The 576,716-nt window shown below is 41.6% G+C and overlaps 2 protein-coding genes, 2 long non-coding RNA genes and 1 other non-coding gene across 11 annotated transcripts in view; 4 read left to right on the top strand and 1 right to left on the bottom strand.

Moving 5' to 3' along the window:
* FOCAD (focadhesin) overlaps nt 1-46,091 on the bottom strand; it is a 324,630-nt gene extending 278,539 nt beyond the window's left edge. Inside the window, exons 1-4 of one of the 6 annotated variants that reach the window (XM_023242353.2) lie at nt 45,980-46,090; nt 13,991-14,089; nt 10,679-10,753; nt 8,214-8,368 (exon numbers count right to left, since the gene is read on the bottom strand). In XM_023242353.2, coding sequence (XP_023098121.2) covers nt 8,214-8,368; nt 10,679-10,753; nt 13,991-14,047 — 287 coding nt within the window. In that variant the 5' untranslated portion in view covers nt 14,048-14,089; nt 45,980-46,090. Of the gene's footprint in view, nt 1-8,138; nt 8,369-10,678; nt 10,754-13,990; nt 14,090-15,061; nt 15,448-33,291; nt 34,168-45,979 lie in introns of those variants that run through there. The other 5 variants (XM_045043365.1, XM_045043366.1, XM_023242354.2 and 2 more) reach the window with 5 other exon arrangements.
* Nucleotides 46,092-109,051: 62,960 nt separating this feature from the next.
* On the top strand, nt 109,052-398,484 carry MLLT3 (MLLT3 super elongation complex subunit). Of its 2 annotated transcripts, none has more exons than XM_045043401.1 (11): nt 109,052-109,324; nt 110,716-110,896; nt 266,589-266,671; nt 277,123-277,266; nt 320,868-321,572; nt 376,787-376,862; nt 378,729-378,858; nt 381,484-381,583; nt 387,718-387,789; nt 388,957-389,028; nt 395,787-398,484. In XM_045043401.1, exons 1-11 carry the CDS (start codon nt 109,313-109,315, stop codon nt 395,916-395,918), a joined length of 1,707 nt encoding a protein of 568 aa, XP_044899336.1. In that variant the 5' UTR covers nt 109,052-109,312; the 3' UTR covers nt 395,919-398,484. The 2 variants fall into 2 exon arrangements, with proteins under 2 accessions (XP_044899336.1, XP_023098120.2); XM_023242352.2 differs by lacking the exon at nt 109,052-109,324 and adding an exon at nt 109,650-109,802.
* Nucleotides 220,956-221,063, top strand: LOC111557642. The gene has a single exon (XR_002737880.1). It is a non-coding gene; the product is annotated as a U6 spliceosomal RNA (small nuclear RNA).
* Nucleotides 398,485-508,851: 110,367 nt separating the features above from the next.
* LOC123381688 lies at nt 508,852-513,731 on the top strand. Its single transcript, XR_006588996.1, has 2 exons — nt 508,852-509,498; nt 512,860-513,731. It is a non-coding gene; the product is annotated as an uncharacterized LOC123381688 (long non-coding RNA).
* Nucleotides 513,732-546,552: 32,821 nt separating this feature from the next.
* Nucleotides 546,553-556,597, top strand: LOC123381732. Its single transcript, XR_006589085.1, has 3 exons — nt 546,553-547,234; nt 547,861-547,945; nt 556,126-556,597. It is a non-coding gene; the product is annotated as an uncharacterized LOC123381732 (long non-coding RNA).
* The last annotated feature ends 20,119 nt before the right edge of the window (nt 556,598-576,716 follow it).

The raw sequence follows: 576,716 nt of genomic DNA, 5'->3' as shown, positions 1-576,716 counted from the left end.
TCAAATTAGTTCAAGTGGTTTTCTGTAACTTGTAGCCCAAAGAGTCCTAACATACTCAGTAACCTGCTTCTAAAAGTCCTTCAGTAAAGGCCAGCTGGATCAAGCTCTTCCTTGGGAAGGTGCCAGAAAAAGCTAAATCGACTCAAGAACCCTCTAAGCAAGAGCAACAGAAACTTCTGGCCTGAGCTACAAGCACAGTGGTAAGAGGCAATGCACAAGAGGAACCTCAATTTTCAATGGCATGAGAGCCAAGACCCAGATCCTATAATGAGAGGGGTGTGTGGGTCAGCAATGATGTTGAGTATTACAAAGAAATAAATAAGACAGAAAGGAAAACATTTTTGGTCAAGCTGTACAAACTATAGTAATTAAAACCACCCGCGAAAATTGCTTCTCTCTAGGTAAATATCTCTCTAGGTAAATACAGCACAATTACTAGTGTGCATATGAATAGCATACATCAGGTTTCCTCTGTTTGGGGTTGATTTGATTACAACATTAAACACTGCTCATGTGTGCTCAGTCGCCTTTGGGAAATACCTCAAGTACACTTGGTTCTTTGCTTTTGAAATACTCCAAATACGAGGTACAAGGAAGTAGCCATACTAATTTTTTGACCAGGGATGAGAATAACAAGGGTCTGGGTCGAAACGAATGGCCCAAATTATCTCTGAAGGGGGCATCCGTGGGCACATCGGGAACAAATGGTACACATGTGGCCAAGTCCCTTTTTTTAACCAGAAAGGAAAATTGGTCAGCCTTAAGCTCAGTAAGTCACCAGCAAATAAGAGAACGCTAAACATTAGATTAATGATCAAATCATTTTCTAAATTCGTGACAAAATTATATGAGAAAAGAGAGACAGAGAGAGAGAGAGAGACAAAGAAGACCAGGAAGAAAGGAAGGAAATCAAAAACAGTTCTGGGGAACCCATGCTTGAATAAATAACAAAAAAAACAAACAAAAAAAAAATGTAAGAATATAATGCTATTGACTTTTTGCTCGGGGAACTCATTTGTCTTCTCAGTACCAGAAAACAGCCTGATTCCTTATGAAGCCTTTTCCCACTATAAAAGTGACATGTGTTACAGTAGTCGCTTTTCTTAAATCACCTAGAAACATCTTAGCACAAACATATGACTCTTACAATGGAAGATTTGTGACAAAGCCTTCAACCAGATCAAGGAACTTGAAAAGAAATAGGGCAGAATGTCCTACATGAGAAAGGTAACTGGAATCACTTTTCTGGTTACGAGCTGCAAGCTGAGAGAGGTTTGGGGATTTTAGGGAAAGAAAAAGGATTGGAAAGAAGAAAAGGAAAACATCTGGAAACAAGCTGAGCTGCTCACAGGAATATTTAAGGGACAAGATGGGGAAACAGACATGGTCTAGGGATTCTGTCACTCTCAGATAAGAGCTAAATGAGCAATGATATCCAGGGAGATATAAACCTGAAACCATCTCAAATTCAAGAGAAATACTCTGATGCCCCGACTACAGATGAAAGCACAGATGACTGTACCCCTTAAACCCTGGGGAACCTCATAAAGTCCTCCTTCCTTGATTCTTCTTCTCCTGCCAAATAAAATAAAAACAAAGACGCTAAATAGTACGGAAACGCTTCAAGAACACAAGAGATGAATACCGTGTGTCCTCAGTTGCTAGCTCTTTCCTACAAAAGCACAAGACAATGAAGTTTCCCAAGGAACAGAGTCATCAATAAAAGAGAAGACCCTGAGAGACAAGAATTTCTCTCATTAAATTACCCTCAATACTCCCAAGAGTTCTCGGAATCATTTCTAACCAATTTGGACCTTCATCAATCCATGATCAAAGACTCAGTGAATCCATCACCTTTACTCAGGACCACCGTGGGCATTTTTAATACTCTATGCAAGATTTCACTGAAAAAGTAGACTTTGCTTTCGGGAGCTCAGAAAACAGACTTTCATCTCTCATACCTTAGCACACTTTATTTTCCCGAAATGCATAAACTGCAGGTGTCTGCCCATTTAAAAGCACAAAAGGCACATAAATCAAAGGCTAGCCTAGTTTATCTAGAGCATAACCATCCTACCAAACACGTTTTTAAAAGAAGGAAGGGGTTGGGGGAAGCAGTTGAACTGAAATTACGGGCTGTCGTGACATCTCAATATCAAAAACTGAATACCTGGTTCCACAGGAGAATACAGTTTTTATGCACAGTCCCGTTACTAGGCAACTATGACAATGGCTGCATGAGCTTTCTAGAAGCGAGTGCAGTTAAGGGAGGAAGGGAGGGACCTAAGAACAGAAAAATGGAAAAACTCCTTGCTTTGAGAATCTTTATCTCAGGACAAATTCAATGTAAAAACAAAAACAAACAAACCCTAAAACAATCGAAACTGAAAACAAGCAGTGCCTCAAGAGACAAGAAAAGCACACGCTACCATGTATCATTCACTTTAATTTCAGTTTTGTTTAATTTCAAAATTCACATCTAACTGGTGATAATGATTTCCTTACTGCGCTTCCTTTGTGGTCCCCCTTCTTTCCTTCACCCTCACTAGGGAATAATTTTTTTTTCCAAATTTCCTTACTGATTAAAAGAACATTTTAGACCTCTTAAATCCATTTCTTTGTTTACAGAAGCTATAAAAACTAGTTTAGTTTACAAGTGTTTCATGTTGCCTCAGCTTTGAACCGAGAACACTCTTAGACATCAAACTATTCCTTTGAAGGAAACAAGTCTCTCAAATAGAGCCAGACGCTTTCCCAGCCACTCCCTAAAATTTAGACAACCAGAGTTTGACAAACGTCAAGTCTTTTTCAAAGTTAGACTATACAATGGAGCAGGCTCTAGACCAATGTTTCTCAAATTGCAGGTTGAATTGGTGGAGGGAGCAGGGAGGGTTTCCATACATGTTCCAAGAGAATTTTACAGACTAGTCTCGCAAAGGACCCAGGAGCAGGTTAGAAGGCGGGGAGCGATGACCTCACTGACTTTTCCTTCCATCTTTCCTTGCACATTTCAACATTCACTGCAATGCTGAGAAAGCTCCAGAAGCTACATTCTCTAAAATATCTATTCGATAGAAGGCTGCTTCTTACTCTGCCTCACTTACTCCCTCTCTCAATCTCTCTCTCAGTTCCTAAAGGCTGCCAGCCAGCCTTTGCTAGTAGGCAAAAAGAAAAGATAACATTGTAGAATTATTGTTCTACATCAAAGCTGAGTAATTACTGAGGGGCACTGTTCCCAGGGTACCTCTAGATTCTGATAAACCTCTATTTAAGAAGAGAAATCCAGAAACAAGTAGACATTTAAATACCGGAAACTGAAGATCCAAAATGTCTCAGCCAAGAAGCACAGGGAAATGACAAAGTCATTCCTGCTTTTAGATCCCAAAGATAAAGATAGTGGCGTTTTTTAGGTTTGGGTGTGTTTGTTTGTTTGTTATTTCCAGTTTTGTACTGTTGTGGTCAGTAAAGATGCAGGACAGGATTTTAATCTTTCATTCACTGCGATTTGTTTTGTGGCCCAACATGGCATCTACTCAGGAAAATGTTCCACGTGCACTTGAAAAGAATGTGTATTCCACGGTTTTTGGATGGAATGTTCTAGATACATCCGTTAAGTCCGTCTGGTCCAATGTGTCATTTAAAACCACTGATGGGGCACCTGGGTGGCTCAGTCGGTTAAGCGTCCGACTTAAGCTCAGGTCACGATCTCGCGGTCTGTGAGTTCGAGCCCCACATCGGGCTCTGGGCTGATGGCTCAGAGCCTGGAGCCTGCTTCCGATTCTGTGTCTCCCTCTCTCTCTGCCCCTCCTCCATTCATACTCTGTCTCTCTCTGTCTCAAAAATAAATAAAACGTTAAAAAAAAATTTTTTTTTTAAATAAAACCACTGTTTCCCTTGTTGATTTTCTGTCTGGACGACCTGTCCAATGTTATAAGTGGGGTGTTACAGTCCTTTATGTCTATTAATACTTGCTTTATATATTTAGGTGCTGCCGTGTTGGATGCATAAATATTTATAATTGTTACATCCTCCTGCTGGATTGTCTCCTTTATCATTATATAGTGTTCGTCTCTGTTTCTTGTTATAGTCTTTATTTTAAAGTCTATTTTGTGCCATATAAGTACCAGTGCCCCAGTTTTCTTTTGCTTCCATTTGCACAGCAAAAAGATGGTTTTCTGTGTCAGAAAATTCCTGGAACAGCATTTGAAGGCAGAGGCTGTTTCGGTCTCCTGTTTTTAATTAAATTAAATTTAATTTCTTAAATTTGCTTCCCATTTTGTTGTTTTTTTTTTTCTTAAGACATAAACAATGCAAAGTATAGTCTTTGTAATCACTACAAACCACAAAGCTCTGCTACTTGAAAGAAATGAAAAAATTCTTGAAAAACAATTATTATCTCTACTGGCAACAATGAAAAAAAATAGCACTTATATAACACATTTCATCACCAAATTGATTCCAAAATTAAATCGGTTAGCTTCAGGGTCTACCCTGTTCACTTCTCTTTGTGGCTGATAAGTTAGACAGGAACATTCTCAGATAAGAAACTTTGAAGAAACTTTGAAGAAAAAAAAATGTTTCCCCAGGATCTTTCAATTGTTAAGATTCCTAAATTTGCTTACTGTAAAATGCAAGGCTTTCTTCTATATCTTGACCATATTTCCCAAGACCCTTGAAAACTAATGGACACCTTTATGTATAAGATTACTCACTGAAGCATTGCCTGTAATTGCAAAAATAATAATAATAATAATAATTGACAACAATGGGGAATTGGTAAATTATGGCACATGCGTACAATGGAATACTATGCAGCTGGAAAAATTAGAAAGCACTTTATTTTTGTTAAAGAATCATCTCCAGGGGCACCTGGGTGGCTCAGTCGGTTAAGCGGCCAACTTTGGCGCAGGTCATGATCTTGCAGTTCGTGAGTTCAAGCCCTGCACTGGGCTCTGTGCTGACAGCTCAGAGCCTGGAGCCTGCTTCGGATACTGTGTCTCCCTCTCCCTCTGCCCCTCTCCCACTCTCACTCTGTCTCTCTTAAAAATGAATAAACATTAAAAAAAAAAAAAATGATCTCCAGGGGCACCTGGCTGGCTCAGTCAGTAAAGCATGCAACTCTTGATCTCAGGGTTGTAAGTTCAAGCCCCATGCTGGGTGAAGAGATCACTTATAAACATAATCTTAATAGAAAAAAAAAAAAAAAAGGTATAATCTAACCTGCTCTAATTCTCCCTTATGTAAACAGAGACATCACTCTGGCCCCTTAGCTGCTAGTAACTTACTTTTGAATATAAACAGTACAACTACACAGTGCAAGCAGATTTTATGTTTATGAATTTTAAGGCTCGTGAAAACTACTTAGGGGGAAACAAATACCATTACCTGCATCTGAAAAAAAGCATAAGGCAAAATCTAGGTGGCTTGCTTAAGATCAACCAGTAAGTTAAAAGAGAGACACATTAAAACTTAAAATTCCTGATGTTTTATTTATTTTTGAGAGAGTGCAAGCGAGGGAGGAGCAGAGAGAGAGGGAGACAGAGGATCCGAAGCGGGCTCTGTGCTGAGAGCAGAGAGCCCAACGTGGGGCTTGAACTCACAAACCGGGAGAACATGACCTGAGCCCAAGTCGAACGCTCAACCAACTGAGCCCCCCAGGTGCCCCAAAACTTGACGTTTTAAAAGTCTCCTCAAAACTCCTTTTTTAGAGGCACCTGGGGGGCTCAGTCGGTTGAGCGTCTCATTTCAGCTCAGGTCATGATCTCACGCTCCGTGAGTTCAAGCCCCGCATCGGGCTCTGTGCTGACAGCTCGGAGCCTGGAGCCTGCTTCCGATTCTGTGTCTCCTTGTCTCTCTGCCCCTCCCGTGCTCATGCTCTGTCTCTCTCTGTCTCAAAAATAAATAAAAACATTTAAAAAAAATTGTTTAACTCCTTTTTGAAGGGTATGTGTAGGTGTGCGCACGTGTGAGCATTCACACGAGGAAAAAGACAGAAAATCATTACATTTTTAGCCACGATCAAATTCTTACTTATTCAGAAATATATGATCATCCAATAACTGTCAAAAAATGTGCTAAGCATAAAAATACAGGTTTAAAAATATATATACTACGAAAGAACAAGTAGCCCAGCTGGGAAGAGAGAAGGTATCTAGGCAGGAGAAGGGATGACTGGACTGAACCTTGAGGCATGAAGGGCATGATATCAGAAGGAAAACGGGAAGAAACCTTCCCATTCATGCAGAAGCTCAAGAACAGGGAATAGGGAAGGCCTGTGTGTGGCCGGAGAGGAGTGCTCGTGGCAGGACACGCAGGCTGAACAGAAGGCTGGCCCTAGTTTGGGCAAGGGCATGTAGAGCACTCGGAAGAGTCTGGACTTCTAACTACAGGCGGCACGCTATAAAGAAAAAGAAAGAAGGAAAGATAAAGAAGGAAAACTCAAGGTTCCAAAAAGATACCAAGAGAGGATCTAAGGGAACAAAATAAGATTTGTGAAGCAAAGTGAAAGGGCCAGAGGTTACTCAGCCTTCACATCGGAGGACAACAAGGGAGAACAAGCAGCCCCACAGAGAGGGAGGGGAGAGGCTGGGTAAGAACTAAGAGAAGGGAGCAGACGCCCCAGTGATTTAAAGTAGGCAGAACTGCAGACATCCAGATGAAGATCATTTCTTGAAGCAAAGAGGGGCACCTCATTTTCAGGGAATGTGCCACGAGAGACGCTCACTTCCATGATGTGGTTCCAACGCGGTCCTGTTTGACCACCTCAGAACGCCGTACGCCCCTTTCAATACTTTCGACTCCATTATTGTCAGCCTATAAATAGATAGTCACACTAGGGGCACCTGGGTGGCTCAGTCAGCTAAGCATCTGACTCTTGACTTCGGCTCTGGTCATGATCTCGCGGTTCATGCGTTCAAGTCCCGGGCCAGGCTCTGCGGCTAACGGCGTGGAGCCTGGTTGGGATTCTCTCTCCCCCTCTCTCCGCTCCTCCCCTGCTTGCACCTGTGCGTGTGCTGGTGCACACGTTGGGGCTCTCTCGCGCTCTCTCTCTCTCTCTCTCCCAAAATAAATAAGTAAACTTAAAAAAATAAATAAATAAGTACAGTCAGAGCAAAAATTCAAAACACCAAACATGCTTTACTTGAGATAATCAGAGGAAACATGTCTAAATCACAAAATACTTTTTTTAAAAATTCGTGCTATTATTTCTTTTTCAGGTTTTATTTATATTTTTAGTAATCTCTACCCCTGATGTGGGGCTTGAACTCATGACCCCAAGATCAAGAGTTGCATGCTCTTACAACTGAGCCGGGCAGGTGCCCCAGTGCTATTATTTTCTAATTCACGTACTAAAGCCAAAGTCTGACCAAATATTGCCAGTAATATATAAACTTTACCACCGTGGGAGTAGTATTGCTTACGGGCAACCTACTTGCTTAATGTAAGTCAAGAATTTGCACTGCACTCGGGAATTATAAACTACTTAGCTATTTTCTTCATTTAAGAAAAAAAAAAAAAAAGAGCAGTGACAGGGCACCTGGGTGGCTCAGTCAGTTAAGCGTCCAACTTCGGCTTGGGTCATGATCTCACAATCCATGATTTCTTTTTTTTTTTTAATGTTTTTTTTTTTTTAACGTTTATTTATTTTTGAGACAGAGAGAGAGACAGAGCATGAACGGGGGAGGAGCAGACAGAGAGGGAGACACAGAATCGGAAGCAGGCTCCAGGCTCTGAGCCATCAGCCCAGAGCCCAACGCGGGGCTCGAACTCACAGACCGCGAGATCATGACCTGAGCTGAAGTCGGACGCTCAACCGACTGAGCCACCCAGGCGTCCCTCACAATCCATGGGTTCAAGCCTCATGCCAGGCTCTCTGCTGTCAGCACAGAGCCCACTTCAGATCCTCTGCCCCCCTCTCTTTATGCCCCTCCCCTGCTCACGCTCTCTCTCTCTCAAAAAATAACATTAAAAAAAATTTTTTTAAAGCAATGACACATTTAAGCAGAGCCCTGAAACTTACAGACAGCAACTGACCACAAATTCCACAACTATAGAGTTTAAATCAGCGCCTACGAAATATCAACAGCATGACATTTGAAGGGAAAGAAAATCAACTGGCAAGTAGGGTGAATGTGGACCTTTAATGGCAAATTCGTGGATCTGTTTTCTAAAAATGTAAGTGTTTCGCTGATCAAACGGGAAGGAAAGACGACCTGGTCGACGGAATCAGGTTGAGTATCCCATTGAGCACATAGCTGAACTCTGCGTGATCCTGGGCGACGAGTGCCACCAGAGCCTCGCAGCAGGCCGTTCGAACCACCGCATTATCACCGCAACACTTCTCCCACAGCAAGTTCAAAGCCGGAGTCTGAAATCAAACCAGTGATTAGAAGACACTTGGAAGGAGCGCCAAAAGCATACAGAATCCCCCCCGCCGTTCGTCGAATTTGTTCCCAGCAGGCTACCTTCCCTCGACAAAGACGGTGCTCTTGTCCCACCATTTGTAGAATAAACTCAAGTCAGCTCCCCAGGAGAGATAATGGATGCGTTCGGAGAGAGCAGCTCGCTCTCATCTGGTGCAAACTAAGGCGGCTGCACTCAGCCGTATGACTTGGGGCTGAGCAACACGACGAACCCAACAGGAGATCAAAACTAAGACTGGACTCTGGCGCCGGGCTCTAACCAATCCCTCTGACCAGCCACCATCCATGTCAGTCCAGCAGTTAGTCTGCGCTGCGCTCCAGATCATACCTATGCTTCAAGCCCTACGTGCGGTAACATTTTCAGAACGTGTTTCCGCTCTCCTACCACCAGACTCTACCACCTCCATGCACCCCACCCCGCCCCAACGATGTCCCTGCCCCAACTTACTCGAGTCTAACGTGGGCCCAGAGGGAAGGCAGGGAGGTAAAACAGGATACCCCCAAGTTGCCCCGCCCACAGCGACCAACAGAAGCCGAGAAGACCGTTTTGGTCAGGAAAGAAATGGGCTTTTTGCCCCCGCACGCTATGAACCTGTCATCTTTGACAGAAAAGCACCAGAAGGGCACAGGAGTCAATGTAAGTGCTTTATTTTGAAAAATCCTATAAAAGCAGAGACTCTAGCTTTCACAACTTTCTCAGGAACCCACGACCCAACAACCCCCAGGGGGTTCACTACTCGTGATGAATCCACGTTTGAATGTATGATGGGTTAAGCCCATTTAGAGTTACACGCGGTTTGAGGTGGTGTTTTTGTTTTTTTAATGTATTTAAAGAACACATAACAAAGTTATTTTTCCCGCCTTCGGACAGAACTTATTAGAAAAGTGTATAATCTGAGAAAAAAAAAAATTCAGATCCTCAGCTCCCACAGAATAACTCAAAGAATGAAAATCAACATCATATTGTGCCCACTTTCCCACTGTGGCTGGCTTTGGGAGCCTTTTCAGTCTTAGGATCCCACTCTAACAGCAGGAAAGAAATATTTATATTTCTTTAATAGTCACAGCAGGAAAGAAATATTTATATTCCATTTCTTTTATTCAGAAGGAAATTTTATTCGCCTGTACAGCCAGTACCAAAGGGTTCTAAATGTCATTACTCCATTAGAAGCCAGGAAAAACGAAATCAGTGAATAAAAAACCATCGCCTCAGGTAATACTATGCCCTCGTGGAAGTAAGCATTCATTTATTAACAGAAGAGAAAACAGTTAGTTACAGGCATCTGACATTCAATAAATCCTGGCCGTTTAAGTAAAACCACTAGATCATCTCAGAGTACATAATGCGATTATCGGCAGGATTAAGATCAGGGTTCTCAGGAAACCTAATTTGTAGGACTACACACAAATGCCAGACAAATGCCAATTAGAGAAGTTTGCCTCTATGCTTATTTCGACATGGCAGCGGAAGCTATGGAGAGGGGTAACCTGGAATAGCTGATCAAACGCAAGGTGGCGGGGGGGGGGGGGGGGGGGGTGGGGAGAAAGCCACGTGCGAGAAAGTAAATCAACGGATTTCAGTTGTGAGAAACATTGTCCTATTTCCATCACCGGTATTTTCCACGGAGTTTACCTTAGAGCACCTACTTAAGTGGAGTTTCCAACCGGCAGGTCGAAATGCACAACACCAGGTGACCAAACCCAAGTGCTATATAGCTCGGTATAAGCTCAGCATGGCTTCCTCTCTCAGCATTCCCCTGTCCTATGCATGCTACGGACATGCATCCTCCAGCTCCAAGTACCGATGTCCGACCTTTCCCACGCACAACTCCTTCTTGGGCCACCATAAAGTACAAGAAATCGCCCACATCCAAATTGATCCCCTCTATATTCACTTGCTCTGGTAAACAAAAATATGCCCTCAGAGGTAATCCTACCAGCATTCTCCAAGGCCATGTCTACCCTCATTTCACCCTGGGTTATTTTTCCCTAACAGTCGCAAGACTACCCCCCTTCACCCCCCCGCTCCACATCTCATTCCCGGAGTCTGTCGTAACAATTTTTTTAATTGTCAAGCATTTGGAAGAAGAACATGGCAAACCAAAAAAAAAAAAAAAAAAAAAAAAAAAAAACCACCAAGGCGACGAACGTCTCATTTCTACAGTGACCTGAACTCCGGGAGAAACGAAAGAAGTGCGTATGTGCGGCTGGCAGCAGTATCCACATAGAACTCAAGCACGAGGTTGAATACAGACCTGGTCTGTGGATTGGTGGATCTTTTCTGAAAAACCACTTTCCTTTAGGACGGCAGCAATGAGATGACCCACAGCCTTAAAAATAAATAAATAAATAAATAAATAAATAAATAAATAATCAGTAAATACATTGTGTGAGAGGTTCTCTCCAATTAGTGCCTTTGAAGGTAACTCATATCGATACTAGCTGATAGGAACACGCGTGCGCCAGGCAGGCAAGTCCCATTCGTTTGAGCGCGTGATCTGGGCAAGGCACTGAATTAGGCAATTCTATGGGCATGATTTCTCATCTTCATAACAACTCTCAAGGGAAGCCTTTTGATCCCAATAAGCAGACTACAGTTCACAGATGTTAAGAAAATTGCCAGGTTCTCAGTTCATATTGCTGTCACTTAGTATTGAAAGGTCATGCGAGATCGCTTCATCCCCTTAAACCAGGAGACAAATGAGAAACTCCACAGCTTTTGAAATCATTTTTGCATCTACATGAAATCCACTGTGCTTCATCATGCCCTTAACGAAGATGGAGAAAACTGCTCCCCCTCTTGATGACCGTGGCCCACGCCGCTGATCGGAGCCAACAGGTCTCCCCCCTCCCCCGCCCCCCCCCCCCCCCCCCCCCCCCCCCCCCCCCCCCCCCCCACCGCAGCCGCCGTTCTCTCCCGCTTAGGCTCTGTGATTTAATTTCTTTCTTATTTTTCTCAGAGGTTTCAGCCCTTTAATAAGCTTTTGGCCTCATGAATCTCTGAAACTTTCCCATATCCTGCTTTGGTCAAAAAGCCCGAAATTAAATCTAAGACTTTTATAGGAGGGATGATGACTTAAGTACATAAATATCATTCTTTCCTACCACCGCAACTCCATTCTAGTTCTTTGGCCCCACCCAGCACCGCCGTCTTAGAGCTGGGGGCTGGCAGCAAGGACAGCCACCCTGTGCACAGGCTGGGAAATACCTTTCCAACTGCAGCCAAGTGTTGACCCTGCACTTGGACCAACATATGATACACCTGTGAATCCCTGTCAGCCTTGCACTCACTTAAGTCTCTGGAAAAGTGCGCAGAAAAACACAGCACCCACTCCTTTGTTCTTTTCTGTATTTCACACATGGGAAATCCTTTAAGACCTCAGCGCATGATGGTCTCAGTTTTGCAATATAAATCACTCATTTACATGAATATTAAGTTTAAGATCAATTAACTGTCTCTTACCTCCCAGTGAAAGGAATAGTAACAAGAACTGAAGACCAGTGAACAGTTTTGGTGCCCATTTACAAAATATACCATATTTCATTGACTGTAACTGGCCATCAACTGCAAGATGCACCATTATTTTATGAACCACTAAGGAAAAGAGGCTGCTAATTAAACCTATGTTATATAATGCTCCTCATAATGTATAATTGTGATTTTCTATTAACGGAAGAGCCCTTTCAGACTCATTTAGAAAATCGTGGCCAAGTTCACAATTGTGCAAGCCACACCAACTGTGTAACAACTGCTGCCACGAATTACTAGATGCAACCCATTTTCAAAGACATTAAAATGTGAAAAGATGTGTGTGAATCAATGAAATATGGTGCTAACACTGAGCAGTGGTTACAAAAGAACAATAAGAAGTATTCACAGAGAACAGGGCACAATTGCAAGAACCAAATAAAATGAATGTGAAACACAAGAGACCAAAAAAAAAAAAAAATTAAATTAAATTAAAAAAAAAAAAGCCACCGTTCACATTTAGAAAAGACTAGAAGAATATCAGCTTCCTGACAAACATTCCCCCACTGCCCACCAGGTTCAGCTTCTTCCTCTTGCCTGTCTGTGTATCTTTCCAACAAATCAGAGAACAGAGGCTAAATTGATTTTGAAGTAACAAAATTTTAAAGTACAAAATAGGGATAAATGACCCTATACTGCTACGTAAATTTTCCATAATAGAATAAAGAGACATCCTCGGTGAAACAATACATGTGCACTTTGCAGTTAATGTAACGGTAACACACACAGGCGGTTCTCGGTTATCTATGCTAATGAAGGGGCTGCAGGCACAGAGAAACAAAAAACTGTGGACGGGATCCTCCACGCCTTCCTCTTCCTCTTCATGGTAAGGACCTGTGCTGCACAGGATAGGATTCCAACCCAGTCAGGTAGAAGGGAATCTTGCATAAGGAGTGTTCTACTCCTCATGGAAGGGTTCCCCACTACCCAGCTAAGTCAATTCCCACAGCAGGCATCTCCGGAGTTAAGTGTCGAAAGCAGCCCAGACGCTGGGTGTCTTCCAGTCTTCGGGCAGGCTTCTGCTGGCCCCTTGGCTTCGCTCTCACAAGAAAAAACAGTAAGCTATTATGGTATCTTGACTAACCAGAATGCTTCTGGTTAGGGGAAGGCTGACCAGAACACCACTTTTGTTTTAGCCCTAATAACTGAAAAGCTCTCTAAAATACATTGTCACCATCCCCTGCCTATGTTAGTACATACATCAAGTTTGTTCCTCCAAGTGACTTACTTACTGAACGTCACTACCTATCAAAATCTCTTATTCTTAATTGCCGTCCAGGGGTAAAATACACCATTTCAAATCTTAATCTCTCATACTCTGTAGATGCATAGCCATTTGCTTCTATTCCCAAAAATTAATTATAGACTAAAATAAATAAATAGATAGATAGATAGATAGATAATACAGATTCAGGGGCCTCCTAGTTAATCCAAGTTTTATTAGGTCTAATAAGAAAAGTATGAAATAAATAGAAGCTGAGATTGGTCAGTTTCAAATATTTACCCTCCTACATCACACGCAAATTTTTATTTTATCCCATTATTTTATTTTTTTAATGTTTATTTTTGAGAGAGAGAGAGAGAGAGAGAGAGACGGAGTGTGAGTGGAGGAAGGGCAGAAAGAGAGAGACACAGAATCCAAAGCAAACTCCAGGCTCCAAGCTGTCAGCACAGAGCCCAAAGCGGGGCTTGAACCCACAAACTGCAAGATCATGACCTGAACCGAAGTCGGACACTCAACCGACTGAACCACCCAGGTGCCCCCTCATTTTCCTTTTTTAACGTAATCTCTACATCCAACGTGGGGTCTGAACTCATGACCCCGAGATCAAGAGTCACGTACTCCACCAACAGAGTCAGCCAGGCGCCCCTCAATATAAATTTTCAAATTAACTTACATAAAAGTTAATAAAATAATAATTATCCCTACATATGGAGTAAAATATTTAATGTTAAAAAGATAAAGTTTTATCAACAATCCACCAGCAAGGTTCAGTTGTTACCATGAAGCAAAAATAATTAAATAAATAAAAATTACCTGTGATTGGATAAGAGAATTTGGAAATTCAAACCTTTTCCTGATATCATCTGACATTTTTTATTCTCTCAGATTCTCTTACAGGTATACATGCAGACTCTGTAATCAAAACAAAAGAATACTTGTTAGTCCAGAAAAGGAGTTCAAAGCAATTACTCCTCACATAACATGAAAGCAATTCGTTTCAAAGACAACAATGGAAATAAAGCATAGGGCTCTGCAGAGTAATTGTTGCCATAAAATCATACCAACGACTTCAGTCCACAAATGCCACGATTATAAGTAAACAATAATGCTCAACCGCTCTTGGTTTTTCCCATTAAAGCTAATCCTGAAACAGATTAATTCGCGCTATGAAAACAAACACACAAACAAACAAAAACTCCAAAAGCTCGAGCCCAAATAACGTGGCTTTATAAGTTCAACCACATGTTTAAAATAGAAACTCTTTCATGGATCAAAACTTCCAAGGGAGAAAGACTCGAACTTCCCCAAAACTGTTTAAACTGCACCACAAGCTTTCATTTAAGCGCTAATCCAACCGCTAGTGACAAGTGTAATGCCTAAGTGAGCTTTTCGCAGGAAGTATAGAAATGACCCAGAAACTCACACAATGAAACAGATTGCTCGTCTGCTAAAAGAGCAAGCAATTAGCACCAACTTTTAATATTTACATCACACCTCTCATTCCTACTGGGCTGTCAAAAAAAAAAAAAAGAAAGAAAAAAGGAAAAAAGGAAAGAAGGGAGAGGAGAGGAGAGGAGAGGAGAGGAGAGGAGAGGAGAGGAGAGGAGAGGAGAGGAGAGGAGAGGAGAGGAGAGGAGAGGAGAGGAGAGAAAAAGACAAAATAGTTTTCAGGCATACAAAAAAAGATGCAGGAGGGCAAGGTGGTGAAACTACTGACAGGATTTCCTAAGGATCTCAATTTATCCAGTCCATGCAGCACTAAACCCACCAAATTACACTACTTTGAAAAATAAATTGCTTTAGCTCACCTATTTATTACAATATAACTAAAAATAATAATTAAAAATTTAAAAAAAAATGTTTAATGCAGGTACTCCAGATTACCTTATAAAAATAACAGGCCATCAAACCAAGCTCTGCTGGTCTCACAAACGTCGGCGCCTTGTGTTGAACCCGTGGCTGTTAACTACTTTCGTCCCCTTTTTCCAAGGCTAAATTCTCTGAAGCGATCGTTTATCCTAGCCTTCTTCTTCAACATCTAGGTCCAACTTAACTCCCTTGAATTAGGCATTTCACAGCACTGAAACAGCTTATTATTCTCAGACTGCAAATTACGCTCCCTATCAAAATCTATCCATTAGTTTCAGGTCAAAATTTCTTCAACTTCCAGATGTGTCTGTCTCCTCTTTCTTGGAATTTTCTGCTCGTTTGAATTCTGTAAGATATCAGAACAGAATTCCCCAAAGTGTGTCCCTGAGAAATACAGGGTATGCCAAGAGGGTTAAAAAAAAAAAAAAAAAAAAAAAAAAAAGGATTTTGTAGGGGTGCCTGGCTCGGGCGTTTAAGTGAGGGGTTAAGCATCCGACTCGGTTTCAGCTCAGGTTGTGATCTCACAGGTTCATGAGATCGAGCCCCATGTTGGGCTCTGAGCTGACGGTGTGGAGCACGCCTGGGATTCTCTCTCCCTCTCCCTGCCTCTCCCCGACCTGTACGAACTCTCCCTCTCTCTCAAAATAAATAAACTTTGAAAAGATTTTGTAAGGAACATATATTCCCACCTTGGATTTTCATTCACTCATGTAACAAGTACTTATTAGGTGACTGTCTACTTGGTGTCAGGCACTGTTCTGGGTGCTTTGGTGACCACGGGAAACAAAACAGACAAAAATCCCTATACTCATGGAGCTTAGAATATTACAGAAATACTTTCTATTTTAAATATGGCAGTCAGAGGAGCACCTGGGTGGTTCAGTGGGTTAAGCCTCTGACTTCAGCTCAGGTCATGATCTCAGGGTTAAGGAGCCCGAGCCCCACGTCCGGCTCTGTGCTGACAGCTCGGAGCCTGGAGCCTGCTTCGGATTCTGTGTGTGTGTCTCTCTCTGCCCCTCCCCTGCTCATGCTCTGTCTTTCTCTCCTTCAAAAATAAATAACATTAAAAACAATTTTTTTAATTAAAAAAATAAAAAATAAATATGGTAGTCAGGGCCAGTCTCATCTAGAGAGTCTGACATTCGGTGAGTAACCCATACAGATGTCTAGGGGAAGAGTGTCACAGGCACAGTAAACAGTGAGTGCAAAAGCCCAAAGCCCATAAAGTGCTTAAGGTTCGGTCTAGAAAGAGTAAAGAAAGGAGTCAGGAGTGGATGACGGCAGAAGAGAACGGGAAATCAGAAAGCCAATGAGAAGACAGATCATAAGAGGTCTGGTAGATCACCAGTAGGACAGATGTATCTATCCTGAGTGAAACAGGAAGCTACTACAGGGAAAAGGTGGTTAGATTTTAACAGAATCACTTAAAATAAGAAATGCTCAGATTCGAGATATAATTGAAGGGAGGGCAATGTGGTTGCGGCTAATGATTGCATGAGAGTATAGAGGAAAGGTTCAGAGATGACTCCAAAGTTTTTGATCTGAGCACCTTTAATTTTAATCTCCATTTCTTTGGGCATTTTATACATTAAACCAAACAATTTAGGGCGCCTGGGTGGCTCAATCATTAAGCATCGGACTTCAGCTCATGTCATGATCTCATGGTTGGTGAGTTCGAGCCCCGCATCGGGTGAGCACGAGCCCTGCTTTGGGTGAGCCCCATTCTCTCTCTTTCTTTGACCCTCGCTCATTTGCATGCTCTCTCTCTCTCTCTCTCCCCCTCTCTTTACCCTTCATGGGATTCTCTCTCTCCTCTCGCTCTCTCTCTCTCTCTCTCTGCTCCTCACTCACTTGCACCCTCTCCCTCTCTCAAAAGAAAAAAAAAAAGCAAAATTTAGGGCAAAAAATGGATACATCACTTACCATGACATTTTTTTTTTACTAAAGGAAAAGATGGAGTCCCCATCAACTGACATAGGGAAACAAGTTTTGTGGGCAAAGACTGGGAGTTTCATTCTGAACAGGTAAGTTTCAGGTGTCTAACAGATACACAAATGGAGATGGTGGGTGGAAAGTTGGATACATGAATCTATAACTGGAGAGACAGATCTTAGTTGAAGATATAAATGATGATACACATTAATTATAGAATCTCGGAATTTCTAAAGCAAGAAGGCTGATACACTTTCCTTCACCCAGAGCTTACCAAACTTATCTGATCATGGCACCCTTTTTTCTAGAAATATCCATTAACAATCTATACAGCCAGCCTTTCTTTCCTGGGATAAACACTGGGAAACTCTGCTCCACGGACTCCTGCTCCTCTGTCCAGTGCACTTCCTGCGTCCCATCTTCCTGCTCCCAAGCTCCTTGTGCTCTCTTCCTTCCTGGAAACTCCCAGAGCCCAGTCATGTAGCTAAATACTTCCCTGCCTTCTCTTACAAAGATAGCAACTGGAAAAAAATAACATAAAATAAAATAAAATAATAAAAATAATAATAATAATAATAATAATAATAATAATAATAATAAAGCCAGAGATGGGCACCTGGGTGGCTCAGTCGGTTGAGTGTCCAACTTTGGCTCAGGTCACGAGCTCACGGATCGTGAGTTCGAGCCCTGCGTCGAGCTCTGTGCTGACAGCTCAGAGCCTGGAGCCTGCTTTGGATCCTGTGTCTCCTTCTCTCTCTGTTGCTCCCCCACTTTCTCTCTCTCTCTCTCTCAAAAATAAAGCTCAAAAAAAAAAATTAAAATAAATAAATAAATAAATAAAGCAAGCAAGCAAGCTAGAGACTAGAGAGCTCAAAAAGAAAGTACATGTTTTACTCACAAAAACATTTATCATGAGGTGTCTTCGTGGCTTAGATGGTTGAGCATCTGATTGTGGCTCAGGTCATGATCTCATGGTTTGTGAGTTCAAGCCCCGCATCAGGCTCTCTGCTGTCAGCACGGAGCCTGCCTCGGATCCTCTGTTTCCTTCTCTCTCTGCCCCTCCCTGCTCTCTCTCTCTCTCTCTCTCTCTCAAAAATAAATAAACATTGAAAAAAAAAAAGTTTACCATTTCGGTCCCACGTTTCTCAGTTTCCCTCTCTCGAGTTTCTTTGCTACCATCCTCTACATCCACTCAATCAGAGTCGGTTTCCTCCCTCCCAGCACCTCACAGCCTGCCTCTCCTCCCTGTTTCTACCCTCCTCGCCTCAGTTCCTCACGCTAGGCTTCCTTCACTAACTGCGTGGTCTCGGGATCTCCACGCACGATCGCATCCCTTACGCTGCTGTCAGATTCACTGTCCTACGACGTGATTTCCATCACATCATTTCCCTGCGAAGAATTCAGAGCGGGGGTCTCACTAGCCTGTCAGACTCAATGCAGATTCGGATTCTGGGCTTTGAACGTTTTATTTTATTTTTTTTCTTCAATGTTTTTATTTATTTTTGGGACAGAGAGAGACAGAGCATGAACGGGGGAGGGGCAGAGAGAGAAGGAGACACAGAATCGGAAACAGGCTCCAGGCTCTGAGCCATCAGCCCAGAGCCTGACGCGGGGCTTGAACTCACGGACCGCGAGATCGTGACCTGGCTGAAGTCGGACGCTTCACCGACTGCGCCACCCAGGCGCCCCGGATTCTGAGCTTTGAAGACCTCCATCAACCATTTCTCCTGGTCACCTTCATCCTCCCTGCTGTCTGATTCCGATCTGGCCACAACACTTCTCAAATTAGTCCCACGTGCTCATTCCTGAGGAATTTTCGTTACGCTGTTCTTGCCTGCATAAAATACCCTTCTCTATATGTTCCCTCTATTGAAAGATGAAATTTCTTTCATAGCACATCTTTTTCTGTCAAGCCTCTCCCCAGTAGCCACATCTTGTAATAGTCACCTTGTTTTATATTCTTGCAGCATTTGGGCGGACCAACACCATCATGTGACTAATTGCATTAGGATTGGAAACATTCTTTTCTAAAGGGTCAGGTAGTGGGGCGCCGGCGTGGCCGAGTTGGTTGAGCGTCCAGCATCAGCTCAGCTCACGATCTCACGGTTTGCGAGTTCAAACCCCGCATCTGTCGCTGTCAGCGCAGAGCCCAGTTCAGACCTTCTGTCTCCCTCTCTCTCCCTGTCCCTCCTCCACTCACACTCTCACTCTCAAAAATAAAGAAAACATTATAAAGATACATAAATATAAGGGTCAGGTAGCAACTACTCACATCTGCCACTGTGGCCCGAAGGCAGCCATATCGACCAGAGCTGTGCTATGATAAAATTTTATTTACAAAAACAGGAGGACAGTGGGCCACAGTTTGCTGACTCCTGGCTTAAAGAATGACAATTTTTTGGGGGGCGCCTGGGTGGCGCAGTCGGTTAAGCGTCCGACTTCAACCAGGTCACGATTTCGCGGTCCGTGAGTTCGAGCCCCACATCAGGCTCTGGGCTGATGGCTCGGAGCCTGGAGCCTGTTTCCGATTCTGTGTCTCCCTCTCTCTCTGCCCCTCCCCTGTTCATGCTCTGTCTCTCTCTGTCCCAAAAATAAATAAACGTTGAAAAAAAAAATTAAAAAAAAAAAAAAAAGAATGACAATTTTTTTTAATTAATTTATAAAATTTGCTGACACAATTGCTAAAGTTGACATTCAGATTTGGCCCTGTGCTCCCAGGCACAAGTAAATATACAAATAAGGTAACTTACATACCTTTTATTGTGTAAAAGATGGGCAGGAAAGTACCTTTTATCAAAGAAAACAATCTTTTTCATACTTCTAACCTCAAGGAAATTTGTCAGATGAGGCTTTATCTGGGGAGGACAGAGTGATATAATAAGCAACACTGCCAATAACGTAAGCTAAAGGGAATTTTATATTACTTCTTTCTTAAAGAAAACCCTGAATAAAACCATCGGGATAACACACCATGTGATTCAGCAAAACAGCCCCAGCTAATGGAATCCAAGTGCAGTTTTCTGACGCTCCAACTCGGTAGAAAGTACACCTTAGACTCTCCAGAGCAGCAGACGCTTAGAAACGTATCACAGACTAGACTTACCCACGTGTCAACAGCCATAGAGCTAACTAGAAGAAAATGTGTGGTTACCCTCTCTGATCCAGGCCCCGAATGGCGAAATTCCAAAATGCTTTGGGGACCGATGAGCGGCTGGTAAGGCTAATAGCTTCTTAGGCAGTGAAAAAGCCAACCCTTACAGAAAGAATGACTCTGTGTGCAGGAGGCAGGCCGACAGAGTAGAAGAGGGCCGTTTCATCAAGATTACCTAAGTACAGATGACGAAGAGCTAAAGTTTACAAAAGAAGCCCTAACACTCGTGTGACACGCCAGAGAATGAACATATTTTTAAAATCTATGCCAACGGGATCCTTCCTAATAAACAGCTGCCAGCCATTCTAAAAACCACTACCCAAGCTGCATTATGATTTGATATCATCCTTGATTTGCTATCCTTGGGCTGCAAGCTCCAAGTGTCTTTCATCTGACAGAGACTTGGATTTCAAGGTTAATCACAACCATGTGGCCTTTCCGGGTATCAGAACATCATATCCTCTTAGGGAATTTCAAAAAACAAGAGTATATAATGCTTGCTTTAACACTGGTAGTCTAGCTTGGGTCCTACTTTTAATCTCAACTTCCCTTGGGCATTTCATACGTTAAGGAGAACAATTTATATATTACGTCTTACCGGGACACTCTTTACTAAAAGGAAACCACTCCACTCACGATATGCTCCATAAACCACATGTGACAAAAAAAAGTGTTTGCTTTTAAAAGATTTATCTCCAACCTGTCATTGTGCCTTTTGGCCCTAAATCTAAATCAGAAAGTGAATTTTTAATAAGGCCTTCAAGTTCCAAGTGAATCAAAGCATTTGCTTAACTTAAGCAATTATCACCTGATCTGCCACGGTGTTCCAGCAGCATCAGAAGACTTCCAAGAAAATATATCTATAGGGGCACCTGGGTCGGTTGAACATCCAACTGTGGCTCGGGCCATGATCTCACGGTTCGTGAGTTTACGTGTGAGCCCTACATCGGGCTCTGCGCTGACAGCTCGGCACCTGGAGCCTGTGTCTCCCTCTCTCTCTGCCCGTCCCTAGCTCACACTCTGGCTCCCTCTCTCTCTCTCTCTCAAATAAATTTTTTTTTTTAAAGTATAAAAAATTAGAAAAGAAATCTATCAACTGCATTCTAGAGGTAATAAAGGAGCAGCAGGTAGACAAAGCGCTTTAGGTTTTCAAATTTCTCCATAGTTTCTCTAGGATACGAACATATACAACCATCTATCATGCAAAGGTGTTGAGCGTCCAACTTCAAATGGCATGCACAATCTGGAAAATGAAAGATCTAATTATACTCACACTTGCTACGGGAATCCGGCAGAGGGATTACGTAGGGTGGTTGGGAACGGGATGCGGGGGCTGGAGGGATCTGATGATCACAGAGAAAGACAACTTTGAGCACTCTTCACCACCAAATTCCTTTATGGGAAGGACTCACGGCGGCAATGTAGGTCAAATCAGGGCTACTGAAAGTACACTCCTGAAGCCAGTTTACGTTAGCCGACTGATAAAAATATATACTTCGATCACGTTAAAGGGACCCTGTGCTTCAGAGACGCAAAATCTAGGAGGACTTTCCAAGTCTTTAGCAACTATTCCAATTCTCTGTTATGTATGTATTGTTTCTTTCTCCCTCAAATGAAGCTACAGAACCGTCACCCCGGGGATTTAAACCATATATGTGACGATTTTTTGTTACTCTTAACAGCATAGACAAAAGCTGATGGCACCATCAATATATTTGAGCCGCTCTCACAAGTTTGTCAAGACTGTGGCTCAGGGGTATACTCCAATCTCTCCTAATTGCTTCGCCCTGCTTTTTAAAGAAGGAAAAAAAAAAAACTGTCTGTACTTTTCACCCACGCACCTTGCTTTGCAATCCGCTATTGAGGTCTATTGCCTTCATAGCTTCTCATCTACCACTTGTTCGTCCCTAACTGCTTTTACACATGCTGTCTAGAATCTGGCCTTGGGATTGTATTTTGTCACCCAGTATTAAACCCTGATACTCCCTAGAGAGTCAATCCTAGCTTCAGCTCTTGCTTCAAAAGCTTTGAAATCCAACTGCCACCTGCCGCCTCAAATCAACGGGACAGAGCACCTGCGTGGCTCAGTCACTTAAGCATCCAACTCTTGATTTCAGCTCAGGTCACGATCTCATGGTTCGTGAGTCCAAGCCCCACATCGGGCTCTGGGCTGACAGTGAGGCGCCTGCTTGGGATTCTCTCCCTCACCATCTCTCATTGCCTCTCTCTCTCTCTCTCTCTGTCTCAAAATAAATAAACTTAAAAAAAAAAAAATAGAAACAAACAGGATGGAAAGAACCCAGATCCCTAAATGACAGCACAGAGCAGAACTATATACCTGAAACTCCAACTATTACATGAGAAAGAAAGAATCTTCTACTTTGTTTGAACCATCGCATTTGGGGATCTCTTTGTTACAGTAGGTCGTACTTCCTTAATAACACGGTAGACCTGAGACCAGCTCCCTTCCTTACTTCTTTTTCCCCAGAGAAATGAAGAAACTGAACGTCAAAGAGGTTAAGCAACTTGCCAAAAAGGCTGATCAGGCTGGCGATTCAGGTGAGAAGGGAGGGCGGGTGCTCCCTTTGTGGCTCAGTGCATCCCTGGACCGTCAGTACCACGAGGCATGACCGGCACGTTCCGGTCATGGCTGCACGAGGCCCCAGGAATTTCAGGGTCTGTAATTCAAGTGCCGAGCAAATGTAGGTGGCTACGGTTTCTGATGATCTCACCGGTTACAATTTACGAAAATACATCAAACAGCAATCAAATCCCTGCCTTTACAATTTAGTTCTTTCTCCGTTTATATCACATGCTACTTACTCACAGATTTTGAAGTGAGAGTCTAAAATAAGACCAAAGGCAGGAAATTCCAAGTTAGAACTGATTGCTGTCCAGGAGAACCAGGCATTAAAGCAAAACACAAAACCACTTCCTTGAAGAATGCCTGATTTTGTTACATTTTCCCTAATTATTCCTGAGTAATCTTTTTTTTTAAGTGTCATATCTGTGTAGGCATTTATGTGCCAAATATATAAGAGAATAAAGATTAAAAAGTTATTTTTAAAAAACCTAAAGATTTTTTTTTTTTAAATCTGAAGGCTTGGGGCGCCTGGGTGGCTCAGTCAGTTAAGCATCGACTTCGGCTCAGGTCATCTCACAGTCTGCAAGTTCGAGCCCCACGTCGGGTTCTGTGCTGACAGCTCAGAGCCTCGAGCCTGCTTCCAACTCTGTGTCTCCCTCTCTCTCTCTGCCCCTCCCCCACTCACACTCTTCTCTCTCTCTCTCTCAAAAATAATAAATAAACATTAAAAAAATTTAATCTAAAGGCTTCTCGGCCTTTTGGCTAAGATCAAATGTAAAAAATCTAAAGATATACTTACCTAGAATTTTTACAGTATCCAATCTAAGCCTTCAAAGTCTTCAAATTAGCTCTTTTATGAGATGATTTTTTCTATTACAATTTTGAAATTTTTTGCTCCACCAAAAGAATACTGAAATTGCTCAGTGCGTTTTTGAGATAAATATTTCATGTTGATACAAAATCATCTTTACAGTATATTTATAATAAAAACTGATACCCAATCGTTTTAAAGATCTTCCAAATAAAGGTCTAATCTGAACAGCTAAAATCTCCACTCTTATAATTTTACTTCAAATACTATTCAGTTAACTAGAATTTGGTAAAGCACCACAGAATATATTTTATAAGTATTTTACTTGTATTTCCTCCCCTCAAAAATGACTCTGTGGGGTGCCTGGCCGGCTCAGTCAGAAAAGCAGGAGACTCTTGATTTCAGGATCCTGAGTTTGAGCCCATGTTGGGTGTCGAGATCACTTAAATAAATAAAACTTAAAATAAATGACCCTAATTCTGTGCACTGGTTCTCTAAAATAATTTACTTCTCAGCAAATATTAATATAGTATAAGCTGAAGTATTTAGGGGGTAATGATAGGACATTAAGGATTTTCTATAAAATATTCCACTTACCCTGGGGGAAGGGGGGGAGGGAGAGATTAAAACAAGAATGTCTATCTAAATGCTCATAATAGAGGAGTACATTTGAGTTCATAATACTATTCTATTTTTGCGTATGTTTGAAAACTTCCATAATAACAAGTTTTTTAGGTCTTCCACCATATAAGGACACAGAGAGAAGTTGCTGCCTATGACCCAAGAAGAAGGTCCCACCATGCCGGCATCCTAATCTCAGACGGTCAGCCTCCGGAACTGTGAGAATTAAATTTCTGTGGTTTCTTTAAAAAAAAAAAAAAAAAAAAAATTTTAAAACCTCACATAGGGGGTTCTTACTAAGGGCCAAGCAATATTCTATGCACTTCACCTATATTAACTCATTTAGCCCTCCAATAACCCTATGAGATAAGTACTCATTTTGCAGATGAAGAAACCGAGGCACAGAAAAGTTAGATCGGTTTTTTTCAAGGTCGTAAAGTAAGCTGAAATTCAAATCCAGATTGTCTGAGCACAGGTGGATGTGGAAAAGCCTGGAAAATATACCTTATGGGTGATTTTTGGTTTTGCCTGTTCCTATTTTCTAATTTTTTTCACAAGACCATGTGTTTTTGCAATTTTGAATAGCCACCAAAATATTTATTCAGATACTAACACATACTTTAGAAACAAAGAACTTTCTGAAACCAAATTACTGCAAGCATAGAAATCCATCATTAACAGGTGTGATGCAGTGAGCAACAAACTAGGAAAATTTGAGAAATGATAAAAGATTCCTTTGTTAGCCGGGGCACCTGGATGGCTCAGTCGGTTAAGCGTCCGACTTCGTTTCAGATCATGATCTCGCAGTTTGTGGGTTCGAGCCCCGCATCGGGCTCTGTGCTGACAGCTCAGGAGCTGCTTAAGATTCTGTCTCCCTCTCTCTCTCTGCCCCTCCTCTACTCATGCTCTGTCTCTCTCTCTCTCCCCAAAATAAATAAAACTGTTTTAAAAAATGTTTTTGAAAAGATTCCTTTGTTAGCCATTTTACCAACACTTTATGGAAATAGTAATATTGAAACAGGTCGATGTAATTTAACTAGATAGATGCAATTACCTTTAAACCATGCAAAAACTTCTTCCATTTTTAAGGAGAAACATAACCATTAAAATTTTCCCATTTAGACTCCCGGGTAAAGTTTACACCAAAATAAAAGCTCTTACTCTTGAAAAGAATTGTGTAGACTGATTACAAGTTAAAAAGCAACATTTTTCTTGATTGCTGCAAAGTGACCATTCAACCTCAGTTCTTATTTTCCATGAAAGCCAAATTACTAAATTCATGTAGAATGCAATAGTTACAGTTTAGTTATTTTAACCTGCATTCTTAGTGCTGGTGAAGGCTGAAGATCGAATAAGCACAAGAATTTTAGAGGAAGATAGAAAATTTCCCCACTGTTAACGAGTCAATGTAGCCCTGAAATAAAGTAAATATGGCACTGGGGGCACCTGGCTGGCTCAGTCAGTAGAGCATACAACTTTTGAGTTGAGGTCATGAGTTCGAGCCCCACACTGGGTGTAGAGATTACTTAAAAATTTTTTTGGAAGTATTATTTATTTATTTTGAGAGAGACACGGCGCGAGCGGGGAAGGAGCCGAGAGAGAGGGCAAGAGAATCCCAAGCAGGCTCCGCACTACCCGCACAGAGCCCAACGCGGGGCACAAACCCACGAAACCACAAGATCAGGACCTGAACTGAAACCAAGAGTTGGACACCCAACCAACTGAGCCACCCAGGTGCCCCAGAGAGTAAATAAAACTTTAAAAAGATAATAGTGCACTGGGAAGCAACATCCTCCACAGCTTTATCACAATCTCAAATGGTCATCATTCACTTATTTCCGCTGCCTCTTTCTACCCCCGCAATGGATGGCAAACTCTTGCAGGAAGGGACCTGGTCTCTCTTTTTGACCACTGTGACCCCAGCATATAACAAGTACCTGTTTAATACAGATTCACTCAGGGGCGCCTGGGTGGCTCAGCTGGTTGAGCAGCTGACTTCAGCTCAGGTCATAATCTCGTGGTTCATGGGTTCGAGGCCCGCATCGGGATCTGTGCTGACAGCTCAGAGCCTGGAGCCTGCTGCGGATTCTGTGTCTCCCTCTCTCTCTCTCTCTCTCTGCCCCTCCCCTACTCATGCTCCATCTCTCTCTGTCTCAAAATAAATAAAAACATTCAAAAAAAAATTTTTTTTAAACTGATCCTATTGGGTCTGCACAGTAACCCTGAGGTAGATATTATTAACTCCCACTTCCCAAATGAGAAAACGACATCTCAGAGAGGAAGTAACTTGCCTGAGGTTATACAGTGGTATTAATAGCCAGGATGTTGAGTTTTACCATGTGCCAGGCAGGCACTGTCGAAGCCCTTTATGTGTCTGCTCTCATCCGATATTCAAAATAACCACATGACAGGACTACTATTAATATCCACATTTTCATATGAAAAACCAAGTGAGGCAAAGAGAGGTCAAAATTAATTGCCTAATTATGTAAGAAGCTGAGCACAGATATGAACCGTGCAATCTGTCTCCGAAGTCCACGTTCTTAACCGCTACCCTATAAAGGACAATTGATGCAGAGTTTTTTTTTCAAATTAAGATAATGCATTAAAGCACTTTACTCACAACCAGGCACATAACGAACACTTTCAAAATGTTGGCTATTATTATTCTTAGTCTGAATCCAACGCCTTGTTTTTTCTACTACATCTTGCTGCATCCCAGAGAATCCAGCATCTCTTTAAAACAAAACAAAACAAAACAAAAAACCTGTTCCCAAAGTAGTTCATCAGCACATGCAAACAGCTATGTATCTTTGTATATATTGCAATCCACCCTGGGTGTGGCAATTGCTTTAAAATAAAATCATTTTTTTTAATGTTTATTTATTATTTTGAGAGAGAGACAGACACAGTGTGAGCATGGGAGAAGCAGAGAGAGAGGGAGACACAGAATCCAAAGCAGGCTCCAGGCCCTGAAGACAGTGCCTGACGCGGGGCTTGAACTCACGAACCATGAGATCATGACCTGAGCTGAAGTCGGACGCTCAACCGACTGAGTCACCCAGGCACCCAAAAATAAAATCTTTTATTCATTTTTTTTTAGAGAGAGAGAGAGAGCACACGCAAACAGGGGTGGGGGCAGAGGGAGAGAGAGAGAATCTGAAGCAGGCTCCACACTGTGTGTGAAGCCTGACATAGGGGTCAATCCCACGATCCTGGGATGGTCACCTGAGCCAAAATCAGGAGTCGGGATGCCCAACCAACTGAGCCACCCAGGAGCCCTCAAAAAAAATCTTTAAAAAAACCGGAGGCATCCCACGCAGAGCACAAAACACAAAAACGATCAATATAAACCGACCCTCATCCTGTATATTTCTTGATTTTACATTTTCATTTCATCACTGACCATTCAGTTCAAGTCCAGTGAGCATCTAACAAAAACAAAGATTGGCTACTCTTGTCATGGCAATGAGTGTGTGGATCTTTCATTAGGTCCATGCAAATTCTTTTTTTTTTTTAACGTTTATTTATTTTTGAGAGACAGAGCATGAGCAGGGGAGGGGCAGAGAGAGAGAGAGAGGGAGACACAGAATCCAGAGCAGGCTCCGGGCTCCAAGCTCCGAGCTGTCAGCACAGAGCCCGATGTAGGGCTCAAACCCACGAACTGTGAGATCATGACCTGCACCGAAGTCGGACGCTTAACCAACTAAGCCGCCCAGGCGCCCTGGTCCACGCAGATTCTTACCAGTGATATCAAAACTTCCATATTTACACTTCCCTTTTTTTTTTTTTTTTTTAGCAAGCACAAGACAGTTTATTAAAAAACCATTTTCCATTTTTAAATAAATAGGTAAATATTCGTTGAAACAGATGAAAGCAATCCTTTGCCCAAATGATTGCTCAAACACTACCCCACAGGCACAGACGGCCACACTTCCGCAAAGGAATGCCTGGCTGGCAGGTGGCCCCATCATGTGACAGTTCAAAACACAGCTCCGTGAGACAGAGAGAAATTTCCGTATGGATGAGGTCATTTGTAAGAACACAGAGTTTGCAACCATGGTGGAATGTTCGGGAAGAAATGTCCAGAAGAAAAAGACCACACGGAAGCCACGCCACGTCCCTTCTCACTTCCCGCGGCCGTCTCAGAAAACAGGGTGAGGACTACATCACCTTCCAGGCAAGGACAAGAAGAGGCTGAGATGCAGAGCTGGGCTCAGGCAATTTCTAACGTCCCTTCCAGCCCCGGGAGGACTGTAATCCGTCCTCAAGATGGAGAAGACCTTCTCGTCGTGAAGGGGCTAGCTGCCATGGGATGGCAGCTGTCCCTGCTCAGACACTGGCGAAGAAGGCTGTCGAACAGGAAGGGCTCCTCTCTGACCAAGCCTGCCGCATTATTCCCCTGGACTTTTCGAGTTTTCTTGAGAGAAACAGCTGTGTCTGGCTCACCACTGCTGGGCCTGGGGTGCAACGGGCAGTTAGTAAAAGGGGTTTTCGACTTGCTGTGTTTAGCACAGTAGCTAATACACAATACGCTCCAAAAAAAAAAAAAAAAGAAAAAACGTTAGAATCAGAATTCTGTTGTTTATTTTGCTTTCAGATCAACTTTCCAAAACAGAAAGTGAGAAATACAGAAGGATCTGTATCTTTCTCACGAATTAGACTCACGAAACGAAGACCAAAATAAATTAATCAGAGCCAGAAGTAGAAAAACATATTTGTGAACAGTTTTCTTCTTCTTCTTTTTTTTAAGTTTGTTTATTTTGAGAGAGAGTGTGTGGGTGGGTGGGGCAGGGGCAGAGACAGAGGGGGAGGGAGAGAGAGAGAGAGACAGAGAGAGAGAGAGAGAGAGAGAGAGAGAGAGAGAGAGAGAGAGAGAATCCCAAGCACGCTCTGAGCGCTCAGCTCAGAGCCCGACGCAGGCCTCGATCACGAATCCTGAGATCATGACCTGAACCGAAATCAAGAGTTGGACAGACGCTCAACCGTCTCAGCCACCCAGGCGCCCCTAAACGACTTTACCTCCGAATTAACACGGCAACCGGAAGTCACTTACCAACACATTTAGGGTTTGAAAATAATTCACTCTCCTTAGCCACATCCCTTCCCTGGCTTTTTTTTTTTTTCCACTGAGCAAATAACTTTTGTAGAGATAGTATCACGATGAACCAAGTCCAAATCCTAAATCAGCAGAACCCAGATTAGTGATATTTTATTACACTGTTATTCATTTTGATACATTTTCTTAAATTAAAAAAAAAAAGGTCAAAGAACACATGCAAAAGCTCACAAGACTGGTTCTTCACTGTCTCCAGCTGAATCTAACAGAGCTGGAAAATGGGTCTTTGTTACTTGAATACATCATAAGTTTTACTTGAATGCTTCAGTCAACAGCTATTGCCTGTTATAGCCACGTCCTTAGTCTGCTATGTATTACAACCCTTTAGAAACCCGCAGTATCACCTCTGCGTATTTCCCACTGCGGGTAAAAGGCGCTTTAAGCACGTAACTACCCAAAGAAGTAACATTTACTAATTTTCTATTCCACAGCTGGCATTATTCATGGCTGTTTTTATTTGTAGGGTGCTTAATAAGCAGATACCAGTTAACCTTCACAACCATCCCGAGCAGAAGACCTTTAGTAAATCATTTCACATTGGCCTGGAGACACGAAGCACCATATGCAAGAATTAGAAGAGGCTCCTGGAAAAAAAAAACACGCCGATGTCCAGTTGGCAGAATACGGTATGTAGAATGTCCCTGATAGTTCATTTCAAGATCATATTTAGGGGCTCCTGGCTGACTAGTCGGTAGCACATACGACTCTGGCTCTCTGGGTTGTAAGTTCGAGCCCCACGTTGACGTAGACATTACTTAAAAATAAAACCTTTACCAAACAAGTTATACTTAAAGAAGAGGAGGAAGAGCAGTTGGAGGAGCAGGAAGAGGAACATGTAGCTCCTCATGGGAATTTTTAGGGGGTGGGGGGGAGAAAGGGGCAAGAGGGAAAGAGAGAATCTCAAGCCGGCTCCACCCTCAGCGCCCAGCCGGACGCAGAGCCTGATCCCACGACCCTGGGACCATGACCTGAGCTGAAATCAAGAGCCAGACGCTCGACCCACGGAGCCACCCGGCATCCCCAGCATTTCTTTTTTTTCAAGTTTACAAATTTTTAAACCGATACATGCAATTTTTATAGGTATAGTTTCTAGGAAACTCTTCAACACCGTGGGGGAAATAGATGACCGACTAGATGAACAGCAGCAGCAGCTCTACAGACCGGCAAACTCACAATAAAGCCACTGTTCAAAGAGCGTCATTTCAACCTCAAAGACCATTTCTGCCTCTCGGCCCAAATGCAGACACTAGGAGATCGCTCCCAACCTGGCTTCCCTCCGAACCGACGCACAGGTCTTCAAAGCCGCAGAAATAAGGCAGAACCAGCCTGGTGCCCAGGACCGCAAGAGACTCCCCAAGGCCCACCCACCCAACTGAATCCCACAGGGAACTTGGCACAATAAAGCTGAAAGTCTAAGGTAGGTCAAAACGAGCCCACTTTGTTATGGGAGTGGGCAGTCAAGGTGCTACTGACTGAGCATTTGATCTGATGTTTGGCACTTCTTGGCTACCTCCCCCAGGGTGGCATGTAGGTCTTCAAGTCCCATTCACTCCCCATTTCAAAAGTATAAGAACACAAAGAATACAAAAGGGGGAGGCGCCTGGGCGGCTCAGCGTCAGACTCTGGATGTCCGCTCAGGTCTCATCTTACAGTTTGTGAGATCAGGCTCAGCATTTGGCTCCGTACTAACAGTGCAGAGCCTACTTGGGATTCTCTCTCCTTCTCTCACTGCCTCTCCCCCATGTGCACCCGCTTTCCCTCTCTCTCAAAATAAGTAAGTATTAAAATGCCAGAAAAGGATACAATAGGGTTAAAGGCGACCATCTCCGGCATAAAGTTATTCACTGATCTAAAAGATAAGCTATGGAATATGCAGATAAAATACTGATTAGGTATGAAAAATACATTTACAAAATTTTAATCGTATAAGGAAATGCTTATGGTAGAGAGAGAGAAAGAAAGAAAGAAAGAAAGAAAGAAAGAAAGAAAGAAAGAAAGAAAGAAAGAAAGAAAGAAAGAAAGAAAGAAAGAAAGAAAAAGGGGCGCCTGGATGGCTCAGTCAGTTAAGTGGCCGACTTCAGCTCAGGTCATGATCTCACGGTTCATGAGTTCGAGCCCAGTGCCAGGCTCTCTGTGCTGACAGCTCAGAGCCTGGAGCCTGCTTTGGATTCTGTGTCTCCCTCACTCTCTGCCTCGCTCTCTGCCTCTCTCTCTCTCTCAAGAAGTGAGCAAACATTTAAAAAATTTTTTTAAAAAAGAAAGAAATTTTTGCAAACAATCATGAACATAACCAAGTTTAAAGTATATATATAAAGTATATATATGAAGGATTAAGGAAAAAAGTGAATATGCAAAAATGTTAACAAGTACCCTTCTGGATAATAAGATGACAGGTGATTACCACCTATCATATTCCTCCTTGTATTTGCTACATTTAATTCCCCACCTCCCCTGTAATTGGCATACATTGCTTTTTTTACACTAAATAAAAATCACTAATTCTCTTCAAATAAAACCATAAGGTCAGTTTTGGGGTCTCGATAAAAAAAAAATAGTGATCTCGGGGTTCATGACTGGCTCAGTCGGTGGAGTGTGCGACTCTTGATCTCAGGGCTGTGGGTTTGAGCCCCACACTGGGTGTAGAGATAACTTTACAAAAATAAAATAAAATCTTTAAAAAAAAGTGGTAATGTTATCGATTCACTTGAAACCACAGTCCTTTATCACTGTCTGCAAGAGGCAGTTTCACCACAGCACACAAGATAAAAAAGTCTCACTTGATCCAATTACACTGCTTATTAAGAGCTATTTAATGAGAAAGTCACACCTTTGAGTTATTAGAAGCTCTAATGGTCCTGCAGAGTTCCAAACAAGTAAGCTAACAGAATTACCTTGGATTCTAAGTTGTTTGCCAGCAAATGAATCCATCTGTCCCTGAAAGAAATTAAGCGTTCCTCCAGTGTGTTCAACTTTCTCCAATCTCATGTTAATCAAGTAAGTTAGCCTCAGGTGAGAGAGTAGGTATTTTTTCACCATGCTACTGTATAATAATGGACATGATATCCAAGAAAATGCACATAACTTCTCATGTACCATGTGAGGAGTCCGGACACGTGCAAACGCCCAGGATTCCATCAGCACAATCAACGTGATAGACATGCAACAATGCAACACCTTCCGTGTCTTGTATCCTTTTGGTTGGGTATGGTTGTTAAAGACAACCTAACATGAGATCTACTCTATCGGATTTGGGGGGGGGGGGGCGCCCGGGGGGGCTCAGTCGGTTGAGCGTACGACTCTTGGTTTTGGCCCAGGTCACGATCCCGGGGCGGCGGGAGCATGGAGATTGCTGGGGATTCTCACTCTCTCCCTCTGCCCCTCTCCCCTCTCCTGCTCTCTAAAAAAAAAAATAAATAAGTCAAAAGTCAAAATAAAATAATCTGTAAAAAAAAAATTTTCTTTTGAAGTTCACAATACCATATTGTTAACTACTGGCACTGTGTTTCAACAGTAGCTCTCTAGCACTTATTCGTCTAGCCTATAACTGAAACTTTATAAAAGCTAGGTTCTTTCAATTGCTAAAATTACAGTACAAAGAGTTTATTTCCTTTTAATTTTCCAAATGCATATACAACATAACACCTCAAAACCACTACGTCATCAATAGATAAATTTTAGGACAGTCCATTCATTCATTCATCCATTTACTGGCAGAGAGAGGGAGACGGAGAGAGGAAGAGAGAGGGCGAGCCAAGGAAGGTCAGAGAGAAAGAATCCCAAGCAGGCCCCACACTGTCAGTGCAGAGTCCGTCACGGGGCTCTAACTCACAAACGGGGAGATCATGACCTGAGCCGAAAGCAAGAGCCACTTAGCCCACCGAGCCACCCAGGCGCCCCTTTAGGGCAGTCTTATATGTTTGGGCATCTGTCAAAGGATAAAGAAAGGCCTTTCTGGGAGAGTGACATTTGGACAGAGACCAGAAGGAAGTAATGAACATTCCAGACAGAAGGAACACGAAGCACAAACCTTGAGGTGGAGACATGCTTAGCAGGTTTAGGGAACACCGAAGACACCAACGTGGTTGGTCCACACGAACAAACCGGGCAGTGGGAGAGCAAAGAGTGACCAGGGGCCCAGATCTTGTAAGTCCCTGCAGGCCGCCGTGAGCTTTGGGGTTCCTCAGTGAGACAGAAGAGTCCTACAGGGTTTGGGACAGGAGGATGTCAGACTCGACTGTCATTTCTAAAAGATCATTCTGGCTTCTCTGAAGAAGTAAACCATAAACAGGCAAGGATGGAAAAAAGAAGAGACCATGAGGAGGTTCCAGCAATAATCCGGGGAGAGAAACCACATTGCCTCGGAGAACAGCAGTAGCAACGGGGAGAAGAGGTCAGACTTTCCATATATTTTGACGAAATGTGCAAACGGATTGGATGTGGAAGGTAAGAAGAGGAAAGGAGGACACCAAAGGTTTCAGGTCAGACAACCGAAAGAGGCAGTCGTCTGCTGCAATGCAGAAGACTAAAGGTAGGCTTTTGGTACCAAACTATTTTCGGGCCTGGGTATCTCTTTGGTGTTTTATGGAAAAGCCCTTGGAACAGATTCTGGCTCTTACCCAAGGAAACCCGTGGCTTCCTCTTGCAAGTACTTTTGTGATCTGTTTTTTTCCAGAGGTCTGCTTAGCCAGAGTGTTCTTCCACATCCAGGCTCTTTGTTCTTTGGAAGAGGGTCATATTCTCAAATCAATGGCACGGAATACCTGAACTTTAGTCACCGAATAGCAACCTCTTCACTTTGAGATATAAATCTTAGCATTTTTGCCAAATGATTACCACCCTCGTATTACTGCCACCTCCAGCCTGTCCCATAGTTACCATTTCCCATCAGCATTTTTAAAATTTTTCTTAAATGTCTATTTATTCTTCACAGAAAGACAGCGAGCAGGGGAGGGTCAGAGAGAGGGAGGCAAAGAATCCGAAGCAGGCTTCAGGCTCTGAGCTGTCAGCACAGAGCCCGATGCGGGGCTCGAACTCACGAACTGTGAGATCATGACCTGAGCCAAAGTCGGACGCTTAACCGACTGAGCCACCCAGGCGCCCCCCTCCCCCCCCCCCCCGCCAGCATTTTTTAAAACAGTTGATCACTTTCTGCTTCTTGAAACACCTTCTTCCCTTAATGATCAAAGATGCACAATTCCTGGTTTTTCTTTCACCTGATGCCCCTTTTCTTTTCCCTTCCTGGTTCTTTCTTATCTCTCTGACCTCTTAACATTGGAGTGATCCTGGGCTCAGTGTTAGACCTCACGGTCCCTCAATCATATCATTCAGTCTTTAATACTGGTAATAGTCAGCTGCAAAATTTATATTTTTAGCCTGAACCTCGTTCCTTGAAATCCAGACTCTGTGTATCCAGATACGTACCCAGTGTTTCTATTTGAATGACTAATAGAAAGCTCAAACTCAAGTCCTGATTTCTTCCCTATACTTGCTTCATCTGTGGTCTTCCCCATCTCTGTTAATGGAAACTCCTTCTTTTCCATGACTCAGGGAAAAAACCTGGATGTCATCCTTGACTCTTCACTTTCTCTTACAATCCACACATGTCTAGAATCTTCTCACTACTTCTCATTACCTACCATTCTCACTCTAGTGTAAGCCCCCCATTGTCCGTCCTTGATGTTCTAAGAGCCTCTATATTGGTTAGCGATTACAACCCACTTCTGAAATTTAGTGAGGCAAAGCAACCATCACTTATTGGTTTATGATTCTGGGGTTGGCAATTTGGGTTGGGTTTGAAGAAGAGAGGGGGTACTTCTTTTGCGAGTCTTGTCTAGGCTCACTCACGTGGCAAACGGGGACCGGTAGGTTTGGAGGCTTCCGCTGGGATGGCTTGTCTCTCCTACACGTGTTACAGCAAGCTATTCCATGCTTCTTAACGTGGTGGTCTAATGGAAGCAAGGCAAGAGGAAGCTACGTGGCCTTGAGACTAAGAAATCCCACTTCCCCTGCTGCTGATTAAAGCAGTCACAAGGAAGTCCAGATTCAAGGGGATGGAGAAATGGATTACCTCTTCCTGAGGGAAGCAACAAAGTCACTTTGTAAAGAAATGTGCAGATAGGAAATGGGTAGAACGTGGGGCATTTTTCACAACCTACTGTGGTCTTCTAATTGCTCTATTCTGTCTTTGCCCACTGAAATACTGTCAGCAGAGCAGCCAGAGTGATTATTATTTTATATATTTTTATTATATATTTAATTACATATATTACTATGTATTTATTATTATATATAATTATATATTTAACTACATATATTATATATATTTAAACATATATATATATATAAACTTTACTCATTTATTTTGAGAGAGGGGGGCAGAGAGAGGGAGACAGAGAATCTCAAGCAGGCTCCACACTCTCAGAGTAGAGCCTGATGTGGGGCTCAAACTCATAAACTGTGATATCATGACCTGCGCAGAGATCAAGAATTGGATGTTCAACCGACTGAGCCACCTAGGCACTCCCAGAATGATTATTTTTCCAAAAAAAGTTTTTTTACTGTTTATTGATTTTCGGGGGCGGGAAGGGGGGGGGTGGTGGGAGACACAGAATCTGAAGTGGGATCCAGGCTCCAAACTGTCAGCACAGAGCCCGACACAGGGCTCGAACCCACAAACCATGAGATCATGACCTGAGCCGAAGTCAGACACTTAACCACCTGAGCCACCCAGGCGCCCCATAGAGTGATTATTTTTAAAATACTTACTAGATTTCTCTTCTGTTAATATGTGTCACTTTCGCAATATGTGTCACTGATAACTCAGTAAAGTTGGGGCAGAAATGCTGATAGGTCAGGTAAGAGATGAGGATTGAAAGACAGACCTTTGGATTTAGCAAAATGAAAATGAGAGTCACTCTGAGGAGAGCAAATTGTTTCAGAGTGTGAGGGAAGCCAGATTACAGTGGGTTTGAGGAAGAAAGAGAAGAAAGTAAATGGACACATAAGTTTCACCATAAAGGGGGAAAAAGAAATTATGCGGCGGCATAAGGGGGAAATGGGATGAAGACAGGTATTTTTTTTAAGGATTTAAAAAAAAATTTTTTTTTAAGATTTTGTTTTTCGGAGGGGTGCCCGGGTGGCTCAGTTGGTTGGACATGGCAACAGCACTCTTGATTTCGGCTCAGATCATGATCCCAGGGTCATGGGATCGAGCCCCACATCCAGCCCTGCACTAAGGGCGGAGCCTGCGCAGGATTCTCTCTCTCTCTCCTTCTGCACCTCCTCCCCCACCTCTCTAAAATAAAATAAAAATTTTAGTTTAAATGTTTATTTGTTTATTTAAGTAATCTCTATACCCCACGCGGGCCTCAAACTCACAACCCCCGCATCAAAAGTTGCATGCTCCTGACTCAGCCAGCCAGCCACCCCTTTAAAGACTTTGTTTTAGGATTTTGTTTTTAAGTAATCTCTACACCCAATGTGGGGGCTCGAACTTACAACCCCGAGATCAAGAGCCACGTGCTCCACCGACTGAGCCAGCCAGGCACCCTGAAAAGGTAATTGTTTTAAGATAAGAGAAATAGGATGTTAACATACTGAAGGGAATAATCCAGCAATGAGGGAAAAAAGCAATTTTGCAGGAGAGAAATTGGAGCCAAACCTCTGAAGAGGTAAAACGAACAGGATCTTATGCATGAGTGAGGAACTGTCCTGCGAAACACAGACTGCTCCATGGGCCTCGAGGCCCTAAGCTAACAGGAGGGAAATCAGAGGTAGATGCATGTATGCCCGCCTCCCAAATCCATGGCAGTCGTCATTAGTATCGAGGCGTTTTTTACACCAGAACGAACCTAAGATGGTCAACATAACCTTCCAGGCATCCTAACAATACCGGAGAACTGGCACGTGCGATGAAAAGCGTGTTGGAAGTCAAGAGAAATGCTTCAAAGCCAGACAAACGCTTCAGAAAAACAGGGTCAGCCTCCCTCACACCCAACGCTTCCTAACCTGCCTTCCTCTCCAGTAAACAGTCCTCGCTTTTTGGACTCTGATTCCATGGTTAACAAGTTCTGTTATTAGATGCTCAACATCTTCATTAGATGCTCCCCTTACTTCTTTTTAAAGTTTATTTTGAGGGGCGCCTGGGTGGTTCAGTCGGTTGGGCGGCCGACTTCGGCTCAGGTCATGATCTTGCGGTCCGTGAGTTCAAGCCCCGCGTCGGGCTCTGTGCCGACAGCTCGGAGCCTGGAGCCTGTTTCAGATTCTGTGTCTCCCTCTCTCTGACCCTCCCCCGTTCATGCTCTGTCTCTCTGTCTCAAAAATAAATAAACGTTAAAAAAATTTTTAAAAAATTTTTTTAAGTTTATTTTGAGGGGCGCCTGGGTGGCTCAGCCGGTTGGGCGACCGACTTCGGCTCAGGTCATGATCTCACAGTCCGTGAGTTTGAGCCCCGCGTCGGGCTCTGTGCTGACAGCTCGGAGCCTGGAGCCTGCTTCGGATTCTGTGTCTCCCTTTCTCCCTGCCCCTTCTCCACTCATGCTCTCTCTCTCAAAAATAAAACAAGAACATTAAAAAAATTAAATTTACAGTTTATTTTAAGAGAGGGTTGGGAGAGAGAGCGCACTCTCGCGCTCGCTCTCCCTCTCTCTCTCTTCCTCTCAAGACGAAGCACGAGCAGGGGAGGAGCAGAGAGAGAGAGTGAGAATCCCAAGCAGACTCCACAGGCAACACGGAGATGTTCCCCCTACTTCTTAGGCCGGATGGAAACTACACTTTCCTTCTTCGGTGGCCATTTCGGTGAAAGTGAATCATTCTGCCAAGCTCCAAGGCCCAGAAGAAGCCTGACCTTTTAGTCTCGTACCTGTGAGGTCATGCCATCCAAGTATCTTCATGTCCCATATATACTAATCACTACTATAGGCGATCTTAAAACTCAGAAACCATAGTCCGGCTCTCCACCCTGGGCACCATGGTCTTCTGGGGCCCATTTCTAAGTCAGTGATTCATCCAATACACCAGTCTCATTATTCTTGAATATCTCCGTATCACCTCCATTTCAGCCATCTACACCCCTGGCCAATTCCTACATTCTATCAGCACCCTAAAATCTTAAACTCCAATATTCTTCTCTGATTCCAGAGTACTTCTCTATCAGCTATCTTCCTTATACCCTATATACCTTATACATGCACACCTCACCCAGACTTCTAATCCCTTGAACCAATATTTTCTATCAATCTCTCAGCCTCCTCTTGGCTTGGTCACGACCTCGACGCAGTCTAAACCTCACGTTTCAACATTTCTACCATTGTCTTACTAATACTTTGAGCTCCCTTGCATTCCTGCCATAGGTAGATAACAAAATCCAAACACTGGTTCATTCCAACTATACGTAACGTCTGGTTCTACTGAATTTTGCTACAGAAAGTTATACAATTATATGAACTAGGAACGTTGCAAACTAATCATTCTTGCCTATCTGGTAGACCTTCCTAAAACCTCTAGGCAGCGCTCTTCCATCCTCCGTGGTATTTCACAGTTGTCCATTCTCTCCTTCTGCAATCCTCGATGCCCTTGCCTTCTAGAGCTCCACTGTTCCTTCTCATTCTTTTTCACTGGATCATCTTCCTTATACGGTGGTACTTCCCAGAGTTTCTTTTTTTGCTTGCTTCTTTCTTATCCTACAAACTCTCTTAGGTATCTACATCTATCCGCACACTGTTTTAACTATCACCTATATATTGATAACATCTTAATCGCTATGTTGCCTAAAACCACCTCCTCCTTCCCAGACCAGTACTGCCAACTGCCCACAGAACAGCATCAAATGTGTGACCTAAAGGCATATCCAAGACTGATCTTAGTTTCTTGATAATCCTCATGTGATTCCTACCTTGGGAAGCCATAAACCTGGGAGGCATCCTTGACTCCATCCACCTTTTCCTCATCCCACACATCGAACTAGACACCGCTTTCATCATCTTAATAGATCTTGGGTCCATCCTAGTCTCTCAAGCCCCCTGCATCATTTGGAGCTCTATCACACTGCGCTTTCACCAACGGGCCTTGCTCCACTACCATTCATTCCTCGCCTTGCCACATGAAACTGATCTTAACTTTCTTCAACTTAAAATCTCTTACCCATTCAGGACACACGCACCCCCATGTTTATAGCAGCACAATCAACAATAGCCAAAGTATGGAAAGAGCCCAAATGTCCATCGATGGATGAATGGATAAAGAAGATGTGGTATAGATATACAATGGAGTATTACTCGGCAGTCAAAAAGCATGAAATCTTGCCATTTGCAACTATGTGGATGGAACTGGAGGGTATTATGCTAGGTGAGATTAGTCAGTCAGAGAAAGACACAAATCATATGACTTCACTCATATGAGGACTTTAAGAGACAAAACAGATGAACACAAGGGGAGGGAAACAAAAATAATATAAAAACAGGGAGGGGGACAAAACAGAAGGGACTCATAATTATGGAGAACAAACTGAGGGTTGCTGGAGGGGTTGTGGGAGGGCGGGTGGGCTACATGGCGAGGGGCACTAAGGAATCTACTCCTGAAATCATTGATGCACTAGATGCTAACTAATTTGGATGTCAATTTAAAAAATTTAAAATGGGGCGCCTGGGTGGCGCAGTCGGTTAAGCATCCGACTTCAGCCAGGTCACGATCTTGCGGTCCGTGAGTTCGAGCCCCGCGTCAGGCTCTGGGCTGATGGCTCAGAGCCTGGAGCCTGTTTCCGATTCTGTGTCTCCCTCTCTCTCTGCCCCTCCCCCGTTCATGCTCTGTCTCTCTCTGTCCCAAAATAAATAAACGTTAAAAAATTTAAAATAAATTTTAAAAAATCTCTTACCCATTGGATCACCACAGCCTCAAGGATAAAGGTCAAAATGTTTAAAACGGTAGGGAAGAGGGCTTTTCATTATATGCTCTTTGTTTATATATTAAACCTCATTTCTCTATCCACCCCTTAATACATGAAGAGTCTATGTTTTGTCTCTCATCTGTCAGTCTGTTCTCACTTCCCCCTTGGGCCCAGAATGTTTATCCTCCGTCCTCACCAACTAATTTCTACTTGCTTTCAAAATTCAGTTCAAGCAAACAAGCCTCCAGAAAGCCTTCTCTGAAGCTCCTGAAATCTCATATTCAGTTTCCCCCCTCTGCCCTCCAGTATGCTATACATGTATCTAATTGTAATATTCTTCTCTGTAGTTTGGCCCTCTCTGTGGCTTCCACACAATACTTTTCAAGTTCTTTGAAGGAAAGTTAGGGACCCGGGACCAGAGCAGACACTCTTTGTTGAACTAAAAAACAAAAAAACAAAAAACGACCCAAGAGTCACATGCTCTACCAACTGAGCCAGCCAGGCACCCCAAATAAATACACTATCTTTAATATCAATGACTCTAAAAATTCCATTTACTTAAATGTTTCAACAATACCAAACTTTTTTTAATTTTTTTTAAGTTCTTTTATTTATTTTGAGAGAGAACACCAAGCACATGAGAGGGGGAGGGGCAGAGAGAGAGGGAGAGAATCCTCAACAGGTTCTGCGCGGTCAGTGCAGAGCCCAATGTGGGGCTCAAACCCACGAACCGCGGATCACGACCTGAGCTGAAGTCAAGACGGACTGAGCCACCCAGGCACCCCAACAATGCAAAACTTTAATAAAAAGTTTCTGCCACTCCCTCCATGTGTCCTAATATCATAAACTAACACCTCAAGTTTTGATTATATAAACCAACCTGTTCAATGATCATTAAATAAAGTAAAAGATACAGTAAATTCTGAAAGCAGCTAAGCCAAAGAAAAAGGTTTTAAAGAGAGGAAAGAAAAGTACACTGTGGCCGTGAGAAAACCTGGTAACAGGGGCGCCTGGGTGGCTCAGTCAGTTAAGGGTCAGGCTTAGGCTCAAGTCATGACCTCACGGTTCATGAGTTCGAGCCCCCCATTGGGCTCTGTGCTGACAGCTCAGAGGCTGGAACCTGCTTTGGATTCTGTGTCTCCCTCTCTCTCTGCCCCTCCCCCACTCACACTCTGTCTCTTTCAAAAATAAACATCTTTTAATGTTTTTAAAAAATTTAATAAAAAAAAAAAAACCTGGTAACAAAACTATAGTTACAACATCCACAATTATGACGTTTGTTCAACATGTTTATCAGCCAAATTAGCCAGCCTTCATTTATTTAACCAAAAACAGATTAAAGGATAGAATCTAATGCACTGAAAAGGACTGAAATCTTCAGTTCAGAACCTTGGATGGAATGCTTCATTGGTCTCCAGGCAAAGGAAAAGACAAATCTCTAAATAAATAATAACAGCTGACTATCTATGCAGTTCGGATTCTCAAATTCCTTGGGCCTAAAGAAGTATTTTCCCTATCACGAACAACAGAAAATTGCACAATGTTTAATATCAAATTTTTTGAACATCTTCAAAATATATAAAACTAAAGTAACTCAGTCTAATTGAATAAAAGCCAATATAAATTTAGCAAAATTTAAAAATCATAACTGCAATGTTATTACTTCCAATAGGACTTGAAATAGGATAAAAATTATGAGACCAGGAGTGCTTAGGGGGCCCAATTTATAAAAACAACAACGTTCAATCTATTGTTTGAAACTAGATGGGATCTTCCATATTGCTTGAAAGTTTGTTTTAAATAACTTAATTTTTTTTAACATTTTTATTTATTTTTGAGAGACAGAAAGAGACAGAGCATGAGTGGGGGAGGGGCAGAGAGAGAGGGAGACACAGAATCGGAAACAGGTTCCAGGCTCTGAGCTGTCAGACAGAGTCTGACGCTGGGCTCAAACTCACAAACCATGAGATCGTGACTTGTGCCAAAGTTGGATGCTCAACTCACTGAGCCACCCAAGCGCCCCTTGTTTCAAATAATGTAAATGGGAGGGGTGCCTGGCTCAGTTGGTTGATTTCAGCTCAGGTCATGCTCCCAGGGTTGTGGGATCGAGCCCCACATGGTGAAGCCCACTTAAGATTCTCTCTCTCCCCCTTCTGCCCCTCTCCCTTGCTCCCTTTCTCCCCTGCCCCTCTCTCTCTCTGTATATATATATATATAAAATAAAAATGTTTTAAAATAATCTTTCAAATGTTTTAAAAATGTTTTAAAATAATAAATGGGAGAAAAACTGATGAACATCCCTTGTCCTATCAGCTGAGCAAATCTCACTTCCTATCATGTAGAGATAGTATATACTACCTTCATCCAACTTATCATGAATTGCAAATCACAAACTTACACTTACATAACTATACTATATTTTATTATACTACTCATCTTTAGACCTGTAGTACTTTTTTTTTTTTAATGTTTGTTTATTTTTGAAAGAAGAGAGAGCACGAGCAGGGAAAGGGCAGAGAGAGATGGGGGGGACAGAGGATCCAAAGCAGGCTCTAGGCTGCCAGCAGAGAACCCAATGTGGGGCTTGAACTCACGAACCATGAGATCATGACCTGAGCTGAAGTCAGACACTAAACCAACTGAGCCACACAGGCGCCCCTAGATCTGTAGTACTTCTTCAAAAATATATAATATAGGGGCAATTGGGGAGCTCAGTCAGTTCAGCATCCGACTCTTGGTTTCGGCTCAGGTCACCATCTCATGCTTTGTGGGTTCGAGCCCCATGTGGGGCTCTGTGCTGATGGTGTAGAGCATGCTTGGGATTCCATCTCCCTCTCTCTCTCTGTCCCTCCCCCACTCACGTGCACACGTACTCTCTGTCTCTCAAAAGTAAATAAACATTAAAAAAGTAAAAATAAAACAATTAAAATAAATTTAAAATGCACAATATAGATTTCACATCTCCTAAAGAAGCATGTATTGCCCAGATGTACTGTGATCAAAGTTGAAATTACCACTCTAGGTTTCTTTTTTAGGAACCATAAATAGATGTCCATTGATAGATGAATGGATAAAGAGGATATGGTACATTTTATTTACACACACCAGAATATTACTCAGCCATAAAAAAGAATGAAATCCTGTCATGTGCAAAAAAATATGGATGGACCTAAAGTGTTTTATGCCAAGTGAAATAAGTCAGAAAAAAGCCATCGTCTGATTTCACTTATATGTGCAACCTGAAAAACAAAATAAATGAACAAAACAGAAACAGAGTCATAGATACAGTAAACAAACTGTTACCAAGGAGGAGAATGGGGGGGGGGGGAGGGGTAGTGCACAAAATAGCTGAAGGGGGTTAAGAAGTACAAACTTCCAGTTATAAAATCAGTAAGTCATGGGGATGTAATGTACATCATAGGGAATATAGTCAATAATATTGTAAGACCTTTGCATGGTGACAGATAATAACCAGACTCACGGGAATTTCATAATGTATAAAAATATCAAATCACTATGATATACACCTGACACTAATAGGATAGCATATGCCAATTATACTTCAATTTTTAAAAAATCAAGTTTTGATATAGACTCACCAGTAATCCTGACACTAGTATTTCCTTACACTTCTTCCAAATATAGTTATATTTGTATTTTTCATTGTGTTTTTTTCTGCTCAAATTTTAAACTAGAAAAGTCTCCACTTGGATTTTTTTTCCCTCAGTTCTTGCATTTCTCCTCAATCTTCCCATCTTGATCTGGTCCATTTCTAGAACTAGAAAGTTCTAGAAATTTTGCAAAAGCAAAACTCTGAAAAGTTGTAGTTCCTTAAACTTTCCAAATCCCTAATAGTGACATAAACAATTTAATTCACATAATGGCTTGTGAATAACATCCAAAAAATATCACAAGGCTATGAATATCATGTCTCAGAACTATTTGAGAAATCATTTTTTCACCTGCAAGAAGGCCAAACGATTTACCTGTAAGTCCCATTAACCAATCAGCAAATAAAAAACTATTGTTCTATCTCTATGGGCATTTTTATTCTCAAACTAATGATTTATTTACCTTTGGGTTGTCAATTCTCAAGTGGAAGCAGCAATCAATTGAATTCCAATAAATTTCAGCTTGATAAAATACATGTTAACACAGAGATGACATTGATAGATATTAACCAGGTGATGGTAACTACCTAACATTTAACCAAGTAAGCAAATAACCAAGGCAGACCTTGGTTTTAGCTACCGCTAATCTACCGCTGCAACTCAAAGTACTTTGAAAATTGCATACTTATCCAGTTGTCTTTATATCATACCTTTAAGCATAACATTAAGAAGCTCCTGATTATTACATTTCAAAATTTAGATGAGTCATAGTGCTTTGTATGCAGGAATCGAATGTGAACCAAAATTGTAAATATGCACCTGCTTGCTAGTCAAAAAGTAAATGTGGGCAGATTCAGAAAGATTAAAGCATATAATCATAAAATACATTCTGTGTTTTAAAAATGGTCACTTCCCAACCATTAACACGGTTCAGTAAACACGCCGATGTCCCTCCTCTCCTTGAACATTTCAAAATTACAGAATACTACTAATTCCATCCCCTCACTTTACACACAGGCACCTAAAACCTAGGGTCTTTCATAGTACAGTAAGCAATATTACAGCACCTCTAGCCATCATGGCCTGAGGCTTCCTAGAGGTAAAAGTAAGAAAAACTGAATGAGGTCTCAGAAGAGCTCTATCTTACGATATAGAATCAAGAGCTTCTGTACCTAAATCTGGAACCTGAAACTGAACCATCAACATCAACAAAAAAAAAACCCTACATCTCAAATCTAGACAATAAAACTGGCAGATACAATGGGGGAAAGGCAGGGAATGCCATGTTAGTTTCTGACATAAGACCCTAACCATTAAGGAATTCATCCAAAAAAAAAAAAAAAAAATTGTCAAATGGATGAATGAACCGATTGCATGATACTGGATAGGATGACTTCATTGATTGCAGAAGCACCAATTTCAGGAACTAAACTGAAGGATCATGATGATGCCATAGCTGAAATTAAAACTCATGGTGCAACACACAACTCGTACATGCAACACAACGACAAGTCTCTGCAAACCTCCGCATAGGTGTTGTAGGGATTTCAAAACATATATATGTATATATATGTTATTATTATATTTTTTTTTTTTAGGTAATTCCAGCAAGGGAGGACAGAGCCTGAGAATCAGGAGGTCTGAAAACAGGCCCTGCTCACCCATAAGCCTTTGCATTGAAGTGGACAGGATCTGAATGAGTCACTGGTAATGAGGAGACCGTCCCCGTCCCCTCCAGGCCCCCCACCTCCCGGCCAGAAAGGAAACGACCCAGAATCCCCTGCACTGCCTTCAACTGGGGAACCGGTCAGGGAAGAGTGGAAGAACTGCAACCTGCTGCAGGTTAAGTATGCAAGGATCGCGCTGATCGGTTTCCGAGTCAAGATCCTGCTGAGCCCCCAGCCAAAGCACCAGAGCCGGCCCCACCCAGGCATCGCGGAGCTCTCTAACGCAGAAGGCCTAGTCGTCCAGGAGTTCAGAGCCCAGACAGGAAAGGACGAGGACAAACGGCAGAACCTGTCCCATTCCTGGCCACCCACGCCCTGGTGCGGCCCTGCCGCCACATGCTCCACTGCCCCATCTCCCAGCACAGCCCCAGGCCTGCAGGGCCTAAGCCGCCCTCCACGCCAAGCTGAGACAGGCCACAGGCGAGTGCGATCCTGCGGCCTCTGAGCAGAGGGCAGCGGCCCGCAGCCGGCCGCCTGCCACCCCGCATCGCTTACCTCCCTTCTGCCACAAGCTCAGCCCCGCGCCGGCTGCCTGACGTGGCCCGCCCCGCCGCCTCGAACGTCTGGGGGCGGGGGCTACGGGGAGAGGACCAATGGACTGCAGACTGCGAGCGCCTGCCGCGCCTCCTCCGGCTCCGGCCCGCCCCTCCCCGCTACGTCGCACGCACGCCCAAGGCCAAGGCCGCGCACTGCGGCTGGCGGGCGGCGTGGGCGGCTGGGTACTTCTCTGCGGGAGCCCGCGGGCCGGAAGAGCCTGCCGGCAGGTTGGGGGCGTGGGGTGGCACCGTAGCGGGGATTAGCCTACGAGACAGCAGATGAAAGGAACTCGCCTGGAGATGCCACTGCAGCGTGCCGGGGTAGTCCTGTTGGCAGCCTGCCCCTATGCAGCTTTTGACGATGCAAAGCAGCTTTGGAGATTGTGTTTCTCAGGAACAAAAAATAGTCCCGAGAGCATGAAGGATTCAGAAAATTTATGCAAGCAGCCGACTTGTCACGTCGTTCTTCCCCCTGTAGCTGCTGCCTAGTATTTTTACTTCCTTGGCCGACACAGAGCACTGCCGCTCTCAGTGCTACACTGGTACATCCACCTGTTGGACAGTCCCATAGGACGTTATAGCCTGGGTATTTCTGCTCGGTTACTCGGGGGAGAGCAGGCACGCCTAATTGTTACTATTTTTGTCTAATAATTACTGAATGTCCACCTGTGCGTGAACACTCATTTTCATAGAAGACTAAATGCCGCACACAGTAGAACAGAAGCTGAAGGAGGCAGCAGAAAGAGAAAAAAAAAAAAAGGTTATGAAGGAAGAATTCTAGTTGTGGAAAAATTATACACAAGAGTTAAGACAAGTTGCTCTAGAGAACCTGACTTACCCAGCAGTTTCCAAACTACCTTCAGAAGTAGGTATGTATATAGGGGCACCTGGGTGGTGGCTCAGTGGGTTCAGCGACTGACTTAGGTCATGATCTCGCAGTTGGTGAGATTGAGCCCTGCCTCCAGCTCCTCCTTGGCAGCACTGAGCCTGTTCACTCGAGTTCTCTCTCTCTCTCTCTCTCTCTCTCTCTCTCTCTCTCTCTCTCTCTCTCGTTTAGAACATTTTTTTAAGAAGGTATATATAGAAGTGGGGAGCTTTTTAAAAAATACCAGTACCGGGGTCCCATCACTAGAAATTGTCTATTTAATAGCTCTGCTCTGAGTCCTTGGCATTGGTACTCTTAAGCTTCCAAAGTCATTTTGTGCTGGCAAGCACCAGATCATTCGTAGGAAGGATTTGGTTCCCTGTACCCCACTTTAGAAAAGTAATTCTATACCACAGGCCATTTCAGTTCTCTCGTGCATTCTGGAAAAATTTATCTGAATTAATTTTGAAACTACTAATATATTCAATCTCTGTTATCCACTGAGAGAAGTAGTTGTATGAGGTTTATCATTGCCTTCTTGGTTTTACGGAATTTGATATGGTAACCTTGAAAATAAACTGGCAGTTATTTTACCAGCCGAAGATGGGTTTATTCAGGAATAGCAGAGAATTGCAATCCAGGACATGCAAGCTACAGCAAAACCATAGGCAAGTCCAACAAACAAAGGAGAGGAATATTATTTTATGGAGAAGAAGAATGAAATCCATGAAATCCAATGAAAATCCATTGGAGAAAAGCAAGCGTTCAGGGTGATGCTGGTTTCTCATTGGCTGAGTTGCAGGGGTAGTTCATTTCTTACAGGAAGTGCAAGGTGCATCCTTTCCTGGTTGGACCATTCTTTCCTGTCTAGGATTCTTCTGTTGGGTCTATAATTGACATTGAGTGGTATGGCTTTTGCTACCAGTCTCCTCTTCAAGTATCCCAAGTCCACTCTACTGAGGTTTTCCTTAATTAATTTTCACAGTTGTTATTTTCCTTCAGTCTTAATAATTCCAAATGCATCAGCATTTCTTTAAGACCATTTTAATTTTAATTACCCCTCCCCCGTTTAAGCCATTTTAACTCTTTTCATTTTTTTTTAATGTTTATTTATTCTTGAAAGAGAAAGAGAGACTGAGTGTGAGCAGGGGAGGGGCAGAGAGAGACAGAGGCACAGAATCCAAAGCAGGCTCCAGGCTCCGAGCTCTGAGCACATAGCCCAACGTAGGGCTCAAACTCACGAACTGTGACATCATGACCTGAGCCAAAGTAGGACACTTAACCGACTGAGCCACCCAGGCGCCCCTAAGCCATTTTAATTGTTTTTTTTTAATTCTTCTATTCCCTTGGGTTGCCTGGGTGGCACATTCAGAAGAGCACGTGACTCTTAATCTCAGGGTCATGAGTTCGAGCCCCACATTAGGTGAAGAGATTATTTAAATAAAACTTAAAAAAAAAAATTCTATTCCCATGTTTCTTGAGACGCATTAGTCAAAGTTATAAGTGAACATTAACTATGTGAACAGCACTGTTCTAAGTAAATCAACTCATTTAATCTGCAAAACAACTTATGAAACCAATAGAGTTATTACCTACATTTTATAAATAAGGAATGGTAGGCACAGAATGGGGAGCATCTTGACCAAGAACATGCACCTACTTAGTGGCAAAACCAAAGTTGGAATCCAGGCACTCTGACTCTCAAACAGATGTACTGTCTCTGCTGTAGAAAGGCTGGCCTTTAGGAGTACATGAGGAAATGCCCTTCAAAAAAAATTTTTTTTAATGTTTGTTTATTTTTGAGAGACAGACTCTGAAGCAAGCTCCAGGCTTTGAGCTATCAGCACACAGCCCCATGCAGGGCTCAAACTCCTGAACTGTGAGATCATGACCGTTGCCAAAGTCGGACGCCCAACTGACTGAGCCATCCAGGTGCCCCAGCAAATGCCCTTTTAAAGAGTGATGTAAGGGGCGCCTGGGTGGCTCAGTCGGTTGGGCGTCCGACTTCAGCTCAGGTCACGATCTCGCGGTCCGTGAGTTCGAGCCCCGCGTCGGGCTCTGGGCTGATGGCTCGGAGCCTGGAGCCTGTTTCCGATTCTGTGTCTCCCTCTCTCTCTGCCCCTCCCCCGTTCGTGCTCTGTCTCTCTCTGTCCCCAAAATAAATAAACGTTAAAAAAAAATTTTTAAAAATAAAAAATAAAGAGTGATGTAAGTCAGGGCACCTGGGGGGCTCAGTCAGTTGAGTGACTTCAGCTCCGGTCACGATCTCACGGTTCGTGGGTTCGAGCCCCACATCAGGCTTGCTGCTGTCAGCCTGTCAGCTCAGAGCCCACTTGGGATCCTCTGTCCCCATCTCTGCCCCTCCCCTGCATGTGCTCTCCCAAACAACAAATAAGTAAATACTAAAATAAAAAAAATAAAGAGTGATATAAGTTAGTATGTGATTTTTCCCTTTTTCTTTAAATGTTTTTAATGTTTTATTATTTATTATTGAGAGAGAGAGAGTACAAGCAGGGGAGAGACAGAGAGAGAGGGAGACACAGAATTCGAAACAGGCTCCAGGTTCCAAGCTGTCAGCACAGAGACCAGCTCGGGGCTTGAATTCACAAACCTCGAGATCATGACCTGAGCCGAAGTCAGACGCTTAACTGACTGAGCCACCCAGGCACCCCCACTTTTATTTATTTATTTATTTTAAGTAAGCTCTATGCCCAATATGGGGCTTAAACTCACGACCCTAAGATGAAGAGACGCAGGCTCTACCGACTGAGCCAGCCGGGGGCCCCTATGATTTTTCACTTTTGAAAATTGAGATTCAGGGGCACCTGGGGGTCTCCGTCCATTAAGAGTCTGACTTTTGATTTTGGCTCAGGTCACGATCTCATATGCATGGGGCTCTGCACTGAAAGTGCAGAGCCTGCTTGGGATTCTCTCTCTCTCTCTCTCTCTCTCTCTCTCTCTCTCTCTCTCTTCCTCTTCCTGTCTCTGCCCCTACCCCGCTTGTGTGCACACATGTGTTTTCTCTCTCTCTCTCTCTCTCTCTCTCTCTCTCTCAGAAGCTGCTAGTCCATGACAAAGTTTTCGCTGACAAGTGCTGAAATGAAAACTAAATAAGGGCAATGTATTGAGTTTTCCTAAAAATGAATGTATTCAATTTATTTTTTTTATTTTTTTATGTTTTTATTTATTTTTGAAGGAGAGAGAGAGACAGAGCATGAACGGGGAGGAACAGAGAGAGAGGGAGACACAGAATTCGAGGCAGGCTCCAGGCTCTAAGCTGTCAGCACAGAGCCCAATGCGGGGCTCAAACTCACGAACTGTGAGATCGTGACCTGAGCTGAAGTCGGACGCGTAACCAACTGAGCCACCCCGGCGCCCCTAAGTGTATTCAATTTAAAGAACAGTACTTTTTCTGAAATTATGTTTCGGTGGTGGTGGTGGTCGTGTTAAAAATGTTCTCTCTTGTATGGAATGATAATAGTCATTGATAATAGTCATGATAATAGTAGGTTATAGTTTGGAGTTTGGGGGTTTTTGTGTTTTTTTTAAGTTTATTTATTTTGAGAGAAAGAGTTAGCGAGCAGGGAGGGCCGGGCTGAGAGAGAGAAAGAGAGAGAGAGAATATCCCAAGCAGGGTCCGCATTGTCAGTGCGGAGCCTGATGCAGGGCTCGACCTCACAAATCGTGAGATGATGGCCTGAGCCGAAACCGTGAATCGGACGCTTAATCTACTGAGCCACCCTGGCACCCCGAGTTTGGGGTTTTTTTAAATGATCTTAATGTCGGGTCTCAAAAGTTTTTGATGTTTTACTGATTTAGCTTAACCCAGTTAATTCACCGAGAGGGAAACTAAGATTCCAGAGGAGCAAAGTCCCGTTCTCTTTGTACTGCATACCCACAGGAAAGGCCCATTTTCAGCGCGGGGCTAGAAATGTTTTTAAGTGATAATAACAAACTTCAAAAGAAATCAGGGTCAAGGTTAGACAACAAAGATTAGAACTGGTTCTGATAGGCCAGCTGTGTCGTTAGCCGGGAGGAAAAGGCTCCTGCCTGCTTAATTAATCAGATTAGCTAAGTAGATTGGTTTCCTTCTGCGCTGAAAGCAAAGAATGCGGCCTGAGGGAATACAGCTACTATATGCAGTTACATTTTGATTGAGGTAAGACCTAGGAAGGTCAGCTTGATGGAGTAGGGCGCACCCACGTCTGATACGGATATTTGGAGCCCTCCGCAAGTGTTTCCTTGACAGTCAGCCTGGGGAGATTTTTCGAGAAAGGGCCGGAAGAGGGAGGCCTCTCTGGGGAGCGATGAGAGGCGAAGCCACTTCATTCGTATAACCTGCAGAGGTTGAGCTAGATTTAATACTAAAAGAGCCAGGACCAGATGGAATTGTCAACTGAAGGATGAAAACACGCTTCAAATCTGTATATTATTTTCTGGATAGGCTGAGATGGCAAATGCAAATGAACTCTTTGCCTTTTAAGTATTCGCGACAAACCACTGTCTTTAAGAGGTAAGCAGGCAGACAGCATTTCTGTTAACCTTCGTGTATTATTTCCCCTGAAGTAGTGAGGCAGTTAGTTCTCTATTATACCAGACCCTTTAGATAAGTACACTTTTTGAAGTCAGTATAGAAGGGCCTATTGACTTTAACAACAACAAAAGAAAGAGAGTAAGAAAAATGTGTCCACTCCCAAATCATTAACTGAACTGAAAAGAATATGCTAACAAAGAAAGACACTGTAGTCTGAATCCTGTACTGTAAGGGAAGGTCACGTCACCCACAGCATCAGGAGAGGCACAAAGCCTTGAACTCAGGCCCAAGCATGCTGGGCTAGCTTAACACACCCACACATTCACCAGCGGGCACGAGACTGGGAGGAGAAATTCAGAACTGAGTCACACAGCTCCATTGTGGACACATTAACAGAAAGCAATCTTATTAGCTTTAATTGGATGTGAGTGAATGGCTCCCGATAGTTTCCCATTTCTTTCAGAGTAAGAGCCAAAGTCCTTACAAAGGCCAACGAGTCTATACACGATTTGCCTCTCCTGCACTATTTCCATACACATACACACACACACACACACACACACACGCACGCACGCACAACCAGTCCTGCCTTTGACCTTGCCTTCCACACTCCTCACCAGCTCACTTGACTCCAATCTCCCTCCCCCCCCCCCCCCCCCCCCCCCGCAGGACCTTCTGGACTCATTCCCTTGGATCACAAAAGTCAGCCAAGATGTTACCTTCTGGGTAAGGCCCCCTCTATCAGTCTGGGTCCCAGCAGGAAACAGCACAATCAAATTAGGAAAACTGGAGGAGACTTCAGTAAGAGCCTAGAAACAAAGGTATCGTCAGGGAATAAAGAGATTACAAGAGAGACTTCGTAATAGGGGGGCCCCCCAAATCACCCCTGAGCCTAAAAGGGCAAGGGGAGGAGGAGTTGCCAAACAGTGAGGAGGCTGTCTACAAAGACTACCTGACTACTACCTGGGATCATAGATCAAGGAACACAGCCAATCCACAGTGACCCAACAGGAACCGAGCCCAGGAATTAATACCTTAACCTCCCTTGTTCGAATTTCTCCTTCTGGATCTTCTGAAGCAAAGGAAGTTCATGGAGCTCATACAGGTCAGCCTTCCGGGGGACGGCGAAGGGGCACAAAGAAGCTGTCTGGCACGTTCGCCTTGATCACCCGTAACAGCTTCTGCTGTGTAACAAACCACCCCAGAATCTAGTGACTTAAAATCACAAACGTTTATTTCTTCTCAGAGTCTTGTAGGTCGCCCAGGCAGTTCTTGTGATAGAGGCTGGCTTTGCCGGTCCCTCCTGAAACTACTTCTATGTCTACAGTCAACTGGCAGCTTGGCTGGTCTAGGATGGCCTCATTCACGTGCCTGGTGGTTTGTTCAATGTCACCGGGGGCAGTAGGGATGATGTGGCCAGGTATTTCTACTGACTGTCACCAATCACTTTTCTTACTCATCAGACATTATTGTTAGATTAGGCAGTTAGGTTCTCATAGGATACCTGGAGGCCCACAGAGAGGAAGTCCTGGCCAGCTATTGAAAAAAGTCAGAGACCTGTTCTGGGAGCCCTCCACAAGAAGCCAGATCAAACTAGACAGGCCCAAGATGACTGACAAAGTAGGCCAGAAACCTGACCAAACGAGGAAGAAAAGGCACACAACGCTTCCAAGAAATACCCACCCCAAGTAATTAATATCCCACCCCCTTGTTAACAACTGTCAATAAAAGATAGAAACCCAAACTCCAGGGCACAGCACAAACTCACCCACAGTCAGGCTGCACACGCTCCACGGCTCCTTCTCTCTCCTTTCTCATATTCTCTTTCTCCCTCACCCCTTCCCCCCTCCTTCTCTGCCTCCCTTTCTCTCACCCACCCACTTTCACGTATCCAGAGAATACTGTCACTTAAATTTTCCCACTTGTGTCGCTTGTCCGCTATGTTGTGTGTCTGCCCTTGAATTCCTTCTTGGGACGAGATCAAGAACCTTTGGCGACACCTTTGGGATGGGCTGGGTTGAGGCCTCAGGACCCAGGCTCTCCCCGATTCACCTGGCAAAACTATCAAATCCTTGCTAATATCAAGACACATTATTTCAATGGAATTCCCATGTGAAAACAATCCCAATTTTTATTTGATTCAGTAATGTTCCCAGCCCCAGGGGATAGAACATGATTGATCAAAACCAGAGGTCAACAAATTTTTTTTTTCTATAATGAGCCAGAAAGTAAATATCTTAGATTCGTGAGGCAAGAGGCAAAATTAAAGACATTGCATAGAAACTTGAGTAACAAGAAAGAAAACCAATTTCAACAAAATTCTTATTGATGAAATCTAAAATATAATAATTGAGCGCAATAATTCCTCTTTAAGTTTATTTATTCTGAGAGAGAAAGAGATCAGGGGGAGGGGCAGAGAGAGAGGAGAGAGAGAATCCCAAGCAGACTCTACGCTCAACACAGAGACCTGGGCTCGATCCCGTGAAGGTGAGATCACAACCTGACCTGATATCAAGAGTCTGACACTCAACTAACTGAGCCACCCAGGCGTCCCTGAGTACAATCATTTCTCATACAGGTCTACTAACGAGAAGAACAGAATTCTTTTGCTAGGGGATAATAGTTCATTTAACTGGAGTTCAAAGTTAATACTCTATCTTCAAAATCAATTGCACACATTCATCCATTAAGGCTCATCTATGAGATTCTATGCATTTCATCTTTGAGAATGTCATTTCACACAGATGCGTATGGCCAAATACTTACATCAACCTATGAGAGTATGATTTTACTTGAGCATATTTATCACTTGGAAGTAATTTACAAAATCCTATTAGACCCTTCTCTTGATATTTGCCGATTACCATGTCATTGTAGTGCAGATTAATCACCTCCAACTGAAGACCCTCAACTGCAAAGGTAAATGGATTTTGAAATATGGAAAATTCCCCTTTCCATTGAGATCCAAAAATGCTTTTGGAACCACAGTTGGAGCTTACAGAATACATCCTCTGCAAATTTTTGTGGAAATGGAGATCCTGTTTAAAAAAAAAAAACACAACTTTGGGGCGTCTGGGTGGCTCAGTCGGTTGAGCGTCCGATTCGGCTCAGGTCATGATCTCACGGTTCCTGAGTTCGAGCCCCACATCGGGCTCTGTGCTGCTAGCTCAGAGCCTGGAGCCTGCTTTGGATTCTGTGTCTCCCTCCCTCTGCCCCTCCCCTGCTCATAATCTGTCTCTCTCTCTCTCTCAAAAATAAATAAATGTTAAAAAAAAATTTAAAAAAACTTTGACAGCACAGGAAGTATATTAAACAGCTTGACATTACTTGTGTTTCAAACAACATTAATTGTTGTTAAAATGACTTAGCACAGTATAACTTTTACATAAAAGTACTGTTTGCCTTGTCATTTTATATATATTTTCAATTTTTTTAATGTTTATTTTTGAAGGAGAGAGAGACAGAACACGAGTCGGGGAGGGGAAGAGAGAGAGAGGAAGACACAGAATCCTAAGCAGGCTCCAGGCCCTGAGCTGTCAGCACAGAGCCCGACGCAGGGCTTGAACTCACAAGTCTTGAGATCATGACCTGAGCCCAAGTCGGACGCTTAACTGACTGAGCCACCCAGGCTCCCTGCCTTGTAATTTCATGTTGAGAAACATGATCAAGTCCACAGCTAAAGCTAAATTTTCAAAGCCATTCAGTGTTCAATAAAAGTGATTGAAGGAAGTTCTCATTCCAAAAAATTTCGGGCTCCAGACTGAGTTCAAAAACCACAATAAAACTTTACCCCTGCTAAGCCATCAAACTGCTTGTGGGTTCAGGTAAGTCAAGATATTCAGCTTCTATTTTTGACAACAGTTCACGGGACTGATGATCGTTAATTCCATCAGAGTACATGAAGTTCACCTGGGAGACCACTGGTTCAAAAGCAGAAAAATTCAAACGCTTTCTGCCAATTACCCACTGAGGAACAGCACAATGATAAACTATAGGCTTTAAATACCTACATTTTCACAAGCATTATAAATTTGTGCAAATAAGCCTTTTTTGCTCTCTCTCTATATATATTCTTTTTAAGTTTATTTATTTATTTTGAGAGAGAGAGACTGCAGAGGGGCAGAGAGAGAGGGAGAGACAGAAAATCCCAAGCAGGCTTCGCACCGGCAGCATGGAGCCTGACTCAGGTTTTGAACACACAGACCTTCAGATCATGACCCAAGCCAAAACCAGGAATCAAATGCTTAACCTACTGAGCCGCCCAGGCGCCCCCACATGTATTTTTATCACCATCTATTGTAAATCATCTTAACAGATTCCACTTCGGCTTGTACCGAATTAAAGTTTTCTCAATTTCTTTGAAAACATGCTCACCTAGAGTTGTTGCATGCAGAAAATTCATACAGGTCGCTTCTTCTGTCGCTTGAAACTCGGTATTGACTCCTTGAATAAATAACAACTGATCAGTGCTAGGAACATCTGTCGGTTCATCAAAAGCTAAGGAAAACCACTCAAAACCATTTACTTTGTTTTTTAATTAACGATTGATGGTGCCCCCAGTGTCCTCGACTGTTTAAGCAACTGTGTTCACTGAAAGGCTAATGGTCTTAAACAAGAATATTTTCCGCAGAAACATGTCTTTAGCTGCGGCAATCAAACATGATTTAATTAACTCGCCATCAGTACCCAGCTTTCCTGGCTCAATTAACAGATGAATTACTAGAAACGTACTTTGGTTGCAGTTTTTCCATTGTGGTATATATTTTAAGTTTATTTATTTATTTGGAGAGAGAGAGATACAGAGGAGAGCACAAGCAGGGGAGGGGCAGAGAGAGAGAGAGAGAGAGAGAGAGAGAGAGAGAGAAGGTAAGAGATAATTCCAAGCAGGCTCTGCGCTCGAACCCACGAACCATAAGATCATGACCTGAGCTGAAACCAGGAGTACGACACTTAACCGGCGGAGCCACCCAGGTGCCCCTCATTTTTATCTTTGTAAAGAAATTCTGCTGATGAACTACTGCATCTTAAAATACACTTTTCTTACCCTTGCTTTCCTAGGAGTTTGGAATATTGTGAGAATCCTGGGAATGTTAATGTATATTATAACCACAGGTACAGTGTCACCGCACAATAAACGCACACTTTGCCATCTAGTTTGGTAACAGAGCGACCCACACTCCATTGTGCCTTCAAAGCATGAGGTGAAAGGGGAGTGGTGTCACCAAAATGTCAACGCAGGCGACCCCAGCTTCTGTTCCCCCACAAAAATCAACAATTAGCTATCCATTAACAAAAACAGTTCCAGGAGAGCTCTGACATCCACTTAAGAAACGTCAGCCCCGCAGCAGAGCAAAACACCCAAGAATAACTGCGCAGGAGGGAAGACAGCTCGGCTGCGCCTGCCTGGTCCCGTCCCCCAAGCTGCCACTGCTCCCGGCCGCGAGGGAATTTCCCAATTAGGAAGCGCTCCCCTCACCAGATAAAGGAAGAGCAGAGTGAGCCAGCAGCTTTCTCAGCCTTTTGGGACAGGGCACAAATGTCCTACTTCGGTTTCACTCAACCCAGCCCACAAAGCTGAGACACGCAGAGATGGCTGAGGACAAAGAAGAAAAGCAGGGGCCAGCCGCAGCAGCCGCTCAGCTGAAGCAACTGCAGTTCAAAGTGACCTGCTTTGCAGACAAACTCAGCAGATTCCAATACTGAACAATCCAGCAGCCACCGCAGCGTCATCGGAGCCCTGCAGATTTCACCTTGATTTCGCCCCAGAGGTATTCATGTTCACTGACGCCAGTCGCCTGAGTCTCTCCCTGCTGCTCCCTTCCCTACCCCCCATGCCCTCCAGAGCCAGGGAACTGCGCTGATGCCTGTCACCAGACTCCAGACACCCCCCCCCCCACCAGGGGAAGACTGTGCAGCCACAGAAGAGCATACCGATGGCCAGGGCCCCCCCAGCTGCCAGTGATTCCACGCTTGGCCCCGGACCCTTGCTGCCTCCCTGGCCCCGCACCTGCACCTGCATTTGTAACTCGCCTTTGCCACTGCATGGGCACCTACAGCTGACCCTGGCAGTCAAGTGGGTGCACACCCTAGGCTCCAGCCACCACCGCTGCCTGTCCTGGTCACTAGAGACACAATATACCAAAACATATGGGATATAACAAAAGCATGTCCAAGAGGGAAGTTGATAGTAAATGTCTACATCAAGAAAAAAAGGAAGGGTGTGCCTGGCTGGCCTCAGTCAGTAGGGCGGGGGGGGGGGGGGGGGGGGGGGGGGGGGGGGCTCTTGATCTCGGGGTTGTGGGTTCAAGCCCCACCTTGGGTGCAGAGATTAGTTAAAAATAAAATCTTCAAAAAAAAGAAAGATGCCAAATAAACAACTTTATACCTCAAGGAACAAGAATAAACTCAGCCCAAAATTAGCAGAAGGAAGGAAATAGCAAAGATCAGAGCAGAAATTAAGGAAAACAACAACAACAAAAACAAGAAGAAAAGTAATTTAAAAGATTAATGAAATTAAGAATTGATTTTAAGGAGCACCTGGCTGGCTCAGTCAGTGGAGCATGGGACTCTTTTTTTTTTTTTTTTTTTTTAATGTCTTGTAGTCTTTTATTTTGAAAATGTACATACACTTATAAATATATGCACATCTATTTTTAAAGTCAAATAGAATTGGGGCGTCTGGGTGGCCCAGTTGGTTGAGCATCTGACTTCGGCCCAGGTCATGATCTCACGGTCTGTGAGTTCAAGCCCCACGTAGGGCTCTGTGCTGACAGCTCAGAGCCTGGAGCCTGCTTCGGATTCTGTGTCTACCTCTCTCTCTGCCTCTCCCCACTCATGCTCTGTCTCTCTCCCTCTCTCTCTCTCTCTCTCTCTCTCTCTCTCTCTCTCTCTTTCAAATATAAATAAACATTAAAAAAATTTTAAAGTCAAATAGAATAACATTAAATGTAGTTTTTTCAGTTTTATATTTTTTGTTTTTTTAATGTTTATTTTGAGGAGATAGAGAGAGAGAGAGAGAGCATAGGCAAGGGAAGGGGCAGAGAGAGAGAGGGAGAGAGAGAGAATCCCAAGCAGGCCCTGCACTGTCAGCTCAGAACCCAATGCAGGGCTCGAACTCACAAAAGTGAGATCATGACCTGAGCCGAAGTCGAGTTGGATGCTTAACTGACTGAGCCGTCCAGGTGTCTCCAGTTTTATATTTTAAAGTAATTTCAGACTAACAAAAAGTTTTGGAGCGTGGGACTCTTAATCTCAGGGTTATGAGTTCAAGCCCCACACTGGGTGTGAAGTCTACTTAAAGGGAAAAAATTTAAGAATTGATTTTTTTAAAATGATTTAAAAATTTGACAAATATTTAGCTAGACTAGGACAAAAAGAAGATCAAAGAAACAAGATCAGAAATAAAAGAGAAGACATTACAATCTATACCACAGAGTTACAAGAGACTGTAAGAGACTACTATGGCAATTATGTACCAACAAATCGGATCACCTAAATGAACGGAAAAATTCCCAAAATTCCTAAAATTCCTAAAATGATTCAAGAATGAATCATTAAGAAATACAAAACCTGAACAAGCCAATAATAATGAGTAAGGAGGCTGAATCAATGATCAAAAACCTTCTGGAGCCAACCTCCTGGGTGGCTCAGTTGGTTAAGTGTCCAACTCTTGATTTCAGCTCAGGTCATGATTTCACCATTCATGGGATTGAGCCCCACATCAGGCTCTGCACTGACAGCCTGGAGCCTGCTTGGCATTTTCTCTCTCCCTCTCTGTCCCTACCCCACTTGCACACAAACACCGTTTCACTCTCTCTAAATATAAAGTAAGTAAATGGTTTTTTTTTTTAATTTTTTTAATGTTTATTACTGAGAGACAGAGAGAGAGAGAGACAGAGCTTGAGCATGGGAGGGGCAGAGACAGGAGGAGACACAGAATCTGAAGCAGGCTCCAGGTGCTGAGCTGTCAGCACAGAGCCCGACGCGGGGCTCGAACTCACAGACTGCGAGATCATGACCTGAGCCGAAGTCGGACGCTCAACCGACTGAGCCACCCAGGTGCCCCAATAAGTAAATATTTTTTAAAACAAAATTATAGTAATGGTAAAAAACCTCTCAAAAAAGAAAAGCCCACGACCACTGGTTTCACTGATGAATTCTACCAAATATTTAAACTAAAATTAACGACATTTTTTTTCTCAAACTCTTTCCAAAATTTAAAAAAGGAGGAACACTAACAAACTAATTTTATGAGGCCAGCATTACCATGAAAACAAAACCAAATAAAGACGCTACAAGAAAACTATAGACTAATATCCCCGATAAATATAAATGCAAAACTTCTCAACAAAATATTACGAAACTGAATTCAACTGCACATTGAAAGAATTTTACACCATGATCAAGCTGGATTTATCCTTGAGACGCAAGGATGGCTCAATGTATGCAAATCAATGAATGTAATATGGCACAGTAATAGAATGAATGATAAAAGTCGTTTAATCAGCTCAACAAATGCAGAAAAAACATTCGACAAAATACAACAACCTTTTCATTTGACAAAAAACAACAATCTTTCATGATAAAAATGCTCAACAATTTGAATATAGAAGGAACATACCTCAATATAATAAAAGCCATATGTGACAAGCTCAGAGAAATGTTGGAAGCTTTGCCTACAAGATCAGAAGTAAGACAGAGGTGCCCACTCTCACTCTATTCAACACAATACCAGGAATCATACTCAGAGCAATGAGGCAAGAAAAAGAAAGGCATCCAAATCATAAAGAAAGAAGAAAAACTGTCTCTGCAGATGATGTGATCTTATATACAAAAAATTCCAATGTTTCTACCAATAAACCATTAAAACTAATCAATGAATTCAGTGAATTTGTAGGATATAAAGTCAACATATGAACATAGGAGTCTGTGGTATTTCCTCGTAGCGGACTGAAACAGACAAAGACACAGGGGCAGGGGCACCTGGGTGGTGCAGTCTGTTGAGCGTCCAACTCTTGATTTTGGCTCAGGTCATGATCTTGGGGTTGTGAGATTGAGCCCTATGTCTGGCTCTGCCCTGGCCTGCTTGAGATGCTTTCTCTCCCTGTCCTTCCGCCTCTCCCCTGCAAACAAACAACCAAATACATAAATAAATAAAATTCTAAAAAATGAGGACATTTTTAGGCAGAGTCAGGGATAGTGGTGCTTGTGATTTATGTAGCATAATACTCCCATCATGGTCCACATCACACTTTGCGCATGATGTCACCACACGTGAGTTCGAAAGACACGTGTGCAGTCAGCTCTCTGGAGCCCATGCGAGGCAGGTGCCGCACCCTATAGCGCTAACTATGGTTTAGGGGTCTGTGTACGTTGTTATTTTTGAGGGGGGGGGGAGGACAGGCACATCGCATCTTCAAGGGTTGGCTGTACTGGGGAGCAATGCAGGAAATTCTTTGCTCCCTTCCTTCCCTGTGGGGAACCCATCTATTCACTCCGGCATCTAACTTGTCTTTCTTCTCTCTGCTTTTTTTCTTTTCTTTCTTTTCTCCCCCTCCACCTCTTCTATATCTCATTACATGTTGCCGCACTGAACTACTTCTGTAAGAGAACGGTGCTTCTCTTCCAAAGAGGGCTGATAGGTGGTCAGTTGAACAGTCACCCTACCCATGAATTCAGAGATTTGCTCTCCTGCTGTGCACGCGGAGGTGCTCAGAGACTGTTGTGTCTACCTAAGGGGAGGCTCATCCGGCTGCTTCCAGACCTGGAGCACATTTAAAAAAAAAATTTTTTTTTAATGTTTATTTATTTATTTTTGAAAGAGAGAAAGCATAAGCAGGGGAGGGGCAGAGAGAGAGAGGGAGAGAGAATCGGAAGCAGGCTCCAGGCTCTGAGCTGTCAGCACAGAGCCCGACACGAGGCTCAAACCCACGAATCGTGAGATCATGACCTGAGCCAAAGTCAGATGCTTAACCGACTGAGCCACCCAGGCGCCCCTGGAGCCATCCTTATAGCCTGGAGATTTTATAAGACTGGTACAGATCTTCCATATAATGATGGGACAAGTGAGGATTTGCTTTCACCAATATTAAAGTGTATTTCATTCTTTATAATTTAAAAAAAAATTTCTTAATGTTTATTTATTTTTGAGAGAGAGAGAGAGAGAGAGAGAGAGAGAGAGAGAGAGAGAGAGAGAAACAGAGTATGAGCTGGAGAGGGGCAGAGAGAAGAGGGAGACACAGAATCAGAAACAGGCTCCAGGCTCTGAGCTGTTAGCTAAGAGCCCGACGCAGGGCTCGAACTCATAGACTGCAAGATCATGACCTGAGCTGAAGTCAGACACTTAACCAACTGAGCCACCCAGGTACCCCTAGTATATTTCATTCTTAACGGCTCTTTCCTCTTTAAGACTTATCTTCCTTGAAATTTGTCACCAAGAATTCAGATGTGTGGCTTTTTGTATCTATCTAATTTGTCCTCATGTGTATTTTAAAATAAGACTAGGGTTCTAATTGGCCTGACACCTTTGTAAGGTTGTTTAGTGTCCGTGATACAATGTATCATATATATTATACCCATGATATAATAATTTCATTGCCCTCTAGCAGAAGCTCAGAAAAGTACTGAAAAATAAGTTTGACAATATATCTGCCTAAAAAAAAAAAAAAGAAAAGAAAAAAAGAAAGAAAATATATTTACCTAAGGAGGGAATGCCCTTTATATAATCAGAATCCCTTGTTAGTTAGTATTTACTAGTTGGGATTTCTAAGGTTTTGAATAATAATTATTTTCTGTTATCAAGTTACTAAAGTTGCTAGAGTTATGATTTTATTAATACCAGAAGACAATCCCAAAACCAATCAATCATTCCAGAGTGCCTACTATGGGCACAGGGGTTAAAAGCTCAGACTTTGGGATCAGAGAAATATTGGTACCAATCTCAGATGCTAACCAACTATGAGACCTTGGGCAAATTGCTCTAACTCTCTAAGTGTTATTGTCTTTATCTGTAAAATGGGAATTATAATATTATCTCATGAGGTTGCTTAAGGATTAAATGAGATCATTCATATAAAACCTTTAGCCAGGGGCACCTGGGTGGCTCAGTCAGTTGAGCAGTTGAGCAATTGAGTGTCCGACTCTTGATTTCAGCTCAGGTCATGATCCCAGGGTCATGGAATCAAGTCCCAAGTTGGGCTCCATGCTGAGTGTGGAGCCTGCTTGGAATTTCTCTCTCTCTCTCTCTCTCTCTCTCTCTCTCTCTCTCTCTCTCTCTCCCTCTCTCTCTTTCTGTCTCCCTCTTCCCCCCCCCCCCACCACTCAGTCTCTAAAATAAATAAAATGGAAAAAAAAAACAACCTTAGCCAGCTTCCAAATTTTATATGTCCGTCCATTTCACCACCAAATGTAAACACTTACTATGTACCCGGCCTTGGGTCCATCATAAGAGTTAACTAAACACTGGTTATTATTGTTGCTGTTAAGCTCTCCCTATGTGTTTAAAATTATTTTTTTTTACTTTTTTTAATGTTTACTTATTTTAAAGAGAGAGAGAGACACACAGTACGAGTGGAGGAGGGACAGAGAGAGGGAGACACAGAATCTGAAGCAGGCTCCAGGCTCCGAGCCATCAGCACAGAGCCTGATGCAGGGCTTGAACCCATGAACTGTGAGATCATGACCTGAGCCGAAGTCGGACACTTAACCAACTGAGCCACCCAGGCACCCCTCTGCCTATGTGTTTAATACACACCATAAGTTGATAAGGTACATAAGAAACCCATGATGCCAATCATAGGGTTTGCAAGATTTTAAAATGACTTTCAACTTTATTTTCTAACACTTTTCCAGCTCTCCACAATTCCTTAAAGATCAACTATTTCATTTGAAAATATCCCAGAACCAGAGCATATGACCTGTGTAGTCACAGAGAACCTCACTCTCAGGAAGTCCTTGTGTTTAGTTTAATGCTCTGCTCTTGCCTTCTTGAAATTCTCAAGAATTTGTCAAGGGGGCTCTTCCTTTGATTTTGTTTTTGTTTTTTTTCACCGGGCCTTAAAAATTATGCAGCCAGTGCTGCCCAGGATATAATGATTCTGGGCCCTAGAATCCAGAATTCATTTAGAACAACTAAGTATTCTCCAGCTACTTCTCAGGCTTGGTTCCCTTTGCTATTTTGGTCTTTGTTGCTTTGATCATAAGGAACAGAATCTGCTAAAACCAGCTCAGTTAAAGGAAGGGTTAATGTAAGGAATTAGTTATCAAAATTTAAGGAGGCTCTTGCACTCAGATGCTCATTCTGCCCTTGTATGAACCTGAGAGCGAATGCCTCCCTAAATATTGGACCCTAAATGCCCCACCTGCCTTACCCTAGTTTGGCCCTGCTGTGGTCCTTGATGGAGCACAAGACCCAAGAAAGAAGATACCAGGGAATTAATAAATATCCAAGAGCAAGGAATTAAAAATTCTCTCTTTTGGGGCGCCTGGGTGGCTCAGTTGGTTAAGCGTCCGACTTTGGCTCAAGTCATGATCTCGTGGTTGGTTCATGAGTTCGAGCCCCGCATCTGGCTCTCTGCTGTCAGCTCAGGACCTGGAGCCTGTTTTGGATTCTGTGTCTCCCTCTCTCTCTACCCCTCCCCTGCTCTGTCTCTGTCTCTGTCTCTGTCCCTCTCTCTCGAAAATAAATAAAAACATTAAAACACATTCTTTTTAAATCTCTCTTTCATCCTCCGATCTCCAACAGGACTTCTCATTGGCCGAGTCCAAATGGAAATTAAAAAGTAAGGAATCCTTTTTGACGCACCCCAAAGAGGTCAACCCAGCCCAACTGGGAGACCAAGAGAGGCAAACAGAGACAACCCAGCACAGGCTGGGAACAGAACAGACAGATGGTAAAATTTATCTAGTGTCATTACCACTATTTATGCTATGTATTTTAGTGCAGTCCAGAAACACGAAATTACCTTTGAGCCTTGTTACTTCATTCCTATTCACAAAAACAAAACAGAACAGAACAAAACTTTTTTATTTATTTATTTATTTATTTTAAAGGTTTGTCCAGATGAGTCAGGATTCAACCTCCTGACAAGGCTAATACTCAGCGTAGGCCAGCTTGTATGTGGAAGGTGACCTCCTCAGAGACAGCCATTTAACTGGCTTCTGACAGCTTCAATTATGACTAATGGATCTATTCACTGGCCATCATGCCCTGTAATCACACCAGTTAGGATTTTTACAACCTTTATAGCCTACCCTAATATCTCTCCTTTTCCTCCCTCCGTATTTTTTAAATATAGATGTTGCTTTATGTCAGAACATAAAAAATAGAAATATGAAAGCAATAGTTAGCTGTTAGTAATTACGTGTCACCAGGAGTATTTTCTTGCACAGCATAATAATGCTAGCAGATAATGCAATTTTGTTTGTATCCATGCACATTTATAAAATGTTTCCTTTTGGTTCACATTTCCATCTGAATGGGTTGAGCGGATGCCCTGCGTCTGGCTTCTCTTTTTTTGTATCTAGTTGTTAAAATGAAGTCATCAAAGTAAATTAAAAAAAATAAAAGTAACAAATATGAGGGGAAAAAATAAATAAAATAAAATGAAGTCGTCAAAGATCAGACAATTCTGGGATTATTTTTTTCTTCTCATGATTAAATGCTTTAATATTCAGTAATGAAGTCTGAAATAGAAGAAAACAAAGGGAATTTTGTCATTACAATTAACATTTAATTCTAAAAAAATTCTAAAGATAGGCACAAATAAAATGGATTTCTTCTCTACTACGCTAAATAAGGAAATGGATTTATTTACAGAAAATACACAATTAAGTTCCATTTCACTCAGAAATTGGAGAGACTTGTCTCTCCCAGGAAGAGTTACAGAAGGAAAGGTACACTCCCTCTTTCCTGTCTAAATAGGCTTAAACCTTTTTAGTGGCGTCTATAAGCAACTGAAAAATAGTTACAATGTAGCCCCACTACTGTTGTCTATATCAGAACGATGTTTTTGATAAATAAAAAACGATGTTTTTTATTAGGAAGATGGGTAGTCTGGTTTTTATTCTGGTGTGATTGCTATTGTTGTTTTGGGGGCGGGGGTGTTGATTTATTTATTCTTTGGAAGTCCAAGGTTTTCCTTACGTAGGTTTTCCACCGCCGGACTCTGAAGAAGTACTTTCTATCACAAAAGTGACCATGTGCAAAAGGTCTTCGGTTGTCAGTTGTAAAGCACCTAAAACATACTCAGAATTTCTGTAGTGGTTTCCTAGGTGATTCCTTTTTGTCCTCACGGGGATGTTCCTGGATCTCAGGCTAACATCGTGGAATTAGAATGAAAGATTCCATTGTCAGGGAAGTGGCCAAAGGGTGAGATTAATTTTGATGGGGCTAAGACACAGAAGATGAGCCATTTATTGGGTGCTTTTTCTTTTACCAATTTAAATTCTCAATTATAAAATTATATAGCACACATTTAGTTTCTCCCTTCTGGGTTAATAAATATGGAGACCATTCTTTAACCGTAAGCGCCGATCCATGAGAATTACGTAAGACAATTGTAATCTCAAATGAACAAGTGAATCACTTTTAGATATAGCACGTGTCCATTTCACATAAACATGTTTTGGGGGACTATACAGGGTGGACAAAGAAAGAGAAACTGATCAGTTGTAGATTAAGTGGACTTAAATGTAATTATTAGTGGCTGCAGAGAACCGTGCTGGAAACATCTACCACATTTGCCTAAATATAAAGCGACCTCACATTTAAATCAACGCCCTATTTTCGTAATGAGAAGATGCAAAAGTAGTGGTGGGGCTGGGGGCACAGGGGTGCGGCAGCACCTGGCTTCAGGGGTCCCAAACAGACTGGATTAGGCCACTTGCCACCGACAAAATCCAAAGAGCGGTGGGGACACAAGAAAGGAATTTATATCAGCGAGGCAACACCTGGAAGACAGCCTCTCAAAGGCTGTCTCCAAAGTACTGAAAATACTTCCAAGTTCACGTAAAAAAAATGTGGGACAAAGGTCTGCGGGAACAGGCAGGTTGGTGGGTACCTGCGTGTGAGCAGGAAACATCTTTAAGTTGATGTCTCCGTCTTGTCTTGGAGTACTTGGCGGGCAGGGGCTTGATGACCCAGGGAAGTCCTTATTGCTTGAGGGGGTAATTTCGGTTCCCATCGGGGATGCTTTGCCCCCAGGGTCTTTTGCCTGAGTTTAGAGATAAACTGGAAAGATAATAAAAATTAGAAAGTTTGAGGTCAAAATGGAGGTAAGTCCTTTTTCAGGGGAATATTTTTTTTGTTTTTTGTTTTGCCAACTAGAATACGTACTATTTTAGAAACATTGAAGAAATAGTCAAAAAATTTAAATTTTTACACACACGTATTTACAATATGATATCTGATGTTATTTTATTTATATATATTCATATATAAGTTCATTACAATTGTATTCAAATTCTTCACGGGTATCTCCCACATTGGTGTTTTATCTCTTTTTAAAGATTTTATTTATGTTTTATTTATTTCACCTCTTATTAATATTTTTTTATTTGAGAGAGAAAGAGAACACAAGCAGGGGAGAAGCAGAAGGGGCGGGGGTAGGGAGAGAGAATCTCAAGTAGGCTCCATACTGAGTGTGGAGCCCAACACAGGGCTAGATCCCATGACCCTGGGATCATGACCTGAGCTGAAATCAAGAATCTGATGCTCAACCAACTGAGTCACCCAGGCAATCCTAGATTTTATTTACTTTTTAAAAGTAGTCTTTACACCTAATGTGAAGCTTGAACTCACAACCCTGAGACCAAGAGTTGCACATGCTACCAACTGAACCAGCCAGGTACCCCTCCAACGTCCATATTTTTGTCATCCTAGAACAACATTTTAAATCATAATAATTTTCTAGCACAGTATCTTTACTTTCATCTAAGTTGCTTAAGACTAAGAATTTACTCAATCTGTATATAAGCTCCAACTGGAAATTTTATTCTAACCCATCAGTACTTAAGTAAGATTAAGTCAGTTATTTGTATTCAAACCATATGTAATATTCATGATCTTCACCAGATAACCACTTAATAGCTTAATAACACTGGTAAATAATTTAAACAATCACATAGTAAGTAGTACAGGATTTTAAACAACAACAAAAATAGTAGTCTTATGATCTAACTTTCCTTACCTCTGATTCCAGATCTCTAGTGGCCACCATGTTCAAGTCTGTTAGGTTTTTTTCTCCTAGTATTTATCTTCCAAGTCCTAAATAGGTTATACTAGTATTTCCCGATTTTCCAAAAAAACATTTTAGATAATATCTGTGGACTTCTTACTTTGAAAGATGAGGATTAATCTCATATATTAATCTCCTCCTGCAAACTCTCTCCCTCTCTCTCTCTGTCTCTGTGTCTCTATCTTTTCAATGTCATTATATTCCAATTTGGAGTTAAATCAATATTCAGTATTTATATTATTCCATTTTTATTACATTATTCACAACTGAATCTATATATAATATACCTTGTGTACTATAACAACATTTTCATTATTATGCAATTTCTAAATTTTTCCTGGCACTAATGATTGCTCATTTATTTTCATTTGCTCACCTTTCTATGTATCTATTATGAATTCATCCTCAAGCTGTCAAAGAAAATTGTAAATCTTTGTTTAGTATCTCCAAACACATCAGGTAATCTATGTTTCATTTTTATAGGGACGAATCCCTCCTGAATCTCTTTGTCTTCCTGATTGGTCTCTACCTGTGCTGTACAGTGTCCTCCTAGGACCTACTGCCATTACCTATCATTATCATCACCACCACCACCACTGTCATCATCAAAATTCCCTTTACTTGTTTCTTCTGGTGGATCATCTTTTTTCTTGTTCCCACAACTTTCTCAGCTTACATTCTCACTAGCTTCCTAAGAATGAAAGGTGGGGAGGTAAATTTTTTGAGATCTTGCATTCTGAACATATTACATATTCTTTTCTTATATTGACTGATAGTTTAGCTAGGTATAGAAAGTTTGGGGTCTACATATAGGCTGATCAATTTCTGCTTCTGTATTTTCATTAAAAAAAATTTTTTTAAATGTTTATTTGAGAGACTGAGTGTGAGTGGGGGAGGGGCAGAGGAAGATGGAGACACAGAATTCAAAGCAGGCTCTAGGCTCTGAGCTGTCAGCACAGAGCCTGACGAGGGGCTGGAACCCGTAAACTGCAAGATCATGACCTGAGCCAAAGTTGGCCACTTAACCAACTGAGCCACCCAGGCGCCCCCTCCCTGTATTTTCATTTTTAGAAAGGAGAGTCTTCTTTAAAAAGAAGAGTCTTTTTTATTCTTTCAATATTTTTATAATATCCTATTAATATTTTATGAATACAGTACTTTATCTCTCTGAAATGTTTCTTTTTTTTTTTTTTTTTTTTTTAAATTTTTTTTTTTCAACATTTATTTATTTTTGGGACAGAGAGAGACAGAGCATGAACGGGGGAGGGGCAGAGAGAGAGGGAGACACAGAATCGGAAACAGGCTCCAGGCTCTGAGCCATCAGCCCAGAGCCTGACGCGGGGCTCGAACTCACGGACCGCGAGATCGTGACCTGGCTGAAGTCGGACGCTTAACCGACTGCGCCACCCAGGCGCCCCTCTGAAATGTTTCTTTTTTGCATAATTGCTTTTGTTTTATCATTCTCCCTGTCTCTGTTTTCTCAGTTATTTCTTTTCTTCTGTTTTTGTTTGTTTCAATGTAGAACTGCCTCTAACTTCTGAATAATTCTGGAGTTTTCTGTCTTTGGGGAGGTTTCCTTCTTTTTTGTCTTATCCACTTAAGTATCCGCTTTCTCAGTTTCATTCTGTTATGTCAAATACTATTCACCCATTTTTAAGCTCTCAAAATGTTAGTGATATCTCTGATCTGTTGTCTGCACCTCTTTCGTTCCTCTTCCTTATGGTTTTATACCATTTTATTCCTTTACTACCATTTTCCATTGGTGTTTTCTGGAAGTGGCAGAGAGAAATTCATGTCTTTGCTCCATCAACTTTAGTTGCAAACCTGTATTTCTTTTTAAGGGGATCTTAAAATAAAGCCTGCTTCAGGGGTACCTGGGTGGCTCAGTCAGTTGAACGTTGGACTTCAGCTCAGGTCATGATCTCACAGTTTGTGAGTTCAAGCCCCATGTCAGGTTTGCTGCTATCAGCACAGAGCCCACTTCATATCCTCTGTCTCCTCTCTTTGTCCCTCCCCAACTTGCACTCTCTCAAAAATTAATAAAACTTTTTTTTTTCAGTCTGTTTTAATGATAAACAGTGCTTTCAGTTTGAGGTCATACCCTCCCTTACCAGGAATAATGACTATAGTTAACCTAGTTAAGTTTCTTGGTCTTCTTGTTTCCCCCTCTTTTTTAAGTTTATTCTATTACTGACTTCTTTAAGCATCACAAACTAGCATTTACTGAAGTCACATCAAACCAATGGCTCTTCACAAAATGTGCTTTGTAACTCAAGTAACATGATTGAGGAATTAATTGCATAATACAAGAAACTTTATAAAAACTTAAATATAGAACAATTCCTTTTAATCCAAAAGAGAATTTGGGGGACAAAATTTCATTTTATTGGTGGCATCTATTTAATTTTAAAATAATATATTTCAATTGTATTCTAGATAATGACAGATTAAGACCTGGGAAAAGCAAATGTAAAAGAGATTTGTTTCCTTCCAGAACCACTATTTCTTTCTCCTGCTTCAGCTTGTATTTTCACACTTTTTACCAGCATATTAACTCATTTCCTTTCTTTTACTCTCATATTTATGGAACCAATCAATTGTATACACATAACATAAACATATACACACTTATTTGATCTTCTCCTGACACAACATAGACCACAATTCTGAGGAAGTACCTTGACTATACCACTCCCCTTACATTCTCCAATTAGATAAAGAGACAACTTAGTTGATTCTACATTACCAAAAGATACAGGAACACCTGGGGGGCTCAGTTGGTTAAGCATCCGACTTCAGCTCAGGTCATGATCCTGTGGTTCGTGAGTTTGAGCCCCCCATTGGGCTCTGTGCTGACTGCTCAGATGCTGGAACCTGCTTCAGATTGTGTCTCCCTTTCTCCTTGCCCTTCCTCTGCTCATGCTCTGTTTCTGTCTGTCTGTCTCTCTCTCTCTCTCTCTCTCTCTCAAAACTAGACATTAAAAAAAAAAATTTAAAAAGATACAGAATTGGGCTCTGTTGATTTGAACCAATGTGAGTCAGTGCAATATTAAAAAAAAAATTTTTTTTTACATTTATTTATTTTTGAGAGACAGAGAGAGACAGAGCACAAGTGGGGGAGGGGCAGAGAGAGAAGGAGACACAGAATCCGAAGCAGGCTCCAGGCTCCGAGCTGTCAGCGCAGAGCCCGACGCGGGGCTTGAACTCACAAACCGTGAGATCATGACCTGAGCTGAAGTCGGATGCGTAATGGACTAAGCCACCCAGGCACCCCTGAGTCGGTACAATATTAATCATAACTTCCCAGAAACAAAAACATAGGTGTGCCTGGGTGGCTCAATCGGTTAACCATCTGATTGTTTATCTTGGCTCAGGTTTATCTCATGGTTTGTGAGATCGAGCCCCAAACTTGAGCTCTGTTCTGACAGCATGGAGCCTGTTTAGGATTCTCTCCTCTCCCTCTCCTTCTGCCCCTCCCCTGCTTGTGCACACGTGCCTGTGCACGCTCAATCTTAAAATAAACTTTAAAAAAATGTAAAAGTTCGGTGTTTATATTTTTTGCTACCATACTCTCTCATCACTATCATAGTCTTCTATAAGACTGAGAGGAAAACTGTGCAATCATCCTAGGCTCTTAGATCTCTTGGGAATTAATCATACTTAGTCTTCACAAAACTATAAGCACAGGTTTTCTTTCTTCTTTAACAGTCTCTAAGCCAGTAATTCAAGGGATACTATCAGGGTGCCTGGGTGGCTCAGTTGTTAGGGATTGAAACTGTTGATTTCAGCCCTGGTCATGATCTCATGGTTTGTGAGATCGAGCCCCGTGTTGGGCTCTGCACTGACAGCCTAGAGCCCGCTTGGGGTTCTCTCTCTTCTCTCTCTACGCCTCTCCTGCTTGTGCTCTCTCCCTCTCTCAAGATAAATAAACTTTGAAGTAAATAAAGACGTTAAAAAAAAAACATTTAATAATCACTATGCCTACCTAATCTAGTAGAATACTTCACACTGAGTTAGTCTTCTGGGCTTTGTCACTTTCCTTTTGTAATTCACTCAACTAACATTGTCACCAGTTCATACTTCATAAAGCAGAACATGAGTTTTATCATTTCTCTGCTTTAAAAAAACTGCAGTATTCTCTATTGTGTATTGTATCATGTAAAATCTTCTCACCTTGTTATTTTGAAAAATTGCTTTTGGGATGCCTGGCTGTCTCAGTTGGTAGAGCATGAAACTCTTGATCTTGGGGCGGGCGTTTGAGCCCCATGTTGAGGGCAGACTTTACTTAAACAATAAATAAATAAATAAATAATAAATAAATAAATTACTCCCCCCCCCCCCAAATAGCTTTAGGGGTATCTGGGTGGCTCAGTCAGTTAAGCGTCTGACTTCAGTTCATGATCTCTCAGTTTGTGAGTTCGAGCCCTGCATCGGACTCTGTGCTGACAGCTCAGAGCCTGGAGCCTGCTTCAGACTCTGTGTCTCCCTCTCTCTCTGCCCCTCCCCGGCTCGTGCTCTGTCTCTCTCTCAAAAATGAATAAAAATATTTTTAGAAATTAAAAAGAATAGCTTTAGTAAAGTAGATTTGACATACAATAAACAGTGTATACCTAAAGTGTGCACAACTTAAATAAGCTTCAACATACGAACCCATCATCGTGACAAAGATATTATCTTGGTATTTAAAGCTCTATAGTAGGGGCATCTGACTGCCTCACTTGGTAGAGCTTGTGACTCTTGAGGTGTGAGTTCAAGCCCCACATTGGGTGTAGAGATAACTTAAAAATCTTAAATGAAAGAGAAATGAAGCTTCATACTACATAATCTCTTCTTTACGGAATTTGTCTCTCAGTGCCTGTTTATTTGCCTTATTCTTCTTGAATATATTATAAACTCTTTAGAAAGAGGGAGTATTGCCTGTCTATAGAATGCTCTAAGTGCTTGATAAATGATACCCACTCAAAAAGAGGAACTGTTAGGGTGCCTGGGTGGCTTAGTCGGTTAAGCGTTCGACTATGATCTCATAGTTTGTGAGTTCGAGCCTCGCATCGGGCTCTGTGGTGGCAGCTCGGAGCCTGGAGCTGCTTTGCATTCTGTGTCTCCTTCTCTCTCTGCCCCTCCCCAGTTTGCACTCTGTCTCTGTCTCTGTCTCTCTCTCTCAAAAATAAGTAAACATTAAAAAAAATTTTTTTTAAAGAGTAACTGTTTTTCTCCTGAGACCAATATTGCACTGTATGTTGGCTAACTAAAATGGAAAAAAATAAAAAGAATAACTGTTTTTATAGAGGCCTGATCTTCTGAATCTTTAAATCGAGTCAGCACTAGTTGAACTATTATAACTTTTAACTTCCTTTAGTAAAATAGATATTTCTATGGCCATGGTAGATGTCAGATCACTTGGTAAATATCATATCACAAATCGATATGAATTTAATACTATAAATTCTTTTTTATTTATCTATAGGACCAGAAGTACCAAAGGAACTTTTACTTATTTATTTATTTTAGTTATCTCTATACCCAAATGGGTCTTGAACTCATGAACCCAAGATTGCGTGGTCTTCCGAATGAGCCAGCCAGGCGCCCCTAAAAGAACTGTTAGAAAGGAAAACATACTTATGAAGAATTTAAATTACATTTTCTGCAGAATCTTGAGGAGAAAAACAAGGTTTAATATCTTATTTCATTAATAATAATAAAAACAATGATACTATTTTCACTGTTTCAGAAACACTTTGAAATTTATTGTGTCATCTGACCTCAGTAAGATAAAGGACAACACAAAGTAGGTAACCATGAAATTTTTTTAAGAACATCATCCACAACGGATTTGCTTTGTGACATTAATGAAAATTAGAGAAATTTTTTAAAGAACATCATCCACAACGGATTTTCTTTATGACATTAATGAAAATTAGAAAGATATGTAATTCCTATATGTTTATTTTCTAGTATGAAGCTTGGGGGGAAATACTATGCAAAGTACATTTTGTAAGGATACTTGAGATGATTTTTCACAGAAAATGTATTTTAGGAAAATAGAAGACACAGAAGGCTGAATGGAAAATTTTTCAGAAAATGCTGATAACTAAAGCAGCCTCAGATTTGAGGTTACACATTGCTCTCCTCAAACCACAAGTTTAGAGGCATTCTGGTGATATTATTCAAACACTGACTGGCCTGTGAGTTCTTTGAACACAGGGACTGAATCTTAGAATAGTTCCTGACACATAGCGTTTAATAATTTTTTTTTTATTAAATGATTAGGGACATGATGGATGAGAGATTTCAAACTGAGGGGTCAATTTAGTGTGTATGTCTGTGTGATAAGTAAGGTATACTGTTGGTATATTTCATTAAGTAAAAGAGTTCCTTTTCATTTACTTTCATTTGTAAAGCAGCCATTGTTCTAACAACAACAACAACAACAAAACCCTTTTGTTACATGGTCATTTATTTATTTATTTTTTGCTGAGAACAAGATAGATTCTACGTGCTATTAGTATCGCTACTATAAAAGGTTACGTTGAGGATGTTGGGGATGTAACGTACAAGATGGTGACCACAGTTAACAATACTGCACTGCATATTTGAAAGGTGCTAAGAGAGTAGATCCTAAGAGGCCTTATCACAAAAAAACAACTTCCGTAACTATGTATGGGGTCAGATGTTAACTAGACTTCTTGCGGTAATCATTTTGTAATATATACAAATATTGATCATGTTGTACACCTGAAACTAATATTAAGTAACATCGGGGGCAGGGAGGTTATGTTGAAATACATTAGACTCAACACAACTGGTTACAAAGAATTTTCTCTGATGTTAATTATTCCTTTATGGGGAAACTTCTTGGCTTTGCTGTTAAGTGTGATTCCTGTTGGAAATAAAATCGTTAGAGTGTTACAAACACGTGTGATTCACAGATAATTATCTCCAAGAGCTGACTGTGAGGTGCTCAGGGTGCAAGAGGTTTATGAGGGAGAAACGCCCGTCAAAGGTGGGGGAGGAAGCGGAAATGACCCCAAAGCTAGCCTGACAAAACCTCTGTCCACTCAACCTGTCTGGGAACCCAGGAGCTAGAACTGCCCTTCAGAGTTGTTCCTTGTAGGGCTTTGGTTGCCTCTGATTTCATTCTCCTCCGCATCATATTTGTTGGATGACTTAGCCTCCCTACCTCTCGGAGAAGACGAAGAACTTCTGGCTCTGCTCTGACCTCTTCCACTGCCATTGTCAGGCTCCCCAGCTGTGCTCTTACTGGCACTCCTCTAGTCCCTTCAAACACATCCCTGCTGTGGAATTTTCTGTCTTCCCCCTTCTGCTGATTCGCCTCCCAAGGTCTACGAACGTGTTCAACCACTTTATTTTATATACAACCTTTCTTGTCATGTGTCCCTCTAGTTTCTGCCGAACTCTCTCTTTCCTAGTCTTTTCAGCCATGATTCTTCACTTTTAGTTCAACCCGCTCTTTTTCTGGCTTACTTCTCAAATCACTATACTCAAATCACTGACTCTCTCTCTCAAAACATTAAAAAAAAATTAAAAAAAAAAAGGGGGGACACCTGGGTGGCTCAGTTGGTTGAGTGTCCAACTTTGGCTCAGGTCATGATCTCATGGTTCGTGAGTTCGAGCCCCGCGTCGGGCTCTGTGCTGACAGCTCGGAGCCTGGAGCCTGTTTCGGATTCTGTGTCTCCCTCTCTCTCTGCCCCTCCCCTGCTCATGCTCTGTCTCTCTGTCTCTCTCTCAAAAATAAACATTAAAAAAAAAATTTTTTTTTTAAATCACTGACTTCTAACCCTTCTCCCCCAAAACTCCACTGAAATGATCTTTGCTGGGGCTGTCAATTACCTCCTGCTTTTCACATCCCACGAACACTTTTCTGCCTCTGTTACTTGACATCTCTGTGACATTGACCAGTATTGACCACATTGTCTTCCCCTGGTCATCCTTCTATCTTTCTGAACAAACTGCTGCTTTAGATTTTTTCTTCTAACCCCCTACATATTAATATTTTATCAGATTTTATCCTTACCTCTTTATTTCTAATTCTATACGGACCTTCTCCACAAGGGATCTCAATATCCTTCCCTGATTTTAACTACCCACTGTACGAAAAGGCAAATAATCCACTTGTCAAGATACACACTCTAAAACCAGACTGCCAGCGTTCATAGCTGGGCTATACTGCTTCCTGGCAGAGAATAACCTTGGGCAATCGCCCTCTGCCTTCATCTTTAAAATGAGCATAATAATAGTATCTACAGCATGGGGTCATTGTAAGGATATGTGGGTTAATATATCTAAAGTGTTTGGAACATCGCCTGGCCCAGGCATGAGAAACCCATTCCGTGCTTTCAAAATGTATGGCTTATAGCCTATCACACCTGCGTCGTTGGAGCATGGACTTTTGCAGATGAATTCAGACCACTCACTGCATTGCAACCAAGTTGTCTCATTCAGCTTTAAATTCAAGACCAATTGTTTCAACTAATTCAGGGAACATTCTGACGCCTAAAGAAAGAAAGCCTTACTGGAAAAAGCTTCATGTGGCTCTGGACCCACAAAGGGATTAATTTGGGGACCTCCACAACCCTGAGAAATCTACTCCTCGCTTACCGGTATCCTTAGTAACCAGAAACCCACAGGTCAGACACAATTTTACCCCAGTCCGAGCAAGTGCCCAATTTGATTCAGACACAGTAATCTTTGAGGTCTTTATTTCTTGTAAAAGTAGCTATGTTTCACTGCCTTGTGATCACTCGGAGATTTAGCCAGGGTGAACTTTCACAGCATTTATTTTGTTATCAGTACGAGTTGTTCTCGTACTGCTCCGTTGTTCTCAGGTACAGGACATGTCACTTTTCTTTATTTTTCTTTTTTGTTTATTTAAAACAAATTTTTTAGTGTTTATTTATTTATTTTTGAGAGAAAGAGAGAGCACAATCGGGAGAGGGGCAGAGAGAGAGAGGAAGGTCAGGGAATCCCAAGCAGGCAACATGCTGTCAGCGTAGAGCCCGACGCGGGGCTCAAACCCACAAACTGTGAGATCATGACCTGAGCTAAAATCAAGAGTCCGACCCTCAACCAACTGAGCCACCCAGGCGCCTGTAAGAAGACCGGTTCTGGGGCGCCTGGGTAGCTCAGTCGGTTAAGCGTCCGACTTCGACTCGGGTCATGATCTCGCGCTCCGTGAGTTCGAGCCCCACGTGGGGCTCTGGGCTGATGGCTCGGAGCCTGGAGCCTGCTTCTGATTCTGTGTCTCCCTCTCTCTGCCCCTCCCCCGTTCATGCTCTGTCTGTCTCTGTCTCAAAAATAAATACACGTTAAAAAAAGTTAAAAAAAAAAAAAAAAAAAAGAAGACCAGTTCTGAGGGCCAATCCCAGTCTTTTCCTAGAAGGGCAAAATCCACAGGTCAAAAGGAGTGGAGACAATTACCTTTCCTTTTTTTTGCTGATGTGACTGGATCCAGAAAAAGGGAAGAGACAAGACTTAAAGCAAACCTCTGTTGCACTTTCTGAAGTTGAGTTCACAGTTGGTTTACTATCAGAAGGTATAATTTTTTAAGAAAGCAAACTTTTTCTTTAAGGAAATATCTCCCTGTGGCACCTGGGTGGCTCATTTGGTTAAGCATCTGACTCTTGATCTAGGCTCAGGTCATGATCTCACAGTTTGTGAGTTTGAGCCCCACATCAGGCTCTGTGCTGACAGTGCAGAACCTGCTTGGGATTCTCTCTTCCCTCTCTCCGCCCCTATCCCTCTCTCTCTCTCTCACTCTCTTGCTTTCTCTCTCTCTCTCTCTCTCAAAATAAATAAATAAACTTAAAAAAATAATAAAGAGGGGCAGCTGGGTGGCTCAGTCGGTTGAGTGTCTGGTCTGACTTTGGCTCAGGTCATGATCTCACGGTTCGTGGGTTTGAGCCCCTTGTTGAGCTCTGTGCTGACAGCTTGGAGCCTGGAGCCTGCTTCAGATTCTGTATCTCCCTCTCTCTCTGCCCCTCTCCCACTCATGCTCTGTCTCTCAAAAATGAATAAACATTAAAAAAAAATTTTTTAATAATGAAGATATCCCATTCTGACTGTATCTTTTTTTTTTCCAACGTTTATTTGTTTTTGGGACAGAGAGAGACAGAGCATGAACAGGGGAGGGGCAGAGAGAGAGGGAGACCCAGAATCGGAAACAGGCTCCAGGCTCTGAGCCATCAGCCCAGAGCCCGACGCGGGGCTCGAACTCACGGACCGCGAGATCATGACCTGGCCGAAGTCGGACGCTTAACTGACTGCGCCACCCAGGCGCCCCGTCTGTATCTTAACATAACCTTTTTTCGTAAACCTTCTGACCATCGCCATGCCTCTTATACTTAAAGAGATTACTTGCTCATTCCTTATTATTTGTGTGCTTTTCATAGAGTCCTTTTCCAGACAGCGAGCTCCCTAATAACTGAAAGCTAGTTTGCTTCCTGCCCTATCATAGCCCCAGTGCTAGCACGGTATTTAGTGATAGCCCATACTCTTTAATATATTTTGACTAAAATGCATTAAGTATTGGGGCACCCGGGTGGCTCGGTTGGTGGAGCTTCCGACTTCGGTTCTGGTCATGAGCTCATGGTTCAGAGCTCGAGCCCGCATTGGGCTTGCTGCTGTCAGTGTGGAGCCTGCTTCGGATCCTCTGTCCCCTTCTCTCTCTGCCCCTCCCCTGCTCACATTCTCTCTCTTAAAAATACATAAAACATTTAAAAAATGCATTAAGTATTGAAGTCGAGCTCAAATATTCTGGTCAAATGATGAAGGAAGGAGGAAAGCAAGCAATCAGCCCAACAGAGAAACCATCAGAATAAAAATAAACTTTCCAAAGTTTCCTAAAATTCATGTATTGAAAGTAATAGTGAATGTAAAATAATACTGTGCCTCTATAAGCTTAATTCTCTTCCCTGTAGATGATTGTTTCTCAGCTACAGGTTCAAATAACCAGAGCACTGCAAATTTAAATAAAAGATTTTCTTCGAAAGCAACGTTTTACTGCTAATAGAGCCACATCTAGAGCCTGGCCTCGTCGTCTGTATTTTAGCCCTTTGGTGCACACATCATTGCTGTAATAATTTATTAAATGCTATCACTAATAAATAGATTAATGAATGTCCTTGATAGAACATAAGAAATATATAGTGCCTATTTCATTTCGCCAATAATAACAGTAATACCCTGGATATGAAATGGTGCAGATGTATGTCAAATGGATGATAACTCAGGCACCTGGGTGGCTCAGTCGGTTGAGCGTCCGACTTCGGCCCAGGTCATGATCTCACAGTTTGTGGGTTCGAGCCCCGCGTCGGGCTCTGGGCTGATGGCTCGGAGCCTGGAGCCTGCTTTGGATTCTGGGTCTCCCTCTCTCTCTGCCCCTCCCCCGCTCACGCTTTGTCTCCGTTTCTCAAAAGTAAATAAATGTAAAAAAAAAATGTTTTTTTAAATGGATGATATATATGTAAAATGGTGGTGGGGAGTAGTGCCTGGATGGGCTTTTCACGTATTCTCAGAGCTCAGAGCTGAAAACAAAGGACATATTAAGTCAAAGAAGGGCCAACGAGAGGACCAGCTCTGTCCACACAAGATTTGCCGAGGGCCAGGCATGTTTTGGGAGAGAGACGGAACTGTGGAGCCGTGGCCGTGCCTTTCCCCCTTCCATGTCCTCACCTTGGTGGACCTGGGATGGATGTTCCAGGCCAGATATTGCTAGAACAAGAAGAAAACAACCAGAGGGAGAGAGACGTAGAGCTGAGAGCAGGAGGATCAGAAGGACAGCCTGCTTTCGCGCCATTTGAAAACCTATTACTTAAATAATAGTTCCAGCTGTGCAGTGTAATACTATTGTGTCGTTAAGAAGACAAGGCAGTTTTATGTGGCCCAAGGTAGGCTAGGCTCATTAAGTGTGTGTGTGTGTGTGTGTGTGTGTGTGTGTAGAACAGCACGTGGAACAATGTAGGTAACATGCTATCATTCCCATAAAAAATGAAACGTGTTTATATACCTATATGCTTGCATACACATAGAATGTATCTGGAAGAGTATTTAAAACTTGGGAACCTTGGGGGCAGTGGACAACGCGGGGCTTCTGGGCGATGCCACACAGGCGATCCACCCGAGGCATCGATTACGTAGGACCTTGCTATTCAAAGTGTGGTCCACAGAACAGCCACACCAGCATCACCTGGGAGCCTGCTAGAAATGCAGAGCTCAGCTCCCACCCCAGGTAGAGGGAATCACAATCTCCATTGAACGACGACCTCCAGCTGTTTCTTACTGCATGAAACTCTGAGAACTACTGATCTAGATGACAAAGACTGGAGACCCCTAGAATTGTGCAGTGTATCATCGGCACAAGCCAGAGCGAAGGAAGGCCCCAGGTGCAAGGGGTGGAAAGAAGTCTCTTTACCGCAGAGCCCTTACGGGACCCTGGACATTTTGAGTCACGGGGTAGAAAAGATTTCTAGATATTGAAAAATAAAGTGAGCAGGACTTTACATCCCAAAGGGGATGGTTTTAATAATTGAGGGGCGCCTGGGTGACTCAGTCGGTGAAGCGTCCGACTTCAGCTCAGGTCACGATCTCAAAGTTCGTGAGTTCAAGCCCCACGTCGGGCTCTGTGCTGACAGCGTGGAGCCTGGAGACTGCTTTAGATTCTCTCTCTCTCTCTCTCTCTCTCTCTCTCTCTCTCTCTCTCTGCCCTTCCTCTCCTCATGCTCTTTCTCTCTCTCTCTCTCTCTCTCAAAAATAAATAAACTTAAAAAAACTTTTTTTAAATAAAAAAATAGGGGCGCTGGGTGACTCAGTCGGGTAAGCGTCCGACTTCGGCTCAGGTCATGATGTCACGGTTTGTGGGTTCAAGCCCTGCATCCGGCTCTGTGCTGACAGCTCAGAGCCTGGAGCCTGCTTCGGATTCTGTGTCTTCCTCTCTCTCTCTGCTCCTCCCCTGCTCACGCTATGTCTCTGTTTCCCTCTCAAAAATAAATTAATGTTAACAAAAATTAAAAACAACGGGGCACCTGTGTGGCTCAGTCAGTTAGGTCTCTGACTTTGGCTCAGGTCATGACCTCATGGTCGTGAGTTCGAGCCCCATGTTGGGCTCCCTGCTGACAAAGTGGACCTTGCTTGGGATTCTCTCTCTCTCTCTCCCTCTCTCTCTGCCCGTCCCCCCCTCTGGCTTACTCTCTCCCCCACCCCAAAAAAACTATAAAAAAATTAAAAATCATACTAAATAAAACCATTGAAAGTGACCGAAAGTGATGGGCATGAAATCATATTTCATTGCGGAAATTCGCTGTCCGTGACAAAGAGCAGTTCAACTTAGCACAGGGAAGGCAGATGTTGGAAAACAGAACTGTATCGGGCTGTTTATATTTCGGAGGCATGACTTAGCAGTCACGCCGGGACATTAGTTTAGTTTAACAGCTTTTGAAGATAAACGAATTCGGTATTTGGAGCAGCCGGGAAAGAGTTACCGCCCCCCCCCCCCGCCCCCATGAGAGACTAATGCTTAACGTGTGCTTTGTGTTCTACCTTTCTGTTGTGTCTCCCCTCCTGCTCCCTGGGACTCTTTCCCTGCACCGTCACCTCTGAGTTAGCACTGAGTCGACATTTTGCTCCAGGGGAGCCTCAGAATTATTTTGTCACTTCCACAGTCAGCAAGTACTACCGTGTAAATGACAAATGGGGAGGCACGTTTCACAATTTTGCTCACGCTTTAGAATTGGTCGTATATTCGCAGGCCACGCAGAGGCCGAAGGGGTGCACAGCAGGAAAAGTTCATCTCTACCTCTGTTTCCCAGCCATGCCCCTTCCTTTTCTGGAGGCAGGCGGTACAAAGAGCTTCTGGCTATCTTTCTGGAGACAACCCGTACACATAAAGACAATTCACATTTATTTTTTCCCTCCTGTTTTGGCGCAAAGGACAGCGACCTCTGCCCACCGGAGCTTGAGTTTTCTGAGCGACAGGGGGATCAGAGAGCTCATTCCCTATCACTTGAAGAACATCTTCGCACCTGCTGTATCCCCTACAGGGATGTGTCATTGTGCACACCCTCTGCCGAATAATCTTTTGGTTTGACAAACAATGCTACGATGAGCCATCCATTTCATACATCGTTTCATACCTTAGATCTTTGCTGATAGGATGATTGAGAAACGATCTTCCCGTGATGTTTTCACGTGCGTTTCTGTTTTTGGGAATAAGATTGAGCAGGCATCATTTCTTATGTTTGTGGGTCATTTGCCCAGGATCTTACTATCTGGAACCCGTGGGCAAAACACCCTCTTTTCTTGGGGATAATGGAAATATGAGAGCGAGGGCAAAGGACAGAGGAATGTACAGCTGAGGGACAAGCAACAGAGAGAGTCTCTGAAAGACGCAATGGTGTTTCAGCCCATGGATCCTGTCATCCCTGATCACAGCCCTGTCTCCTCTTCCTGAAACTTAATGCTCATCTCTTAATTCTGTGAGTTTCTTCAATGTCCTTCCAATGATTTCTACTGCTTCCCTTTTTTTTTTTTGTAGTAACAAAAGAATTAAGATGAATAGGTAGAAGTCAGATTGTAATTGGTTTAAAAATGAATGATATAAAACACCTCAGGATAACCATAATAAGAAATGGACAGGAACGATATAAATAAAACTACAAAATTTTACTGAAGAACATAAAAGAAGACTTGAATAAATGGGAAGTCCTACCATGTTCCTAGGGAACAATGACTAGTATAAAGATGTCAGTTTTTTTCAAATTAATTTATAGGTTTAATGCAACTCCAATCAAAATCCAAATAGGAATATCTTTTGGAGCTTGAAACGGTAATTCTAAAGTTGATTAGCTAGAAAAAATAGAGAAGAGCCAAGACATTTTTTTTTTGGTAATTTTTTTTAATGTTTATTTCTTTTTGAGAGAGAAAGAGATACAGAGGGTGAGCAGGGGAGGGGCAGAGAGAGAGGGAGACACAAAATCTGAAGCAGACTCCAGGCTCTGGGCTGTCAGCACAGAGCCCAACGGAGGGCTTGAACTGAGAGATCATGACCTGAGCCGAACTCGGACGCTTAACAGACTGAGCCACCCAGGCGCCCCAAGAAATTTTTTTAAAAAAAGAAAATTGATGAGGGCAACAAGAAGTTCCTACTCAGTGCCCTCCCCACCTCAAAGTATTTTATAAAGGTGCCTCTGTAACTGTCTCTGCTGCTCAAAGTAACCCTGACCTCGGAGCACAGTTGATTGGTCCATGAATATTCTCCCTCTTGCTTAAAGTAACTTTAATAAATTTGTTAGTTGTAACTAGAAGGCTCTATACAAGGATATGCACCATAACGTGTCAAAAGATAATAAAGCAACTCATGAAACAGAGGGCTACTCGTATAAACTTTTATAAGCATGTCTTTGGAACAGAATAAATAGCCATAAATAGATACTATAACTTACAAAAATGATGTAAATGATAAAGTTGGGGGTCTCCTGGGTGGCTCAGTCGGTTAAGCGTCTGACTTCGGCTCAGGTCATGATCTCGCAATTTATGAGTTCGAGCCCCGCATCGGGCTCTGTGCTGACAGCTTGGAGCCTGGAGCCTGCTTCAGATTCTGTGTCTCTCCATCTCTCGGCCCCTCCCCTGCTCATGCTCTGTGTCTCTCTGTCTCTCAATAATAAATAAATGTTAAAAAAAATTTTAAATAATAAAGTTGGCATCACAATGTAATACGTAAAAGAAAAGTTATTCAATATATTGGGTGGCTGTGATGAGCTAAATTATCACCTTACCACAGATGTTTAAAAAAATTCCAGATGTTGCATGTGAAGAGTGTTCAAAGTAAGAGAAACAAACAAATATTAAAACATGTGCCTGAAATATAATCAATGTTTGCCAAAGTGCTGGTTAAAAAGTTAAAAGAATATTTAGCAGACTATTTACTCGTTCTCAAGCTAAGGGGAAAATGGTCTACGCATGAATCAATTGGTAAACAAAAGAATCAAAAATCAAAGATTTGACTACATGAGCAATTTAAAAGAAACTGTCAAAAATTGAAAAGTAAATCACAAAGGGAAAGTATCTGACAAAAAGTAAGTAGTAGTTAAAATCAATAATGAAAACACTGAAATTTCAATGGGAAAAGGTACAATGACAATGTATAGACAAATCTCAGAAGTGAAAATATAAAGTGAAAATTCGCCATTGGTAGTTACAAAATAAGACATCAATGACATATCATCGTATTCTATAAAAAAAATGAAGACTCTAAAATTTATAAAGTTTGAGACCGATGAAGTTGTTTCGAAAATAAGCCCAATCACGGGTGCCTGGCTGGCTCAGTCAGTAGAGTGTGAAACTCTTGATCTTGGGGTTGTGAGTTCGAGCTCCATGTTGGGTTAAGTAAAAGATTACTTAAAAACTTAAAACAAATCTTGGGGGGCGCCTGGGTGGCTCAGTCGGTTGAGCGTCCAACTTCGGCTCAGGTCATGATCTCATGGTCGGTGGGTTCAAGCCCCGCGTCGGGCTCTGGGCTGATGGCTCAGAGCCTGGAGCCTGCTTCCGATTCTGTGTCTCCCTCTCTCTCTGCCCCCCCCCCCCCGTTCATGCTTTGTCTCTCTCTGTCTCAAAAATAAATAAATGTTAAAAAAAAATTAAAACAAAACAAAAAAAACAAATCTTGGGGCACCTGGGTGGCTCAGTCGGTTGAGTGTCCGACTTCAGCTCAGGTCATGATCTTGCATTCTGTGAGTTCCAGCCCCATGTCGGGCTCTGTGCTGACAGCTCGGAGCCTGGAGCCTGTTTCAGATTCTGTGTCTCCCTCTCTCTCTGCCCCTCCCGCACTCATGCCCTGTCTCTCTCTCTGTCAAAAATAAATAAACATTAAAAAAAATTTTTTTTAATAAAAAAAATAAATATTAAAAAAAAAAATCTTAAAAAAAAGAAAAAAAGCCCAGGGGCACCTGGGTGGCTTAGTCAGTTAAGCATCCAACTCTTGATTTCGGTTCAGGTCACGATCTCGCGGCTCATGAGATGGAGCCCCGTGTTGAGCTCTGGACTGACAGCATGGAGCCCACTTGGGAGTCTCTCTCTCCTCTCTCTCTGCCCCTCCTCTGCTCATACAGTCTGTCTCAAAATAAATAAATAAACTGAAAAAAAAAAAAGCCCAATTACGTGCTCCTGTTGAGGGTCCAAACGGGCACAGTAAAACCCTAGATTGCAAGTAACTTGTTCTGTGAGTGTTCCATGAGATTAGCAAACATTTCTAATTAATTTTAAGTTGATAAACGAGTGATGTCTTGCAATACGAGTTGTGCCTGACGCAGAACCTCACATGATCACAACTGAGCCAACGGTTTCTCTCTCTCTCTCTCTCTCTCTCTCTCTCTCTCTGTGGGGTTATGGGTAATCATCTCCCATGCTTGGATACTTGGTCTCAGGCCGCAGTATTTGGCAGAAATCAGTGATTTTTCAGAAGGTTGGAAGGTGCCCACAACTGACACTGGTGTATTTTTTGTCACTTCAAAGCACCTGTGGACAGTCCTTTGCATTTCCATAAAAGAGTAAGCTTGGGAATGCCTCGCTTCATTCTAGGTCAGGCTGCCTGCAGACATAGACCCTTTCCTCTGCTGCCTTATTGTCAGTTACATTCAATACAGTCTATGACAAGAGTTTATTAATACCGTGCTGTAGTCAACATCCGTGCGAGTGTATACAATGGCCCCCATGCAGAAAGATTCCTTTGAGCCAATAGAGAGCAGAGATTCCGTGATAGTGAAAGTCGTCCTGCACAATAACCCTCCTCTCTCTTGCCTCCGTCACACCCGCCATGAAGGTCAGTGCAGGTCAATTTGTTTATTTCTCCTTATATTTTGTATTTTCTTTTTTCTTTTTGTATTATAGTACAGTATCGTGACCATTTTTCTATGACTATTTTGGGGTTGTGGAATGAATCATCCGAGTTTTCATTAGGTCTTACGGGGAAATTCGCTTTGATATACAAGTGCTTTGGATTACGAGCACATTTCTGGAACGAATTATGCTCTCAAACCAAGGTTTTACTGTATATATATTTTTGAAAGTAATTGGCAAGATATACCAAGAAGTTTATAAAAAGTCCATATTCTTTATCCCAAATCCCCTTTCTAGTAACCCAGCCTACTATGATTATCAAAAGCACAAAATGTAGCTCTTGCCTTCAAAAATGTAAATATGTATGAAAGCATAAAGCTGACAGCCAGGGGGGAAGGGGAAGGAGGAAAAGAGAGGAGTGGCTTTGAGCCCTTGGTTCTAGTTCCTGAAGGAACAGCCCTGTTTCCTTCAGAATCTGTGAACTAACTCAGGACCCTTCCATTGAATTCTTCTCTTACCCCCTCGCCTCCCCTGGCTACTGTTCCCTGCATAAGAAGACTATTGACTAACTTCACTACTTTGGCAGAAATGGATATCGCTTCTTCCTGCTAGATTAATACACCATATAATTTTTGGTAAGAGTACTGATTGCTTTGAGTCATGATCATTGATTTTAGTCCACATTTAAATAGTTTGAAATTAAAATGGATCCAATATTGGCACCTCCCATAGTGTCTACCTAAACCCGATGTTAGATTAACAAAACCCCTCATGGATGAGAATCCTGGGTGAGATTTTTAACAAAGACAAAGCAATGTTTACTAAACTGAGTAGAATAGAAGCAAAAATTGGGGGAAAAAAATGGGCCCCCTGGGAGGCTCAGTCGGTTAAGCATCTGACTTCGGCTCAGGTCATGATCTCCTGGTTCTTGAGTTCAAGCCCCGTGTAAGTCACTGTGCTGACAGTTCAGAGCCTGGAGCCTCCTTCAGATTCTGTGTCTCCCTCTCTCTCTCTCTCTCTCTGCCCCTCCCCCCTCACGCTCTATCTCTCTCTGTCTCTCAAAAATGAATAAACATTAAAACAATTTTTTAGGGGCACCTGGGTGGCTCAGTCAGTGGAACGTCCAACTTCAGCTTGGGTCATGGTCTCGCAGTTTGTGAGTTCGAGCCCCGCGTTGGGCTCTGTGCTGACAGCTTAGGCTCTGTGCTGACAGCTTGGAGCCTGGAGCCTGCTTCAGATTCTGTGTCTCCCCCACTCTTCCTCTCCCCCACTTTCTCTCTCTTTCTCTCTCAAAAATAAACATTAAAAAATTTTTTTTAATTGGAAGAAAATTACTGGATTTAGTTCTAATTAGAGAGATAAGATTGATTCATGGGGACGCTGTCAGTAAGTGATTAAGTAACACTTAACAAAAAAAAAAATGAGGGGGCGCCTGGGTGGCTCCGTCCGTTCAGCATTGGACTCTTGATTTCAGCTCAGGTCATGATTTTATGGTTTGTGAGTTCAAGCCCCACATTGGGCTCTGTACCAGCAGTGCAGAACCTATTTGGAATTCTTTCTCTTTCTCTCTCTCTCTCTCTCTCTCTCTCTGCCCCTCCCCCGCTCTATCTCTCAAAATAAATAAACTTAAAACAAACAAACAAACAATGAAATTGAGTATCCCAAAGGGATGCTCTTGAATCCATTCCTTGCTTGATGGACCAAAACCTTTGGCGCAGTTGACTGGTTGACCACTCCTTTCTTGTCTTTTTCCTCAGCCTTCACAATTCCACATTCTCCTGGGACTTCTCATTTTTGCCCTTCTCCCTTGGGTTAAGAAATAGTTGGGTGAGTTCAAGTAAAGGCTAGAGTCCTGTAACAAGAGATGGAAATTACTTAAACAAGGTAATTATTTCTCATGTAATAATTTTGCATATGTGCTCCAGGAATAATATGGAGGGCCAGGGATTTTGAGAACCCATTATCCTTTTAACTTATGACATCTATTTGGATATGGCCCTCGTCCATGTGGTCTAAGTTACTTTACTACCATATCTGCCTTCAAGTTCATGGAAATGGGGGACATGCTTCTTTCCTATGGCTAGAAGTTGCAAACATCATATCTGCAAAATGTCAGAGAGCAAAACCCAGTCATGTGACCACAATTAACTCCAAAGGAGGCTGGGACATAGTCTCTATTTGGAGAACCATGTACCCAGCTAAACCTGTGTTAAATAGGAAGATGGCACTCTCTAACACACCTTCTAAATTTTTTTTTAGCCCAGTTTTCTCTTCTGAAGCTCAAAACTGACGAGTAAACAGTTGAATATGAGTTGTATATATGGTACATGTATCTTTTAGATTGAGATATAACGTACATGCAGTAAAGTACGTGAAGTACAGAAATATACGTGGTAAACCTTAATGAATCTTACATATGTACATACCTATTTAACCTCCATCTAGATTAAGACACCCTTCAAAGTTCTCTGTGTCTTCTTCCCGTCAAGCCTTATTTCTCTCGCTTAGATAATTATATCAGCTTTCTTAAGGGTTGCATCTATTGCAGTAAATTCACCGGTGATCTTTCAATTTCTGTGTGTGTGTGTGTGTGTGTGTGTGTATACATCCCCCCCCCCCCCCCGCCAACCTCTGGAACTTTATTTCACCCATCCCTATCCTCCCTTTCCTCTTTTTCCTCTGTTAATCCTGCTATAATTCAGATCTCAGGGTTTTTTTTTTTCCTTTTAAGATTTTATTTTTAAGTAATCTCTACACCCAACATGGGGTTTGAATTCACAACCCTGAGATCAAGAGTTGATTGCTCTACTGACTGAGCCACCAGGTGCCACTCAGATCTCAGTTTAGACATCATTCTTTATCAAGAGGCCCTATTAGTTGCTGCTATGGATTTGCCTAAATAATTTTGTTATGGTTATCTAAGCTCGGGAAAAGGAGAAAGAAAATTCCTGGTGAATATGCTTTTCTTTGGAATACACAGTTTTGGGGCAATGAATTAGAGATCACATTTTACTGGTCAATGAGAGCTGGGCACGAAAATATTTTCATTTCTTATATTAAACATTGCTCCTGTAAATTAGCTATAGCAGCAAATCAGAAATATTGAAGCCTTACCTCCTCTGAGTGGTTCTTAGGAGTGAATAAACTATTGTGAGGTAAGCTCGTAATTCTTTTTAACCAATTTCAAATAAATGACACACAGTAAAGTAGACACATCCTAGTAAAGTGTATAGTTTGATGAGTTTTGACAACTGTATACATCTGGGCAACTAATACCCCAGTTGAAATGTCGAATTTTTCCATTACCCCAGAGACTTCCTTTATGCCTCTTTAGTCAGTCTTTCCACGAAGCAGCCACTGTTGTGATTTCTATCACAATCCATTCGTCTTACATGTTCTTGAAGGGCATATAAGTAGAATCATGTACTTTTACATATTTGGCTTCTTCTGCCCAATCTATGTTTTTTTTAATATATTAAAAAATTTGTTTAATGTTTATTTTATTTTTGAGAGAGAGAGAGAGACAGACAGACAGAGTGCAAGTAAGGGAGGGGCAGAGAGAGAGGGAGACACAGAATCTGAAGCAAGCTCCAGGCTCTGAGCTGTCAGCACGGAGCCGGAGGTGGGGCTTGAACTCATGAACTGCAAGATCATGAACTGAGCCCAAGTCAGATGCTGAACCCACTGAGCCACCCAAGTGCCCCTTAATATATATATTTTGTAAGTTTATTTATTTTTGACAGAGAGAAGGAGAAACACAAGCAGGGGAGGGGCAGAGAGAGAGGGAGGCACAGAATCCAAAGCAGACTCCAGGCTCTGGGCTGTCAGCACAGAGCCTGATGGGGGGGGGCTCAAACTCACAAACCGTGAGAACATGACCTGAGCCGAAGTCAGACGTTTAACAGACTGAGCCACCCAGGGACCCGCTAATTTATGTTTTGGAGCTTCATCCATATTGTTGCATACATGAGTAATTCATTCATTTTTTTTTTTTTAACCAAACAGTATTCCAATGTAGTGTATATATTTCAACTGGTTTATCCATTTTATCAGTTCTCATGTTGATGGACTTAGGGATTGTTTGCTGTTTATGGCTATTTTGAATATTCTTACAGAAGTCTTTCTATAAATGTGTATTTTCATAACTCAACTTTAATAAAAATCCAGTAGTTGAAGAGCGGGATCATAGAATAGATGTATTTTTATCTTTGTTGTAAACTGCTAACCCGTTTTTGAAAGTGTTGGTAGTACTTTGCACACCAACTAGAAATGATCGCAAGTTCTAGTTCCTCCACATCCACAGTCAAATCTGATGTTGTCGGTCTTTCTTTTTTTTTTTTTAAAGTTTATTTATTTTGAGAGAGACGGCACAAGCGGGGGAAGGGCAGAAAGAGAGAGACAAAGTATCCAAGCGGGTTCCGCACTGCAGAGCCCAATGCGGGGCTGGAACTCAGGCACCATGAGATCACAACCTGAGCCAAAACTGAGAGTTGGACCCTTAACCCTCTGAGCCACCCAGGCGCCCCAGTGTTGTCAGTCTTTTTGATGTTTGCCATTTTAGAAGTGTGAAATGATGTTCTCGCTGTAGTGTTAATTTGCGTGGCCCGGAAATGTTGAACACCTTTTCTCGTTTTCTCTTCCGGAATCCTTAGGCTGTGGCATTCATTCGCCTCCTTACAAAATGGCTGCTGGGGCTCTAGCTGTCACTGAATTGTAGGCAGAAGGAAGAACAGAAGATCCAGGTCCTGAAGTCATGCCTCTTTTGTGACTTTCTCAGATACCTCATCCAGTGGTTTACATCTTAATGGAAAGAGTTATGTCACATGGTCACTTTGATCTGCATGGAATGCTGGGAAATGTACTTTTTTTTTTTTAAAGTTTATTTATTTGCTTTGAGAGAGAGAGAGAGAGAGAGAGCAAGCTGGGGAGGGGCAGAGAGAGGGGGAGAGAGGGAATCCTAGGCTCTTCACTGCCAGCACGGAGCCGACTCGGGGCTCAAAATCCTGAACCATGAGATCATGACCTGAGCTGAAATCCAGAGTCGGATACTTAAGCGACTGAGCCACCCAGGCGCCTGTGGCAAATGTACTTTTTAAAGTTGGTGTTTTGGGTATCTATTGCTGTGTAACAAACCAACGCAAAACTCAGTGGCTTAAAATAAAAACATGGTTTTTTTGGTTTTGTTTTGTTTTGTTTTGTTTTCCACAAATATGCCATTTGGGCAAAGCTTAACAGAAACAGCCTATTGCTCTGCATTTGACATCAATGTAGCAGCAGGTGATCCTGGCTGTGAGCCAAGAAGACTCACACGGTTGAACCTGTGGTTAGAACACCTACGCATGACCTTTTCATGTGGCTGCTTGGCGTCCCACACCATGGTAGCTGAGTCCCAAGGGTGAGGGTCCCAAGAGAGACCCAGTGGAAACCATATTGCCTTTTATGACCTAGGCCTAGAAGTCATACATCCCTTGTGCTGTGGTACTCTTCACTGGGACAAACACAAAGACTGGGCCACGTTAAAGGGGAGAGGAATAGATTTCACTTCTTGGTGTAGGGGGAGCACGTGGGATCAAAATATGAGTGTGGCCATTTGAGGAAAATATAATGTCCTGCAATTGGGCATGCTGCCTGCCCCCAACTAAAGCGGGGTCCTCCTAGCAGGAAAGACATTGGCAAAGCGAGTTTCTGTCACGTGCCTTATACATATCACATTATAATTTTTTGCTTTGCCACTAGACAGCAATAATCTCCATGAGGGCAGTAGCCAGATTTGTCTGTCTTGCCAATTATTAACTCTTCGTGGTCTAAGAGGGAAAAAAGCCATTTAAGAAATATTTGTCAATGAGTGATTATTAAACCAAATAAAACTACATAGAAAATATCAGTTTTATTTTTAAATGTTTATTTATTTGAATGAGAGAGGGTGAGAGTGTGCTTGGGTGGGGGAGGGGCAGAGAGCGAGGGAGAGAGAGAATTCCAAGCAGTCTCCATCGTGGAGCTCAATCCCACAATCCCATGAGATCATGAGCCGTGAGATCATGAATTGAGCCAAAAGAAAAAATCAAGATGCTTAACTCACTGAGTCACCCTGGTTCCCCAACCATTGGACTCTTGATCAGCTCAGGTCTTGTCTCAGGGTTGTGAGTTCAACCCCCATGTTGGGCTCTGCAACGGGCATGAAGCTTACTTACAAAAACAAAACAAAACAAAATACTACCTCCCCCATTAGAGGTAGAAATATAATTAGAAATCTGTGCATATGGGGCGCCTGGGTGGCTCAGTCAGTTTAGCGTCCGACTTTGGCTCAGGTCATGATCTCACAGTTTGTGGGTTCAAGCCCCGTGTCGGGCTCTCTGCTGACAGCTCGGAGCCTGGAGCCTGCTTCAGATTCTGTGTCTTCCTCTCTCTCAAAAAGGCCCTATTCGCACTCTGTCTCTCTCTCTCAAAAATAAATAAACATTAAAAAATAAAAATAAGATAAAGCATGGGATGCCTGGGTGGCTCATTTGGTTGGGCATCTGACTTTAGCTCAGGTCATGATCTCATTCAAAAGTGAATAAACATTAAAAAGAAAGAGAGAGAGAGAGAGAGAGAGAGAGAGAGAGAGAGAGAGAGATAAAGCGTGCTCAGGGAGGAGATCAGGGATTATTAGCCAACCTCCATGATTTTTGTATATATTTTAAAAAATTGGTTTAGAACACCCAACCATTGACCATTATTTGCTATTTGGAGGGACATCTTGGAAACTGCCACTTCCCCAATCCTTCCTGGATCACTACTGAGGTCAAGAACTTCTTCATTAGGTAAGCTTTCTCTTCTCCATCCTTAAATACCTTGTTGGGTCAAGTGGCTTAAAATTTTTCTGACTTATTTCCTTTGATAAGCTTTAATCTTTTCCATTGTTTTTATTAGTTTTGTAATCCTTTCCAGGAGATCTTCAGCTTTTTTTCTTCTTGTGGTCCATTTAATAAGTAGTTTACTATTAACAAAATAACAAGTAGTTTCCCATTAATCTTGTCTTCTCATGACACATTCCTTAAGACCATGTGACAAACATTCTCCTCCCGCAATCCTTTTAATATGCAAATCTGATCCTGGGACTCCACAGCTCACACTGTGTCAGTGGCTCTCTGTCAGCACAGAAGAAGGTAAACTTCTTTTGGGGGGGGGGAGGGAGGGGGGGCAGCAGGGGGAGGTGCAGAGAGAAAAAAGAGAGAGTCTCAAGCAGGCTCCATGCTCAGCCCGGAGCCTGACGGGGGCTCGACATGGGGCTTATCTCATGACCACAAGATCATGACTGGAGCCCAAATCAAGAGTCAGGTGCTTAACATACTGACCCATAGCAGGCGCCCCAGATAGTAAACTTTTTGACATACAAGGCCCATTCCTAGACTTGGCTCCTCATCTGTTTTCACTCTTCTTCCCTCAGGCTATTGAGCTCTCTCAGGTCCCAGTGCCTCCCGCCCCTCCCTGCCTCATGTCTTTCCAGACTGAGGAAAGCCTTATCTGTTAAGTGTTTCCTCCCAAGGTCCCTCCCCCTTCCCCATGTGATAAGCTCTTACTCATACTTCAGTCTCATCTCAAGCATTAACTCCTTGTTCACCCTTTTCTGAACTCCTTTTACAGATTGGGTATGTTTCCTTTGTCTTGGGTTTGAATGTCTAATTTTGGCTTAAGGCTATTTTTTTTTAATTGTCTTCATAGCTCTCAGTTTTGTACACAATCTAGTTAGAAGAAGCCAAACACAATAGTTTTTAAATTGGCATTCATTATTCTTTCCTCTCCCCATATCTTTTTGTAGGAGTACAGAGGTACCAGGAGGGAGTAAGGCATCCTACTCCTTTTTTGGCTCTTTCTGTAGATGGTTTTGGCCGAAGAAGGAAAGACAAGTGGAGAGTGGGGATGTTCCTCTTCTTGGAATGTCTTCTGAAAGGGTTCATCCACTCAGCGGAGTGCAGGATTGACTTAGAAGGTGATAGCTGAAGTTTGGACTCATGCTCTGTAGATACACTTCCTATTTTCACTTGCATCCTTCACCAGGTGAAAGAGATTTTAGGGTATCTTGCTCCATCTGCCCAAGGGACAACCCATTCGCCTTGTCTGTCCTCTGGTCCCCCTGAGGACAGCAGTTCTTTTTTTTAGGTGGTGTGGTCACCGTAAGGCTGGATGATGATTGAAAGGAAAAGGCCAACAGACACAGAGACAAAAGGAAGTTTCCTTAATAGCTATGGATAGAGACAATTACAGAAACAGTCAGACAAAGCAGGAAACAACACAGGGTGCTCCCAGTTAGATTTACAAATTCTCCATAGTGCCCACTTGTGAAGCATGAGACATCTCCTTTGCCATTCTGAGAGGGAATTTCCCAATCTTCCCTCTAGAGACTCTGTACTTGCCATATCTGTTCTGCAAACCGGGACAGTGAGTCACCCTAGACCTTGACTACATACTGGGTGTGTGACCTTCCCTGATTTAACCATTCAGGGCTTCAGATTGCTCAAGCCTAGAATGGAGATAATACTACTGGCTTTAGTTAGGATCTGTAAAGTGCTTATAAGGGTGGCTGGCATATATGAGTGTTTGTTGAATTAAAATATTAGGGAAGACAGGGGGACCTGGGTGGCTCGGTTGGTTAAGCGTCTGACTTCAGCTCAGGACATGATCTCATGGTTCGTGGTTTCTAGCCCCCATGTAGGGCTCTGTGCGGGCAGCTCAGAGCCTGGAGCCTGCTTCAGATTCTGTGTCTCCCTCTCTTTGCCCTTCCCTTCTTGTACTCTGTCTCTCTCTCTCTCTCTCTCTCTCTCTCAAAAGTAAATAAACATTAAAAAAAATTTTTTTTAATTAAGGAATAAATTTTCCCCTGGCATAATCTCAGCGTCCAAGCAATATTTGTATTTTCTGCCATTATCTCAGGGATTTACAAAAGTAATTTTCTCATTCATGCACACATAGAAAAATTGGGTTTTTACCATCTAATTTTCACATTTGGCCGTACGTACTAAAAACAACACCACTGTAGTAATGCTGAATGGCAAAATGGTATGAAGTGACGTGAGTAGTAAAGGAGGTCCTTCTATTGTGAGGAATGTCCTCCAAACCTCTGACCCTCTTTTCCTGCTCTTCTGCTACTTTTTAAAAACTTTTTTCTTTCTTTTTAATGTTTATTTATTTTCGAGAGAGAGAGAGGGAGTGTATGAGCAGGGGAGGGGCAGAGAGAGAAGGAGACAGAGGATCCAAAGAGGGTTCTGCGCTGACAGCAGTGGTCCTGATGTGGGGCTCAAACTCACCGACCGTGAGATCATGACCTGAGCCAAAGTCAGAGGCTTAACCGACTGAGCCACCCAGGTGTCCCTTAAATGTCAACTTTTTAAAAAAGCTCCCCCCCACCGAACGCCATTATAATAATTACTGCATTGTACTAGAATTGTATGCCTATTATCACACGAGAGAGGATGAGCAAGGGGTGGGGTGGGCAGAGCCTATGCTGTAACTGACAGCCTGGAGGGAGAAGGGGACTTGGGCATATGGCTTTTGACATCTGCACCCTTCCACCACAAATGATGGGCCAGTGAGTGAGTGTCAGATCCCTGCCCGTGAGATCTGCCCCTCTTCCTCCACTAGAGGCGATGTAGTTCAAGTCCTACATTGGGTGTAGAGATTACTTTAAAATCTAAAACCAAAAATTGCCAAGTATGAATTTTTTTGTCTCAGTTCTTAAACAATTCTCCTGGTTTTTTTGCGATCTCATTCTTTGTGGAAACATATTCTTTTCTGAAAGTGGCTTTTAAGCAATTTGTAGATGAGAACTGTCACTATTCAACAAAGCCAGACTTTTAGTCTTGGCTTTTACCAATTTTAGTTTCACTGTGATTGTTTCAGGGAGAATGAGTATTTAGTTTATTTATTTATTTATTTATTTTTTTAAATTTTTTTTTTCAACGTTTATTTATTTTTCGGACAGAGAGAGACAGAGCATGAACGGGGGAGGGGCAGAGAGAGAGGGAGACACAGAATCGGAAACAGACTCCAGGCTCCGAGCCATCAGCCCAGAGCCCGACGCAGGGCTCGAACTCACGGACCGCGAGATCATGACCTGGGTGAAGTCGGACGCTTAACCGACTGCGCCACCCAGGCGCCCCGAGAATGAGTATTTAGAAAACTACGTGGGGGGACTGTGTAGCTCAGCTGATTGAGATTTGGACTCTTGATTTCAGCTCAGGTCATGATCCCAGGGTTGTGGGATTGAGCCCTGCATCCGGAGCATGGAGCCTGCTTGAGATTCTCTCTCTCTCTCTCTCTCTCTCTCTCTCTCTCCTTCTTCCCCCTCCCCTGCTTCTGCGTGTACACACACACTCTCTCTCTCTCTCTCTCTCTCTCTCTCTTCAAAAAAAAAAAAAAAGAAAGAAAGAAAAAAAAGAAAACTACATATATTCACTGAAAGAAAAAACGCCAATGTGAACTGATGTGGGGGTTTTAAAAATACTACCCTTGTGGCACCTGGGGGGCTCAGCTGGTTGATCATGTGACTTAGGCCAAGGTCATGATCTCACAGCTCATGAGTTTGAGCTCTGCATCGGGCTCTGTGCTGACAGCTCAGAGCCTGAGCCTGCTTCAGATTCTTTGTCTCCCTCTCTCTCTCTCTCCTGCTCATGCTCTGTCACTCTCTCAAAAATAAACATTAAAAAAAACTACTACTTTTATCTTTAACATTTACTTTAGGACCTTACATGTATATATATTTATTTATAGATTAGGTAAGCTTCATGCCCAGCACGGGGCTTGAACTCATGACCCTGAGATCAAGATCTGAGCTGAGATCAAGAGTTGGACACTTAATTTAAATATACTTTATACTATTAGGTTAATGAAAGATTTTTTTTTCTATTGCTACAATAGAATAAAATGTCTCAAATTTGTTATTTTAGGAAAGTCTGCTGTTCCTGAGCTCTGCCAGTTGGAGACAACTTCTTGATGTCAAAGAACTTCCTTTTTGAACAAATGTGCTTGGCTCAGTATTTCTTATGCTCCCCAGTTTTGCCAAGCGGGCTTGCTTTTATACCCAAAAGTTAAATCATTTTATCTTTGACATTAAGGAGTACTTTAGCCAATTTACATTTAGGTCAACACTTTTAAAAGGAAAAAAGTCTGTGAAGATTGATTCAATAGTGTTTTATAACATTTTATATGTATATTCCTATGAGTTCCACGAACTCTTGACTCCACAACATGTGAAAGTAAATAATGAAGCCTCGGCAATTACCTTCAGACTTAATTTTTCTAAGTTTTTACCCATGGAGCACAAAGCAGCTTTTCAAAATGACCGATATGATCAAATACTAAGGAGGAAGAGACGAAGTAAAAGACAGCTGTGATGAAACAAGGACCAGGAATGTTCTTATCTATTCCAACTGGAAGAATGAAGTTGGTGCATCTTAACCCTGATGGTATTTGTTCCTCAGCGCAGAATTCGGTGCAAGGATAAATGCCTTTGTTTCTTGGGGCGCCTGGGCGGCTCAGTCGGTGAAGTGTCCAACTTCAGCTCAGGTCATGATCTCACAGTTTGTGAGTTCAAGCCCCAAACTGGGCTCTGTGTTGACAGCAGCACCTGCCTGGGATTCTCTCTCTCTCTCTCTCCCTCTCTCTGCTCCTCCCCTACTCTCTCCCTCTTTCTCAGAATAAATAAATAAACTTAAAAAAAAATAAAAAAATTGGGGCGCCTGGGTGGCTCAATTGGTTAAGCGTCTGGCTCTTGATCTCAGCTCAGGTCATGATCTCATGGTTCGTGAGTTCCAGCCCCGCCTCGGGCTTTGTGCTGACAGCTCAGAACCTGGAGCCTGTTTTAGATTCTGTGTCTCCCTTTCTCTCTACCTCTCCCCTGCTCCCGCTCTCTTTCTCTCTTAAAAATAAAAAAAAAATAAAAAAACCTTTTTAAAAACGTCTGTTTCCCCATTTTCACGTTGTCATGAAATTCTAACCATGCCCATGTTATTCATATTGTTTCTTGTTATTTAACAAGAAGACTTATTCCAGGAAATATATCATCTCAAAGACCTTAAAAACTTAAGTTTTTCAACATTATCTTTTAGCACATTTTCTTATTTCTCCACATAATTCTCAGCATTTCTTTCTGTGCCTTCTCTTTTTCTTATATTTATTTCTCTCCCCTTTAACCAATATCTCTCCAGCCGAATTGTCTTTCTGTTGAATTCTATCTCAAGTTGTAAAATGTAATTCTGTGCTTTAACATATAATAGGTGTACAATAAATATTTGCTAAATAAACCTATAATGTTAGGGAAACTGGTTATTTTCTGTTTCATGTTCTTTAAATGTATTTCCGTTAATAGTTGTACAGATGACTGAAAGTAGGAACAGAAGCAGTTTCCTACACTACTATGGTAATTGGCAGTTTTAATTAGGATTAGAGGAATCATGACTTCTTCCTATTCTTCTCAAAAATAAAACAACAAAAATCAAAGCCTTGAGTGTCTGGCTAAAAAATCTGTACCACCTTGGTGAATCAAGGAAGACAAAATGGTTTGGGTTATTTTATGTCGTGACCTGGAAACTCACTTTACAGCTTTTTCCTGCCATTTGCAAATGATCACTATCTTAAGGCTCGACTTAGGTTTTGGCTTACGGTCAGACCATTGCCATTAGCCCTCTGATCAAAATGTTGAACATATAGCGGGACCAGGGCACAGTTTTTATTTTGTTTTTTAACATTTATTTATTTTTGAAAGAAAGAGCACAAGTGGGGGAGGGGCAGAGAGAGAGAGGGAGACACAGCATCTGAAGCAGGTTCCAGGCTCTGAGCTGTCAGCAGAGAGCCCATCCCGGGGCTCAAACACGAACTGTGAGATCATGACCTGAGCTGAAGTCAGAAGCTCAACTGACTGAGCCATCCAGGTGTCCCACAGGTACACAATTTTAAATATAGGTTTGCATAAGAGAATTCAAGGTTTTGACTGAAGGAAAGGTTAAGAGGTCTGACATCTCCAAAAGACACTTTGGGGGCCTTTTGTTTATAGGGTAACCACGGTTTGGGTAACAACTACAGTGTAACAACTCCTTAATTAAGAAAGTACATGGACAGGGGCACCTGGGTGGCTCAGTTGGTTAAGCGTCTGGCTCTTGATCTCAGCTCAGGTCATGATCTCATGGTTTGTGGGTTCCAGCCCCCAGACAGACGCTGTACCAACAGCGAGGATCCTGCTTGGGATTCTCTCTCTCCCTCCCTCTCTCTCTGCCCCTCCCCAGCTCATTCTCGAGTACATGCACGCACTCTCGCTCTCTCCTCAGAATAAATAAATAAACTTAAAAAAAAAAAAGATTTAAGAAACTACGTGGACTGTGTTATATACAATTATAGCTGGAGTTAGTGAATAAATATCAAAACCTGCCTCTAAAAGCTTAGCCTTTTAAAAAAATGTTTATCTTATTTTAACGTTGTTGTTGTTGTTTTAACATTTATTTATTTTTGAGAGACAGGGGAGACAGAGCACGAGCAGAGGAGGGACAGAGAGAGGGAGACACAGAATCCAAAGCAGGCTCCAGGCTCTGAGCTGTCTGCACAGAGCTGGACACGGGGCTCAAACTCACAAACTGAGAGATCATGACCTGAGCCGAAGTTGGACGCTGAACTGACTGAGCCACCCAGACACCCCTAAATGTTATTTATTTATTATTTTGAAAGAGAAAGAGAGCGAGAAGAAGTGATTGCAAGTGGGGGGAGGGGTAGAGGGAGAGGGAGAGAGAGACCGAGAGAGAGAGAGAGAGTCCCAAATAGGCTCCATGCTTTCAGATCAGAGCCGGAGGAAGGGCTCAATCCCACGAACCGTGGGATCATGACCCGAGTGGAATCAAGAGTTGGACTCATAGCTGACTGAGCCACCGAGGCACCCCAAGCTTTGCCTTTTCAGCAAAAGAATTTTTCCACAGTATAAATGTGACATTTGTAATTTCCATACATTTTATTTTGTGCTCTAGTTTGGGTATTTTTGTCTTTACAGTGGTTTGAATTTATTTTATTTGTTCTTTATTCAGGTCTGATTTTTTTCCCCCACTTATTTTACTCGTTGACCTTCTCTATCCCTGACCACTGTTTTAAGGAATGAGCGGTGCCTTTGTGCTATTCTCTTTCAAGTTTGGAAAGGAAACACAGAGCCCTCTCCCTCGTTCCTATTTTGTCTGCTCTTACACATTCCTCTCTCTGGTACACGTAGGCAAAAAGAAAAAAAAAAAATCCCCATAAAGATTCTGGCCCTAAAACGAGAACCTGAAGAACAATCTGTTAATCCATTATTCAAAACCGCTGGCCAGCCTTTAGGTTTTGCATTGGCTGTACTGGATCAGGAAAAGGTCCTATTCCTGATTCTGAGAAGTGCTAACCTGACAGGTGTCAGAGGTAGGTGACCTTTTAAAAAAATATTAACGGAGAACAAAAGCATTAGAGGGTTCCTAAATGAGCCAGGGCTACTCAACCAGCTGCCCTTGAGCAATAAAAAAGGAAAGTCAGTGCATTATACACAGGGTCAGTGATAAAAGCCATGAAAAAAAATCTTTCTAAGTTAGACAATGCTGATATTGGCGGTCCGTGAATGCTAGTAAAACACACACACACACACACACACACACACACACACACACGTGCGCGCGCGCGCGCACACACACACACACACACACACACTTCTTTTTGAGAAATGCTTAATGGGGCACAATTAAGCGGTCTGTAGAATTGAATGACCTTTAAATTGCTGTAATCTCATGAGGGAAACCTTTCACACACAGCATCTACTCTTGAAAGAACATTCACATGAAAATATTGTCACTAATTCAGCAGAGCATGCCAAACCCATGTCCTGTGTCTTGCTCCCTTTTGGAGTCCTTCATTGCCTGTGGAAAGCTGAGGTCACCAAAGATGCTGACCTCAAACATGTCAGTCAACCAAAAGCCATCAAGCTATTATAATTCAGAAGCAAATATAGTGGTGAGTAGAAAGGAGAAAGCATAAAGTGTCAAGTGGCCAAACAAAGAATCTAATCTTCTATCTTTCCTTTCAAATAAAATCCTTTAGATTATAACATCTCTTCCCCTTTTCCTTACTTTTATCCTTGGTAAGCGTTTTTTTCTTTTTTGGAGACAAAAAAAAATACTTTTGAAGAAACGTATGAACTATGACTTCAGAAATTAGTTCTGAATCTTGAAGATCATTTGTCCCCTAAAATTCATATTAAAAAAAAAATCTACAGAAAAGGCAGTACAATGATCTCCTCAATTCATTAGCATATCCACTGAATTTAACTTTGATCCTATGGTACCAGCATTATACAGTACATATTCAGATTTCCCTGGTTGTTCCAGAAATTTCCTTAGCCTGTTTTTTATTTATATTTGTTTTTGGATCTAGAATTCAGGGGCGCCTGGCTGGCTCAGTCGGTAGAACACACAACTCTTGATCTCACGGTTGTAAGTATGGGTCCCATGTTGAGTGCAGAGATTATTTAAAAATAGAATCCAGTTAACTATTAAGCATTGTATTTAGTTGGCATATTCTCTAGTTGTCTTTATGTATTTTTTAAAATATTTATTTATTTTTGAGGGAGAGAGAGAGAGAAGGAGGGCGGGAGGGGCAGAGAGAGAGAGGGAGAGAAAGAATTCGCCAACAGGGAGGGGCCCGATGGGGGACTCTTCTCAGGAACCATGAGATCTTGACCTGAGCCAAAACAAAGAGTCCCACACTTAACTGACTGAGGCACCCAGGCGCCTCTTTTTAGTTGTCTTTATGTTTTCTTACATTTAGTGGTGGTGAGGGATCTCTTAGGATATTGACTTTTTCAAGAATCCAGGCTAATGGGGTGGAGTACAGCATGTGACTCTTGATCCGAGGGTCAAGAGTTCAAGCCCCACGTTGGGGCTAAAGCTTACTTAAAAAAAAAAAAATCTGTAAGCTCATGTAAATTAATGCATGAATTATTTGGGGCACCTGGTTGGCTCAGCCCGTAGAATACAAAACTCTTGATCTTGGGATCCTGAGTTCAAGCCCCACATTGGGTGTGGAGATCACTTAAAAACAAACAAATGTTAGATGTTAGATGCATTTTATCATATCACATCAACAGGCACATGATGTCAGCTCTTCCTATTATTGGTGATGTTACGTTTGGCCACTTGGTTAAAAGGTGTCTACCAGATTTCTTCATTGTGAAGATCCTTGTCTCCCTTTGTAATTAATATGTAATCTGTGGAATAATACAATGAGGCATTGTATCATTGCAAATAATGTATTTTCCAAAAATTTTCACTTCAAACTTTCAGCATATGTTGATAAGCCTTGACTAAATCTATTCCAGCCTTGGTGTCTACAAAAGGATACTTTTTTTTCTAATTCTAACATTCCCTTTATATATATTAACTAGCTAGTATTTTTCTGTACACAGAACCTTTTGTTTTTACCATCTCCTTGTTTTTTAAGTATCTTTGTGAACTCACAGATTCTTTTTGAGACCATTCGGAGCCCTTGAAAATGAAATTTTGATTTGGAAGTACTTTTAGTACTTGTTTGTGACCTTAGTAAATAATTTCAGTCATGTTTTTAAAGTAAGAATTACTGCCAATGTTAGGATTAAATCTTTTTCCTTTTAAATCTTTCTTTTTTCGGGGCGCCTGGGTGGCGCAGTCGGTTAAGTGTCCGACTTCAGCCAGGTCACGATCTCGCGGTCCGGGAGTTCGAGCCCCGCGTTGGGCTCTGGGCTGATGGCTCGGAGCCTGGAGCCTGTTTCCGATTCTGTGTCTCCCTCTCTCTCTGCCCCTCCCCCGTTCATGCTCTGTCTCTCTCTGTCCCAAAAATAAATAAACGTTGAAAAAAAAAAATTAAAAAAAAAATCTTTCTTTTTTCTTAAACAGAGATACAAATAAATAACAAGAGTTAATTGTTGTATGTTTAATAACATCTTTATTTGTTGTAACAACTTATTAACTCTAAGGCAATAATGAAGTGCCTTGACATAAATGACAGTGTTAGAGTCATCCCTATCTGTATCCTGATTTCAAAGGACCAAGCACAGTGGCTGACCTTCAGTGGACAGCCAAAAGAAGTTAAGAGAATGCGTTGAATCAATGATAAAGTCAAAATGTCAAGGTCATGAAACATAAGGCAAAAGACCAAAATAATATATATTGAAGTTCTAATTGTATAGAAATAGGTAAATTTCATTTGCTACTCTTAAGTGATTTTAAAAATTTATTTGTATGTATTATGTGTTGTTATTTTTTAAATGTTTATGTATTTTGAGAGAGAGCTAGCACGAGTGGGGGTGGGGCAGAGGGAAAGGGAGAGAGAGAGTCCCAAGCAGGCTCTACGCTATCAGCACAGAGCCCAGTGTGGAGCTTGATCCCACAAACTGCAAGATCATAACCTGAGCCGAAATCAGACACTTAACAGACTGAGCTACCCAGGGGCCCCTTTTATTTTTTAAAAAATCTTTATTTATTTATTTATTTAGAGCTGGGGAGAGGGACTGAGGGAGAGAGAGAATCTTAAGCAGGCTTCATGCTCAGCACAGAGCCTAACGCGGGGCTGGCTCCCACTACCCTGGGATCATGACTTGAACCAAAATCAAGAGTTGGATGCTCAACCTACTGAGCCACCTAGGTGCCCCCATAAGTGATTTTTAATTCCCTACTACAACTTGAAGTTTTCCCTACATTGCTACCACTACATTTGAGAAGACAATATTTTACTAACTTTTCCTTATCTGATTTCATAGAGAATACATAATAGAACTATAATTAACAATAGCCTCTAGGAGTTCTTTTGATTCAGCACACGGGTAAATGAATATTCTTTTTTTAAAAAATGAATATTCCTTCTTCCCTATCAATTTGTATTCCTTCCTAGATCAATAGTTCGTTGTTGTTGTTGTTGTTGTTGTTTTTTTGTAAAGCATTCTACCCCTGGGATGACAAATTGTTTAATAACAGTGAGAAAGTGGGTCTAAAAGAGTTTGGATGGACTAGTATATCTGCTTTCCTGCAAGAAAAAGCTATGAATGGAAACTGGCAATTAGATACAGTTACGTGCATTTTGTACAGTTAAAAAAAACCTGACTCTAACATAAATTAACATAAAAAAACCCCTACATATAAATTGTGTCATTATAGATTAGCTACAAAGTGGATAATATAATCATGGATTATTCAGAGCTGACTGTAAATAGTTTAACCCAACTGGGATACTTGATCCTACCAGAAGGTGGTAAATCACTCACTTCTTAGAGGCTTAGTACTATTTTGAAACCACTGTCAGACCATTTAATACACGGAAGGGAATAATTTCTTCTTCCTAAGTTTCTTTTGCAGTTTTAATTGAAGTTTGGCCTGTCAGTTCATAAACCTCATATGTTATTTTTCCTTTTCATTGACTAAGACAAAGTATAGTTTATGGTTTTAGGACAAAGTGATTATTTTAACTCTCCATTCATAATACGTGAATGGGAGAAGTGAAATCATATATGAAAACAGACTTTCCACTGAAAATCAAGAAGGTCAAATCATTATGTAAAAAGAGTTAGGGAGTTAAGCAGTAGCCTTTGAGAGATGCCAGGGATACATAAAGATATACCAAAATAATCGACTTTTTAGATTGTTTTACAGAAAGCACTTTCAATTTAACATGTATTTTACCTATAAATATTCCACTGGGGTTCTTGTATATATTAGGAAGACGTTTTCAATCACACTATATCAACTGACCTTCAATATTTATCTTGTTTCATATTGTTGGTCTTACATAACATCCTTGATTAATTTTCAGGCCTTGAGGTGCTATTTTTTGAATTACGAATACAGCCTACTAAATTAATAAATTATTACTGTGGAGGCACTCTTGTCTTCTGAATGTATAAGTGCATTGCTTAAATTACTCTCAGGGAATAATTTACACATGAAGAGGCTCTGGGTGTTAAAAAAGCTTTGTGTATTTCTTATCACTAGAAATAGTCCTAGACTAGGTGCTTAAACGGATATCAAAGCAATTGTTTTTTCAAAGCAGTAATGATTCGTACTATTCTGGGGTTCCCAATACACTGTCCTAGAATCATGAATTAAATATAATGTTAAAAATGTAACATTTTGAACCAAAAATTTCCATAAGATACAGGGATACTGTCTCAGCTGAGAAAATATGCTCATGATCTTGAAAAGGCTTAGTAAGCTTTCTTTCATTGTGGATCTTGTCTTAAAAGAGCCGCAATAAGGTGCACATAGAAAACACTTCAGATCAAGGAAAAGGAAATTAGGACTTGGCTGCTGTTGCAAAAAGATATCACCGCCTCTCCCGCCTTACTTAAGTATTAACCGGTGGAATTGAGGGCAATGACTCCTGGCTTCTAATCTTGTGCTACTATTTTTCTTGCCCTTCGGATGTTCGTGTCAAAGTTGTATGTGGCTTGCTTATGTGTGACACATAGCTCTATCCCAGATTTAGGTACTAAGAAATTAAAAAAAAAAAAAAAAAAGGTTTTGGTGACACTTCTCCCCTGGGTTATAAACTCAGTTACAACAGGAAGCCTGTCTTTCTTACATTTTTACAGCCTAACTCTGGGCCTGGCACATGAAATGAGCAAAATATGGTTTTGGCGAGCGAACACACAGATAGAATACACAGAAAAAAGTGCACGATTACAAAAAAAAAAATCCTTCATTATTCTGAGTCTAATATTTATCAGATATCTGATTAGTGTGTGTCCCATTTATCTATTTTCCCGCCGATGCGTCTTCTTCCCTTTGCCCCCAGATCTGTACAGCAAAGGATGAGCAATGGTTACTTTTTATTGATTTGATTATTTGAGCTTAGAGTAAATAATTATCACAACAAATAAACAGATAAAATCCTATTAAGAAGCAACAACTGCTCCTTAACACTCTAATTACTCTAAAGGACCTCTTGGGGGTGCCTGGGTGGCTGTCGGTTAAGCGTCTGACTTCGGCTCAGGTCATGATCCGGTGGTTCATGCGTGAGTTCGAGCCCCCCTGTCGGGCTCTGTGCTGACAGCTCAAAGTCTGGAGCCTGCTTCAGATTCTGTGTCTCCCTCTCTCTCTGCCCCTCACCCTCTCAACTCTCTCTCTCTCTCTCTCTCTCTCTCTCTCTCTCTCTCTCTCTCGGTCTCTCAAAAATAAATAAACATTAACAAAAAACATTTTTAAAGGACCTCTTTATATTGTGTCAGAAACATGCAAACTGGCCTCAACCTCCACTCTAAACAAAGCTATTGTAAATAAAGTGCTGGAGCCCAAATGATGGTCCAAGAGTTACGGTGAGGGTGGTGGTTGTGACCAGGAATTAAAATCTATCCCAGACACTGTCCTTTTTTATTCTTCATCAAGCATTTTCTTGGAACGTTTATTTATTTTGAGAGAAAGAGGGAGAGCGCTCAGAGTCTGAGCAGGGGAGGGGCAGAGAGAAAGAGGGGAAAGAGAGAATCCCAAGCAGGCTCCATGCTGTCAACACAGAGCCCCACTGGGGGCTGGATCCCACCCCTGGTAAGATCATGACCTGAGCTGAAATCAAGAGTCTGAAACTCACGTGACTGAGCTACCCAGGTGCCCCTCAAGCATATTTGAAATGACGGTGTCAATTGCTTTTCTTTTCTGCTCCTCAAAACTAACCCCACAGAGTTTTGTGTTGTGCTATATATTACAGTATGAATTTTGGTAAGATAGTTGCTTTTTGGATAAATAGGTGGCTTTATCCCTAAGCGTTTCCATGAAAACAAATTTGGGGGGGAGGGGAGGAATATTTAGTACTAAAGATTTCTGTCTTAAAACTTACTTGCAAAATATTTTCTATAATCGCATTGTCAAGTATTCAAAAGACTTCTCACATTTGTACCTCATGTGAAGTGCAAAGATCTCCAGATATGCTAGACAAAAATTAATCTGATGTTATTCCTGTTTTGATTGATTTTAATTGATAGCCGGCTTGTTAGAACAGGTTATACACAATACATTGAAAGACTGGCATAAATTCCTTTGCCCAAAAGTTGAATCTAGAGTATTCAGGATTGTGTTTTCTTTCTTTTTCTCCTCCTCCTGGTCTTTTTGTTGTAAAGAGGTCACGTAAGGACGTTGGTGGAAGGGCTCCATGCGCCATCTACTGACCAAATCTATATTTTCAGTGTCTAGAGAATGAAATTTATCCCTACATTCGGTGTTTAAAGCAGTCTTTGGGATAGGAGGGGTAATGGGAAAAGACCCTCTTTGACTATGGCTTATTGGTGACTCCTGGAATAATATTAATTCAATGAACACATAGTTCAAGAAAGAGATATCAGCCCCTCAGCGCAAAGACAAGTTACAGAGAGAATCACAAGAAAGTCTGCTGCCACTGGAAGAAATTAGCCAAGCTCTAAGGCCAACTCCAACTTACAACTAGATTGTTGTTTTTCACCTGTGTGTTGAGCTACACTCACTGCCCAATGGTTGCTGCCTTACAGGAAATGGCTTTTGACTAATGGCACATCCAGATAAACATCAGTTCCCAACCTGATAATTCTGAAGAACTTCTCTGTAATTTAATTATTTCATCAAAAATTTAATAATGCATAGCAAGTAGGTCCTCCCTTCACCTAGATCCTAACACACAGCTTGTCCCTGTCTATGTAAACTTAGTCCTGATACACACACACCTACACATACACACATACAAGATGATAGGCATCTATGTACCTGTGGGTCAGTTGAGAAATCTAAACCCTTGGATTTGGATCAAAATGTTTCTCCCCTCGGTCAATCGTTCTCTCCACTCTATCCTAAATCCAAAAGAAGGGTGGTAGGAATTGGGGCCCTCAAACCAAAGTTTCCTGGGTTGTAACTGGGGAGAGGTCAGAGCATCAGTTTTAGTAGTTCAACCCACTGGAGTTGGAAGGTTGGATTGAAAATTAAAGTTGGCCTGAAGTGCTCCGATCTGATTCGGGTTCTCTTCCTGTCAGAAGGTGGGAGAACTGAAAGCTACCCACCACGGCTCCAGATGCCCCAGGTAACCTCCTTCCCTATTCCGCTCCCGCTCTCTTTATTCCAAGAGCTGAGACAACTTGCTTTCGTGGTTTAAAGAAAGAAAAGAAGAAAAAAGCAGAAAGTTGAGGGAGAAAGACGAAAAAGAGGCACATAAAGAGGGAAGGCAGGGCGAAGAGAAAAGAAAGAATCAGAAAGAAGTCGGGAGACCAGGGAACTTGGGGAAAGAAAGAAGACAAAGACGGCAAGAAAGGAATGAGGGCTAGGAAGATGCAAGGATCTTTTTTCAACGAACCGGAGTTACACCCATCTTTCACTTTCAAGTCGATCGTCTAGATCTTATCCGTTTCCTTAGTGAAGGTCGTCCGCATTGCTAAAGGAAGCTAGTCAGTCCTCCTCCCCCCGCCCCACGCGTGGCTGCGCTGCTGTATCCCCAGCCACTGAGACCCAATCCATCCCGAGTGGGAACGTTTGCAGGAGGGCGACTCTGGGAACACTCTTGCGACTGGTTGTCACCCGGGAGCCTAACCGGCTTAATACCCAGAGTTGGATTACGCTGGCTGTCACCAATACGCCTAAAGATTATAATCCAATTTATGCACATTACAGCCAGTATTAACTTTATCTGCTATTTTAAGACTCCCAGTTGCCCCGCGTGTCCTCAGAGGACAATCCTCCGCGTTCTGATGCCACCCACCAGGCTGTCCGGAGGGGAAACCTCCCGAAGAAAACAACTCCAAGCCTGGTTCCTGAGGGTCTGCAGCCGGTACTCCCAGGTGTTTTACCTTCACCTGGGCACCGCTGCGCGATGCCTCCCAGCCGGGGATTACCAAAGCGGGAGGAGTTCCCTTGGAAGGAAATAGCATTTTTGTTCATTTCATTTTTGAATTTTCGGTGGCGGTGGCAGAAGGGCGGGGAGTGGGAGTGGTGGACGGGTGCCTGTGAGTGTGGATGGGGAAGGGGGCCAGGGGATTGTTGCCGGTTTTAACAGTCTCAGCGACTGCTTTTTGATGTTTGTTTGCAGAGTGGCACTTCTCTCGCTCTTTCCTTAAATAAATTTGTTTGGGCGTGAGTTCTTGACTTCCCAGCACAAAACCACAAAAAGACGGGGTGGAAAGTAAAAGAAAGCCCCCTCCCTCCCCCGAGCATGCTAACGCCGAAGACTTGATTTAACACCCCTTCTCCGGCTGCTGGGGGCTCTAGGCAGTGGCTACATTCCAGCAGTTTTAATCCGTTTTTTATTGTAGGGCGGGAGGAGTTTACACAGGGCTGGGATGGCTCCCCAGCTGGCCGCTCTCCCCACTCTAGCGCCCCCTCCCCGTCCTTTGCTCCACCCCCCCCCCCCCCACTCCGGTAGGAACCTGTTACTTTAAGCCGGGCGTTCCAGTGTGGCGGTGCGGGCCGCCGGGTTTCGGGAGGTGGCCGGTGATTGGCTCTTTCGAGCTCCCCCTGGTTTGCTCGCTCGGCCTCCCCGCGCGCTCCGCCCCGCCCTCGCGCCCTCCCTCCGCCCCGTAAGGCTCGGAGCCCCGGTGTAAGGCGCCACGGCGCATGCTCCGGAATCTCATCCTCTGGCCCTGGAGCTGCTGCTGCTGCTGCTGCTGCTGCTTTTGCTTTTGGGGCTGAGTTTAATAAGCGAGCGAGCGAGCAAGCGAACGCGGGGGGAAAAAGGCAGAGAATGTCCGCCATCTACCCTCCGCTCCTGGGCGCGCTCTCATTCATAGCAGCCTCTTCATGAATTACAGCTGAGGGGGGCGGGGGAGGGGGGTACCACACAACACCCCAGCAAACCTCCGGGCCCCCAGGCATGGCTAGCTCGGTAAGTACATGCAAAAAAAAATAATAAAAGACCCCCCCCTTCCCCGCCTTTCCTCCCTCGCCCTGCGCCGCCGCCGCCGCCGCAGCCCAGACAGCGCCAGCGCTCCGCGGTTCCAATTAGAGAAAGGTTGGTACGGCTTGCAGGGAGCTGCCGCCTCTCCCTCAGCCTCCGCTCCCCTCCCTCCCTCCACCCCCCCCCCCCCCCGGCGCGCGCGCGCACACACACACACACACACACACACACACTCACACACTAACACACTCGCCCCTCCACCCCCCCCCCCCGCGCCTCCCTCTCTCCTCGCCTCTCTTTGCAATCGCAAGAAGCGCACTCTCGCTCACACGCGCGCACTCACACACACACTCACACGGTGGAAGGAGGCGAATAATAACTCAGCCATATTTCAGCCGCCGCCGCCGCCGGGAGCCGCGGGCACAGTCCGGGGACGCGGCGAGCAGCCTCGGCGGCCGCTACGATGGTGCGTTCTCCGCGGCGCGCGTGTGTGAGCCGGAGTGTGCGGGCTGACAGCGGCGGGGCCGCACGCAACTTTGCCCCCGCGCCGGGCTGTGCGCAGTCGAGCCTCGGCGGCTGTCCGCCCGCCTCCCTGCCTTTCCGAATTTTATTTTTTGGGGGAGGTGGGAGCTACTTTGGGGCCACTTTGGCTCTTGGAAGTGTGTTGCGGGGGCTCTGTTAGGCTGGCCTCGCCGATCGCGTGGGGCTTTTCGCTGGGGGGTGCGGGGTGCCTTAAGTTATGGATGCCTCGGCGTGTTTTCCTGCGGGCGTGTGTGTGTGACGACGTCTCATTTTTGTTGTGCACGAACCCAGTGCTAAGAGCACGGGAGTTTGTGCCCATCAGCAGAGGCTGCCTGTAGTTTCCATTCCGCCTGGCACAGCGCTCCACACGCACGCACACACACGTACACAAAGACTTCCTCGGCGTGTGCCTGTCGCCGCGGCACTTTCAGGGAGGGGGCTCGCCAGAACCCCCCCTCGGGGTCCCGGCTACCTCCCTTCCCACGCCGGGAAACCGCCCCGGCATCGCCTCCTAATTGTCTTCTAATTTGTTTCCGATGCATTTGTTGTCGTGCTCGTAGTGGCTTGAGTGAGCTCTCCCTCTTCCCCCCGACCCCCGGACCCCCTTCCCGATTGGGGGTAACATTCCGTTACAATCCCTGTCGGCGTGGATGCTGGGCGCCGGGCGGGCCGGGTGGGGTGTATCTGGGGGTGTGGAGTGTGCGCGCCCACGCGCGTGAAACGTGGATGCAGAGGGCACCGCCGTTTCCTTTTATGTGCGTTTCAAGAAGGAGGAAAAAAAATGTCAGGCGCAATGTTCAGTGTCGAACGGTCGCCTTCCTGTTGTTCACGGCTGTCTCTCCTCCCCCTGCCCGCAGTGTGCCGTGCAGGTGAAGCTGGAGCTGGGGCACCGCGCCCAGGTGAGGAAAAAACCCACCGTGGAGGGCTTCACCCACGACTGGATGGTGTTCGTGCGCGGCCCGGAGCACAGTAACATACAGCACTTTGTGGAGAAAGTCGTCTTCCACTTGCACGAAAGCTTTCCTAGGCCAAAAAGAGGTAGGGCTCGAATACAAAAGGAGCTTGATCAAAAAATGTCTTTGCTCGCGGAGGAAACAATCGCTTGGCCCGGGCGGTCCCCCCTGCCCCTCTCCCCGCCCCCCGTCCCCCCCCCCCCCCCCAGCGTCGCGCTCGCCGGCGTCGCCTCGGGACCTGGGTGCGCGGCGCCGCGCTGGCCAGGTCCGGGCTCTCGCCCGCGCGCGCGCCACTTCGGCTTCGGGAAAGTCACCGCAGAGAAAGGACCGTCAGGTGTCGAGTGTTTATTCATCCCAAGCCAGCCCTCACCGGTCCTCTGGGGTTAGCCGCGGGTTCTGTGGGAAGGTGCAATTAGTTGTTGGGTTTGGAGGCGTCGGGGGGTGGGGCTGGAGGGAACAGACAGCTTGCGCCTTTTTTTTTTTTCCTAGAGAAATTGAAATTTACCTGTGTTATTAGCAGGGAATGCGTGGGATGTAGTTATTGTTCCGTTTTGGGAAGTCGCCTCTCCTCAGGGTCTCCTCTGCCTTCCTCTCTGTGAATTAGGCGGGAGGTGCCCGTTGTCGCTGATTTTTCCTTTCGTGGGTTAATCACCCCCCCGCCTCGCACCGTCAGCATTTTAATGTTTAGTCGGCGGAGGGGCGGGGGGCTTACTCGTCCCTAGCCCCCAGTGGCACTTGACTGCTCATTGGATTTTTGAGCAGCGTGCCGAAGTCTCTGCCCGATGTGATCTGCGGGGAGGAGGGTCCCTGCAAAGGTCGAAGCTAAGTTTCAGAGGAACGATGTTTGTCCTGCCTTCTTCCTCACTTCTTCCCCACCTTGGTTTTTAGCCTTGGTCTCTAGTTTGCATATCCTGCCCAGCCTCTCGGGTCCCAAACACTTTCCATACAGGGCAGGACAGTTTTGAAAAAAGAAAAAAGAAAAAAACAAAACAAAACACTGGAGTGTTATTTTGAAAGAAAATTTAAAGAGGGTTTGAGAAATCCTGATGTCTATTCCCTTCAGCCTCCGGAAAGCTACTGTCTGGTTGTTTTAGTTGGATTAGTGGAGGTAACAGTACAAATACAATAAGGTGCTTTGTTTGTGAGCAGGTTTATTTATCTAACTCGACACAATGGTTAGTAGTTATCTTCCATTTGATCCGTAATCTTTATTGGCATCTAGAACTCCTGCAGTTTCTTAGAGTAACATCATAATAAATCCATTCTGCTTAGAGCTCCTGGAAATTATTGAACATTGAGGAGCAGAATAAAGAAAGGAGCAATGCTGTGTGCTGTGTGCTGTGTGTTGATGCTTATTTTTTGTTTCCAGAGCTCATGCAATGGGTTGTAGGACTGTACGTTTTGCCTTTAGTGGTTTGTTTTATAGCTCCTCCTGAAAACTTGAGCAGTCGAATTTGTTGGGCTTTGCTGATGGTTAACAAATGAATCCAGCTTCTAATAGAAGGGTAAGACTATGCATGGCCTAGAGGAAACAACATTTAGATTTTGTTAGCATGTTAGATCAAAATACAGCCAGAGATAATTTTCCTTCATATTTCCTCAACACTGTAATTAGGATGAGCGTCGTCAAGTTTCTGTCACTGTTTGAGGTTGGGTGTGATGCTTCTTGGAATCTCGCTCTCCCTTTTCCATGTATGTATAGAGCCACTGCAGAGGAGTTGAAACAAAAGAAACCACCTTCTAAGATCCCTGGTAGCCACCATTAGGACTGCTTGGCTGCCACACACTTCGAGAGGGAATACATTTAACCAAAAAAGCAGTGTTTAGTATATTAGGGAAACTACGTCAGTTGGCAGAAGATGTAGCTCTTAAGATAACTTTGTTTAGGCTCCTTGGCAATCAACAAATTGGCATTATGAAATTAAAGATGACCAACCTCCCCGTATTTCACCACTGTTTCCCTGCTTCAGTGTGTGAGTGGGGATGCTCCCCTTTATTTACCATCCTGAATGATTTTCGGTCCAGCCTGAGGGAGCATGAGGGTGCTGGCCCTGCACAGCCCACACCTGGGAGTTGTTGCTAGGCGTGGTAAGCCGCTTGCTAACACTGATGTCTCAGACGTCTCTAGCGAGAGATGCCTGCTTGCCGGTTGGGCTCTTCGGTTTTTATTTTCAACTGCGGAGTTTCTTTATGTGGTCTATAAGCCATTGTTTTAAAATGTTTATTTTTGGATTTTTATTTGTATGTGTGCTTCCCATGATGTGACAAGTCCTGGGAAAAATGCCAGCTTACATAGCCCAGGAGAGACCTTGTCATACTGTAATTACACATGATTCAGATTGCAAGAGAAGGTTTCTCTGTTCATTGGGAATACTTAGTTGTAAATTCAAGTAACACCAAACATACCACTTGATCCTGGGACTTATTTTTTGGCTTATAACGCCTTTCAAAATGATAAGAATAAATAAATACAGAACAAGAATGCCAGACGTGGCTAAGTCTACTCCTGTACCTTTTAAGGTGCTGTATTTGCTGTCTTATAGATCTGTAAGTGAGAAATTGGAAATGGAAGACCCTGCAAAAATGGCTTTGTGAAAAATCTGAGTTGCAAGGTATTCAAAAGAAACGCACATACTCCAAACTGTAAATGGCTATTAATAATGGCAAGGTAAATCACTTTCAGTATATACATTAGTTGATAAACGGAAGTGGACCTTAGCACTGAGGATGAACTGCTCAGCCACGAAGATGGATGAGTCCTTAGTTTGGTAAATCTTTGGTTTGGAAAAGCAAATTGATTTTCAGGTTGATTTCCTTTGTTCCACAGTAATAGTATGAGAACTTGTAGAGGAAGAAATTAGAGTATTTCAACTTGTTGCCTGATGAGAATTACATGTACCGTTTCAGAATTGAGCTAATTGGACTTGAATTCATGTGGGTTTACTCTGTCCCAAAGATGGGTTGGAGACCTGCAATTTAAAATTACTAGCACTGAGTCCTAGAAGAGAGATTTTGATGAAATGGTGAAGCCTGGAATATCCATTCGCTGTTACAGAATAGGCAGGTCAGAGTCTAATGCATTTTAAAACTATCCACTTGTAAAAAAAAAAAAAAAAAAGACTATATCTTATTTATTAGTACCAAAGATTTGTAATAGTCTGATATGACTGAAATGAATAGTCACATTCAAAACATTTCATTTAAAATATTAATGTTTTCATTTTCAATATGATGGGAATTTGAGTGAACTTTCTTTCCAATTACAGCCATCCTTACTATTGCAGTCTGTTCCATTGACATTTATGATATGAAATCTGTTGCTTATTATTTTATGTAAGCTAATTTGGCCACTGGTATGGTTTGATGGCTTTTTATTTGTAGCCCTAGTCCTTTGAGTGGGCAGATAAAGCATAATAAATCCCCACTTACAACTTTGATTTAAATGTTTGAGCCCAGCATTACTGTGTAGTTCTGATTTGTGTTAAACAGTCTTCTGAAATAATTTGGATAACTTTTTATCAGGGTACCTAAAATTTGAGGCCGAACTAGCTGAAGATATTGCGTACACCTGGTGTGTTTCCTCTTCTTAGGTATTTCAAAGGTTTCAGAAAAAAAAAAAAAAAAAAACCCAGATGGATGACTATACTGATATATTCAGTGAGTGTTAGAAGATTTGGGTAGAGTTCTGTATGGAATTAAGATGACTGGTGAGAGCAGTTCTACTACTTGGCATTTTGAAGCAACATACAGCATAATTTTCCAAGGCATTTAAAAGCTGAATTATTGGAGGCAATCTCCTATGCTGTTAGTGGGAATATAAATTGGGCACGGACATTTTGGAGGGCATTTGGCAACATCTTTTAAGGTTTTAGATGTTTATACCCTTTGACCCAGCAATTTTACTTCCAGGGATTTTCCAACAAATACAGCTTTGCAACTGCACAAAGATACAGTGTATTTCTTGTGACTTTTTAAACAGCAGAAATTGGGAAGCAAGCCAATTAGGGGACCCCAGCTGAGTTCACTTAAATGATGGGGATTATAAAAAGGGGTAAATATGTTTGTAGATGCAGGAAGATCTTCAAGAGATATTAAGTGAAATAAGTCAAGTTGCTAGATCAGTGTGATCCCATTTAAAAAATATGCTTATAGAACTAAAAAGGGTATGTGTGTATGTGCATAAATAAATTTTGGATGAGTGGGAACCCAGCTCTTACGGTGTTGGCAGGGATGGGAGGTTGTTTTTGTAGCATTTGATTTTTTTTTTTAAAGTTAATTCCATATATTTAAAACATTCCAGTGAGCACTCATTACTTTTTAAGACTAAAAGACAAAGAGTAAAGACCCAGTGTAGAACTATCTTGGGTAGATATTGCTGCTCCGTGGTGAGGAGTTTGGGTTAGGAATTACAGCCTTGTATTCGAATGCTAGCTTTAGAGACCTCTTGTGTGCTCTTGAGCAAGTCATTTCTGTGTTTTCTCACTTGTGTTCTCATTTGTGTTCCTGGAACGATGGAAGAAGAGGACCATTACCTCCTAAATTGAGGAGTAAATATGAATCAACTGTTTTCCAGTTTATTGGTCTTCGGACCTCTTCAGACTCTTCAAAATTGATTCCAGAGAGCTTTTTCCATGGACTTGTATCCATTAATATTTACTCCATTAGAAATCAAACCTGAGACATTTAAAAAGTTATTTATTAATTTGTTGAAAGATAACAGTAATCAACCCATTATATGTCAGCATATAAATAGCATTTTAATGAAAAATGAGTATTTTCCAAAAACGGGAGTGAGAAGTGTGGCATTCTTCTACTTTCTGTGTGTACAAATCTTTTCACTGTTATGAAATAACTGGCTCAGCTTGTGTGTCTCTGCATTCAGTCTGTTGTGTTCTCACACTTCATGGAGCCCCTGGAAGACTGAAGCACACTCATGAGAGCGTGGGGGAAAGAGGCAAAAATGTCTTAGAGTTGTGGTGAGAATAGCCAATCCCTGGAAGAGGTTTTGGGGATCCTGGGGTCTCCAGAATACACTCAGACAACCGCTGGTACCAGATATTCAACGTAGAACCTGGCACAGATGAGCTGCCCCGTTAATATGTGGAAGCTGATGTTTTAAAGCCACAGTTGATGTTGCTAATAAAAACATTTAATGGAAGGAGGAAAGATCAGTCTTCCAAAGTACGGGCATGGTTAAAGTTCCATTGTAGCAATTATCCAGCGATTTTTTCAGAAAAGGAGAATCCAGACTTGGCTTTCAGGGAATGCATTTTATAGTTAATATCACTGTCCAGTTTATGGCATATTATTTGTATAACGCAGAAGCTTTTGTATCTCTTATTTTAGGTGACCTCCTGTAGGACTGTCTCTGTGAGGTAGGACAGGGCAGGGGTAACAGTCAGTCTCATAATTTTACTTTAAAGATTCCTTGTTCTTTGCTCTTGGTTCTTTGAAGTTTCCTTCCAGTGGTCTTCCCTGGGCCAACCTTAGCCCTTTCGTTCTTTTTCTGGTCATCTATTACAGATGATTCCGACTACTTAACACAGCTTTTACAGTTCTAAGATGTGGAACTTCTTTTTTTTTTTCTTTTCTTTTTTTTTTTTTAAATCTCTCGGTGACTTAAGTCCTCAAAAGAGAACTTGGAAAGCTTAGATACTTGGGAGGGGAGGAGCTATACACAGTTGCACCAATGACTTAGTTAAGGATTCTGTGTATTACTGAACTTCAGACTTTAATCTTTATTAAATTTTGATCTCTGAAACATAATGTTTCACACTGTCCTGATGGAGATAATAGAAAATTCTATAATTGTTTTCCCTTGGCTTTTATACTTTCCTTGATTTTAGGTTTTACTCCTCAAACAAGAAGCTACCACGTAGAAAGAGAAATTCTTTTGTCTCAGTAATACAAGTTAATATTCTTTCAAAACATTTTGTTTTGTGTGTGTGGCCAGAGTGTTTTTAGTTCATCCTCTTCCTCATAACATAGATTTTAACGCTTTAATCTTTGATTCTCTTATATTTTGTGGTTCTCTTTATTCTTGTTTATAGGGCTGTATTCATATTTGAGAATATAATTTGTCTGAAAAGAGTCCATTGATACTACAGATAATTCATACTTTTTTTAAAACTTACAGATAATGTAGAAGATGAGAAATTACATTGCACCATCGTACTGTACAGCTTTTATGAAGAACCCATGTATTTTTTTACATGCAGTTGAAAATGCTGTTATTTTTAAAATTTATAGATATGTGTTCATTATGGAAAAATCAAACCATAGATACATTAAAAAGTCACGGAGAATTCTTTACAGACAGCCATAATTAATATTTTAGTAAATATCTTCATATATATACATACACACATATAAATATTAACCGTAAATTAACATTAATTCACTCAACAGGTGTTTTTTTGGAGCTCCTATATGGCTAGATCACTTCGAGGAGCTGGGGATACAGCACAAATGAACATTCCTACCCTCATGGTATATGGTGAAATACCATCTTTTTAAAGCTGAATTTTATGGTATTACATTGAATACACATTTGTCATAACTTTATGTGGACATTGTTCTTAGTGTTAATTTGTTATGAATAATGCTATGCTGAACACCTTTGACATATCATTTTTATAGTTTCGCCTATAATTTCTTGGTGTTAGATTTCCAGAAGGGAGGTAGTTGAGACAAGGTACACAGGATTGATTGATTGATTGATTGATTGATTTAAAGGTACATAGATTTTAAATTTTGTTGTGCATTACCAAACTTCCTTCCAAAATGATTGTACCAATTTATCCTTCCCCAGGGGTTGGGAGACTTCTCCTTTCCCCACATGGTTACCAGTACTGGGAATTAAGTTTTGTTTTTTAATCTTTGCCAGTTTGTGGATGAAGCAATACTTTACTTTTATTTGCATTTATTTGGTTAGCAATGCTGCATAGCTCTCTGTGTGTATATATTTACTATTTGTCACTTATGGTATGCCTCTTTTGTGCCCTTTTTGTATTTCTCAAAAAAAAAAAAAGAAAAAGTACAAGAAAATACAAAGGAAAGAATGATATAACAAACATTCAAATCCCCACTACCAAGAATAAATAAATGTTTACATTTTATCCTATTTGATTCTTTGTTTTGATTTTAGAGAATTAGGTATTATAGATGCAGCAAAAGTTTTTAAGTGCTTCTGAATCCTTTTTTTCCTAACTTTTTAGCCTTTCTTCCATTCTTCTGATGCACATTTGCACATTTATATTGGTGCAGGTAATAGTACATTGTGTTTTAAAAATCTCCACCAAAATTATCATAGTGGGTGAATCATTTTTTTTAATTGACATATAATTTGTATACCAAAAAATTTACCCTTTGAAAGTATAAAGTCCAGTGGCTTTTAGTATATTCACAAGGTTGTGCAACAGTGGCCACTCTTAAATTCCAGAACATTTTCATGAGTGAATAATTTTGTGTCTTGCCATTTTCCCCCTCGACATTTTTTAACCTTACTACATTTCATGTGTAGAGAGCAAATTCATTACCTTTAGGTCCTTCTGTTTAGTATTTTATGGCAGGAATAGGTTGTATGCTTACTTTTCTGGTCCCCTGTTAAGGAATATATAGGTCACTTTCTGTTCTGTGCAGTGAACATCTTTGAATGTGTTACCTCTCACAAATGAACAAGGTTTTGAATATAGGCCTAGAATTTGAGGTGTGCGTGTGTTTTCATTTGTATTAGATGTCAGATTGCTCTACAAAGTAGTTGTGACAGTTTATACTCTGTCAGGGGTGGAGTACTGTTTTCTCTACAGCTTTGCCAACATTGAGTATTTTCAGATCTCTTATTTTTATATTTAGTTGAAATATGGTATCTTTTGTTTTCATTTGCATCTCTCTGATTTCTAATGGAGTTGAACATTTTCTATATGTTTATTGACCATTTGGATTTCCTCTTTATTGACTTTTAAAAACATCCTTTGTCTTTTTAAAAAAAGAAACTATTGGGATCTTTTGTCTTTTTCTTATCTGTAGGATGTTAGTCCTTTGTTGTTTGCGTTGAAAATATCTTGTCCCATTTTCGTTTCTTTTTCTTGTAGTCTGATGTGTGGTATCTCTTTGTCATACACAAGTTTTTAATTTTGTCAAATTGATCTATTTTGTTTTGTTTTCCTGTGTGGTTTTGAGGTTTTGTTTAAGAATATAATTTGTGGGCATGGTAATGTGCTTAACCGGCAGACTTCATACGTGCAGGACACAGGGAAAGGATTGGGGGAGACATAAGAGAAAAAGGGGGTCCCTGCCTTCGATGTGCTTTTGTCTTCTGGAGCTGGAAAGGACCCTTGAGATTCTTCATCTTTGTTTATCTTCTTGTTTTACTTTTAACCAGAAGCCTAGAAACGTGAAGTGATCTTGCATGTAGATACAATGAGTCACAAATGTGCTGGTGTAAAGATAGCTAGTAATAAATGTGGTAAACGTTTACTTTTAAAATGGTGAATACTTATTCACTTATATTCGCAGACAAATGTTCAGCAATAATTACTTTTGTAGACATGACCTAGGATTTAATTAAGTGGTGGTAACCTTGGTAGATGCTGTTTGAAAGGGAAAAGTTCTATAGCTTCTTTAAGGTAAAATCACATTTATTTTGTGGATTAATTTAAGATTTCCCTTTGAGATTAAATCATTAGGAAAAATTGTTACTGAATGGTAGGTATCTCCTGATAATCTGTCGCCTCCCCAGCCCCCCACCTCCCTGCCATGGTAGGATTGCAATGCCATGAAGGATCCAGAACATTGTTTTAAGAAATACTGTTGTATGATGTAATCCTTTTAACTTAAGTGTGATAAGTTTGCAGTGATTAAGGCTTGAAGAAGGCTATTATCATTGAATTTCTAAAAAGATAAGGCTAGTATTTGGGTGTGATTTAGTTGGTATGTAGTAGTTAACAGTTAATTTTTTGGATAAAATCAGTGCATCATCATTTTTTTTAAAGAAAATGATGGCTTATCTTGAACTCATTCTGAGGCCTGTTTATTTAAAATCATGTTCCTAAGTGATTATAAAGATGATCAGTTGAATTTAATTAGAGTTATTACCCATGTTAGAAGATTGATATTTTCTGAGCCAAATAAATTTTAAAATATTTAATTTTGCCAAAAGCAGATTTTTTTTCTTTGTTTCTTTCCAGCAGAAATCATTAGTTACTTATTTTCCCATCAATACCAGGCCAAATGCTGTGTGTATGTATTGATTTTAAAAAGCAAAATACACATTAACAATTTCCTAAAATATTAGTAAGAGCAGTAACCTACAGAGTAGGGAGAGTTACTTGCCTCTTAATGTATCTAGATATAAATTCAGTCTGCATAATGCCTGTGATCTTTGCAGATAGGTTTTATGCCCTACTTCTTCCCTCTCCCTCCGAGGGTAGTATTGGGGGAGATTAGTATCAGATTATTCTAGGTACCTATTTATTTTGATAAGCACTTAGAATATTTTGGAAGTTTAAAAACAAGGTTCATTTGGACTCCTATTATCCATACCTTTTACCCCAAATACTTCATTATTATGAGTTGCTGAGAACTGAAAGGTTTCTTTGCATTGAAGAAATACTCTTCTATTTGACAAAAATTTTTCCTTTGTTTGATTTCTTTCCCTGTTCCTGTATTATAAGCAACTGTTGTGTGGTGACTCAGTGACAAATAGTTTAGACTGTTGGGATTTGGTTGCTCTTGGTGGGATGGATTATTCAAAATGTTGACATAGCTCCAGAGTTTCTTATCAGAGATGCTTGTTGTATGACTTTGTACCTATGCCCAGAAATAGTAACGAGCAGTAGGAAGTTACTTTCTCATCATATGAACACTGAGCAGAAGCATGTGTTATGTCCTCAGTCAGTCCCCACTGGCCTCTCCTTGGATATGTATCTATTGTTCCTCCTATGTTGCATTAGTTACACATCAGATGAGATGAGACCTATATTCTCTCTGTGGGTAGTACTCATAGCTTTGATCAATGCAGTCTAGACATTGGAAGTTTTTGACAACAATGTAGATTTGCAAGTCGGAGTTTTAGAATCCTGACTTTAACTTCCACTCCCCTAAGTGGTAAATTATTACTCAGTGTTCTGAAACTCGTTTCTTCTGTACCTCTAATAATTGACTTTGTGTAAACAGAGCCACCACTTGAATTTAGCAGGAAACATTGTGCTAGCTTTGAATCCCATTTTCTAGAATGAGCTTTAGCCTATGTTCTAGGCAAAAATGAATTTTTCTCCTTTCCTGTCTTTTCTCCCTTATTCTTTTTTTTTTTTTTTTTTTTTCCACTGCTTTTTAAAAAGCTAGACACAAATTTGAGAGACTTGGCCAGGTCTATCACTGTTTTTACTACTTAATCCATGAAATACAACTAGCCTTTTAGCTTTAAAAATAGGAGTCAAATGTATTCCAGTAACTTGTAGAGCGGTATTTAGCAATGCAGCAGGAAAGGCTCTGGCCTGGACCCTAGAAGGGATGTGTTTGGATTGAATAAGCTCTGTGGGCTCTTCTAGCTCTGAAATATTATTTTTCCTTAGTTTTTTGTCTTGTTTTGTTTTGTTTTAAAGGATAAGCTAGGAGCATATCATGGATCTAGTGTTTTCTTAACAAAATAAGTGCCATTTATGAGATATCACCAATGTATTGGCTATCATGCTAGACAATAGGTATGTTCTGATGTATTAAATTTCTTTTCATAAATGTGGTAGTTTGGAGAATGATTTTTTTTTTTGAAAAAAAGAAAATGTTGACATGAACTTGACTGTATTGGAATTTTACCTTTTTTAATGGTGAGTAAGCAGTGCAGTGGGTATAAGACTTGCCTGCAATAACAGGGAAGTAGGGTAATTGGATAATTCGCCAAATAGGTGATTACGTTTTCATTATGAAAAGTTACGTTCTGGTAATATTGGTGCCATTTATACCAGCCGTCGACACTGCCTGTAGGTTGGAACATTCAAGAACTCAAGACACCCTATGTTTATTGGAAACTTCTTCCGCAAATAATGGCTCTTGATCAGGTAGGAGGGCCATTGGGTTTTCCATGAAAGTTGGCCGATTATTTTTTTTCTTCCCTATAATGTAGGCCAGAGCTTGAAATTTTGTCAATTTGTTTTTCTGAAGCATTATGTTTCAGATAAGTACCTGTGTTTCTGTTGTCAACAGAATAATTGGGGACTTGGACTTATGTTATCATGTAAACAGGTTAAAAGAGAAAGTACGGTATATCAAATATTTGATCACTCACCATACCTTCAGGGTTTTGTGTTTAATAATTCAGATGCTTAATTGAAGTTGTCTTGAAAAGCAATTACCCTCCCACTCTTTCCTTGTGACTTGCTGCTTAACTTTTAAGGAAAAAAAAAAAAAAAGGAAAGAAATTTCTATTTATTCCAGCTTGTTAAAAGGAATTGTTGAATGATGCTAGAGCCAAGGATTTAATTATATGAATATAAAAAAATGCACAAATGCAGACGGTTTAAAGAGAGCAGCAAATAAATGAGAATTATGTTGTAAAGTCTATTCAGCTGGGAGTTAGTGCTACTTGACATAGTGTCTTTCTGTAGAGACTCTTTTTTGGGGGTGGGGTGGGGTATTTTCATCATTGATTTTAGTATTTGATTCAGTCCATTTTCTTTATATCAGAATGGCCATAATTATTCATTACTCACATTTTGAGAATTGTGTGAGAGATAAAAGTACGTGAATGAAATGAAGGGGAGAAAATGCTATAGCAAAATGTTCATAGAAGTTCTCTCTGGGAGATGGGGTATCGGGAAATTAAAAAAAAATGTCAAATTGGCTTTATTCAAAGATTCAGCACCCCATCTAGCAAATAGAAAGGAGCTCTCAGGAAATTCTTGTGAAATTTGTTGGATTTTTCAAGCTTTCTTGAATGATACATATGATGTGAATATAAAACTAGATATTTAAGTGTACATATGGACATGTTTACAATAAGCTTTTGTTTTTTTTTTTTAAAGTAATCTCATTGAGAACATAAAAATGTCTTTCCCAAGGGACATTTTCATGTTTTGTTACTTGAAATTTTAGTCACCTTGTCATTTTGAGTGTTTTCCTTTAATAGCTCTATAATATATGCACAAATGTTTCATAAGTTGATTGTAAGCTTTAAAGAGAAACTTGTAAATAATACTCGTACCTTTCTCAACAGTGTTGCTCTGTTGAAGTTTGTAAAATTAATCAGATTAACCTCGTTTATAAGTACATGATTCGTGTAAGATACTCTTTGTAACAGAAAGGCAACCATGCTTAATATTTCAGTAGAGTATACATTTTTGGAGTACTAAGGAATGTTTTGAAAAGTTTTGATTTTTTTTTTCCCCTGTGGAGTTTTGATAAGTATAACTTTGTTAACTAATACATTTATCTTGATGTGTAGTATTAGGACATTTTCCAGGGCCTCAATCTAACTTTAATAATGGACAGCAAACAAAAGGACTCTCATCATGTTTAGATGTATGGTAATAGTGTTAGAGATAAATAGGACCTATAATTGGAAATACAGACCCATTTCCAGTTTGTGTCTTTGTAGATAGTGTGGAAGTTAAACTTATGTCGAATTGGGAGAAATAAAAAGTACCCAACCGACTACCAAAACAAAGGCAAAACAAATGTTTGGGGCAGGGAAATTGATGCATTTTTGAATTGATGCATAAGTGCATAAACACAGACAATATTTTAGTATGAAGACCGTTTTAATTGTGTTTCATGCATAAACTACAAAAATAACCAGAAGTTTTACAAAATGAAAATTAAAATGTAATTTCCTGTTTTGAATACATGACAGATAAATTAATATGAACATTCCTTAAACACAACTAAAAGAAATGATTTCTGCCAAATGACAAGAGTTAATTCTAGTAGTCTTAAAGGTCTCTCTACAATCCCAAATTTTATCTGATTCAGTCCATGATATTATGGTCTGTGGGAAACATGTTTACATTTTTAACATTAAAAACAATAGCGACTGAAAGTGCTATCCTCAAATGCATAGCAAGACTACATGTCAAATAAAAATAAGTCTGTTTTCCCTTTGGTATTAGATGCTTTTATAAAATTCATAAATGACAGATTAACTCCACCTTCGATGTAAAACACAAGACTTGACATTTGTGATCAGAGCATTTCTTTACTAGCTGCTGGAATAAAATTGCCACGTTAAGTTCCATTTGCTAACATTTGGAGTAACATTTTTCATGGGCTTAATTCAGTTCTGCTGATAAATTTTTATTTAACTATTTCTGTTCCTTTGGAGAGAGCTCTAAATGGGATTCCTAATAGTCTGGATTCTTTTCTTTAGGATTAAGAAATGTATGAATATGAGGAAAATCTCTTTGGCACCATGATTACAACTCACAGTATTTGTTTCTATTTTTATTATTAAGTTAATTTGCAAGTATAGAAAATCACGTATTTGTTTTAAAATCTAGTCTCGCTAAATACTCAAGGGACCATGCTAAAGACTGGCGTGTTTGAGCAGTATGAAGCCTTGGTTTTGAATATTGCAACTTGTTAGAAATTCCAAATTTGGTACCAAATTAAATATACTCCTAGAATTTTATTATAGTACAGACAAAGCTATGGTAGACCAAGATAATGTATAAATGGCCCTTATTTGGAGCATATTTTGCAGTGAAAGGGGAACTGAAGGACAAGGTGTTCTCTACTTGTAGACTTGTAAAGGCCTCAGAGTTTTCTTTATGTTATTGTAGAAAGACATTATTTTTGCTTTGGCGTGCTTAAAACTAAAGGGCAAATGATCCAAAAGAATAATCTTGAAATTCAATAGCAAGAAAACTACTTGACATTGTGGGCTAGAGGCCAGCAAACGTGTTGCTTTCATTGAATGCGTGGGAAATGGGGCAGGCCTGGAATTTAAAGAGACAGGGTGCAGTACGCTAGAAAAGAAAAGCCCTCCTGTATGATTTGCTTAGTGGGAGAAAAAAAAATAGACTTACAGTTTTCTCTAAAGGATCTTTATTGGATCAACTATTTAAGACACTGAGTGAATTTTTTCCTAACTCTGCCTCCCATCTCCCTCAGCCCTCTTCTCTTGTCTGAAATTGGTGCCGGGTAAATTTGTTTATAACAGAGGAGAAGCAGCTTTTCAAATAAAAGTACTTTGTAGCCTGTTCAAATGGAGTATAATGTAATTCTCCCTGAAATTGAGCACTTATTACTTTGTTTATGTAGCTGTTTAAAAAGGGAGGGAGGGTATGATGGTGTGTGTGTGTGGGGGGGGGGGCACCTACAGGAACCTCTGCTTTAGAAAAAATTTTTTTTTCTGAGTTTTACTCCCCCATCCACTCATGAATCCCCCTTAACCCCTCCCCCACCTCCCACAATCCCTCAATAAAATAGTATTTAAAAGACTTGAATAACCAGTCCTATGTACCAGCTTCTTGCTTGAGGCAATAATGTTGTACTATTTTCAATGGGTGGTCCTGAATCTCCATGGGAGATTTTACAGGCACTGGGCTCCAAGACCCACTAAGTGTATTATTTTGAACATAACCAGTTACATTCCCGAGCCATAGAGAATATACAGAGATAATTTTACATTATTGAAGTCCCATAGTTAATTACTTACAACTCAATTTGTTTCATTTTATTTGAGGAATTTATGGTTTAAATCTCTAGAAGTGACACATAATATTAACCCAGGATTTGAGGTTTCCTTTTTAAAACAAGTAAGCCATTCATACATCTGTCAATTCAGGAATACCCATTGGCGTGTATATTTTAATTCATAGGTGCTTTTTGTTGCTTTTAATTTTTCTCCTTTAGGAAACAAACACCTAGCAGTCACTTCCAAATGTTACAGTGTCGAAGTCCTATTTCTCTTACCTGAGATACTATACAATGATGGGATCTGTTGTAATAAAAAAATATATCGGTAAATTTATGGTTAGTATCTTTTGCTTGTGGCATGTAGCCTAAATATATACCACCCTGAAATTTAACTAAAACTGCGTTGGGCCAAACCTTTGTGGAAACAGGACTGGAATTACAAATTAAATACTGGATTGAGATTGCCTTTTAGGGGAAAAAAATTGTTCTTTAGGAAAACTTACTTAAATAAAATTTAAGTAAATAAATATTTACTTATACATTGTAAATATTGAAATGGGGAATGTTGCAGTCATGTGCATTCCTACATAACTTTAGTTTAAAGTGATTTTGGAGTTTCTTCCCAGTGTGAACCTATAGTTATTCACCAGAGTGATAACATAACTTTGTTGGGTCATTGATTTGATTTACTTTCTTGCCCTTATTTATGTTCTTGAGAAAATTAATTTCTGAAGAATGTTGGCTTTCTATTTAGAATACGTATATATAACTCCTGTGGTAGCTCTTTTCCATAGGCTAAGTAGAGAAGAGTTTAAGAGCAGGTACCTCAGATGTATTGGTAAAAGCCAGATGATGATATTTATGACGGGCCACTGGTTTTGTTTGTTTTAAATAACGTTAAGTAGTTTTAGGTGGAAGATTCTCATCTTTGAAGAACTGCATTTGTTCCTTGAACAAAAATTACTATATGCTTGTTTGAGTTCATGTGTAAAATGGTGTGAATTCCGTAGTTTTCTTCACTGATAGAATCAAAGATCTGGCTCACCAGTTTATGGCAGTGACGAAAATGTTTACCTTTTCTTTTTTTGTCTTTCTTTTTCTTTCTTTCTTTCTTTCTTTCTTTCTTTCTTTCTTTCTTTCTTTCTTTCTGTCTGTCTGTCTGTCTGTCTGTCTGTCTGTCTTTCTGTCTTTCTGTCTTTCTGTCTTTCTGTCTTTCTGTCTTTCTTTCTTTCTGTCTTTCTTTCACCTTGGGACTAGTCCTTGAATTGCTAAAAAGTTTTCCAGTAGTTTTTATAAGTGAGTTTAAAGAAGTGATAGCCATCTGAAGTTTGTCTTGTGTAGCCAGTATTTAAGAGTTATTAAGATTGTCTCCACATGAAAAAGAAACCGCTCTCACGGTTATACATGTGAATAAAAGTTAAAGGTTGGTAAAGATTAGCTTGTCAAGTAAACTTTTTGACTGAGGAATAATTTTGTTTTCATTATCCGTTCCCTTGGCTGAAAATGAAATAGAAACGATCTGGTTACTAAAGACCAGGGCTGTATTGGATCACTTCCTTGAGCTTTTGCTATGATCGTTCAAGGCAAAGTTAGACAGCTGCTGTAGATTTGGCCAGTGGCCTCACAAAAGACGTTGTTTAACCCTGTTAGTTTCAGACACTATCATTGCTACTTTGCAGATGTACTTGCTGTGTTAGATGGGAGCCTCTGTGATTGTGGTTTGAACTGCCGATTTAGAAGAAGGTGGTATGGCAGAAAATGAGTGATTTTAGCACTCCATTAACGGTACAGTTTCATGTCTTGGGATATGACCCATCTCAGCGGTTTTGCTTCTGTTGAGACAGATTTAAAAACTTCAGCTTAGACTTCCCAGTTAGACTTTGGATCTTTGTACCCCCAGATGGTTAGGGAGTTATGAAGCTTGTGAAAAGTTGTGAAAACTGAGTTTGAATTAGAATCTATGACAATTGGATCTTTAAATGTCCTTTTGGGGACTTGAGGTCCAGAGGAGAGACCCAGTCATTGACTTTAAACTCTCATTTTGGGTGTCAAAGTACCACAGTGCCACCCACTCCTGAAATTGATGTCGTAATGTTAAAAATCGTAACGATATTGGGTTCTTTTTGTATAACGTGTTTGCATTGTTGCCATAGGTTTAAAGGGCAGGGAGATCCTTTATTGTTAAGGCTGAAGAAGGCAAGATTTTGAAACCTACTGCTACGTGATTAAACCAGTGTGTTTGCCCCGAGGCTGCAGTCATTCACTCTGAATTCATAGTCTCAAATTTGGGATTCTTCCTCTGTTTGAAAATAATACTTCTTAAAATTTTTAAGACTCCCTTTGCCGCCTCACGTGAAAGCTACTGAGGCAAATTATCAGGGTTAAGATTGTCGTGCAATCAAGACTGAAGATACATTTCAGTATTTTAAAGAGAAAGTTCACAGCCATTTGACATAAAATTTTACTGGGCTTTTCGTTAATCTGAAATAACTGGTCTATAAGTACTTTATCAGTGAAAACTGCTCAGCATGTAAAATGAGGAGAAGAGCACAAAGGCTTCCTGCAAATTAAGGGCACAATGAACACTAACGGACTTTCCAGCCATCTCCAGCTGTGAGATTATTATAGTTTTTGCAAACCCTTTTCTCTCAAAACTAAATCAAGAATGGTAGAGTCCTGATAAAAAGAAGTGTAGAAAAGCCTAACTAATCCTTAGATGAGTTACTTCAAACGTGCCAAAATAGAATAAAATCAGTTAATGGCGTAGATTAAAGGTTACTTTTAACGCATTTTTATCACTCATGTCGAGAATTTTGTTGTATGTTGATGCATTTGTCCTTGGTTTAAAAAAAAAAAAAAAACCCAGAGGAAAAAATCTAGTTAAATTGGAGAGATTACAGAATCACGTTGTTATGAGGAAATTTAGTACTAATGTTAGGTGCCAGATTTGACCCAAGAGATAAAAAGCTGTGCACTTGAGGTCGGAGCTGCAAACAGGTGGCTCCAATTTTGAGTGGTAAGTTTTCGGGTTACAATGGGAGGGCTCATGGGTGTACTTCTGAGAGTTGATTTGTTGTGTAGATTAAAAACAAACAAACAAACACCCAATATGACTCTTGTGTCTTTGGATACATATGTGCAAGTTGTTCCTCGGATAAGATCACGGAAGAGTGCTAAAATCAGATCTGGATCGATGATTTACATGTGCTTGATTCTTACAGGTGGTAAAGAGAAGAGTCTGGCTTCTGGGTGCAAGGGTAGTCTTCCCCTTTTATGCACGTATCTGGGATCTTTCATGTACCGAGGAGACCACATCATCTATACTTTTAATTCAGAATCACGCTTGCCAATTTCTTAATTTGCAGTATATCTTTTTGGCCTACCTGGCATATTATGATAGAGCTGTCAAGAGTATTGGGTTGAGGAAAAACTGGTTTGGCATGCTGCCACTGGTAAGAAGTTTTAAAAGGAATGCGTCTTTCTCTTTTTAGGTGCAGGCATATGGATATTGGGGTGGGTGTGTGTCAACCTTAGTGAAGCTTTGTCATAAGAACCTGGGCAGTGGGAGATTTTACAATCCTGTCACATTTGCCACTCTTCTAAGATACCAAACTGTAAGTTTCCCTAGTGGGAATTAGCAGTTATCTCCTTGTGATAGATGTATTGCTTTTACTGTGGCTTCACTGGAAATAGCCTGACTGGTGTACCTCAAGCGCATGTGTGTGCTATACGTAGGTCAGGTGCTTTCGTGGGTGTGCATACACTGATTTTTCCTAAGCCGTGTGAGAATTAAGCCCTATTAGTTTATAGTCAAAACCTACAGTTGCCCATATATAAATTTCCTGTTTGATATTCTGACCCAAGTTAACCCTATACAAAGCTTCTAGCTTGAATGAGTCTTGCGACGTTGAATAACTGCTATACCGTACGGTTATTTATGTGCTCAAGAAGCTGAACTTTTGTTCCATCCCAGTAAGTTCCCAAGGGATACGTTATTCTAGTAAATCAGAAAATTTCTCTGAAAGCCAAGTACTTCTTAATTTTTGGAGGCTTGAAAATGGGGAACATAGCCATATGCACGAGGGGGAAGAAATTCTAGTTGACCCACATCTAAAGTGCAGTTCAAAGTACTTGGACGTCTTAAATTCTCTTGGGGGGAAGAAACCCCACCACAATGCTGCCAAATTGTTTTACTTCTGTAGTTATGTCTTTGTGTGTTTATAGGAGTGGGAACATTTTATCTTCTGTGTTTCTGTTGAGGTTGTTTTTCAGCAGTGTCCCAAGAAAAGTCCTGGAGGCTGGCTTTGAAGCCCTGTGGACAAGCTGGATTTCAAAGAGCCAGAGGAATTCGGCAGTAATTGTTTTATGGCTGGCCAGAAATCAGACCTATTTGTATAGGTAGCACACAAAATAGCTGTGATTTGACAATTTGGTGCTATTTATACCTACCATAAAAAGAGAAAAGAAAAAGTTAAAGGGGTATTTTGGAAACAGGAACTAAGCTGTAAATGCAAATTGCCTCGCCATTTTCTCAAAAGAACAAAAAAAGGAAAGGGTTAGGAAGTTTTTATTGAAGGTACGTAATTGAGGATCTGTCTGCTTTCAAGACATTTAATATTGTACTCACACTGAAACTACACTTCTTTCTGTTTGTAGTTTTTTTGTTTTGTTTTGTTTTTGTTTGTTTTTGTTTCCTATTCCCATCTGAATAAAGTTATTTTTGTGGAGCAAAAGGAATTCTCTGGAGAGGGGGGACAGTGAAAATCACAAAGTTTCCAACTCTATCTTAATAGACCTTTCAAATTTCATCTTACTGTTTTTATTTAGCTTTGGATAAGAACCATCTGCTGTTGCCAGAGCGAATTTTTTCTTTCCAAATAAGTTATATTTCAACAAGTAGTCATAGGTTGTTTACTGAGGTGGTGGGTGAGGATTCCTGGCATTTAGGAAATATACAGAAGGAAATTTTCACAGCTCTTCTTAATGTGTCTGCTAGAGAGGTCTTTTTGAATGCAAAGTGTCTAAACTGTTACTCTCACCTAGAGTGTATTCCGGGCTCAAGGTGGGCGGTGTATTTCGGTTTGTCTGTACTTCAGGGAGCAACCCAAAGTGAAGTTTGACTGTTTCCAGAATGTCATTCAGACCTTTTGAGATTGTCAAATGGTTCATTGTTTTGCCTTGAAACCCCCAGCCCCAGCGCAGGCAGAGTCTGGGGCAGCGGGCAGAGAAAAAGCAAACACTTCTATGATTGACTACGGTTTTTTTTTTTCTTTTTTTTTTTTAAAGAAACCCTAGAAATGCCTTAGGGACCCCTGGGGCTTTGTCACAATTTAAAACTATTTTACCATTGAAGGCATTTTGGTGCTGTGGATCGGGACTGTATTAATTTGCTTTGGTTTTCATTTTTCTTTCATTGGATTGTGATCCTCCAGTAGTAAGTAGAGTGTTCTTTGTCACGTGTGCCTTAATTTCCGGTGGGGGTGGGGGAGAGGTGCTAAAGTTTTGATTGGATGAAGAGAATTTACTGAGAGTAGGAGAAAAGAAGGGGAAAACTGGTTTGGGGGCAGTTTTGTCTTTCTTCAAATGAAGATTTAAATAAAGTATGTGAAGAGAAGGAAGTGTCTGGGTAAAGATTTAAAATACACCTGAAACGAATAAGATAGTGTACGCCAATTAATTATGTTTCCATAAAAAAGTTAAAGAAAGAAAGCGTGTTCTCAAAAAATGAAGGAAAAAAAAAAAGGCGGGGGGAGGGGGAATCTCCTAAAAGCTGGAAACGTATTTGGATTTCAAGATGGATTCCCTCAGGGAAATAGGCTAAAGGACTCTGTAGAGAAGAAACATTCTGGATTGCTGTTAGTCATCGTTGGTATGAAAACTTAGGTGGGGGGAAGGTAAGGATATAGGTAGTTACAGACCATCTTTGTTGGTTGAGAATATATAGCAGGGTTAGGGCTGGATAATGAAGGGTTCTTCTAAGGTAGTAATCTTTTATTCAGCCAACACTCAGCACTGCTATGTGCCAAGAATTGCTCTAAACATTGAGGATAACAGCAGGAATAGAAGTAATTTTTGTCTTAGAGAAGTGCATCAGGCTTGTGAAAAAACCCCTCAAAAACAAACAAACAACCCCCCCCCCCAAGATAAGTTCCTTTATGAAGGTATGAAAAAACAAATCTATGGAAACAAAGTTCTGAGTGATTAGTTCTGCCTGTATCAAAATTTGAACTAATGTTTTTTTTTGTTTTTGTTTTTGTTTTTTTTAATAATTGCAAGTGAAAAGTCTAATAAAAATGAGAATGTGTGGGTTAAAAAAATTATCCTCTTTCAAGGATGGATTTTCATTTCTCTGATTTTCCTTCCATAAGACTACGTATGATATTTTTAGAGTTTCTGAACTCTCTAGATGAGCATCATAGAATATAGGGTTATATAGCTGAAAAGGTGTAGGAAAGCAATTTGTAGTTACTGACCATTTAATTCCGTACTCTGTTATTCACATTTTACAGATGTGGATCCAAGACTCAAGATTTAGTAACTTGCCCAAGGTCCATATGGCTTGAGGGCAGTGACCATATGTCCTGTTTCCTGGGGATTGTCCCAGTGTATGCCTGTTTTTGAGTGACACGCCTAAGATTGAATCTCAGGCCTTTTTGACTCCAGCTCATAAGCTCTTCACTGTTTCCCTGTTTATACTATACTCATGTCTCTATTTCCCGATTGGTCTAAGTGAGAAGGATTCTGAGGCATACGCCTGGCAAAGTACAGTACTCAGTACTTATTTGGTGTTGTTTATCACGAGTGATGGAGAGAAATGGGGTGGCTTTCATGTGTGTGTTTCTTGTTTCTTTCTTTCTTTTTTTTTTTTTTTTTACATCTTGTTACTTAAATGTTTTAGAATGTAATTTCATTTTCCTTCAGAAATTATAAAGGCATTTGAGAACTCTGTCTTAGGATCATAGTAGTAAATATATATCACTCATCATTGCATGGTGCTAATCAAGGAAATTCTGGTGATTTGAGTTTTCTGGATAAACGGAAATTTGGTACATTTCTTGATCACTGAACATGTTGCTTTTCCCTGTAATTTTTGTTTTTCTTTCCCCACCTAATCAGAAGCCTAGGGCAGCAGAATAGGGTTTGAGGAAAGTAACTCTAATTTGGAAAAGAAAATTGGAAACTTATGTTCTGATTTGCCCAGTTTGGTTAGCTTTTCCACAACGTTTGCTGGACAAATACTAGATACATCACTTTTATTTGGTTCCATTTAAATGGCTCAGCATTTCAGAAAAGACACAGTTTTAGAGGTGTGCTGACTATCAGGTAGTTCAGCTAAAACGGATTTAACTTACTAATTTAACATAAAATAAATTTAGTTTACTAATTGGTTCTGGTGAAGAACTTTGTTCTGTGTCATTTCTCATATATGCTGTGTCAGTTTCCATCAGGAGAGGTTATGATCTGTGCACGCTTCACTGTGGCCGCAGTCTTCTTCACTTGAAGAAGGACTGATGTCAGCTGTCTGTTAGTCTTTGGATCAAATACAGGAGTAGAAGCAAAACTAAAGCCATTTTTAAGAACTTTTAGATTAGGTGATGTTAGGTTGGGCTGGAAATGCTTCACATTTCTCGTCCTAGCCCTCTCCCGGATTTCCACATCTGTTCAGCAATATGACTGCTCTGCCCTTGAAAAGCTTCAAGACTTACTTGTATGTGGGGTTGGTAAGGCGAGATGGGCTTAGAAGCAGATAAATCTCAGTACAACTTAATTAAGAATTACAGTTGATGGGGGTGCCTGGGTGGTTTAGTCGGTTGAGCGTCTGGCTCAGGTCATGATCTCACAGTTTGTGGGTTTGAGCCCCGCATCGGGCTCTGTGCTGACAGCTTAGAGCCTGGAGCCTGCTTCCGTTTCTGTGTCTCCCTCTTTCTGCGCTCCTCCCCCGCTCATGCTCTGTCTCTCTCTCTCCCTCAAAAACAAATAAAAACATTAAAAAAAAATTAAAAGAATTATAGTTGATGTAAGAATGGAGTTTTATGGAAGCATAACAGGGCAAGTTAAGATTGAAGACGAGCACAGTTAGATGTATGCTGATGTAGCAAATGTTTGAAACTGCATCTCTCTTCATATTTTGTATCTTTTTTGTTTCATACAGCATTTTATGTTGTTTAGGGTCGTCCCCCCCCCCCCCCCCCCCAGACTACTTATGACCATACTTGAACAATGCAGTGAAATTCTTCTTTAGCTCAAGCTGTTGTTGTGAAGCCAAAAATAGATCTGGGCTGAGATTGGACTTTGTGGTACAAATTGTGGTTTGTAGGTTGTGGTTGTTATTGTTCCAACAGATAACTGTAATTTAAAAATTATTTAGGAGTCAGGCAAATGTTGCTGAGACAAAAGAGGACCTGGATGATTTTTAAATGGTGCAATAAGCCGATGTCTAAGTTCAAAGGACTGTTGGGAATGAAATTGTTTTCGTTGAAAAATAATAATAGTAAACCTATGGAATAGTAGGATTGGGGACTGCAGTCACGCAGGAACCTTACTTGTGCCCCTGCCCCCGTACCCCTGGCTCCCCATTTGTTTCGCTGTCCTTTCTCTGGAAATTTAAAAGCATCAATTAGGTTTCAGATGAAGAAAAACCAAAGATAGTAATAACAAGACTCAAGCTCTGCAGTCACTTTGGTCAGGGGCAGTTCAGGAGTACTGTGTTCAAAGAGCCTTACCTGTGTTCAAAGAAGTGTGGAAGAGTCTAGTAATAAACATGGAAAGAGTAAGTAACCTCATTTGCATGGCTCAGAAGTTGATGGCTTTCTGAGACCCTCCCCTTTTTTTTAAGTTCATTGTTTTATTTTCAGAGACGGTGCAAGCTGGGGAGGGGCAGAGAGAGAGAGTCCCAAGGAGGTTCCACACTGTCAGTGCAGAGCCTGATGTAGGGCTCGAACTCAGAAACCGAGAGATCATGACCCCAGCTGAAATCAAGAGTCAGATGCTTCACTGATTGAGCCCCCGGGTGCCCCTGAGACTTTTAGTTAAGAAATGTAGGAAGGCACATCTGTTGCAGAAGAAAGCTTATTAAATGTTTTTTTTTTTTTTGTTTTTTTTTTTTAATCTGATATCTATACAAATCACTAGAGGGACAAGTAGGATCTATTTCTGCTCTAAGACTGCTTGTTCCTTATGGACAGGATTTTTTTTTTTTTTTTTAATCACTGTATCACACATTTGCACATAAGAAGTGTTCAATAAACATTTAATAGTAAGATACCTTTGTAAAGCTCTTGATATATAAAAATACTTAAGGTATATAAAAATACTTAATAGCTGGTATGTGAGATCTATCTATGTGTCAGAGTAATGAGGACTCTATGAGAATTACCAAATCACAGGTCACCCTGTGAGTTGGAGTACTACCCATACTACCCTTGTAATAAACAGGTTCATCAGGGTTGTAGGATGCAAGGTCAATATACAAAAATCACTAGTATTCTGTGTACTTGTAATGAACAATCTGAGAATGAAATTAAGAAAACAACTCCACTTATAGCACCAAAAGAGTAAAATACTTAGAAATTCATTTAACAAAAGAAGTGTAAAACTTATGCTCTGAAATTAGAAAACATTGTTGAAAGAAATTAAAGAATATTCGGGGCGCCTGGGTGGCTCAGTCGGTTAAGTGTCCGACTTCGGCTCAGGTCATGATCTTGTGGTATGTGAGTTCGAGTCCCGCGTCGGGCTCTGTGCTGACTGCTCGGAGCCTGGAGCCTGTTTCAGATTCTGTGTCTCCCTCTCTCTCTGCCCCTCCCCCGTTCATGCTCTGTCTCTCTCTGTCTCAAAAAAAAAAATAAATAAACGTTAAAAAAAAAATTAAAAAAAAAAAGAATATTTAAATGAATGGAAAAAATATCCCATGTTTATCAATTAGAAGGCTTAACATGGTTAAGATGGTGATAAGCCCCAAATTGAAGCTAAGGTTCAGGGCAGTCCCCGTCAGTATCCTACCTGGTGTCCTTGTAGAAAGTGAAAGCTGGTTTAAAATTCATGTGGAATTGCAGTGGATCCAGGATAGCCAAAACTGTTGAAAAAAGAGCAGAAAAGTTGGACTCATGCTTCCCAGTTTCAAAACTTACTACAAATCAATATTCATCGAGACAGTGTGGTGCTGACATAAGGATAGATGTATATTATCAGTGGTATAAAATTGAGAGTTCAGAAATAAACCCATGTGTCTTTGGTCAGCAAGACTGCCAAGACCATTTAATAATGAAAGAAAAGTCTTTTCAATAAATGGTCCTCGGAGAACTGGATATCCACATGCAAAAGAACAAAATTGGACCCTTACCTCGTACCATTTATGAAATTTAACTCAAAATTGGTCAAAGACCTAAGTATAAGAGCTGTAACCATAAAACCCTTAGGAGAAAGCATAGGGGTTAATCTTCATGACCTTAGATTTGGCAGACAATGGATTCTTAGACAAAACACGAATAACATGAGCAACAAAAGAAAAAATAGGTAATTTGGATTTTATAAAAATTAAGAACTTGTGCTTCAAATGACATGAAAGCAAAGACACAACTTGCAGGCTGGGAGAACATACACTACTTTCAAGTCATAGATCTGATAATGGCTTGTATCTAGAAATACATACACAGATAAGAATATGAAAAACAACCCAGTTAAGAGCGGGCAAAAGATGTGAATAGACATTCCTTCAAAAAAAAAAAAAAAAAAAAAGAAAAAAAAAAGAGAGAAGCAAATGTCCAATAAATATGTGAAAAAATGCCCAACATGGTTAGTTATCAGGGAAATGGAAATCAAAATTGCAGGGAGATATCCTATTATATCCAGTAGGATGACTATAATAAAAAATACTGGTGAGGATGGCGAGCAGTCAGAACCCGCACACACGGCTGGAAGGAAGGTAAAATGGTGCATCCATTTAGAAAAAGTTTCGCAGTTCCTCAGTTAAACATGGAGTTACCATACAACCCAGCAGCTCTACTCCTTGGTATCTACTTAAGAGAAATGAAAACATGTCCACACAAAAACTTGCACATGAGTGTTTATAGCAGCATTATTCATGCAGCCAAAAGGTGGAGACAACCCATATATCTATCAAATACTGAATGGATAAGCAAAATGTAGGGTATTCATAAAATGGAATATTATTTGGCTATGAAAAGGAATGAAATATTGATATGTGCTCCAACATGGATGGACCTTGAAAACACCGTGCTAAGTGAAAAAAGCTAGTCACAGACCTCATATGATTCTCTTTACATTAAGTGTCCAGAATAGGGACATCTATAGAAAAGAGAAATTAGGTTAGTGGTTGCTTAGGGCTGGGGAGTTTTGGGGGAAAGAGAAGGTGATAACTAAAGGTTAGGGGTCTTTCTTTCTTTCTTTCTTTCTTTCTTTCTTTCTTTCTTTCTTTCTTTCTCTCTCTCTCTCTCTCTCTCTCTCTCTCTCTCTCTCTCTCTCTCTCTCTCTTTCTTTCTTTCTTTCTTTCTTTCTTTCTTTCTTTCTTTCAAGATGCTGACAGTGTTCTCAAGTTGAGTATGGTGATGGTTGCACATATCTGAATATACTGAAAATCATTAAATGGCACATTGTAAATAGATGAAAAAATATATGGTATATGAATTACCTCAGCAAAGCTGTTACTTTTTTTTTTTTTTAAAGCTTGCCTAACTTTCATTAACAAAAATGTTGACACAAAACATTATCTTCATGTTTATTATACAGTTGGGAACTAAATTAAACTTTGATGGCATGCCTTCTCTCTGAAAGGAGGCACATGTCAACATGCTAGGGTTTTTCATTGCCCCAGTACGATTTACTAAAGGAGCATTGTTTCCTAGGTTGAACAAAACCTAATTAAAAAAATATATATACCTAGTTGCTTTTGTTATTTTGTTCCGGTTTTGTGTATGTATTCGTTTTTTGTTTTTGTTTTTTTTTCCTTGCATCAAAAATACAGCTCTTGGGGTGCCTGGGTGGCTGAGTCGGTTAAGCTTTCAACTTCAGCTCAGGTCACAATCTTGTGGTTTGTGAGTTCGAGCCCTACGTTGGGTTCCGTGCTGACAGCTCAGAGCCTGGAGCCTGCTTCGGATTTTCTACCTCCCTCTCTCTCTGACTCTCTCTGCTCATGCTCTGTCTCTCTGTCTCTCAAAAATAAATGTTAAAAAGTTAAAAACAAAAAAAAGCTCTTAGTTGATGGGAAGTACTACCAATGCACGGAAAGCTTACCCGTGTGTATGTCCCATTCTAACTGATTTTAATGTGTAATTTAGTAAATTTCACAATAATTCCAGAAAGTAATTATAGTAACCCCAAGTTTAAAGATGGGGAAATTTAGGCACAATTAAGTAACATAGTCAAAGTGAAGTAGTAGGTAAGTGACAGAATATGATAGCAGGTAGCAGCAATGCTTTGTAGGGTTCTGGGCCAGGCATATCTTGCCTTTTACAAGAAGTTTCTGGCAGTATGTGTTTAAAATAACTTTTTGTAAGTGAAACCATAGTTTTAGTGTTCTAAAGGAGCCTGTTATTTTGAATGAAAACTGCAAATGAATCCATTCCTTTTTATCATCTTGACAATTGTGGCATCTTAAATCAGGACACTCCTGTGCATATGATTGAATGTAGTAATTTTCCTGGTAATTCTGTTGATTTGGGGTAGGTTTAAAGCTGTACAGGCTTCATTTGGCAAACTTTTATTGAGGACTTATTTTTTTGGAGTAAAGAGGAAGTGCTGTAAGAAAGTCCATAGGAGGTGATCCTTGATGTAGAATTAGCTGGTGATAAAAGCTTATAAAATAGTTTTCCCTGAAGCCTGTCCTTAATTTAAGCTTGTAAATTATGTTGCCTTTCATGTGTAGGTTTTGTATATACCCTGTAGCTGCCCTGCCCCAAACAATAGCCACTGGACACATGGGGCTATTGACATTTAAATATAAATTAATCACAATAAAATAAAATAAAATTCCGTAGTCATTAGCCATATTTCAAGTGCTAATAGTTGTGTGCTAACCATGTTGGACAGGGCTGGGCTAGAGAAATGGCAATGTATCCCCAGGATTTCTTTTTATGGTGGAATTTAGATGGTGTATGTGCTTTTGTGGGGAATGGGAAGAACAGGAAAAGGATCTAATGGGGCTTTTAATATACAATTACATGTTACTTTTTTTTTTTTTTTTAATAGGATGAAAAACACAAATAAGTTTTATCTGACATGGAAGCTTTCGTAAGGAAATGACCCAAAGAAACAGACTTGTATATTTTTATGCTAGGTTTGGTGAAGAGTGGCTGGTTGTGGAGGAATGGGACAGGGTAAGGAGTGTGAGGTAATTTTAGTAAACTGGAAGAATTTTAACAAGTCCTGTTCGTTAGGATTCTTCTTGGTGTCCCTTTGTCTTCAGAGATAAGGATGCTCCTTTACTCCGGGTTTGGGGAGGGCACCTCTCACATAAGGATTTATGACTTTTCACATTTTCATTAGGTACTTTGTTGCCTGTTCCATTTTTTTTTTAAGTTTATTTATTTTGAGGGAGAGAGACAGTGCAAGCAGGGAAGAGGGGCAGCGAGAGGGAGAGAGAATCCCAAGCAGTTTTCATGCTCAGCACGGAGCCACATGTAGGGCTCGATCCCATGACTCCGGGATCATGAGCTGAGCTGACATCAAGAGTCGGATGCCCAGCCAACTGAGCCTCCCAGGCACCCCTGTTCCATTTTTAAATAACACTTCTTCTCCTTTTTTTTTTTTTAACTGCCTCCCCCCCCCCCCCCCCCGCAGTGTTGTTAATCAAGCGCATCTAGGCTGCTGTGTAGATTATCAGTTTTTTATAAAAGGATGTAACTCAGGAGCAGCTGGATGAAAGAAATGCATGGGGCAAGGTATGGGGGAAGGAATGTGGGGCTTCTATACCCTTTCTGAATTCACCATTCTCTGGAATCTTCACATTTTCATCAGTGTGGAGAACTCTGTGTGTTATATATTTCAAAACCTTGGAGGATCTTCACAATTTCCTTCCCAAACTAAAAAATATGGGAAACTGTAATGTTGATAAAGAGTACTTTATTAATTATACTGCATGTTAAATGAAATTGTGTGCTGTAAAATAATGTCTTACCTCTGCTTCCCCCCCCCCCATATGCTCATAAGAACGTAGTGATAATAAATTCATTAAATGCAAAAGGAAATATGAAGGTTTTGGGAGTATACTCTTAACTAACATTTAATTTTGACGATATAAAGAAATACATGTTGAGAGAATAATGTGGCACATGTTCATATGCCACCATTCATTAACATATAGCTGTATTTGGTTGTGTGTGGATCATTTATTTTATTAAAAATTTTATTTTAATGTTTATTCATTTTTGAGAGACACAGAGAGACAGCATGATTGGTGGAGGGGCAGAGACAGAGAGAGACACAGAATCCGAAGCAGGCTCCAAGCTCTGAGCTGTCAGCACAGAGCCTGATGCAGGGCTTGAACTCACTGAGAGATCATGACCTGAGCTGAGGTTGGCCGCTTAACCTACTGAGCCACCCAGGCGTCTGTCGTGTGTAGATCATTTAAAAATGACTTGCAGTCACCACACCTGACCTTTAATACTTACAGCACACATCTTCTAAGAATCAGGATGTTTTCTACCTAGTAATGTTATCATTATTGCACGAGAAAGGAGTGACCCATTTGTCTCCAATATCATATCATGTCAGGCCTATATAAAAATCCAGCTGTCTTCCAAATCTCTTTCCCCCCCTCAAACCAAGATCCCTCAAGTTTTATGCAAGTCTTTAGCCTTAAGCAGTCTCCACAACTTGTATTTTTGACTTTCATGAAATAACCCCTTCAACTTTGCTTTGAAGAATTTCAAACCTACAATAAAGTTGAAAAAATGGTACAAGGAATGCTTAGATTCATCAATTGTGAATGCTTTGCTTCAAGTGCTTTATCTCTTTATTTTTATATCTTCCAATTACTTGAAAGTAGGTTGCAGATAGCATGGCCTCTTATCCCTAAAAACTTAGCAATGTATTTCCTAAGGACAGTCATATTCTCCTACAAACCACAAAACTATTGATCACATCTAAGATTTAAAACTAGCCTTAAGGTGTTGTCTTTTCAGTATCTTGGAATCAAGGACATTTACCCTATTTCCACCCGTCCTTCCCCCCCCCCCCCCCCCCATCCACACTGACAGTTTTAAAGAAACTAGGCCAGTTGTGTTATAGAACTTACAACAATCTGGACTTGTCTGATTTCCTCATGGAGTCTTTATATTCATTCATTCATTTTGAAAGAGAGCAGCAGCAGGGGAGAAGCAGAGAGGGAGGGAGAGAGACAGAGTCCCAAGCAGACTCCGTGCTGTCAACGCAGTGCCCTATGTGGGGCTCCATCTCACAGACTGTGACATCATGACCTGAGCCGAAATCAAGAGTCCAGTGCTCAACCGACTAAGCCACCTAGGCACGCCCCCGTCATGGTGTCATTTTACCTGAATTCTCCATCCTCCTTATTTCTTGTGAGTTGGAGTTAGATCTATAAGCTTTGTTTAATTTAGGTTAAGGATTTTTAGCGAAAAACTTGCAAGGTACTTGTATTTCTCATCAGGAGGTACCTAGTGGCTGATTTTCCCTCTACTAGTGATTCTGAGTTTTATCACTTGGTGGAAGTGGCAAGTCTGTTGTAAAGGTAACACTTTCCCCTTTGTAATTACAGAGTGGCCATTGTGATGATACTTTGTATCTTTGACATGCTCTGTTCTGTAATGGTCTTCCATGTAATGGTTTTAGTGTCTATTGACCATCCTTTGCAGATGAACCTGAATTAGATATTTAACTGGGATTGCATACTGGTGATTTCCTTATGAGTTCAGGAGCACTTGTGCTTTAAAGGATAGATATAGGATCTATTCCATTCCTCCCTCCCTCCATTTTTATCCATTAATATATGGTTTTTTGAAACAGTTTGTATCATGGCAAATACTTTCTGGTTTTATGGTTAATTTAGTGAAAATGTGTTATATAAATATAAATTTTTGCGTGTAACCTAATATCTCCAATAATTTTTAAATCTTGAGATCTGATGGGGGAGGGGAGTTCTAGGTGGCGAGGAAACTGATTTTGGTCAAATGTTTATGTCTCTTTTAATTTACAGTGCCTGTATTTCTTGATTTTAAATACGCCTGTGGCTTCTGAACAGTCTTGTTGTTTCAGAAGAAATTCCTGCTTCTGTAGATTTAGCTACAGTTCAGGAAAATTTTGAGTTTTTATTAAGTTCTGGGCATGGACATCAAGAATGCCATCATGCACTTAACAGCTTTGGAAGCAAGTGTTGGAATGTAACTGTATAAACTTTTTTTTTTTTCCTTTGCCTTCTCTTTCATTGCTTCTTTGGTTTTATCATTGGGGATGGGTGTGAAAGCAGCTTGTCTGAAATTTTGTTGCCATTAGGGAGTGAGTGAAAATTCCCAGGATAGTTTTAGAGCTGATTCTTGATCTTGGAATTATGGAACAGACCTCCTAGTAATCCTCTGGCCAGAGTGAACATGGATTCGAGGAGGGGTGTAGCTAGTCCTGTGTGTAGTGGGTATTTCTCTTTCTCCCTTTTCTCTTGCTTATGAGTTTTAAAGAGTTTTTCAAACTTTTCTAAGTAATAGTACTTTAAATAAAAAAAAAAAATAGTCCATTGGGCTGAATTACATCCTCCCCCCATTCTCTGTTGCAGTACTAATCCTCAGTACCTCAGATTTGACTGTATTTGTAGCAGTTTTTAGAGAGGTAACTAAAGGGGTGACTGGGTGGCTCAGTCGGTTTTAAGCGTCTGCCTTTGGCTCAGGTCGTGAACTCGTAGTTTGTGGGTTCGAGCCCCACATCGGGCTCTGGGCTGACAGCTCAGAGCCTGGAGCCTGTTTTGGATTCTGTGTCTCCCTCTCTCTCTGCCCCTCCCAGCTCACACTCTGTGTCTCTCTTTCTCTCTCTCTCTCTCTCTCTCTCTCACACACACACACACACACACACACAAATTAAAAAATTTAAAGAGGTTATTAAAATTAAATGTGGTGATTGGGCTAGGCCCTAATCCAGTGTGATGGTTCTCCTAAGAAGAAATTAGGAGACAGGCATTGGGAGAAAAGACCATGTGAAGGCACAAGAAGATGACCATCTGGGAGCCAAGGAGAGAGAGGCCTCAGAAGAGGTGAGCCCTGCTGACACCTTGATCTTTGACTTCTGGTCTCCAGAACTGTGAGAAGAGAAGTCTCCTGTTTGAGCCACCCTGTCTGTGGTATTTTGCTATAGCAGCCTGAGCAGACCAATATACCATATGATCTAGCAATCATGCTAAGTATTTATCCACGCAGTTAAGTAAATGAGTCCGGGTTGTATCTAAAGCCCATATAAGACAGGGAAAGGGCAATGCGGATCAGGAATAACCACGTGCTAGGGGTGAACAAAGATGGATGGTGAACTTAGAAGTCTAATTTCCCACCTTTCATTTTATGTTGTTGAGATATGTGATTGGAATAGGTAAAATGCCCACCTCTGAGTTTGCTCGGTTTTCTCTCGAGCATAGGTTTTTATCGGTTTCACTTGGGAATGAAAGTATGTTAAATAAGATCAATGGCTCGTCGATTCCTCTTCATTCGGTTTCTTTAGCATCTCTTAAAAAATGCTCTCCCTTGCTTTTCCATTTGGGAACTCATTTTCTTTCAGTTTAATCCTCCTTTGAAACCAACCTTCGTATTTAATACATAGCCAGTCACAGATTCCTGTGAATATTCCTTGCTTAGACATCTGTGTCTTAAAATCCCCTTTCTGTGAAGAATTTCATATACAAGATACTCACCAAAGTGTGATTCCACAGTTTGGCCATATATTAATTTTCAGATGTTTCCCAAACATTTCATGATTCCATGCCATTGAAGAAGCCGTCCTGCTCAGTCAGGAATGCCCTTGGTGCCTTACCCATAGCCAGTTCCCTTTTTATGGTTGTTAGCACTCACAGGCTGTTTTTAAATGTTTATAAATTTGTCCTCTGGCCAGCATGAGTCCTCCCATAGCAGCATTTGCTGGATACACCTGTCGGATCACCACCTGCAATGCAGTCATGTTCAAAATGCTGCTTCCTAGACACTATCCCAGGCCTCTTGGCTGAGAACCTTTTGAGAGTGAAATCGGGGAACCTGCATTTTCTTTATTGTTATTAGTTTTTAAAATATTTATTTAAGTAAGCTCTATACCCACTGTGGGGCTCAGACTCAATGACCCTGAGATCAGAGGTCACGGGCTTTTCCCACTGAGCCAGCCAGGAACCCCAGGCACCTGCATTTTAAACAAGTTCCCTGGTGATTCTAAGTTGAGCCTCTACTGTAGAGTAGAGACTTAACTCCTCTTCCCTGGTGTACCGGCCCCTAGTTCTTTAGGGAGAACAGTAAACTAGATTAAAAAAAAATAGAATCCGTATGTTCAGAATGCTGCTGAATTTACTAAAATGCCATCATTATTTGAAAGTAACACGGATGTGAAAACCAAAGTTTTACAAACTTCCTAAAACTTGAGCCTTTAAAACATTGATACTGTTATTTATTACTCTGGAACAGATAGACTTTTGGGAGGTTAGGATGGCAGAAAGTGAAGGGACTCTTTCTACTCAGTGCTAACAGAAAAGGAATTCTTCCTATTTCCTAGGAAGGCATGCTTGCCATTTTCATCCGTCCTGGCTTCCAGGATGTCTAGAAGCTTGGAGGGAGTAGTTGCCCATTAAAAGGACGTAACTGCAGCTCTGGAGACTTACTAAGTTAGATTGGTTGGGGGAGCTCCTCCCTACTTGCTGGATGGGATGTTGCCTGATTCATGAATCCATGAATCACTTAATAAAACCAATTAGACATTAAAAAAAAAAAAAAAAAAGAAGAAGAATGCATGGTGAAGGGAAAGGTAGAAGACAGTACCCCAACTTCTGATAACTGGCTTAGATGACTTAAGGATTTTTTCTTCCTTTTATTGCTTAAACTGGGGATTTTTCTTTATGTCTAATAATTGAAGCATTATTGTTTTCTTGCAAAGTGGAAAGCACATAGGCTCCTTTTTCCTGGAGAATAGAGTTCTGGATTTGAATGTGGCTCTGCTGTGTGTTAAAGGCCATGTAGTGGAGAAGTTTCCCTAATCTCCAAGAACTTGCCTTCTTATCTGTAAAATGAGGATAGACAGATTAGCTTTCCCCAACTTCACTCAGAATAACGATAATAGGATTGAGTGAAAAAGAGATTATGTATGAGAGTGTGTTGTAAATGATAAAAAGCTAGTAAATCAGTGGCTTAAAAAGTTATTACTATCTGCCATTACCAAAAGAATTAAGTTTTGAGTAAACAGTCTGATTTACGGTGATTATAGCTTAACAATTTACCCATGAAAGAAAATCGTTTTTATCTGTTTTGTGTCTTGCTGCTTTTTAAAAAAAAGTTCCCCTTGCAGATATGAACCTATTGGAAAATCATTTTCTCCACTTATTTGTTGGAAATATTCAATAATTAAAATATGAACTTTTGTTTACAAAAATCTAAGAGAAAACTAGCCATATCATCATTTTAAACTGCAGAATCCTGCCTTTTATTTTGTTCTTGATGTTTTAGCAAAGAATTTGCTGGCTACTACCTAGTAAGTTTGAAGAAAATTATTCATCAGATTTACTGCTCAGGAAAGAATCATGCTTTTGGTTTAAAGATAGATTGTAGGTTTCATTTCAAACTTAAAAAAAAAAATCAAAATAAAGGATGTAGAAGGTAGGTAAGGACAAAGTATTATACCACAAATAGTTCTTTCTGATTCTCTTTTATTTTTGCTTTTTTCTTCTCCCCAGCCCCAACCCCTTTGAGGGATGGGTAACTATCCCTGACCCCCAGTCCTAACCAGTAAGTCCTATTGCTTCTTTACCTTCTGTCCCTTCCTTCCTCTCCTTTCTTGGAAAGCAAGAAGTGAAAAAAAAAAAAATCTCTTTGAGGCTTATTAGGGGCTTTAAATTTGAATTTGATTTGTGACCTGTCATAGTTTGAATAATTTGCTTCCATGGTGTTTTGCTTATCTCAGCTTCCCAGCTGCATGCACAACTTCTGTCTCCTCTCTTTCGTGGCAGGTTGGGTTATTTTTGAGGAGTAGAACCAGTTGTCTCCTCACCCTTCACCCCCAGTGATTTCCAGGGAGATTGGGGTCAAACATCTCCATTCCCAATCTCTTTTTCCCTTCACTGACTAGCCATGACTTCCTGAACAGGGCAGTACCTGTTCGTACTGTATTCATTCTTTTTAAAAAGACTTTGTGATTTCCAAGTCAGCAGCCAGTGAGGAAACAGTAATGGATGCAGGTCTCTAACCAGTCAATCCAGGAAAAGCGAGGCTGACCATTGGTGATTTCCTTCCCTTCTCCAATTGTGCATCTGTCCATTTAATGTTTCTGTCTTGAGTGTACTGGAGAAGTCTGATACGTTAGTACTGGAGGGGGTCCAATCTTCTGCATTTCTAACAGGCAGTCAGGTGCTCCCATTCATGGGTGCCCATTGGACTACACTTGGGTAAACATACTTTTAGTACAGTGAAGAGTGTTTTGTAGATACCTCACCACAGAAAACATGCAGATGGCAGATAAGCACATGAAAAGATGTTCAATATCACATCATCAGGCAATTACAAATTAAAATAATATGAGCTCCCACTACATACCTATTAGAGTGGTTAAGATCTAAAACGCTGACGACACCAAATGCTGGCAAGGTTGTGGAGCCACAGGAACTCTCATTCACTGCTGGTACAGAATGATACAGTCACTTTGAAAGACAGTTTGGCAATTTCTTGCAAAGTTAAGTATGCTCTTTCTATGGACCGCTCTTTCGGTTTCGATGCTCTTTCGGTTATGGACCGAATGTGTACTCCTCAAATTCATATGTTGGGCCCCCACCCCCCAATGTGACTGTATTTGGAGATAGAGCCTTTATGGAGGTAAGTAAAGTTAAACGAGGTCTTAAGGATGGGGCCCCGATTAGTAATAGTGTCTTTATAAGAAAAGATTGGAGCAGGAGAGAGATCAGTTTCCTCTCCCTCAGTCCCGTGAGGACTTACTGAGAAGGTTATCATCTATAAACCAGGAAGAGAAACCCAAATTAGCAGGCATGTTGATCTTGGACTTTTCAGCCTCCACAACTGTGAGAAATACATTTCTGTTGTTTTAGCCACCCAGTCTATAGTATTTTGTTATAGCAGATTAATACACCATCTGATCCAGCATTTGTGTGCCTAAGTATTTACTCAAATCAGTTGCAAACTTATCCACACAAATATCTACACACGAATGTTTATAATAGCCTTATTTGTACTTGCCAAAAATTGGAAGCAGCCAAGGTGTCCTTCACTAAGTGAACGGATAAAATAAACTGGTCCATCCATACAGTGGAATTTTTTTCAGCAATAAAGAGAAATGAGCTATCAAACCACAAAAAAAATATGGAAGAGCCTTAAATGCATATTGCTAAGTGAAAGAAGCCAGTCTGAAAAGACCATATTGTATAATTCCAACTATATGACATTCTGGAAAAGGCTAAACTATAGAGACAGTAAAAAAGATCAGTGGTTGCCAGGGGTTTTGTGGAGAAGGACAGAAGGAAGGATGAATAGGTAGAACATGGGATTTTTAGGGCAGTGGAACCATCCTGTATGATACTGTGATGGTGGATACAAGACCCGATGCGTTGTCCAAACCCACAGAATTATACAACACAAAGAGTGGACCCTAGTGTAACTATGGACGCTAGTTAGTAACCATGTATCGGTTTTGGTGCATCAAATGTAACCAATGTGCCACCCCAATTCAAGATGTTAATAATCGGGAAACAGAGCAGGGGTGGGGGGAAGTGAGGCAGAGTGAGGGGAATATATGGGAACTCTGCACTTCCTGCTTATTTTTTCTGTAAACCTAAAACTGCTCTAAAAACGCGGCTTATTCATTTTGACAAAGGGTATTTTGCATTCACCCTCGTTTTATAGAGAAAGAACATGAAATTAAGATAATAAAAACATTCAAAAAAGTTTTTTCATGGCACTTGAATTGAGCATCGGATGCAGGCTTTGTTCCATTTTAAAAATAGAAAAAGGAAGAGATAAAGAAAAAAAAATAGAAGAGAAGAGAAAAACAGATACCTTCAAACTAGAGGGAGTGGTGCTCTTCTTAAGTAATGATAGAGACCCTCAGATGCCTTTTTGTTGTCTATTATTTAGAGAAAGAGCCAGAAGTGATAGTATTTCTCTTACCAAACTGAAGGCTTAGACCTGTGAAGAAAGGTTGGATGTGAAATATTTTCCTGGTAGAATTGCAATAGCGTTTCCCGGTCATTGAGTATATGGGAAATCAGTTTAAGGTGCTTCATTGATTGAGGATGGAGTCATCCTCAGTATCTTTCATTGGCTGCCAGGGGCCTTAACAGCCTGAATTTTAATCAGCTTTTCTTCTTTTCCTGATCCCTGGTTTGACCCACGTGTTGGGGGTGGGTGGCACATTGTGTTCACATCGGGAGTCAGCCACCCCAAGAGTTAAAGGAGAGTTGCATAGTCTCTTTTGTTCCCTCCCCCCCACCCCAGATTCTAAATGTGAATTTCTAGTATGAGTTAGAGAAGTCTTATTTAGGTTGCCCTTTTAATCATTAAAGTGGTCCCTCAGAACTCCTAATTTAATGAAAAGATAGAAATGTTTTGTAATTAGTAGATCAAAGCACTACTGTGGCCCCTGTTTACATTGTCAGTATGTAAATGATACTTCTGAAGGGAGAGAAATGAATTTGTTTAACACCTCTTTAATTTTGTTTATGTAATTCCTTTGCTTAAAAATCCCCCCCCCCCCCAGTCCCTCCAGCTTCAAGTGGATAATGCTAAGGTAAACATGAACTTACCCCTCTCACTTTAGTATCGAAGAACCCCAGGAACAACCGTGTTCCTGTCCTAATTGTTGAGGTTTATTATATTTAAGTCACAGATGGAGTTCATCCCTGCATTATGACAAAGTATGATCTTGAAAGGATCATTCATCAACCCTAAGTCATAGAAGAATCCATTGATAATCTGAATTTAAAGAAGCACCAAAAAGCAACGGATATATCCATGGTAATCTTGAATTAGAATTTGGCATTATTGGGGCGCCTGGCGGGCTCAGTCAGTAGAGCATTCAACTCTCGATCTTGGGGGTTATAGGCTCAAGTGCCAAGTTGGGTGTAGAGATTACTTAAAAGCAAAATCTTGAAGAATTTGGCATTCATTATCTTTCTGTATGAATTAACACAGCGTAGCTTAGTTTGCACTGCTTGTTGGGAATATATTGTATATTTAAAAACAAAACCTGTTGACAGAAGCTGTTCTCTTTGGGTGGTTAGACAGGTTAGCCTTGTGTGAATTGTTGCAGGTTCAGTCCAGTCCCTCACCCTGGAGGGTGGGGTACTCTTTCTCTCTAAGGCAATGTGCTCTGATGTGATTAGAATGCTGGGTCTAATACAGTAACTGTATTTTATTTATTTATTTTTTTATGGTAACCTTTAAATACAAAAGGAACCTTGACTGCATGATTTCAAAACTCGACCTAGGCATGTTTGGGAAGAGGGTGCAGAATGGAAACATTGGTGAGCCTGCCCATCTGAAAGGAAAACGACTTTATGTTACAAATCATTCCATCCCTGATTGCTTTTTGGTTTGCAGCTTTGATCTTCTCTAGGACTAGCCATTATATACAGAGTGTGGGTTCTGGATAAAATTGCTCAAAGCAAATGGATTAAAAAGCTGTCCCAGAGAGCCTAAGAGCGTATTTTACGAAAGCTCTCAGCTTTGCAGTGGTGGGTCGCAATTTGGATTTATTCAGGATGAACAAGGGTAGGAGCGTGTCTAGGGAAGGGTATTTATCAAGAAATTTGTTCTAAGTCACAAGCTGAGCTTAAAGAAAACTTACGCTATTATTCTTCTCTACTGTCTAGTTACAGCAGTGGATTTGGCTTTAGTGAATTTCCATAAATGGAGAGAAGGGATTTGCCCTTTTTGTTTGTTTGGTTTAAGGAATTATTACATTCTCACAGAGAAGAAGGGGAGCCAAGAGGTGGGTAGCATTTGTCTTTGTGACCATTAGCAAGGCGGTAATTGTGTGCGCATCAGTGACTAAGATGGGTAGACTTTTTCTACTGTGAGACAGTGGTAACTAAGCCAGAGCTCCTGGGTCTTGCTAAGGTGGCAACAAGTTCAGGGCTTTATTTGGGCCTCATTAGTAGGACTGGAATATTGCTCCCTATTTACCCCACACAAGTCTGATGAGATTTAATTAGTTGTACTTACAAAAAGCTACCTGGGGCCTTCATGTAAGGTCTGAATTCACCTAGTACCTGCCCCTCCGCTAAGGAAAACAAAACAAAACAAAACAACCAGCTTTTCTTCTTCCCTCCCGAGGCATCCCACACTGACCTCTCTGGGTCACCAGGCTAGAGACGTGACTCACATTTATGCTGGTGCCGCGTCCTGTCTAGTCTTTCCTACGTGTCCCTAAGCTGGTTTTGGACTTAGCAGTGAATAAAAAGGGTAGGGTTAGAAGAAAGAGCTCCTTCCCTCTAACCACAAGACTACGTTTCCTCATACCTTTCATACTTTGCTTGTTTCATAGAAAATTAACTTTGTGTATGCTTGTGGTGGCTCTTGTCAGCTTGCTGCTAAGCTTCTTTAAAAAAAGATTTATTTATATTTGCTCATTCATAGGCCAGGGTTATTGTGAGCAAGTTATTTGGGTACTTAGCAGTCTCATTTGGAGAGATGCTTTTTAGGTTTCCTTATGGTTCTTTATGGAAGCGTATTTCCTCTTGTTTCTCTACGATGCTAATTTGACTCACCTCTTTTCTTAACCCCGCTTTCAAAAACTGTTAAACGCTTTACATCCCTTAAGGTAGCACTGCCCAATAGAAATCTAAAGCAAACCATAGTTGTACTTTTAAGTTTTCTGGTAGCTGTCTTTGAAAAAATATAAAGGAACAGCTAAAGTTGACTTTAACAATATAATTTGTTTAGCCTCAACTATTATCTTGCATAGTATCTCACACTGATTGCAGTTTGTAATGAATATAATCAGTATAAACAATCACTAAACGATTCTTTTTTCTTTGTGTTTCTTTGTGTGTATAAAATCTATGTGTTTAGATTTTATAGAACACACAGTTAAAAAAGTGGATTCATACACTTGAATTTGGCCAAATGTATTTCAGGTTTCTGGTAATGGATTAGTTGTATTCAAGAAATTTAAGTTAGGTAAAATGAAATAAAACCTGCAGTCCCTTGGTTGCACTAGCCCCCCCTTGAGATGTGCAGTAGTCAACATGTGATGGTGACAGCTGTATTCGTGTTGTTTACGTGTCATTTTTTCTTTGACAGGTTTCCTATTTTCAGATAAAGAATCTAAGGCCCAGATTACTCATCAGTCACCTTTTTTCATCCTGCTTCCGTCATATTTAGAACAAACCTTAATTCAGAGTGATTCAAAAATTTTGAAACCCTCCTTTGTGCCAGATAGGACCAGGGAAGGGATGATTTATCTAGATTTCTTTTTAACTCATTCAGGATTCTTAAATTCCTATCTAGTGAAGGTCAGTGGGAGAGTCTAGAGCAGACTCCGTATCTTCCAAATTGTCGCCTGTCTCTTCTGTTAGGCTAGATTCTATTACTTCCCTTTGCTATGGATTATCTCCTGTTACTGGTAATTAAAAGGAATCCTTTTCTTTGTAGCGGTACGTAGGTGTGGATTCACCTGTTGAAAACAGACCACTCTAGCCAGTTTTAGGAGGAAGGGATTTAATGAGGAAATTAAGTCCTTAATATATCTTGGAGGCGTGGGAAGAGCAGGCTCTGGGTTGAATTTCTAGGAATGATTCCCAGAATAACATTACAGAACTGGCTAGCCAAGGAAACTGCTACCTATGCTGTAATCAGGGTGCTGAACAGTCAGGCAGCCTCCCATTATTACAGCAGCCAGGTCAGGACCCCATAGCCTGGCTGGCAGCAAAGTGTGGGTGTTGGGTGTTGACTCTTCCTTCACCTTTCAAGCTGGGGACTGAATGCCAGGACTTTAGCTTTAGAAGCACAGCCTCGCCTAACAGTGTTACTGCTGCCTTGTAGATCTGTTGTGGCTGTTTGCGTAGAAGCTCAGGCAGTGTAGCCTTCTCTTGATGTCCCCTGTTGTGTGATAAGGGGGCTGGAAAACACATGAATGAACAAGTCTGCAGTCGCTGTCTGAGTGGTTCACCAGCCTACTGATGTGGAAGTCAGAGATGGGCCAAGGTGAATCTCAGTTGAACCTGGGGCTCTTTATCTAGCTGAGATAATGAATACCACAGAGATGTTGAGAAAGGTACATGCGCTGAGGGAACAGGTGCTATGAAAGTTGGTCTTCTCTCCCTCTCTCTCTCTCTCTCTCTCTCTCTCTCTCTCTCTCTCTCTCTCTCTCTCTCATGTGTGTATGTTCTTCTCTTGAGGGCATTTCTCCAGTTTAGTAACTTCTGGAAAGATAACAAATGGTGATGTTCCTGGATCAAACTTGATGATTTTGTATTTTGAAAAATCTGAGAGTTCAACTCTCCATGAATATATCAGTATTGCTTAAATATTTAGGTTAGTCTTCTAGCTTACTTTATGATTTTTGTTTTCTTTTTAATTTAATTTAATTTAATTAAAAAAAAATTTTTTTTTCAACGTTTTTATTTATTTTTGGGACAGAGAGAGAGACAGAACATGAACGGGGTAGGGGCAGAGAGAGAGGGAGACACAGAATCGGAAACAGGCTCCAGGCTCCGAGCCATCAGCCCAGAGCCTGACGCGGGGCTCGAACTCACGGACCGCGAGATCGTGACCTGGCTGAAGTCGGACGCTTAACCGACTGTGCCACCCAGGCGCCCCTCTTTTTAATTTTAATTTAACATTTATTTATTTTTGAGACAGAGAGAGAGCATGGACAGGGGAGGGTCAGAGAAAGGGGGAGACACAGAATCTAAAACAGGCTCCAGGCTCTGAGCTGTCAGCACAGAGCCCGACGCGGGGCTCGAACCCACGGACCGACCGCAAGATCATGACCTGAGCCGAAGTCGGACGCTTAACCGACTGAGCCACCCAGGCACCCCTATTTTATGAAGTTTTTTAAGTGTCTGAACATGTAGGGCCTTGAAAATATGGGGGAGAGGAGATTACATGGAAAATTTGGCCCCACTGTTGTTCTCAGTGGGATTATTAAATGTATCAAATATGGGAATAAAGTACTGCAAAGAGCAGTATGTAATTTTGGAAGAGGGGTAGGAAGTTAACGTTTCTCGGGACTGTTGTGGGTCAAGATAGTAGACGTTGGGCAATGTGGCAGAATGAATCCTGGCTGAAAATATACTACTTTATACCACAGTGACTTTTCACAGAACTGTTGTTCTTCAAAAGGTTTTTAAGTCAAATGACTTGAAAATTCCGACACTGGAATTAGGTTCAGTGGAACCCAACTCATCATGTTTTCGTTGTATCTCTACATGTTGAGTGTGTTTCCTCATAATGAGTGTAAAGCAGTGACTCTCTAGAAGTGGTCCCCAGAGCAGTATTATCACCAGGGAGCATGTTAGAAATGCAGGTTCTTGGACCCAATGGGAGACCTGTTGAATCAGAGAGCCTGGGGGCGGTGTTCAGCACCCCCACAATCTGCATTTTAACAAATCCTCTAGAAGATTTTGATTTCCTTTTCTTCCTTTTTTTTTTTGAGTTTATTTATTTTTATAGAGAGAGAGAGAGAGAGCGCGAGCACGCGGAAGCACGAGCAAGGGAGGGGCAGGGAAAGAGAAAAAGACAGAGTCCCAAGCAGGCTCTGCTCTGTCAGTGTGGAGCCCGATAAGGGGCTTGAATCCATGAACCAAACCTTGAGATCATGACCTGAACCAAAATCAAGAGTTGATGCTTAACCGACTGAGCCACTCAGGTACCTCTTGATTTTCAAGCGTGAGAACACAGACATGAAATGATTCGATGTTCTTTTTTTTTCTTTAATTTAAAATAAATTTATCTTAATGTTTGTTTATTATTTTTGAGAGAGAGAGAGAAGAGAGAGAGACAGACTGTGAGTGGGGGAGGGGCAGAGAGAGAGGGAGACTCAGAACCTGAAGCAGGCTCCAGGCTCTAGGCTTCAAGCTGTCAGCACAGAGCCCAAAAAGGGGCTTGAACTCACCAACTCTGAGATCACAACCTGAGCCAAAGAAGGACGATTAACGGCTGAGCACCCAGGCGCCCCAATTCAATATTCTTTAAAGGGGTTACCCATCCACCAAGTCTTCCTATCCCAGAAAAGGCAACAAAAATTTGTCCTTTCGCAAGTAACAATCTCTGAATTTCAGTTTCTCATCTGTAAAATGGGAAAATTTGTAGTTTTGGGTTTTGATAAGGGTTTCAGTGAGGTAGATGATTAGCGTTGTATGCATGGAAGAGTTCGATAATTAACTACTCTTAGTATTATTGTTATTATGTCCCAGTTTTTCAGAAACATTTTTGGAGGGAGCAACTTGATTCCATTCTACCAAGGGGAGACTTAAGGTGGACACACACTCAATCTGCTTGGTTTTGTTCTCTTAAATTGTGTTGGATTCTGTAACTCGTATTTCAGATAACATTTAGCTTATTGTAGCTTTATTCTGTCCGCTTACAAATTAACCTAGGAGCGCCTGGGTGGCTCAGTCGGTTGAGTGTCTGCCGCTTGGTTTTGGCTCCTGTTGTGATCTCACGGTTTGTGAGATCGAGCCCCACGTTGGGCTCCACGCTGTTATCATGGAGCCTGCTTGGGATTCTCTCTCTCCTTCCCCCTCTGCATCCCCTCCTTGTCTCAAAAATAATAAACAAACTTAAAAAAATTAACCTCATTTGAATTCCTTTTAATTTGTTTTCCGTTTATTTTCATTTTAGTGGTGCTACTTGTATGGTATCTTAGTGGGTTTTAAAAGACCTTCTTGTGATAGTTGTATTCTGACCTAGTTTTCAAACAGGGCGTGCGATGTGAAAAGGTCAAGTGAACAAACCAAACTGTTTCTTTAGGTTGCTTTAGGCAGTAGCCTCCTAGGCACAACTCTATGTATGCAAATGTATATAACTTTTTAAAGGAGAGACCGTGTCCGAAGGATAGAGAAAACACTCTGAGCAAGGAGAGGCTTTCTTCTTTATTTCACATAATAAAAAGTTAGGGCGGAATTTTTTATTGTTCCTGCAACAAGTGGAATGAGAAGTCTGGAAGTTACAAGCTCACCTGCGTTCATAAGACTTAAGTAAAATATTGATTTCTTTGTAGAGTCAAATAGCACTCTATGAAAATAGGTCTTTGCTAGAGGGTAATGTGCATGTGTGCAGGAGTGGTGGTCCTTGCTTTTGTTCGTGTGACTGAGCCACTGTGTTTCTATGCTACACAGACATGCCTTCTATTTTCAGTGAGTAGTTTTACTCCTAGTTTCTTTGTATGAAATACAGTCTAGCAATTGTGTAGTTAGTTTACAAAGTCTGTGTATGACTCATCTTGAGGCTATGGCTTTTTCAAGTTACACTTAAAGGTCAGAGTCTATTTAGTCCTTAAGCCTGCCTTTTCTAAGTGGGAAGTGAGAGTCAAAAGGAGTAAAAGATATGGAATTTGTTGGGCCTGGATTCAGACCAGTAGTTTTTTTTCCCCCCTCTTATTTTGAGGGATGCTTTTTAAAGGAGAACAATCAGTATTGCTAAGAATTCCCAGATTTGCCAACTAATTTGATACGTAATCTTTTTTTTTTTTTTTTAAACCAGTATTGTTTGTTACAGTGGGCCTTTGGAGTTTAATTTTTGTTTAAATGTTTGTTAGCTGTGTCACACTGACAAAAACAACAAACTAAAAAATTCTTAAGGGTTCAGAATCCCTTTCCTCCCACATGTCATAAATATACATACATCTAAATGTGTTTTGTTTTCATAGACATTCCAAAGATCTTATTTAAATAAAAATAGTTTGAAGTAATAAGCTTGAAAAATTGATAAAGCTGTGATGGATGTGGAAGAAATAATTTTCATGTTTGTTCGAAAACGTAGTGTTTGGGCATTGTTAGTTTTGGTTTTTATTTGTATTGAGCATTAGTGAATAATGCGATACAAAAATTGAAAAAAACAAACAAACCAAAATACTCTGAGTCCTAGATTGCTTTTTATTACCACCAAGCTGGTAGGGCTGATGGGAGAAAATTAAGATTCTATGACTTGATTCTTTGGAATTCTTCCTGTTGTCACTGTATAAACAAATAAAACAATCTCTGACGGCTCACAGAGTTTTTGTCCCTTGGACAGATACAGTGTCCTGGCGTTTTTCATATTCTATTATCAAAGCCAAGGTCTAGAATTTTAAGTGGGAAGTTGGCTCTGAGATAATCAAATGCCAAACAAAGCCCATCTGAAAGTGCAATAAAGTAAAATTATAGTATTGCAAAATAAGAGAGTTACTGAACTAAATCCCCACAATTTGCGGATCTTTTCTATAAAGATGTTATTGTGTGAGGAGAGGAGAGGGGAGATAGTTTGCCCCCCGCTCCCCCCAGGGGGCATGACTTTGATCCACAAATGGGGAGCTGAGGGCTCATTTTCCCTCTGGGGCTCCTCAAAGGGGGAGAATGCCTGCTGGTACCGACCACAGTACCTTATCTGGGGATGAAGCCTTTCCTGAGTTTCTGTGCTGTGTCTGATAGCCCAACACTGGGTTAGGCGCTTTGCATATAAACAGGTATCCTGAGCTCCACAAGCGGGGACCAAAAGTGAAATTGGAAGTGGCTAAGTGATGACACGCCTAAGGTCATGGAACTTGCTAAGTAGTGTCTTCACATTTCTTTAGGAAACTGGACATTCTGAATACTGAGGACGCCACTGAATTTTCCATAGTGCCTGTCTGAAGTTTTTTTGTTTGTTTTAATTTTTAAAATGTTTTATTTATATTTATTTTTGGGAGAGAGAGAGAGAGAGAGAGAGAGAGAGAGAGAGAGAGCGAGCGAGCAAGGGAGGAAGGAGCAGAGAGAGAAGGAGACACAGAATCCAAAGCAGGCTCCAGGCTCTGAGCTGTCAGTACAGAGTCAGATGTGGGGCTCAAACTCAAGAACCATGAGATCATGACCTGAGCCAAAGTCGGACGCTTAACTGACTGAGCCACCCAGGCGCCCCTGCTGAAGTTTTATTGTAGGGTAATAATCATCGGCTTGTGTATTTTTCATAGTATCTAAGCACAGTTTCAAATACGTTGTAGCGACTCCTTTGTGTCGTCTTTCTAATACCTCTTGGACTCCGAATATCTTGGTGACTGTTTTGCTGATAATAATTTGGGAGTGGAGATGCTTAGGGTTGGAGTGAGCCTGTTTTTCAAGGAATGATAATTGTGTTATGGTGTGTGCAGTAGCCTATGGAGGCTTTTTGAGTCTAAAAACGGGTCTTTATTAGTAGGTATCATGAGCAAGTTACCTGACTTCTCCAAGGTTCACATTTTGTAGGGTGGGAATGATCATAGTTCGTTTAGAGCGTTTGCGGATAGCACAGCGTGAGGCACGTAAACACTCTCCTGTGGTTGACCTCATGGTAGTTTATGGGACTTTCGTTCTTCTGGATGTATTCCTTTTACAATCATTTCTTCCACCTTGGTCTTGAGGATGGACAGGAGGAGTGTACATGTTACCCTTCCATATGGTTAGGTTGGAATTCCAGGCTCTGGACTGTTTTGCTTCTGGGATTTTTTTTCAAGTTTATTTACTTATTTTAGGGGGGAAAGAGAGAGAGAGAGAAAGAGAGGGAATGAATAGGGGAGTGGTAGAGAGAGAGGGAGAGAGAGTCCCAGTCAGGCTCCAAGCTCTTCACTGAGCCTGACGTGGGGCTCAATCCCATGACTGTGAGTGAGATCATCATCTGAGCTGAACTTGAGTCGGACGCTAAACCGACTGAGCCACCCAGGTGCCCCACTTCTGGGATTTTTTAAACTAGATTAATTTTTCTCTTTCTTCTTGGGAGTTTCCTATTTTGCCCTCAGACATCCTGAAGACAAAGATGTGATTCTTACATTCTTGGTTGGAATATCCACTCCAACCCCACTCTATTTAAACTCTGAATCTCAATATCTTCATTTCTGAAACGTGGATAATACTTGTACTTCCTCTCGGGGTTATTACAAGGATTAGAGGAGAGTACAGTCAAGTTATTTGTACATAGCAAGGGCTCAATCAACGTTAGCTAAAAGGGAAGATAAACCTTTTTAAACAGATGATATTGCCCTTCAGGAAAAGGAATTAACTTGTTTAACTTTCTGTTGGGATATTTTGTCAGATTCTTTTCTTTCTATACTTGTTACATCCTCACATGAAACTTTGTTTATGTGGATTTGGGTGTGTGTGTGTGTGTGTGTGTGTGTGTGTGCGCGCGCGCGCGCGCGTGTGTGTGTGTGTGTGTGTGTGTGGGTGCGCCTCAGGGCACAGTAGTTTTCTCTCAAATTTGGATCTTGCTTGGTGTGCTGGGACAGAAATGGCTCCTAAAGGCATCCAGGTAATAGCGTCCTTTTGCTCCAGAAATGTTCTAGCCGTCATCATCATGCTAATAGTAAATATTTACTTTCTGAGCACAGAAGAGATACTGTTTTTGTTGAAAAGATCACAGAAGAAAATAAAATTATCCAGAATCCCTTCACCGAGGGATCGTTCGCATTCGCATTTTATTGTGTATACTCTTACACCTCCCTTTTGATTTTTCTTATGGAAATATAAAGATACTCAGAAAAATAGAGATAATAGTATAATAAACGCTTATGTGTTCACTACTCAGCCTTAATTACTAATTCACTGTGTCATCAGTACCATCACCCTGGCCTCCTTTCTCCACGTCTCTGCAACTGATTTTTTCTTGAAGTCAGTCCCAGATGGCTTATCATTTAACCCATAAATATCCCTGTGGCATATGCTTTTAAAAATTATCTATCACACTTTCTAATGCGCTCCCCACCCCCCACCCCAACACACTCACCTGTTTTACTTTCGAGTATATTCTTTATTTTTGGTCACTGTGTTTTAATTCTTCTTAGTTTAGGGATGCCACCAGTTGATTTTTTGTTAATTTGGGATTGTTGAGTCGTTACAGAACTGGGCCTCCAGTCAACACCTTATTTGTCTCTGAAGGCAGCTCCGGGTGGGGATGGAGGTAGGAACTTTTGGTGGGTGGGATGTGAGCATGGGAAGAGTTCTTGAAACGTTGGTCTTTTTCTTTTCTTTATAGAGAGTGAAGGGCTGTTTGCGTTCAGAGCTAGAAGCCCGGTGTTAGTCTATGTAGCCATTCTTGGCTAAAGGGAAGACTTGCTTGGTTCGTGTACAAGCCAATTTGTTAATTTCAAAATATATGTTACTGTTGGACATTTACCCAATGTCTTGGTCACTGTGCCCATTCTATAAATCTGGATAACGATGATATTGTGGTCAGGGCTATTTTATTGACCAAGTTGTGGAATGTTTCTTGTGCCAAATGAATTTTTGAAGTTCTGCCTTTTGGAACCCTGGCAAGGAAAAGGTGAACTGGTAAAGATGAACTGAGCTAATTCTCATTTCAAAGCCCAAATCTGAAGATTTGCTAAAATGGACTTTGATACAGAATATTTTCCTATGCCATTTTATGTTTAAGCTCATTCTGGTTTGGGGTGGCTATCGGTTGGTGACTTTGATAATTTGAGATTACAACTGGCAAGGCTAATAACTTTCTAAAAAGTTAAGGAAGGTTAAAGGGTTTGTTTGTACTGTTAAATTGGGTCATATCTTAATCGGCTAAATCATTTATGTTAAAGATTTTTACTGAGGATAGTCCTACTTCCAGCTCTTCTTTTGGTTATGGAAACCCATAAGTTTAGATGCTTGGAGAAAAGAGACCCACCCTAATTTTAAGGCTTTCGAGATTATGTTTTGACATCAAAATAGCTTTTTCTTGGCCTTTGAGTCATAACATTTTCTCTTGGTCTTTTGGGTATATCTGAAATTCCTGCCCCCCCACCCCCCCAAGAGTTCACACGTTTTCAAACACAGTTCAGAAGCAGTTTGTAACCCATGGGTGTCCTGTTCCTAAGAGAGGCTGATGCCTTGAGAGCACTATAGGCCGAACTAGGTGGTGCCTCTAAGACAAGAGGACCACCCTTAAGATTAGGGACAAAACAGCCTTCCAGAATCCTGAATTGAGCTCCTTCGGTCAGTTGACTTGGGTGTTTTCCACCAAAGACAGATGTGTTTGCTGTGCCCTGGTATCCCTGTGTTGGCCAACTGTTGCTCATTTGATGTGCCCGCTGGAACTGTAGGTTCCGATGCTGTGTGTTCCTTTCCCCCTTCCAAATCTCCCATGTGTGTGGACACAGGCACGGGTAAGGATGCCTGGATCTGTTTCCTCTTGCCTCTGGAGCCCCGTGAAGAAGGCACCCGCTCTTCTGTTGCTTTTCACTCTTTGATCATTGATTGATTAAGTATTTAATTGAGCACCTTTATGGACCAGCAGTGTACCAGGTGCTGGATACAGAGGTGAGTAAGTTCTTGCTTCCATGGAGTCCATAGTCTGTTAGATATGGCAGATCTGTGAACCGATAAGCATCTACATGTTTAAATATAGAAACTGGACTGGCAGGAGATGTAGCAAATGGCTAGCAGGGGTGGGAGGGAGGAGAGGTCCCTGTTTTTATCGTATGCCCCTAGGTGAGTTTGCACTTGTTATAGGCATGTCTTGTTCATGCAATTACAGTACAGAGAAGACTCATTATGATAGGTATAAGAAGCATACGGAAATATGGTGGGGAACTGCTAAGTTCCATGGAGAGGGAGGAGGGACCAAGGAATATTTTTTAAAAGGTTTTTTTCTCCCCTCAGTGGGAAGAGGGAAAGTGGGAGGGAGGAGGCTTTTCGTGCAGAGGGAATAGAATGTGCCCAAGGTTGACAAAGCAGCTCATTTTGTCTGGAGTTTGAGTAGTGGTGAGCTTATAACCAGGTCTCTGGACGCCACGGCTTTTCTTTCCTGGGGAGTAGAGAGGTAACGTGCGATTGTATTTTCTTTGGGGATTTGGAATATATTTGCTTCCATACATTGTAAACACATTTAATGTTTTTGAAAAGATGCCATTTTTGGTGATTAGGCTTCCAGTGAACCTGCGTAAGACTTTTGAACCCCTGATTGTAGGTGAACTGCAGAACTAAACGACAGCTAACTTAGTTTCAGTGAGAATGTGCCATTAAGTTGAAGGATGGCTAGCAGTGTATATCACATTGTGAGGGGTGCGGGTGGTCTTTATGGCAGTCATCCTATGAAGAAAGTGAACGAACAGTTAGGTTCTTGGGTTGACTGGGGCACCCTGGAAACTTTCCCTTTTGGGCACTGAATTGGTAAGTTAATTCTTTTTTTTTTTTTTTAATTTTTTTTTTTTTTTTACATTTATTTATTTCTGAGAGACAGAGAAAGATAGAGCGTAAGTGGGTGAGGGGCAGAGAGGGAGGGAGACTCAGAATCCCGAAGCAGGCTCCAGGCTCCGAGCTGTCGGCACGGAGCACGACACGGGGCTCGAAGTCACAAACTGCGATATCATGACCTGAGCTGAAGTCGGACGCTTAACTGACGGAGCCACCCCAGTGCCCCTGGTAAGTTAATTCTTAATACTTGTGCCCCGCCAAGGGCACAGTTGCATTACTGCTAACTGGGTTTTGTTGTTGTTTTGTTTTGTTTCGTTTTGCTTTCCTTTCCTTCATCCCTCCTCAGCTCATGAGCCCAAAATTTTCTAAGTGTAGCTGATAACCCAGTGGAACCTAAGCTTGATCACTCTACAGTTTGACCAGCAGCACACTTACAGAAGATAATCTTGTCAATTGGAAACACATGCTTAGGGAGACATCCGTTTATTTCTCCAATTGATGGGAGAAGACTAAATACCAAGAAGAACACATGATCAGGCAATAACCAGAGGTCTGACCTAATTTATGTAGAGTAAAACACTTCATTGAGTCTGTACGTATCAATACTGTAGCTGTATCATTTCTGCAATTTTCAGAGTGTTTTCATTCTTTAACTTTTCATAGACAAATAAATGGTAGGCACGTAAGCTGAGTTTTTATGTAGAAAGCAGTCACAGTAAGTGCTACACGTACTGTGTGGTATTTTTCCCCCTTCCTACAAAACATTTGCCTTTTGGAAGAATGGATGGCTCAAGGGATTAGTGATGGGGAAGTGGAGGCTTTCACATTGGTTCAGATTTGACCTTGGTCAGTGATGCTTGAAAATCAGCACTATTTAATAGGCATTAAGAGAGCCCACTTTTTGATCCACTTCCAGTGGATAAATATCCATAGTTCTTTAATGCCATAGTTGCGGAACTAATTGGCAGAATTAAATGATTTAAGAACTTTCCTCCCCTTTTGCCCTCAGAAAATAGTTGGTTGTTGTTTAAATCAGAATCTTGGAGGCGGCATGAGTCATTTCTGAGGACCGGAGACTAGCTAGTTTTGCAGCTCTTACTGTATTGGGAAACTTATGTGCTGTGCAGCGCTCTCAGTGGGGGGAATGGGGGAGTAAAGCTGTTTTTCCCTTCAATTTGCAATTTTCCCAAACTTGGGACTGCTCGTCTGACCTTAGACACTTAAAAAAATACACTGGGGTCATTCATTGCTCAGGGTACATTCTGCTTTCTCCATGATCAAATAAAGAGCGTGGATGCGCGATCTCTTTTCTTTCTGCTTGTTCTTCCTCCTTTGAAAGAATTTTAGGGCATAATGCTTTTTCTGACACCCTCCTTCTGATTGATGCTGAGGATGTTTGAGGGTGGTTCCAGTGAAGTTAGTAGTGTTTTATGTGTGGAGCCCAGTAATTGCCAGTCATGATTGCTCAGTATTTATAGAGCTTCGAGGGAAGGGTGAGCGTTCGGTGGTGACAATTACCTGCTAATTTGTTTGCTGAAAGATGGGCCCGTATATTTAGAATGATGACAGATCAGAATATTTGGCTCAGTGTCTCAGTCAGTGCTGTGTTTTTCAAAACAGGAGAACTCCAACATGCCACTGCAAAAGTGTTGTGCTGCCCATGGATTTTCTTTTTTAGTTTTTAATTTTTTGCTGAATGAATTTTCGTCCTGGCTAGGTTCTTGTATTAATTAATTTATTTCAAAGAGTCATCTTTTGTTGTCTCCTAACTTGGATGATGAGAACTTCTGGCTGATTCCTTTTCTTCTTTTGTAGGTTCGGTTTGTCATGCATGCAACGTGCATTCCTTTTTCTTACTGCAGTGTTGACCATCAACATCTTTACCACATAAAGGAGGTCAAGTACAGAAACCTATAGGTCCGGCTACCCTTTGTTCTCTCTGTCTGTAGCCAAGAGGTGTGGACAAGGCCTTCACTAAAGGGGAAAGGGAGAAAAACAATGGGCTGTCTAAATCCAGCTGACAAGCTTTAGGTTGTGGGAGGAATTAAAAGTGCCATCAGGAAGGCAGAAACGCAGTGGTTACTCTTGACTAGGTAGAGATGTTGCGTATTCTGGACGTCCCTATGGACTTTTATTGGGCTATTTTGCCCCAGCCCATAGAAAGAATCCGCAAACGTGTGCAGAGTGGCTTATTTGAATAAACTGTCAACCAGGAGAAAAGAAAAGGAAAAGGCTGTCTTCAACTATTAGCTGCCAAATAATATGTGATGCCACCCCCCACCTCAGGAGGGACTTGGCTCAGGGACAGCAAGATTAGATAGTGAATGGATAAAAGGTGTTCCTCACTGCAGTCCACTTCTAGATAGAAAGTGATCTCAAAGACAAAAAAAAGTGTAAGGATGTTTGGAAAGAAACAGATCGGATTCCAGCTAAACCCATTAATGCTCTTCCTCGGTGACATGTTACTGGTTTTCCCAGAACTGTACTTGTAAGCCGTGTGTTTTGAAGGTATTTACATTTGGAGGTGATCATAGCTGAAGAGATAAAGTTTCCCTCTTGAATCCTGCTTAGTTTGTTTCTTGGAAATGTTCCCCAGCCTGCTAGGCACCTCCAACAGGCTGCTGTCCTCTTCAGCCCGTCCTTGGGGTCTGGGCTATTGTGGCAGCGTGGTTCTGAGCTGCGTTCGGTGGCAGTGGGATGGAGTGTCCCTGGAAGGTGTTTCGTTGGGTACAGTGTAAGTAAAATAAAGACAAAATGGCAGGAATGCTGCTGTGACCCAGTGATTTGGAGATCCCACGACTCTCACTAGCCAGAACTCAAAGCCCAGCCCTTCAGAGGAGACCGTGCTGGTGCTCCGTCACCTGTTTTATCACATCAAGTGTGAGGGAAATGCTTTCCTAATTCCAGTCCCACCAAGTGGAAAGATGGGCCCGCTGAAGCTGTTGTTTTTCAGAACAATGCCTTCTCTTAGGAAACCAAAATTAGTAATTCTTTCTCTGCAATTATCCTCTAAATTACCCTTTCTATGTAAAATTACGTATGTATCTAGGAAGTGATCCTTTCCCCCTTAAAAATATTTACGCTTTTTTTTTCTTGTCACTCTTCGTTGGCGTTTTCTTTTGTTACGTTTCTGGATCTTGCTGGTGCTACGAGCCGTTGGTTGGCTGTCCTCATTAAATCCTGTTACAGTGTCATACATCAGATTTTAAATTCTCTTACTACTTCAGAGATAGAAAGGACTACCTTTTTTGTGGGGGAGGTCTCAATTATTTTTAAGCTTTACTTTTCTGATGGGGGCCAGTGGCAGTAATAAATCTAAGGGGGGCGGCAATGTTCAACCAGATTTCACATCACTTAGTTTGATTTGCCTTGTTATATTTTTGCAGTTAGTTCAGTGTAGCCTCCGAGGAAGAGATACACAGGTGATGAAACTGGTTTTATTCTGGAAACGATGGTCACTTAGTCTAAGGACATAGGCCTCTTTACCAACACTACTTTCTGTACTGTGTTGCACATGTGACATGGCTTTGAATATCTGCTCAGCAATAAATGATTAGATAAAGCACAAAAAACATTACACGTACAATACTTACGGAAGATACTGAAACCGTTGTGTCTGAGGTTACGCTTAGTATTCTCCCCATCTTTCAGCAGCGATCTTCCATACTTCTTGTCTCTAGTCCCCACCCCGTCAACAAACAAACAAACAAATACACAAACATAAAACAGAACTCTCAATTCTTCAGAAAGATCAGAGAGAGTTAATTATAGTGATACGCAACAACTAGGACAGTCGTAGCTGTTGGTCTGGCCCAAAGCCTACAGAAGGTTCTTATTTCATAAGCAGAGATAATTTGTTTTTCTCTGTGTGCCATATGGTTTTGCAACTGCAGAGATCAAACAGATTTGTGGATGTAAACTTCAGTTCTGTACTTAAAAAATTTTTGAGTCGTGTGGAGATTTTCATAATGCGCTTGAATCATTGATGCCAACCAGGTCTGTTGGAGTCAAGGATCCCTCGTCAGTTCTCTAAGCAACTATGCCTGGTGGCTTTTATTTGCCTTGGACTTTAGAGACGATTTTGGAAAGGAAACTTGGAACACAAATTGTCAACTGGAATGCAGTGATTATTTGTTTTTTTGTTTTTTGTTTTTTTAATAAAGACGATGATTAAAACCAGGAATCATTAACATAGAAGAATAATAGTTCTGAGGCTGCCCAGGTGGTCTCTGGAAAGGGCTGGAGTTTTCTCTTAATCAGCAAACTTTAATTACACTATTTTTTTTTTTTTTGAGATTGTTTTGGGGATAGTCTTCAGAAATAAGAATTTGAATTTCTTGATTCCTGTGTGTGTGTGTGTGTGTGTGTGTGTGTGTATATTTTTTTTTTTAAGGGAGAATGGTATAGGTGTGCCAGTGGTTTCCCTTTTGTTTTAAATTTTTTTTTTTAAATTTATTTTGAGAGAGAGGGAAGGGGAGAGAGAATCCCAAGCAGGCTCTGAAATGTCAGTGCAGAGCCTGATGCAGGGCTCAGTCTCACGAACCATGAGATCATGACCTGAGCCGAAACCAAGAGTTGGATGCCCGACCGACTGAGTCACCCAGGCACCCCAATTCCCTCTGGTCTTTGATGACTCCATATATGTGCTCTGTCCTGTTGGTCACAAGGAGTTAAATTTTTTGTCTAGTGTTCGGTTTATCTAAAGTAGATGCATATTCCCTGGTCCCTTTGTTTTCCAGTTATTAAATTTGACAGTTCACCAAATTATCTAAACTGTCTCCCATTTACAGACTTTTTTTTTTTTTTTTAAATAAAGCAGTTTTCATAAGTGGAGTTAAAATCTGGAGGGCAGAGCAGGGACTGGAACTCAGCTCTGTAGATGTAAAATTTGATAGATTGTAAGATTATCCTTTCTGTTTGAAATGTTCTCTCCTGTTACACTCCTCCTCCCCCAACTCTGCAAATCTTAAGTAAACTGTTATTCCCCAAGGAAAGCCTTTACCACTCTCAGATCTGTGTTCTTACTTTATTAGGTTTTCTGGGCACACCCTTTCTTTGGTGCGGCAGCCACCACATCTGTAATAATTCTTTAATTTTGGTTAACCTGGCTCTCCTGCTATGTATCTGACGGCAGAAAACAGGAACTGTTTCTGTCCTGTTTTCTGCTCTGTTCCCAGCTCTTGGCTCATAATGTATGCTCAGTAAATATTTGTTGAATAAGTGACAGTATAGTTGGTATAAATCATGTTTACTTAGGATGTACATAAATATAACTTTTTCCCCTTTGCTAATTTTCATATAGAGCATCTTCCAAAATAGCAGTTGTGGCTTTTTTTTTTTTTTAATGACTCCATACCTTCTGCTTGCACGTATTCAGACAGATCTGGTGCCTGGGTATCCAGATGTTATTTTTTTTAATTTATTTTTTTACTTTGCCTTGTGCATGGCAGCTATTACTTTGCCATTTCCCAGGCTTATAATTCCAGAACCCACAGCAGGAATAAGCAGACAGCAATGAATTTTGTATAAATCTTACAATATGTTTCATCTTTGTTGGCGCAGAGAACAAGACCTGCGATTTCTTGGAAAGTACAGGACCATAGAGAGAGAGCTCGGAGAAATCCTGTCACCTAACCCTCCCTCATTTCATGTCTGACGTAACCAAGGGCGCGGGGAGTTTACCTGGCCTTGCCCAAAGTAAAATGACTAGTTAGGTTGGCTGCTATGTGAGTAGTGTTACAGACCTGGTCCCTCTGCTCCAGGTTGGTATTCTTTCTGCTACAGAACTTTTGTGTTTAGCGGGAAGTCAGTTTTTCTGTTTACAACTTCTTCAGTAGGTTAGTGCATATCAAACATTCATCAGTGACTGCTCCATAAATATGTATTTTATACTCCCTCAGGCAGTGGTAATAACGGGTCTCCGACGTTTGATAGCGCGGAGTACTTTATCCCTCATAAATCAGGTGGAGGAGACACTCAGATCGAAGTACGCACCGTGGTGCATTTCACAGGTACAAAGTGATTTGGCAAAAGGCCGTGCAGTAGGCCGTGTCACCATGCCTCTGTGCCACCCCTGTAGTAGGAGGCCTTGAAATAGATTTCTCCCGTCAAACCAACCCAGCAATTTACCTGGAGGGGCAAGTCAGATAAATGAGGGTGGAATGCCAAAACAAAGGGAACTCTGCTTTTGCCCTATCAGAGCGCTTCTTCCTGTACCCTCTCGGATGCAGAAACCCCCTCGTAGCCATCCTTCCATAAAAACAGCTTGGAGACTGGAATGTCAACTTGAACATCACATACTCGGACCCGCTGGTCAGAGCTTGGTTTATTTTATGTTGCTTTTCAATAACACAAGTTGGAAGGCTTCTTCTGTCTTTTAAAAGTATCCAAAGGAATAGGATCGGATGTCTTTATTTGCCTGCTTTCAGGAACACATATATTCCCAAATACTTGCATTTATGTCAGTATTTTAAAATGGAATCATATTGTAAATAAAGTATATTAACTGTATTTTCATAGAAAATGATTTAGCAGAGATACCAATTAGGGAGACTGCCCAGACATCCCAGATGCCACATCTGTGTGAAGCCCCCTTTTTCTGCTTGGGGGACCCTGGCCTGAAAGGGGGGGGCTCAGGACAGGATAAGCCCCACCCCCTCCACCCCCGTGCATCCGTTCCCCCCTCACTCTTGAACCTTGTAGAGGGAAGACAAGCAGTGGTCATATTACCTGAGCCAGGCCAGCTGAGACCCTTCACCAGGACTGAGCATCTGAGCTATGAGAAAGATGCTCTTCCTTTCTCTGCAAGGTGTAAAGTTTCTGACCCAGAGCACTTTGCAGTCAGAGTTTTAGCCTTGCAGACACAGAGTTCACCAATGTAAATGACGCCAACATGTCTAAGTTTCTCAGAATGGGCAAAGTGTGTGTGAATTGCATTCACTAAGTGATATCCCAGGGATGTGTTTCAGGCAATGGTTGTAAAACTAGAGTGTACTCAAGGCTTCCCTGGGCGCTTGTGTAAAAATGCAGATTCTTTGAGTCCTACGCCAGACGGAGCCAGACCCGCTAGGGATTCCGGAATCTGTATTTCATACAAACATCTCATTTAATTCTAATATTCCTGGGTGCTGTTGAATTGATGAGGTGGCTGAGGATGTTGGTTAGCATTAGGTGCAAGTTAAGTTTAGATCTATTGCAATTACAAAGTTAGGTTCGTTGCAGTTAGGTTTATAGAGGTGCTTCCTCAAAGCCAAACGCAGGGCCACATTGATTGTGGCAAATTCTTTGTTAAAGAGAAAGTGATTTTTGGAGGATGGGTAAGGATGTTGTTGTGGTCAGTAAAATCGGCTGTTGTGTAGCCACACAACCTGCCAGCCCATGTTGTCCAGGGCCTCTCCTGTAGTCCTTTCTTTGGCTTCCTTCCCACAGACTTCTTTTCTTTTTATATCCAGTCATTGGCCAAAGTGATCCGAGAGGGGCAGGCAGTGGGATCGCCGTCGATTTCCTTACTTATAGTGTCCATCCACGCTCTCTTTTGGTTCTGTTTGGTCACAAATACAGATTATCCCTCTCCCCCAATTATTTCCCATGTATTGTCCCTTGATGCAAGATAATGGAAAAAAACCCCGAGGGTAGAAAATATGACTTCTAAGAGTTTTTCCTCAGGGATTTCTCTGTGTCTTGCTGTAGGATTTTTCTGTCTTTGAAACATAAAGGCTAAGGCCATGAGGAAGGGCCAAGGTGGGATTATTTGTTATTTATGATACCCTTGCGAGTGTCTCTTTTTCTTAACATGAGTTGATTTACGTAGAGTTTTTATGGACCCTGTTGTGTTTGCGTAGCCATTTTTCTCTGAGTGGGAACAAATGTGGTGGGTAGGTGTTCTTGCCCATTCTTTCCAACTAAATAGACCTGGCCTGGGTAATGGGACACCGTTATGGATAAAGATGGATGCTTGAGCCTCTGTAATAAAAATCCGTACCAGGGTGTGATTAAGGGAGTTGTAGGAATAATTGTGGTGCTAATACTGATAATGTAGCAAAAACTGTGTGTCGAGCAGTGTTTTAAGGCTTTTAAAAGCGCTTTAACTCGTTCAATTTTTATGAAACCCCAAACAGGTAAGGGTGACGATAATCCCCATTTTATAGATAAGAAAACTGGGCAACAGAGAGATTAAATAACTGGCTTAAGTTTGCAAATGGCAGAGCCAGAATTTGAAGCCAGGTTACCTGTCGTCAGATTCCATGCTGTCAACCCCACTATGCCATTCTGCCCTCTTACCAAATTAGCAGTTCACAGCACCTGACCAAAAGCCGGTCTTTTTTTTTTTTTTTTCTCCCCCTTAAATCAATCATTCAATTAATTAAAATTATTTATTTACTTATTTAAACTGGAAGTTAGTTAACATACAGTGTAGTATTGGTTTCAGGACTGTAACTTAGTGGTTCATCACTTACATATAACACCCGGTGCTCATCCCAACGTGTACCCTCCTTAACGCCCATCACGTATTTAACGCCCCCCCACCCCCAAGCAACCCTCTGTTTGTTCTCTGCACTTAAGAGTTTCTTCTGGTTTGCCTCCCTCTCTGTTTTTATTTCATTTTTTCTTCTCTCCCCCTATAGTCATCTGTAGTGTTTCTTACATTTCATGTACGAGTGAAATCATATATTTGTCTTTCTCTGACTGATTTCACTTAGCATAATATACTGTAGTTCTACCCACGTTGTTGCAAATGGCAAGATTTCATTCTTTTTGATCGCCAAGTAGTATTCCACGAGTATATTCCGTGTATATACACACACACACCACATTGTCTTCACGCATTCATCAGTTGGTGGACATTTGGGTTCTTTTAAATTGTTTATTTATTTATTTTTAGGGAGTACGCAAGTGGGGAGAGGGACAGAGAGAGAGAGAGACGGGGAGAGGGAGGGAGGGAGCGAGGGAGGGGATCTCAAGCAGGCTCCACGCTCAGCACAGAGCCTGACAGAGGGCTCTATCCCATGACCCTGGGATCATGAGCTGAGCTGAAATCAAGAGTCAGACTTTCAACCAACTGAGCCACTCAGGTGCCCTCAAAAGCTGGTCTTCAACAGAAGAATGGTGGAGTTTGGAGGAGGGCTGTATCTGTCTTCCTGGCCCTATGAACAGGGTCTGGGAGGTGGAAAGGAAAGTGCAAAGTCTGGGGAGGAAGTGATGGCCCTGAGACTCCACCTGCAAACAAACCGAGGGGCTGTTGTTAGTTAAAGGCTGGAAAAGGAGCTGGAGCATTGCTCTGATCGAGAGCCATTGGGTGGAGGCTGACTGCTACCAGAGTAGCTCTGTGGCCTTCACATCTTATGTCTGAACTTTCATAAGTCTAGCTTTTTTCAAAAGACATGATTTCAGGCATATTGTGGAAGTTCCCTTTTAAAAATAAAACTTTTGGGAATGCAAGCTGGTGCAGCCACTCTGGAAAACAGTATGGAGGTTCCTCAAAAAACTAAAAATAGAACTACCCTATGACCCAGCAGTTGCACTACTAGGGGTTTATCCACGGGATACAGGTGTGCTGTTTCTAAGGGACACATGCACCCCCATGTTTATAACAGCACGATCAACAACAGCCAAAGTATGGAAAGAGCCCAAATGTCCATCGATGGATGAATGGATAAAGAAAATGTGGTATAGATATACAATGGAGTATTTATTACTTGGCAGTGAAAAAGAATGAAATCTTGCCATTTGCAACTACGTGGATGGAACTGGAGGGTATTACGCTAACTGAAATTAGTCAGAGAAAGACACAAATCATATGACTTCACTCATATGAGGACTTTAAGAGACAAAACATATGAACATAAGGGAAGGGAAACAAAAATAATACAAAAACAGGGAGGGGGACAAAACAGAAGAGACTCATAGATATGGAGAACAAACTGAGGGTTGCTGGAGGGGTTGTGGGAGGGGGGATGGGCTACATGGGTAAGGGGCACTAAGGAATCTACTCCTGAAATCATTGTTGCACTATATGCTAACTAATTTGGATGTAAATTAAAAAAAATAAAAAAATTAAATAAAAAAAAATTAAAAATAAAAGTTTAACGTGGTACTCCTTAATATAGTCGATGAAAATCTAACCTTTATACCAGCCACCATTCATTAAATAAAGCCAAGAAGCTCTTTAACTGGAAACCCATCTTTCTCTGTTAACCTTGAACTTTTTAAAAATCCTGTTTCTCCCCTAGGTATTATTCTGATATAATGCATGTTCATTGTTCAGAGGTTTTCATTGATTATCACATCGTACCTTTATAATTAAAATGTATAAAAAGTTAAAAATGTCTTGTGCCTGCAAGGATTACTCAATCCACAAGTAATTGCTTAAACACTTCAATTAGTAGAACAGAATTGATCAAAATAAAATAACATGGTTATAGTGCTGATTCTGATAAGTGATTAATAAAAATAAAAAGTAAAAATGTATCTCTTTAAAAATTTCTCTCTTACATGTATACGGGTCCTTTTTTCTTCCCTTATGCATTTTTTCGTAGGTAGTAAACGATTAGGCATCACTTCTATTTTCCATTTTTCTCTTTTATAGATAGCAGGCACTGAAAAAGCTTGTTCCCAAAAACAAAACAGAAAGGAGTATTGTAGCAAGGACAGCCAATTCCTTGGACACTTACTGAAGTTACATGGTAAAACTCACACCATGAGCTGTCATCAAAAATTATTTTTAATGATTGGCTGACGGCTCAAAGATTGTATGTTCTCTGTTTGCAGAGATCTGACTTGCAAAAGCGTTTGCTTCCTTGCTTTTAGATGTTTTTATTTCTTAACACTTTTTTTTTTTTTTTTTGCACCCAAACCAGTTTGTTTCTAGTGGTTCTCTTGTTTGGTGCCCTCGAGGTATAATGCCTAGTGAGATGTGGGTGTGGCTGACAAGTTGTTCTCTAGAGAAAGTAAGAAAAGGGCACTTGGGAAAGAGAAGGCGATATTCTCAGACATACCATTTTTAGGAAAAGGGGACATGAGGAAGTTGAACATGGAGAAATTGATCTCTTCCCTTTAGAGCAGTTTTCGCATACCCTAAAGGGTATATATACATCGCCCAGTTTGAAGACCATTGCTGTAGGATGTAGTGTGCTAGTGAGATTTTAAGTTTTATATTTCTCCAGTTCTGTGTGTTCAGGAATTCAATGCTTCTTAAAGCGTAGATTGAGGGATTATATACATCCAAACTTGCACTGAAAATGGATTTTTAAAGCCAAGATACTGTTTGCAGCATGAAAATCAACAGGAGAATCCAGTTTAAGGTTAGGTTAAGAAGATGATTTGTGGGGTCAGTTAGATGACCTTCAGGAGGAGGCTAGTGCTGGAGGCTGGTCTGGCGGGGCATGGGGGAGGGGAGGTGGTGGCTGTGGCCTCCACCTCAAGCTTTGTTCTTCAGTTCCACAAAACACTTCTAGGTTAACACGAGCTGACTACTTGGTCTGACTCTAGTTAGTTTGGTGGTTAAGGAAGGAGTAACTAAAATATATGCTTTTATCTTAGACATTTTAACCGACTATGTACATGTTCTCCATTATCCCGAGAAAGGCAATTTTTTCATTAAATGTTGGTCCACTGGTTGCAGTGCTGAGTGGTTTGTCTTGTATTAATCACACCTGACCCACCATCCAGTCTAAAAGTAGAGCAAGAAGCTCTATGATCTGAAGCTCTGTAATCTGAGGTTAGAATCTTTTCAGATTAAAATTATTTTTTCCTTCCAGTCTTAAATTCTCTTTCCACAGTTGATTGAGCAGATACTGATTTCGATGCTTCCCTTCATTGAATATTTACAAAGTGTTTGCTTCAGTTTTTTTTTTTTTAAAGATTTTATTTTTGAGTAATCTCTACACCTGATGGGGGCTCGAACTCACCCTGAGTTCAGGAGTCACGTGCTCTCTCAACTGAGCCAGCCAGTCAGCCCTGCTTCAGGTTTTTAAAAGTAGTATTTTTCACTCTCTTTTCATTGGTTTGCAGGACAAAAAATTAAATAATTACAATTAAAAGTGCACATGGCCCAAACTGTCTCTTCCCTAAAAAACAAAACAGAACAAATCAAACCAGATTTGGAACAAAACAAAATGCCTTTTGGTAAATCTGTTATTATGGGAGAGGTACTTAGTAGCTGTCAGCATCTACTATTTGGAGGGCATCACCCAGGTATTCTAGTGGGAAACTAGGTATCCTTATCCGAGTGAGAGAAGTGAAGTCAGTTAAGAACTTAAAATGTGTATAATTAGCTTTGTTTTGCTGAAGTCTGTTTCATTGAGCATTTTGTCCAATAAATAAGAATCTTTTTCTCGGGGCACCTGGGTGGCTCAGTTGGTTAAGTATCCAACTTTGGCTCAGGTCATGATCTCACGGTTCGTGAGTTCGTGTCGGGCTCTGTGCTGACAGCTCAGAGCCTGCAGCCTGCTTCGGATTTTGTGTCCCCCTCTCTCTCTGCCCCTCCCCGACTCGCCCTCTGTGTCTCTCTCAAAAATAAATAAACATTAAAAAGAAAAGCATCTTTTTCTCATTGGATTTCTTTCTTGTTGCATGTAATAATGTCTCTTGTGATGTTCCATGACATATTTTATTCATATCACCTGTTTTTGGTGTACAGTAATTTTTAAAAGTTTTTAATTCATTTTTGAGAGAGCGCCAACGTGTGCAGGTTGGGGAGGGGCAGAGAGGGAGACAGGGGATCTGGAGCCAGCTCTGAGCAGACGGCAGAGAGCCCGATGCGGGCCTCAAACCCACGAACCGAATCGTGTGATCATGACCTGAGCCAAAGGCAGATGCTTAACCGACTGAGCCACCCAGATGCCCTGAGGTACAGTAATTTTTAAAATGAGTTTTTTTTATTTTTTTTAAATTTAAAAAAATTTTTTTTTTTTTTTAATGAGTTTTAAGGAGTGACAGGAGCTTGAAAGTGGGACTCGGTTGTTATGATTGTACTCGAAGCTTTCTTTCCTCTTCCAGAAATGAGTAACAGAACTTGTAACAACTTGTGTTGGTTTATATTCTGCTGGGCTCTGAGTTTCCTTAAATAATAGGGAACAGAGGTCTTTAAAAATTGTGAACTGAGTTTTTTTTTTTTTTTTTTAAAGGTAAAATGAGAGCAGTACTGTACAGGAAATTAAATTTTGGGGTAAGGAAGTAAAATTGGTCTGATTGAAATCATTAATGTCTCTTTAATGAGGGATCATATGAAAAATGTTAGGCAGAAAGTGTGATGCCAGTTAAAAATCACAAATAAGAAATTTATTTAGTTTGAACAAACAATACTTGGCACTGAACAGAGAGGAAAAGGAAAATTTATGTGGAAGGAATTAGTTGTCATTCTCCAGGGTAGGGTACGCCGCTGGACCATTGCATTGATTTGCTTTTCTCTGAAGAGAAATACTTGATTTAGAGATTTGTGGTATCAGTTTCTAGAAATTTCCACCAGTTAGTATTTAGTATTCTCAGGACATTTTCTTTTACCAGCAGTGTTGTGACTGTATTTGCGTATTGTAAATTTAAAAGATACTGTTTGCTTCCTGTCTTCTAGATCTGTAAGATGAGAGTGTTTAAAAGGTCCAATAACTTGACCAGGTTCATTGAGAACGTCCCAGTGAATGCTAGCATTAATATTTGGAGCCGCGTTTTCCATCCCAGGTGAGGGATAAACCTCACTTTAGTGGGGAAGGAAGAAAATGAACAGGATCGATACAGGGGAAAATGTTGATGCTAAGCGCTAGCGGCTGGCCCTGGTCGATGCTCTGTACGTGTTGCCCGAGTGAGCGTTATGGATGAATTGAGATCACCTGGCATTGGTGAGCTCCGTGAGTAGAGGAATTCTGTTGGACTCCTTATGTTCAGAGCGCCCAACATCATGCCTGGCCTATGGCGCTGGGTCATCCTTTGTTATGAATGAAGTTATGTTCAGTCATGAGAACTGCCGCCTCCTTGTAGACATGAACATACGCTCCTCTGAGGCCTTTAGAAGAAGAAATAGTCAAAATGGCAGCCTTCTTCTTCTTTTTTTTTTTTTTTCTTTCCCCTTTTAGGAATCCTTTTTTTCTGGAGTTATTCTTAGTGTTGAGAATCGAGGGCTTTTTTGTTTCAAGTGGCATTTAAAATTACTCTGAGATGCATGAGGTGAAAGTATAAAGTGTGACCATAAAACAAGGACTTACTTCTGGATTCTGACCTCTGGTGGTGAAGAAAAACACCCATTACTCATAATAAAAGGTCAGATGTTCAGATTTTCTTTGGTACTTTCTGGATGTCCAATAAAAGGGAATCTTCACAGAAGAATATTTCTGTGTGTGTTCTTCTGTTTTTGTTTGATTAAAAAAAATCCTCTATTTTTCACCTTGCAGCTTTTTAATAAACTTACAATAATAACATTTAGAACGTATGTTTATAAGGCTCATGACTGAAACTGGTTTTGTCTTGGGGACCTTGCCAGGTGAGAAAAGGTAGATTAGATTCTCTGTGAGGTTTTTGTATCTAATGCAGTCTTGCATTTGACTTCTTAAAAAAAATTTTTTTTTTTAACATTTATTTGTTTTTGAGAGACAGAGAGCATGAGCAGGGGAGGGACAGAGAGAGAGGGAGACACAGAATCTGAAGCAGGCTCCAGGCTCTGAGCTGTCAGCACAGAGCCCAACACAGGGTTCGAACCCAGGAACTGTGATGTGAGATCATGACCTGAGCTGAAGGTGGATGATCAGCCAACTGAGCCACCCAGGCGCCTGCATTTGACTTCTTAAACTTTGTTGAAACTCCTCAAATAAGTGTAAGGTTTATATGGATAACAGTTGCATTGTCACCGAATATACATTGGAATGTGTTACCTGTAAACAGTGCCAACAAGGTGGGCGATTTGGGGTCCTTAAAAACAGCACCTTATCAGAAACTCAACGCTTATCCTTACTGTTGCACCAGTCAGTGGGCTTGAAGGTTCTGTTCTCATCCCTTTTTACTCTCAACATCTCTATTTTCCCTCTTTTTTTTTTTTTAACCTCCCCCAAAACTGGAGCCAGAGATGTTCTAGCAGCTAGAGCCTAGCTGCTGGTGATTCTGGCTATAATGAGGTGGTTGCAATGTAAAGATTACCCTGCTTCACTTGAGTGATGTCGGCCTCAATTATAAAGAAGAAAAAAAAATTTTTGGAGGTTGGTAGCTTAGGAAATTAGGAGGATAATTTTTATTTTGAAAAGGCAGCACTTGTTGCCTGGCATCTGAACTCTATGCTGGATCTCCTGGGTGGTCTTCTGCAACTTGCTTAACCTTATTTTTCCTGTGTTAAATAGGATTAAGAATGTTTCCTTTTCTAGAGTGTTGTAAGAAGGCTCTGGTATGACTGTAAAGTTCTTTGCAAACAAGGCTGCAACTAAGAAAGAAAAATCTTAAGACATCTTTGCTTCTGTTGCTTACTGTCCTCCTCCGACAATGCTTCTAAGATTTGATCAGAGTTCTATAAAAGGAACGTAGTTACAGTGTGTCAGGAAAAAAAGCATGAGAAATAAGTAATCCATAAACTTTACAGTCATAACGGGATCCGGGTGGGTGGATCTGATGACTTGGCAACCGGGAGGGAAGCAAGTATAATTGTTGATTTTATCAGAGCAGGTTTGTGTGTTTGTACATGCACACAGGGGGATGGGGATTGAATGTATACTTAACAATCGATGTTAATTTAAGGAGGTTACAAAAGTGCTTCATAAATCCTAGGCGGTATTACTGTGTCCACAGGGTATGATAGTAATGCTCAGTAAAAATAATAGCAGATTCTGGCAAAATAGATGTTGTCATAAGTATGTGGTTTGCCTCCTTTCATAGAATTCGTGTTTTGGGTCCTTCAGGTAGTTGGTATTGTCACCGGGAGTGTATGAAACTTGATTTTGGCATAATTAACCCTGCGTTGAATACTGAAGTCAGAAACTGTGTCATCTTGGTCACTAAGCAAGTTTTTTTCCTCTGTGTTTCTGGAATTTGAGCACTTGGAGCTTTGAAGGTTGTTTTGGGTTTGTTTTTGAACTGAAATGTCATGGCGAAGTCTGGTTGTTAAATTCATAACCAACCTGGAGAATTTACAGGATGCAAAGTATTTGGTAGATTCATTTAATTAGAAGATATATCTTCTGGACTTTTCCCAGGGAATGCAGCTCCATGTAATAATTTACCAAAAGGGAATTGAAAAAAGGAAATACGCCCTTTGGGAATAGGAGGTTGAGGGGGGTAGGTGAGCAGCATGCTTTAAAAGCAGTCTTTGCTCTGTAGAATACATGATTTAAAGAGTCACATGGGCCACGGAAAGCAGCTCAGGCAGTTATCCAGTATGGGAATACATTAGAAATTAGACACCAGGTACGTTAATCTTCTTGGGGAGCCTGAAAATAAATTCAAGGGTTGGGGATGTCCCTTCTATTTTATCCTGTCTGCTGGCTGCTGAGGCCGTTTGAAAATGTTAGCTAAGATGTTGGTTTATGTTTCTTTACCTGTTACATTTTCATGATGAGTATTTTTTTTCCTCAACAGAATTAGTCATTTAGAGAAGACTTTTAAACAGATTAATCAAGCTTTAACATATTAAACAAATGGTACATGAAAGAGTATATGTGGTTAAACAAATGGCACCAAGGAAGAAATCTAAGTGGAGGAAAAGAGTTATGTAACAAGAGAAGCAGGATGGAAAGCCATGGCTAAATATGCATCTCTGATTTAAGAAAACCTGCACGCCTATGGCCTTTTTTCTCTTTCTTCCATGTGGGTGCCTCGTCATTATGTATAAGCCACCTCCCTCATAAGGTACTTTGAACTTTAGGGGCAAGTAAGAGTAGTGAAACTTGAAAGAGTCAGTTGGCAGTTTATTTTCAGTCCCGATACACAGGATTGGAACTGTTGTCTAAAGTGGAATTGAGATTTTGAATTGGAGGTAAGATTTCAATGCATGATGCTCTATGTCTCCATTATTGAAAGTGGTTTGTAGTTAAGTGATGTTGGGAGCAAGTCCCTGGTTCGCAGGTCCTATAGATCACCGGTAAGCCACAGGATTTCTGTTGGCATCAGCATTCAGGTGTATGACATCTCTGGAGTGTGTGTGTGGGGGGGTGGAGTTTAGAGTAATGAGGGCAGTGGAGTAGGAATTCCCTCATTTGGTTGTACTGACAGCATTCTGGAACCAGATCTCCCATCTGTGTGTGCTAGGAAGAGAGACAGCGGTCTCAGGGGAAGGATCGTTGGGCATCTTTGGTGGGCAAGGGTGGGAAGTTGTTTCACCTACGTCTGTTTCTGTCAGGGTGGAATTCAAAGTTCTGAGGAGTTAGTGGTCTTAAAATGTTTCTCACACCAGCCAAGGTGAATTCAATAGCTCTGGCTGTACATCGCATGGTTAAAGCATGTATGGAGCCAGGCTGTTTGGGTTCACATCTCAAGTGTTCTGCCCGTCACCTGTGTGACCCGTGTTCATTAACTGCTCTTTCCTTATCTTCAAAATGGGGATCGTAAAGTATTTATAGAGTTATTGTGCAGATTAAACAATATATGTAAAATATATGAAATATACACTTAGAACAATCACTGGCACAGGGTAAGAGACACATGTGGTAGCTATTATTATTATTAGTGCTGTTATTACTGGGGACTATTTAAGAGTTAGTCATTGTTGCTGTTATAAATCACATTGGGTTGGTAACAGCGATGATTTTCTTTGTAGACAAAGCAAAGCCCGTTGTCACTTTTGAGTCCAGTGTTTTGGTCCGCACGCTTTATAGCTACTTGCCGTTTTTCTTTCTGAAGTTTCCATGGAACCTCCCATAATTTCTTGGTGATTTGAGTAGTTAATGCCCTGTCAAATGAAGGCAGTATTCATAACACCTTGTTTAATTTTAATATTCTTTTGTTCATGTCGTTGAGTAAAATGAGTGTGTTGGTCAATTTGAGCAGCATGAAGTTACCAAAAATGATGATGTTGTCCACGAGCACCTTCCAAAGGCATGTCGGCGGATGGCTTTCTCCCTTTGCCGCTGTTTGCTGCCCTGGGATCAGCCTGTTGCCCAGAGCCGTCAGGAAAGATTCCACCCGAGACAGGGGATGGCTTTTTTTTTTGTTTTGTTTTTAATGAGTTTTTTTGAGAGGACCATCCAAATAGACGTTAGGGCAATTTCACATAATTAGGGCAAGCATATTTTACCGCTGGTGTTTCCAACAACTAGTTATTACAATTAAAATCCATTTACTGTAAGTATACCAATGGGATGTCACATCTAATCTGCATTTAGCATCTCCCTGGATAACTCACAGATTTTTCATGTACTGTTTTTCAAAGTTCAAATGCTGACTTCTTTCCAGGAAGCAAAAACACCTTTCTTGGGGAGGAGGGGCTGCTTGGTTAGTCTCCGTTTATACCAACCAGATGCCATCGGAGCAATCATAAGTGCATGCTGCAGAACCAGAGGAGAGTGGAGACCAGTAGGAGAGATGTCTTTTCACATCCTTGTTGGATGTGCCGTCTGGTGTGGTGGCCATCAGCCCCGTGTGACGTTTGAGCGCTTGAAATGTGGCTAGACTGAAGAGCTGAATTTGAAACCCTATTTAATTTTAATTAAATTGAGATTTAAGTCAGAGACTAGATTTTACTATTGGAAAGTTAAAAGTGTGTTTGGAACAACTTGGGTATGTGAATCTACTTTTGTAACTGTAAACTTTTGAACTCTAGATACTTGTCAAGTAGTTGCAATGAAAATTCAGCATCTGAATTGAAATGTGTTATAAGTATAAAATATACACTAGATTCCAAAGACTTAGCATGGATAAAAGAATATAAAGTATCTCAATAATTTTTTTATACTAGTTACACTGGAAACATTTTAGATGTTGGGTTAAATGAAATATAATGAATATTAATTTCACCAGTATCTTTACTAAAATATGGCTACTAGAAAACTTTAAGTTACATGTGAGGCCTGTGTTCTGTTTCTCTTGAGTGGCACTGTGTTAGGCGGTCTTCCCCTAATCTGTGTCTTTGGAAGCTTTTTGATATACTTGTATGTTCCTGTGTGTTGGGAGATCATGTTCTGGAAGAGTTCACAAGAAATAAAAATCATCTGGATATAAAAGGACCAGTTAAATATTTATCGAATATGAAAAACCATCTCAAACATCTCTCTTTTATAATTTCAGATGAGTGTTTTATAAGTAGATTTGCTGTTGAGTCTGATTTAAATCTAGTGGGGTTAAAGAGGCATGACTCAAATATGAGGTCGTTAAACGAGACTTTATGTCTCGGTTCTATATTCCTTTGTATAGTCCTGTTTTTTTGGCCACAAAATTCACCCTCCCAACAGCACAGTACAATATTGTCAACCACATGTACATTGTTGTGCAACAGATCCTCAGAATCCACTTATCTTGCTTGACTGAAACTCTACACCCACCTAACAACACTCTCCATTCTCCTACCCCCAGACCCTGCCAACTACCCATTCTACTTTCTGTTTCCATGAGTTGGGCTATTTTTGATACCTCATGTAAGTGGAATCATACAGTATTTGTCTTCCTGTGAGTGGCTTATTCCACTTAGAATAATGTCTTCAAGGTTCATCCCTGTTGTAGCATGACAGGATTTCTTTCTTTTTAAAGGATGGATGACCACGTTTTCTTTACCCATTTATCCATCCTTGGACATTCAGTTTGGTCCACCTCTTGGCTATTGTGAATAATGCTGCAATGAATATGGGTATGTAGATATGTCTTCAAGATCCTGTTTTAGGGGCGCCTGGTTGGCTCAGTTTATTAAGTGTTAGACTCTTGATTTCGGCTCAGGTCATGATCTCACAGTTTGTGGGTTCAAGCCCTGTGTTGGGCTCATGCTGACAGTGCAGAAGCTGCTTGAGTTTCTCTCTCCCTTTCTTTCTTCCCCCCCTCTGCTCATGCATGCATGCACCCCCCCCCCCCAAAATAAATAAACTTAAATCCTATTTTTAATAATTTTAGATATATACCCAATGTGGGATCACTACCACGTGGTAGTTATAGTTTTAATTTTTTGAGAAACCTTCATACTGTTTTCCAGAGTGGTCAAATATTTACATTCCCACCAATAGTATCTAAGGGTTCCACTTTCTCCACATCCGTGTTAACGTTTATTATTTTGCTTTTTCTGATAGTGGCTATTGTAACAGGTGTAAGATCATGTCTCACTGTGGTTTTGACTTGTATTTCTTTATGATTAGCGATGTTGAACATCTTTTCATATGCTCTTTGGCCATTTGTATATCTTCTTTGAAGAAATGTCTATTCAAATCCGTTGCTTATTTAAACAAGCGGATTATTGAATTGTTGGGGAATTTTTGTATACTCTGTTTAAACTCCTTATCAGATTCATGGTTTGCAGATGTTTTTCTCATTTCATAGGTTGCTTTTTTCACTTTACTGGTTAACCCCCTTTGCTGTGCAGAAGTAAAATTTGGTGTAGTCCCGTTTATTTTTTCTTTTGTTGCCAGTGCTTTTGGTATCATATCTGAGAAATCCTTGCCAAAGTCAATGTCATGTAGCCTCCCCTCTATGTTTTCTTCTGGGAGTTTTATAGTTTCAGGTCCTACATGTAGGTCTTTAACCCATTTTGAGTTAATTAATTTTTGTATAGGATGTAACATAAGAATCCAACTTTGTTTTGTTTTTTGTTTTGCATGTGGCTGACTAGTTTTCCCAATGTCATTTGTTGAAGAGACAATTCTTTCTCCATTCTCTGGTTTTGGTATCCTTGTCAAAGAACATTTGACTGTATACCTGAGCTTTATTTCTGGGCTCTTTATTAAAAACAGTTTTTTTTTAAAACATTTATTCATTTTTGAGAGTGAGAGAGACAGAGCCTGAGTGAGGGAGGGGCATAGACAGAAGGAGACCAAGAATTTGAAGTGGGCTTCAGGCTCTGAGCTGTCAGGACAGAGCCTGATGTAGGGCTCAAACTCATGGACCAGGAGATCATGACCTGAGCTGAAGTCAAACTCTTAACCTACTGAGCCACCCAGGCACCCCTGGGCTCTTTATTTTGTCCCGTTGGTCTATATGTCTGTCTTTATGCCAGTATCATACTGTTTTGACTACTCCATTGTACTAACTTTTAAAAAGCATTGGCTTTTTTCGTGTTTTTTTTAAGGGTCTGATTAGGATGGCTTAGAAAACTCTATTGACAATGTCTTCTCCAGTTCTTCATAATTTATGACTTTTTTCATTTTTGTATCCAGTGTCTCTTTCCTGGAAATGTAAGGGAATTTCTTTCTTCTCTTTTCCCCCTTTTTATCTCAAGCATGTTTGGAACAACTTGGGTATGTAAATCTACTTATTCAAAAGGGATGACAGATGGTGTGAATTTAGTTAGGAATGTTTGCCTCCTCAGGTATTCCTGATCTTTTGATGGAGGTGGGAAGGCAGAGGTTAGGATTGTTTAACATAGCGTATTCTAGAAACGTGGTAAAGAAGTTATGACTCTGGAGCCAGATTGCCTGGGTTTGAATCTCAGCTATGCCACTTACTTAGTGTAAATTTTGGGCAAGACATTTGGCTTCCCTGTTGTAGTTTCTTCGTCTGTAAAATGAAGTTAACATTAGTAGCTACCTCACAAGAATGTTCTGAGGGCTGAGTGAATTAAATACAGTGCCTGGCACATATTAAGTGCTCTGTAAGTGTGTGTGTTGTATTACTTTGAATATTAAAAATAAAAATTGGGACACTGGCTAAACTCTTGGGTTCTGAGATGGCCAGCCTTTCTAGTTCCATCAGAAAGAATGAACAAATGGGACACACATTACTGCTGTCCTTGAGAACTCTTAAACTTAGATGGTGTAATAGATTATACATTCCTAAGTCAGTGGAGGCTTCCAAATCTTTTAATAATTATATGAACATTGGATTTATATTAAGGGATATTATAAATGCTGCCATATAGTTTATCATTTGTCTTCTGGTTTGTAATTAGTTTTATTTTAACGTCTGTATAAAACATAGTGTAAGATGAAGATTAACGTATTTGAAAAGCATAAACCATGAGGACGCTTTGATATTGGAGTGCTTATAATATGCCCTGTCTGTCAAATAAATTTTGCAACTCAGACTTTATTTTCACGTTGCAATAAATCATCTGAAGGGTTGGAAGTTTATAAATTTAATGGTAGTGCTTTCAAATTCCATTTCTTGGTGTTTTAATTGCATTTAACTTTTACAGCTTGCGTTGCTTTATATGTGAATCATTTCAGTATTTGAAAAATAAACACATGGAAGTTCACACCAGAACTGAGGATTCGTTGAGATGTGTGTGTGTGTGTGTGTGTGTGTGTGTGTGTGTGTGTGTATGTACGTACATCAGGACTCCCTCACTCCTCCCATCTCTTAAAATCTCAAGCCGCCTTCTTCTTCTTCTTCTTCTTCTTCTTCTCCTTCTTCTTCTTCTTCTTCTTCTTCTTCTTCTTCTTCTTCTTCTTCTTCTTCTTCTTCTTCTTCTTTTTTAAATTTAAATTCCAGTATAGTTAACATACAGTGTTATATCTCAAGTGTTCTTTTATTAGGAAAATCCTGCATTAGAACTTAGGACTCAAGACGTTTGTGAATGGTGAGCTGATCATCTCTAGGGAGGGGAAAAGCATTCTTCAGATAAAGTGTGTCTAAAACATCTTTTCTCATACGAAGAGTGTATGTAACACACATTTTTCTCTCTGTTTTACCCTTCTCTGACATATTAAAAATCGCCCCACCCCCTACTCCAGACAAATGGAATATTTCTACTTTTGCAGCATACCTCTCTGGCATCAGGGGCAGACACACCTGTGGTAGTATGCATTGATGCAGTCTCAGCAGCTTCTTGCCCAGCTGTAATAACATGGCGTGCTTGTCTGTTTTTTCCAAGCCGTTTTGGAATGTGTAGTATTTTTAATATCTGCGATTAAGTGAAAAGTAAGAGTATGTGAAGGCATAGGTTGAGCACCTCATATGCCTGGCCTTAAATAATTGGCTACTTAGTGGCTTCCCATCCATAGCGTTACCACTGGCAGTGCTGGGCACCTAGGTTTCATGCTCCTGGATGTTTGTGCGGCTGAAACCCTAGTTATAAGTGAAGAACCAGATGGTTGTTCTTCACTGGGGCTGCCAGTCTTAGCTGTTCTATAAAGCTGCTCCTGTCTATAAATGTAGCACTTATATTTTCTGCACAGTATGTGCCTGTTGGCAATGTTTTTGTTTTTCTAGTTAAACAGCCACTACCTGCAGGAGGAGTCACATACCGGAGCTGAGAAGAAAGAGCCTTGGCTGGATCGTTTGCAATAATTTTGTAATTAAAAATAAATGCGCACAGTAGAGTCTATTAAAACACAACAAAACAAAACAGGTCTGTCTTCCAGGAAGACGCATCGGCATTCATTCAAGGACAATATTAAATCGGAGGGGCTTTGATTAAAGTGCTGTACAAGCCGGAAGTGGGATCTCTTTGTCTTGACTGTGGAATTACCCGCTGCTTCACTCAACTTTTTCTTCTAAGCTACCATTGCTTCCAGTTGGTTCATTAGACTGATTCCAGAAGAATCATAGGGATAGAGCATTTTCAGTGTATCACCCAGCACAGTGGTTTTTCTGAAAGTCTCGCAGTAAGGTGGTTGGGGGAAAGGGCTGGATAAACCGAGTGTATTCTTTCTAACTCATAGCCATTCCGATCTAGAGTCAGAAATGTCTGTTTCATGATGAAGTGCTTTCCTCTCTTATCATTGCACACGCTGTCAAAACTTGGGGCACTTGCTCATTTCCAAGGACATTTCTGGCATGAGCCAGAAGTGTGAGCTCCGCTCTAGTTGTGGGATGGGTGCTGCAAAGGCGTTGTCCACTTTCTGTTTTGTTACCCATGTATCCCCTGCTGTCCAGTTTTCTTTTCTTTTCAAAGATGCTGGTAGTATTGCTTTGCTCTTCGCATGGCTGAATTAATGACGAAGCATAGATTTCTGTCTCTTTGAGTTTTCTAATGGATTGATTGGCTCTCTGCCTGCTTGACTACATTAAGAAGAAAAAAACAACACCCTTTAAAAATTGCAGTCAGAAATATACCTGTGATGGGCTTTTAAAAGCTGTTTTATATTTAATAAGTGCAGGAGGTCCTTCTAAGTTTGAGGCGTTCTCTCCTTACTGCCACAACCCCCTAGTTAGTCACAGAATCACATCATCCCTTCTGCCTCTTGATGGATGAAGAGGCAACCTCATTGAGCCTAATTTATGCCTTGCTTGGATATTTCTAGCTGAGATATGGACGGGCATCCTCCCACTTCTGTCTGTTTTTAACATTTGCCAGTATCCAACAGTTTTGGAGCACATGGTGGTGTGTTAGAGGATGGGGAGCACGTGGGAGTTGAGCTGCAGCCACCGGGTCCTCCGGACTGTCCTTAATTGTGGTGAGCACCCCTGCTCCTTCAAGACCCCGCTGCATCAGTACCCGTCAGTACCTATTGTCATCCCCAAGGTGCTCCCTGCAGCAGAGCCTGTTCCTGCCGAGTGAACGCGGTTTTCTTTCAGTAACTGTTTTGTGTCTCACTACTCAAATATTTTATGATTGATTTTTCGGGATGTGCATTTCCTTCCTTCCTCTTGGTTTCTATTAAAAGTACGTTGTGTCTAAAAAAGCATCGCAGGCTCTGGCCTCCTGGGCTCCAGCATTTTCTGGGGTAGACCTGGTTAACTGTGCCGTTGCCAAGTGTCTCGTGTCTACGTTGGCTGTGAGAGACTTGGTATTTGTAGCTCCAAATGCTCATTCTTGTTTGTGTAGACCACGACTAATGTCTGCTTTTAACTCTTTGTGTTGTATTTTTTGTCTTTGCTTGCAGCCTTAGTGTGCCTGTTGAGAATACGCTTTAGAAAACGGTGTATTTTTAATTTAAACTCTCATTGTCTATTCATCCAGGTAGGGCAAAGCAGGGTGAAAACGAAGGACAGTTCTACCAAAGCTCAGAATTTTTCATAGAATTCTGTCAAGCTATAACTAATTAAAAGACCCCCTTTAAAAATTTGACTGTGGTCGACATACAATGTTGCATGAGCTTCAGGTGTACGAGGCAGTGATTCGACTTCTCTATATGTTAATTCATAACTAATTTAAATAATGTAAACTTCATTTGAAATGGTCTGTTTTAGAGCTTACGCATTGGACTGAAGTAGAAACACAGGATCACTATTTCAGTTGGACCTTTCTCCAGCTTTTTCAGAGGTGGAAAACTCCAAAGATGAATCCATAATGAAGATATTTTTCCATCATTGCCGTTGCTGTTTGCCTCACTTTTGAAAGCTGGAGCATTTTCTCCCCAGTAGCAACTTCCAAAGACCTGTCTCACCAAATTTTCACAGATATACTCGCTAAATATTTCTCCTTTGGAAATGTACAATTTGTGCAGTAGCTGTCGAATCTTCTGTTCGTATATATATTTTTTTCCCAGCCAGTAAGATGACATTTTCTTAGATACTCTGATGGCCTAGGAAAAAGTTCATGCTATAAACTGAACAAGTAGGCCCGAATTATGTACCGTATGACTGCAACTATGTTAATTTTTCACATATATGAATATATAACATTTTGATGTCCTTTCCTATTCTGTGTATGTTAACGGTGGTTACTTCTGGTTGGTGGGATGATGAGTGTATTTAAATTTTATATTCGTGGGGCGCCTGGGTGGCTCAGTCGGTTAGGCGGCCGACTTCGGCTCAGGTCATGATCTCGCGGTTCGTGAGTTCAAGCCCTGCGTCAGGCTCTGTGCTGACAGCTCAGAGCCTGGAGCCTGTTTCAGATTCTGTGTCTTCCTCTCTCTCTGACCCTCCCCCGTTCATGCTCTGTCTCTCTCTGTCTCAAAAATAAATAAACGTTAAAACAAAAATTAAAAAAAAAATTTATATTCTGCATTTTCTAGGTTTTCCGTATTTGTATTTCTAACCTCAAAACCCTCTTTAAAGTGTTGAATGTTTTTACGGGTCACTTCAGTCGAGCAGTATTTTCTAGATTATTGCAAAGACTTTATCATATACTTGAATGTCTTAATTTCACAGATTAAATGATCGCCAGTAAGGTTTAATCTTTTGCTCAAAGTCATGACACTTAGGGGCCAATACTAAATCTGTAATTGAACACAGCTGTGAAAACGACTTTTGCGAATAATTTAATTGGGTCATTTTTGTGGGATTTTTGAACAGCGTTGCCTACCCCTCTGTTAATGAAGAGTAGATGTTTTTTAAGTATTTTAGTCATTTAGTATAAACTAAAATTAAGTTTCTTAGCTTTCCTGTGAATCAGTAGTTTACATAGATTGTTACACAGATAAGATCGAGAGACCTTTAGGGAATATGGAAGGAGACTTCAAGCCATCTTCCTTCTCCCCAGAGATTTTTAAAATTTGTTTTTAATTACCATTTTGTTTATTTTATACTTTGGGAATGATGGAGAATCAACAGTTTCTTATCTTAGTCTGCTGTAAAATGCAATTATACATTTAGTGGCAGACTTCCTGTCTTAGAAACTGGTTGAAATTAATATTGCCAATGAAAGTGAGCGAAAAGGAAAATGTTTAGGAGAAGATAAATGAGAAGTGAAACTTGCTTTTCAATGGGGAGGCAATAGAATTAGAGTGGCTGCCAGCAGGATGAAATCCTAATTAAGTAGTTGACAAAGAATTAAAATAAAGACAAAGCAGCGCTTTAGAAAAGATAAAAAGAAAACAGATGACTACAAAGTTGAAAGGAAAATGTATTTGAAAAGCAACTGTGTAATGGAGAGAGGGGAAGAAACACGAGGTAGTATGCCATGAATAAAACTTTCTTGGATTTGTCTTTCTGGGGCAAAAAACCAAGAGGTATCTATGAATAGAAGTCGATGTATTAAAATAAGTTTGTGTTAAAAAGAAGTATGACATAAATATATAATGTGTACTTCATTAAAAGCGTGTAAGCACTTTACCACAGACTTTGGGATCGGGGCAAACTGAATGCTGGTTTATATTCAGTGATTGTTTTTGGGAAGATATTTACCCGAGAACAGGACACACAGCATAGATAGAAATTTCTGAAGAACATTTTTCAGATTCCGAAAGAAAGTTGTTGTATACGTTGCCCGTTATGTCATCTAGGAACTGACACCTTCACCTCTGTATCTTGGCAGATTTAAGCTCTGAAAAATCTGGAAGGTGAGTGGGGTGGCGTATTCCCTAAGGGACTTTGAAGTTCTTTTTCCACTGGGCGTACATTTTGCCTTTCACTGTATGATAACCAACATGACTATCTCAAATCAAAAGTTTAGTCCCTCTTCCTTATAGTTTTCATATGGAAAAATGTGTGTGTTGTAGTCTTGGTAATTTTTTATCTATGTAGTAAGAAGTAAGGTTAATAAGGGTAAATAGGAGAAGTAAGAGGGAATGTATTATTTCCTGACTTGGTCCTTTATTTATGAAATCAGTATATTGAGGGACTGTAGTTACCAATTTTGCAGCTGTTTATCACATTGACGAACAAAATAAAACAGGATGGGGCACCTGGGTGGCTCAGTCGGTTGGGCGTCCGACTTGGGCTCTGGTCATGATCTCACACTCCATGAGTTCGAGCCCTGTGTCAGGCTCTGTGCTGACAGCTCGGAGCCTGGAGCCTGCTTCGGATTCTGTGTCTCCTCTCTCTGCTCCTCCCCTGCTTCTGCTCTGTTTCTCTCTCTCTGTCTGTCAGTAATAAACAGACATTAAAAAAAAAAAAATAAAACAGGATATACCTGAGCAAACTTAACAAACACTAATATTCTATGCCCAACTTTTCACATGTATAGGCTTACCTTTGTTTAATATGAAGCATTTCTAAAAATAGATGCGTAGTAACAGAATCAACTGACGTTTGAGTTTCCTTTTTTTTCCTTAGTGGAGGTGGTAAAAACAACAACAACAACAACAACAACAACAACAACAACAACACTAGATAGATGGATAAAAGAGCAGACACCAAAAGAAGGAAGAGGAAACCAGAGACATGAAAAGAAAATCCTGTTTGAATAAATAGCCTGGGTGACAGAAAATGAGATTTATCATCTTTGAATCTTGACTGTCACTTTCCACACTTTAGTAGTGGTCCTTCACATAAAAATAAAATCGTGAAACAGTAAGCATAGTTCTAAAATCTCAATATAATATGAGTATTTTCCCGAGTTGCTTGTTCTAAGCAAGCGTTGCTTGATACTGTTAGAGCAATGTCCATTAAGGGGACTCAAGATTTCTTGTAATGAAACTGGGTATTTATTTTGTACTGTTTCTTGGTTAGCCACCCTGCTGACATATTCTGATTTGGCTGCAAGAGTTATGGAGGTAAGTTTTTAGAACTTCTGATCTCAACCTATTTCCTTTTTCTTTTTTAATGTTTATTTATTTGTTTTGAGAGAGGGAGAGCATGTACGCGCATGCGTGAGTTGGGGAGGGGCAGAGAGAGAGAGAGAGAGAGAGGGACCCGAGCAGGCTCCATACTGTCAGTGTAGAGCTGGATGCGGGTCTCGATCTCACGCACTGTGACATCGTGACCTGAGCTGAAATCAAGAGTTGGACACTTAACCGCCTGAGCCACCTAGGTGCTCCCTCAACCTTTTTTCAAATTAAATGAGCAACATGATTTTTAAAGGGATCCTTTTTCCCTAAGGAGAAAAAATGGTTCCATTAATAAAACAAAAAACCTTTCCCTATATATTAAAGGTATCCATCCCATTTTGACTTTTCTGCTACAGATGCTGGTTTTCCAACCCTGGTTGCACATTTGAATCACCTGAATTTAAAAAACAAACAATACCCAAACCTGGACTGCACACCCAGATTCTAATTTTAGTGGTCTTGGGTAGGGCCCTAGTATCAGAAGCTGTAAAATGTTCCCAGGTGATTTAATGTTTAGCCAGAGTTGATAATTGCTAGATGCTTATTACTAATGGACGTCTGTAGTAGGACCCTGGCGGTCTTTGATTCTTCTGGACATTGGACTTCAGTGCACCTTGAACTTTTCATACAGTACAGATTGAAATCCTCCTGCACTACTGTTCCTACACTTGGGGCTCTGATATAGTAACTGATGAGTAATTTGAGCAGTCCTGCAGGAAGCTGCTCTGCTGGGCTGAGTGGTGGCCCAAAAGATGTGTCCGTGTCCTGATTCCTAGAATCGGTAACTTTTCCCTCCCTGAAAAGTGAGAAGTATTTTGCAGGTATGGTTAAATTACGAGTCTTAGAGGAGGAGATTATCCTAGATTATCCCTATCCTGGGTTTTCCCTACATGCCATCCTAAGCATCGTCATGAGAGAAGGGAGAGGGAGATTTTATAGACACACAGAGAAGACAATGGAATGGAAGACGGAGGCCTGGTTTCGGCTGATGTGGCCACAAGTCAGGGAACATTTATAGTCACCAGAAGCTGGAAGAGGCAGGGAGCAGAGTGTCCTGCAGAGCCTCTGGAGCGTGCTCAGCCCTGCGGACACCTTAATTCCCACCTAGTGAAGCTGATCTTGGATTCCTGATCTCCAAAACTGTGAGGGAATAAATTCCTGTGATTGAGATAAAGATGGAAGTCATTAGGATGGAACTTTAACCTCAATTAGATGCTCATTAGATTTAAGCTGCGTTTAATGATGAAGCAAAAAAAAAAAAAAAAAAAAAAAGAAAGAAAGAAAGAAAGAAAGAAAGAAAGAAAGAAAGAAAGAAAGAAAGAAAGAAAGAAAGAAAAGGCACAACCACAATTAATGACCATGTACGAAATGAATGCTGGAACTATTTTGTTGAAGATTGTTTCTAAAAACGTGAGAGATAATTAGGGATTTTAATAAACTTCTGTTGCACTGGGAATCGATGATGTCTTATAACATTTTCTGTGCTTATTTGATCCTAAGGAGTACCACTTTTCTCATTTCTGAAATCAGGATAGCTTACAATAAATGTGTTCATTTAATATATTTTCCCCTCACCCAAAGATCCTACAGCATTGATGTTCTGAAGTGAAGGTGTTTTCGAGGTGTGGCGCTTGAGCAGCTCTGTTGTTTGACTCTTCAGACTGGACCCTTAGATGTTTGTTTCGAGCACATTTTCTGAAATGCCTTATGTCAGAAGGCAAGTAGTACCTATATGAAGTTCTGAAGCTTCTAATGCTTTAATTTAATGACTGTTTTTGGCTTCAGTTTCTGGGAGCTACCGTAGTAGAAACTAAATTTTAAAATTTTGCTTGTTGATATAGAGAATCTTAAGTGGAAAAATCATAGGCTTTAGGTATAGGCAGACCTCGATTCTTAGTCTGGTTCAGTTGCTGATTAGCTATGATATTAGGCAAGCTATTTGATTAGTTTCTTCATTGTGCCCATATTGCAGACTTGGGGTGATTAAGGTAATGTATTTAAGGTAGTAAATAAGGCCTTTTGAAAACTCCACAGTCCACTTTTGTTTGTCTTTAGTTTTATCCAGCCTATTTGGTGCCCAATAAAGACTTGAACCTTAGGAAAAACAGTTAACATTCACCCATGAACAAGGCTCAGTCTGACTTGAATTTTACTGCTCATCGTTCTTTGTTTTCCTCCTGTGATTCCTCCATCTTGTTCTCCTGAGGCAAATTGATTAATCTCTTGATGGTCCACCTCAGATTTTCCCTTTTCTGTGTGTCCTCCTCTGTCCACAACAGCTTCAGATTGATCCTTCCTTGAACGCTTGTAGGCTGATGACATAATCTTAACCTTGGACCTTATACTGTTCTCTGTCTTTCTTATGTGTATATATCATGTTTGTTCTAAAGCTTTTTCCCAAGCCCTTGGATCCACAATATATAAAGGACTTGGCCAAGTCGATACGGAACAGTCAACCAGTAGAAAAAGTGGATCAAAGACTTTAACAGACACTTCACTACATGAAAGTGTCCACTGCGTACAGTACACACATGAAAGCTGCCTGACCTCATTCATTCCTAGAGAAATGCAAATTAAACCACAGTGTGATTCCTCCGCACACCCACCACAACGGCTAAAATTAAGACAGACAATAAAATGTGGATGGGAATGTAGAACAGTTGAAACTCTCATACTCTGCTAGTAGGAATGTCAACTGGCACAACCATTTGGGAAAATTGCCAGTGAGGTTAAACTTAGACATACCTAATGATCCAGCTATTCTACTCCTAGGAATGTATGTATGTGTGAGCACATGTACAAGACATGTTCAAGAATACTCATAGCAGAACTATTTGTGAGACCTTAAAATATCCATCAGCAGTAGAATGGGTAAATACATTGTAGAATGTTCCTACCATGGAGTAATATATTTCTTCTACACCTTAGTGAGAATGAACTAATGACCACTGTGTCAGTAACATGAAAACAATCTCACAAACATAACATTAGCTTAAGAAGCCACTCACAGGGGCGCCTGGGTGGCTCAGTCGTTAAGCGTCCGACTTCAGCTCAGGTCACGATCTCGCGGTCCGTGGGTTCGAGCCCCGCGTCGGGCTCTGGGCTGATGGCTCAGAGCCTGGAGCCTGCTTCCGATTCTGTGTCTCCCTTCCTCTCTGCCCCTCCCCCGTTCATCCTCTGTCTCTCTCTGTCTCAAAAATAAATAAATGTTAAAAAAAAATTTTAAAAAAGAAGCCACTCACAAAAGAATATGTATTCTGTGGTTCTGTTAATATAAAGTTCAAAAGAAGGATCGTGCTACCTTTGGGCAGGTTGAGTTTGAAGAAGCGTAGAACTGGTAGGGGACGCTGGGGCGGGCTCTTGAGAAGCTCAGAGTGTTCGATTTCTTGAATTGGTTGGCAGTTAGTCTGGTTTGTTGATTTAATGGAAGTTCATTAAGCTGTATACTTAGGATTTGTTGTGCTTTTCTGTATGCATGTACACTAAACTTCAATAAGTTTACTTTACAAAAAGTTCATCATTGATGGCAGAGTGCTTAGACAGCTCATGGGTGCTTAATAGCCTAATAAACATTTGTTGGTTTTACTTGATTTTTACATTCCTAGGACTTTATGAAATTTTTTATGTGAAATATTATGGTGCTTTCTGATCTTAAACACACATAATCTTCCGCACAGCAACCTTCCCGCCCGACTTGTCAACCTCCAAGCCTTTCTTTGCTGTGGCCAAAATTACAGAAGATATTGCTTATTTGGTCTTAGTACAAATATCCTTGCCATGATTTTTAATAAATGCCTTCAAAGAATGTCACAACATGTAAATTTAGAGGGTCAGACTTCAAGCTAAACTACTATGGGTCTTGTGAGACCAGTTATGAGTAATAGTTTGATGAAAGGTATTAAAAGCCTGGACTGACACATTAAAAGAGCTAAAAAAAAAATCTTACAGCAAGGAGGTTGTATCCCAAACCTATTAAATGGAGAAGCATGTGTGCCCAGTGACCTTGGGATTGACTAGACCAGCATTTGAGAATTGACGGGAATGGTTTACAGATGAATGAAATAAGAAGCATGTGTAGTGGGGATACTGTTACATTTGATAGGAGGAATGAAAACAAGGGCTTTAAATTTCATTTAAAACCTCGGTACTTAAAAAAAAAAAAAACAGCAAACCTTAAGAATTGATTTTTGTCTTTCTGTTAGTAGAACTCATAAATGTTAAGGAGCTAGGTACTTTTTTACTGCTCTTTTTGGTCTCATCTTTCTTCTTTAGTTCCTTCCTTTCTTGTTCAGGTCCTCTCCCCTTTCTTCCCTCTGCCCTCCCTCCTCTTCTCTCCCGCCACGCCCCCTGCCTAGCTGGTAGGTGGCCTTCCAGAACGTAGGGGATGCCTTGGCTCTTGCTGCAGCCTGAGGGGGCCCTTTCACAGGGTCAGTCATTTGTTTTCTTCGTTTTGGAAGGAAAAAAGTTTTACCTTCTTGTCCCCCTTTGGGAGTGCTTTTAAGAAAATAAGCAGGGGCGGAGAGGCTTTGGAGCTGGGAAACCTGCAGTCAAACGGAGTGGCCCACAGGAGCTCGTTCAGAGGTTTGGTTGGACACGTGTGAATGGGAAGGGACGCCTGTATGAGTATGAGCTAGGTAATCACGCCCGAGACCACTGGTAAACCGTGGTGGGTCATTCGTGGCAGCTACTCTGTGCCACAGTCATTTCCTTTAATATTTTTATTTAAGAGTGTTATTTCTGGTTAGTCACAGCAATTCTGTTCCGCTGCCTTCAAAAAGTATGAAAGATAGTTTTTATTTTGCATGGTACCTTCCATCTGACAGAAATAATTCATCATGCATCGCATACGGAGCAACTTTCGGACGTTTTCATAGAGATTGTCACATAAGAACCAGGATAAGGATCATTGAATTCTGTGTCAGTAGGAATAGAGACAAAACATTTACTTATTTTTGTTTTCTTCCTCATTTTTATGCTACACTACAGAATTATATTTCCCTCCAGAAGCACATGAGCTGGGCATGAACTTCCCTGAATATTTGAAATAAGAGGGAATAAATGTCACGTGTGACCTCAGAATTTAATATCAGAAAAACAGTTGCCTTAGAGTGTTAAAATAAAGCAAGCATTAGTAGGCAATAAGTGTATCTTCTAAGGAGTAATTACGTTAGTATTGTGGTCCAGAATGGTTATATCAATATTTTGGAGAGGAAAAGCTCGTTTTAAAATGTGCTCATGCTTTCTTCCACACAATGGTTAAGCTTTAATATTCAATTTATCTATGCCTAAGTATAATACAGAGTTATGTTAGTTTTTCAATTGCTGCTTCCTTTGGCTTTTAAAGCTGAAAGAGATGACTTAGCAGGTCTTATTTGAGGTGTGAATCAACAAAGGGGTTTCTACATGGAACGTAATCCTCTCCTTCATTGATGACTTTTAAAAACATCGACAGTTTAGCAATGATGGTAAGAGGGTCTTTTTTTTTTAATTTTTTTTTAACATTTATTTATTTTTGAGACAGAGAGAGACAGAGCATGAACGGGGGAGGGACAGAGAGAGAGGGAGACACAGAATCGGAAGCAGGCTCCAGGCTCTGAGCCATTAGCCCAGAGCCCGACACGGGGCTCGAACTCACGGACCGCGAGATTGTGACCTGAGCCGAAGTTGGACTCTCAACCGACTGAGCCACCCAGGCGCCCCAAGAGGGTCTTTCTAAACATTGTTTGTATCAAAATTTGATTCTGCTTTCTAAAAATAAGTGTATTTTATATTTTTATGTTTAGTTTAATGAGGAAACCTCCCACAGCATGATTTTAGAGTATTAAAAAACTGTGACAGTCAGAATTAAATGATAATTTTCCCTTTTAATACCAAATGGTATCTTTCTTCCTTTAGTTCCTATGCATTTTTTTCTACTTCATTGTTTTTTCTTTCTTACAACTCTTCTTTTAGGTTGTGTTTACCTGGAACAAACTGCATTGGATAAATAGAATGAGACTATTCTGGCTAATTTTTTTCATCAATGAACAAATCCTAGCTGGTCTTCATCACTAATGGCATCATGAACAATAAGGGATTTCTCTTCATTAGATCAGGATTCAATATCGATTTAAAGAACAGAAAGCTTGGAGCCGTCTTTTTCATACAGTACTTGAAAACACATTTTCCTACTTTTTCTTCTTGCCCTGAGCATCCACGTTTAAAATTCTCTGCTAGTTTAAGCCTTTCTTTTATGGTAGAGTTACTATAATGGGGTATTGAACCAAAAGTCTTAGTAGAGATTTGTTTTTGAGTCACAATTAAATTATTACTTCTTCTCTCATCTTGGAAGTTTTGAACTCAGTTCACGTGTATTTTCTCCCCTTTACATGCGCGCGCGCGCACACACACACACACACACACACACACACACACACACACACACTCCTAACACACCTACCGTGCTGCATCTCTGGCTTTTTGCGAAGCTTTTATGCTGTGGCCATGGGCCAGCATTCTCTCTTAACGTTGTCATTTCCTTTTTTTTTTTTTTTTTTAAGTGTATTTATTTCTTTAGAGAGAAAGAGCACAGGTAGAGAAGGGGCAGAGAGAGAATCCCAAGAAGGCTCTGTGCTACCAGCGAGGAGCCAGACATAGGGCTTGATCCCACGAACCACGAGATCACACCCTGAGCCCAAATCAAGAGTTGGACAAGCCACCAGGTGCCCCCACATTGCCACTTGCAAATGTGCCTTGGATTCTCCTGCCCTGTGGCTTTGGGACGTTATCCCCTTTCTCAGAATATTTTCTTCATTATGGTTGCTCAACTTCTGCTCTTCGTTGCGTACTCAGTTCAACTATCAGCTTCTCTAGGAAACTGTTCTGCCTACCAGGTGGTCAGCCCTCCCTGCTTTCTTTGTGCCCAACCCTTGTGTGTTTTTATTGTGTGCTTTACATTGATTGCTAATCATTTTCTTGTTAGTCTTTGCGATGTTCTCTAATTATCTGCATGCTTTTCTATTTTATTAGATTTTTGTTGCGTGAAAGAAATTGGAATTTACAGTACTTACGATGGGACTTGCTGGCACAAAGTATGCTCAAAATAAGTACTTTTTTAATTGATTGATTGATAGGATTTGTGAGCCAACTATGTGACTGTGGCCCAGCTTAATTCCATTTGAGGTGTAACGATATTGTGTGAGTTTAACCACGTGTATCGTGAGATATATGTATGTCAGATAGTCAAATAAGCCAATATGGCTTGATATGTGCTCCCACTGAGATGTCACTTATGTAACTGAAAGTGATAATTAATAAGCTTTTCATCTGGAATAAATATAGATGTACAGAAAAGTTGCAAAGATAGTACAGAGCACTCCTGTGTGCCTTTCACCATATCCCCTGTTGTTAAAGCCTTATATTACTCATAAAAATTAGGAAACTAACACTGACCCATCACTGTGAACAAAACTCCAGACTTTATTCAGATTTCTGTGTTTCAGATCATGTCTACATACCGTGTTGCATTTAGAAAACATTAATTTTAAAAGTTTATCATTTAAATACTGATGTAAATTTCTTATGATTCATAAGTATTTCTAACATTTCCCCCTCTTTAATTAAAAAAAACAAACAAACCACTTTTTTCTTTTCTCTTTTTCATGAAGGAAGATTGAATTTACTGTTAACTAACTGGACCATTAACTAATTTAAAAAGTATTATAGGTTCAGCAAAATCAAAATAGTCCCTTCCCCTTTTAAATTCAAAATAGTAACCCATCTTAACCTTTCCTGAGAATTGTTAAGCTTCTTTTATTCTGTGAATTTAGTGTATTTTTTTTCTTAAATCCCGTCCTATTTAAAAATTTTTTTTTAAACATTTATTCATTTTTTTGAGAGAGAGAGAGACAGAGAGAGCGAGCGAGCATGAGTGCTGGGAGGGGCAGAAACAGAGGGAGGCACAGAATCCAAAGCAGGCTCCAGGCTCTGAGCTGTCAGCACACAGCCTGACCCAGGGCTCGAACTCACAAACTGCGAGATCGTGACCCGAGCTGAAGTTGGACGCTTAACCGACTGAGCCACCCAGGCGCCCCATTAAATCCTGTCCTATTTTTATTCCTCTAAAATTTCATAATGTTCTCCATAATTATATTGCCATTTTCATCAGGTTTACATCTGGTAATTTTTTGTTGCTGGCATGATTGAGATTTTTTTTTTCTATTGTATTTTTAAAACTTTTGAGATAATTTTATGAAGATTTGCAGAAATAAGAAAAGGAGTTCCTGTATGTGCTTCACTCAGCTTCTCCTTATGTTAACATTTTAAATAAACATAGAACAATTATGGTGCAATACAGAATGTATGTGATTTTCACCAGTCTGTTACTAGTGGCCTTTTTCTCTTCCAGGATCTGATCTCGCGTTGCCACACTGCACTTACTTGTCCTGTTTCTTTAATCTCCCATCTGTGACAGTTCCTCAGGCTTTCCTTGTCTTTCACAATCTTGATATTTTGAAGAGCACTGGCCAGGTATTCTATAGAATGCCAATTTGAGGTTTGTCTCACGGTTAGGTTGTGGTTATGTGACATTGGGAAGGAGACCATGAATTTGCTGAGCCCTTCTTAATGCAGCATACCAGGGAGTGGATGTCAACATGTATTATTGGGTGTTAATCTTGTTCACTTGGTTATGGTGGTCTCTGTTAGGATTCTCTCCTATAAAGTTACTTTTTTCTCTTTATGATTACTAGATATTGTGGAAGAGGTACTTTGAGATGCCATGATATTTTGTTTCTGCTGAAACTTTCCCTACTTTGCCTGTAGCAATTACCACTATGATGTTCTTTTTTTTTTTTTAAGCTTATTTATTTATTGAGAGAGGGAGAAAATAAAACGTGAGTGGGGGAGGGGCAGAGAGAGAGAGGGAGAATCCCAAGCAGGCTCCACACTGTCAGTGCAGGGGCTTGAACTCACGAACCTTGAGTTCATGACCTGAGCTGAAATCAAGAGTTGGATGCTTAACTGACTGAGCCACCCAGGTGCCCCACCATTATGGTGTTCCAGTGGTTATTTTCTGTTTCCCTTATTCTCGTTTTTTAATTGGAATTCTTCTATAAAGAAGAGTTGTTCACTGTCCCTGTTTGTTTATTCATTTAGTTATTTATATCCATATGCTATATGGATAGTTATTCTTTGGGTTATACTGTGGCATATTTTGTTCAAATTGTTCCAACTTTGTTCGGTGGGAATTCTGCATGCTGTCCTCTGTGCCTTTTGACATGTTTCCATCTTTTCTCTCTCTTCTTTATATTGTGACCCCATGAGATTGTCTAAGTGCATTGCATATATTCACAGCCACAGCCCTGTATTCTACCAATTTTCCAAAGAATCTTGGTTTTCCTAGAAACCAAGCTCTGGGTCTTCCTGCGATCATTACTCCTGGGCATCGCTGCTTCTCATCCCTCTTGGTGGATTGAGCTATGATGGAAGTGTGTGAGATTCTTTTTGGATGCTGTTTTTATAGCCCTCTACAGTAGGCAGTAACTATTGGCCTATTTATTTTTAATCCCAGTAGAGAATTTTTCTCCTATTCTGTATCACTAAGGAAATTTGTCCAAAATTCTAGTGGCATCATAATACTGAATAAGCATCATATATGCCCACTAGACGATGGGCTCTCTAAGGTCTAAAACAATGTCTGTACTAGCACATGGACAGTAAATAAATGTTTATTAACAAGTTGAATTAGACTAGTTTTAAAAATACAAATACTATGTAAGTATAGTTATTTCTCATGGCTAATGGGTAAAGTGGAGCATATGTCCTTATAATGGATAGTAATTTCCAGCACATTACTGGAAATTTAGTAGGTACTTAAAATACGTGGGTTGAATTTATTAGAACACATTTTCAATTATCTCATGGTATTGTAAAAATAATACACTTTCCTTGGGAAAGATTTTACCTTTTAGCCTGCTGCCTGTTGAACCTGCTACAAAGATTTTTGGAAACAGAGTTCAGGTGAAATCTGTTACCAATTCAAGATTCCCACATAATCTTTCTACATTATTGCAACTACTTGGTGCCCTGTTAGGAGAAACACATTGTTTTTTGGTTCAAGTGTATCTGGAAATGATTCTACACACTCTGTAGGCAGTAGAGCATTATAATAGATTTTGACAAAAAAGAAATAGATGTTTCTGCTCAGCCTAGCAAATAAACTTTTATAGTAGTATGTGCCTTTTGGCATGACAATTATTTAATAAAATAACATTCCAGAGACACAGAAAGTGAGGAATAACAGAGGGGACCTGACAGGTAATGAAAGTTTTGGAGGTAAGCCAAGGAATGAGAACAGTAAGGCTGTTGAAGCTCTCTGATTAACTGTAATTTAAAGTATTTGGGTGTGTATATATGTATAGATGTTTAAGCCTTTCTAAATATTTTTTTGTGAGGCGACCTATTAGATTGGACTACATGTGATTAAAAAATTTTTTTTTGCATTTATTTACTTTTGAGAGACAGACAGAGCACTAGTGGGGGAGGGGCAGAGAAAGAAGGAGACACAGAATCCGAAGCAGGCTCCAGGCTCCGAGCTGTCAGCACAGACCCCGATGCGGGGCTCGAACTCACGGACCACGAGATCATGACCTGAGCCGAAGTTGGATGCTTAACCAACTGAGCCACCCAGGCGCCCCCTAAATATGATTTAAAAAAAAAAAAAGTTGCTATGTCTTTTGTGCTGGTTGTGATTAGAAGAGCTATTTATGTAAACATTGGTTCTAAGCTTTTGTGATGAAACTACTTTCTCTTTCGTGTGGATCACACAGGTGGAATTTGTGAAGCCTTGAAGGAATCAGGAGATGATAGTTGAGGCAGGTCTAGTGTTTACAGCTGTGAAGACCTGAGGCTTTTGGATCTTATTGACTTTGCCTCCATGTTGTATTTTTTTTTTTGCTCATTATTATCATCTTCCTTTGGTACATACATCTAGTGACATTTGCACGCGCACCCTTTTGTGTGTGTGTGAAAGCCTTCCTAAAATACGTGTTGCTAATCAGCTCATTTTTCTTTAGACATGCCCCCGGCCACAAAACCTTCCTACCAGGGGTTCTGTGCATGAACTTAGGGGGTGGGCACGGGCCTCTTGAGATAGTGTGGAACTTTTTATGTGTGAGAACATTTTTTGCACATGCGTGGTAGTTTTTTGAGTGTAAGTCTGAGGTTTCTTCAAGGTTTCTGAACCACAGAAGTCTCAGTGCTCACTGAGACACAACTAAGTAGGGCCATCAAACTGAAATCTCTGTGGATGGCGTTATGACTCATAGCCCCAGACGCAGAAACTAGTTCCCTAGAAAAGTAATGCCACAGTCTCTAGAGTCTTCCCTCTTCTTGGGTTGGGAAGGGGGCAAACACAGGACAATCTAGTCCGCTACTGTGCTCCAGCCATTTTTGTTCTCCCTCCCGTACCCCCTGTATGGGGGGAGCACGTGTCTTAGCCCCTATGTACAGCGTACTCCTCAGTCTATAAGGATTTGTATAGTTCATGAGTCACATTATGCTAGGCTGCTACAATAAAGAGACTTAAGAATATAGTGACATGCATAACAAAGATGTTTTTCTTATTTATGCAAGTCCTGGTAAATATCCAGGCTGGGGGAATCTATGTTTATTCAGACATCCCAGTTCCTTCCGAGGCTTTTGGCCCCCATGCCTGACACCTTGTTGTCATTGTCGTGTTGGCACATTGTCATTGTTGACTGAAGCTCTGTGGCCACCAGGTCTCGGTTTCAGGGGGGCAGGACAGGTGAAGCGTATCAGATGTTTAAAGTCTAAGATGCCCAAAGTCGCGTATCACTTCTCACATTCTGTTGCCAAGAGCCATTCATGCAACCACTCTATTGCACAGGACGCTGGGTAGTTGGTGCAGCAGGGAAGCAGGAACAGATTTTGGTGGAGAGCTGTGAGTCTCTGTCACATTCTGCGTGGTATTCTCCAACCAGTTTGTACATTTGTTGAAGTCAGGGCCTTCCTTGCTGTCTTACGTATAGTATTTTAATGTGGTGTTTTATGTATCGTAGATGTTGTATCATCTGTGTTTATTGAACTGTCTTATACAGTATTGTATGTAAGTGTGTATTTATTTAAGTAAAGTCATTTTACAGCAGCTGATGCAAAAAGGCAAGCGCCATAAAAAACAGGCATTCCAGCCAAAAGGCAAGTTCTGCATGCTACATACTTAAGTCCCAGAGGGGAATTGGTCATGTATTGTGCTCTGTGGCAGTGAAGTTAGAAGCAGTTTTGGTGATGGTTATAGCTGTCCTAGTAACCTCAGTTACCAACTTCTAGGAACAGAAGTTTCTTGCAAACGGAATCGGTTGCGTTAAAAAATCAAAAATAACAAATGAACTTTACTCAGAGACGATGTTACCTGCGAGGCTGTTCAAACCGCAGCGTTACTGTAAACTTTGCAGGTGTGCGGGATGGAAACACTTGTACGTATGGGTGTTGTTTTTACATGTCTGGTTTGAGGCAGTGGTTCTGAAACTTCAGTGGGTATCAGAATCAGAACAAGCTGGAAAGCTTGTTAAAACATGGTCTGGACTCCTCCCCCAACGTTTCTGATTCATTCATTTTTAGTTGAGGCCTGAGAATTTGCATTTCCAAGTTCCCAGGTGGTGTTGGTGCTGCTGGTTTTGAGGTCACAATTTGAGAACCGTTGGTTTAAGGTAAGGAGACCGTACCAACCTATCGAATGGGCAGGTGTCTGATGTCACCAATTCACGCTGGTATGCTGCTGCCAGATAAAACTTCTAACAAAAATCTATTATGGAATGAAAGCATGTATTTAATGGAAGTTCAGATCGGCCACCAGAGAGGGAGACATCTCTTATTCCCGATCCCTATAACTAGACTGTTGCTGTCTTTCTTGGAGGCGGATCAAGAATGAGTATCTTAGGCAAGGAGGCAAACCCTAAGAGACTCTTAAATACTGAGAACAAACTGAGGGTCGATGGGGGGTGGGGGAGAGGGGCAAGTGGGAGATGGGCCTTGAGGAAGGCACCTGTTGGGATGAGCACTGGGTGTTGTTTGGAAACCAATTTGACAATAAATTATATATATATATATATATATATATATATATATATATATATATATATGTATGTATGTATATATACACATACACATGCATACACACACACACGCATATACATATAAACATTACCAAAAAAAGTGAGTATTTTAGTAGTATTTATTGAAGGAATACTTGTGAAAGCTTGCTCTTGAAGGAGTGGGGTAAGAAAGGATATATAGAGGTGTGTGTCTCATCATTGGTTCAGACTTGGAAGCTCTTTTCCTCCAAGTTCAGCCATTTGCATTTCCAGGCCAGGGTAAGAAGATAGGTTTCTTCTGCTTTACAACTCTGGGGTGGTAGCAGGATTCTGAGGCTGCCCTCAGTAACACAGAGAAGGGGGAGGCGATTGATTTATTAATGTCTCTTGTGCCTCTTGTTGCCATCCTGTGCCCTCAACCTGCCTCTCTCTCTCTCTCTCTCTTTTTTTTTTTTTTACATTTTTTTTTAGTGCTAATTTTTGAGAGACAGTAAGAGCACAAGCGAGAGAGGGGCCGAGAGGGAGACACATAATCCAAAGCAGGCTCCAGGCTCCAAGCTGTCTGCCCAGAGCCCTAAGTGGGGCTTGAACTCATGGAGTCCTAGATCATGACCTGAGCCAAGGTTGGATGCTTAACCAACTGAGCCACCAGGCACCCCAACCTCTCTTTTAACCTTTGCCTCTCCTTAGAGGGTATGTGGGTGTACATAAGTATCTTTGGTATGAATGCATCTATAAGTGATGCATTTATAGCTTACACCCCCCCCCCCCACCCTTTTTGTTTCACATTTCTGGTGATAGCTTGTGATAGGGGAATAGTGTATTGCAAGGTATCCAGCATAGAACTTATTTTATTATAAGTCGGACGCTTAACTGACAGAGCCACCCAGGCGCCCCTATTTATTTTTTATTACATTATATGTATGTATTCTTTCCAGTATGGGATATGATCAGTTTCATTTGTTCTTAATAAGTTATTTTTTCTTGAAGTTTTTTTTAAATTATAAAAGTAACACATTTAATTTTTATAAATTATTCACCTCAAAAATCAAAACGTCCCTCTTTACATTTGTGTGTACATAAATACACATAGCCCCTCTATGATCAGCTCTTTGTAGTGATCAATATTAACATTACGGTGTGTTTCCTCCATCCTTATACGGTCAATAAAATAGACACATTTTAAAAACTTAAAAAATGAACATTTTTCATGATTCTCCATGTTTAGTTAAACATATTTTGGACATATTTATAGGTCAGTAGATGCAGAGATACAGAATTCCTAAAAAATTTTGTTTATGAGTATAGTTGCCACACAATGTTCTGTTAGTTTCAGGAGTACAGCATAGTGACTCAGCTTCTCAGTACCTTCTACTGGGCTCACCCCAAGTGAAGCTATCATCTGTCACCATGCGGCACTACTAAAGCATCCTTGACTAGCATTCTCTATGCTCTGCCTTTTCTCCCCATGACTTACTCATTTCATAAGTGGAAGCATGTATCTCCCACTCCCCTTCTCCCATTTTATCCAACCCCCACTCCCCTCCCCTCTGGCAACCATCAGTTTTTCTCTGTATTTATAGGTCTGCTTCTGCTTTTTGTTAGTTTATTCCTTTTTTTTTTTTGTTTTGAGATAACCACATACGAGCGAAATCATTCGATATTTGTCTTTCTCGGTCTGACTTATTTCACTTAGCACAATACCCTTTAGGTCCATCCATGTTGCCACAAATAGCAAGAATTCATCCTTTTTTAAGGCTGCACGATATTCCATTGTGTGTATGTATGTGTGTAGACACCTCCCTCCCTGCCCCCCACCCCATCTTCCTTATCCATTCCTCTCTTGATGGACACTTAGGTTGTTTCCATATCTTGGCTGTTATAAATAACGCTCCCATAAACAAAAGGGTGCATATATATCTTTTTGAATCAGTGCTTTCATTTTCTTTGGGTAAATCCCCAGTAGTGGAGTTATTGGCTCATATGGCAGTTCTATTTTTAATTTTTTGAGGACCCTCCATACTGTTTTCCAGAGTGGCTGTGCCAACTTACATTGCCACCAATAAGGTACGAAGGGTCCCTTTTCTCCACATCCTCTACGGTGCTTGTTTATATCTTGCCTTCCTGATTGCAGCCATGCTGACAGGTGTAAGGTTCTATCTCATTGTGGTTTTGATTTGCATTTCCCTGATGGTTAATGATGTTGAGCATCTTTTCATGTGTCTGTGGCCATCTGTATATCTTCTTTGGAGAAATGTCTATTCAGGTTCTCTGCCCATTTTAAAACCAGATTGTTGGTGGTGGTTGTTGTTGTTTTTTTTTTTTTTTTTTTTCTCCTCCTCCTTTTTCTTCTTTTTGGTATTGAATTTTATGTATTTTGGATATTAACCCCTTATTGGATATATCATTTGCAAATATCTTTTCCTGTTCAGTAGGTTGCCTTTTTGTTTTGTTGATGGTTTCCTTCGCTGTACAAAAACTTTTTATTTTGATGTAGTCTCAGTAGTTTATTTTTGTTTTGTTTCCCTTGCATGAAGATACATATCTAGAAGAATGTTATTGTAGCTGATGTCAGAGAAATTACTGCCTGTGCTCTCTTCTAAAATTTTTGTGGTTTCAAGTCTCACAGTTAGGTCTTTAATCCATTTTGAGTTTATTTTGTGTTGTGTTAGAAAGCAGTCCAGTTTCATTCTTATACACGTGGCTATCCAGTTTTCCCAACATCATTTATTGAAGACACTGTCTTTTCCCTGTTGTATAGTCTTGCCTTCTTTATTTATTGACCATATGGGTGTGGATTTATTTCTGGCTATTTTGTTCCGTTGATCTATGTATCTGTTTTTATGCCAGGGCCATACTGTTTTAATTATTACATCTTTGTAGTATATCTTGAAATCTGGGATTGTGATACCTCCTGTTTTGTTCTTTTTTGCTTTTTTTTTTTTTTTTAAGGTTGCTTTGGCTATTTGGCTGTTTGTACTTCCCTAGAAATTTTAGTATTATTTGTTCTAGTTCTGTGAAAACTGCTGTTGGTATTTTGATAGTGATTGCATTGATTCTGTAGATTGCTTTGGGTGGCATGGACATTTTAACAATATTCTTTCAATCCACAAACATGGAATATCTTGCCATTTGTTTGTGTCATCTTCAGTTTCTTTCATCAGTGTTTTATCGTAATCAAAGTCCAGGACTTTCACTGTGATTTTGGTTAAATTTATTCTTAGGTATTTTATGCTTTTTGGTATTTTTGTTTTTTGTTTTTTTCAGAGAGAGTGTGAGTGGGGAGGGGGGCAGAGGGAGAGAGAATCTCAAGTGGGTTCCATGCTCAGCACAGAGTCCAATGTGAGGTTCAATCCCACAACCCTAGGATCATGACCTGAGCTGAAATCAAGAGTCAGACACTCAACCGACTGAACCACCCAAGTGCCCCTTTTTTGGTGCAGTTGTAAATAGATTGTTTTTGGAGGGGTGCTTGGGTGGCTCAGTTGGTTGAGTATCCGACTCTTGATTTGGTCTCAGGTCATGATCTTACTTCCTGTGAATTTGAGCCCCTGTATTGGGCTGTATTGGGCTCTGTATTGGGCTGTATTGGGCTCTACACTGATAGCGCAGAGTCGGCTTGGGATTCTCTCTCCCTCTCTCTCTCTGCCCCTTCTCCACTCACTTGCACATGCTCTCTCTCTCCCTCAAAATAAATAAATAAACTTATTTAAAAAAAAAGTAAATGGAATTGCTTTTTAAATTTCTCCTTCTGCTACTTTGTTATTAGTATATATAAATGGTACTGATTTCTGGGTATTAATTTTGTATCCTGCAGTATTTTATTTTTTTATTTTTTTTATTTTTTAAATTTTTAAATTTTTTATTAATTTTTTATTTTTTTAAATTCACGTTTATTTATTTTTGAGACAGAGAGAGAGCATGAACGGGGGAGGGGCAGAGAGAAAGGGAGACACAGAATCAGAAGCAGGCTCCAGGCTATGTATGAGCCATCAGCCCAGAGCCCGAACTCACGGACCATGAGATGGTGACCTGAGTCGAAGTCGGACGCTTAGCCGACTGAGCCACCCAGGCGCCCCTATCCTGCAGTATTTTAAATTCTTGTATTACCTCTTGTAGTTTCTTCATGGGGTCTTTAGGATTTTCTGTGTATAGTGTTATTGTCATCTGCAAATAGTGACAATTTAACTTTTCCTTTACTAATATGCCTCTTCTTTCTTCTTGTTTGATCATTGTGGCTAGGATTTTCAGTACTCCGTTGAATAAAAGTGTTATGAGTGGACATCCTTATCTTGTTTCTAATTTTAGAGGTAAAGCTGTCAAATTTTTACCATTAAGTATGAAGTTAGCTGTGGATTTTTCATATATGGCCTTTATTATGTTGTGGAATGTTGCCTCCAAACCTACTTTGTCATGAGTTTTTATCATGTGCAGATGTTCAAATTTGTCAAATGCTTTTTTCTGCATCTATTGAGATTATCACAAGATTTTTATCCTTTGTTTTGTTGACGTAGTCTTATCACATTGAGTGATTTGGAAATCAGTCTTTGCATCCCCAGAATAAATCTCACTTGACCCATAAATGATCTTTTAAATGTACTGTTGAGTGTAGTTTGCTTGTATTTTGTGGAGGATTTTTGTGTCAGGGATATTGGCCTATAGTTTTTTTTTTGGGTGTCTTTCTCTGGTTCTGGTATTAGGATAATTCTGGCCTTTGTAGAATGTATATGGAAGCTTTCCTTCCTCTTCTGTTTTTTGGAGTAGGTTGAGGAGAATAAGTGTTAACTTTTTTTTTTTTTTTAATGTTTGGTATAATTGACTTGTGAATCTATCCAGTTCTGGACTTTTATTTGTTTATTTTTTGGTAGCTTTTTGATGACTATTTCAATTTTGTTACTAGTAATTGGTCTCTTCAGATTTTGAATTTCTTCCAGATTCGGTTTTGGAAGATTATGTGTTTCTAGGAATTTACCCATTTCTCACAATTCATATTTAAAAAAAATTTTTTTAGCTTGAGAAAGAGAGAGAGAGAGAGAGAGAGAATGAGAATCCCAAGTAGGCTTCGTGCTCAGCGCAGAGCCCAACACAAGGCTTGATTCCACGATCCTGGGATCATGACCTGAGCCAAAGTCAAGGGTTGGAGGTTCAGCCAACTGAGCCACCCAGGCATCCCCAGAATTCATTATTTAAAAAATTTTTTTAATTAATTAAATAAATAAATAAAATTTTTAAATAATTAAAAAGCATTTTGAATGTTTATTCATTTTGAGAGAGAGGGAGAGAGAGAGAGAGAACGAGGCGGGGGAGAGGCAGAGAGAGAGGGAGACACAAAATCTGAAGAAGGCTCCAGGCTCTGAGCTATTAGCACAGAGCCTGACGTGGAGCTCAAACCCACGGACCCTGAGATCATGACTTGAGCCAAAGTTGGATGACCAACCGACTGAGCCACCCAGGTGCCCTGAGAATTCATTATTTTTAATGGCTAAATAATATTCTAAGAGAGACTCAACTGATTTATTCAGACTTTATGCTATTGATGGTAATCACATTTCCAGTTTTTGTTCTTCTAAAACAGTGATGGAAAAGTATCCTGAGTATATTATCTTTGAATACTGGTGTTTATAGTTCAGTTGAATAAATGTTAAAAGTGGGATTCCTTGATGGAAGGATGATGGCTTTTAATATTTAAATAATCACATTTCACCATACATCTTTCTAGAAGATGATGTAGACTTACATATGCCACTCTCCACCCCCCCCCCCCCCCCAAGAAAGGGCAGTGTATGAAAATGCCCATTTCCTTACAGTGCTTCCAGCTTTGAGTATTAACAATCCCCAATTTGGGGCAAAATTCATCTTTTATTTTCATTTCTCTGCTTACCAGAGTGGTTGATTACCATTTCATTTGTTTTTCATTTATTTGTATTTCTTCTATTCCTTGTTCATTTTTTTTTTTCCTCTTGGGTTCTTTTGCACATCCAATTGTTGGGGGTCTTAAAGGTATTAATCCTTTGTCAGATCTGTTTTGCAATTACTTTCTTCTAGATACTCATTTCATGGTGGTACCTTTGTCTTTTACCATACAGAAATCCTAAATGTTTATATAATACAATCTGTCAGACCTTTTCTTTGTGGTTTTGTATAGGAATTTAGGGTATATAACACATTTTGCATTTGATCCTTACAATTTACCTGAGATAAATAAGGAGTAATGTTGGTAACCCCAGTCTTTGAAGAAGCCACCTGGCCTCCCCAGGTCTGTGAGTAATTCATATCAGGTTCAAATTCAGTTCTTTTTAAAATTCTGTACCCTCGCCATTGTATCTGGTGGATAGTTCTTTTTACAGTAAAAGTTAACATAGGTCACATAGCAGAATGTAAAACAATATGTGGCATTGATGAAACATAATTGTAATCTGTTTTCAAAGATGCACGTGGATATAAGATACAAATTATTCTGCTAGTGAAAGATGCTTTGATGTGTACATAACAAGTTATATTTGGGTTATGGTATAATCACAGTTTTGCCATGGTGAACTGTTTTTGACAGGCCATCACACACAGTATTTCAATTATTTATGCTTACAACAACCAAAAATCTCAAGTGTAGATACCAACGAATACTTGTCTCGGGAGAAAAGCAAGGTAGAAAAGAAACAACCCTCCAACAAGGGTGTTAAAATGACTCAGACTAGGTACTGGTAGAGAGTGATACCTACTTTTATCCAGAGATAAAGGAGAATTACAAAGAATGCAGTGGACACTTCTTCTTACTATATTCATCTGAAATTTAAGCAGAGTAAATACACCTTTCAGTACAAATTTTAATGGATATACTGCCCGTAATGAACACGCTAAAAAATAGATCACCAGCTTAGGTAGGCTTCAGTGATTGTGCCACTAGATGTTAAGGGCGCCCAATCTAGACTCTGAATGGAGAGAGTTTGATGGACCTAAGGAGACGTGGTGTTCATTTAGATCTTCACAAAATGTGAACTGTCATGGGCACTGTGTATATAAGGGAAAATAGGAAGCTTAATACAACAGTTACCTCTCCAGCAGGGAAAGAGCAGAGCCCTAGCTCTTATAATTCCCAACATTGTTTTATATTGGCTGGTAATTCATTGTCATGTTTTCACCAACCCTCTAAACAAAAAAAAAAATCACCCGAGTTTTAAAATAAAACTATTTGAAATGAAATGATGTAGCATTCTTTTGGTTGCTTATTCCCTTGAGGCTACAGAGATGACAGGTGTATGAATTAGTGATGCCATAAATTCGAAAGGATTTGAGTACAGTAAATTGGGATCCTTGGCCATCTTTTTAAATACAATTTATTATCAAATTGGCTTACATACAGCACCCAGTGCTCATTCCAACAAGTGCCCTCCTCAGTGCCCATCACCCATTTTCCCCTCTTTCCCACCTCCCATCAACCCTCAGTTTGTTCTCCATATTTGAGTCCCTTAAGGTTTGCCTTGGCCATTTTTTTAAAAGTTGAGCCTCTAGGGTCTATATATTTATTTTATACTTATTTCAGTGACCGTGCCAGATACATAGTTTGCCACCTAGGTTAAAAAAAGACTTTGTTTTTTTTTTTTTTTTAGAACATATAATGCTTTTTTGTTTTATTTAGTTCTTTCTAATTCAAGAGGCTAGTCTCTATGAACTTGAATTGCACGTAGTCTGACTTTGTAAAGCAGTACGTGGTGCTTATCTGTCCAATCCTTTCTTATAGCCTGAATCTTTAACCATCTTTTGTCTTCTTCATTCTTTACCTCCAAGATTTACTTTCAGTTCCTCACTAAAGCCATGACTGGGGTTTTGTTGACTAGAATTTCGTCTCTTTAGTTCTCTAGATCCTTGGATGATAGTGCTGGCTCTGGGGTAGTGTCCTCCTCTATCTCTCTTTACCATCTGTAAACACTTTCATTCTGCCTTTAGTGGATGGGCCTCCTGAGGATACACGAAGCAGAGTGTTTGTGGAAGGAAACTGATAAGACTGAAGACATTTTCCTTTATAAAGGAGGAAGGGTGGAATGTGGGGAAAGGTAAGGGAATAGATCTGTTGTCATTATTACTTGTGCATTTCAAGCATTCTGTAGGTTTTGCCTTTACCTGGGGTTTCGTGAGACCAGTACTAATGCACTTTATGACAGGGAAGTTGCAAATATTTTAAATTTAAAGAAATCTCAAAAGCGTGGTACTGTGATTCTGGTCAGTAGGAGAGCCTAAAATAATTTACTGTGATACATTGCAGAGAACCTCCCTTTTGTGTTTAAGCAGCAGCCAATGTAAATTTGAATATCTTAACGTTCCTCATTAATTGCCAGCTTTAGTATGCCTACTTCTCTCCCCATATAAGCTGCTTTCTTTTATTCTTTTTTTTTATGTGTTATATTTTAACGCTTGGCCTAGATATTAGGCATACTTCATTTGGATTGATGATGTGTTGTTATTGTAAAATGTACGTTTCCTTTTAATTTTATTTTATTATGATTATGATTTCAACATTTAAAATGTTGAGCCTATTGACTTATCTATTGTTTTGCCTGAGGGTTTTTTTTTTTTTCTTTTTCATTTTAGGAATAGACTGCATAGTATTATGTGATTGGTTAATTTTCTTCTAATACTGCCGCTCTGCCTTTGAAGAAGACAATGAACTTGCTATAGTTAGTAAGCAAAATCTTGCATGCGTGGGCAGAAGGAAATTGGGTAATCCTAGGAAATCATCCGCTAGCTTTGAACATGAGATTAATTTTGGTTTTGATTACTGTGTTACACCAGAGATTTGAGAGGGAAGGAGGAAACACATAAGGATCTGGGTTTTAAGGCAAATTTTAAAGGTTATGTAAGATTTGATATTTCTATAAATATCTTGTTATAGTGATACCATTGCCCATTCTTAAAAAAATCATAGAAGTTTTGACCATAGGCCCTGGTCACTTGGAGCAGGCAATTTTAGGCTTAGGATATATTCCCTCAGATCATTAGTTTTCATCAGATGCTGATATTCTTTGGATACCTTGTAAAGTAAGAGATAGGTTGCTGAACTAACACATTATATAAATTTGTAGATTGTATGTAGGCACTCAAATTTAGAGCTAAGCATGGGTGGAAAACTTGGCCTGAACTCCACTTGTCCCTTCCCCCCACCCTTTAAAGATCACTTAGCTGCTCGAGTGATGTTTTAAGAAACAGGACTCTTGGCCAAAAGTAGATACTGTCCTTAAAATTTACTATTCACTTTAGCGTTAAGCCTCACGGGCCTACACTGTTGAATGAAGGTTTCAAGGTGCCTTGTACTCTTGCTACCACCAGTTGATTAGTAAGTACTGATTTGCAACAAAGAGAATTAGTTTTATGTGTTTGTGAAGGATTCATTTTTAAGTGATATTCCCCCTCGCTCTTAAATAGCAAGTGATTAACTGCTACTTTAATTTTCAATTAATCAAATTAGGTTTCTACTGGTAAATTTTGATTACATGCAGTTCTAACAGCTTCCAGATACACTTCTTTTTCCCATATGCTTACCATATGCTGAGTAAAACCAATGTAGAATAAATTAGTGTAAAAGTAAGAACACTTAGTTCTTTTGTAGAGTTCATCTTGAATGATGGAAGACAGCTCAGAATCATTTTAGCTACGAGGCACCTTTTGAAAAGTGATATGGCAAAATAGCCCATTTATGTGTGCCAAGGTCTGTTTTCATAAATGTAAATTTGAAAGTTCATTAAAATTTTGGCATGTGATTTGGAATGCATAATAACTGGAAGGGATTCAAAGCCAGAAATCTGTATCCTTATACCAACAACATGTTTCACTGAAGACTGGCTTTGTATGGTTGTTTAATATTTAAAAGTTAAAAAAAATAGTATTTACTCGATGGTTATGGCTCTGGAAAGTATGTTCAGGATGGGGAGGCTGCAGGGGCAAGGGAGAGCCAGTGGTCTAACCAGTGGCCCCAGAATGCGCACCAGTCTCCTTGTCTAAACAGGCCAGGTGACTTTGGAAGAGTGAACGCTGTCCCTCAGTTTTCAGAGATGGCAACATAGAAATGCGTGTTTTCCTTGTTTTCTTGGGGAACGTGAAGATGGACCACGCAGGACATTTCCGCTCACGTTAGAAGAGCTGAGAAGTGGCCGAGCTGGGGTCAGGCATAGGTGGCATCTCCTGCTTGTAGCTAAACGTGAACCCTTAATGCGTGGAGGCAGTCTAATGTTACACGGCAGGCCTCGTGCTAACCTGTAATACAAGCCTCCCGTGGTGAGGATGCAGAAGCGAAAGAGATGAGACAAAATCAACCTTACTGTTGGTGCAAATAAGCCCATTTCTTGCCTGAAGTAAGAGGAGTGCATTTTACCGTGGACCTTTCTGGTATCTTCAAGCGAGGCCTAGGAAACAGTGCTACAGCCAAGGTAAGAGCACACGAGGAATTGCTGTAACAGGAAAGGTGTTCCTTTAGAGCACACGGGCTAACCTTTTCAGAACCTTATCCTCGGCCCATTGTTAGGTTTCGCTGTTATATATGTGCACTTTGTACAGATTCCATTTTTATTCTGTTATTTCTCTCTTCAACTTTGTTTCTAAAGTTTCTTGTTCCGTGACGTCTCAGGCGCCCTGGTTTCTACCTTCCCGTTTTGTCATAGAGAAAAATGGTTTCTGAGGGGACTAAGATGATCACCAGGATGAAAAGCCACACCTTGGGTTTGTGATTATGTACTCAGCTCATATGCTGTCACTTCGTATGCCATTTATGGATATTGTTTTGTAATTAGCCAAGTTTCCTGCAGAAAGTAAGTTTAAAATCACTGTCGTCTTGGTTTATTTCCTCTCTTAGCCTTTGATCTGTTTGACTTTGACACATGCTTCTCACCAGCTTCTGTGGATTCTCATTCTGACAGGATGCTTTGATTCCTTGCCCCTCCCCGCCAGCCCTGGTTCAATGTATCAGCCACCAGATTGGAGGTTCTTGCGTCTGTTTTGTTTACTCTGTTCTTGGTCCCTCCTTTTGTTTCGCCTAAACTTAGTGGTTTTTCCTGCTTCCAGACTTCCTTCCCTCAAACCACTTTTTACATTGTGCCCCGTTCCCATTCTGAAGACATGGGTGTCCTCAAGTTTTGTGCCTCTTAAGAAAGTTTTTTGGGGGGCGCCTGGGTGGCTCAGTCAGTTAAGCGTCCGACTTCGGCTCAGATCATGATCTCGCCGTCTGTGAGTTCAAGCCCCGCGTCGGGCTCTGTGCTGACAGCTCGGAGCCTGGAGCCTGCTTCAGATTCTATGTCTCCCTCTTCCTCTGACCCTCCCCTGTTCATGCTCTCTCTCGCGCTGTCTCAAAAATAAATAAATGTTAAAAAAAAAAAAAAAAAAAAAAGAAAGTTTTTGGTGGCTGTCTATTGCCTATAGAATTCAACTCCTAACAGTGCTCTGTAAGGAACATCACAGGCTGGCACTTGCCTACTTTTCCCGCCTTAAGGTTGGTCACAAACAGCCAGATGACTAGAACCAGACGTCAAGTTCACTTGTAGTTCCTTATCAAGCTATACATTTGCTATACCCTGGGTTATTTGCTTCTGTGTTTCCCTTTGCCTACAACGAGCACCTTTCATTTTCTTCTTGGCAGGTACTTACCTACTTTTTCTTAAAGGTAGTCTCTTTTGTGTGTGAATGTAGCCGAGTCTCCTAAGCCCTTGATGAAGGCTTGCCCGTGATGCGGTTATTTAATGGTTGTGGGTAAATTTGCCTTCATGGTCAGATGCTTAGCTATGTAAGAAGCAGGAGACTGTGCCTTACTCATCTTTGTCATCTAGCACATAGCAGAAGGCCTGGCATGCAGTTGGTGTTCCATAAATATTTATTGTATGGAATTTAGTTTATTTTCCATTACATTTTATAGAGAATGAGTGAATCTTAAAGTCAATGAAGTACCTAAAAATGGCGTATTTAAATGAGGATTTGTGGCTTACCATGATTTATGGAAGTAGAAAGGGAAATATCATAATTCCTTGGCCCTCAAACTAGTGAATAGACACCATGGACCATAATTGGTGAGTTATCCAAAACACATTCACCTTTGGCTAAGGAAAGCACGCGCGTGTGTGTGTTTCCATGAGAAATTAACTTCGAACCAGTGAAAGAATTATTTGAAACCTTGGCTTATAAATAGTTATTAATAATTATTTCTATTAAAAATGTTTTTAAATGTTTATTCTTTATTTTTGAGAGGGAGGGAGCTGGGCAGGGCAGAGAGGGAGACACAGAATCCAAAGCAGGCTCTAGATTCCAAGCTGTCAGCACAGAGCCTGATGCAGGACTTGAACTCACCCAACCCTGAGATCATGATCTGAGCTGAAGTTGGATGCTTAGCCAATGGAGCCACCCAGGTGCCCCGTTCTTAATAATTATTGATAGGGCTAAGAGTAGAGCCTAGGTTTCTGGGCCCTGATTGTAAGGAAGAATGTTGGAATGGAATGGGTTGTACATGACACAGCTGAGAGAGAAGTGATTGCTCTCAGTTTCTCTGTGTGAGCTGGGGTAATTTTTCTGATGCTACATTGTATAACACGGGGCACCTGAGTATCTAAGTCAGTAGTGTATACTAGGCTGTAACTAGTGAAGAAAGAAAGCAAAGAGCACTGGCAGAAACAAGAATGGGGAAAACATTGAGCCCTAGGGGTTTTAGTATATACCTCATTCTTGACCTTTCATTTGTATGGGGCATTTCACTGTTCTCACAGCCCCAGGAAGGTATGTTCTGGGGTACATGGCATTTTACAAACATCTCCACAGCATTATCTCCCATTACACATGTTCTTATTTCAATTTGATTTTTACATTCCTATCAAGAAGCGGGGGTGACATTTCTTCCCTTTGAGGCTGAGTCGACTTGCGTAACTGTTTCCACCTACAAAGAACTGCAGAAATGATTCTAGGTGATTTCTGAAGCCGGATCACAAAAGGCTATGTGGCTTCCTCCTTGTTTGTTGGAATGTGATGCTTTGTTGCGAAACCCGCAGCCACCGTGTGAGCAGTCCGTCTATCCCGAGGCCATCAGGTTGTGAGTGCAGAGCACATGGAAAGGCCCTGAGAACATGAACTCCCTTCAGAGAGATGTCCAGCTGCCCTGGACCCCAGCTGTTCCAGCCCTAGCCACCATCTGACTGCAACCACATAAGACATTTTGAGCGAGAATTGCTCAGCCAAGCCTTCCCGAATTCCTGACTCAGAAACCACGAGAGATAGCAAAATGGCTGTTGTTTCAAACTAAATTTGGGGTGATTTACTCAGCAGTTGATCATTACAACATATTTCTTTGGGGAAGCATTTTCTTCTAGGTGGTATTGATGAAGACAGGGCTAGTATTAGAAGCATCTCTTAGCGCAGATTTAGAGTTGTCACTGCCCTAAGCCTGTTCCCCAAAACTTTCATACCCTAGTTGGGGATTGGTTGAGGAGGGGAGATTGTAAAAGAGAAAATCCCGTAAGCAGAATTTTTTTCCTTTTCCCATATCTTTACCTAATAGTTGAGAAAGAGGGGGCTAGACCCCTTTAGATGCTTACACTAAACTGACTACATTACAGAGAATCTGTTTTGGGGAAGTAAGGCCATGGGCAAGAAATTCTGCAAATGAGCTTGGGGATATCTCTCTGGGAACTGTGAATAAGGCAAAAACAGGCAATGCCAAGGAGGCCAGAATTTATGTTGAATAATTTATTGTTCAGTGTGCTTTTTTAAATATTAAAATCCGAGTGCCTTTTACGGGTTGAATCTGACCCCTGCCAAAAGATAGGATGCCATTCTTTTTTTATTTAAAAAAAAATTTTTTTTTAACATTTATTCGTTTTTTGATAGAGACAGAGCGTGCGTGGGGGAGGGGCAATTTTTTTTTTTTAACATTTATTCGTTTTTTGATAGAGACAGCGTGCGTGGGGGAGGGGCAATTTTTTTTTTTAACATTTATTCGTTTTTTGATAGAGACAGAGCGTGCATGGGGGAGGGGCAGAGAGAGAGGGAGGCACAAGAATCCGATGCAGGCTCCAGGCTCTGAACTGACAGCACAGAGCCCGACGCGGGGCTCGAACCCACGGACTGTGAGATCATGACCTGAGCCGAAGTCGGACACCCAACCGACTGAGCCACCCAGGCGCCCCAAGATAGGCTGACATTCTAATGCTCACATACCAGCGCACGTGACCTTATTTGGAAATAGGGTCTTTGGCAGAGATCCTGGTGGATTCGTGTGGGCCCTGTCCAATGACTTGTGTCTTTACAAGGAGGCAATGTGAAGATTCAGAAAGACATAGAGAAGAAAGCTATGAGAAGACAAGGCAGAGATTGGAGTCATGTCACCACAGCTAAGGAATGCAAGATTGCCAGCAGCTACTAGAAGCTAGACGAGTCAAGGAAGGATTCTTCTGTAGAGCTTTCAGATGGAGGTTGGCCCTGCCAACACCTCGATGCCTTGATTTCTGTCTTGTAGCACGAAACATTAAATTTTTGTTGTCTCAAGCCAACCAGTTTCTGGTACTTTGTTATGGCTGCCCTCGGAAACAAATACAGTGCCTAAAGTTGGATTGAGACAGTGAAAAAATGTCACTCTTCAGAAGTTAGGAACATGAAAACATAAACCACAGGCTGGGAGAGAATATGTGCTAACCATATATCTGACAGGGGACTTGACTCTAAACTGTGTAAAGAATATACAACTCAATAACAAGACATCCATTTAAAATGGGCAAAAGATTTGCAGACGCTTCAACAGAGGAGATATACACATGTCAACTAAGCACATGAAATGATGCTCAGTATCACTGGTTATTAGGAAAATTCACATTAAAACTGCCATGAGATATTATTGCACTATTGCTACAGTGGCTACAATGGAAAAAGAATGACCATGCCAAATGCTGATGAGGAAATGGAGCAACTGGAACTCTTAAAAGGTTTTTTCTTTTTTTAAGTTTATTTTTGAGAGAGAGAGCGAGCGAGGAGGGGAGGCACAGAGAACGGGAGACAGAGGATCCCAAGCAGGCTCTGCACAGTCAGTGCAGAGCCTGATGCGGGGCTTCAACCCATGAACTGTGGGATCATGACCTGAGCTGAAACCAAGAGTCAGACACTGAACTGACTGAGCCCCCCCAAGTGCCCTGCAGCTGGAACTCTTCTACATTGCTGGTCAATACTTAAAATGGTATCATCACTTTGAAAGACGGTTTTTCATTTTCTTAAAACATGAAGCATATAACTTACTGGTTGTTCTACTCATAGGTATTTACCCAAGAGATTTGAAAGCATATCTTATACAAAGACTTTGGCACAGATGTTCATAAGAGCATTATTTGTAATAGCCCTAAACTGGAAGTAACTCTAATGTCCACCAGCAGGGAGGTGGATAAACAAATTGTGGTATAATTAAATACTATTCAGCAATAAAAAGGAATCGGCTATTGATATGTACAACAATATGGGTGAAGCTTAATAATTAAATAATTATATTGAGTAAAAGAAGCCAGCTTCCTCCCCAACAGAGTACGTATTGTATGACTCCATATGTAGATACACCCAATTTTAGAAAGTGCAAAGTAGTGGTAATGACAGTGAAAATCAGTGGTTATGGGAGGTAGGGCAGGGTACGGAGGGGTAAGATTTTAAGGAGACATGAGGAGATTCATGGGTTTGTTCATATAATCTTGATTGTGGTGATGGTTTCCTTGGTGTATATTTATATCAAAACATCAAATTATGTACATCATATATATATGATTTTTTAATCTGTCGATTATGTCTCAATAAAGCCAGAACAAAAAGAAAAGTTTTATGGAAAAAATTAGGGTTAAGAAGGGGGTTTAAACTCCGGGCCCTATTCTACTAATAGGTATCAGCTGAGCGTGAGCAGGTGCAGTTTGCTTTGCTGTTTATTGTTGAATATACCATCTTTAATGACAAGAGAACATTTAAATCTAGAGCCAACAAGTAAACCAAACCTTTAGAATCAGTTGAGGTTTAATCACAGAAGACTATGATAGGTTATGGGGTTAAGGGATTTATTATAGAAATTAAACCTTAAACATTTATGGTAGGAGCTTCGGAAATGAAGGTCCAGGAAGCACACTGGAGGATCCCTGGAGTCCCCTACTAGTCAGTCTGAAAAGCCAGGCATGAGACAGGAAGCCTGTGCCTCTGTGTGCTTCTGTGTAACTACCCCCTCTTTGTGTCTGTTGGGTTGGCCTGGAGTTGTTGTTGACCTACAGGGCCAGTTTGGAAAGATGGATAGGGATCTGAGAAGAGCAAAGATAAGCTTGAACCCACCTACATAGCCATGTCTGGTCACTATACTAACCATGACCACCTTGAGAGTAATGACTTCCAAATCCAAACAGATCCTTCCAAATCTGTGCAAATTCTGCTTTTGGTTAACTTTAAGCTGGGACTATACAGGGAAGAGAATCCCGGAAATGTAGTTTTTCCTTAAGAAACCTGACACAGTACAAACCGCCACAACCTGCCAATTAGTGGCCTTTGTGAGTGTAGTACTTATTAGGAATTTAGGCTCCCCTGTTCTCATGTGATGGGTCAGTTATGCTAGACAAATACAGAATATCTTTGAGAGTGATCTAATTGGGACAGAATGTAGTGAGTTAGTCCAGGCATGAGGAATAAGGGTAGATCTTTTCAGAGTCAGGCCTGATTACAATGTAAACAATAGGCAGACTCTCCATCCCCTCTTACAAGGAAGGTGTTTATAGCAACATAAACACCTTTTCAGCACAGTAACATAAACAGTTTCTCAAGGAAACATTCTCTGGCATTCAGGAAATGTTTCTTTCTTTACAAACAAAAAAGTGTGTTTTTCTAAAGATTTAATTTACTTAAGGGCTCTGTTTAGAACAAGGCTATGATTGTAGAGGGATAAAGTTATTCCCAGAGCACTTTTGTGGTAGGCTGTAGTTGAAGTCCTTATAGAAGCATCTTGTTTAAAAATCTGTAGATTAACAGAGCACAGGCCAGTGCAGGTGTCCCATGTTACATTTTCGATACACCTCTGGAAAGTTGTATAAATTATCCATTGGTGAGTCAAATTGTATGATAAATTTCCAGTAGTTTTCTGAATTGATATTTTCTGATGAAAATCCTTCTTGAAAATGTGAAGACCCTTTGTTACAGGTATAACATACTACCTACAGTGAGGCCAGGGACTATGATAGAGGCTATGTATTTGTCTCAAATCTACATATTTAACTCATTTGTGCAGTGCATAAATGCTTCCTAATATTGGTCAGTTATGATTCTTATTTTAAAATTCTTTAACTCCTATAACATTTGAAACTTGGAACCATTGGAAATAGATTTCATTCACGAGACCCATTTTAGGTTTGAAAAGGAGAGGAAAATTCTTAAAAAAATTTTTTTTTTTTTAATATTTATTTTTGAGAGAGAGAGAGATAGAAGACAAGCAGAGGAGGTGCGGAGAAAGGGAGACACAAAATCTGAAGCAGGCTCCAGGCTCTGAGCTGTCAGCACAGAGCCTGAAACAGGGGCTCGAACTCACGAACCGTGAGATCATGACCTGAGCCAAAGTCAGACGTTTAACCTACTGAGCCACCCAGGCGCCCCAAGGAGAGGAAGATTCTTTAGCAAGAATGCTTTCTTAATAGACAAGGAGAACAGATGTACCTATTTTCAGCATGTTATTAAAAAATACATAGTTCTGGTAGTGCAGTGAAGGTGCTGTTAATAGCCACACGCGTTTTTGTTTTTTGTTTTTAACCTTTGTGGAAAGGCTTGATTCACTTAAAAGATTTACCCACAAGGTCTGGGAATGATGTATTCATTGCTGACTAGATTTTGTGTAGCTTCCCACAACTTAGAATGTGGATGATGGTTTCTCTTGCTGCCTTCTAGTGCTTCTCAAACTTTAATGTGCAGTTCAGTGACCCAGGCATCTTGGTCAAGGTAGGTCGTGATGCAGTAGATTCGGGTGGGGTCTCAGTTTTTTATTTCTGACAAGTTCCCAGGTTTGGACAACACACTCTGAGAAGCAAGGGAGTAGGCTTTTCTGAATATAATTTTTGGTGTGGTTGCCCATAGTATTCAACATTGGACAGTAAGTGTGGCGTATATAGAGAAAAATGATTGTTTTCACGTATGCCCAGTTTTTGTCTGGAGGACAAAAGGTTAGTGGTAGACTCCCATTAATTAAGTAGCTTGCTAATAATTTGGCAGGAATTGAGTATAGGCATTTCCCACTCAACTGGCTCTATGTTTATTGTGTTTTTAAATTTATGAATGTGGTGTGGCTTAAAAGCCAACCCCTCGTTGAGATGCCAATTACACCAGGAAGGGGGGGAAAAAACCATTTTGCATTTATGTGGAGTACAACCATGGGCTTATTTCTTTCTCCTGCAAAGATCTCCTTGGTATCGATAAAACTAATATAATAATTACATCCTTGAATGTTAATATATATGAAATTAAATGATTCCTTGCGGGCATTAAAATAAATTCAGGTCCAACTTGGCTGTTCTTGGAGAAGAGTTTGTGCTCGCTTTGGCAGCGCATAGACTAAAATTGGAACGATCCATAGCAGATGAAGCACGGCCCCTGCACAAGGATGGCACGCAGATTCGTGAAGAGAAGAGTTTAATACTGAGGAATCGTTCATGGGGGAAAACTTGCCTGTTTGAGGGATGGAAATGGAGAACTAATTCGAAAATAACTTTTAACTGTCATTTTTTTAAATGGTTTTTTTTTTATTAAAAATTTTTTTAATGTTTATTTTTAAGAGAGAGGGAGAGACAGAGTGTGAACAGGGGAGGGGCAGAGACAGAGGGAGACACAGAATCTGAAGCAGGCTCCAGGCTCTAAGCTGGCAGCACAGAGCCGGAAGCAGGGGCTCGAACCTATGAACCGCAAGATCATGACCTGAGCGTAAATCGGATGCTTAAGCAACTGAGCCACCCAGGCTCAGTCCCATAACTGTCACCGTTTGTTAAAACTGTTAAGATGGCCAGCCTGAAAATGTTGGTAGAGTTGCATCAAGTGATATTGAAATATATTGGTCTTGAATATTTTCAAAGAAAATTTCGGGCAGTTGTGTTTATCTGGGAAATACCATTAAAATATGAATTTGAGGTTAGGAAAAAAAATGTTTGGAAAGATAAAATCAAATACTTCAAAGGAATTATTTGCTTAGTTTTTTTTTTTTTTCTTTTCAACGTTTATTTATTTTTAGGACAGAGACAGAGCATGAACGGGGGAGGGGCAGAGAGAGAGGGAGACACAGAATCGGAAGCAGGCTCCAGGCTCTGAGCCATCAGCCCAGTGCCCGACGCGGGGCTCGAACTCCCGGACCGCGAGATCGTGACCTGGCTGAAGTCGGACGCTCAACCGACTGCGCCACCCAGGCGCCCCATTTGCTTAGTTCTTAAAATGACTCAGTTTTTCTTAATTTTAAGTTGAGCCTTTGTGTAATTGAGGACTAAAAACAGAAGAGAAAAAAATGAACATCTTTAAAGCTTTCTGGATTAGTGCATAAATCTGATCTTCCCAGGGGAGTGGGAAAAGATGTGACCAAATGACTATTACCTCTCTAGACGATGTGACCATAGAACTCATTCTGCAACAGTGAAGATCCTCTAGGATCCTGACACAGGCAGGAAAAAGAATTCTTGACGTCAAATTGTGTGTATCTACTATAAAGATAACTGCTGGCTAAATTATTTTTAACTTTGATATCTAATAGTCTTGATTATCAATAAACACTTTCCTAAGTGCATCTTCCAAAAGATTGAGGCTGTAGTTAATATCTGAAAATTTTTCATCTGTTTCAGATGGCGGAGTGTGTTGGAAGTTATGTGTTCTGGAAAAGTGAGGAAGGTGGGATGTGCTCCATGGGGGCTAAGTGTTAAAATGCTAAAAAGTGTTACTGTTTAAAGTATGAATAATAGGAGAATAACTGTGGCATTAAGGATTCAAAAAATTATACATGTACAGTGTAGGCCATTGGGGAAAAGACAAATTAAAAAAAATTGTTTATTTTGAGAAAGAGAGAGAGAGGCAGAGAGAGACAGGGAGAGAGAGAATCCCAAGCAGGTTCCACACTGTCAGCACAGAGCCTGAGGTGGGGCTTGAACTCACAAACTGTGAAATCATGACCTGAGCTGAAATCAAGAGTTGGATGCTTAACCAATTGAGCCACCCAGGCACCGCAACACAATGAAAATTTGAAAACCTAATGTACTTTCTTTTTTTTCTTTCTAGTTTGAAAAAATATATAATTGCCTTTTTCTTCACTGTAATGTTTCCCATGTGACTGCATATTTTTTGTGTGCAATTATTTTCTATGGCTGTGTAATATTTCACTTAACAAAAGACATCATTTGGGTAACTATTCCTTCCTATGTTTCTTCTTAGGTATTTAAGTAGATTTGTATGTTTTTGCCAATAATACTATAATGGACATCTGTGTATAATGTTTTTCTTTGATCAGACTTTACTTGTTAGGCAAGATGGCCAGAACTGAAACTCATGTTCTTACAGGGAACCTTTCCTTAAAAGCTGGTCTGTGAAGTTGAGGGACTGTTTACAAAGAAGTACTAACCCTTCCTGAGTGTTAAAAGATAAGGATGTTATGACAAGGTGTTAAAAGCTAAGCTGGAGTTGGGCAGGTCAGATTAACTTGGTTCTATCTTTGACACCTGTTTTTAACACTTGTTGAAAAGGGGAAAAAATTAAGGCTAGAGTTTCATAGCACAATCCTTTCTAAAGAAATGAGTTGTTTATGTGGCAAATCCCTTTAAAAATATTTTGTTAGTAAACAAGAATAGGAGGACACTTGGAGATACAGTTTCTAATAATAAGTTTACTCCTAGCCCTCTTAACTTTAATTTAGGGCAAATGTATTGAGGTACTTGTGATTCACTAAGCAAATAGAAAAAAAAAAAAAAAAAAAGAGGAAACAAGAATAGTACCTGCAGTAGACAGCTCACAATTGGGATTATAGACTGGTTTGTAATATTAGCCAAGTTAAAAAAAAATTTAAATGTTTATTATTTTTGAGAGAGAGAGAGAGAGAGAGAGAGAGAGAGAGAGAGAGAGCAAGCAGGAAAGGGGCAGAGAGAGGGAGACACAGAATCAGGCTCCAGGCTCCGAGCTGTCAGCACAGAGCCCGATGCAGGGCTCGAACTCACAGACCATGAGATCATGACCTGAGCTGTAGTCGGCCGTCCAACCAACTGAGCCACCCAGGCGCCCCTATTAGCCAAATTCTAGAGATAAGACAGTTAGTTGGATAGATGAACCACAAATCCTTCTTAGTTGCTCCATGAACTTACAAATAATCCCCAACTTCTAATTAGCCCACAGCATTTTAGCTGCCCCAGTATATTCTGGTAATAGATGTATAGCCACTACAGAAGGTTTGCAAGACCAGATGTATAAGCTATATTTTCTATGTATATTTTAGCAAAGTTCTTAATTGAGTTTAGAAATTCTAGTCTTTAAGTGGATTTTAATTTTTCTGGATTGTAATTATTTGTGTTCCGTATAGTGAAATGTCTCTAACATTTTTTTTTTCAATTCCAAGGCATTAATGTATATACAAGTATAGGGATTAATGAAGTTCTGTTTTCATCATTTTATGTTTATGACTATATTTTGAAGAACTCATATCACCTATAAGTTACTTTTTAACAACATAATATTTGGTAGATAGAAGAGAGTGCAGGCAACGTGTAAGCTGAAAAGCAAAGTAATAAGTTGAACGTCCATGAAGCTACCATTCACCTTAAGAACTAGAACACTACCAGATTATCTTTGAGTTGAACCTTTCCTAAGCCTTTCAGTTTTGCAGAGCTTACAGGTTAAAAAAGATTTTGGTGCCTACTTTTCTAATTAGAATTAGTATGCTGCTAGCCTCTGGAAAAAAATCTAAAGAGGTATATGCAATTTACATTAGGAACACCTGCAGATTAATGATTGATGTCAATGCATATACATAATTCATAATGACAAAGATGTTTAAATATAGGACATTAGATTTGAAATTGTTAAGTATGCTAGGTTTAAACTTTAAAAAAATTTTTTAGACTAGAAGTTGTTCTCTTTTTTATTTTAAATGGGCTATTTTAAAATTTGCCACTGAATGTAAAAACAACATGACTACATTATTTGTATATAAAACACCAAATAGGTTTTTATTTTAACAACATAAATTCAGATTACATGTTGGAAACCCAGGTTTTTTTTTTTTTTTTTTTTTTTTTTTTTTGGAGAGGAAATTACGTATCCTATCCGCCAACGACCTTCTGTGTTTCCAGACTTTGCCTCCTTTTCTGGGAATCAAGACTTCAGCTACACAAAATTATCACTAGGGGAAAATGCTATTACTTAATAAAGTTCCAGGTATTATGTAAAGGTTTTCTCCACTTTCCCCCCAAAATGTTATTCTTCTCCTTTGTACTTTTGTTCATTACTGTTTCGGAATGTGGTAGTTTTTGACTTCCAGACTGATTTTCGACTGAATCTCAAAGAACAGAAACCCACATTCTTTTTAAATTTTTTGTTGCCTTTAGTAGGACCAATTTGAAGATCAGGAAACCAGTTTTATTCATCTCCTAAAGCCATCGCAGGTGATTGTCTCTCAGAGTCCGTCTTCCTCATTAAATAAATGTTAGATTTCAGTTTTGCCTTGTATTTCCCCCCTGATTTCTTTCTGTATTATCACTGCCTTTGATTTGGAATTTTCTGCCCCCTTGAACGGGAGCATAAGCGTCTGGAGGGTATGCTGCAGGCGATGCTGTTTCTCATTTTCCTCTTTCTTTAAAAAATCTCTCACGTGGCATTCACTTTTTTCTTATAATGCCAAATTTAACCTGTTATCTGTGGATTAAGACTAACAAGAAAACCAAATTGACACCACAACTTAACCTTTTATTGACTAAATATCTAACTCGATTTTTGAACATGTGGGAAGAAATATGTAGTTGGGTTTGCATTTATTTTTAGCAACGTAGTTATTTCTGACAGGTTGATCTGCTATGAGGACGTTATAAAATTGCCCTTTTGATTTAGAGAACTTTTTCATTTGAAACTATTTAAAGTTTCCTTTTACTTTTTCAACTTTAAAAATAAGTTACTTTGTTGTTGCGGAAAATTGAGTCACTTCCTAGCTGAAATTTTAAACTCCTAAATGTTACGGGCCAGTTAGTTTTCTTGAACCAGTCTGGTTGTCAGCCGGTTACTTAACGCCTTTAATCCTCAGTTTTCTCATCTGTGCAATGGAAGGTGGTAACTCTTCAGGGTGGTCGTGAGAATGAGATGAGTTGTTATGCTGGAATCCCTGCGTGGGACGCTTGGTTACTTTTTCTCTCACTGCCACAACCGATTGGCACAAACATAGCTGCTGAAAACACCACAAATTAATTTTTTCCTGGTTCTATATAGGTCAGCAGCTGGGATTAGCTCCACTAGTTTGTCTTCTGTAGTTTCATGAGCCATTGGTGTTGGTCAGGGGGGCTGTCTGTTGGGGGGCTCAGGGAACAGCCTGCTCCCAGGCCCGTTCAGGTTGTCCCCAGGCCTGTGGTTGTAGGCCCCATGTCTGTTTCCTTGTGAGCTGTCAGCTGGGCCAAATTCTCACGCTGGGGAATTTCTCTGACTTCCGCTGCTGCCATAGCTCTCCTCTTCCTCTTGTACCACATGTCTCTGACGATAGCAGGAGAAAGTTCTCTGCCTCGTAGTGTCTAACCTACATGTGATTAGCTCAGGACCGTCTTGCCTAACACGTGATAATCCTTAGAGCCTGTGGCCGGTTGATTAGTAGCCTTAATTACATCTGCAAAATCGTTCACAGTAGTACCTAGATTAGTGTTTGACCGAATAAGGAGAAGACAGGAAACTTGGGAGACAGCTTCAGAATTCTGCCTATGGTCGTGCTCGAAAATGGTAGTCTGGTAGTGAAGAAAGCAGTCACATGTTTTTTGTTTTTTTTGTTTTTTTTAGAAATTATGTTTAATGTTTATTTGTTTTGAGAGAGTGACAGACAGACAGCATGAGCAGGGGAGGGGCAGAGAGCGAGGGAGACACAGAATCCGAAGCAGGCTCCAGGCTCTGAGCCGTCAGCACAGAGCCACACATGGGCCTTGAACTCACGAAGTGCGAGATCATGACCTGAGCCGAAGTCGGACGCTTAACCGACTGAGCTGCCCAGGCGCCCCCAAAGCAGTCACATGTTTACCTGAGTACAGACTAAATTGTAAATCTCTTGTAGGTGGGCACTGTTCGTTACCTTTTTTTGTATCTTTAGGGCCTCATGGTTTGCTGTATGTTTATTTAAATACCTGCCATCGGTTGATAGCTTCAGTGCAATTTCTCTTTTGGTTTTATTCATTTTATTTCTCAGAATCAGTAGAAGTTCTGTACGAGTTTTGTTGAAGATTTCTGGTACCTCTCTGGAATGATTAATTACATTTAGTTTCTCCTTACCTTTTTTCCTACTTTTCATTTTCATTAAATCACAAAGATAAAATGGCCTGTTGTTATGTTAGAAACTGCCAACAGCCTTTTGCTACTGGAGCACAAATTTTGAGTTATTTTGTCTTAGACTCTTTAAGTCCTTACGAACTCTTAGCCATGTCTTCCGTAAATTGTATTTGAAATAGGTTGTAAGTACAGCATACTGTTGATAGCTGAGTGTAAAGTTGGCCAACTGCCCCGGCAGAAGGGGGGTGACCTTATTGCCCTCTCCAGGGTGGCCACCTTAACTAGTGAACCTACAACCACAATGATTGGCAAGGTGATAATCACCCTCTGTTCCTCTTACCATTTTGGGACGTTTTCCTGATCAACAAATCTCGGTCTTCCTTTAATGATTTTAATCAGACATATTGGAGACCTGCCAAGAAAGAAGAGTATAAATCATCACCTTTAAGAAGCCAAGATTTTTGAAAAGGGGTTAAGCCATTTAATGGCAGTGTTTGTAGGATATTTACATAGGCCAATCACTGTAGATAGGAAAACCTATTTGTCTCAGGGACCCTCCTCATTAAAATTTTCTTAAAAAACATCTCTTAAACCCTTTCTACCAAATTGGCTTGCTCAGCCCTTCACCCATTCCCCCCACCCCCAACCTCGACCGCCTTAATCCTGTGTTAGGCAAAGAGAAATGAGTTTGTTTAATATACGTTTGTGGAATGGTGTTCACTTTGTTATTTCCTTTCATTCATAAATGAGGTCTTGGCATCTTTCTTGCTTTTTTTTCTGACACTTAGATGTTGTCCAAAAATACCTATCTATCCTCCCCCTCCTAAAAAGATGCATAACATGAAATAGCTTCTTTGTGCTGAAAAGTCTAAACACTTTTTGCCAAAGTACCTTGCTTACCTTGCTGCTTTTGAATTTGATAATGAGGGCTGGCTGGGCATTCATATGGTTAATTCTTTCAAGAATGCCTTTCTGTCTAAATCTAGGATCAACAATGTCCATTCACTGTTCCTTTGATCTTTCTGTATGTTTTGCAGACTCATCTGGCAATCCAGTTTCTCTCGTGGAAAACTGGGCATTTGCTCTTTTCTACTCTTATCCTTTACTACTTTTAAACTGAATTTAAGCCTTCTTTTACCAAATTCCATGTCAGGAGAACAAATCTTTTAGAAGCTCTTTGAAAGAGTCGGAATTTATGTGTTACTTTAAAACACTTTTTATTTAAAATAATTTTTCTTAAATGTTTGTTTATTTACTTTTTGACCTTTTTAAAAAAATTTTATTTTATTTTTTTTTTAATTTACGTCCAAATTAGCAGCTAGTGCAACAATGATTTCAGGAGTAGATTCCTTAGTGCCCCTTACCCATGTAGCCCATCCCCCCCTCCCACAACCCCTCCCGTAACCCTCAGTTTGTTCTCCATATTTATGAGTCTCTTCTGTTTCATCCCCCTCCCTGTTTTTATATTATTTTTGTTTCCCTTCCCTTATGTTCATCTGTTTTGTCTCTTAAAGTCCTCATATGAGTGAAGTCATATGATATTTGTCTTTCTGTGACTAATTTTGCTTAGCATAATACCCCCCAGTTCCATCCACATAGTTGCAAATGGCAAGATTTCATTCTTTTTGATTGCCGAGTACTACTTCATTGTATGTATATACCACATCTTCTTTATCCATTCTTCCATTGATGGACATCTGGGCTCTTTCTGTACTTTGGCTATTGTTGATCGTGCTGCTATAAACATGGAGGTGCATGTGTCCCTTTGAAACAGCACACCTGTATCCCTTGGATAAATGCCTAGTAATGCAGTTGCTGGGTCATAGGGTAGTTCTGGTTTTAGTTTTTTGAGGAACCTCCATACTGTTTTCCAGAGTGGCTGCACCAGCTTTCATTCCCAATTGTTTATTTATTTTTGAAGAGAGACAGAGTGTGAGTGGGGAGCGGCAGAGAGAGAAAGAGAGGGAGACACAGAATCTGAAGCAGGCTCCCAGCGCTGAGCTATCAGCACAGAGCCGATGCTGGGCTTGAACCCATGAACCGTGAGATCATGACCAGAGCCGAAGGTGAACGTGCAACTGACTGAGCCACCCAGGCGCCCCTAAAATTTCTATTTTTAAGTAAACTCTACACCCACCATGGGGCTCAAAATCACGACCCTGATACCAAGAGGGGACATGCTCTACCAACTGAGCTAGCTAGGTGCCCCTATGCACTGCTTTTTAAAAACTATTTTTTTGGGGCGCCTGGGTGGCGCAGTCGGTTAAGCGTCCGACTTCAGCCAGGTCACGATCTCGCGGTCCGGGAGTTCGAGCCCCGCGTCGGGCTCTGGGCTGATGGCTCAGAGCCTGGAGCCTGTTTCCGATTCTGTGTCTCCCTCTCTCTCTGCCCCTTCCCCGTTCATGCTCTGTCTCTCTCTGTCCCAAAAATAAATAAATGTTGAAAAAAAAAATAAAAAAAAATAAAAACTATTTTTTTTTAAAGTTACCCATGTTTTCTAAATAACTTAGAAGTTTCATATTTGTTTAATTTGTTGAGGAAGTTATCGTCCTTTCTGAAATCATTAGTCTATAATCAGGAGAGTGATTGGCACTCTTTATTTAGAGTCTTCTAAATTCTTGACAGTTTTTTAGTTTTCTTTCAATTGATATACATTGTTCAACTTGTCTTATAGCTCTCCAGTCTGATTAATTTTTTTAATTGTGAAATATACATAGCATAAAATTTACAGTTTCCACCATTTTGAGATTTTTAAATTTTTTATGATTTTTTTTTTAATTTGAGAGAGAGAGAAAGAGAGAGAGAGAGCAAGGGAGTGAGCGACCTGGGGAGAGGGGCAGAGGACGAGAAAGAGAGAGAATCTTAAGCATGTTCCATGCCCGACATGAGGCTCAATCCCCTGATCCTTGGGATCATGACCTGAGCCGAAATCTGGAGTCGGAGCTCAACCGACTGAACCACCCAAGCACCTCTCCATCGTTTTGAAGTGTACAGGTTAGTGGCATTAGGCCCGTTCATATTGTTGCGTAACCGTCCCCACCATCCATCTCCAGAACTTTTTCATTGTCCCAAACAGAAAGTCTGTGTGCATGGAAACCATAACTCCTCATTCCCTTCTCCCTGCTTCTCCTGGCAATCAGTTTTCTCCTTTCTGTCTTTATGAGTTTGACTTAATTGATTTTGTTTTATAATGTTTACCTTCAAAAGCATTTATCCTTCAAGGCATGAGTGGGAGTATGGTCTGGGGGCAGGGAGGAAGAGTTGATTTTTATAGGTATCAGATTACATTTACTGCCTAAAGAATGAATAAGCAACCTTTACGTGCCTTGTGTATTTGATTACTTTTTATCTGTAGGATTTGAACACCAGAAATATATGACTATAACTTGTCTTGAAAATGCTGTGTCTTTGAAGAAAAAAAAGAAAGCTTTGAACTTTGAGTTATGGGCTTTACTGATACTCATCTCTCTGAAATACATCATTTTTTCAATTTGGCTTTTCTTCAGATCATTTTCCTTCCCATCTTGAATGTTTAGTCTGTGGCCACAAGGGTTCAATAGGAATAATTCCTTGTTTTCTTAGACAGCTAATGTCTTGATTTTTGACATACATAGGTCTCACATGCCACCAGGTTGTTTTGAAATTAGTTTGATAAGAGTGAGATGTTCATAAATTATACCATTTGGGTTGTGGATACTTTGCCTGATAACTACATTATTGGTACAGACTGTTCTAGAATGGGGGCAAATTACCCTTTTTCTCATTGTAGGGAAGTGGGAGTTTTCTTGAATAATACTGATTAGGGAACATAAAACAGTTTTCTGGGTTTGGGCCTGGTAAAGCATGGCTTGAGTTCAAAACCGGTTAGGTTGTTTTCTCAGGGTGGCTGGAAGCTTCTCCAAGGGCAGGATTAGAGCTGCGTGTGTTCATTCATTTTGTAAACAATTGAGTGATATGTTGGGTATAAATAGAATTTTATTCCAGTAGTTAAAGTCCTATGATTTTCCTAAAGAGCAGCAAGTTTTTAGCCTTGGATAGACAGAATTAAAGGTGCATGGAGACCAGTTTCACAAGAAGCACTTCTCCCCTTTTCTTCTTGTTTCATTCCGTAGACCAGGAGAGCAGATGAAAGGTGAGGCGTGGAACCTTAGAGCATTAACTAGTCCTGCCTTGGAGATTTTCAGCGCACACAATATTTTGGCAAACCGAAAAGCAGAGCTCAGCATCTTTTTAGCTGATGCCCTTTCTGCCCTAATAAACATAGACGAATATGTGTATTCATACTTTGTCTGTATTAAGTAATTCTGTTTTAGAATCTCGACACAAAACAGTCAATAGTCATGAATGTATTTTTCTAACATTTCTCAAGTAGAGGTGGTTCTTACAGAATGTCAGGAGTACTCCCGTGGGTTTTTATTTCCTCCCAGATTCCTCTCAATTACAATTTTCTATTAACTAACTAACAAGTGTTGATACAAACACAGGAAAACTGCCATCCCTGGCCTTTGGGGAATAAAACAGCTGATGGAGACCCTCAGGCATCCACTGGGAGAGTGAACATGCGGGGCTGTACCACAGCAACCACAGGGCTGTGGGAGCAGCTCTTCCCGACTGTTGAAAGTTTCATAAAGGCGAACCATGAACTTGGCCTTTGAAGAATAAGTTGAAAGATTTATTGCCATGCGCCTGATACCAATTTGCGTTGTATGAGTGTGACCTTATCTTATTTTTAAATTCTTTGCCAATCTTTTCGAAATATTGTCTTTTGCATTTTCTTTTAAACCAGCGAGTTGGAATAGCCTTTCATATATTTATTTACTAAGCTGCTCTTTTCTTTGGAGGGTTGCCAGCTAGTGTGCCTTCCCCCATTTCTCTCAGTAATTGTCAAGACTGCTTTATGTTAGTGTTGGCCTATCGAGGACAGGATGTTTGTTGGAATTGTGATAAAGGTATGCATTGATTTATGGGAAATTAACCTTTTTGTGATATTCCGTCTTCCCTATCTAGGAGCATGCTGTATCTTTTCCTTTATTCGGGTCTTATTTTATATCTCTCTCAGTAAAGTTATATAGTTTTATTTATGGATAATCTGTGCTTTGAGTTCATGAGATTTTTGTTGCTCTCATAAACGGAACCCTTTTTCTCTGTTACATTTTGGAAGTAGTTATTCCAGAATGCATTGAGTGCTGCTATGGAGGAAACCTGTGTATTTTTTGTATATTACCTTATTTCTGGAGATTCTTTTGGTTCCAGTACTTTTTCAGTGGACTTTCTGTGTTTCCCTAGATAGATAGTAATGTTCTACAAGGAATCATGTATCGATCTTTTTTGTTTGTTTGTTGTATTTTTACGTGCTAGGGTTTTCAAAACAATTTTGAATTATACTGGTGTTAGTGGTCATTCTTGTTGAAGGCATACAGGAGTTCAATGATAATATTTTGGCAAACAAAAAAGCAGAGCTCAGTGCTTGAATATAACTGATGACAGACAAGAATGCATTTCAGGAAATGTATGAATGACTATGACTTGCATGTGAGAGAAGTGTGACTTTATGGCTGAGAATAATATGTATATCTGTGCAGACATCTAATATTATTTTATCATTATCTGGGTAATTATATGTTTATATGCTGTACATATATAGTGCAGATTTTAGACCAAATGAAGTCCATGTTTGCTCAGTGCAATTACAATTAATGGCACTGATTTGTTTATCATTTAAAAAAATATAAAAAGCTGTCTTTGTTTTCTAATCCCACTTGTAGGGGGAAATCACTGTTTGTTTCATAGTCTTCCAGTTTTTTTTTTAATTTTTTAGTGTTTATTCATTTTTGAGAGAGAGAGAGAGAGAGAGAGAGAGAGAATAAACAAGCAGGGGAGGGGCAGAGAGAAAGGGAGACACAGAATCTGAAGCAAGCTCCAGGCTGTGAGCTGTCAGCATGGTGCCCAACATGATGCTTGAACTTATGAACCACTAGATCATGACCTGAGCTGAAGTTGGACCTTAACTGACTGAGCCACCCAGGTGCCCCTTTCCAGTCTTTCTTTTCTGTAGGTATTTAATCTCTTTGCATGTGTGCGTACGTACACACACACACACACACACACACACACACACACACCCCTTTGCATGTGTTTCTATATTCTTTTACAAAAATGGGATAATTGAAAGCAGAAAGTATAGTAACTTTTAAAAAACTTAGTAATAAAATATATTATTCATTTCTTCTTCTTTTTTTAATCTTTATTTGTTTTTGAGAGAGAGAGAGAGAGAGAGAGAGAGAGAGAGAGAGAGAGAAAGAGAAAGACAGAGTGTGAGCAGGGGAGGAACAGAGAGAGAAGGAGACACAGAATCCGAAGCAGGCTCCAGGCTCTGAGCTGTCAGCACAGAGCCTGACGGGGGGCTTGAACCCACGAACTGTGAGATCATGACCTGAGCTGAAGTCGGACGCTTAACCAACTGAGCCACCCAGGCGCCCCAATTATTCATTTCTTTTTATGTGATTGATGATTTTAAATGTCTTGGCTTAGTGTTCTGCACTATATTATTATAGTGCTGACATTTCGTAGCTTTTTGTTTGGGAAGCATATGAGAAATAATTAGGTAAAGTCATATCACAGCAAATACATTATTTAAGAATAAGATGTATTGCTTAGGCTTCCTTATTTATATAAATCATATATATGATACATATATATCAATTGATATATATAAATATATAATATATATAAATATAATTATAAAAATATAAATATATAAATCATATATAAAAATTGATTTAAATAAATCAGTTATTCTAGGGGCAGTTAGCTAAAAAGTATCTTAAAATCGTGTGTGGGATTTATATTTCCCTAAGAGAATTTTAACATTTAAAAGATGTGTAAGATAAAATCATTAACCAAATCATGAGTATGCTTTTGCTTTAAAAATTCGATTAAGAAAAATAGTACATTTTGAACCAGGGGACTTAATATAAGTTTGAGTCATGTTTTCAAAGACCTTTGCCATACTCCTTATCTTTTGAAAATATTTAACTGAGTTCAGGATGTGAGTGTGATTATATAATTATTGTTTTCTGGGTCATAGTGTTCTTAAATTCACCATTTGTTTTCAGTATTTCGTCAAATGTTTTGAATACTTGGGTTAAGTACTATACTAGGTCCTGGCAATACCAAGCAAAATAAAAAAAAAAAGTGCTCATTTTTACAGATTTTACAGGTTACAGACTAGTAGGGAATGAGAGAAGCAAATTTCAAGTGCAATAAAATGTTGCTCATGTACAGGATAAGCATCCTTATTGAAGATTCCAGAGGGGAAATTTATAATTTAGGGGAGGCTTATGAGGAAGATGCCAGGAAAGTCTTAATAGGGAAGATAAGGAAGAGGAGTAATTGTGGGGTTGAGTTTTGAAAGATGAATCAGTTTCTCCCAGGCAGGTAGATAACAAGGAGAGAGCATAAAAGCCAAAAGAATAGAAACCTTTTTTGGTTCTATGAGCTGCAGGTAGTTGAGCATGTTGATGGAGGGAGTATTAAGCATTGGAGAAATTTTTCCAGCACAGCTATGTAGAGTCACAATGGCAGAATGACTTTCTTTGTTAGAAAACAAGAGCAAGGGGTTAAAGGAATAACTTGGAGAGCACGGTGGAGTATATGTTAGAATTCTCCCATGGTACCTTTTTCATCGAAAATTTGATTAGGCCTTGGGCGCCTGGGTGGCTCAGTCGGTTAAGTGGCCGACTTCGGCCCAGGTCATGATCTCGTGGTCCGTGAGTTGGAGCCCCGCGTCGGGCTCTGTGCTGACAGCTCAGAGCCTGGAGCCTGTTTCAGATTCTGTGTCTCCCTCTCTCTGACCCTCCCCTGTTCATGCTTTGTCTCTCTCTGTCCCAAAAATAAATAAACGTTAAAAAAAAAAGTTAAAAAAAATTTGATTAGGCCTGAATGCAAAATACAGTGATACCAGAAGGAAAATAAAACTCACTTGATAAGATTTCTCTCCATGATCAGTTTGCCAGGTTGTCCCGTTGTACATACCACCTTTAGCCAAATCTTTTATGATATGTTCAGATGCCAACAAATAATTAATCCATTATAATGCTATTGCTGCTGTATTTCATAGATGGTAAGATCTACATTTTAACATCTTTGAAAGTGGGATATGTCTACTAATCAGTACTAGAAGGTTTCCTAGCTCTGTTTTCTTCTTAGTATGGCATGCAGTCATGTTGAATCTGTTTACGATCAGCGGCTTCTTACACTTGAAATATGATGTTAATATTTTGCTTGTTCTGTCATTTAAAAAATCATATGCATATGTATTTCTTTTTTTTATTAAGTTTTTAAATTTTAATTCCAGTATAGTTAACATACATTGTTATATTAGTTTCAGGTGTACAATATTGTGATTCAACAATTCTATAATATTACTCTGTGCTCATCATGATAAGTGTCCTCTTAATCTCCATCACCTATTTCATTCTTCACCATACCCACCCCCCCACCCCCCCGTAACTATCAGTTTGTTCTCTGTGGTTAAGAGTCTGTTTCTTGGTTTGTCTTTTTTCCCCCTTTGTTTGTTTATTTATTAAATTCCACATATGAGTGAAATCATATGGTATTTATCTTTCTCTGACTTATTTTTTTTTAGCATTATACTCTGTAGCTCTATTCATGTTGTTGCAAATGGCAAGATCTCATTCTTTTTTATGATTAATACTCCATTGTGTGAATGTGTGTATATGTTATATGTGTGTATGTGTATATATATATATATCACCTCTTCTTTATCCATTCATCTGTCGATGGACACTTGGGCCACTTCCATATATTGTAAATAATGCTGCAATAAACATAAAGGTGCATGTATCTCTTTAAATTACTGTTTTTGTGTTTTTGGGGGGTAAATACCCGGTAGTGTGATTACTGGATCATAGGATTGTTCTATCTTCAAATTTTTGAGGAAGCTCTATGCTGTTTTCCACAGTGACTACACCAGTTTACATTCCCACCAACAGTGCGTGAGGGTTCCTTTTTCTCCACATCCTCACCAACACTTATTTCTTGTGTTTTTGATTTTAGCCTTTCTGACAGGTGTGAGGTGATATTTCATTGTAGTTTTGATTTACATTTCCCTTATGATGAGTGAAGTTGAGCATCCTTTTTTTTTTTTTTTTTTTTTTTTTTTTTTTTTTTTTTAGAGAGAGGGAGAGAGAAAATCCCAGGAGGGGCAGAGAAAGAGAGAGGGAAGCAGGGCTCACCCCAAGCAGGGCTTGTGTTCACCTGATATGGGACTTGAACTCAAGAACTGTGAGATAATGACCTGAGCTGAAGTAAGATGCTTAATGCCTGAGGCACCAGGCGCCCTGAGCATCTTTTCATGTGTCTGTTGGCCATCTGGATGTCTTCTTTGGAGAAGTGTCTGTTCATGTTCATATGTTCTGCCCATTTTTAATTGGATTATTTGTGGGTTTGTTTTTTGTTTTTTGATTTTTTGTTTTTTTTTGGCGTTGAATCAGTTCTTTATATATTTTGGATACTAACCCTTTATTGGAGATATTTGCAAAGATCTTCTCCCGTTCAGTAGGCTGTCTTTTAGTTTTGTTGATTGTTTCCTTTGCTGTGAAGAAGCTTTTTATTTTGTTTAGTCCCAATAGTTTGTTTTTGGTTTTTTTTTTGTTTTTTTTAATTTTTTTTTCAACGTTTATTTGTTTTTGGGACAGAGAGAGAGCATGAACGGGGGAGGGGCAGAGAGAGAGGGAGACACAGAATCCGAAACAGGCTCCAGGCTCTGAGCCATCAGCCCAGAGCCTGACGGGGGGCTCGAACTCCCGGACCGCGAGATTGTGACCTGGCTGAAGTCGGACGCTTCACCGACTGCGCCACCCAGGCGCCCCCCAATAGTTTGTTTTTGCTTTTGTTTCCCTCGCTTCAGGAGACATGTCTAGAAAGATGTTGCTATGGCCGATATCAGAGAAATTACTGCTTGTGCTCTTTTCTAGGATTTTTGTGGTTTCATGTCTCACATTTAGGTTGTTAATCCATTTTGAATTTATTTTCATGTGTGGTGTATGAAAGGGGTCCAGTTTCATTCTTCTGCATTTAGTTCAGTTTTCCCAGTACCATTTGTTGACGAGACTGTCTTTTTATCCCATTGCATGTTCTTAATCCTTCATTGAGGATTAATTGACCATATAATTGTGGTTTTATTTTGGGGTGTTCTCTTCTGTTCCATTGATCTATGTGTCTTTTTTTGTGCCAGTCCCATACTGTTTTGATTACTATGGCTTTGTAATACACCCCGAAGTGTGGAATTGTGATACCTCCAGTTTTGTTTTTCTTTTTGAAGATTGCTTTGGCTACTGAGTGTCTTTTGTGTATGCATATGTATTTTCTACTTTATTTTTTTTTTTAATTTTTTTTTCAACGTTTATTTATTTTTGGGACAGAGAGAGACAGAGCATGAACGGGGGAGGGGTAGAGAGAGAGAGGGAGACACAGAATCGGAAACAAGCTCCAGGCTCTGAGCCGTCAGCCCAGAGCCTGACGCGGGGCTCGAACTCCCGGACCGCGAGATCGTGACCTGGCTGAAGTCGGATGCTTAACCGACTGCGCCACCCAGGCGCCCCTGTATTTTCTACTTTAAAAAAAAATTTTTTTTTTTAACATTTCTTTATTTTTGAGACAGAGAGAGAGCATGAACAGGGGAGGGTCAGAGAAAGAGGGAGACACAGAATCTGAAACAGGCTCCAGGCTCTGAGCTGTCAGCACAGAGCCCGATGTGGGGCTCGAACCCACGGACCGCGAGATCATGACCTGAGCCGAAGTCGGCCGCTTAACCGACTGAGCCACCCAGGTGCCCCTGTATTTTATACTTTTAAAAATTGTAGTTATCTTCAGTGATATGTGAGTATCCAAGATGGTGTATCACTGAGCATTTCCAATCATTGCCTTAATATGAATTACTAGGTATGGAATGGCCATTTCGTCTTTAGTGTCTGAAATGATTTACAGTTGTTGCCCTCTAATTGTCTTTTTTTGTACGACTTTCTTTTTGTACCACCAAGAAGCCTTGGTGACTTGTCATTTGTCAATTCCAATTCTGAGCAGTGAATAGCCAGGTATAATTCTAAGATCAGCAAAGGCAACTGGAGATAAGGTGAGGCAAGAGGGTGGACGGTGTGTTTTTTTAGGTTATGAACAGTCCCTTAATAGGTATAGGATAATGTTTAAACTCACAATTAGAATAAGAAACAGCAAGGGTAAGTAAATGGCAAGGACAGATGCTTGGTGTCCCCCATTATGAGAGGGGTGCATTACCTGAGAAATGTACTCCTCTTCGGCTAAAAACATAATAACAAAATGAAACCAGTCTTAGTCAATATTCATTCTCCTCTTTAGGAGCTTAACAGGGCTCTGTATTTTTATGGTAATCTATTGTTAAACCTCCTGACTGGTAATAGGTAGGAATCCCTAATGACGTATTTTCTATAGATATATGTGGGCTATCACCTCTTAAATTCAGGAGTGACTAAGACAGGGAAATAGAGGATGTGACGATAAAGAGTCGAGCTTGCTTGCTTGCTTTTTCTTTTTAAAAATTTTTTTTAGGGGCGCCTGGGTGTCTCAGTTGGTTGAGCGGCCGACTTCGGCTCAGGTCACGATCTCGCAGTCCGTGAGTTTGAGCCCCGCATTGGGCTCTGTGCTGACAGCTCGGAGCCTGGAGCCTGTTTCGGATTCTGTGTCTCCCTCTCTCTGACCCCCCCCCCCCCACCGCCCCGTTCATGCTCTGTCTCTCTCTGTCTCAAAAATAAATAAACGTTAAAAAAAATTTTTTTTAATTTTTTTTTAAAGTTTATTTATTTTGAGAGAGAGAGAGAGCGCACAAGCAGAGGAGGGGCAGAGAGAAGGAGAGCCAGAATCCCAAGCAGGCTCCACACCATCAGTGCAGATCCTGATGCGGGGCTCGAACCCTCAAACTGTGACATCATGACCTGAGCCGAGATCAAGAGTCAGATGCTTAACGGACGGCGCCACCCAGGCGCCACGAGAGCCTAGCTTTCTTAGATCAGGAGATCAATGTCTAAATCGGCACGCAGAGGAATCTGTAGAAATGGTTAAACTAGGCAAGATAAGAAAAGACTCTGAATTTGGAGTACATTTCTTCAGTATGTATTCTTCAACATGGAAATTTCAGATGTCATATGGAGTGTGTACTGAGACTGTGTAGATTTTTTGAGCTAGAAGGTAGACATAAAACCCCCTAGTGTCAGAAGCTATAGCTTGAGGAAAATGGGGTATCACCAACTCTAGATGGTGAAGGGTGGGGAGAGGCCAATGGCTGTGGCGTGGTAATAGGGTAAAATTAGGAGCTGAAATTGCCAATGGCATTGTTTACTAAAGTCTTTCTCATTCATGTGTCCTCTCTTACATATTAAAGTAGTTGTTTTCTCTTTTGCACCATAAAGTAGAGATCCACTAGTTGGAACTTGTCTAATTCAAAGTTAGTACTTTAAGTTCCAAGAAAAAAATATCTAAAATAGTACGAAGCTGTATATTGCCAAAACCTATAGGAAAAATGGAAATATAATTCCTTGATTTGGAGGTGAAAAGATCTTGAAATATATGAGGTACTTAAAAATTGCATATTATATGATTGACTGTAGCATAAAATGACAATATTAGAGTAAGCTACAGCAGGAGGGACGTAGGTGAGAAGTACATAAGTATTTCCTGAAATCTGGAACTCTAGAAATGATGCCAGTTGAGCTAGGCATTTAAAAATGCCTTCTCTACATAATTTTAAGAAGCCATTAAGTTCTTATTTATTTGAATTGGCTTTAAGGTGTGGTCATCTTGAATTAGAGAGGCGTGTTGAATGACTTCCTTGTTCCTTCTGGCCCTAGAACTTAATACTTTTTTGAATGACAATTTGCCAATTTGATTCTAGCGGTGCTGTCCTAGGAAAGTTAACCAACCAGGTGAGGCTGTGGTTGAAATAACATGTAGTGAGGATTTGGCTCGCCACAGTTATTTTAATGGACAGCCAACTCTTTCCCCATTCCACTGGCTCTGTAAGTGTCCATAATCTCTATTTTGAATCATGTCCTCATGTGAGTAATAGACCCTTTAAATCATTTCCTTTTGTATTTATGTCCTCTGACTGAAAAGAACACCTTCCACTGCCCTTGTAAGTGACCGGAAGAAGTTAAGATCTGGTTCTCTGAAGTTTGACTACTTGGGTGACAATAGTGTGATCTTGGCCAAAATCAGTGGCAATGCTTATTTTTTAGTGCTAAGGAAGGAACTTTTCTTTTGTTCGGCTTAAAAAACAGTGCTGCTTTAGTTTTTCAGACACAATCTTGACTTTGTGTCTGTGTTCCTTAGGTGTCTCAAGTTAAACTGTTCTGGGTCCGAAGTCCTTCAGATTCCTGAGGAAAACAGGAAGATGGCTCTTATGATACCAGTTGGGGAATTAAATCAAGAATTGGCCAGGAGTCTTAATGGGAGATTTAGCTGCCTGAAATATGTAGGCTCATCATTAGGAAAAATATATTAATATTTCACTTCCCCAAAAGTACTCGTAGAGAATTCATTGAGGAAAGCTTGGTGTTGGTAGCAGATGACTGGAGATAGTTTGCCCATTTTGATTCCCTTTCTCCTTACTTCAGGTTCTTGAATCATAGGTAAGTTATTATCGATAATACTTATTTTTCAAGGCTTACCTTTAGGAATATCTATTAAATAACTCCTCTGAAACCTGCTGTGATCCGTTCAGGGTTTGTTTTTGTTTTTGTTTTGCGTGTGTTCTTTTGTGCTACCTCTGCACCTTGGCGTTATTGCTAACACTGCAATGCTGACCTTATAATCATTTATTTACAGGCTTGTCCTTTGGACACAGTCCTTCTGTTCTTTGAACCGTCCTTTGAACAAATCTGTGTATTTGTAGCACCTAGCACGTAATAAATAGGTGGTCAGTAGAGAACGAATGGATTATGTACTGTGTACCCATCACTACATGAGGCACTCTGAGATCCTAAATGGGTTCTCACTGGATAGCCTTTTTTTGTTTCCAGTAGGATATGAAGGCTTGGTCCTGTGAGTTACTGCATGAGTCCTTTGTGAGTTAAGAGGTTATCTTCCTGATTCTGTTGGGCTGTACAGAAATGTACTTGGGTCTTAAAAAGCAAAATTGCTCTGAAGTGCCCAGCCCAGAGGGTGAGGCTGTCTCTCCAACATGGAGGAAAAGGAACCCTGAACGGCTTTGCAGAGGCAGCTTTGAAATAGGCCGGCAGCAGCCTGGGTCTATCTGAAACTGTCAATCCGCCATTGTTGAGTTTCCATATGGAAATTGGTCTTTGCTCAACTCAGCCTAGGGATTACTCAGGTGGATCTGTTTGCATGAAGGGAAACTTGCAGAACTAGAAGCCTTCAGATGAAAAGCAGGGAGCCAGAAGTGAAAGCAGTGGAGGCCTTTGTACCAGGGGCCTGTGGAGGAACTGTTTCGCATGTTTGTTTATCTCTAGGCCCCCTTTCTTTGAAGAAGTAGGAAGGATCGAAATGGAAAGGCCCCAGTAGCCCCAACAGGTTTGTGCCTACAGTTTGGCTGTCAAGGAGGCAACCACAGTCGTTTCCGCTAACTTTTGATTTTATTTTAGCTCTCGTATTTTTCCTCTACATTCTGTTTACTTTGTGTCCTTAAACCTGCTTTCCAAAAACCAAGGCAGTGGGAGACAAGATCCGGAGTTTGGCAAAGGAAGGGAACAGATAGAATGCCTTTTGTACTTGTAGAAAGGACTGCACCTTGTTATAGGCGGTGATATTTTCACATTTTTTGTCTTAAGGGCACCAGATGCCGAATTCTGCACTGCGGAAGACTGAGTTGCAGGGATTCGGAGCATAGGCTTTAGATAATTTCTACTCACACTTGCACGTAATTCACCCTATTGCATTATATGCACTACAGCATTGATATAAGTTATGGGCATTGAACCGTCGGGTACATTATTTCCCTAAAAAACATACTTCACGGTCTTTATCCAGATTTGGTTATACCCACAAATGCATATTGTTATCTGTGTGGTATTTCTTTCTTTTTTTTTTTTTTTTTTTAAATTTTTTTTAACGTTTATTTATTTATTTTTAATTTTTTTTTTTTAACGTTTTTATTTATTTTTGGGACAGAGAGAGACAGAGCATGAACGGGGTAGGGGCAGAGAGAGAGGGAGACACAGAATCGGAAACAGGCTCCAGGCTCCGAGCCATCAGCCCAGAGCCTGACGCGGGGCTCGAACTCACAGACCGCGAGATCGTGACCTGGCTGAAGTTGGACGCTTAACCGACTGCGCCACCCACGCGCCCCTAACGTTTATTTTTGAGACAGAGAGAGACAGAGCATGAACGGGGGAGTGTCAGAGAGAGAGGGAGACACAGAATCCGAAACAGGCTCCAGGCTCTGAGCGGTCAGCACAGAGCCTGACGCGGGGCTCGAACTCACGGACCGCAAGATCGTGACCTGAGCCGAAGTCGGCCGCTTAACCGACTGAGCCATCCAGGCGCCCCATCTGTGTGGTATTTCAAATGTTGACATTGATAGCTTTTATTTCTAGTATTCTTTTATTTTTTAAAGTTTGTTTATTTTATCTTGCGGGAGATTGACAGCGTGAGTGGGGGAGGGTGAGAGAGAGAGAATCCCACACAGGCTCCATACCCTCCATACCATCAGTGCAGAGCCCAATGTGGTGCTCGAATTCATGAACTGCGAGATCATGACCTGAGCCCAAATCAGGAGTCAGATGCTTAACTGACTGAGCCACTCAGGTACCCCCTACTTTTACTTTTTAAAAGAATGTTATACACATCATCCCAAGATAGGAAGCTAGGACATATTCCCACTGCCCATGTCAAATTAAGGAAACTGAGTCACAGGAAAATTGTGATTTACCTGAAATGTCATACTTACCCCGTTAGGGGTGACCCAGAACTTTAAACCGTAGTTCCTCACTTCTCTAAGCTTTATTCTTTTCTCCTTTCTCTGAACTGCTTGCTTTGAGTCAAATAGGTTAGCTCTTCCCAGGGGAAGGTCTCAGCTTAGAACAGGGTGCTAATTTGAAAACCTTCTGGTTTCTTTTTCAGGATTTGTTTGAGGCAGGGACAGGGGATCACCTGTTTTCCCGCTTGAAAAAAAAAAAAAGAAGCTATAGGAAAAAAGGCAAATCATTTGCTTTAGATGTAAAGAGAGGCCAACAGCAGTAACAACATAAGAAGCAAATTAATTAAGGAAATAGTTGTAGTGCTTAAAAGGCACCCTTCATAGTAATTGCCTTGAGGCTCAAGTACAAAGTTAAAAACTTTCATAAGAAACCTATAAAGAGCCAGCAACAGCCCCCCCCCCAAAACCCCAAACAGCCCACAGCATTATGTCATATTAGAACATTAAGCTTACAAAGGAAACCATTTTAAGCAGTTCCTTCCAAATTATCCACCCCCCTGCTCAGTAATTAAAGAGATGTTCTGGGATCTCATGTTAGGAAGAACACGGGAAAACAAATTCAGACCCTGCCAGATGAGGGCAGACCAGGATCTCTTTAATCGAGAGCCTTCAAATCCAAACTGTCATTAGGTGCTGTCAGTCTCTTCCTTCATAGTCTCTCAAGGACATGGGCACAGCTGCTGTTCCACTCCCAGCCTTCTCTGGAAACTGGGTTCTGAGTTGCTAGAGGTGGGGCTGTACCTCTGCAGAAGCTAGCCCTCCTCCCCCTCCCCTCCTCCCCCTCCCCTCCTCCCCCTCCCCTCCTCCCCCTCCCCCCCCCCCCCCTTCTCCAGGTGCTTTCACACACCCGGCCTCATTTCTGAAGGCAACTAGACTGTGAAGTAAGTAGTATTCCCTTGTTACACATGAGGCAGGCCGAGAGGTTAAAATGACTTGCCCCAGGTCATAGCCATTAAGTGGTGGATTTAGAATTTGAAACCAGGTCATCTTATTCCCAGTCCTGTGCTCTTTTCACCTTGCCTGAGCTGTATCTCTCATCTAAACTGCAGTGATAGTTTGCAGAGGAAGGGAGGATGTTTGAGGTAACCTTCGGGCCTAGCCTTCCTGGGCTTCCGAAGACCATGGTGGGTGGTTGGAGTTGTCCCTTGACGGGGTACGGTGTCACACCCTGCCGTTCACCAGCCATAATTCTGGGTTACATTTCTGGCTTGCCTTCAAGAGGTGCGTGCCTATCGATTGGCGTATGGTTATCGAGCACCTGTTCCGTGCTGGGCCCGGAGTCCAGTGCTGAACGAGACACAACAGCTCTGTTTTCACAGAACTCACGTCCCGTCTCTGTGCACCTCTTGAGCGCAAGCCAGCAATGTTTATAGAGCCCTATAAACATGGCCAAGTACACCATGTTAACCTCGGTTCACACATCAGAGGGAAGACTGTAGTGCTAGAAAGCTAGATGCTGTTCCCTAGGACAGCTGCTTCCAGCGCAGGAGGACTCCCAGCGCACCGATGGGCCGCCAGGCTCCTTTTCATCCCTTGTCGTGCTGGAACCACAGCCACGCTCGCTCAGCTCTAGGGCAGGGCTGAGGGTATCTTGTATTTGAATCCAGCCCACAGGATGATTGTACTTCCTACTTGTGAAGTTGTAAACAGGGGATGAAGTTGGCAAAGGCTGAAACAGCACTTCCTCTGTGACCCAGTTAAAAAAAAAAACAAACCCTCAATCGGCGTGCCTGGCTGGCTCATTCCATAGAGCATGTGACTCTTGATCTTGGGGTTGTGAGTTCGAGCCCCATGTTGGATGTAGAGATTACTTTAAATTAATAAAAATCTTATGGGGCGCCGGGGTGGCTCAGTTGGTTAAACGTCTGGCTTTGGCTCAGGGCATGATCTCATGGTTCGTGAGTTCGAGCCCCATGTCAGGCTCTGTGCTGACAGCTCAGAGCCTGGAGCCTGCTTCAGATTCTGTGTCCCTCTTTCTCTGCCCCTCCCCTGCTCACACTGTCTCTCTCTGTCTCTCAAAAATAAATAAACGTTAAAAAAAATTTTTTTTAATTAATAAAAATCTTAAAAAAAAAAGAACCCTAAATGCTTTAAAATGTTTTACTGGTTAGCAATCTATGAGACATACAGTCATAGAACATATTCCTTTCTCTTTGGGATTTTCTTTGTAGCTTTTGTATCCCTGTGATTGCTCATCTCATTTTAGGCTAAAAGTGAGCTTGCAAATACAACTCACACCATTAGGATTAGTTCCTCTGAGGGAGTCATTAGAAGAGGACTGTGGAGGTGGAAAGATACCAGCTCCACCCCTCATATTATAGAAGGAACTGAGTCCTGGGGAGAAATTATGTGCCTCTGCATGGGCCTGGGCCCCCAGAGCAGGTAGGAGAGGAGTTTTTTGAGTTTCTGAGTTTTTTCCTGTCCTATGTTAGCACCCTTCCAGTCAGCAGAACATTATGCTCAGATAGGTTGGTAGTCGGCCTCAGTTTGGGGTAGTAGAGTTTGTCTCAGTTTTGGGGATCTACTTTCAAAGATTTTTAACTGGGGATGTGAGACTATATCAGGGTTTATAGCCCACTGTCACTGTAAACTAGAAACTCTGTTTCACATTCTCACCAAAGTACTACTTAAAAACATCAACAACAAAGTGTAAGCACATTGTCGAGTTCATTGCCTTAAAAAGGAAAAAAAAAAAGCCTTGAAATTTCCTATCTGACTGATGGAAGAGACCTTGAAGTCAGCGCATTAGACTTTTTCATTTTTGTTCCAGTTTTCTCCTGGCAGATAGAAGAATTTAATAAGAAGGGAACCCATGGTTCCAAAACAAATAGGGTCTAAGTCCAAGACATCTAAAGCTTGCGTGGAATCCCTCCGGCATTTATCCCACTGGGCCCCAGGGAAGGGAGGAGACAAAAGTCCACATCCCTGTCGTAGTCAGAGTTGGTTCAATTAAAGGTGAAACTGTCTGTCACACTATTTATAGCAAGTTTGTAGATTGATGGAAAAAACAAAAGACCATAGGTTGTGAAGCCTGGCCTTTATTCACAGATAGTAAGGACTATTTTGTTTTAAAGGATAGATTCCTCAACATACCCCACAGTAATTGATAGAGTTTAAACCGTGGTATTTTAGGTAATAATTTTTACCCTATGCATAATGAACAATTTGTGTTCAATGCTGAGAAGTTAATGAAATGTCAGTCTTTAGGATGAAGACGGCACTTATTTTTGAAAAACATTAATTTATGTATTTTGAGAGACAGAGTGAGCAGGGGAAGGGGCAGAGAGAGAGGGAGACACAGAATCCCAAGTAGGCTCTGCAGGTGACAGGGCAGAGCCCGACGTAGGGCTCAAACTCACTAATCATGAGATCGTGACCTGAGCTGAAGCCAAGAGTTGGATGCTCAACTGACTGAGCCACGCAGGTGCCCCAAGAAAGCACTTAATTTTAGGCAGATACAGAAGGGCTTCATGATAAAATACTGTCGTAGAATGTAAAATGTTTTTCATTTTAAATACTTCCAAGTTGGAGTTTCATTGGTATTTCTAAGGAATTCCAATCAGGTATGATATTAATAGAGCTTCCCATATAATCTTGTTAACTTTTGTTGAATTTTTGGTTTATAGTTATATATTATCATTTATTCTAACATCCATTCCTCCATGACTTTTGAATTAAGGGGATATTATTTTTTTGTTTTAAAGATGTAAATTCTTTGTTTTTTTTTTTTTGTTTCTCTTTTACAAGTGACTGCTGCTATAACTTGTATTTGCATAATATAATAAAGAAGGAACGTGTGAGTCAGGTGTGCTAAGGTGTGTGAAGAACCATTGCTACATGACATGTTTGACTGTGAGATACATTCATCAAAGTCAAGTTGCCGTCTTGGGGACTCCACTTAAAAATTTGTCTCTAATTTGGGTCTCCCTAGCTTGTGTAGAAAACAAACCCACCGACTTGCCTTTTTAGTACTTGTAGAGAAGATGGCACAAAACCAAATGAGCGTAACTAGTTTTCCCTTCTGTTTTGTTAGCCTTATTTACCGTAAGGCATTTTATCCAGAAATGTCTCCCCCAAATAGAAGCATTAACGTTGGGATAGTGATTTCCTAACAGTTTTTGGAATACAGAGAAAATTTTTAGGTAGCATTCTTTTACTTGATATTTAGGAAAATGTGCATTAGTGAAATGTGTGGTTTGCTCCAATAGGATAGTTTTGCTGCTAACTGAAATAACACCCTGACTTTAGAGGTATGTTACCTTCAACCCATTAAATAAACCCATCAAAATAAAATATCTGCATTTTTGGAGGGGGACTTAACTTTGGTGGATCGATAGCCCTCATATTTAGGGCATGCCCAATTCCTGGAAAAGGTAGGTAATGTAAATCAAAGTAATGCAAGTCAAGTGTGATTTTTTTTCCCATAAAACCAATGTAAAAATGAGGGCTTCCATTCCTGACCCAACGACCTTGGACCAGTGTGTGTGTGTGTGTGTGTGTGTGTGTGTGTGTGTGTGTGTGTGTGTGTGTGTGTGTGTTTAAAACAAATGAGCCAAGCAGCATGTTTAATCAGCTGTAAATGATATATTTCTGATCCTGTTGGATTGTCTTTAATATGCATGACTCATTTTAATACAGCAGCCTAATAGTAGCAAGTTGCATGAAACTGTTTAATGTACATTAACACATTCTTGCATGTTTCTTAACCAAAGGTGATTTGTGCATTAATTTTAATGCAGCAGTTCAGAATTTGCAATTATACCATCAAGCTAATAAAATGCAGGATGGCTTCTAGGAAGGGAGATTTGATGTGAATCTTTGTAAAAATTTGTAAAGACATAGTTCTATGTGATGTGCCTCTTTTTAAAGGTAGATTATTGAGAGATATCTGTTTGGCTGCCCTCTTTCACATTATAAAAACTTACTGTAGAAAGCATAGCCGTTACCAATCAAGTGGTTGGCATTTCTGCTGTGTTTGAATTTCTGCTTTCTAGACTGCTTTCCCATCAGCACAAATAACTTCACCTTGAGCCTTTAAGTTGTATAAATCATACCGACCTTTAAAATGCGTGAATCAACTCTTAAGGCAATGGGTTTTTCATTCTTTTTGTTCCTTTTCTCTTGCCATTGCTTCATAATGTCAAGTAGCCTCAAAGCTTTTGGCTTGATGAGTGGCCATTATAATAGGCTTATAGTCCTTTGGTGAATTCATAGAATCAAGTTATTCTAGGTCAGCCACAAGATTAGATATTGACTTATGACAATAAAGTCCTCCATTGACTGCAACACTATTCTTTGCACCTATCAGCCATTTAAAAATATTCAACAACTCTGGATGGATTTAGAGTAGAAATGTTTAGAACGTTTTCTTGTAAATGAGTATGTTTAGTTTCATAGTTGTTGCCTTTCAAAATCAATTTACAAGCTGTGGGGAGAAAAATGGCTGTCAATATATTAAAGTTCTAGGACACTTATTTGGTCTGCTTTTTTCTCTTTTTTGGTCAAAGTGCTTGTAGGGCGCTATCTTCTTTAGCAAACAACTAGATCAGAGAGGAGACTGTACGTAGAATGATTTCAAATCAGGATAGCACGGAAGCTAAGACGTGCTGCTCAAGTTCTTTGCTGAATGAAGGCAAAAGCTGTGAGGGTGGACTTACAGCATATGGGTGAGGAGATTCATGTATACGAGCAGACTGACAAGATCGGCGAGGTCCATTTATAAGCAATGACTTGAAAAATAATTGGCTTAGTGTGATAAATATTACTCGTGGGTCAGCTAGTCATTGAAAATGAAAGTACTCACAGCTGTGTTCCGACATTAATATCTACCCGAACCTAATTGTTGAGGTGTTCTAGTCTTCTAAATTTAGCTACCCATTTACATTATAACAGATGCAAGCTCCTTACCACTCCTCCAAACCCCCTCCCCCAGTTTACTCAACGCATTTATTTAGGCAGGTTATTATAAAAGTTTCTGTGTGGTCTTGAGTTGAAGTTACCAAAGAATCTTTTGTTTCAAATCAGTCCAATAATTAAAGAGTTATAGAAATAATGTCAAGGTCCTCAGAAATGATATATTGCAAGTTTAGGAGCCAAGAGACAGAAAAAGATACTCCCAGCCAACACTTGCAAATCAGAAGCAGCTGCAGAAAGGTCAGAGTCCCTGTGTGTCAAGGGGCTGGTTATTTTATCATCAGTTAAAGGAATCGACTTTATTCCATGTCTCTAGGCATTTGACACTTCTATTGGGCATCATCTCTAGCCTTCTAGGAACAGACATCAAGAGGGTGGTACAATAAATTCTACTTATGCAACGACTAGAAAGTACGGTAGTAATTGCAGGTTGCACAATAATTATTTATGGATTATGCTTCATTGTTGTACATGGCCAGGCTTTGAGTCCATTACTGTTAAGCAGCCCGCAGCTACTTTGCTCTTTGAGTTTATTAGCACAGTTGGGTTTTTTTGTTGTTGTCTTTTTCTTTTTTCTTTTTTTAGGATTATGGTTTTCATCGCAGTGATATTACGGGGTTATCCTGTTCTTGAATTTTCTTATGGGAAAAGTTTCGTATTATCTGGTGGATTAGGCTTGAATTTTAGACCCAGTCCTACTTCTTGCCAGCCAATGAAAAGCAACTGTTGGTCAGCCTCTGATGTTTAGAAAGTTCCTTCGATGACCACGTCCATGTTATCCTGGCAGGGACTGCTTGAGCAGTAAACAGACATACCTTTTGTGTTATTATCACATTAAGACTCATAAGCTTACTCACGGGGCATCTGGGTGGTTTGTCATTTGAGCATCCAACTTCAGCTCAGGTCATGACCTTGTGATTCATGCAACCCCACATCGGGCTTGCTGCTGTCAGGCGGAGCCCGCTTCGGATCCTCTGTCCCCCACTCTCTCTGCTCCTCTCCTGCTGACACTCTCTTTCAAAGATAAACATTAAAAAAAAAAAAAGAATCATAAGCTTATTCTTGAGCATTTTGTTTTGTTGCTCTGTGTTTTTATTTTTCTTTCAAATACAGTTGGTGAAACTGAATGGTATACCAATCCTTGTATTATTAAAATAGTGTTAGAAAATTTGGGGGGTTCATTGTACACAACCCTTCAGTCCTTTCAAAAATAATGCTGTTTTATAAAATGGTGTAGTTTATGGGATGAAGGAAGTAACTTACCCGGTTGGCGGAGGGAATAATAGCCATGTAACTGAAGCAATGAAAAATTATTCACACACAGCAAGCCATTCTGCTTGGACTCGGGTGAGTGTGTGAGTTAATCTCTGGGGCAGTAGTTCTCACAGCTGGGCAGGCATCAGAATTGCCTGAAAGGTTTGGGGTATCAGATCACTGCGGCCTACCTACCTACCCCAGAGGTTCTGATTCAAGAGGTCTGGGGTAGAGACTGAGAACTGGCACTTCTAAGTTTCCCAGCTGATGCTCATTGACGATCCAGAGACTACTGCTCTAGTGTAATTAAACTAATGGAGTCTTAGCTAAGAATTTGTGTGTGTGTGTGTGTGTGTGTGTGTGTGTGTGTGTGTGTGTGTGTGTAACACCACAGAAAATGGAAAGAATTGCAGATGAAGCTTGTTAGTGAGGGGGACTGACTTTTAATGGACTAGGAGAAGATCGAATTGTAATTAAATGGCTGAACTAATATTTAAGGAAATGGTACGGTTTAGAACCCAATATATTTCTAAATTGGTTTACTTAGTATTTTTTTTATAGCTTCTGAAAACTTTTTTTCTTTTAACAGAAAACATACATGTGCTTTCTATATGGTTAGTGAAAAACCATAGATGTTTGTTCTGTCCAGAATATTCAACCACTGCTGCTAGATGGGGCACTTGTATTCATTTAATGTTACTACCTGGGGATAGGTGGGGAAGGGGGCTTAAGTTGAAAGTTTTTAATTGGGCCCTAGAATACTTTACAGTTTTTTTTTTTTTGAGGATGAGTCCTTATTTTAGTCATGGTTGCATTTTTAGTCCTGGTGTGCAATGAGTGCAATGCTCATGGAAGGAGTAAATGAATGGCTGGCAGCACACTTATTGGAAGTAATTAGGTAGTGATGCTGGGAATCACAGATTAACCTTCCCCAGAAAAAGCCCTTAGTGACTTGAAAAATTTGCTTACTAGTTTATTAATATAGTTTCTGTTACCTGGATAAATTTAAGGCAAATGAAAATTCTAATAGAGTTAAATAATATTGGGGTTTTTAATATCAAAACAAATCTCTAGAAGCATACGTTTTGGTAGCCATAACACATTATCTAAATTAAGCTGGGATTAAAGGCATAGAGTGAGGACAGAAATGTTAAATTAAAATGGGAAGTCTGAGTAAACCATATTTGTCAAAGAATTCAGAAACTTCCCAAATTTTAGGTCATTAATTTTATCTTAATAGTTTAGCAGAATCGTGTCATGGATCTTTTTTTCGAGGTCTGTGTGTGTGTTATTGATGATCGTGCATAATATCCATATCCCGCAAGATTCCTATACCCATAAAATGGTGGGAGGTGTTCTTGAGGGCAGGGACTATGTTTTTAATATGTCTAACACCTACCTCTTGGTTAGTCAGAAATCTTGGCTAAATGGCATTTTTCTTTGACTCCTTTTAGTGGAAGTGTGCGTAACTGTTGGCAAAATAGTCATGAGTTAAGACTAATGTTTGGTAGGAATTTAGCTTTTACAAAATGATTTTCTCATCACATACCTAAAATACTACACTGGATATGCACAGTGATGCTTTTTGTTATTTTAGGGATAGAAGAATCTAGGGTAGAAAGAAGTTGTTGTATAACATGCCTAAAGTTAGTTACTCTAGCTAGGAAATGTCAGAGCCAGGCAGAGAACACAGATCTGCTAGCTCTAAATCTGGGCTTTCTACAAAATTCAACTATTAATGTATTGTGGGTTTTTTTTTCCCCCCAGAGGAAAAGGTGTATGGTATACACAAGGGAAACCTTGATCTCAGTTCTCCTTGACTTAAATATTTCAAATTCTAGGAAGCTTGCTCTTCTCTGAATTTCTCTTAACTTCATTCAGCATCATTTTTTTTATTATAGTAAGAGTTTTTCTTTTTTGTGGAAAAACGGGAAGACACAAATCAACACAAAGAAGAAAACAGCTTTTCATCCAAGCATCCAGCAGAGAGTGCTGGGCATAGAAGCCATTAATAAATATCTATTGATTGAATGCCAGGAATTAGCTCCCTGACCTCTGGGTAAATTGCTTAAGTTGTCATATTCCATCTGTAAAAAAGGGGTGGCTGGCAGGGTTCTTAGGCTACTTATTTCCTTATGTTATGGATTTATGTGACATCAGTGATCTTTCAGGGACTTGGTGAAAGGTGTTAAATAAATCATACCTTTATTATTATCTCTGAGGAAGAAATTATTTGAAATTTGCTGTCTTTAAGTATCTTACTGCTCTTTGTCATCAGAAGGAAAGAAAGGGATTTATTTGCAGTGTATGACACGTGTTTATTTGGAGGGGTGGGAGTATGCATGAGGGCAATTGCATTTATTTATAAATAAATCATTGTTATAAAATATTAAAAACGCCTTCCTGTGATATCTCAAGTTCTGTTGTTTAGTGTCTACCCTTCCTGACCCCAAATTATGGTCAGACGGACTTAGAGTTTATCTCTCAGCCTTTCTTCATGAAAATAGAACAACACGGAAAAGGAATTAATAGAGTAGAAAAAGCTCGATTTCTTGGTAGTCTTTCTGGTTGACTGTGTTTATTGTATGGGCATGATATGGGCATATGTGTATTAATTCACATGATTTACTTAGTTCTTAGTTTAGGTGCTATCCGAATTAGGCATTATTGTTCAAAAAATTTGACCATTTGGAAGAGAAACCAAATTAGATAGTGGGGTTTCAACATCTGATATGACAGCACATGAGGAGAACGACTTTTATGAAACACAGATGTACCTGTTGTCCCATGATAAATTTAAATAAACCAGGCTTTTCTCCAGATGGGATTACAGTGCTTCCAAAATATTTACAAGCATGATAAGCAACTTTTCTTTTTCCTATTGTTTTAGCACTATTTTACATTTCCCAAATCTTATTATAGCTGAGTTAGTATTTCCGTTCTGTAGGTGGTACATTTACATGGAGAAAAATACATTCATCCATTTAATTAAATCCCTGGTTGGAATGGGTTAGGCCTGGTGGCTGGACATTCAAGCCAGTAAACAAAAAAGTACTCTGGAAAAATAAATTGCTGGTTTACTCTTTGTAAACTTCGTCTTCTTTTTATATGAACGAATTAAGCTATAATAGAAGTCCACCAAAAAATTAATGGAAAATATCTTAGCACAATTCACATTTCTCTTAATATTTAATATTTAAGAAATCTAGGATTAATTTTAAAGGTGTGATATTAATGATTTTAATGTGTAATTTTCCATGCGAGCTTCATTGGTTTCATAATCGGAGTGGTTCCCCATGAAGGTTGTCTTGGGACTTAACTCACTTTCATTCAATTTTATAATTGATCTTTTGGAACTGACTTAGTGAAAGTTACTATGATCACACTATCAGAGGAGGGATTTTTCTTCTGATTTACACTGAACGAGTGAACATTAGCCAGCTCTTCAAGTTAGGGTCTTAATTATTCTCTTGTTTGACCTTTGCCTGTAACATTTGGTTTGAGTTGTGTTTTTCCCTTTGACTTTAAGATTCAACCACTGGCAGGAGCCTTATTTAATCTTTCTATTGAGCTGTTTCATCTCCTTGAACAGGGCATAAACCTATTCATCCATCTATCTTTCATATGGGCATGCTGTTCTGGAATACTATTAAGATTGAGTGCATTGTCGGGGCGCCTGGGTGGCTCAGTCGGTTGAGCGTCCGACTTCGGCTCAGGTCATGATCTCACGGTTTGTGAGTTTGAGCCCCACGTCGGGCTCTGTGCTGACAGCTCAGAGCCTGGAGCCTGCTTCGGATTCTGTGTCTTGCTCTCTCTCTGCCCCTCCCCTGCTCACGCTCTATCTCTCTCTGTCTGAAAAAAAAAAAAAAAAGATTGAGTGCATTGTGGCAGGGTGCATTCCATTTAAAAAGCAATGTAATAGGTTTTGCTGTGATTAAGAACAAGAGTGTTACAAGTGCAATATATGGCAAAATCATAACAAGGGCTTTTTACATAATGTGCTATTCCTAATGTGCAAACAGTTGATTTAATTTTTTACTGTAGCTTTTTAAGAGCATGGTGTTTCTCATCGATGCTGCCAGTATGTCCTGATGTTTCATTCCTTAATACCTGAGTTGATATGCTATCGTAACTACATTATACCAAGTTCTTGAGGAATCACATTTCTGGTTTGATTTATACATGTAAAACAGGGTCTTACTCAGTGGGTTTAATCTAACTTCAAAATTGGAGTGGAAGCAAGAAGATGAAAATCTAATCTATGGAATTATTATTATTCTTTGGTATGAGGCAGCCTCTGTGAAAGAAATTAAATATTCACTTATTTATTGGTCTAATAAAAATAAAATTCTCCTTTAATTAAGAAAAAGTTTTTACCAAGAAACAATTTTTAAAAGTCTATGTGATTCCAGATTTTTTTTTATTGTTCTTTTGTCTTTTTTTTATTAAAAAAAAAAACTTTTTCTTAACATTTATTTATTTTTGAGAGACAGAGAGAGGCAGAGTATGAGCAGGGGAGGGGCAGAGAGAGAGAGGGAGACACAGAATTCGAAGCAGGCTGCAGATTCCGAGCCCGACGCGGGGCCCGAACTCACAAACCGTGAGATCATGACCTGAGCCGAAGTCGGACGCTCAACCGACTGGGCCACCCAGGCGCCCTGTTTGTTTGGTCTTAATTTCCCCGTTGTGTTATAGCAGATGAGGTGTTTAACCCATAGATGTTTTATGTTTAAACAATGATACTTAAAAGGAAAATGGATTTGCTTTCAGGTTCAGATAGAAGTAGTACATATGATTTGTCATTGGAATAATAGAATATTAGATATAGAGGCCACCTCTGAAGTGTGATAGTTACTTACATGACCGAGGAGGTCTGGAGTGAGTGGTTAAAGGGATTCTCCAAAGGTCCTATGGTGAGTTTGTGGTAGAAATGGAGCCAGAATCATGTCTCCCGATTCCTTGCTGATTTTTCGTTTACTACAACCACAGGACTCAAATTCAGATTACATTTGTATTTTCTCCTTGTTTGTTTTATTGCAGTATTTCTGTGTTGCTGTTCTGTAATATGTAACCTTGGAAGCTGTACTTACTGCCTTTTCACAATCTGTGCTTAACTAGAGCTTTATGAGTTTGAAAGTGGGCGGACAGTGTGGACCGACTGCTAGTAGTTTTAGCGGTGGATTGAGTTGAAAGAATTCCAAAAGAATATTTTTTCATTTATCCCTGTCAGGAATCTGTAAGGCCCAAAATAAAACCAGATCTAAGAATGTTTAATTAAACTGATTGTAAATATGTATATTTAAATTATTTTGTGAGTGTGTGTGTGTGGGGGGGTGGATTTTTGTGAAAGTCCAAAATAAGTTCTGTAATTGCTTATAGTTTATATTTGATTGCTGCTAGATAACTGGATGATTTCTAGTTTCCAGAAAGCGTCTAAAGCTTTATAGGGATTATCTCATTTTTGCCTTTAGCATGGATGATCTCTTAAAGCTTAAGGGGCTGTATGATGTAGGTAATAGCATTAGCTCCATTTTTATAACTGAGAGAACAGAATGTATTGTGTGACTGTCCAAGGTGCAGTCCGAACCAAAGGGTTCTTAAAAGCTCTGCTCTTGACCACTAAGCTCTGCCTCCACATTACACGTAATTTCCTTTGCCACAAAATGCTGCCTCTTGGTAAAGTTTCCAAGAGGTCCTAGATTTAAATTAGTAAACACTTTTATGACTCATACAATAAGCTTCAGCCATATACTTGAGAAGTTTCATGCTTAACGTTTGGAGTCCGGTGGCAATTTTAACCTTGCGCCTTCTTTTCCCTCCTCTTTCTTCGTACTTCGTCTCATTTTTCTGCGCTTCCCATTCTCCTTGGTTTACTTGGAACAAGGGTCAGTGTGCCTTGTGCATTATTGGGATACCTTCATTTCTCTTCTCAAATGTAAGTGACTCTCTGTTATTCCCAAACGAGATTAAAGCTGCTAGTCATTGACTCCCATGTTCTTTGCCAATATCCAATGTTTTTACTTTCCTCTTAGGAAATGTGTTTATTTGGTATCTCAAGATGGAAAGGAACTGGGAAGAAATACCTAATTCAGTTACCCATCTAGTGGAGTGTTTCTCATGCACTCCAGCTTAAACTGATGAAAATCTTCTCCCATAAGCTTTTTCTAGAGTCATTCCTACTCATTACAATTTTCTTTTCTTCCTCTTATGGGGCACTATCATACCTTCTTTCTTAAAACAGACCAAGATTGGGGCACCTGGGTAGCTCAGTCGGTTAAGTGTCTGACTCTTGATTTTAGCTCAGGTCATGGTCTCATAGTTCGTGGCTTTGAGCCCCATGTCAAGGGATTCTCTCTCCCCCTCTCTCTGCCCCACCCCGGCTTGTGGGTGCTCTCTCTCTCTCTTTCTCTCTGTTTCAAAACAAATAAAATAAATAAACTTTAAAAATTTAAAAAACATATTAAAAAAATAAGCCAAGATTAAACCAATGACTGGCTGTCTCTGCTTCTCCCTGGTTTGTCTCCTAAGCTTTTCAGTTTGTGAGTCCTTATCTGTAATACTGGCCATGAACCGCTTTTGTGTTAGTTGTGATTTCTCTTTCATTTATGTTTGTACTGTTTCCTCCTACTAAGTAATTCCTGGATTTCAGAGACCATGAGAGGTACCATGCAATTAGCATTGCATTTGTTAATCAGAAGGTATTTTGTAAAACTTGACCTATAAGGACGAGTAGAAACCATTTTTCTCCTGTTACTGTTTCTTTCTATTTAGCCCAGAGACATGTTAGAGCTACAAATCAAGCTGAGAAATCAATGTAGCTCACTTGTATAATCAGGGTGGACAGAAAATAGTAGGTCACTACTATGTTTAATAGGAGCAAGCAGAAAAAATCATACTCTGTAAAAGTAGATTTTTTTTAATCCCTGTAATTTCCTGAATGATAAGGCTGCTGGCAGCATCTTTTATTATAGTGTTGTTTTTTTTAATGTTTATTTATTTTGGGGAGAGAGAGAGAGAGAGAGAGAGTGTGTGTGTGTGTGTGTGTGTGTACGTACAAGCAGGGAGGAGCAGAGAGAGGGAGACAGACAATACCAAGCAGGCTCTGTGCTGTCAGCACAGAGCCCAATGCGAGGCTTGAAGTCACAAACTATGAGATCATGACCTGAGCCGAAATCAAGAGTCGGACGTTCAGCCGACTAAGCCACCCAGGCACCCCTCTGTAAATGCAGATCTACTTTAATGATACAGGTTAATTTTTATAATGTACTTTTGAATGGTAGTATCAGATTTTATTTTAGTGAGTTACTTTTTTTTTTTTTTTTTCTCATAGAATCTAAAGGGACCCTACTACTGTACCTAAAACTCAGTATCGATCCTTAGGCTACTTAAATTTTCATTGTTGGGGCAAACACCTCATTGCTTTGTAAAAGCAATATATACTACAGGGCTGTAGGGTTCCTGGAACCTACATTCGAAAACTCTTGCTTTAGAAGGGTAGCAATGCAAGATTTTCCCTGGTTTTTTTGAAAAGATTGGAAGATTGTCAGGCTAAACAGGAACCGCATTCCTGGATGCACAGTGTGCAAACAGTTGCCATCATATGAGCTTCACCCATGTTCTGTCTTCATTTGTAATATCTAATGGAGCTTAAATCAATCAAGATACTTAGGATAGGCTAGCTCTGTGCTGAATGCTTCACAGGAAAACAAAGTAGAATCCACAAGATGCTGAACAGAAATCTTGCCCTTAAGTCTTCCTCTGAAGTTACGACAGTTTTGATTCCTTCCCTGGAAGCATTTGTTTTTACTACTGAAGGGGGGAAAAGCAAAAATTAACTAGCCAAGTATTGATTTAGCAAGTATTGAAGATGGAGTTGTATGCTGTACAGGAAAAGATGGGGGCAACACATTTAAAAGAGGCCCTTGTACACTGTGTACTTATTAAAAGAAAATTATGGGGGCGCCTGGGTGGCGCAGTCGGTTAAGCGTCCAACTTCAGCCAGGTCACGATCTCGCGGTCCGTGAGTTCGAGCCCCGCGTCGGGCTCTGGGCTGATGGCTCAGAGCCTGGAGCCTGTTTCTGATTCTGTGTCTCCCTCTCTCTCTGCCCCTCCCCCGTTCATGCTCTGTCTCTCTCTGTCCCAAAAATAAATAAATGTTGAAAAAAAAATTTAAAAAAAAGAAAAAAAAAAGAAAATTATGATTTCTGTTGAAAAATATGCCTTCAAAATGAGTATATATGTGTCTGAGAAACTTGTCACTGATGCGTTACAATATTTTGAATCGTGTCACCCTTCTTTCTTCCCTTCTTTCCTGACTCATGTAATTTTTTCCCTTGTAGTGCTGTTTTCCTCTCCTTGAGTAGACAGCTTTTCATTTATGATCTTTTTTATCCCCCCCTCAAACTGCATTTACAGTCCACTACTTTTTATGGTTGGTGTTCCTTAGTCCAGACAGTTCCTTCTGTACTGTGTTTAAGAACTCTGAGGTTTCAAGGAACAGACTTAAGAAAATACGTAGATCATTTAAGATTAGGTTATACAAATCCCAAGAATGGGGAACCTTTGAAATGGGGAACCTATGAAACCTTCATAATGAAGAATCACACTGGAGATTTTACAAGCAGATGTGTTGTTTTCTTGGGAGTTGGCAGCATTGGGAGAATTTTAAGATTTGAGAAATGAGGTTGTGAAATCGTAATAGCCAAACCTATGAGGGTGTTAAATGGTGAATTCAGGATAGAAGAGAAGTCCAAGTAGGCCTTCAGGAGTTCAGGAAGGAGGAAGTGTCTTCCCCTCAGAGAGAAAATCCAGGGAAGGGGCTGAGGAACCGTAGGGACTAATGTAAGGACAGGCTTTCCTTAAGCTGTGTTCACATCTTCCTCGGTAAGCAACATAAATAGCGGGTTTTTCCTGCCTATCCAACACATGCTCCTTTTCTTCTTTCAGGTCGCAACCTAAAGGTCACCTCGTCAGAGAGGGGATACTAATCTGAAATAAAGAGGAGCTTTTCTTCTCCCTCACATCAGCCTGCTTTGATTTCCACCACAGTGCTTGTTACTCAACACTTTCTCAGTATTTTCTTGCATGCGTGTTCTCTTTCCTCCTTGCCCAACAACCTGCCTCCTGTCAGTGGATATAAGTTTAATACGTGCAGAGGTCATGTCCATTGTGGTCATTACTCTGTCTTGTCTCCAGCACGGCATCTGTACTCCGAGGACGGTGTCTCTGGCTAGAGTGCCACTTGCCTGAGAGCAAGAATTCTACCATATCTGTGTAGCCCTATGATTGTATAGTGCCTGTTAGGTGGAATTACTTAGGCTAATATTACTGAGAAAAAATGAACTGTGAATGAGAAAATCAGATACTTTTACAAACACAGACGTTGAGTTTCTTTTTTTCCCTTTGAATAAAAAGCAGCACCAGGCTTAGTGAGAGCTGGGCCAAGTGTAAAACGTGGGGTAAAACTCGGTAAGACTTTGATGCCAGAGGCTGTCCCAGGGTTGTTTACTTCTGTTACATGCAGAAGTCACGAGGTGATTATTTTAGGAAATGGATTCTTGAATAGCTCTTTATATATTTGGTTAAATAATAAAAAGCCGTAAAGGGGAAACTGTGTCTCTGATGGCCAGCTTTTTGATGCAGTAATACATACTGAAATGAAGCTCTTTGCTGCCAAATATTGAGAGGTTTCTTCGTTGCTTTTCTAGAGGATCCTTTTCCGTGTAGCTCACGTCGCTTTTCTGGATGCCATCTTCTGAAGTATGGTATTCCGAAAGATAGTGTGCCCAAGGTTTAAACTTTAATATTTTGCCCAAGGTTTAACTTTCTCATCCTTGAGAAAGAAATCTGAAGCTCTTGCCATTTGAATAATTCTCAGTGAAGGAATTAAGTTTGTCCTCGGTTGAACTTTCTCTGAAGATCTACTTTTGCTATTTGCTATCACATTCGCCTGGAAATACATTTCCCCTCGGCCAGTTTTTGAAGCACTGTTGTATACTGAGTCATCGTGAGGCAACTTGGGGCAAGTTAGCAGAAGTGCCGTCGATTTTAGTGAAAGGTGAAGCTTGAATATTTGTATTTAGTATTTCCTAACAATTCATAATGTTGTCTAGTTTGGGGCCACGTTTGTATTTTGTTGGCTCATTTGTTATGACCTGCCTTGAAGAAATGATTATGAAGGCGGTCTTGTTTTAGCATCATGGTTTTGTTCTCCCAAGGTGAAATGGATTGCCCTCACCTCCGCTAGATGGGATTCGCTAACAACTGTAATCTGTAACTGCTCTGAAAGCTAAAAATGTGCATATGTTAAAAAAAAAATCCTCCCCCTTTTTACCCTCTGGAGAGAGAGGCTAGGAATATTCTCAGTCTGTAAGTAAAGATTCCAAGTTACTCACAAAGGAAGTCATGTTTATGTTTATCATTAAGGGTTTTTCAACATGGCCAATTTGGAATCTCGAACTCTGTTTCAAAATCTAGGACTTTCCTCTAACATGTCAAAATTAATGATCCCTCTTTTATATATGTAATCCATTTTTTTTTTTTGTCCCACTGGGCTTTCTGAGTGTGTACAGTATGAGGTTCTCTATACAAGTATAAACTTTATCCATATTATCTGTTTTTTCTTCCTCATTTTCTGTGTTTCTCCTTATAGTGACTGCTCCATTTTGCTGTTTCACTTTCCTAATGCCCTCGCTCATACTTGGCTTGCCGTCCAGCCTTTCTTCTCAACTGCCAAGCTTGCTCCATCTATTCCTTTGAAGTTCATGCTAAAGTTCATGTCCATTGACTCAACTCCATTTCAGAAATGATGAGCTGGGTTCAGAGAGGAGAGGTGTCCGGAGACACAGCTGTAGCTTTGGGGAAGGCATAGAATGAAATAGGGGTGAGAATGGAGCTCGATAGGAGTATATGTAAGTAGGATTTGCTAGTAGGATCAGCGAGAAGAGAGTTTGCAGCCAGAAGAGGGAAATGACCATTTGTGTTTTGGAGTATTGGCAGAAGGTTCTTCAGAGGAGATGGTGTCTGAGTTGGTCCTTGAGAGGTGAACCCTGAGGAAGTGGACAAGCGTTCCACGTCTGTCCGGCTAGCTAACGGTATCTAGCTTGTTTCATAAAACTTAGTGGAAGTTCATTGGACAGTTGTTCTCTTGCGTGGCCACGGTTCTTTATTGCATATAAAGCAATTAGGTTTTTAGAGTTGAATTTTTGAATTATAAACAACCACCACCACCACAAGGTAAAAACCTTAACAAGGGAACTCAAAAGTTGCCTGATGTTACCTTTACTCCCTTTTCAGGGAAATGAGGAAATGACCCAAAAGGGGGCAATATTTTTTGTTGTTTAGAAATACCTGTTTTGAAATGGGCTGAATAGAAACAATGGCGGGATCTTTTTGTGTGTGTTCCCGTGTGTGTGTGTGTGTGTGTGTGTGTGTGTGTGTGTGTATGCTTATAGAAACAAAAACAAGACTCAACACTTGATTTCAAAATGTCCTTTTCAAAATGTCACAAGTGTAAAGTGTCAAGGCTTGGCCATGTTCAGTGGCGGTGAGGTGCTCAGACTGCTAGATGCTAGCCATGGACTTCTAAATTCTCGCACAGGACAGTTCAGGGCAGAGACACCTGCCAGGCAGCACCCTGGTTCACTGTTCTTGGAGGCTCTGAAATGGCAGAACTAGAGCAGGGAGGGAAGGAATCCAAAATGCTCAAACCAGAAGGGACATTTGGCACAAAGCATTGGTAATGACCAGTCTATTTATAGAGTTTGGTGTGTTTCCTTCCTGAAGGGCTCAGCACAGTAAATAAAGTAAAACCAATAATTATCAATGGCCAACTGAGCCATGTCCTTAACGAAAGTACTCACATGGGCATAAATCATAGGGTCTAAGCCAACAGACTGGAGAGGAATCTATCAGCTGTTTTCCTAAGGATTAGGGGAAAAAAAACTGTTGCCTAGTGATAGTTTTTAAAGCTTTAATTGAGGATCTGATGCATTTGTAAGAGCATCTTCTTTCTTTTTCTTTTTCAGTGCCAAAAACATGGGATCTTTTAAATAATTAATTAAACATATTTATTGAGTATGTATATGTATATGAACTTTATAATATAAGCACAAATCTATTCATGTAAGAAACATTTATTTCCCTGTACCAAGCACAGGTCTTTTGAAGCCCTTTTCCCCTAAATGAAGCATATTAAAAATCTTAGGTAGTGAGTAAGATTTTGACTTAATTCTAGGTTAACCAAAACCTTTTTTTCCCCTTCATGTGTTTTTCTTCCTTGTGTAGATTTTTTGCTCAACTTAGGTGATGGTCATTGTATAGAGTCAGTTGTACTACATGTGTATATGGGTAGTGTGCCTATTTTTGAGGAGCTGTTTTAGGAAAAAAAACCCAATTGCTCATTATTTACATGCATTTTAGGCTGTTTCTCTTCTGCATGAGTGTTGTATGTTGGTAGATGATGGTACATGTGATTACTTGGACAGAGAACATTTCCTTTGGTTCTTTTGTTTTTTAAATATTTTAAAATGTTTATTTAATTTTGAGAGAGAGCATGAGCAGGGGAGGGGGAGAGAGAGAGGGGGGGAGAGAGAGAGAGAGAGAGAGAGAGAGAGAGAGAGAGAGAGAGAGAGACAGACGGAGGGAGACAGAGAATCCCAAGCAGGCTCTGCTGTCACTGCAGAGCTTGACATGGGGCTTGAGCTCACGAACCATGAGATCATGACTGAGCCAAAAGCAAGAGTCGGCCACTTAACCAACTGAGCCACCCAGGCACCCCTGGACAGAGAACAGTTTGAAAATGTCTCCTAATTAGAGCCTTGGACTACATGAGCAGGGAAGTGTGGAAGGAGATCAGAGACATGCTATTTATGGCGATACAACGTTAGTTTCAAAATGACGCTGAATATCTTCTGGCTCAATTTGTTAACTTAGTCTCTTGAAATTTGGTACTGTCAGAATTAGAACCACTTCCATGTTGAGGCCTCAGCTTTCAAGAGAAGACTCTTCTGTGGCAACACAGAACATTCAACAAACATTCGTTGAACACCCTTTACTTGGCTCACTGTTAGTGCCCAGAGTTACAGATACGAGTAATAGTGAGGTTGTTGACCTCAAGGGGCTCAGTCCAGTGGAGGAGTCTGAGAGGTGAGTGAATGTTATCTGCCAGTCTGATAAGTGCACCCACCTGATATGTGCAACAAGAGAGGCTTGGAAGCGGAACAAGGGAGGCATTCTGAAAGAGCTAACATCTGGGCTGGATTTTGACAGGAATAAGAGCTTCCAGTGATTTCTGCTGAGTTAATTTGCATGGTCTAAAGAATGGATGTTAATCCTCCCATTTTACCGTCACCTAAAAAAAATTGATGGCTTTCTGAAGCTGAATATCCCCTTTAATAACTTCTGAAACTTGATCTTTTATTACCTAGTTCTTAAAATTATCTGATTCTCAAACAATGGAGATGAAGAATGAGTTTCAGGGTTTAGGACACTTAGATCTTATGAAGGTGACATCGTGGCCAGTGATTATGGGACAGAGATTCTTTTTTTTCCCCCCCCAATGTTTGTTTTTGAGAGAGGGAGAGAGGGAGGGAGGGGGAGAGAGAGAGAGAGAGAGAGAGAGAGAGAGAGAGAGAGAGAGAGAGAGAGAGAGACACGGTGCAAGTGGGGGAGGGGCAGACACACACACATACACACACACACACAAAATCCAAAGCAGGCTCCAGGCTCCAGGCTCCGAGCTGTCAGCACAGAGCCCAACGCGGGGCTGGAACTCATGCTGAAGTTGGACGCTCAACCACTGAGCTACCTCGGCTCCCCAGAACAAGGATTCTTAATGAAGAAGTGTTGCTGAGTGAAACAAGGTCTCAAAGGTGGTCCTATTAATTTAACAATAATTGCTTTATGTCTAATGTACTACTATCCCTACTGGCTAAAAAGTTTCTTAGTTTTGCCTCCTGTTTCTTGTTAAGAAGTGGGTTAGAAACTGATGTTAATGCTTTAGGTTATAAGAGACTTGAATAAATAAATTAACGAACTACTTCCCCTAGTTTGACTTTCTTCTGATTAGAACACTAAGTGTGTATTTGTATTGCTGCTGGTTTTCTCGCATGTTTAGCGTGTATAAAAAGTTTCTATTGTTTGCTTCTAATTAAGAACTCAGGGTGCTCTACACACGTTGTCCATTGTTCTTTATGAAAATATTGCATTTAAAAATAATTGAGGTATGCGTTGGTAAATAGTTTCTTATAAACCAGACTTCTACAGAATATTAATATATAACAGATCATTTCCTTTAGAGGGTGGGAAAAAAATCTAAAACTTTCAACTGGAAGATGGGCTCACTAACAGCTGTTTCCTATAATAGAAGCAATTTGCATGCAGAATAGAGAAAATGAATTATACAAAAGGGTGTATAGAGGAGCAGCTATAACTTCTCTGACATGTGCGGCAGCCCACAGAATAAACTTCCTTCAAATGACATTGGCATGATTAATCCCAAGCAACCTGGACACTGAAAGTGCTGTTCTGAAAAGACTGCTTTGCCGTCTGGAAATGTCATGGGTGTAATACGAGTCTTCTCCTTGGCGTCGGGGGTGTGCTCAGTGCTTTTGGTGGCATACCCTCTCCCGAGGGTTCAGGATATTTGAATATTCATGACAGGTTGGCAGGTGGTTAGTAGATGCAGGACTGAAGCCACTCTGCGTTGTTTTGCATTTGCATTTCTTTTTTTTTTTTTTTAAATCAGAGACACTTGTAAGGTCAGGTGAGAGTCCTCACTCCTGATTTACTTCTGATGTCAGTTTGGGGAAATGTTCCTGAGGTGGGCTAAAGGAGACTTCCAAGTGTTCCAGTCCTATCTTCAGTGTACGTCTTCATAACCATATTTGTACTTGGGGGAGGGTCTAACCAACTTTTATGTACATTATCATCATCGTCTAGAAGAAAAATGCCTTATATGTATGTTCCTACCCATGCTTATGGATAGGTAGATGGTCTTCTCTCTTTTAAAGGGAAAGGAAATGGAAACTGTCTAGAGAATTCTTAGTCCGGGTGCCATGGAGTTGCGCCTTCTAATCTAAATCTAGGGGTCTCTCCTTGCTGCTTTCTTTCTGTTTTCATCTGAAAAGTTTCCGTGCCAGTTGGCTATCTCATGGAGTAGATCACCTGCCTCACTTGAGTAACTTTTTGAGAACTTACACGTGCCAGGATCTATGCCGTGTCTTTTATGTACATCATCCTGTTTAATCCTCCCAGTGTTTGGAAGAAAACCCAAGGTTCAGAGAAGTGGAGTAACTTTCTAGAGGCAGCCTGGTCAGTCTGAGTTGGATCCCAGATTGGCACCCAGGTGTGCCCATGCCCTTGACACTTGGCACTCTATGTTCCTGGGGTAAATGTTTCCGTCTTTGAGGACTGGGAGGAAATTACACACGATGTTCCAGAATACACTGTAGTACAACTCTGTGGGGTGTCCAACCTGTGATTCCAGCAATTAATGCTTTGGGAGGGGTAAAAGGAGAAGAGAGGATAATACTTTGTGGTCTGGAAAGGTCACAGAATTTGTGATGACGTTTGGATTTGAACTAAGAGAGGATCCTAATAGTGGTATCAAGGTGTGAGGGAAGGGATGAAAGGAGGACAGGGCACACTTGGGAAATGCTGGGCATGTTTGCGGGGAATTGAAGGAAGCACAGGAGGACGGATGAGTGACAAAAGAGGAAGGCTGGAAAGGTAGGCTGGGGCCCTGCTGCGGGGGACTTGAGTTACCACACAGAGGACTGCGTCGCCTTGATATTCAGCATGTCTGTGATTACTTCTTTGTGACACTATCAAATACAGCCTCAACTAGAATACTTTCAGATGGCTTGTGACTGATTTTGATTTACTTAATTGATACTCTAGTGGTATGAATCCTACTTACCTTCTTTAGGGTGTCTCTCATTTCCCAAGAGCTTGCCTAAAATAGTCTTGCCTAATTCATTTTTGGGGGAAATCGAAGAGGGTGACATGATGGACACGAATAACATTGGGAGATTCTGGACTTGGGATTTTCTGAGGAGGGAGGGTATCCTGCCACTTGTTGGCATAGAAATCGGGATGTCTCCAAGAAGTGAAGGGTTTGAGGGTGGAGTGATTTACAGGAGAGATCTGACACAGATAGTACATTTGTCAGGGGACTTTCAAGCTTTAGATCGTAGGAGCTCTCCCCTATCTCCCTAAAGCTTCAGGGCAGGGTGAGAACACCTGAACTCAAGTCATTAATGATCACGGTTGACTGTGGTCAAATGCCCCCCATCAAGATTTGAACAAATAGCTTACCATATTTGCTTTACCTAGGAAAATTCTTATAGATTCAGAGATCAGAAAGGGAGATGGGTACTTGGGGAAGGGCTGTGAAAATTGGGCATGATCTAGACAGGAGAATGGGGTTTTCTTTCTTTCTTTTTCTTTCTTTTATTTATTTATTTTTTCAGAAGAAAGAAGAATGTCTTTTTGTCTTTTATTCTCCTCTCACCTATTTTTTCTTTTTAATGTTGCAGTGTGCAAAGATCCACCTTACAAAGTAGAAGAATCTGGGTATGCTGGTTTCATTTTGCCAATTGAGGTTTATTTTAAAAACAAGGTATGTAATCTTTACCCATTAATCTTTCAGTAGAAGATCCGCCATTAGCCAAACAATGTTTAAAATAATTTTGATTCATAAATACGCCTATCACTAGGTGATTTTAAAATAAAAGTTAAATTTGTCTTCTAGGAATTTTGGCTATTGTTACCCTTAATTATAGAGGAAGTGGCTAAAAAAGAGAATTTCAGTTCTCTGAAGCCAGATTATATGAAATTCATTAAACTTTCTTTTTAAGAGAAGAATGATTACCATTTGAAAAAAGATTCATGTATGTTTGTAAAGCAGAAAAGACATTATGTTTTTTCAGTGAAATGCTCTTTTTCTCATTTGCGTATTTCTAGAATTTTAGACACTTGCAAACAAAAATCTCTCATGTATCCTTAGCTGCCACGCACACATGACATATGTATACAACTATGTCAACTTGATGTGTTATGGATTCTACTGGATTTAAAAGTATATATGTAGCACAATACAGACTATATAAAATTGGATAAGTTGCTCAACCTCTGTAGGCTTCACTTTCCTTAATTATAAAATGGGGATAGGATAAGAGTATCTATCTCATAAGGATTAGATATAATATGTCTGCACAGAACATTTAGAATAATGCTTCAGTATATACGTAAGCACCTAGTAAATGCTAATGAGTACCTTTCTCAGTAACCCCACTGAAATATTCACGTTTTTTTTTTTTTTATCAAAATCAGAATTTGTTGAGATGCATTTATGTCCACTTATGTGATATGGCTTTACATTGATGTATTGATTGTTTTTTCCCCTCATTTCTAGTTGGATTTCCTTTAAAAAGCTTTTAGCTTTCTTTTGTTTTATTTAAAAAATTGAGATATAATTTATATACCATAAAATTAGTTTTTAAAAAGTATACACTCATTGGTTTTAGTGGATTGTGCAGTCATCACCACTGTCAAATTCTATGACTTTCTTAGTATTTTCATCACCCCATAAAGAAATTCTGTACTCACTGGCACTCACTCCTCATCCCCCTCACCCCCGTCCCCTGGCCATGATTAATCGACTTCCTTTTTCTATACAATTTCCTATTCTGGCAGCTTATATAAATGGAATAGTACAATATATGACCTTTTGTGCCTGGCTTCTTTCACTTAGTGTATCTTCAGGGTTTATCCAAGCTATAGGATGTATCAATAATTATTATTTTTTTAATAACTGAATAATATCCCATTGTATAAATATACCACATTTTGTTTATTAATTTGTAATTTGATGGACGTTTGACTTCCACCTTCGGCTACTGTGAATAATGCTGCTGTGAATATTCATATACAGATTTTTGTGTGGACATATGTTTTCAAATCTCCTGGTATATATCTAGATGGAGTGGGTGGGTCATATGGTAACTCTTGGTTTAACTTTTTGAAGAACTTCCAACTGTTTTCCAAAATGACCATACTATTCTACATTCCCACCAGCAACGGTGGGAAGGTTCGTTTCTCCGCATCCTGGAAAACACTTGTCATTTTCCATTTTAATTTTTTTAAATGTTTATTTATTATCGAGAGACAGAGAGACACAGAGAGTGATCAGGGGAGAGCCAGAGAGAGGGGGAGACACAGAATCCGAAGCAGGCTCCAGGCTCTGAGCTGTCAGCACAGAGCGCGACACAAGGCTTGAACCCACAAACCACAAGATCATGACCTGAGCCGAAGTCGGAGGCTTAACTGAGCCACCCAGGTGCCCCTATCATTTTCCATTTTAAAAATTATAGTTATTATGGTGCATGTGAAGCAGTTTTGATGTGCACTTGCCTGATGAGTTACAATTTTTGAGCATCTTTTCATATGCTTATTGTCCATTTGTTTATTTTCTTTGGAGAAATGACCATTTAATGTTTTGCTCATTTTAAATTTTTAAATTTTAAAAATGTATTAATTTTTTAGAGAGAGAAAGTATGACTGAGTGTTGAGGAGGGGCAGGGGGACAGAGGGAGAGGGATAGAGATGGGGGGGGAGAGAGAGAGAGAGAGAGAGAGAGAGAGAGAGAGAGAGAGAGAGAGAGAGAATATGAAAATCTTAAACAGGCTCCATGCCCAGCGTGGAGATCAATGCGGGGCTTGATCTCACGACTGTGAGATCATGTCCTGAGCCAAAATCAAGAGTCTGATGCTTAACCTACTGAGATACCCAGGTGTCCCCCATTTTTAAATGTATTCATTTTCCATTTAAGTGGTTGTGGGTTTTTTTTCCTTTTCTTTTTTTGAGTTTATTTATTTTGAGGGACAGCACGTGTGGCACAGGGGGAGAGAGAGAGGGAGAGGGAGAGGGAGAGAGGGAGAGGGAGAGAGGGAGAGGGAGAGGGAGAGGGAGAGAGGGAGAGGGAGAGGGAGAGAGGGAGAGGGAGAATCCCAATCAGGCTCCACACTGTCAGTGTAGAGCCCAATGCGGGGCTTGAACTCACAAACCATGAGATCACCACCTGAGCTGAAATTAAAAGTTGGCTGCTAACTAACTGAGCCACCCAGGTGCCCCTAAGGTGGTTGTGTTTATGGGAAGGAATCCAGAGGCTGTCTCTTCACCCATCCCCATTTTTAATACTCTAGAAATTTAATGAATAAAGATCATGCACTGCTTTTCTTCCCTCTTGTCACACTGTTCACATCCAGTGTTTTATTTCATCTAGGCATTGGGCTGTCCACAGGAAGAGTCTAGGCTTTTAAGCCAGAAAAGACATTGTTCCAAAGAAGCTAGGGGATAGGCTCTTATCGTCTCTTGGGAGGATCATACTGGGTATAGCATTCTATTCTCATCACTTTAAGTCAATTTAACATTAAACTGACTTCAATTTGGAAACAGTGCTGCAGTGAAGTATCTTCATCTTCTCTTTTTTTTTTTTTTTTTTTACCTTTTCTGGTCATTTTTACAGGCTGTCAGTTCAACAAAAAATATATTTTCTGAATTGTCCAATTTCTTTATTTGCAGAAATAACTGGAATCTCCCTACACACCAGATTTTAAGAGGGCAAAAGAAAGATGAAGAGGCAGCATGTATTGTATGTGTGTGAGCACACATCACATATATGTGTGTACACACACACACACACACACACACACACACACACACAAGTTCAGTCTTCTCGGCACTTTGGGTAGTCGTTCTTATTATGGCGGAAAGACCTCTTGTTTACTTGTTTTGTGAAGAATTTTAGTTGATTAAAAAGTGACGGAAGAAAGAGGCACATGGAGATGGAAAGCAGTAATTCCTATGGAGCCATTAAGAAATAGACACTTGGGCTGAACACTACTGAAGTAGATTTTTTGTTTAGCATCCACGTTAGCTGATTTCTATTTTCTAGTTTGAGATTTTCGTTAAGATTTTGTATTTAATGATTGCTATTTTCATAGGTGCACAATGAGACATGTAGATTTCAGTGTTTGTAATTTGAAAAAGTGGGATATACCTAATTGGTCCTATGTAGAGATGTAGATCAATAAATGGTGGGTTAATAATACATGAACTCCTAGGGGCACCTGAGTGGCTCAGGCGGTTTAAGCATCTGACTTCGGCTCAGGTCATGATCTTGCAGTTCGTGAGTTTGAGCCCCGCACTGGGCTCTATGCTGACAGCTCAGAGACCGTTTCAGATCCTCTGTCTCCCTCTCTCTCTCTGCCCCTCCCCAACTCGTTCTCTCTCTGTCTCTCAAAAATAAATAAACATTAAAAAAAATACATGGAATGCTATATAGCAGTTGATTTGGCAACATGGATAAGCAAAAACAAAAATGATGACAACTTAAAAGTCACAGAATTCTATGTATGTGGTTATGATATCATTCATGTATATTTTTATAAGCCACTGAAGCTGAGAATAAATGATGTTCTAGAAATAAACATACATAGTATAAGAGTGTGAATTGAAATGATACCACAGGAACTAAATAGCATTGGTTATTGGGGAAGAGGGATAGAGCAGCTTATATTTATAAAATTTTATTTCTTTGAAGAAAAAGGTAGACACAGTAAAAGTGTTAACATCTGTTTAATCTCAGCAGAAGGTTCCTGGGTGTAGTATTTAATGTTCTTTTCTGTATGCTATTAAGTTTTTAATTAAAAAAAGAAATTATTGCTTTGTCCTCTCTTTTCATTGATCTTGCAGTTTTTTACAAACCAAAGGTTTGCTGTATTCTCCGAGCTGGATATATTTCTCGTTCCTCTTCCCTCTGAAATGATCTGTGGGTAAAAATGTAGTAAGTCCAGGCTCTTGCCCCAGAATAGACATTCTATGTCTTCTGAGTTTTTATCATTTTATTCAGCCCTGGAGTTTATTCGACTTTGTCTTAAGAATGAACACTCATTACGATAATGGTTTATGAAAAGTATTGTTCAGCTTTCAGAGGAGGTGAGAGCAAGCTCCAAGTGATCTTGGGAGAGTCCTACTGCTGCAGATTGAGGATGAGATCGTCCTGTCCTCCATTCTGTCTTCATCGTTTGCTTTCCCTGCTTCCAATAAGCCTCTTTTCATTTCTGCTCTACATTTAGTTGCGAAGTCAGAGTCATTACCCCAAAAGGGGGTGGGGGTGAAGTGTCTGTCACTACTTCTTTTGGGTCCATGTATGTGTATTCTGTCTTAGTTTGTGTTCAACAAAATAAGCTTATCTGTGAGAATTACGAGTGTTGCAGAAACTTGAAACCAATAGGCACACTGATAAAACATAATTGACTCTAGCATTTTAGGATGAAAGGACTCCCTGCTTCTCTCTCTCATTCCGTCCTCAGAGAAGGTACCTGAGGAAATGTCAAGGACCGAGGCAGAACAAGAGGGACAGTCTGATCTTGACAGAACCAGATTTCCACCTCTTAGAGGAAGTGTAGTAGCTTTCTGTGTAGAATAAATGCATGCTTTCTTGTTTGAAATGTGAGAAGACTCTTTCCTGAGGAGCATAGATGGACATAATAATGAAGTCTGCCCTCTAAGAAAGAGATCCGTTGGCTAGAGCACAAGTTTGTGAGTACTTTCTCCTTCCTCAAGAGAAAAAAGAAAAATCTTTAAAAGAAAATTGCACTCAGGATTCATAGAGAGGTAGTCACTTTCTGTGGTCATGACCCTTAGTTTTATTGAAAAGTGATTTTTCTTTCTTTCTTTCTTTCTTTCTTTCTTTCTTTCTTTCTTTCTTTCTTTCTTTCTTTCTTTCTTTCTTTCTTTTTGGTATAAAAGTGTTGTGGACTATGAAGTGATACTGAAAAGTATGTAGAAGCATACTCTTTGAGTCCTTTTAATCATTGTTAACTATTTGGTGTTGTCTTTCCTGATTCCCCCCCCTCCCCCCGCCCCCATAAAGATGCACAGATAAAATCTATGTCAAGTAGAGATAGGCAGGGGCATAATATATCATACTTTAATATTTTCTGTGACTTACCTTTAATCTACTTGGCACTATGCCTTTCTTAATCTGTATTTTAAAATGTTTTTTAAATATTCACTTATTTTTGAAGAAGAGAGACAGAGCATGAGTGGGGAAGGGGCAGAGAGACAGAGGGAGACACAGAATCTGAAGCAGGCTCCAGGCTCCAAGCTGTCAGCACAGAGTCCCACACGGGGCTTGAACCTACGAGCCGTTGAGACCATGATTTGAGCCGAAGTCGGACGCTTAACCCACTGAGCCACCCAGGTGCCCCTAAATCTGTATTTTTAAACATCTGAATGGTATTCAATGATATGATATACTCACTCAAAGATTATTTCAATTTTTTTTCCATTACAAACAGTGCTACTATGAACATTTTATAATATATGTATCTTTGTGCACATATTTGGATATTTCTGTGGGAAGAGATTCTTAGAAGTAGAATTACTGGGTTAGCATGTTGATAGCTGTTGCCAAATTGTCTTCCCAGAAGGCTTTACAAATTTACAGTCCCAATTATAAGGCAGAAAACAGCCCTTCTTATGTTTTTAATTAAATTCTAAGGTTGTGTTGACTGTTTTACAATGGAGAGGAAAGGCAGGTACATAGAAAAATGACCATAATTCAATGTGATAATTACATTAATAAAGGAATGCTATAAGAGGGATATCTAATACAGATTGGATTGGAAGTTTTAGGAAGGCTTTCCAGTGGATTCCATGCTTTATCTGGGTTTTGAATAATGAGCGCATTAATAAGCAAGCAAGGGAAGGGAGAGGTGCTGGGAGAGAAAACTGTATAAGCGTGGGGAGCACTAGATGTGAAAGGCAAAACGAATGAGGTAACGTAGAGTACTGGGAACCGCAAGTGCTCCGAAATTATGGAAACACAGGGTGTCATAAGAGAACAAAGGAAATGCAGGAAAGGTATTAGAGGACTGAGATGGTTATTCCAAGGAAGAGGGATTTTATCCTGTGGGAGATGATGAGTCATTAAAGGCATTTATACCAATGAAAAGATGTAATCTAATTTTTGTATTGGCAAGATCACTGTCTTGCCACTGTAGGAGGTAAAATGGGGTGAGTTGAAAAACAAGGAGGTGACCCGGTGAGGAATGATGAAGGTCTAACTAAGGCGAGGGCATGGGAACTGGACAAAAGGGTTGGATTTGAGAGTTCCTAAGGGAGAATATGGAGTAGAACTTGGGGACTATTTGAGTGTGCTGAGCAAGGGAGAAGGAAGAGCTGGGGACGGTTTTTCTGTATTTTAACTTTGGCAAGAGATGAGGATTTCTGCTTGCCAAAATATAGAGTATGGGAGAGAGGACAGATGAATAGAACTCCAGTTTAAGACCAACCGTGACTTTGAAGTTGCTGTGGGTCAACTTGGTGGAGATGTGGGCAGATGTGGTGTGGAGCCCCCGTAAATGGCAGTCAAGTGGGAACTGGGCTGGAGGTACAGATAGGGGAGTCATTGTCATAGAGGTAGAAGTGACACCCTGTGAATGGGCTTTGGCTCCTTGGGGACTTTGCCCAAAGTTAAAGGATGTTTAAGGGTCAGTGAAGAAAGCAGGGAGGCCGGTGAAGAAGACTGAGAAGGAATGCCAGTAAGCGTGAAGAAAACCAGGAGGGAGGGGTATTCTGATGAAAGAGGAAAGGAGCAGGTTTCATGCCGCTTGGAGGTAGAAGGGAAGAGGCAGAGGCGCCTGGGCGGCTCAGTCAGTTAAGCATCTGACTCTTGATTTCAGCTCAGGTCATGCTCTCACAGTTGGGAGATCGAGCCCCGCGTCAGGCTTCATGCTGAGTGTGGATCCTATTTGGGATTCTCTCTCCCTCTCTCTGCCCTTCCTCTATCTCTCTGTCTGTCTCAACTAAATCAATAAACATTAAAACAAAAGAAGTGTAGAGATAGTGAGTGAATGAGTGGAGACTGATTTGGAGAAGTTTGGATGAGGAGGTAGAAACCATAAATTTGTAGCAGGTAATGCCTACATTTTGACAGTTTCAGGAACTAAGACTTTCGAGTTAAAAGAACCAGTTTCACATCACTTTGTTTCATCACCTTACATATATAAAAAGTTCTTTCTTTTTAAATTTTTTAACGCTTGCTTATTTTTGAGAGAGAGACCGAGGATAAGTGGGGGAAGGGCAGAGAGTGAGGGAGACACAGGATCCAAAGCAGGCTCCAGACTGAGCTGTCAGCACAGAGTCCAACATGGGGCTTGAACTCACAAACTGCGAGATCATGATCTGAGCTGATTTAGAGGCTTAACCCACTGAGCCACGCAGATGTTCCAGAAGTTTTTTTTTTTATTTTTTTTTTAACGCTTATTTATTTTTGAGACAGAGAGAGACAGAGCATGAATGGGGGAGGGTCAGAGAGAGAGGGAGACACAGAATCTGAAACAGGCTCCAGGCTCTGAGCCATCAGCACAGAGCCTGACGCGGGGCTTGAACTCACGAACCGCAAGATCACGACCTGAGCCAAAAACCGACTGAGCCACCCAGGCGCCCCAGAAGTTTTTTTTTTTTTTTAAAGAAAAACATTGCATTATTTGACTATGTAAAATTTTAATATGTCACATACTAAAAAATATATATATAAAGCAAGGCAGTTTGTAAAAGTGTTAAAATGGAGGTACCATATGACCCAGAAATTCTCCCCATAGGTGTATATTCAAGAGAAATGAAAACACACGTCTAGATAAAAACTTGTACACAAATGTTAATACCAGCATTGTTTATGGTAGCTAAAAAATATAAAAAATACACTATCAATCCACCAATGAGTGGATGAAAGAAACTGGTATACCCATTCATTGGAATATTATTCAGCCATAAAGAGGAACTAAATAACTGACTCATTACATCATGTATGAACCCTAAAAACATGTCACATTAAAGAAGACTGTCATAAAAGATGACATGCTGTGTGTGTATTTTTTGTGCCTGTATGAAATGCCAGCTCCACAGAATAGGCAATTCTAGAGAAACAGAAATAGATTATTAGTGGTATAAGGGAATGCAGGATCGGGGGGAATTGGAAATGACTACTAATGTGTTTGAGTTTTCTTTCTGGAATGATGAAAATGTTCTGAAATTAGACGATGGTGATGGTTTCATAATTCTGTGAATACACTAAACACCACTAAGTTGTATACTTTCAAAAAGGGTGGGTTTAATGGTTTGCGAATTACTTCTCACAGCCATTAAAAATAAAATGGCAAGGCTAATGACTAATGAAAACAATTACAACATGTCACAAAGATGGTTAGTATTTGTGACACAAAAGGAGTTTTTATGTAAAGTAATACAACAAATTCTAAGTGCCTTAATTTCCTCATTTGCAAAGCCAGGACTCAGAACTGACCTTGAGGAGAGCTATAAGAATTGAATGAGTTAACTGTTAATGTTGATGTTAGTTATTGTTACTATCCTCAGTCTTCATTTCACCTGGGATGTTTGAGAATCAGTGTGGAGAGAGGTTTAAATGTTTAGCTAACTAAAGTAATGCCTTGAGAGCAGAACTCGGGTATCGTGAAATTCTAATGATTCTGTTCTCTTGGAGATGATGCCTATTTTGTGTTCCTCGTTCATTTCAGGGCTGTTTATGTCATTTCTGCTATGCACAGGTGCTAAATGAGTTGTCGGGGGATGTGCAGTGATGATTCAACTATTGTTCCCCCTTTCAAGAATCTTATGATTTCACAGGAAAAAGGGAGATAATAGGATGATCAACCTAAGATGTGCAAGGGTGAGAGAGAGATACAGAACAGAGGAGAGGCAGTGGGAAGTTGGGAGTGGAGTTTCTAGGAACGTTTCCCCAAAGTGATACCTGAAAGGAGAAGGACGAGAAGTAGTTACTTAGGTGACACGAGGGTGCAGGGATGGAGGAGGGCAATGAAGGTAGTCATATAAAGCAAGGGTGAAACCCAGGATTAGCCTAGAGCGTAGTAAATACTGGAACAACCAATAGCCGTGTGTTCCTTGACAGTGGTGGGATAAGGAGCCAAGAATCGGGTTCTGAAAGCCCCTATGAGGCCTTCAAGTGAGCTTTTGATTTTTATCCTAATGGCGACTGAAAGGAAGCTTTTGAAATTTTCATCAAGCTGTAAAAATCGCTAGGTTTTTGGCTCCTAAGGGTAATTTTGAGGCCTCAATGAAGGAGGAACTGAAGAGGAATCCATCCGGAAGGAGGAAGACCTACAAGAGAAAGGAGCGTATTGTAGTTTGGGCAATGAGTAAGAGTATGGGTTAGAGGGCTTGTTCAAGAAATATTTAGGAGAGAAAATGGCAGTTCAGTTGTTGGTGATGGTGGAGGTGGGTAGAGTGGGAAGGGGAAGAAGTGGCTTCAGGGTTATCTTAGGTTTCTAGGTGGGTGGCTGTGTTGGTGGTGTTATACCACTTGAGATATTGCAAGAAAAGTGGTGAGTTTATTCTCTTAGAAAGCAAGAAAGTGATTCATCAGGTATTTCCATTTTGCTCTGTAGATAATTCCTTGATAATTTTCTTTCGCCAGCACTTTGACACTATAGCTGTTGGGTATCTGTGAAGAATAAAACTTTACTTTCAAAATCTGTAGATATGGGACGCCTGAGTGGCTCAGTCGGTTAAGCATCAGACTCTTGATTTCTGCTCAGGTCATGATCTCATGGGTCATGAGTTCAGGCCCTGCGATGGGCTCTGCTCTGATAACACGGAACCTGCTTAAGATTCTCTGTCTCTCTCTGTCTCTCCCTGTCTCTCCCTGTCTCTCCCTGTCTCTCCCTCTCCCTCCCTCCCCCTCCCCCTCTCCCTCTCCCTCTCCCTCTCCCTCCCCCTCGCTCTCCCCCTCCCTCCCCTCTTCCTCTCTCTCTCTCTCCCTCTCCCTCCCTCCCTCCCCCTCTTCCTCTCTCTCCTTCTCCCTCCCTCCCTCCCTCCCCCTCTTCCTCTCTTTTTCTCCCTCTCCCTCCCTCCCTCCCTCCCTCCTTTTGTCTCTTGCTGTCTCCGTCTTTGTCTTTCAGAAATAAATAAACTTAAAAAAATTTGTATATGAATAACTCTTAATTTTTTTTTTTAAATCTCTAGGAAGAACCTAAGAAAGTCCGCTTTGATTATGACTTATTCCTGCATCTTGAAGGCCATCCACCAGTGAATCACCTCCGCTGTGAAAAGCTAACTTTCAACAACCCCACAGAGGAGTTTAGAAGAAAGTTGCTGAAGGCAGGCGGGGTAAGTGGCACTGTCTTGTGAAAAACCTTTGCATCAAAAAATAGATGCTAGTGTGTTAAGTGTAATAATGTGAGAGTGGTAAAAGAGAGGAAGTACCTTAATGACCTAGCTATGGACTCGTGGTTTGGGATAAAGAGGTACGCAAACAATAATCTTTTAACTAGGTATGAATCTGAAATTGCACTCTTGGTTAGAAGAGCTTTATAGTCCACACAGTTGAAATCTATTTTAACAAAAAGCCAAAAACAATAAACCCTGCTCAATTAAAAGCACAATGTGTGAACTTTGTTATATCAGTTTATAGAAGCTTTTAGGTAAAGTTGGAAGTCATGTTTAAAATTAAATAGGTTATTATCCAGATTTTCTTGATAAAAATTAATAGAAAAGGTATACTCATTCACATTACATGTTTACGTCGTTTAAATACACCTTTTACTTTGTTTGCATTATATGGAGGTAAAAGGTGGATTTCTTTCTTTCTTTTTTTTTTTTTTAAAGATAATGATAGCTAAGGTGTGATAAATATTTTGTCAGTGTGATTTGGTTAGGATGGGGAAAGATTTTTTTTTTAATTAAAAAAAAATTTTTTTTAATGTTTTTATTTTTGAGAGAGAGACAGACAGCCAGCAGGGGAAGGGCAGAGAGAGAGGGAGACACAGAATCCGAAGCAGGCTCCAGGCTCTGAGCTGTTGATACAGAGCCCGAGGCGGGGCTCGAGCTCACGAGCTGTGAGATCATGACCTGAGCCGAAGTTGGATGCTTAACTGACTGAGCCACCCAGACGCCCCTTTAATTTTTTTTTTTTAATTTTTTTTTTTCAATGTTTATTTATTTTTGGGACAGAGAGAGACAGAGCATGAACGGGGGAGGGGCAGAGAGAGAGGGAGACACAGAATCGGAAACAGGCTCCAGGCTCTGAGCCATCAGCCCAGAGCCTGACGCGGGGCTCGAACTCACGGACCGCGAGATCGTGACCTGGCTGAAGTTGGACGCTTAACCGACTGCGCCACCCAGGCGCCCCTAATTTTTTTTAATGTTTGTTTATTTTTGAGAGAGAGACAGAGAGAGAGAGAGACAGAGACAGAGACAGAGACAGTGTGAGCAGGGGAAGGGCAGAGAAAGAGGGAGACACAGAATCTGAAGCAGCCTCCAGGCTCCTAGCTGTCAGCACAGAACCCGACACAGGCTTGAACTCACGAACCATGAGATCATGACCTGAGCCAAAGTCAGACACGTAACCAACTGAGCCACTCAGGCACCCCAGGATGGGGAAAGATTTTTTTTTTTATTTAAAAAAAAAATTTTTTTTTTCAATGTTTATTTATTTTTTGGGGGGGGGACAGAGAGAGACAGAGCATGAACAGGGGAGGGGCAGAGAGAGAGGGAGACACAGAATCGGAAACAGGCTCCAGGCTCTGAGCCATCAGCCCAGAGCCCGACGCGGGGCTCGAACTCACGGACCACGAGATCGTGACCTGGCTGAAGTCGGACGCTTAACCGACTGCGCCACCCAGGCGCCCCAGGGGAAAGATTTTTAAGTGGAGTTTCTTGTAGCACAAACATGGAATATTTGCAGCTGTCAGCTCTACAGACAAGCTCTGTTTACCAGTGGAAATCTACTCTACTGTGGGCGCCATTGGAATCACCGTCCTCATTTTCCTTCAGATGAACTTCCTGTGTCCTCTTATGTGGGCAGTTCAGACCCCATGAAGTGCTGAAACATGTTCCTTTTTTAGAATTTTCTTCACTTCACTTTAGTTTTTCTGGAAGGCGTTTGATAGTTCTGCATCCATGAACTTATCATTATGTGCAAATGCGTGGACCGTCACTGCACAAAATGCCTCCTTTCTACCATAAAAGCTACCCGAGGGCTATGCAGGGAAGAACACAGTTTTTTCCCTTTATTGCAACCCCTTTTTGTGGGCTTATCAACAACCACTTTGAGAAGTTATGGACCCTCTCAGAAGAGAATCACCCGTGTATGCGCTTGTGTGAACATTTGGGGTTACATGGAACTCCCGAGGTCCATGTTTTGGGAGTCCAATTTTGCCAAGCTCCTGTCCCTTCAGCTGAAATACTAATGTGCATTTGAAGCATTGTAAGTACCTTTACACACTTCATTCAGCATTGTACTATGTCAGTAGATTATGGGTTGGATAGGTATTGGGCCAGCTTTAGAAAATGAACCACCACATACAGTATTTTATGGGGAAATATATCTGCATGAAGAAATAGCCTTTGGTAATACAACTCATTTTAAAGTTAGATATTTGTTATACATTTATTAAGGAAGTGGTGTTTTTTTTAAAAACCTGGTTTAGGGGCGCCTGGGTTGAGCGTCCGACTTCAGCCAGGTCACGATCTCGCGGTCCGGGAGTTCGAGCCCCGCGTCGGGCTCTGGGCTGATGGCTCAGAGCCTGGAGCCTGTTTCCGATTCTGTGTCTCCCTCTCTCTCTGCCCCTCCCCCGTTCATGCTCTGTCTCTCTCTGTCCCAAAAATAAATAAACGTTGAAAAAAAAATTAAAAAAAAAAAACCTGTTTTATTCTTTTTGTAGTTACCAAGAACACAGTGTTGATGCTATTTACCTGTGGCTATGCCCTTAAAAATGGAACTGGTCCATTCTTGGGTATTTACCCAAAGGCAATGAAAACACTAGTTGGAAAAGATGTATGCACCTTTATGTTTATTGCAGCATTATTTACAATAGCTAAGGTATAGAAGCAATCTATGTGTCCTTTGATAGATTAATGGATAAAGAAGATGTGGAATATATGTATAATGGGATATTGCTCAGAAATAAAAAATGAATGAAATCTTGCCATTCATGACAGTGTGGATGGACCTAGAGGGTGGATATTCTTTCAATTTTTTTATTATTATTTGAGAGAGAGAGACAGAGAGAGAGTGTGTGTGTGTGTGTGTGTGTGTGTGTATGTGTGTGTGTGTAAGCAGGGGAGAGAGAGAGAGAGAGAGAGAGAAAATCTTAAGCAGGCTCACACTGAGCCTGATGCAGGGCTTGGTCCAATGACTCTGCGATCGAACCTGAGCCGAAACCAAGAGTCAGATGCTCAGCTGAGCCACCCAGGTGCCCCTAGAGGGTGGATATTCTGTTAAGTAAAATAAGTTAGAGAAAGACAAATACCATGATTTTACTGCTATGTGGAATCTAAAAACAAGCCAAACAAACAAAACCAAATAAAACAAACAAAAAACCCAGAAAACAGACTTGTAAATACAGAGAACAAACTGGTGGTTGCCAGAGGGGTGGAGAGGAGAGGGTTGGTGAACAATGTGAAGGGGATTAAGAGGTACAAACTTCTAGTTATAAAACAAATAAGTCACGAGTATTGAAAGTATAGCATAGGGAATATAGTCAGTAAGATTGTAATAAGTTTGTATGGTGACAGATGGTGGCTACATTTATGGTGAGCATTTCGTAATGTGTATAGTTGTCGAATCACTCTGTTGCACACTTGAAACTAATACAATATTGTATGCCAATGGTACTTCAATCAAAAGAATGAACTGGTTTATTTTAAATCCTGATTCTCATTTTCTTTCTATGATGGTGGCATTTTATGCTTCTGATTATTCCTCTCGGCTCTGTAGTTAGGTGGGTAATTGGAGCCTGTAGATTCTGGAACTCGAATATAGCAGGCTTCTGATAAGAGTTGTAGGGAAAAGTAAATATGACACAAGAACTTTTAAAAACCCCACTTAGTCCCAGAGTACTTAAGGGTTGCTTGCGAGCTGGGGAAGAGGTTACAGGTCAGTGATAATGCAGCAGGGTGCAGGCCTGCGTCCGGAGAGGGTCTCCAGTAGATTTCTGTCTCACTCTTGTCAGCCTTTATCGCAGAATTATCCTCCTTGACTTCTAACTTTCCTTCTTTGTGTTTCTTTTTAAGTGCTGTTTGAAGCCTGCAGATTTTTTCCTATTAAACTTAGAGGGTGTCTTGACACCTCTAAAATAAGTTGAAATGTGAAATATTCAGGCACACCAGTTACTTCACATACATTCTTTAAGGGACTGATGCCAGTAAATTTTGTGGTAAAATTAAAATTAAAAAAATTGTTGAAGTAATGGTAATCTCATAGATTTGATTTTAAAAAATCCATTGAATAGGGGAATATTAGTCTTCTATAGAAATGTGAGAATCTATAGACTAATAAACATTTTTTGGCTTACCTAGATTTTTGGCTACCTTGTATTGTTTTTACCTGATGTGTAAACATTTATCATTGTGTTAGTTTATTAATACAGCCGATAATGGCGTTACTAACTTATGAGCCATTTTGATTTTATTAGAAGTATATTTTTTAAGGGGCATCTGGGTGCTCACTCGGTTAAGCCTCTGACTTCAGCTCAGGTCATGATCTCAAGGTTCGTGGGTTCGAGCCCCACGTCGGGCTCTGTGCTAACAGTTCAGAGCCTGGAGCTGCTTCGGATTCTGTGTCTCCTTCTCTCTGCTCCTACCTTGCTCGCGCTCTCTGTCTCTCAAAAATGAATAAATGTGAAAAAAAAAGTTTTTAAATAATAATTAAGAAACTTTTTTTGAGCTTTACTGGAACAATTGACATACATATAACATTGTATAAGTTTAAGGTATACATTGTATTGATTTGATACACTTGTATATTGCAGAATGACTCCCACCATACATCTCCATCACATCACATAATTACCATTTCTTTTTTTGGTGAGAACATTTAAGATCTGCTTTCTTAGCAACTTTGAAATAGTAATTCAGTAGCATTACTTATAATTGCCCTGCTTTCTGCTAGATCCCCAGAACTTACTCATCTTATAACTGGACATTTGTACTGTTTGACCAACATCCCCACTCTTTCGCCCACCCTGCAGCCCCTGGTAGCTACCAATCTAGTCTCTGTTTTTAGGAGCTCAGCTTTTTTAGATTCCACGTATAAGTGATATCGTGTAGTATTTGTCTTTCTCTGACTTTCACTTAGCTTAATGCTTTCGTTTCCACCACGTTGTCACAAAGGGCAAGATGTCCTTCTTTCTCGCGGCTGAGTAATATTCTGTTATTTTATCCATTCACTTATTTCCAGATCTTGGCTGTTGTAAATAATGCTGCAATGGACACAGAAGTACAGATGTCTTTTCAGTATCCTGTTTCCATTTCCTTTGTACACACACACACACACACACACACACACTTGGGATTGCCGGATCCCGTGGTAGTTCTAGTTTTAAGTTTTTGAGGAACCTCTGTATTGTTTTTCTATAGCGGCTGCATCAGTGTCCAGTCCCACCAACAGTGCATTCGGGATTCCATGTTCTCCCTATCCTTGCCAATACTTGCCATCTCCTTTCTCTTGGATGATAGCCATCCTGCCAGGTGTGAGGTGATGTCTCGCTGTGATTTTGATTTGCATTTCCCTGAAGATGAGTGATGTGGAGCACCTTCTTATGTACCTACTGGCCACTGTGTGTCTTCTCAGGCAGCACTTTAAATCGGATTGTTTGTAGTTGCTGCTAGATTAAGGTGTATGAATTCTTTATACATTTTGGGTATTAAGCCCTTATATGATTTGCAGACATTTTCCTCATAGGTTACCTTTTCATTTTGTTGCTCATTTCCTTTGCTGTGCAGAAGCTTGTCAACTTGATATGGTGCCACTTGTTTATTTTTGCTTTTGTTGCCTTTGTTTTGATGTCTGTTAGAAATCTTGGTCATGACTGTGTCTCTTTAGATAAACTTTTTTTTTGTTTTGCCTGGGTTTTAAGGTCAGGAGGGGGTGCTGTGTTTCCTTTTTTTTTTTTTTTAATTTTTTTTTTCAACGTTTATTTATTTTTGGGACAGAGAGAGACAGAGCATGAACAGGGGAGGGGCAGAGAGAGAGGGAGACACAGAATCGGAAACAGGCTCCAGGCTCTGAGCCATCAGCCCAGAGCCTGACGCAGGGCTCGAACTCACGGACCGCGAGATCGTGACCTGGCTGAAGTCGGACGCTTAACCGACTGCGCCACCCAGGCACCCTGGGGGTGCTGTGTTTCTTAAACATTACCTGGGGTCGTCTGGATGGCTCAGTCGGTTGAGTGTCTGACTCTTGATTTCTGCTCAGGTCATTATCCCAGGGTCATGGGATTGAGCCCCACGCTGGGCTCTGTGTGTTGAGTATGGAGCCCACTTGGGATTCTCTCTCTCTCTTTCTCTCTCTCTCTCTCTCTCTCTCTCTCTTTCTCTGTATCTCTCCCTCCCTCCCCCTTTGCCCCTGCCCTGCTCATGTGCTCTCTCTCTCTTAAATTAAAAAAAAGAAGGGGCGCCTGGGTGGCTCAGTCGGTTGAGCGTCTGACTTCGGCTCAGGTCATGATCTCGCAGTTTGTAAGTTCGAGCCCTGCGTCAGGCTCTGTGCTGACAGCTTGGAGCCTGGAGCCTGCTTCAGACTCTGTCTCTCTCTCTGTCTCTCTCTCTCTCTGCCCCTCCCCCACTCATGCTCTGTCTCCCTCTCTCTCTCTCTCTCTGTCAAAAATAAATAAACATTAAAAAAATTAAAAAAAAAATTTACTTGTATACATAGATGTATATGTTCTATCTTTAAAGGAAAAACTTAATCCTGTATTCCTATGTACTGTGTGAAATCATTACAGCTTGAGGCATGAGTGGAGTAAGCTTACTGTTTTGGCTATGGTTCTTTCTCCTTTTTCTTTTAAACCAAAGGTACACAGCACCATTAAAAGTTGAACTTGGCTTTTCAAGAGATCAGAAAGGTTATTTTTAGAGGCGGTAGCATCTTGGAAAAATGCTTCTTTTAGAAGAAAACGATTCCAAAAATTTGGCTTTTTCTAGAAGAATCTTAAAAAATTGCAGATTTTTTTCTACTTCAAAAAGTATAAATCAATAACTACAGGACAACCTTTTTTTTTTTTTTTTTTGTACTGTTACAACTTGTTTCTAACTAGTTTGCAAAAAAAAAAGTACCCTGTGTTCTTCTGTTGAGTAAGTCCCTAATATTAAGGATATTCTTACTTAAAAAAAAAAGAAAAGGAAAAAACTTCTGTGGGAAGGACATATTTGTAATTAAGCATTATGTTGTGAAAATACAGGAATACAGAGCTATTTCAGCTACAAGACGCTAAAGGTAGTTTCCTCTAAATAAGAAGAGCTTGCTAGGGAAATTGTAGATTTTGTTTAGGGCCTAGCCCCTATCAGGCTTTAAGTAAGAAGAAGAAGGTAGGGGCCAGGAGAGCTTCTGAGAGGAGATTGCCTTTATTTTGAGATCTTATTTTATATTTTGGTTGGTGGGAGAGGTAGAGGACAGTGAGCAATACACTTTGGAGGGTAAGACTTGATGTAATAATCTATTTGTCCTTGAATTTTGAAGCAAGAAGACCAAATGTGCCCTGTAGAGAAGCATCTCTGAATTCCAGTGAGATGTTTCTGCTTGTTTTTTTTTTTTTTTTATAAACAGATGAATCCTTCTTTTTTTTTTTTTTTTTAAATTTTTTTTTTTCAATGTTTATTTATTTTTGGGACAGAGAGAGACAGAGCATGAACGGGGGAGGGGCAGAGAGAGAGGGAGACACAGAATCGGAAACAGGCTCCAGGCTCCGAGCCATCAGCCCAGAGCCTGACGCGGGGCTCGAACTCACGGACCGCGAGATCGTGACCTGGCTGAAGTCGGACGCTTAACCGACTGCGCCACCCAGGCGCCCCTGGATGAATCCTTCTTTAGTGATTTTCAAAATGCTCATTAGGATGTCAGGATTTTTTTTTTTTATTTATGATCATAATAGATTATTTGTTTCTTTATTGATCTCTTTCTTAGTAGCTAGAGTTCAGTCCTACCGTGCTGAAGGGTTTAATATCCATTACTTTTGACTGAAAGTGGATGAGGTTTTCTTCTGGGTGTGGGCTAAGTAATGATAGTGTATCGTCATATAAGCTGAAAGTCTTTGTTCCACTAACTCACTTCCGAGGCTTTCATGTTGGGAGGGAGTGTGATACAGTTGGAAAAGCTTTGAAATGAGGCAGATTTAAGTAGAGACCTCATTTTTGTCGTCTTCTAGCTGAAGAAAGTTATTACATCTCTCAGAATCTCAGTTTATCCACAAGAGACTCTTACATATGGAGAACAAACAGAGGGTTGCTGGAGGGGTTGTGGGAGGGGGAATGGGCTAAACGGGTAAGGGGCATTAAGGAATCTACTCCTGAAATCACTGTTGCACTATATGCTAACTAACGTGGATGTAAATTGAAAAAATAAAATCCACAGAAAATCATGGTAAACTCGAATGATATGTTGTGTTGTACTGACAGATATCTATGATTCCTTTAATCTAGATCTTAAAGGTATGTCCTAAACCTCACAATGTGTAATTATTTTTCTGTGGTAAAAAAAATTTTTTTTCAGTTTATCATCTGTGAAATGGGTGAGACTGTATTTTCCTTACTGGGAATGTCCAACCATGGTGTGTGGCACATAGTAGATATTCAGCCCCTTGTTTTTTTTGTTTGTTTCTTGTTTTTTTTTGTTTTTTTCCTTTGTTGGTTTAGAAAACCAACAGATCTTGGGGCGCCTGGGTGGCTCAGTTGGTTAAGTGTCCAACTCTTGGTTTTGGCTCAGGTCATGATCTTGTAGCTCACGAGTTTGAGCCCCACATAGGGCTCTGAGCTGAAGTGTGGAGCCTGCTTAGGATTCTCTCTCTCTCTCTCTCTCTCTCTCTCTCCCTCTCCCTCTCCCTCTCCCTCTCCCTCTCCTCTCTCTCTCTCTCTCTCTCTCTCTCTCTCTCTCAAATTAGTCTCCCTCTCTCTCTTTCCCTCTCTTCCCTCCTCCCCCTCTCCCAAAATAAATTAACTTAAAAAAAAGAAAGTCGACAGATCTTTAACCATGTGTATTTCAAGCACTTAAGGGTGCAGTGGAAAAGGTTTGTTATAAAGTGTAAGCTGCTCTTATAGGCATCTTGACCACCGGTTAGTGTGTCTGGCACATTGATGGGCCGGTGTTGGATTTAAAGAATTTTAGCCCACGGGATCTTTCTTCAAGGAGTTGAATTCTGGCAGTTTGTATTTTGCTTGTATCAAATGAGACAAAGATCTGTTGAGAATATCATTTTTTAACATTTTTTAATTTTTTAGAGACAGAGAGAGACAGAGCATGAGCAGGGGAGGGGCAGAGAGGGAGGGAGACACAGAATCCAAAGCAGGCTCCAGGCTCCAAGGCATCAGCACAGAACCCGACGCGGGGCTCGAACTCATGAACCGCGAGATCATGACCTGAGCCAAAGTCAAGGACGCTTAACCGACTGAGCCACCCAGGTGCCCCTAGAATATCATTTTTTAAGATGGAAGTTTTCATTAGAAAAATGATCAGCTCTTATCATTGTTCTGAATTCTGTATTTCCAGCAGATTAAATAAAGGTTTCTCAAGCCCTCACAAGGGCTCCTATGTAGTATGTTCAGCAAGGTAGTTGCATCCCTATGCCGCTGTAAAGAAAGCACAAAAGGCACAGGCATCTTTGGAGAATTGAGTTTTTGTTACAGCTGCTCCCCCCGCCCCCACCTCTTTTTTTTTTTTGGCCTGGAAAGCAAATGGTCTGCTTTGATTCTGTTGTTCTTCATGGAATGGTGGTAGGATATTGGTAGGCTTTTTTGCTTGCTTGCTTTCCTCAATTAAACAGGCCAAAGTCTAAACATGTTGTTCAGTCTATTTCTGAATCACTGGCAAGCAGTTAATTTTGAGGACTGAAAATTAAAACTAACCACAGCAGTTGTTAGAACTCGGGTTTCTATAGGCAGAAATCCAATTCTGTTCAGACACCACCTGTTTCAATAGGACATTTCAGACGCCCAGTTGGCAGGGTTTGCTGGAGAAGACATGGGGAACATGCTTGCAGTCTGTGTTAAGTCTGCAGCATAACGCAGTCCCGCTTCCCCGAGTGACAGTTACATTTATACATGGTATGTTTTTGCAAGGAATAAATTGGAATCTTTTTGAAATACTGCTTATTGTGAAGTGGAATTCAAGTCCACAGTAGACCCCCACCAAGGGATTTTGGTTATTAAAGGACCAAAGGGCGCTCATGGTAAGAAGCTCTCTCCTGATGCAGCTGCGGAAGCCATCTGAACATAGCATTTTATCGCAGGGTTCTGGAATGAATCTTGTCTAGGGCCGTTTAGTATTTGCTTTTGTAGGGGAATCGAGAACACTTCTAATTTCTAAACTGTACAAATCACATCCAACCCCCCCCATTTTACTTTTTTTTTTTTTTTGAATAGGTAAATGTGCACATGATACAAAATGACATTACAGTGAGCCTTCCTTCAGGCCACCAACGAAGCTGTAATGAATAACCTTTTACATAGTTCTTTGTGCACATGGATGAGTTTATCCGTAGGATAAATTCCTCGGAGTAAAATCACGGCTCCAAGGCAAAGTGGAATTTAAATTTTGATGGACACTTACAAATTGCCTGTCAAAGAGGTTATATCACTCTGTGCTTGCATCAACAATGTGTGAGAGTACCTGTTTCTCCACACCGTTCGTTTATTAACCCCCCCATATGTTGAGTGAAAAGTGATACCTAATTTTTAATTCAGGTTTCTCTTACGAGTGATGATGAGCATCTTTTCATATGTTTTAAAGCTATTTTCATTTCCTTTCAAAGACCACATTTTAATGTATTTTAAATTGGAAATTTTCCGTTTCAGTTTCAAGTTAAATTTATGGGTATTCTTCCCACATACTTACATTTGGAAAGGTTACAACAAGATATGGAAGCCTCTTTAACCGAGGTCTGTGTTTTCAGGCTTTCTTCAACGTGTAACAAATTATGTTCTTAGGAACTGATTTGTCAAGACTTGGGCTTCTAAAAATGTAAGTGGCTTTTGTGGCAAACTCATCCCAGTGCCCAGAGGATGGATAGCTGGCTGCTTATTTTTAAAATGACTCAAAGAAAATAATACATGGAAGATTATTTTAGTGGCTGTTACCAGACGGCTTCATTGGATTTTTGGGTATTTGTTTTGGGACAAGTGTGGCTTTTTGTTATTTTCTGGTATATATCACCCTGTAATTACCTGCCTCAAAAGATAAAAGGTTGCTGCTGTTTTTCACCGGCCCTGATCAAAGGTGATTTATTTAAATAAATGTAGGATCAAGCAGGCTGACTCATTTATTTGGCTGTTTGTCAGAGCTGAGGTTAATTTTCTGTCATATTTGCCATTTTTTCTTTTTTGTGTCCCCCCTCTCCCAGAGTCCGGAAGATTAAATCCTGAAAGTAGAGCATACATATAAATGATAAATAGAGAGGGGCCTGGGTGACTCAGTTGGTTAAGTGTCCAACTTCAGCTCAAGTCATGATCTTGGGGTTTGTGAGTTCGAGTCCTGTGTCAGGCTCTGTGCTGACAGCTCAGAGCCTGGAGCCTGCTTCGGATTCTGTGTCTCCCTCTCTCCCTGCCCCTCCCCACCTCGTGCTCGCTCTCTCTCTCTCTCTTAAAAATAAACATTAATTTAAAAATCATAAATAGAATGTCAAATTTGTGAGGCTTAGTTCCAAATGTAACATTCATCTCATAAATTTTTAGGGAAAGTGTGGTCATAGTAGAAAGTTACGTCACTCAGCATATTAGTGGGCTTATGTTTTAATTTCACCCAAAGTTACATAAGTTGATTGCAGGACAGTTAGGAACTTGTGAAAATGTGCACTGGAAGTAGTCGTGGTCTAGAACAATCCCCTTGCCTTCATTTGTTGCTTCTTTCCTAATTACCTATTTTACCTTCTCAGTAAGGAAAGAAAAAATAGGGGCACACTTTTCACAACGTCCACAGCTCACATGTGCTTACTGCGTAAGTTGAGAAAAGGCTAAATGAGAGAGAAATGAAACAGGTAGATACTCCTGAGTTTGCACTAGGAAAAAATTCTGTTGTGTTTCAATTCTCGGTGTTGGAAGGTTGTGCGACGTTTCTTTCGGCAAACCTCCCAGGAGCGGCAGTTTCGCTGACTATATATATGTGGCAGCCTTCATTTAGTCCTGAAAGGAAATACTGTGATACTTGACAGGAAAACAACACGTAAGCCTGCCCCTGGTTCCCACCCCCAGTGCACAAAAAGCCAAGAAAATAAGAAATGAATAGAAAAGGGGAAAAAATGGAAGCATGTGAATCTTGGAGATTTTCAAATTAAACAATGAACAATTCTCTCTCTTTTTAAATACATACATATTACAATTGAAAGCCATTGGTTCGGGTTTTCCCTCTCTTCTTGGCTCAGGTTGCTCATTCCGTACTTGTTTTAAAGCCGCGTACGAGGTTTATCTAGTATATCTGAGTGTGTTCCCTTACTTCCAGCATCCTACTAAAGGAATTGCTTACGAGAGCAGGTGTCTGCCTTAATTGTCCCCGCTGGATATTGTTTTTGCCTCATACTGTATAACATTAAGTAAAAATAATTTTTGCAGTGGGGGGTAGAGAAGAGAAGCTGTAATTAACATTTTATTTTCTGAATTTATGTTGTCCCCAAAGTTATACAAAAAACCTGACAGGGATGGGATCTGACCATAGCAGTTTAAAAAAGAAATGTATGAGACTCTTGAAATAGATATTCGGCTTTCATTTTTGAGGAATAAGGATAAATGGTAGGTGGTTTGATATAATAACCTTTATTCCCACAAGGGACACAGGCACCGTGTGATAGAAAGAATGTTCGATTTGAAATCTGAAGGCACAAATTCAGTTCTCAGATCTGCTGCTAATTTACCTTGGGCTTTACTAAAATAAGCATGATACCCCCCTTCCTCCCACTTGAGATGATTAAGTAAAATGTGGAGCATACTTAACCAGTCAGCAAATAATTATTTATAGAACGACCTCTTTTTTTACTATAGGTTTTTATGATGCTTTGGTTTAAATCACAGTTTTTGTTACCTCGAAAGGTGAAAATAAAAGATTTTTATTCCAAGACGTTGACATAATAATGGTGTTCTACTAGAAAGAACATGTTTTAGCCCCAAGAAGGAATCTGGCTTTTTACCTATTTTTAACATAAGTGGATGCTAACTTTAGAAAATGTAGACTTTCTAGAAAAGCAAAAGGAAAAAACGAAATCATTATAATCCCTCCAGCAACTGGAACCATTGTCGGTATTTTACTTTGTAGTTCTCATGTAGATGAGCTATCTCACAGGATGTTTATATTTGCATTTAATGTATTACATGTGAATTTCATGTGTTAAACTAGGTGACTTTATTTTTGTTCAAAAACATCTCCTCACACCTGAGACAATTGATGGAAAGATTTTGGTTGTTTGTTAAGACGTTACGAGTAATGTGTTCTATGTTTGTTGGCCTGTGGTAATGTGAAATGGTTAAATATAAAAAAGGCTTCAGGGGCACCTGAGTGGCTCAGTGGGTTAATCATCCGCCTTTGGCTCAGGTCATGATCTCGCAGTTCGTGAGTTCAAGCTCCATGTTGTGCTCTGTGCTGATGGCTCAGAGCCTGGAGCCTGCTTCAGAGTCTGTGTCTCCCTTCTCTCTGCCCCTCCCCTGCTCATGTGCATGCTCGCGCTCTCTCTCTCTCTCTCTCTCTCTCTCTCTCAAAAATAAATAAACATTAAAAAAAATTTTTTTAAAGCCTTCATTAATGGAAAGATTGAGTAATACATAGATGCCCTAGCCACAAAACAAACTCGTTCTTTCAACTATTGTCAGAGTAAAACTGGAATATAGTAAAAATCTAGTTAGCGTCACAAATTTCAGTCTTAAACTCCTGGTGGTTCAAGAGATGGATTTGAGTGGTTTACCTAGACAAGTGTACCCATATAGCATCACTATCATAGTGTCTTTGGGCACGTTAGAAATAAATGCCCCCACTTCTCCCCGCCACAGGAAGCCTTCGCACAAGGGACGCGGCATAGCTAGGGTAGCATAGTGGGATTTCAGCGTGTCCTCACTCCATTGGCCAAGCATCTTTGTGCAGGCGGTGATCTGGACCACTACTTACGGTAATGGCACTCACTATTTATAGGTCCGGAGAGAGAGGTGATTTTTATGTTAAAACAAAACTATCTTGTCTGAGATAGTCTGGGCAGGGATGCCTGGGGAAATAATAAAGAAAACTTTCTTGAAATTTTATTATCAGAATATTCCGATTTTGAATAGCCGTGTCCTTTCTGGTGTTTAGCCTGGACTCTTGTCCTGCCGCTCTGCTTTGTGTTTTTAGCTTATGACACTGTTATGCAATGTCCATAGATCTCTATAAAGGTCTGGTTTAAGCACAGGAAGCAAGAGGACTTTTGATAAGACCATTGTGCTAAACCGGGGGTTTCAAATGTCAGGGACTATGAGACCAGGACAACCCTTTGAAAGAACATACCTACAAAAACTGGAAGACTAAGCTGAATAATTTAATGCAGGCCTTGCTATTTCACACAATGGGTAGTGATAAATTATCTTTCTTTAAGTTAACAATTAAATAAAGGGAGATGTTCCTTTCAGGTAATTTTGACCTTTGAATGCTTTTGGTAAAGAGCATCAGTGAACTCCAGGTCAGGGATCATCTGGATCTTAATAACAGTCACCTTTCATAAGCATGCCTTCCACTATATTCCAGTTTTAACATGTACTTTATCGGCTTTCACTCTTTACGTGGGCCCCGGGGCTAAGGACGGAACTTATTCTTGTGGAATCTTCCCCCTCTATCCCCTCTGTATTTTTTCTTTTTGGACTTCTGTTCCTACTCTTGATAAAGACGGGATTTGTTTCTTTTGTCCATCATGCCCCTCTCCCAGGGTCAGGTTTCTTGAGCTTCTCTCCCTTTCTATCCACACTGTATCCCCTGGGATCATCTTATCTGAATCCTGCTCTTTTTTATTCTTCTCCGGAAGGGATTTTTGTGGTTTATATACATACTCCCAATTTTGGCTTCGGTTCTCTTTTTCTTTTTAATTAAAAAAGCATGTTATAGTTAAATCTTTTCTGATTTACTCTTCTTACGTGGAAATGCATTGAGGGAAATGATGTATGTGCCTCCACACTGCAGAGCAACCCAGGGTGTGAATGTCTCTCGGGCACAAAGAGAAAGGTTGTACTTGGTTAATCAGCCTTGAAGGTAATAATAAAAGCTCGATGAATTATTGAGGTGTGTAGTCGCTTTCTGGAAAATCACTGCTTGATTTTTTTTTGTACACCGATTCTGATCTCTTTTGGCAGAGAGAACATAGCCCAACAGTTAAAAGGGCAGGCTTGGTTATGAAACGGACCTTTTTTCAGAGACGGGCATTGGCACTTAGTAGCTATGTAACTTTGGACAAATTAGTAATCTCCATTGGCTTCTCGCCTCATTGGCCAAATGAGGAAAACATATATGCGTGGTTTGTAGCAGAAGGTATTCTTTGATGTAATAGGTCAAGCTTCCCATTTTGCAGATGGGTAAACTAAGGCATCAAAAACTGAAATGATGGATCAAGCAAGGGATAGTGGAGTCGGGGGTTTGTTCACTGTTCTTTCATATTCTTTCTATAACCATACAGAGTAATGTCACTTTTCTTTTGGAAATGCAATGAAAAGAGATAAGGAGTTAGAATAAAGCAGATCCCCAGGGCCACTTCTAGTTGCCGTAGGGCCACTGCAGCAGTCCTGTGACAGTCTTCTTCCTGAAGACAGGCTGGATAAATTGCCAGAGCGAAGCAGCTCGCACGCGGCTCACGCCAACTTTATTCTTTTGTGTCTTGCTTCATAGACTAAAGTTCTCTGTATTTCCCTTACTTCTAAAAATCCAATTTGCATGGAGAACATGATAATTAGGAATCTGCACCCCACCACCCAAACTTTCTTAAGCCAGTATTAACCGATCTGTGGGGGGGACTAGTTATGTTTTCATTTTCCATAAATTAGAGGCAAGCATAACTTTTTGGAATCAGTTTTTTCTTTTTTTTTTTTTTTTTTTTTTTTAGCTGAAGAGCTGAATAATATGCATGACTTTAGAAGTGGTTTTCCTTGGCATTAACCAGCATATGAAAGGCTGTAATAAAGTCAACAAATAACTTTGTAATCTACCAGGTTTTTGAAAGTGGAGATGCAAATAAGTTATGGGGTAGTGGTGATTCTTTTTTTTTTTTTTTAATTTTTTTTAATGTTTATTTTTGAGAGGGAGAGAGAGAGACAGAGCAGGGGAGGGGCAGAGAGAGAGAGAGAGAGAGAGAGAGAGACAGAATCCGAAGCAGGCTTCAGGTTCTGAGCTGTCAGCACAGAGCCTAAAATGGGGCTCGAACCCATGAGCAGCAGGATCATGACCTGAGCCTAAGTCGGACGCTTGACTGACTGAGCCACCCAGGCATCCTGGGGTAGTGGTGATTCTTGGAGTATTTAGGGACTCAAAGGTTTCCTCTTCAAGACTGGAAAGTTGGAGGGTAACATACTTGAATAGAATTAGCTTATTATGGCTGGCTTGCTGCCTCTTCTTTGGGAAAGCTGTTTTGACTTTTTAAGATTCTCTCTCTCTCTCTCTCTCTCTCTCACACACACACATACATACTCCAGAATCAGGACACGTGACCTAAAAATTGTTCTGAGTATGTGAATCGAGGACAGGTAAGACAAGTGTAGGAATCGAAGATGGTTTCCAAATCCTGGAAGACTTTTGGCTGCAGGTTTTTATCCTTTTGCTTCTTGCTTTATAGATTGAAATTCTGGGAACAAAATTGATTTTTCTTGGTTCTGAAAATCAAATTTGGGAGGACTTTCCCAAGTCTTGCCGATTCTCTTTTGCCTTTACCCGGTGTCCCTCTTGCTTCCTGCTTAGGTAGTTCTAAGTGTTTGATAAAGCAAAAGTAAAAATTCCCTTCCAGGAAGCTAGTTTAAATTTTTTTCCTTGTTTAGCTTAGTGCTTGCCTTATCCAGAGAGGAAGTATAAGTAATTTTCAAATATTTGAGTACCTACCATGGGCCAATTTTAAGGCTAATGCTGGGTATGCAATGAATGAACACTGGATTTTTTTTCCCCCTTACTACCAAACTCTAACCCTTGTCTAACGGGATAAGACATTCTCGTTATCTTAGAGGGATAGCCCAGCTCAGTTTCTGAAGAAAAGGAAGGGAGAGGAGGAAAGAAGGAAAGGATGTGAGGGAGGGAGAAAGGAAAAGAGAAGAGAAGGAAGAAGAATTTCTAGCCACCAATCTACACTGCGTTGTGTGCTTTTAGGAGAAAAAGATGTAGTACTTTAAGGCATCCGCTTCTTTTAGTGGGGTGCCAGAGACTTTATTGTTGGACCCTGTCCCAAAAGGGCTTCTGAAGACCAGGGACGGCAAAAACTAAATGTTTCCTCCTTTGGAAAGCTGGTCTCTTGTGTAGATCTTTAGATGGTCCAGTGTGAATGTGTATAAAATTGTCTTGTTTCTACAACAAATCCTACCAAGCGGAGCAGATTTTCCCAGATAAGCCATAGATAGGTTGTTGCCAAATACATCTTTGAATATTTATTACACGGTTATAGTCTTTTTCTTCAACAGAAGCGAGTGGTTTTAGTTGAGAGGATACGTGAGGACTTCAGACCATACGTGTTTTTCGTTTTCTTTGCTTTTGTGTGTGGTATTAAAAGGCAACCTCATTTGGAATTTTTGAAAGCAAACCATGTCTTTCCTTAGGAAAGCCTTGATTTAGCTGACACATCTAATATGTGTAAGAAAGCCTTGATTCCTTTTGGGATGGTATCTAGATTCTTCTTAAAAGAATATGGTGCATTTTAGGCCTTTTTGGAGAGAAAGCCAAGTGTAGTGAAATGAACAACTGAGGATGCTTCTTGGGCACCCTCTGATTTTGATGCCCTTCCCAGGGTCTGTTCGTCCCCTGTGCATAGATTGAGGCATAGACCGTTCCAAATACTATTATTTATTTAGTTTGTAATTTTTTGTTTTAAAACTACATCAAACTTCTAGAAAAGTTGCAAATATAGTACAAAGAGCTTTTCTTTCCTGAGCCAGCTTAGAGTAAGTTGCCAACATGATGCCCCAAATATCCTTAAATACTTTAGTGTTTATTTCCTGCAAATAAGGACATTCTCTTATATAACTGTCACAACTGTTAAAATCAGGAATTGGCATCGATACGGTACCAGCCTCTACTCCTTAGATCCCATTCAGGTTTTGCAGATTGTCTCGCTAATGTCCTTTATTTTTACAGCAGAAAGATCCAGTCTAGAATCAACGTATCGTTTGGTTGTTATGTCTCTTTCGTCTCCTTCAACTGAGAATAGTTCCTTGACTTTCATGAACTTGAAATTTTTGAAGATTGAAGGCCAATTATTTACTAGATAGCCCTTGATTTAGGTTTGTATGCTGTTTCCTCATGACCAGATTCAGGTTATATACTTCTGGCAGGAATATTACATAAGTGTTGCCAGACTCTCCTCACTGCCCCTGACCCCGTGATCATGATTTTCATCGTACCGTACCATTACTACTGTGATGTGTCTCCAATCACACGATTTAATGGTGTCTGCCACTGTAAATTTCTTGTTTCCTCTTTGTAATTAATGAGTATTTATTGGCAAGTATTTTGAGAAAATGTAAATATCTCCTTCCTCCTCAAGCTTAAGTTTATTTTTGTATTTATTATGTCATCATGGACTCATGGATATGTATTTTTTCATTACAATCCATTACTATCATTATTTATTTTCATGCTTAAATTATCTTGATTTGGCCAATGGGAGCCCCTTCAATCTAGTCTCTGTGTCTTTTTGACATGCCTTGATTAGAATTTGTACACTTCCTGACTTTTTGCTACAAGAAGATGTTCCAGGCTCATTTTGTATTTTCCTTGTCTCAGTGGTAGATTCGGCCAGTTTTTCAAGGAGCATCTCCTTTTTAGTGGCTCTGGCCCCTGCATGGTTGCTTTTCATGTCATTACTGCCCTCTACTCCCCTACTGTTGCCTACCTAGCTTGGCCCCACCTAATAGCTTTTGGATTAAATTGTTCAGGAAGAACAAGGGCACATCTTGTTTTGATTTAATCATTTATGTTAGCTCTGTGTGGATTGGTGGGGGTGAAAGGGAATCTATAACATATTTGATCTGTCATCCCTGAGGCCTTAGCGTATAATATAGTAAATGCTCAGGATATAAATTCATTCAAAGACAAATGCCTTATTATATATTTATAGGAATCAGTCATTGCAGGCACTGGGTGGATACAACAGTGAACCAAGTTTAAAAAACAAGAGAGGTGCCTGAGTAGGTCAGTTGGTTGAGCGTCTGACTTAGGCTCAGGTCATGATCTGGCAGGTTCTTGAGTTTGAGCCCCACGTTGGGCTCTGTGCAGACAGCTCGGAGCCTGGAGCCTGCTTCAGATTCTGTGTGTCTCTCTCTGCCCCACCCCACTTCCACTCTGTCTCTGTCTCTCTCAAAGAAAAAAAAAAAGAGAGAGAGAAAAAACATTTGTGGAAGCCCTCTGAACAGAAATAGTTCTTTGTGAAGGATGAGAATAATTTTCTAAGGCAACCATTTCCCCAAGTGTTTTTGTTTACATTAATATGTATTCAATAAAAAAAAAGGTTTTGACTTTGCACTTTTAAACCGTAGTTCTTATTAAAGTGCATAGACTAAATGTGTCACAGATTTTTTTTTTTTTTTTTAAGCCTTGGTAATTTCTTTTCTTATATTACCATAGTTCCTCTTTTCCCCATGAAGAATGCTACTGCCTTGCATATGGATAACTGCTTTTAAGGGCAAAATGGAAATTCTAGTAATACACAAATGTTAATTCATTAACTCCATGCTATAGTTTGTTACTTTCTATACCTTTGACCAGAGATACTTTCAGAGAAAAAAGTGTTTTTTCTCATTATACTTTTGGTCATAAGTAATAGAATGTAGAAATAATAAGAATAGATCATAAGCCCCTTTCCGTTAACAGAGCTAATCATCTATGTTATTTCATTGAACTCCTGAGGGTAGAACTGTAATACAGAGCATATAATCAGACTCTCTCTTTTTGTATTGTAAAATTACTCAAGCATTTATTCACTCACCATGTATCCGACTACCTATTCTTTGCCAAGAATCTACCTACCTACCTTTGCCAAGTACCTACCTCACAGGACTCTTAAAGGATTAAATGAGACAACTTGTATGGTTTGTTCATAACACCTAATAAATATCTGTTGGTTTGGAATGTGAAATTCCCTTCCTAGACCGTAAGATTGTGGCATCAGGAATTTAAGTTTTTCTTAACATAAAAATGTAATCAGGTTGTAATTGATACATATGAGGATTGAATGTATTTTATATGTAAATTCTAAAACAAACACCATCGACTTACTATTCAGTTTAAGAATGAGGATTAGAACATACTAGTGCCATTCAGACTACCTGTATATACCTTCCCAGATGCAACTACTCTTCTGAATTTCCCTGAACTTTTAAATGCGGTTTTACCAAATGTGGCCGCTCTTCTCTTTGTTCAGCTTTGCTTCTTTTTGGTCTTTATGAAAATGGTGTAATACTGTATGTAATTTTCTGCGACTTGCTTTGTTTACTCCGTACTGTATAAGATTTGCTGTTGCAGGTTATTGATTTCACTGCTGTATAATTGTCCACAGAGCATGATTTGTGTATCCATCCTCTTGTTATCTAGATATCTAGACTCACCACCCCTTTTTATTTTGTTTTATTTTGTTTTTTTGTGTGTGTGGTTTTGTGTGTGTTTGTGTGTGTGTGTGTGTGTGTGTGTGTGTGTGTGTGTGTGTGTGTGTATTTTTTGTTTTGTCTTCTGTGAAAATACAGTTAGGAACCTTCCGGGGCGTATCTCCAGTACACAAGTGCGAGAGTTTCAGGACAGTGGATTTCAAACTTTTATGGCTGCGATGCACAGTAAGAAATCTGTTCTCAAAAAAAAAAAAAAGTTCTCCATAATGAAAGGACCCACATATGTAAATATACATAGACAAGTGAGACAAAGCTTCATACATTAATGCCTCCCTTTACTACACAGGACGCAGTCTATTTTATTTTATACTGGTTTACTTATAGACAGTGATAGAAACCATCACAGTGTTTACCAGTCTCACTAATAGGTTGTGTTTGAGTAACAGTGCTCTGAACCAGAGGTTCTCAAACTGGGGCACATGACACACACCTGGAGAATTAGTACACATGAGGACTTCTGTGCCCAACGCACAGATACTTAATCGCGGGGTCTGAGATGGGACTTAATCTGAATTTCCAAAAAGCGTCCAGGTGGGGCGCCTGGGTGGCTCCGTCGGTTAAGCAGCAGACTTCGGCTCAGATCATGATCTCTCCGTCCATGAGTTTGAGCCCCGCGTCAGGCTCGGTGCTGACAGCTCGGAGCCTGGAGCCTGCTTCGGATTCTGTGTCTCCCTCTCTCTCTGTCCCTCCCCCGTTCATGCTGTGTCTCTCTCTGTCTCAAAAATAAATAAACGTTAAAAAAATTTTTTTAAAAATAATAAAAAGCATCCAGGTAATACTGATGTTGCTGGTCTTCTGGCCCATTTGGAGAAATACTGCTTTAGGGTACAATACGTACACGTGGAATTGCTGAGTCCAAGGCCATTCACACATTTAGCTTTTTATTTTATACAGTAGTGTAACAGTTTTGAGTCCTGTGTCAGCAATGTGTAAAGAGATCCTATTGCTCTTCTGTAGTCAGCCTTGTTCATCTCTTCCTGTTTTGGAGGCATAAAATTGTACCTTAACATGACCTTATTTTGTATTCCAGTAATTAGTAAAGTAGCTGAGCACACATTTCAGTGTCCATTCGTGTTTCTTTCTCGGTGAAATGCGTTCATGTCTTCTGCTTATTTTTCTACTTATTTGTTGGGGGTCTTTTATATTCTGGAGGTATGATCCATTGTTGGTTCTATTTATCATAGATCTCTTTTTCTAGTTTGCCCATGTAGTGACTTATTTTTTTTTTTTTTACCGTGTTTATGGTATCTTTTGATCAACAGAAATTCTTAATTTTTATGTGGTCCTCTTTTTTATGGCTAGTTCTTTTTGTGTCCCGCTGAATATGTTCTTCTCTACCCCAAGGTTAACTAAATAATCTCCTGTAGTTTTTTCTAACACGTTTGAGAAGTTTTGTCTAATATTTAAATATTTTCAAACATCTGGAATTGATTTTATGTATGGTATGAGGTAAGAGTCTAATTTAAATTTTTTCCTATGTAGAAAATCAGCCCCAGCATATTTCACTGAGTGGTCTCTTACTTTACCCAGTAATCTACAGTGCCTGTCAACAGATATTTTCATATCTGTTGGGGGGATGTGGTTAATTTCTGTTCCATTGGTCAGTTTGTTGATCTCTGCGATAATACAACAATGTTGTAATTGCTATAGTTTTATAATGAGGTTTGCTATATAATGTGACAAGTTCTATTACATCATTTCTTTTTTCTTCATATAAATTTTAGAATCAGTTTAAACTCTTTGGAAAACTTTGGTAGGATTTGGATTGAAATTGCATTGCATCTGTGGATAGTGAGTGTTCTTATCCATGAACCTAGTCTATCAGTTTATTTAGGCTTTCTTTAAAGTTGTTAAAATGTTAAGATATTTTTGATAAAGGTCTAGCTAGTTGTTGTTTATTCCTAGGTACTTTATATTTTTTAGTTCCTGCTCTAAACAGACCATTAAATGTTTCCTATGTGTTGCTGATGTGTAAATATGCATATAGGAATTAAAAATTAATTAATTAAAAATAAGCAGTTTACATTTGCAGATTGATAATTGTAACCATCTTACTAAACTTATTAATTCTAGTAATTTTTATGGATAGTGCTTTTGTTTTTTCTGTCTGTACAGTCATAATACATAAATAATGACATATGTCTTTCTTATTTTGTATTTTTCTATCCTTTTATCCCTTGTCTTTTGTGGTCTTGTGTCACTAGGACCACTAGTAAACTACTGAGTATAAATGTTTTTGATTTTAAGGGGAATAATTTTTTTTTTTTTTTAAAGTAGGTTTCATGCCCAGGGCAGAGCTCAGTGCAGGTTTTGAACTCACGGCCGTGAGATCCAAGACCTGAGCTGAGATCAAGAGTTGGATGCTTAACTGACTGAGCCACCCAGGTGCCCCAGTTTTTAAGGGGAATAATTTTAATAATTCACCATTTAGCATGTTGTTTGCATGGGATTTTAGTAGCTACGTATTGTTATGAAATTTATCTTGTAGTCCTGTTTTATTAAGAGTTTTGTGGGGCTCCTGGGTGGCTCAGTCGGTTAAGCGTCCGACTTCAGCTCAGGTCGCGATCTCGCGGTCCGTGAGTTCGAGCCCCGCGTCAGGCTCTGGGCTGATGGCTCAGAGCCTGGAGCCTGCTTCCAATTCTGTGTCTCCCTCTCTCTCTGCCCCTCCCCCGTTCATGCACTGTCTCAAAAATAAATAAAACGTTAAAAAAAATTAAAAAAAAAAAGAGTTTTGTGTTTTTCTGAGGCTCAGTCAATTAAGTATCTGACTCCAGCTCACATCATCATCTCGTGGTTCATGAGTTCAAGCCTCACATCGGGCTCTCTACTATCAGTGTGGAGCCCACTTCAGATCCTCTGTCTCCCTCTCTCTGCCCCTCCCACCCGTCAAAAATAAATAAACATTAAAAAAATAATAATAAAAAGTGTTTTTTTGTTTTTTAAAAAAAAATCCATGGATTTTGTTTCTATCACACAAGTTTTTATAATCTCTTGAGATGAACAGGTGGGTTTTGTTTTTTAATCTGTTAAAATGGTGCTTGATAAGCCTTTTTTTTTTTTTAAGTTTATTTATTTTGAGAGAGAGCACACATGAGCAGGGGAGGGACAGAGAGAGAGAATCCCAAGCAGGCTCCACTCAGTCATCACAGAGCCCAACCTGGGGCTCTATTAATCAACTGTGAGATCATGACCCAAGGTGTAGTCAAGAGTTGGATGCTGAACCGTAACCCGCTGAGCCACCCAGGCCACTGGACAAGCATTTTTATCATGCTAATCTACTCTTGGGATACCTTCTTGGAACGTTCTTGGAATTGTTAGGATAAAACCAATTTGGTTTTGCTTTCTTAAGGTCCACTCCCAATTGAGTTAATTGTACTAATAGTTTCTTCAAAAATTTTGCGTCCATATTCTTGATGTAAATTGGTCTGTGTGTTTCTTTCTCTTACTCTTCTTGGCAAGTTTTGTGCCTCTGATAATATTTGCTGCATAAAGTGAGAAACATTTTCTGTTTTCCATCTTTTTAGAAGAGTTTTTGTAAGATAGAAATGATCTTTTTTCTAGAACTTGCTTGTAAAACCTTATGGGCCTGATATTTTCTTTGTGGGAAGATTTTTAAACTACTTGACTTTAATAAAGGATTATGCTTGAGTTGTTTTTTTTTTTTTGTGGATCAGTTTTAGTAAGTCATATTTGCCTACAAATTTACTTTCAAATTTGTTGGCAAAAAGTTATTTATGGCTTTCTCATCTGTTTAACCTGGGTTGTACTTGCAAGTGTATTCCTCTTATTCCTCTCTATTGTTTATTTGTGCCTTGTCTACTTTGTATTTTTTTAAAATGTTTATTGTTGAGACAGAGGGAGAGCACAAGTGGGGGAAGGGCAGATAGGGGAGTGGGGAAACACAGAATCAAAAGTGGGCTCCAGGCTCCAGCTGTCAGCCCAGAGCACAACGTGTGGCTCGAACCCGCGACTGTGAGATCATGACCTGAGCCAAAGTCAGAGGCTGAATGGACTGAGTTGCCCAGGTGCCCGTCTCCTTTGTTTTAATCAGTCTTTCGCAAAGAGCTGTGAATTTCATTCGTTCTTTTCAAAATTCTCATTGAATTATGTTGAATTTTTTATTAGTTTTTTTTTTAATCTTTATACTCTTCCTTTTGCTTGAGTTTGTTATGCCATTGTTTCCCCAGATTCTCTAATTGTGAGTCATTTTTTTCTTTTTTTTTTTTTATATATGAAATTTATTGACAAATTGGTTTCCATACAACACCCAGTGCTCATCCCAAAAGGTGCCCTCCTCAATACCCATCACCCACCCTCTCCCCCCTCCCACCCCCCATCAACCCTCAGTTTGTTCTCAGTTTTTAAGAGTCTCTTATGCTTTGGCTCTCTCCCACTCTAACCTGTTTTTTTTTTTTTTTCCTTCCCCTCCCCCATGGGTTCCTGTTAAGTTTCTCAGGATCCACATAAGAGTGAAACCATATGGTATCTGTCTTTCTCTGTATGGCTTATTTCACTTAGCATCACACTCTCCAGTTCCATCCACGTGGCTACAAAAGGCCATATTTCATTTTTTCTCATTGCCAAGCAGTATTCCATTGTATATATAAATCACAATTTCTTTATCCATTCATCAGTTGATGGACATTTAGGCTCTTTCCATAATTTGGCTATTGTTGAGAGTGCTGCTATGAACATTGGGGTACAAGTGGCCCTATGCATCAGTGTGAGTCATTTTTTTCAACTATAAGCTTTAAAGGTAAGATTTTTCCTCCAAGTACTGTTTTAACTATATTCCACAAATATTAATGTGTGGCGTTTTCTTTATTCAGTATGATCTGTCTGACATGTTCTACTTTAGTTTCTTCTTTAACCTGTGAATTGTTTAGAAGTGTGTCTGTCTTTGCAATTTCAAATGTGAGGAGGTTTTTGTTGTTGTTGTTTTGTTTTGTTACTTTTAACTTAATTGCATTACCATAATTTCTTCTTGAATTCATTTGTCTTCTTCCTGAGGTAAATCCTGTGGAAATTCTGTTACTGATAGTCTCCGGATAGTAAACTCAATTTTTGTTATACTCTAAAAGCTTTTCTGTTGCTCCTGTTAGGAAAAGTGGTTTTGCTGGTTGTACAATTCTAGGTTGACATTGACTTGCAGTACTTTGAAAATATTTTCTTTTGTTTTTGTGAAGTCTGATGTCAGTCCAGTTCAGGGTTATGATAGTAGATGTTCAGCCATTACTTCTCTGGGGGAAAAAATTCCTGATTTTTAGGTTTGCTTATTTCCATGGTGTAATGCTATTGCCATGTTAGATCAGTTTTGTGGAGTTGGGAACAGATGTGCCATAGCACCGAGTTATGAACTGTTTCCACTCTTCTGATTGATAGATAATAAGTAATTGCCTTAAGAGCAGAGATAATAATAATAATAATAATATGTAAAGTGATTAGGAAGTGATGAGTTTTTTGTTTTTTGTTTTTTTTTTTTACATTTATTTATTTTTGAGAGACTGAGAAAGAGCGTGAGTGGGGAGGGGCAGAGACAGAAGGAGACACAGAATCCGAAGCAGGCTCCAGGCTCTGAGCTGTCAGCACAGAGCCCGATGCGGGGCTCGAACTCACAAACCGCGAGATCGTGACCTGAGCCGAAGTCGGACACTTAGCCGACTGAGCCACCCAGGCACCCCAGGAAGTGATGAGTTTTATCTGTTACCACTGCTTTTAATATTTATGTAATTTAACTTTTACTAATGGCCTTTAAAAAATACTCACTTAGAAAATTCCCCAAAATTTAACAGTTGGCTCTTGTAAGCCTGTATTAGCCAACTGTAGCATACCGCTCGTGTATTTGTTTAGTTTTCAATAGGTAATCTCCTGTTTTTTACTGTTTTTATAATCTTTTTTGTCTTTAGTGTTCTTCATTTTTAGTAGAATGTGTCTAGGAGTAAATTACCTTTCATTTATATGTATATCTTTTTTATGTTATACTTTTTTGATAGATTCATTTATGATTTTGTAAAATTCTCAGCCATTATGTCACCTATATTCTATATTTTTTCTGTGTCTCTGATTAGATACTATTTTTCTTCTGTTTTCCATGCCTCTTAATAGCTTTTATAGTTTGCATTTTCGTGTATTTTTGTGTGCTTTCTGGCAGATTGTTTATATCTGTCTTCCAGTTTAATAATAATAATTCTTTTCTTTTTTTTTCTTTTTTTTTATTAAATTTTTTTTTTAACGTTTATTTATTTTTGAGACAGGGAGAGACAGCATGAACGGGGGAGGGTCAGAGAGAGGGAGACACAGAATCCGAAACAGGCTCCAGGCTCTGAGCTGTCAGCACAGAGCCCGACGCGGGGCTTGAACTCATGGACCATGAGATCATGACCTGAGCCGAAGTCGGCTGCTTAACTGACTGAGCCACCCAGGCGCCCCTTAATAATTCTTTTCAACTGTGTTTGATTTGCTGTTTAATCCATTGAGATAATTCCAACAGTGATTTCCCCCACCCCCTCCATTTCTGAAAGTCTTATTTGTTTCTTTTCAATGTGCTGGTCATTCTTACTCATCTCTTATCGCTTGGTCACTTTTGGGATTCCAACTTTTTTCTTTTTCACACTTTATGTGTAATTATTTTATATTCTGCTTTTGATGATTCCAGTATGTGAGATCTTTGCACAGACTCTCAGATCATGGTGCTCTGTTTCTTTGTGTTCAGGGATATTTTTAAATTGTGAGTTCCTGTTTGACTTCACTGAACTTTGGGAATCCTAAAGTCCAAATTCAGAGTACTTTTCTCTAACAGCAGGTTTTTGAAGGTTTTTCCTTGATTTCTAAGAGACACGGAGGTTCAGGTTTCCAAATCTGCAGTAGACTCCAAGTTTGGTCTTTGGAGACCTCTAAGAACATAGGCCTGTGTGTCCTTTGGGAAGCCTCATCTCACGTTTAGCTGTAGCTCACAGTTCACATTTTAACCCCTTCCTTCTCTGCTTTTTCTTTCTTTCCTTCATATACTCTTGATTCTGAAGAGTTTTCCCTTTTTAAAAATAAGCCAAGCAATGAAGAATTTTCTAATTATCCAATATCTAGTCGTCTTGTAGTCAGAGTTCCCGAAGAGTCCACCATATTTGCCCAAATTTGGTTTTTCCCCAGAAACCATTGTATATTCGGCAGTTTTAACATAGTTCTTCCTGTATGCTGGAGACTCAGTAAATGTGTAATGAATAACTATTGAGAGAAGGTGACAAGAGAGCATAACTGTGATTATATCTCACCATTATTTGTCTGTTGAATTTTTATGTCAGGTGCTGTTTTTCATCTTACACTTTCAGCTACTCCATTCCACTCTGCATTGAAGATGGACTGTTCTTTATGAGTAACAATTACTTATTCAGCCTCATTGTCAGAAATTTATCTAGTACTAAAAGGGAAGACTGGAAGAATCTGACCAGTACGTTTTAAAGCTTGTTGAAAAAAATAGAAACAGTACAAAGCTAAATATATATAAACCTAGAAAGAGAAGTGATATAATTAATACTTCAAGTTTCTAGTTTCAAACCACAAAAGTAAACAGAAGTTTACTTGAAACTGTGAAGTCTTCTAAATAGAACTGTTAACAGTATTTAGTTATAATTTACAATTGAAGCTATAGCAAGTCAGGGAATAGTATATAAATAGAAGTTTTTACTTTACTTTAATTTTTTCAATTTGAGAGAGAGAGAGAGCTAGCGAGTACGCACAAGTGGAGGAAAGGGGCAGAAGGGGAGAGAGAGAATCTTAAGTAGGCTCCATGCTGAGCACAGAGCCTGATGCAGGACTTGATCCCCTGACCCTGGGATCATGGCCCAAGCCAAAATCAAGAATCAGACGCTTAGCTGACGGAGCCACCCAGGCATCCCTAAATAGAAGCATTTTTAAATGAGATTGGATTCTGAAACAAAAGTATTTTTTAGCATATGCAACATCGCTGAAAGTAGTCATTTGAGAAAGCAAGGCATTTAAAAATTTTGTCTCCTTGGAATATTATTCTGTAGAATATTTGAGCATTCTTGCTATAAATATTTTAACAGTTAAATTTCATATTTACATGCAAGGACAGTACTTCAGTGTATTTTTAATGTTGAAGACAATATTGGGTTTGCTTTCAATGCTTCTGAACAGAGAGCTAGGGAGATGAAAATTTAGCCACTACTTACTCTGTTCACTTCACAACTGAAAGAATGTTCAGTTGTTTCCTTCCTGAATTGTAAATATGATTTATAGATTTATTCTCTTCATCTTTAAAATGGTATATAGTATAGTGAGTAAAGCTCAAAATGTCATCTAAGTATCCTAAGCTAAATCTGTAGATTAGAGCTTGATGGCCATTTGCTCAAAAACAAAAACAAAAAGACTTTCAGACCACGTCAGAAGGAAAATCATAAACTTTTTTAAAACACAGGAAGATATCAGTTACTCAGTTCAATGGTTTCTCTTTTTTCTAACGCAAAATTTATTTCACAAAGTCTCTGAAGTCTCACCAATGGGTACGTGAAAGAAGAGGGAACGTAAAAGTATCTTTGGGAGGTTGAAGAAATTTGTATCAAAATAATTCGTGTATATGGTTTAAAAGAATTAAGTAGCAAAGGATGGTATTTAGCAAAACCCGAAGTCCTATATTGTTTAAAAGATTTTTTTTAATGTTTATTCTTATTTTGGGGGAGAGAGAGAAAGAGCGCGCACGTGTGCGTGTGAGTCCGGGAGGGGCAGAGAGCGAGGGAGACCCAGAATCTGAAGAAGGCTCCCTGCTCTGAGGTGTGAGCACAGAGCCTGACACGGGGCTCGAACCCACAAACCACAGGATCATGACCCGAACTGAAGTCAGATGCTTAATCGACTGAGCCACCCAGGTGCCCCCAAAATTTTTTAAATAAAATTTTTTTTTTTTTTTTTAGAGAGACTATGAGGGCTTTTTTTTTTTTATTTTAAAGCTGTGCAGTTACTGCCGGAAGCTTCCAAACTATATGCTTGTGCTGCTTTTTCTTCAAGAGAATCTAACCCATTTGCTCCATCTCCTTTTCCTCCCAATATGACACCTTTTAAAGTCTTGTCTTGGATAGAAGTTTCTAGATCTTGAACATAGAACCTACTTTTTGTTCCACCAACTATGAACCGTGTCTCTTGATTCTCAACTTTGGGAGCTCAGAGTATCCTAGAGTTTCTTTTCTATCTTCGTTCCTGTTTCTACCTTCTGTGTTTGTCATCCGAACGTGTTCTTATCTCTAGTAGTGGTAAGAGTAATTGAAAGGTAGTAATTGAATAGGTAAGGATTGAAAGCACTAACAAAGTTTCGGTTACGTGCCAAGTACATTAATTATATAAATTGTATACAAATATGTACGCATAGGACTTTACATTAAACTTATTTAATCATCAAGTTGATCTTGATGGTTTAGGTAAAGTGGTCTCTGTTTTCCTGACAAGGAAATTTAAGTCACTTCGCTAGTGGCAGGGCTGATTAGATTAATTTCTGTGAGTTGAAAATTGCAAACACTGTGCACAGTTATGACTAGTTAAAATGTTTCTTCACCGTTAAGATACGTACTGTTACTCTGTTTCCTTGTACACACATTTGTTTCGGGGATGTAAAATTTACTGTTTTCCTTCGTGACTGTGTTTTTGTGCTAAATTTCTCAAATTCCCTCTCTTTCTAAATGCCTTCTGTGGAGGCCCTTGTAGGATCCTCTAGGTTTTGTGTTCATTGACTTCCCCACTCTGCCTCCTGTGGCGTTGAGCCTTTATTTTATTTGAGACTATATATTTTTGCCATTTCAAATTATGTAGTGTGGCAGATTTTTACATTGCTTTTTAAAACATTGAATTGTGAGAGACGTACCTTACACTTCTGTGATACTTTTTAGGATAATTGGACATAATATGTGTTCTGCAGGTATATTAGAGGAAAAGTTGATTTTTCAGAATCTTATAACCTTTTAAATGTCTGTTAAGTTGGAAATCGTTATTTGGTAACAAAAGATTCAGAGTTTCAGACCCTCGAAACCGATACCGGAAGAGCCTCTGATTTCCAAATAAGTTATTTGCCACCTACCCAACAGTAATGTGTTGTAACCCCTCGAATGGAACTGAGTAGAACTTCCTTTATACGGTTGTCCCCCGATGGCAGACACGTTCATTGTTGTTCTTTTAAAGTTATTGAGCGCCTCGTCCCCACTACCCATCCTTTTTTCATTTCCAGCTCAGGTTAAGTTGGCGAGTTGGTTTGAAAACCAGCTGACCTTCTGAAAGGTCGGTGGAGGTATGGGCATTGGAGCCCGACTACTTGAGCTCACCTCTCAGTTCTGCCACTAATTATGCCTGTGCCCTTGGGCACGCTGGTTTCTGTGCCTCAGGCTCTTCCCTTGTCAAATGGAGTTAATAATAGCCACCAAACAAGATCATTGAGTTAATAATTGTAAAGCTGCTACATCAGAGTCTGGACAATAGTAAGCATTTAGTGAGCCATTTCCACGGCTACCGTGACCACCATCCCCCAGTGCGGGAGCCCTCAAAGTGGCCTTTCTTTCTTCATTCCTTACCCACTGCAGTCTCTCCACCACATTGCCACCAGAAGAACTTTCTTTTTTTTTTTTAATTTTTTTTTTTTCAACGTTTATTTATTTTTCGGACAGAGAGAGACAGAGCATGAACGGGGGAGGGGCAGAGAGAGAGGGAGACACAGAATCGGAAACAGGCTCCAGGCTCTGAGCCATCAGCCCAGAGCCCGACGCGGGGCTCGAACTCACGGACCGCGAGATCGTGACCTGGCTGAAGTCGGACGCTCAACCGACTGCGCCACCCAGGCGCCCCACCAGAAGAACTTTCTAAAATGAATAGTTGGTTCACATTGAATTCCTCCCTCAAGTCCTCAGGTGCATCTCCTTTGCTTCCCAGATACCACTGCTCTTTGTACCTGTTCTTGAGGCCAATGTGTCTTGATAAAGAATTGGCAGAACTCCTAGCCACATATGACTGAGGGGAATCTGTTACCCTTCCAGAGTCTCTCCTTGCCCGATCAATAACCTCTTTTGATTCTCTTTCATGTTACTTGTTGGTTTATGCTTAACTAATGGGATGATTGCTGCGTCTTTTGTCATTTGTGCAAAATCCAACCGTAACTGTATTTCTGTAGGTGTAGTTATACCTCTATTACTTGACCAGGATACAGATCCAGGCAAATGGAGGAATTTGAGGATGTGCTTCTTCATTTTCCTAAGTCTGTCTGCTGCTCCTTCCTGGTCAGGTCTCCAAGAGGCTTTATTTGCTCCTTCCCTGAGCTGTGGAGATAGACTGTAGAGCTCCTTCTAGCTTCCTGGTTGAGTATCACCTCCAAAAACGATACAACATTATACAAAAATGAAAACAAGTAAAACCTTCCAAAGCATTGTGCTCTATACAAGCAGACTTTTCTTTTTCTTTCTCATATTTAGATAAATATTTGATGTGCTTTTTATGTATAGGCCTTTTAGATTGTTATCGATTGAAAGACCCCATTGCTTTCTCAAGTGCCATTTCCTTACCATTCGTGTGATGTTCTTTTAGCCCCCTACCCATGACTGATAAATGTTAAATTTCGGGCCTTGTTACTTCCAGTTTTAGCCTAGGTGTTCAAATCCATTTTTGTTCATTTTTAAAAATTAATTCCACCAACTTTTGTTGAAATGTCTTCTGCACAGTCTTGTCTTAATATTTTTTCATAAAACATTTCTAAAGTCAAACGGTGCTAAAAAGCCCATAAAAGTCATCATCAGTCCACTTTGCTCCTCTGGAACCTACCCACCCTCCCTACCTCTCCCTCCCTTCCCCCTACCAAACTGTGTGGCTGTTTCTTTTGGTATTTACCTACCTGTTTTGAAATATTTGTAAATTACTATCCTCCCAATTATATTTCTTTTATAGTAGGTTATGATTTTAAAATCAAGAAACTTCACCTTTTTTATTGATTTCAAACATTTTTTTTAAATGTTTATTTATTTTTGAGGGGAGGGGAGGGTCAGAGAAGGAGAGAGACACAGAATCTGAAGCAGGCTCCAAGCTCTGAGCTGTCAGCCCCGAGCCCGACGCGGGGCTCAAACTCACAGACCCCAAGATCATGACCTGAGCCAAAGTCAGACCCATAACCAACTGAGCCACCCAGGCACCCCTTTTTACTTGATTTTAAAAAGGTAAGTTATTGATCTCCTTTAAGTCAGAATTAATTTGATAAATCTCTCCTTAGAATTTGAACCTTAAATTTACATTTAAGGCCATTATTTTATTTTATTTTATTTTATTTTATTTTATTTTATTTTATTTTATTTTATTTTATTTTATTTTACTTTATTTTACTTTATTTTATTTTATTTTATTTTATTTTATTTTTTATTAACAATTTTTTAATGTTTATTTTTGGCAGAGAGAGAGCACGCGCAAGTAGGGGAGGGGCAGAGAGAGCGGGAGACACAGAATCCAAAGCAGGCTCTGAGCTGTCAGCACAGAGCCAGATGTAGGGCTCAAACTCATGGATGGTGAGATCATGACCGGAGCTAAAGTTGGAGGCTTAACTGACTGAGCCACCCAGGCGCCCAAGGCCATTATTTTGAAAGCATAAATGTTGGTGAAATTTGTTTCTTTTACTTTCTTAATTATATTTCATATTATAATGTTTGGGTATTTGTGAATCTTTTCATAGTTTTCTCAGAGTGAGTACTAACTGTATTTTTATGCTTGGTTCCCCCACCCCTTCTTTTCCTTTTTTTTTTTTTTTAAATCTTTTTTCTTTTAACATTTATTCATTTTTGAGAGGCAGAGAGAGACAGAGCACTAGTGGGGGAGGGGCAGAGAGAGGGAGACACAGAATATGAAGCAGGTTCCAGGCTCTGGACTGTCAGCACAGAGCCCAATGTGGGGCTTGAACTCGTGAACTTTGAAATCATGACCTGACCTGAAGTCAGATGCTTAACCCACTGAGCCACCCAGGGACCCCTTTCTTTTCTTTTTTAAAATAGTAAATACAACAAAGGCTCTATACATTTCCTTTGTGTGTCTTTCTCTCTTTCTTCCTTCCTCCCTCCCTCCCTCCCTCCCTCCCTTTCTCTCTCTCTCTCTCTCTCTCTCTCTCTCTCTCTCTCTTCAAGTTTGTTTAAGAGACAGAGAATCCCAATGCAGGGCTCCATCTCACAAACCACGACATCATGGCCTGAGCGAGGATCAAGAAGCAGTCACTTAACTGAGTGAGCCACCCAGGTGCCCCAAGGCTATACATTTTCCTTTTAGCATATGTTTTGTGATGCCTCTAGCTGTTTTTTAACTGTTTATTTATTTTTGACAGAGAGAAAAAGAGAGAGAGAAAACTAGTGGAAGAGAGAGGGGGAGTCCGAGAATCCCAAGCAGGCTCCGTGCTGTCAGCACAGAACCTGATGTGGGGCTTGAACTCACAAACTGTGAGATCGTGACCTGAACCAAAATCAAGAGGCAGTCACTTAACTGACTGAGCCACCCAGGCTTCCCACCCCTAGATTTTTTTAATATGAAATGGCCTTTTCATTATTTTCTCCTGACTGATTTCTTTTAACCTTTATTTTCTAATTTTATTAGAACTTTATTCAGTATAATCTATTCAGGCATTTTATTTTTTAATTTTTTTTAAAGTTTATTTATTCTGAAAGAGGGGGAGAGAGAGGGGAGGGACTTGTACTCCTGAACTGTGAGATCATGACCTGAGTCACAACCAAGAGTCAGAAGCTTAACTGACTGAGCCACCCAGGTGCCCTTATTTAAGCATTAAGAAAAAAAAATTTTTTTTAATGTTTTTATTTATTTTTGAGACAGAGACAGAGCATGAGCAGAGGAGGGGCAGAGAGAGGGGGAGACACAGAATCAGAAGCAGGCTCCAGGCTCTGAGCTGTCAGCACAGAGCCCGACGCGGGGCTCGAACTCACAGACCGTGAGATCATGACCTGAGCTGAAGTCGGACGCTTAACCGACTGAGCCACCCGGGCACCCAAGCATTTTAAAAAGATTATTTTAAAGTTCATTTTATGATACCTTTATGATTGATTTTTTCATTGTTTCATGGGCTCATTTAAAACTGTAGGGGGCGTCTGGGTGGCTCAGTCGGTCCAGCGTCCAACTTTGGCTCAAGCCATGATCTCATGGTTCGTGGTTTTGAGCCCCATGTCAGGCTCGGTGCTGACAGCTCAGAGCCTGGAGCCTGCTTCAGACTCTGTGTCTCCCTCTCTCCCTCTTCCACTCTCCCCACTCTGCTCTGTCTCTCTCTGCCTCTCAAAAATAAACAAACATTAAAAAATTTAAAAAAAAAACTATAAACTTTATGCATGAGATAAAAAGTTTTATATGTAATTATTAAATTTATGGGTTGTTTTAGCCAACTTCGCTGTTTATTCTCATTTCATTAAATCTGCCCGTTTCTGACAAAGATGTATGGATTTCTCATTTCAATGAAATGTTGTTCAAGTTTCTCTTTTTTTTAATATGTATTTTTTAATGTTAAAATTTTTTTTTTTTTCTGAGAGAGAGTGCAAACAGGGGAGGGACAGGTGGGGGGGGGGCACAGAATCTGAAGCAGTCTTCTGGCCCTGAGCTGTCAGCACAGAGCCCTATGCGGGGCCTGAACCCATGAGCTGTGAGATCATGACCTGAGCTGAAGTTGAACTCTCGACTGACTTAGCCACCCAGGCACCCCTTCAAGTTTCTCTTAGATATTCAATACTTTTTGCTATATATCACCTCGCTTTCATTTTTTATTTTATTTATTTATTTTTTTAAGTAGGCTCCACACCCAGTGTGGAGCCCAACGTGAGACTTTAACTCATGAGCCTGAGATCAAGACCTGAACTGAGATCAAGAGTTGGAAGCTTAACCAACTGATCCATCCAGGCGCCCCTAACAAAACTTAGCTTTTAAATTGTTTATGCTGTCTCGTCTTCTTGACCTTGAGGTCTGCACTGTGTAATATGAATGTGGCGCTCATGCTTTCTTTTCGGGTCAGTTAGCGGATAGTTCTTGGCCCGTTCCTTTTCATCTTAAACTTTTCTCCGTTGTTAGATGTTGTGTTTCTTGTGACCAGTCTGTGTATGCCCACTTTTTGCCCAGTCTGTCTTTTAGTGAGAGAATTCAGCTTCCTTTTTTTATTCTGTAATAGTGGATTTTATTACTTTTCGCCTTGCTCATTATTTATATTTGTGACTTTTTTCCATTTTTCTGAATTTTGCTTTCATTTTCAAGTTGATACTCATTTCCCAGTTTCCCCCTGTTTGTGTGGCAGTGCTGTACTTTTCCATTTCATTATTGGCCACCTTCCCTTTCAATGGTTTGTAATCCAATGTTTTTCCTGCTTTCCCATGTAAAAATGATACCAACACTTTCCCTCACCTCGACACTCCATCCTTCTCTAACTTTCCCAAGTTTCTACAGAGAGAATTTGATTTTTCAGATCCAGAGTTTTGTTAGCCTTTTTTGGTGTGTGTTTCAGGAATTCACACGGAGCACTTCACTTCTATTACATATTCCAGATAGTTGATTATCCATTTAGATTTAATTCTGTGTAGAAGGCAAAGTACATTACACTTCTGTCTCCTCTCCACCTTCCCACACATAACAGGTCTCGTTTCTAATTTAGTTACTGTTTGGTTAAAGTCCCTTCTCAAGTCCTTTCCTTAGATGGGGCAGTGGGTGATGTGCTCTTTGAATCCTTAAATTTCGGCAAACACTTCTTTCACACCGACCGTGTGTGTAGGATGTTTGGGTTGTGCTGCTTTTTCCCTCAGCAGTCTTAATTTTACTGTTTGTTCTTCCCAGTTCTACTGTCAGAAATGAAAAGTGCCATGTAATTTCATCCCTTTTTAGTTTTAAGTAATTATTCTTTCTGGCAACTTGTAAAGTTTTCTTTCTATTCTTAAAGTTGAGGAATTTTAGTGTGATATTCTTGAGTGTGTCTTTTTTCTCTTACTAGTCCTGCCGGGATCTTGAAGAGCACTTTGAGGTCACAATTCAGCCTTTCCTTTTCTTCCATATTCCTTCAACTATTGCCTCTCTCCCATCTCTTCCTTTTCCTCCTTCCAGAGACTCTTCCGGAACGTTGGTACGTCACTTAGGGCTCCTCAATCTGTTCTTCAGGCTTCTTCTCTTTTCCATTAATGACTTACATCTCTTTGTATCCTTATGCTTTGAGATTTCTTCCAGTTGATCGTTCACGCCACCACTGAAGAGTCTGTCTTCTCCTTTATCTACTGAATTATTCAACTTGGAGGGTTTTGTTTTTAAAGTTTAGTTTAGATAATATTTTAAACCCATAGAAATTATTGTCCGTTCTCGGTATGCCTCTTCTGAAGTAATCGTACCATTTTTGACCTCAGTGTTTCATCTTTGTCCTTCAGAAGATCTGCTAGGTCTGTTCTCTAGGTCTGTTCTCTAGATCTGCTAGGTCCTATTCTCGCCTACTGTAGATATGTTATTTATGTGTGCGTTGGGGTTCAGGTTGTTATTAAGAGACCTTATGTTTTTATAATCCTATAACTGATGAGAGGTAGGCATGTTGTGCATTTCATGTGTATGCACCTGGACGACCCTGTGCCTGCCTCCTGGCCTCTTTGCATCTCCAGCCTCAGGAGTAGAGGGGACTCTCCCTCCTGTTGAGTGTCTCCTGAACACCTTTGGGGCGGAGCGGGGGGCTGGCAGTCCTTGTGCAGTTTTGTGTGGGAACTCTTCTGTGTCTTGCTTAGAGCCCAGAGCAGAGCAAGCCCCATATCAGTCCTCTTTCGAGATGCCCATAATCCCATGGCCACATTCTTCAGGCCCCATTCACTGCCAGCTGGTTCCCAGAGCTGACTGGTTCAAGAAGGCAAATGGGTTGCATTTGAGATGAAAGTTGGGGGAGGTGAGTCAAATTTAAGGTCCCCTCTTTCCCCACAATCCTGGATTTTTATACTTGATTCATAGTTTCAGATGGTATTTCACTCCTGTGCCATTTGTCGTGGGTTTTTAAAAAATTTTTTTCTTAAGTTATTTATTTTGAGAGAGAGATAGCACGAGTGGGGGGAGGGGCAGAGAGAGAGAGAGAGGGAGAGAGGGAGGGAGGGAGAGAGAGAGAATCCCAAGCAGGTTCTGTACTGTCAGGTTTGACGTGAGGCTTGACCTCAGGAAACCACGAGATCGTGACCTGAGCCGAAACTGAGAGTCAGATGCTGAACTGACTGAGCCACCCAGGTGCCCCCCATTTGTCATGCTTTAGTGGCATTACAGAGAGATTTTTAGTTTGAAACCTACCTTTGAGTGTTTTACCTAGCTTTTCATATGCATAAACTCTTGGACTCTATTATAATTTCCAGGGAGTATCCTTTTCAGATGCACTGTGGACAAATCAACTTTTAAAGGAGAAATTTTTGCGTTGGGATAAATAAAACTCTTCTGAGGGAGTTTATTTGTCTGTATGCAAATTTCACCGAACAAAGATACGAATCTAAACATCTTGTGCAATGCGGAAGCCAGTCGAATTGGGACAGAGACGGAAAATAGGAGCATAGGTAAAAAGGAGAGACAGGAGCTGGAGAAAGAATCAGCTTTGCATTATCAGTGGTACTAGGAAGAAGACGTGGTGAGGATAACACAGCAATTGAAAGCCACATATAATCAGAAAACCTTATTTTTGTCCAGTAGCTAATACCTTTTCTTAAGCTATCTACTAGAGTTGCTGACAAGTGTATTAGAAGAGATTATGTATTAAAAGGACCGATCCTGTTCCAGAAAATTAAAACAAGGAAGCATTCAGTAGAATCTGAGAGGCTGAAAAACAATATTGTACCCTATATTCATAGGTAGTAAAGTTAGTGCAAATATGCACATGTTTGTTTAGATAGTCGTTTGCCTTAAATATTTGATATCTGAATTATGCACACTTATTCTCCCTAATATTGATATTCATTTTGTCCTAATGAGCTTTAGGCAAAGAAAATTTGAATTATACGACATGTGTAAACCTCCCATTGAATGGTAATTAGTCTGTTCTGCTTAGCGGCACTTAAGGTTAATAGTTGAGTAAAAATTTTTAAAAAACAGTGACTTGATCTCCGATATGTGTGGGGTAGATAGGCTGAGAATCAGTTCAAGCTTTTATTCTGTGTCAGTAACAATTCCTCACTTTGTATCTAAGCCTCGGTTTTACATTTATTGCATGTGTGACTAGAGAGGTGGCAATACATCTGAACTTTGCCATTTATCACAGACCCAGGACAGAGAAAATGTAGTCTATATAATAGGAACCATTCTTTCACCTTTTTTTTTTATTTTCTAAATTTTTTTTTTCAACGTTTTTACTTATTTTTGGGACAGAGAGAGACAGAGCATGAACAGGGGAGGGGCAGAGAGAGAGGGAGACACAGAATCGGAAACAGGCTCCAGGCTCTGAGCCATCAGCCCAGAGCCCGACGCGGGGCTCGAACTCACGGACCGTGAGATCGTGACCTGGCTGAAGTCGGACACTTAACCGACTGCGCCACCCAGGCGCCCCTATTTTCTAAATTTTTATTTATCTGGGGTGTTGTTATGGACTGTGTTTCTTTTTACCTTGCAGTTGTCATAATTTATTTTTTTTTTAATTTTTTTTCTTTTTTCAACGTTTTTTATTTATTTTTGGGACAGAGAGAGACAGAGCATGAACGGGGGAGGGGCAGAGAGAGAGGGAGACACAGAATCGGAAACAGGCTCCAGGCTCTGAGCCATCAGCCCAGAGCCCGATGCGGGGCTCGAACTCACGGACTGCGAGATGGTGACCTGGCTGAAGTCGGACGCTTAACCGACTGCGCCACCCAGGCGCCCCACAGTCGTCATAATTTAAAGGAAGCTTTTTGTAAAGGGGCAGGAGCGAGAGTAGCTTGCTTCTATGAAGATTTGTTGGGTTGGTGAAAAGCTGGGCATTAAATACCTAGGCCAGTGTGGGAGCAAAAAGTTATAACATTTCTGGAGTTTTATACTTAAAATCATATGTTTGTGATTAAGAAAGGAGTCTAAACTTTCTGTGACACAAGAGTCTGTGTTCTATACCACTGTGTACTTTGCATTAAGAATTCTAGTTTGTCCCTCAAAAGGGTTTTAGAAATAAATCATGGAAGGAGCCCCGTAGAAGTTTTTTGTTTTTTTTTAATACTGAAATTTACTATTTTTTAATGCTTAATATTAGAAAGTATGTTGGTAGGTAGGGGCACCTGGGTGGCTCAGTCTGTTAAGTGTCTGGCTTTGGCTTAAGTCATAATCTCATGGTTCATGAGTTCGAGCCCTGCATCGGGCCTTTGTGCTGACAGCTTAGAGCCTGGAGCCTGCTTTGGATTCTGTGTCTCCCTCTCTCTCTGCCCCTCTCCTGCTTCTGCTCTCTCTCTCTCTCTTTCAGAAATAAACAAACATTAAAAAAAAAAAAGTATGTTGGTAGGTAAAAATCTGTGTGTTTTAAAAAGTCACATTTATAAACCTATGTATAATACTCCATGAAGGTTAAATATTGAGCAACAATGCTTGGGTGTTCTAGAGCCATAATTAGAATACTGGTTGCAAATTGCCAAAATTCAGTGAGTCAACAAACCAATTAAAAAAAAAACTGAAGGATATTAGATTTCAAATGTTCTTCCTTAATTTAGTTTTCCCATTATACTTTATTTTAATTATTCATAGTATTGCTTAACATGCCAGGAAATGTCTTGTAATAGAATTTATAAAATAATGTAGTTTCAGTAATATGAATACTATCTTTAGCATTCTGCTTGTAAATCTCAGATAGAGATGTTTTGTAAGGAATCATCTAATTTGATGCATAAAACACGTCTTTGCATAGTAACTTTATCCATTTTAGAACTTTGAGACCAAATGCTCACTTGAGAAAAATAAATGGAAATGATTGGTATATGTCATTTTGGTGTTGTTATTGTCGACAAATAAGGAAAAAATTGTAAGAAAAAAATGTATAGTCCACTAACATAGAACAGTAATTTTTCATTTTAAGTATTTTTCCTCAAGTTTTTATTTAAATTACAGTTCGTTAACATGCAGTGTAATATTAGTTTCAGGTGTAGAATTTAGTGATTCATCGCTTCCATACAACACCTGGTGCTCCTCACAACAGGTGCCCTCCTTTTTAAAAAAAAATTTTTTTTTTATCTTTTATTTATTTTTGAGAGACAGAGACAGAGCATGAGTGGGGGAGGGGCAGAGAGAGGGGGAGACACAGAATCCAAAGCAGGCTCCAGGCTGTGAGCTGTCAGCACAGAGCCCGATGTGGGGCTCAAACTCCCGAAACATGAGATTATGACCTAAGCCAAAGTCGAACGTTTAACCGACTGAGCCACCCAGACTCCCCCGGGTGCCCTCCTTAATACCCCCCATCTACCTCCCTTCTGGTAACCATCAGTTTGTTCTTTATAGTTAAGAGTTTGTTTCTTGGTTTGTCTCTCTTCCCCCCCCCACCCTTATGTTCATTTGTTTTGTTTCTTAAATTCCACGTATGAGTGAAATCATACGATATTTGTCTTTCTCTGACTGACTTATTTTGTTTAGCGCTATCCTCTCTAGCTCCGTCCTCATTGTCGCAAATGACAAGATTTCATTCTTTTTTATGGCTGAGTAATATTCAATTGTGTGTGTATATATACACAGCACATCTTCTTTATCCATTCGTCAGCTGGTGAACATTGGGGCTTTTTCCATCATTTGGCTGTTGTTGATAATGCTGCTGTAAACATCGGAGTGCATGAGTCCCTTCGAATCTGTATTTTTATATCCTCGGGCAAATACCTAGTAGTGCAATTGCTGGGTCATAGGGTAGTTCTATTTTTACTTTTTTGAGGAACCTCCATACTGTTTTCCACTGTGGCTGCACCAGTTTGCATTCCCACCAACAGTGCAAGAGGGTTCTCCTTTCTCGACATCCTTGCCAACTTGTTGTTTCCTGTGCTATTAATTTTAGCCATTCTGACAGGTGTGAGGTGATACCTCGTTGTAGTTTTGATTTGCATTTCCCTGAAGATGAGTGGTGTTGACCATCTTTTCATGTGTCTACTGGCCATTTGTATGTCTATTCATGTCTTCTACATATTTTTTAACTGAATTATTATTTTGGGGGGGGGTGTTGGGTTTTATAAGTTCTTCATAGATTTTGGATACTAACCCTTAATCACATATGTCATTTGCAAATATCTTCTCCCATTTCACAGGTTACCTTTTAGTTTTGTTGATCATTTCCTTTATAGTGACTATTACTTTCTTTTTTTTTCCTATTTTTATTAATGTTTATTTATTTATTTTTGAGAGACAGAGAGAGAGACAGTGAACAGGGGAGGGGGAGAGAGGGGGGTCAGGGAGAGAGAATCCCCAGCAGGCTCTATGCTGTCAGCACAGAGCCTGATGTGAGGCTCAAACCCCTAAACCAGGAGATTGTGACCTGAGCCGAAATCAAGAGTCAGAGGCTTAACCAACTCAGCCACCCAAGCGCCCCGAGTATTACTCTATGATAGTTATTCATATACATGCTTTTCTCTTTTCTTCTTACGTAGACCCTATAGGTAGATTGACTGTTTTAGTGAAAAGCGTAGCCCCTGCCCAACTGTCTTTTCAATTCTGCTAGATATTTAAGGGACACAGGATTGATGTACAGATCATTGACTTTGAGTGAGTTAGAGATGCAGCAGAACAAGCAAGCCTTGAGATGTAAATTCCGGTTGAAAATTTGGACATGTATTTGCCATTAGTTCCATTAGAAGGTGGAAGTAAGCAAGAAAGAGCTTCTCTTTTATCGTATGGGTGTAGATTTTTACAAGTCCAGGATCTACTTCTGTGTCCTAGTCTTACTATTAATGGTAGAGGGTCACAAATGTGTTAAGTATGAATTTAAATTTTGTTCCTAAATAGAAAGGTTTTGTGTAGGCCATATATACTGAGGTACTTATATCATTGAAAAGATAAACAGCACATTTACAATGGAATAGGCAGTCGTGAACTCTTTCCTCGTGATTGCACAATAGTAATTGGCTAAAGACTTTTCAGTCCATTTGATGACTATTTGGTGACATGTTTGTTCTGTTGGATTTCTCTTTTCTTTGCTAGTGGATGGGAGACACTTCCTAATGAAATGACACTCCCATGAAATTTGGGCAGCAAAAAAAAAATTGCTTTTTATCTCAAATTGAGAATTCTTTTCTTTCTTGTTTGGGTCTTGTGATTCTTGATATTAAAAAGCCATTTGAGATTTAATATTATCTGGCCTCACCATGCGACACTGGGCTATTTTTTCTGCCTTGTCCTCGATCTTTGCCGTAGCTGGATGCTGTTCCCCAAATACAGTTTCATCTTTCATCCCTCCTTGTCGTACTTCACTCTAGTCGCTGGTCTCCCAAGTCCTTTCTCATTCTTCCCTTCCTAGTAACGCCCTGCTTATCCTGGAGGATCTAATTCAGGCATTTCTTCTCTATAGATTTCTGAACGATTCTTCTCCCACACCCCCAACAGAACCAATGGCCGCCTTCCATTTGTGGTCATAGCACATCGTTGGTGGCTCTTGGAACAACCATGACTCCTAGATACGTCGCAGTTCCTAAGAGTCGGGGCCATGTGCCATCCTTCCTTGTGTCTCCTAGAACAGGCGTTCCGCGAACATTTGTCCAACCGAAATGTTTAGAACGCCATGCTTCTCGTGATTAGGAGAGCAGCTGGCCTCGTTAAACCCCTTGATCACAGTGGCCCTCGTTCCCTGTGTTCCTCACACACCCTGTCCCCACCTGTTGCACTGTGCTGATTGGTGTCTAAGAAAATGCATTCGAGAGCGATCAAAGAAGGATCCTTGTATGTGGATGCAACGCGCGGGGGAGCCGGCTGGCGACTCCGCGTTGCTCCGGAGCTCTGAGTTGCGTTCTCTTCTCCCCTTTCTGCAGGACCCGAACAGGAGCATTCATACCAGCAGCAGCAGCAGCAGCAGCTGTAGCAGCAGCAGCAGCAGCAGCAGTAGCAGCAGCAGCAGCAGCTGTAGCAGCAGCAGCAGCAGCAGCAGCAGCAGCAGTAGCAGCAGCAGCAGCAGCAGCACCAGTTTTTCAAAGCCTCACAAGTTAATGAAGGAGCACAAGGAAAAACCTTCTAAAGACTCCAGAGAACATAAAAGTGCCTTCAAAGAACCTTCCAGGGATCACAACAAATCTTCCAAAGAATCCTCTAAGAAACCCAAAGAAAATAAACCACTGAAAGAAGAAAAAATAGTTCCTAAGATGGCCTTCAAGGAACCGAAACCCATGTCAAAAGAGCCAAAACCAGACAGTAACTTACTCACGATCACCAGTGGGCAGCAAGACAAGAAGGCTCCTAGTAAAAGGCCCCCCATTGCAGATTCCGAAGAACTCTCAGCCAAAAAAAGGAAAAAGAGTAGCTCAGAGGCTTTATTTAAAAGTTTTTCTAGCGCACCACCGCTGATACTCACTTGTTCTGCTGACAAAAAACAGATAAAAGATAAATCTCATGTCAAGATGGGAAAGGTCAAAATCGAAAGTGAGACATCAGAGAAGAAGAAATCGACTCTGCCACCATTTGATGATATCGTGGATCCCAACGATTCTGACGTGGAGGAGAACATGTCCTCCAAATCTGACGTGAGTAGTCTTGTTGGTTTCCCTCCTTTCCCATGTTAGCCTTCAGATCTTATTTCAGATGGCTGTAGGATAAAGGATGAGGGAAGAAACTGACAGCCGACCCGTGAAATGGTAGCATGGATGGGCCTAGAGATGAATTTCCTTAACTAATGGAAAGAAGGAAATGAAATCATTAAAGAATCGGCAGACATTTGGACTGTGATGGAAATTGTTAAAGGAAAGATACGTTCCGTAGTGTAATAATGGGCTGTGTTGAATAGCAGCAGGAAAATTGAGATGCTCCTTGGCACTTAGTTACTGTGCTTTTCCATGATTGCTGATTTAGGAAAGTGAGAAGAATGCGATAAAACTTGAATATATGAGAAAATAAATTTAAAAGACAAATTTAGAAAATATTGGGATGCAGCTATAACGTTGATCTTTTTGATCAATGCTGTGAAGTAATTTGTTTACAGAGATGAGAAGCTGGTATAGTATTTTTAAGAAGTTTTCTGGAGGCAAAATCGATATAACGACATACCGTATAGATTTAAAATGTATAATTTGGTAAAATTTGACACATATTTGTGCTTGTGAAAGCCGGTGGTGGTATTTTGAAAAAGAACCACTTAATTTTTTTTTTTTTTCTCTTCCTTTGGGGCCATGGTCAGGGTATGTGATCTTTGTTTTTGCTGATGGGTGGGATTAACTTTTGTGGATGCCTAAAAGACCATCTGACCATTTCACGCCCCTCCAAAATGTTACCTGATGTTGAGATTTAAACCTACAATTGCAGATTTCTCAGAGTTGGAAGGGGGTTTCACGCTATCTATTCTAACTTCTCGCCAGTATAAGAAATCTTATGCTTCCAGTGACAGAACTATTAGTATTTGAAACAGTATTCCATTCCAGTTCTAGAGAATGAACGTTATTTACTTTGAAGTCAAATTCCCCCTTTTTTTTAAAACAATCTTTAGCCCTTTTAAGTTACTTATTAGTCCTGACCAGTCCAAATAATCTCCTTACTTTGGCTTGTCAGTATTTCTAGACAATGGTCAAGGAAGATGTCTGGCTAAAAATTGCTGGCAATTTGAGACTATTTCTCTTTCTGTCCCACGGGCTCACCATACACATGTTCCTAATTCGAGTGCTGGCAGAGGTGGAGGGACTTCGTAGCAGATTCTGTGTTCTGCATTTGCGCTGGGTAGTAGGGCAGCCAGGGTGGCAACGTGGAGTCACAACCGATCTCCTGTTGTCCAGAGCTACTTCCTTCCCCACTACCCTCCATAGCTAATCTTGAAATTGTAATAGAAGATCAAATTAGGAGCACGGTAGCATATAAAATACAAGATATTGGGGTAATTTGTTCCAGTGTTTGGTAAATGTTTTAGAGCAATAGTTTATTGAACCAATGAGAACTAATGGGTTTGTGCCAACACGTCAAGCATTTATTTTTCCTCTTGTGCTTTTTACTTAGGGTCCTCTTTTTTTTTTTTTTTTTAAGTTTATTCATTTATTTTGAAAGAGAGACAGCACAAGCAGGGGAGGGGCAGAAAGAGAGGGAGAGTGAGAGAATCCCAAGCAGGCTCCGAGCTGCCAGTGCAGAGCCTAGACGCAGGGCTTGAACCCATGAAACTGTGAGATCGTGACCTGAGCCAAAACCAGAAGTCCAGCACTCAACCGACTGAGCCACCCAGGCGGACTTTGGCTCCTCTTAGTACAAAACTTGTTCTCAACTACGTGTTACTTGGAAAGTTTTTTTGTATGTTTGACTTTTATTTCAAATCACCCTAAGATGTCCATTGATCCTCTTGGGGTGTGATTAGTCTATCAAGATTGTCAGGTTTAGCCACTTAGTCTTTCTGTATTCTGACGTGTTGTGACTCTTCTCTGAACGGAGGTTTTCCAGTTGTGGCTTAGGATTCAGTGGTGAGCCACGAAACCATTTTAGCATGTCGTCACCAGTGTTTACAAAAAATCAGAATACGTTGTAATCAGCATGGGTGAATAATGGTTTGTAAAAATTCTATTTCATAGGCTGTGTGTGTTTCTTATAGTAGGTTATGGTCAGAAAGGCATCTTTCTTGAACGTTAGCTGATTAAACGACATTCCTAAAGCAAACCTCTTTCTACATGAAATTGTCCCAGATGATCATCGTCCTTAGATAACTCTGTGCATTTTTGTTTTTATTTGTCTCTTGCTCCCTCCCTTTTCTATATGATTTATAAGATATGACTTTTCTTTTCATAAACTTCATGTTCAACTTGGTGTATTAATCCTAAGCCATAATTTGAAAAATCTTTTGGAGTAAAGAGTTAGAATCTTAATTCCTTACAGTAGGGAGCAAATTTTCACAACAATTCATGACATAGGAGAATCACACATCCAGTAATTGTTACAGGAGTTTTTGTAACGGGTTCTGCACATCATTATAGAGAAAGTCTCTAAAGGCTTTTGGATATTATTTGGGTATAAAACCCAACAGATACCCTTTCTTTATCAGTGTTCTGGTAGTAGTGCTTTTATTGTTGCTGTTGTTGGTTTGATTCTCTAAATGCAGGTGGTGGAGCCAAAGAAAATTGATGAAAGTCGTTCCAAATAAGCCATGACTCAAAAGACCTTTCTGTGAACAAAGAAGATAAGGGGAGAGTGGTGGAGGGAGGGAGGGGAAGGGAGGTGCTAAAGTTCCCTGTATGCAATAGTAGAGATCACCTTTGTCTGGCCTTCTTCCTACCTGGTGTTCCCACTGTGGGCAAGACAGAAGGAATGGGAGACAATTGTAAGGGAGAGCAGTGAGGAGCCCAGATTTTCCCTTGGCCAGTAACAGATTTGATAGCTTGGGACAGGCCCGACTTCAGTGGGCATACTGTAATATCCTGGTGGTGAGTATGTCTGTATCTGAGTAAGTGTGGTAAGATGAGCTGATCTCTCTAACATCCTTTCCAGCTTTATTATTTGAATATGAACCAGATTTGTGTTCATTTATGGCAGATAGGGTCGTGGGTAATTTTAGGCACAATGGGCAGAGATCATGGTCTTTGAAACAGAAGAAAGAGACAAAAAGAAATTGGAAGAGTATGAAGAATTAGGAAGGGCTGGGAAGAAAAGATTATTTACCTGGTAAGCTTGTAAACATCTTACCTGGGTGCAGGTTAGTTACAGTAAAAGGAAGAACTTAAAAAATTTTTTAAAAAATAATTTATTTATTTTTGAGAAAGAGGGAGACAGAGTGTGAGCAGGGGAACGGCAGGGAGAGAAGAGACACAGAATCTGAAGCAGGCTCCAGGCTCTGAGCTGTCAGCACAGAGCCTGATGTAGGGCTCAAACCCATGAACTGTGAGATCATGACCTGGGCCAAAGTCACATGCTTAACTGACTGAGCCACCAAGGCGTCCCTAAAAGGAAGAACTTTTTAAAGAAGCTTTTCCATAAAAATAAAATCAGTGCTATTACTGATTACTGGAAGCTTACTTAGATTGTTGATTCATATGGTTCCTCTTGGTTAAGATTTTTATATACTTCGCATAGAAAAGTAGAAGTACATCCATGCTTTGTATTCCTACATGTCGTTTTTGAAGGATCACTTATTTGTTAATTGGTTAGGCAGGCCAGGTAGGTAGGTAGTCAAGTGAGCAAATAATTAGGAGTTTGTAGTGTGGTGACAGACAGGCTGTGGTTTGAAGCCCAGCTCCTCCCGTGATCTTAAGCAAATGTTTTAACCTTCTGTATTTTAGTTAATTCTCTTGTAAGGTGGAGATCATGATAGTATTTACTATGTAGGATTATTGTGAAAACGGTAGAGCACCTATGAGCATATTAACCAAAAAATACTAGTTAACTATGATATGTGTGATGTAGCTTTTGGCAACCTTTATAACATACAGCTTTGAAAGAGATTTTTTGATATTCAGAAATACTGTAGAACTCTAGTGTCCTTGTTCAAGAGTTGGGTTATATGTTTTAAAGGGGCAAAAATACTAGGTCATGTTGCTCTGAAATTTGTTTTGAGAAGGTATATGTCCTTGATATTGGTACGCATTTGTTACACGGTGACTGGAAAATTAGAGGGCTTTAAATCAAAGCTTTAAATCAAAAGTTAAGCCAAAAAGTGTCCCAGGATCTTTCAGCTTTTTACTTCAAATAGGTAAAGGACAAGGACATACCTAGCACTGTATTAGGTAGGCTCTTGCTTGTTTGTTTTATTGCTGCTACTATTAAAGGAAGACGTCCTAAGAAATGACTTCTCTGTGGATTGTTATTAATGTTACACAGAGTCGTTTTTAAATACATTTTGCAATTCCCGAAATGTTTGTTCTTTTCTAAAGAAATTTAATATGGTCACATGAAAATCCATTGGTGATTTTTCCCGACAGAATTAAAGAGTTGCAGGGAGACAGAGGGAGTGGTTTATAGCGGGTGAGCATTTAGCAAATACAGGAAACATGGTAAGAGCATGTTTTTGCTATATACATAAATGTTAACATTAAGAATATTGTACCTTCAAGGACCTCCGTATTTCCCGTTACAGTAAGGCTATTCTTGGTTTAGGAAATTATCACCTTGTGGTCATGATGGTCATTTATGGAAAGTAACCTTACTAGTGATTGACATGTGCTAGCAGCTAGAAGGGTGGTCTGTATCCTTGTCAACTTAAAGTTTATAATTGTGGTTTACATGAACTTGTTTACACTTTAATTGACAAAAATAGCCCAACTATCTATCACGCCTCCTGCATTTCCCTAGGTTTTGTGTTTCATTTAATTCAGCTTCCGAAGAGAAATCTATTGGGTTGATCATGTTTTGTGATATGGGGGAGTTTGGTCTTCATAGCAGAGAAGAAGGGGGACAGAGTAAAATAAAACTGAAATAAGTATTTATAATCAGATGTGGTTTTGGTAGTAATTTCCTTATCATTGCCGTTGCTTTTGCCTTGTTCTGTAGAGATTTAATTGTGATTTAAAAGTGCAGACGTGAAAAGTTTTCACTGTCTTTCCTTGAAAATGGGCAGGGTGCATTTGGGTAAAATGTTACGCACTTCAACCTGCCATGTGAGGAATGAGATTATCATCCTGTCCTTTGATACTTTGGTTTTACCAACGTTGTTTTCTTGGTTAAAATCTTCTTGAGGGAAAGAGATGAAATCTCTTCTACTAGTAGCATTTTACCAGTGGTGGTTCAGATACAGGACAAAGAATTCAAACCACCTTAGCAGAAATTTCTTTTGAAAAGAAAAAAAGGAAGAAGGAAAAAGAAACTTCCCCTCTTTTGTTGTGCCTCATTTCCTCCCACCCCACCCTGTTCCTTGCCCTGCTTAAACTGTCTGGAGCTGGCAGTAAACGTCCTGTTGTTGAAGCATTGGCCTTAGGTTTTTATGTGATGGAAGGCTGTGGCCGTCAGAGAAGAAGGTCTTTATTGTGTTTTCAAAGTGGCTTTTTAATGACTTGTAATTCCAGCACATGCAAGAGCTGTAAAGTCCGTAAGCATAGTGAGTGAGCAGCTGGAGAGGCCATTCATTAAAGGGCAGCCCTGCCTCTGGGGAGGGGGGGGAGGGGGAGGCGGGGGGGGGGGAGGGGGAGGCGGGGGGGGGGGGGGGGGGGGGGGAGGGGGAGGGGGAGGTGGGGGGGGGGGCTCTTGTTCTGGACTCCTGTTCTCTGCATCTTATAACTGGAGGTAAACATACCTGAAGGGTTGCAATCCTTCCTCTGATAGATTCAGCTCAGTGTGGAACTTTGATTAAAACAATAGGAAGAAAGTTAACTTTGTTGAGTGCATGGAGATATTTCACCTGCCCTTGTTTTCAGCTGCTTTTTTGCTTGTTTTCTATGTCATATGTGAACGGGTAGAGGGGTGGGTATGGTCCAGCGAATCAGCTATTTCATTTACTCAGCCACATTCCTGACTTAGTCCAAAAAAAGGATTTGCAGTAGTCAAAAGGGAGATTTTTACCTTAAAACAGAGTTAGGGGCTTCTTCTCTTCCTTGTTTGGGTATCATACTAAGCCTAAATTGTTCCACAATTTTTAAACTAAATAATTGGTTAGAAGCCCTTAGGTAGCCGAGGGCCTTGAGCAGACAGGGGATTCCATCATTGCAGAGTTGTTGTTACCCATGACTGCCAAAACTCAGCATTTTTACTTGTATTGAATTGTATGTCTCAAAAATTCCATGAGCCTCCTTCAAGAGAGCTGCATTGCCTCTTCAGTGCACTATTGTTTCTTACTCTGGGGCCCATGATCTTTACCTAATTGTCTCATCTGTCATCTTTAGACACAAAACCAAAGATGTGATCCAACATGGTCTTTGCATGGCCAGCTTTACCATACCATTGGGATGCCTGTAGTTGAACATTCCTTGAGTGCTTTCTATGTGCTCATCCCCCGTCTAAGCACTTGACTTGTTTTAACTCATTTAATCCTGAAAACAACTTTAGGAAGTAGGTAGTATAATTATCCCCATTTTATAGATGGGGAAACTGAGGCTGAAAGAGCTTTGGCCACAGTTGCCATGTGGTGGAGCCAGGATTTGATCCCACTTGGTAGGAGCTCACTCGAGGGGTTTCGGAGCGAAGCAGATCTTTTTTTCCCATGGATTCATATTACATACACAGAGATGTGCTTCATGACATTGGCGTCAGTGCTGTGAAAGCCTTTGGTATAATGTTCTTGTTCCATTTATGAATCATGTCTCTTTGACCTACCTATTGATTTGGACTTTTACCAACAGTCTTCAGGAAGCGATAGGTTGTCCTTAGCGCTGGATTTGGCATACACAGGGAGGGAAGAGCTGTAGACCGTCCAGGGATCTCTGACTTCTTACACACGCTTGCTTCAAGTACAGCAGACTCCCGTGGTTCTGGGTTTCACGTTATTGTATGATCACTATTTCCCTGCCCCCAGGATTTTCCCACTTGCTTTTGCGAGGGATTTATGTTTAACAGAGCTGAGCTGCAATATCAAGCTTTCCCAGAAGGTGCCACCAAATAACAAATGGTGTCCTGCAGTTCGAAGATCACTTCCCTTTGAATCTTGTAGTTGTGTTCGGTAATTTCATTTTCTAGTGTCTCTAAGTCCTTCAAAATGTAGGTTGCGCTTTCTTTGAATTGGGAGACAAGATAACACAACAGCATAGGTAGAGGATGGTTTTCTTTTGGAGTCTATGTAATTATTTAGAAAAGTCTGAGAAATTGTTCTCAGTGGGTAACGATTTATGACTGGAAACTTTCAAGGCAGTCTCAAGGTCCTCAAAGAAAAATCACCCGTAGGGGGCCACTTTAGGTCACTAAAGGTGACGGCACAGTGAGATGTTGCCAGATAAAGTCAAAGATCCTTCTATTAGGAGAAAATGGAACAGCATTACTAAAGTGCTTGGAGACAACAAACTGCCTTTGAATTCTGAGGATACAGAGGATAGGGATGTGGGGGCGCTGGAATAGGGAGAAATATTCAGAATTGTTGACACAGAGAAAAGGAATTTCCTTGCTTTTCTTGGTCATGGGAGAAAATGTACGTATGGGGTCCTCAGATGTGATGTGATACTATTTATTTAACCATTTTTAAAAATGTTCTACTTATTTTTGAGAGAGTGCGAGTGGGGCAGGGGCAGAGTGAGAGGGAGACAGAGGATCCGAAGCAGGCTCCACGCTGACAGCAGCAAGCCCCGTCACGGGGCTTAAACCCAAAAACCATGAAATCATTACCCCAGCCAATGTCAAGAGTCCAACGCTCAACTGACTGAGCTACCCAGGCACCCCTGTATAACCATTTTTTTAATTCAAGTGTAATTAACATACCATGTTATGTTAGTTTCAAGTGTACAACAGAGGGCTTCAACAATTCTGTACATCAGTCCTTATCGTGGTAAATTTACTCTTAATCCTCCTCGCGAATTTCACCCCATTCCCCCCCCCCCCCACCTCCCCTCTGGCAACCACCAGTTTGTTCTCTGTATTTAAGAGCCCGCTTTTTTTGTTTCTCTTTTTTTCCTTTGTTCATTTGTTTCCTAAATTCCACATATGGGTGAAATCATATGGTATTTGTCTTTCTCTGACAGATTTATTTCACTTAGCATAATACCCTCTAGAGCCATCCATGTTGTTGCAAATGACAAGGTTTCGTTCTTTTTATGACTAATATTCCACTCTGTACACACACCACATCTTCTTTAACCATTTGTTGATGGACCCTGGGCTGCTTCTGTATCTTGGCTATTTTAAATAATGCTGCAGTAAACAGAGGGGTGAAGATAGCTTTTTTAAATCAGTGTTTTCATTTTCTTTGGGTAAATGTCCAGTAGCAGAGTTATTGGGACATAGGGTAGTTCTACTTTTAACTTTTTGAGGCACCTCCATACTGTTTTCCACAGTGGCTGCACCAGTTTGCATTCGACCAACAGTGCACAAGCGCTCCTTTTTCTCCATATCCTTATTAACACTTGTTTCTTACGTTTTTGATATTAGCCATTCTTGCAGGAGTGGGGTGATACTGCATTGCGGTTGTGATTTGCATTGTTTGGATGGTTAGTGATGTTGAGCATCTTTTCATGTGTCTGTTGGTGATCTGGATGTCGTCTTTGGAGAAATGACTATTCAGGTCCTCTGCCCATTTTTTAATTGGACTATTTGGGGTCTTTTGGTATTGGGTTGTGTAAGTTCTTTACATGTTTTAGATATTAAGTCCTTATTGGATATATCATTTACAAATATCTTCTGTCATTCGGTATGTTGCCTTTTTGTTTTGTTGATGGTTTTTTTCCCTGTGTAGAAGCTTTTTATTTTGCTGTGGCCTCAATAGTTTAATATTGCTTTTGTTTCTCTTGCCAGAGGAGACGTATCTAGAAAAATGTTTCTACGGCTGATGTCAAAGAAACTACAGCCCATGTTTCCTTCTAGAAATTTTATGGTTTTAGGTCTCACATTTAGATCCTTAATCCATGTTGAGTTTATTTTTGTGTATGGTATAAGAAAAGGGCCCAGTTTTATTCTTCTGCATTTAGCTATTCAGTTTTCCCAACACCATTTCCCATTGCATATTCTTTCCTCCTTTGTCATAGATTAATTGACCATAGAAGTGTGGGTTTATTTCTAGGTGTTCTGTTCTGTTCCATTGGTCTATGTATCTATTTTGGTGCTGGTACCATACTCTTTTGATTACTTCAGCTTGGTAGTATATCTTGAAAGGTAGGATTGTGGTACCTCCAGTTTTTTGTTTGTTTGTTTTCAAGAGTGTTTTGGCTATTTTGTCTTTTGTAGTTCTATACAAATTTTAGTGGTATTTGTTCTAGTTCTGTGAAAAATGCTCTTGGTATTTGGTACAGATTGCATTCACCCTGTAGACTGTGTTGGGTAGTATGGACACTTTAACAACATCAGTTCTTCCAGTCAGTGAGCATGGAAGATGTTATTTTAAATAAATAGGTAAAAAAATTACTAGAGTACCATGGCTTAGGACTTCAGTGTTTATAATTACTATACTGTTTTTTTTTTAATTTAATTCTTGAACCTTGCTTTATTTTGTGGCTCTTTTATTTTTTTAAATATAAACCACCATGTCACTTGGAGTAACTATAAGCATCTCCTTCTAAACAAGTTTGTTTGTAATTATTCTTTGATTACTTGAGTGATGTTCAATAATGTTCAAAAATATTTATGTGGTAGATACTTGTGTGTATAAACACTGTACCTGATGGTACAGATGGTACAAAATTAGAAGTGAGGCCGAGCTTGGAAGAACAAAAGGCATGAGGAAGAGGAGATGAGGAGTGGAGGAAACAACTTGATTAAAAAAAAAAAAAAAAAGCTAATGGCAACTGTAGATCGTTCTGTGTTATCCTCACTGAAAGTGAAGAGAGATCCTACAAGCGAGTCTTGCCATTAATTTATCGCACTGGTTTGTCAGGAATGAAGGAAGCCTTATCGAACCCTACTGCTGCTAGGGGTGTCCCGAGCAGTTGCACTTGATGGCCTCTTTTTTCATCCATGTAATGTGTGCGATAGCTTTCATTCTCATCTCATGGATACGGAAGTGGAAGAGCTAGAACTCAAGTCCAGTTCTCACTACTGCCAAAGCCCATGCCTTTTGGGTGCCGTATCACCAATTACACCTTGTTGAGAGGAAAATCACATCGAGTGAAAACCACTGTGGTACTGATGAACCCTTTTCGAGAAAAAAAATCTAATTGGCACGATTAACTTTCCCACCATCTGGCTTCCTCCCTGACTCACTAATAGTGCCACAGTTCAGTGAAAGGGGGAGAATAAGAAATAAGATGTAGCCATAATACTGGAATACTTGGCCATGAATGATGGCAGACAAGAAGACCTGGCTGTGATTTCCAAAACGATGATCAGCTCATACTTCCAGGGCATCGTTATTATTCTCTACTAAGTAGAATTGTAGAAGTATTGAAAAGCCATGCTACCTTAGAGTCTATCCAAGGACACTGTTCACCAGTTTACCATCTTGCTAGATTATTTCTTGTACTTCATGCTAGGGTATGAGGTAACAGTAACAGTGTTACTCTGAGAGGTCCCATTTATTGTATTGCATCATCAAACAGTTATACTCACAAAGAATATGCAGAAGGAAGGTAGGTTCAGACTTCCACGAGATAGTGGTGTAGGAAAACCCTGAACTCACCGCTTCCCATGAACACACCAAATCTACAGCTGCATATGGGCTGTTTACCTCTGAAAAAGATCTGAACTAAAAGGCAACCAACAGAATGGGAAAAGATATTTGCAAATGACATATCGGACACAGGGCTAGTATCCAAAATCTATAAAGAGCTCACCAAACTCCACACCCAAAAAACAAATAATCCAGTGAAGAAATGGGCGGAAGACAGGAATAGACACTTCTCTAAAGAAGACATCCGGATGGCCAACAGGCACATGAAAAGATGCTCAACGTCGCTCCTCATCAGGGAAATACAAATCAAAACCACACTCAGATATCACCTCACTCCAGTCAGAGTGGCCAAAATGAACAAATCAGGAGACTATAGATGCTGGAGAGGATGTGGAGAAACGGGAACCCTCTTGCACTGTTGGTGGGAATGCAAACTGGTGCAGTCATTCTGGAAAACAGTGTGGAGGTTCCTCAAAAAATGAAAAATAGACCTACCCTATGACCCAGCAGTAGCACTGCTAGGAATTTACCCAAGGGATACAGGAGTATTGATGCATAGGGGCACTTGTACCCCAATGTTCATAGCAGCACTCTCAACAATAGCCAAATTGTGGAAAAAGCCTAAATGTCCATCAACTGATGAATGGATAAAGAAATTGTGGTTTATGTACACAATGGAGTACTACGTGGCAATGAGAAAGAATGAAATAGGGCCCTCTGTAGCAATGTGGATGGAACTGGAGAGTGTTATGCTAAGTAAATAAGTCATACAGAGAAAGACCGATACCTTATGTTTTCACTCTTATGTGGATCCTGAGAAACTTAACAGAAACCCATGGGGGAGGGGAAGGAAAAAAAAATGAGGTTAGAGTGGGAGAGAGCCAAAGCATAAGAGACTCTTAAAAACTGAGAACAAACTGAGGGTTGATGGGGTGGTGGGACGGAGGGAAGGGTAGGTGATGGGCATTGAAGAGGGCATCTTTTGGGATGAGCACTGGGTGTCGTATGGAAACCAATTTGACAATAAATTTCATATATTAAAAAAATGAGTGTAAAACACATCATAATATTTGTATGCTGATTACATGTTGAAGTGATATTTTTATATACTGTATTGGGTTAAATAAAAAACAATTAAAGATTAAAAAAAAAAAAAGATCTGAGAACTAGATGAACTGCTTCTCCAGAACAGGAGAGGAAATGACTACATCAGAATGGGTAGGAAAGACAGACACTTGGTCTCACCAAAACCCCACCCCTGGTGCAGCAACACATAATAGGGAGGGGTCTCACCAGACTTCTTGTTTTCTGTTTTTTTAATATTTATTTTTGAGAGAGAGAGAGAGAACAAGATGGGGAGGGGCAGGAAGAGAGGGAGACAGAAGATTTGAAGTGGGCTCCATGCTGACAGCAGAGAGCCCGATGCAGGGCTCGAACTCCCAAACCACGAGATCATGACCTGAACCGAAGTCTGACGCTTAACTGACTGAGCCACCCAGGCACCCCCCCCCCCCCCGCCAACTCTTCTTCTGGAGGAGCAAGGGGTTGGTGCTCTACATCAGGTTACCCAACTCTTGGGATCCGTGCTGGAAAGACAAGCCCCTAAAACGTCTGGCTTAGAAAACCAACAGTGCTGACATCCAAGGGACTGAAGTGCCGTAGGAACCTGAGAGTCCCCGTTGAAAGGGCTTGACGTGTGGTTTTATTCATTCTGAGACCCAACAGAAATAGTGTTTGAAAAGTGCCTAGACTATATAGGAAGGAGATTCATTTGCCAATCTAAAAGTATTTGCCAGAGGGGCAGGGGGCGGTTGAAACTCTCCCTGGAGATGGAGGCACTCGGGGACACTGGTTTTGCCCTCTCTGCCTACCCTGATAGCACAGGTCAGCGAGCTCCCTTGCGGCACCCTCCCACTGCCTTGCTAAGACCGGTGGGGGCCCGCAGCTGCAGCACTATCCTGCTGCCTTGCTGAAGCTGGAGAGCGCAGGCACTTGGAGTACTCCCCCATTCCTTGCCTGGGGCAGGTGAGCATGCGTGGTCATGGCATTATTCCGCTCCCACCCCAAAGCCAGGGGCACCGTCCTGCTGTTTTCCAGAAGTCCGCCGGTGTGCACAGTGAAGACATTTCGCTGCTGCCTTTCTGAAGCCGGCAAGTGTGTCCCACCTTCACATATTTATGCCCAACATAAATCCAGCGGGCACGTGCAGTCCACACAAAAGATGCTCCTTGATCACCTGACCCTGGTGGCCAAGGGGGCTGGTATTCCTGAGCTCCGCGGGAATGTAATAATCAGACCGTTCTTGGGAGGCTACACCCCCCAGGGCTCTGCACAGACAGCAGACTTGAACACAACCCCAGTCTTCCAGTGAAAAAGGTCTCTTTACTTAGAATGGAGGCTCAACCTAAGAGACAGGCTTCAGGTTTCCCATATATCTAGAGGCTAAGGAGTCACTTCCGGGCAACATTAGCAGAGAGACACCGTTCTTTTAACCCCCCTCGGCCTTACTACAGCTCAATGAGACCCCCCCAGAAAGGAGCTTAGATATTTATTTGGAACCCTCATTTTTGCAGCTGGGGGACACCTCCTCCAGATCTTCTAGTCTTGAAGCCAGGAGGGTTTACAGTTGTAGCCCCACAGATCTGTATATATTGGCATATTTTAAAAGCTTGTCCCTGAGGGTCCGTTTTCCAATCAGCCTGAAACTAGATGCTAAATGAGATTCCTCCCCTTGGAACATTGATAGGTCATGGCACACCCTCAACAATAGGGGCATATCAAGAATAAATCCGGCAGTTTAGACCATCACAAAGGTTTGAGAGACAACCAAGAGCTAGGGCGATGTTGAATAAGAAGGTTTATCACCTACACAGGCCACACCTTCAAGACTGAGAGAGGTAGCTATTCGGCCTAGTACGTAGAAACAAACACAGAGGTCAGGCAAAATGAGGAAACAGAAATATGTTCCAAATCAAAGAAAAAGGCAGAAAAGACCTTAATGATACAGAGATAAGTAATCTATTTGGTAAAGAATTCAAAGTAATGGTTATAAAGATGCCCACCGAACTCAGAAGAATGGATGAACACAGCAAGAACTTCAACAAAAAGCGTATGTAAGAAAGTAGCAACCAGAAGTCACAGAGCTGAAGGATACAATAGCTGAATTGAAATGTACACTAGACTGCGTGAAACAGAAGAGCAGATCAGTAGCTGGGAGACAAAGCAATGAAACTAACTTATCAGACAGAGCAGCAAAAAAGTAAGTTTTTTAAAATGATAACTTAAGAAACCTGTGGGACACCATCATTTGGAATAACATTTGCATTACAGTGGTCCTAGGAGAGACAAGAGAGAGAAAAGGGCAGAAAACTTACTTGAAGAAATAATGGCTGAAAACTCTGCTAACCTAGGGAAGGAAACAGACATAAGATGTCTAAGATGAACCGAAAGAGAGCCACATCAAGATACGTATAATCAAACTGTCAAAAGTTAAAGATAAAGAGGGAATCTTAAAAACAGCAAGAGAAAAAACAAACGGTTACATACAAAGGAAACCCCATGAGACTGTCAGCAGATTTTGCAGCAGAAACTTTGCAGGCCACAAAAGAATGGCATGATATATTCAGAATGCCGAAAGGAAAAAACCAAGAGGACTCCACTCAGAGAGGTTATTCAGAGTTGAAGGGGAGAGAAAGAGTTTTCCAGACAAGCAAAAGCTAAAGAAGTTTGTCACTACTAAGCTGGCTTTACAAGAAATGTTAAAGAAACTTCTTTACGCTGAAAAGAATTAATAACAATTAACTAATAGCAAACTAATTAATAACAAAACATGAAAGTAAAAATCTCCTTTGAAAAGGTAAATATATAATAAAGGTAATGGATAATCATTTACAAAGCTAGTATGAAGGTTAAAAGACAAAGGTAGTAAAATTAAAACTGTAATAGTTAAGGGCTACATAAAATATGAAATAAAATATGACCTCAAAAAACAAAATGTGAAGTGGGAGTAAAAATAGACTAAATGCTCCAATGAAAGTATATTGAGTGGCTGAATAGATTGAAGAAAAAAAGACATCTATATATTGCCTAGAAGAGTTTTACTTCAGAAGTAGGGACATATATAGACTGAAAGTGAAAGAATGGGAAAAAAATCTTCCATGCAGTTGGAAATGAAAGTTATTATAGCTAAAATTACTTTAGTGTAGTTAAAATACACTTTAAAACGAAGACTGTGATAAAAAAACAAATAGGGGAACTACATAGTGATGGTTATTCCAACAAGAAGATATAATATTTATACATGCACCCAACATCAGAGCATCAAAATGTACAAAGCAAATATTAACATAACTAATTGGAGAAGTTGACAACAATACAATATTGGTAGGGGACTTTAACACCCCACTTACATCAATGGCTGTATCATCCAAACAGAAAATCAGTACAGAAATATCCACCTTAAAAAACACAGTAGACCACATGAGACTTACTAGATGTATACAGAACATTCTGTCTACAAGCGGCAGAATACACATTCTTCTCAAGTGCACATGGAACGTTCTCCAGAATAGATCACATGTTAGGCCGTGAAACAAATATCAGTAAATTCAAGGAGATTGAAATCAAATCAGCTAAAGGAAGAAACAAGAAAAACCACAAATACACTGAGATTATATAACCTGTTACTGAACAACTACTAGGTCATAAAAGAAATCAAAGGAGAAACAAACAAATATCCAAAGGCAAATGAAAATAGAAATACGATATATCGAAACCTGTGAGATGCAGCAAAAATGATTCTAAGAGGGAAGTTCATATTAATATAGGCTTGCTTCAAGAAACAAGAGAAATCTCTGGGAATGCAAGCTGGTGCAGCCACTCTGGAAAACAGTATGGAGGTTCCTCAAAAAACTAAAAATAGAACTACCCTATGACCCAGCAATTGCACTACTAGGCATTTATCCAAGGGATACAGGTGTGCTGTTTCGAAGGGACACATGCACCCCCATGTTTATAGCAGCACGATCAACAATAGCCAAAGTATGGAAAGAGCCCCAATGTCCATCAATGGATGAATGGATAAAGAAGATGTGGTATATATATACAATGGAGTATTACTCGGCAATCAAAAAGAATGAAATCTTGCCATTTGCAACTACATGGATGGAACTGGAGGGTATTATGCTAAGTGAGATTAGTCGGAAAAAGACACAAATCATATGACTTCACTCATATGAGGACTTTAAGAGACAAAACATATGAACATAAGGGAAGGGAAACAAAAACAATATAAAAACAGGGAAGGGGACAAAACAGAAGAGGCTCGTAAGTATGGAGAGCAAACTGAGGGTTACTGGAGGGGTTGTGGGAGGGGGGGATGGGCTACATGGGTAAGGGGCACTAAGGAATCTACTCCTGAAATCATTGTTGCACTATATGCTAACAAATTTGGATATAAATTAAAAAAAATAAATAAGTTTAAAAAAAGGAAACAAGAGAACTCTCAATTCAACTTTACACCTATAGGAACTCGAAAAAGAAGAATAAATGATGTCAAAAGTTAGTAGAAGGACGGCAGTAATAAAGACCAGAGCAGAAATAAATGAAACATAGAGTAAAAAGAAAACAGGAAAAAAAAAAAAAACAGTGAAACTAAGAGCTGGTTCTTTGACAAAACGATTCACCACCGCTCCTAGTAAAAAAAGAGAGAAGGGGGGCTCAAATGAAATAAAAAATGAAAGAGAAGTTAAAACTGATACCACAGAAATATAGAGGGTCATGAGACTACTATGACAATTATATACCAACAATTTCGACAACCTCGAAAAAAACGGATAAATTCCTAGAAACTTACACTCTTCCAAAACTGAGCTATGAAGAAATAGAAAATCTAAAAGGACCAACTACTAGTAAGGAGATTGAATCAGTAATCAAAAACTTCCCAACAAACAAAAGTCCTAGACCATATCGCTTCACTGCTAATTCTAACAAACATTCAAAGAAGATTTAGTACCTATCCTCAAACTCTTCCAAAAAAATAGAATGCTTTCAAACTCCTTTTGGAAGGCCAGCATTATCCTAATATCAAAACCCAACAAGGACACTATAAAGAAAGAAAATTAAAGGCCAATATTCCCGATGAACAAAGATGCAAAAACCCTCGACAAAATATTAGCAAACTGAATTCAACAATACATTAAGAGGATCCGACATCATGATCAAGTGGGATTTACTCCAGGAGTGCAAGAATGGTTTAACATCTGCATATCAATCAATGTAATACATCATGTTAACATAATGAAAGATAAAAATCAGGTGATCATCTCAGTAAATGCAGGAAAAAAGCATTTGATAAATTTCAACATCCAGCTGCGATAAAAACTCATTTCCTCTCAAGTCAGGAACTTTGATAAGACAAAGATGCCTATTCTTTCCACTTTTATTCACCATGATATTAGAAGTTCTAGCCCTAACAATTAGGCAAGAAAAAGAAATGAGGCATCCAAATTGGAAAGGAAGTAAAACTGTCACTATTTGTAGATGACACGATACTATATACAGAAAACCTTAACAATACCAAAAACCTTTTAGAACTAATAGATGAATTCAGTAAACTTGCTGGATACAAAATTAATAAATCTGTTGCATTTCAGTACACTAATAATAAACTATTAGAGAAATTAAGAAAAAAATTCATTTACAATTGCATCACAAAGAAAAAAAATACCTAAGAAGAAATTTAACCAAGGAGGTAAAAGACCTGTACTCTGAAAACTACAAGACATTGATTAAAGAAATTGAAAATACAAAATAAATGGAAAGATAGTCCATGTTTATGTAATGGAAGAATTAATGTTGTTAAAATGCCCATACTACCAAAAGCAACCCATTCAGTGCAATTCCTATTCAAATTCAAATGGCATTTTTCACAGAACTAGAACAAATAATTGTAAAACTTAAATGGAATCACAAAAGACCATGAATAGCCAGAAAAACTTGAGAAAGAACAAAAGTTAGAGGTATCATGCTAATTTCAAACTATACCACAAAGCTATAACAATCCAACAGTATGGTATTGGCATAAGAATGGACATACAGGTTAATGGGACAGAATAGAGAGCTCAGAAATAAATACACACATATATAACCAATCAATTTATGACAAAAAAGTCAAGAAGATACAATGGAGAAAGGACATTCGCTTCAAAAAATGGTGATGGGAAAACTGGAAAGCTACACGCAAAAGAAGGAAACTGGACCACTGCCTTATATACTGCCTTTATGTATATGTGTGTGTGTGCACACACACACATACACTTACACACACACACACACATTCACTCAAAATGGATTAACAGACTTGAATGTAAGACCTGAAACCCTAAAACTCCTAGAAGAAAACATATACGCTAAGCTCCTTAATAGCAGTCTTCCCATGTATTTTTGGATCTGACTCCAAAGGCAAGATAAACAAAAGTAAAATAAACTTTTGGGACTACGTCAAACCAAAAAGCTTCTCTACAGCCAATGAAGCCATCAACAACATGAAAAAACATCCTACTGAATGGGAGAAAATATTTACAAATCATGTATCTGATCAAAGCTTCATATCCAAAATATATATAAAGAACTCATACAGCTCAATTTAAGAAATCCAATTAAAAATGGGCAAAGGATCTAAATAGACATTTTTACAAAGAAGGCATATAGATTGCCAACAGACACAGAACAAAGATGCTCATCTCACTCCTCAGGGAAATGCAAATCAATGGGATATCATCTTACACCTGTCAGGATGGCTATTTTCAAAAAGACAGGAAATAATAAGTATTGGCAAGGGTGTAGGAAAAAAGGGAACCCTTGTGCACTCTTGATGGGAATGCAAAATGATGCAGCCACTATGGAAACCAGTATGGAGGTTCTTCAAAAAGTTAAAACTAGGGCTACTATATGATCCAGCAGTTCCACACGTGGGTATTTATCTGAAGACAATGAAAACACTCACTTGAAAAGATATAGGTACCCTTATATTGATTGCAGCATTAATTATAACAGTCAAGATATGGAAACAATCTGAGAGTCCACTGATGGATGAATGGGTGTGATATAGATATATATAATGGAATACTCTTCAGCCATAAAAAAGAATGAAGTCTTGTCATTTGTGATAACATGGGTGGACCTAGAGACTATTATACTAAATGCAATAAGTCAGAGGAAGACAAATGCCATATGATTTCACGTATATGTGGAATCTAAAAAACAAAACAAGCAAAACAGAAAATCCAGGCTCACATACAGAGAACCATTTGGTGGTTGCCGGAGGGGAGATGGCAGTGGGAGGGTGAAATGTGTAAAGGAGATCAAGAAATGCAAACTTCCCACTGCTGGTCGGAATGCAAACTAGTGGAGCCACTCTGGGAAACGGTATGGAGGTTCCTCAAAAAATTAAAAATAGAACCACCCTACGACCCAGCAGTTGCACTACTAGGTATTTATCCAAAGGATACAGATGTATCTGGCACATGCACCCCAATGTTTAGAGCAGCTCCATCGAATAATAGCCCAAGAATGGAAAAAGCCCAAATGTCCATTGACTGATGAATGGATAAAGAAGCTGTGGTACATGTATACCATGGAATATTACCCGGCAATCAAAAAGAATGAAATCTTGCCATTTGCAACAATGTGGATGGAACTAGAGTATATTATGCCAAGCAAAATAAGTCAGTCAGAGATAGACAAATATCATATGACTTCCCACATATGTAGAATTTAAGATACAAAATAGATGAACATAAAGGAGGGGAAGCAAAAATAATGTAAAAACAGGGAGGGAGACAAACCATAATAAGAGACTCTTAAATACAGAGAACAAACTGAGTGTTGCTAGAGGGGTTGGGGTGGGGGCATGGGCCAAATGGTTGATGAGGATTAGGGAGGGCATTTATTGGGATGAGCACTGGGTGTCATATGTAAGTGATGAATCACTAAATTCTATTTCTGAAATAATTATTATACTATATGTCAACTAACTTGGATGTAAACTTGAAAGATAATAATAATAATAAAAGTGCAATCTTCCAGTTAGAAAATAAATAAATCATGGGCATATAATGTACAGCATGGAGAACATCGTAACACTGTGATAACTTTGTATGGTATGGTGACAGATGGTAACTAGACTTGCTGTAGTGATCACTTCCTAACGTATACAAATGTTGATTCACTATGTTATTCACCTGAAAGTGATATATATGGTGTGTCAGTTATACCTTAATTTAAAAAAAAGGAAGGTGGGGCTCCTTTTTCTTAGAACATAACCATACCTGGCTAATAAATTTTCTTATCTTCCTGGCCACAGGAAGGGTAGTCCAGGAAGCACGGTCCAACAGCAGACACTTGGAATCACGAGAGACAGGTTCAGCCTGAACTGTAAAATGTGGGTTTTAATAATAATACTGAGATATTCGATGCCTCTTGCCACTCAGGAACGAGTTCAAGCAAAAACATTAATTATGTCATAGACAAAGTCTTACTGTTTTTTGTTTGGTAATTTCTGAATTGTGACCTGTGAAGATCCGGTGTTGGTAGATGTTCTCGTAAAGGAGGAGATGCAAAGCTGCCATCTAGGAAATTCGTGATTTATAATCTATGGTCATAGTTAGTTTGTTTAACTCCTGTTTCTTTTTCTAAGATGTCGCTTTCCACCGACATCTCCAGTGGCCTAACCTTAGATATATTAGGAATCAAGGCATAGCCTTGCTGAAAGTTCACCCCAGTTTAAAATGCTTAGTATCTGACAAAATTTACTCAAGGTGACACATTTTCAGTGTAATAAAGTGCTCACCGTATTTTCAGTCTTCCTCCCCTTCCTTATTATTTTCCAGGAATTTCTAAATTAAAGTTTATCAAACCCTTTACTCATCTTGTGATGGGTTGTTTCAAAGTGCTAGGTTATGATAATCTTGGGACCTAAGTCATACTCACCCTTGTCTACCAAGCCCACTTTCATTGTGCAGTGGCCTTCAGACTTGAAACAAGTCCCCTTCCCTCTTGTAAAGATTAAGTCACGCGCAATCTTCCTTATTTTATATAATAAAACCAATGCATCTCACAGTTGATTCCCCAAAACAAAGGTTTGAAGGAGGGAAGTGGTGTTTTCCTTTCATCCCATCTCTTTATCCCCATCGTGTTAATAGTTCTGTTGTCTCTCCCCTCTCAAGAAAACCCACCATGCCTTAATATGCCATCTTTTAAAGATTTAAGGCCAAATTTAAAAACCATGAACAACTGTCTTTAATACAGCATGTACTTTATGAATTAAAAAAAAATCATTGGAATTTTAAAACAGGAAGAGAGTTCAGAAATTTCCTTTAACAATGTGCATTTTGCAGAGAGCCAAGTTGAGGCCAAGTTTCATAACTTGCCTATGATCACCAAGCCGCCATTGCTGGAGGGAAAGAGGGCTCTGGCCTGCAGGTCCCTAACTGGCATGCCATTATCACTTCCAGTTGGAACAGTTTACAACATATCCCTCACTTCCTGTCCCAGGCTCTCCTCCACTTGACTAATTACAGAGTGGTTCCTAATGGGTTGTTCATGCTCATCCGGAGTACAGTTGGTGTCACCTCTTGGCCCTGCCTTTCAATCCGTGCCCTTTTGTTGAATGAATGAACCTTACATTTCATATCCCCAGCAGAATCCCACCTGAAATACCTGATGTCCTGTCTCAGTGAGGATATTGTTTAAGTCTCAATGGATGTTACAGAGATTGATTGGTGGAAGAATTTCATAGACTTTGTGCCCTGGTCATCCTTGACTATCTCTAGGAAGTTAGAAACTAGCATAATCACAGCTTGGTATGTTTCAGGGGGGAAAAAATCAGTAGGCTAAATAGGAAAGGACTCATTTAAGAATCTGGCAAATCAAAAGTCTTCATACTGTTTAATAATAAAAACATGGAAGGAGCTTAAAAACCTTATTTACATTTGCCATCAGTTCTTCATTTTTTTTTTTTTTTTTAATAAATGAAGCCTTTCCTTGCACAGGCTAATATGCTTACAGATGCAACCTGCAACCTGAATCCGACTGTCACCTGCTTTCCGGTATCTTCCGTGCTGTGTCTTGTATTGTTCCCTTAGTCTCTCTCCAAGTGCACTTGTAGAGAGCATCATCCCTCCTACCAGCCATTCTCCATATATGCCCGCCCGCCTCCAACTTTCTGATTAACCCTGATTGCTCTTCAGACTGTAGTCCCTTCATTTCCTTCCTTTCACTGACAGCAATCTCAAAAGCTCCCATTCTCCAACCCATTGCGGTCTGGCTTTTGCTCTTGAAACTGTTCTTAAAAGTACCACTGGAAAGGTCACCAGTGCCTTCCAGATTCTTGTGTAGAAACTGTCTGCTCAGTATTGGATTTGATCTTTCTGGCGCCTTTGACTTGGTTTTCTGTTCTATTCCTTGGCCCTATTATACCCACCCTGATCTCTGTAACCATCCTCTGAGTTTCCTTTGCTAGCTGACCTTCTCCTACTACTCCCAAGTTTGCCATTGCCAGTCTCCTTTTCTGTTATAAATCTTTCTGTGTGTGGTCACCTCTTACCAGTGTACGTTTTAAGTTGTCTTCTTCAGCCTCCCAACTATTCTTAAAAAGCAACCAACTAAACACCTCTGACCAACAGATACTTGAGGAATAACATTTTCTTTCCTTTCTTTCTTTCTTTCTTTCTTTCTTTCTTTCTTTCTTTCTTTCTTTCTTTCTTTCTTTCTTTCTTTCTTTCTTTGCTTATTTTTGAGAGAGAGAGCATTGAGCCAGGGGAGGGGCAGAGAGAGAGGGAGACACAGAATCCGAAGCAGGCTCCAGGCGCTGAGCTGTCAGCACAGAGCCCGACACGGGGCTCGAACTCACGAACCGTGAGATCATGACCTGAGCTGAAGTCAGACACTTAACTGACTAGGCCACCCAGGCGCCCCAAGGAGTAACATTTTCTAAGCTCATGTATATTTCAAATGCTGCTGGTTGTTTATTCCATATCCATTATACCTTTAGTCTAACTAACAAAATTTTGATTTTGTTGGGACAATAATGGTCAAAACATTTTCCCCAGGCTTCCATGAAGATATGTGTGATCATACGACTAAGTCTGGCTAAGGAGATTTAAATGGAAATCATTAGGTGGGAATTACAGAGAAACATCTTAAAAAGGAGCTCATTCATCCGGCATGTACCATTTTTGTCTTTTTCTCTTCTGTTTCTTGCCTGGAACTTGGATGTGATGATTGTATTCTAGCAGCCATATTGTGAGAAGCACATGCTAAGGATGAAGGAGCGCAAAGTACAAAAAGAGACTGGATTTTTTACGACCTTGTGAAGCTGCCGTATTGATTCTGTCTGTCACACTGGATTTCGCGTTCAGTGAAAGTAAACCCCTCTTTTCAGGAGTCTGTTACTAGCAGCTGAGTACATTTAGTCAGTTCCACCGATTATCCCAAAACACCTGTCTCTGTCTCCTAATTAAATACATATGCATTGCATCTATTAATTAACCCAAGTTAGTTATTATTGAATAATAATACTATTATTAATACTAATAATAGTATAGTGGTATTAATACTAATAATAGTAATAATAATTACTAAGGGCCCCTTTTGTATTCTTGGCCCCTAAAAATAAAACAATGAATAAGATAGGCACAGAGCTTACCATTACCTTTTAGGTAATGATTAGCACTATGAAAATTATTTCTTTTCCCTTCAATCCGATTTGAGTAGGTTATGATGCTTTGTCAGATTTGCTCCTAAAATGTCTGTGAGTCTGTCCTTTCTCCTGCTGCTACCCCCTTGGCTTGTCATCACCCAACTTGACTGAGGGTGGAGACTTTGAGTTGTTCTTCCTGTCTCTTCTGTCTTTCCTTTCCCAGGCCCTTCTCTACATAATGATTTGAAACACAGACAAATTCTGGAAGGAAATATGCAAAAGGGTATAAAATAACTAGTGAAAGTGGTGTTACGGGTCATTTTCAAAATATTTAATATTGCTGTTTTCATAAAGCATTTCCTTGTTTCCAAACTTAAGATCTCATATGGGCTAAATACCAAATTCTCTTTAGCATTGCCTTTTTTCCCTTTTTGTAATATTTTTAATGGAGAATTTCACATACACACAAATATGCAGAATAGTGTAATGATTCCATTTATCCATCACTCAGCTTCAACAGTTATTAGCTAAAGACCAATTTGTTTCAGCTGTAGCACTATCTACCCTTCCCCATTACGTTTTTAAATGAAATCCAAGATGCCATATTATTTCATTCATAGATATTTCAATATGAATCTCAAAAAGATAAGGACTTTTAAAAGGAGGAACTAAAATGTCATGATCACATTTGAGCAAACTAATAATTCTTAATATCAAATTTCTGGGAAAATTTCCAGTGGAATCAAAATGCCATAAATTTTATTTTTACAGTTCACTTGAGTCAGGATCCAAATAAGGTTCACATCTTGAAATTTGTAACAATGTCTTGTTAGTTTCTTTTAATCTGTAAGGTCTCCCTCATCTCTCTTTCTTCATATAAAAGTTCGAGGTGGGGGGGGGGAGCCACTAGGCTGTTTGTCTTATAGAATTTCTCAGTTTAGATTTTGCTGATAGTATCTTTGTGGTGTATTTTCTGTAAATTAGAAGCATGGTCAGATTTAGGTTAGGGCTTTGGTTTTAGTTTTGGTTTTGATTTTTGGGCCAGACTGTTTCCTGGGTAGAGTTGTCTTCTTTTATCAGGAGTCCTGATGAAAATGTGATGTGTAAAGTGAGGTTAGCACCCACTGATAGCTCAGTGCTTATTAATTCCTTCAGGGTTACTAGCTGATGGAATTTTTATTCCATCATTCTGCCTTCCTCTGTCATCCAGAATTCACCTATGAAGAGAAACTCTCCCTCTTCTAACTTTTGTTTGAACAACAGTAGTTTGTATAAGAAAAGTAAAATATGGTGCTTGATTTTTTTTTTTTTTTTTTTTTTTTTTTTTGCCTAACCGGTTTTCAAAAGAAAGGGATGGATTCCATATTATCCTTCAAGAATGGCTAATTTTTTTTTTAAGCATCACTTAAAAAAATTTTTTTTAATGTTATTTATTTTTAAGAGAGAGAGAGAAGAGAATCCCAAGCAGGCTCCCCACTGTCAGCACAGAGCCCGACATGGGGCTCAAACCCACAAACCGCGAGATCATGACCCAAGCCGAAGTCAAGAGTCAGGTGCTTAACTGACTGAGCCACCAAGGCACCCCTTAAGCATCACTTTTAAGACTCTTCAGTATGACCTTTCCACCATCCTCTTTCTTGCTAACCCTTATATGTTAGTGATCCTACAATATTAACAATCTTCAGTTTTTACGTCATTTCCTGCTATTTGATGCCCTAGTGAAATACCCTTGGTCTTTTATGACCTGGTTAGTGTTCACCTTTTCTTTGAAGCATTTCTGAATTATCTGCCCCACCTAAATTCCTCCCTCTCTCCTTTATGCTCCCTGCATGAACAGTATGTATACTTTGACCATAGTTGTTATGCTCTTATATTAAAGTGTTTTTCTCCCACTCAGTGGGACATTTTGAAGGCAGATACTGTCTCTAATTATCTGATTTCTCAGCTCTTTGTACTGTGCTTGGCACTTACTTGGCTCTCAACAAATGCTGAGTCAAATGGTGCCAAGATTTATTTAGACTTTTATATATACATATATATACATATATATATACACATATATATTATATACATGTATATATAAATATGTATTTATAGTAAAGACTCCTCTTAACAAATTTATGTATTTATAAATACACCCAAATTATCTGGAAATGTGGTTTTTGGCCCCTCCCCTTTATGGAGATGTGGTGGACAGGCCACAATGAGTGGGAGAGTGCCCTGTGTAGACAAGACAAATCTTGGCCCTCCCAGAGGCACAGTTCAGGGTGTAAGCCACCCCTATGCCAATAAGTGCATACAGCAGACTCCTGAGATAAATTGGAGGCCAAAGAAAGCAAGTGGTATAAATTAGATTTATACAAATTTGTACAAATTAGATTTATAATTTGTAGCACTTGCCTTTGTTTGGGAGATATGAGCTAGCCAAGGAGCGTGGAGCTCTTGAAAACTCCCATAAAATGACCTGAGATTTTTTTTTTTTTAACTGATTCTACCATGAAGAGTATTAAACCACAAACATAACAAAAAGAGGCAAGGACCACAAATTAATCTTTTATTGAGACAGCAGAGGGATGTCAGAGTTTAAAATCCCAAAACATTTGCTTCTGTATTTTAAAAAAGCAAATAGTTTTCAGAGAAATTTCAATAACAGGATGTTGAAGTGAAAGAAATTTCTGCCTCCCTGTTTCCTATAAGGACTGTGCAGGGGCATGATAACATGAAAGTTATACGACCACCTTGTTTTTGCTGTCTTTGTGATCATGAAATATGATTATATTCCCTCTAATGTTTATATGTGCTCTTGAAATTATTGGAACTGGTAAAATACCACTCATACTATAAAAAAGGAACTATTTTTCCCCTTCTGTTTTCTCAGGTTGCATAATTATCATGACTGATTAGCTTTAAATTAATAACCTTAATTTGGTTAAGAATTTATTAAACCATCACATTTGAGTATGTGCAGCCATGCAATTAAATGTTTATTGTATATGTGGAAGAATGAAAAATACAAAAGATTTAAGTTCCTATCCACAGGGGCAAGCATTGAAAAAAAAAAAAAAAGACTTAGGCTGAACAATAACACTTATGCTGGGGGAGAAAAAATATGGGGGATGCATTTAGTTTCCTTAAAGAATTAGCATCTTAGTTCTCAAATATATATTTAATTATACTCATTGGAGACTTAGCATTTCTAAGAGTGGTTTTAAGAGACATGTTTACACTATAAAACTAAAATTATAACCACATATCATTTGTGACTGTGGGAGGCCGGATTTATTAAGGGAAGAAATGAATTAAAGACAGCAGTCATTATTTTGGAAAGGAAAATGTTATCACAACCGCCTTGTGTTAAGAAAAGACATTGTCCCAGCGCATGTGCCTTGAAACCTTATGCAGGTATCATAAAGCTTAGAAATGGATGGATTCCCTCCTGCCTCCAGTTCTGGATCTCCTGGAGCGTGCATGCTGGGGCTTCCTCAGAAGCTGCCCTTCTACCAGCCCTGATGGGACCCTGCATGTGCTGTAACCCAGAGGGCCGGCCCGGATAACAACGCTTGCCATTCCCCTGTGAAACATGCTCGTTGTGCCCATTGCTAGCGGATCCTTTTTTATACCTTGGACCTCGGCTCCCACAGGTTGAGTGGTACACTCATCAAGAAGCCAATGCAGTTGTTCCTAAACACCTGTGTCAGTGCAACTTGTAATTACATTCATTAAGTAAATGTTCTACAAACCAATAATACACATGAAAAGTAATTGTTTCTTTGGAAGCCAAGTTGAAATCTAAATCGGGGAGTCCCTTGAGAAAATTTGCTCTCAAGAGAGGTGTAAAACACCAAGGGAAAAAAAATAATAAGAATTTAATATGCATTCTCTGCATATTAGCAGTCTCTGACTTCTTGCTTATGCAGATGGTGATCATAGATGATGCATGGAATGTGGTTTATGTGAGACTTTTCAGACTCTAGTCAAAGAAAGCTCCTTGATCCGACCTCCAATGATGAGGTTAATTGTGTATTTTTAACTTTAACTTAAAGTAAAATATTTAAGGGCTGTGTGTATTTTTTCTTTTTACTGGTTCTAGAATCTTCCACATGACAGATGTTCACCAGCCAAAAATCTTGACTGCTCCTCACCCATGATACTGGTACTTCTTTTTCGTGATGGTGGAGTTAGAATGAGCCTTATTCCAGAACAGTGATCTCTCACCTCTCCTTTCTGCCTATTATTCCATTTTATGAGTGATGATCTTACTCATAGCTCACCTTGGATGCAGCATTTTCCAGATGAGTTTACAGGTTCGGTTGGGTTTGACAGCATCCTTGCCTACCAGTGCTTCCCTTCAGCATTAGTATGCTTTTTGTAAATGTCCCCTGGACACCGAAATTTGCTTATAACCATAGTGTGGTCCAGGAAAACAGGTTGTTCATATTTTGGTGAGCAACAAGACCCTATATTTTTTATAAGCCAAGTAAAAAAGTATCCCAGAAAGAGTCTTCAGAGATCCAGATCTGACAGTTGTACTACCTTTGTGATCTGGGGCAAAAAATACTTAACCATTTTGAGCCTTGATTTCATAATCTTTGAAATGTGAATAACATCTTCCCAGTGCGAATCAAATCAATAGCCAGCAGTACCTGGCACATAGTTGGTCACCTGTAAATGCTAGTAGAATCTCAATATTTCCAAACTTGCCGCCCCCACCCCCGCTTTTAATAAAATGAAGACCCTAGTAATGCCCACATCACTGATGTTAAGAGTATATGGGTAAAGGACTTTCCAAATTTTAAAATGCAGTTCAAAAGATACTAAGAAATGACTTTATCTTTAAAAACAACTGAGAAACCCGGTCTACGCTGAGCATTTCATTCTCCTTGTTGATAGATTTTTTTTTTTCCTGCTTCGATGTGAAATTGCTTTGTGTTTATATGCATTGGCTGACTTTGGCCCAGTATGATTCATCCTGTCTTCCGATGAAGATTGCGAATTCTGAAGGTGAGGACTCCGCACTCTCACCACAAGCCTGTGTCTGTCCTGACCACAGGTCTCAAGTCCCTGAAGGATAGGTACTGGTGGTTTCCCTTCACCTTGTTCACCTGCTCCTCACCTGTCACTGCTTTTCATGGCCTTTTAGCAGCCTAAATCCTAGAAAAATGCAGACTTGGCTGGGATATTTTAATCCATCTAAGGGCACGTAATGTACAACACAGGAAAGATTTATTTTGCTTTCATTGTGTGTGGTTGTGAGCCATGTCAGTAAGTCAAAGGAAAAGCTTTTAATTGTTACAGAAAGGGCAGTTAAAAGGTGTTTAACCTAAGTTTCTTTCCTGAGTGCCAAATATCTTTCCAGGGGAGAAAGATGCCCAAGTCTTTTCTGATTTGTTCATTACAGAATAGTGAACACATAGCCAAGATCAAAAGGCCACATGGTTTTGTATTAGATTCATAGCTGCATGTTTTAAAGTAGCTTTAAAAGTTACCCCATTAGTACCTTTTAAAGCTACCCATAAAATGCCACTTTACATCTGGCATCAGATCTATTAATTTGACTATTATGAATATGTAGGAATATTTTTTGAAAACTCCCGTGGTCTTGTAAAGCCTCCAGGCCCTTATTAGTGGAAAAATCTTGCCTTCTGCCAGGGCATGGAGCCAAGGTAAGATCTTTAAGTAGATAACATTTAGCATTCGAAATAATAATAATGAAAGAGAAGTCCACATGGAGCTTTCAAGTTGTTATCCATTTGAAATATCCAGTATGGAGTCGGAGTCCGAGGGAGAAGATTAAGCAGATGTCAGGCTTGTTTCGGCAGGATGCGCTGCTTAACCACCTTCCCTCCAAAGTGCTTTATGCCCGGCATTCTGGGAAGGGCACTGACTAATTCATTTGATCCATCTGTTGCTTTGGGAGACACTATGGGTTGGTTCCTCCAACTATTAGCTTCACAGGTGGTGACCAGTGAACTTGGGGAAGACTGTGGCTTTTCATTACTCTTGTGGGACCTTTCTTTCATCTGCCCTTCTCTCACATAGGTCACCTTGGACTGACTCCCCCCTCCAAAAAAAAAAAAAAAAAAAAAAAAAACAAAAAACACAACCCAACCTCAGGACACAGCTTCTTTAGGCTCCTTTAAAAAAAAGATGGAAATAGGACAGGACTTTGTTTTTCTCTAGAAGCCTTATTTTCCAAATTCTTTCCTGTATTTTCTGTTACTCCATTTCTTATTTTCTGAGGAAGAAATTAAAAATACTTTCCATGTTTGTTACAGCTATATGTTACAGCCAGTGTTGAACACGTTGCGAATAAAGATAACCCCTGCCAAGGTGATTTCTACAGTGGTGGAGGAAGGTTACCACTAGTTGTTTCCTCCAGGTTGTAGAGTTAGTTATACTCCTAGACACGGAGCTGACAGGACCAGTTTTCCTATTAGGGGTATTGAGTTAGATGATCACTATTCAATTCCCTCCTTACCCACCCTCCCTGACCTCCCCTACTCAAAACCCCCCACCCACAATTAAAACCTTTGTGGGAGCCTTGAACTTGGGGCCAGGCCACCAATTGGCTCACTGTCTCGGTAGGAAGGCCATAGTTAGGCCATAGTTGGACTTCTTAGAACTGCTCACCATCCTCTTGGTTTGCATAGCTGGTGTTTTGTTTTGCGTTCAGGTTTGGGAAGAGCTTCTCTGCTTCCCTGCCTTCACAGGTGGCACATACCTAAAACCTTCCTTCCGGTTCTGGAAGAATCAACCCTGCCCCCTCTTGTCTTTTGGGTGAAGGACAAATCTTCTCTGTTTAGTCTCTCAGTCTGCAACTGTAAGCCCATATGGGAATCCAGCCAGCCACTTGTGGAGGAGTTAGGGAAATTCTATAAACTACGTATGAGTCATTTTCCTCATCTGGAAAGAAGCAAGGATGATAAGTCTTATTAATCAATGATGAAATGTTTTCAAGTAAAGCATCAGATAACCAGAACCAGTTTATTATAATTAGTTTAAAATTGATAATGTCAGTTATAAGAATATCTCAAGTCAGGATTTTCACTTGTTCTTGTTAGTCTAATTTTCTCTGGACTTAAAGTATATTTACCTGTTAAGTGATTGGTATTTAAACAACAACAAGCGACTAGCTATTAGATGCAACCAATAAGGATTTGTTTCTCTTTCAATTAATTGGCATTACTTTTGCCAGGCAATTAAAAGTAATTATGTCAGGCATAGCTGTTGGGATAAAAAAGGAGGCATTGCACATATTTTCTACTTTTAGTCACTGGCCTTCTTACGGAAAAAAGCCCAAAACATTCAGGACTCTGTTTAATTATATCATTGAATAATGTTGAAATTGAGGGGAAATCTTTATAGCAGGTCCACTGAAGACAATGTAATACTAATGTTAAGGATACTTTTACAATGAGTAATACGAGCATGTAGCTCTGGCAAGGCGACAGTCGGCATGCAGTGACGAAGTGAGCACAGTGTCCTGTGCGTGGTCTTGACATATCCTTAGATTCCTGACCCTGTGAATTGGTAAATTCTATATTGTTTCCTAATGAAACTCCAGAGTTGAATTTGAAATACTCAGTTAAGGAGTGTTTGAAAAGGACTGTGGCTGTCACTAGATTCTAACAGGTTTATACCTAAGTAATCTAATTTTCTTATTGTAAGGTTGACTACAGAATAGAGTGGCTCATCAGTCTTTTAACAATACATGAGGAGAGGTAGAGGAGATAGGTATGAAAACTGGGTTATTCTTCAGGCAGGTGGATTTGTGTGGCCTGAACAGGTGTATTTAAAGAGACCATGTCAGCCTGTAAAGAGATTTCTTACAAAGCTTTTTGCCTTTTTCTTGTCCTACTTGTTATTTCTATAGTGAGCTGCATAAAGATGGAAGTCATGCTCACCAGTGACCCAAAGATGGGAGGGATAGTGTATTCCTTATCATCCCAGAATTATGATTAAAATATTCTTACCAAGTAGAACACTGGACTAAAACACAAGAAAGTGAAATTTAACAAAGATAAATGTAAGTTCCTTCTTTCAAAATCAAGTAATTGTTCTGATTAGTAAAAGACAAGGGAGATCAACCTTAGGGACAGTTTTTATGGGAGAGAAAAATCTTGGGAGATTTTAGTGGATCGTCAGTGTTCTATAAGCTAGTTTAATCCGAGACTGTAGTAATAGAAAAACTGTATGTCAGGCATGGAAATTATAGCTCTGTTCCCTTCTGCCCCCATCAGATTACATCTGGGTTTTGTGTTTGGTGCCACCATTTAAAGATGTTAACAGAAATGTAGCTCTTAGAAGGTAATCTCTGGACCCTGATGGGTCTGGGAACCGCCAGGGATGGTTTAAGAAAGTGAGAATGGTAAGAGGCTTAATAATTATGTTTGTTTCTTTGGAATAGTGTTCTTGGAAGTTTCTCAGAGTGTTCTGATCAATAGGATTTGGCTTTTTGGAAACTCAGGGAGCTGGAGCAGGGTAAAGCAGCTCAGAAGAGGCCTAGGGTGAGCAGCTGACATGATATTTATTCTGGGAAGTTCCCTCTCAGAAAAGTGAGCTCATTTTTGTGGTAAGCCACCACTGATATGCCCCTCCTTAGTCCACCTACTGAATTCCATATTGTTGTCTTTTTCTTTAGTTGTTTTCTGTCTTTAAGCTTTTGTAGCACCTGGGCTGTAGAATACCAAAGTAGTAGAATAAAATGGAAATAGTATAATATAATACATTATATCATACAATTAGATTATTACATACCGTTGTATATAGTATACTATATATAAGTACCTATTATGTATTTATATTGTATAATTTATATAATGTACATAATATATAATCATATACTAAGTATGTATTGTAAATAGCGTAATAGAATAGTATAGTAGATTATACTAAAATCTTAATTTCCCCAAACTTGTGTAATTTCTAGCTCTTCACTGGACATCTATCACATACTTGTGTTCCTTTGATTAATTTCAACTTGGCGGAATGACATTTGATAGGGGTAAAGAATTTGTCTTTTTGCCCTACTTTGTTTCAGGAAAAATCGTGTGGTATAGTTTATAGAAATAATGCTTATATGCAATAACATATGATTAAATCTAAAAGCGGTAGATGTGGAGAGTGGGTCAGGGGACAGATAAACATAGGCTCCTTTTCATAAGCTGGAATATTTTCTTGGGAAAATGGTAAAGAAATAAATGGATGGATAGATGGGATGGGATAATTATTCCATGTGTTGTGAGCTTCTCTGTGATTCTCAGAGGCTCACATTGTGCTGCTCCTGAGATCTAGCTTGATGTCTTTGGTTCCACGCTTTAACAGTGACAGTACCCTCCTACTATCCACCCTTCCTGCAAAATAAATGTGGGCAGGTTCAGTGCATCTCCTATCATGTAAAGTCTGTCTCATTCATCACTTACATTCGTCCTATTTGTAGAAACCTATTCTGCTTCATTTTCTTTTTTTTCTCACAATTTTCCCCCTTTCTAGAAATTATCCAGTATTTTCTATGCAGGGACAATCAGTCATCTCGATGTGATTTTATTTCTACAAAATGATGGACCTGTATCAACTGGTTTGCCTTTTACAAAATCTTCTACACAGTTCCCTAGGAGAGTTGCTAGGACCAACCAAGCAATCCGTCATCAACACTTAGCAAACCATTGTCCAAAGTTGTCATCAGGGAAAACTATTGTACCTTGATCCGTGGTAGTTACATGAGTGGCTACATATGTAACATTTAATGGAGCTGTATACCTAGATTTGTGTACTTCACTGCATGTAAGTTACACCTCAGTTTCACCTATATAATGCCTAATTTGTCCTCCTGTTATAGGAAGGAGATTATTTCTCCAACTGTAAATTCCTACTTCTAACCTTGATTTTAAATGTTTGAATAGTGGCAGCCAGCTTGCTAAGGTTCTTGATAAATGCGAACTTTTGAAGCAAAAGGCAGTTATATACTAAGCCGTAAGTTAGACTGTAAAGCCTCTGGGTCAGGAATCATAGTTCAACACTGTTTCCCCAGGGTGCTAACACTTTTCCAGACATGTAGCAGGCATGTGAGAACAAGTCAATAAAAGATGGTTTTTGTATGCACAAAATTTACAGATATGCTTTCCACAAAGGAATTGATTTATGATTGTTTTGGGATCAGTACTTTGATCTTTGTATAATTATATCTCCATTTTCATTTTACCCGAATGCTGATTTTTTTTGTTCTTTGTGGGGTTTTTTTTCCCCCAATAAGTAGATGTTAGTCTGTGTAACAAGGTTTTAAGTTGTGTTTTCAAAGCCCTATCTGTATTCACAAACTTGGAGAAAAATTAATACCCTACTTTTTAGTTCTCGATTTAAACTTGCCATCTTTTACCTCCAAATATCTTGACATATTTTTCTCATTTATATTTTCCTTAATGTAACCCTATCAAGTCTGCTACTGTTTTCTTTGGCTGATGTTTCACATTTTATCTGTCGTTCATTGGGAAGGTTACTGCCAAACTTACCATTAAATTCTCCTGATTGATTCTCGTAACATTTCCATTTTAGGAGCTTCTATAATAATCTGATGGGCTAAATATCCCTAATGTATATATAATTTAATTACATTAATCTTTCAAAACAGGGTTTGAATCAAATTGCCACACCAGACAGAGCAAGAAAAGGGAAGACAATTGAGTGAGCAATTGCTGTGTATTCAGTACAGTTTTCTAAAAACAACTTTATTGAGGGGCACCTGGGTGGCTCAGTCGGTTGGGTGTCTGACTTCAGCTCAGGTCATGATCTCACGGTTCGTGAGTTCAAGCCCCGCATCGGGCTCTGTGCTGACATCTCAGAGCCTCAAGCCTGTTTCGGATTCTGTGTCTCCCTCTCTCTCTCTCTCTCTCTCTCTCTCTCTCTCTCTCTCTCTCTCTCTCTCTCTCTGTCTCTCTGCCCCTCCCTGGCTTGCACTGTCTCTCTGCCAAAAATAAATAAAAATTAAAAAAAAATTTTTTTAATAAAAAATAAATAAAAATAAATAAAAACAACTTTATTGAGATAGAACTCATATAACCTATAATTCTCCACTCGAAGTGTTCAATTGAATGGTTTTTAGTGTATTCCCAGAGCTGTGCAACCATTGTTACCACAACCAATTTTTGAACACTTTCATTGCCCCTCCCCCACCAAAAGTAAAAATAAAAAAACCCTCCATTCATCCATTCATCTACTTTCTGTCTCTGTAGATTTGCCTGTTTTGGATAATTTCTCTCAGTGCAACGATATCATACACAGTCTCTTGTGATTAGCTTCTTTTAGTTAGTGTGGCGTTTTCAAGGCTCATCTGTTCTGTAGCATGTAACAGAACTTCATTCTTTTTTTTTTTTTTTTTTAACAGCTGAATAATGTTCCCTTATGTGGATATATACCATCATGTGCTTATCTGTTCATCATTTAATGGAGATGTGGATTGCTGTTGTGAATAATGCTACTAGTTTCACATAATAAATTATTGATAAAATGTTACCATCCTATTGGTGTAATTTTTCTATTTCTGTTGAACTCTGAGCATCCTGAGAAAATTTGGAGAATTTTGATAGATGGTAAGGGAGAAGGGTTATTTTTCTCCCGAGTGGAAGGTCCTATTGGGTCAATTATTTAGGTATCCTCAGTACAAAGAACAAAGTAAACTGTATGCCTCCACCCACATCTTTATTACTGGTGGGGAGAATGCTTGTATAGTTATGCAATTCTATAAAAAAAAAGATGAACATTTTTAAAATTTACAATTTGTTTTTGACAATTATTTTATCATCATTGCCCTTTAAGATTAAAGAGATTGTTTTGGAGGAAAACAGATTTCTTAAAAAAAAAAAAAAAAAAAAGTTCTGGAGTGCCTGGGCAGCTCAGTCCCTGACTTTGATTTCCGCTAAGGTCATGATCTCGCGGTTCCTGAATTCAAGCCCCACATCTGGCTCTGCGCTTGACTGTGCAGAACCTCTTAGGATTCTGTCTCCCTCTCTCTCTGCCCCTCCTATGCTTGCTCTCTCTCTCAAAATAAATAAATAAACATTAACATTTTTTTAAACTCTCTTATCTCTTTGTCAATGGTTGAGTTTTTTTTTTTTTCCTTTTTAAAGTTTATTTATTTTGAGAGAGAGAGAGAGAGAGAGAGCACAAGTGGGGGAGGGACAGAGAGAAGGAGAGACAGAATTCCAAGCAGGCTCTGCACTGTCAGCATAGAGCTGGATGTGGGGGTTTGAACTCAAGAACTGTGAGATCATGACCTGAGCAAAGATCAAGAGTCAGATGCTTACCAACTGTGTCACCCAGGCGCCCCTGATTTTTCTTCCTTCCTTTCTTTCTTTTTTTTTTTTTTATAACATTTATTTATTTTTGAGAGACAGACAGAGTGTGAGCAGGGGAGACACAGAATCCAGAGCAGGCTCCAGGCTCTGAGCTCTCAGCACAGAGCCCGATGTGGGCTCGAACTCACAAACCATGAGATCATGACCTGAGCCAAAGTCAGACGCTTAACCAGCTGAGCCACCCAGGCACCCCCCTGATTTTTTTTTAGCTGACTGTTGAGATTTGTTGTTTATTAGAATAAGTATTCAAAAGAGGCAGTCAAGTGCAAATTTTCTGACTCATTCAGTAGCACTTGATTTGCTTTGAAGTTTGCACAAGAATCAATTTGGTTAAAGATTATAGTGTGGCAAGTTTCTTCTAGGTGAGAATTAAAACACTGAATCTTCACATGTCAGTTTGAACTTAAAACACACATATGTATTTTACATGGCTGGATGTTAATTTGGGCAGTTGTGATGTTACTCTCCCATCCCCCCATGGGCCAGTTCTGTGTTTCTGTTTACAGAACTTGTACTTCCAGATATCCAAAATTTACCCATTTTAAATATTTGAACTTTCAAAAACAATTAATGAACTGCTTTGCTAAAATGAGTGACCTCTGGATAGCCTTCCTGTAGGGATTTGCAGTGGCTTTGGAATTCTAAGTTTGTAACTTTTTCCAACTGCCTTTTTCAAGATGTTGCTCTGTTAGAAGAACTGCTCTTTATCTGGTAAAGAGTAATTTTATTGATGCAAATTTTATTTGTACACATCAACAGTATAATTTGCATGGAAATTCACTGTTCAGGATAATATATCACAGTTGCGACTCACAACAACTCTGAGAAACTTGAACAAGATCAGAACATCGCTTTTTCATGGAATAAAATTGTTTAGTTGACATAGGACAGTGTTTTAAAGGAGCTAAAAACCACATAGCTAGTGAACAAGGTCATTAAGTTTGCTTTTTTTTTTTTTTTAAACAAAAAAACAAAGATTGCCGTGTGTGTAAACAGAAATGGACCAGGAGAAATGATATGGTAAATTAAATCAGAGAAATTTGGTTGAACCCACTGTAAGCAAGAAGTTGTGCCACGTACTTATGGGTAGAGATCAGCAAATTATAGCCCTTGGACCAAATATGCTGTGCTGCTGGTTTTTGTAAATAAAGTTTTATCGGAACACAGCTATGCCCATTTTTTTTTACATATTGTCCATGACTGTTTTCATGCTTCAAGGTCAACATCGAGGAGTTCCACAGCCTGTGAAGTTTAAAATGTTTACTATTGGTTTAGTAATAGTAGAATTATTTGTGATGAAAAGGGCTAAGAGTCATCTTAATATATTAAGACTCTACGAAGCAGAGTTTTTATGTTGGAGAGTAATGGATGTTAGGACAAAACAGCACTAGTTGGCCCATAATTCATTATCTAGGTTCAGTTCAGGACAGTTTGGAATTTTACATATATATCCAGAAAATAGCATGCCTGTTACCATAGGAGCAAAGTAGCCAGTACTAATAGCCATAAAAGGCAGTTGGCATTTCTTACTGGGAATTCTCTGAGGTCTGGAATATTTGAAGTGGTCATATATTCCCTTGGCTGTATCATTCAGCACATCTTTAGAATAGAAGCTTGGGGCATCCATGGAATGGAGTCTGTCACCTCCAGTGATGTCTGTGGCAGCTGAAAGCTTCTATTAATAGGCTTTGTTCACTCCTACAAGGTTCATTACTCCAGCGATTGGGCCTCCAAACAAATCTTGATGACAGCAGCCAGACCAACTCCTTCTTGGTCTTTCTTTAGCAAAGCTGTAGCCAAGAAAAAGAAAAGCACACAAATTTCAGAGGCTGACTTGTCAGACTTTGGGTTTATTGGCTTCTAAGGCGGTAGCCTTGGGACTACTGACCGAAGAGGGATTTGAATGATCCTTCTCCTTACTCTGACATACCGTGCCTTGGAGATTCTTCTATAAACAGTACGTCGTGTCACTTCAGGCCCAGAACAGGCTTTCTCGATATGTAAACGGACTGATAGTACCACTCTGTATTCACCCATGCTAACTGCAAACTCTAACTTCAGATAACATTATGTAAAGTATGTGTCTTCACAGGGCGCCTCTGGGACTCTGTTCACCAAACGGCACACATCCGTACTTGTTCTGATATGGAATCCAGAAATGGCAGTGCCAGCTGGAAGGAGGAGTTTGGTTTCGGTCAAAGGGCCTGCAGTGGTATCCTGCAAGAAATAAAATGGAATCATGGGCCAGATCCCTAAAGCAAGAGATTGGATGCAAATATCTCAGAAGGCAGAGATTCTAGTTTCCTCTAATATGTATCTTTGCGTCAGTACCAGAGAGAGATCATTGAAATGCCTTTCGTAGGACCAAAGGTGTAATTTCATGGTGAGCTCGGACTTAGGACCTTATTGAAATGGAATGCTGTGCCTCTGGTGGCGCATGATTATATGAAGCCCTTATAGGCAACTGCAAGAAAATACTAGCCTAGAGTAGTGGTCCTCAGTCTGGGGTGATTTTGCCTGCCTCCCCCCCCCCCCCCCCGCCCCCGATAATTATCACTGTCTGGAGACTTTTTTAAAATTGTCATGCCCTGGGCATATATGTTGAGGGTGGGGTGGTACTGGTATCTAGTGGATAGAAGCCAGAGATGCCACTAAACATTCTTCAAGGCACAGGACAGTCCTCACAATAGAGTTGTCCAGTCCAGAATATCAATAATTGAGAAACTTTGGACATTGAACAAAAATTCTTAGCTGAGATTTCAGCTTATTAGGGCCAGGTGTTCAACTTTGGTGAATGCCTTTTGGACATGAAAAGGGAATATTTCTTACTGCTTCACGATGGTCTCCATTAAGTCAAGAAACTATATTTTGTTTTTTGTTTACATTTCAAACATTAGTTATGTAAAAAAATTTTAAGTACAGAATAGGTTTATATGAGATGATAAAACACAACATGATCCCAGTACTTATTTGTACATTTCCTTCAACGTTTGAAATATAACAGAATGGTTTATCCGTCAGCATATCCTCTGTAGAGAAACCAGCTAAAAGAGAATGGAATTTTTTCTGGGCTTTCTTCCTGCTTATATTATCTGTTCCTAGCTCCCCCCTCTTTTTTTGTCTTTTTTTTAATGTTTATTTTATTTTTGAGAGAGCTGTGAGTGGGGAAGGGACAGAGAGAGAGGGAGATACAGAATCTGAAGCAGGCTCCAGGCTCTGAGCTGTCAGCACAGAGCCCAACACGGGGCTCGAGCCCACAAACTGTGAGCTCATGACCTGAGCCAAAGTCAGAGGGTTAACCAGACTGAGCCACCCAGGTGCTCCTAGCCCCTTCTTTTTGTGAATAATACTGCTGTCACACAAAGTTTAGGGTCAGTTTATCAGAAAGTGATTATTTAGACTATAAATACCTGAATAGAATTCCAACGTCAGGAATTCTAATTTATATTTAAGTAGAGTGAGACAAAAGTTTTGTGAGAACTTACTGTTTTTGGTAATGTATGGTGCTAATAATTTAGAGATTTTTATTTAGAACCCTTATTCCTGGTAGGTTTCATTAGTAAATGAAAGTATTTTCCAACTTTCCAGTCTGAACTTAGATGTAACTTTTTACTTTCCAGATGAATTTTAGTTGATTATGAGATCTATGAAAGCAAGAGAAAGGAACAGACCAGATATTCTAGACCACCGTACAATAGTATCCCTGAACTTCAAAAACCCCAGGAGGGAGCAGCTGGGGAGTGCTATATTTTCTGTACTCTTGGTGAGCTAAATTTGGTTTGGCAGAGAATTTTTAGGAGTAGATAAGGCTGTGTAAGTAAAGCTGCAGTTTTAGCCAAAGAAGACAGACTGTAGATTTGGTGACTCTATTTGATTTATTAGTGCCATATGTAGGGCCTTTTGATCTTCAGGATTCAGTAAACCAACGAATTGATATTTATCAGAACCCCATCGCATGGGAAGAAATCTTAATTTGCCTGTAGTGTTGATACTAATGTAATCATCCAACACCTGCATCCTATTGATGATAATTGTGTTAGGTTATATTAAATTTTAATGATAGGTACAGATGAACATTAAATACAAGTTTGGGGGTAGCATTAACATTGAAAATAATCTTATTTCTCAAGTATATCAAATTTGCTTACTTCAGTATATAACAAAATCTCTTTCTGGGAGTGCAGGAACTGCATGAAGTGATCGTGATTTTCGAACAAAAAAGAGAAATAACTTGACATTGATGATACCACATGAACAGATGTTATATAATTAAGGCTACTTACAATCTTAATTTGTCAGACAACATAAAGAAGTTCCAATTAAGACTGAAGTTTCACCCGCTTCTGAATTTCTTTGCCATACTTTTGTAAAAGTAGCAAACCCACAGGACAAATCTTTCTGCCACGAAGCCATCAGCATCCATCTGTTTTTGTCTTTTTACTACTAAGACAAGTTAACATATGACAGCAATATATATATATGTCTGTAAAATTGACATGAAATGTCAAGAACAATATCATGGCACTAGTATTTTCTTTAAATAGATCTTTTTCTTGAGACTCTTGGGGTCCATGTTTTTCTGTGTAAGGAAAAGCCTATGGGTCTCCATCAGTGAGATGCTCTAAGTGAATTTCACTTTATTTTTTCTGTGACTTCTTAGTTATTGCTTGACCAGGCAATTCTTGTCTGTAAATGATTTGTACTTAGATTACCTATCAGTTTTTACTTCTTATCTTTGTCTAGTCTGTTTGTATGGAAGTCCTTTCTACAAAGTCTGTTATACCAGGCATTGAACTAGGCATTTTATAAGCTCTCTGCTCCAAGAGAATTTAAAGGGGGCAAAAACTCTTTTTGGATCAGTCTAAAGGAGGTTGCCTTATTTCTTGAAGTGTCAAATACATTTCTGGGAATACTGTTATGGGGGGAGAGGGTGAGTAAGCCAAATAGAATCTTACATGACTTTTCTCAGACATACTTTCACAGTTGTTATTATTGATAACAGTAGCTACTTAGACATCATTTATTTAATGCTCTATTTTCATGCTTTATGTACATTATCTATATTCTCATACTAACAGTGGGAATTAGTACATTATTAATTTCACCACCACCACCCCCACCCCCCCCCCCCCCACTTTAGAGATGAAGAACCCAACACCTGGAGAGATAATGTTACCTGCCTCAGGTCACATAGCTAGAAAGTGGTGGAATCAGGATTCACCCCAGGACTAATGTTTCTAGAACCTGACCCCAGGTCATTATATTATTCTATTCTTTTTACCTTCACCCTATAGCCTTTGAGTGTTCGAAGTATTTGACATTTAGATTTAAGCACAAAATTCATGCCAAAAGTAAGCTATAATTATTTTAAAATTGCTTGCCATTTTTTATAGTCTATCCTTTTATCACAGAGCCAGTAACTGCACTTGGCTGTCTGCATCTCACTTATTAACACATCTTACTGAAGATGAATCTCAATAAACGTGCACGTATACCCCCCCCCACACACACACACAAACATCTATATGACACAGCAGTGTTGTAGGTGTAGTTCATAGCCGTGTCCAAACAGTGCCCTCTGTGTTTGCTCTTTTTTTTTCTTCTTGTTTACTGGAAAATGTTATGGGAACCCCAGTAATGAATAGGAGCTTAAAGTTCATGTTCAGTATTTCCACCTTTTAACCCTACCACCCTTTATTTGTACACAAAAACATGATCTCTGCGGAGACTTTGCTCTGTTGACGGAATAGGAGTGTATTACTGATAGGATGGGCAGGTCGTACGGTTTCAATACTCATGAGACAAATAGATCTTGAATCTTGAAATGGCCATTTCTTCACTATGTGCTTCATAAAACTGCGGGCTAAAACAGGGGGTTTACTCAACTGACCTAAGTTGGTAAGTCGGAGTTACTTTAGAGAAATGTTCTAGAATGCTAGAGCCTCATTAGGCTCAAGATCCCGGTGTACTAGGAGAGAGAGTTAAGTATTTGACATCTGATCTCTCTAGCAGAATGTGTGCTCACCACACATAGGGCAGTATCAGATGGAAGAAGCCAGTTTCTAAAACAGTTTGGGGTGGATGTTTGCTTCTGATTAGCCTGTGTGTGTGTGTTGGATGAATGAGCAATTGGGAAGTCATGACCATGTGTTTGCTGTCATTTAAACTGCCATTCTAATCTAAATATACATGTGGGTGCCTAAGGAGACTTCTTTCTTTTCAAGAGGATCATTCTTAACAGCTCTCAACTCCTTGCACTTTGGGGCACTTCTGTTTTCCTGAGGGCTACTCTGTTTTCTTTTAAAAGAGGTGAGGATGATTTCTTTGCTTGCTGTATTTCTGATTTTTCAAGGCCAGCTGTATGTAAAGTTTATTTACGGTGAGCAGCAACTTCATAGGAAAGACAGCTTCTACGATGTTCTACAAGGTAATGAAAGAAGGGGGTAAGCATGAGGAGATGAACGGAAGACACAGGGGGTTTCTCTTTATAGAAGAATTCAGGAAAACCTTCCTGATTTTAGGTCACTAATTTGCATATAGCACGCATTGATCTAATTAAAAAATTAGAGAAGTTTATAAAATAGGTATGATTTTCTAATACGTCATCATAAAATGGAACCCTGATGTGCGTTTTTTCCCTCAGACTGATTTAAGGTAGAAAAAAAAAAGGTACGGTTCTCCCTTGACTTCCAAGAATTTACATGTATTTTATCTACCTGGGAATTGTCCAAGTCCATATTAAAGAAGTTAGAAGTTATACATATTGAAGTTTCTTCTGCTCATGATTGTAATAGTATAGACTTCCTTTTATTTTCTTAAAGAAAGCTAAGGATTAGATTTGTAAAAATCTTACTAATCTGAAATGAATCTTTTCATCCAGAAAAGAATAATACTGGTCTTTCATTTTATCATAATTATATAGCTTATCATATTTTGAAAAGCCATACCTCCAAATGTTTTTCTTTCCCCATTCACACATTTTTAGATATAAAAGCAAACAGTGTAAAATTTAACTTACTGAAAAATAACACTTGTCATCTAACTACTAGAGGATTTGATAAAAATTAGTTATCTCTTAATTACAGATTACAGTGTTTCCTTAATATCTTTTGATAATCCCAGAGAGATGGTCTTATTTTTTAAAAAATTACTGCTATGCAGATTCTTACACAAACACATGTATTTAATTGCCAGTTTGTTTCATAGTTCTACTGTCTGCCTGTTTGAATGGAAGTTGCCTTACAGATTAATATATATGACAAAACAATACATGTGACAAAAACCAAGTTAAGTAGTAACAAAATTTAAAGACCGTAGGATTTATTCAGAGTTGGGCAAAGTTTATACATGGGCAATAAGGTCTACCATTATTTTTATCCTAGAGAAGTATGAGAGTTATGTAGTTTTATGTTGGGATATCAGAATGAGTGGACATTCATTGGCAGAAATAAATTTCCTTGGAACTATATTCCAGGAGAATTTACCATATGGGTCTCTAGATGTCCAAATAGTTAATGTTTTATATAAGTGGGCAAAGTAATTTCATGTAAATACTAATCTCGTAAATTAAAATTATTTTTTTCTGGTGGGGTAGAACATACGGTTTTTACCCAGGCATGGAAATATCTAAAGACTTAAGAAACCTTTTTTTTTTTTTTTGAATAGCATTTCCTTTTTAAATGTTTTCATTCCAGCATAATTTCAGAGAAAACAGAAGCTGATCATAATAGCTCCCTTTCATTCCAGGAAGAGTCATATTTAGTAAATTCTATTCTAGAGCAGTGAGCAGAGCCTTAGTTTTGCTTCACAGGCAGCTCCTCTCGCCTTCCCTCACTTCCCTCCCCCACTGCTTGGCCACACTCGGGCAATTGTGCAGTTTGCCTAGTTCATCAGGAAGTTTATGAGAATAATATCGGTATTTCTAATTTTCTTTCAGGTTTTTAGTTGATAAGAAAACACCGCTTTCTAGACTAATTTGCCTTTCAGGTTTCGAGCAGTCAGCTGGTAAAGAGGACTTGACCTGTTACACATTTCACATTGTTATAAGATAAAAACCAATCTCTTAGGAGATGTTTAAGTCAAATGTAATTAAGTGGAAAGAAGAGTCTGTGTTTTATTCTCGCTTTTCAGCACTTGGTCTTTTATGTGTAGTGGACAAAAAGGTGATAAGTAGTCTTTATAGGAAGAAATTTGCCATATGATAAGCTAAATGTGCTAAAGTTTTAAAATAAAATGTATGTATTTGAAACATGCATGCCTGGATGGGTATGGTTAAGGATTCTAGAATTGAGCTTTTCCTGAATAATGATTGTACGAGGAGGGAATGCTCTTGTTTCATGAAGATTAAAAAAAACAAGTGTGGGTCTTTAAATCATTCTTGAGATATTGAAATTGAATGCGTTTCTGAGGATCAATTCAGAAGCAGTTCCAAACCATCCTCTGAGAATGCCATAAATCATGTGTGCTGTGGCTCTAATTGAACAGTGTGAATCTGAATCCTCATTAACTTGTCTGTAAGGAAGAGAAAATTGAAGAGAGCAAGGAAGAGGGCCGAGGAGAAGACCTTTAGCCGGTGCTGTCCTGAGCTGCCATTGTTGAAGGACGTCCTTTGAGCTAATTTCAGTCCCATAAAAAAAAAAAATCTATTTAGTGATTAGTAACCAGTGGATAAGAGCAGAAAGCCCAAGCGAATAAAGGCCATAAATACTGAAGTCCTTGGGATAACAGCCTGTAAAACTGTCAGAAAGCATTGCTTAAGTGACAAAAGATAGCCCAAAGTAACAAGAAGCCTAGCTCGCTAGGCAATACGCCATATTCTCGGACACAAGACATCATGTAGTTTTGTCCAAAAATAGAGGTTCTTCTTGAATCCAGTACCTGCCCCACTTCATTTATTTGTAGTGGCTGGTGCCTCTTTGCTTTTAATTTGTGGTTGATTGCATTTGCGAGTAGGAATCATGATGCTTGTTAAAGATAGCCGTGTTTCCAAAAGTAGAACTATGATTACTGAAACTTCTGTTTAGATCCATCAAGATCTACTTACTTGCTGAGAATGTTTAGCCTAACTAGAGTGAGTGGGTGCGTACGTGTGTGTGTGTGTGTGTGTGTGTGTGTGTGTGTGTGTGTATGTATTTTTAACAGGCAGATGGTTAGGAGTTAGATGCTGTTGAGTGCCTTTCTCTTGTTTTTAAATTAAAGTCTAAAGTTCACAATTCTTAAATATTTCTCCCTAAGGGAAAAATAAGTAAATAAAGCCAGAAGAATGTTAGTCTATATTATAAACTATCTTGTTTTTACTGTACAATATTGAGATCACAAATGATTAAAGTCTTACCAGCCTGTACTTTAGATGTGTTTTCAGAGTTAGAGAAAATTCACGATAATGGAGTCAAAGGTCTTTATTCCAAAACTCCTATTGTTCTATGATGATGATTTTATGGCAGTTGAATTACAATGTTAGCAAGCAAAATGATACATTTTACAGTTTTACAGTATAACCTTCAAATCCCACATGTGCGTTTTAGAGCTGTGTCTTCAGTATATTTAAAGAGTTGTGCTTCTTCAAGTTAGAGAATTTTGTCAACTTATGGGCATTTGCTTTTCAGCATCCCGGCTGTGAGAATTGGAGGTGTCATTCACTTGAAGGGAGCAGATGTTAAAGGTTCTTGCCCCTGCCTCCCTAATCCCAAACACCCTTGAAGAAGAGAAACGTCCTATTACCCAAATAGGCATCTTTCTGATGGTGAGAAAAGGCGGTAAAAGGCAGTAAATCTGCCTTCTCATTATGAGGTGCAACAATAGATTGATTTATGAAGAAAAGCAACTGTTGGGCTTATATGTGTGCATGGAAGTGTAGGTTCCTTTAGAGTCTTCTAAGCGGTAGCTTTCCTCCTGTTCTTGACAAGAATTTAATATTACTAATAGGGAATGTGTTGATCCCAAATGCCACAGTTTTTAAGGGGGTGCATTAAGAAGAAAACAACAACAAAAACCCCCCACCTCCTAATGTGTTCACATGAGAACAATCTCTTAAATGGCTGTGTTTTTGCTATTTTCATTTGTTTTCATTAAATAGAGGGGAATTCTTAAAGAGAGTTTTATTTTTATCAACTTTGTGTTAGTACTTAACACTTTAGATAGAAGCGAATGTTAAGTATAGCATATTTAGATGTTAGGCTGTTTATAAAATTTTCAGTTCCCCTTAGTGTGTAATTTTCAGCAAACACTATAAAATTATCAGACAGACCCACAGTAAAGATAATCTCAAATTGCGGGGAGGTCATGTTAAGCATTTTGTGTTGAGTTTTTAAGATCTTTGTGCACTTTAAAATCTTTTAAATAAGTCTGTGTTACCTCTTATTTGACAAGGAGCTTTGTTAGAGTATTTCTATTTAACTTCAAAGTTAAAATTTAAGCTCTAAGTAAATTTTGAGTGTAAAATATAAAATACAAAAATCTGGATGGTCTCTAAATAAACTGATATGACACTGCCTTGTGTATTTAGCACCTATCACTCCAGAATTTGTAATCTATGTGATATAATTAAGATTTGAGCAGGTAACTTACAGAATTCAAGCTGATAAGTATCTACAGAGTTGAGGTTAAAGCTCATCTCTCTCGATAAACTTGTATCCCCAAGGTATGTATATTTCTAAATTGTAGCAGTGACTGTGCTAACATTCCGTACAAGAAGGCACATACAAATACTGGAAAATTAAAAAGAAAATAAGTAAGGGTTCTATTATTTTCTTCTACCCCCACGGATTATCTTACATGCATCTATATGCACATGCATGCACATACCCACCCCCATGGAACTTTGGAGTGCTGATCCAGAAGAAAGGGAAAGCACACTGTTATTTTAATTAGGGAGATATGGGCGTGTAAAGACTTAATGCTTGCAACTGTCAGCAATCTTTGTGATATAAATCATAGACTGATAATGAGAAATGTTGCGTTTTGACCTGGTGATGATCGGATGGTTTTAAATCAATACTTTTTCCCCAGTGGACTTTGGTTATTTTGGAAATCAAAGTACCACGGAAGGAAAGGTCTTAGCAAATAAAATGGAGTCTTGATGCTGCTGCTAGGATAGTAAATCTAAGCTTCGCATTTAATGGGGGAAATTCTCTAAGATGTCCAAAGATTAAAATTAATAAAACTTCTTGACATTTGTGTAAGACTATAAAGGTTCTATAGCTGTCCATCACATGCGCTATGGCCGTTTTAAAGTAAGCCACTTTTTTAAAAAAGGTCTAAAGTTAATGAGAAAATGCAGTTTAATGTCTTGACAGATGATCTCTTCAGGTGTATCTGTGCTTTACTTCATTTCAATTAACTACATCTTTTTGATACCCTGAACTCATTCTGTTTAATTTACTTTAATATTTTAAGTTTTATAATCCAAAACTGAGAGTTACAACCGCATATAACATACTTTGAGGACTTTGTTCAACACTGCCCTTATATGGCGAAAGAATGCAACAATACTTTTACAATATTTCAGGCGTCTCCTGCACTGCACAGGTGGGTTATTTCACAAGGAACTGAATAGTTGTTCTGACAACGGTTTCAGGATCTTATTGTTAACTGATGAGCAATGGTGTTCTAATGTTCAGTGGTCCCCTTCAATAGTGGTTAATTATGGGGCAATTCTGCGAGGAAACTTTTTTTTTTCTTTCTCTTTTGTGAGGCATTACAGCTCTAAACCCTGTCACTTGTAACTTTTTTCTTTCTCTACCCTAATCCTCAAAATACACGAGAGAGAGAGAGAGAGAGAGAGAGAGAGAGAGAGAGAGAGAGAGAGAGAAGGGAGGGAGAGGGAGAGAGGGAGAGAGGGAGAGAGGGAGAGAGAGAGAGAGAGAGAGAGAAGGGAGGGAGAGGGAGAGGGAGAGAGAGAGAGAGAAGGAGAGAGCGAGCAGTTAAAAGATAAGTCTCTGGCTTAACAACCCAGTGGTATATTTTATGGCCAGTTGTGAAACACAACTTCTATGCACATGGTCTTCGCTCACGGAATAACAACATGCTTAGAGGGAGTGCAACTATAAATGGTCTGTTTCCAGATAATTTCTCATTCCTAAAGCTCTTAACAAGTGTGTGATTTGGGGCACACATCTGGAATATACACCATCCTGCAACAACTGGATTTTTTGGAAGATCATATGTTCTGGCCACAATAGTCAGTAGCAGCCTTCCAAGTACAACCGGTGATGATAAAAGAGTTGGGGCTCTTGTGTTTAAAAGAGAGGAAGCTAAAAGAAAATTATAGCCATCCCTAAGTGTGGAAAAGGGTCTCGTGGAAAGATTTATAGGCCCTTGTTCCCCAAGGCCATTTCATTTCCTAATGGGATTCTGTGTTCTCACACTGGGGGTGATGGGCACAAATGATGACAGCATTTAATAATAACAGTGAAGGTGACAATAATAAGGAAGAAGGCGGCAAATGCTCAAAACAGAGGCACCACAATATACAGCCAATTATCTGGGCTTGCAGGATGATTTTGTCCGTAAGTGGCATATGTAACAGAAATAAGGCTTCTGGTTTGCTTACAGAAGAGAGGGCAGTTCTTAGGATCTTGCTCTCTTACCAGAAAATGACAGGCATGACAATAGCTTTTGAAAATGTAAGGGCCCCGCAGGCTAAATACACCTACAATTTAACATCAAGTTCATTTCATTTGTCATAATACCTGCAAATGGAGAGGGTTTGCCAACCCTTTGGTCACAGGCTTGAGTAACTGTTAAGCAATAAAAGTTGTAGCTTCCTATTCCGGTGTCCTTTCCCCACTTTCTCTTTGTTTTCAAAGAAAGACCTGTTGACAGATTATTTAAAACATTACATCTATTTTTTTTCCGAGGGTTATGTGTATGGATTGTATAGAAGAGCTGAATAACAAGAGTAGATCACTTTAGAAGGTAAATAAAATAAAGGATTGTAGCGTGTCGCCCGATGTCAGTCTTCTTGATCGGTACCAATGTCAAGAGGATCAGGGCCATTCTAGGAGAAAACTCCTTGCTGTTTTAAGCAAAACTTACTGAACTGGTGAGGGGAGTAGCCAGGATCTGTTGTAGTGTTGATTGGACAAGTGTTAGAAGCAATTGACACAGGCACATTCAGACCCAGGGATGCAGGGTTTTATCACTGGTTTGTTTTGGGTACCGATCACAAGAAGTCCCTCATGGACAGAAGGATATTCAGTGCAGCTTCGACAGTGACATAGAAAACTCTGTTCCCTGACTAGTGTTATCACAGGGTGTTAGTGTGTTCAGAACGCTGCTTTAAATTAATTCTGCTTTTTCAAGGTGTAAGTGGAAAGAGAACTGGATTAGAAGTCAGGAAACTTGGATGCTAATCCTCCTGACTGTTACCTACTGGCCGCTTAATCTTACTGTGCTTTGGTTTCACCATCAGTAAAATGGGGATAAAAAATATGCCCTTTTGTCTTAATCAGCTTGGGCTGCTGTAACAAAATACCACAGAGTAGGTGGCTTACTTAACAGATTTCCTATGTTCTCGAGGCTGGGAAGGCCAAGTTCAAAGTGCTGCCTGATTTGGTTCCCCTGTGAGGGTTTTTTTCTTGCAGCTCCGTCTCACTGTGTCTTCACATGCTGGGCAGGAGAGCTCTTGGTGTCTCTTCTAAATAAGGGCGCTAATCCTATCATGAAAGCCCCACCCTCATGACCTCCCAAATTACCCTAATTACCTCCCAAATGCCTCATCTCCAGATACCATCCTGTGGGGGGGTTTAGGCCTTTAACATATGAATTTTAGCAGAACACATTCAGTCCGTAACACTTGCCTTTCTAATGGTCAAGCAAAGGAAATAATATGATAGAGTGACACAAAGATATATTATCTTTCTATATAATAAAGTTTTGTTCTTTTAGCATGTTTATTTTGAAGCGGTTATTAGTGTAAAATCAAATGAAAATAAAAGTTCTCATGTCTGCCCTTTTGATAATTCTTGCATCATTCTTGTGAGATTAACTTAATCCGTGTTATTTCACAACTTTTTAATACTTAGTTCTTTGCTTGCCTGCAAGCTTACCTTTTGTTGACATACCTATCACCATATATTACCTATCAATGGGAATTTGGTAAGAGACTACACTCCTATGATGAACATTTCCCGTAATTGTTTAAAATGGATATGTCATTTTTCTTTAAAAATGAATTAAGTGTATATTTGAAAGCTGAGTTGGATTATCTTCAGTTTCTTATAGAAGAGAGACTAAATGAGGTAGTCTTATTTTTTTTTCAGTTATATCAAGATACAGTTGATGTATAAAATTGTATTAGTTTAAGGAGTATAATGTAATCATTTGATACGTGGATATATTGTGAAATGATTGCCACTGTGAGTTCAGTTAACATCCATCATAAATGAGATAGTCTTTTAAATGATATTATATGCTGGGGCGCCGGGGTGGCTCAGTCGGTTAAGCAACCAACTTTGGCTCAGGTCATGATCTTATGGTTTGTGGGTTCGAGCCCTGCATCGGGCTCTGTGCTTACAGCTCAGAGCCTAGAGCCTGCTTCAGATTCTATGTCTCCCTCTCTCTCTCTCTCTCTCTCTGCCCCTCCCCTACTTGCTCTCTGTATCTCTCTCTCTCTCAAAAATAAACATTAAAAAAAATTTAAATGGTATTATATGCTGAGGAAAAAAAGTGTCAGATGATTATTAATTTTTAGTGAAGGAAGCACTAAACTGACAAGAACCTAGTACTCTAGTCACAAAAGTTGATAGAGATATAAATAAAGTGTATTACATTTGTGATTTCTTTGTTTAGCACTCACCCTTGACACAGTCTTTCTGGATATTTGTGCAAAAAAGATCATTTTTATTGCAGGCTCTATGTTTTCTTTTACCCAGCAAGGCAGAAATTTTGTGGAAAACAAGTAGCAATGTATCTAAAATCATTTCTGTTTAACTAGTTATATTCTCTCCCTTTCCGCTGAAGAAAAAAAAAAGGCATATATTATTCTCCCCCTTTTTTCTTTATTTTGATTGCTTTAAAGATCAAGTTGAAATTCTGTTCAGAAATACAGCGGCCTCCGAGAAAAGATGGCCTCTTCTGCCTTCTGATCACCTAAGGAGGAAGCCTTGCTCCCATCGTAAGAAACAATGCCAGATTTACAAGCCCTCTCGCGTGACCTGCCTTGACAGGTGTTCTCTTCTGAAGCGCTTAACTCGTACGAGTTGTAAACATGTGGTTTTTCTTACTCGTCTTGAACAAAAATAATCCTCCGTAGAAAATCCATTATAAAATGATTTCGCATAGCCATTTAATGTTGAAGATTCCATTGCAAATCTTGGTAGGCCCATTGTTTTAGTAGTAAAGATAGATCTTGTTTTAGGCAAAAGAGGACTCTGGGGTCTATTGTAAGTAACGGTAGCAACCAGATGTTGATGAGGTACCCTGTAACAGTAGTGGGCTAGGGATTTTGATTCCATTGCACAATTTAACATTATCCCTTCCACCTGAGGTTCAGTGCCCTTGCTCTCTGAGGACCTTAATGCTGAAGCAGTAGAAATTGAGATGATTGTTTTTTATCCGAATAAAGTCAGGTTTTTATTAGATACTGGGAAAGGCTTGAGCAGGCAAGGTGAGAGAGAGATTCCCAAGTTTAACACTCAGTGAATGCTTGATATGATAATGAGTGTCATAGAACTTGAGGTGCTTAAGCCCAGGCTTCGGTCCCTGTGGAACACACTGTTTAAGCTTCATGTCTAGCGTTTGAGAACTTAGGAGGTCAGTTATGCATGTGTCCTTTGGGCCTAAACAGGAAGAGGCCAAAACTTTTTTTGGTGGGGCAGATTTTGATATTTCATTTTTTTTTTCAACGTTTATTTATTTATTTATTTTTGGGACAGAGAGAGAGCATGAACGGGGGAGGGGCAGAGAGAGAGGGAGACACAGAATCAGAAACAGGCTCCAGGCTCTGAGCCATCAGCCCAGAGCCTGACTCGGGGCTCGAACTCACAGACCGCGAGATCGTGACCTGGCTGAAGTCGGCCGCTTAACCGACTGCGCCACCCAGGCGCCCCGATATTTCAAAAACAAGCATCCAATTAGTAATGGAAATAATCAGAACCTCACTGAGGTTCCCTTACACTTAGGTTTTGGCACATATACATGTAAGGAGGGGACAAGAGGAAGCAATGATCTTTTCAGTCCTTGGGGTCTGTAAAGATCTTAATCTAGCTCTCTTTATGGTGAACAGTTTTTTTTAAAAAGAAAAAAACAACCTTTCCTCATTTATAAAGTCATCCTTGATTTGTGTTTTTGGAGAGTAAATCTGATTTTATGTTCAAATAAAATATAGACTTAAAGTGAGCAACGCTTTTTTGTTGTTGCTTGTTGGATATGATAAACTGTAAGACTGTGTCAGCCCCATCTAGTAGAATAGCTTTTTGAGCAGTTAACATCGAGTCGAATTCTGCTGTGGTCTGGTTAGGTAAGTTTAAGGCCCATCCACTATGATGTGATTTTTGTACATGCTTCTTAAGTGTCTTTATTGAGTGGTAACTGCATTTTTTTCAGGGTGCTTTTCTTGCAAAACACTTTGATGAGAAGGCAAGGATGCTACTTCTAGAAACATCAATCAGTTTCTATTTTTTCTCATGATGCTTTTTTTTTCTCTTCCGCTTTCATAAATTTAAGATTCTTTCCAAAACATGCGTTTGCATTTAGAAGGAAAGAAATGATTAACCTAGTATCAGTGGTGTTCTGCTTGGAATTTTCATTAATACTGTTTGTTGAGCTTTTGCAATATAAATATGCCCCGACCCGCCACACCAGACCCATTGAGTCAGAATTTCCATATGGATAGAATCCCCCCCTAACTGATTCTGATGAATATCCATGGCTATGAATCTCTGGATCCTTGATCAGCGGTTCTTAGAAGTCGGGTTGGTCCCCAGAACAGCAGCTGCATCACCTGGGAACTTTTATGGAATCCAGGTTCTCATCCCTATCCCAGAATTATTGACTCAGAAACTCTGGAGTCGGACCCAGCTGTCTGTGTTTTAACAAGTCCTTCGGGTAATTCTAATGCCCATGAAAGTGGGAGACTCACTGTCTTTGATCATCCCAAGGGGTCTTCTTGGCTCCCAAACCACAAATCCCTGTTCTGGTTACAAAAAGCTCCCAGGACATTGGAATCTGCTGTCCAGCATTCAACATTGTATCCTTTTCCATTCACCTCTGTTGCTTTAAACTTTCTGTGTTCATAGTTGCAGTGAATTAAGCACTATCGCCCTTAAATCCTGTGCGGATCAGGCGTGGTAATGATAAACATTGAACGAAAGCCTTTTTCTCCTGTTGTATTGTTCTTTACTCTTGGTCAATTTTCTGATGGTAACTGTGGAATTATTAACCTTGTTTGTGGTTAAGAAGCTAAAAGAAGGCTGCCTGCAAGTTTGGTTCTGGCCCTGGCATGATGCTTGAGGCAGATGGATCAAGTTTGGCAGGGGGTGGTTGCAGAGATGGCCACCATCCCCTCTTGCTTGCCCCATTAATGTCACTCTCAGCAAATAGCTCTGGCAGAACGGCTCCTTTGAGTCCAGTGCAACAAGACTGGTCCCGCAGGAGAGGGACCTAGAGCTCCCTCCACTCACTCGTAAGGAAACCTCCTTTTTGGCTCCCACATGGTTTCCAGAGCTCTCAAAAGAATACCATTTGCAGACACTTTTCATGGCTGAAAAGAGCGCCCTGGAGAGGAAAAGGAGTGCTCCAAGGCACCCAGGGGAAATGTTTTGCAGCTGGGCATTGCACACGACTGCTGGCCCAACGCCCGTGTGGTGGGCAGCTCACCTTTGTGGCTCGGCAGTGGACGCGCCACTCAGCAGACACGAAGAGCGCCTCACACAGGCGTTTGTGCTCGTGAACCACCTCTTGTGTGTGGGCCACAGACAGCAGCGTGGAGGACATCGTGCGGCACGTCTCTGGTACCTCTTGCAGCGGTGAAGGGTTGGTGGCCGCCTGCTGCTCATTAGAGATCCTGTCTGGCTCTTTTCCTGCGGGATGAGTGGTAAACTGCTGACACCTGTTTTCCCGTCCAGCCCGAGGACGTGAAGTGTGCATTTGGAAGGCCTGAAAGTGCTTCCTTGTGTCTGAGTCTGGATCTCGGTGTTGCCGGGGGAGGAGGGGGTTGGGAGTCGGTGGGGGGCAGGGAGATGGAACAGTCGGTGGTAAGAAAACCGCATTATCGACGGGACTGAGGTTCTCCTCATGGAGCGGCTTCCGTTGGTGCTCTTAGTTTGTCTTCCACGTGGCCCTGATAACTCGGGCGCCCACTGAGCAACGTAGAAAGAAGATAGGTCCTGTACATGGAAAGACCTCATGTTTTTCTCGGATAACATGAGTGTGTAGGTGAGGCTGTGAGCACATTAGAAAGTAGGTGAAAATAGCCCACTCTTGCAGCCAAATGTACCAACAGTAAGTTATGTTAAATTTGGCCTAAATCCGTAAAATTCGACTGTGTTGATGGTATGATCAAATTCTTTGCACTGTTCTGTCCATGCATTTGCTCTTCCCGTTTTTACCTACTGCAAAGCCTTCTAGAAAGTGGCAGATGGTGGAACAGAGGGCCTGATGCTCTGCCTTCAGTCACAGATACAGAGTGCCTGCTGTATGCAGTGCTTGATGCTAAGTATGAGGTGATAACAAGAAGCACCAGAGAGACCCCCGCACCCCTGCCTTTTCAAGTCCCCGCAGTCTGCTGGAGGGAAAAGACACATGCATCACAGGTCGCGCGACACTGCAGCATATCACAGAAGCAAACAGATGAGAGCCACGTTTTCAGTGGGTTTGGAAAAGGAAGACACCTGTGAGTTGGACAGGCCAGGGAGGGAGTGGCATTTGTCCTGGGTATTAGAGGATGAGGAGAGTCCATGGTGAAGGAGTGGGACACGTGTATGATGCTTTCTCCCTGCATCTGTAGGCTGTGGAATTAAAGGGTGCTTTTTGTTTTTAATTTTGTTTTTTTAAGTGGTGGCAACATTTCCCCATGACTCATTTGTGAGACTTGGCCAGATCTCCTTGTGAACATTACCTCTATTTGCAAACTGTGGATGAATGGGGTTAGGGTTGGGTCATGGCCTTGGACCAGAGTGAAATTAACTGGCTCATAATGTGATTGAACCAGTGACCTTGGCCTCATTACCACTATGTTTTAACCGGTCGAGTCCATCAAACATTGCAGAAAGGGCAATCAAGGTAATCTTTTAGAAGGAGATTTGGATAGCAGTAAACACGGGCGTGAAATCAAAGCCAGGTTCTTCCCTCATGTAGCACCCAGGTGTTTGTCTCATCATCCTTGAATTTGTATACTTGTTTCTGCGTCTAGTAAAAATATGGCGGACAAAACACAGAGGACAGCGTGACTCTCCTGTGTCACCGCTTTTGGCCGAATGCATCGTGTTGCCATTGTTCTTACGCAGTGCCAGACCGTTTTTGAAGAGCAGAATATTTGGGGGCAACAATGTTGTTTTTAATTTTGGATGTGTGATGCCCCCCCCCCCAAATGTATTGATTGTGGCTTTCTCTTCTTTCAAGTCTGAACAGCCCAGTCCTGCCAGTTCCAGCTCCAGTTCCAGCTCCAGCTTCACACCATCCCAGACAAGGCAACAAGGTATCAGTATCTCCCAGGCAAACTGGGAGACGTTTTTCTCATAAAACATCTTAATGAGTTGATTTATGGCCTTATTTTCTACTGTTTTATTATTTGAATGATAACTTGGCTTTTATGCAGTTGTATTTATTTCCCCTAGGAATGAACTGGAGTATTGTTCTGATGTATGAGGCCGGCCTCTAGAAATTCCCCCTTTTCCAGTCCCTGCCTTCAGAGTCCCATTTTACAAAAGGATTATAGACCTAGCCCATTCCAGGGAGCTCCCCAAGGAAATACAATAGCAAAAGCTGGAGTTGAGAGGCTGCGACATAGAGAAATAGGTTTTTACTCTCCCTCCTGGATGTCTTTCATTTTATTTATTTATTTCTTCTACAGATTAATAGACCTGTTTTCTTTGGCAAGTGTTAATTTGCTGTCTTTAAAACATATTTTCCCTCTAGTTGAACTTTAAAATAATGAGATTTAAATGTAAAGAAATCTAACACGTTTAAACCAGAACATTAACCAAATGTGTATTTTACACATTTCCGTGTGTGGAAATCTTCAAATAAGGTCTCCTTTTTTTTTTTTTTTTTTTTTAAACATGAAAAGTGAGATCGTATCAAGGAATAATTTGGTTTTGAGCATCATGTTGCACTTTCCCTTTCTCATTGACCATACTCAATTCCTGATGGTCTTCTGTGTTTTGAAAAGGATTAAACTGTTGTATGTATTTGGGCTAAGGCTAAGCTTCCAGGAAAAAAATAAAAGACACTGACCATTTTGGCTATTCAAATTTCTTGTTACGCTCACTTCCAAAGATATAAGCCCACTACAAAAGCAGAGACATTTGGGTTTTGCAGAGTGTGAGATTGCGAAGAATCAACGCTTATTTTAGAACTGACTTAGTGATAGCTGAGATATTTATGTCATAGATGAGACTTTAGGACTCGCCTAATCCAGAATAAAAATGCCTCTCTCACTTTCTTGATTGCCTCCACGGTGTCTTCTTTAACATTAACGAGAGTGGTCTTGTTTTCATCACATTTAGAGCAGTCAAATGAAAATAAGCCATGCTGAATCTGAATTTTTTTTCCTCCCCCCCCCCCCCCCAGTTATGTCCTGTTCTAGAGTAAAACTAGTTATGGCTTTCCCTCTCTCTCTCTCTGTCCCATCTTATGCTGGATACTCTCTTGAATTTTCTGGGCATCTGATTTATTGCATGGTTTTATTTATGTAAATATATGCTGGTATTTTGCCAGGAATTTCTTAAGCAAAATAAAAATTGGCTGCACAACATTGTTGCTTGCCCAAGACCTGGTGTCCAAGATCAATATGAAGATCAGAGATAGGACCTTACACCATGGAATTGAAATACTTTATAATCTGAACTTGACTGAAATGCTTGCTTGACCTGAAATTGACCTTGAAATAAAAGGAACAGCTAAACCTTAATAGATCAAAAACTACCACACAAAGGCTGCATTGCCAAGAACAAGTTACAACCGTGGTGATTTATTAGCCTCAACTTTTCAATACATGGATTAACCTAACAAAACATTCAATTTACTAATAGACCTTTCTGTTCCTTTTTAGTTGTAATTTTTCTTAGAGAAAAAAAATACACAGTAACACATTCCTAGGAAATAGAGATTTTCCGATGAACATCCTGGGGCATCTGTTCTGAAAACAATAGTGTTTTGGTTAGATATGACATTCCCGAAACTACCAAATTTGTTTTGTAAATTGTATAAGTATATATAATAATGGGTTTGTTTGTTTGTTTTCTGTGACCAGTGTTCAGTGCTGGTGAGCAGTCCTGTGTGTCTAATATGACTAAGTGTGCTTGAAGTCATGTGATTGATTGTGTTTACTGTCATTCCTCAGGTCCTTTAAGGTCAATAATGAAAGATCTACATTCGGATGACAATGAGGAGGAATCAGATGAGGCAGAGGATAATGACAATGACTCCGAGATGGAGAGACCTGTAAATAGAGGAGGCAGCCGAAGCCGCAGGTGAGTGACTTCCCAGGGTTGCAGCTCCCTGCGGTGGAAGCCTGCCTGTTCCCTAGCCTTCCCAGTGGAACCACAGCAAAGGTGTGAAACACCAAACCCCGTGCCTGCGGTAACTGGTCACATTCGTGTCCGTTGGGTCCCCTTGGCGTGCTTATATTCACCTTTACAGGGAACTCTGTATCCCTTTTCTCAGGGAGCAGAGGTTTTTCCTCTAAACATTCTGTGGGGAAAACGTCCTATTAGGAGTCCTTGTTCTTGAAAGCATACGTCAAGGTAGCAGGACTGACAGCTGAAGTAAACTCCGTTCTCATTTGAAGAATGTGCATAGTAGATCCGTTGCTCTAGTCTCAGAATTTAAGGAAACATGTTTGCTGTTTGTAGCTGGAAATATGTAATTGGCTCCAGTGAATTATGTGTGTGACCTAATTAAAACTAGGATCACCTGTGTGTGTTTTCCAGAAAATAAATTCCTTTTAAGTGTGCTGACAATTAGGTTCCTTAAGTAGCTTTAATGCTGTGAGGCATAATTCCACATTAGAAGATGGTAATTCATGTCACTTATAATTAATAGTCAACTTGAAATTGCCTTGAGGGTTTTATTTCTTTATCACGAGGAAAACAAATAGGCATGCTTACTTTAATGTGTTTGAGTAGAAAAAATATGAATCTACTTGAACTTAAAATCCAATTACATTTATAATACTTCGCATTAAATCTTTTCCCATTACCCATTACTGTGTAAAAGGCCCTAAAATTCCTTAAAAGAATACCATCTTAACCCAAACTGGACAGATCATGTGTTTCCTAATTGGTATTTCCTCAGCGTCCTTGGAGAAGGGCTCCTTGGAGTATATGCCCTCTCAGACCCCTCAGTGATTCTTCCGTGTGGCCACTCAGTACTTACCCTCAATACCTCTTCCTCTACCTTGTCCCCCAAACTCATCGATCTGTGTTTTTTTTTTTTGAATAGGAGAAAATAAGGAGCCTTATGGCCTTGGCTTTGTAACATTTCCCTTTAGAATTTTTTAATCTGCCAAGAAGTAAACTAAAGGGTAGGACAGAAAGACCTAAAAAAAGGACCAGAATGTGGCCGTGAGCATATTTTATAACAGCCCCAAACCCCGACTGCTCTCACATTTACCTGATGAAAAACGCGTGACCTATTGAGCCAATTTCCAGTTATTGTTATTTAGAAAATCTAGATGTTCTGTGACTGTGGAGGCTCACCCCCTTGGTACCCCTTCCCCTGAGTCCGTGCAGGTCAAATCCCACACGCTCGCGTGTTGTCTGATGCCATGCACGTTGTTAGAGATCCGCGTCTTTCCCGCCTGCCATGTGCTGTTAGCACAGCAGCGCCTGGGTAACATTTGGTCTTCCCTGCACTTGTAAAGTCCCCACTGTTTAATCAGCTTAAATACTCAGCCTTACCACTTCAGTCAAGAAGCATTTTAAAGCAGCGCTTCAACTGAACACTTCATTAATGTAATTTAGTTAAGAAAAACAAGTTCCATCAGTTTTTGCTAAAAGGATGTCCCAGTGTATCCTTTTCATTTCCTATCTTGTATCTCGTCTATCTGAATATATTACAGGGCTGGAATGTGATTGCCTATTCAGAGCAAAAGAAAAACTGTCCTGATTTCTAGAGCATTTTCTGTCTCTGAAAAGAATATTATATTAGGTGACTGTATAGCCCAGGAGAGGGAGCAGACTCTGAAGGGCATTTCAGAAAGAGGGTATACATACACCAGTGTAGAATAAAGAAATATCTTGTACTCTGGCTGGAAGAAAATTCTATTTTGTTCTGAAAAGAGAAAAACAGGGGAGGGGTTGTATTTTTGTCATCTTTGGTTGTCGAAAGATATTAGGGTTCTTTAAACAGGTATCCCAAACACACTGTCTTTTCGTCTTGCTGAAGTAGATTTCGAATGAATTGTTGTATCAGTGTTCAAAACCAGGGCCAGCCTTGAATCACCGCACGGTAGAAATAGTTGGCGTGGGTCTAGCACGTTGGGCTTCACACAGCCCATCCTCGATGTCCCCCTGAGCTGTCAGTCACACAGGGCTGTTGTGCGACTGACACATATTCTCCTTCGCCACTGTTTCTACTCCCGCAGCCTGTACTTTCGCTGTATTGGTGAAGTGTTCACCTGTCGCAGAGAGGTGGTGGGGGAGGGGGGCGGTTCAGAAGGAAAGATAGTAACCTACAAACTGATTTTGCCGACCTTCTGCAGGCCTGGGTAACATGCTCGATGGTAGTAGGTGGGTGGAGTTGGAGCAGGGAGATCAACAGGGCCCGTAAAATATAGTGGCTGAACACCAGCCTTGGGCTCTATTGCCTGGGTTTGAATCCCAGAGCCACCACTTTTACCTCTTGCCCTTCGGCGGGTGACCTAGTCTAAGTCTGTTTCCTCATCTGTCGAAATAAGGGTCATTAAAATGAGAAATAGCCGGCAAAACACTCAACACGGTTCCAAATACAAAGGAAGCGCCAGTATGTGTTAGCAGTTGTATGAGTTACAACAAGTTTTCAATGATTTAACGTTTGGATTCCTTGCTTTCTGCGCCTGTTTCCATAGATGTGTTAAGAACTGTCTGTACTGATGCGTGTGACTTGTTTCTTTTCAGAGTTAGCTTAAGTGACGGTAGCGACAGTGAAAGCAGTTCGGCTTCTTCACCCCTACATCACGAACCCCCGCCACCCTTATTAAAAACCAACAACAACCAGGTAAATTGCTGGGTTTGCATTCTTCAAGACTCTGCAAAATTAGGTGTGATCATTTTTACAAAGCACACAAAACTTTATTTTTATTTTTATTTAAATTTTTTTTTTCAACGTTTATTTATTTTTGGGACAGAGAGAGACAGAGCATGAACGGGGGAGGGGCAGAGAGAGAGGGAGACACAGAATCGGAAACAGGCTCCAGGCTCTGAGCCATCAGCCCAGAGCCCGACGCGGGGCTCGAACTCACGGACCGCGAGATCGTGACCTGGCTGAAGTCGGACGCTTAACCGACTGCGCCACCCAGGCGCCCCTTTATTTTTATTTTTTAATGCTTATTTATTATTTTTGAGAGACAGAGCAGGGGAGGGGCAGAGAGAGAGGGAGACACAAAATCAGAAGCAGGCTCCAGGCTGTCAGCACAGAGCCCGACATGGGGCTCGAACCCACAAACTGTGAGATCATGACCTGAGCCAAAGTCAGATGTTTAACTGATTAAGCCACCCACGTGCCCCAAAGCACAGAAAAGGGTTTAGCCCTTAATTAAAAAACAAAAACAAAACAAACCCTCCCTCTTGATATCAAATAAATGGGAATCTACAACCCTAGGAATAAACACACAGTTGGGGTAAAAGAGAACTTCTGTTGTCATGAAAAGTGTGTTCCCTCGGATGGGTTAATTACACGGATGCCGGTAGGGATGGTGACAGAAGGTGCTGCTCCTGATTTCTGTGTGTTCTTCCCCCTCCTCAGCAGTAAGTAGGCTAATTTAATGAATTAGAAAGACTATACCTGTTGAAGCTAGTTTAAAACCTGGTTCTTTGTTTTACTAATTGACAGTAATTTACAACTTTAAATCTTTCATCCTCCGTTTCCTCATCTGTAAATGGCGATATTACTACCTGCCTTGCTGGCTTCTGAGGAGGATGATAAATAATATATTTGTGAAGAACAAGAGGTCATGCTCAGACCTACTTGGCACTTTAAGGTGATGGGAGTAGATTTTATTAGTATAGGTGCTGTGTCTCTGTGTGCTCCTCCAGGAAAGAAGATCATCCTTTGGGATTGTAAGAAATCGTTAATAAAATGCAGAGTAAATAATGGTCATTATCATTGTCCTAACTTGAGCAAAAGGAAGACATTAATTTAATAGTCAACTCAGAATATAGTTATTTGGATAAGGTCTAGGCAAAACTTTGAAAGTTCTGATGAAGAGCTTTTGTCAAACAAATGATTAAGACTGGGATATTTTAAATACTAAAACTAATTTCAAGGAGCATGAATATTGTAAAAGCCTCATAGTGCATTGAGTTGATACACTCATTTATGTAAGCTATTCTTATCTGTTTGTCTAGGCAGATTCCCTGTGACCTCTAGAATAATTGCCTAATCCAAGTTATCAGATGAATATTGTGAACTTGAAAATAAAAGAACTGTGCTTTTCGGAAATTATTCTTTTTCACAGGTGTCCTACAATTTTAAATGGTCTTGTCCTTGAACTTGCGATCGTTGCTTTACGGGGAAAATGGCGATTCTTTAGCTGACGATGTTTTCTTTAAATTTTGCATAAAGCATAAGATCTCATAAAAATTAAAATACCTCATTTATAAAGTTTGCCCACAACTTAAAGCCTCCATTGTGGAGTAGGGATAATATCAGTGTTGCCTGCCTCACCAGTTAACATTCAACTGCAGTTTCTTTGTGGCCTACATGTGAATGCCAGCCCAGCCTCATTGTGTTACAGACTGGCTCTTCAAGGGGTTAGTACATTCTTCCTCCCTACCCTACCTCCCCGCACCCATGTGCCCCCCACCTCCAGTGCCCGCCAGGCCCCACCACACATCAAGCACTTCAGGGACAAGTGAAGACTAAAGCACATAACCATCATCACCAATCAGTTGGGAAGAGCCCTAGCCTGGCTAACTAGATAACTTGGGTTTCTTTTGTAAATTTGTGCTTCAGTATAAGTTGGCAAAAGAATAGAATTTGGACTTTGAATATATTTGTATATTTAATTTAAACCTACGGAGCCCTGATTTCTGCTTCCAGTGGTGTGTGTGTGTGTGTGTGTGTGTGTGTGTGTGTGTGTGTATGTATTAGAACCAGGGTCCCTCATGAGCAGCCAGAGTGGCACTGTCAGGAGTTAGGGGCATTAGGTATGTCCCTCCTGAAGCCCCCCATCTTGCCTTTAGAACTGCCCTTGAACACTTCCTGGATGGGCAGTCTTGAGTTGACTTGGCTCAATCTGGGCTTCAGGGAAAGGTTTGGATTCTTTGTCAGACTTTTTTTTTTTTTTTTTTAAACCTGTCTAGCAAAACGAGACTGAAAAATGAATAGTATCATCTATCTGGTGAGGGTAAAAATTACTTTATCCAATTAGATAGCATACCACTGGTTCCTTGGCATATGTTTATTCGATAAATGTAGCTTCACACATGTGAATCATCAATCTGTCAGGAATACTCAGTTATATGTCACTTCCTCCATGCACCTATAAGCATAATAAGAAAGTCCATATGCTTTCACTTTGAGCTAGTCTAGGGTAAGAAATACACGTACCACAAGAGCTCTAATCTCTTTAGAGCATTCTTGGAACTGAGAGAACAAGAAAAGGTTTTTAAAACTTTGTTTAGTATTGATTTCTTAACCCCTCAAATCACCTGCATTGGTTCAGGTTTGGTGTTATCCCTTTGAAGTCCGTGTTCTAGGACTTGTTAAAAAATTGCTAATCTTATTCTCCATGCTGATGAAGTGAAATAGTAAGAATTTCTTAAAAATATAAAAGTCCCCTAAATTTCACCCTCGGATGTGTTTTCAGTCTTCATTTGAAAGTATGCATGAGAATTTGAAGTTTCCCATCAAATAAAATCGATGAAAACAGACCTTCCATTTCACGGTTAGGCCTTCTTAGTGTGAATTTCCTTCGTTGCTGTGTGTCTTCACATTTCTATAAATTACCAGGCAAAGCCGAGTTTGCCTTACCCATTCTCAGTTCTTCCAGGGACTAGGGAAAAGGGAAAGTGCTAATTGAGTCAAACATTTTCTAACTATTGAAAAAAAGTGAACAGAGAGCCACATGTCAACAAAGCAAGTAATTAACCTGAGTATTGTTACGAGCTGCTAGCGATCATTAACATGAAAGACCGATCAGAAGAGGATCCATCTGCTGAATAATTGAGTTGTCAGTCCTCACAAAGGGAGGCAGAAAAAATAATAATCTTGAAAGTCTGATTCTCAAGCCGTATCCTCAGATTAAGGATCTTCGCTCGGTTTTCTGGGACCACCATGTGTAGAAATGGTGCTTCTTGGCGGTCTGGGTGGCAGTTTCCTTCAGTAAAGCCTCGTCGGCAATAATAGTGAGTGCTGTGCCATTTTAACCAGAGGTGTTTTGTTTTGTTTAACTACAAACCTCCCATATGTGTGGGTTTCAAACAAAATCAAAATTCCAGATCCTTTTTGGCTGAAAGCATGGAGGAGAAGGGGGTGGGGAAGAGGGGCCTTGAGGGAAGGAAGTGCTCCATTGGACTCAAGTTAATATTCAGAATATCATAAATTACCTATCCGCCTGCAAGGCATGTTGAAAGAAATTAAAGAGTCTATCTAGTTAAACTGGTTTGAAATAAGCCCATGGAAGACAAGGTGCTGTGTACTTTTATATTCTGGAGTCGTTTCCTTAAAGATAAGAAATGATCATAAATAAAACAATTGTCTTCAGCTTGGCTCAGCTCTCTCAGAATGAGGTTTTGACAAAGCTGTTTATTTTGGAGCAGGGAGAGATCAAAGAAGGAAGATGAACTGAGCCCTCTCCGGGCAGCCACTCAGTAACTTGAGGCGGATCACTGACACCCGGAGCTTTTGTTCCTGCCACTGAAGCTTCAGAAGAAAGAAACTAGGATCTCAATGTAGTTTGGCCTTGTGTGCTGTCGCACTTACGGAATGTGTAGGGTGGGACTCAAGTGCCCTGAATGTTCTGTTTTCTGCTCTGAAGAGAAGGTGGTAGAACTCTCTAAACCTAGTGAGCAAAGTTGCATTACAAATACAGAGCCCTCAGTCACTTTGACCCCGGGAGTGCAGTGACTGACTTGGCCCCCCCTACCCACCCTCCGAGTGGGACAAGATAGGAACACAATTCAGTTTTCTAGTGCATTAGGCAAGCACGCAGGCACTGTTTTTCTCTCTGGCCTGAAATCTCAGCAGATTGTCTCTGCTTTGCCCCACCGTGTGGTCTGAGTTGGCGAGGAGTGCCATCTACTGACCTACTTACTCCTAGGTCTCAGAGCTCTGAGTTTCCCTGGAGGTCTCATTTCCAGCAACAATAGAGAGAAGGAAATTCTGAATGTAGCGGAGTGTTGGGTTTCCTGTACAGTGCAGCATGTGAAAAACGATTGCCTTGCCCCACTGATTAAGTAATTTCCTTGTGTTGCCCAAAGCATTGTATTTGAAGTGAGTGAGCCTGGTCAGATTGGTCATCTGGTTATCTTAATGTTAAAACTGAAGAAACGAAGGCAATTCTCAGGAAAGGCTCTGTTAGAAGCTCACTTCTTACGTGTGCATCATTCTAAATTCAAAGGAAAAGATATCCTTTTGAAAGCATTTGGTCTTTTCCAGAATGTCATGGTCCTATCCTCAACAGGTAAAATGTTTATTGGTCGTATAAAATTTTACAGCTGAATGGGAACCTGGACATTTTCTTGTTCATCTCTTCGATTTTGTCTCATTTTTTTGAGGTCTGAAATGTTAAATAATAGGGCTATGGACCTAAACTTGAGTTTCTGAGCCCAATCAGTGCTCTTTCCCCCACAAATTAAAAGTGAACTCATTTTAAAATCATTTTTGTATTATGGAATATGGTAGATTTTTGAATAGAACTATGTGTGTGTTACAGCAGGGAATGGATAAGGAGCGATGGGAATATGAGACATCTATTTATTCATTACTTATTTACTTTCAAATGTTTGTTTATTTTAAGAGAGAGTGCACGGGAGGGGCAGAGAGAGGGAGAGAGAATCCCAAGCAGGCTCCATCCACACTGCCAGTACAGAGCTCATTGTGGGGCTCGAACCCACGAACCATGAGATCATGACCTGAGCTAAAATCAAGAGTTGGATGCTTAACCTAATGAGGCATGCAGGCACCCCAGGAATATGAGACTTCTTAAATATATCCTTTATTTGGCATTTTCCTCCATAATATTAGCTTCTGAGATTATAACTCACTTGATAATGAGGTTATCATGAAAAAGACAAATTACTTTGCTTTTTCTGTTTATGTACATTTGTAAACACTCATCAATAAATTCAGTGGATCTCAGCAATTTGAAACGAGGCCCATTTAAAAATATTTCCCTCATAATCCTCAATTTCGAAGACTCCAATAAATCAGCTGTATTTATTAAATAATAATTTGTTTCTCCTTTTTATTAATTAGAAACCTAGCTCCCCACGGAAGCGTCTAAACAGCATGCCAAACTACTGTTCGTATCCTACGTTGTAATTGGTTCCTATAAAATGACAGGCGCTTGCTATTTAATCACGGGTAGACACATCATTTCTTGAGCCATGGAAGATAGCCCTGGCTCTTGATTTCTTGAGTTGGAGGATGCCAGGTTGGGAGCAACCAGTATAACTGATGGCCGTCTTCATTTTCACAGCTGCATCAATGTAGTGGATATGAGTAATTTTTAGAATCCGAAAGACAGGTACTAAAAAGGGGCATTTGAGTGTTTGTTTTATCATCCCTAGCATACTGAGCACTGGTAGTCATGCTGAAACAGCAGAATGAATAAGAAAAAAAAAAATCTTGCCGGAGGGGACTATAATCTCGTATAACTCAGCTGCTGTGCATATGTGTGAGAGTGTTGTCACAAAAAAGCAGCAGCCTGGGAAGCTTAGATCAATTTCCTTATCGTCAACTTCTTTTTTTAAAGTCTTTTGGCCTGACTCAGCATTTCAGATATAAGTCCTTTATTTTCCAAGAAAGAGTAAGATCAGATGAGACGAAAGAAAATGTGTAGAGGAGACTTGCTGTTTGGAAAGTGATCTTATTGTAGGACATTTCATTCGTAAGTGCCTTTGTTTAGGTGGCAGGTCAGCTACGAAGTGCTTGAAATCAAGTTTAACAGCGTTCTCTTTGATCCCTAGATTCTTGAAGTGAAAAGTCCAATAAAGCAAAGCAAATCAGATAAGCAAATAAAGAACGGGGAATGTGACAAGGTAGGTTTCCGGGGCGTTCTATGAGTGCTGCAGCACTGACGTGTCTTCCATTTCCTTGTGTTTCCCTCAAACATCTTTGGTGGTTCCCCTTTCATTTCTGCATCGGAAGTGCCCAGCACCACCCCCACCCCCCCTCACCAAATGATGAGCACTTTTCCTCGGTGCTTCGTAGTTGATTTTCCAAGTCTTGCTTAGATCTTCAGCGTTAAGCTGGGCCCTGTATTGCCCAGCTTACGATGCCTGTATTGCCAAGGGATTTGGGGCACACTGAATTGGGAGGTAAGAAAATCATGGTGGAGGTAGAGGGTTGAGGAGTCTCAGCCACAAGGGAGCAGGACGCCCGAGCCTCATGTAACGTGCTTTCCAAGTGTGCATCGTGCATTCGACATCTGACTTCCAGACCTGTTGCGGGCAGGGTGATAACACGCTGTGCAGGATCAGGCTAGGCCTGACTAAAGCTTCACCAACCTTTCCTTTGCCTTCGCTGCAAACGACGCTAGAAAAACCCATGCGGTTATGCTAACAAAGATTCATGAGTCTGAGCATATGGAAAGAGAGGTACGCTTCTGTCCTTGCAAGGGAGCTTTTGACAAACCAGATGCTAATATGGATAGCGATCTCTAGTTTTCATAAGACATTCTCTTCTGTCACTTCCTATTTACTGGCGATGTTAGGTATGACCAGGAAAGTTTTTTTTTTTTTAATAGAGTTTGTCCTGATGTAATTGGTAATGTGCATTTATACTCCCATGTTCAAATTTAGACTTTTCTTTAGTTGAATCTTAGTTAAAAATCTTCTGAGATGGAAGAATTAAAAAAAAAAAAAAGTGATAGCCTGTGATAATATGTTTAAATTCACAATTTAGGATTGAGTACCCTTTCTCTCTGTGGAGGGTGTTACCAGGAGAGGGTGAGTCTGCTCCTTTGAATCTTGTTGAGAGCACATAAGTGCAAGAATTGCCCCTCGTAAAAAAGCTGGCTTTATACGAGTTGGCCAGGAGAGACTTGGTCTGCAAAGGCCTTGGGTACCGAGTCCACACAGCCCCGGGAAGGGTGGTAGAACGGGGAACCTCCACCTGCTGCTTGTATGTTCCTGTTCATTTCTTGTTTTGTTTGTGGATCGCTTCCTAAAGTGCTTGTTCTTTTGGGGGATACTCTTCTCTTTCAGGCCTACCTAGATGAACTGGTCGAGCTCCACAGAAGGTTAATGACGCTGAGGGAAAGACACATTCTGCAGCAGGTGAGAACTGCTTTTTAGCACAACCCTTTCTAGAAGCCTCAAGGCCTACTCTGTATCATGACACCCGGAGGTCACACCAGCCCTACGCTGTCAGCAGAAGTCTTTGGGGGGAGGGGGGCTCGTGGCCCAGGTTACCTCAAAGTCCGCTCTGCAGCTCCCGCCCCTCCCCCGGTGTTGCAGATGATGAAAACTGGGCCCTCGTGGAGGTGACGGTGCCGGATTGTACCCACGCCTCAGCCGGCTGACTGACGCTGTCATGTGGGCTGAAGGAGGGGATAATGGAAGTGCAGAAGCCTTTGGGGCCAGGCTTCTAGTTTCATGAGAAAACAGTGATAAGAATGTCAGTCAAATGGGGTAAACATTTGCGATTTCAATTCAGTAACCTTTTGCCAGCGCTCTTCTGAGGGAAATAAATATTTTCCTCGTTTCTCTTATCTTCTACAACATACATCTATTATTATGAACTCAACTGTGAAATTCTTGTGGAGTGGGGAAGCTTCTTTTCGTACAATTTGATGTTTTGAGAAGATAAGGGTGCTTTTTAATTTTACTGTAGTTACAGTACACGTGTCCGTGGCGTTAACAGTGGCTATCGATAAAATAACTTAGTTCTTTAACACCCAAAGAGAAGGTTGCGTTCTGAATTCCAGGGTGGGTTTGTAGATTATTTCACTGTTTGAAATTTTGTTTTATTACTACTTTCAAATGACTTGAAGGAGTACTTAATCTACCCCAGCTGTGTGTGGGTTATCTTTTTTTAATGTTTAATGGCTGATGGTCACATTTATATTCTGTGTACATTTTTTGCTGAAATCTATAAATACATACTCTTGAACCTGCCAAGTTCCCTGATTTGTCTGATATGCTTTTTAACCCTTCTAGAGTTTCAGATTTGAACACAAGGTTACAGACCTACAGTTCCTAACTGGGACGAGTTGGATTTCTTGTGTTTCTCTGTAAGCGAGTGCGGGGAGGGGAGTGGTTTACCCTAAGAATCACTCCAGTCCTCTGCTTGGTGTCTTTCTTCAACGTTCTTTTGTCGAAATGAAAATTGTTCGGCTTGCCATTTACCAATTACTTGGGGTTAATTGACTGAATGGTGATGGTAAATCTATTAGCGGATAGTCCCGTCCCTTTCTATCCCCTTTTAAACACCAGCTCTGAACCACTGTGGAGCGGTTGTCCAATAAAGCTACTAATGCACAAGCTGGGCCCAGATAGTGAGTCTCGCCGGAGAGCGGAACAGATGTTTGGGCAGGGCTGGGACACCTTCACAAAGAACGCCCAGCCATCAAGGGGAGGAAGCAGACCGTTGGCAGGGTCTTACCTTGGGGTGTCGTTGGCATTCCGATTTCATATTGTCCTTTGATTTGACCTTTGAGAGAATCGTGAGGCAAGGTGGCCTCCTGGAGAATTCTACCAAAGTGGATTACTTTAGTGTCCTAGAGGGAGAGAGTGACGGCTATGAATTTTTAGCCTGGCATCAAGGCGCTCCAGGACGCACAGCGTTTCAGCCTAATTGCATTCCCAGGCCGGTTGAAAGCTCTCAGTCTTTGGCCTTTTGCCTCGTAATGCAGCTGAGGCTCGTGATTATGATACCATGATGCATGTCCTGTCACGGTTTACTGCTTAATTAATTCCTATTGTAAAACATAGCACTACTGAGGACTAATGTTATTCCCCACCTCGAGAGCTGCTCATCTCATGGAATTCACTCCACAGAGTCCACGTCTTCACCGCCGCGCGGGCCTGAGCCCCTGCGACGGGATTTCTGGCGAGGCCAGGATCCCATCCTAGGTCTTTTGCTATCAGACGCATCCCATCAAAAAATCTGGTCTGACGGTTGTATTCGGCTCACAGAAAGTGGTTAATGCCTTTGTTTTACTCTGGGTTCATGCGGTACTGGCCCCCGGTTTCTAGCTTACTGGGCAGAAGGTACTGGATCAAGAGAGCCTGTGTTCTTAAGCCACTTTTCCTTAGGTTAAAAATATAGTACAGGGGATACCTCCAAACCCAGAGATGTGAGTACCGAGGACTGCCGAAGGATTTGATTTTTCTTCAAACCGTGCGTTCCACATTTATTTGGAAAGGGAGACCCAGCACCTCTAACCTCCCCAGCAATTGAGCTGAGTCTGGATTGGCTGCTTCTTAGGAGGAAGCAAAAGCTCTAAGGAGAACCACGCTTTCCTCAGAAGACGGGTTAACAGGCTAGAGAGCCGCTCCTGAACTTTTAAAATTATCTTCAGGGAGGTGGAAGTGAGTGGTATATTGGGGTATTCCTTCTCACAACATGGAGAAGCCTCCCTGAGAAGTCTTCTGCTGAGAATCATCATCTCCATCTTGGGAGATGGCCCCCATGTTACGGAATCCCCTGTGGCTACAATCCCGAAGGCCTGCCTCTAGCCCCGGGGCAGGACACACAGGGTCCCACGGTAGACAGCATTTCCCTGTTGGTAGCCAAGGCGATCCTCCAGGAAGACCCGAACGTACCTCAGGCAGAAGCGGTTCAAGCAAAGCGTGTTCAGTACTTGCCCTCAGTGAAAAGGCTGCTTTGGGACAGAAAGAACTGTGGTTGGTTTGGTTTTTTTTAAATGTAATTAGACCAAGAACAATGCATCTACCTTTTTATAATTAAAAACCAGGGTTGGGGAAAGGAGCCACCGATTTAACAAGTGGATCATACCCCCCTTTAAAAACCAACAAAAACCCCTGCCTGCATGGTACCCCCTAAAAGGCTTCTGTGGCAGGAACTCATCCATCACGAATGTTTTCACCATAACCGTGATCAGAAGAATGAGTTAAGCAGCTGAGATACTCTTCCTTTTCCACTACGTGTACACACCGTGTGCCCTTGCCTTCCTTTCTTATCTATAGTCACTCTTCTATTATTATTATTATTATTTGGGGGAGGTCTTTACTGTTGCAGGATGATGCAGGGCGAGGGCACCAAGGCGGGGCCACACCGCATCAGCAGAGCAAGGTGATGCCTATAGAGAGGCAGACAGCCATCCTCGGAGGACCAGCGGGGTGCTTTTAGGCCTTGTGGCTCCTGTCATCAGAATCAGACAGGTTGATGCTGTGCTTCTGATGTTCTAACCATCAGGATTCCCGGAAGGGAACCCACATTTATTTTTCTTTATGAAGTCTTTACTTAATTGAAGACGTGGGTGCATGCTCTAATAATTCAAGTCGTTAATGCCGTTCCCTTTGGCAAGTTGTCCCGAACGCCCCGCCTGCTGCACTACTGGTACTTTGAGGCCATCTCTGCATCTACCTTGATGTATTCTTACAAGCTCCCATAAAAGTGTGGGGCTCATTTAGGGAGATTGATCAGTTCCCGTTCATTTCTTTGTTTGTGGCTGTAGGCGGGCAGGGTGGGGGGAGGGGAGGGTGCCGCGTGGGGAGGAGGTAGGAGGCCTGTCAGCCAAGCCCTGGAAACCTACGAGACACCCCATCCCCTGGCTGGCAAATGGGTTTATTTGCTTCAAAATCAAGCAACTTTTTCTAGAAGGTATCTTTATTGCTCTGTTTTGTACTTACTGTTAAGTCATTAGCTGAACGGAGTCACAGAAAGCGATTTTCTTAAAGGAGTGAGTTGTCATTTCAAAGGGAAAACCTAGGGCTATGTTTTACCCCTACATTGTGATTTAACTACTCTCCCTCATCTTCTGTTCTCCCTGCTTTCTTCCCTTATCCCTGCCAACTTTTATTATAATTATTTTTTAAAGATTCAAGTAAGCCTTTTCTGAGTTTTAGCTTCTGGCATTTTCCCCGCTTCATTTGTTTTAGTGTCAACGAAATGGCTAAGAGTCAATGAGGGGAGGTGGAGAGAGCACTGGGTCTGACGGTTCCTGTGCTGTCCAGTTACCTCCTAGAACATTAAGGATAAGTTTATGTGGTAATCATAATCACGTTTCCCTGATCTGTGTCACAATTCCGTTTATAAAGAAGCTTTCATTTATCCTATTATCTTATTTGACCCTCTTGCACATCTGTGTCATAGGTAAAACAGGAGCCATTATCCCCATGTTACAGAAGAGGAGGAAACGGAGGGTCAGAGGTTATAGTGTTCTGTGCAATGCCATTCAAATAGTGAGCACCGTCAGAACTGATACACATAATTTGGGACTCCATTCAGAATGCTTGGTCACTTACCCAGCGGCCAGCAGTCACACTCTGGGACAATTGTAATTTGCCTCCCCTGGGTACATTGAAAGCCTATTTTTTCCTGTCCTGAAGATCACGTATTTTTACTAGGCCTATACTATTTCTTTACAATGTAGCGAAAAAGATGATTTACTCTGGAAAGCACCCTTAATTCAATTGATGGTCAGCACATACTAAGTATTTGATTGCCTTGAAAAGTTTGTGTGTGGACATAGCTGTGTATGTGCCTCAGTATGTATGTAGATGTGTGTGGGTGGCTTATCCAAAGCTCAATAACTATTAATAAAACAAATGAGTGTCCGCCTTCCATCTTGTTAGTGTTAGTAAGTTCTTGCTTGGTAAGTCCTTATGTGAATGTAGTATTTTAACCATAACTGGGAACAGCCTTTCTAATCTTTTGATGCATGAGCTAGAGATAGAACCCTGAGTCCAGGGGTTTAAGTAAGGCCCTCTGTCTACCTACCCACACCCCAGTCCTCCACCCCCGCCATCCACCCATATAATAGGTGGTCAATGTAGTGGCTTAAAAGGTGTCATTGAGGGGCAGTCGGTTGAGCGTCCGACTTCGGCTTGGGTCATGATCTCGCGGTTTATGAGTTCGAGCCCCGCGTCGGGCTCTGTGCTGACAGCTCAGAGCCTGGAGCCTGCTTCGGATTCTGTGTCTCCCTGTCTCTCTGCCCCTCCCCCGCTCATGCTATATCTCCCTCTCTTTGTCAAAAATCAACAAAGCATTAAAAAAGTGCCATTGAGGATGTAGACTCCTTGCCCTTCTGCTCTGCCATCTTTCCAAAGACACATATTCACTGTCTATATCCTGCTTAAAAATTGTCCTGAAATCCCAGCGACTTTGGACAAAATAAATTAAATAGCAGTATCTGCCACGTGCTGCAAGTGGGTCTGGGGAGGCCAGCGTTTTAGCTGGGCCTGTTGCCACTTCCAGAAAAATCCAGCTTCTAGTAAAAAAAGAAGGGATAAATGGATGTTAGGTAGACAGGTTGCTGTGTCTGTCATGATTTCACAGTGAGAGTAACTTGTTTTTTTATTATGAAACCTGTAGTTCCATCTGTAAAAAATAGTTCCAGCCATTGAGTAAGGCAAGAACTGCTCAGTCTGGAGCTGTGTGATTAATTGGGGTTCAATATGTCTTTTATGCTTCTGTGGAAGTCAAATATGTCAGGAATGGGGGGCACATTTTCTATGGAGAGCCACTGACCCATAGGGAGTAGTTCACAAACTTACTGTTTTTAAAAGAAAACTAATTGTAAGAAGAGAGGGTCAAAAGTTTCCTTTCTGCTGCTTTCAACCTGAAATTAGGTAATGTAAAACTCCATTGAATAAATAATAGGTTACATAATGAAAACTGTTCTCTTCTTTAAAGTTATTGAATGAAAGAGAATGGGAAGCAAGTGATAGGAGGGGGCGTGGAGGGTTTGCCAATTTTCTCTGCAAATATTTTTTCTTTCATCCTGATGTTGATTTGTTCTCTCTCCCACAACGCTTGCTAAGACTAACCCCCCCCTCCATCCCAGTTTACCTACAACATACATCTCTAAAATCCATGCAACCCCAGCACAGCGCCCATTTTGGATAAAATCACTAGTAAAATAAGAATGGAGAGACACACAACACGAGGAAAGATTCTCCCAAACCAGCAATCAACATCATTCTTAACCTTGAAACCTTAGAAGCGCCCTCTTGTAAGCCAAGGCAAGACAGCAACAGTACCTTCTGCCATCTCTTTCTGGAAGTTAGAGCCAATACAGTAAGAAACGAGGTATGCCTATTCCAAACGAGGAGACAAAGGCTTTCCTTTTCTTTTTATAGGTAATGCATTTTCTAGATAATTCATTTTCTAGATCATACTTATTACCCCCAAGTATTCAAGAGAATAAACAGAACACGACTCTAATAAGTATAGGTTTTCCTTCCTTTTGTTGACGTATAACAAAGTGTATAGCTGGAGGAATTTTAACAGAGTGAATGTGTCTTTTGTGACCGGCACCCAAATCAAGCAACAAAACAGTTCCAGCCCCTTCCAGTTCCTCCCCCTGGTCTTCAGAGGGTGGGATTGTAGTTGGCTTTTATTTTTTTCTTTGTGGGTTTTTGTACTTTCTAAGCTTTCAACAATAACATAGAAAGAGAAATGATCATTATTCTGTGTGTGTGTATGCGTGTATGTGTACTTTTTTCATAAGGAGTTTTGTTATTTCTAGGATGGAATTTCCTTACTCTAGTCACTATCCATTGAGTCTGTAACTAATTTTGAAAGGGGTCTTGAAATTGTACCTCCCTCTAACCACCCATACAGTAAAATAGTCTATTGAGGACTTGAAAGCAGAAATCAGTTTAAAGGATATGAATGATGAGAACAGGTATTCTGTTCTCATTGAGAATTTCAAAGAGTTAACATTCCTTTGGCTTGTTACCAAAGTGGCTAAGAGAGGGTTCCTTGCCATAAATGGCATATGGACCTTCTTGCCATAAAGGAGATTATCAGTCTCTTGGTTCTATATTTGATCCCCTCCCTCCCTGTCTCTGGCTTTTGATGCCCATTGCTTATTTCCCAAAATTTCTCTTCTTTATTCCCCTAGATCGTGAACCTTATAGAAGAAACTGGACACTTTCATATCACAAACACGACATTTGATTTTGACCTTTGCTCGCTGGACAAAACCACAGTCCGTAAACTACAGAGTTACCTGGAAACATCTGGAACATCCTGAGGATACAACAACTGGATGCATCAAAAACTATTGTTTTGTTTTGTTTTTTTTGGTTGTGATTTTTTTTTGTTTGTTTATATGAAAACACTCAGAATGATGCAACCAAAAGGGAAAAAATAAAAATCGAACAACCTTCAGCTTTATTTTTCTTTAAAGCCAGTCATCATCTCTTGATAAAGGAGAGGTTAAGCAAACCAGCCTCAGCGGACCACTCTTCTCTCCAAGGAAATCCCCGGGAAGAGTTAGCCTGGATAGCCTTGAAAATAAATCAAACACAACACAAGAAAACTTAAAGAATGTGTATGGTATCATGTATCTCTCTCTGTGGCGGTTCATTCCACAGGACGAATGCATATTCAACACACTGCCTTATTACATAACTGATCTATTTATTATCGCATACAGATATTCTAAAGTCGTTGAGGGAATGACACCACAAGACATTATAAGTACTTGTACTTGGTCCCACGGATGCTCTTTCAATGCAGCGCCCTTGCCATCCCAAGCCCAGTGACCTTACTTGTACACCGTGCCACTCTCCACCAACTTTTCCAAGTCCTTTTACTCGTTGCAGTCCGCATTTGCCACCTTTTGTTTTTCCAGTTCCAGGACACAAATGATCAACTGGGGGGACCAAATTGCCACCCTGATTTTCTTCTTTGTGGTCTTTCTTCTGAGAGTTGGGGCCCAGCCCTTGGCTGTATCCATATAATGATCTTGGACCATGGTAGAAAATGCACCAAATAGGATCATATGAATTGTTGTCTAGCCTTAGTCAATAAACCTGTAGGACTTTTAACCAAGTGTACCTGTAAACGTCCTGCATCCAGCATTGTTGAGCTGTCTTCAACATTCTTGTGTCTGTTTTACTGTTCTAATACTAGATAAATATGGAAGTAAAAGCATTCCACAGGATCATCGTTTAAAAAAAAAAAAAGGAATTCTGGTTCTGTTTTCTAAAGAAATGTTGTAGAAATTCTTAATTTGGATCTATTTATTAGAGTTTCAGCTTTCTTCGGCTGCCAGTATGTTCTCCATCTTTACCACAAAACCTGGAATAAGAGATTTTTGTTCCTGTATGATCCTCTTAGACTCTTTTATATTTGGAAAATGAAAATCTTTCTTTGGGGGAAGATTCTTGGTTATTCTGCCATAACAGATTATGTATTAACTTGTAGATTCAGTGGTTCGATCCTGTTTAGTCACTTGCTTATGTTTCCAGAAGGATTTCTTGTATTGGTGAAAATAAAGATGGCTGGGGAGGGGGGGGTATTTTTGTTCTTGATGTACCCTGTTTTAAAACTAGAAATCTGTCCTGTGGCATGCAAAAGAAAGCGAATTATTTTTAAAAGAAAAAAAAAAAAAACCCCCGAAGTACTTTTGGTGTCATTATTCCATCCTGTCCATAAGTGGAGATATGCAAAGTGAGAACAGCTCATCTTTCAAGTTTTTGCTAGGAACTCAACCGAAAAGAAGGGGAAATGAAGAAATACTTCTGGATCCAAAGGTTCATTCACTGGATCAGCCTTAAGAAAGCCTCTATGTGTGCGAATAGACCGGTCTCTAGGCTCTCCCTTGTTTATTTCCCGTGCCAGATGCTGTCTTTTCATACAGAGATTAACTAGTGTCTGTACAGAAAATGGGCTTTCCAGACCCATTCTTTTGGGCAGTAATGTAAATGCAGATTGATAATGAAGTTATTTCTGCATTTTAAAAAGGGGATTTTTTTTTACATTGTTTCTTTCTATCCAAAGACACTATTTTTTTCCTTTAAAAAAATTATAATACAGCCATGCTCCTTGTAAATTACTTCTGAAGCGTCCTCCCCAAGGACAAGTGTACTTTTCCGGTAATGTTCTGATTCTCGATGGTTGGCATGAACCGCCCTTGAAGCATTTGTTGTGTGTCCCCTACTCAGTGTTTAACTCCAGAGACACTTCTGGAGTCATTTTGGATATAAGGTGACTGATCTGTGTGGTTTTAGGCGTGGTTTTAGTTGTGTCTGGTTCTGTTTTTAACTTTGCAGATGAAAGGGGGAGGGCGATGCTTATATGAATTGTTTGCAAAATTTAGAAATCTTTAAACGTTTCTAACTGCTAATCCACATATTCTAATTAAGCCAGAAATGGATGTGGTTTAACTGAAATATCTGTGTAGTGTAACTAGAAATGTATATATGTAGTTCGGGCCATTTTTATTTTTGTAACTAAGTTGTATGGCAAAAATGATTTGGCGGCGTGACCATTTTTCTCGTTCCTCTGGCTGTTTACCAGGAAACTAGGTAACATAAGCGACCAAACAACAAGGACAACAAGAAGGGAAGCTACTACAGTGATAAACTTTAGACCTAAAATTTAGGCAATAAAGCAAATGTCTTCAGACTCTCGTCAAAATGTAAGTTTGTAAATTTAATAACGAAATTCAAGAAAACTTCCTCATGGACACAGCAAAAGGAGCTGTCCACAAAATTTCCAGAGTGAGAGTCACATTGTTGATTTTTTGCAAGTTGTATTCTTACTCTCATCGAATCCTTAAATGCAGAAATAATAAATCCCCTTTTGATGAATTTCAAATAGTTATACTTCTCTTCAAGTAACCCTCTCAGTTCTGCCATGTTTATAAACACCATCGAAACCTGTCAAAAAATATATTTGGCACATGCGTATCCTAACAGGGGCGTTGGTATTCTAAGCACAAAGGAAAAATGGCAGGGTTTAATTTCTTAGATAGATAGGTTTCAAATAAAATCAACTGGGTGATTGCGAATATGGTTTGAGACAGGCTGAGTGTGAGACGCTTTCTTTAAATTTTCCTCTAGTACTTTGACCGGGGTGGGGGTGGGGGGCAGTCGGGTGCGGGGGGAGGGATGTGTGTCTAGAACTCCACCCCCACCGCTAATAAATTAGTTTTTGCCTCTGGTTTTGCAGCAGGATTATGCCTCCATCCTAGTTAGCATATAGCAGTCAGGTTAGCAACGAAAACGTTTGCCGTTATAAACACCTTCACTGCAATCCACTTCTCCCTCTCCCTTTATGTAGACAAACAGGCGTGTCCACAGATGCTTGCATAGCGTGTCCAAGTAGGGGAAAGTGTAAAAAGATCGGGAGACAAAAACTCTACAAGAGACACCTAGGCGACTGTGCGAAACAGTTTTAAATTGCTAAGCCAGTGTCTCTGTTCTGAATCACGATTCCCCTTTTTGTGGAAAGAGCCGATAAAATTGGTTTTCTTCCGCCAAAAATGTTTCTGCCCATCCCTTTTCCAAACCCAGCTAACCTTTCAGAAAGACAGCTCAGGCCTACGTAATATCCCACGTACCGTTCGAAGCCCCACCGTTCCAAGGATGTTCAAGGTAACATACCTGTTTATAGGAGACTTTATTCTTAAATGCTTTAACTCTACCCAGGGGACGGAATTGGGTGCCCAGTGGTGGACATGGTGGCTTACGTTCATGTCTCTTACTTGTGGGAGTGATCGGCTCAAGACTAGTTTGCTGTCCGCTCATTTCGTTCCACCTTTAGCCTTTGTGTTCTAACGCTACGCGCTGCACACACGCACGCGCGCACACACACACACGTCCTGATCTTGCGCCAGACTGTTGCTCTAAAATTAGAAATGCGATGCCGAGACCATTACAGCCGCAGTGAATGTTGAGTTGCTTCCCGTGGTTTAGTTTCGTCTTGGGCTGGAAGTCTACATCTTTGGCCCCTTTTGTTTTGTATGATGCTTTTGATCGTGTAGGCACGGCCACCCCTGGATGTTCCTTGTAAAGATGCCTTGAGGAGGTCGATTTAAAAGGAAGACAAAGCCACCGCTGTCTGTAAACTGTAAATATGTATTTTGGCACTTGTACCGCAGTAGGTGCAAATCGAGTTCTGATGGAAATGCTGACAGATCCTTCATGGTGGCCAGAGCTACTGTGCAGCGCGAAAATAAATGAAGCAAAAATGTATTCTTGAGATTAACAGTGCAAGGCCAGTACATTTTATAAATCTGTCAGTATCTTCTTTAATGGAGTATGTGCAGTGACGTTGAAAGATACACTGTGTATGTGTGTGTAGAAGCTATTCTGTGACCTACAAGGCATTCGTAAGATGTATTTCCCATTTCTAAAACCCGTGTTGAAATATAAGTACAGATTGACAGAAATAGGTGTTTTACTTAAATTCGTATCTAATCTTCCGTGGCTCCATTTTCTTTACAGGATACAGTCTTACTGATTTGTTAAGAGGCATCTGACCAGAGTTTGGTTTTGCTTTACGTACAGGGAAAAATGCGCCCTTAGCTTTCCTCAAGAAGTGATGTTGCTCCTCAAAAAGAATGAATGGAGAAACCAGAACCAGCTGAGGGCACAGCCCAACTCCCATTCATCTTTGAGCGCCCGGTGTCCAGCACCATTTTCGTGTCCTAAAAGTCATTTTTGAAGGAAAAAAATGGTGGGGCACATTCTTAGAATAAAACAGTTGACTTGCGCGTGACCTTTTCTCTCTTTCCCCCTGTTTCTCTGGAAGGTTTGGTTCATAAATTAAACAATGGGCTATCACTGGACAAAGCCCAACAAAGGCTCTACATTTAGCTTAGCAGCAAGAAATGCTACCTTGATTAGACAGGAAGGAGAAACTCGACTTCAAGAAAGAGAATAGAATGCTTTGAGCTTGGCAAATAACCAAGGGAGTGGATATAATGCTCCGGTTAATAGTAGACTTACATCAAATTTGAGAAAGTCACCTTATCTTCAGACTGCCAAGCCACTGAGGAGATTATAGTGGACCGCCTTGTAGGTTACCAGCTAGGAACTGATTTTAGGTGTGGAAGCACCAGTCCCGGATGGGCTTGGCTGGCAGCTGAGCTTTGTAATGACCGTGCTTGAACCGAACTAATCCCTTCCCTTGTTTCGGCATGCATACTCATGTGTTTATTTTAAAATAACGGCCTTGCCTTTTCTCCAGCATGGAGGAAGTCAAGATGAGCGGCTCGGTCACGCCGAATGAAGACAACTCCGGATGTCGTCTCCAAGTGCTGTCACCCAGGAAGGGTGCGGAGCCACCGCTGGCCCCGATACCCTTGTTCCACCGTCTCTCAGAATCGTAGGCCCACTTGGATAGGCAAGGGGTCCCGGGGAGAGATGGCTGGTCAGCCAAGGCCTGGCGCCCAGACCTGCCCGCTTGGTAATCCAGGGACATGGTGTCTAAAACTGACGGGCATGTTTATTCTGATTGGTGGAGTCACAAAGGGTATTTTATGGCTTTCCTTGCCCGGATACCACCCAAATAGAAAATCCCGAGCCCATTTCAGTGCTGCTGCTTTCTCTGTCAGGTAATAGTATCCACACCTTCCTGTTTACGCGGTCCCCTTTTGTAGCGGCATTTCCAGGCTTTTCCAGAGGTTGTTAAACTTGCCCTGGGCTGTCAGCTCAGCCTCTTGGTCTTAATTTCCCCTTAATTAAACGAGGGTAACCAATATGGTTCCCAAGGGCTAGGGAGAGAACTGCGTCGCACCGACTGGAAAACATTTCAGCAATTGTAACTGGGCCCTGTAACTGTTAAATAACTACAGAAATGGCCTACCACCTGAATGGGAAGGCTGCTGAGTCCACTTTTATAATCACTCAGGGCACTGGGCGATCTGCACAGAATAGATGGCCCCAAGGAGTGGGGAGAGGTGGGGGAGCAAAGGCAAAGCTGTTTGCTCATTTCCCCCTCGTGATGATGTCTCCGACCACATGCAGCCCCTGCCACAGAGTTCTGAAGTTTCAAAAGGGGAGAAAAGGATAAATCCAGGCCATTAAAAGAAAATAATCAAAGCTATTGAAAAGATAAAACAAATGCGTCGCCCTAAAAGGGCCGTCTGTGCAAGTAATAAGGTTGAAATAGTGATACTGATTTCCTAGCCGAACGGCGTTCCTCACACATGTGGTTTGTGTATCCGCGTCTGGGTGGGTGGTCCGCTGAGAAGTGCTAAATGCAGCAAGATGGCTTAGTTGTTGAGCAGCAGAGGGAAGCTTTAGGACAGGCTCAGCCCGTGGCATCTATAGCCCCCGCAACATAAAGAGGCTTTCCTTTTGCTTTGTTCCAGGAGGGAAAGTTTTAACTTGGCTTAGTCATTTAAATATGAGTCTCTATTCTGCACAGAATTAATCAAAGGGTAGGAGTTTTTTTGTGTGTGCGTGTTTTTTTTTTTTTTTTAAAGCACACCCCCTGTCCCTCATCCTAGCTCTAGGGGGTGGGATGTATGGCACGGAATGGAATAACTCTCCGTTTGTTCTAATTTATCCCCTGGGTACTAGGCAATGATAAACATCTCCTTTGAAAGTGATGCTATTTTAAGTAACACCTCAGTCTAGATTGGACAGAAAAGAATATAAATTAAAGGTACATATTATGAATCTAGTCCCCAAACGCCGATGGGAGATGGGCTCCCCAAAGGCACATTAATGTTCATGAGAATGATTAAAGAAGTACCCTCAGTTCAAGGTGGGATGGGGAGGCTTGTTGAAGGAGACTTGCTTCTACAAAGAAAACATGGTACCCGTTGATGGCTTTTGACAGACATGAATCGTTGCTCACTCATGTCTGAAGACAAGTTGCTTCACAAATACTCCTCAGAATTGGCAGATACTGTGGTTTTTATTTTGACTGTCAATCACTTGGGTGATAGGTCATTGGTTTCCACGTTACAAATTTGTTTGCAGGTCAATTGCCTGCCTCCCCGCCCCCACCCCCACTAGAATGTACGCCCAATGAGGATAAAGACTTTTCTTGTTCACTGAAGGCTCTTCAGGACCTAGAACAATTCCTGGACATACTAGGCACTCCTATTTCTTAAAAATGTGGGAGACTTTTGTAAACATTGACCGCTTAAGACATTTCATGAAAACAAGTTTTAAGTTTGGAAAAACTGCCCAGTGCCTGACCCTATTGGAAATTCATGAACTGCTACCATATTAAATCTCTGGTGAGCTATGTGTTCTAACAACGACCAAACTTGTTTAACCTTATTTAATCCAGTATTTCTCCAGTTGTATATAACACAACGGTAGTTACAAAAGATCACAGATATTTTCCTTTTACGCTCCTTGATCAAACTAGTTTGTATACTGTTTCATTCTTCAGGGCTTACAACATACATTGGGATGTTACGGGTTCAGAGAAGGTCAACACAGCTAATTAATATCTCCAGAAGGGGTTTTCTGGGTTGAGTAACCATTTAGCTTCCTGTCCAAACTGGAACGTTTTTGAGAATTAAAAGGGACATTAATAATTATCCCAAGACAACACAAGTAAACCAAGGCTATCTTTGGCAAACTAGGATATGTGGTCACCCTATTTTTAAAGAACACCTTTTGGGGGGGTAGGGGGTGGGGGTGGCCGGGCGCCTTGGTGGCTCAATTGAGCATCCAGCTCTTGACTTCAGCTCATGTCATGATCTCAGTCATGGGATCGATCCCCATGGTGGGCCTGCTTGGGATTCTCTCTCTCTCCCTCTATTCCTCTCCCCTGCTTGCTCGCTGGCTCGCTCAAATTAAAAATAAACATTTTAAAGAACACACTTCGGAACATGCTGGACTGAAAACACGTCCTTCAGTTAGCATGTGCGTGATAACGGTGTTTGGTTGGGCTGTTTATGGTCACAGGAGAGTCTCTCTCTCAAGGTAGGGACAGTCCCTTAGGCTCCAGCCTGTAAAGGGCATTTTCAGTGTTGCTGAGGAGCCTTGGTAGTCGACGTGGTCCCTGGGTCATACCTCACATCCCCACCACGGCCTCCGTGGAAGCCCTCAGTCCTTTACAGGGAGGAGCCATTCATTGTGTCGGGCCCCTCGTCTCGTTCTCAGAGCCTACTGCATGTTGAGGTTGTGTTTTTCTGCACAGGAGAACAGTCACTTTCCTGAAGATGCTACCCCTTCGTCGTCACCTGCTGAGTTCCTCTGGCTGCTGCTGTTCCCTGGGGAACAGCTCATGGCTAGAGCTGCTCAGTGGTCGGGTTCTCTCACTGTTGAAGCATGTTCTGGAATTCGGCTGCCCTCCACTCTGTGTCCGGGTCCTGCTACCCGATACCCTTCGCTATTTCCGTGGTTCCAATCCTAGTGGGCACAACTTCTCAAAACAAACACTCAAAAAATGTTGAACGAATAAATGGATGGCGGAAAGCAAATCTCTTGCCTGACAAGTGGGTTACCACATTGATGTCATTCTGCCTCTTTCTCCAAAATTATGTCTCCTAGTCTGTTACTAAAGGTAACGTATAATATGGTGACAAAAATCATAGACGTTGGAGTCAGAAAAGCTTGGCTTTGAATCCCAGATCCACTACTGCTCACCCTGTATATTGACGCTTCCTGACCCTTGGTTTTCTCATCTGTGAGAGGGACTGAACAACGTACCTCCGTTTTAAGGTTTTTATGAAGATGGGGTGCTTGTAGACTACTTAGCACACCGTGCCTGCTCTGTGGTAAAGAGCTCTATACGTGGTCGTGATCTTGACTTATTATTACTGTGGGAATCTGATGAGAAGCTTCTATTCTCTTCGTGGAGAATGTTACCAACCCATTGGATTGTCTGGTGCCGTTTGCCGTTTGGCCTCAAGTGTCTTTATCGCAAGAGCTTGTTGGAACATGTGTGTTACCCTCACTCACAGCCATTGGCCGTGTTATTGGCCATCCTCACGTGCACATTCTTGTAGGACAATCAGCTGCATAACTGACTGGTACCTTTAAAACCATTTTCAGCCCATGGAAAGGAAAGAAAGCCAACAGGAAGAGATCACCATTTTCAGGTCTCTTTCTGGCCTCAGATCCAGGTCACGGAAAACAATTGATCGCCTTTCTACCCACTGAGTTCATTGCTAGCAGTAACGTCGATGAACCTGCAGTCGTAGGTTCGAGCCCCTGACATGTCCACACGCTTACGAATCCTACACAACCCTGTCATGAAAGAGCGTCCTGGGTCATCCGAGGACAGGGTGACAGCATGCCCTTCCAAACACGACTTCACCACATCTTCTGCAGGTGGTAGTTATACAGTATAACCATCATCATCTTTACAGACTGTGGCTCACCCTTTTGGTGAGAGGTGTTTGGCTGGGAGGCCATTCCCGTGATAATATCGACCGTTTCTTCTGGAGTGAGCCCAGGTTTGTGACCTTGGTTAGCCATCCTGCTCAATTTCCACGTAGAAGAACACCTTCTTTTTTTTTTTTTATTATTAAGTCAGGCATGTATACTATGTAGAAATGGCCATTGTTATAATGCTATGATTTGATTTACAGCAACAGTCTCTGGATCTCTTATTTCACCAGTGTTCTCTCGTAAGAGCGTGCCACAGTTCTGGTGGGGTGTTATTGGCCACATCACTTTGTCCAGTATCCAGCATAGCCCTTTGCTATCTTGCAATGCTACTATGGTCACTATTCTTTTCCCTTAAATAGTATGGAATGTCTCAATGCCTATTGCTCCTGTGCCAAATTACCAGAAATGAGTGGCTTACAACACAAATTTCTTCTCTTAGAGTTCGGGAGGTCAGGAGTCTGAAATGGGTCTCACTGGGCTAAAATCAGAGGGTCAATAAGACTGCGTTCCCTTGAGAGGCTCTGGGGGAGAATCAATGTCCTTGCTTTTTCTGGTTGCTAGAAGCTGCCTGCATTCCCGGGCTCACGGTTCCTTTCTCTGTCCTCAATGCCATCAGTATAGCTTCCTAAAATCTCCCTCTGACCCTGACCTCTCGCCTCCTTCTTCCATCTTTTATGGATCTTGTATTTACCTTGGAACCACACAGTACCGTCCCCTCATCTCAAGATCCCTAAGTAACCACAATCATATCTGCCCCTTGGTCATTTAGGGTAATGTATTCCCTGGTTTTAGGGACTAGGAGGTCCTTACCTTTGGGAGGCCATTTTTGTGCCTGCCACGGATGGGGAGAGGCCAGTGATGAAACCCCCATCGTTCTGGAAATGTGAGCAGAGTCTAATTGAATATCTCAGGATCTATTTGCCCCACATTAAAAATTCAAGCAATCTTGCTTGAATTGTTCATGGCATCCCATTGTGATGACGACGGTGGTGGTTTTTGTCAGAAATGGAAGAAAACGCCACAGCGAGCTGTCGCGAAAGGTTATTTAAGGTTTTAGCTGTGGCGATGGAAATTCAGTCAGTCAATTCAACAGCTATTTGCTGCGTGCCAACCGTGTGCCATCCAGGATCCTGAGGAGCTTGTGAAAACGTAGCAGCTGTGGCTACAGAATTTCCTTTCCATTTTTCTGGGATAGAGAGCCTTCGCTCCCAAGCAACGATGTCATCATGTGGTTAGAACGTCTTTGAAGCTACATGGAAATCCTTTACTGGCAGCCCGACTCCACAGCCTTTCTGGGCTCTCGGCCTTCTTATTCCCATTGCTGATGGCAAACTTAATCTGATCTGGGTCTCACGAGCTGTTTCAAGGATAGCCCTGAATAAACAGTTCAACTTAGAGCAAACGTACGGGGAGCCGTCTGGGGTGTCCGTCACAAAGTCGGCAGATAGTCGCCCCGTGCTGCTCTGGTTTGTTGAATAAAGATGAAAACCCGATGACCTCAAGCTTCATCGTGCGCCATGTAGCTCAGTGGTTCCCACATGCCGAGCCGTGGTCTGGCTTTAGCGGAATCCCCTAGGGAGCTCTGACCAGCTGCTCGTCTTCCAGAGGTCCTGATTCAGTTCTTCCTCACAGGGCCTTGCATATTGGGGTTTAATGCTCCTCAGATTATTCTCGGGTGCAGCCAGGGTGCGAGTACAAAAAAAGGCCCTGGGGCGCCTGGGCGGCTCAGTCGGCTGCGCACCCGACTTCGGCCCCGGTCATGATCTCACGGTTTGCGAGTTCAAGCCCTGCATCGGGCTTGCTGCCGTCGGTGTGGGGCCCACTTCAGATCCTCCGTTCCCCCCCCTCCTCTGCCCCTCCCCTGCTTGTGCACGCTCTCCCCAAAATAAACAAACATTAAAAAAAATAATAAAGTCCCAGTTCCCAGTGCCAGAGATTTTGATTCCATAAGCCTAGAGCAGGGGCACAATTATTATTTTTTAAAGATTCTCTTTTTAAGTAATCTCTACACCCGATGTGGGGCTCAAACTCACAACCTCGAGATCAAGAGTCACACGTTCCACCGGGCGAGTCAGCCGGGTGAGCCACAAATCCCAGTTAGTAAAATTCCTCCGGTGATCCTAATGTGGGGCCAGCTTGGGGGCTACGAGGCTAGCTTCTGGCACCTTCCGACATCCTAATTCTGCTTCCCAGGGATGCTAACTGGGGACTTGTTACGAATACAGATTCTTGGGTTCCATCTCTATCCCAGGCTTCCTGACCCAGATTCTGGGGCTTGTGTCTAAAATGCTTCAGGTCCACTATGTGCTCCAGATGATTCTTCTGAAGGAGTTATAGGAAACACTACATAGCCGTTTAGGATCCCGAGGCAAACGACTTCAAGCCGTGCCTTAACTTACACCGAGCTACGTAGCCTGCAAATCTACCCTCATTCCTGACATTTGGCCAATTTGCTCCTGTGGCCAACATTCCTGGGGGGGCTTGGTGATGTATGAAGGATGGGGCATCCACAAGGAGCATAGAAGACTTTGGGCCCTGGCTGATGATCCTTTCTGTGTGTTGATGGCTGCCGGGAAAGTGATGTGTAGTTCCCTGTTAGGTCATCTGAGAAGTTATCGGTAAGAAAGCGGGAGGGGTGTTCCAAAGAGAGGCAAATCAGATGCAAATCCATCTGGATAAAAATAACCCAGAAGTACTTAAGGATGCACGAATCGAAATTTCCCTGACGGAGGCAAGATGTTGCCGCTGAAAGATTTAGCCTGCTCTGCTTCCGCAAACTCACGCCGCGCATAAATTTTTAAAGTTTCTTTTATGCGATTAAATGTGTGAGCAGTTCTGGCATACCAAGATAACTGTTTATTCTTTTTGTTTTCGTTTTGCCTTTCAGTGAATGCATGAGTTCCTGTCTTTGCTCAGTAACCAAGGTCAAAATATTGTTCCCTTGAAATTACGTAGGCCTCTCCTTTAGCAGCACAGAGTAGCTTTGTTAGCCTCGGTGTGGTTTACAGTTCGGATTTTCAGGTCCGAGAATTTTTAGACAGAGACACCCATGTCCTCTGTCTACGTGATATTCAGCATATTACATAGTCAAATCATCAACCCATCGATCATGTCCCTCATACCCAACCAACTTGAACTTGTAAAAATTCAGTCCTCTGCCCAGCAAGGAGTGTCCACCGTCTGATTGCAGGGGGTTGACCTATGACCTAACAGAGCAGGATTTCATCTTAGGTCTCGGGTATATTCTCTTCTGTGGACCAAAAGTGATGGTGATTCCCAATGAGGTGACTGAGCAGGAAAGGAAATTTTTTTTGTTTTAAAGTCATTCTACTTTCGTAGGATTCATGCTCTTCTGACTGAGCCAGCCAATCGGAAAGTACTACTTTCAGAGGATTCAAAGCCTTTTCTCCAAGGCTCATTACTGATCTTGCATAAAAATCCCTCACAACAATAAGCCTATTATATGGAAACAAATTTCTGATTATATGGACCAAATTTCTGTCTAAATCGTCAATATTTTCTCTCTCTTCAAAATGGAAGGGATCCAGGCTAAGGTGCCACTGACTTAAAGGTATTTTAATTTTTTTAATGTTTATTCATAAGAGAAGATTTTTTTGCTCAATGACTATTTTTGAGAGAGAGAAAGACACAGTATGAGCAGGGAGGCGGGGAGGACAGAGAGAAGGAGACACAGTATCTGAAGCCAGCTCCAAGCTGTCAGCACCGAGCCCAACACAGGGCTCGAACTCACCAACTAGGAGATCACGACCTGAGCCCAAGTTAGACGCTTAACCGACTGAGCCACCCCAGCACCCCATGTGTTTATTCATTTTTGAGAGAGAGGGCGAGGGAGGTGCAGAAAGAGAGGGAGACACAGAACTCCAGGCTCTGTGCTGTCAGATCACAAACTGTAAGATCATGACCTGAGCCGAAGTCAGATGCTTAACCAACTGAGCCACCCTGGCACCCCTTTAAAGGTATTTAAAAGTCCTCAAGTATCTCCATCTGATGGGCTATACCGTGTAAGAAAGACATTTTCTCTAACAAACTATCATTGCTACCTTCTTCCTGGAGCATTTCTTTTTTTTTTTTTTTTAATTTTTTTTTTTCAACGTTTGTTTTTATTTTTGGGACATTGAGAGAGAGCATGAACGGGGGAGGGGCAGAGAGAGAGGGAGACACAGAATCGGAAACAGGCTCCAGGCTCCGAGCCATCAGCCCAGAGCCCGACGCAGGGCTCGAACTCACGGACCGCGAGATCGTGACCTGGCTGAAGTCGGACGCTTAACCGACTGCGCCACCCAGGCGCCCCCTGGAGCATTTCTTTATGAGGAAGGTGGTTGATTTCGTTCCCTGGAGTGATTCCTAAGTTGATCTAACTCTGGGTCAGCCTGTCAATTTCCAGGGGTAGTAGGTAGGGAGGAAGGCAGATTTCTTGTAACGCATTAACATTAGATATTGATTTCTTAACCTCTTCCCCTTTCTTTGAATGGATTTGAAAATTGGTAAAGAGAACTGATACATAGGATGGGAACCTGAATTGTGACAAATCTTACGAAAGCCATTCCCTTAATGGATTTCTCACCATGAACCGAGTGCAAGGTATAGGCAAATTAACAGTTCTGGGAATTTTCTCGTTTTGTCTGAGGGCAGAGTGAAATGTCACACTCCAAGGGACAAATATACTGGCAGTTTGGAGGCTTTGCTTTTTCGTCTTGCTATGTGGCTTTTGATTTTATGTGCCCCTGACCTTGAACACAGGTCTTTTTGTTGTAAGCTGCCTCTTATTATTTCCATAGCATGGCATAAAATACAGTAAAACCAATAAATAATTGTTTATGGTCCTGGCAGCTCCATCCCGTGGTTATTCTTTCGTCAGTTGTTGACCGTAGTGATGATCAGACTGTGAACTGCCTCTGAGGTACTGAGTTGAAGAGGCAGCTGAGGACAGAGCCTAGAAGCTAGCGGGGGTGCTGGACAGGGGTTGTGTGTGCTCAGAGAGGGTCACTGGAGACACGGGAAGCGGGGTTTGCACAGAGTTCCAGAGAGCACCCGGGACGCGCGGAACCGGGTCCGTACAGGAAAGCATTCGAGGGAGAGGGAATGGCACGGAACAGTTTGGAACAGTTTTGGAAAAAGTACACACAGCTGGGAATGACTCAAAGATAGGGCGCAGGTAGGGGCGAAGGAGGAGATGCTGGAGAAGGAGGCAGAGGCCAGACGGCGGTGGCAACAGCACAGACAGCTCTGTATTGTTCAGGAGGGTCCCATACTCCTGCCCTCCGCAGAGGGTACACCCTGAGTGCCCGACTCCGAGTCCTGTCCTCTCAGGACACTTGTAGCGTGAACCTGTGCTGCCCGTACCTCACGGGATTTTCGTTATACTTGGATTAGTTAACCTTACGCTGGGGGTAGAAAAAGGACCCCCAGATCGGGCAGGTTAAAACACCACGTTTGTATGTGTGTGTGTGTGTGTGTGTGTGTGTGTGTTTAATCTCACTTTGGGATCTGGCTAGGCCAGCTAGATCTCACAAGGCTGCACTGAAGACAGTGGGCTGGGCCACGATCATCTCGAGGATCAGCTCAAGTGTGCCGTGCTTTCAAGTTCCTTTAGCGGTCGTGGTAGGACTCAAGTCCTCGCAGCCTGTTGGACCGAGGGCCTCGGTTCCTTGTTGGCTGTGGGCCAGATGACGCCCTCACGATCTTGCTGCGTGGGCTCCTCGCGCTGACTGTTTGCTTTGGTAGAACCAGCAAAGAGAGGGTCTGCTAGCAAATGGAAGTCCAGTGCTTTATGCCCGGCCACGGAAGCGATATCCATCACTTGCTCTATGGTCTACTGCTGAGAAACGAGTCATGAGGGCCCAGCCTACACTTAAGGGCAGATTGCGTCTGTTTCCACGTCAACACGAAGAATCTGGACAAGCCAGCCGGATGACTCCTCCTTTGAGGGCTGGCCTTCCTTGGAGACGAGACGGAGCTTGGTAGCTGGATAAGGGAGCAGTATTGTCTCTTGACCTGCAAGTGTGGAGCGCCTGCAAGCCCTTCCTCGTATTCCAGACCCTCAGAAGGACCTAAGGAAAGCAGGGGAAGGAGTTTTGTTCCTTGGGTCAGGTCCTGCCCGGAAGGGAAGCGTGGTAGAGCCGGGAGGCCCTCACGAGGGGAGAGGAGGAAGAGAAGACAGATAGGTTAGCAGGTGTCAGCTCGGACTTCTTTCGACTGCCTGTTTACATTTCAACTCAGCTTTCCGGTCTGTAAATCATGGCCATTTGCCTCTTGTTCGGGGATGTTTTCAGTGGCTGGAAAGCAACGCGCCTCCCGTGTGGCTGTTTGGAGGGCGCACCCCCACCCCTCGTGCTCCCGGTGTAGCCCTAAGGCGACAGGTTGTCATTGAGGAGATTCCGTTCCATTAGTTGTAGATGGCGTCTTTCAAACATCCCATTAGAATTAGGAGTCTCTCTCAAATGCGATTTACTCCTCCCGCCCCCAATCCCCCAACCAAATAGCTAAATTGGCAAATTTCTCATTGGCCGGCCCAGAGGAGAGCCCTAAATTTCTTTTCCAGTGACATTCCTTTAGCTATTAAACACCTATTGCTTATCTACCATGGGCCAGTGGAGAATGCACGGTGTCAGCCCTGTGGGAGCTTAGGGACTCTAGCACCTAGTGAGATTGGCTGGTCTCATTTTATACAATCTTCCCCCTTCCTATGAAAACGCCATCTGGCAAACGGCTTCAAAATATTTACAAGCAACAACAACAGATTGTTCCTCAAATTGCTGAGACCTTCGTGGGACCTTCCTGTCACTTTGGTGGAGTAAGGAAGGGTCTCCTTTGGTCATGTCAAGAGCAAGGAGGGGAAAATCTAGCAGAGAAGCCATTGGGAGGAGGCCCCAGACCGGGCTCCCCCACTGGTTTCTTGTTCAGCCTCTTCTATCTCCACTTCCTCTTTTGGTCAAAACCACCTCCAACTGAATGAACCTAGAAAACAGATTTCCCACGGAAGCATTTGAACTTGTACCGTTTGTGTAGCTCTGCCCTACGGTGGCCTAAGACCTTGGAGGAGAAGCTAATTAGCTTGTCTACACTCGTTTTTGCACTGTAAGACGTAACAAGAATACTGCCATTCATTGATTTACTCAAGAATGTTTTGTTGGGGTGCCTGGGTGGCTCAGTCAGTTAAGCACCTAACTCTTGGTTTCAGCCCAGGTCATGATCTCAGAGCTTGTGCGTTTGAGCCCCATGTCGGGCTCTGTGCTGACAGTGCAGAGCCTGCTTGGGATCTTCTCTCTCTCTCCCTCCCTAACCCCTCCCCTGCACGCGCTCTCTAAATTAAATACATAAACTTAAACAAATATTTTGTTTAAATGTTTTCTTGAGAACACTGTTCTCGACTGTGGGGATTCAGCAGTGAACGAAACAAAGTCCTGGACTTGTGCAGCTACGTTCTAATTGGAGGGGACAGTAAATAAACATGTAACGGGCTTTGGGTGGGGGTTGGGATAGAGGAAGCATCAGCAGAGTCTGGAAGGCGGGGTGGAGGTGGGGCAGTATGCATGTTTGACGGCCAATGAAGGTCCCACTGAGATGGTGACATTTGAGCAGAGACCAGGGACAGCTAAAAGGACAAGTGATGTGACAGTCGGGGGACAGAGGAGCAATGGGTAAGACCAGCAAGGTAGGCTGGGGACATGGAAATGTAGCTACACGGGAAACACTTCGGACCACGGGACCCTCATGATGGCTTGTAGCAAGGACTTGGCTTTTCCTCTGAGCGAGACAGGAAGCCACTGGAGAGGTCTGTGCAGATGAGGGTCATCGCCTGACTGCTATTTTAACAATCATTCGGGAGTTCGGGGTGGATTAACTGAGAGAATCCCAGAAAATCAGCACAAAACACATAAATGTTGGCAACAGGGGCCTTATGATCACCAAACATCAAGTCTTTGGAGACATTCACAAGGTTCTGTGTCTTCCAGATGAATGGCCCCGGATCTTAAGAAACTGAATGGTTTTTCTAAAGGGTGTTCACTCCAGGGGCGCCTGGGTGGCTCAGTCGGTTAAGCGTCCAACTTCGGCTCCAACCACGATCTCACAGTTCACGGGCTCGACTTCTGCATCGGGCTCCGTGCTGACAGCTCAGAGCCCGGAGCCCGCTTTGGATTCTGTGTCTGTCTGTCTGTCTCTCGAAATAAACATTTAAATTTTTTTTTCCTTTTTAAAAATAAAGGGTGTTAACTCCAGACCAGTGGGAGTTAGTCCCTTATAAGGGTAGGAAGGGGCATTAATGGCAGAAAAGAGTTGGTTGCAGAGAACTGTGTTTAAGGATGCCTCGGGAGCCGCTCGGAGCATGTCCACAGAGAGCTGCAGTTGTCCTGTGTGCGTTTCTGCTAATGGCTTTGTAGAGATTGGATTTATTAGGTATCACCCCATCTGCTAAGCCCCACAGATATTCAGAAGAGCCAAAGTGGACTCTGATGGCCGGAGAAAGCCAGCCTGAGACTGATGCGGGGAGAGGCAGGAGGGCGGTGGCCAAGGAGGGTGTGAGCGACTCCGCCTAATTTAGGGTCAACACTGAACCGGAAGGTAAAAATGAGTTTCTCCTGAGAAACAGCAAATTAGAGCTTGCTCAAGAGGTTGGCTAGAATAAGTGCTTTTTGATGGAAGTGCTTTTTAGGCACTAACTGGAAATTGAAAGGGAGTACGCAGGAAGGAGCGAGCGCAGAGATGGGCAGCCTAGCTGCTCACCTTGGACCTGGAAGGCAGCCACGGGGAGCCGGGGAGGAGAGGAGTCGGGCTGCAGTGTGAGTGAATTTTAAAGGCAGAGGAACAAGTGAGCGGACATCCTGGAGTGTTCATTAAAGGGAGCCCTTGAAAGCGGTAGGTCCCAGGACCCACTCTGTGCCTTGATGGAGTTTCTCTGAAATGTAGGAAGTCAGGCAAAGGCGCCCTTTTTGTCTGTGCGCAGAACAGAAAGGATCGTAAGGTATCAGAGTGCGGAGTTCTTCCCAGGCCATTTTTGTCTCTTACAACAGCCTTTACGACAGAGCTGGTTGGACGGACTTCGGTGGGTTAGCAAATGTGCAGGGTCTTAGAGGGGAGGAAAGTAGACAGGGCTCTCTCCACTGCCCCACTATTCATCTCCCCCTTCCTGTCCCCCGAAGTTTCCCTAGTCTGCCTCTTGTTCCTTTCCTTTCCTGTCACATATAGTTCTCTTTTTAAAAGATTTTTTGTTAATGTTTATGTATTTTTGAGAGAGAGAGAGAGAGAGAGAGAGAGCGAGCACGAGCAGGGAAGGGGCAGAGAGAGACGGAGACACAGAATCCGAAGCAGGCTCCAGGCTCTGAGCTGTCAGCGCAGAGCCCAACGTGGGGCTGGAACAGTGAGATCATGACCTGAGCCGAAGTCGGACGCTCAACCGACTGAGCCCCCCGGGCGCCCCACATATGGTTCTCTTTTGCTTGCTTTCTCCCGTGCCATTCTTTTATGCTAGATTTCGCTTCTTTAATCGCCTCTGTTAAGTGTGTGAAGCAGTGAGCGATGCGTGTATTCGCAGCTGTCGGTCCACATGTTGGTCGTTGGTTATAGTGTTACTTTAGCACGAGGGCAGAGTAGTAGCGTGGAAGGCTTTGTGTCTGCCCTGGGGAGGGACGGCGGCCTCCTGAAGGGGTCTGAGTGTGGAGCAAGAGGTTGATAGTAATTCAGAGAGCAGGAATTTGCCTTCAAAGCTTTGGGCAGGTTTAGAGCAGGCTATTTATAATCCATCAAGGGATTAAAGAGAAGATAGGCAGGTTCTGGGATATTGTTATAGATCAGCCAGACAAGATGAAAAGATAGAGCAGCTCAGGAAATGTGTTTACAGATAAGAGGCAAGTTGAAAAAGCCAGGCCACGATCATGGAGACTTTGACTGATTGCACATACTAAATAATGTATAAATGAATGTTATTCAACAACTACCGATATCGACTGGCAAAACAACAGTGGACAGATGGAGGCAGAGGCAGAAGCCTTAGCAATAAATCTCTGCAGGCCCACCTCTGCCCATGGCACCCATGGCCTTGACCTTTCCCCCTCGTCTTCCAACTTTCAGCTAACCTTGGGGGAATGGATTCTTCATTTGCTCACTCATTTATCGCCACACACTTGAGCACCTACTCTCTGTCGGACTGGATGGGTTTAGAAGAAAGGATGTAGCCTCAACCCTGAAGGATCTCCTGGGAGAGACAGAGGAAACAGACCCAGCCGGTAAAAAATAAGATCACGAAATTGGCAGAGATCAAGACAAAATGTACTGAGGACCCCAGAGGCACCCCTTAGTCTGGGAAGTATCTCAGAATTAGGACCTGGTGTTTTTACTCTGGGATGAAAGGGTCTTGAGATATTCCTGAATGGTGGCGACTTTCCCCTTTTAATATCAGGATTCAATCTAGGTATCAAGAGACAGGATATATTCAAAGTTCACTGAGAAACCAGAAGTGAACCTGGAATGAATCCAGTCCTCACCATTTCTTCTCCCGACCCACAACATAAGCATTTTTTTTTTTTTAAATACTCCTTGCAATAAAAAGATCCAAGCAGGCCAGACAGCTGACAGTTTCTTATTTGCTAGAACAAAAACGTGGCAAAATTTGGGAGTAGATTTTTCTGAGGTTGAAAAGACATTTGTTGAGGACCAAGGTTGTATCTGAGTTGGAGTTGGTTTGGACAATTCAAATCGCTTCTGTGAGTCAATCCTTTTAAGGTCAATAAATACGAAGATAGTAGGTAATATTTGGAACACGGCAAGGACAACAGTGCCCTGTAGTCAGACGTCCCCTCCCCTCTGGAGGTCAGGAAGCTCCAAGCCACTAACCTTCAATGTTGTGGGAAACTCTTAGAACGCTCTCAGAACAAATTTGCAAAGAACAGCTGGTATATTTTCGTCACGTTAAAAATGTCAGACTTCCATTTGGCAAAGAAGTTCCCCAATCTTTAGACTTCCATTTAGGGAACTGCTAAATAGCATCAAGGAGGAAATACAGGGGCTACTGTTAATTAGGCTGGGAGATTGCTTGTAAGCACTCACTCACTAAGAAGGGATTAGGAGAAATTGGCTGAAATATTAAGAAGTCTAGCAAACATTAAAAAATATATAGCTCTAATAGGGGCGCCTGGGTGGCTTAGTTGGTTGAGCGTCTGACCTCGGCTCAGGTCACGATCTCATGGTTCCTGAGTTTGAGCCCTTGCTGTCAGCATGGAGCTTACTTCAGATCCTTTGTCCCCTTCTCTCTGCCCCTCCCCCGCTTGCGTTCTTTCAAAAATGAACATTTAAAACATATATATATATGTACACACGTATCACCACCATCACCTGCACCAACACAATTAAACCAGCCTCCAGCATTTTGTCCAGCTCCTCCGGAGATTCTAATATGCAACTAGGATTAAGCACCGCAGCTCGTGGGACCCGGAGAGAACCCGGGAACTGAGATCCGACGTGACTGAGCTGATAGTTGTAAATGTCGCTCAGTGCAGAAAAAAGGGGGCTGGGGGCCTGTAAATCTGTTAGAGCCAGGATCGCAAGTGACACAGACCAGCCTTTGGCCTGGAGCACGTTTGGATGAAAGCCAACAGGTTGCGGCAGATGGAATGCTAAAGAGCACAGGATGTGAACCCACCTCCATGGTGCAGTGAGCCTTTGTTTCTGGTTTGAAAACCCACGGTTGTTCTTTTCCCAGAAAGGCTGTTGAAAGGAGCGGAAAGGAAATTTGAAGAGGAAGGCCCAGTATTTATCAAGTGGAAGACGAGTATCATTTCTCATGCGTCAGAAAACCTTGTACAGGTCGGCCTCCAGCACATGGCGGGACTAGCTCCTGCCAGAGGCCGTGAATGAGGAGCACAAGCATGAGCAAAGGCTTCAAGGCCAAGGCCTTGGTTACACAAGGTGCCTCTCTGAGTACCGTGACCGTGAAGGCCAGTCCTCTGCGTCAGCCTGACCGGGCTCAGGGAGCCCAGATAGGGGTCGGCGAGGGGGTTTCCGGGAGAAATCAGCATCGGAATCAGCAGACGGAGTAAAGCCATCCTCCCTCACCCATGCTCCACCCGACTCCTTGAGGGCCCAGATAGAACGAAAAGGCAGGAAGAGGCCAAATTTTCTCTCGTTTTGAGCTGGGACTTCCGACTTCCCCAGCCTTCAGATATTGGACGTCAGAGCTCCTATGGGTCTGAGGCCTTGGATGCAGACTGAGTTCTCCTACGGGCCTGCCTTGGTTCTGCAGCTTATAGCCTACACGTTGGGATGTATCTCGGCTTCCGTTATCACATTAGCCAGAGATCATAATCTCCTCTTAGATGTCTATCTACGTCCCCTTGGTTCCATTTCTCTGGAGAACCCAAACTAATTTAGTGACCCTCCCAGATTTCCCAGAGTGGTTTAGATTTTAGTTCCATTATCCCTGTATTGCATCGATGCCCAGGGCTTTGAAATCCCAGAAGCTGATGCTCAGTAAATATATGCCAATATCGGTCAATCTCAGCTAAAGGCTACTACCCACCCCCTCAAGGTGCCTCTCATACACAGAACCAAACTATAACCACTGAAGATCATAACCACCCAAAGAGCTGAGGGCAGGGACACCCAGGGATGAAGTTCTATCGCTGTGGCAGTCAGACTGGATGGGCGGTGTGGAATCTGGCTTCCTTCCAGCATACAAAGCACTGCCCCCCTTGCCTTCTGACAACTCAGCTCCGTGTCCCCCTTTTCCCTATCCGGGCTTCCTTTATGGGTCCCGCCCTTCGGTATGGCTTTGGCTCCCCCATTCCCATTAATTTGGGGCATTGGCAGCCGCTTTGGGATCCTGCCTGGCACCTGGCAGTCTTATGTCCTCACCCCAGGGCCATCATTCTCTAGCTGTCTTGCCACCATCCCCGGGGGGACACCAAAAGCACCTTGTCAGAGCACTTATTTGCATTATCACCTGGAAGACAGGGCGCATCATTCGCCCATCTACCTTTGGTTGACCAAGGCAGCTTTTTAAAACTAAACCAGTTTGGGGCGCCTGGGTGGTGCAGTCGGTTAAGCGTCCGACTTCAGCCAGGTCACGATCTCACGGTCCGTGAGTTCCAGCCCCGCGTCAGGCTCTGGGCTGATGGCTCAGAGCCTGGAGCCTGTTTCCGATTCTGTGTCTCCCTCTCTCTCTGCCCCTCCCCCGTTCATGCTCTGTCTCTCTCTGTCCCAAAAATAAATAAACGTTGAAAAAAAATTTAAAAAAATAAAAAAATAAAACTAAACCAGTGATCCTCAGCCCCGACTGCACCCATGCCTGGGCCCCACACCTAGAGGTTTCATCCATGGGGTCACTCAAGTTGCAGCATTAGTCTCTGTCTTGAGATCACAGGAGGAGTATTTGCTCATTTCAGGTGCGACCAAAGGTCACCAGGGAGGGAGGGAGGGAGGGAGGGACTCCCGTCCTGGAAGGCAAAAGTGGGGCATTGCTTCCCCCTAAGACTCTGGCTCAGAGAGCCTCAGACACCCAGAGCCTCAGGGAGGACTTGGGGAAGGCTCCCGGGTTCAAATGTTCTGCTCTGTTTTCACTGGAGTCGATCCTGGACCTAAGGGTGCTTTGCAGGTAGTTTAGATTCTCTGTTACGGCAAAGGAATCAGCCCAACCAAGGAAAGCCAATGGCGGGGGGAAGCGAGGACTGTCAACACGCAGGCAGCTGCTGTTGTCTTCTAACTTCTGAAGGACAGCGCCGACGGCTCAAGCCTCCGACGATTTAATTCACCTCTAGCCCATTTCGTGTCACAAAAGGTCCGAAATGGCTAAGCTCCAAGTAATTTTATACCTGAAATGACCGTATCCAAAACATGACATCACCCGTGGATAAGAACAGCCATGTTTTTTTCTAATTAAGACGCACACTTGACTCTTTCGGTCTGGGTTGCAGCTGCCATCTCTTTGTATGGCTCTGACACGTTGGCTTTCTTCTGCAGAGAACATCTCGGCCGGAGAAAGTCTGAACTGAAAATACACACGGTATCTGTTAAGACCATCCTGTTAACCTGTCGCTACCTGCCAATTACATTGTTCCTTGTTTTAGAAATCCAGGTGAGGGGCGTCTGGGTGGCTCAGTCGGTTAAGCGTCCGACTTCGGCTCAGGTCACGATCTCGCGGTCCGTGAGTTCGAGCCCCGCGTCAGGCTCTGGGCTGATGGCTCAGAGCCTGGAGCCTGCTTCCGATTCTGTGTCTCCCTCTCTCTCTGCCCCTCCCCCGTTCATGCTCTGTCTCTCTCTGTCCCAAAAATAAATAAACGTTAAAAAAAAAATTAAAAAAAAGAAATCCAGTTGAGAGAAATGCGCGGAGAACTCCATTAGGAGTAGCCAGTACGGGTTTTTCTAAGTATGGGTAGGGAATCTGCCTACAGCAAGAAACACCAGTGCTGGCATGCCCAGAAAACTCCACCTGGAAGAGGGAGTTAAGTGACACTTGGCAAAGCTGTCCTCTTGTCCTAATTGCCTAGTCTTGATTTAGAAGTGGCTGTCGTTTATGTATTTTTTTCAGGGAGACGTTCTGGTAAGCCTTTCCAAGATGGTTCCCACGAAGACTTCTCTTCCTCAGCCTGATCTCCTCTTGGGGTGAGGCTAACGCTTATGGTGTGTCCAGCACCGTGGCAGGTGGGAGAAGACTTCACCCCACTCGGAGCTGAACAGCCTTTGAGTTTGGGCCGTCTGCAGGCCTTTCCTACCTAAATCTCCTGAAGCTTAGCCGCGGTCCAGCCAGTGCTCTTCACCTCTTGGTCAGATGCAGTGTGACAAGAATGGGAAAGTGTGAAGCATGTGCAAACTTCCCCCCCCCCCCCATGCAGCGAGATGGGAATTTGATTAGATCAGAAAAATCCACTCTGAGGGTGCTTGGGCAGCTCGGTCAGTTAAGCATCTGACTTCGGCTCAGGTCATGATCTCACGGTTCATGAGTTCGAGCCCCGCATTGGGCTCCATGCTGACAGCTGGGAGCCTGGAGCCTGCTTCGGATTCTGTGTCTGCCCCCCGACCCCTGCTCCTCCCCTGCTTCCACTCTGTCTCTCTCTCAAAAATAAACACTAAAAAAACAAACCAAAATAACTTTAAAAAATAATAAAAACAGAAAAATCCACTCCTATTCCTTTTATTGTGCAGATAGGATAAAAAAAAAAATAAGTCTCTGTGACAGGGGCACCTGGGTGGCTCAGGGCACGATCTCAAGGTTTGTGAGTTCGAGCCCCGTGTCGGGCTCTGTGCTGACAGTTTGGAGCCTGGAGCCTGCTTTGGGTTCTGTGTCTCCCTCTCTTTCTCTGCCCCTCCCCTGCTTGAGCTCTGTCTCCGTCTCTCTCAAAAATAAACATTTAAACAAAAAGTTTTTGTCAAAAAGTCCCTGTGACATAAATTTCTAGTTTTCTGAGAGAAGGGGGAGGTGGGGGAAGGAAGGGAGGAAGGGGGAGAGAGAGAGAGCATGAGCTACTCCAGTTGACGCTCAGCTGGGTGAGGGCCCCTGCTAGACAAGCCTTGCCTCGTGCAGTGCTTGGCTCATAGTCAGTAGCAGGGGCTCCGTAAATATTTGTTGAATAATTGATTTCAATATTAAGTTTCTTCCTTATCCACAGCTGTCAAATTCATAAGGGACTTAAGACGTTTCAGAGCCCGGGATGAATATAGATTGCCCTACAGCAAACAAACAAAAACAGCAGTGCTTTGAAAGATTCGTTTAGCACCTTCGTTACCACGAGCGCTCATTAGAGTTTTCTCTGATCTTGAAGGTGTGCATTTGGCGGAGAGTGTGGAAGTGGGCTGCGAGCCTAGCCAAATGCCTTCTCTCTTCTGTACTTGAAACCCTATTCTCCTAGGCTGAAGAGTGGACGACTACAGGGAAAATGTGACTCATAGCAAGTGTGGTTATTAAATCACCTTGAAGTGTCTCTTGTAAAAGATAACTCCCCGCATTGTGGAAATGTCTTTGACGAGAGAGGATTAGGGTGAAATCGCAATTACCTTGACATAAAAGAATGAATTAACTTTCCAACTTGCATTTTTGCAAGGCACCGATTCAAGCTGCTTGGAATATAAACACAGAACGCACTCACAGTGGCTCGGGGCACTTGAGAATTCAAAAGATGGGCCAGGAGCCCTGAGATGTTAGGCAACTTCAGAGGTATTCCTCCCTCACCACGGAGGGGATGCCTGCCTGGACAGAAGCCGCCCGCGTAGTCTCGCCGTGTCTGCTCCTGTGTCAGCAGGCTTTAGAGGACAGTCAGGACTGACGCCTCCTGGAGCTGATGCATGCGAGACCATGGCCGGCAGGAAATAGAGAAATGCCCTTCCCAGATTTGACTTCCCCCACTGCCCATTCGCCAGACTCAGCAGATTGTGATGGAGCACTTAACTGGGCATCAGGCGGTGAGTGAAGGCAGACAGTCTTGGCCGCCCAAGGACCTGGGGAAGTCAGGCATCAAATCAAGTAGCCATGAACCTCAGTCTAGGATTCGTGTGCAAGAATACACATTTGGGTTTATCTTCTTGAACTCCAAGCTGGCTAAGCTCTCATCCTCCTGGAGCAGCCCAAAGTTCCAGTTCCTAGGTTTGCACTGAAAGCCCAGGGCTTCTAGGGGATTCTGAAAACAGGGCCTCTGCTCCCGGGTCCTCGGGAGCTGTTGCGGGCATTGCCTTCGGCTTTCTGGCCTTAGATGGACAAGGAGGCTCAGGATGGCAGGTGGCTTTCGTGCCACTTGGGGGCACAGGAGTCTTAGCCAGCACAGGGAAGGCCACGAATGGCTGCTGGCTTCCCAGGTATGCCACTCAGCCATCGCTCTGAGGTCTAGTCACAGCTCCCCGGGCACGGCCACATAGCAGGCTTCGGTCTCAGATACCGATAGACCACCCCTCCCCATGCAGAGTAGGGTCAGGGCCTGCCCTATCCTTGGGTTGTAGGGGAGAGAACATCACCGTCCAGTTCCTGATGTATTTCATACTCTCCTCTAGCATCTTTCTGTCATGTTCTTCACAGAAGCCATGCCAGTATATGGCTCAAGATGGTCAAAAGGGCCAAATTCTGGGGTGCTTGGGTGGCTCGGTCGGTTAAGTGTCCGACCCCTGATTTCCACTCAGGTGATGATCTTATGGTTTATGGGATGGAGCCCCACACTGGGTTCTGCACTGACAGGGTGAAGCTTGCTTGGGATTCTCTCTCTCTCCGCGATGCACCACCCCCCCCAGCCGCTTTACCCCTCCTCCACTCTTGCTCTCAGAATAAACTTTTTTTTTAAAAAGGGCCAAATCTTGGGGCGCTTGGGTGGTGCAGTCGGTTGAGCGTCCGACCTCAGCCAGGTCACGATCTCGCGGTCCGTGAGTTCGAGCCCCGCGTCAGGCTCTGGGCTGATGGCTCAGAGCCTGGAGCCTGTTTCCGATTCTGTGTCTCCCTCTCTCTGCCCCTCCCCCGTTCATGCTCTGTCTCTGTCCCAAAAATAAATAAACGTTGAAAAAAAAATTTAAAAAAAAAGTAATAAAAAGGGCCAAATCCTTAGAAAATGTGCTCAGGGGAAAGCCTTCTACTACACTTGGCTACATTTATGTCTGGTTTCACCAAAGTCAGCAGCTGCCAACAGGCATCCACCCTGCCATTCTCAAAGAGAACTGCTTTTGGTTTCTTCCTGTCATGGGAGCTGTGGCTTTCTCTCTTCAACTTCTGTGCAGAGTTTAGCATTTTACACGAAGGGTAGTGCCTTTGTTCAGCCTCTACTTCGCCTCTGGAAAATCCCCCCAGCGAAGGAATAGAAAGTCTAGGACCCTGTAGAAATGAAGAAATGGGAAAAAAAAACAGAGGAACGCCACCCATACATGAATGGTTCAACAGGCCAGACCACCAGGCCCCAGATTGGAAAACGCAAGAAGATTATGAAAGAGGAATTATCCCAGCCTAGGGGACACCTGACAGGCTGGTCTGAGGGAAGGAGAAGGCCTCCTTGAGAAGTTATGATAGTTGAGGCCACAAGGATTAAAAAAAAAAAAAATTCACAAGGGGAAGCACGGTTGGGATGTTTAAATTTTTTTTTTAATGTTTATTTATTTTTGAGACAGAGAGAGACAGAGCATGAATGGGGGAGGGGCAGAGAGAGAGGGAGACACAGAATCGGAAGCAGGCTCCAGGCTCTGAGCTGTCAGCACAGAGCCTGACGCAGGGCTCGAACCCACGGACTGTGAGATCGTGACCTGAGCTGAAGTCGGAGGCTTAACTGACTGAGCCACCCAGGCGCCCCGGGATGTTTAAAGGTCTGGTACAGAATGAGAGCGAGTGAGCAGGCCTAGTTTGAGACCTGAGAAAAAGCCCAAGGGGCAGGAGGACAGAATGGAGATGATCATGGTGACCCAACGGTTGGTACGTCTGCCCTTTGCCTTCCTGAAGGGCTTCCCCTCAAGTGGTTGATTTGTCAAGAAGGTTGTCTACCTGGGGGCAGTACAGACAGAGGCGAGGGAATCTGTGTGGAACCTGGAAGAGCTGGAGATGTAACTAGAGCCCCTACAATGAGCCACGTGCGCCCCCAAGAGATGATGGCGCTCAGAGCTGGCCGTCTGGAGCGAGCTGCTTAGGCTCTCCGGTCTCACATCCCCATCTGTAAAGGCAGGACAGCGTGTCCTCCCTCGAGGCTGTTGCGAGGCTTGAGTTAGCAGGACGGCCTCGGCTGGCGCTCACCTTCACTCCCTCGCCTTCCTGCTCTCCGGGTGTGGCGAGGGCCATGCCGGCGGGATCCGGGGTCTGCCGGCTCCCCAGCCGGCCAAGGCCTGGCGGGAGATGAGAGATGGGAAGAGGAGGAAGGCCAGCTGTTTCTTCCCCTTCTCTTTTCCCTCTGACGCCAGCTTCCTCAGGACAGAGCTGCGGTGGTGGTAGCGTCCATGCAGTGAGGGATCCGGGCCTCAGTCTCCCCTAACCCAGACCTTCACTCTGTCCCTCCACCTTAGAGGCCGTGGGAGCTCCCGCTTTTGCTGATCTCTGGGTTGATCAAGGTCTCCTGTTTGCCTCCTCAGCCTCTTCTGTCCCGTTTGTTTTAAACACCGAATGGTTTCTGTTTTCCCGCATAGACAGTAACCCACGCGACGAGTGGCGGTAGTTCTCTTCCATTGACCGCTGCCGTGGGTTCAGTGTCCCCCGGAAAGACCCTAAGTTCTAACCGCCCCCACTTGTCAGTGCAACCTTATTTGGAAATAGGATCTTGACAGGTGGAATCAAGGTCATTAGGGTGGGCCCTAATCCAGTGACTGGTGTTCTTATAGAAAGGAGACGGGGCACAGACACACACAGGAGAAGGCCACGTGAGGACAGACACACAGGGAGCCACGTGGCGGCAGAGGAAAGCAGCTGGAAGCCACAGGGTGCCCCCGATTGCCAGCAACCGCCAGGAGCTTACAGGTTTCCAGAAAGAGCAGGGCCCTGCTGACACGGATTTCAGGCTTCTAGCCTCCAGGGCTGTGACAGGAAACCTCTGCGCCTTCAAGCCCCCTCCCCCTCCCGGTCCGTGGGACTCTGCTCTGGCAGCGCTCGGAGACCCACACCCCAGCCAGGGCAGATTCCCTGCGGAAGCCCCTCAGTCCTCGCTCTCCATCCCCTGCTCTCCACCCCCACCGTCAGCAGCCCGGACTACCCCCCGAAACAGGCTTCCTTTCCCCGCACGGGGCTCCCCTTCTGGGAGAGGTGTCAGAGCTGCTCTCCAACTGCACAGCCCCGGGTCTTGGTCTCTGCCCATGTAACTGTTACTATCAAAGGGAAGTCGGGATTTATCATGGTCCATGTCTCTGTTGGTTTGCATGTTTAAGTTACCAAAAAAACACCCACACACCAAACACCCCAAACCAAAAAACCCAAAACAGCAACAACGAAACAGAAACCAAGTTGACTTGGCCTAAAGAAAAGAAAAAGGAGGAGTTGGGGGGGTGGGGGGGGGAGGAGACAGGAATCTAAAAAACCGGGAGACACCTGACAAATCACAAAGGCACTAATGTAAATGTGTCTCTGGAAGGGATTGGAACCGGCAACTGGAAACTCTCATTCTTGTTTTTCTCTTACAGAGAGCATTGCACTTTGCTGCGGCTCTAACCCACAGCGCGTACCGCCGGCCACGGAGACCCTGATGTGATTCTCCTTTGGTTCAAGGGCCACGCTGACAAAGAAGGAAATCTGATTGGCTCAGCTTGGGTCAGGTGTTCACACCTTATCCAATCGGCTGTGTCCAGGGGGCGGGAGCACAGCTCTTTAAGTCTGGGCAATTTTCAAGGGCTGGAGAGGTGGGCGGGGGGTTTACTACACGGTCCGCTTGCCTGGGAGGAAAGAGGTGTTCCGGGCCCGATGCCCTCTGGGCCGAGGCTGGGCTATGAAACATGGCTCCAGGCCACGCTCCAGCTCTCACCTCACAGTCGAGGCCCTCGGGACTCACAGCTGGCCCTCACCAGACACCGCCAACTGGATGTGCGGAAAGAGTAACTGGAGAATTCACTCTACCCTAGTTAAACCTGCAAAATCAAACCTCCCACCTCACTAAATGATGTGTGATTCTGTTATGTAATCTGTGGGTAATAATAGCTAACGTTTATTGGGCACCTAAAACGGGCCAGGCACTCTGCTAAGTGTTAAGAACATTCTCTCTCATGTTCATAATTCCACGAGATCGGTTTCGTTATTCAATTTCATCTTTGCCCCCTCCGCACGCTGTAATCCCAAATCACAGGGTAAAACCACTACTGTCCCTCATCCTTCTGCTACGTGATTGGTTTTTAAGAGGTAATGCAACCACCTGGTACCCAACTCAGAGCACGAAGGGTGAAAAGTTAGTCTCCCCCCACCGATCTCTGTAGCCCAGCCATCCCATTTCTCGCTCTAAAGGCAGCCACTGTTACTGGTCTCTTGTATACACGAGTATAGATGCATGTGTCCTTTTGTTTTTATGGACATAGTAAGTTACTTTTCGCATTACTCTTAAGCATTTTTGCCCTAGGTCTTGGGAGTGGTTCCTACTGGACTTGCTGATTGTATGGTGGAAGATGGGAGGAAGAAAGGAGTCAAGGGCAGCTCCAGGACCACTGGCTGAGATGGGGACGATTGGTGGGGGTGGGGAAAGTTGGTGCCGGACAGATTTGGAGGCACCAGGAATTAAGAATTCTCCTTTAGAGGCACCTGGGTGGCTCAGTCTGTTAAGCATCCAACTTCTCCTCAGGTCATGATCTCACCGTTGGTGGGTTTGAGCCCCGCGTTGGGCTCTGTGCTGACAGGTCAGGAGCTTGCTTTGGATTCTGTGTCTCAGTTTGTCTCTGCCCCCTCTCCCACTCGTTCTCTCTCAAAACCAACTAAACAGTGAAAAGTTTAAAAATGTTTTAGACAGGATACGTGTGGTGATGTGGCTTGAACTGGTGTAAATCAAGTTGGCAGTTGGATGAACTTGCTCCATGGACAGGTCAGGGCAAGGGATATCAATCTGAGATCATCCCCTACAGACAGTATTTAAAGTCATAGGGCCAAGAAGAGATTACATGCTGAGACGACGTCCACTGATGTGTCCTTTACTAGATCAGTGATCCCAGAAGCTGTTTGGCTAATCCACTCCTTACGAAGCTCTGAACGGGGTACCTGATCGAAAGGGGCTCACAGCCTAAGGAAAGACGCAGATGGTTACGAAACAGCCTATTATGTGTTATATATAATGAAGGGATGGGCTGAGTATTGTGGGAAAACAGAAGAGAGAAAGACTAATAGCCTGAGTCATAAGGAAGACTTCATGCTGTAGATGGAATTTGAAAGGGGCCGTGAAGGTGAAGTACAGGTTTCTCAAGTGAAGGAGGGGAAACATGTGCAAAGGCGTGAAGGCAGGCCGTGTTGAGAAAGTCCCATGAAACAAAAAAGTGTGTATCCTATTCCAAAAGCTGGGATTACGGTGAATAGACGTGAAGAGCATTCCCATTAGAGTCAGCAACAAGGCAGGGACTTCCCAATTCACCACCTTTGAACACCGGTCTGGACACACATCCCAGCACCACTAGAGAACTAGTTTCCGGCTCTTAACTAGTTCCAGACTTGCCAGGAGCTTATCAGTATTTGTAGATGATATGAACATAGACCTAAAGGGGGAAAAATAAGAAAACTAATAGGAAAAAATATGCAAGTGAGTAAGAAAATTCAAGAAGGCAGTTGTAAACAAAATTTAGATAAGTACCGGAAAATAGCCTTAAATATGGTAACAATGGTCAGTTGTTAAATATAGAAGATCCTATTTGCAGCAAACTGAAGAATTTACGAGAGATAAATCCAAGAAATTTGATTTCAATGAAACTACTGATAGAACTTTTTTCAAACTAATTGAAAATTGTTTTGTTTTTATTTTCTTAATGTTTATTTTTGAGACAGAGACAGACAGAGAGAGAGCATGAACAGGGGAGGGAAACAGAGAGAGAAAGGGAGACACAGAATCTGAAGCAGGCTACAGGCTCTGAGCTGTCAGCACAGAGCCCTTTACAGGGCTTGAACCCATGAACCGTGAGATCATGACCTGAGCCCAAGGCAGATGCTCAACTGACCGAGCCACCCAGCCTCATATACATATAAGTTGTATGTGAAACATATATAGTAACAAGAATATCACACCGAACCTTGCAGGCGTGGGTTCCACACAAAATGGAACTTAACTGTCTCTAAAATCTTCATGTCTCGGGGGACAGGGTAGAACTGTGGACAGTCTCTCCTTCCAGTGGGTTTTGCTTTTCGTTTTCTGTTTTTGTTTTTTAAGAATTGAACAGATAGTTTACAAAATTAGAGATCCTTAAGGATTAAGTCACCCTAAACAAGAAACACTGGGCTGAGTGTTTGGAGGCATGAAGGCGGCGAGGATAGGGGTGACTTCTCGAGTGTGGCAGTAAATCTCCCTTAGTGTGAAGTTGTTGCCAAGAAACGGCTGCTCAGGGAAAGACTGCATGCGGTAGGCTGAATAATCCAGGAAAGAGATGTCCACTTCCTAATTCCCAGAAACTGAGACTATGTTAGGTTACATGGCAATGGGCAACGAAGGTGCTAAGTAGCTGATCTAAAAACTGGGGAGATTATCAGGGCGCCTGGGGAGCTCAGTCGGTTAAGCATCCAACTTCGGCTCAGGTCATGATCTCACAGTTTGGGAGTTCGAACCCCGTGTCGGGCTCTGTGCTGACAGCTTAAAGTATGAAGCCTGCTTCGAATTCTCTCTCTCAAAATAAATAAACATTAAAAAACACTAAAAAAAACCTGGGGAGATTATCCTGGATTATTCTTTGGACAAAATGAAGATAGCAAGGAGAGGATAAGCCAAAGTCGGCAAGGGTAGTAGTGGGAGGAGACACACAGGAGGCTGGAATCATGGCGAGAAAGATGTGCCTGAAGAGACTCTTCTGGGGTCAGTAGGTATGCGCTCTTGGCAATGGCAGGGACCTTGAAAAGGCCACTGGCCAGGAGCCAGATAATCGGTTTTCTAGTCCTGGTTCTACTGCTCCAGGCTGTCGTCTTCCTGAGCATTTGCAAAATAGGGATGGTAAGCCTTCCCTGCCTCCCAGGGTCATTAGAGTCAAGTGAGGGGCAGGCATCAGTGACTTGGCTTTGTTTTTGTTTCTGGTTTTTGGCAGGGGATGTCGTTGAGAGAGACAGACAGCAAGAGTGCGTGCTCAAGTTGGGGAGGGAGGGAGGGAGGGAGGGAGGGAGGGAGGGAAGGGGAGAGAGAGAGAGAGAGAGAGAGAGAGAGAGAGAGAGAGAGAGAATCTCAAGCAGGCTCCAAAGCTCAGTGTGGAGCTGGACACGGGGCTCCATCCCACGATCCTGGGATCATGACCTGAGCCCAAGTCAAGAGTCCTAAGCTCAGCTGACTGAGCCACCCAGGCGCCCCAGGCATCAGTTACTTGTCAAGTAGGATTTTGGATACAGAACATGGTGTGATGTCACAGGCGAACTTTAAGCTTCTGAAGCAAGCTGTGTCTAAACCTTCTTGAACTCGGCTGACACCGCTGATGCAACCTTGGAGCTATCAGCTAAGACCCCAAATTCGGTGAAAACCCTGAATCTGATCTTGTTGGCTGCTCCGGGCATGCTTTCTGTGGTGTTTGGCACCACTGGGTCCTCGGTGAAATCAGTAGAAAATACACCCCACCCCGGAGACATCAACTCCCTCCAGCCAGGGGCTCTCTACCTACAAGAGTCATCCTGCCCTCTCTAAAGCACTTGTTGCGTCTGAAATGCCTCTTCCTCCTGCAGGAACTCACACAGGTAAACCCGAGGCTGGAAACTGGGACAAGGAACACTCTTTCTCTAAGCAAGCCCGTCTGCCATGTGTCCTGTGGGTGAACACAAATGGCTTTCTGAAAAGAGCCAATGAATGATTATAGAGCTGAAGGATGAGGTCTCAGAGAGAATGATTAAAAAAAATTTTTTTTTAATGCTTATTTTTGAGAGAGAGAGAGAGAGAGAGCGAGCACAAGCAGGGCAGGGACAGAGCAAGAGGGGGACAGAAGTTCCAAAGCAGGCTCCCCGTGCAGCAAGCCTGATGCGGGGCTCGAACTCACGAATGGCAAGATCATGACCTGAGCTGAAGTCAGACGCCTAACTGACTGAGCTACCCAGGCGCCCCGAGAGATAATAATTCTATCAAGAAACGAAGCCACCTGTCTCTGCGGCCTCATCTTCTAACACCTACACTCCTGCCAATCTGATCTTTCTTTCTCTTCCTTTTCTGTACCAAGCTTGTCCCAGGTCAGGGCTTCTGCCCCTCTGCCTGGTGACCCTCTATCCAGAATGCTCTGTGGCTCCCCACCTCTTTTTTTCCGTCTCACCCCTTGAAGGTAAGCCCTGTGAGAACAGGACCCTGTCTGTCCCGTTCCATGCTATAGCCCTAGAGCCTGGAGCACAGCCTAGACACTGTAGGCGCTCAGTGCGTATTTGCTGAACAAACACCTTGACTCAGTACTCACCATGGGACAGGCACCTGGCCAAGTGCTCTGCCGGTATTCTCACGGACTACTCCCATCAACAGAGACAGGTTTTGTTGTCTTTGTTTTGCAGGTGAGCCAGCAAGAGGCCCGGAGCCCGACGCAGGGCTCGAACCCGCAAACTGTGAGATCATGACCTGAGCCGAAGGCGGACACTTCGCCGATTGAGCCACCCAGTGGCCAGAGACTTTGTTAATCTAGAGCTTCTGATTCCATCCATCTGTGAAGCCGGGACGGGGGGAGGAGCGGGTGTGGAGGGCTGAGACACGCAAGCTCCCAGGTGGAGCCCGGGACACCCTTTCAAAGCCAGGCTTTAAAGGGTCCTCTGATTTGAGAATTAGGTCAGCTATTTGTAAAACAAAGACAGGAAAGGAAGGACCTAGTAAATCTTGCGGTCAAATCAATTGCCGCAGCTGAGCAAAGAGAGCAGCAAGGGGTCCCTCCCTCCCTGGGAGAAGCGGATGTTATCTTAGCACCCTCCGCAGCCTGGGCCTGGAAACTTGGGTCTAGCATGTGTGTCTGAACCTACATTTGGTTTCCCCGTTGTGTAGCCCTTGGCTCAAGACCAATTGAAGGGGCTGAGCCCACTATAGAAAGTCATCTAACAGTGAGTGTTCCTGCCCCTCTCCCCTCCCTCCTCCCCCCGTTTGGACTGCATTCCTGGACCCCGAGCACAGTTGTCCAATTCCGAACTCCGAAGAGGGCTGCCTGGGGTTTGGGAGTTTCTGAGAGTGCCTACCATTTGCTGGAATCTTCTCATTTTTCTGCATTGAAGACCAGTGCTAAAATATCTGCTCTGCTTGTCCGGAGGGTGGTTGTTAAGAGGGCTTTGACAGGTAGAAAGCAGAATTTCCTGCACGTAGGTGGAATTGGTTTGGGATGGGACAAAGACCCAGGGAGCATTGATCACAGGAGGAGAAAGTTACTGCCCCTTCGAGTGTGTTTTGACTTTCCAGTTAACTTCGAAGAAAATCTCATTTCCCTGGTAGTATTTCTCCAACACTTCTTGGACACTTAACTTTTATGTTTAATTTTTCTAACAGTGAGAGGTGATAAGAAACCGTGTCTAGCTAGACTTTAGTAGAATTTTGTTTTCTTGCACTGTTTCTGTGGTCACCTTCTATCTGTGGCAAAGCTTACAGGCTTTCCACTTAAGACAGTTGTATACACCTTCCCTTAAGAAAGAAATTTAAGCAAAACATGTGCAATGGCTTTAAAAAGAAAGTAAATAATATTGTAGGTGGAATGCAGATATGGTAGAAATTGAAAAGGTGCTGGGCAAGTGAGTCCATCTTGGAAAATAACACAAAGGAATGTAAAGGGACATGGCTAGGTTATTCACAGAAGACAGAGGCCCCTGGCAAAGCTGTCCACGTCTGACCAGGTATGTGGACATTTCACATAGCCGGCTCTGGGATGGTAACCCCATCAGAGGTTCCTCAAGCAGGACGTGGAGAGGAGTCGTTTTGATCCCAAGAATGTGCAGATAAATCCCGGCCACGGGTTAGCAAATGCCTTTAGGTCTTTCTCTGTGGAGTATTTGGGGGAGAAATAAACAACATAATGATATAAAGCTTCCAGCATCTTGCATTTGCCTGCAGTGGAGACAAATCAGTTGTCGTACTTTGGGCCTTGAATATTTTTGCTTCCTCTGGTTAAAAGAGCTATAATGATTATAAGTAGATCTTGTCTATTTTGTGGCCCCTTAAATCACCCTGAAATGGGCCAAAGAAGTTCAGGAATCTTTTTGAATCCCAAGGCAACACAGGGCAGCAGAAAAAAAATACCAGCGTCCAACCCCGCATATTTGAACCAGAATCCTGGCTCAGACACTTGTCAAGGGCTGAATTGTGCCCCGCCCCCTTCAACAGGCTGCAGTTCGAACCCCAGAACCTCAGCATAGGACAGTATTCAGAGATGGGGTCTTCAGACAGGTAATCTTGCATGGGGTCACTTGGGTAGGCCCTCATCAATGTGACTGGTGACTTTATAAAGAGAGGTTAGGACACCCAGACAGGCAACCACATGAAGACAGAGCCAAGGGTCATCCATAGGGCCGTGGAGAGAGGCCTCAGAGCAAAGGGACCCTGCCAGCGCCTTGATGTCAGGACTGTGAGAAAATGAATGTAGGCTACGGGGGGCCCTCCACTCTGTGGTCTTTTGTCATAACCCCCCTGCTCCCAGCAGACCCACTCTAGGGTGCGTTCACCATTGGGTGGCCTTGAATCGTTGGTTCAACGTCTGAGTCTCAGTGTCCCCATCCAGAGGTTGGAATACCAGTTCCTACCTCACGGAGTTGTCCTGTGTGGATGCACGTAAACCACGAGGCGCGGTGCCTGCTGAGATAACGGACGACTGTTTTTTATTTTGATTTCCTCATTCAAGTGAATCTCCCTTGCCCTCTCCTTTCAAAACAGCTCAAGGCAAAGCAAACTGTAGCCGTTATTGCCACCTCTCGGCCCCAAATCTCGCTAAGATGTTAGTTGCTATGATCACGCGGCCCTCAACAGAGATAGAAAGTCACCTACGGCGACGCTGGCAACCGTTAAAAGGTTACCACTCTGCTTGTTAGATCCTGCTTGCTCTAAAAAGTGGATCTCGATGCAGCGTTTTCCATAGCTAATCGGCTCCCCTGGGAGAATGCATGAAGTGGCGAGCCATGTCAGGATTTGAGCAGGGGCAGGGCATGCTGGGAAGACTCACTGTGGGATGCTGGCCACTACCCACAATGCCCCAGGTGAGCCGGAGGCAGCGGCGTGGGTGGTACCTAGCATCACACCTGGGTCCACATCTGTGCTCTGCTCCTTGGGCTCTCCGAGACTTGAGAAAGTTCTTTCTTCCTTCTAACTTGGTCTCCGCCTCTCTGAAAGAGGAGGATGCAAATAGCACGGGGAGCTGTCGCGTTATACAAGGATTGTGGTCCCGAAAGCCTAGGACAGTTCAGCATGTACGTAATTAGAGTAATTCGTCTGTAAGAACACATAGTAAGCTTTGTGTGTATTCTGAGGGGTAAAGTGGGCCTTGTGTTCGTCTTGCACTTCTAATTTTGTCCCTTTCTGGATGGCCGAAGTCTTCTAAATGTACACATGTATTTTATTTAAAGTATCAGCGAGGATTATTTGGCTGGTCAGAGTCTTTGTAAAAAAAAAAAAAAAATTCTCTATCCCTCCGGATTTTAAGAAAATTTGTAACAAGTTTCATATGTGTTTAGTCCGGTGGACTCTCTCTAAAGGTCTTCTTTTCTCTTCAGAAAAGAACATTCTGGCTGAATGATCAGTTTTCCTGTGTGCTTTGTAAGCCTTTGCAGAATGCACTCTCATGGGGGGGGGGGGGTGGAGGGGTGAGGAGGGAGCTGGTGGCCGGCCGTGAAACAGTGGACTCGCCTGTCACTTCAGCTGAGAGACCCAGCTTGAGGCAATGCCTTGTGACAATCTAAGCCAGGCCTTCTGAGTGGAAAGTTCAGCTAGGCTCTTCACTCAGAGGTTTCAGTCCTTCAGCGGAAAACCTGAGACCGACAAATTCATACGTGGCACGGTTTTCACGGCCAGGTCACGTCAACGTAGCAGAGCTTCTCAGGGGACTTCGGGACACCTCGTGTGGTCCCTGTCAGTTAGGGATGATGAGGCTTGCAGGTCTCCAAGTCTTGCCCCTCCCTCTACTTGAGAAAGCTGGCTATGTCTGTAATCATGAGAAAATGGATTCTTCTGACAGCAAAGCTCAGTTAAATGTCTAGATAGGGCTACCGTCAGGTAGAGGGAAGGCATACACTCTTGTCGGAGGGGATGACTGGGCAGCTAAGGGTTGGAAGATCTCCAGAGCTCTGGTGCAAACACCCCTTTGCTTGATTGTTTTAGCAAACCTCGGTTACTGGAACCAGCCCGGCTCTATGCGCTGGGGCTATCGCTTTCTATGGCCCCAAACCATGCTGTCAGAACGTGGGAAGTAGATGACTTCATTCTGCTCCTGGGAAGGGAACAGACTTGGGGGATTTTCAATGAGTGCGTTAAAGTTGTTGATTATCAAAGGGGAAAAGGAGAGGAAAATAAACAATGTCTTAACGCGATCTTGGTCGTGGTGCAGGGGCCAGAGTTGAAATCTCTGCTCTCAGCCAGGTTAGGTTTTGTGAAAGACTCTCAGTGTTGCCTCCCAACATGCTCAGCTGAGAGAAGGCAGCTTCTGAGGCCTGTATTCCCCAGGAAGGTTCTCTTATGTAAATGGAAGAGCAGGAAGAGGGGGGTGGTAATTGTTCCCACGATGCCTGAGAAGGGGCCGCAGCATAATGGTTTAACGCGAGGTTTCAGCTTTGAAAAATAATGGGGGCGCCTGGGTGGCTCAGTCGGTTGAGTGTCCGACTTCAGCTCGGGTCATGATCTCAGTTTGTGAGTTCGAGCCCCACATGGGGCTCACTGCTGTCCGTGTAGAGCCCACTTCAGATCCTCTGTCTTCCTCTCTACCTCTCCCCCGCTCACGCTTGATCTGATCTCTCTCAAAAATGAATAAACATTAGGGCCATCTGGGTGGCTGAGTTGGTTAAGCGTCAGACTCTTGGTTTGGGCTCAGGTCAGGACCTCGCGGTTTCACACGTTCAAGCCCCGCTTCGGGCTCTGTGCTGGCAGCACGGAGCCTGCTTGGGATTCTCTGTCTCCCTCCCTCTCTGCCCCTCCAGGACCCACGCTGTCTCAGTCTCTCTCAAAATAAATTAAAAACTTAAAGAATCAACATAAGAAGATGTAGCTCTATCTTAGCATAAGTGAGGAAAAAAAAGGTGCGGTGAGAGCTAGTCTCCCATGTAGGTAAGGGAACAGAGGGTACAGTTTTGGGGGAGACAAATGTAGCAAAATAGGTCAATACTTTGGAAATCTTCAGAGACTGATTCAATCATTCCCTTTTTCGGAGTCTGTCTGAAAGAGCTAATCCACAAGCGGGCAAAGAGGGACGTATCAAGATGCTATCATTGCGTTTGCAACAGTGAAAATCTCAGACAACCTCTGTGTTTGCCGTGTGGGAAATGATTGGTAATAGCCACGTTGGCGTGGCCCTAAATGGCATCCTCCTTGGTGATTCAAGATAAACGGCAGAGGGAAACGCTCAGGGTGTAGTAGCGAGAGAAAAGAGGCGGGAAATAAAGTGCAAATGCGCGGGAAGAGTTTGTTGGAAACCACACACGCAGAGGGAGCAAAATGCATCAGAGTCCTCTCCAGGCGCTAGGGCTGTGATGGAGTCTTCAAGTCCTTTTTCATCTTTTCCTGGATGTTCCCAAGGTCCCACAAATCGGGCCTGCCGCCGCTGTTGTCACTAGGAAAGGAAAAAACAAAAAATTTCCTCCCCTAACAAAGAGGTGCAGGCAGGCACGTGCCGGTCTCCAGCACAGGAGCCAAAGGTGCGCTAAGTGCGTGGGCGCCCGCTGGAAAGCCCGGACTGGGAACCGAGGGTCCGGCTTACCTGCCCGAGGCCGAGAGGCCCAGAAGATGCTGGAGGAAGACAGAGCCGCGTGAGTGCTTTGTGTTTTGGCCCTTGTTTGCTTCGGGAACTTTATGGCCTCTTCAGTGGAAGGAGAGGAGGTGAAGGCAGTGCTCCTCCAGGTTTTAATCCCCTCAGCTAATTACCAGACCTTTCTTGTGGTTTTACTGGGACTCTTTACGAAGTGGGTGGATTTACACTGTTTGTGTTTGTATGTTGTACTTGGATTACGCCTTAATGTGTCACGATGATGACAAAGGGGTTTGCAGCAGCGGGCAGGCAAGCTTCCTTGCTTTTAATGGAAAGCACATTCCAGCACTTTCTTTTATCTGCAACACATAGAGCTGCTTAGAACAAAGCGTTGCCCCTAAGACATGGTCCCCAAGAGTCTTTAATAAGGACCAGACCCCTGTGAAGGTATTAATTAAATATTTTAAGCAGAATGGCTTTAGCTGGCTGGGGCATTTTTATGAGGGGAGGGAGTGTATTTAAAAGCAGGGCTGTTTCTGTAACAGGAACCTGTTTTGAAGGAAATGTTCTTGGGCGGGACTCTACGGGTACCAGGCTGTCAAACCTCTGGGCCAACTTGATGTCAAAAACAGACGTTCTGAATGTTGCAAACAATGTTTGTGGAATTTGGACACGATTCTAGGGTGGATTTAACACAGAATAGTGAGAGTCTGAGTCTACCGGGCACCTTTAGAGCCCGTTTTCTTACAATAGTCCTGTGAGAGAGGCTTGGATGAGGCCATTTTATAGAAAAAAAAAAAAAAAAATGAAGTGATCGCTTTCCAAGGTCACAAAGTGCGGCGGAGGAGCTAAGCTCCAAAGCTCCATTTAAAGTCACTCTGTCTGTCATCCATCTGTATTTCAGAATACTGGGCTCTTTCTCAGAAAGTAGAAGGAACAGAGATGAGTTTATAGAGCAGGCGTTCTTCCAAATTCAAAGTAATCAGAGTTACTGAACACGAGGTTTACTGTAGAGGCACAGAGTTGGCGGATTTTTTCTGGAAGGCAGCACGATGCGGTGAAAAGAGAAACGCACTTGGGTTAAGGGGTTCAGGTGTGGACGCCGGCTCTGTCGCTTGTGACAGTGAGCGACCCCCTCCCTGAGCAAGTGCCCACCCAGCCTGCAAAACTAAAATGGTACTTAGCATCATCTAGGTGCTCAGTGAAGGTGAGCGAGAGCTGAACTGGGGCCTAGTGGTGGGGGCGAGAGGTAGGGAGGAGGTGGTCTTTCGTTCCCCTGGGGACCATTTTGGGTCTTCAGGAGTCAGCAGTTCAGTGAGTTCCTAGGAGCCTCCCCATCCTGGCCAGTGATAGCCAAACCGACAAGCAGAAGGGGAGACGCGTTCAAATCCGATATTGGACACCTCTCAAGGGAGCACTCCTGCTCTAGTGAGCAGAAGCGTGGCTGGACACGTGTGGTGCTGGTGTGGCTACTTCTGGCATTCGTTTGGTTCATTCCGGGCCCATCAACCTACTTCCTGGCTCGGCTGGCCCCTTGGGGGACCACCCTCAGTGACGACCCACCTGCTCCAGATCTCCATCTTTCCACGTTCTCTACTTACTCGGATGTTCTATTGCCTTATACGTGAAACCTTTGAATTTTCTCTAAATAGCATATGTGTTCATGTCTGTGAAGGTCCTTCGTGATCTGGGACCAAGGGGGTACCCACCTGGAAGGGCTAATTTTTATCGTCCCCCTAACGGGTCTGCCCTGCCGGCTCCTCCACACTCTCCTCTGGGTCTTCAGAAACTTCCAAGAGTTCCCATGCAGCCATTCTCACCGCTCTAGTTCAAGAGCCCCTGCCCCAACCTTTTCTTTCTCTCCTTTACTTAGGGAGGAATATTACAGGGCTAATATACGTACATCCAACCTCCAAACCACGTCTCAGATACTCCGTGGCCACACAGCCTCTGGAAAAGACTTCAGGTCTTTCTGCCCCACATGGCCACCAGTAGGAAGGACAACAGAAATGTGGAATTCAGGAGATAGCTCACCTTCTCCTGTCTGCTAACCTCTCTGTGCCTCACCTCCTCATATTCATCTTTTATTTAAAAATTCTTTACAGTTTATTTGAGAGAGAGAGAGAGAAAGAGAGAGAGAGAGAGAGAGAGAGAAAGAGAGAGAGAGAGAGAATGGTCGTCATGTGAGTCTGCAAGTGAGGGAGGGGCAGAGAGAAGCAGAGAAAGAATCCCAGGCAGGCTCTGCACCATCAGCTCGGAGCCCGACGCAGAGCTTGAACTCGCGAACTGGGAGACCACGACCCGAGCCGAGATCAAGAGTTGGACGCTTAACCAACTGTGCCACCCAGGCTCCCCATCGCTTCCTCGTCTTTGCAATGAGGATCACAGTCCTATCTTCCTCAGTGCCTCCTGGAAGGATCAAATGGCCTAAGTGCCTACAAAGCACTTAGCAAAGGGTCTAGTCCATAAACTGCGGCTACCATGAGTGCCAATAAAAACAACTGGAAACGTAAGGATTTGAGGAAGAAGAATATAACTGATTTTGAATCTCTGTGCCCTCACTCACTTGAATATTTGTGCACACCAACCTCGCTAAAGCTCTTCCCTCATCCTGACAACAGACGTGACGATCCCTCGCTCCCAAGGCCGCTGGGATGTAAACTCTCTAGGCCTATGCCCAGCACAAAGTGTGCATCGTGGGTATCAGTCGCCCAGTTTCGTAGGGGAATTGCCTGCTGTTGCTGAATGTTGCAAAGTGTTGGGAGCTGCGGTTCGTGGGCTTTGCCTCCACCAGCACGTGGAACGGGAGGTACGCAGGGCGAGCAGGTGGGGGTTAAAGTCGAGGAATACTGTCTACTCGAACTGACAGTGACTCACGACACGTCTGCACAGATTGCCAAGAGTCCAGACCTTTGCCAAAGCGGGGAGATGCGGGAGCGGTGAGCAAAGTGCGTTCTGTCCCTGGGGGTATAAACACGGCACCGTCTGTGACCTCAAAAGGCTTGGGTGGGAGGGCCATTGAGGTTGGCTGTCCATCGTTTGGACTGGGCCCAGCCTCCCCAAGGAAGCGCCCAGGGAGCTACCCGCGTCGTGTCTGAAAGCCGTCATTGGCCAGAACCAGCAGTGTGTGGGACGCAGCATGGGACCCCAGGCAGCCACCTGGGTGGGGGTGAGGTAGGGTGAGGTGGGGTGGGGTGGGTGACTGGGGGGAGGGGTGCTACCACCGCTTTTTCTGGGGTAAGTGGTTCCGCTTGCTGCAGAGGGAGATGTGAAAGGGACAAACCCGCTCCCTCTAAGGCCCAGTGAGAGAACTTGCAGAACTGGGTCTGTCCTCCCCCCCCCCCCCCCGCCACTGTCCCAGGTGGGCTGTGGGATAGGTGTGACTGGGGGGGAGGTGGGTGTTATTTCTGATACCCACTGGCTTGAAGAAAATGCACACAATGTTTGTAGAGTATACAGTGTAGGTGTATATTGTAATATACACGTCTTTGTGGTTTCGTTTTTCATATGTGATCTAAAATTGGTGTTTAACAAGTAAAAGCTGGAATTTTGCAGATGTCTGAACAGAGTGGTTCAAATAGGATCTGAGGTTTGGGGTGAGGAAGAGCTCGGGTCTGAAGGGACGTGACATCCTGACGTTGTACCCCGATGTCCTGTGGCCGTGCACGTGTGTTCCTGTCCCTAGTATGCACTCCTTGATGTCGGGGAGGAGGTCTTATGTTTCTTGCATCCTTTAGGTCTGAAACCTACTATCTGTCCAGCAAATGTTTATTGAATTAAACTGCAGCTCTTATATAACGAGCAGATTCTTTTTTAGTTAATACAGGGTTGTTTTTTTTTCTTTAAGAAAATCAGTAAGTGATCTCGGATGTCTTTAATAGAACTTAAGGGACTATATTCAGGTTTTTCTCTTAAATGATGAAAACAACAGTTCTGTATTACCTGAAGATAGTATTGGCTTCTCAGGCCCCCTAAAACTGGGGCTTTGAGGGAAAAGTCTGAACTGGTTTCCGAGACGCATCAGAGCCCCGGGTTTTTCCCAGAGTGCAGAGCGGCAGCTCTGTCCAGGCTGGTCAGCTGCATGGAGCAACTTAAAATGCTTGGCATCGTGGGGCAAGGCGAAGCAACGACCCGTCCTTTCGAAATAACTTTTTCCGGTATGACTGGTGTCTTTATGCCTTGTTCCAGTATGGCCGGGTGAAGACACGGAGGAGCACGGAGAATGCCATGTGACCAACGAGGCAGAGACTGACATAGGCACCTAAAGTCAAGGAACACTAAAGATTGCCAACAAACTACCAGAAGCCAGAGAGGCTTCAACTCTGAATCCATCTACTCCGTTTTTCTGGTTCTCTTCTGTTTTTTTTCTGTGCTCTCCTATATTTTCCACATTCACATGCTAGCCTTGCTCCTACTTGTTTACTCGAGGGCAGGTACTTTTCACTCTTCTCCCTACTTCTGATGGTGACTTCTCTATGCTACCTTTGCACTCTTCCCCTGTCCAGAGCCGGTGCGTACGGTTGCACATGTGGCTCACTGCACAAGAACTCCTGGCCAGGGGGAAAGTAGGGCTAGAATCCAGCCTATGTTCTGCTTGCCAGGCTATGTACTCTGGTGTAGGGCCACAGCCACAGTGGGGGATGCTTTTAAAAAATTCTCATGAAGCAGGGTGCCTGGGCGGCTCAGTCGGTTTGGCGTCCGACTTTGGCTCAGGTCATGATCTCACCATTCATGAGTTTGAGCCCCGTGTCAGGCTCTGTACTGATAGCTTAGAGCCTGGAGCCTATTTTGGAATCTGTGTCTCCCTCTCTCCATGCCCCTCCCTCGTTCGTTCTCTCACTCTCAAAAATAGATAAAATTAAATAAATAAATTCTCATTAAGATGCTGTATGGGCCAGTGCTGGCTGGGCTAGTTATTTTCCTGAAATTGGCTATCCTTCTACTTCTCCATGCCCTCTGGCCTCAAGGTCTCCAGTGGCTTCTGTGGACTCTGTCCCTTGCCCGGCAGAGCCCATCTCAATCTCTGCCTCTGCCTTTACCCCAGAATGCCCTAGCAGTGCTCTCACTGGCCTTCTAGAGCTTTCCCAATGTATTCCATGGTAGCTCTTTCTATGGCAGCGCGTGGGCATCCCAGGGGCAGCCCTCAGTAGCACCAGAAATTATTGGTCCCCGTTCTTTCCTCTGAACCCATAGCAGATGCCGGCAGGAACCGTAGGCGGTGGCGTCCCCACAGCTCAGGATCCAAGAGACTCATTCCAGCCGCCAAAGCGCTAAGCTTTCCCTGTGATCACACATTTTTGCACCAGCCAGAGCTCGCACATGCCTCTACAGACCCTCGGCCAGAGGCATGTGGGTATCAGTGACTGCTCGGAGAAGCTGGCCAAGGCCAGCCCGGCGAGGGAGGGCCCGGATTACGTGCACGAAGAGATCTATTCGAAACAACTGACAAGAAACTGTATGTCGGAAATCAGAACAGCTGTGGGCTCCTCACCGCGGCAGATGGGTATGCGGGGAATGCTATGCAGCTTTAATCACATTTAACACGCCTGTCAGAGAATTGGGTCCATCTCAGTATTAATTCGGGTTTCGCACATTGTTTGTTTGACAGAGTTCGGCCATACCGTGCATGCTGCACTCAGCGCGGCCAGAAAGAAGAGGGTTTCTGTGACCTGTTTTCAGCAGAGAGCAGCCAGTGCGGGTTCACACTGGGGCTGGGAGCAGGGTGAAGGGGGCACCACCGTGAGCCCGCCTTAGGGGGCAGAGCTTGGCTGAGGCTGCGGCCGGAGTGCCCAAGGAGGGGGGCCTCCCGGCCCTGACTTACGATCACTGTGCGGTGCCAGTGTGTGTGTGTGTTTAAATTCTGAATCAGAAAAATTTATTTTTGACAGAGGGGGAAGGGCAGAGAGAGAGGGAGACAGAAAATCCAAAGCAGGCCCTGAGCTGTGAGCCCAAAGCCCGACGTGAGGCTCGGACCCACAAGCCATGAGATCACGACATGAGCCAAAGTCAGACACCCAACCAACTGAGCCACCCAGGTGCCCCCTAAATTCTGAAATTTCGAGTAGGAAACGATTCCGGCATTTCCATTCTGGGCCATGCCTGCACACGGTTTCTGGCCAGGAAAGGCAACCCTGCCGGCCACAAGCCCCAGGGGTGGTCGCACGATCGACGAGGAGGAGAGGTTTGGGAACAAGCAGACTGGACGTCGAGTCCTGCTGTTGCCTGCTTCATTTGTTCATCCATCGACCCACAAAGACCAATTCTGCCAGAGGCACGTTCTGTACTCTGTGTACATGAGAAAAACAACTCTTCGAAGCAGGGTGGCTTGGGTGCCAACCAAACCTATTCCCATCTGACACAAACACACCCGGGGTCATTGTCTGAAGGATAAATGAAGTAAGTGCACGGAAAGCACATAGCACATCGCAGGCAAAGGGGCTCAAGACAGGACGGCTGGCAACAATAAAACTGTTTCCACTTCCTCCCCAGGAAGAGGAGATTTCTGCTTCCCTGGGAAAAAGGTCCCCACTCGTGAACATGTTAGGCCGTCTTCTGCCCATCCCCCCAGCTCTGGCTTACAGTCTGGGTCGTGCTGGCCTGCTGGTAATGAGTTACCTTAGGTACTCCTGGTAGTCTAGAACATTTAAGAACTGCTAATGGAATGGAGTTTTGCTGTTTGGAATTGCAAAGGCAGAATTTAAAAGGCTGGTTCCCGGGGCCCCTGGGCAGCTCAGTTGGTTAAGCGTCCGACTTCGGCTCAGGTCATGATCTCACGGTTCCTGAGTTCGAGCCCCGCGTCGGGCCCTGTGCTGACAGCTGGGAGCCGGGAGCCTGGAGCCTGCTTCGGATTCTGCGTCTCCCCCTTTCTCTGCCCCTCCCATGCTCAATAATAAATTGACGTTTAACAATAAGAAATAAACGTTTAAAAAAATGTACAAAGCTGGTTCCCCAAGAATACCACTAGAGACTTGAGGTCTCTAAAACTCCCTGTGAGGTATTAAAAACAGAAACCAAATGCCTGCAAGTATACACAGGCTGTCCTCAGGAAAAACGATCCTCGTTTCTATTTCCTGGGGCCCGAGACAGTGGAAGGATGAGAGAGGGGAGAGGCTGAGGAGCCCATCCTTCTGGACTTTTCTCCTGGCCCTCAAAAGCCAGCCTGGGATATGGCACGCTCTTTTCCGTGGCTCTGTAGTGGTTATCCTTAGTTTCACAGCTTCTACAGAATTTTTTCAACACTTCAAAGGAAAAATTTTAGCTTCGGCTTTTAAAAGGTCTTCTTTTGCCATCTAGTTAGTATCCTGCTGGGCATAGAGGCTGGATCCTCTGTCACGGTCTCTGATGCCGAGAATGCGTTTTCGACTTCTACCCGTAGACGGGGTCGAACTTTCACATCTCGGCAGACCTTTCCGAGGCCTTCATGTACCGGAAAGCACATTTTGAGATTATATAGACGAACAAGAGCTCCGTGTGAAGATCGTGGCTGATTTCGACTTGTCAGGGAATCAAGTCGGTGGGCGTTCCGTTGCCGCTACTAGGTATGGAAAGTCAGAGGTCAGATGGAGGGGCATGACGGTTACAAAATCTAATAGCTTGTGAATTGCCAGCAGAGCTCGGACACAATCAGTTGCCCCCCTCAGGCCCCGCCTCAGGGTCTAATTAAGAAGCCCAGGTTGGGACTCAAGGAGCTGCCTATTTAGTATACACGTAGGCATTCTAATGCTGGTAATCGGAGACCATTCTTTGAGGAACAGTGGCGTCCAGAAGGAGAAATACACACGATCGATAAGCAGATCCTCCAGACCAGTATTATTTGAAGAAATATAAGTGGGATTTTTCAAGCCTATCCAATTGGCAAGTATTTTCCTAGGTGGTAACGCCCAGCACAGGCAAATACTCAACTCAGTAGGTGGCCCTTCTCTTCCTGCTAAGGGGAGTGGTACCTGTGACTGGTCTGTGACCGGGGAGAGGTGCGGTGGTGAAGAGGGGAGGGAGGTAGCTGGAGGCAGGGAGAAAAGGTGGGTGGAGGTCTGGGGGCACAAGGTGAGGTGGGGAGTGGAGATTTGGCCATGTGTATCAAAGAGCCTGAACAGCTTTCTAACCCTTGAGCCCAGGAGACTACTTCAAGGAGGAATTTATCAGAAAGGAGTAATTATAAGCAAGCACAAAGTTGTAATGATATGAATGCACAGTTCCCTGTAGAATTATCTGTTTTATGAAAAATAAAAATAGTTCAAGTATCCACCATGAAAGGTTTTTGTTTTAAAAAATTATGGTAGATTAGGGCACCTGGGTGGCTCAGTCGGTTGGGCATCCGACTTCGGCTTAGGTCATGATCTCACTGTTCATGGGTTTGAGCCCTGCGTAGGGCTCTGTGCTGACAGCTCAGAGCCTGGAGCCTGCTTCGGATTCTGTGTCTCCCTCTCTTTCTGCCCCTCCCCAGCTCACCCTCTGTCTCTCTCTCTGGCTCTCAAATACACATTAAAAAAATTTTTTTAAATTATGGTAGATTAATTGATGAAATATGCAGATATATTTCATAGTGTTCAAGAATAGAGAAAGTCATGAAGACATTGTCAAGTGATAGTAAGTGAAAAGTAAATATATTTTTAGAAAGATCATTTGTCCTCTAGGTTTTTTGAGATTTCTATGGCAAACAGGTCTTTAATTTTTATAGTTGGAAAGTTGCTAATTAGTGTTACTCTGAAAAAGAAGAGGGGAGGATTACATTTGACATCTGTCAAGCCTGGATTCGCATTTCTGTCACCGATCGAGTGTGATTTGGGGCATCCGTCTCTGTGTTTCAGATTCCTCAACTGTAAAATCAAGTAAATGATAACGGCATATGGGTTTGTCATGAGAATTACAAGAGATAATTACGTAAATGCAATTGACACGTAATATAGTATATAAATGTTGGATTTTATCCCCCCTTTCAAATTTGGAAATCAGAAAGTACTAACCTCTGGCCAAAGATCAAAAGAGTGCATTTCTTTTACACAAACTATGGAATTTCAAGTTGTTTCTTTTGGATACTTTTCTGGAAAAGGGTTCTCAGGGCATAGTAAATGCTGTTGGAAATGAGAACTGGAATTTGTCGTTGATATCCTAATTGGCTAACTACAGCCTCTCGTCCTATTGGTTTTCCCTTTTGTCAGCTGTAACAGTTTAGAATATTTAAATAATTGTCCTACAATTTTAACAAAAGAAAACTCTTAAGATCCGTGTTTAGAGGGGCGGTAAAGCTCAGACTGTTTTCCATCTCCTTAAAATCCCACCAAGTCCCAATACTAGTTACAATAGGCATTGACATGTAATACACTTAGGAATAAAGCTAGTGAAAAATACACCAGACTTAACAAGGAAAACGACAAAACATCGAGAGAAATTTTATCAACTAGGTGAATGAAGGGATGTGCCATAGTCATGTTGTGGAAGGCTTAATACTGTAGAGAGGTGAATTTCTTCCAGATGTCAGTAAATATACATATAGATTAAGTTAGAATGCTTATGACAGCAGTATCTGTAATAGCCCCCAATGACAACAGCCAAATCTCCATCGTGAGTACAATGGGTAGATCAGCTATGGTATATTCCCCAAATGGAATGCTATACGCCAATGATAATGAGCAATCTACCACTATAAATGGTACATAAATGAATATAAATCTCATCAACTTTATGTGGCACAAAAAGAGAAACTCATGAAAGAACACATGTTGTATGACTCCATTTATACAAAGTTCAAAAACAGGCAAAACTAATCTATGTAATTAGAAGTCAACATCCTGGTTTTCCTTGTGGGGGGAGCAATGATTGGGAAGGAGCATGAAGAAGGTTTCCCGGGTGCTGGTAACATTATTTCGTGGTCTGAAGCTGGTGAAATGGTTGTGTTTGGTTTGTGAAAAATCATCAAGCTCTATACCAATGAGCAAATATACAGATGTGCATATGTGACTATATTTGAGACTTCAATAAAAAGTATAAACTTAGTTTCCTTAAGTATGTTTCTACTACTAGGTATTTTCCCAAAGAAAATGAAAACCCTATTTTGAAAAGGTATGTGCATCCCTTTGTTTATTGCAGTATTATTTACAATAGCCAAGATATGGAAACAACCTAAGTACCCATCAATAGACAGATGGATAAAGATTAGGTATATTACATCTTTACTATATATATATATATATATATATATATATATATATATATATATATATTCATACATATACAAATATTATGCATCCTTAATGGAAGTGATCATGCCATTTGTGACAACATGGACAGACCTACAGCATATTATGCCAAGTGAAGTCAAATTGAGAAAGACAAATACCATATGTAGAATCTAAAAAACAAACCAACCAAACAAAAACACCAACAGACTCAGACCTGTAGATACAAAGAACAAATTGATGGTTGACATAGAGAAGGAGCGTAGGGATGAGCAAAATGAGCGAAGGAGAGCGAGAGATCCAGGCTTCCAGTTGTGGAATGAGTAAGTTACAGGAATAAGAGGCACAGCTTAGGGACTATAGTCAATCATATTGTCCTAGGGTTGTATGGTGACAGGTGGTAGATACACTTGTGGTGAGCACAGTAAAAGGCATAAACTTGACAAATCAGGTTACATCCGTTTCAGATGTACGATAGCGATCCAGGTGTAGGACATGTGATTCGACAGCTAAACTCAAAAAAAAATGAAAGACACAGTCTCTCATTAAAGTTATGTTTATTGAAAACTTCATGTTTGGCTGTATTGCAATCTTGGGTGGCAAAGCTCCACCGTCCTTTTGAGAGTGGAAATGAGCAGTGATTACAGTGTTGAGGTTTCCACAATGGAAAGGCAGAGTAAGAAACTACTTCAAAAGCTTCGTTTAGGGCCAATACAGTTAGGAGAAGAGAGACAGCAAAGTAAGATTTATTGACCAGCTATTACGAGTACTTTTTTTTATTTCACATTGTTATTCAAATTCTAGTTAATGTATATGGCAAAATTGGTTTCAGGTGTAGAATTTAGGGATTCATCACTTACCTATAACACCCAGTGCTCATCCCAACAAGGGCCCTCCTTAATGCCCATCACCCACTTGGTCCATCCCCTCTCCAACTCCCTCCATCAATCCACAGTTTGTTTTCTATAGTTTAGAGTCTCTCATGGTCTTATGGTTTGCTTCCCTCTCTTTTCCCTTTCCCTAGGTTCATCTGCTTTGTTTCCTAAATTCCAAATATGAGTGAAGCAATATGGTATTTGTCTTTCTCTGACTTATTTTGCTTAACAGAATACCCTCTAGCTCCGTCCGCATCATTGCAAGAGACAAGGTTTCATTCTTTTTTGATGGCCAAGTAATATTCCAGTGTGTGTGTGTATATACACCACATTTTTTAAAAAAATTTATTTAAGAGAGAGAGAAAATTGGGGAGAGGGCAGAGAGAGAGCAAGAATCTTAAGCAGGCCCCATGCTCATCATGGAGCCTGACATAGGGCTTGATCCCATGACCCTGGATCATCACCTGAGCTGGAATCAAGAGATGCTCAACCAACTGAGCCACCCAGGGGCCCCCACCCACCACATCTTTATCCATTCATCAGTTGATGGACATTTGGGCTCTTTCCGTAGTTTGGCTATTATTGATAATGCTGCTATAAACATTGGGGTACATGTGCCCCTTTGAGCCAGTATTTTTGTATCCTTTGAGTAAATACCTAGTAGTGAAATTGCTGGGTGTAGGGTAGTTCTATTAACTTTTTGAGGAACCTCCATACTGTTTCCCGTGTGGTGAATTTTAGCCATTCTGACAGGTGTGAGTGGTATCTCGTCATGGTTTGGATTTGTATCTCCTTGATGGTGAGTGATGCTGAGCATCTTTGCATGCGTCTGTTAGCCATCTGGTGTCTTTGGAAAAATGTCTTCATGTCTTCTGCCCATTTCTTAACTGGGTTATTTGTTTTTTGGGTGTTGAATTTGATAAGTTCCTTATAGACTTTGGATACTAACCCTTTATCAGAAATGTCGGGGCGCCTGGGTGGCGCAGTCAGTTGAGCGTCCGACTTCAGCCAGGTCACGATCTCATGGCCCGTGAGTTCGAGCCCCGCGTCAGGCTCTGGGCTGATGGCTCAGAGCCTGGAGCCTGTTTCTGATTCTGTGTCTCCCTCTCTCTCTGCCCCTCCCCCGTTCATGCTCTGTCTCTCTCTGTCCCAAAAATAAATAAATGTTGAAAAAAAAAATTTAAAAAAAAATTAAAAAAAAAAAGAAATGTCATTTGCGAACATCTTCTCCCAGTCCATAGGTTTTCTTTTAGTTTTTTGTTTTGTTGATTGTTTCCTTCATTGTGCAGAAGCTTCTTATCTTGATGAGATCCCAATAGTTCATTTTTGCTTTTGTTTCTGAACATCTGTTAGGTGTTAATTCATAACTATCCATGTTCTCCCACCCCCCCCCCCATATCTTAATTCATATGACATAATGGGACAAGATTATTATTTTTCCTCTTTTAGATATTAGAAAACAAAGACTGAGTAAATTAACTTGGTCAAGACCAGACAGATGAGAAGAGGGGACTGTTTCTTGTGGCTGCCATAATAAATTACCACAAACTAGGTGGCTTAACACAATGAAGATTTATTCTCTTAGAGTCCTAGAGGCTGGAAGTCCAAAATCAGGGTGTTGGTAGGGCTACATTCCCTCCAAAGGCTCTAGGGAAGAAGATTCCATTCATCACCTCCTCTGGTTTCTAGTAGCTCTACACTTTCCTTGGCTTTTGATTGCAGAGCCCTAATCTTTGTCTCTATCATCAAATGGCTGTCTCGTCAGTGCTGTGTCTTCTCCTGTGTCTCCTCTCAGGACACTGGTCATTGAAGTTAGGGCCCAACTGGATATTGCAGGATGATCTTGGAATCCTTAGTTATATCTGCAAAGACCATTTTTTTCCAAATAAGGTTACATTCACAGGGTTCTGGGGTTTAGGATGTGGGTATAGCTTTTGGACGGGACACCATCAACCCACTATAGGGGCTGAAGTTTATAAATGGAAAAGAAAAAAAAAAGGAAACCGAAACCATGAATCTAAGATCTGATATAGCTTCGGTACTAGAGAGGTTCTTTCTTTGTTAACAGTGGTCACAGCTAGTTCTTGTATAGTTGTCAGGGCAACTTCCGAAGTGCCCCAAAGTATCTCCTTGGATATGCCAGGGTTTAAGGAAGAGAAAAAATGCCTTGAAAAGTTGCCATCCATTTCTGTTGCTGCTTGTAGAGGATGCTCTTCGTGCCTGGCCCAGACCTCCTTCACCAGTCTGCTGCACCCTGTGGTCCAGTACTTTGTTACCTGATAACAGCTCACAGCCATTATCTTCTTCAGAAAATTGCCTTTGGCCAGGTGGGAGCTCTCTCCATGTGCCGGTTATACCCTCCCCATATCCCAGAGCCCAATGACTGACAAGGGGTACAAGGTGGCCCTTAGCCTAAAAATGGGATCACTTTGGTGTTGCCATTTGTGTTAAGCCACATCCTTGCTTAACTTTCTTTGCGCTGCTCTGCCCTTCTGGCTTTCTTTCTCCTGAGCACACTCCTTTAATAAAACACTTTTTCAAGGCCCCCCCCCCCCCCCAGACTCGGCTTCTTGAGAATTCTAAGACAATGCCATTGCCGTTGGCAATAGCCCATCTTTCCTGCCAGGCTCTGCTGTTTGGAGCTTCTTATATGTTTGGTAGGTGCACACACCTGTGAAGATTTGAAGGCTGGGACCATTTAGTAAGCTGAATCCTGAAGTCTTGACTGTAAATGGTTTTATTGACAAATTTTATTTTTTTTTTTAGGTTTGTTATTTTGAGAGAGAGAGAGAGAGAGAGAGAGAGAGCGAGCGAGCACGCACTCAAGATGGGAAGGGGCAGAGAGGGAGAGGGAGAGTATCCCAAGCAGGTTCTGCACCCTCAGCGTGGAGCCCAATGTGGGGCTTGAACTCACAAGCCGTGAGATCATGACCTGGGCCGAAGTCTGACACTTAACTGACTAAGCCACCCAGGCACCCCTTATTGACAAATTTTAAAAATACCTAGCTTGGAAGGTCAATATCATTAATGTCAGCAAGAGTGAGTCCCTAAGGCCTGGAGACCTGCTTATGACCAGCCACACCAACCACCACGCCCAGGCTTCACGCCCAGGACAGATCCCAATATGGACCTTGAACTCACAACCCTGAGATCAAGACCTGAGCTGAGATCAAGAGCCAGACACTTAACCAACTGAGCCACCCAGGGGCCCTGGAACATCTTGGTTTTGTCTATGTGCACAGGTGTGTGGGGAGGGAATGAGATAGTTCATTAATCCAAGCAAAGATGTTTCTGTCCTTTAAAGTGTGATCTTATCTTCTTAATTATACTTTGCTGAAGACAGTAAGAATATAGAACTCCTTGCCATTTAATTCTATTAGCCAAGCAAGCTATTAGTCTGGCAGGAAGACGGTCTAAACATCTTGGTTAGAAATGGATCAATGAGTTGCTGATGGGCCTACAAAATCATCAGCATTAGCTCTTTTAAAGATAGCCTTCCTTTTAAATGCACAACATACACAGTATTTTAAAGACATCTCACTGCAGACACATCTCAATCAACATTATCCTTATAGTAAGACAACATGGACTGTCAAGTTGGCCTGAATATAGCAGCATTAGAATAAGTTTTTGAGGATCCAAAATCAGAGCTGGGAAGTGAGTTGGGGGGGGGCGGGGAAGGGTTAGTTAATAAGGACAACGTATGGTGCTACCTTAGGTATGGTTTTCTTGGTGGTGGTATGGAGTCCAGACTGGCTGAGCAGAGTGGCGGTGGGGGTGGGATACTTTTATGGCTTGAACATCCTGAAGCAGAAGTCACTGTGTATCTACCCATTTTCATTCACCGCAGAACCACTGGGCTCAGTGTGAGAGGTCTCTGGGAATTTGAGCAGAAGTCTGTCAGGAGTACTGTGAATACTCCCGACTTCTTTGCTTTACTCTGTAGATCTGCCCTCTCATGACTTGTTTGCCATAAGCCTCGTCTAGGGGGACTTTTAGCTTCAGATCCCTCTGTCGAGAACCTCTCTCCATTGGGGTTTCTTAGTTCCGACTCCAGAAGGGGAATTTGATTAGCCATCCTCTGCTGTCTATGCCAGGCTATGTGATCATAGCTCCCTGGCCAGCCTGCAGAGTTGTTGTGTGGGATCAGGAGTCCACCCCTGATACTATCATCCAGGGGCGAGGGTGGAGGGAGAAAGTCACGTGACCTAAAGCATAGCTGCATGAGGGGCTGCCTCCTCCTTGCGGATGGTGGCTGGGGCAGGGACAGCGACCGATAGGTCCAGTGTCAAGTTTTTGTTGCTGTGAGCAAATATGGCCTCAACCTCCCTGCACAGTCTTGTCCCCTCACCATTGTGGCCTTATTAGAAGGCTTGCTACTTGAGAGCAGGATGGGGTCTTGTTCAGCTATACAGCTCCCAGGATACTGGGGCAGGGTCTGAAACGCTACCTGGTCCTCAGCTCATGTTTGTGGGATTAGGATGAAAACTGGGGAGCCTGAAGCAGACTTACCCACAGTAAGGAATAGATCAGACCAGAAGACTACCACAGCAATTCTCTCTGGAGGACATTAGCAATAGTCTTAGGAATCTCCTTATATCTGTTAGAAGCTCTCAATGTCTGCTATACAGCTGACTCCCTTTTAGAAGGTCTCAGAAGGCCGTGGTTTTCTAGGCTCCATCCCAGTGCTTCTCTCAAATTACTAGCTTGTTTTTGAGACTTTTGGACTCTGAATCATTCAAGCTGGTCCAAGGTGTGTAGTTGGCATTGTGGATGGGAGAATTTTGTGTAGGACTGTGGTATGCATTGCAGGATATTTAGTCTTCCTGACTGCATCCACTAAATGCAAAAGCAGCCTCAAGTCATTGTGAAAAAAGAAACATGCCCTATGGTTCCACACTCCCTGCTCCAAACAGCCTCTGAAGTTGATAGGTTTTCCTCTTTGCTTTGGCCATTAGGAAGCTCAGGGAGATATACGGCAAGTGCCCTCAAGAACAACAACAAAGGATCTCATAACAGGCGAGTTTTATATTATCCTTGCAAAAAGGGATTTTCTTCTTTCCCTATTTTCTTTTCAGTTGAATTTCCTCATCACTTTTTGTTTTTACATAGTGTGTGCATTTTCGTAAGCCTCTTCAAACAAACATTTTTTTTAAACAAGATGGAATCCAAGTAAATAAAATAGTATAAAATTATTTGGCTCTTTTGATGCTTTTCTTTTATGTGTGACATTTGCACCAGTCTCTTGCTCGAGCTTTTCTTTCCTAAGATGCTTTGGGAATAAAAGCACTTGTAGAAACACATCGAATGTCATTTGTCTGTTGCATCTCGTAGCACTGTCAGAGAGGCCTTCTGTGTGCCGACAATCTCAGTCAGTTGTAAAGCTACTCTTCAAAGATGATCTGTTGGGTATAAGCAGGAGAAATAAAAAAGGAAATCCCATAAAAGAAACAGCAGCATCTATCTGGTAAAACCCACTAGCCCAGGAGGGGGAAGAATAAAAGACACACAGTCTAACTGTAGAAACTGCAGGAGAGCATATTCTGGGTAGGATGTTAACTCCCTAGACATCTGTTGGTGACATCTACAGTCAGACATGCATCATGGGAGGGATCTGTAAATTATACGGGGGACAGTTTAATGACCTACAAAACAGCACATCCACCCAGCACAGATAGCATCTTCGAAAGAAAGAAAGAAGCAAGAAAGCAAGAAAATTAATTTAGGTGGGAGAAGAGAGGGTGGCGAGGTGGATGAGTGGCCAAAAGGGCTTACACGAAGAACCCCCTTGGGAATCATAACCTTGAAGGCAAGAGTGGACCAAGTGAAGAGGGTAGTGCTGCTCTGGGCATTTCAGGGAGGGTCAAGCAGGAGACAGGAGGAGGCTAGCACAACCTAGGGGAACAGAGGAGGAAACAGGCCTTTCAAGAAGGAAGAAAGTACAAAAGCAAACTGGATTTTGAACAACAGAAGCAAGTTCTATCTCCGATTTCATTTAAAAAGGATAAGCAGGAGTAGTAACAATCCTCAATGGTCAACACTCAATGCTTTCTTAACAATAGCCTCAGACATCAGCTTTCAAGCTTTTATTGTATTGAAACCATTTTCCAAATGAAGTTGATGCAGAGCTCGGATAGAATGTCATCTCCGTGAGACCAGGGACTTTTGTCCTGCTGTTCAATCTTGTATCCCCAGGGTCTGTCGCCTAGTGGGCACTCAATGAGCATTTGTGAAATGGATGAGCGAATGAGTATGTAGTTGGGCTGAGAAGGATCATTACCTTTCCAACAGATACCAGAGTTCCTTAGGGAAAAGACCTGATCTTCGTGAAATACCTTGATAGGTCACTTGAGGAAGAAGGCAACGAAGGGACAATTCAAGGCTTTGTAGAAGTAATAAGCTTCAGTTGATGGCGGGAAGATGGGTAGCACTGAGAGGGGAGGGAGAAAGATGGAGAGGCCAAGGGCTTGCTATTAACAGTCATGACCAATACTCTTGAATTACAGGCTGTGCAGCACTATGTGGAAACTTCTTACTATCATCCCCGGTTCTCCAGTAAAACTGCAGTCCAGAAATCTCCCTTTATGGGTGAGAATGGGAAGCATACCAAGAGGAAAGGGCTTGCATTCTTTGGGTCAACAGCAAGAACATGAAGACACAACAATAAAAAGCTGTATGGCCCAGATTGGCAAATTCAGTAAAACCAAAGAAGGCGATAGAAGGGACTAGAAAAAGGCCTCTAAGTAGTTGGGAGAGATTTTTTTTTTTAAGTTTGTTTATTTTGAGAGAGACAGACAGCGCAAGTGGTGAAGGGCAGAGAGAGAATCCCAAGCTGGCTCCACACAATGCAGAGCCCCATGCGGGGCTCAAATCCACAAAGAAGTTGTGAGATCATGACCCGAGTCAAAACCAAGAGTCCGACACTCAACCGACTGAGCCACCCAGGCGCCCCAGTCAGTGAAGAAATCTTGAGGGGAGCTTGTATTTCCTTCTCATGGGAGGATGGGTGTTGGGGCTGACCTTGTATGGGTGTTAAAGGACAGGCAGATATTAGGAAGACACAGGAAGCAGCAGAACTGCTGGGGATGAGAAGTGCAGAATTCTGCTCCCTCCACCTGTCCCTCCTCTAACTCTCCCCCACCTCCCTTTGAAACTTTCAAGAGCTGAGGCAAAGAAAAGAGGAGGTTCTAGAGGGTTAAGAAGTCTGAGAGGGAGAGGAGCTGAGGAATAGAGCACAGAGGTAGGACCCAGGACCATGATTCAGTGGGGCTATTCCTGAGACCTATCCTCAATTCTCCAAATCAAGGATGTGTTTCCTTATCTATACAACCGGGATAACACATCTACCCTCCAGGGTGGTTGAAAGGGTCTTACATGTTTGTATGAAGGAAGGGATGCAAAACTGTTGAGACTTAGGGGAGGTCTCAACTGCTCCCTGGCTAAGACTCCTTCCTCCACCCCAGCCCGGATCCGTGGAGCATTGGAATTCATGCTTCAGGCAAAGTAACAAAGGCCTCTCCTCCCCTCCCCTCCTGGTCCATTGGGGTCACTTGCAAACCGTCAAAGCAGCAAATTTCAAATCCTTAGCTACAAAACTGTACCTAAAACAACCGACTAGAAAAGCCCTTAACTGCAAAGGGTCCACACTTGCCAGCAAGCTCTTGGAGATGATGTCCCAGAATGGCCCTCTTGTAAGGGGCCTCTTTTCTCTTTCTCCCCCCACATGGCACCTATTTCTGGTCAGAGGCGGTCTGCAGTAGTTAGGGGCAGAATATTTTAAGTAAGTATCTTCGGATGAGCCCTGGAAGAACGCCAGAATCTTTTCCACATGAGAAAGGATCCTGAAGAGATGGGACAGGAGGCTGTTGTAAAGGGAGGAGTCTGTGGGGCCACCACCTCCTACCCTGAGGCAGCCCTCTCTCCTCTCTCTCCTGGTTCCTCCTCTGTGTTCAGTCAGCATTCAAGTGTGGCCTCTGCATGCATTGTTCACAGTCTCACCTGAGTGTGACAGGGAGCCAATCCCTAAGCCCCGGTTTTCCATATCAGTGTTAATCTTCTCAAACAAATGCTTGCACCTCAGGCCGGTGACCCCCCATTCCCTCTGTCTGGCATAGAGCAGAATAGCATAGACCTTGGCTGCTTAGGGGGTGGTGGAAATGCTCCTGGGGGAGGAAAAGAAGAGCGGGACCAGGCACACCCAGTGGGATGGGGAGCTTAGGAATAATTGAGGAGACGGTTGGGTGCTCTACTCCCATTTCTTGGCACCCAGAAGGAAGGACCAAGAAGAAACTCTGGGTCACTCAGTCGCCCACTCATTTGTTAAGTCCACTGCAGGTATTAGACACACAAAATTCAGAGAAATCCTCTAGCACCTAAGGAGCTCCCAGTTGAAAGGCAGAGGTTCTCCCATCGCTGGAACACTGTCCTGCGAAGTGCCAAGTGCAATTCATTCACTCATCCATCACCTACCATGCAGCAGACACTGTTCCAGGCTCTGGGAAGGTGCATAGAAAGGTTGTTCCAGGAGCCCCTGGGAGTGTGGGGCATCGAACTCCCCACCTCAGAGTGTCTCCCTGACTGCTTACTCTCGGTCCCTTTATTTGGCAGTGTGGTCTTCCTCTCCACGGAGAAACTCCGGGAAAATACAGCTGGGGGGATGGGGGAAGCCTGGAAGGGAACCTGCCTGTGCAGTGGACTAAGAGAGCTCACCTCCGGCCACACGGACCCTGAAGAGGAGTTCCCAACAGGATACGGACAAGCAGGTGCCATATTCTTATTCCAAGCTTCACGCGAGACCCGGGCAAGTTTGCCGTGCGTGTGGGAGGCGGTCATGAGGGTGAAAACTATAACCACAACATCTTAAGAATAGATTTACGGTTAAAAGAGGGCATTTAATTTCCTTTTTAAAAATACTATAGGTTGTATTTTCCACACTGGGTCTGAAGAACACTCCTATCTTCAGCTTTTTTTTTTTTTAAGGGGTTCTAGGTTTTATCTTCATCTTTGATCTGTCCATTAAACCAAATCAAGCTACCTTTCTTTTCAGAACTGCTCAGGGCCTTGGCTACTGACCTAGCAGGCTGTGAATTTTGAGGAATTCAGAGATTCTCAAACTTGCTTGTGTAGGACCCATTGAACTTGGTGAAACTCTCATGATCAAAAGGATCTAGATTGTGGGGGCACCTGGGGGCTGAGTCGGTTGAATGACCAACTCTTGATTTCGACTCAGGTCATGATCCCAGGGTTGTGGGATTGAGCCCTGCGTTGGACTCTGCACGGAGCATGGAGCCTGCTCAAGCTTTTCTCTCTCCCCCTGATCCTCCCCCACTTGTATTCGCTCTCAAAACAAAAAGATCAAAAAATTAAAAAAAAATGTATCAGTTGTGAAATGAAGCTCTGATGTCTCAGGAAGTTTGGGGTTCCATAGTTATAATGAAATGACATGTGTCTCCTGAATTGTCCTGGAAAGAATTGTGAATAAGGTGCTTAGCAGAGGTGCAAAACAAGACAACCTGGGCCTTTAGGGTACCTAGAAAGGCAGTTACCTAAGGGCAGGGACCAGGTGACTTTTCTTCATCTTTCTTTTGTAGTTGGCAATAATCTAAGACAATTGATTTGCTGCCTTTGCCCAGAATCCACATGTGGATGATTGTCTGTTCAACCCTCTGCCAGAAGCCATGTCTGACCTTCCTGCTCTGATCCTTACACGGCTGAAGAAGGCCACCTAAGTGGCACAGCCATTTATGTGGATCTCCTGTTGGAGTCTGCTGCCAGAGCAGGGACATGCCCCAGGATAGTTGCAAGATGCTGCTTCTCTGGCCTGGTAGTAACCCTGGTGTGGTGAGAGCTCTGTGCTGAAGGGGTCAAGGATGGGGTTCTGGGCTGAGTCCTAGACCTCCTTGTTCACTGCTGGAATGGCAAAGAAGTGACACATTCCCATCACGAAGATACTCTAACAATGGTGACTCCATCTGCCATCTTGATTTATAGGTTTTACATAGGGAGTTTTACATTTCAGAATGGATATGCCCCGGGAAGCCACGGATACCAGCCTGTTTCACAGGAGTGACAGTTTATGGAGTTTGAGCGACTCGCTAACCTCTCTAAGCCTTGGTTTTCTATGAAGTGAAATTTCAAAATGGAGCTTTTCGTAACATATGAACATGTAACTGAGCACTTAGGTTTTGTCACAGGTTATCTTCTACATCATCTCATTTCATCTTTGCAATGACCATCTGATATAGTTCTTATCGATTGCTTCCATCTTTCGGAGAAGGAATGCAGAGAAGGAGATTGCCTCTTGCCTGAGTTTCGACAGTGGTCATGTAGTAAGTGACAGATACAGGGTTTGAGGCCAGTTGTGTCTCACACTTTTGCTCAAGCTTGCTCCTTCCTCAGGTCCATAAAGAAAAGAGGCATTTTAAAAGTTGACTTGGGGTCTTCTGAAGGAAAATCTCTGAGGAGAGAGAGGTTTCTGCTGTAGTAGGTGAACCAGAGTTGAATGCCCCGACGTATCATTTTGCTGGTCCTGCCCATTGTGGAGGAGTAACTCAATTATCTGAGAAATAATTGCTGATGATTATTGATTATCCAGGGCTTAAGCTTTGTTCAAAGCCCTTTCAGTGAGTAGGAACATTTAATTTTCTCAGCGACTCTGGAGTAGATAGCCTTATCCTAATTTTATAGGTATGGAAACTGAGGCTGGGTGGTTTAAGGAATTTGCCCCAGTCAGTTGCTCAGTTTATCTCAGGGCAGAATCTGAATGGAGGCATTGTTACTTCAGGGTCCTGCTCTCAACTGCCTTTGTTATACCTCTGCTTCTCCGGGTCTCTTGCATTATTTATTGAGCCCTGACCATTTGCCTTGTGTTGTTGGAGATGGGGGCCCGCAGGGCTGACAGTGATAGAAGGAAGATTGGCAGAAGGAAGTGGTATCTGGGTCTCTCTTGTCAAAAGCTAGTCATTCCAGATACCTGACCAGGCCAGAGATGCAGAACGAGAAAGAGACCATTAAGAGCCTGGGACAAGAAAGGAGGAGATCTGTACCCGCTCAGCCAGATTTGAAGTTTACGGAGAGCCTTCCTTGTGCAGCCTCTTAAAGGAGGACATCCAGAAGGGCACGAGGGGAGAAGAGGAGCAGGTTTACTCCCTACAACAGTGCAAGTGTTCAGGCTTGGCTCTGTCCTAACATCACCAAGGAGCACTGCAGAAGTCCCCATAAGGGGACACCTATCATAGGGCAAAACCAGTGCTGGGCTATGCACTGCTCTAGAGGACACCTTTCACATAGAAATGTAGGGCATGGTGATTCAAGGGCTGCCATGCACATGCAGCCCTTTGTGAAGGATGCTCTGGAGTTTTCCAAGTGTTCTAGTTTCTCGCAAGAAAGCATGGGACCTGAACTGTGTAGAATCTGTCCCCCCAGTTTCCCCCCAACCCAGGTCTTTTTTTTTTTCAACGTTTGTTTATTTTTGGGACAGAGAGAGACAGAGCTTGAACGGGGGAGGGTCAGAGAGAGAGGGAGACACAGAATCGGAAACAGGCTCCAGGCTCCGAGCCATCAGCCCAGAGCCTGATGCGGGGCTCGAACTCCCGAACCGCGAGATCGTGACCTGGCTGAAGTCGGACGCCTAACCGACTGCGCCACCCAGGCGCCCCTACCCAGGTCTTAATCTTACTTGCTAGTAGGTCCCCAGGTTAATGTCAGAACAAATCAGTAGTGAAGGAAGGAAAAATACAATACATGTGATTTCTAAAATTCTTTGTGAGCTGGAGAATGGGTTGCATCTCAGGTTACGGAGAAGATCCAGTGTTACCAGAGGTGCAAACTCCAGTTGAATGGGGGCAGTCCGTGAAAGTACTCCACCCATTTGCTCAACCCTTAGTTATTCACTCAGTGAACATTTATTGACATCTTCTAAGGGTTGGTGTGTTAGGCACTGGAGAGGACGATAAAGAGGTTGTAGTTTATGTTCTCAATAACAGAAGAAAAAGTGGAAACCAATTCTGTTGAGTAGAACGAGACCCGCAACAGTAGACAAATGTACAAACTCCAGTGTGGACACCAAGGAGGGGGAGAGGAGGGTAGGGAGTAGAAGGAATAGATGGGTGAGAACATTCTAGCAGAGGGAGTCCATTAAGGGGAGCCCAAGTGAAGTATCCATATGGTAGATTCTAAACAAATCTACCATGGTGGTTTCCATTGTATACAGGCTGATGCCCAAATATGAAATAAGAATGCCTATGGTAGGGCTTTGTAAATGGGAAAACAGCTACTTTTCTAGTTTTAAGTGTTAGATGACTATTTCTGGGCTGTGTGGAGGTAAAGGTCCCTTTCTGGTAGACAGCAGAGTTACAAGCAGCTCAGGGTTGGTGATCAGCAAAGGTGTCAGGAATCTTCAAAGATCTCAATTGACAAATTCCTGAAAAGTTAGTCGTGACCCGACAATGACCACTTTCCTTTATTAAGCAACGTGCTAAATGCTTTACGTAGGTTATCTCTGGCCCTCACACAAAGCCAAGGAGGCTTTCTTCACAGAGGAGGAAATGGAGGCTGCTGGAAATAACTGATTTGCTGGAGTTGCACAGGTAGGAAGAGCCAAAACCAAAACTCAAACTATGGGGGTCTGACCCCGGTGGGACCCATGTCCCCTGAGAGGGTCAGTTTTACTTCCCTACAGGTAAAATTCTGAGTAAGCTGGGAACAAGTTTGGTCAGAGAACAGTGGTGCTACAGGGTTATTTGTCCTTTTCCTATCGGTTCCAGAGGCAATGTAATGTCAACAGTGCTGTCTTTTGTTTATGGAGTGATTAAAATGCTTTGTTGTTTTCCCTATTTTCCAAAATGGCTAGCGTTTACTCTACCAATAGAGAGTAGTAAGCTTCACATGAAAAAGAAAACACCCCTATGATAGGGTATTTTTTTTAATGTTTATTTTTTGAGAGACAGAGCAAGCAGGGGAGGAGCAGAGACAGAAGGGGACAGAGGATCCAAAGCAGGCTCTGTGTTGTCAGCAGAGAGCCAGATGCGGGGTTCACACCCACAAACTGAACCGTGAGATCATGACCTGAGCTGAAGCTGGGTAATTAACCGACAGCCATTCAGGCACCCCAACTTATAAGATGAAGGTCAGAATTAAAATACTTTAAGTTTCTGAAAATGAAACTGAGAATGGATATTTAATGGCATTTCACTACCCAGAAGCCAAAGATCTCTAGTGTAATAAAAAGGTGCCCCTCCCTCTGCCCCAACCTTAAAAAGTTACCAATTTCCCCTTTAATTCTCTCCATGAGAGAGCGATCTTTTGAACGGGGACTCTGGGAGTTTGTAATTACTAAGATGACGAAGTTCCAGTTACTGTTTCTGGTGACATCCCAGGCAGTAGGCATAGGATTCATTCATCTTTTGGGGAGCTCTCAGGGGTTTTCTCTAACACTCACTACCTACCTTGGGGGAGGGGGCATTGTGGAGGGATTAAAAGCAAAGTTTTATTTTTTATTTATTTTTTAAGGAACGGCTGTTCTTTTTTGGTTTTTATTTATTTTTAAGAGAAAGAGAGCCCAAGTGAGAGAGGAACAGAGGACCGAAAGTGGACTCTGTACTGACAGTAGAGAGCCCGACGTGGGGCTTGAACCCACAAACCAGGAGATCATGATCTGAGCCTAAGTCGGATGCTTAACTGACTCAGCCACCCAGGTGCCCCTAAAAGCAAAATTTCATTAAAAAAAAGTTAAAGGTATCTTCATCCTTCCAAGGTAGTGGTATCCTTAGGATTTTCTCTGGGGCTTCGGTAGTCAACATATTTCTAGTAAGTATCCATATGCATTGGTTTCCTAACGCTGCTATAACAAATTATCACACAGTTATTGACTTAAAGTAACACAAGTCTATGATTTTACAGTTTGGGACATCAGAAATCTAGGATGGGGTCTTCCTGGGCTGACATCAAGGTGTCCGTATGGCTGTGATTCTTTCTAGAGATTCTAAGAGAAAATCCATTCTTTTTTTTAAAACTTTTTTTTTTTAATTTTTTTTCAACGTTTTTTATTTATTTTTGGGACAGAGAGACACAGAGCATGAACGGGGGAGGGGCAGAGAGAGAGGGAGACACAGAATCGGAAACAGGCTCCAGGCTCTGAGCCATCAGCCCAGAGCCTGACGCGGGGCTCGAACTCACGGACCGCGAGATCATGACCTGAGCTGAAGTCGGACACCCAACCGACTGAGCCACCCAGGCGCCCCGAGAAAATCCATTCTTAACTTCCCCAGTTCAAGGCCATGCACATTCCTTGGCTCATGTCCGCTGCCCTCTGTCTTTGAGGCCAACAACATTGTATCTCTCCGACCATTTTTCCATGGTCACACCTCCCTCTGACTCTTCTTGTCCTTTCTAGGGCACTTGTGATTATATTGGGACCACCCAGATGATCTGGGGGTGATTGTGCCATCTCAACGCCCTTAGTCATATCTGCAAAGTCCCTTTTGCCATGTAAGGTAACATTCACAAGTTCTTGGGATTAAGACACGAATGACTTTGGGGAACCATTATCGTGCCTACCAACGTTCTGTGTGTGTGTGTGTGGGGGGGCACGCAGGTGAGGAAATTGGGAAGACAGAAATAATGCAAAAGAGGGACAGAAACTATTGACTTATTCTCAGCACTCAGCTTTGCCTTACAAAGATTCTCAAGGTTCTTGAGAATCTTTCTGATGGGCCCCGTCTTAATTATTCATACCCAGATTCTAGGAGCTGAGGGCCCCTGCCAGGGTCATAACAGATGCTTTGTCTGTGGTGATATAGATCCAATGGGTGCACCCATTTTAGGAAAAGAGGCCAAGGGAAAGGGAACCCATCATTCCTTAAGGGCTTGCTCCGTGCCAGGTTATTTTAATGTATTATTTTATTCAATTATCATGACAAACTGATGAATTGGGCACTTTTGCCCTCCTTTTACAGAGGAGGAAAAGAAAGTCAAAGATGCGAAGTAAACTGGACAAGTTAAAAACAGCAAGTGGCAGAGCTGGGGTTCAAACTCCACTCAGTCTGTTTTAAAATCAGGTTTCTTTCCCTGTTTATATACATGCTGGTTCCCAGAGGCCAAAGGCACACCGCTAGTTTAAGGTGGGAGCTTAATTCTGACACCGTAGCTTCTCTGGCTCGGATGTAGTAACGCATCTCACATGATTAGACGGCTTTGGACCGCTGATGTAGAAGCACACAGGCTCCGGGCATCTGGGTGGCTCAGTCGGTTGAGTGTCAGACTTCAGCTCAGGTCATGATCTCACAGTTCGTGGGTTTGAGCCCCGTGTCGCGCTCCCTATCAGCCCGTCAGTGCAGAGCCGTCTTCGGATCCTCTGTTCACCTCTTGCTCTGTCCCTTCCCCGTGTGCACGTTCTCGCTCAAAAATAAACATTAAAAAAATAAAGTATGCCGGGCTCTTCAACTTGGCTAACAACTGTAAAGAGGTAGATTTGCATCTCAGGAGCTTAAAATTTCTAAAAGGTTATAGGAGTGTTTCTTCTATTTTTGGAGTCTGTTTATAAATCTCTAAGCTTAAAAAAAAAAATGTTTAATCATACGGTGTATTTGTTACTAACTGCAGTTAGGATCCAGTCAGTCTGATCGGGTACAGGACAAACCAAAAGACACGGGAGAGTTTCTAGGTTTTGGGTAGAAGCTCAAACAGTATGCCTCAGAAGACCTGCAACCGGTTTTAAAACCAGGTTGATAGAGCTTCTAATTTATACTTGCTCAAAGTGCTGAATCCTCTGATAATCTAAGATGATTAGGCTTTTGGTGACCAAATGCAAATAGAAGTATCTTTTTATGGGGCGCCTGGGTGGTGCAGTCGGTTAAGCCTCCGACTTCAGCCAGGTCACGATCTCGCGGTCCGTGAGTTCGAGCCCCGCGTCAGGCTCTGGGCTGATGGCTCAGAGCCTGGAGCCTGTTTCCGATTCTGTGTCTCCCTCTCTCTCTGCCCCTCCCCCGTTCATGCTCTGTCTCTCTCTGTCCCAAAAATAAACATTGAAAAAAAAAAAAAGAAGTATCTTTTTATTACACAAAGAGAATAAGAATATTGACTATACACACTCCTGCACCTTAGGGAAGTGTGTGTGTGTGTGTGTGTGTGTGTGTGTGTGTGTTAGGGTTTTCACGTATTTTTTTCTTTTCAGTTTCCTTTCTTCCTTTGAGAGCCATTTCATGCTCAGTGGGCATGATAGGAGCAAATAAAAATAAAAAGCCACAAGCTTGTTTGGAATTCATTAACTCCAAAGGTTGCCTTTACTACCTGGGTAAGGTAGAGGAATCCTCCCTGGGGCCATCCAAAAGCCCTCACCAAATGCACGGCTCTAGAGAATCTGAGTTGAGTCTCTCTCTCTCCTGCACACAAGAACTTCACAACTGTACTTGGAACACCCCAGGATTTCTCATGCTCGGTGACAGGGGCACCTGGGTGGCTCAGTAGGTTAAGCATCAACTTTGGCTCAGGTTATGATCTCACAGCCCAAGAGTTTGAGCCCCACATCAGGCTCTGTGTTGACAGCTCGGAGCCTGGAGCCTGCTTCGGATTCTGTGTCTCTGTTTCTATGCCCCTCACCCTCTCATGCTCTGCTTCTTTCAAAAATATATATATTTTTTTATAATGCCTGGTGACAGAGCCTGTAAGGGTGGGAAAGCGAGGAAGAGAATGCCTCGGGTGAGCCGAGAAGCCAAAAGGTGAAGGCTGCGCACGAGACACAGCATGGAAGGTGTAAGACTTAGTCGGGGAGGGAGAGAGAATAAAAATTACTAAGTACAGGTGCAGATATCCCACTTCCTGGGATGGTCGGCAAAGGCTTGGCAGGACTCTGCCTTCGCCGCATAGCCTTTGAAGTTCTTGAGAATGTACCCGAGAACAGAAGTTTAGCAGGTAGAACATACCAGAGTAGAGTCGATCACAAAAGGAAGACTCCCATTCTAAACCATTTTGCCAAGTCCTTTGTCCTGCATTTGTCCACCCTCTTTCATCATAAAGTTAGCCAATAGTTGGAGCTCCAGCTCAACCTGCTTCCCCAAATACAAGAACAGTGTGACAGATTAAAGATGGCCACAACCTCTTTGACATGCTTTCTATTCCTTCTGACCTGAGCAGGCCCTGTGATTGCTTTGACCAATCGACTATGGCAAAACTGACCCCGGGTCAGTTTCAAGGACCAGGTCTTAAGATACTAGCAGCTTCTAGTTGCCATCTCTTGGTACCCAGTCACCATGCTGTGGGGAAATCCAAGCAGCCCCTTAAAGAGCCTCACACAGAGAGGAACAGAGGCCCTTGCTGGAGAGCCCCCGCTGAGCTCCCAGCCAATAGGCAGGACCAACTAAATGACCATGTGAGTGAGCCACCTTCGTGAAGCCTCCAGCCTCAAATAAGCTGCCCCACGGATGCCGTGCAGATCGGACAGGGGGGCTCTGCTCCGAGCTCTTCCCAGATTGCATATTAATGAGAAAAATAGAGAACTACTGACTGAAGCCACTGTTTTTGATTTTAAGAAAATGTTTTTAAGAGACCACACGAGCAGAGAAAGGGCAGAGAGAGAATCCCAAGCAGGCTCTGCACTGTCAGCACAGAGCCCGATGCAGGGTTTGATCTCACAAATCCTGAGATCTTGACCTGAGCCCGAGTCAAGAGTCAGATGCTTAACCAACTGAGCCACCCAGGTGCCCTAAGCCACTGTTTAAAGGATGGTCATTGGGGGCACCTGGGTGGCTCACTCAGTTAAGTGTCTGACTCTGGCTCCGGTCATGATCTCATGGTTCAAGAGTTTGAGCCCCTCATCGGGCACTGTGCTGGCGGTATGGAGCCTGCATAGTATTCTTTCTCTCTCCTCCCTGTGTCCCTCCTCCACTTGTGCGCTCTCTCAAAAGAAGTTAATAAACTTAAAAAAAAAAAAAAAAAGGATAGTCATTGATAGTGGTTTGTTGTACAGCAATGGGTAACAACTAAGGAGACTGGGCTAAGTGAGGGATGGAAACGCTATTCTTTAATGCCCCATCCCCCACCCCCCACCCCATGACAGACATTAATGATCAGTCACCAAATGTTTTGCCTCACTAAAGCCCGGAAACCTCATCAGCAGTACTCCCGGCAGTCATTACCAATTCGTCAGCGAGGACTGGGCTGAGTGGTGAGTGGCTGAGAAGTATGGTAGGATATTAAGTGTGTTAAGCCCTGAACTTGGGAGTTCTTTTGGTCCCTTTCCATTCTTAGTACTATCCCCTTGTCCACGAGCCTGCTTAGAGCCTCATTCCATCAAGAAACCACAAGTTGCCACTTTGCCTGTTTCATGGCTTGCTCGGTGGGGGTCACTATCGACTGAGTCCAGGTGCCCCCGGAGTCCAGGATGAATGCATTTGCCATTCGCTTCCATTCACCAGCTGAAACGGACCACTGGATGTTTGAGGGGTTATGCCCAAGTGACCCTACCTATTGTCCGTATGTCATCTAGGGACAATCTCCACAGTACCTCACAGGGTGCCGGACACGCTGGTGTGGAACCTATTTTGCCCAATGGATGTGGCCAAGGGATGGGGGTCAGTTCTCTTCACCGACTCCCACTCCCCAGCTCTTAGGACAGAGCCGGGTGCACAATGGACGCTACACAAATGCTCATTACGTTGATTTTGATGGCATTATTTCCAAAATAGTTGCTTGATGAACAAGTGGAATCTCTCCCCCTAAAAAATATCAACTCCAAACAGAAGCATAATAGAGCCAGAACTCAAAGCAAAATTATTCACAAATTCCAAGTGCCTCAATCCACGGGTTTTAATGAAAGTCATTCTGCAGTTGAGAATGTTGTAGTAATTACAGGCAAGCTAATGTCTCCGCCATATGGTTTGAAAGCAGGTCTGAATTTTGAAAGCCACGATCAGCAGTTTTATTTTCTGCTGCCGCTTCTCTGTGCCCCACCCCCTGCCTGCCTTTGTCTCTCTTTTTTGCTCTTATCTCTTTCTTTCAACCTCATATTCCCTCTGTCCCACACAATTCTCCCTCCTTGGTCTCCCTCTTCAAGCCCAAGTCATATCTTTAAAAGCCTTTGATAGGAAACCTCCAGTCGTCCTGAGAAGTAATTGAGTGCCCAGAATGGGTCATGACATAGCATTGCCTGTGCTGACCCACTTGCCGAGAAAGAGAACCAAGGATGTTCTGACCTCTTGTGATCTGACCGTGTCACTCCGTCCCTCAAGTGGGGTTGAATGATTGAAGGGAAAAAAAAAGACTCCGATTAACCTCTCTCCGCTATTGAATGATCTCAGTGCAGTGGTCCTTGACCCTGGCTGCTCAGAGAATCACCTGAGGAGCTATTCAGAGTATAGATGCCTAGACCCCACTTCTTGAGAGAGTAGATTCTCAATTGATTGGTTCGGAATAGAGTCCAGACTGTCAGACTAGCCGGAATCTCCCCTAGAGGATTCCAACACAGAGCCAGAGTTGAGAACCCTGCCCTAGAAACAGACTTGGACAGACAGCAGTGGGATCCAGTCTTGCTCTTTTGTCTACCGGTTATACTCAGAAGGGAGACGATACAAGCCATCATTGCCGAAGTAAGGCCAAATTAAAAGGCGTCCACTTACTTAGATGTAGCTATTTAATAGCTATACATCTGTTTGACTCAAAACTCATTCACAAGTGATTTGATGACATTTTTTTTTTTAATGCTTATTTTTGAGAGAGAGACAGAGTGTGAGGGGGTGGGGGAGGAGCAGAGAGAGAGAGGGAGACACAGAATCAGAAGCAGGCTCCAGGCTCTGAGCTGTCAGCACAGGGCCCAACGGGGGGGGGGGGGCTCAAACTCACGGACCCCTTAGCTGAAGTCAGACGCTTACCGACTGAGCCACCCAGGCGCCCGATTTGAGAACGTTTTATAAAAAAAACTCCTTCAAGTGAGCGGAGCTGGAGTTCATAGCTTTATTTTGCACAAGGGACCTTATAGTAGGCATGCCCTCTCTCAGGTCAGGGCTCTTTCTGGGCTGTGGCACACTCTTCCCTCTGCCTGCCTCTAGGGTATTTACCGGAGTGGTGTCTACCCATCTAAAGGTCTAAGGGTCACGACTTTCCTCTAGCCGGCCCTAAAAATCTTGCTATACGGATCATTGCCTTGGGATACACTACAAGAGTGGTTGCTTTTTGTCTCCAATGCCACGGTTACTCTTCCCTCAGCAAATTAGTTGATAAGATTAGCTAATGATCCCATTGGAAGGTCAGAGAGCCTTGAGGCAACAATGAAAGGAGAGATGTCAGGAGCTCATTGGGGAAGGACCAGCTGCTTAGTCAGGCACAACAGAAGGCTGATGGAGCCTGGAGCCAGAAGGGGCTCTAGAGTGTGAACATTTGGAATGGGGTCTCATGTTTGGGAGGCGTCCTTGCCGATTTAGGACTAGGTGTTGAGAGGCAGCTAGGGATATAGAAGGAGGAAATAACTACCATTTGGTAGTTAAAAAGATCAGTTCAACTCAACCAAACCCGAGTTTTTTTTTGTTTGTTTTTGCCATCTGCCTACTTGGGCCTCAATACCTTTATCTGTAAAGGGAAAGGTAATGCCACCTTTGCTGGATGTCTCCTAATGTTCCGGGAATGAAGTGAGATTATATATGTGTGTACTTGGGGGGGGGGGAAAAATCAGGGTGTTCTGCTTGTTAGGCATTTTTGTGGGGCGAGAAGATGGTGTGTTAGATGTGTGAACTAGCTGTCAGAAGCCTGGCATCATGTCCCCCCCTCGATCTCTTGCTAGTCATTAGACGACAGAATGATCAACTGCTTCCTTTCCTGGAAGATGGAATAATGGTTGTAGCACGATCCTGAGAGGGGTGAAACCCCAACGGAGAAATCTGTAGCGAAGTGCAAACTGAATTACTACCTAAATGAGTATTAGAATGATAACCACTAGGCCTTTCTAGACTCACCCTTTTGACTGAACGTTGCCTTATTTGTGGACTTGGTGCTCTTCAAAATGACTTTTGAAATGATCTTATTGTCGGGGCACCTGGGTGGCTGAGTCGGTTGAGCGTTGGGCTCCTGATTTCAGTTCAGGACGTGATCGCGGGGTTGTGGGACTGCCCCACAATGGGGGGGGGGGCACTGACAGTACAGAGCCTGCTTGGGATTCTCTCTCCCTCTGCCCTTCCCCCCTTATGCGCTCTCGCTCTCCAAAGTGAAGTTTTTAAAAGAATTATCTTAATGTTCATAGCAGTCTACTTTTACAAAGTGAACATGAGATCTTGCAGTCTTCGAGGGTGGCTTCCTGATATCTGTTCCATCCCAAATAATTTGTCTAAAGCTATTCATGGCAAGGTCATTCTCTTTGCCAATGGTTGGATCTAAGAACGGGCAGCTGATCAAAGTCCTGGGCAGTGAAGCACGTGGGGAAGTCCATGAGGGCTCCTGGGAAAGAGATCCTTGCTGCCCGGAGACAGAGTATAACCCCATTCTACCTCTGGGCACTGTGACGCATGGCTGGGATGCTTGGGACCACAGCAGCGTCCTGACATTAGGTGGGAAGATGCCTTGTAGTACAACTGATACACTGTGGGTAGCAGAGGGAAGACTCTTTGAGAGTCATGGAGTTGGGACCATCCCTGGAGCCATCCTACCTCTAGACCTTTAATTTAAAAAAATACATTTTTTTGGTATATACATTTTATTGGTTTGAGAAGGTTTTAAAAATTGCTGTGGCCCAAGGTTTAACTGATCAACCTTATAGCTGTAATAATTGTAATAATGTAATATTACATTAAATCTTGGTAGCTTACTTTTCTCTTTGTGAAAAATAACTCATCTTCTCTCATAAAAATGCTGGTTGTTAACGACTGTAGAGTTGGCAAATCTGGAAATATTTAATGAATATAAATCCTAACAGCTTTCCGTCAGAGAAAGCCTCCACTAACATTTTGATCAATTTCTCCTTGTTGTTTACATTAACCTATTTAAGTTGCTGGAAGAGATTGGAGAGGGGAGGAGGAAACTCATAACAGGATTTACTGGACCCATGTCCTTCCTCTAGAAGGGATACTGAAAGAGTAATTAAGGGTGGGGGGTAATCTGGGAAACCTTATTGGGAGGAAATACCAAAGAGTGTAAGAGGTTTGGGAAGGGAGGGAAGCAGAGAGGAAATTCTCAGACAAAATGCCACCTTCAAGATTTTCCCAAAGGTTGGTGGTACCCCTCTCTCTGGTTTTCCTGGCCATGTTCAAGAAGAGTCTTTCCTTTTTCACTATTTTTTCCTTCCCTGTGGGCTAAGCCCAGCAGAGACTAACCCCGACCCCTCTGTCTGGAGCAGGCGAACACTGGAGCCAGCTGGCGCCTTGCATATTTTGAGCAGTTCATCCAGATGCATCTTAGTGATCTCATTAATCGAGGTGAGAGCTGTGCTTCCAGGAATCAGGGCACAAAGCTGAAACGAATGCTCAGAATTTAGAGAAAGGCAAGGATCCTAAGACTTGATCTATGGCAGAAGTTGCAAACTGAAGGCGTCTGAGTTGTGAGTGACCCATACATGCATTTTATTTAGGCTGCACGGTATCGGAAAGTTTGGAGATTTTCCATGTACACCCAGATTTCAGGTTTTTAAGTATGAAGATAGGGCAACGTTGATTCAACATAGGAAGCCATTAGCTAAAGGTGACTTGGCTGCTCCTTTATCCAAGACCTACACTTGTGTGTTTGGCACACTCACATGGGATGCACATAGGTACACTATTTGCATGGCCAGACTGGACCCTGCAGGGGGCGGGGCGGGGGGTTGGAGTTTTCATTCTTCAAGATTTCATGCCTGGGTGCTAGAGAGGTTTCTCCTCACTGGACAGATTTGATCAAGTGGTGATGGCTCCCAAAGGGCCATGTTGGAAAGATTCTGTGGTGCATTAGAAATGTAACGGCTACTGATTGGTCATGTCCGCTCTGGGCACCAGGTGGGGGCTCGTTGTCACCTGTGGCCCAAACGTCAACTACCGAACATTTGAGCAGTGGGCCAGGTTACCTGTGTCTAATTCTGATTCCATCACTTCCTAGCCAGAGGGGAAGGATAGATTTTACCAATTTCTGGTTTTCTCACCTGGAAAAAAGGGGTTAGTAATCCTTTCTCCATCTACATTATAGGTTTGCTAGGAAAATTACATAAGATACTATGCATCGAAGGGCTGGGAGAACCATAACAAGTATCGATATTGCTATTCTCTCATACTGATCTGGCTCAAAATCTTTCCAGGAGTGTGCTCCTGATTCAGCAAAATTTGGAAATGGGCCTTTACCCAAAACCACGTATAAATGTAACTTTTTTTAGTTTGAGTCACTCAGGAAATGCTATAATACACATTTTCTTTTGTTCAAGTGTAGAGCTGAGGGGGGTGGGCAGGGATATATATATATAGATGAGCCTCGATCTATGTAAGGCCTATTTCCCGACTCCGAGAGCTCGGTGTTGGGAGTCCGCTCAGGTGCTGTAACAACCCCCTCTTCACTTCCCACTAGATATAATCACAATAATATGATAATAGCAGATATTTTCTCAGTGCTTACTGGCAGTGACAACCCTTCAGATGGATCAGCTCATTTAATTGTTACGATAAACCTAGAAGGTGGTTATTGTCCCAGATTACAGACTGGGAAATGGAGGCTTAGGAAATTTAGGGAACCTGTTCCTAGTTCATGGCTGTAAAATGGCAGAGCTAAGATACTTATCATAGCTGATGTGTATTGTGCCCTCACTTTGTGTTGACACGAAGCTAAGTATTGACGTGCACTTGGCGTGAAATAACTCGATTCTCATGACTACAGTAGGAGGTACGGTTATTCCTGTTTTACAGATGAAGAAACTAAGGTAGATACTTATTTGTGTATTTACCCTCTGAGAAAACAGAGGCTCAGAGAAGTTACATCAACTTGTCCAAGCTCACACAGCTTGTAGAACTCCAAGGCAGACAGGCGGACTCCAGGGTTTACTACGCTGTTGTCTTCACTTTGAACACGGGACTGTTGGATCGGAGCCTTTGCTCTGTCCACTATCCGCCCTGGCCTGGGTGGACTGTGGCTGCCCATCGAACAGCTTCTAGGAAGAGAGGAAGAGAGACCAGGAGCAGGAAGTAACATGGGCAGATCTCCGGAGGAAACGACTGTTTACAGGATCCTTTGTTTATAAAGGCTCTTTAGGAGCTCTGCCATGTAGGTGCCTCAAAAAAATAGATGCCAGAAATAGTTGCACATAGGATGGCAGTTGGGGAGTTTGTTCCAGATAAGAGGGGAAGTTCTGGGAGGCAGAGCCAGAGAAGTGGTCTTTCCTTTTTGGGATTGGTCTTCCATACCTATTTGGGCCCGGAGATAAGATCGAAATGTCCTTGACCTCTAAGGTCCATACTGTGAACGGGTGGAAAGTCCCACAATGGTCCATGGCATTCACCACACTGCAGCCACTTCCCCCCAAAAAGTAGCCGTTTAGGATGATCCATTCCAGCTCAGGAATCAGAAACGGAGTCTCAGAGCGGTTGAGTTTATCAAGAACGTGCATCTAATGGATGGGAGATCTGGGTCTAGAATCCAGAGTTTCTGACATCCATTCTGGTGTTCATTGCTTCATATGGTTTAGGTCTAATCAAGTAGTATCTGTTGAGTGCTCACCCCGTGCCTGCATTATCCGAGCACTTTGCGTGTAGTAACTCGGTTCTCACGGTAGGAGGTACTGTTATTCCCATTTTACAGGAAGGAAACTAAGGCTCACAGAGATTGGAAAGTTTGCACAGGAAGAGAGTTTAGCTTCAAGCCCATGCTCTTAACTGTTATGCTACGCAGCCTCTTGGTTTTTGTGACCATCACCTGAGAAGTCCCTAACTGGAACACAGTTGAAGTACGGAGTGAGGCAAGAGAGCCGAGACTGACCGTACAGTCTTAGAGCTCCTGATCAATGTCTGCAGCTGCCGAAGTGAGAAAGATACCACCCTGGGCTTTGCTCGGAAAGAAAATGATCCGTCGAATCTCCGGTAGGTGAATCGGTCAGTAAGTGCTCTCACCTAGGGTGTATACCCGTAGAAATGCCTGGATTTTCAGGCCACTGCTGAAAAATACCTTCAATACAGAAATCTATGAAGATTTAATGGGATAATAGATCTGAAAGTCAGTTGAAGTACTTAGCAGAAGATGCTATTTCAGTTCAAGATATAAATGGTCTCAGATGTTTTCCTGTGAAAGGAATCTCAGTTTATAATTACGCAGCACACTGCGTTACGGTCATTTGGTGCAGAAAAACGGTACCAGGAAGGTGAGTTCTCTGGAAGTGGACAGGGATCCTGGTGCTGCCCTCCCCTTTCAAAGGCCGAGCGGGAGCAGATTTCACGCAGAGGCTGTGTTTGGGGGGTGGCACGTGTAGATGGGGCTGATGTGAATGCTTGGAAGCCCCACGGGTTCTCCTGCTGGGGCGTGTGGTCGGAGGTGTGCCTGGGACTGGCGTGATACAACTGAGGCTGAGGGGCCAGCACAGGCCAAGACTTGGGCACTGTTCCCCCCCTGCCAGTGTTCTTGAACTTCAGGATTGAAGTTCTCTCTCTTCCTGAGGGAGATCTGCATTCTGTTTCCTTATGGGTAACCCTTCCTTACTGGGGCCTTCCTGTTAAATTCTATCAACATAACTGACTGAGATAGGTTTATTTTATTATTTCCTGAGCCCAGCACATGTGCTGAATCGTTCATCAAGTTAAAAATGAACTCTTTCTTCCTGACTGAATTTTTTACACGTTTATAGGGTGGTTTGCTTTAAGGAACGCCAATAGGAGTAATTCCAAAATTGCAAAAACAGGTACTTAAGGGGTAAATTATTTGTTTTACAGAAAGAGTGATCTCCGAGTTAAAGGGCATGCGTTCAAGCTGTGCGATGAAAATTGTTTGCTTTACAAAAGTTTGGTATGTGTACGCTTTGCATTGTGGGTATTCAGTAAATATTTTGATGATGTTGTAACTCCATCTCGGACACAGGACCAGCGACATGCATAGTAAGTGCTCAAGAAATATTTGTTGAATGAATCTCCAAGAGCCAGACCCGTTTTTCCAGCTATTAATTGGACAGCTCTGTCTCGGTATCCTGCGGCCATCTCAAAAATGACATACACATGTAACCTAATTGCTTTCCCTTAAATACACGACCTCCTCTGTGGGCCGTGTATGTAGTGAGTGTCCAGGGAAACAAGACAACCTTTGAATTCTGGCTTCCTCGATTACTAATCTGTGATCTTAGGATATTTACCAGGAGACTTTTGTTGCCTTTTTCGCATCCGTCAAGTGGGTATGGTAGTGCCTTACAGGGTTGTTGGGCAAATAAAATTCAAATGGTTAGTGTGGATCTGGCACTGAACACTACACAGTAGATGTTTATTATTTCCTATTTTAACAAAGTTCCTAACCAGGTGCTTGGCTGTCAAGCTTACCACCTCCTCCTCTCCAAATCCAATGCGACTTCATCTCTCCCTGCTTTGGTTTCCCCCATCACTGCCCAAGTTCAAGTGCTCCTTGTTGCCAAATCTTGATCCTTTTTCCTATTCGACATAGCCTATGAAGACCGGTGTGTTCTTCCTCAGCTGATTACCCTCTCTAGTACTTAGGGGTCCACCTTCCCTAGCACAGCAATCCCAGTCTCTGATGAACTTGCTTTGGTCTTAAGTGTTTGTTTTGTGTGTGTGTGTGTGTGAGAGAGAGAGAGAGAGAGAGAGAGCGCGCGCATGTGTGCAGGGGAGGAGCAGAGACGGAGAGGTTAAGAGAATCCCAAGCAGATTCCAAGCTCTCAGCTCAGAGCCTGATGCGGGGTGGGGGGGGGGGGGGCGTTGATCCCATGAACCTTGAGATCATGACCTGAACCAAAAGTCAAGAGTCAGATGCTCACTGACTGAGCCACCCAGGCACCCCTGACGAACTGGATTGTGGCTCCAGACCCACATCCCAGCCAGTCTCCAGCCATCCCTGGCCCTTCCCAGTCTCCATACTCTGACCACATCGGACTCCTGACTGCTTCCAGAGAATACCACGCTTCCACTCCTCTTAGATGGTTACCTCTCTCTGGGATTCTCTTACCTTTCTTTTTTCACCAATATCATCTAGGTGGAGTTTCCCCTGAAACCTTTGTAGTCCTACAAAAAAAATCATTGCTCCTTCATGTGGACTTGATAACCTCATCATTTTGCCTCTCCCCACCTTCCTTACTTCCTTCATTAGATAGGAGCTCCTTGGGTGCGGGAACCACTCACCCCGGGATCTTTCTATATCCATTGTGGTGTTACTAGGGCCTATTTTTTCTATCTTCCTATTATAAAATTAAAATATTCTCATGGCCAAAGTGGACTATGTGAAAATTCCCCGCAACCTCCCCACCCCACCGGGTTTGTGCCAAGGTTTATGGACAACATTCCAGACACTTGCCTTGCAAACATGAACACAGCACATGTTTTGAAGTGGAACAGGAGTGAATAATCACGATGACACTATCAAAAATAGATGATTCTGTTTTTGTATTACAGAGGGCGACTTGTGCGATGTTTGATGGGCTTTCGAGTAAATCGCGTTTCTCGGTTTTTAAAAGTATATAGAAGAGGCTGGCTTTTGTGAAGCAACAATACTGTTATTTGGTAATACCTTTTGTTTTTATAGGATGCCTCCTGTCATAATTTTTCCTTTCCGCTTGAGAAAGGAAGATACTAATGCACAGAGAGACGGCAGGGATATTAATTTCCCTTTGAAACTTAAGGGGAAAGGACATGCTTCTACCAAACTTCCATTTGGCTTTGAAGGCAGGACAATTTTTCATGCGGAACCCAAGCAGAGTTTCAAGAGCGCTCAGCGTTGGTGTCCCCTCTCTGAGTCGCCACTGAAGGCACAGTGTGAACGTGGCAGGATGGCAGGGTTGCCTGCCTGCATCTCACGGGAGGGTGGAGTGGAGGGCTGCGCGGGTCCTCTGGCCAGCCCCGGGGGTCAGGGCTACCTGGCCTCCTTTATCCCCCCACTGCCGGCTTTGGAGCTCCCTTTACCGACACCGCTCCTGCCTTTCTGAGGTTTCCAATGCTGGAATCCTTATCTGATCCTTTACCCGTTCCCACTTCCCTTAATTGTCTCCTTGGAAGCTCGTAAAGATTCATTTTGGAGTCTGGCCCATAGCTGTTTAAAGGTACATGTTTTAACCTGGTTATTTTTTCTCTCTCCCCCTGCCCCCCCGGAGTTCATGGTTCTTCACAACTACCTTGACTGAGCTGCCAGAGTCAAGGGTGCTCCTCGGAGGTTTGGAGCCTCTTAAAAGGAATCTGTTTGAAGCTGCCCAGAACTCCCTGAATTAACTTAAACCCACCTGCACGGGCCGCCTGGCCACTGCAAGAGCACTTGCCCAGCCTGGGGGGGCAGGAGAACATCCTGCTTGAGTTCAGACACCCCAGCTTGGTCCTCCTCCTTCCCATTCCTTGTTCCTTCTTCCTCCCATCCACCAGTAAAAAATAAAAAAAAATTAAAAAAATTAAATAAAAGAAAAACGAAAGAAACCTAAGAAACAATCTCCAAAAGACTCATGAGCCCTGATTGCCACGCTGGCCTCGAGCCAAGGGTGAGTCTGCCTCCAACTGAGGCCACGAAGGGAGTTACTGGAAGGCAGTCGAAACCCCCCAGATGGGAGGTCATTAACCCTCCCCCCCATGCTCATTTCCTTTGCCTTCCTTTTAAAGAAAAAATTAAGTCTTCTAAGACATTCTCTAGGCTGGTAATAACACTCTAGAATTCCTTGGTCATATACAGAATAGAACTCAAGAAGTCTAAGTGTAAATGTGTAGATAAGCAGGTTTACAGCCTGACTTGCAAGATTACCCTAGATCAAAAGTCTCCTCACTTACCGAAGGTGACGTTTATCATTCCTAAGTATATTTGAAGGTTTTTATTACTTGTCTACGTACAGATCTACGAACAGTATCTACTTAGCATGCTAGAACATTTAGTGAGTAGTACCTCACTGCATGTATCCAAGATTTCATCAATCTAATCACAAGAAGGAAGCCAGTATATCAGCATTCTGCTTATGTATTTTCCTGATGACAGGCTCATGAAATGGGGATTTCAATGCATTCTCACTTGAAAGACAGATGTCCACCGTGAGGGAACGAAGGTGCTAATTCGTAGTTTTTAAGAACTGGGCGAAGAGAAAGTAAGAAGAATGGAAGCTTAGCAAGCATAGCACGAAGAGAAGCGAAAACACAGTACAGGGGGTGGGAATGGAGTCCCTTCGTCTATAACCAAGGAGGTCTGTAAGAAACCACGGAAGCTTCTGCTAACTTGAAATTCCACCAACTGAGAAATAAAACACTGCTGGGTTATTGAAGAAAGGTCTTGGCATCTTACGCACGGGAAATGAAACTTTTCATTTTGCAATTGGCTTGTGGATTTGTTAGAACCCCCTCCCCTCCCATCTTTCCAAGGCTTAGAGAACAGTCTGGAGTCAGAGATGTGGTTTGCGTGTACTGCCCGGTTGACAGCAGATCAATAGTGAAAGACTAATTAACTAAATGAAGGCAGCAAAGAAGTAAGGTTTTGGCAAATGACAAAGCCATTCATTGAGCCATGTTTACTTCCATTTTAGCTAACTTCTGTTTTTAATTAGCATCAGGATGTTTTCATTGCAGCCATGGAGGGCGGGGTGGGGGGGGCGGAGTTCTTTCTCTTGTCAGGTGTGTTGCATCCCAGAGTCAGAGCTGGTGAGAAGAGGAAAACCCAACATGCCCCTCCCCCCCTGAACTGGAATTATGCCACACCCCTCACTCCCCACTTCCCTGCCTGCACAGCGTTTGAGGTCGAGGCGCTATTGCAGGACAGCTGGCTTCTCCCTCTGGACCAGCTGCAGTTAGTTGATTTGGGAGGATAATTCTGAACATATGGAGCAGATTTACCTTACTGGAGTCCAAGCTCTGGATTTCTTCACTTCAGGGTGATCGATAACAAGCATTCAAACTCGGATGTGATCAAACCAACCTACTAACCCACCAAGGTATTGAGTCAGATGCCCTTCCTGTTTTGCTGCCCATTTCTAAGTAGTAGTTCTTCAGCCCGATTACTTGGGACTTTGGGAGCCTTCGTAGCATACGAGTCTCCTTTTATCAAAATGGAGAGAGTGTGGGCTTCTGTTCTACGGACAGGAAAAATGAGCAGAGAAGCATTTTAGCCAAGCTGGTGTTGCAGGTTGTGGGGAGGAAGGACAGAGAATGGCCACTCTCTTGCAGCTTGGCCGGTAGTTGGCCGTGGATCAGGCTGGAACCTACTGGGTCCAGGAGCTTTGGTCCCACCATTTAGAATGGGGGATGGTGGATAGGCTGCCCAGGGCAGAAGCTGTTGGTGAACAAGGCTGGTCATTAGAATTTAGAATAGACTTTATAGGAGTGAAGGGGTGAACTTCAACAGTAGTAGCAACTAGATTTGACTTGAAGGGGACTCAGTAGTGGTGGAAGAGAGAAAGACAGCAGTAAATGTAGTGACCACGTTTTTAAGAGGCCATAACATTGTCTTGCCTCTGTTCTTCTTGTTCCTACTGGCTGCTAAGTCCAGGCTACTGAGCTGTCAAGGCTTGGCTTGCTTTCCCCGACATGTGCCCACGTATTAATTTTATGTGCCAGCCTTCCTGGGTGAAGGGATGCCCAGAGAGCTGGCAAAGCCATTTCTGGGTCTGTAACACTGTTTCATTTGAATTGGTAGATGGAGTAAAGATCACCTGCATTAGTGTGGGTAGGCATCATCCCATATGCCTGAATAGAACAAAAGGGCAGAAGGGTGAATTTGCTTGGTACTTGAGCTGGCACAGACATCTCCTGACTTCAGACATTGGTGATCCTGGGTTTCTTGGGACTTGGGCTGGATCTCGCAGCTTGGCCCCATGGGTTCTTGAGCCCTCGGACTCAGACCAGGACTTCTCAGCTCCCCTGGTTCTTAGGACTCTAGGTTAGGGCTGGAGCTACACACATAACCGGCTTTTCTGGACCTCCAGCTTGCAGCCGGCCGATCGTGGGACTTCTCAGCCCCCACCATTACATGACATGGGCCAATCCCTCATAGGTCAACCTCCTCTCTAGATCCATCCTGTTGGTTCTGTTTGTTCAGAGAACCATGACTAATACATCCACTGAAGACCGTGGTATACCCCATTCCCAAGAGGTGGCAATTTCTGGCTTTTTATTAAAAATTTTTTTTAATGTTCATTTTTGAGAGACACGCGCGCGCGCACACACACACACACACACACACACACACACACAGTGAGTGGGGGAGGGGCAGAGACCATGAGACCTAGAATCTGAAGAAGGCTCCTGGGTCAAAGCTGTCAGCAGAGAGCCCGATGTGGGGCTCAAACCCACAAACCACGAGATCATGACCTGAGCCGAAAGACAGATGCTTAACAGACTGAGCCACCCAGGCATGCCTCTGGCTCTTAGGCTGAGGACAGAGACAATGTGATCATTTTTGTTCAGTAAATTGGTCAGGGAACACAATTACTTTGTGGCAGGCATCATGGCACAGATATTCTTTCAATTAATCCTCACAATAACCCAATGAAGTAGCACTCTCAATTCACATTATGAAGGAGCTAGGCTCAAAGGGATTAGAGTAACTTTCTCAAGGTCACACAATTAGTAGGTGGAGGAGTCCGGATGAAGCCACAAGTGAGGAGGTTTGAGGCCATGCTCTTAATCATTAGGCTGAGGCACTTCCTTAGCGGACCCTCAATAAACATGTACTAAAAATTGAACGGGTCATTTGTATAGTACTTATTACATGTAGTGGGTGGTTAGTTACCGCACTGCAGACCTCATTCAAGTTGAAAAGTTGTGTATTTCTCTCAAGGGGTTATTTCCCGGATTCTAATATGAAAGTGTGCAAGAAAACCTCAGTGTTACCACCAGGTGAGCAAAATGGTTGCCCACCTCTGCAGGCAGCAGCGAATTCCAGAGACATGGTTTTTCTTGGCTTAGATACCTACAGTATTTCCTACCATTTCTGTATTACTGTAACTTAAAGCTGAAGGAAGAATCCCTTCTAGAAGGGTGGATCTGAAGAGAGAAGGAGGGGGGAAGATAAAGCTCCACTTTTGAAGACTCCGTCTATTCCGGGACTTACCTGTCTATGGCAGAGGGGCCACCGACGTGGTGGAGGACAGAGTCTCCACATTTGGTCATGAGAAACCCTCATGCAGAAGGGGCTGGAGGAAGTGTGATCACATGAACCAGCACACTTCCTCCCACACTCTGGGTAACCCCCTTTTGAGGATTCTTTTCCTGGGATCCCCTTCCCATCTACTTGCCCCCCCCAGGGCAGAACCACCCTGGCCCATGGGACAGTCCAAGGCCTCTACTGGCTCCAGAGTTATTTCAGTCCCTCATCACTTTACATCTTGCTATCGTCTGCGAAAGAAAGGAACCTGAATGCCTTTGTTAATCATTCTACTCCCACGACCTCTCCCGAGTTAAAAAGGAAACTGCTCTGTGTAGCTCTGAGTCAGTTTACCTTTTCCCCCCTCCACTTCTCCCTCTTGACTTTCAAAGCAGAAAGACACCCTGGAGTGGTGGCTAGGAAGGAAGGAAGCTGCAATCAAGAGGATTCTTAGCTTTCCTGAAGTTCCAAGTTCATTTACACCTTTCTTGGAACACTCAGCACTTTGCCTTGGGGTGAGCTTTTGGGTCCCCCTTTGTGTGCACGCCTGCAGCCCCGAGTTACAATCACAGGGTTTAGATGCTCATCCAGTGCAGACTCCTTCCTAGAACAAATATGTGAATTAAGCAAGTAACTACCTCATTGCACCTCAGGCAGGGAAGGGGGCTGCTCTGCTCCCTCTCCTTCCCTACTTTCTTAGTGAGGGTGGTGCCTCACCTTCCTGTGAGGCCCCAGGGACAGGTGTGACCAACAGTGAGGGGGAGAGGGAGACAAAGGGATATGGATTTCTTGGAGGGAAGAGTTCAAGTCCTCACCTCTCCTGCAAGGCTCAGCCCCAGTCTGTCCCTCTAAGCTTCACTGGCAGCTACTATTGAACAGAGGGACCCTTTCCTTGCCCAGGTGTGGGCAATAGAAACCCCTTCTCCCTGCTCAACTGAGGCTAAGCAACTCCATGACAAAAAACAGGTGGAAGACCCAAAGCATTTTCCTAGATCACTTTAAGGGAATAATGAAAGCTGCTAGTATGGAGATCTAGGTGTTGAGCACAGGGCTACGTTTCTTACAAATGCTAATCCATGCAAGTCTCCATTTGACACACACTTCAGGTAACAGAGGCTCACAGTTCAAGGGACTGTGCCCAAGGCCCACGGTGGAGCCCGTGTCTTTGTTCCAACATTCCAGCTCTATTACGGTCATGTGTCGTCATCCAAGCCTCTTGCTACCAGTGACTGCCCCTAAGATCTGGACAAGAGGACTTCCATGTCCTGGGCCCAGAGCTTTCGAGGGCCTCTCCCCACAAGGTAAGGAGTCTGGGAGTCCATGAGGCTCTACCCAGCCTGGGCCCCCTTCCATTTTAGATTCTACTCTGGATACCCAGGCTCCTGGAGCTCCCTGACCACAGAGCTCCCACTTTGGTTGCCAGATTTATCCAATAAAAATACAGAATGCCCCGTGAAATTTGACTTTCAGATAAAGAGTGAAGTAATTTTTCAGTGTAAGTAGGTCCAATGAAATATTTAGGACATATTTAATGCTAAAAATTGATTCATTATTTATCTGAAATTCAAGTTTAACTGGAAATCCTGTAGGTTTTCTGGCAACCTTAGCCTCAGCCCACTTCCAGGACCTGGTGGGCTTTTTCCTGGTGGTCATTTGGGTAGGAGGTACACAGAGCTCAGATATACACACGTGGGTGTCCAAAGACATGCCCGAGGACGGAGAGAAGGGGTGACTGACACCCTTCGGATGTGGCCTTGTTAGGGGCATGCCAGCTCCCTAAGTCTTCTAGACTGCTTTATTCTCTTGTTTTCATTTGTGATTCCCGTGGTCCGTTGAGCTCACAGAACATGACCCCCTTTTATTTTGCTCACCTCTGACTTGAGGGGTGAGGGGATAGGTGCTAGGACTATCTACTCAGACTCCCCGTCTAAGGGCCATTTAAATGTTGGTGCAGACGGCTTAATGGGTTTCTCAGCCTACGGAATGGAAAAACTGCTGGATGTGAGGGTCAAAACCTTTGGATTTACTGTGTAAAGGGTGCCCGACTATCAACGGGATGCTTCCTCTCTCAGATCTTCCCCGCCCCCCTCATAACATGTGAAAAATACCCCTGCCTCCTAGACAAGCGTGAGGGTAAAATTAAACCTATGAAAGCCTCAGAGTCCTCGGCAGGTGTCAAGCCTCATAAATGTAGTGGAGTCTGAATAGGCAGAAACCGAACCCAGGCCTCTCCTGTTATTCAGGCCCCGTTGACTACCTACACATGTGTTTCCAGCTGGGGATGGGGGTGCCCTGGGATCTTCTGGGAAGCCCAAAAGGACTCCTGAATCACAGAGCAGGGATGCCCCTCCATCCAAATCTTCTGGACCATTTTGATCAACGAACCCAGAGATATGGTCCTCCAGAATCATCCGACTCGAGGTTCGCAACTCAGAATTCCTCTACACCATGGGAGCTAGAGGACTACTCTGGTCTAGAGGACAAGGAAGACACTGCCCACCAAGACAGAGCTAAGTCATCAGAACAGAGAGCTGAGGGACACCTTTGTGGTGGAGTCAGTTAAGTGTCCGACTCTCCAGTTTGGCCCATGTCATGATCTCACGGTTCGTGGGTTCGAGCTCTGCGTCCGGCTCTGTGCTGAAGGTGTGGAGCCTGCTTGGGATTCTCTCTCTTCTCCCCAACCTTTGCCTCTTGTCTACTTGTGCTTGCTCATGCTCTCAAAATAAATAAAAGAGCCAACAACCAGAGAGCTGAATCATTCCCACACACTTAAGACCACGAAGATCAAGTCTTAGGAAAAGTTACTAAAAACCCAGCTCCTTTCCACTGCCAGGTAAGCGCGCTTTCTTGAGCACGAAATGCAAACGTAGAAGAGAAACATTATTCCCAACACGTGGTACAACAGCGTGCTCAGCGTTTCCCCAGCCTCTTGTCCTTGGTGTTAACACCTTCCCGATTCCTTTCCCCTTTCCCTGCCTTCTTTCTTTCATCCCCCAAGTTATCTTCTAATGGTCTGCTAGCAATCCTCAGGAGTAGATTTAAGAGGAAGGTGCCACACACTGGGATACAGAGAACATGGCCTCTGGTGTCCGCAAAGACCCCCAACCCCAGCCCTGCCATCTGCTGGCTAAGTAGTCCTGGGTAAGCCACTTCACCTTTTTGAGACTCCATTTTTCCTTGTAACAGGGAATGCTACATCCTGCTAAAACTTCACGCAATGCCTCGTGAAGTGGTGGCCACGACTGAAGGTATTTAACATTTATAGAAATAAGATTACACCTTATGCTCAAGAAAGCGTAAGTGGTAGGTGCTCAAGAAAGCATAGAAGGACGAAAGGACTACTTTCTGAAGTGTTCTTCGTAAGACACAGAGGCGGGAAGTCGGCCAAAGGAGTAGCCTGAGGGGGTCTCTCCTTCTGTGAGCCCCAGACGGGAGGGCTCCTTTGGGGCTCACGTTTGTGACACAGTCTAGTCGGGCCTGACAGCATGAGACACACCTCACTTCTGCGGGCTCACTGTGCTCGTCCCCACCCCCTCCATCCTTCCTTGATCTGGGTCACGTTTAACTGTAACCACACCCGATTACTGCTGCCTACTTGTTTGGTCCTGCAGGTAATTAAGAAATCCCAGGCACATACTTTTCAGATAGCGTAATCGCCCTACAGTCTGGTACCGGTGCCCCGACAAGCTTCCTGCTGCGGTCCACTCTGCAAACAATTCCACCCACCGCAGGTGAAAACGATTCTACTTTTCAAGGCCAGAGAAAAGACGGGATTTCGTGCAGCAGAAGCCTTTCAATTATTCAGGACGCTGGCGTCTTTTTTAGTTCAATTATTCAGGGGTTTCTGAGTGCACGATGGTCAATTCGGCATTTGCTGGTCCTGAGGCTTGGACTCGATTGGTTTAGATCCAACCCGCTCAGTGGGTCTCAAACGTGACCGTGAATATGGACAAGAGAAGTGGACATCCCGGTGACAGAAATCAAGCACAGAGGAAAGTTTCTCTTTCAGGTTTTTTTTTTATTTAAAAAAAATTTTTTAATGTTTATTTTTGAGACAGAGAGACAGAGCATGAATGGGGGAGGGGCAGAGAGAGAGGGAGACACAGAATCTGAAACAGGCTCCAGGCTCAGAGCAGTCAGCACAGAGCCCGAAGCAGGGCTGGAACTCATGGACTGCGAGATCGTGACCTCAGCCGAAGTCAGATGCTTAACCGACTGAGCCACCCAGGCACCTCTCATTCAGAGTTTTTGATACCACCTCTAGTCAATACAAATAGAATGCTTTACATTCATGATCAACCTTTCTTTCCAAGCCAACACCGGCAGAAGGATTTTTGGAAATCCAACAGCAATTTGTGTATATAGCATAGACAACATTTCAGATAAGTTCTTCCTCTCAAATAGTATCTATGTATCCTTGAAAATTTCAAATGGAGGTTAGGTTACCTGCTTGCCTACCAGGATGCCACGTTTTCCTGTTTGAGGAGAAAACAACCTAAGGATAAAGTAGCAGGGGTTCCAGGTTTTCTTTGGAGAAAGGATTTATTTAGCACAGGGAAACAATGTGGTTTGAGGAAGCACACCCTGACTGCCGCAAAGATATCTGACACTCACCACTGGTCCCCTCTGCCGAGTTCTAATGAGAACGTCTAGAAAGCGAATGAAGAGCTAAAAGGTAACTAGAGATCATTCAACAAACATTCTTTGAGCATCTAATATGTTGATTTGGGGTTGGACAATGGCAATACAACGATATTTAGATCCTAGTCCCTGCTCTTGGAAGGGGAGACAAATATATAGTCAAAAAAAGGCAAAAAATACACGTAATCTAAGTTTACACACTTTTACGCCATGCATCAAAAAGAAGCACCTGGGGGCGCCTGGGTGGCGCAGTCGGTTAAGCGTCCGACTTCAGCCAGGTCACGATCTCGCGGTCCGTGAGTTCGAGCCCCGCGTCAGGCTCTGGGCTGCTGGCTCAGAGCCTGGAGCCTGTTTCCGATTCTGTGTCTCCCTCTCTCTCTGCCCCTGCCCCGTTCATGCTCTGTCTCTCTCTGTCCCAAAAATAAATAAACGTTGAAAAAAAAATTAAAAAAAAAAAAGAAGCACCTGATTAAGAACCTAAGCTTGAATGGCTACAGGAAATGCTGACAAAGTCGTGGGGTCACGTTATTGTCCTCTATCTCTAGCCTTTGTCTAGGGCCTGGCACATTATCTACCACGTGAATGAAGTCTTTGAGGCCCCTTTTCAGGTGTCTCCAATTTTAAAACCTGAATCTACTGCTTATTGAGTGCCTAGTATGCACTATGCATGGTTCTATTTCTTTAGGTATATTAGCTTATTCACTACTCCTTCAGAAGTCTGAGATGGTATTAATATCATGCTTTCATGATATAGATAAGGCGGCAGGGGGCGCCGGGGTGGCTCAGTCGGTTAGGCATCCAACATCGGCTCAGGTCATGATCTCTCCATCCAGGAGTTCGAGCCCCGCATTGGGTTCTGTGCTGACAGCTCAGAACCTGGAGCCTGCTTCTGATTCTTTGTCTCCCTTGCTCTCTGCCTACCCCCCAACTCGCACTCTCTCTCAAAAAAATAAACATTAAAAAAAAGAAAAAGCAGGAAGACACTAAGGCATTTGATCAATGTCACATAGTTATTAGGTGATAGAATTGGGATTTGAACCTTGGCTCAGACTTCAGGATCTCCATTTTTAATTGCTGTGCTACATTGCTTACTGCAAGTTCATGGGCTCTGTGTTGGCCACAGGAATGTGAGGAGCTGTGGTGGACAAGAAGTGGAAACAGAACTTGGGTAGCATGTATCACCCCAAAGATTGGCACACTGGGCGATTACAGGAGAGCGAGACTGTCATAGTGTGGCTAAATCACACCCCACCCCCTGCAATCCTCTGCCCTGGCAAGCATCGTCTTCCGTAACTCCACACAAGTCCATGTTCCCAGGGGTGACGGGCCCTGGTTGGTGGCCTTTGGGGCCTCTGGGAGAATCCACACACTGCAACCACCACAACACTTTATCCTCTCTTTATGGCCGTCAGATGCCCCGTATCTAGAGCAAGCATCTTAGCACTACCGTTTCTCCTTCCTCTACTGGGGCTCTTCTACAGGCTCTGAGCAATCCATGGCATGGGGGACCACGACAGATCGGGACCAGACTGGACTGGACCCACGATTGGGGTCATCACCATCTGCCTCTCTCCTAGGCCTCGACCTCTTCCTGGATCAGGAAGAACAGGGATTCTCCCTCCTTTCCTCTGAGGGCAATAGAGAGCTGAGAAAATCGGTACCACCAGTGCCCATGTTCCAGGAAACCAGTCTATCCCCTTCTACTCTGAGTGGTTACCCTGATTGCTTGTTCTCCAGACTCCTTTTTTTTTTTTTTTTTAAACTTGTGAATTCATGCTCCATTTCCTGTTTTGGGTATAGATGGAAGTTCATGGGTTTACAAGTATCAGATGGATCGGTGACCCCCCCCCCCCCCAACCCCATCAGAGCCAGTCTCTGGACCGGAGAGCAAGAGCTGCAGAGAAGCTGATGTTCCCCTAAGAAGAATAAAAGGAAGTCTGAGGGCTAGAACTTGGAGCACTAAAGGTTTGATCCTTGGAGAATACGGTTTAGAATCTCGTCCGATTGTGGGGACATTATGGGAAACCAGTTCCAAAGTTCATTTGTTCTCAAGTCCTGTGACAAAAACGCTTTGCTTCTAGTATTTGAAAATTGGAAGCGGAGAGTGTGCAAGTAAAGGAATTGGTCATTTCAAAGCTTCTAGCGTTTCTTTGTGTTATGAGAAGTGGAGATTTGGAGAAAATATAACCTGTTTTTGAGGAGGTCTTCATTGGGCCTTTTAGTTTTGTAAAGCAAAGTCCAGATTGAACTCCAAAGAGAAAATGGGCCAGGTGGTATCTTCATGGTGCACAGAGTGGGCTTTCTGTAGCTATATTTTGGGGTGGGGCAGAGGGGGAAGGTATAGATAGCACACATTGTTAGTTGTTGGGAGTGGTGTGCAAGACCTTGCTGGGGCAGTTGTCCCAATAGACATATGGGGACACTGTAGGCAGCAGTATTAAAAGATCAAATCTCCAGCCTGTGCTCAGGTAGTTACGGAGCATAGTCGGCTGCCTGGACTGTTCTGGAATGCCCCAAGGTCACGCTGATAGCTATACATGGAAGGGCATGGAAGACACTACTTTTGTACTAGAGTTTTACAGAAATGTAGCTGCCTCATAGGACCAGTCATCTGCAATTCATTCTGTTCAGGCTTTTCCTTAGCAATGTGTAAGCATGTTTACGATTAGGCTTTTAGTTCTCTGTTAGACCTTCAACTCAAGTGGTTGAGTTGTGATTAAGTATTTTTATAGCTGGCTATTAAAACACCAGTAAGATGATGCAAATAGGTATGGACCATTTTGCCAGGTTATTACAGAATCATGAGTCTGGAGAAGATCGAGGTTATATACCATCACATACCAAAGAAACCATAAACTAGAGATTTTCATTGGCAAAGTGTAGTTAAGGTATTTCAGTCCAGCAGAATCAACGTATCAGATTTATATTTTGAAACAATTGAGTCTGTGTGTCCTAGCCTATAGGAAAACCTGACCATTTGCAAGGAGGCAACATTTCAAGGTCATTCAGAACTAGAGTATAAACCATCTAACAGTGGCTTACTAATAATAAGATCAAGTTACTGCTGTTGCTTGGATTTCCAGAATGAACAATGTAACTTGTTAGAAAAGATTTGGGAATTTCTCCCGGGCGGGAGAGCAAAAAAGAGCTATTCAAGTAGGTCCTTACGCCTAGGTCCTCCGCCCCCTTCTGTTAACTCAAATCAGAATACATACTCCAGTCTAAAATTATTTCCCTGATGTTGGAACCCACCTCACTGGCTGGCTGTACATATTTGCAAATGGTCAGATTTCCCCCACAGGGGCTGTTAGACACACACTGGGTTGAGAGAGATTACAAAAGTTGCATAGGCCCATGCAATATATAAACATGTATCTAATGTATTTAAAATAAAGACAGATGGAAGAATGTGCCCGCTCGATGACGAGACAGGAATATGCATGTGTATCGTTCTGGGTCTTTATCGGTATTACTTCAACTCCATGTCAGGTTTAGATCATGGCCTAGAGAATACGGGCACATGGACACCCCAGGGAGCCCCAAAGAAAGGAAATTGCAGTAGGCACACAATCTATCTCTAGCCCACCTGCCAAATGTTGGCAGACTACTCAGGGTCACAACCCACATGTTGCGAACCACGATTTTCCCCTCCCTGGGTAGCATGTGGTTTTGAAGGCAAAGGCTGTGAGTTTATGTTCCCGGATGCCATATGTATGCAGTTAGACAAGTATGGTCTCTTTATATGTACATGGCCACAAATCACTACAGATTGATGCCTGGCTGATGGACTTGATCTCCTGCAAGTTCCCCATATGCTTCACCTTACTCCAAGATGTGGTGGAAGAAAAGATGCAGTGTCGGGAGTTTTTGACAGAAAAAACGGGAAGCTTCTACTCGAGCTACGGTATGTGAAGCTAGAATGGACCATGGTGGCGGGAGACCATTCTTCCTTGACTACCTTATTCACTAGTTTTAATTAGAATTTATTGTCAATTTGGCTAACATACCGTGTATACAGTGTGCTCTTGGTGTTGGGGGTAGATCCCCCGATTCGTTGCTTATGTACAACACCCAGTGCCCATCCCAACAAGTACCCTCCTCAGTGCCCACCGCCCGTTTTCCCCTCTCCTCCGCCCACCCACAATCAGCCTCAGTCTGTTCTCTGTATTTAAGTCTTACGGTTTGCCTCCCTGTTTCAAATTATTTCTTCCCTTCCCCCATCGTCTTCTGTTAGGTTTCTCAAGGTCCACTTATTAGTGAAAACATGGTATCGGTCCTTCTCGGACTTACTTCATTCAGGATAATACCCTCCAGTTCCTTCCGTGTTGCTACAGATGGTAGGATTTCATTCTTTCTCATTGCCAAGTAGTATTCCGTTGTATACATAAGCCACATCTTTATCCATGCAATCAGTTGGACATTTGTGTTTTCCATAATTCATTTTAATGGTTTTTAAAAATTTTGAGAGCATGGGGAGGGGCAGAAACAGGAAGACAGAGGATCCATAGCGGGCTTTACACGGTCAGAGTGCCAGATGTGAGGCCTGAACTTACAAACTGCGAGATCGTGACCTGAGCCGAAGTTGGACGCTTAACCAACCGAGCCACCCAGACACCCCGGATTTCTTTACACCTTCAAAAAGCAACAAGAGCAAAACAGAAGAACCTGCAACCAAACGATAATTGGCCACTGGGGCTTTCTCCAAAGGGGTTCTGATTCAGCCTTATAAACTGAAAGGCGTTAGCCAGCTTCGTGGGGTCAAGCTTTTCCCTGACAGACCTTGTGATTCCCGGTTTCCGTTTTTCGAACTTCCCTTTTGTTCTTTTTCCCCTGCCCCGTCTTCCCCTTCCCTCCTGGGTATTTACACGTTTTTCCCCCCTTCATACAAGGATCGGAGAGCACAAACAAGATTAGAGGAGATTGATCAGTAACCTCACCCTGGCAACTGGGAGCATGAGTTGACCGTGAAGACCAATGGAATTTAGTATTATTGAACCTCCATCTAACTCAGGTCTCCTGTGAGGGACCTCAGACTGAAGGTCAAAGGAGGGAAACCTATCTTACCTAAGGTTTCGCTATCAAAAAGGAGGAACGAATTGCTTCCTCATATGTACGTATCCATGGCAAGTGTACTGGGGCAAGGGTGTAGGCTGGGTTTGAAGGAGGATTTTTTTTTTTTTTTAAAGATTTTGAGAGAAAGAAAGAGAGGGAGAAGGAGGCAGCACGCGCGCAAGAGAGGTGGGGGAAGTGCAAGAAGAGAGGGAGAGGGAGAATCCCAAACAGGCTCTGCACTGCCAGCACAGAGCCCAAGGCGGGGCTCAAACTCACAAACTGGAAGCTCCTGAACTGAGCCGGAGGCTTCACTGACGGAGGCACCCAGGTGCCCCTGAGTGAGGGCTGAGAGCCCCCAGCTCTTGCTTTTTCTTTCATGAAATATTTCAAGTTAACAGAGAAGCAGAGAAAACATCAGAAAAACAAGCAGACACAAAGTTTTAAAGATACCAGGTGGACATCCCAGCTTCAATAAAACCTAAGCTTTTCCGATTTTCTTCGGCATTTGTAAAGACACCAGGTCAGAGAGGAGTGACAATTCCTGCCTTCTCTCCTCCCTGCATTCCCCTCCCTCCTCTCCTTCGCAGAATTCTCCCTAGAGCTGAAGCAGCCAAACTTTTAATAACGTCTTTTATGTAATTAGCCGCTACAGGCACACAGACGCTTACAAGCATTTACCCTCTGCCTTAGGATCCCAAGCAGCAGATCCTTGCACAGAGCTGTTTGTGCAAGAGAAACCCCGTAAGAAAGTGAGGGAAGCAAGACACAGGAGGAGAGGGAGCTAAGCAGAGATGTGATTTCTGCCCAAGTCTAGCCTCAGTCTGACCTCTTTAGGGGACTCTGGGCCGTGAAGACACCACGCCCGAGTCTCACCGAGGCGGAGGCGCTTGGCTTTCACGCCCCTTATTTATAAGCCATTGGCTGTAGGCCACCTGGTGGTGGCGGGTGGGGGAGGATCACAACCTCTCAGGCATTTCCCGTTAACGTGATTCCCATCAGCCAATGGCAAGGAGCCTCCAGAAGAAGGCAGCTGTGAGCAGTTAGCAGTACTTGGGGGGTGAGCGCAGGAGCCCCATGAAGGCATCTGGGCAGGTCATCAGAGGCATTGACTACACCTTCCAACCTGTGATACCTTCTGATGCGTTTTTCCTCTCTCCTCCCCTCCCCCTTCCTTCTGCTCATTGCTTACTAGATTGATTTCATCAATGCAGTGAATACGTGAGGGTAAACTGGAGTATTCAATAAATGGTGCTAGAATAATTGGCCATTTGTGTAGAAAACAAAGCAGAATTGTATCCCTGATCCACACACACACACACACACACACACACACACACACACACACACAAATTCATGGATGAATAAAGATCTAAACATATTGTGCCTTTCCTTCCCTTTCTTTCCCTATCCCACCCTTCTGTTCAGTGCCCACGAAAATGATTTTGCGATCTGTTAAGGAGGGCACAACCTAAAGTTTAACAAATACTGTTCTAGGCTATACCTAGAAAGGGAATTGCTGGAGTATGAAATCTACATTAGTAGATACTCTTAGGTGGCCCTTCCAAGTAGTTTAATGTATATCTATATCTGTCTATATACATTTACATTAAATATATTGCAAATACCTTTTCCCTGTGCATAACTTTTTACATTGTGGTGTCTTTTGATGTGCAAAAGTTTTACATTTTTGTAAAGTGGACTTTATATTTTTTTTTAGGTTTTGTGTGGTTTTTGGGTGCAGTTATTACGGAATTATTCCCTAGCTTAGAGACGTAAAGACATACTTCATTTTCTTCTAAACGATTTAAGTTCTTATTTTTCATATTTAGATCTTTATTCATCCATGAATTTTGGAGGGCTGCAGATTAAAGAATGTAATTTTAGTTTCTATATAAATAGCCACTTATTCCAACACCATTTATTCAATAATCCATCTTATTGTCACTAATTTGTAATGTGTTAATTTTTTCTGTATACACAGGTCTGTTTTTAGGTCTTGCTATCCTATCCCATTGATCTACGTATGTGTCTCTTCACCTGTGTCAGTATCATGCTCTCTTAATTGCTACAGCTTTGCATCATGATAAATCATGATATTTGATAGGGCCAAACCACTAATTTTGTTCTTCAAAGGTTTCTGGGATATTTTTCTGGCTTTCCTCTTCGTCCATATAAATGTTAGGATCAGCCTTGTAAGTTTCATGAAAAATTTCTGGTAGATTTTGACTGGGATTTAATTAATATGTTAATTTGAGAAGACTAGCTATCTTTGCTATTGAATTTTTCCATCAATGAATATGGCCTATCCCTATATTCAGGTCTTTGTCTATGCCCTTCAATGCTATTTTTAAGCCTTCCTCAAAAAATTGTAGCAAAAAATTGTCTTTCCTTAGTTTATCCCTAGATTACTTTTTTCCATTTCACTGATATTTGATGGTATTTTTTTTTCTATTACATTATCTTTCTTTAAAAAAATTTTTAAAAATGTTTATTTGTTTTTGAGGGAGAGAAAGAGTGCGGGGGTGGGGGAGAAGACAGAGACAGAGACATAGAATCCAAAGCAGGGTCCAGGCTCTGAGCTGTCAGCACAGAGCCCCACGCAGGTCTCAAACTCACAGGTTGTGAGATCATGACCTGAGCCGGAGTCAGATGCTTAACTGACTGAGCCACCCAGGTGCCCCTCATTTTCTGTGTGGTTATTGCTAGTTCATAGGAACACTACTGATATTTATATATCTTAAACTCTCTTATTGATTTTAACTTTGTTAGACTCTTGTTTTCTTAGACAATCAAAATCATCAGCAAATATAGACAAGTTTGCTTGTTCCCTCCCCAGGTTTATGCTTCTTCTTATTTCCTTTCTTTTCTTATTTTAGCAGTTAGGACTTCCACTACAAGTTTGAAGTGAATCAGTCACAGCAGGTGAAATGTTTTATTAAGATAATGCTTGCTATAGATTTATGGTGTTAAGGAAGTTCCCTTATAATTCTGGTTTGCAGAGATTTTTAAAAAAATATTGGCAAATATTCCTTTTTATCAAGTGATTTTTTCTGCACATATTGAGATAATTATATACTTATCCCCCTTAGTCTGTTAAGGTATATGAGAGATTTCCTAACATTGAACCATCCTGCACCTTCCTGAGATAAACGGTTTGGTTTTTGTACACGGCTTAATGATTTTCTAATATTTTATTTAGGATTTTGCATCTCTTTGCAAATATGTCTTTTTCTTTTACAATCATTGTCTGGTTTTAATATCAGTGTTATTATACTAAGTTTACAAAACGAGTTGGAAATGTTACCTTTTCTTCTGTTCTCTGAAGCAGAGATTACCATATGGGATACACAGACAAAGCCTGGTTTTAAATTGCCTAAAAAGATTCACAAAGCTATGTTTTTTATTAGGTAGGTTGGAATACTTGCTTTATTACCAATGAACAAGCCCCCCCCCTTCTCATCTTTTAATTTTGTTTAGAGTTTTTGTTGTATCTCTAAAAATTCAAGGAGGGGGCACCTGGGTGGCTTAGTGTCTTAGGCAGAGGACTCTTGATTGAGGCTCGGATCATGATCTCGTGGATCTTGCCCTGTGTCCGTCTGTGCACTGGCAGTGGAGCTTAGAGCCTGCCGGATTCTCTCTCTCTCTCTCTCTCTCTCTCTCTCTCTCTGCCCCTCCCCAGCTCATGCTCTCTCTCTCAAAATAAATAAATAATTTTTTTTAATTAAGGGGCGCTTCGGGGGCTCAGTCAGATGAGTGTCCACCTTTGGTTTTGGCTCAATTCATGATCCCAGGGTCATGGGATTGAGCCCAGTGTTGGGCTCCACACTGAGTGTAGAGCCTGCTTGAGGTTCTTTCTCCCTATGCCCTGTCCCCCGCTTTCACGCACATTCTCTCTCTAAAATAAAAAAAAAATCAAAATAAATAGTTATTTTTCTTTCTTTTATTTTTGTATTCACTGTTTAATTTCTCCCTTTTGGGTTAATTTTTCTTCTTGAGGTAATCATTTAATAGTTTCCTTTGTGAGAGTCTGTAGGTGGTAAATGCTTTAAATGTTTGTGTGGTGAAAAGTGACATAATTTGTCCATTCAATTGAAAGATTGTTTGGGCATAAAATTGTGGATTGACAGTTCTTTCCTGTCAACCCTGAAGATCTTATTCTGTTATTTTTCTGGCATTGATGGCAACGAAGGAAAAGTCTGCTTTCTGAGAGCTTTAAATGGCCTCTAGTTTTCTTTGATGGTCTGTAGGTTCATTATGACATGTCCAGATATGTATTTATTTTCACATATTCTCTTCAAGACTTGGAGATGCACTTCTGATCTGAGAATTTATGTCTTTTTTTCAATATTAGAAAATGACTCTTTCTTATGGTTTTGGGTCATTCTTTTCTCCTTTCTGTTCTTTCCTAAATTTCTATTTCATACTTTCTCCTCTTCAAACATCTAACACCTCCTCTACCTTCATCATTCAAAACAAGCCCCTCGCCTTCTCCTCCAAGTTAGATTCTCTCATGTTCACCTTCTTTTCTTTCTCTCCAATTCAGTTTATTAATAATCCTGTCAGCACTAATTTAAAAAGAAATTCCATCCTGGATCTTAACATTCATGTGTTTTGTAAAAGTAAGAGCATCATGACCGCATTCTAAGTTAGGAGTTGATGAGGCATGCAGAAGAAAAAGGAATAGGAAACTTTGCAACCAACTGCCCAAGTGAAAGCTAAATAAACAAACCAACCAACCAACCGTCTTTCTGGGCTTATGATAGAGGTGCCGGAAATCACAGGAGACTTTCCTGGGACATGTGTTGTGTAACAAGTCCTGACAAATACATGGATCATCAAAGAGATTTCTATTTTATATACTGAGAAGCTTTATGATCCAGGAAGTGGTCAGGCCATCTGGGATCTCCTGCTTACCCATATGGAGCTCGGATTGAATATGTGAGAATAAGAGGAAAGCACAATTTTAGTGAACATGAGCTGTTTGGAATCAGCATGGGGGTGCATCAAAGGTGGTGCCGAGACAAAGGGATTGCTTTTCCACCGAGCCCTTGTAAGAGAGTGCAGAGGGTAGTCAGAGTCTTGAAGCTTGAAGAAGGAATGACAAAGAAGGAAAGAATGAAACTCCATTTCGCCAGGTGACCACGTTATAGGATGGTGTCGCTGACCTAAAAGAGACAGACATTTTGGGGGGATAGGGAATTGGTAAGAAATACATGGAAGCTTCATGTTGTCAGGGAAATCAAATTATTTTTAAGTATAGGAACCAGCATGTTTTCTTCATAATAAAGAAGTAATACATTGCATTTCTATAGCACATTGCCCTTTTTCAAAGCATATAAGCCACTTCACTTGATATTTTCAACCCTGTAAGGTAGATAGGAGATCCCATTTAAAAGCAAGATCTGAGGGACACCTGGGTGGCTCAGTTGGTTGAGTGCCCAACTTCAGCTCAGGTCATGATCTTGTGGCTTGTGAGTTCGAGCCCCACATTGGGCTCACTGCTTTCAGTGCAGAGCCTGCTTAGGATCCTCTGTCCCCCCCCCTCTGCCCCTCCCCAGCTTGCACTCTCTCTCTTTCAAAAATAAATAAACATTACAAAAAAGAATTTAAAAGCAAGAACTGAGCCATAATTCTTTAACCATGCTCTCCTCCCCTCTTCACCCCACCAAGATCTAGTACAGTGTGAGATGAACAAAGTGCTTTTAATCACCCTGTTATTAGATCAATTCCCACTTTACAGTTAAGATCAAGAGGAATTATGAAGTTGTTAGTTGCCAAACATCACATAGCCAGTCATGGCACAGCTAGGACCCAGGAGCAAGCCTAGTAAATTTAAGTCTTGTGCACTCAATATTCTGTCAAAGACCACACAGAGGCAGGAACAGGAAATATAAGTGTTCGTGGCAATTATCCTGTGCCGAGGGTCATTGATCTTCTTGATGAAGAGCTCCTGTTGATTTACCTAAAGTTTAATAATCTACCAATGAAGGCACTATTAAGAATGGCTTAACATAAGCACAACTTGCCAATTAAGAGAACCTTGGCAGGTTCTGTGTTGGCTAGAACGTTCAAGTCCATTCGACCCAGGAAATTGTATTAAAATCTCCGAGATGGGTGTAGCCTCAAAGAAGCAGTGCCAGACAGGTTCAAGGAGAACAAAACAGTATTTCTTTCAGTCCTCGATGCTTTCCTCAAAAAGTCTCGTTCTTGTCTCTTCAAGTCAGTCTCCAACTCCATCAGGTAACAGACCTCTTCAAAGACCTTCCAATGGGTTCCTGTCTCTAGGTGGAAATCCGTTACACCCTGGGGACATCCACCTGCTAGTAGGAGGCTTCCCCCTCAGTTCATTTCACCAGCAATTGGAGAAGTCTTCTCCATATTCTCTGCCGTACCTATCAACAATGTGTCCACAAAGCCACCTGTTAATGGGAATGTTATGGGGTCTACCAAACCCCACTGAGTAACTCAGTTTCCTACCTTTCAGGGAGAAGGGGCCATATGGTCAGTTATCCAGCTCTTGATAAGCAGAATGGAAGAATCCTAGTAGATCCACAGGATGATACATTTTTATTTTAGCCAAGAAAATGTTTCTCCTTCTGGTTGGAAGATTAACAACTTCTGAGACCTAATGTATTATAGATAATATTACTATATTATATACTTAAAAGTTGCTAAGAGAGTAGATTTTTTAAATAATTTTAAAATGTTTTTTATTTTATTTTTGAGAGAGTGACAGAGCACGAGTGGGGAAGGGGCAGGGAGAGAGGGATACACAGAATCCGAAGCAGACTCCAGGCTCCAAGCTGTCAGCACAGAGCCCGACATGGGGCTCTAACCCATGAACCATAAGATCATGACCTGAGCCAAAGTTGGACGCTTAACTGACTGAGCCACCTGGACACCCCAAGAGTAGATTTTAAGTGTTCTTACCACAAAAAAAGAGATGCTAATTATGTGACAGGATGGAGGTGTTAGCTAATAGGATATTGGTAATCATTTTGCAATATATAAGTGTATTAAATCAACATGTTGTACATCTTAAATTTATACACTATTATATCTCAATAAAACTGGAAATAAAAAAAATGTCTCTCCAATGTTGGCTTTGAAGAAGTAAGCTATTATCATGGAGAAAGCCACATGATAAGGAACTCTAAGCAGCCTCTCAGAGTTGAGAATAGCCAACAGCCGACAGCCAGCAAGATGGGAACCTCAGTCCTGCCAAGTGCAAATAGATGAATTCTGCCAACAATATGGAAGCTTAGAAGCAGATCTTTCCCCAGTCAATCCTCTGATAAGACCTCAGCTCTGGCTGACAGTGAGACCACAGCTTGATGAATGAGATCCAGTTAAGCTGTTCCTGGACTTCTGAACTACAGAAACTATGAGATAACACATGTGTGTGTTGATTTAAGTGGTTAAATTTGTAGTAATTTGTTATGCAGCATAGAAAACTAATATAACTGGGTATTAAGAGACATGAGCCCCTTTCCTTGAGCCAATCCTGTATGAACTTGAATAAGTTATTTTACCATATCCAACATGAGAACTAGAACTTCATAGGATGTTAGAATTCCAGGGAATAATTTTGTGACAGTTAGCTCTGTTATATTTGTTTTTCTACTGATCTATAAAATCTAAGCCTAAAAATCCCTGGATGGAAGACATTCTAAATATGGAGTGTAGACACTTCTGGAGTGGTTTACAATGTTCCCAACACAAGCTTGAGTGTGTGTGTGTGTGTGTGTGTGTGTGTGCGTAGAAAGTCAGTGTGTGTGTGTGTGTGTGTGTGTGTGTGTGTGTGTGTTGTGGTGGTGGGAAAGCCACTTATTTAATGGGGCCAAAAGAGTTAGATAGAGCATTAGAAATCCAAGGGAATGTGGAATGGAATAGTAAAATCTAATTATAGATCAATGATACAGAAACAATTCAATTACCAGGGGCTGAGTCAGCGTCATCAATGGACAACTATGAGAGGTAGATTTCATAGAGATTTTGGTGTGAAAATCAATCGGAACAAATGAGTGCATAGATTTGGAGATTTAGGTTTTAATGATGATGGCCTGTGGTGACTTCTTGGTTTAGAATTCATTTTCTTTTTGAATACATTTTGGAATCTTAAGGCTCAATTTTACAGGTATTCCTATGTTGAAGAGCTAGGAAAATGGTTACCTCAATTCACAGATCATACCCAGAGAAGGCAAAGGGCTTGTAGAAACCACATAGCATCATCTCAGGAAATAAATCTGGGCCTTCTAAGCTCCCGCTGACTGTTTTCTTTGAGATCCTTGAAAAATGGATATAATTGATTTAACAAAATGCTTGGAGGATGCAAAAATGGGAGGTGTTGAAAGTTCCAGTGAAGATAGAAAAGCAATACCAAAAGCAGACCAAGATCAGGGATATAAGCAGGAAATAGCCAGATGTGATTCAGATTGGAGAAAGAGAACCCAAAACATCTGGAGAACAATAATTTGAAACAGATACTCTCCAGGAGAAAGCAATTTGGAAAGCATTAGTGTGGTGAGACCTGGACAGCACTGTGAAGACAAATAGGGTCTCTAATGCCTGTGCAGTGGCCCAAACTGGCCACACTGGATTTGTAAGCCACAGATGGAGAGGGTCAGTGGATAAGGAGGAAGGATGCAATTCTACAGGTCTAAGTGTCCAAAGCCACGCTCTTCCAATCCTTCCTGGCTTTGTACGCAGATCTGTCTGGCTAGAAGAGAAAGTCACAGATGACATACTACTAGTGAAGACAAGGGAGAGTTCTAAGAAATTGATCCTCAGCCCATAGGACAGCTGGAGGCCCTGGGCCAGTTCTTCAAGCTTGACCAATCTCTCTTTTTTTTTTTTTTTACCCCAATATGCATTCAAATATTATCGTGGTCTCTCTGTACCATAAATTTTAAAAAGTTAGGATTTGCTAGCTGAGAAAATCCCCGCCCCCCCCGCTTGTTCTTCTTTCTAAATACTATCAATAACAAATGTTCATTTCAGGAGCACCCAGGGGGCTCAGTTGGTTGAGTGTCCAACTCTTGATTTCGACTCAGGTCATGATCCCAGGGTTGTGGGACTGAGCCCTGTGCTGGCCCCTGTGCTGAGCATGGAGCCTGCTTAAGATTCTCTCTCTCCCTCTGCCCCTCTCCCCCACTCATGTGTGTGCACTCTCTCTAAAAACAAAAAGGGTATTAAAAATTTTTCATATCAAAGTATTGTGCACATATAGAGAAGAACAAATAATAGGATTCCGGCTCAGTAAATTACAAAAAGTGAACACACCTGTGTAACCAGCACCCAGATTACTGTGCTGAACATGAACAGAACTCTAGAAGTACCTTTCCCCCATCCCCTAGGGTAACCTTCTCCTGATCACTACTCACCCTCTAACGGCATGGATCGATTTTGTCTGAGCTTGAACTTTATATACATTTGGCAATTTTTTCTTTTTCTTTGTCTTTTTCTTTTGTTCAAGTATAAATAACATACAGTATAATATTAGGTTCAGGTGTACAATATAACATTCAACAATTCTTTTTTTTTTAATTTTCAAATGTAAACTATTGAGCATTTTGTATTTTTTATAGTTTTTATTTGTTTACTTTGAGAAAGAGATAGCACAAGTGGGGAGGAGCAGAGGAGAGAGAGGGAGAGAGAGAATCCCAAGCAGGCACCCCACTGTCAGCATGGAGCCCAAAGCAGGGCTCGAACCCATGAACCGTGAGATCATTACCTGAGCTGAAATCAAGAGCTGGATTCTTAACCGACTGAGCCACCCAGGCTCTCCTGAAGCATTTTGTGTTTTTGTTTTTAAATTAAGTTTTTAATTTTAATTCTAGTTAACAGTTATATTAGTTTCAGGTGTACAATATAGTAATTCAACAATTCTATACATTTTTCAGTACTCATCATAAGTGTACTTTTTAATCTCTGTCACCTATTTCACTAATCCCCCTCCCCACCTTCCTTCTGGTAACCATCAGTTCTCCATAGTTAAGAGTCTATTTCTTAGTTTATGTCCCTCTCTCTCTTTTTTCTTCCTTTGCTTACTAAATTCTACATATGAGTGAAATCATATGGTATTTGTCTTTCTTTGTTTATGTCACTTAGCATTATACTCTCTGGCTTTATCCATGTTGTTGTAAATGGCAAGATTTCATTCTTTTTTGTGGCTGTATAATATTCCAGTGTGTGTGTGTGTGTGTGTGTGTGTGTGTGTGTGTGTGTATGTGTATACACACACCACTCTTCTTTATTCATTCATCTATTGATGGACTCTTGGGCTGCTTCCATAATTTGGCTATTGTAATAATGCTGACATAAACATAGGGGTACATGTATCCCTTTGAATTAGTATTTTTGTATTTTGGGGGTAAATACCCAGTAGTGTGATTACTGGATCTTAGGGTATTTCTATTTTCACTTTTTGAGGGACCTCGATGCTGTTTTCCAGAGTGGCTGCACCAGTTTGAATTCCCACTACCAGTGCACAAGGGTTCCTTCTCCTCCACACCATCACCAACATTTGTTGTTTCTTGTGTTTTTTACTTTAGCCATTCTGACAGGTGTAAAGTGATATCTCACGGTAGTTTTGATTCGCATTTCCCTGATGATTAGTCATGTTGAACATCTTTTTATGTGTCTGTTGGCCATCTGTATGTCTTCTTTGGAGAAATGTCTGTTCATGTCTTCTGCCCATTTTTAAATTGGATTATTTGTTTTTTTTGTGTGTTGAGTTGCATCAGTTCTTTATATATTTTGGATACGATTCAACAATTCTATTTATTTCTCAACGGTCGTGAAGATAAGTGTACTCGTAATTCCCTTTATCTATTCCATGCATGTCCCCACCTACCTCCCCTCTTGCAGCCACCAGCGTGTTCTCTGCATGTAAGAATTTGACTTATTGTTTGTTTCTTTTTTCTTTATTTTGTTTCTTAAATTCCACATATGGGTAAAACATATGGTATTTGTCTTCCTTCTGACTTATTTCACTTAGCATTATACTCTCTAGCTCCATTCATGCTGTTGCAAATGGCAAGGTATAACTCTTTCTTTATGGCTGAATAATATTATATATATCACATCTTCTTCACCCATTCATCTATTGATGGACACTTGAGTTGCTTCCATATCTTGGCTATTGTAAACAATACCCCTAAACATAGGGGTACGTATACCTTTTTGAAATCATGATTTGCCTTCTTTGGGTAAATATCTAGCAGTGGAATTACTGGAACATATGGTAATTCTATTTTTAATTTTTTGAGGAGCCTCCATACTGTTCTCCACAGTGGCTGCATCAGTTTGCATTCCTTCCAAGTGCATGAGGGTTACTTTTTCTCCATATCCTTGCCATACAGGTAGTAATTTTTATGTCTGCCTTCTTTTGCTAAACATTAGGTTTTTGAGTTTCATGTGCCTCATGCCATGTAGTTCTACATTTTCCCCTTACATTGTTATATAGTATTCCATGATGTGAATGTATTTATGCATTCTATTGATGATGAATATTGGGTTGTTTCAGCTTTAGTCCATCATGAGCATTTTTGCTTCCTTGGTTAGTATGTGTACACATTTCTTTTAGTCTTAATCGGCTTTTAAGTGTCTTTTGAGATAACATTCTCCAAATTCCTTTATATACCTGAATCCCCATGAGCTGAAAACACATTTAATTATTTTTTCTCCTCTCTCTTCCTTGGGGAAAGATGGAAACAACCAACTGTGAATATTAACTATTATCCTCAACTAAGGCACACCAAGATATTTCTCTGAAGCATTATTACAAGTGGAATACGCAGTGTTTGCAAGCATCCTGTGAGAAACCTTTGTTCACAAATTGAGTCAGCTTTCTGTTCAATGATACGGCTAAAAAAACAGATGGATACCTGTAGATTGAACTCAACACAAATGAGGCATTGGATGTAGTCACTGTCCCAGGAGAGATAATAAAAGAGGGTGAGAGCCAAGAGTTACTACCTGGATTGTCTCTTGGGAACCCCCTAACCAACCTCGAAGAGATTGACCAACCTCTTTGTTTACCCCAACGTGCATTCAAATATTATCATGGTCTGTGTGTGCCATTAAATCAAAAAGGAATGCTCCTTTTTAATGGAAACGCTTGACAACTCTCCCTTCTCGGGTAAAGACAATAGAGCTTATTACCTAAGGGAAGCCATGACTGGTATAACAGAAGCCTCTTAAATTTGTCTATTGCCCAACCCTCTACCCTCCACCCCACCCGGCCTTTGTCTTAGAAGGAATTCATTTTCCAAGGAAGACCAAGGCTGTCCTCTGTTTCCTCTCTGGGAGAGGACAGAAGTGCAAATCAAATTTAATCTCTGACAGGTTATCCTGTTCCAGTGCTGGCATTTCCTTACAGCACACATTTTCCTGAGGCAAACTGGATACAATATGATGCATTATTTAGCAAACACATTTTGCATTAGACTGACCGCCCGAGGCACCATTGATACTAGGAACTAACACTGCAATAGAAAAAAGAAGAAAAAACGTCTTATTTTGTTTGAATGGCTTTGTGATTTATCATTAGAACATGGATGTATCAATTAAGGGGTTTCTTCCTTCCCTGTAACAGAAGTGGACTCAGAGTAATTTGAAACCCAAGAAAAGGAGAATATGAGGAGCATTGCCGACTTGAAGTAATGGCTGAATAGTAAGAACTCAGGACGAGGAACTAGCATGAGGAAACTGGCATGTCTTGTCTCTAGGGTGATGGACCACATATTTTGGATCAGTGCTCATCCCTGGGGCTAATCATTGTGGCCGGGGCTGGTGTGGGCTGAGGCAGTCTCAGAGCCCAGCCTGGGTCAAGGGCCCTTTACCTCACGGGCAGGTTTGTTACCCAGAAAAGGGTCAGGGGAGGTGCTGGCAGACAAAAGCAATAGCCTAGTACTTCAAGGGTGACAGCTGAAGGTATCAGCTTACTGATGGAAATAGTACAAGGGAAAAGGAAAAGTGGTCTGATAACGATGATAACGTTGTGAAGTGTGTATAAGAAGTCCTGGGCGAATGACGGTACTGGAAGATTCAGGAAAAGTCTTTACTTATTAAGCACATACCATAATCCAAGGCTGGATTTGCTCAGTATATGTTTGCTATAACTACACATTTTTTTTTTTCTGTTAAAAAGTACTGTTTAACTTCCTGCAGGAAAGGAACTTTGTTATCGTGACTCTTCTCACTCTTCCCATTGAAAGAATTGTTTTTAAAAAAAATTTTTAACGTGTATTTATTATTGAGAGACAGAGAGACAGAGCATGAGCAAGGGGAGGGACAGAGAGAGAGACAGAGACACAGAATCTAAAACAGGCTCCAGGCTCCGAGCTGTCAGCACAGACCCCGACGCGGGGCCCAAACTCACAAACCACAAGATCATGACCCGAGCTGAAGTCAGAAGCCCAACCAACTGAACCACCCAGGTGCCCCGAAAGAATTGTTTTTATAACACAATTCTCAATAATATGAGGTTTCTTAGGAATGTAACTATTACATTACAGTTGAATATATATATATATACATATATATATACGCATATATATATTCAACTGTAATGTAATGTATATATATATATATTAGGATACAGGATCTATAAGATCTATCTATCTATCAGATAGGATATATAGGTTAGGATCTTTGCATCCATATATATAAGTGAGACAGGACTATAATTTTTCCCTACTATACTATTCTATGCTATGATCTCCCAGAGTTCTTATTCTTTCAATAGTCTATTGAGTCATTCCGTGTGACAGGCTTTATGCAAATATAGATGCCGGAGACATGGAGATGCCCCATGTCTCCATAGTGGGCACAAAACACCCACCACTGTCCTGGTGGAGCTTAGAGTTTAGTAGGGAAGACAGATGATAACAATGGAATTTAACGAGTTTCTTGATAACAGAAATACAGGGTGGTGTGGAGACAGAGCACTATAGATAGTAATACCTACCTTATAAGGTTATTATATCAGGGACAATGAATAAAGCCCCTGATACGAGAGAGCACATAGTAGACACTAAAAAATACTCTTACTATTATTTGACCACCTTTTCTGATTTTTAAATAACTATTAGTTTGTAGAAGTTTCTAAGTTCCTCAGCCAAGTTTGGTAATTTCTATTTCTTGAGACTACTGCCCACCTCACCGTTATATTAGCATAAAATTAGAGTATTATAATTTAAAAATCGTCATGTCAGTGGTTACCTACACTTTTTTCGTTCTAATCTATTTTTTCTCTTATTTAGATTGAAGAGGAGGTTGGTAAATTCCATCAACTTTTTAAAGTTTTATTTTATGCTTGGATGTATTTATTGATTCTGCTTTTTTTTTTGTCCTCCTCAATCCCTTCCACCAGTTGTTGTTTTTTTTTTTTTAAACAAATTTTTCAAAGTTTCTTTCTCTGGTATCTATGTTTTATTTTTTGTGTATCTGAATGCAATGCGTTTCTCGTATATAAAATTTGTTAACTCATATCTTTGTTATGAATTGAGCCGCATATCAACATGAAATCATACTTTGTCTTATGCTTATGCCTTGAATTTGCATTTTTTCTGTATCAGTATCGGGGGGATTGTATCTGTATTGTAAGGGGAAAGGAATACATTTAACGTTTTTGTATCTTTATAATATAGGTTTATTAGTTTTATTAAACTATCATTGAATTTTAAAAACTTATTTTGAAATTCTTTGCACTTTTCAACCCATTTATTGATGTAACTATTTTTATTTTATTTCTAATGTCACATTTTAATTATTCTCTCTAGGCTTCTTTGTTGTTTCTAGATTTTTCCCTTCTGAGACTCTATACTTTCTTTGATCTTCTACAGTCCTCTAGAAAGTTCATCTCCTATTTTAATTCTATTTCTTTTTAAGTTAAGTAAATTGGTCCTTGACCAATGTCTCTTTAATTATTAATGTAGAAAATACACATGAATCTTTTGAGACCCCTTTTCTAGACAAAGAATTTCATATTCTTTTTAAAAATTTTTTTTAACATTTATTTATTTTTGAGACAGAGAGAGACAGAGCATGAATGGGGGAGGGTCAGAGAGAGAGGGAGACACAGAATCCGAAACAGGCTCCAGGCTCCGAGCTGTCAGCACAGAGCACGACGCGGGGCTCGAACTCACGGACGTGAGATCACGACCTGGGCCGAAGTCGGACGCCCAACCAACTGAGCCACCCAGGCGCCCCAAGAATTTCATATTCTTATATCTTTTAAGCTCCACCCTTCCCACTTTTTGAAAATATAATTTGGGGCTCAGCACTAAATTATTTTTATTCAATTATCACTATAATTTTTTATGTTTTATATCTAATCCTTTAAGACCAATTTGTAGAAGCCCTTGCTTTACAACCATATTTAGTACAGTTATTTGGATTGACGTCCATGTCTAACTGGATTCAATACTCACTCTGAGCCCCTTAGTTTGCAATTAACATGTATTATTTTCACAATCACAAAAATAAGGATGTTTTTTAAAAGACAGAAAAGCTTGTCAATAAATTTCATATATATATATAAAAAAAAATAAAAAATAAAAGACAGAAAAGCCAAGTGCCAATACCAATCAGGAGAGCAAATGCTTGTTAAAACGTTGCACGTTGTTTTCTTGAATTTAGGACCAGCAGCTGTTTTTGAGGGCTCTCCAAGAATTAGATGTATGCTTAGTGGCCGTAATATGAGGATTTTTTTCCCCCTTTCCTCTTTCTAATGCCAAAGTCAAGTTTCTCCTCACAAAACCTAAAGTTCTGCCTCTTCCAGAACACATTCTAGACCCAAAGGGTTTTATGTGGACCGTTCTGACGGAGGTAGAACTGAAGAATCCGGGCACAGCCATGTGATTGTGATGATAACCTTATGTCAGACTTCTACTCTCGGTACTTACAAGCCCTGTTGCGCGACACCCGTCAGGTGCACAGAACTTTCTGCATGGTGATTGTGTCCATCCTTTCCTCTGTTTTTTAAATGCTATCTTGCCAAATGTTTGTCTTTTGTCCCCGCTTTCTATCACCTGGCAGATTTTTTTTTTTTTTTTTTTTTTTTGGAGAACCATTTGTTTATGGTCATAAATTACTTTTCTGGTTGGCAACACTTGCTTGAAATTTTGTATGTGGTGTTAGTATGGCCCCAACCGTGGGAGGCCACCTGCCTTTCTGCCATCTGCCAGGTATGGGGTCTGGGGGTGTGTGTATGGGTGTTAAACTGTCCCTCAAAGAAAACCACATCAAACAGTTTATCCTTTTTAATGCTGTGGTGGGTTCGTTCATCCCGTATGAATGTAAACTTCAGAGTGTTTGGTTCTTGGAACTCAGGAAGAAATAACAGTTGTTAGAAACTCCTGACAACGAACTGTTCACAAGACCCCTTAAATTAAGCTGTCTGCATGTTTTAAAAAGTGTTTCAAGGTTCTAAGTACTTTCTTTCATTGGAGATGCTGAGATATTACTATGAAAGTCTTCATGCAAGGGCCAAGGGTGTTGTTTTAGTTATTTCATATTTCAGGCAGGCTTAAACCAAAGGTACACTTGTGAAAGTCTTTCTTACTTCTTACAATCTTGATGTGGTTTCTATTGATCCTTGTTCCACTGTGGATTTGGTAAGAAAGAGTCACTTTTCTCTCACGATCACATTTGACTTTCGGGGGGCTTGTGGTTGGAAAAATATCAAAGTCTGTGATTACTTCATGCTTTACCCAGCCTTAGGGTAAGTGTGGCAGGCATTTGGTTTCAAGGTGTTGCCGGATGTGAAATGAGTACTTGTGAAGTGCCCACGTCTGGGTGGGGGTTCGTGGTGTGAGTGACAGCATGGGGGAACTGCCATTCTCAAACTGCAGTGTCTGCTGAGAGCATAAAGGAGGCAGCTGGCAAATTCAGTGAAGAAAGGGCTCTTTAGGATCCTATGTTAGATATTAATAGAGAGGGCTTTCTTAGAATGTTTTTAACAGGATATAAAGGTTCCGAGCAATAAGGAAGGGGGAAAAAACAAGTAGTTTGCTTGCATGGCTAGTTGGCTAGAGTTCCGTAACATGGGTGTTATATCTGCAAGAACACTAAAACAGGGTGATTCGTTACAAAAACCGTGTCCGCAAGATGCCAAACAAGTGGTTACAGATGGAGATAAAACGGGCAGTTAAGCCGGTCTTAAGCCTGGCGTGGTGAGTCTTGAAAGAACTCTTAACTGATTGGATATGGGCCGACGTTTAATGAATGCTTTGCTAAGCGACGATTTACATTATCTCATTTAATGCTCACGCTAATCTATGAGATAGGTATTACTTCATTTTACGGAGGAGGAAGGAAGTGACAGGTCAAATAACATAACCAAGGTCACAGAGCTGGTAGACGGTCGGGCTTGGGTTTGAACTTAGACGGCGAACCTCAAGTAACCAACGGCACCCATGCTGCTAATTAGCCGGCCTTCGTTTCCTCCCTCCCCACGTCTAACAAAGCAGCTGAGGAAATTCATGGAGCTTTGCTGGTCGAGTGGCTGTAAGAGCTGGTCTCGGCTCCAGGATGGGTGTTCCCCTAACATTGCCATGACTCTCTTGAGTTATGTTTCAGCTTTGGGCAGTAGCCTGAGCAGGGCTCTGTCTACTCGCTCTGGAAACAACTATAGCGGGGCTATTTTTTCCCTTTATTTACGGTTTGTGATCACTGCCAGCAAATTTCTCTGAGGAGCGCATTTAAATATGCCACGTTTGTATTGCTGTGTGTATTCTGGGTGAAACATTTATGATAAATCAAGTTTTTAGGTGCCCTATGGGCAAAGTGCTGATGGAGAAATACATCTGAAGAAAACTTTTCTCTTAGCAGTAGTTACTTGAGGAAACAGGGGCCGTTTATCTTGTGAGGCTTGTGGGAGATGAATGTAAACCACCCAGAATTGTGGTTCTGCGTATCATAAGAGGAAAATGAAGCATCCGAACGCAGCTGGAGGCTTCTTCAAGCTGTAGCAGACCGACCCTCTCCCATCCTCCGGACCCCACTCTCCAGCTTTCCAGCCCGGTGAAACCGACAAATGCCTACGTTCACGTCAAGCCCGGCCCACTGCGTAGAATGCTTTTCTCAGCACTCCTGTGGTTCACTTCTAAACATGCCTACACTCTGTATATTTTAACTCCCTTCCTCAGAAACACCCATTCTGATCCTTTTCCCCTCCGCAGTCTAAATTTGACCCCTAGTAATGGTGTCGTTACACTATGTTTTATTTTACCACTTGTCATTATGTACTTGTTTATGTGGCATTTGTTTATTACTTGTCTGCTCCACAGGACTTGACTTTAATTAAGTTCATCGGACGGCACACGCTTCCGTTAGTGTTTTGCACGGCATCTTGCCACATAGAAGGCGTCCTAGATATTTGCTGAAAAATGTGCTTTTCCCGGGCTCTATAGAAACAGGTGCATGTAGCTTGTTTATTGTATGCTGCCATTTCTCTCTCTCCCCGCCCCCCCATTGATACAAATATTTGTAATCCCCAATGCCACTCATAGTGGCACATATGAGTGCTCAATAAAACTGAAGTTGAATGGGGTCTGTATGACTTACACCTAAACTTTAACATTATGGACGGGAAGCATTTCAGTTCAGTCTAAGTCATATTATTAAGCACCCAATAAAGTGTCAGACTTTATGTATGGTACTGAAGACACAAAAATGTGTGAACTGACAGTCTAGAAAGGAAGACAGACCCACAAAGGGATAATTATAGGCAAAATGTTGCCTGAGCAATGAAAAAGATATACATAGTGCATTACAGTAGCACAGAGGAGAGAGATGCCTCATTGGCTAGCCTGGTCTGAATCTTCCAAGTTCAGAGTTAGAACTGTGAAGAGTGCGTATGTGTGAACAGCTGCCAGGTGCCGGGGGTGGGGGTCAATGATAAAGAATGATTCAGGGGCGCCTGGGTGGCTCAGTTGGTTAAGCATCCGACTTCGGCTCAGGTCATGATCTCACAGTTTGTGAGTTTGAGTCTCGTGTTGGGCTCAGAGCCTGGAACCTGCTTCGGATTCTGTGTCTCCCTCTCTCTCTGCCCCTACCCCGCTCACACTCCGTCTCTCTCAAAATAAATACATGTTAAAAATTTTTAAAAAGGAATGATTCAGTAGCAGTTTGATGCTCTGAAGCATGAGGCAGAGAGTTGGTGGCGGTGAGGCTCGAAGGGTAAGTCATGTTATGATCTTAGAAGATCTACAAAAGAAGGTATGGTTTTCCTTTATGTTTTCCTCCATGACCTGAACATTGTAACTGCTGACATTTTTCTTGGTCAGCGAGACCAAGGCCAATATTACAAAACACAGGAAACTGTCAGACAGGAAGTTTGAATAATTTATTCATTCATTCCTTCAGTGACTGTTTACTTAGTATCTGCTGAGAACTAGGCACCGAAGATACTTACAGATTCAAATAAGATACAGTGTTTATCCTATCTAAGGACTGCAGTATAATGAGGGAGACAGGAGAATAAACAAGAGGAAAATACAATAAGTATAAAAGTATAAATCAGCAGAAGTAAAATATTTTGGTCTTCGGACTCCTTTATTTTCTCCTGAACACTACTGAAGATCCAAAAAGACTTTTGTTGATGCGGGATATATGGTACTATATATATGTAGTATTCGAAATTAAAACAGAATATTTAAAAAAGATTTATTATCAAAAAATTAACATAAATAATGTACTTTAATGAAAATAACAGTATCTTATTATTTTTCTTTCACAAAAAAATTTAGTGACAAAAGTACCATTGTTTCACATTTTCACACACTTCCATGCCTAGCTTAGTAAGTGTTAGATGCTCATGTTTGTTTCTGCATTCAGTCTGTTGCAAGATGTTGTTTGGTTGAAGTACGTGAAGAAAATCCAGGCTATGTAGTTGGAAGAGGGGGGAATATTTCAATAGCCTTTTCTAATAATTATGGATATGCCTCTTTCACATTATACCAAAACTTGACAAAAGTGATGGTTTCTTAAAATTTAGTTGCAATGTAAAATCTGAAATTGACAGACTTTTTGTATTCTGTCAGATAAAAATGTATCAGTCTACCTTGCGCTTTGAGTGGATCTTTTAACTAGGTGTGATTTTGTCACATCAGGTATTAGTCACGTGGAAAATATTGGTTCTCTGAGTGACCCGTAGATGCATCTCACTATAAAACATCAGGTAATAATATAAACATAATGTAAATATGCTAAGGTAATGAAACATCGTAAATAAACATAAGCGTTTTAAAAAGGTATTACTGGGGCGCCTGGGTGGCACAGTCGGTTAAGCGTCCGACTTCAGCCAGGTCACGATCTCGCGGTCCGTGAGTTTGAGCCCCGCGATGAGCTCTGGGCTGATGGCTCGGACCCTGGAGCCTGTTTCCAATTCTGTGTCTCCCTCTCTCTCTGCCCCTCCCCCGTTCATGCTCTGTCTCTTTCTGTCCCAAAAATAAATAAACGTTGAAAAAAAATTAAAAAAATAAATAAATAAAATAAAATAAAATAAAATAAATAAAAAGGTATTACTATCACTGCTGACCTCATCGGAAGAGTCTTTAAATACAGGGAAGCTGTAGTGGTGATAAGCTTAGCAAAATTCTAAGTTGCGTTGGGAAGTTCAAGTTTCGTCACTTGAAATACTGTCAGCGGTTTTCTTGAAAGTGACAAGTGACTGGCTCACTTTGTTCATTTTCTAGGAAAATGTTGGCTAGATACTCACGTCTAAATAGCCACAGTGGTAACAGAAGCCATTCTTTCCAGGAAAAAAAATGGCATTCCACGAACGGATTCCGCCTGCAACTCAAGCACACAGGTGCCTTCCTTCAAGACATCCATGGGAGCAAATCCTACTTCAGTAGGCGGAAGTGCTTTGTCCCACACCGTCATGGAGAGTTGAAGACTGTGTACTAAAGAGCCAATTCTAATGAAAGCAATACTATCTCCTGTTTCACCGAACACAATATTAAGTAGGACAAGCGTCTGCTTGTTTTCACTTTATGCGCGTGATGGTGGTGAGCTCACTGAGTCCCAGCCCGGTTTGGAGCTACGGCCACGATTTGCGCCCAGAGGCTACGCCAGCGAATACGGTGTTTATCCTGTCTAAGGAGTCGCTTTTGCGCCAGGGGCGCAATGCTGATGTGGTGGTTCCAGGAAGAATCAACGGACTTTTGAAAAGGTATGGAGCACTTTGGATGTTTCAGCACCACTCATGTTGGCTATCAAACGTTCATGCAGAAAGATGATCTTCTTTGATGATTACTTGGTGCTGATACTGGATAAATGCCAGCAAAATAGCCATGTTCATAGATGCTTCCATTTCTAAGGCCAAAGTACGATTCTGCAGAAGAGAGAACGGCTCAGTCTTCTTGTGTCCAGCTAGGTCATTAATTCAACAAGTGACTGTATTGTTGAAAAGTGGCAGGGCTATGAATTCTTTGCGCTGACTTTTCAGCCAGCAGGCTTCCAGCATTTATTTCCACCAAAGGAAGCTTCGTTTTCTCACACCTGCCATGTATGTGTCTCCAGTCAGTGCAGTTTGATGATTTACCCTGTGAGATACCTCTTGGGGCTTCTTCATTTGTAGTTCAAAAGATATAAGGAGTACTTTTTTTTTTTTTGCATGTAAGAGCTCATTACATCTAAGTTTAACGTATTTCTAAGTCATTCATCTTTTCCCACTATATTTTGTTGAATTTTCTTTTGTATATTGAATCTAATTCAGCCAAGGAGAGGACATTAGTGACACGAATCAATTTCTGAAAACAATTTTTTGTTACTTTGAAAAGAGGGGTTTTTTTCCCCCAACTCCGCATCTTGAGTAAATATCCCAAGAATATTGGTTTGAAGGGGTGCCACATTGTGAGTGTACATACACCATAGGTCATCCCAAAAAACGTGAAGAAGAGGGACTGCTGGCCCAGAGTTTGGGTTGAGATGTATTTTTTCCCAGTTAGTAATAACGTATTTACCCGTTTTCACCGAGTACTCACTGAGCCCCAAGTACTCACCGAGCACCTGCAGTACTCACTGAGGACTGCAGGTGTCCGATCAGTTTGGGGAGGAGCTTCTGGCTCCAGAACAGAGCCACGTTGGTTGGTTGTCCCATATGCTGATGACCTTTCCCTACTTGAGTGACGCTGTCACCGACCTAATGTATAGCATACCATTAAAATCCAGTTTGATGCTATGAGCCTATGGATGAGGTTTTAACTGCAGAGCATAGGTTGTTAGTCCTCAAGGGACTTACAAGCCATGTAGTCCACAAATACATGGCAAGTGCCAAGAGCTTCAGTTACTTGCCTGAGTTCACCTGCTAATTAATGGTAGGGCTGAGCCAACAAGTTAATGCTTTGACATACAGTGGAGGTGAATTAGGAGCAAAGTCACATGCCAACTTTAGGGGCAACTCCCTCCCGGAAGGAGGAACTACATGACCTAGCTGAATTGTCACAACAACAAACAAATCATAGCAAATTAATGGGAGATTTAAGGATATTCAAGCTGACTTTGCTAATAAGCAATATTTGCCAACCTTGAAACCTAAGCCTGGATGAGATGGAAATCAACTTTACTCCAGTGCATTAGAAATGTAGTATTTGATACATTTGAGTTATTTCCTAGATTAAAATTTTAATGTAAATTTCAAAAAGTGAGATTGGTGTGTTTGGGGAAAACCCTAGAAACGACTGCCCTCTATGTTAATATTTCCTAAACCCATTCTTGGTTTCCATGCCAGTTATCAAGGGGTTCTACTAGAATTATATTTTGTAAGTGTCCGATTTCACTCCCTTTTCTTTTTCTGCAATCCAACAATACATCCCACTTGCCTTTCTCCCCTCCCCTTCCTGGCCCCAAACACTCCTTTTTGGAGCATTCAAATTCCAGAGAACAGTGAGCTCTAAGCCACCAATCCAAAGCAACTTTTACAGCATCTTATTCTGTACCTTTATATGCAGGCAAATCCTCCCCATCTCTCCTCTGTCCCCACCCCACAACTGTCCCCTCCGGCCCCACCATCCCTGTATTTTCCCACCTGGCAAATAGCCTCACTGAATTCTGGGTGGTGGGCATTGACCAGACTTCAATACAAACGCTCCTGTTGAAAATGGCACCAACTTAGGTGAAGAACAAAGACACTTCAGCTTCAAAGCGGAAGCTCCAGTTTCTGCACAGAAGGGGTTTCACACAACTCCGGTTAACAACAACAACCACCTCAGGGGAAGAAAAGTCCCCAACTACAAAGAAATGCCAAACAAGCAGTCATCAGCCTTTCTTTTCTTCCTCTGGCAAGTTTAGCACAAAACCTGATCAGGAGAGCAGTTCTTGGATAATTGGTTGGACCGTGACGGCTGCTAGTAGCATTTCTTCAGCCTCCTGTATCCCAGAAATTTATGGAGATCTGAGTGGTCTGTGTTCACCCAGGCTTAGAGATGTGCAGCGACCATGGCATGGCACTGGTTTGCTAGAGAAGGATTCTGACAACCCAAAAATAACAGGCCAGGTCTTGGTTTTCCTCTCCTCTCCTCTCCTCTCCTCTCCTCTCCTCTCCTCTCCTCTCCTCTCCTCTCCCTCCCCTCCTTCTTTCTGTTGTTCCCTCTCTTTTTTCTCCCCATTATAGTCAAATGCTGGGGTGTGGCCACACAGCACTGGCAAACACATACTTCCTCTAATTGCCATGTTTTTGAGGGAAAGAAATTGGAAAGAGTGAGAAAGTAGGGGTTGAGTATGTAGGGGAAGAGACAGAATGAAAGTTGAAAATAATAAACAATTTTTAAATGTTACCTTTCCCCTGTCCATAAACCCAAGAAGAGAATGAAAGAGAATGTTTTCGGGTTGATAGAGGCCTGACTCAAAATGAAAGGGGGCATCAGTCCTTTGTGGGTTGAGGCATGAAAGTAAACAAGTCTGACACACAATATGCTAAAGTTCCCATTCTCGTTCTGTTAAGATATTTCTCCAAGCTTATAACGTGAGAGATCTCTTTTTTCCTTCGATCCCTCTGCTCCCTTTCCCTTCCTCCACCCCAAACTCTCCGTTTTCCCCATCTCCCTGTTGGTCTCTGTTATCCGAGAGGTGGACAAGAGCCAGGCTTAGCTGCGGTTCTTTGCCACGTCACTAGCCACACCAGTTGTTGAGGAAAATCTGGCACTGAGAGATGAGACCATCTGTGGTGAAGTTTAAACCTATTTACCTCTCTGGCAAGCTGGTTGAAGCCTCTCTTTCTCTGAATTCAGTGAGGCTGAAGATGACAAATACAGTGGGATTAAAGCCATGGGATGAAGTTTGGGCAAAACAAAACCTTTCCCCAAAGACAGCTCATAGTGGTTGTCAGCCGTAAGGATAAGCAAATCCCTAGAGTCCAGAGCGTATAGGCAAGGGGCACTTCTGCCCTGGGTTCCACTGTCTGTGCACTTGAAGGAGGCAGACAACTGGCTGCGTTACAGTCTGGGCTTTGGGTCTTGGGAAATGCAAACTGGAATCTGCTTCTTTGTTGAATGATCTTGGAATGATCCTGGGCTATATTTTGTGATTTGCAGGGCAAACATCCTGCTTCAGAGAACTGTTCTCAGATTCAGCTAATGATCTGCAGAAGAACACCACCATAGTTCTAACCTGAAAACAGGACTCCACAGCTTGACCAATTACCTGAACCACAACACTTGAGTCCAAAGGATTTTGGCTGCTTCCAAAAGTCCAATCAACCCTTAAAGCTACCAGTGAGACTATTCAGACGAGCATGAAGTGAGCTCTGAGGTCAATGCCAAATGCTTTGGACAATGGCAGGATCCCTGGGCAGAGGCCAATTTACCATGAAGCTAATAAAGCTTAAGCTTCTGGGCCCCTTTTGAGGCCCTGAGAGGGGTCCTAGCAATGTGTTCACATATTTGCCTTTTTGTTGCAAAATTTGCACAAGTAAGTCTCAATGAGTCAACTTCTCACCCTATTTCAGCTTCTCCTCTGCTATATTTCCCCCCGCCTGTTGCATGGGGTTGGAGTCATCCAAGGCAGTTGAGTTAGAGATACGTTTAATCTGAATTTAGTGAGATAGATTTATGAGGATCAAAGTCACTTCTGTGTTTGGTCACTTTATTGCTGGCTATCTCGGTATAGGAATGGCTTCCAGGTACACACCTCCAGCCCACTGGGCTGGTCCATCTGGCATCATGACACAAAACGGCAGGGCCAGACGTTGACTCTCGCTATGAAAGTACTCGTGCTTGGCACGGGAAATCTCTGGGCAGTGGAGGAGGGGAAACGAGTTTTAAACTGTGCCCAGCCAGAGGCTGGTCTGTGAAATGGGGAAGAATACATTGTGAGGTTATAATAAAGATGAAACAAAATAAAGTGTGTTAGAAGTGTTAGCCAGTGTCTAGCATTGGTTGGTAAATAAAGGTACTGTTATTTCTTACTTGGAGCGTCTTGGTATCATCTCCATGAAAACCAGGTATCAGAATACCTGGGAGATGGTGATAGCTCTTGAAACCTATCATTAAAAAAATTCTTTGTATTCTTTATTTACTTTTGAGAGACAGCGAGACAGAATGTGAGTGGGGGAGGAACAGAGAGAGAGAGAGAGAGAGAGAGAGAGACAGAATCCGCAGTGGGATCCAGGCTCTGGGCTGTCAGCACAGAGCCCGACGCGGGACTTGAACTCACAAACCACAATGTCATCACCTGAGCCAAAGTCGCACATTCAACCAACTGAGCCACCCAGGCACCCCATTGAAACCTATTATTTTAGAAAAGGTTACTTTTCTTTCTTCTTTCTTTCTTTCTTTCTTTCTTTCTTTCTTTCTGCCTTTTTATTGTCAAAATGACTCATGGGAGAAAATATCGAGGAAACTGGTTCTCTGGATCCTAGATGAAAGCACTGCACTCACTCTAAATGCTTAAAATTTTAAACATCCTCAAAGTGCTTCATCAATAGGACATTCACAGGAATCAAGACCTTTCAAATGCTACTAGTAAGAAGCAAAGTCCACCTCATATTATTAAGCGGAACTTTGCTTTGTTTATTGCTAGATTCTCTGAGGATAGGAAGAACATATTTGGGCTTGACAATGTGCGGTGCCTGTCCCTTGAAATAGATGCCCAACAGTGACTGTTACACATATCCGATTGTTCTTTTTATTGGTTCATAGCCCATGGCCTCTACCCAGTCTGAGTTTTAAAGATGAAATTGAAATGGACCATGTCCTCTCTATTTGTTACCATTTCTAAAGTAACGGTTGAAATCATCTCTAACTAGAGAGAGAAAAAAAGAAAATGACACCTGAAACATTTTTGTCAGTTACTAAACAATCGGCAGGCCAAAAACAAGCTTTTCTCTGCAGAAAAAGGCCACAGGCCCCTGTCCTCTGCCTAGGCTACATTCTGTTACACATTTTTCGGCTCGCCCACCCCCCCCCCCCCGCCCCTGCCCTGCAATGTCCAAAAGAAAAGAGGTGCCTCCTTTAACTGAAAGCAACTTCCCCCACATTGGAGAACCAGATCCCTGGCCCTTTTAGCCCCGGCATCACCTTGGTGAACCTTCAAGAATGTGCCCATACACAAAAGAGAATTTGCTCCTCCTTCTGGGAAATGCTCCCTTAGGGCCCCATCAGGTTTGCCAGAACCAGTTGAAAGTTCAGCAATCTTAACTGTACTTCAGGAGGTCAGATCTAGCTGAGGTCCAGGCTATAAAGTGTTAGCTTGTAGGTGTGGACTGCAGTGCAGAGAGAGAGAGGGAGAGAGGGAGAGAGGGAGCGAGACAGGGGGACCCCGCGCGTCCCGCAAAGTGCCTCTCTCCTGCACCCAGCCATGAGTGTATGAAATAATTCCTCCTTTGTCCACCAGCTGGCTTTCAAAGCTGTCGGGATGAGCCCTGCTGGACCTGTCTGGGAAGCTTGTTAAACTGCACCAAGTAAGTCAGGGAGAGGGAGGGGTGGGGAAAAGATGAAAGAACGAACACAATCTGTGTGAGGCAGTGGCCCTGACTCTAAAGAAACAGCCGATCTAAGGAGAGGAAGAGCTTCCTCTAAAACCAGAGACTGCATGCAATGCAAATGACCCCGTGTGCAGCTGCCTCCGGCAGACAGCCACCCGCCTCCCAAAGAATAAAGTCAGAGCAACAATTCCCTCCCGAACCCTGAAGCTTAGTGACTTCAAACAAGAAAAGAGAAAAGTGACATGTTTTTTTCTTTTCCCAGTGAACTCATCTATTCCCCAAATTGTGCTGATGACCTCATCATCTGCAGCTGTGCGGCTCGAAGCTCGCCCACCCTTCAACTCCCCGGGGATCACATCTGGTGGGGAGCCTTGGTACCTGGGGCGGACACATCTGGAGGTGACTGTCTCTGGAAATGGAGTGTTTTGTAACCTCCTTTCACTCTTATCGATGCAGCCAAGTGGCAGAGAAGGCTTCGGCAATTTTCTCCCTTGGAAGACAGCCCTTTGGTCTTCATTCAGTAAGGATTTGCAGGGGAAAACAGTGAGGTTAAGCTTAACGCTTCAGATCCCTTTTCATTTTTCATGTATACATTCATGAGTCATTGCAGAAATGATATTGGCGGGCGCCTAGGGGGCTCTTTCGGCTAAGTTTTGACTCTGGGTTTCAGCTCAGGTCATGATCTCACGGTTCATGAGTTCAAGCCCTGCATCAGGCTCCATCCGCGACGAAAGTACAGAGCCCGCTTGGGATTCTCTCTCTCCCTCTTTCTCTGCCCTTCCCCTGCTCATGCTCTCTCTCTCTCCAAATAAATAAATTAACTGTAAAAAAAAAAAAAGAAATGATATTGGTCTTTTGAATCAATTCTGTCTGTGTTCCTTCTATACTCTGGCAAGGCCCTGATTGACAAAGACTATTAAAGTATAAACTGATACGGATAATGACTCCAGTCAACAGAATTAAATTGACTTTGGAAGACTTCGTGGTAAAAAAGTCTTCAAAGTATCTGTATCTAGAGGAAAACATATACCCTCAGGAAGGGGCCCCTTGCCCTATGGTGAGAATATCAATTGACCCAACAAGCCCTCTGAAAAGCCATCTGGCAATTAAGGGACTTAAAAATGCTCATATGCTTTACCCAGAAGTTCTATTTCTGGGATTCTATCACACCGAGAATACAGAAATGCACAAACCCATAGTGACAATCTTTACTCCAGCATTATTTATTACAGTAAAAAGAAAAATAAAACAACCTTCTCATCCCTCCCAACAAATCATAAAGAATCTAATGAAATGCCCAACATTAAAGAAATAATGTTCATACTATGGAACATTATGCAGTCGTTAAAAATGATGGGGAACTATTTATGATGCAATGCCTTGGCCATGTTATGATGGAAAACACCAGAATACAAAAGGATTTCAGCTTTGTAGAAGATGAGACATGCATGGACAAAATAATTAAAAGAGTTATTTTTAGGAGGGGAGAATATTACTGATATGTTTCTTTTTTATGCATTTCTGTGCTTTTAAATTTTATCTCCTGAGTATGCCTTACTTTTATAATTAGGAAAAAAAAGTTATTTTGAAAGGGAGAAAAATCAAATCCTTGGCAGACGAGTGCCCTTGGAAAGATGTAATGAATTATTAGCCTGGGGATTGTAAACTAAAATGACGTAGGTACCAGGCAAGTAATATAAATGAGTGAGCCAGGACTGATATAAGAAAATGGCAAACTGCAGGGGAGCTTGTATTCAATCCTGCCGATGTTTATCATGTGGAAATATAAGTGGCTCAGAGTTAATGAATCAGATTTTTCTAGAGAAGTCCTAAATCAATATTTTTAAGTGAAATTGACCAATTTTTAAACGAAGGCAACAAACTCATATTAAGCAGAAATCGGCTACACGTGTTGGGCCAACAAAGTATTCAGCCTACTGGGCATCCTTCTGAAACCTGCTCGTTAACCAATGAAAGCGAACTCCTGGGAGCCATCCACCAGCCTGGGGAGTTTCCAGGGATTTTACTTCTTTTCATTACTATAAATAATGCTGCAATAAAAGAACCTCCTGCATCTATCTTTATGTCTAGGCAATTATCTCCTTAAGGTAACCTTTAAGAAAATAGATTTGAAATTCAAAAGTTATGGGGAAAAAAAGTCACGGACATCATATTTTGGGTGTTTTTTGGACACATATTGTCAAAGAGTTTTTCTGTATGTTTAAAAAACTTTGTATTTCCATTAACTATTCTTAAAGAGCCTCCATTTCTCACACTCTTACCAGGGCAGTTGCTCAAGCTTTTTCATATCACTGATCTTAGAGATGAATGTTTATATCAAAATATATCAACTTGCATTTAATTAATGGTATTCAACATACGTCATATGTTTATTGACCTTTAATATTCTTCTCTTTTATGAATTGCCTGTTCATAGTTTTTGCCCATTTAAGAATCGTCTCTTGGACTTTTACGTACAATTTTATATAAGCTTCTTCTTTTTTGGATATTATGGATATTAACTGTTTCTTTCACATGAATTAAATGTTTAGAAATTTTGTCATTTGCCTTTTAACCTTGTATCATGGGGTAAAATTTTTTTATTATTTTAACACTTGTCAGAGTATTTCAAGTGGGAAATTAATTTTGCTTAGGAGAGTACCTTAAGGAATCACTTAGATCATAGGCAATGAGACTGAAGTTTGTATAAAAACAGTGAAACAAAGGTACGCCCAAACTCAGTGGAGTGCTGGCAAATGTTTAACAAAAGACACAATAAAAAGAGAGAAGTGTAGATTTTTGCAGCACATATCATTCATAAAGTTTTAGTATTCACTTTATATTAAGAAATGCTACCAATTGAGAGGAAAAAAGGCAGACAACCAATAAAAGAATGGACAAAAGATTTGAACAGATACTTCATAAGAGATCCAAGTGACCAATAAATACATGTAACTTTCCTAAAACCTAATTAGTAATCAAGATAACTATAGATTCAAACATCAGTAAAAACACACCTATCAGATCTTTGCTGCTACCAAATGTTTTTTAGGATGTGGAATATCAGTAATTCATCTAAATCATAGGAACTTTTTGGAAAAGCTCCTAGTGTAGTGATCCCAGTGTAGACATGCCTACCCTATGATCTAGGGATTTTCCATGATTTTGTGCATGTATGTGTTGAATACACACATACACACACACACACACACACACACACACATATATTCAATAATGTTTATTGAAATCTTGTTTACAATTTCCCCAAACTAGAAACAACTCAAATAGGTGTCAACACAGAATAAATAAATTGGGATGTGGAAAACTATATATCTGTGACTATTAACACATTAAAGCTGCATTCTCCAGCATGGATACTGTTGCCAACATACGTTGGGCAAAAAGTGTGAGACACAAAGAACATTCACAAAGACCATTCCCTGTATAAAAAAGTTCAAAAAGAAACTAAATTATATGGTTTAAAGGTGTATGCCCAGGTGGTAAAACTATAAAGAAAAACAAAAGTGTGATTACTGTCTTAGAATCTTGGTTGTTTTTAGCAGGTGGATTAGTGGTTGTCATAAGAACAGGTGTGTGTGTGTGTGTGTGTGTGTGTGTGTGTGTGTGTGTTTATATGAGGAGTCCTAGGGTATCAACGATTTTATCTTTCTTGACATAGGTATTTACTATTTAACATTTATGCATTTTGCTAAATTATGTTAGATTTAAAAATAAAATACAAATTTGGGGAGTTAGAAAAGTCAGGGAAGTGAGGATACAGGAAGGAAAAAGGAATGCTGTGGTAGAAGGGGCAGGACAACATAACAGAGGGCTAAAAGCTACAGAGAAATACTAATTACTTGTTCCAAAGAGGAGCACGTATGAGGGAATTTTTAGGACAAAACAATCCAATATTCAATTTGATGTTGTTGGTATATGTTTTCCCACTGTAGGCCTTCAATAAATTTTGTTAAACATGTAAATATTTTATCTGAGATTTGGGGGAAAGAAAAGTAGCTGAGTTGCCCTGAAAATGGAAGGGAGGCGTAGGTAGATTTAGATTGAGGATTCTTTGAGAGAGGTGAGGGGTGGCCATGAGAATACGAGCCCCTGGATATGCACAGAAAGCTTGGACAGTGTTGGAGAGTCTCACAAGATCTGGAATAGGGGCTTAAACCAAGTGGATTTAAATGTCAAAGAATGGTGTCTTACCTGAGGACTATAGATATTGGTTTATGGCAGGATTTTTATCTTCTTCCTTGTTCTATTTTTTTTTTGAGTTTATTTGTTTTTGAGAGAGAGAGAGAGAACGCAAGCAAGTGGGAGAGGGGCAGAGAGAGGGAGAGAGAATTCCAACCAGGCTCTACACTGTCAAGGCAGAACCCGATACAGCACTTGGACCCAAGAACTGTGAGATCATGACAGGAGCTGAAACCAAGAGCTGGAGGCCTGACTGACTGAGCCACCCAGGAGCCCCTTCTGTGACTTTATTCCATACAGAAATCTAAAACCTACGATCAAGTACATCAGTGTTTACTTTTTGATATCTGGCTTTTCATAATAGGCTTGAAAGACATTTTCTTGTTTTTAAACACTTAAATTCTCAATTTGCCTAGGATTCTACTTGGTGTAAAGATAAAGGGAGAGCTCGATTTTGTTTTCCCAGAAAGCTGGCTCAATCTTTTTCTCTGATAATTTTATTTTTTTTTATTTTTTTTTTTACATTTATTTATTTTTGAGAGAAAGACAGAGTGTGAGCAGGAGAGGGGCAGAGAGAGAAGGAGACACAGAATCAGAAACAGGCTCCAGGCTCCAAGCTGTCAGCACAGAGCCCGACACAAGGCTCAAACCCACGAGAGGTGAGATCATGACCTGAGCCGAAGTCAGATGCTCAGTCGACTGAGCCACCCGGGCAGGTGCCCCTTCTCTAGTTTGACGATAAATTGAAAAATCTGATAAGGAAAGTCTTCCCTGTCAGTATTTTCTTGGCACTTCCCCTCTAATTACTCATTCAAATACAGCTTAGAATCATTTTGCCACATCACAAAACAAAACAAGACAAAAACAAAACCAAATCCAGTTGGGACTTTGATAGGGAAATCATTGAAATTATAGATTACTTTCTGGAGCAGTACAAAGTATTCTTTTAAAAAACAAACTTTTTTTAAATGTTTGTTTATTTTTGAGAAGAGAGAGAGAGAGCAAGCTGGGGAGGGGCAGAGGGTGGGAGACACACAATCTGAAGCAGGTTCCAGGCTCTGGGCTGTCAGCACAGAGTCTGACACAGGCTTGAACCCACGAACTGTGAGATCAAGACCTGAGTTGAAGTTGGACGCTTAATCGACTAAGCCACCCAGGGGACCCCTAAGTATTCTTACTAAAAAAACCTGTGTCTCTAATTATTCACTCATTTTTGTATGTTTCTCTATTGGGTTTTTTATTTTTCTTTATCAACACTCTATATATTTATCATCTCTAATAAACTATCTTATTTATCAGTTTCAACATTCAGCATTAATTTTGTTATTTTTTTTAAGTTTATTTATTTATTTTGAGAAAGAGAACAAGCAAGTGTAAGCAGGGGAGGGGCAGAGAGAGAGGTAGAGAGAATCCCAAGCAGGCTCCACACTGTCAGCACAGAGCTTGAACTCACGAACCATGAGATCATGACCTGAGCTGAAATCCAGAATCCGATGCTTAACCGACTGAGCCACCCAGGTGCCCCTCAGCATTAATTTTAAAACCTACTTTGCTAGGGGCGAGTGGGTGGCTGGGTCGGTTCAGCGTCCAGCTTCGGCTCAGGTCATGATCTCATGGTTTGTGGGTTCGAGCCCCACGTCGGGCTCTGTGCTGACCGCTCAGGGCCTGGAGCCTGCTTCGGATTCTGTGTCTCCCTCTCTCTCTGCCCCTCCCCTTCTCACACTCTGTCTCTCTCTCAAAAATAAATAAAGATAAAAAAAAAACTACTTTGATAGTTGTTTGTTTCTACATTAAAAGATAAGCTACCTTGGACTGGGGGATGTCAGTTGTTGTTGTTGTTGTTGTTTTAATACATTATATGTCCTTCTACTTAATGGAAAGTCTTCCCAGATTCTGGCACTGTGTTGACAGTCTCTGTTTTGGGTGGTGTAAGTTTTCAAGTTTCCTTTTTTTTCTTGTTTCCATAGATATTTCAGCAGAAAGCTGGAAGGATACACCAGGCAACTCTAGTCAGGCACCATTATAAATGAGAAATCTGCTCACTGGCTAATAAATAATAGACTTCCAAGGCATCATTTATGTGTCTTAGTGCTGCTCAAAGTTACAAACCTAGTCTGTTGCTTTCTTCATTTCAAACCCATTCCCGTCATGTTAGTTGATATATGCATCTAATATCTGGATGTTCGAGTTTTAAATGTATATGATTTCATGGGGTACTTAATATATAAAGTATGTGGCATGTTGTAGCACCTGTCATTGTTGCTTTTCATCAGACCCATCCAGAGCAGGGATCTTGCTAATTTTATTTAATTCCAACTTTAGTCCTTTTATGATAATCAAATGTCAATGGCCCAGGACCGGGGATGGAAAAGCACCGTACTGTGTTTGCCTGGGGGTTCCTGAAATAAAAGGGTGGGTAATTTATATTTTTAATATAAGTGATTTAGAGCCTGAGGCTTTGATCCAATTAAGTAGAGAATCAAATTAGCTGGAGATTAAATGAAGATGGAATGAGGGGAAGTTTTGCTGGCTGGCTCCTGAGTTTGTTGGAGTGCAGTGGTTCTCAGCCTTGGCTGCAGAATTACTTGTGGGTTTTTTTTATTTATTTATTTATTTATTAAAAATTTTTTTTTTAATATTTATTTATTTTTGAGAGAGAGAGAATGGCAGCAGGAGAGGGGAAGAGAGAGAGGGAGACACAGAATCCAAAGCAGGCTTCAGGCTCTGAGCTGTCAGCACAGAGCCCCACGTGGGACCCGAACACATGAACTGCGAGATCATAACCTGAACTGCAGTTGGACGCTCAACTGACTGAGCCACCCAGGAACCCCTACTCATTTATTTTTGAGAGAGAGAAAGAAAGAAAGGAGAGGGAGGGGAGGCACAGAGAAAGAGAGAGAGAGAGATTGAGAGAGAGAGAGAGAGAGAGAGAGAGAGAGAGAGAGAGAATCCCAAGCAGGCTCCATGCTATCAGCACAGAGCCCGATGTGGGACTGGAACTCACCACTGTGATATCATGACCTGAGCCGAAATCAAGAGTTGGGTACTTAACTGACTGAGCCATCCAGGTGCCCCTACTTGTGGAGTTTTAAAAACCTACTGATGCCCAGACCCCACGCCTGGAGAGTTCAATTTGGTCTGATGAACAGCTTGGGCATCAGGGATTTAAAAATCTCCCCAACTAGTATGATTCTCATATGTAGCCATGGTTAAAAATGACATAGTTCTCAATCCTCAATGAGCTAAGAGTCACTTTGGGACTAGTTTAAAAAAAGAGATTGTAGGACTCTACCTAGACACCTTCTGATACAGTGAACTGGGATAGAGTGTAAAAATCTGCACTTCTAATATGTCTACATGATTGTGCTCTCTACCCAAGGATGGGACTGTCTGACTCCCATCTGTTCTCTCCCCTTGTACCTTTAACTTGGCTCTCAGAATGTCTTTCTTAAATATATATCCCTTCCCCAATCTAAAACATTCACTCGTTGCCCATTGTATTCAAAACATGGTCTTTAGCGTGGCTTTGAAGGTCTTCTCCCTTCCAGTTTTCATCCATCTACTGGAACTTCTCAGCCATCCCATTCCAAACCTTCTCTTACCATGCCCATCAGACCCTTTCCTGAATTGACTTCTGCCTTCTTTCAGAGTCTTGGCTTATGCAGTTACCTCTACCTTCAAAGCCTTTCCCATCTTGACCCACTTAAATCCTGCTCTTCAGCAGCTACAATGTCATGACTTTCAAGAAACTTGATCTTTTCAAATTAGGATACTGCATGCTTTTCTCTATAGGCCTATTGCAATTGACCTACATCTCTCTCTCTCTTATTTTGTTTGGCTTGGTTGGACTTGAGCTGTAGAAAGCTGAATTCATCATATCCCTCCACGCGTAACACATTCTCTTCATTGGTTCATGGAGGCCCCTCTAATATGTGTGAACAGTATCTGAAAATATGTGTGTATCCTCCTAAAGTAAGTCATGTTATCCTATGTGTAGATGTTTTTAATTTGCATAAATGGTTTTGTGCTGGAAACCTCACTCTTTTTTCACTTGAGGTTTTTTAGGATCTATCCACATTGCTAAAATTGAATCACATTCATTCCTTCTGCTTGCCGCATAGTATTCCTTAAGGGGCGTTCACCACATTTTACTTGTCTGTTCCCTTTTTTTTTTTTTTTAATTTTTTTTTCAACGTTTATTTATTTTTGGGACAGAGAGAGACAGAGCATGAACAGGGGAGGGTCAGAGAGAGAGACACAGAATCGGAAACAGGCTCCAGGCTCTGAGCCATCAGCCCAGAGCCCGACGCGGGGCTCGAACTCCTGGACCGCGAGATCGTGACCTGGCTGAAGTCGGACGCTCAACCGACTGCGCCACCCAGGCGCCCCTCTGTTCCCTTTCTTAAAGGATGCCAGTTTGCCCCTAACACTCTATTGTCTCTAGGAGGCCACAGTGAACATTTCAGCGGTGGCCTCTGATGGCTTCTGGGTGAGAATTTCTCTGAAACACGGATTAAAGAATGGGATTACCTGGTCCCAGGACATATACTGCCTTAGTTTCACCAGACTCTAGCAGAATATCCCCCAGGTGGCTGTGCGGTTGCACTTCCTGTCTGGTCTCAGACACTCACCTCCTAGAGTGTACTTAGTCTTTGTCCTTCTAAACCACCCTGGCAAGGGGAGGCACTATGTATGAACTCAAGACCTTATAGGAAAAGTGAGTCAGGATCTTGAGGTTGTAATTTTACAAAACCCTTTGAGATATTTTTATGTCTGCTACAACAATAATTACAAAAACCACACACTTACTTAGGAGATCATCACTGATATTTTACAAACTAAAGGCTCTAATAGATATTTTTATGAGGGGAAGTGAGAGCTCCAAAGGTCTAGTCTGTCCCAAGACAAGAAAAAGTGGTCTAGAAAACATGGTGACCACAGTTCGATTATGCCCCTTTTATGAGTTTCAATGACTCAAGATCACTCAATCTGAGATTTTTGCCACTGGAGAAACAATCTTTAAAAGTCAATTCACAAATATGAAAATTTCAGAAAAAAGGACGTGTGTTGGTGAGGGAATTACTATCACAGGATAAATTCCATGAGAATAGCATGGAAAAATTGTTATGTATGGTAAACACTTATTGAGGACTTCTTATGTACCAAGTACTGCACGGAATAATGCACAAACATTATATCCTATTTAATCCTCATTGATCCTATGACATAGATACTATTTTATCAACTCTTTTGAAAGATGAAAATACTCAAGCTTAAAGAATTTAAAGAATTTGGCCAAGTGATACAACTACTAAATAACAAAGCCAAGATTTGAACCTAGATTTCTTTTTTTTAAATTTTTTAACTTGTTTTATTTTTTATTTTTAAAAAGTTACATCAAAATTAGTTAGCATATAGTGCAACAATGATTTCCAGAGTAGATTCTTTAGTGCCCCTTACCCGTTTAACCCATCCCCCCTCCCGCAACCCCTCCCGTAACCCTCAGTTTGTTCTCCATATTTATGAGTCTCTTCTGTTTTGTCCCCCTCCCTGTTTTTATATTATTTTTGTTTCCTTTCCTTTATGTTCATCTGTTTTGTCTCATAAAGTCCTCATATGAGTGAAGTCATATGATTTTTGTCTTTCTCTGACTGAGCAATTTCACTTAGCATAATACCCTCCAGTTCCATCCACGTAGTTGCAAATGGCAAGATTTCATGTTTTTTGATTGCCGAGTAATACTCCATTGTATATCTATACCACCTCTTCTTTATCCATTCATCCACCGATGGACATTTGGGCTCTTTCCATACTTTGGCTATTGTTGATCGTGCTGCTATAAACATGGGGGTGCATGTGTCCCTTCGAAACAGCACACCTGTATCCCATGTAGTGGGATACACCTGTATCCCTAGTAGTGCAATTGCTGGCTGGTAGGGTAGTTCTATTTTTAGTTTTTTGAGGAATCTCCATATAGTTTTCCAGAGTGGCTGCAATAGCTTGCATTCCCATAAACCTAGATTTCTACATTTCTTTTGTTTTCAATTTCAGATTTCTAGCACAGAGTTACGTGCAGCAAAAGCACAGGCTTAGAGTAGGGTAGACAAGGTTTAATTTCTTGTTTGTCCACAACTTACTAGCTATAAGATGCTGGGTAAATTATTTTACCTTTTCTGAGCCTCACGTTTTCTCATCTGTACAAAGGGGCCAGGAATCTGTACCTCACAGAGTCGTGAGTATAAATGAACAAGATGTGTGCCCCATAGCAGATGCTTAGTAAACGTAAATATAACTTCCTTTATGAGATCTTTTCTTTCCAGTCTTTGGCACAGAGTAGACACATGCTTACTGAATAACTACAATAGTGATTTAAAAATTTCAGAAATTATCTGAAGTTTCCCCTAGATTAATTTGGTAGAGCAAAGATCTGAGAGAGGTGAGAAGAAGTATACAAGAGGAAGAGGCCCTAAAAGGGTTACCTGGAGAAGCCAGAAGCAACCATATTCTATTTTGCGGTTTCCCTGATGATTGCCTGGCTGTGGCCCCTTCTAAGTACAGTCAGTGACTGACTCACTTCCAGAGATAGAGAAACAAAAATATCAATGAGCAAAAAGCTCATTTTGCCTCCTTCACCAGGTCCCATGCAGGGAGTGTTGTGGGTTCGTGCAGCTATGAACCGATGCAAACTATCCCAGGGAACCGCTAGAGAGGAAATTAATTAACCCCTGCTATGGCTTCCTGGTGGGGGGCCGGGAATTAAGCTGTCATTTCTACTGGATGTGTGGATAGGCCCCTTTCTGAGGCTGTTCTACTCTCTGAATTGCAGGCAGCCCATCTTCCCTCCTCTCCTAGGTGCCCTGAACTGAGAATACTGCCCTGAACAGGTAAGCTGGGCATCCCCTTACAGAAGCAAAATTGTGCAGTCACTGCCGCTTGTCTTTAGGGTTGGAAACTCCAGAGAGACCTCTTCCAGGGAGCTCAGAGTCAGTTACCCGTAGCTAAAGTAATGCGATTTGCAGAGATCTTGAGAAAGTAGCTTTAGCTGTGGACACCAAGGAAACCGTTCAGCATTTGGGATTCTCCGGCATCTAGACCATTGTTAGTTCTCCAAAGGGAGGCTCATGCCATGTGAATTCAAAGCTGCTGAGAGCTCCACTTTTAATGAGATCTTTCAAAGGGGATAGCTCAAATGGTTCCTAAGAATCATAATGTCAGGTGGATTTCATGGTCTAGACAGATCTGACATTTCCCTCCTTTTTTTTTTTTTTTAAGGTTTCTCCATGAACCAACAGCAATAATAATAATAAAAAAATCTAAAGTTCTGGGAAAGGATTGATTTATTAATAGAAGCTACTGGTTTTCTGCATCGATGGCCCCAGGGACTTTTGCTACATGGTTATGATGACTGGCTTTCCCCACCAAGCCTCCAGAGCTCCCAGCAGTTAATTTATCAACACAGGATGACAAGTTCATTGTTGTTCTCTGGAAGCTTTGGCTCTCAAGAACTGCTTGGGGTTTTAGGCTAGGAAGATGCCTTTGGGAGAGCATTCTTGTATGAAGTAGTGCATTTGCTTGAAAAATGCTGGATCTTTTGAAACTGTGATAGAACCAACCTTACTCCTCCCCCTCACCCAAGGGAGTATGTTTCTTTCTAGAGCTTTCCAAGAGCTGATCAGCTGGAAATAAAACCAATTTCTGGCAGTCCGGGACTGCAGGAATTTAGTTTGAGTAACCCAGATGTTACCACATGGCCCAGCTTGTGTAAAAAGAGGGAATCCACATTCGTATGAATAACTGAGATTTCCTACTTTTACTAGCTTTCCAGTACTGCTGTAACAAATTACCCCACATTTGGTAATTTAAAACAACACACATTTATCCTCTTGTTGTTCTGTAGGGTACAAGCCCCTTATGGGTCTCATTGGGCTAAAATCAAGGGGCAGGGGTGATTTCTTTAGGAAGCTGTAGGTGAGAATCTCTTTCCTGGCTTTCGTCACTTTCTAGAGACTGTCCTCATTCTTTGGCTAATGGCGCCGCCTTCCATCATTCCAGCTTCTGTTTCTGTTGTCATTTCTCTTATTCCTCTGGCTCAGATTCCTCCTGCATCCCTCTTATCAGGATTGTTGTGATCCCATCAAGTGCACCTGGACAATGAAGGACAATCTCCTTATCTCAAGATCCTTAATAACCTTCATGAGTCCCTTTTGCCATATAAGGTCATATTCGCAGAGTCTGGGGACTAGGACATGGACATATGGGGGGGAGGACATTATTCCACCTACCATATTATCTTGCTCCTATTTATGAAGGACCTTTGGCCCCTGCAGTTGTTCCGTTAGGTTATTTGGAGCTCCTTAGGAGTGCCCCACCCCCTTCCAGTTGCCCACTACAGATTCCCCCTTGTTACGGTTGGCTGCTCTTCAGAAAGTGAGCTGAGGAAGCTTCCCCATGGCACCAAAATGAGAACGACAAGGCCTTGACCTGGAATGCGGACCTCCCAGAGCAGCGCTGGATCCCACAGCAGCGATGGGGAGAATGCCTCTCTCTCGGATTTTGGGCTGCGCCTGGTCACGTGGGCCCCACAAAGTGTTGCGACAAGAGTTCTACAAGACTTCTCTGGAAGTCTGGCTCCAACCCTCTCTTGACAGGGATGCAGAAGCCATCCAAGAGGTCAGGCGGGGTTTGAGTAGAGGCACAGCACCAAATTTAGCTCCGATGACAGGTGGGATACCGTGGCAGGGTAAGGCAAGCCTTCTCACACTCTAGTGAGCATGGGAATCATGTGGGAATCTTGTTAAAATGAAAATTCAGATTCAGTGGGTTGGGTGGGCCTGGATTCTGCATTTCTGATACTTGAGCAACAAGGGTCATTGACCGTATGCCAATGATTAATCTTGATATGATCCAGTAAGTGTTCTGTGGCCAGTGTTTTGCTGTGAAATCCACAAACGTTGTGGACACAAGGGAGCATATCTAGCCCAGGCTCGGCGAAGGACAGGGCATGACTCCTAGAGGAAATGAGAAATTTGAGTAGAAGTTTTCCAGGCAAGGAATCGGGGGAAAGGATGCCGGCAGGGAGAACGGCATGTCCAAAGGGAGGGAGACAGGAGAGTTCTAGAACTGCAAGAATCACACAATGCCAGCGCAGAGGTGAAGGATGGGGAAGCGACATGAGATGTGTGATCATGTAGGACCTTTACCCCAGGCTAAGAAGTTTGGGCTTCATTGAATAATCAGTGGGGATATATTTTTTTTTTAATTAAGGAAAAGGAGAAAATGGACACAAATTATCTCTGTTACTACCCATTCTGGGAAATGTGCACTTTGTTTTGATTGGCAAATCACAGGGCAATTAAGTGAATGACAGGAAACCTTGCCTTTAAAAAATAGACCTTATTTAGAGCCTATGGGCATATCAGGGCACTGCCAGTTTTGAGGTCAGCCAAGCTCTGTCCCGCCACAGAATAGTGGTAAGGGCCCAACATGGCCATGACTGTTGGAAATCAGCCTGGGTGCACAGATAGGGTGGGGATGATCGAGAACAGAACCTACTCTGTCGGCCGGTGAGGGGCAGTGTCTCAAGGTCTTGCTTTCACACTGCTTCCCCTCATGCCTTTCCTGTTAGTCTCCACAGTAATCTAGTCAGCATATCACCTATTTAAATGTGCCGTGTCTGGAGAGCATGGGGCTGACACCCAGAACTCAGCTTCCATCCCCCACCCCACCCCTACCCAAAGATCAGAATGCAAGGGTGGAGACCTGGATGTAGGTGCTAGAAGAAAAGTACAGCGCCACTTGACTCTTCTCCTCTCCCTGCAGGCCTGCCTCTAGCTCTCAGGGCCAATCCCTACCCTAGATGTGATGTCTTGAGTCAGCCTTTCACTCCGACTTTTCACAGAACCCTCTGTGGAAAGAAGAGGATTCTTTCCACCCATCCTCTGCTCACCCAAGAGTTGCTCATTCTGCAGGAGCAGAGTAAGTATATATCCTGCATGACTGTTTCTGGTAACATTATCTCTGAGGTGGGGCAATTGTGCAAGATGCTAAAGGTATTCCCCCCCCCCCCCAAAAAAAAAACTTCTATTGTCAAGTATCTTTGGGTAATGATAGTATTGAAAATTGAACAGTTCCCCAAACCGCAGACTTCTCGGAAGCTTGAATATGCTAACAAGCAATATGACTCTCCAAAAGGGGGATCCCTTGTGCTTCTGTAAGGGACAGTTTCGTACATATTGCTCCTGTCCATGCACACTTTCCTTGTCTCTGAATTTCTTTCTTATACTTATATTCCTAATACAAAATAGGGCACTTATTTATATTGTAGTTAATCTTCTTTTTTTTGGATGAGCTACATGCTCCTTGACATTGGGAATCAGATATTATACTTAGCCTCTCATCCCCCCCCCCCCCCACACCTATCTTAGGGCTGATCGTATAATAAGAACTCGATAAATACTCAAATGAAAATAAAATTTCTTTTCCCAAGTCCAGCTGTGAGTCCCTAAAATGGATCTAGATTTTAGTTGCGTCCAATGTTGCTTTCTCTCCAGGGAGAATTTCTTATAAGTAATTTCACGTATGTATGTATGTATGTATGTATGTATTTATAAAGTTTATTTTGAGAGGTGGAGAGAGAGCATGAACAGGGGAGGGGCAGAGGGGGGGAGAGAGAGAGAGAGAGAGAGAGAGAGAGAGAGAGAGAGAATCCCAAGCAGGCTCTGCACTGTGAACGTGGAGCCTGATGCAGGGGCTCTAACTCACGAACTGTGAGATCATGAGCTGAGCCAAAATCAAGAGTTGAATGTTTAACCGACTGAGACATTCAGGTGCCCCTCTCTGTGAGTAACTTTACAGTTAACAAAACAAAACATAAACAAAACACCAAAGAACTTCTGTCTTATCACCATTATATTGACAGAACTGAACTATTGAACGGTATACAGTTTAAAAACTCATTCTTGCCGCTTGAAGAAATCTTAGAACACTCAAGCAAGTAGATAGAAGAATGGACAATTGCAACTTCACACATCAATCTTAGCACATCAATTGCTAAGATTTTGGTTATTTACTAAAATGTTATCCCTACCTTTATACTTACGTACTGACATAAATTCTTTATTTTATTTATTTATTTATTTATTTATTTATTTATTTAATTTAATTTAATTAATTAATTTCTTTTCACCAAGCTTCTTGATGTGCCCAACAGGGCAAGGTGACGTGCCTGCTGGAAGCAGTTCAGGCTGTACTGGTCTTGCCAGTAGGCACTGATGGCTGCACTTCCGCTATGTTACGAGATCTCTAACTTCTTACTTGTCTCCTTTTTTTTTTTCTAAGTTTTTAAATTTATTATTTTTTTTATTTTCAGAGAGAGAGAGAGTGCGCCAGTGGGAGAGAGCGTCGGGGGGGGGGGGAGAGAGAGAGAGAGAGAGAGAGAGAGAGAGAGAGAGAGAAAGAGAGAGAGAATCTCAAGCAGGTTCCACGCTCAGCGTAGAGCCCAATGCGGAGCTTAATCCCATGACCATGGGATCATGACCTGAGCCGGAAACAAGAGTCAGGCGCTCAACAAACTGAGCCATGCAGGCGTTCCACTTGTTTCCTCTTCTTAGGAAGATTATCTTCAAATTGGAAAGGAGCAACCCAATATGGCGGAGAGATTTGTGTGTTCCGCTGGACATAGGAAGAGAAGAACAGGTTAGTTGAGGAGTGAAAAGGAGGATGGTCATTATGCGCAAGTCTTCAACGCTCTGACTATGAAGGTCTCAGGAGATTTAAAAGAACCGTGAACATGATCATTGAGTCATGCAAGTAATCTTCAAGGAATCCCAGAAAACTGGAGAGATGGCAAAAATTGTCCTTATTTCCAGAAAGGAGATACAGTCTATCCACTGGGTATAAAAAGACAAGGGACGTCTGAAACTGTCCTTGGCAAAATTTCTGGATGAAATTTTTAAATGGATGGCTTATAACTAATTGAGAAATTAAATGGAGATGACCGGGAGCCAACATGGGTTTGTTACAAAGATATATTCTAAATCAACCATTTCTTTTGAAATAATGAGATTTAAATACAATTCGTCCCTATGTCAAGAGATAATAACCCAAATCTGTGTGCTGATGAATATTCAGCATATATGTGACCTCAGTTGATCCTCATATCTTTCATAACAAGTCTTGAGTCAGGTATTATTGGTGAATTTGACCCTCATTTTACAGACAATAAAACTTTTAAAAATGGAATATTAGAGAAGTTAAGTAATTTATACAACCTTCCTTGGCTAGTAAATGATGGAATTTAAAGAGATTTTCTGACTCCGAGGCCTATACATATTTCTTATGCACACTTACTCACACTCTTACTTTATACTCTCTGAAGAAACTGTGTCTCTTGATTCCAGCTAGGCAGAACCAAAATCTTTATTGATATTGTCATGAAAAGTATGGGGCACAATGGATGACTACAGGTGTATTGCATTGGGTTTGGTTGAACCATTGTAATCAATGGATATTGATTTATAGATTGATGTCATCTTAGAAAGAATTCTTCGGTCATATATATGCCAAGCTCTCTCCTTTGTCCCCTTTTGTTCAATAACTTTAAGCAATCGATAAAAACATGAACAACACACATATCAGGTGATATTAGCCCACTCTGCAACTCACGTGTACCAAAATACAGCTTTCTTCTTTTTCTAGTTTGAATTCAACTTTTCTCTTAAGTCCTAGGGTGTACGACCTATCATATTCCATTTTGTTATGCTGATTTCTTTCCTTGTCAGTTTAAGGGCTATCTCAGTCTTAAGTCATTCACTTTGGAGTAAAGCACAATTTTTCAGGACTGCCTCCCCTTCTCTCTCCTCCTTCCTTTCTTCCAGAAGATGTCTGGGTACAGAGGGAAGCCTTTAGAAATAACATCATGGCCACAGGAGGAGGGCTGTCTGGCCTCTATGTGCTTGTGCCATTTCTGTTCATGATAAAATGGGTCCCACCTGGTCTTTGGGCATAAACCCACACCTGCTGATGTTTGAAAATCCTACCACGGCCTTCATTTGTGATCACCTCATATTTTTGGGCTTCCTGTCCATACACTGGGCCACTTCATAGCTTTCATCAATTTCCTGGGGATGTGGGGACTTCTCAATTTCCCACGTGCTCTGCTCAAGCTGTAGGGAATGGGATGACTACTCAGAGCCATCGTCCTGAAGACGCAGGGCAAGCTATGAGGGTTTGCTCTCCCAGTAAGCAAGGCACGAAACTTTTTTGTCCCAAAAGTCTTTCCCCACCTACTCAGAATTTATGTGGTCTTGCCTTTCTTCCAGCCGCCCTCAAACCTTGACCTTCTCAGTTGAGAAGGTTTTCTGATCCGAAAACCTGGTAGGAAATGAGGGAATGGAGGTGGTCACAATAATTCTCTTCACGTAGCTGGAGGCCTGCCATAAGGAAAGGAATTTTTCCAACTGTAAAGGAAACTCCCCAAGTGATAGAAATTATGACTTTGGATACAGATCTATCTAACCTCAGAACTGGTCTTTCAGTGTTAGAGAAGTGTATTACTAGTTTAACTTTGAGGATAATTGAGAAAATATACATAAAATCCTTGACACACGCTTGCTCCTCAATTAATGGTTGTTTTTCTGAGAATCCTCTAGGTATTTGGGTTGAGAATACACCTGCTGACTTGCTTGCTTTGGGTAAGGAACCCCAAACCTTCCAACTTGCTGAAGAACCTGAGCCCTCCCTGACGTATTTCCTAGCACTGACATTACATAGAAGACTTCTGGAAGCATCAGCAGTTCCTTTCTTATGAGTGATTTGATGTCCATGTCTCTGAATGTCAGAAGCATGCCTGGTACTGAAAAGGTAGAGAGGCAGGGGTCAATGTCAGACAGGCTGGGAAAGCTCTGCCAAGTTTACCTCCTGGGCATCAGACTATTTCTCTTTATCAGCAGTTTTTCATGTTGAGTTTGCCATTTTGCACAGGGTGGCTGCAGAAAGTGAGTTCCTGAGGGGTGAGGTAGGGGAAGGTGGACAAAGGAAACCCACGGCTAGCATTTGTCTCATTAAAATCTGTCAAAGCCAGAGGAACAGAAGGCGGCAAAGAGCTAAAATCAGATGTCACTAGCTTTCAGAATATGTTGACATGTGGGGGAGCAAACTGTAGTGACAATGTGCCCTTCAGCTGCCTTGGCTCTCAGCTGGGAATAATAAAGCCCTGTGCAGGCTGCACTGGGGAGGCAGACAGCAGTCTAGCACCCGAGGACGGGAGGTGCAAAGGACAGTAACGGCTGATGGGCTGCAGGACCCGTACAATGACTTTATTGCCTTTGAGGAAACATTTTGTCCTGACAACACTGGCATAGGAAAACCAGTGTGATTTTGCTTGTAAGTGGGCCTGTGGATCTGGGGACACAATGAATGGTTCAATTCCTGTACCTGTAAGACTGAAACTATTTAAGCTTATACTAAAGAAATAAACAGAACCATATCAATCTAGACTCTAGAATACTGGGTGCTATAAAGGAGAGAGTAATCCATTACTTGGAATGGATGAAGTGGCATATTGGCTTGCAAAAAGGGAATGTAGTGTAGTGGGAAAGTATGGACTCTTGAGGTAGACAGGGGTCCAATCTGGCTCTTCACTTACTGAGTGTGTTTTGGGTAATTGATATAATTTCTCTGTGATTCAGTTTCCCTCATCTTCAAAAGAGGAATGCTTATTTCTTGCTCTCAGGGTTATTGTGAACATTTACTGTATATGGTCTAATTGGCACTCAATAAATAGTTTTAGTTTTCTTACCTTGCCCAGCATATTTTCTTTATATATTTTAGAGCTATATGGAGATATATACATATATACGTATATGTATGCATATATGTATATATGTGTGTGTGTGTATATATATATATATATATATATATAAAATTTTTTTAAGTTGACTTATTTATGTTGAGAGAGAGAGAGAGAATGAGTGGGGGAGAGGCAGAGAGAGGTGGGTAGAGAGGATCCGAAACAGGCTCTGTGCTGACAGCAGAGAGCCTGATGTGGGGCTCGAACTCATAAGCTGTGAGATCATGACCTGAGCTGAAGTTGGACACTCAACTAACTGGGCCACCCAGGTGCTCCATATTTTAGAATATACTTTAATTAATCTATTATTTACCTGAAGAAGCCTTAAGGAGCAACTGAGGATTTGGAGCAACGATAGGTTAGAATTTGGTTCCCAATCTCACGTCTTACGCTGCGGGTTCCAAACACTTCCTCCCAAGATCTGAGTAGATCCTATAACCAGAGCTGACACCTCTTCCTAAACTCCTGCTCGTCAGGAAAAAGGGTCATTTGTACTACTTTGCCTCCTCTGATCTGAGTCTTTAGAGTTGGTATTGTTCTGTTGCTGCAGAGAAGACAAAGTAGCTCCTTGGGGGGAAATAATTTAGAGAAAGGAAATGAATATTTCCTTCTGAAGACAGTGAGAAGCGAAATAGGTGAAGTCAATATGATAGTAGGGTAGCTTTTTGGTGACCATTGAAAAAATCGGAAGCTGGGAAGTGTGTTCTGATAAGGTTTTTTTTTTTTTAATTTTTGGAAATTTATACAGAAAAGTCTTATGAAAAATATAAAGCTTAAATTCACACCTATATATTTAACAAATGGCTATATTATGAAGAAAGGGAGTAAATGAAAAGAGTGAAGCACTTCACAGAAATGAGTAAAAAATAAATATGTTAATCTAATATTTGCTCTGGAGACACATGGTCAAAATAACTACACCGATGGTTCAAAACAGAAGTTTCTGTAAATCAGCTGAGGTCATGATCTCACAGTCCATGGATTCGAGCCCCATGTGGGGCTCGGTGCTGAGAGCATGGAGCCTGGAACCCACCTCTAGTTCTGTGTCTCCCTCTCCCTCTGCCCCTCCCCTGCTCATGCTCTCTCTCTCTCTAAAATAAATATTAAAAAAATTTAAAAACATTAAATGAATATACATTTTTCTTTGTTCTCTGAGCATATTGCATGAAATCTACTTAGAATCAAAAGTTGAAACTCTGGGCCCTTGAGCAAAATATCAAAATGGTTCCCTTTCCCTTTGATTAACATGAATTTGTTGTTGCTACATGCAATACCTGGATCAAACTAGTTGAAGCAAAAACATTTATTTAAAACAATTTTTTTTAATGTTTTATTTATTTTTGAGACAGAGCATGATCAGGGGAGGAGCAGAGAGAGAGGGAGACACAGAATCCCAAGCAGACTCCAGGCTCTGAGCTGGCAGCACAGAGCCCAAACTGGGTCTCGGCCCACGAACCGCCAGATCATGCCCTGAGCCGAAGTTGGATGCTTCACCAACCGAGCTACCCAGGCGCCCCAAGTCAAAGCATTTAAAACCCAGGTCAAAGTAGCAGATGCAAGACAAAGAAATGGATTGGAAGGATAATGGAGGCCTTAGGACCCAAGGCTCCCACCATCTGAGAGAGTCTGCCATGCCCCCTCCAGGTCTAGCGGAAGAAATTCAGAAGGACAATTCTGATTGGACAGCTTAGGTCAGCCGCTGTTGCTTCCCGTCCCCCATCCCACCCCCAACCCCCCACCCCCCAGCCCTACCCACACCTGCTCTAGGTTCAGCCAATGGTGACAGGGTCAAGAAACACAACACGTCCCAAATGAAGGGAAGGAGTTCTGGGCAGGAGGACTAGAAAGAATATGGTCCGGATAGTAATAGTTCTTTAAAGGGAGTGCTGTGCCCCTTTGACGAGTTAAAATTTTCTCTCTTCTCTAAGATCGTTGCATGCTTGAAGGTATAGCACAGCAGAGCCATTCCACCTGGGTTGAATCCTGGCTACTTGACCTGCTAGCAGTGTAACCTTAGGCAGCTTGCTAAACTTCTTGGGGCCTCAGTTTCCTTAGTTATAAAATGGGGATAGTGACATTCCCTACCTCGTGACATTTAGGTGGATATTACCTGAGTCGATGCATCTAAAGTAAATTTAGAAGCGTGTCTAGTACACACTAAGTGTTAATAAATATTACTACCATTAAAACACGTGAGAAAAAAAACCACATATGAGGAACAATAGGTAGTAAGGAAGTTCCCCCTAATTTCCTCTGCTTAAGGAAGTTCCCCCTAATTTCCTCTGGTTCTCCATACTCCCCCCTCATCTCCCACTTTAGGTAGCTATTAAAAGTTGAATGAATATTTCTCCAGAATTTTAATGCTTATATTAGTACATGCATATTTATAGATTTTGCAAGTTGCTTTTTTTCGCTTAGCATCTTTCAATCTCAATACATTATCGATCAAGACTAGTTATTTTCTCAAATTAGTGAAGGAAGAATAGACATGGAGGTAGATACTTATACTCAAAGTCGATCCAAGACTACAGTCATTAATGACTACTAGCTCCCTCATTTATATACATGGCTGAATTCCTGGAAATAAAATTCATGCATGTTCAACAGCCACCATGGTTGGCATTTCTCATCTGCAAGATAGTACACTGTGTTCCCAAGACACTGCTGTTTCCAGACCCCTTCCAGAGTTTATTTCTAGGAGGAGATTACAGGAAGTTATTTTAATGACTACGTTCCCAAAAAAAGGTTTCTTACTACCCGCCCAAACCTTTGTTGACCTTCCTTTTTGTACTTGCAATTTCAGTTAGATCAGTCTGCCATTGGCCCACGGAGCGCGAGTGCTGATTCTTTCTCTGTGGTTTGATTTACCGTCTGATTCCGCTAACTAAAATCACAGCTATAATTTTATAAATCAGAAATCATTTGACCTTAAATTAAAACGCACTAAATCAGAAGATATCAGAAAAAAGGCTTTACTCAGAAAAATGACGTATTTGGGGGCCGAATAGATGAAAAGACTCATTATTCTATTTTTAAGCTTCTTATCTGATCACCTGACAAATAGCTTCATTGAGGCTCTGAGAGGCAAATGCTTTCAAAATAGAGCCGCTAGGGTTAAGAAAGAAAAAATCCTCATGCTATTGTACTTCGTGGAAGCAGGTGACTTGTCCATGTTTCTCTGTTGGCTTCCATTCAGTGGGTCCTCACTTTATCTTCCTGCCCTCCATCCTCCATATCTTCCTGTGTCAGATCAGAACCCCCCCCCCATGTTTTCTTTCCAAACCCTCTCAGACTTCAGTTTCTCTCTAGCTTGTAACAGCTCCTTGAATCCCTAGTCCCCTCCATCATTCAGTTATTCATCCAACAACAGGTTCTAGAACATAAAGGTGAGCAATGATTTTCAACCTAAAGGAACTTATAGTATAGTTAGATTATCATAAGAAAGTAATATAGTAAAAGCATATGGTGAGTGCTATAATTAATTCACAACTCCGAGTTTTCTCCCTCCTAAAAAATATTTTAAAGTGGCTCTTTGTTTGCTTGTTTGCTTGTTTTAAGGAAAATGTGTGCCAGATTCTTTGTATTCAAGGTACGGGGAACACATGAGGATTTCTAGTGCATCTTGTATTTATCTGAAGTGACATAATCATTTTCCCACCTATATTCCTTTTTTATATTTTTTAAATGATAGTAATATATGCATAACATTTATCATTTTTAATCATTTGTAAGTACATAGCTCCATGGCATTAAATACATTCATAATCTTGTATAGGCATCACTACCATCTATAACCCAAAATGTTTTCATCAGCCCAATATAAACTCTATACCCACAAACACTAACTCCCTAATCCCCTGTCCCCCTAGCACCTGGTAATCTTGATTCTATTTTCTGTCTTTATGAATTTCACTCTTCTAGGTATTTCATATAAATGCAGTCTTGCAATGTTTGTCCTGTGCCTGGCTTATTTCACTTAGCATACAGTTTTCAAGGTCCATCCATACTGTAGCATGTACTATGACTTTATTCCTTTTTATGGCTGAATAATATACCACTTGCTAAATATATCACTTTCTAAAAATTCATTCATCTGTAAATGGACACCTGGGTTGTTTCCGCTTTTGGCTATTGTGAATAATGCTTCTATAAACATTGGAGCACAGTATCTGTTCGAGTCCTTGCTCTCGATTCTTTTGACATACACCTGGAAGTAGAGTTGGGTGGGTCATATGATAGTTTGATAACTTCTTGTGGAACCACAAAACTTTTCCAGGGTGTGTCATTTGACATTCTCACCAGTGATGCATGAAGTTCTAGTTTCTCTACATTCTTACCAACACATTATTTTTCATTAAAAAAAATTATACCCATCCTAGTAGATGTAAATTGCTGTCATATTGTGGTTTTTATTTGCATCTCTCTAATGATTAAAGATGTTAAACATCTCTTCCTGGGTTTATTGGCCATTTGTATATCTTCTTTGGAAAATGTCTATTCAAGTTCTTTGCCCATATTTGAGCTAGGTTTTTTTTTTTATTGTTGTTGCATTGTAGAAGTTCTTTATATTTTCTAGATAGTAATCTCTTATCCAATATATGATTTTGCAAATATTTTCTATCATTTTGTAGGCTTTCAGCTTCATTGATTGTGTTCTTCAATGCACAAAAGTTGTTAATTTTGATAAAGTCCAATTTATCTAGTTTTTCTTTTGTTGCCTATGGTTTTGGTGTTATATCTCATAAGTTCCCTTTTAAGTTTTTTATTTTGAAATAATTTTAAGCTTATAGAAAAGCAGAAAGTATAATATAGAGAACTCCCATATACTTTCTTTCTGACTGTTTTTTGTTTTTGCATTTTGCCACATTTTTTAATCTATCATCTATTGATCGATAAATATTCATGAGTACCTTTTTTTTTTTTACCATTTGAAAGTAGTTTGCATGCATCATGTCCTTTTACCCCTTAATACTGCAGTGTGTATTTCCTAAGAACAAATATATTCTCTTATATTACCAAAATACAGCTCTCAAGTTCAGGAAAGTTAACATCGTTACAATGCTCTAATCTACAGAACATATACCAATTGTGTTAATTGCCCTAAAACTGTCCTTCGTGGTGTTTTTTTTTTTTTTTTCCTCATGTGGCCTGGGATCTCATATGTGGTTATTTTTATATGTATTCCTTTTATCCCCATGTTACTTAAGTTTTTATTATCTGGTTTGCCTGTATTAAATAGATAATCTGTTCACATCCACTGATTACCTATACAATGGCAAATGATCTTATTTGACTTTACCCTCTCTCTTTCCTCTTTCACTTTCTCTTTTTGAAGGGTTAATATGCTTTCTACTTTGTCAGAAAATAAAATATTTAAGTACTACTTTTCATCTCATGTCTCTACCATTGTTTTAGTTCTAACTCTGTAATTAAATGTGTTATATACTTCATCCATCTTTCCCCCCCAAATTTCAGTTATCCCTTGGTTAAAAAATGTTTGCTTTTCAGTACATCCAAGAGGGTTAAAATTGGTTCTTGGGGCCATATTACAAGGGTACGTGACCTTCCAAAGGACAATAGTACATAAACATATACAAGGTATGTGAGGTATTAAAATTTCATGGTGGTGGAATGTATGTATAGGAACGTCTAAAAAGACTTTTTTAGACAAGCAATAATGGAAAGAGAAGGTGGTAAAACGTTACTCTGGTGTAATATTCAGGAATGATTCATGTGTATTGTATTCCCTGAGGTTACTGATGTTCAAAACTGTTCTTCAACAGCTTTGACACTTGAAGCAAAGTTTGGTTAAGTATACAATTCTCTAATTGCACTTCATCCTTTGAATTTCTTGAAAATTCAACCTCACTGTGACCATATTTTGTATATGGCTCTTGAGAATCTGATGTCAGCCTATTTTTTTTTTTTCCCTCACAGATAATTTGATCATTTGTGAGAAGGCCCTGATGATTTTTTTTTTAATGTTTATTTACTTACATTGAGAGAGAGAGAGAGCATGAGCTAGGGGAGAGACAGAGAGAAGGAGAAAGGGAGAATCCCAGACAGGCTCCACACTGTCAGCATGGAGCCTTACATGGGACTCAAACTCACAAACTTTGAGTTTCATATCCTGAGTTCATCCTGAGCCGAAACTCACATCCTGAGTTTCATATCCTGTGAGTTCATATCCTGAGCTGAAATCAAGAGTCAGATGGGCAACCCAGGAGCCTTGATTGTTTTTCTTTGTCTTCAAAATACAATGGTTTTTCTAGGATAGGTCTGAAAGGTGATTGGAATAGTTCTATGTCAATTTTCCCAGACATATGGTGGTACTTTTAATATATAGATTCAAATATTCTTTTATTTCTGGAAATCTTCTTGTATTTACTTGGTTATAATTTAAGTACTCACTTCCACTCCACGGTTTGGTTTTCCTTCGTCAGAGTCTCCAGTTGTACACAGGTTGGACCTTCTTTGCCTTTTTTACTGTCTGCTCATTGTTACTCCCTTCTGTTCTCCTTTTCATTCTCTCATTGTTTCCCTTTCTCTCCTCACTCTTATTAACTTTTTATTTTAATTGATACTCCCTTATACAACTGGTAATTTATTCTTAATTTCATGACTTTATCTTTTTCTTCAAGTTCTTTTCTGAGTTCTTGTGATTCCCATTGCATTTATTCCTAGTTCTTTCTATGGCTGTTTTAGTTTTTACATTTCTGACTCTAGGCATTAAAATATCTCTCTCTTTTTTTTTTTCAACGTTTATTTATTTTTGGGACAGAGAGAGACAGAGCATGAACGGGGGAGAGGCAGAGAGAGAGGGAGACACACAGAATCGGAAACAGGCTCCAGGCTCTGAGCCATCAGCCCAGAGCCCGACGCGGGGCTCGAACTCACGGACCGTGAGATCGTGACCTGGCTGAAGTCGGACGCTCAACCGACTGCGCCACCCAGGCGCCCCTAAAATATCTCTCTTAAAAAACCTCTCTAAATGGTTGCTTACAGCTATTTAATTTACTTTAGTTGTTGTTTTCTCTGCCTTATGGTTTATTGGGGAGAATTTTCAACTGGAATTCAGTTTCTGTTTTCTTATATTGTTCTTAAAGGATCTTTGCATAAGGCTGGGTTTTTTTTTTAGATTTTACTTTTAGGTAGCTTGTGGTTAAGTTTCAAGAGTGCTCTCCTTAGTATCATGTAGTGCAATTTCTCTAATGGAGGTTGCTGATGGTGGTAGACCTAGGAAGGAGAATTGGTGTATCTTATTTCTCTAATTTCTGTAGGATTATTAATTTTGTATTACTCTTTCTTTCTTTCTTTCTTTCTTTCTTTCTTTCTTTCTTTCTTTCTTTCTTTCTTTCTTTCTTTCTTTCTCATCACTGCTATATCTCCAAGGGTCACCATAGTTTCGGTATTTATAGGATTCTCCCAATAAGCAATGTTGGGAAGCCATGTTTCTCTTAAGTTGCCACTTCTAACATCTCTCACTTTTGAGTCCCTTCCTATAGGCATAGTTTGGAATATCAGGTCCCAGATCATTTAGCATTTAGTGTTAGATTTTGTCTTTTTGAGGGTGTTTTTTCTATGTTTCATCCAAATACTCTAGTCTCTTCTTCTCCTTTTCATGGAGTCTCTCAAGGTATTTTATTCTATTCTCTGCACTCATAAACATGTTGTAAGCATGGAGGTCTGTGGGAATTTGAAAATTGGTGTTATTTATTATGGGTAATTCAAAGTCTCTGTTATTTTGAGGTAATGCTAAATGTAGGGGTCATGCATAGTTTTCTTTACTCCCTCTTGCTGATCTTATAGTTTTATATGGAGATTTTGATTCAAGTGTTGATGATCATCCTTAATAAAAAATACTTTTTCATTTTAACATAGTTGATGTGATTTTATTTCTTCTGTGTCTTCCCTACTTATTTATCAAAGTTGTGAGTACTTCCTAGATGTTCAACAAATGAATTGATGTTAAAATATTATAATGAATATTTAAAAAAATCACTTTTTATTGTCTTATTGCTTTGGTTAGAAGTCATAGTAGCTTTAGTAGACCTCCTAGTTCCAGAGCCAATCATTTCTCATGTTAGCCACTCTTAATTGGAAACCCACTTGCAATTTTGAGTCTGGTGAGTATAAAGGTTTCCTGTCTTTACCTTGATCTTGATATTTGTGCTATTGACTTGGGAAAATGTTACTTGATGTGTTGAAATACTTCAGCAATAGTTACCTTTAAATAGAAATAACTTTCTTACACTTAGTGCTAAAAGAACAGAAGAAAGGTGCAAGACTCTAATTCATAGATAAATTATAGATATTGATGAAGCATTCAGCAGGTGGAAGAGCATGTGTAGGATTCGGTATGAACAAGAAAGGAGAAGAAAACTGTATGATGCCACTGTCTAGCGAAAGGAAGTTTCCCTTCTGAATTACTGGGAAGAATTCAGCAACTGGGTGCGTTGGGTGGAGAGTTGATCTCATATGGCTTCCAAGAAGGCAAGTAATAAAGATGTCACAAAGACGAGCCAGCAGGGAGGTGAGACTGGCTCTAGTGGATTAGAGAGATGAGGACTTCACTGTAAAGGAACTGAAGGGAATTCTCCTGGGTGGTTTCATAGATTCACTCTATGATATGGAGTCTTGGGAGGCTGTGAGGTTAAACACAGAATCGAATGCTTCCCAAGGCTTTGAATGTTTTCTCTGGAGAAGGAATATGGTGTCAAGGCTTGTGAGATAAATTTGGTTCACCTAATTAGGTCATCTAGGAATACTTAGGGTCTAGATGCATGTTGCCCAAGTGATGTTTGACATGAATATCGTATAATATTTTCTGCTAATTACATTTCTCAACATAACATTGTGCTAAGAGCGCTTGTATTTTGTGAAATCTCAGGAGTAATGGTGAAGGAGAATGTACCATCCAGCAATATTTCATGAAACTAATTACCTGAGGGAATTCAGGAATATTTGTGCAGATGAATACACTATACAGGTAATAAGCTCTTCTAAAAGATGAAGTGTTCTAATTACAAAGCAATTATTATAATGCATGACAATTTTAAATTGCTCTCCTTATTTTGTGTTGCCTTGAGTTTTTGTTGGAAAGCAAAACAAAACAGATAAGTATTTGTCATTTATTTTTAGTTTCACTTTTTAATTATTCTCAACTCATCCCGGAAAGCTGGCGTTTGATTTCAGATACTATTCAGAGACAAGTTTTGTTTAAAAATGGATCTATGATGAATGCATATTTAACTTTTGTTTTAAAAGTTACTATATTGGTGGCATCTGAATAAGTTACTAGGAGCTGCTCCAGTTATGTGCTGTGTTTTTGTGTGACTTCTATTTGGCCTAATTTTCTTTCCATGCCTAAGGGCATACAATGTTCATCATTTATCGTATGATTTCCAAAGTGTTTATAAAATATTTCTTCCCAGCTTTACAGAAAAAAGGTAAACATTCACAGAAACCACACATTCTTGGCCTCTGTTTCTCGTTGTTGTTACAATTCCTTTAGTTCCATCCGAAACAAAAAAGGAAATGTCTACAAAATCTAAAGAACAAGAAATAAATGTTCTCTCTGGTAATCGTGAGAGGATCTTATTCCGTCATTTCAGCCAAGGGACAAACACGGTGGGAAGGATAAAAAGAAAAAATAAAGTCAGAGGTCAGTATTAGGAGTGCTTGCTGCATGCGTGTGGGTGTATGTGTGCGTGCATACATGCGTGTGCACACAAGAGAGGTGGTATGAGGAGAGAACTTTTATTTTAAGTGATAGCTGCCAAAATAACTAAGCCAATTGCATCACTTGGTGAAATAGCAAGCTTTCCGTGGGGATAGATAACTTGGAAGTGAATTTTCCGAAGAAAGGCATTTTAATTTATTTAAAAAATAATGGCTGTACTGCCCACTGCTAATTTTCTCTACCGCAAATAAGTGCTACCCTGCTTTCTTCAGATGGGTAGAGACGACAGCCCACGTTAGGAACTAAAAATACACACCCTTGCTTTCCGGCCTTCCTCGCTGGGGGGTGGCCTTTTGACTCAATTGTGGCCATTAAACGTAAGGGGAGTTTGTCAGGGAGCTTGGGGGAATGTCTTTCTCCCCCATAAGAATAGAGGGACACCCGGGGAGAATTCCCTTGCTGCTCTCGCCTTCCTTGTTCCATCCCCACCACAACTCTTTCCCCGCTATCTTGGACGTTATATGAGAACCTGGTGCTTGGAATGGCTGTGTCCATGTTTGCAGCTGTGCAGGGAGCCCAGACAGACCAAGGAGGGTAGAGAGAAACGTGCCTGGAATAGTCTGGATCCTTGATGTTGTTGAGTCACTGCATCAACCTTGATGCCACCTGCCTCTGGGCTTCTATTATTCAGGTCACTTTTAATTACATATTCTATTACATGCAGCCACACACATTTTAACTAAATAGGGCATCCGGTTTTTCACATATACAAAGTACTAAACTGGCAAAAAGTTAACATGATTCTGGCTGCATCATAGGTCATTTTGGCACCTGACCTGCAGTCACAACTCTCCTTTTTGTAACCCGAGTCCGGTGAATTTCTCTATAGTTATTGGAATTCCGAAATTCTTAGCACCCCTTCCCTATGATAATTTTTCATCCCTCCTGAACAGCCTTTAACCATTTCTAGCCTGCCTTGCCATCTGTCCTACCCATCAACACAAAGTACTCCATTAGATCCAGAGGAGTGCTCTGCTTAAGCCCACCGGGTTGTCTGCACCCAGTGTGATTTCCTCACTCACCACCTTCCCGTGCGCATGCTTTCTACTCAGGGATCACGTACTTTGATTTCATTATTATTTTGATATACACACAGGACCATTTTAGGATCTAAGTTCCTGGAGAGGTGGGATCATGTGTATGATCACTAATCTGATACAGCATTTGATACACAAGGTAACAGTACATACCACACCAAATCAAACACATGGAACAGAATATCCACACGTAGAACAGTTCCATGAAACCTAGATCTATGTTAGCCTAATTCATGGGTAGCTACCTGCAAAGAGCTGCTTAATAACTAGTTTACTGGTCACTCTGTATTTGTTGAGCATTCGCCTTTTTTTTCCTAGTCAAAAATATGTCTCAAAACCTTTAAAAGCAGTATATGCCTATAGAAAAGATTTGGAAATGACAGATAAAAAGAAACCTAAATCACGCAAGTCCCTATACTCCAAAATGGTATTGTTAACCTTTTGGTGTTTTACTTTCTCATTATTTTTTTCCTTGCATAGATTTCAGTGGGAGTTTCTATTTGCTTGTTTGCAGCCATTGGCCAGGCAAAGTCGAGGTGGTAGGAGAAACAGAAGTGGGTGTTAGGAAAGGCTCCCCCCAAACTCCTCCTGGGCCCCTATTCATCATGGAAGAATAATTGCAGTCTTAATTGCTTATTGTGTTCATCGTGTCCTTTAGTTCTCAAAATAACATAATTACGAAGCTATGTTATTCATAGTTTAAAGATGAAGAGCCTAGGTTTAGGGAAATTCGGGAATTTGCCTGAGCTAAAACAGCTGCTAAGCCTTGAAGCTGGAAGCAGAGCCCACATCTGACTTGGCTTCAGAGCAGGTGTTCTTTTTTTCTCTTGTGCTTTTATGCAATTACCAAACCATCGGAACCAGCACCAACCAGTTGTTGGTGGTTTGGTTCCAGTCCCTTGCGTTTTGTAAAGTAGACTATTAAGAAGAACGTTCTGGAAATGGCTGTTCTTGCTTGCTCTTTCTGGGTTCTTGTTGAGCTCTACAGCCGGCCTCTGGCCCCTTTGTACCTTTTCCCTCTATGCAACCCAGATACATTTGTTGAGCCCTTATTTCAATGAGCAGGGCCTAGTATTAAACACCATACAAATCACTCCAAGTGGTGAACACCAACAATCTCCGAGATCCTAAAGTCGAAGGTGGAAGACCAAGTCTCTGATTTAGTGTTCCCTATCTCGGGCGCCATCTTTAAAAGCAAACCCACGCTCTATGCCCCACCCACCTTTTAAATGGGGTGAACCTTTCAGGGCAGAGTGAAGAGGGGAGATTCTAGAGCCTAAAGCTGACAGAGGATAGCCATGATCAGTTTTATTTGGCATGTGTTTGCTTTCTTAAGCCCGAATTGTAGTCAAAACTGGACACAGCTGGCGTTTCTCAAGGAGATTTCACTCCCAGACTGAATGTTTGGATTTCAGCTCATTGTTTAATAGTTCTAGAATTCAACCGGTCACCGTGAGGCAGGAAGGTTAGCACTCCATTAAGATGGATGGGGAAAGTTCACACCTCTCACTTTTATTTTATTTCTTTGCTTTTCTTTCCATTTGCCTGCATACTCAGCAAAGCCGCTCATTCACTACACAGTCTGCTTTTATACCCACTGGACTGAAAAGTTGATTTACTGAAGAACTTGGATTTTCCAGGAAAAGGAAAAAAATCCACAGAGAGTTTTAAAATCTACAGAATACAACAGGATTATCAGAGGAATAAGAAATCTTACGTTAGATCCTTTGGTTTTTAAATCAATCCTCAAAGAGGTTTTAAAGCCCATACAGTTTTTGGATGGTTCTTCTGGACATCCCTGTAAATGTTCTTTATATAATATCTGCTAAGAGGGAGAGCTAAAACCAGCATTTATGTGAAATACTAGGCTAGTGCATTTTGTTCAGTTAGTTTTTACAAATGTTGATTGGAAAGCAATGGAAGGACATTACCATTTGCTGAGTGCCTACTATATGAAAGCATCATGCTAGGTACCAGGAGAGACCGTGAAGTTTAACACCTAGTTCAGTCCCTTTGCTCTGATGACGAAAAAGCATACATGATTTTCTCTAACACAGGTCAGACCCTGAGAAGTGTTATGGTATAGATTCCTGCAACAAGATCGTGGAGAAATGGACAAGTTCATTCTGACTGAAGCATTTAGAAAAGCTTCTTAAAGGTGAAATTCAAAATGAATTTGGGAGTTCTGGCAGGAAAAAGGTCAGGTGGGTGGGGGGAGTTCTTTTAGTAAAGGGATTAATGTAAACCGAATAGGTGATATAAACAGCTAAGAGCTCCTCTAGGTTATCTGTGATGAGTAGAACAGAGATAGGCTTGATGTCCTTTAACCCTGTCCCCTCTTCCAAAACATACAGAAAGTCTACATCCCCAGCCTCATGTGGCTACGTGAGGTTATGTGCCTGTCTTTTTGCGAACGGAATGAATATAGAGTGGTTGTATGCTATTTTCTTCGGAGTTCTCTCTTTGCTTGTTGGTGAGGTGAATTCAGTGGACCCAGCAAAGACCTCTCAAGAAGTGTTGGCACACCATGGTCCCATATAATGTAAAGAAGCCAGGGGGTGCCTGGGTGGCTTAGTTGGTTAAGCATCCGACTTCAGGTCAGGTCATGATCTCACTGTTCATGAGTTCGAGCCCCGAGTCGGGCTCTGTACTGACGGCTCAGAGCCTGGAGCCTCCTTCGGATTCTGTGTCTCCCTCTCTCTCTCTGCCCCTCCCCCACTCATGCTCTGTTTTTCTCTCTCTCGAAAATAAATACACATTAAAAAAAATTTTTTTTTTTTAAAGAAAGAACCCAGGATGCTGGGATCATCATACAGAAGGCTACCCACTGAATACTTTATTAGACTATGAAGTGAACAAGAATTATTTGGTAAGCCACTGATATTTGCAAGCTAGCATAATAGTGGAGATGGTAAGGCCAAAAAGGTGGATGTAAAAGGCCTATGAAATCCTCTGGAAGCAAGTCATTTACAAGAATTGAGATAATAAATTAAATTAAATAGTAATAAGGTTTGAATTAATATATGCCACAGCATCAGGAAGAAGGCATCGGTCATTCTTTTTAGCGTGAATCTCTATGAGTCATGATTTTTTTGGTTTTACGCCAACAACTTAATTTCGGATCCAAAGGAAACATTTTCGGAAGGGGGCTTCTTCAATAAAGATGGTACTTGGGTCTCTTGTAGCTTATGGAAAAAAGAAAAAAAAAGTGGTGCTCTCTAAGGGGGAGTCTAAAGCTGGCTGGCTTGGGACTATTTTAAAAATACATTTTATTACTTTTTTGGCTCTGAGAGTAATATATACTCCTTGTAAAAAAAATTGGACAGTATAAAAATGTCAATGGAATAAAATAATAGCCATTTGTAATCCTACCACGTTTTGGTGTGTTTCGTGCCCAGTCCTCTTTGTCTCTGTCTCTCTACATGTATCATATGTTAAGTACATGTAAGTCATTGAATTAGACTATTTGGACAATACATAATACATAATCTGTTTTTGCCATTAAAATTTCTCATAAACTTATTCTACATTATTCTGTAATTTTGTCATTATATGAATCTAGCATAATTTTTGGCACTTCCCATAAAGTTGGACACAATTTTTCCAGGGCTTTTCTTTATTTTCCTTATTTTAACAAAAACCTATATCATTATTCAGAAATAATTGCCTGTTATTATTGATAATTCTTGATTGTTTTTTAGGATAGATTCCTAGCAGAATTTGTAGTCAAAGAATTTGAAAAATTGTCAAAGACACGGATGAGCTTCCTAGAAGCTAGTGTTTTTCCACTAGCAGCATATGAGACTAGCTGTCTTAACAATACTTTCATCTGCATCGAATAGTATCATTAGAACAATTATCTACTACTTTTTATAGTTCTCTCCACAGTCCAAAGACACAGGGATGATAAATCCATGACATATTTGCTATCTAATCTTCGGTTGTCAAAGTGGCTGTCTTCTGCTAAAGCAGGTATACATGTTTACATGCATACATGTATACATGTATACATACCTAAGAGGAAACTTAGATATCCTCTGATCATAGTATATAATAAGCTGGTTGCATTCAGTACAGGCTGGACTAGACTGTGATAACAAACCATCTAAAATCTCAGTGGCTTAATAAACAGAATTTTATTTCTTACTCAGGCTTCTTATCCCACAAGTCAATAGTTGTTGTTACTTTGTCCAAGCATAATTACTCTCACCTTAAGAAGGGAGTACGGTAAATCATGTATTTGCCCCTTATTTTTTTACCTGGAGGGGAACATATCATTTCTTATATCCCCTTGGCCAAAGTAAGCCCTATGACCACACTGACTACAAGAGTGTGGGAAATGATGATGCAACCCTGTTCCCAGGAACAGAGCAGGAAACGGTCACTGGACAACACTAATGACTATCACACTTGATTGACCTTTAACCTTTGAGGAATAACCTGTGCCCATAGCTAACTTCTTATAGTGACTTCTAGAAGGGTTTTTTAGTGCTCTTTTCCCTTCTGAGCCTCTTAGACAAGGGTCAGGAAACTGTGGCCTATAGGGCCAAATGTGTCCTGCTGTCTGCTTTTGTATGACTTATGAGTTAAGAATGTTTTTTCACGTTTGTAAATGGTTGGAAAAATTCCAAAGCAAAGTGTTGTGTAACACATAAAAATTATATGAAATTCGTATGTGTGTCCATAAATAAAGTTGTACTAGAACATAGCCATTGTTACTTGTTTAGTATTGTCGATGACTTTTCTTCTGCCACGGTTGCAAAGTTGAGGAATTGCAATAGACATTTTACTGTGCGGCCTTTACAGGAAAACTTTGCTAATTGCTGATCTTAGACATGGCCCTAAAAAAAAAAAAAAATCATGGTCATTTCAATATGGCTGCCTCCCCAAATCACCTTTTGGGAAGTGATTATTTCCTAGATGATTCAAAAGTCCAGCTTATTGGATTCCAAAAAAAAAAAAAAAAAAAGAGCTTTTGAAAAGTCTCCTCATGTTCATGTGTGTAGTTACTGTGGCTGTGGCTGTGGCTGAGCCATGGATAGAAGCGTGGTGAGAATTGAGACCCAATGGCCAAATTGGACGGGAATTAGGAAAGCCATTGGAAATACCAGAGGTTGCCTGAAATGGACACTGTAGTTGTAAGCTAGACCACATTAGTTTCTCACCAGGATCTTTCACCTCCTTGAGGATTTGTTATATAAATTTGCTCAATGTTTTAGAATCAACCTGGATGCAAACATAAGCCCTCATTGCTTTCTGTTAACATAAAGGAATAAAAAATAAAGGGAGGAAAGATTGGCTCCCTAAGCGGAGGAAAAAAAAAAACAACCCAGGTGTTACCATCTCCTTGCCCAGCCTGTTGCTGCTGGATGGAAGACGGCACTTTACTTTCAACTGTGATTTCTAAAAAGATGTTTTGGGTTTTCACTCAGAGGTTTCATAAGCATTTGAATAGAATTGGCTTTCTGGGTGATTTACCAGCTGCGCTGTGTGAGGTTTTCAACGAATGTTCCATCCATTGTCAACATACTCCTTGTATTAAAACTGGGATTTCTGAAGTAACATGTTGATCCGGTGACGGAATGCCATTTCTCTTCATTTAGTGCCCAAGTAGTAATGCACCAGTTAGTAATGCTAGGAACGAGATGGGAGGCTCAGACATACATATTCCAGCTGAGGTCAAGATCCATTCTTTTTAAATGTCAAAAATGACATTTCTAATACCCGTGTGTATAGATTCTATTTACTTGTGCACTTAAATTAACTCCTTTCTAATCCAGCTTCCACAGCTGCCAAAGACTTCCTCTAAAAGGCATTTTCTTCTAGTCATAGTTCATATCTATCTCTCATTGAAGTGGTTCTCGTGGCTCTGTGCCCTAGTCGAAAGTACAGGAGGCTAGTTTCATCTCATTTCAAAGGCTAAGTTAGACCTGGGTTGGAAATCGGCACCTCTGATAGCTATTTTCTCTTTCTTCTCTTGAGATAGTTACGTATTTCATTGTCTTTCTTTTTTTGCACTTGGCCAGTTTCCTTTAAAAAACTTTTTTTTTTTTTAATATTCATTCATTTTTGAAAGACAGAGAGAGACAGAGCACAATCAGGGATGGGGCGGAGAGAGAGGGGGACACAGAATCCGAAGCAGCCTCCAAGCTCTGAGCTGTCAGCACAGAGCTTGATGTGGGGCTCGAACTCAGAATCATGAGATCATGACCTGAGCCGAAGTCAGATGCTTAACTGACTGAGCCACCCAGATGCCCCTAAAAGATTTTTTAACTACTGAGCATTCCGTATCTTTTAGAAGGAGATTGCTATTAGAATTTTGTTTGTGAGTAGACTTCTAATTGTATGATGGATATTTACACATCTCACTAAAGATTAAGTGCCTGTGATTTCCAGTCTAAGGACACATGATTTGAGGAGTGTACTCACGAGGAAGGTTGGGTAGGGCTGGTGAAAGTTAGGCCATCCAGGAAATTCCATGGCATATAGTCATTCTGCCCTTATAGTACATGCCCAACTATGTAGAACGCAGGAGATGATTGTGGGATGAAATAGAAAATGATATTGTGGTAACAACAATAACGTATTATAGTTGTAGAGCAGTCTTACATGTATGACCTCATTTAATACTTTCAATCCTCCTCTGAGACAGGGAGGCAAGTATTATTATCCATATTTCATAAACAAGAAAATTGAAACCTGAAACGACTGAATGACTTAGCTAAGGAAGTCTTGTTCTCCTTGTTCCTGTTTAATTGCATTCTTTTGTGATGCTATTTCTTCAAGACTGGTAGAATAAGGTACTGACCACAAGACATCCTTTAAAATTTGTAGGTGGGCTTTTCTTTTTAAAAGAAATCCTTAACTCAGATTAAGGCTTGAATCTTTGAGTTGGGTTCCGCTTGATCAAGTTTTTTTGTTTGTTGGTTGGGTTTTTTTGTTGTTGTTGTTTTTGCACATCTATATTGGGTACTTGCCAAACTCAGGACTAGTTCCTTTCTCTAGCTTTGGCCCAATTTTTATTTCTTCTACAATAAGATATTTCCAGATATCAAGAAAGCTAAAAACTAGTCAAGTCATTATTATGTTGCTCATTTATTTTTATCTCAAAACTTTGTTCTACAATATTTATTCCTTACCACACAGTTTTCAGTCTCCTGTGAAATTTTTACCTGTTTTTAAAATATGTTTAGCAGATCTGGGCATCCCAACCCCAGAGGTGGTGTCTTCGGAGGACTGGACATCTGACTCAAAGGAGAGAGGTGTTCTGGATCTTTTTATCACCTCTTTTAGGGCAGAACTGACTGGTAGCAAAGACATCCAAACATAAGTCCATATTTCATTTGAGGAGGGTTCATGGCTGGGACTCTTTTTTTTTCTTTAGCAACAAGGTAAACAGCCAGTCAGGGAAACTTTTAGACAAAGATTTATCCTTGGAACTTAGAAAGCATTGTATGTTCCATATATTATAATAAAGTAAAATAAGAAGCTTGGGAAAGGTGCTCCAGATATTCAGTTGCCTTACATTAGAGTATTTAACAAGAACCTTTAAAATTTTTCATGTTTTTCACAGGGAAAAAGAAAAAAGTTAAATGTATTCATTAAAAAAAATTTTTTTTTAACATTTGTTCATTTCTGAGAGACAGAGAGAGACAGGGAGTGAGTGGGGGAGGAGCAGAGAGAGAGAGAGAGAGAGAAGGAGACACAGAATCCAAAGCAGTCTCTAGGCTCTGAGCTGTCAGCATAGAGCCCAATGCAGGGCTCAAACCCATGAACCATGAGATCATGACCTGAGCTGAAGCTGGACGCTTAACCAACTGAGCCACCCAGGTGCCCCAAAAGTTAAATTTATAATGAGTATTACTATGGAGATTTTTATCAAAGATTTTCTAAAACAACTTTATAAATGCTTGCTTGGTGGTGATATCAGGTAACCCGGGTCAAAAAAGAAAATATGGTGTGAGGTAGCCAAGTTCAAAAAGAAAGTAATGTCACATCGGTCCATTTTAGAAAGAAATAAGGATTTTTTTCCCTTCAATGAATAATTCTCTTTTGTTCAGTCCTAAGAGACAGTATCATGTCAGTCCAACAACATAGATTTAATTTCTGAGTTTCACAAACATGTCCCATTTGCTCACCCAAGAAAGATTGAAATATAATGCGAATCTTATGTCTATAAAAAATGGCAATACAGATACACAATTATGACCATTTATGAAAATAATTTCCTTTAAGCCTTATCCTTTGGTGGGCATGATAGCTCAAAAAAAAAAAAAAAAAAAAAAACGAACAAGAGAAAGCAGAGATGGGAGGGTAGAAGGGAAGGGCAAATAGGCCCATGTGGCTAATGGGTCCAAGACTTTTCCCCATCCCCACCCATCTCCCAGCCTTATCAGCCTTTATTTTATTATGGAAGCCCCTGCCCATCAGGGAAATATTTATACCTTCTATCTTACCAGTGTATTAGATTTCTATTCCTACGATCTATATTTTAGATTCTCAAGGAGAGGGAAGTGGGAATGGAAGGGTATTTCAGGTGAAGAGAATAGAAGCGGAGACCTAGAGATGGAAATGAAAATGTATACTGAGAAATTGGACTGCAAAGTTGGGATGGATCCAGATCTTGAATCTTAAATGCCAGCCCTTAGGGATTGCACTTTGCTCTATAAACAGTGGGATGCTATTTTTGTGTGCTTTCAAGGAGAATGAGACTGAAGACAGTGGGCTCAGGTGCAGGCAGTATCTATGTTGTGGTTAAGAGGCTGAACCAGGAGATCTCAATGTTAAGAACACTGAGAAATTGACATGGCAACTGATGTCCACTCTGGTATTGCCCTCTAGCTGTAGGGATGACAAACTCAAAGGTAGGTCTTGTCTTCTAGGAGCTTATTCTATCCAAGTTTGAAACTGGAGATACATAATGGGAGTTGAGATGTTGACCATATTAATGACAAGGATGTCTTTCAAAAAGCCCCATAGGGTGGTGGTTCTGTAGATTTCAGAAACCAATTTTCTGAGCACGCTGGGAGCATCCATTTGTCAGGGATGGGTTTACATGAACCCCAAACACAGACTGGTAGAGAGCTTACTATCTACATTTTTCCTATATTTGACTTTCTCTCAGGTTAGATCATTGGGGAAATCATATTGTATTCATCATGCTGCTTAGTGAGCATGTCTGAGTAAGTTCTAAGAAGTAGATACTACTAAATTTATCTAATTATTACCTAAAATTAAAATTATCCCTTAGGAAAGCTAGAGATACTGATATCTTAAGAGAGATCCCTTGCCAATGGAACCAGAGACCCAGACTTCCTTTTCTCTCAGTAGTGTTTGGATGAGCCCTGCCAACATTTGTTTACCAGACTTTCTGTGTTTCTGGTGCCTATGATCCCTCCTCCTTCCACCTCAAATTCTATCTTTTGATAAATTGATAACTAAAGGCAAGGCCCACTTATCAGCATTACTATGTCTAGGAATCTATCTTTCAGAAATAATTACACAAATCAGTGAAAATATATATTCAAGGGTGTTAATTGCAGCCTTGTTTATAATACCAAAAATGAGCAATTATCTCACTTGAGGGATCAGTCAAATAAAAACAGTAAATTTATTTAGGCGTATTAAGCAACAATTAGAAAGAATACATAGAGGGGCACCTGGGTGGCTCAGTCGGTTAAGCATCCAACTTCGGCTCAGGTCATGATCTCACAATTCGTGGGTTCAAGCCCCATGTCGGGCTCTGTGCTGACAGCTCAGAGCCTGGAGCCTGCTTCTGATTCTGTGTCTCCCTCTCTCTCTACCCCTCCCCTGCTCACACTTTGTCTCTCTCTGTCTCTCAAAAATAAATAAATGTAAAAAAAATTTTTTTTCAATATATGAAATTTATTGTCAAATTGGTTTCCATACAACACCCAGTGCTCATCCCAAAAGGTGCCCTCCTCAATACCCACCCCCCACCCTCCCCTCCCTCCCACCCCCCATCAGCCCTCAGAAAAAATTTTTAATAAAAAAAGAGAATACATAGAACATTATGTACTGACTTGACAAGGTATACATAAAAAATGCTCTTATAAAAACAAGTTGTACGCCAATAGGTATAGCAGGATTCCATCTTTGTGAAAAAGAAAAGCACATATATGTGGCTGTGTGTGTGTGATATATACATATATGCATATACATACATATATATTCTTATAGATCAGATATAATAAGCACACACACACACACACACACACACACACACACAAAATCCTTAAATGCGAATAGTGGTTAACCCTGGGGGTGGGGTGGGATTGTATGTTGGAGATGATCCAAGATTTTCACCTCTTCCTTTATATGCACATACATGCCTACATGCACACACACACATGCAGTGGCATCGGGGTGCAATTTACTTTGGGTGTTTTTCTAAGAACCTCTTCCTTTCCTTCTCTTGCCTACCAACATCCCAAACCCTTACAACTTTAAGAAAATCACTATGTTGATAGCAGATAATATTATTAGGATAAATTGTAGGATAAATTATTATAGGATAAATTACTATCAGCTGCAGAAATTAATGAATACTATAAAGGAAGCATACACTGAGCCTATGGGCTTCTGGGAAACTGAGATTGCTTCCAACTGCATAGGAGAAAGAGTTGAGAGACAGTGAAAAGATGAAATATGTTATATTTCCCACAACTGCCAAGACTATAAGCCTTGCTTTTGCAGAGCAAGCAGCCCACTTTTAAATAGTCTTTAACACGGCTCTTCTTAAGTCATCAAACTGCCTGTAAATTCTAGCACTTGAGGAACCCACACTCCATTTCCCTAACCACCTCTTGAGCTGGAACCTGCCATTGTTATTTCACGTGAGACTCTGAATTCTGATTTTTGGTTCACAGAATATGTTCACTCTACCTATAGGTCCACGCACGGCACATCGCATGTACCATTACTCGATCGATGATTGCGGCTTCGTGGATTATCACTTACATTGAAAAAAAAAAATAACACTACTTGATGATGATCTCTGAATTCAAGCCTATTATCTTTCCTCTTTAGAAGGACAAGATGATTGCTTGCAGCTTCCTCAAGCCTTCTAATCAAGCCGAGGAAACTACCAGAATGAAATGAACTGCTGCTGAAGACTCCTTTTCTTGCCAACATCACTGCAGAACATTTACAAAGTGTTTCATGAATGAATGCGGAACATGCCACATGAAGGATGGGCATTAGCTAAACCCAGGCATGCAAGATTGAATGACCTCGACTGGCAACCCTTGCACCCAATTACAAACGAATGGGACCAGGAATGTGGTTCTCTCACACTTGCTGGGAGGCGCCTGCACCCACCACCTCCTGCCATCCATCTACCCCCTTCCCTGATTTGTGTCTGTTTTTGTTAAACAGTGGGTCTTGCCATGCTTTTCAGAAAGCTGACAAGAAGCAAGCTGAAAATTAAAAATGGGTGCCGAGAGGCTTTACGGGAGTCTAAATAAACAGCTCGACAGGAAAGACGTGTGGCAGGCTAAGGTTTCAGGCTAGTGGTCGGAGAGAGTTAAAAGACATCCGTATAACAGAAGGCTGTGTTTGTTTTTCCCTGTCCCTGCTCTAGCAAATTTATTGGGTTATCTGTCTTATTTTGACACTTGGGTGTTTAAGGTTTCTGTTCTAGGTGTCTAAAGACATAAAAAAAATTATCGTACAGCTTACATTCCTGGCAGAGGCTTTGACATGTGCTAGCTGAAAAGTTCCTATCTGCCAGTAATTTTGCAGAAAAAGCCATGTAGAATTGGGTTTACCCAGAGGGTCCAAGAAGCCTCTGCCGAAAACACCAAGAACAAAGGGTTTCTTATTTTATTTCTGGCCACATCATCCTAATGTCCAGTGAGGCACCGCCACCAAGCTATTTTCTTCTCGTTGTGCTGCTTTTACTCACCAAGTAACATGTAAGGAGCATTATCAGTGTCGTTACAGGGAGAGAGTTTCCCATCGGTGGAGCCTGCAATCTATGTAAATTGACAAGATATGGTTTGATTTGCTTTTGAGGTTAAAACGCACGGTAATGTTGAGTGCCTACTAGGTGTTATGATAATGCAACGTCAAAATAGTATAGTCATATGTGTAGACATATTGACATTTTCATGACTGATGTGCTAAGCCACCCACAAGGAATGTTGCTATATTCTCAGAATACCAATTTCAAAACAATTTTACTTATAAATGCGTGATTCCTCCTAGACAGTGAGACTACAGTAACTAATTAAGGGGAGGTAGGGAATTTAAATAGTTCTCTGACACAAACCTATTTTCTTTCATTCATTCGTTCATTCTTCAAATGGAATTCAGTGACTACTCATGATTTAATTGGTAGCAAGCGTGGGACACACCCATGGGGGAAAGCATAAAGCGCAGTCTGTGGCTATAATAGAAATTCAGTTTCTTCTCTCATCATCTTCTGCAGGAGACAACCTGCTTGGCATAGTCTGGTCAAATCTTCATGATGCTGGGTGATCAGTATTAAGTCAACACAAGAAAAACAGTTTACCGTCTATGTTTCCCCAGGGCAGGGAGCTTTGCAGCAGCCCAGGCCATTTGAGCACATTGTTGTTTCTTTCTTCGTTCCGTCTTCCTTCTTTGTGGTTCTCCAAGAGCCGAACACTGGGACTTGGCAGCTGGTAGCTATGGTCTCTTCTCCTTGTAATGTTCTTGGCAAAGACTTATCACCCAGGACACCGAACGAATGTTTTTCTTATCTTGGCCTGCTTCCCTTTTCATCAACAACATTCACACGTCTCTTCTCACCTCACTATTTGTAAAAGCTTCAGTTTTGTGCAAAGAGCAAAGATTTTTAGAATCGGCACACCTGAATCTGAATACAGGCAATGTCACTTAATTGGTGGGTGACTCTGAGCCTCGGTTTATCATCCGTAAAGACGTGTATAATCTTGCCTGTTTCATAGGGTTACGAACCTTACGTGCGATCATGTGCTTGAATGAAGCTTGACGCCCGGCTCTAGCGAGTGGTTAAAAAAAAAGCCCACTCTTTCCTTCTTCAAGTCCTATGGAGCAATGAGGCCTTTGAGACAGTCAAAGAAAATATTTGTGTCATAGAGATTTTATAGTTCATTGCTTTCTGTTGGTTTCAGACAGGTGTGGTATAATTTCTTTTAAAAAGCAAGAAAAGTTCATATGTCTTTTGATGATAGGACATAACCTAGCATTCCAGATCATGTTAAGCACATACTATATCCAAGTCCTAGAACAGGTTCAGAGATGAATATAAATATATAGCCCAAAGTGTATTTTCTAGTACCTTAAAGCAACTTGAGCTAAGATTTATATAGGGTCAAATAGTAATCAGAATAAGTGTTTTGTGGCTATTACTAGGAAGCAGGCAATTATTTGTTGAATAAGTTTGTTTTTTTTTCCTGTAGAGCTCCTCACAGAGACCTTAATATAATATACATTAAGAATCTCTAAGAAAGGAATAGTAAGCAAATCTGTCTATACTTGATGGTCATGGAATTCTTTAAATTATTTTAATTTTGGGCTCCTGGGTGGCTCAGTCATTAAGCATGACTCATGATCTCATGGTTCATGAGTTCTGAGTCCCATGTCAAGTGAGCTCATGCCCTGCTTCGGGTGAGCGTGGGTCCTGCTTCTCTCTCTCTCTCTCTCTCTCTCTCTCTCTCTGCCCCTTGCTCACTTGAGCCCTCTCTCAAAAAAAAATCATTTTAATTTTGTCTTTATGGCAATCTTAGGTACAGAAAGATAGATCGGGGTCATGGAAGGTGAATGCTTAAGTGAAGAATCAGAACTTTAACCTAGGGAGCACCTGGGGGGCCCAGTCAGTTGAGCATTGGACTTTGGCTCAGGTCTCATGGTTCATGGGTTTGAGTCCCACATCGGGTTCCCTGTCTCAGTGTAGAACCTGCTTTGGATCCTCAGTCCCCCTGTCTCTCTGCCCCTCCCCTACTTGAGCCCTTGCTCTCTCTCTCTCTCTCTCTCAAAAACAAATAAAACATAAAACAAACAAACAAACAAACAAACAAACAAAAAAGGACTTACCCAAAAGGCACTGACATTTTTAGAAAGGCAAGTGTCATGATTCAAGTATTTAATGTTTTAGGAATGAGAATCCTAGGAGTGAGAATCAGGAGAAAGGGCTTTTCCAAGTAGAATGGTTAGGACATAAACTAGATTACAGTTGGTAAGGAGATTAGAGACTGTGATGTAGAGTCAGCAAGTAGTAGAATGCTCTTCACAGTGATTTTGGAAGTGAAAACGAGAGACACTGCCAGGATAGTTATGGCCCAAGAGAGTTTTATTCAGGATACGAAAGATGACGGCATGTTAGATGATCAAGGGGAAAACCACAAGAAAAAGATGACCATGAACAGTCCTGGAGAGAGTAAGGATAACTATGGGATCAAGTTCCTAGAAACAGTGGAAAGGAATAAGGAAGAGAGCATATGGGGGGAAGCAGCCAAGACTTGTAGCACACGGAGGAAAGAAAGAAATGTAACTCTGATTTCATAATGCTAGATCCAACAAATACTGTATTTATTCTTCATTATAATACTTACATGTCATAGAAATGATGATCTGAAATGTGTAGTCATGGAAACTTGCTCAAGGTCCCATAGCTACTTAAGGACATATCAGATATTTGAAAAATCATAAAATTCCTAATGCTAATCTTGAGTGGATACTGACTGCCTGAATATAGGCAATCCAAAAGGTAAAAAAAAGGCTTTGGCGTGGCCACAGATGAGGCAGAGGCAGCCTCCAGCTGTCCCTAGGGAAAGGAAAAGTAGATCCAAGCCTCATCCCCCAAGCCAGTCTCAGGGCCAGCATGATCCTTCAGCCTACAGCTTTATATTGTCATGCTAGCACTTACTGGGCTCCTCAAGTAGGGATGGAGGAAACTTGTCTGTCTCTTTCCATGACAGTGTATGTGTATATACATACACACACGCACATACACACACACACACACACATGCATACATGTTTGTGTATTTATGTACCCATAAATGGATAACATATCTCCATGTATATATCTCTGTAGAGCAGGGTACACTTAAGCTTCCTAATTAATGATAACCTCATCTCTTTTAGAAAGGTAGGTAGCCCTTTGGTAAAGGGGAGAGTACCCCTGGGGGAGGAACAGGCAGTTCTTGAGAGAATCTCTTGTGCATCTGGACACTGGGCCCCCAACTTCTGTCTACAGTTGATGTTTGCATGTTACATTTTCAGGACCCAGTGACCTCCTATGGTTGAGTTTTCTTCACTTCTCTGTGTCTTTTCCACATCTTCCATTTCACCTTGAACACTGCTCTAGTTCACTGCACCCTTTGGGTTAGGGTCTCTCAGGCTGTCTGTGGCTGTCTCCTGCCATGAAGGAATGTGTGGCTCTCTTCCATTCTTAGAGAGCAAAGGGAGGCTGGGATACTAATTCAAACTCTGTCTATCTAATTCCATAAGCCACCACTTACACACCACTGCTAGGTGACTCCATGTTGGATTAAGTCTTTGTAAGGATTGCAGTACATGGAACAACCTTAGTAAGTTAGGATTTCTTCTTTGCTACCCTCTGCCCCAATTTATCTAAGGTTTCTCATTTCTAACTGAGTCCACCCAAACTACTGGCACCCTGGGGGAGTCTGTATCTTTACATTTCTGCACTCTTTCCTCTTATTCTCTTTGATTTCCCCTTTCTTTCCAGAAGGACTGTTATTTCTCCTTCTTATTGGGTTGGGATTTTCCTCAATTTTAGCTTCTTTCTCAATGTTCAAGCTACGCAATTTTACCATGATGGCACAGAGATGTTTAGAAATACTTGATACAAATATAATGTATAAAAATACTGGTTTATGAATGTCTAATATGTGAAGGTTGAAAATTACCAGCATTGCCAAGTGACAATTTCCTCAGTGTAAATTGATTCAACAAGACACACATAACTATGGCAAAAAAAAGCAAAGGAATAGGACGGAGATGAATAAAACATAATTCCTGCATTTAGGGAGTCATAATCTTACAGGGAAGATGAGATTATGTAGACAACAGAAACACGAAAGGGCATAAGGAGGTAAGCTGTCCATGAGAATAGAGCTGCGGGAATTCACAGACAGGGGAAGTCATATCTGGCTGAGACTGTCACGCAGGATATCTAGAAGGGGATGGCTTTGTGGAGGAGCCTGGTAGGATTGATATGTGGGCAAATCGTAATTGGCGACAGTTAATTCAAGACTTCCCTCCAAGTCCTGTGGAACAGGCCCAGAAGTGGAACACATTCTACAGATCACTAGAGTGGGGCGCATGGATGTTACCACTTGGATACAGAAGCACTTTAAAGGGATGAATGAGTGAAGGTCGCCTGAATGTGGCCGACCTCAGAGCATAAGCTAAGTGAGGAGGCCAATGCAGCTGAAAGCATGCCAGGGAGCGAGTAAAGGAACAGGAGAGAAATAGCCTTAGCCAGAATGAGGAAATGGAAGACAGGAAGGGTTGTGGATGGAGAGGAGGAACACCATGACCTTGGACATGGAGCATTATCATGGGATGGTTCAGCCCAGGTTTGGTAGAGTGAGCAGCTAATATGGAAGGAGATACAAGGGGGTAAAAGCAGAAGGTAACAAATTCTGAGGTCAGGGTTTCAGAAGGCTAGTTAACTGAGTGCTCGCAATAAGGGGCTCATATTTTTCTTCTTTGCCTGCCGATTGGAACGACATCCAATGGCTATAAATACACTGGTCTGTATTTTCCACTGTGCCTTGGTCTTCATAAAGAAACAGAAAGGTCACCATTGGAAGATGCCAATCCTAACCCACATCCAGCTGTACCCAGCTGTGAATTCACCAATGCAGCAGGCGCTACAGTTTACCGTGTCACTTGATCAGTGTATTTCACCCTTGACTGGAGTGCTTTTCAACACATGCAGAGGCAGGGGTTGAAAGCAATGTATTCCACTCTCTTTGCCTACAAATCTGGGGAGGGGGAGAAAAAAAAGACAAAAACTCGGGAACACCTGAGTCAGCTTCAGTAGCTGGAAATGTAGCAGTTTAACACCAAATAAAGGCCTGTCCAATGGCTGGTGAATCAAATTAAATTCTGAACAAACAACTCTCTAGCCACATCTCAGTCAATTTTAGAATCAATGCAGGTGATTTATGGTTCCTTAGGGTTGTATTCTCTTTCCAGGATGCTGGGATTTCCACACGTAGCTACCATTTACTACTAATGAGCAGCACACATCAGTCCCAGGACACCTGGATGGGAACGCATCACTTAGTCTCGTTCAGTGGCCTGGGCTCTTTCCATGCAAAAGGGGCTCCTTAGCCGGGTCAGGAGCCTGGGTCTGCTGGGTAGATGTTGCTAATGCAAAGCGGTGATATTTTCCAGTCTTTTTCTCCCAGAAGTACCAGTGCTTTTTAATTTAATGGTTCTCTGGTGTGTGAGAATCCTTTGGGACAAATTTAGTTCTTTAGCCTCAGCACACTGATTCAAACAGAAGCTGGGGAGGGGCAGAGGAGAGCATTTGGCTTTCTTTGTTACCATTTGACGGGAATGAGTCTTGAGTCTTTATTTTTACGGGAAGAAAATAATACCCCAGTGCTTAGCACAGAGCCTGACACATGACAAGAGCTCCACAGATATTTGTGGAATAAATGGCAGGTGGAAACACACAGAAAGTATACATCTCTTAAAACAAGTGCCTGGGAACTCTCTGAAGAGTATTTGCTAACTGGGAACGGAAGCTAGTGACACAGAAGAGATTCCGGTCAAGCCAATGATTTTTGAGTGCTTGACTGTAGGCCAGGCCCTATTCTAACTTCCTCATTTCATTCCTTGTTTACAATATTTTGGGTAAGTACTGTTGTCGTGCTCACTTTACAGGCGAGGAAACTGAGGCACCGAGGGACTAGTGTGACCTGCCTCAGGTCACACAGCCCAGCGAGTGCTGGCACTGGGATTTAAACCCAGACAGGTCTCCTCTTGAAGTCCTGCTTTTTTTATTTTTATTTTTATTTGTTTATTTTTTATAGAAAATTTCACCCAACACACAACATGTTCCAGCAAAAAAGGCAATATGCGGGAAGAGTTGGTACCTATTGCTGCTACAGAAGACCAACAAAAATCCTGGAAAAGGATGAAACATAAGTGTGATTTGCTGATTCTGTCTTACCGTACTGAAAACTAGACACGCAGCCGGCATTAGCTCCAAAATAAAAGGAGGCAGGGCTGGGAATGAACTAGAACTACACACAGTGAATATCGACATCAGTGGCAGTCACTTAGATGCACCCAACAAGAAGTTGCCTGCCCCCTGTGGTGAACCGTCCATGCTCATTCACTGAATATACGATTTCATGTCTCTTGTCTTCTCTTAAGTGGTTAACAAACTCAACAGAGGTTCCCTCAGGCCTCCTCCATTTCAGTGGCAGAGTTTCTGCCCCAAAGTAGGGAAAAGACTGGCCTTACCCTACAGTGACCCGTCAAACCAAGACAAAGTATTTTCAGCCCCTGAGTTCTCAGCTTTCACAGCATTGAGCATTATAGAAGTGGATTCCCTTACACAGTTGGTTTCGGACCAGAGAAAGTGGAGGGTGACTATGAGGCAGGGAGAAGTGGCGGTGAGAACAGATTTCTAGGCAGGTCTTATCTTTTTGAAGACGTAAGTTGAAAACAGGACAAAAGCAACGCAGAGCCTCTGAATTGGCGGGGTGGATGGGGCCTTCACCTGGGAGCGACACCACTTGGCTGAGGTTAGAACTTGAACCACGTGCATGGGGGAGGACTTTTCTTGTTGAAACAGAGACGTCACCTCATGCCCGCAGGAGGTAAGTTAATCTTCCAGGGCAGCAGAATAAGGAGAGCCCTGAAAAAGCGAGTTTCCAAAAGTCTACACGCAAAATAACAGGCAAAACATTTGGAATCTGTTTTCAAACCCACACCTACAGTTTCAGGATCCAGATTTCGTCAGGAGAAGAGAGCTGCCTGTTTGGACATTTGACTTAAAAATAGTTTCTAGAAAAGTATGAAGTAGGCCCCAGTACCTCCTGGGAAAACCAGTGGCTTTTAAAAATCTTAAACTGCATTGTAGAAATTTTTATGAATGAGCAACATATGGATAAAATTACTCATATCTGAAAAAAAAAATCCAATGACAAAGCTTACTTAGCAGTTTTATTGAGCCTGAATTATTTGGAAAACAGTCCCATGATACCTTCGAAATCCCCCGTAGAGCCTAGTTTACCATCTTTGAAAAATGAAATTTAGCCACTCATAGAGAAAGGACTGTCCGCTGGAGTGGGAAGGGCTTAAATAAAAAGGTGGCTGGTTTTCCTGAGTTCCCAGGGATTCCACAGATTAGGGGACCTGTGACAGTGATGATGATACGCGTAAGCTCTGGGAACCCCAGGGCAGGAACAGGTGGGGCAGTGTTGATCCTCTATTTCTCTGTCTCCGTCTCCGCCTTTTTCTTTCCTCTTAGTAGCAGTTTGGCACATAGTCTAAAAACTTGGCCGTGCACGCTATTTGCTAAGTTTGAGACTCAGTCACTGTCAATCCTGAATGAGACTGGCTTTCTGAAAAACAATCTGTGGTCAATTTCTTGTCTGCGTCACCATTCCTGTGGCGATCTTTCATTCCATACATGAGGTTGTGGGGAAACCGCTTCAACTCTGTTTAAAAATTTTGTTACAGTTTAAAAATAGTCAGCTCTAAAAATAGTTTAAACATGTATTGAGTAGCGAATGAGAAAATGAGTGAAGATACCCAAGGGAAATCAAAAGGTCCCTGGTTGAATTTTATTATGTATAGAAAGGGATCGAAGTCGTGAGTCCTTTATTACCATTTCTGGTGCATGGTGTTAGCACATTAAATATCAAATACAGACATGAATATTTTCCAAGACTATCTTGGACAAACCTTATAAAGGCTTAGATTTGTAAATCCTTAGGCCCTCTTTATCAGTAAGTGACAGTGGCAGGACTTGATCCCAGGCGTTCTGATCATAAGTCTAGTGCTCTCTCTTCTAGAATAAATTCCTTAGGCCTGTAAAAAATCCTAGGCGCCTGGACTGGCGTGAAGTATTGAATAAGGTTTTATAAAGTGGGGACCCACCACATGCTTAAGTTTTTACATACAAATACTCTTTTAAATAATTAATATGAGGGGCACCTGGGTGGGTCAGTCAGTTGAGCATTGGACTCTTGATTTCAACTTAGGTCATGATTCCAGGGTCATGGGATTGAGCCCATGCTTAGTGTGGAGCCTGCTTGGGATTCTCGCTCTCTCTCTCTCTCTCTCTCTCTCTCTCTCTCCTCTGCCCCTCTCCTCTGCCCCTCTCCCCTGCTTGTGTGCACACTCTATCTAAAATTTAAAAAATTAACATGAAAATGCCTTAAATATTGCCTTAAATATAAATTTTGCCTATATGCCATTTATGATATGCATTATACTACACACACACGATTCTATGCATTATACATTTATACACACACAGTACTAAACAGGGTCATCAAGACAAAACATGCACATTATTCTTTGTGGTGGCTTATGGGATGTTCAAGAGTACTTTTGACCATACACCTGTGCCTTCTCTCTAAGCTTCAGAACTGAACTCTGTGTCTGATGTGACTCTACTTACTATAACGTCAATGGATCAGAGAGGTTTATCTCAATTATGATCAAACACACCGTTTTGACCAGTGGTGCTCAATTTGCCCATCTCCCCTTCTAGCCTTTCACGCAAATGAAAAGTTCAGGATAGGAGGTGAGCTGGCATTAAGGGGAAAGGTGTGCAGATGCATTTTGGGTAAAAATTCAGTGCCGTTGGTTCTTTCAGCGAGGCCCATCTTATGCCAGACTCGTAAGGCCAAGAAAATGACTTTTTTAGGAGATGCCCTGTCTCCCTGCTCTCCTGAATCACTGCTATTGTTCTGTGTGCCTTGGAGAGAGGCCACAGTCAAGGAGCAGTGTGGTGAAGACTGTGAGGTAGTTTCAGACGTAAGCCTTCCTTTCTTCTCTCGTGAGAAAACTTCGTAATTGAGAACATTGGTTTCAATTCATCTAAAGAACAATTCCAGAGAACATAATGTAAACGTTAAGTGTGGAGTGATTGTTTCTGGCGTCCGTGATCACTCGCGCCCTTTCTCTGCATAGACTTTTCTCTCTTCCTGGAGTGGCTCCTCTGCTTTTTACTTAGCTACTCCTCATCATCCTTCAAAGCTCAGTTTAAGCACCACCTTGGGAAGCCTCCTCTAACCAGTCTGGTTTAGATGTCTCCCCTCCAGGCTCCGGTGGTAACACTAGGCATAACTCTGTGGTAGGATTTACTTGTTCCGTAATAATAGATTTATTTGTCCGTAAATGCCAGAAATAGACCCCTCGAGGGCAAGAATCACGTCATTTCAATCTGAATGCCGAGTTCCTGGCCCAGTGTCTGGCCCATCATAGATCTTCAATAAATGTTTATTGAGTTGCGAATAAATGCATGGCTAATGTAGTGCTGCTGAATACCCAACCCCACTAATGCATGGAAAACCAAGAAATGTTGCTCTTTCCTTATTAAGCTTCAAAATGTCACTTGCCTTTGGAAAAAGAAACACAGTCACATTCCCCAACACAATGAGATATATGAGTAGAATTTGGAGCTCACAGTTTCACCTGCAGAAAAACATTCTAGGGAAAACAAAAACTAACCCCGCAACCGTATCAACTTAGCAAGATTGTTTGAGCACCTGTTTTTCCAGCCTTGTTTGCATGCTTCTAGGTTTCTGTGTAGCTGTAACCCTTCTGTGGCTACCTCTTAAGGGGAGACAGGATTGTTGATAAGGCATCCTCCGTATCGTAGGCACAATGATAAGTGAAATGCGTGTTATCTCAGCGAATACCTATAATGACTCAATGTGCTAGAATTGTTATCTTCGTATCTCGACTGGTGCTGCCCAGGGGAGCTAGGCGATAGTCTAGTAAGTGGCAGAAACAGGGTTTGAGCCGGAATCTGTCTGACTAAAGCTAAAATTTTAAATTTTATAGGGTGCCTGGGTGGCTCAGTCGGTTGAGGGTCGGACTCTTGATTTCGGCTCAAGTCATAATCTCCAGGTTGTGGGATCGAGCCCCGCATCAGGCTCATGGAGCATGGAGCCTGCTTGAGATTCTCTCTCCCTCACCCTCCGCCCTTGTCCCACTTGCGTGCTCTCTCTCTCTCAAATAAAATTTTAAAAAGGAAAAAAAAAACTTAAGATTTTAAATTAAATGGCTATTAATTAAAAATAAAAATTAAAACAATATTTCATTTGGTCAAACTTCTGGGAATGGATTTATTGTGGCAAGTGAAACTTGTCTGCTTTTTAGTGGTGGTTGCTGACTCAATTTCCAAAAGGACTGGAAGAATCAATTCCCAGTGCACCAGGCTGCATGCTTCTCAAAGGAAAAGTTTGTGTTTTATCTCCCCAATCTCCGGATCTAGCACGGTAGCTGAGCACACAGTAGCTTCCTAACAGATGTCTGCCAAATGAATTATTGAAGAGATGGACACACCCACCAGTATTACAAATTTTCTTTGAAACCCACATAATGTAGTGCCTGAAAAGTATATAAACTTACAAAAGGCAGATCAGTTTCTTATCCCTGAATAAAAGGAAAGAGATGATCCTCGTAAAGAGGACCGACTCTGTTGGAAAAGTGGCTGATATCTGTACTTTGGCAAGCAACACAAAATCTTCTTCTCCATTTCTGCATCTAAGAATTTAGTGCATCACTTTCTAAGATACGTGATCTGAATCAATCCCAGGCTGCCTAGTGGCCCAGACTCAGCATGCGGGTGTAGTTTGACACACAGTCCTGTGAGTAAAAATCATTAATACGCAGTTCTGGGCTTTGTTTGAATTTTTCAAAGGAAATTAAAAGGAACCTAATAACACTTTTGAAGATTCTCCCTTTTCTCTCTTCTCCAATGTTCTCACATCTTCAGTTGCTCTCATCCCCACTGGTCTGTACATCTGTGTTCTCAGACTCCGTGCAAAATTCTATTAGATTCTTTAAACCTAGGCCTCCTGGGGCACCTGGGTGGCGCAGTCGGTTAAGCGCCCGACTTCAGCCAGGTCACGATCTCGTGGTCCGTGAGTTCGAGCCCCGCGTCAGGCTCTGGGCTGATGGCTCAGAGCCTGGAGCCTGTTTCCGATTCTGTGTCTCCCTCTCTCTCTGCCCCTCCCCTGCTCATGCTCTGTCTCTCTCTGTCCCAAAAATAAATAAACGTTGAAAAAATAAAATAAAATAAACCTAGGCCTCTTTTCCTTTCCTTTGTTGGAGTTCTCGTGGCCTTGCCTCTCCTGAAGTAGCCTGCTGGCCTCCACTACCTCAGATCCTCTTCCTCACCTTTGGAAGTTTCTTTCTCTTTCTTCTTGTCCTTCTTTCTCTTTCTTTTCCTTTTTCTCTTTCTTTTGCTTTCTCTTTTACTTTCTTTTTCTTCTACTTTCCTTCTTTCTCTTTCCGTCTTCCCTCTCTTTTTTATTTTTATTTTAATTTTTTATTAAAAAACATTTTTTAATATTTCTTTATTTTTGAGAGAGAGACAGAGACAGAGGCAGAGCATGAGTGGGGGAGGAACAGAGAGACAAAGGGAGACAAAGAATGTGAAGCAGACTCCAGGCCCTGAACTGTCAGCACAGAACCTGACGCAGGTCTCGAACTCACAAAACGTGAGATCATGACCTGAGCCAAAGTTGGACATTTACCCAACTGAGCCACTCAGGCACCCCTAATTTATTTTTTTTTAATGTTTATTTATTTATTTTTAGAGAGAGGGAATGAGAGGGAAGGAGTATGGAAGGGGCAGAGAAAGAGGGAGGGAGAGAGAGAGAGAGAGTCCTAAGCAGGTTCTATGCTGTCAGCGCAGAGCCCAATGCAGGGGCTCATTCTCATGAATCGTGAGATCATGACCCGAGCCAAGACCAAGAGCCAGACACTCAACTGACTGAGCCACCCAGTTGCCCTACCAATTTTTCTATACAAAGCTTTCTTTTTTTTTTAATTTTTTTCAACGTTTTTTTATTTATTTTTGAGACAGAGAGAGACAGAGCATGAACGGGGGAGGGACAGAGAGAGAGGGAGACACAGAATCGGAAACAGGCTCCAGGCTCTGAGCCATCAGCCCAGAGCCTGACGCGGGGCTCGAACTCACGGACCACGAGATCGTGACCTGGCTGAAGTCGGATGCTTAACCAACTGTGCCACCCAGGCGCCCCTATACAAAGCTTTCTTAACTACCTTCTTGCTCTCTATTCCCCCAGAATGTGCCCATCATTAGATTAGTTGCCTAATTTCTGCCCTGGTTTTTTGTTTGTTTTGTTTTGTTTTGAATTGATATCCCCTTCTCTTAGCTTCAGACACCTCCAGTTTTTTGGAAGTTTCCCCTCTGTCAAAACAGGGAAGGTTCAAGCAGAATTTACCCTATTAGGTTAAACCAATATTCACATTCACATACATCTTGTATTTGTCTTTAAAACTTTCTCTGACACATCTGTAAAATTGTCTCTTGAATGTATCTGAGGCTGGCTGAGATTTATGTCAGTTTGTACCATTCATCTGAATTATAAAGTAAATATACCCCGGGGAGCCTGGGTGGCTCAGTTGGTTAAGTGTCTGATTCTTGATTTTGGCTCAGGTCATGATCTCATGGTTCGTGGGTTCAAGTCCCACATTGGGCTCCATGCTGACAGCACAGAGTCTGCTTGGGGTCCTCTCTCTCCCTCTCTCTCTGATCCATCACTCAAAATAAATAAACTTAAAAAAAAAATAAAGCTATTTACCCTGATTCAAATTCAGTTTTTCTTTTATGATCTTTAAAGAGTTACAAGTAACATTATAGCTTTGGCGACTTACACAAATACACACACACACACACACACACACACACACACACAATAAAGTACATTAAACCTACAGTTATTATATTTTATGTCTTTGGAAAAAAATTTAAAACAATTCTCCTAATCTCTAGTTTTGTTATTTAAGTTATTTGAAATGTTAAGAAAATTTGAAAGTTGAGATTACCTGCTGTCCTTGCTTTGTGATTTTAATCTGCAATGTTATTATTAGATTTGTAATTTTTTTAATTAAAAAAAGTAAGAATATGACTAGTTTTGGAAACCTTGTTGCATGTTTAAGAAAACCTTTTTTCTTATGTAAAAAATTTCTTTCATTCGATGAATAGAAATTTTATGTGTAGGGTTTCTAAGTCTGCCCTGCTCTGTAAATACCCTGCTGGTATTTGAAGTCTGAGAGTTTCAGCTGTACCAGATTTGAATTGCGTATCAGTTAGAGTTGAGTCTGAAAAGCAGATCCAGTAGGAGGTGTGTGTGTATATGCATGTGTGTATGTTGGTGTACGATTTATCACAGGGAAACTGGCTTGTGCAGTTGTGGGGGCTGGCTGAGCAAATCCAAAGTTTGTAAAGCAGGTCGTTAGGGGAGAGGATCGTGACCTGAGTAGGCTGGAGCTCCATAAACACGGGCCACATCTTTGTCCGGAGGAGGAATTTCTTTTTTCCTCCTGTGAAAGCCTCAGCCGTGCTTTTAAGGCCTTCTAACTGCCTAAGTCAGGCTCACCCAGAATAATCTCCTTTGCTTAAAATGAACTGAATACGGGTGCTAATTACATCTGCAAAATCCCTTCACAGCAACACCTAGATTAATGTTTGGCTAATTAACTGGAAGACTGCAGCCGAGTCAAACCGACACATCAAAAACGATCACAAAATGTTAAAGATATTTTAACTAATTTATAAGTGGTTTGTACCCTTTAGTGGGACTTAATCTGTTACATTTATAATTAAATCGAATACAAAAGAAAAGCAGAAGTTATATTTTTCTTTTGAGATAGAATTGCTAGAGTTTTAAATAGATTGGCACGATTTATAACATGAGCCCAAAGGCATGAGAAAGCCTAGGCTTTAGTATTTATGATTTGCGCGGTTATAATCAACCAAAGAGTTGTAAATCGTCTTTTATATGCACAAGTCCTTCCCCATGTGTAAAAAAGCAAGTCCTCAATTGATAGAGACCGGTAGAGTAACATTGGATACAGCACAGTGGTCCTCAGCCCTGACACGTAGTATGGGAATTACAGAAAATGGAATTTAAGTGATGGTGGACTTCAAAATGTATTTGCATCAGTGTTTGACCATGATAATAACGAACACACTTACAGTCTCGTGATTCATGTGATCTAGTTTCAGAGATGTGTCTTGGCAACAGATAATAATGATATCCAGCAATCGGGAGAAATTTCAAAATAACTTGAGGGTTGTACGTGCAACTCTGGATGCCACAGTGGGTCACCGGAACACTTGTGAAAGAATGCCTCCTTTGTGCATTGTCTAGCTAATTCCCTTCCATAGCACTTCCGCAGTTACCCCCACAAACTTCCCTCCACTTCTCAGCCCCAGTCTGTGTATCACTTTCCTTCCCTTCTTTCTCTTTCTGCGTGATAAAGCTCCAAATACCTCTTTGGCCCCAGGAGGACCCTCGCTGGAGGACAAGGGAGACCTCAAGACTTAGGAGGAGCAGAAGGAGAGACCGTGGACATTCACACACCCAGGGGTTTGGGCGTTCTTAGGATGGTGATCCTTCAGCGTGAGTCTCGGGAACTCTCAGCCCCGCCAGCAGCAGTATGGATGCTGGAAAACTTCAGGCGAGAAAAGAAAAGCTAAAATGTGTTCAGTTATGTAACAGTAACACCAGTTACACTTAATTATGTAAACTATTTACCATTTATGCCTAATTACTCCAAAGCACAGTCGTGATTATGCACTCCATTAGCTATGTATGTCAGGTTAACCTGCCGGTAAATTCTATTCTATTAAGACCGTTTGCTAAGATGACTGCGGCTTCTACTCAGTAGCCTGCACGTGCTGTCTGGTCATTGGCTTTTAAATTTGGAAAACTTAGGGGGGCCCTTGTTCAGGCTCTGAATGCTTCAACAGTCCACTGTAGCTCTCTGGCTTTAGGCCTCTCTTCCTTTCCAACTGTTACACCCTTTGAAACAAGAATAATCAAAGCTTCCTATAGCTGCCAGCTTTCGCTCATCACACAAAAGCTCCCAAATCTGACTCTTTGGGCTTTTGATGTCTTGTTACACCAAAGTTGTATTTTTCTTTAAACATGCAATCTGTGTGAGGCATCTTCCTGAAGACCACAGGCCTTCCCTGCAGAGGGTGAAGTGTGAATTTTGTCTTCCAAGGCACGTATCTTGACAGGTGTCATTTTCCCTTCATTCAAATTCTTTGTCTAATTTCGATTCCTTGTCTACTTTATGCGTCTCGGGTTCAGTTCCCTAAGCTAGTCTTCGAGGACGAATAGTGGGAAAAAGAAAGGGGACCCGGAATCTGGGCACCCAGTCTGGGGTTTACCATTCACAATGGGATAAACTACTCTCAAAGGTAGGGTGTTGTGCCCTTGAGGGATTACCTTGCATGGAATAATGACAAAACCAAGAGCCTTTGCTCCCATTGTGTGTGCAGGGGCGTTCGTATTGCCTCTTTTTAAAGCAAGCCCTGCTTTGAACTGCAGGACCTCCTTTTATAAACAGGAAGGGTCGGCACTAACGAACTTGTAACAGCCCACATTCTGGAAAATAGAAGACATCTCAGGCTATTGTTCTTTCTTGTATTTTTGTTGTTGTGTTTTGTCCTGGTCTTTTCAGACCTCTGCCCTTCAGCCCCTGCAAGGAGACTGGGACAGGACAGGTCCTGACAAGGTGCTGGCCGGAAAGTCATGCTGGGGTAGGGTACTGAGGCTGGGTTTAGGGCAGGGCATTGCAGGTGATATCCAAAAGGCAAAAGTGGCCAAAAAAACGGGAGGCAGGGGACAGGGTGAGGAATCTTGGGTGTTTTGTTTTGTTTTGTTTTGTTTTTCTTCCTCCACCTCTGCTGCTCCCACGCAGCTCTGAGCCACCACTGCCTCTCATGGGGACTCTAACACAATTGTCTCCCTGCTTTCATTCTGCGTCCTTACAGAGTGTTGTCCACACAATGGCCAGAGTGGGGGGTGGGGAGGGCTTTTTAAAGCACCAATCAAGGGCACCTGGGTGGCTCAGTAGGTTAAGTGTCTGACTGTCGGTTTTGGCTCAGGTCACAATCTCACAGTTGGTGAGCCTGAGCCCCGCGTTGGGCTCTGCGCTGACCATGTAGAGCCTGCTTGGGATTCTCTCTCTCTCTCCCTCTCTCTCTGCCCCTCCCCCACTGGCGTGTGCTCTCTCTCTCTCTCTCTCAAAATAAATCAGTAAACAAAAAAATAAGAATGCACCAATCAGATCATGGGTTCCTTTGCCTAAAACTTGATGATGGCTTCCCAATAACTAACAGGTTTTACCGGATCTGATTTACGCCTGCAGTTCCCACCTCCTCTGCTTCAGCCACTCTAGTCTGAATAAGCCCAGACTCTTCCACATGCGGTTCCTTCTGCTTAGAAAGCTCTCCTCCCAGCCGGCTCCTTCCTGAATTCAGGCTGTGTCTCAACTCAAGCGGATTCCCTTCCTCCTCTGTCATTCTCCATCATGTCATTCTGGTTCATTTTCCCCATTACCCCGGATGCTTGTGAAATTATCTGTTTTGTTTATTTCCTGTCCGTCCCCTTTCCACGACTTAAGCTCTTTGCTAGTAGATTTCTCGTTTGTCTTCTTCACCGTGATGTCTCCAGTCTAATACAGAGGTAATCGCTCGGCAGGAGTTTTGCAAGTGTTTAAGATATAAAAAAAGATTCCTGGCACACAATTGTTAGCAGTTCTTAGAATTGTTACGCACAGGACAATTGGGTTGCCATAAGGTGGCAAAAGGTGTGTGGCTGAGGACTACGTTCTCCCCTGAGATCACAGGGACAGAATCTTTCTACAGCAGCTTCAGGTTGAACTTGGAATTGCAGGATAATAACATAAAATTTATCATTAGTGACATTAGTGACACCATTCACAATGTTGTGCAAGCATCACTTCTGTCTAGCTGCAGGACATTGTCCGCACCCCCAAGGAAACCCTGGACCCATGAGGCAGTCACTCTGTTCCCCTCTCTGCCTCCACACCCTGGCAACCACTAATCTACGTTTCGTCCTTACGGATTTGCCTCTCCTGGACGTTTCACAAGAATGGGACCATACAACAGGTGGCCTTTTGTGTCTGACTTCCTTCATTTAGGATAATGTTTTCGAGGTTCCTCTATGCTGTAGTATGAATTAATACTCCATTCCTTTTTATGACTGAATACTATTCAATTGTATGGATATGCCACATTTTGTTTATCTACTCATCAGCTGGTGGACATTTGGGTTGATTCTATCTTTTGGCTATTGTGAATAGTGCTGTGTGAATATTCTTGTAAAAGTTTTTGTTTGAACACCTGTTTTCAATTCTTTTGTTTAACTATCAGGAGTGGAATCGCTCAGTCTTATGGTAATTCTACGTTTGACTTATTGTGATGCCTAATTTTATGTGTCGACTTGACAGGACCACAGGTTGCCCAGATATTTGTCTATGTGTTATTTCTGAGGGCGTCTCTAAGGCTGTTTCTGGACGAAATTAGCATTTGAATTGGTAAAGTCAGTAAAGTGGTTGCCCTCCTCAATCTGGGGGGGGGGCATCATCCAATTTATTGAGGGCCTGAATAGAACAAAAGCGGGGAGGAAGGAAAAATTTGGTTCTTCCTGCCTGGCTACTAACTTGGCAAGTTGATCTTTCCTTATTCTCTGTGCTACTAGTTCTCGGGCTTTCCTTAAAAAATTTTTTTGAATATTTGCTTATTTTTGAGAGAGAGAGAGAGTGGGGAAGGGGTAGAGAGAGGAGACACAGAATCTGAAGCAGGCTCCAGGCTCCAAGCTGTCAGCACAGAGCCTGATGCAGGGTCTGAATTTACAAGCTGTAAGATCATGACCTGAGCCGAAATCAGACGTGTAACTGACCGAGCCACCCAGGCACCCCATAGTTCTCGGGCTTTCAAATCAGGACTGGAATCAGCATCATCAGCTACCCTTATTCTTGGGCTTCAGACTCAGACTGAATTACACCATGTACCTTCCTGGGTCTCCAGCTTACAAATGGCAGATCATCGGACTTATCTGCCTCCATATTATGTGAGCCAATTCTTTAAAATAAATTTATTGATTCTCTTCCTACAGAGAACCCTAATACACTTATTTAGGAACCACAAAATAATTTTTCATGGCAGCTGCACTATTTTACATTTCCACTGGCAAAGTATGAGGGTTCCAACTTCTCTACATCACCTTTACCAACTCCCCCACTCTTTTATTTTTGTTTTTTTTTTTTTAAAAAAGGATAGCCAACCTTGTGGGTGTGAAATGGTATCTCATTATGGTTTTCATGTGCATTTTCTTAACGAATAATGATGTTGACATCTTTTCATGTGCTTGTTGCCCGTTTGTATGTCTATTTCCCTTGGGAGAAATGTGTACTCAAGTCCTTTGCACATTTTTTAATTTGAGTTGTTTGACTATTTTTTTTAAAATGTTTATTTATTTTTGAGAGAGAGTGAGAGGCAGAGAGAGAGAGAGAGAGAGCATGAGTAGGGGAGGGACAGAGAGAGAGAGAGAGAGAGAGAGGGAGACACAGAATCGGAAGCAGGCTCCTGGCTCTGAGCTGTCAGCACAGAGCCCGAGGCGGGGCTCAAACCCACAGACCATGAGACCATGACCTGAGCTGAAGTGAGACACTTAACCTACTGAGCCACCCAGGTGCCCCCGCTTGTTTGACTTTTTGTTGTTGAATTATAAAAATTCTTATATTCTAGGGGCGCCTGGGTGGCTCAGTTAAAAAAAAAAAAGTTTTATAAAAATTCTTATATTCTAGATACTAGATCCTTATCAGATAATAATTTGCAAATATTTTCTTCAGTCTGTGGATTATCTTCATTTTCTTGATGCACAAAAAGTGTCCTTTGATGCACAAAAGTTTTTAATTTTGATTAAATCTATTTCATCTATTTTTAGTTTTGCTGCTCATGCTCTTGTGTCGTAAGTAAGAATCTTTTGCAAAATCAAAGGTCATGAAGATTTATCCCTATGTTTTCTTTTTAAAACTTGTATGTCTTTGGTCCATTTTGAGATAATTTTTGTATATGGTGTGAGGTAGGGTCAATCTTCCTTCTTTTGCATGTGGATACCCACTTATCTCAGCATGATTTATTTAAGAGACTATTCTTTTCCCATTGAGTAGTTTCAGCATCCTTGTTAAAAATCAGTTGAGGGGCGCCTGGGTGGAGCAGTCGGTTAAGCGTCTGACTTCAGCCAGGTCACAATCTCACGGTCCGTGAGTTTGAGCCCCGCGTCGGGCTCTGGGCTGATGGCTCGGAGCCTGGAGCCTGTTTCCGATTCTGTGTCTCCCTCTCTCTCTGCCCTCCCTCGTTCATGCTATGTCTCTCTGTCCCAAAAATAAATAAACGTTGAAAAAAAAATTAAAAAAAAAATCAGTTGACCGTGGATGTATGGATTTATTTCTGGACTCTTAATTCTTTTTAAAAAATTTTTTTTAAATGTTTATTGGTTTTTGAGAGAGAGAGTGAGACACAGCATGAGCAGGGGAGGGCCAGAGAGAGGGAGGCACAGAATCCAAAGCAGTCTCCAGGATCTGAGC

The sequence above is a fragment of the Felis catus genome, chromosome D4 (assembly GCF_018350175.1).
Source record: "Felis catus isolate Fca126 chromosome D4, F.catus_Fca126_mat1.0, whole genome shotgun sequence".
Lineage (NCBI taxonomy): Eukaryota > Metazoa > Chordata > Mammalia > Carnivora > Felidae > Felis > Felis catus.
This window is presented reverse-complemented; position numbering and strand designations above follow the sequence as displayed.

Bases quoted from the DNA above. Each gene is read 5' to 3' on its own strand.
- MLLT3 (XM_045043401.1), top strand. The intron at 110,897-266,588 runs GTAGGGCTCGAA...TTAATGTTGCAG, and splicing joins CTTTCCTAGGCCAAAAAGAG to TGTGCAAAGATCCACCTTAC. The intron at 266,672-277,122 runs GTATGTAATCTT...TTAAATCTCTAG, and splicing joins AGGTTTATTTTAAAAACAAG to GAAGAACCTAAGAAAGTCCG.